The sequence below is a fragment of the Elephas maximus genome, chromosome 2, assembly GCF_024166365.1.
Source record: "Elephas maximus indicus isolate mEleMax1 chromosome 2, mEleMax1 primary haplotype, whole genome shotgun sequence".
Taxonomy (NCBI): Eukaryota; Metazoa; Chordata; class Mammalia; order Proboscidea; family Elephantidae; genus Elephas; species Elephas maximus.
The window spans coordinates 152,876,955-153,385,454 of record NC_064820.1 but is presented as its reverse complement, the minus strand read 5'-3'; the positions used below and the strand labels follow the sequence as shown (position 1 = coordinate 153,385,454).

At 45.0% G+C, this 508,500-nt stretch overlaps 4 protein-coding genes and 1 non-coding gene across 10 annotated transcripts; 2 read left to right on the top strand and 3 right to left on the bottom strand.

Moving 5' to 3' along the window:
* Positions 1-50,164: 50,164 nt before the first annotated feature.
* Positions 50,165-51,554, bottom strand: IGIP (IgA inducing protein). The gene is made up of 2 exons (XM_049868703.1): positions 51,476-51,554; positions 50,165-50,534 (listed from the first exon to the last, which is right to left on the bottom strand). The coding sequence occupies exons 1-2, from the start codon at positions 51,552-51,554 to the stop codon at positions 50,323-50,325; spliced, it is 291 nt and encodes a 96-aa protein (XP_049724660.1). The 3' UTR covers positions 50,165-50,322.
* PURA (purine rich element binding protein A) lies at positions 50,437-71,273 on the bottom strand. Of its 2 annotated transcripts, none has more exons than XM_049873800.1 (2): positions 70,862-71,273; positions 50,437-64,715 (listed from the first exon to the last, which is right to left on the bottom strand). In XM_049873800.1, exon 2 carries the CDS (start codon positions 64,569-64,571, stop codon positions 63,609-63,611), a length of 963 nt encoding a protein of 320 aa, XP_049729757.1. In that variant the 5' UTR covers positions 64,572-64,715; positions 70,862-71,273; the 3' UTR covers positions 50,437-63,608. The 2 variants fall into 2 exon arrangements, with proteins under 2 accessions (XP_049729757.1, XP_049729758.1); XM_049873801.1 differs by having other exon boundaries at positions 70,970-71,273.
* Positions 71,274-192,051: 120,778 nt separating this feature from the next.
* On the top strand, positions 192,052-400,444 carry NRG2 (neuregulin 2). 2 transcript variants are annotated; one of them, XM_049873799.1, is made up of 10 exons: positions 192,052-192,913; positions 360,576-360,747; positions 367,654-367,772; positions 377,194-377,314; positions 383,823-383,881; positions 393,225-393,327; positions 395,638-395,761; positions 396,092-396,219; positions 397,088-397,315; positions 399,652-400,444. In XM_049873799.1, exons 1-10 carry the CDS (start codon positions 192,241-192,243, stop codon positions 400,418-400,420), a joined length of 2,496 nt encoding a protein of 831 aa, XP_049729756.1. In that variant the 5' UTR covers positions 192,052-192,240; the 3' UTR covers positions 400,421-400,444. The 2 variants fall into 2 exon arrangements, with proteins under 2 accessions (XP_049729756.1, XP_049729755.1); XM_049873798.1 differs by lacking the exon at positions 383,823-383,881 and adding an exon at positions 383,372-383,448.
* TRNAI-AAU (transfer RNA isoleucine (anticodon AAU)) lies at positions 364,278-364,351 on the top strand. Its single transcript has one exon. It is a non-coding gene; the product is annotated as a tRNA-Ile (tRNA).
* A 3,544-nt stretch (positions 400,445-403,988) lies between the features above and the next one.
* Positions 403,989-452,414, bottom strand: PSD2 (pleckstrin and Sec7 domain containing 2). Of its 4 annotated transcripts, none has more exons than XM_049873795.1 (15): positions 452,251-452,414; positions 435,275-435,715; positions 431,189-431,635; positions 430,605-430,799; positions 429,208-429,288; positions 427,276-427,388; positions 426,500-426,558; positions 420,328-420,417; positions 418,299-418,342; positions 417,075-417,265; positions 416,826-416,896; positions 416,250-416,407; positions 409,894-410,038; positions 408,602-408,745; positions 403,989-406,156 (listed from the first exon to the last, which is right to left on the bottom strand). In XM_049873795.1, exons 2-15 carry the CDS (start codon positions 435,664-435,666, stop codon positions 405,947-405,949), a joined length of 2,340 nt encoding a protein of 779 aa, XP_049729752.1. In that variant the 5' UTR covers positions 435,667-435,715; positions 452,251-452,414; the 3' UTR covers positions 403,989-405,946. The 4 variants fall into 4 exon arrangements, with proteins under 4 accessions (XP_049729752.1, XP_049729751.1, XP_049729754.1 ...); XM_049873794.1 differs by lacking the exon at positions 452,251-452,414 and adding an exon at positions 438,205-438,356; XM_049873797.1 differs by lacking the exon at positions 452,251-452,414 and having other exon boundaries at positions 435,540-435,574.
* Positions 452,415-508,500: the final 56,086 nt, after the last annotated feature.

Below are 508,500 nucleotides of genomic sequence, written 5' to 3'. Positions count from 1 at the left end.
TCTGGCAGTCTGTGGTATGTTCAATATTCTTTGCCAACACAATAATTCAAAAATATCAATTCTTCTTTGGTCTTCCTTATTCATTGTCCAGTTTTTGCCTCATATGAGGTGATGGAAAACACAGTGGCTTGGTCAGACACACCTGAGTCCTTAAAGTGACACCTTTGCTTTCCAACACTTTAAAGAGGTCTTTTGCAGCAGATTTGCTCAATGCAATGCGTCCTTTGATTTCTTGACCCAAGTAAAATGAAATCCTTGACAACTTCAGTATTTTCTTTGTTTGTCATGTTGCTTAGTGGTCCAGTTGTGAGGATTTTTGTTTGCCTTGTGTTGAAGTGTAATTTATACTGAAGGCTATATAGTCTTTGACCTTCATCAGTATGTGTTTCAAGTCCTCTTCACTTTCAGCATCCGAGGTTGTGTCATCTGCATATTGCAGGTTGTTAATGAGTCTTCCTCCAATCCTCATGCCCCGTTATTCTTCATACAGTCCAACTTCTTGGATTATTTGCTCAGCATACAGACTGAATAAGTATGGTGAAAGGATACAACCCTGACACATACCTTTCCTGATTTTAAACCATGCAGTATCCCCTTGTTCTTTTCTCACCTGCCTCTTGGCCTAAGTACAGGTTCCTTATGACACAATTAAGTATTCTGGAATTCCCATTCTTTGCAATGTTATCCATAATTTGTTAAGATCCGCACGGTCAAATGCCTTTGCAAAATCAATAAAACAGAGGAAAACATCTTTCTGGTATCATCTGCTTTCACCCAAAATCCATCTGACATCAGCAATGATATTCCTATTTCCAAGTCCACTTCTGCATTCAGCTTGAATTTCTGGCAGTTCCCTGTTGATGTACTGCTGCAGCTGCTTTTGAATGATCTTCAGCAAAGTTTTACTTGTGTAATATTAATGTTATTGTTCTATAATTTCCACATTCTTTTGGATCACCTTTCCTTGGAATGGGCACAAATATGGATCTCTTCCAGTCGGTTGGCCAGGTAGCTATCTTCCAAATTTCTCGGCGTAGACGAGAGGGCACTTGCAGCACTGCATCCATTTGTTGAAACATCTCAATTGGTTTCTGTCAATTCATAGAGCCTTGTTTTTCACCAATGCCTTCAGTGCAGCTTGGACTTCTACTTTCGGTACCATTGGTTCTTGATCATATGCTACCTCCTGAAATGTTTGAGAGTCCACCAAGCCTTTTTGGTACAGTGACTCTGTGTATTCCTTCTATCTGCTTTTGATGCTTCCTGCATTGTTTAATATTTTCCCTATAGAATCCTTCAATATTGCAACTCAAGGCTTGAATTTTTTCTTTAGTTCTTTCAGCTTGAGAAATGGTGAGCATATTCTTCCTTTTTGGCTTTCTAACTCCAGGTCTTTGCACATGTCATTAAAATACTTTACTTTGTCTTCTAGAGCCACCCTTTGAAACCTTCTGGTCAGCTCTTTTACTTTATCATTTCTTCCTTCTGCTTTAGCTATTCTATGTTCAAGAGCAGGTTCCAGAGTCTCTTCTGACATCCATTTTGGTCTTTTCTTTCTCTTCTGTCTTTTTAATGACCTCTTGCTTTCTGCAAGTGTGATGTCCTTGATGTCATTCCACGACTCATCTGGTCTTCAGTCATTAGGGTTCAATGCGTCAAATCAATTCTTGAGATAGCCTCTAAATTCAGATTCCTGGCAGGCCTCAATCACCTCTTAGCCCATCTCCAGTAGAACCTGCCCTAGTTTGGCCCTTCTCTCTGCCCTGCCACCACATTTAGGTCTTCCCCCATTATCCTTCAGCAGAACAAGTGGTCTCATACTCCCTTTGCCCAATCTGGAGGTCTTGATCTGAAATGTAAACCTGGCCCTAACAAGACTAAAATTCTTTGAGGATTTCCCACTCCCTGTAGGATCAAGTCTGACTCCCTGATAAGACATTCAAAGCCTCTCTCTCCAGCCTCAGATCTCCTGGCACTCCCTCTCCCTCTCCCACAGCAAAAACTCTGACTAGATTTAAATGATGCTCAAGCCTCTGAATGTTCCATGGGTCTGCATGCCTCTGGGCTTCTATAGACACAGTGTACTCCACCAAAAATGCCTTTCCCCTCTGGTACTCTTTCAAGACTTGAAATATCACTTCCTCTAGGAAGCCTTCCCAGAGCCCTGGTGGCATAGTGGTTAAGAGCTCAGCAGCTAACCAAAAGATCGGCAGTTTGAATCTACCAGCTGCTCTTTGGAAACTCTATGGGGAAGTTCTACTCGCTCCTGTAGGGTTGCCATGAGTTGGAATTGTCTCAATGGCAATGGGTTTGGTTTTGGTTTGGTTTTAGGAAGCCTTCCAGATGTCCCCAGGTAGGGCTGACTATTTCCTCCTCTATCCCTGAACACTTCTCAATTATGTCAGCCATGACCCTGAATTGCCTTTATTTACTTACATGTTTCTGCCCCCACTAGACCATGAGCGATTTGTATTGTATTCATTGCAAATTCCAATCTTTATCAGTGCTGATAAGGTCCTGCAAGATCTGGCTCCACCCTCTTCTTCTCCACCCACTTGTCACCAGTCTCACTGGTCTTCTGACTGTTCCCAACAAGCTCCTTCCTGGTTCTGGGTCTTTGTTCCTGTAATACCCTTTGCCTGGAATGCCCTCATCTAGATCTTTCCATGGCTGGCTCCACCTTGACATTCATATCTCTGCTCAAATGTCACCTCAAGAGTCCTTCCCTGGCCAACCAGTTGAAACTAGTCCCCGTTCCGCATTATGCCTAACATCAATAGTCATTATGGAAATGCACAATATCACATTTTCTTCTCTTTGTAGCACGTATCACAAGCTGTAGTTAATTAGCTTTTAAATCAGCCTTAAACCAGAAAATCAAACCTGTTGCAGTAGAGTTGATTCCAACTCATAGCAACCCTACAGGACAGGGTAGAACTGCTCCACAAGGTTTCTAAGGCTGCAACATTTACAGAAACAGGCTGTCACATTTTTGTCCCTCAGAGTGGCTAGTGGGTTCAAACCACAGAGCTTTTGGTTAGTAGCCAAGCACTTAACCACTAGACCAAATGAATATAATAGAATGCATTCACATAAGATACGCTGTTCCATAAGTTTTGACAAATATATGCATCCATATATCTACCACTCTACTCAAGATATAGAATATTTTCATAACCTGTGAAATTTTCCTGATTCTTCTTTCCAGTCCATATCCTCCAGCCCCAGTTAACCCTATTTTGCTTTCTGTCACCATAGCCTGCCTAGTTTTGCTTTTTCTAGAACTTAATTTAAATGGAAACATGTTGTTGTTGCTGTTAAGTGCCGTCGAGTAGATTCTGACTCATAGCCACCCTATGCACAACAGAACGAAACACTGCCCAGTCCTGAGCCATCCTTACAATCATTGTTGCAGCCACTGTGTCAATCCACCTCATTCAGGGTCTTTCTCTTTTCTGCTGACCCTGTGCTTTACCAAGCATGATGTCCTTCTCCAGGGAATGATCCCTCCTGGCAACATGTCCAAAGTATGTAAGAGGCAGTCTCGCCATCCTTGCTTCTAAGGAGCATTCTGGCTGTACTTCTTCTAAGACAGATTTGTTCATTCTTTTGGCAGCCCATGCTATATTCAATATTCTTCGCCAACACCACAATTCAAAGGCATCAATTCTTCTTCACTCTTCCTTATTCATTGTCCAGCTTTCACATGCATATGATGCCATTGAAAATACCACGGCTTGGGTCAGGCACACCTTAGTCTTCAAGGTGACATATTTGCTCTTTGACACTTTAAAGAGGTTCTTTGCAGCAGATTTACCTAATGCAATGTGTCTTTTGATTTCTCAGCTGCTGCTTCCATGGCTGTTGATTGTGGATCCAAGTAAAATGAAATCCTTGACAACTTCAATCTTTTCTCCATTTATCGTGATGTTGCTCATTGGTCCAGTTGTGAGGATTTTTGTTTTCTTTATGTTGAGGTGCAATCCATACTGAAGGCTGTGGTCTTTGATCTTTATTAGTAAGTGCTTCAAGTCCTCTTCACTTTCAGCAAGCAAAGTTGTGTCATCTGCATAACGCAGGTTCTTAAATGGGTCTTCCTCCAATCCTGATGCCTCGTTCTTCTTCATATAGTCCAGCTTCTCATATTATTTGCTCAGCATAGAGATTGAATAGGTATGGTGAAAGAATACAACCCTGACGCACACCTTTCCTGACTTTAAACCAATCAGTATCCCCTTGTTTTGTCCAAACAACTGCCTCTTGATCTATGTAAAGTTTCCTCATGAGCACAACTAAGTCTTCTGAAATTCCCATTCTCCATAATTTATGATCCACACAGTCGAATGCCTTTGCATAGTCAGTAAAACATAGGTAAACAGCCTTCTGGTATTCTCTGCTTTCAGCCAGGATCCATCTGACATCAGCAACGATATCCCTGGTTCCACGTCCCCTTCCGAATCTGGCCTGAATTTCTGGTAGTTCCCTGTCAATATACTGCTGCAGCCGTTTTTGAATGATCTTCAGCAAAATTTTGCTTGCGTGTGATATTAATGATATTGTTCTATAATTTCCACATTTGGTTGGATCACTTTTCTTGGGAATAGACATAAATATGGATCTCTTCCAGTCAGTTGGCCAGGAAGCTGTCTTCCATATTTCTTGGCATAGACGAGTGAGCACCTCCAGTGCTGCATCTGTTTGTTGAAACATCTCAATTGATATTCCATTCCTGGAGCCCTGTTTTTCGCCAATGCCTTCAGAGCAGCTTGGGCTTCTTCCTTCAGTACCATAGGTTCCTGATCATATGCCACCTCTTGAAATGGTTGAACATCGACTAATTCTTTTTGATATAACGACTCTGTATTCCTTCCATCTTCTTTTGATGCTTCCTGCATCGTTTAATGTTTTCCTCCCATACAATCCTTCATTATTGCAACTCGAGGCATGAATTTTTTCTTCAGTTCTTTCAGCTTGAGAAATGCCAAGCATGTTCTTCCCTTTTGGTTTTCCATCTCCAGCTGTTTGAACATGTCATTATGATACTTTACTTTGTCTTCTCGAGCTGCCCTTTAAAATCTTCTGTTCAGTTCTTTTACTTCATCAATTCTTCCTTTTGCTTTAGCTGCTCGATGTTCGAGATCAAGTTTCAGAGTCTCCTCTGACATCCATCTTGGTCTTTTCTTTCTTTCTTGTCTTTTCAGTGACCTCTTGCTTTCTTAATGGATGATGTCCTTGATGTCATTCCACAACTTGTCTGGTCTTCGGTCACCAGTGTTCATTGCATCAAATCTATTCTTGAGATGGTCTCTAAATTCAGGTGGGATATACTCAAGGTCATATTTTGGCTCTCGTGGACATGCTCTGATTTTCTTCAGTTTCAGCTTGAACTTGCATATGAGCAATTGATGGTCAGTTCCACAGTCGGCCCCTGGCCTTGTTCTGACTGATGATATCGAGCTTTTCCATCATCTCTTTCCACAGACGTGGTCAGTTTGATTTCTGTGTGTTCCATCTGGTGAGGTCCATGTGTATAGTCGCCGTTTACGTTGGCGAAAGAAAGTATTTGCGATGAAGAAGTCGTTGGTGTTGCAAAATTCTATAATTCGATCTCCAGCATTGTTTCTATCACCAAGGCCGTATATTCCAACTACAGATCCTTCTTCTTTGTTTCCAACTTTTGCATTCCAATCACCAGTAATTATCAATGCATCTTGATTGCATGTTCAATCAATTTCAGACTGCAGCAGCTGATAAACATTTTCTATTTCTTCATTTTTGGCCCTAGTGGTTGGTGCATAAATTTGAATAACAGTCGTATTAACTGGTCTTCCTTGTAGGCGTATGGATATTATCCTATCACTAACAGTGTTGTACTTCAGGATAAATCTTGAAATGTTCATTTTGACGATGAATGCAACATTTCTCTTCAAGTTGTCATTCCCAGCATAGTAGACTATATGATTGCCTGATTCAAAATGGCCAATACCAGTCCATTTCAGCTCATTAATGCCTAGGATTTTGATGTTTATGCGTTCCATTTCATTTTTGACAATTTCCAATTTTCCTAGATTCATACTTTGTACTTTCCAGGTTCCGATTATTAATGGATGTTTGCCGCCGTTTCTTCTCATTTTGAGTCATGCCACATCAGCAAATGAAGGTCCCCAAAGCTTTACTCCATCCACATCATTAAGGTTGACTCTACTTTGAGGAGGCAGCTCTTCCCTAGTTATCTTTTGAGTGCCTTCCAAACTGGGGGCTCATCTTCCAGCACTATATCAGACAATATTCCGCTGCTATTCGTAAGGTTTTCACTGGCCAATGCTCTTCAGAATTAGACTGCCAGGTCCTTCTTCCTAGTCTGTCTTAGTCTGGAAGCTCAACTGAAACCTGCCCTCCATGGGTGACCCTGCTGGTATCTGATATGCTGGTATCGGTGGCATAGCTTCCAGCATCACAGCAACACTCAAGCCCCCACAGTATGACAAACTGACAGACAAGTGGGGGAAATGGAAACATACGGTACTTATTCTTCTGTCTGGCTTCTTCACTCCGCATAATGTTTTAGAGGTTCATTCATGTTGTAACATATATCAGGATTTTGTTGCTTTTTATTGCTGAGTAGTGCGTAAGCCTTAGTATGAAAATACTGCAATTTATCTAACTCACCTGTTCTAAAAATCCATGTACAAGTCTTTGTGTGGACATACATTTGCATATCTTTTGGGTAAATACCTACAAATGAGATTGCTGGGCATATGGTAAGTTTATGTTTATTTTATAAGAAACTGCCAGAGTGGTTGTTCCATTTTATTCCCCCTTCCAGCAATATGGAAACCCTGGTGGCATAGTGGTTAAGAGCTACGGTTGCTATCCAAAAGGTCAGCAGTTTGAATCCACCAGATGCTCCTTGGAAACCCTATGGGGCAATTCTACTCTGTCCTATAGGGTTGCTATGAGTTGGAATCAACTCGACAGCAATGAGTTTTTTTGTTGTTTGCCAGCAATATATGAGAGTTTCAGTTGTTCCACATCCTTGTCAACATTTGGTAGTATCAGTCTTAAATTTTAGCCTTTTTAGCGGGTGCATAGGGATATCTCATTGTGGGTTTAATTTGCATTTTCATAATGGTTAATGATGTTAGGCAACTTTTCCCATGCTTATTGGTTATTTGTACACCTTCATTTTGATGTGTTTGTTAAAATCTCTTGCCAATGTTTTAATTCAGTTGCTTGTCTTCTTCTCATGAGTTATAAGTTTTCTTTTTATGTTCTAGGCTTGTCAAAACAATGTATTGCAAAAGGTTCTCCTAGTCTGTGACGTACATTTACATTTTCATAATTTCGATGAAGTTCAATCTACCATTTTTTTCCTTTTATGACTAGTTCTTTCTGTGAACTGAGAACTTGCAGCGTACCTCAAGGTCATGAAGATTTTCTCCTATGCTTTCTTCTAGATGTTTTATAGTTTTTGCTGTTTTATTTAGTTCTTTGGTCCATTTTAAGAATGGTGTGAAGCAGGGATTGGGATATATTGTTTTCCATATGGATCTTCAGTTGTTCCAGCACCATGTGTTGTAAAGTCTATCCCTTCACCTATAGTTATTTAAGTTTCCTTTTCTTTAATTAGTATTTGCCTCTCCCACTAGACTATAAGCTTCATATACACCTTCTAATATAACCTGGAGTCTTCTCCATCCCAGCCACCTCCATGCAGGTAGAGAAAGCAGAAAAAGGACTTGCCTGCAACTCATTTCTTCTGAGACATGATCCCAGGAAATAGGAGTAGGGAGCTGGGGAGAGTGAAACAAGAAAGCAAGAAAGCCAGTACAATTGTGTGTTAATAAGCTGGTCATTGTTGTGGGCAAATGAGGCTCCAATCCAACAGGAACCTGTGGAGGAGTAGTGTGAAGCACATCTCAGAACTGTCCACCAACGGTCAGACAGTCCAACCCCATTGGTCAGGGATTGCCCCAGGAGAGTTTAACTTCTTCAGAACTCCAGGTTGTAGTGCTGGAGTCCTGAGAGAGAAACCATGGAAAGAAGGCAAGAGCTGGGTAGAGCAGCTAAGCCAAGGTGTTTCCACCTGCTTCTAGCTGGTTGCCACAGTGATGGCTGAGTTTAAAAAAAAAAAGAGTTAAAGGTTGGCCGAAAAGGATGAAGAGGGGGCAGAAGAGGTCTCCGGTACACGTTTATTGAACAAATACTTACTAAATGCCTCCTGTATGCCAAGCATCGTGTTAAGCACTGAGGATATGGTCATCACAAAGCCAATCCCTATCTTCATGAGGAACATGAACAATAAACAAGTCAATAACTGATATAAAATCAGTCAGAAAAAAGTGCTATGAAGAAAACTAAAACAGGGTAAGAGAATCATGAGGGTGGGTAGAGGAATGGGGCCTCATCAAGACCATCAGAGAAGGCGTCTGGGGAGCTGAAGTTGGACAGGGATCAAATGAAGTGAGGAACCAAACAATGTGGATATGTAAGGCAAGAACATTCCAGGCAGAGGAAGCTGCAAGTGAGGGAGAGACAAGGAGGGCCCTGGGGCTGGAGTAGAGCGAGGGGCAGAGTCATAAGAGATCAGGACAGAGAGCCTGGCAGATCTCAGAAATTGGTTTGGATTCTATTCTAAGTGTGATGAGAAGCCACTGGGAGGGTTTGAGAAGGGTTGTGACATGGTCTTACTTATGTTTTAAGGTTGCATGGGGTACCATTATATGCCTATTAGAGTGGCTTAAAAAAAAAGATACTACTGAGTGCTGGCAGGGATGCAGAGCAACTGGAACTCTCATACATTGCTGGTTGGCATGCACGGCCATGCTTGTAAACAGGTTGGAAGTTTTTCTTGTAAACATATGTTTACCATACAACCCAGTAAGCCCACTACCAGGTAGTTACTTGAGTGAAATGAAACTTTCGTCCACTCAAAAACCTGTACACAAATGTTTTAGTAGCTTTCTTCATAATCGCCAAACGGTGGAGAAAATTGAAAAGTCCTTCAACCAGTAAACGGCTTAACTGTAGTACATGTATATCAGAAGGCTGCTAACCAATCAGAAGGAATGGACTACTGATACATGCAACAACCTGAAGATACCTAAAGGACTTAAAAAAAAAAAAAAACCACTGCTGTTGAGTCCGTTCTGATTCATAGTAACCCTATAGGATGGAGTAGAACCGCCTCACAGGGTTTCCAAGGAGCAATTGGTAGATTCAAACTGCCAGTCTTTCCGTTAGCAGCCAAACACTTAACCACTGCACCACCAGGGCTTCAACAGTGAAAAACTCCAATCTCATAAAAGTTATATACTATGTAATTCTATTTACAGAACATTCTGAAAATGACAAAACTATAGAGATGTCGAACAGATTAGTGGTTGTCAGAGGCTGTGGTGAGGGGTGGAGAGTATGAAGTGGAAGTTGGTGCAAATACAAAGGGGTAGCCTGAGAAAGCTTTTTTTATGGTGATGTAATAGTTACTTATCTTGATTGTGGTGGTGGTTACACAAATCTGTACATGAGATAAAAGTGCATAGAACTATAAACACACTCACACAAACGAATGCAGGTTAAAAAATGGTGAGAACTGAGTAAGGCCTGTAGTATAAATATTGGAAATCCACCGATGTCAGTCTCCTGGTTTTGATACTGTACTACAACTGTACATGAGCAGTCCCCTTTGGGAGAATAAGCTGGGTGAAGGCTACATGGTACTCTTTCTATTATTTTCACAACTTCCTGTGAGTCTACAATTATTTCAAAATAAAATGTTTAAAAATAAAGCTCTAGTCGGTGGGTAAAACCCCCATGTGCCTGTCAGTTTGTCTTACTGCGGGGGCTAGCGTGTTGCTGTGATGCTGGAAGCTATGCCACCGGTATTCAGATACCAGCAGGGTCACCCATGGAGGACAGGTTTCAGCTGAGCTTCCAGACTAAGATAAACTAGGAAGAAGGATCTGGCAGTCTACTTCTGAAAAGAATTAGCCAGTGAAAGCCTTATGAATAGCAGCGGAACATTATCTAATATTGTGCTGGAAGATGAGTGCCCCAGGTTGGAAGGCACTGAAAAGATGACTGGGGAAGAGTTGCCTCCTCAAGTAGAGTTGACCTTAACGACATGGATGGAGTAAAGCTTTCAGGACCTTCATTTGCCGATGTGGCACCTCTCAAAATAAGAAAAAACAGCTGCAAACATCAATAATCAGAACCTGAAATGTACGAAGTATGAATCTAGGAAAATTAGAAATCATCAAAAATGAAATAGAACACATAAACATCGAAATCCTAGGCATTAATGAGCTGAAATGGACTGGTATTGGCCATTTTGAATCAGACAATCGTATAGTCCATTATGCTGGGAATGACAACTTGAAGAGGAATGGTGTTGCATTCATCATCAAAAAGAACATTTCAAGATCTGTCCTGAAGTACAGCACTGTCAGTGATAGGATAATATCCATACGCCTACAAGGAAGACCAGTTAATATGACTATTATTCAAATTTACACACCAACCACTAAGGTGAAAGAGGAAGAAATTGAAGATTTTTACCAGCTTCTGCAGTCTGAAATTGATCGAACACGCAATCAGGATGTATTGATAATTACCGGTGACTGGAATGTGAAAGTCAGAAACAGAGAAGGATGGGTAGTTGGAAAATACAGCATTAGTGATAGAAACAATACCAGAGATCAAATGATAGGATTTTGCAAGACCAACGACTTCTTTGCAAATACTTTTTCCACCAACATAAAGGGCAATTATACACATGGACCTTGCCAGATGGAATACACATGAATCAAATTGACTACGTCTGTGGAAAAAGACAATGGAAAAGCTCAATATCATCAGTCAGAACAAGGCCAGGGGCCGACTGTGGAATAGACCATCAATTGCTCATATGCAAGTTCAAGCTGAAACTGAAGAAAATCAGAGCAAGTCCACGAGAGCCGAAATATGATCTTGAGTATATGCCACCTGAATTTAGAGACCATCTCAGGAGTAGATTTGATGTGCTGAACGATAATGACCAAAGACCAGATAATTTGTGGAATGACATCAAGGACGTCATCCATGAGGAAAGCAAGAGGTCATTGAAAAGACAGGGAAGAAAGAAAAGACCAAGATGGATGTCAGAGGAGACTCTGAAACTTGCTCTTGAACATTGAGCAGCTAAAGCAAAAGGAAGAAATGATGAAGTAAAAGAACTGAACAGAAGATTTCAAAGGGCAGCTTGAGAAGACAAAGTATCATAATGACGTGCAAACAGCTGGAGGTAGAAAACCAAAAGGGAAGAACACTGGGCATTTTTCAAGCTGAAAGAACTGAAGAAAAAATTCAAGCCTCAAGTTGTAATAGTGAAGGATTCTATGGGAAAAATATTAAATGATACAGGAAGCATCAAAAGAAGACAGAAGGGATACAAAGAGTCATTATACCAAAAAGAATTGGTTGCCCCAAACTTTCTGTTGGCCCAGGACAGGAACCATTCCTGAAGACAACTCATCAGACATGGAAGGGACTAGACAATGGGTTGGAGAGAGATGCTGATGAAGAGTGAGCTACTTGTATCAGATGGACACTTGAGACTGTGTTGGCATCTCTTGTCTGGAGGGGAGATAGGAGGGTAGAGAGGGTGACAGACTGACTTGATTTGTAAACATTCACTTAAAGCTCAATAAAAATTATTAAAAAAAAAAAAGAATTGGTTGATGTTCAACCATTTGAAGAGGTAGCATATGATCAGGGACCAATGGTACTGAAGGAAAAAGTCCAAGCTGTACTGAAGGCATTGGCAAAAACAAGACTCCAGGAATTGAAGGAATACAATTGAAATGTTTCAAGAAATGGATACAGAGCTGGAAGTGCTTACTCGGCTATTCCAAGAAATATGGAAGACAGCTTCCTGGCCAACTGACTGGAATAGATCCATATTTATGCCTATTCCCAAGAAAGGTGATCCAACCGAATGTGGGAATTATCGAACAACATCATTATATCACACACAAGCAAAATTTTGCTGAAGATCATTCAAAAGCGGCTGCAGCAGTATATCTACAAGGAACTGCCAGAAATTCAGGCCAGATTCAAAAAAGGACGTGGAACCAGGGATACCATTGTTGATGTCAGATGGATCCTGGCTGAAAGCAGAGAATACCAGAAGGATGTTTACCTATGTTTTATTGACTATGCAAAGGCATTCAGTTCTGTGGATCATAACAAACTATGGATACCATTTTGAAGAATGTAAATTCCAGAACTTAATTGTGCTCATGAAGAACCTGTACATAGATCAAGAGGCAGTTGTTTGGACAGAACAAGGGGATACTGAGTGGTTTAAAGTCAGGAAAGGTGTGGGTCAGGGTTATATCCTTCCACCGTACTTATTCAATCTGTATGTTGAGCAAATAATATGAGAAGCTGGACTATATGAAGAAGAATGGGTCATTAAGGTTGGAGGAAGACTCATTAACAACCTGCATTATGCAGGTGACACAACCTTGCTTACTGAAAGTGAACAGGACTTGAAGCACTTACTAATGAAGATCAAAGACCACAGCCTTCAGTACGGATTACACCTCAACATAAAGAAAACAAAAATCTTCCCAGCTGGCCCAATAAGCCACATCATGATAAATGGAGAAAAGATTGAAGTTGTCAAGGATTTCATTTTACTTGGATCCACAATCAACACCCATGGAAGCAGCAGTCAAGAAATGAAAAGACACATTGCATTGGGCAAATCTGCTGCAAAGGACCTCTTTAAAGTATTGAAAAGCAAAGATGTCAACTTGAAGACTAAGGTGTGCCTGACCCAAGCCATGGCATTTTTGATTGCATCATATGCATGTAAAAGCTGGACAATGAATAAAGAAGGCAGAAGAATTGATGCCTTTGAATTGTTGTGTAGGTGAAGAATACTGACTATACCATGGACTGCCAAAAGAACGAACAAATCTGTCTTAGAAGAAGTACAGCCAGAATGCTCCTTAGAAGCAAGGATGGCGAGACTGCGTCTTACATACTTTGGACATGTTGTCAGGAGGGACCAGTCCCTGGAGAAGGACATCATGCTTGGCAAAGTACAGGGTCAGTGGAAAAGAAGAAGACCCTCAACAAGATGGATTGACACAGTGGCTGCAACAATGGGCTCAAGTATAATGATTGTAAGGATGGCACAGGACCGGGCAGTTTTTCTTTTTGTTGTGCACAGGGTCGCTATGAGTCAGAACTGACTTCAGGGTACCTAACAACAACCTAGCAGATGGGTAAAAAAGCTATAAAAGACTTTCGCTTTCTAATTGGGGAAAATTGAAAATGGATTGGGTATTAACTAGATGATATTTGGAAACTATTGTCAACTTTCTTAGGTATGATGATGGCATGGTTATCATATATCCTCATTCTTAGGTGATGCATGTTGAAGTTTCAGAGGCGAAGTGTGTTGTAGGGTAAAAAACATTACAAGGTTTGGTAAAGCAAAAAAAAAACAAAGCTTTATTTGGCATATATTCAAAAAGGCAAAAGTGGGAAGTGGACAGGCATTTTGCCAGAGCCATGTCTGCCCTATTCTAAGGAAATATTACAGAATAAGCAAGAATGGGAAAATGGACAAGCATGCTGCCACAGCCATGTCTGCCCCAGTCCAAGGAATGTCACAGTGTTGTCAGTATATATTAACATTATAAAATGGGCAAAACCATTGAAAGCTTCACCTTTTCACAGACTGGCTAGAAACTGTGATCTTTTACATTTTGAATTGTCTTTCTTAACTATCGTTGGTACAGGTTGCAGTAACAACAGTCAGGAGGGTCCTCATTGGTCCAACAAATGTTCTATTCGCTAAATGCTAATAGAAAAAGAAGAGTGGAAAGTCTTTTGTGTTCTGGCTTAGGTGAAACGTTCCCTAAAAGATATTTTCCAAGATTATTTTAGCTATTGTCTTTATACCCCAGGGCTCAGTTGATGTGTCCTTTTGAGTCCTCGTGAGCCCTTGTGAGCCCAACTCCAGCTGGGTCACATTCTCTATGCTCAAAGACAGGGAATAATGACTCCAATATTACTTCCTAAATCAAGTGTCAACATGTCTACAATTTACTTTCAAATGGTTCAGCAAGTACATAGATGCCTATGTATATTCATACTCTAAAAATATGGCAAAACGCAAACAATTGTTGAATCTATGTGGTAGGTCTGTAAGTGTTCATTGTATCATTCTTTTAACTTACCGTGTATTTGAAAACTTGCACAATAAAAAAGTGAAAGAAAAAAAGAATAAACCACTGATAATGCACAACGATATGGTCGAACCTCAAAAGCAATATGGTAAATGAAAGAGGCCAGACACAAATGTAAGATTCCATTTATATGATATTTTGGAAAAAGTGAAACTATAGGGACAGAAATAAGATCAGCAGTTGCCAGTGGCTGGGGTTGGGGGAAGGGCGGATTGCTAAAGGGCAAGAGAAAAATTTTGTGAGTGATGGAAATGTTCTATATTTTGATTGTGATATTGGTTACATGACTGCATATGTTTGTCAAAACTCATAGAACTGTATGCTAAAAAAGGTGAATTTTTTTATCGTGCTTTAAGTGAAAGGTTATAAATCAAGTCAGTCTCTTGTACAAAAGTTTAGATACATCTTGCTATGTACTCCTAGCTGCTCTCCCCCTAATGAGACAGCACACTCCTCCTCTCCACCCTGTTTTCCCCATGTCCATTCAACCAGCTCCTGTTCCCCTCTGTCTTCTCATCTTACCTCTAGACAGGAGCTGTACAGAGAGTCTCTTGTGTTTACTTGAGCCAAGAAGCCCACTCCTCACCAGCGTTATTTTCTGTCTTATACTCCAGTCCAATCCCTGTCTGAAGAGTTGGCTTCAGGAATGGTTCCAGTTTTGGGCTAACAGAGGGTCTGGGGACCATGACCTCTGGGGTTCCTCTAGTCTCAGTCAGACCATTAAGTCTGGTCTTTTTACAAGAATTTCAAGTCTACATCCCACTGTTCTTCTGCTCCATCAGGGATTTCTGTTGTGTTCCCTGTCAGGGCAGTCACCAGTTGTAGCTGGTCACCATCTAATTCTTCCAGTCTCAGGCTGGTATAGTCTCTGGTTTATGTGGCCCTTTCTGTCTCCAGGGCTCATATTTACCTTGTGTCTTTGGTGTTCTTCATTCTCCTTTGCTCCAGGTGGGTTGAGACCAATTGATTCATCTTAGATGGCTGCTTGCTAGTGTTTAAGACCCCAGACACCCCTCACCAAGTTGGGATGCAGAAGGAAAAAGGTGAATTTTAATGTGTATTAACTATACCTAGAAAAAAAAAAAGTACTCTGTGCAGAAGAATCATTTCTAAAAAGTTGTATATGAGGGCAAGGACCTTATCTGTCTTGTTCACTGAGCTTATTATATACTTGGCACCTAATAAGCACTGAATAAACATTAGTTAGTATTCCCAAATAAAACTCCTGTGCTCCAGGGAACGTCTTCGTAGTGCTGCCTGGTAGAGGCAGTATGTGTTCATTGGATGAGTGATTTGGCCTTGCCTCACTCACATATTTCCTGTTGCATCCTCTTGTAGTGCTCTCTGGGTGGAAGGCGCTCTGTGGCCCTAGGAACTGGCTCCTGGCTGCTCCAACAGAGGACCAAACATGTTCCTGTCGTTGACTCAATTCCGACTCATAGCATTTCCAAAGGAGCAGCTAGTGGATTCGAACTGTTGACCTTCTCATTAGCAGCTGAGCTCTTAACCAATGTGACACCAGGGTTCCTAACAGAGGCCCACAAAAGAAACCTATTACTATCAAGTCATTTCCAACTCATAATGACCTTATAGTACTATGTAGAACTGCCCCATAGAGTTTCCAAGGAGCACCTGGTGGATTTGAACTGCCAACCTTTTAGGTCAGCAGCCATAGCACTTAACCACTATGCCACCAAGGTTTCCAACAGATTCCCAGGTAAAGTTATTTACCTTTCTCCTAACACTTGCAAACCAAAGCCAAACTTCCTCTTCCATGCTGCTCCTTTAAAAAAGGAAAAGAAATTGATAATCTGCTTTGCAAACTTAAAATGCTAAATAAACATAACACTTTGTTTTACAACATCATAATAACTACTATTTATTGAGGGCTTTCTCAGTATCGGGTCCCTTGCAACACGCTTTACAGGCACCTGTGTCGTCCTCACAGCACTGAAATGCAGCAGCTATTGTTAGTAGCCCGTTATGCAGAGGAGGAAGCAGAGGCTCGGAGAGTCCAAGTGCCTAGCCCTTGGCTGCATCCTGGGGTGATCTGCCAGCAGACTGTGTGCTTACCTGCTCCATCACATGGCCTCCCACAGAGCCCACCATCCCTACAGGCCCTAGCCCCACAGCCTTTGTGTAGAATTATTGTGGGTCTCCGGCAGCACCACAAGGTAAGTCTCTTCTGGCAATGAGTGGCAATGCTCTCTCTGCAGTGGGGTGAGTGATGGTGGCATCCGGGTCAAAAGTGGGAGGGAAAGCAGGGGAAGGGGAGAAAAGAGGGTAGGGCATGCAGAAAACACCAGATGCTCTTTCTAGCTTAACACACACACACACAGGCATTAGGGAACACAGATTTTTGTCACAGTCTGTTTTGTTAGGAGGGAGCAGGGAGAGCAGGCTACGAAAGGAGGAAAGGGCATTTATCCAGACCTCAGAATTGGAAAGAGAATTCTGACAATAAAGATGTCAAGAGCAGATACTGTTCCAGGTCTCCATGCAAATTATCTCATAACCTTCTCAGTAACCCTACAACCTAACCACTAATATTATCATTCCCATTTTTCAAATTAGGAAACTGAGAGGCTCAAAGGAGTACACCAAATCATGTATTTTCACATGTACACTCACAGATAAATGTACTGAATGAACTGAGGAACAACACACATTACACAATTACAATTAATAAATTACAATTAATAAAAATTGTAGTTACCTGAAGAGCAGGAGAGGTGAGCGTGATAAATGTGGGAACTTTAGATTTTTATTGTACTGTTTTTTTTTTTTTCCTTTTTTTTTTTCACAGTAAGATTGTGTATGTGTGTGTGATTAAAAATTTTAAAGTACGGGTAAAGACTGTGCCCAAAGACCGGATAACTAATTCAACCCGCGCTATAGGGTCGCTGGAAACCTAAGTGGCGTAGTAGTTAACTGCTATGGTTGCTAACCTAGAGGTCAGCCGTTCAAATCCACCAGGTGCTCCGTGGAAACTCTATAGGGCAGTTCTACTCTATTCTATAGGGTCGCTATGAGTCGGAATCGACTCGACGGCAAATGGGTTTGGTTTTTTTTTTTCTTTCACAGACTGCAAACACCAGCCTTTAACCACCAGGTGCACTGTTTTCAGAGAGAGACCCGGACACCTGCCCCCACACGCCTGATGGGAGCCGGGGAAGGAAAACACGACTTCTGAGAGGCCGCGGCCCCTTCCCCGTCCCCTTTCCTTGCGTTTTCTGGAAGACTATGCCAGCCGCGCCATCTCTGCCTTCGGGGAGGCCGTTGCTCGGTGCCCGGCCCCGGGCCCGCCCACTGTCACGGAGAGGTCTCCGGGCCAATCAGACCCTGGTGATGCCACTCCGGGAGATCAGAGTGGCAGGAAATCAAGGTCAAGGCCCCGGACACAATGGGGCCATTGTCGGTCTCCAGTCAGTTGACTTTCAAGCAGCAGTTCCCCATTCACCCTCGCTCCTTCTCCCCGCCCCCGCCCCCTACCAGGAACTCACACAAACCTAAACCCCCAAAAACCAAACCCCATTGCCATCCAGTCGATTCCACTCATAGCGACCCTACAGGACAGAGTTGAACTGCCCCATAGTTTCCAAGGCTGTAAATCTTTACAGAAGCAGACTGCCACATCTTTTTGCTGCAAAGCGCGGCTGCTGGGTTCGAACCGCCCAACTTTGGGTAGCAGCGAGCGCTTAACCACTGCGCCACCAGGACCTACTGTTTAAATATTACCTCGGTTTGAAGGAAACCGTATTTTGGATCCTGGCCGCAGATTGGGAACGCTGCGCCGCCCTTTGCGTTGCATATTACATCCACCAGGTGGCGACAGAGCACCACATTTCTGCGGGTGGGGCGTGCGGCAAGGAGCAGGCTGCTCGCTCAAACGCTGATCAGGGCGTTGGGGCACCCTGCCCTTCCTGTTTAATCCAAAAGAAACAAAAAAACCAAGTCAGATTATATTTTCCCTCACCTTTTTTTCTCTGAGGCCACCAGGACCTGGAATCTCAGGGGCTCTTTCCTCAATAAACGCAAAATTGTTGTGGACTGCCGCACTTTTTCTTGATGGAGAGGAAAACCGAAGGGGACAAGGGAAACCTCTTCACTAGCAAGTCACAGCAGGTGGAACTCTGGCTGCCTCTCTGGTCTGAACTAATCAGTTCGCTGATTAATTGGTTATGTTGGTGTATAAATGTCATTTCTGACAGGCCTTCCCTGGCCTCCAATCTAATTCGTCCTCCTGGCTCTGCCTCCGAACCAGCTGTGTTTTTCTTTCTTCCTATGTATCACGACTTGTAATTGGATACGACTTTATTTCATTATTTTCCGGTAGAATACACACTTCATGAGAACAGGAACTGGACGTATGGACTGCTCCTGTTTTTGTTCACCAGTGCATTCTTACTGCCTACTACAGTATCTGGTGGATAGTAAGTGTTCAGTAAATCTTTGTCAACATCATAAATGAATGAGTGCCCGTGTTGAGGAATGAGGGTGTGGGAAGGGCTCAAATTCCTGGGCATTCAGCACACAGGAACACAGGCAACATCTGGGCAGGTTCCCACCAGGAAGTCTCCCAAACTATCAAATTAGAGAGGCTTACCCTGGAGGGTTAAGGGTTCCGCTGCTAACCAAAAGTCTGCAGTTCAAATCCACCAGGCGCTCCTTGGAATGAAAACCTTATGGAGCAGTTCTGCTCTGTCCTATAGGGTCGCTGTAAGTTGGGATCTACTTGACACCAACAGGTTTTTGTTTTTGTTTTTTTTACCCTGGAAGTAGAAGAGCTTTGGAGTCAAGATGTCTAGTTCTCGCCTTTGGCTACCTGGCTTTACCTCCACTCCTCATGTGTGGGCAACTCTGCACACATCACTTAATCCTTCTGAGCTTCAGTTTCCTCATTTGTAAAGTGGGGATAAAAATGTCACCTACCTTCTAAAGTCATTGTGAGGGTTCAGAGAGATGTTACATGGAAGGTTCTTGGCACAGGGCCTGGGACACAGTAAGCAGTCAGTGAATATTAGTCATTATTATTATCACTGTGTTGCTGTTGTTGGGGAAGGAACTTTCATCCAGGTGGTAGCCGAGTGCTCAGGGCAGGTGCCAACTGAGGGACGAGGCCTGGGACTGAGGGGGCAGTTCTGTTGGTACCTCCTGGCTTGACTTCTTCCTTGAACTGGTCCAAGATGCTGAGGCTCTCCTGGTGGCAGGTCTTACCTTCTGGTCAGAGGTCAGATCAGTTGCAACTGCAATCCCCACTGGGTACAGCCTCCTATCACCTCCCAGCCTCCCTGAGACACTGTGCACACAGGAGGGCCACCAGTTCATTCACTTGCTCAATATGCACATGCCAGGCAGTGTGCCAGGCCCTGGGGCAGCAGTGACCAGAGTCAGCTCATCCCTGCCCTCAAGTAGCCCACAGGCCAGAGAGAAGCCAGATGGTGATCAAAGCAACGCAGAAAGAAGTACATCATGTAACTGTGATAAGTGGGTGGGTCACAGGACGTGGGCTTGGCTTGGGACATTTCCCCGAGGAAGTGGCTTGTAGGAAGAGAAGCTATCCAGGAAAACCCCTCCCTTCAAACAGCCACTCCTGGGGGATGAGGCAGAGACCCAAGGGAACCCCAGGCTCTTTTTGGACCAGGCAAATGGTCAGATGGGGGGAAGGATAAAAATAAACCCACCCCAAGTACGCAGGCTTCTTCTGGGATCCCCTGCCCTGTTCTTGTCATTTGGGGATGTGCCCCACGCCCACAGGCCTGGGGATGGAGGAAGAGACTTTCAGGGAGGTGGCCAGGAGAGGCCTGCCACAAGCTCAGAAAGGCCCAGGAGGTGAGACCCTGGGCAGTGTGGCAGCCCTTGAGGTCTGTTCAGATCCCACCGGGGAGTTTCCCAGCCATTCTGCAAAGTTATACAGGGAGTAAGCCAGTGGTCTGGGGGCCCAAACACACCAGCCACCAACCAGAACCTTGGGGCAGTTGAGATCAGGGACTTGGGGATGTATCCCAGCTCTGCAGCTTGCCAGCCTTGGCAAATTACTTAACCGAAGTCTCAATTTCCTTGCCTACAAAATGGGGGCAATAATAGTAGCACCAACCCTGTCGGGTGGTTTTGGGGATGAAGTGAACTTTGTGAAACATCCCTGACACACAGGGGGCACTTGAGGCACATCAACCAGTTGCTGTTGAGTCAACTCTGACTCATGGTGACCCCACGTGTGTCAGGGTAGAACTATGCTCCTTAGGGGTTTCAATGGCTAATTTTTCGGAAGTAGATCACCAGGCCTTTCTTCCAAGACACCTCTGGGTGGACTTGAACCTCCAACCTTTCTGTTTGCAGTGGAGCATGTTAACCTTTGCACCACCCAGGGACTCCTGAAGCACATTAAAAAACCTGTTGCTGGCGAGTCGATTCCAACTCACAGAGACTCTAAAGGATAGAGTTGAACTGCCCCGTAGGGTTTCCAAGGAGTGCCTGGTGGATTCAACCTGCCGACCTTTTGGTTAGCCACAGCTCTTAACCACTATGCCACCAGGGTTTCATTAGCTGGCACTATTACTATGCATTCTTTCATTAGCACCTTTATTACAAGGCTCTGCCGGTTTGGAGATAAGGAACCTGAGACCCAGAGAGGTTAAGTAAGTTGTTCAGGGCCTCACAGGTAGAAAGCAGAGGAGCCAGAATTCAAACCCTGGTTCCTTCAACTCCAAAGCCTGTGTTCCTGAGACACAGGGAGGGAAGGAGCAGATTGGTGGCTCCCTGAGAAGAAAACAGGGTCCCATTAAAATATATTTTCATGAATTCAACAAATGGATTAAATCTTTCCGGGGTTGAGGTTGGGACACACATCTTTTTTTAAAAGCTAGAGTGAGGCAAGGCTTCGACTGGCCCCAGGCATGGTGGGTCAGAGGAGAAGGAGTGGGGGGGGGGAGGCTGGGAGGAGGGCAGGTGGGCACCAAACCACGGAGGTTTGGAGCTGTGCTGAACCCACCCACAGAGCCCTGGCATGCTTTCTTTGCCAGCCTGAGCCACACAGAGTTTGTGGTGCCCCCTCCCTTACTCACCTCAGCCCAGCAGGGCTCCTCCCTTCTTTCCTCCTCCCTTCCTAATGTAGTAATCCCAGCTAACAAAAGCGACCATGGCTACTCTGACGTGTGTGTGACGCTGATGCTGACCAGACTGTCCCTGGTCAATGCACCAAGCCAAGCTCTGGTCCCCTTCTGTGTACCAGGGTGCACTGGTCCTGCTACCCACCTCCGTTTCCCCATGAAACACATAAGAATCCCTCATTTTTGAGATAATGGAATTAAACAGTCATGGGGGTGGTGTGGAGGAGCTGTAGAACCTTCCTGAACTTCTCCTGCCCTCTCCTCAGCCCTGGAAGTGCGGGCTGGGACACACATCTCCGGAGGCTGGGGCAAAATGGGCTTGTGAAGGAAGAGGTCAGATGGGCTGCAGACGCAGAAGACGCTGTCCCTTAAGGCCTTGGGTTTGGGGGTGAGTTGGCTTGGTGGGGGCAGGGCAATAGGGGTCCAGTTTTGGCCACCCTCAGGGCTCTAGCATCAGTCAGACCAAGTTTGAATCTTGGCTTTGCTACTTATAAACTGCATGACCTTGGAAAGTCACTTGAGTCTCAGTTACCTCTTTTTAATCTCAGTTACCTCACCTGTAAAATGGGGTTAATTTAACTCTCATGAGATTTGTGGGGATTAAAAAAGATCATGAATGAAAAATTCTGAGCACAGTGCTGGACACGCTCGTTAAATAATCTCTCTTGCTGCTGCTGTTACTGTTATTGATGCAGGCTCTGAGACAGGCCCTGGACAATTTGGGTGCTGGGTGAAGCTTGGAGACCCACTGGGGCCAGCCTCCAGGGGGAGGTCGGTCAGGTCAGCTGGGGGAGGGTTTCCTCCCTGCCTACTCCCACTGATAATACCTCCAGGTCCTTGGGCCTGATGCAGGAAGGGAAAGCAGGCTCTCCTGCCTCACCCTAGCACCCTGCCCCCACCTTACCAGAATGCAAGGTGCCCTGGCTGGCCTGTGTGGTGGGATGGAACCTCTTACTATGAGACAGCCTTATTTCTCCTTCTTTTATTTATTTTTATTGTGCTTTAAATGAAAGGCTACAAATCAAGTCAGTATCTCATACAAAAAGTTACATACACCTTGCTGCTATATACAAACGTTATATACACCTATATATATAAAAGTTATATGCACCTAGTTGCTCTCCCCCTAATGAGACAGCACATTTTTCCTCTCCACCCTGTATTCCCCATGTCCATTCAGCCAGCTTCTATACCCCTCTGCCTTCTCATCTCCCCTCCAGACAAGAGCTGCCCACATAGTCTCATGTGTCTACTTGAGCCAGGAAGCTCACTCCTCACTAGCATAATTTCCTATCTTATAGTCCAGTCCAATCCCTGTCTGAAGAGTTGGCTTTAGGAATGGTTCCAGTCTTGGGCTAACAGAAGGTCTAGGGACCATGACCTCCGGGATCCTTCTAGTCTCAGTCAGACCATTAAGTCTGGTCTTTTTACGAAAATTTGAGATCTGCATCCCACTGCTCTCCTGCTCCCCCAGGGGTTCTCTGTTGTGTTCCCTGTCAGAGCAGTCATCAGTTGTAGCTGGGCACCATCTGATTTCTCCTTCTTTCCTCGCAGTGCTTCTCTGTCTTGACCTTATGCCCATGCTCCTGAGAACTTCTTCCCTGTATGTGCATGGGGGGAAGGGGGGTGGCTGGAAGAGTGAAGGAGATGGAGGAGGTTCTCCAGTACATGAGGAGGAAAGGGGCTATCTCTCTCATCTTTTTAATCTCAGGCTGAACGTGATGACGAACAGGTACTGGATTTAAGACACCTGTTCCCACACACCCCCTACCACCCTCAAAGGAAAAGAGCTGTCCCCAAAGGTATGAAGCTGTTTGCATAATAAGAGTAATGGAAGCCTTAATAAATACAAAATTTTAAGTGACAACTGAGTCTGCTGTCCAGTTGGCCAACCTCCTTTCCAGGGCTGGGTGGTGGCTGTTCCATACCCTGGCCTGTGCCTTTGTATCTGCTGAGAGCTGGGGGTGGCTGGAGCTGGGCCTGGTAGAGGGCAGCCATGCAGGCTTGGACTCGAACTAGGTCTGAAATCCAGCCCTCTAGCCCTTTCTGGAAATATGCTGGAGCAGGGGTCCCTTGAGAATTGGGATCACTCCAAAGTCCAGTTACTGAGGCAGGATCTTTGGGCTTCTCCCGCAGGACCCGGAAGCCCCCACTAGGCCTGGCGAGAAAGCAGGCTGGGCCTCTCCCCAAGGCCAGTTCCCTGGGTCAGGTCCTGGTACCCTGATGCGAAGAGCCTCTGGAGCTCCCAGTTGGAGCTGTGACTAGGCTGGAATGTTCCCGGTCCAGTTCACTGCAACATCTGAAGAGAGGCTGTGGGATGGCGCCTAGCTGTCCCAGGTTTCTCAGGCTTGGAATCCCACTGGCTCTGCCTTCAGGGCCTCCTATGAGTTCTGGCCTGCCTACCCCTAGGCCTCTTGCCCTGTCTACTTCACCCTACCAGTAGCCATCAAGGGCTCAGATTTCCCAAGCCTTGCTCACAATGTTCCCTTTGACCTGAAAGCCTCCCCCCACCACCTATTATCTTCCTTTGTCTCACGAATTTCTACTTTCTTTAAGACTCCCCTTAGGAAGCCTTGCTGACCCCTCAGCCGTACCTCCACTGTATGTCCAAGTACCTGAGTACCTCCACTGTATGTCCAAGTACCTGAGTACCTCCACTGTATGTCCAAGTACCTGTGTGTACTCCAGCTGGCACTCATTGTGCTATCTCCAGCTTACTTGCTTTGTGAAGTGTCTGTCTCCTCTCACCTTGGCGATGTGGTGGTGCCCAGCACAGGACCTGCAGATGGTAGGTGCTCGGCTGAAACCAATCAATGAGTAGAGTGGTGGCTTTAAGAGTCCATCATATTCTTGTGGGTGTGTGTGGAGGAGGGGGCATTTCTGCCTGCAAATTCTTTTACCACACATAGGGCTGCCTCTCCCCTCTCTAAGTCTGGATTTTAGGCCCCCTCTTCACTCCCCCCATTCCCATTCCCTTTGTCACAACTCAATAAGGGCCATGGGAGATGGTATAGCCAAAGAGTTAAGCATGGGCCACCTGCCAGCTGAAGGACTTGACCCAAGTTTCCTTTTCTGCAAAATGGATGACAACTGTATCTTACGGTGGTTATAAGGATTAAATGTGATAATCTCCATAACTACCCCTTTCCTTCCCCTGGACTAGACTGAGCAAATGGCTTCCCTCTTTCCCAAGGAGCTGTGATGTCCTCTGGAGTGGGGAGGGCAGCTCTACGGTCTGGCTTGGCATTCTATTTACAGCAGTTCTGCACCCCTAGCCCCACCCCATACCCTCCCTAAGGCCATAACTCTCCGTATTGCTCTGGGAGGACATGGTGCTGTGGTAGATGCTCCTGGATGCGTGAGACAAATAAGTGGCTTCAGTGGCAGGTTCTCTGCTCACGCAGTTGGGTTTGGCTTTGAGTCAGAAGGCACCTCTGGCTTTATGAGCACATCCTCCGTCTGATGACTGCCTGCTGCCAGGTGCCGAGGCCCAAGGTGGGGAGCAGAGTCAGGCAGCCTAGGAACTCAGCCTTCAGGAAAATGGATTCTAAGAGTGGGCTAGCCGCCACCTCCCTGCTCTGACACTGGAGGCTTCATGGCCTGCTCTCGCTGTCCCTAAGGCCAGGAAGACAGGCAATCTTTGAGGAGGCCGAACAAAGTTGGCCGAGGGCAGAGACAGGGATGGCCTTGCCAACAGCTGGCATCCACCACTTCTCTCCAACACCCTCCTTCTCCCCACCCAGGGGCCTGGGAGGTGGAATGTAAGAGGAATGGAAGGTATGAACCCTGGAGGCAGACAAGCCTGCTTTGATCTCAGCTCTGCCACTTACTAGCTGTGTGTGACTTTGGTCAAGTGACTTCACTTTTCTCAGCCTGTCTCCTAAGCTATAAAATGGGGATAACACCAGCACATATTTCTTAGAGAGTTGTCAGGATTAAATAATGCATGGAATACATTTAGCTCAGGGTGTACATATTAAGCGACCAACAACCCATTGCCATCGAGTCGATGCCAACTCATAGCGATCCTACAGGACAGAGTAGAACTGCCCCACAGGGTTTTCAAGGAGCAGCTGGTGTATTTGAACTACCAACCTTTTGGTTAGGAGCCAAATGCTTAACCACTGTGCCACCAGGGCTGCAAGTAACCAGTAAATGGTAGCAATTTCTATTATTATTACCTGTCACTTGCTCTATTCCCAACACCTACCCAGGGTACTTCAATGCTGTTCAACCTAACAGAGTTTGAACCTGTTTAGTACTTATAATGCCTTAAAGAGAAGCTCAGTGTGCTCACGTGAGAGAAGAAAGGTGCCCATCAGGCTCTGGACAGGGATGTGCTCCCTTTCTGCCCCTCAGCCTGGAGTGCCAGATGGTGTCATTGTCCTTGCCTCTTCCATGTCCCAAAGCTCTGGGAGCTCTTGCTGCAGCCTCCCCTTGAGGGGCAGGAGGACCAAGTGCCCTGGCCTGGAGGATCAGGAGGACTGGGGCGGGATGCCTGCCTGGCTAGAAAAGTGATAGGGAGGATTAAGGATTTCACCTTTACTCAGGGCCATGCTTCTGGCTTTCCAAAGACGATTCGCAGACTTTTCTCTCCATAGAGATAACCCATGGGCAAGGATGCCAGCAGCAGAAGGGCTTCCCCTTCCCTGTGCCAGGAGCCTCAAGGGCAACTCAATCCAGCTTTGTAACCACCCTGAGTGTGGGGTGGCTGGTACAGGGGAGATGGGGCAGCTGAGAAACCCATATCCCCAAAGATCTGGGCCACAGGAGGAAAGCAAGGACATAAAGCACTCCCCCAAGTCCCAGGTTCTGGCCTCACTCTGTGGAGAGACACAGCAACTCAAGGGTTAACTCCCCCTTCCCTTGAGTCTCATCCTCATTTGTAAGGAGGAAAGGAAACCAAACCTAGAGACAGCAAGCTAGGTTCTAGAAGCCCCATCCCCTGCAGGCTGCTGCTGGGAAAGCTGTGGCACCGGCACTTGTGAGGGACCCTAGATTCCCACGCAGTGCACCCTGAAGCTCTGTCCTGGTGAGACCAAACAGCATGAGATAAAGGCTATTTGCAAGGACTTAGAGCAGTTGGTGGCCCTGGCCACACTGTTGCTCCTTAAGGCTGAGGCCTGGGTCAGGCTCCCCACAGTGTACAGCACCCACCCCACCCCAGCCACCAGCCATAGGTAGTGTTGGCACCCTAGTGAGGAGTTGGTCCTGTTTAGGAGCACTGCACCCCTGTCCAGGGGCAGTAGAGGGATCCCCAGCCTTCTCTGAGACAGTATGGTGGATGGACCGGGCCACAGTGTTCCCAGGGGAGGCCTTCTGTGTCTGAGTGGTACAGTCCTCCCCTAGAAGTGGGCAGCCTGTCCCACCCAGACCCAGGCCAGAGTGTGGGGCAGAAGAGAGGCCACAGCCAGACAGGCACAGCTATCTGGAATGGCAGTTTTGCTGCATGGGTCCCAGGCCTTGTTGCTCTCCTGAGGGATAGGGTGGGGGACTTATCCTGGCCAGGCACGTACTCCGGCAGGGTGGGGGGTGGGGAGGCAAATGTCAATGCATCAAACCTCATGGCTCTTCTCCTAGGTGTTCTTTTATTAAACACCCCAATCCCAGCTCTTCCTCCATGGGATGGAGCACAGAAGGCTGGTGACACAGCAGCCCCACAGCCTGAAACCTCACCCCTCCGCCAGCCTAGAAAATTCAGTCAGAGACTTCAGGTGCACTGTGGCCTCTTGCCACCAATCAACAGGTGGCCTGGCATCCTCAGAGAGGGCAGGAAACATGCACAGGGGCTGATGGATTTCCTGGGGGTAGGAGGCAATGGGGGCAGGGGACTTTTTTAGGCTCTGGTGTCATGTTTCAGGAGGAAGATGAGCAGGCAGGTTTACCCTGGTATGTGTCCAGGTGGTCATGTCTCCAATCCCCCACACCCCTTCCACTCAGACTGGTTCCCCTCTTCCCTTTACGTGTGCTCAGAGTACTCTGTGGCTTATAATTCTTATCTGGGAGATGGTTGATAATGTCTGTTTTCCCTTTGGACCATGAGTCTACCCGTTAAACCCCTTGCCATCGATTCCAACTCATAGAGACCCTATAGGACAGAGTAGAACTGCCCCATAGAGTTTCCAAGGAGCACCTGGTGGATTTGAACTGCCAACCTTTTTGGTTAGCAGCTGTAGCTCTTAACCACTATGCCACCAGGGTTTCCCATGATCTACAGGGTGGTAGCATTAGGATGGCAAAGGCTATGCTTGTCTTCATTGCTGTCTCCCAGCACTTGTCACAGGGCCTGGCACATAGTAGGTGCTCAGTATACATTTGGCGAATTAATTGATTAAAGGATAAATTCCTCCAAAAGATCCCATGAGCTCTCAAAGAGGGCAGGGATTGCTTCTTGTTTATTTTTGTGTTCCCAACCCCTGTCAAGTTACCTGGTACAAGATAGGTACTCACTAAATTGTGTGGGATGGAAGACTAACTGGGATTAGTGGTGGGCAAAGAGGAGCCTTTGCAGATGTGTTAAGGAGACTCTTTATCTCTTCCCATCCATGAGGCAAGGACTTGGCCTTCTCCCCTAGGTAGCCTACCTGGGAACAAAGGGGTCCCAGCAGGGCTGAGAAGCGGAAGGGCAGTACTGACTGTGGAAGAGGATGGGAGATGAGGCCCTGGGTGGGCTGAATTGAGAGGTCTCTTCCAGGCAGGTTGCTGTGCTTAGGTGAATAGGGAAGCTCTGTGGGAGGAGCTGGAGGAAAGCTCTCACCTCTGGGAAAGTTCAGGGAAGACCCCAGGGTGGTAGCAGGCTAGGAGTCCAGGCCAGGGCCAGAGGCCGTGGTCAGAGCCTCCTGAGGGTGGGGACTCTGGCCAGGGCTCCCACAAGTGCCACTCTTCAAACTTGAGGGTCTTGTGGTCATGCAAGTCTCTGGATTTCAGGCCACCCCCTGTCTCAGAACACCCGGGGAACTGAAGAGCCCAGGGAACAGGGGTCTTTTGCTGGGCTTGGGGTAGACGCCCTGCTCTGTCAGCAGAGCATCAGCGCTGCGGCCTGGAGGTGCGGCTCCCCCAGGCCCTCTGATCAATGAGTGCTCTCTGGGCCCGCTTGGGCTGTCAGGATACACTGGGGAGGAGGTAGTCTCCTGGGACCCAGGTTCTGACCCTAAACACACATGTCGTCTGGGGTTGGAGCCCAAGCCCACCTCTCACAGCCTGAAAGTGACAAGCCATAAAGTGAGGACCTCTCTTAGCTGCCAAACCCGTTTTGTCCGCACCTTGGTGGGCAGCTGGAGTGCCCTCACATAGTCCCCACCCCGACAAGGGTTTGTCTGAGCATCTATCTGACAGCCCTGAATCATGATAAGGGTCTTCACAGGTGGCAGCCCTGGCCTTCCCAGTGTCAAAATCTGTGCTAGATGTCAGGATTTGAAATCAGAGCTTACGTGCAGCTTGAGAAATAATTTAACCTTTAACTCTTGCTTTGAGCGTTGCAAAAAAACCCAAACCAAACTAAACCAAAAGAAAATGTGAGGAACTGACTAGCAGGCAAGTAGAGAGGTACTATTTCAAAGGCTCCATTTGAAACGAAACAAAAACTTAACTTCCTTTTACTCAATGATAGAAATATTTACCTAGTATGGATGCAGGCTAGAGTGTGTGGACACGAAGAGGATTTTTTTTTCCCTGCACAAAAGGTTTACCATCAAACTTGGCAGGCCCGAGCTGTTTTGATAAAGGGCGACATGGCTTCCAAGGAATGGACTATTTTTCTATGGAAACAGCATCTCATCAATTGGAAGACCTCCAGCAGTGCTGAGGCTGGGGGTGGGGGTGCGGGTGGGGAGGTAGGTCTCTGTCCTGAGCCGCCTCTGTCTCTGGCTGCAGCCCCAAGAGACTTACCGAAATAATGGTCCTCATCACGAGCTGACTCAGAGAGGAGCCGACATATGTAATTGTGAGCCCACTTTTTTTTTTCTTCCAAATCTAAAGCTAAATGTGTTGGTTTCAGTAGGTGACCGCCGCCTAGGTGGCTTGTGTCGCGAGGCCGGGCTCGGGTCTGAGCAGGCACAAGGGCCTGCTCCAACAGGTGTGGAGCGGGTGCGCCCCGGCTCGCGCGGGGCCTCTCTCCCAGTAACTGGTCAGACCCGAAGCCGAAGGGCGCCGGGACAGACCTGCGAACCGCCCGCGGCCTCTTTAGAGGGGTGGGGGAAGCGGAGGACCGAGCTGCATTCTCTCTGTTCCCCTCCTTAAACTCCAGCGTCCTCCATTCGCTGCGCTGGGGTGCGGCCTACTGAATCACAGGTCCCGAAATCGGGGCGGCCGTGACAGCACAGTCGAAGCTGCCAAGAGGGCCGCGGAGGGGCGGGAAGGGAGCGCACCGAGTCCGCCAGAATGTACCCTGCGCGTGCTGAGCGGGGCGTGGGGCTGCCCGGCCACCTGTGCGGGCGCGCACTGGCTACGCCACCGCCCAGGCCTGGGGCGCACAGAGCGACGGAGCGTGCCGAGGGCGGGGCTGGAAGTCGCGGTCCCGCTAGGTACCGCGGAGGAGAGAAGCCGAGGTGGTTCTGGCGTGCGCGTCTTTCCTGGCCGGGCCTCTCGGAGCGCAGCGCCGGCGCTCCGGGCGTCCGAAGAGCCGGCGTGCACCCCATTCGCCCCCTGGCGGCGCCGGGGACACGGCGGGCTCCGCCGCCGCCGCCACCGCTGCCGCCACGGCGGAATGAGCTGTCCACAGCAGCACCGGGCGCCGCCGTAGGTCACGCAAGAATCTGGCTGAGGGCTGAGAACTCGGGAATCAGCCCGCCCTTGGGTGGAACGTGAGATGGTGTGATGAGGCCATTAGGTTTTGGAGTTTTTCCTGCCTCCATGTCCGAAGAGTCTCTTCAGCATGATGACTGGACACCCAAGGACCTGATTCTAGACGTGTCCTCCCTCTCATTCTCACTCTTTCTGGGAAAACTCCCCATATCTCCCCTCCCTCTGCGGTTACCAGACAAGGCCGCTATGGCTGGCCCAGCCACACCCAGGACCCGCCACACTCTGGACCTTTTGGCAGGCAGGGAACTCTGAGAAAGTGCCTGGAGGCTATTAGGAGGATCAGCATTCAACGCAGTCAGAGGAGGGCCGTCGGGAGCCTGGCACTGCTCTAGGCCTTGTGGGAGGTAAAAGCCCTTGCCCTCTGGGTGATTCCAATCTCGGAAGACAAACACGCTACAAAGACAATTGGCACAGCAAGTGGGCTGGCTTCAGGAGCCTCAGGGGAGGGCCTGGTGGGGATGGGCTGGAGTGTGAACATGGGAGCCATCAGGGCTTGCCAAGTGGTCAGGATTTGGAAAGAGAGAGAGTACTCCTAGCCCAAACTGGAGTGGAGTGGAGGGCTGGTGAGGGAGAACTAGGGGAGCCAACCCCAGAAACCCAGTAACGTCTGCTTCTGCAATGGGAAAGACAGGGATGGAGGGAGAGTTAAAGGTTGGAAGCCCCTCTGGGTAGCAGCAGTAGCCTACTCTGAGGTGCTGGCTGCGGTAGGCAGAGGCAGGCTGCCGCTTGCTTTCACAGTCCGGAGAGGCAAGTGTGCAGGTGGAAAAGCAGGGGCCTGGGGTTACTTCAAGAGGATGGGTCATATGTTACCAATTATTAAAAAAAAAAAAGAGGTTGGGTCAGACTCATTAGGAAGGAGGATGTCCCAGTCTTGCAGGAGAGGGAGCAGGAGCAGCTCCAGGTGAGGTGCAAATTCAAAAAGATGGGGGTGGGGAAGCAGCATATAGGTCTGGGACACTAAGGACCAGAAGCCTCCTGGGGAGCAGGAAGGCAGGAGCCAGTGTAAGGGACCGGCAGGGGGCTCAGGGCTTTAGAACCTCAGACCCACCTCAGAGTTGGCCATAGCTGACAGTCTGGCTGGGTCAGGTTCTGCCCCACTTCCCGTTCCATATTCCTTACTGTAGTAATCTCAGGTAATTGAGGAGACCCCTTCCCACCCAGCCTCTGGCTTTGTACAGAAGATGCGGCAAACTCAGAATGAAATTTCTAGTCCTCATTGCATCTTCCTGCCCAAATTTGCCCAGGGAAGGTCTCAGGGCTGCTTGTACCTTGTCTCAGTCTTTGAAAAGCCACCTTTCTGATGGGTGGAGACAGACAGACCATCATGCTCCATATCAGTGATATGTCTCCCTTCTTGGCCTTGGCTTCCAGAAAGGTCTGTACATGTCCAGGGCTGGGCTGCCTCATGGTAAGCTCCCAAGCGCTGTGATGGGGTCTCAGAGTCAGACCTGGCAGACAGACTGAGGAGCCGAAACACCCAAGCACTGGCTATTGCCAGCACCTCCATGGGGAACTCTGCCTCAGGAGATGAGCTAGGAGAGGCAGGGGCTGGCTGTCCAGAGCCAGCAACCACAAGGAAGGGTTTGGGCAATGAGACTCCCCTGCAACCCAGCAGTTAGACAGGGCAGGCTGTGAAGCATTCATCAAGTATGGCAGCTTCAGAGGAGGCAGAGAGGGGAGGACAAGCACTGTCACCAAATCCTGCCATGGTGATGGCTTTGTCAGGGCGTTCCATAGGAGTGGGCCAGCATGCGCTAGGGGGGCAAGGAAGCACCATTTAGAGGGCTAGGGTCGAGAGTCTTCTGGGATAAGAGTGGGGTTCTGGTGTGTGCAGGGACAGGGCTAAGGGAAGGAAGAAAATGGTCCTGGCCCAGGCCAGGTTTACTTCCTTTTGCAATCAAATCAGAGCTGAAGAAAAGCCTCCATTTACTCATGCTCTGCCTGAATTCCTTCGGGACCATGCTCTGCAAGGGGCTTGGGGGAAAACAGGGAGAAGCATGGCTCATTTCTTCACGTCTGATGCTTACCCTCTCTCCCTTGGAACATGCCCCAGAAGGGAATATGATCTCCCAATCACCTTTCCCTGCCACTCCTTTTTAAAATTTATAAACACAGCCACCAATTTCTAAGCCCCCATTATGTGCCAGGCACTGTGGTAAGCATGTCAACGCATGACCTCGTTCACTCCTCACAGTAGCTCAAAGGCCCACCATCCTGACTCCTTGACTGGCTCTGGTTCCCAACACCAGCCAGGCACAGGGGGTTGGAGTCTGTTCCCTAAGCCAATATAGGGGACACAGTCCAGTCTTGGCGTCACTCACCACGTGATGGCTCAGTAAATATTAATTAACTCTTAGGACAAGCTGCACTTTGACTCACCTCCAGCTAATAAAATAAACCTGCCATGTAAATCAGAGGGGACAGAGAAACGTTAGGCTGCGCCAAGAAGAAATTGGGCTGAGGGAAAGTAAGACTGCTGGGCTCCAAGTGGAAAAATCATCTTGGTCTGCTCTGGATCTCTTTGAATTCTTAAAAGCTAGGGCCTGAGTGGTGGGGATGGGGAATAACCCACCACTCAGAGAAAGCCTCACTCCTGAAGCCCTGAAGAATTGGGAGGAGGGAGGCAGGGTGCCGAGCACCCACAACAGGATGAGAGCTCTCTAAGGAAACAAGACAGACAGCACTGTTGCCCACCCCCACCCCCACCCCCACCCCATCCCACTCTATTCCGATCCCTGAGGCATCATTTATTGATGGTCCTAGGTCAGCTGTGGGAGGACCAGGATCCATGGGAAAGATGTGGTGTGAAATCCCCTGTACTGGTAGTCTCTCCCCATACCAACTGGACGTTGAGTATTGATTGAGCCAGCAGGTGCTTCGCTGGGCTCTGCTTCCTTTCTGTTCGTTCCTTAAGAAAAAAAGCCATGGCAATGCCCCAGGTCCTCTGGAGGCCTGGGTCCCCCTCTGATCCTACTGGGAGATTGGGACAAGAAATTTAACCTCAACAGTCTGGTTTCCTTCTCTGTAAAATGGGAAAACAGCAATATTTGCCTCATGAGTTGACTATACGGATTCACAAAGAATGTAAAACACTGAACACTGTCTCACCCAAAGTAAGGGCTCAGTAAGTGGTAACTATTATTATTATGAAGATTGTATCTGGTTTATAATAACCCCGATAATGCTGGGCAGTCTTGAGACATAGCCTGAGTAGCTGCTGTGACTGGGCCCTAAACTGTCACTTTGAAGGTGGCTATTCTCCTGTATGTAATAAGGGAGAACATCATCTCAAAATAATGTCATAAAATGAGATAAGGGCGAGGGCAAGGGCAGACAAGTGTGGGAATTGCTGAGAAAGGCTGTAATCATGCAGCAGGATTTCTGTGCCCCTTCCCCTACCATCCGAGTCCCTCGCTATAGCCACTGGGACCCCTCACCCTTCAGAGCCCCATCCCTCCTCCTCCCCTGGGCTAAGGCTCGGCATGTGGCTCAGAAGGTAGAGGCCAACCCTGGGGACCTGTGGATCATAGCAGGCAGCTCCCCACCCTGTCCTCTCCAAGGGGAAGATGCACCTGTCACCACAGTGGGCCAGCAGGAGCCCTGCAGAGTCCCCCAGAGTGGCTAAGGAGGCACAAGACAAACATTTACATTCAACACATTGGAGCAAACTAAATGTGGTTCTCAAAAGCTCAGACTTGCAAGCTTTGGAGAAGTCCCAGGTTTGGCTCCTTTTAACTCCCAAGCAAATTCTTGTGGGATGTTGCAATTACTTGTGACAATCCCTTTCCCTGCCTAGGACTTTGATTTCAGACTTAAACATGTAAAACTGGGTGGCTGGCTAAGCCTTGAGCAATTTGGGGGTGGGGTGGGGTGAGGGCTGGTCAGGGAGAATTCTCTGCAGCATGTTGTTTGGAAGTGGAATCTCGAGGAATCAGCAGCTCGGTTTGTGCTACCAGAACTTTTCAGCCACTGTTATGGATTCAATTATGTCCACCCAAAATATGTGTTGTAGTTCCTAATCTCTATGCCTATGGTTCGCTAGGAGTCGGAATCAACTCTAAGGCAGTGGGTTTTTATGCCTGTGGTTATAATCCCATTTGAGAAGGGGTTGTCTTTGTTATGTTAATGAGACAGGATTAGTGTTGGGTGTATCCTGAGTCAATCTCTTTTGAGATATAAAAGAGATTAAATGCAAGCTTGCAAAAAGAGATGGGGTAAGATAGATGCCAAGACACCTGGAGATCTCCAAGGAGCTAGGAAGCAGAAGCTGAAGAGACAAGGACCTTCCTCCAGAGCTGAAAAAGCCTTCCCTTGGAGCTAGCGCTCTGAATTTGAACTTCCAGCCCCCTAAACTGTGAGAAAATAAATTTCTGTTTGTTAAAGTCATCCACTTGTGGTATTTCTGTTATAGTGGCACTAGGTAACTGCTATAAGACAGCCAGGGTGGCAGTTTCCTGTCCCTGAAATCTGTTCACTGTGCTGGAGTGGCTCATTCTGTCCTTTGAAATGCAAATGTCTAGGAATCATTTTCTGTGATAATCTCTATGTTAGAGTAACTTTCAATCACTGTAATAAATTCCACAGCCCTTACCGTGAAATCTTATCCCCTGGATAAGCAGCAGGTAAAGATACATCAAGGCCACATGGGCTATTTTAGTGGTAACTTGTGCTGACCTGGCCCCAGAGGAGCCTGCGCCTGGAAGCAGAAGAAGGTGATGTCAGGAGGACGGAGAGGATGCAGAAAGAGGAAAAGAGTGTGGCTGGGCAAAGGGTGTCTGGGTGTTTGGGCTCTGTGGCTTTACTGGGTACTGAGGTGTATATGCAAATGCTTTGGGCAAACTGCCAATGTCTTTCCTTTGCTATTGTACCTGGCCTTAAAGCACTTTCAGCTCTTCTGGGGATGAGGTGGGGACCTGGGCCCTGCACTGGGCTCCTGTTTCCTATTTCCCAGCAACCACATGTGGTCTGAGAGCTGACACCATACAATTTTAGTTTGGGCTCTTTTGACTTTCACACTGGCAACAAAACAGCTGGATACTGCTGTCCCTGAAAGAGATTTGAGCAGAAGGGCAGGGCCTTCTTGCATGACCCCCTAGGTCTTTAGCAGCCAGCCTGACCTAGCAGCCTGCTTCTTGAGGCTGGTGCACATGACAGAGATCAGAGATCAAAGTGGCTACGGGATTCCTAGACACTCTGAGGGCTTCAGGCTGCTGAGCAGAGTCATAGGCTGGTTGTTGACAAATCTGAGGTAATAAGCGCTTGTCTTTAGTGTGGGCAGCTGGCTTAGATTTATCAACACTACGATTCCTCCAAACACCCTGTGTGCTCTCCTCTCCTTCCAAGAGCATCTTGTGTTGACAAAGCTTGGAAATAACACAACAATGTGAAGAGAGAGGAGAAGGTCGGAATGAGTCTAAGTTTCAGATCAGTTGGCTCCTCAGGGAAGTTCAGACTAAAGGAAACAGTAGGCCGTTGTCCTACTATAGGGTTACTACGAGTTGGAGTTCACCCAAAGGGAATGTTGTTGTTGTTGTTGTTGTTTTTTAACTCTTAATGGGAAGTTTTGGGATACTTGATGGAGCAAAATAAGAAGAGAGCATCTATGAAAATGAGATGTGAAGACATTAGAGAAGAGAGATGGGAAAATCCTCCTGGAGTTCTCTCGGGTTCTGGAAAGATAAAGCTCAGAATTCCTAAGCAAAAGTAAGTGTCCAGCTGTTGAATCCATTGTCTGAGGGGGAAAAGGGAATGTGTAAGCTAGGATCACAGGACATGGCAATACAAGGGCCTGGTGGCTCAGGATACCAGCCTAGGGAAGCTGAGGGAATGCAGGAGTCACGGGAAAAGAGAATGTCTCCCCTGAAGGCATTTAAGAACATAGCTGAGATATTCTGTTTTTTGAAGGAAAAAATATGCAAGAATAGCAAAACAATTTTGTGAAAGGAGAAAAATATACTGTATCAAAACATTCCCAAAAGCTACAATAACTAAAATGATGTGGCACTGGTACAAAAATCCAAACATACGTCAGTGCGACAGAATCAGGAAACGACTCCATGTATTTATGGGAGTTTGGGATATGATAAGAGTAGTATTTCAAATCACCTGGAAGAGGATGGCCTAAATAATAAATATGTTGGGAAGCATGCAACATCATTCATAAAAATAAATTCCAGATGGATTAAAGAATTAACATAGAAACACAACTATAGAAGAAATACAGGAGAATATGTTTATTATCTGGGGATAGGGAGGCCCTCTTAAAAAAAACATAAAATACAAAGCCACAAAGGAGAGCGTTGATAAATTTGACTACATCAAAATAAAAAGCCTCTTTATAATCCAAGGTACCATTAATAAAGTTAAACCAGTCTGCCTGAACTGAGGGGTGGCTCATTCTGACGGGGAGGTGATGGCAAGGCTAGATGGCCTTGGAGGCCTGTCTGCTTCCTCCCAACTCCCTATATCAGAAGTCAGAGCTCACAAGGAAGCAAATAAATACTGGAGGGTGATTTCTGCTTATTGTTTATCATCCCCAGAGCCCTGCAATCCAGAAGTAACTCAAGGCATAGCTATTAGGAACCAGCTCAAAACAAGTGGGTTGAATGGAACAGTGTACAGGAGATGGTAAACAAAGATGGGAGGAGTGTAAAATTCTTCTGGCCCTGGGTGAGGGGTGGGAGGAAGGGCAGCCTCTGACAGTTTTCATGGTCTCCAGCCCTATGCCCATCTTTCACAAAGTGAATGTGGCTCAGGAAGCTCCTTCCAAGACCTCATCTTCCCTGCATAGACAGCATTTTGGAAAAACACGTAGAGAAAATGTAGGTGTTTGTGAGCTTTAACAGCTTCCACGAGACCCCTCAGACCTAAGGGGATCAGGATAGTCTGGGGATGATGACCCATGCTCCGACCCCCCATGGTACTGATCATGGCTGTGCCCATGTTCTTGGGTGGGCTGGGTGGCCCTGTATGGCTTCATGGCTCCAGGTCAAAGGCCTATGTCCAGAGACTGGGCTCTGTTTCGTTTCTAGAGAACACTCCAACTCAAAGCCCCCAAAGAGAAGGGAAACTCTTGTCCCATGGAGCCTTCTTCAGCTAACTCACCCTGTGAGGATGGGGCCTTGCTCTTGGGAGAGCCCTGGAGACCACTGTGCTCAGCTACTCTCACAGCCCATATTTCCCACTTGTGAGCTCACCCTGAACTCACAGGGCATTTTCCTGATTCGGGTAGGGTGACAGTTACATCCAAGTCCTGGGAAACCTTTGTGGTATTCTGATGCCATCCAGTAAGCTGGGCTGAGCACAAGGACCTTGAGTTTGAGAGGAGGGGGAAATGCTCAGCAAGGGAGGTAGATGATATTTTCTAATGTGAATGAGGGGCTACGACATTAAATGATGGGTGTTCAGAAAAGCAGGAAACAGAACCAGGACTGGCCTGAATTGGGGTGGAGCTTCAATGCTGGAATCATATTCCCAGAAGCATCAGACAATGTAGTAGGCCCCAACTTGGCTTTCAGAGAGATGGTTCAGAGTTTGAAGGGTGAGGAGTAAGGAGTAAATAAGCACAGCTAGGGACAAGACCAAGGTACCTGACCTCTCATAAAAAGAGGTAAGGAGGAGCCACTGGCCCCTGGGAAACTAATGCTTAGCTTCAAAGTTTCCAAAAAGAAAGAAAACAACTCCTTTGTATCAATGAACGAACAATGGCTACACACCAACTAGGTACAAACATTTAAATGAGGGCAACTTAAAGAGATCCCTCAGCCTCCCTCCCCAACTATAACTGCCACCAATACACACATAGCAAAGTCCCCTGGCCCGGCCTCCTACCTCCAAGATGACATCAAGCCCTTCTACCCATCTGACACAAAATATGGGAACCAAATTTCAGGGAAAGTAGAGGATATTTAGCTAGCTCAAACCCCTCAACTTTCCAAGTGGATATGGCAGGCTCCAACAAGCAAACACAGTTCCAACAGGGAGAGGAGCTGTCCTCCCTCACACTTAAGTTACCCTCCAGGCCCTTCTTACCAACAGTCCTGATGACCGGTCAGGCTGAAGGATGCAGCCTCTCAGAGACCCCCTAGAGGAGGGTTCATCTCCACTCTTAGATAAGGATCAGTGATTCTGAACCTACTTGGGCCATGACCTTCCCGGAGGGTTTTGATAAAAGCTATGGGTTCTCTTCCCAGAAAAATGTACATGGGCTACATACAATGGAATATAACTATAAAGAAAAGAAGCCCTGGTGGCGCAGTGGTTAAGAGCTCAGCTGCTAACCAAAAGGTCGGCAGTTCTAATCTACCAGTCATTCCTCGGAAATCCTATGGGACAGTTGTACTCTGTCCTACAGGGTCACTATGAGTTGGAATTGACTCCAAGGCAATGGGTTTGATTTGGTTTGGGGTATAATGAGGAATCTGCAAAACATCTTATAACATGGATCGATCTGGAGGCCATTGTGCTGAGTGAAATAAGTCAATCACAAAAGGACAAATATTGTATGGTATCACTTTTATAAAAAGTCAAGAACAGGTATACATACAGAAAACAATGTGCTTTTATGGTTACTAGGGATGGTGGGAGGGGGGAAGAGCGGAGATCACTTTCTAGATAGCAGACACCTGTTATTTTTGGTGATGGGAAAGTTATACCCAATATGGGTGAAATCTGTACAGCTTATCCAAGGTAAATGAAGACACTAAGAAGTATGCCAGAATGAGGGACAATGTTGGTAAATGCTATAACATTCAATTTTGCAACAACAAAAACAACAAAAAAAAGTGTGTAGTTACATAGGCAGACATGTATGCACATATGTGTATAGGAAGGCACATGCGAGTGTACTGGTGTGTATGTATAGGTGTATCTGTAGGCATATGTATATACATGTCTGTGTGTACTTCATATGTATAATAGACCACATGGGGGCACAGTTACCAATATCTCCTAGACATAACCAAACACCTTACAGGATTGGCTTACTGAGTTTGAAAGCTTGGGACCAGTCTCATGGGACAACTTGGTCAATTGGCATAACATAGCTCATAATTATAATGTTCTACATCCTACTTTGGTGAGTAGCATCTGGGATCTTAAAAGCTTGCAAGCAGCCATCTAAGATATAAAATTATTGGCCTCTCTTTTTTTTTTTTTTACTCATCTGGAACAAATGAGAATGAAGGAAACCAAAGACTCAAAGACAAAATAAGTCCACAGGACTAACGGTCCACATGAACTACGGCCTCATCTAGCCTGAGACCAGAAGAACTAGATGGTACCTGGCTATCACTATGGACTCTACTGACCAGGGACACAACAGAAGGTCCTGGATAGAAAGGGATAAAAATGTAGAACAAAACTTAAATTCCAAAAAAAAGCCAAACCTACTAGACCGGAAGAGACTAAAGGATCCCCTGAAACTATCACCCTAAGATACCCTTTGAACTTGGAACTGAAGAATGGCTTATAAAATAAACAATGTCACTTGTGAATACTGTGCTCCCTTAAATAATCAACTATATGAGACCAAATGGTCAACATTTACCCTGAAACAAAGATGAGAAGCTAAGGAGAGGCAGGGAAGCTAGATTATGGAAACAAAGAGAATGGAAATAATGAGAATGTTGACACATTGTGAAAAATGTAACCAATGTCAAGGAACAATCTGTATAAAAATTATTAAATGGGAACCTAATTTGCTGTGTAAACTTTCACCTAAAACAGGATAATACATTTTTTAAAACGCACATGTGTATACATGGGTATAACGTTGCTTAAAATTTCAGAAGCTTTACAGACCCCCAAAAGCCCTAGCTTGAGAATTCCTGCCAAAGGCAAATGGATCCTATCTTTTTTTTTTTTTTAATGCAAGAGCTATTTCCCAGGGCTGATTAAGTGCTACCTCAGATGTCCAACAGGTAAATTAATATTCAGCATTGACCTCTAGTCATCCCATGCCCTTGGCAGATGGCAGAATCTCTGCTGTTGTCTGTAGCCAGAAGGAAGCAGAACCCCTAGGCTGAGGCCACGTTTTGTTTTTCAAAGGAGCACTCTCCTCCACCCCTACCTGAAGGCCTCAGACACTCCAGGCTTAGAACACAGACACCAAGAGACAAACCAAAAATAAATCTGATCCAGTGTTCAACCAGACCTGTGAAGAGGGAGCCACAGGCTGGTTCCTTCCTGGGTTGGCAGGAGAAAGACATGAGAGCGGGCCCAAAGCCGAAATGGGAGCAGGTCAGAATGGGCCCCCATCCTCCAGCTAAATGCAGACTAGCTGATCATTCTAGAGAGGCAACCGCTCATTTCATAGGGCTTTCACCTGGAATGCAAAGGCTGCTGGAGGCAGAGTCCTAAATTAAACATTTCTCTTCCTTGTCTGTATAATAACAACAATGAAGAAAAGGATAATGATAGCATTTATTGAACATTTACTGTGCCAAACACTGTGCTATAAGCTCTTGGCATAAATTATTTCATTTTACCTTCCCCAACAATCAAATGAGGAAGGCTCTCTTGTTACCCCATCTATAGATGAGGAAATTGAGACTCAGAAAGGTTAAGTAGTGTTGCTTATGGCCATAGAGCTAGAGCCTGGATTTGTACCCAGTCTGATTTCAAACCTAATACTTTTAACCCTCATCACCATGCTCCTTCCTAAAAGTCTGGGACTCAGACAAAGGCTTTGGAGTCCACCCGTCTGATGGGATGACCACCAGAGTGATGATCCCATCTCCAAGTCCCTGCCTCCCCATCACCATCTGCTGCCTGCTATGCAGCAACCTGATTCTCACCAGAGACTCATTTTATGGAGAGTTGGTTGGAAAACCCCTCAAGCTGTATCCCCTGTCTCTATATGGCTTTGCCATTTGGGTCCGTACTCCATAGCCCTAAATTTATCCTGGGACCTAAATTTATTTTAAACTCGGCTGAGCCAAGCAGCCTCACATTTTCTCCTCAGGTGTGGAATCAAGGAGGAAAACACTTTTCTACTTCATATCTGGAAAATTTGTAGGGGTGGGGCTAGTTGTCACCACTCCCATTTTAAAAACTGGATGGGGTGGTGCTAAAGAACAGAGAGTAGAGAAGCCAATAGTTGGTGAAATGTCACCATTGGCGTTGGTGCTCTATGGAGGCCATTCCTCTCTAGTCACTTCCCACCCCTCAGTTTGGAAATAGGGCCTGTTGTTGTTATGGAACCCTGGAAGCACAGCGGTTAAGAGCTCGGCTGCTAACCAAAAGGCTCGGAGCTCAAATCCACCAGTAGCTCCTTGGAAACCCTATGGGGCAGTTCTACTCTGTACCATAGGGTTACTATGAGTCAGAATCAACTCAACAGCAACAGTTTTTTTTGTTTGGTTGTTGTTATGTGGCATCAAGTCACTTCTGATTCCTAACGGCCTTACGTACAGTAGAACAAAGCATCGCCCGGTCATTGCTATGTTTGTGCCCACTGTTGCAGCCACTGTGTCAATCTATCTCGTTGACAGTCTTCCCTTTTTTTTGCTAACCCTCTACTTTACCAACCGTGATGTCCTTCTCCAGGGATTGGTCCCTTCTAATAAAAAACCAAAAACTAAACCTGTTACCGTCAAGTCGATTATGACTCACAGCAACCCTCTTAAAACCCAAAAAAACCCATTGCTGTCAAGTTGATTCTGACTCATAGCAACCCTATAGGACAGAGTAAAACTGACCCCTAGGGTTTCCAAGAAGTAACTGGTGGATCTGAACTGCCAACTTTTTGGTTAGCAGCCATAGCTCTTAACCACTGCGCCACCAAGCCTCCGTCTCTTCCAATAACATGTCCTTAGTATGTGAGATGAAGTCTCGCTATTCTCACTTCTAAGGAGCAGTCTGGCTGTACTTCTTCTAAGACAGATTTGTTTGTTCTTCTGGCAGTCCATGGTATATTCAATATTCTTTGCCCAGCACAATAATTCAAATGCACCAAATCTTCTTCAGTCTTCCTTATTCACTGCCCAGCTTTCACATGTATATGAGGCATTTGAAAATATCATGGCTTGGGTCAGGTGCATCTTAGTCCTTAAAGTAACATCTTTGCTTTTCAACACTTGAAAGAGATCTTTTGCACCAGATTTGCCCAGTGCAATAAATACATCATCTGATTTCTTGACTGCTGCTTCCATGGACATTAATTGTGGATCCAAGTAAAATGAAATCCTTGACAACTTCAGTCTTTTCTCCATTAATCATTATGTTTCTCATTGGTCCAGTTGTGAGGATTTTTGTTTTATGTTGAGGTGTAATCCATACTGAAGGCTGTAGTCTTTGATCTTCATCAGTAGGTGCTTTAAGTCCTCTTCACTCTCAGCAAGCAAGGTTGCCTCATCTGCATATCACAGGTTGTTAATAAGTCTTCCTCCAATCCTGATGCCATATTCTTTTTCATACAGGCCAGCTTCTCGGATTATTTACAGATTGAGTAAATATAGTGAAAGGATACAACCCTGATGCGCACCTTTCCTGATTTTAAACCATGCAGTATTCCCTTGTTCTGTTCAAATGACTGCCTCTTGGTTTATGTAGAGGTTCCCCATGAGCACAATTAAGTGTTCTGGAATTTCCATTCTTCATAATTGTCATGGATTGAATTGTGTCCCCCCAATTACCTGTCAAATTGGCTAGGTTATGATTCTCAGCCTTGTATGATTGTTTACCATTTCATCATCTGATGTGATTTCCCTGTGTGTTGTAAATCCTATCACTATGCTGTTAACGAGATGGATTAGCAGCAGTTATATTGATGAGATCTACAAGATTAGATAGTGGCTTAAGCCAATCTCTTTTGAGATATAAAAGAGAGAAGCCAGCAGAGAGACATGGGGACCTCATACCCCACCAAGAAGCAGGAGCCAGGGGAATAGCACACCCTTTGGACCTGGGGTCCCTGAGCTGAGAAGCTCCTAGTCCAGGGAAAGATTGATGACAAGGACCTTCCTCCAGAGCTAACAGAGAGAAATCTTTCCCTGGGAGCTGACGCCCTATATTTGGACGTTTTGCCTACTAGACTGTGAGAGAATAAGTTTCTCTTTGTTAAAGCCATCCACTTGTGGTATGTCTGTTATAGCAGCACTAGATGACTAAGACATCCATAATTTGTTACGATCCACACAGTCAAATGCCTTTGCATAATCAATAAAACACAGGTAAACAGCTTTCTGGTATTCTCTGCCTTCAGCCAAGATCCATCTGACATCAGCAATGATATCCCTTGTTCCATATCCTCTTCTGAATCTTGCTTGAAAAATAGGGCCAATCATGCCTCAAATAGCTAGTCTCTTCCCTTCCCTCAACTGGTGGATTTGAGGAAGAATGAGTGCCCAGCTCAACAAAAGAAAAGCCCAGAAGAATGCTGCCCATCATATGCTCAATTGGCCAAGGTGCCGCCAAAGGTATGCCAAATGGCTGAAGCTCAACATCAGTGCTTTGGGGGCAAATAGGGACAGAGTGAGCACCAAGCTCTGTGCTGAGTTCGCAGTTAATGTATTTGCCCACGGACTCATCTGGAGATGAAATAGCTAGAGGAGACACTGAGACCTATTCGGAGGTGGGAGGTACAGAAACTAAGAAGAGTTGGCAGCATGCAGAGGAAACCATCTCATCTTTAGGGTCCCTGTCCTGTGCCACCTGTAGGCCAGAGGTCATTAAAAAGCAGAATAACAGTACCTGCATTCAAAATGGATGAGGAAGTCAGTCCAGAGACACAGCGGACTCCCAAAAAATGGCCTGGACTCTCTGGAGTCCAGTCATTTAGTCAACAAATGTTTACTGAGTGTCTGCTGTGTGCCAGACTGGGATGGGCACCAGGGATGCCACAGTGAGTCCTGTCCTCACAAAGTCAGACCATTGACAGAAAAAAAAAAAAAAACAAAAAACCGAAGAAGACAATTCTGGAGAATGATAAGCACTAGGAACAGAAGCACTGAAACAGAGGAGTGAGAGAGTGATGGGGGGGCACTTCAGTCTGGGTTGTCGTGGGGGGGTCTCTTTGAGGACATGCCATGGGAGCAGAGGCCTGGTTACGAAAAGGGCCAGCTATGCAAGATCTAGGGGAAGTATGTTCCTGCCACAGGGAAGAGCAAGGACAAAGGTTGGCAATGGGCTTGGTTCATTCAAAACACAGAAAGACGATTGATCAGTACAGCTTAAGAAAAATGAACAAGGGGGTAAAAGAAGGGATAGAAAGCTGGAGAGTTAGGCAGGGGCCAGAGGATACTGGTAACCACAGTGGAGTTAGACTTTTAGTCTAAGTGTGATGGGAAGCAGAGGAATGACATCATCCAATTAGCATTTTTTTAAAAGATCACTCTGGCTGCTGCATGGAGAATGGATTGCAGGGGGCAAGAGGGACAACAGGGAGACCAGTGAGGAAGCTGTTAGGTGAGAAAATGAGTGACCATATCATTTGTCATCCAAACTGGGATACTTATGAAAATGAACAGGAGTGCCTCAAACAATTAAGCAGGGACAACAGGCATAACCAGGGCCATCTAAGGCAAAGTGAAACATATGGACATTCTGGACACAATAAACTAGAGCAATAGTTCTCGAAGTGTGGCATTTGGACCAACAGCATCAGCATCGCCTGGGAACTTGTTAGATATGCAAATTAACAGGCCCTTTACCCCAGACCCACCAAATCAGAAACTCTAGGGATGGGCCCCACAGTCTGTTTGAACAAGCCCTTCAGGTGATTCTGATGAGGGCTAAAGTTTGTGAACGAAGGAGCCGGGTTGACAGTGGTGGAGGAGGTGAATCGTGGCCAGACAGTGAATACATTTTGGGTGTGGGGGTGAAGGAAACTAGAATCTGGAGAGAGTTGTTTGTGGCTTGAGCAACTTGTGTATGATGTAAGCTTCTGCTTCAGATGTGTGAAGTCGGAGTGCAGAGACAGGTCTTTCTTCTCTCAGCTACCCGCAGTTCTACCAGTCAGGGGAGAAGATTCACAGGGCAGCCCAAGCTCTATAGCTCCGGGCATTGTGTTCTTAGAGTCAGCCCTCTTCTTAAGTGGCCCCAAATTTCGAGAAGGGAATTTTCCCCATGAGGGTGCTCTGAGAACTAGTCCCAGTCATGGCCCAAGAATGACTATGGCAGAAAGGCTGAGAGCGCCCCTCAAGCCAAGTAATTGGCTGCTCGGGGAAAACAGCTCATGAAGGAATAAGCCAAAATTCGTGTAGCTGGGGAACAAGAGCCTGGACCTTGTCAGGCAAGTTCCTCTCTTGGAGACCAAAACTTACCATTGACAAAGTTCTGGAGGCAGTCAACATGCCCCAGCCAGAACTGTCACAGGAAGTTCAGCAATTTTTAGCAATTTTGCTCTGACACAGAGTTCCCAGCTCATGGAGAAGGAATCACTATTCTATTTGGGGGAATAGGTCCCAGACTCCTGGCCTGATGCCCCATGCCTGAGCATTTGTTTTTTGTTTACAGTCCATGGGCTACAGGGAGCAGCACGCTCTTACCCTTGTGCTGAGGCTATGTCTGTGCACACCCTCAGCGATAACCAACAGTACACGGATGAGAGAAAGAACCACCATGTCTTGTCGTGGTGCAGAGAGCAGACAAGGATGGACGATGCACTAAGTTCCACAGCAGGGATTATAAGGGGGTTTGTGAAGTAGGTGAGAGGGCTGCAATCTTTCATCAGATTCTTAAGCCCAAGACTCCAAAAGAGATAAAGAACTTTTACTTTAGAGAGCAGTGTTCATCAGAATCACCTGGATGGCTTGTTGGAACAGGGACTGCTTGGCCCTACTCCCAGAGGTTCTGATTCAGTAGGTCTGGAGTGGGGCTCAAGAATTTGCATTTCTAACAAGCTCCAAGAGGATGCTAATACTGCTGGTCCAGGGACCACACTCTGAGAACCACTGCTTTAGAGGATACAAAAACATGAGGGGTCCAAATTATGATATTCCTTTTTCAGACAAAGAGTTCTAACAGATGCAACACAGCCCTCTAAACCACCCCTAAATCCAAAAGCATCTGAGATTTTATTTTTGGAAGAGCGACAGACTCCAGACCTCTCCTTGGAGGTCAGGAAGCATCTGGGAGACAGCATTTTAAAAGACGCAGGAAAGTGCCTTCAGACAGTTAAAAGCCCAAGTAAAACTGAGCTGGGAACTGGTTGGCCTGGTTGATCCAATTATGATGAATAGTGAGGTTCTAGGAATCCGGGCAGGCCCAGACCCTCTCCTAGAGGCTGCCTCCTGACCCTTGTTGTTGAGCCTAGATCTAGGCCCAGATAGGCAGGCTGCTCTAAGGAAGAAAGGGTGTCAAGGGGTATCTGTCGGAGGCAGGGCTTCGAACCAGTTATCAGAATCTACATTTTAACAAGAATCATCTGCGGGCCTTGTTAAACGGTAGATTCTGATTCAGTATATCTAGGGTGGAAAGGCAACTTCTCAGCAGGGGTTCAAGCCGGAATGCAACTGTTCAAAGCCCCGATGGGAGGAAGAATCTGGGAAGAAGACAGAATTCAAGAGCCTCATTCACAGAACCCTTTGATTAGGTCATTGTGGTGAGGGTGGAAGAGGCAGGAATAGTACTCAGGGCTGTGCTTTAAGAGCAGTGGAAAGAGGCCTAGAAGGGCCATTTGCCAACTTCCCTCAGACCTGCTCTGAGTAAGTCATTCCCCCATGAAAGGGGAGGGGAAATGAAAATGTGGATTCATTCATGAATCAACCCCCCAGAATAGGAAGTGTGGCTTTTGAGCTATGCAGAGGAATCCTCCTTTGCTATAGGGAATACTGGCTTTGTCATTCAGCTACATACATCCAGAGGTGGACAAAAAAAAAAAAAAAAAAACCGTTGCTGTTGAGTCAATTCCGACTCATAATGACTCTATAGGACAAAGTAGATACTGCTCCATAAAGTTTCCAAGGAACACCTGGTGGATGTGAACTGCCGACTTTTTGGTTAGCAGCCTTAGCTCTTAACTACTATGCCATGAGAGTAAGGCAACATCAAAGTCAGGGAGACCCTACAAGTTAGCAGGGAAGAGGATACAGAACCTTACAGTGAAGATAATACACTAGTGTGACTTGAGACCATGGATGTGCTTTGGCATCAGCCTGCCTGGACTGCGAATTCTGTGCGACCTTGGCATGTTACTTAATCTTTCTTTGCCTTAGTTTTCTCATTCATAAAATGGGGGTAATAACAGTGTTTAATTCTTACTACATAGGGTTGTAGTAAGAATTAAATAACAGGTAAAATGCTTGGCGTGGTGCCTTGCATATTTTAAGCCCTTGATTGTTAGCCTAAAAAAAAGTGGTGTGCCTTTGACCATTATGCTCTTTGAGAACTATTTATATGGAATCAAAGTGACAACAGCAACTGGAAAAATTAGATAGAAACCTTAGGAGGCACTGAGTCTATGTTACTGAGGGAAGAACAACTCAGAAAAGGAGCGTGAGAACGGTTGCACAACTCGAAGAATGTGATCAATGTCACTGAATTGTACATGTAGAAATGGTTGAACTGGTGGTATGTTTTGCTGTGTATGTTCTCAACGACAAAATGAATTGAAAAAAAATGGTGGGCTTGGAAAAATTCAGGACGGTGGCAGTACAGGCCCACCTTTAGTGCCACTGACAGAGACAGAAGACAGAGCTAGGCCGGAGCTGCTGCCAGTTTCCACAGAGGCTGACAGAAACCCCAGCTCTCTGGGAAAGGTCCGCGATGTGAGCAAGTAGGGAAAGCCAGGAGGCCTAGAATGGTAAGGTTAGAGACAACCCTGCTGTCTATAAGGTGGGGGTATCTGCCCTTTTAAATGTTGCAACACCCAGTGAGTCTGTTTTGTGATATTTTTTCATCCCCAACCTAAGTACCAAATGTCCTGGTTTGAACAAATCAGAGTGAATGAAAATTAACACTGGTAGGAAAATTGGAATGATGTTATTGAAGATATTCTTGGGATTTGCAACATTAAAGTAGAATCCCCATTTTCAGGGGGAAAAAAGTGGCTCCTCCTCCTGAAGTTCCAAATGTGCCCGGGTGGGGGTGGGACGGGAGGGGGGGCTGGTAGGAGGGTGGTGGGGGAAGGGTGCTGAAGTGACAGCAGTGAAGGCGCATGCTGGCCCTGAGTTTGGCTAGCAGTCAAACACTGAAAAAGAGAGATCTCTCTCCTCTGATCCTGAATGCACAGAACCTCTTCCAAAAACCAGTACATGAAATAAAAAAGTCCTGTCTGCTTAGAAAAAAACTGTGACTGGATAGGAACAAAAGGATTTCCAAAAGAGCGACAGTAAATTATGTACCACATGGTTAAATAAAAATTAACATCCATTGGAGGTGGGAATGGGAAGAGATTGCCAATTTTATCACTTTGGGAAGGAAAGAGCTAGATAAAAGTGACAAATAGTTCTGTTTGTGCAAGCTAGACTCCTTTCTTGACCCCTTCCTTGTCCTGTTGCTCAGACCTTTCCCAAGTCTGGGATGTTCCCCCTGCAGTCCTGCAGTAAGTACACGCTCACCTCAGGGCCCCTTGCTCTCCAATCATGGTCTCATCTGGGGTATGGTGCTGAATCATTGAGTAATAAGGCCACAGGACATTAGGAAGGGGCCTGGCTCCTGGCTTTTTGATCTCTTATTCCTTATTGTCTGGGAATAAATTATGGGTAGAGTTTCCTGTACAGGACAGCCCTCCTCCAGGACAGGTTCCCTGGGGTTTATCTGACCCCACCTTCAGGAGAGAGGAGAGTCTGGTCTCTTCTACATTAAGTACCCACCTGCCCTTTGTGTGCCCCCCCAAACTAAGAGGCACTGCAAACTTAAAGGGGAAAATTGGAATTTCTTAGGCACCCCACCAACCTCTCCCAAAACAATGGTACCTTCATTTTTAAGTTTTATGACACAAGTTTCTGCACTATTTTTATTGGAGTTGATGGTTGTCAGATGTGGAGGCTACTCCAATCCAAGTCTGTTATTCTCTACAAAGGAGGGCCATTTTAGTGAGAAAATAAAAACAAAACAATAACAACAAAAAAGAAAACCTTGGGTTCCACAGCCTGGAATGGTGATATGGACTTGAGATATGCATCAAGTTTTAGAATATAGCCATTGTAATATACATTTAAATAACATTACAATTTTTTCTATAGTGTGCTTTTTGTCAGGAATCTTGGAGAATTACTTGTTCCAAGACTTCCTCAGATGCAGCCTGAAGGTAAGTGAAACATCAAAAAAAAAAAAAAAGATAAAATGAAAGGAGAAAGCCACAAATATAACTTCAAATTCTACTTCCAAAGGTTGAGGAAAATATCCTACACTTGAGGCCTCTGATGCCTATCCTGGTTTTTTAACTAGATGCCCAAACTTCAATGGTTCTCTTTGGTCAAATAAGATAATCTTCTGTGAGACAGTCCATTAAAGCTATCCTGAAGGTTCACTCTTGTGTCACATTGTTATTGGTAACTTCATCCACTGTCTGCCATTCCACTCACCAGAAAAAGTAGTTTTGAAAAGGATCTCATTTTAAAGTGCTACTTCTATTTTCTACTGAGGAGTCTCTTCATCTTTTGTCATGAACTCTTTTGGGGTAGTACACATCTTTCTACTACCCCAAACCAATTTCAAATTTAAAACGACAGAAAACAAAACAAAAGAAAAAAAAATTCTTCCATGGGGAACGATTATGATCTATGGGAAAAGTTTGTTCTTCTCTTCAACATGATGGCTATGTTAACTTTCACACCAACAGAGAATTTTTAAAAACTGACCCAAGAAGCCAGATAGGCCATTCACATAAAATGTTAAAAAATAAACAAACTTACTTTAAAATAAAACAAAATATTTAGAGCTTTCCAATTTGAGAGAGCACACTTAATGCTTACATCTAATTACCGATCACAGGTAACAGGCAAGCATACCCGCTATTGAGTCCGAAAAATGGTTTCCCCATCAAAAAAATAATAAAGGATCCAAGAACAACCAGACTCCCAAAAGCACTGAAACAAAAGACTGATCTGTATATATAGTCACATGAAAAATAAACATCTTTATTTTTTTGCCTACTTTATTTCATTTTTTCAAATAAAATTTAAATCTGTACAAAGTATACTGTTACAGTATATATTTTGTAAGAATCAATGCCTAAAAGAATCACAATACTTCAATAAGCAGTACAGCAGACCTCGCTAGTTTCAGCTTTGATATTGAACAAACTCAAGCCGGCTGATGCACAACACATTTGCTTGGTTTCCACATGGTGAGTTCCCAGCACTGAGATGGGAGAACATGACAGCAAGTATGGTTATATTACAGCCCGACACACTGCGCTTCTTCATGTGATAATAACTGCACGTATTTAATACAGAATGCTCAAATTTACTTTTTAAATTGCATTTGCTTACTTCTTATTTGGCAAAATTCAGCATTCTTACTGGGGTCCCCAAACAGTGCAAATTAATGATATTCTACTGTATATTGGCACATTTCCAATAAGGATTAACTTAGAAACTCAAAGAATATCAACAACTTTGTCCTAAATTTTAACTAATATACATCTGGTCCATTTAACCAAAGTCATTTTGGAAAGATATTAAAGAGCAATTCTATTTCTGAAAGGATATTATTTTGACCATTTAGAGAAGATAAATTTTTAAATTGTCAATAAAATGTTTTACTACAAAAATTTTACAAATTTGATTAGAAATTTCAAGATGATTCACAGCAGACAAATACAAACTGTTTATATTCCAACAATACCTACTTTTAGACTTTCAAATAGAGCACAACCATGTCAGCTGTGTTAACTAAACTGGACAGTATGCTAAATTTATAAGTGGTGCTGGGTCTAGCAAGTGTAAATACACAGTATATTTCAATGAAAAGAATTGTCTTCTTTATACTTTATTTGTCTTCCCATAAGGAAACATTAATGTTTACATTCTTTAATAAAGTTAATCTTACATCAGAATATAACTTAATACTGTCAGCAACAGGGACCACACACAGTAAATAAGAAGCACATTTAAAATAAGTTTGAATTCACATAGATTAACATTTGTTGGTTAATAAAATATCAACAGTATTACAATCTTACAATATTTACAGTAAGAAAAATCTAGAGTAATATATACCTTTCACAGCAGGATTCCTTTTTTTTTTTTTTTTTCCTTCCAGTTTGGGATTGTGTATACACAAAAAGTTCAAAATAAAGCAACTCTGCAATATAATCTTAAAATAATGGCTACTAGGGGAAAAATCTATCACAACCATTGAAAATAATGGCGACTTCTCACGGAGTCTGTGGCATCTGAGAACCCAGTTAATTAACCAAAGTCTTGCTCAAACCAGCCTCAGTTACCCAGGTTAAAGCTGCAGAACTCCGGCCTTCCCTGACTGCTGAAATCCCAACAGATTTTTTCAACATGTCATAAGAAAAGAGGGAAAATAGGTTTCAGCTCACACCTCATGGCTGGAAGCCTCCAGCCAGTGCACATCCCCGAACTAATGCTATAAGAGGGCCAACTTCACCCCAAAGCGGTCACAAGAGTCCACCTTCCAACTACAGTGCACTTTGACACTGAGCACACTCATTCCTCAGCTCTTGTGCATTTGGATAAGGCATGAACTTGGCCTGTATAATACACACCAGCATCTTAGAGATTTGGGACCAAGGCAAAGAGACAAACTAGTGAAGTTTGCACTCAGATCAACAGGAAAAATGGGAAGTGATGCACATTTCCAATTAGAATGGCAAGAAGAAGACCCACATCCCTAAACTGGAATTTGGCCAGGGCATCAGAGTTAGCACCCCCTCTCTGAGTACCGCAAGTGATTAGGATGTACACTCTGGGCCTCCTCCAAGAGAGTAACACCATGTGGGACATTAGTTCAATGACAACTCCCAAGAAAGCAGATACAATTCTTGAATCTAGGGCTGTCTACAGCACCTGAGGTTACTCATTTGAGCTGTGACCTGACCCAACCCTGCTTACTTTAAGAGACCTGATGGGCACAGAGCACTCAGGGATACGGATGCTGGCTACTTTGGACTCTAGATCTCACAGGTAATCAACAGGTATCTGGGATTGAATTAGCAAACTGTACCATAGCTCCTTAAACAGACACTGTCATGTTTGAAATCAAGTCAGGCATGAATCTTCACTGTCAGGTCAGAAATCAAAGTGGGAATCTTCCCACATCAGCCAAGGTTATTTTGTTAAACCTTAGAGGAATTCAACAGTTTTTCATGTTGCAAAGTGAGTGATTAGTTTACTTATTTCAATCAAACTGGATTGATAAACCAGACTGATCTATTTAGTTAGCCTTGTTTTTTGATTCTTACATATGTGCTAACCCAAAGCTGTTGTATTTGGGCTAAGTACACTGACAGAGAAAATTCAAACAACAAAAGTTTTCTGCAAACTTCTGTGGCATTTTCTTTTTGGAAGTCAATGCAAGATCTAAGGTATTTCTACCCAACAAAGTCTGTTTAAGTGTTTAAGGTTACTTCCTTTTTGGTCCTATACAGAATGCTACGACTTCTATATAGGTCTGAATGCTGCTCCATGTAGATTCCTTCTGTATATCTAAAAATATATACTTTTCATTAGTTCAATACATGGTTAATCTTCCCACAGAGGAAGATTTTTGTAATCACGTGTTGCAAAGTAGAAAAACATCTCCTTTCTAAGAAAGGAAATATACTTTCCTATTGTACACTTTTGAATAAGCCCAAAGGCATGCACCAAAAATCATTAAAACTAATACATGCACTAAAATGATGTAGAGTTAGACTTAAAGTGCTGCTTCTCAATTTTTAAATTTGGAGAAGATATTTTGTCAGTTATTGACTCAAAGGTCCCCCCACCCCACCCATGGCATTAAGAAAGAAAAGTAAAAATGTATGCATAAATCTTTAAACTACTCTTTACACGGGGAAGAGAGCAGATTTATCAACTATCCTATTTATAAACTGGATTCCCAGTTTTAAATAAAACCATATTTACTGGTAAAATTTTTCAAACCTAAGACACCCAAACAAATGTTCCTAGTAAATAATGTTCTACATAGAGAATAATTTACTTTGGTTTTATGTACCTTCTCAAAAATAATACTGGTGTCCCATATGTCACCAAACTGATGTGTTCCAGCAAAGGTATAAGGCAAAACTTTTTTTCCTAGTGACATCTTGTTTTCCAACAGACAAAATTAAAATCTTTTGGTGAAGAAGGGGTTAAGATAATGGCTAACCCCTTGGCATCCTGAGCATTATGGTTTATCAAACTCTACCCTGCTAGAAGCTGTCAGGCACCCTGACCCCTGCCTTGAACCATAGGAATGGTTCCCCGTTTAGAGATGCCCTGACTCTTTATGAATAGCTCTCTGAACTTTGCTTCTTTTTCCTTCTGTTTGGATGTTATAATGTCTAACAAAGCTGGTTACAATGTCACATTTTGCTGGTAGGGGCCACCATCTAACTATTTCAATCTGACATGTTTTTAGTCAATAGCTAGTTTCTAATTTTATCAATTAGCTGCATTAAACTTTTCTCTATTTATTTATTCAGAGTGTATTTATAGCAGATATGGGTTTCAGATGTGTGATGCCCCTGAAGTTACATGCAAAAGTATCTGTGCATGCACATTGTTTCCTGGGGAGAGGGTCCACCACTTTCACCAGATTATCAAAGGGATCCGTAACCCAAAAGAAGGGATACAGGGACTTAGAGAAAAAAAAAGGGACTTAGAGGGATACCCGTAATTCATTTTATAGTAGGGTTGGGAAATGGGGGCAAAAAACTAAAAATGGCCTCAAAAAAGGGGCCAAATTGCTCATTTTTCCCTTTATTAACATTTGGGAAACAAGTGCTTCAAATTAGGAAAGATAATTAAACTGGTTAAACTCCATTAAAAAATAATCAAAACCACTTTCTAAAATTCTTTCATTTTCTAGATGCGGTCAATTTAATCTCCAAGTAAAGACCTGGAGAATTAATTTTTCTCTTTTCCTAAAGGAAATTCATAGACATAACACTGAACATCATCCACATTTAAAGATCTGACAATATAAAAGACAACCCTAATGACATGAGCCTTTAATTTACCATTTTGAGTAAACGATTATCTAGAGTCAAATACACATTTGTTAACCTTCATTTCCCCAAACTGGTCCATGTTTAGACAACCACCTGGCACTACTCCACCAGATAAACCTAAAATCTGAACAACGGAAATTTAACTTTTCTACTCAGAAACAAAGCTACTAGGTTCTACAATAGAGTCCAGCCACAAATAGACACACTATGTCCTACAGGCTTTATTTCAAATACATTACTGTATTTTGAACAGTTTGCAAACATGAGCTCCAGAATGACAAGCAAAACATGCTGAGGAGAGCATGTCAAGAATTAAACCACCGCCCCCCTGCCCCCCTCAACCCAGAACCACACTCAGGCATTCCAAAAATAAATCAGATCTGAAGAAAGGCCTCTCACTTATTGGTTCTAAGTATGAGATGCCTGAAAAGCTACAGAAAACGGACTATAAAATAATAGCTTACAAAAAATAATTTAGCCAAAAACACATCTCTCTGTTCTACTGACAAAGCTGTCAACTTTTTTTTTTTTTTGCAATTCTGAACACTAACTGTGCCACACAATCTCACCCAAGACAAAAAATGCGTTTACAGGTATACTTTTTGTTCTCCTTTTCCATCTATAGCATATCTTTGAGGCTGTAAGAATGTCTCTGGTTAAATTAAAATCTCTTACCCCTTTCCACCCTCCCCCCATCAAAAAGTGAGTCAACCCTGAATTCCAAAATGGAATATTCATTTAATATAATTATTTTAATACCAGTTACATAGACCATGAGGAAACCCTATGAACATTATAGAATTACATGAAAGACGGAGCTGCCACTTGTCATCCACTCTACTTTTAGCTTTTTAAGCTGGTACCCAGCTAGACTCAGATCTCACTGAGTTCAATGGCGGGGGGGGGGGGGGGTAGGAACCTCTAAAACCAGTCCACCTTGGGCTGGAATTTGGATCTCGAAGACATCATTTCATGCATTTTTTCCCCCTACTCTAAGCTTTCACTTTGTCTATTCAAACAGTTTAATAAAGCTCACATTTACAAAAGGTTTTGTTGGCAAATAAAGGCCCACAGTAAAAGTTTTATCAAAACAAATTTTTGTTTTACATATCTAACACTAAGAAATATTTTCTTGGCCTTATAAAGCATATTTCATTGCATATAAGTTTTGCTTTGGGTGGGATATTGAAAACATAATTAATTCTGCAAGAAATTAGAGAAGACTAGAAACAAAAGTGAAAGTGACTAGTCTTAACTTTCAAAAAATCAAGTGCAAAGATAAATAGTGCAAATAATGAAAACTAGAAATTTTATAGGCAACTTTACATAGTCTTTCTTGCTTTTGCACTTTTACATATTGACAACCTTATAAACCCTAACAGCTGTATGCAGCATGGAAATGGGCTATCATTTATCTCCATTGACTAGGCTCAAGGAAGCCTTTCAAAGACTTGTCTCACAGTCATTTAAATCACTGGTTCTTGACACCGGTTTGGGAATTCACTTCTTTTTAAATGATTCCTAAGGGAGGAGCTATTTAAGAAGGCCTGCACTGACTTAAACAAGTATACAACCATCTTATAATTTAAAATCTGACACACAATAATAAAATTTCAAAGTCATACCAAGTCCTAACTCTTCAAAACAAGCTGTAATAAAAATAATTCTATTCTTGTTAATGAGCTTGATATTTGCAAAAAGAAAAAAAAAATTACCTTCCAAGTACAAAACCAGAACCTCTTTTTGGCTATCTTTGAAGAGATTTTATCACTAATGTATAGAGATGTGAGTAAAATGAAACCTGAAAGTAATCTGTCAAAATCACTGGGAATAAACCCATACTAAACTAGGTAACAAAGGGTTAATCCAAACATACTTGAATTATGTAACTTAAAAAATATTATAGCAATTAAAGCTTTATTTTCAAAAATTTAAAATTGCTACATGGGTAATGGGAGCAGAAAGCTAAACATTACCAGCTCACGCTATAAAAGGCTTAAGAACCTCCAAGATTTACTAAGTTATATTATTAATATCTACCACCACTGAACTCTTGGGAATTCTGCACTTTTAAAGAAACAGAGAGAGCGGAATAATAAACAGAAAGATGAGTTTGCAAAGTATGTTACCTAATTTCGGAAATATAGCATTGAGGGTCGTATAAAGTCTATAATGTTAAATGGTTGCTAGGATTACAAAAGTAAAAGATTTTAGACTGAAAAATCAGATAATTTAATCTAAAGACTAGTTTGAAAAGTAAAAGCAAATTACAGTGTAATATTAGCCCGAGAAAATATCTGGTATGATAAATATTTTTGATAGTATAAAAACTGTGAAAAAGTTTGAAATTTTCTTTTCCTCAAAATAAGTTCCCAGCGCCAACTTGCTTTGACCAGAAAAGTTGCCATTCTACAATTGCGCTACTTAATTTGTCCTAGAAAAGCAAACATCCTACAGATGAAAACAGATTTGTATAATGCATCATGATCATAACATCTAGCTACAGACCAACAGCTTTCTCATAATCAAGGAGGGACCTCTTTTCTCTGGCTTTACTGAAATTTCTTAGTGAATATCAACTTTTTCCTCAGCAAACAATTCTTACTCAAACTCTGCCTTCGTACCTTTTCCTATCGCCAATTAAAATTCCTCCTACTTTAACTCCAAACCTTATATAAGGGTATATACCTCTCAAATCCTATTCACAAACATATTAAATAGCTTTCCCTTTTCTGCTCTTAAATTCCCAAACCATAAGTCTCAGCCCCCAGTAACTTACCTACACATACTTCTTACTCTCTTCAGTTCATAAATTTCTTAACATTAATTTCAGTGCCCTTCCAACTTCCAACTTAAGACTACAGGGAAAACAGAAAAAACTGACCAATTACCTCATAATACAGAAATCTTTCTAGATCATCAGTTAGCAATGTTCTAAGGCAGGAGTCAGAAATTTCTTTACTTCCCTCTGAAGGGGTAAGCTTGAGTGCCACTGGCAGGCCTATGACAAGAAGAATAAAGACAAAAAAAAAAAAAACAAGGAAGGAGAAGGATAGTACAGAGAAAATGCCAGATGTATATGGTAGGGGGATAGGTCAAGTACCACCACCAACAGGCTTCCCTGGAAACTGCCAACCCATTTAGCTAAATGGTAGTTTGACCCGGTCCCAACATGCGTCTACTAATTTATGAGCTGATGGCCATCACTGTTGTGCTAGTCAAGGTGAATGGGAAAGTCAGATGTCCTCTAAGTTTAACTGCCACTTCACAAAAAGGACATCCTTTCTTAAATCCTCCTAGAATTCCTCTACGTTAACATGCTAACAAGGCTATTTCCACATTTCTCCCAATTCTAGAATATAAGGGCTTGGTAACTGAACTGGGAAGGCTCTTGAATTATTAAAGTGGGACCCTAAATCAAGAAAATTAAACTCTTTAAATTTTTTCCTATGAAATGCTACAAAAATTAATAAGCATTTACTAAAAATCATCAAAACAAAGTATGTTTTCATGACAACCACTGCAAAAATCTTGCGTTTCCAAAATGAGTAAAATATTTCTGGTCTGTAAGAAGCACATTCATTTTACATAGAGGATCACCACCATGTTTCTACCTATCAACAAGACAACTTTCCACAAAAGCAAAGCACAGCAGGAAAAAAAAAAAAAAAAGAAACCAAACAGATAATATGGGGACAAAATAAAAACAGTAAATGAGAAGCTATGAAATTCTAGTTAAGAAAAAGGTTTTTAACAAGTGACCTCTGCCATACTCAACTTTCCTAAAGACATAAATCCCCTAGACTATTCAAATCAAAACTTGATAGTTTAGCAGATGAAAGATGGCAAACTGTTGGCTTGAAACCCATTATATTTTTTCATTTTTCACCTGGTCTTGCATCTTGAAATTCTACCCTACTCCTACTAATGCTACATTAGGTGATCTTCACTTAACCCATAAAAATGAAATTTCCGTTCAAAACGGCCTTTCAATTTAGGTTTTGCTCAGGATTAAATAACTCCTGGAGTATTAAAATCAGGTTTTCTAAAGATATATTGCAAATTCTGCAAAGATGACTTTATAGTAATTAATGCTGCAGGGTAAAAACATAATTTTAATAGTAGTGATCACTTCAGTTTTACAACATACTTCATTATAAATGGCCTAAATCCAGTTAACATGCAATGAAAAAAAACAGAAATACTGTATTTTAATGATTTAAAAACTGATAAACTTTAAGAGACAACTTTGCAGAATAACTTTGTTGAATGCAAATAGCTTAAGCAGTTCCAAAAATTCTTCCTATTTATTCCACTCTCATGGAGAAGTATATGTATATATAACAAATTATTAAGATATTCAAATTTAGGGATAATCAACTATAAATGTTATACTCAGAGTTATCATCAACTGTTCTAAATCTAACATGCTAAAGATTCCCTTGCTTTAGCATTCTTTTACATAGAAAGCAGGATTTCATTTTAATATTCGAAAGACTGAAAAAAGTCATTAGATTTGGTATTTCCTTTTTTATGGGGAAAAAAATCTTAAATGTTCACATGTAAAGTAAAATGAATTGTGCAGTTATGAAAGCTACAAGAGCAACAATTTCAGAAAGCCTCATTCTAAAATCATTTGGAAGTGTGTGTGTGTGAAAATGAGTGGGAATGTTGTAGAAGCCAGGGTGAGCCATGTGTAGAAGATAAGAATAATCACGCTCATGGTGGGGTCACCATGGCCGGTAGAAAACCCAAAATGTCATAGAAGAAAAATGTATTAGCTTAGAAAGTTTCAATAGTGCCAAAACGTAAAATGTTAAAGCACAGAAACAAAAATGAATGACATAATCCCTACAAACATCAAATTCCATAAGAAAACAGGAAGAAAAAATGGACATGCATCTTTTTTAATATACCAAATCTTAACTGACTTAAAGATGATATAAGGTGCTTGGCCATAATACCCACCCAGATTCTCATTATCAACGGGCTTATCTTTTTCCCTCCCCTTCCACCCAAATTAAATTCAGTTTTTCTGCAGAAAAAGTACAGCATCTCTATAGTAGTAATAAGAAATGAAAACAGTGAGTACAACTGATATAGATCCATTGACTTTTATTACAAATGTACTTGATCACTTGGCTTCAAAAAGTTTAAAATCAATACCCTATTTTCTGTATGCCAGTACAAAGCGAACTGTTTTACAAATTAAATACCTAAAAATTTGACAAAAATATTAAGATTTGATGAAAAACAATTATAAAAATCCTTAATCTCTCTCTTCAAAAAAGGAGGCAGTCTTCCCAGTCCTATTATACAATATTAATAATATTCACCATTTTTAGAATAGGTAGCTAAATTATATTTTTTCTGTTAGCATACAAAACTCTAATAGATTTTATTTGTATATGTTCCAGTTAAGTTTCTGAATGCCATCGATTGCAATATAATCAACTATCTTTAATCGAATCCTGATTTACACTTATTTAATAATTTGCATAGTTTGAAAGGGATAAAGGTTATTCTAGGACTAATTATCATAAGCCATTACAGTGCTATTTTTCAAGGCAATAAAGTATTTGCTCCCAAATGAAATTATGTCTTTTTTAGGCAGGGGTTAAATTTACTAGCAGCTTTTTCCATTACCTGAAAAATCAAATTGGAAGTTCTCTCTCTCCAGATGTGAAGACTTAAAAAACACATTCATACACTTTCCACTTTGAGTCAAAGTTCAACCCCTGCATGGGACAACTAGAAAGTGACGCTGTCAAGGTTTTTTGTTTCCCTGTTAATTTTGGTTTCTACTCTCCATGGCTATTGAGAAGCTGGAAAACAGTTTGTCTTTCCTGACTAGCATTGTCTTTTTTTCCATTTGGCAAATATTCATCTATCTCCAATCTGTATCTAGTGGAGGAAAAGCCGACATGGCTTTTCTGATGAACTTCCTTTGTTGTCAAAGGCATGTATAATGATCTCTACAGTTCTGGTTAGTTAACTTTAGCTCCCTCTGTGGATGGATGACTGCTGCTTCTAATATCAGCATGATAAATAGGAGGCACAAATAAAAGGTAGCTTAAAAAAAGATTTGGTGATTTAAAAGAAAAACAAACAAACAAACAACACCAAACACAAACACATATATGGGCATTTCAAATCTGGTGGCTGATCTCTGGATTAAATTACTTGACAGTGTCTCTCATTTTAAAGAACGTCAATATTGCAATGCAGTTCAAGTTCTGTTTTATACTTAGGCAGATAATATAGTTGAACCAAGCTCTTGGACCTTAATTATAAGACAAAGCAGATCAATAAAAATAAGGCATACTTGTCAGGAATTAAGTTTCATTTGTGATTTTGGCACATTTGATCATACTGTTTTCTATGAATAACGCATATGGTCAAATATACCACTTCCTTTCTTTTTTGTTTCAGCACAAATAGCATTTACCAACTAGTAAAATAAAAATAAGGAAAAACTCCAACATAAAACACTGAAATATAGAACCTTGGTAAAGTACCGAGCACCTGGGAAGAAGGGTAGGGGAAAGGATGAAACTAGAGAGGGGCAAAGGGCAGGTTGGGAGGGTGCTGGGGAGGTAAAGTGAGATGCAAAAATGAGCATCTTTACAGTCACTTAGTCTTTTCTATGATCACCTCTTAAGTCTTAAAAGATCTGCATGTGGATTTCTTTTTAAACCCACTGACCACAAATCAGATACTGGTTTTAAAATCTTAGTAAGATTGTGTTCAACTGTTATAGTGTAAATACATTTGCACAATACATGTGCTTCTTGATCCGGTAGGATTCCAAGCAGAATCTGAAGTCTACAGGTAAGAGAGGCTTCACTTTAGATAACTCTGACCCTAAAGAAAACCTCATGAAAGAACTCGCATCTCAAAGGAAAGGACACTTTGCCTAAGTTTGCTGTGTTTTTGTTGACTTGCACTACTTATTGCTGGCTACTATGAAACACTATCTAGGAGTACTCCAACAACCTGTAGTACAAGGCTTAACTTTAAGAAGCTATAGTAAACAAGAGACAAAATCAAAGCAATTCTCTTCCCTAACTAGTAACAGCACAGAGAATGCAGTCTTTTCCATATCACAGTTAAGTACAGTGAACAAAACAGCTCAACAAACCTTAAGACAAAAAAGTGCAGGTTATTAATGTTTACATGCAATTGATAAGCATTCCAAATGTCACATTATGCACTGTAAAAGCTCAACTTTACTATATGGAAATAAGAAAAATGTACCTTGGGGGAAGGGGAAAAGCAATTTAATCATTTCCAGTGATTTTGTTAAGTAAAGAAATTCCTAACTATTGTACGGTCACCTCATATTTAACATTGTATGAATATTAAAAGCAAACAATTTAATGGAGAAATGCACAGTACAATGGAAATAGCTTGTTATTCAACACATACAGTAGATCTCAAAAACAAAGACAACACACTCAACCAGGGAGCTTAAAAATATCAAATCAAAATTCAAAGAACCAGCAGAAGAAAAAAAAAAACCTTCAAAAAGACAACTGTTTCACCTTTCTAGGCCAATGCTTTACAATATGAGAAGCACTGATACCTTCCAGCTCCTACAGGTGGTGTCTTCTACATACAGCAGTTAGATCTATAAGGCTGGATTTGCCAAGAAACAATTCCATCTCCAAAACTCTCTACGTCAGACAAGGTCTTTTTTTTTTTCTTTTTTTTCTTTTTTTTACCAAAATACTTTCTACAGAATTCCAAACCAAAATGTACTGTTTAAGGCATCTTTTTTTATAACATTTTCTCTTCACTCAAAGATGATAGTCATGCAGCAGTTTAATGATAAAAATATATTAATATTTTACTATACAGCAGCAAGAAGTTAGTTGTCAATTAAAAGCACACAAACATCTTTAAATGAAAACCTGTAAAAGACTAGCGTTACAAACAACTTCAGTCTGGAGGACACCGGCTTAGTAAAGTGCTCTCCTAAACTTGCATTTTCATACCCTACACCTTGAATGTAAGAGTTATAGAATATACTTTTGATAGAAGGCTTGTACACTTGGGGAACACAAATACACTTAGCATATAATGTAGCCAGTAATAACTAGCACCACAGCTACATGGAAATCTTTTACATACACCAACTTGGCTTTCACTTTTAAATGAAACTCAGAATGCATGGCTCAGTAGGAGAACTCTATAATTGCGTTGCTCTGCTATTTAACAGGTCTACATAAGTTAATAGCACTGGCAAAAATCAAAGGATAGCTTCAGACCTCTTACAAGTTTAGGAGACAGTGCTAGTGACCACAAAAAGACTCACTACCTGATGTCCAAGTACAGGTTCACTGGAAATTGCTGCACGTTAGTTAAGGTTTTTAAATCTTTCTACACATAATAAAAAAAATATATTATGAACAATAAAAGTACATCTCATATACACAAGAATGACAAAACGCCTACTCAGTCAAAGCAAACAGATGCAGAAAAATATTATGGGAGATTTCCTTTTTCTTTCTCTTTTTCCTTTTGCTATTTGAATAACTTTGGTTCAAACCGTAAAAATCACAACTTAGCAAATTTCATTTAAATGCCTTTTTTAATAATTTCTTCATGTTCACAGAAGTTTCACTGACCATTTTTATATGTTTAAGGTCCAGATGCAATGCATATTGTATAAAAGAGAGCACTTATTGTTTACCTTGCATGAATTAAACCTACGTACCTTTAACTCTACAAACTTCTGCATAACATTTAGACAAAGCTCAGACACACAGCATGCCTAGCCCTCATATATATACACATCTCTAATCACAGGTATATAGGGGGTCAAATAGACTATAATAACCTCCATGTAAGGTTTGAAATTTGGTAACAAAATGAGAAAAACTAAAAATATTATTTTACGTGTTCTAAAATATCTCTTTTTTGTGCTAAAGTCAAATGTTAGCTCAACATGAAAAGGACTTTTATATAATTCAGCAATATTATAATCTTGACCATTTTGCAAACACTTTTAATAATAATAGCTTAAACGTGTACAAAAGTTCTTGGTTAATTAGGGAAATAAACACTCAGTTCTTTATATTTTTTAATCAAGTAGGAAACACAGTTCATATAATGTTATTACTTTTTGTATTTTTTTTTTTTAGCAGCTGCTTACTGTTTTATATGGTGGATAAAGTGGACAACATCCAGCGATGGGTGGCAAGTCAAGAAGAGAAACTGTCAGTTGGTGGAGGTTCTGTGGGTGGTGCTCCCTTGGAGTTAACAGTTTTTTTTTTTTTTAACTTTTTATTTTCTCTCTTTCTTTACAGTATATTTTCTCTGTGTGTGGCTGTGTGTGTGTGTGTGTGCATGTGTGTGGGTTTTTTTTTCCATTCAGTTTGATCAATCTTCTTCCCCTTCTTCCTCACCCTGCAGCAGCAGGGTGGCAGCGGCGGTTTCCTCCTGCTGCTGCTGCTGCTGTTGGTGGAGCTGCTCACATGCAGCCCGCTTCTCCCGCTGCTTCTCTTGAATCTTCTTCATTTCCTCCGAGTACTTGCAGAAGGTGTGTCCGAACTTGGCCCACACCTTGTAGGGCACGGTGATGGAGTTGCGGTAGGTGGGCTTCACCTCGCTCACTCGCATAAACACACCGTACTTGTTGGAGCCCACATCGAAGAAGAAGCGCTTGTTGTCCACAGTCAAGGAGGTGCCCTCGGGCAGCTCGGCCGGCTCCTCCTCCACTCCGTAGTCGTCGATGAGCTTGGCCAGAGCGTCACGGAACTCGATGAGCCCCTGCGCGGGCAGCGCAATGGTTTGGCCCTGCGTGGAGCCCAGGCCAGGCCCCCGGTTGACCGTCTGGCGGATGCGCAGGAAGCGGCCGCGCTGGTTCTCCTTGAGATCCATGTAGTACTTGCGGTTCTCGCGCACCAGGAACTCACTCTTGAGTGCCCGGCGCGGCTCGTCCTGAGCCTGGGCCAGGTCGGGCGGCTGGCTGGGGCCCAGCTGTGCGTAGTGCTCGATGAAGTCGCCCAGGTAGTCGCGGAACTCCACGGCCACTGACATAGAGAGAGTAAGGCGGCTCTTGTTGCCGCCCGCGCCCACCTCAGCGATCTTCAGGAAGCGGCCCTTGGCGTTCTGCTTCACGTCCAGGTAGAAGCGCTTGTTCTGGATGTCCACTCGCTTGGAGGCCAGCTCCTGCGTCTCGTGCTGCAGCCCCCCAGGGGCCCCTCCGCCGCCGCCGCCACTGCCGCCGCCGCCCCCGCCGCCGCCACCGCCCCCGCCGGAGCCCGAGCCAGGGTGCCCCAGGGAGCCGCCCGAGCCCAGCGCCGCACCACCCTGCTCGCTGCCGCTGTCTCGGTCCGCCATGATGCTGCGCTCCGCCGCCGCGCCGCCGCCGCCTGCCGCTCCGCCCGCCGCCGCCTCAGTCGTCTCAGCCGCCGCTGCTTTCCCTCCCCGGCTCCGCCTGCTGCCGCCGCAACCCCCACAGCCAGTCAGCCACTCTCGCGAGATCTGCGGGAGAGACGAGACAGACGAGACCCGGTAACAGGGCATTGACTCCCCAGTACAGTAGCAGGGCACCCTACTGTACGCGCCCACCCGCCTGCCGGCACGTGACCTGCACCCCTTCCCGCTGCCAACCCCCTGCCCGCCCGCCCGCCAGGCGGCGCCCACCCACCGACCCTCACCAAAACCCCTGGCTGGGGAGGGGGAGGAGCGGGACGCGCCGCGTCGCAGCTGCTGCCGCCACCGCCGCCGCCACCACCACCACCAGCACTGTGGCTGTCGCTGTTGGCCAGACCCAGAGTGGCTTCGGCCCGGACAGTTGGGGTAATAGGGTTGAAGAGGGGATTGCCATACTAATCACAGCGAGCAGGCCTGAACTCTGCTTTCCAGTGACCCCCAAAGAGGATGTGGGGGGAGGGGCCTGCGCAGCGCAGTCGAGTCCGCAGCAGAGAGGGGACACCAAGTCACGGCCACCCTTCCCCTGCGGGCTCTTGCCAGATACAGACCCAAACCCAGACAGGCCCGCCCGCTGCCTGGCTGGACTGTCTCCTACCGCAGAGCCCTGGCCGCAGAGGCAGGAGAGGTGGTGAGGCGGTAACCCTCAGCTGCAGAGGGGGCTGCTGGGGATGAGGCCGGGGCGCCGGCAGCAACACGGAGCAAGAGACACCTAGCCTGTCCCTCCCCTCTCCTTCCCCTCGCTCCCGCCGCTCCCCCTCCCCGCACGGCAGAGCGACTCTGGCCTCAGATGATCCCACTTCCCCCTCCCCCCAACCGCAGCCCCGCACAGCCGGGCGGGCGGGCAGGCGCACTCACCGGCGGGGGGGAGCCAAGGGGAGGACGGCAGCCGTACCAGGGCCGGGGAGCCCGCATTGCCCCTTCCCGTTGGCTCTGCCCTTCCCCCAAACAACAATCAAAAAGAATCCTCACACTTACCCCAAAACCTGCAGCCAACCCCCTGGGACCACGACTGCCCGCCTGCCTCCCCCTCCTCCTTCTGAGATTTGGGTAAGGGGGGCACCCTGCTCAGGGCTGAGCCCAGCCTGGGTAGCCGGCCAGCTCTGCGGATGAACCAGGCCTTGCCGAGTCTTCAGCACCTAGCCCACTCTTCTTCCTCTCTGGAAGGACCCAGAATGAAGAAAAGATCAGGGAGGCTTTAGGAAATTCACGAGCTAAAAATGTCAGGAATTTCCTGGGAAACGCAGATCCTTAAGGGATTCATTAAAGCAGGTTTGCTCACCCCTTTTGCCCTTCCTCTAAGGAATTCATGTGTGTCAAAGAAAGCCCCCCTCCCAAAAAGAGTAAAACCTTAAATGTTTGTTGGTTTTCAGGCAGACAGCTAGGTTAAACCAAAACCCAGTGCGGTCCAGTCGATTCCGACTCATAGCGATCCTATAGGACAGAGTAGAACTGCCCCATAGAGTTTCCAAGGAGCGCCTAGCGGATTCGAACTGCCGACCCTTTGATTAGCAGCCGTAGCACTTAACCACTACACCACCAGGGTTTTCAGGCAGACAGCTAGGTTACCAATCATTAATTAACCAATGAGTCTGAATGGTGACGGCGAAAGGGAAAGGGGAGCCCTCTGGGCTCAGAAAGAGGCTCAAGAGTAAAGAGGGGGCTCAGAAATAACTGATTTCTCTATTCCTAGATCTCATGTATAATATAGGGCCTATTTTCCTTTGCCCCAATAGCAAATGCTCATACTCCCTTACTGCAGTCTGCAGCTCTGACAGCTGTGGAAAAGCTAAGGCTTTCTCCAGGGGATCCCCTGCCAATGCTACTACACTTTCCCCATCACCTTCTGCAGGGGCTCAGAGCATACAGACCTTGAAACCCTTCCCCTGCCTTTTTCAAGCATGCATTGCTGTCTCCATCATGAGAAAAAATAAAAACGAACCCAGTGATGTTCAGTTGATTCTGACTTATAGTAACCATATAGGACAGAGTAAACTGTCCCATAGAATTTTCAAGGCTGTAAATCTTTATGGAAGCAGACTGCTCCATCTTTCTCCCACGGAGTGGCTGGAGGGTTCGAATTGCCAACCTTTCAGTTAGCAGCCAAGCGCTTTAACCACTGCACCACCAGCACTCTTTCCTGAGAAGGGTATGCCTATCCCATATGTGGCTTCTATTTCCATAAACATTCCCTCCCACCAAAGTAAGAAGACCTGCCTCCTTTTAGGCCCAGAGAAAGCTGAGTACATGGTTGCCCAGTTTCCTGGAAAAGAGGGGTTAAGAGAGGACTAATAATCACAAAACTCAAAGCAGTCCAGTACATAAACTTTGTCAATGTCTGATCCCTCAAAGTCCACTAATATATCCCTTCACCTTCTAGGCAAATCTGCTTGCTAGGTATCCTTTTCTCTTAGCAAGGGTCCCATTCTATCCAGCATTAGCTACTTCGGATCTGGGCTAACCCATAGCTACTCCCCCCAAAAGAGGAAGAAACAGGTCAAAGCACCCTGGCCACCAAAGAGGAAACTGGAGTAATCCTGTGAACCAGCCCTACCTAGAGCCACCTACCCATGTCCAGTGGCTCCCTGAAGTGAAGGCCCACTCTGAGAGGTAGAAACCCAGGGTTTGGGCCCTATAAAGAACTTTTCCTTGGTTAGGGGGCAATCTCCAGTACCGAGTAGGGCCCTTTCAGTGCTTACTTTTCCGCACTCCCTTCTCTGAATGCAAGTTGTCTTAAGGGGCTATAGGAACTACTGGTGCACCCCCCCTGCCCCCCCCCGGCCCCCCGCACAAAATTTCATAGGTGAGGAAGCAGCGGCTCCTCCCGCTCGCACAATAGCATTTAAGACCCTGCACAAACCCAGCCCCTTTAGGGATGCAAAGGTTGAGCGGCAGGGTCTCTGCACAGAATGGGGCGGGGCGGTTATACTCCCACTGGTGCGCTGAATCTGAGATCTGATGAAGTCCTGTCTAGAAGGCTGCTGCTCTTCCCCAGGGATTTAACTTGTGTGGAACTTAGCCTTTGGCCCGTCATGAAAGCTCAAGGTAGCAACAAGACCAATGAGATTTCAAAGAGGGGGCCCGCCAAATGGTTCCTGCCATTCTTCAGTGCTAATGATTGCTTCCAGGGGGTCAAAAAACTAGGACTTGAAACCCCCCATCTTCCTGGCCCAACTTCGGAGTCTAAATTTCTTGCCCCTTATCCCAAACATTTATGTTGAGGGGTTCTGAAGCAGTTTGAATTTGGTAGTGCCCTGATCTTCTGGAAGTGACTGGTCACCTGGAACTGAGTTCTTAGTTCCCCAGCGCAGAAGCAACCAATGAAATTTCTATACAGAATACAATTTAAATACCATTTGCACGCTTAAACTGAACTTAAAGCTCAGATTAGCAGACAACAGAGATCTGGGTCTCTCTACAAAAATACGTACTTAGGTGTAAAATTTCTACCATTACATACCCGCTTCTCGCCTACTTTATAAATATATCGAAAAGGCAAACGAGACTAATAATGCCCTTTCTAAAATGATTCAGTGATAAATACGACATTTAACACATTTTCACTACTGAAAAGAGAGAGTTAATTTCAGGATATGCCCCTAAGTATGGGCTTTTTCTCAGAATAAAAATCAGAATAGGGGGGTGAAATGTGGCTTTCCTTAGGCTGTAGTAAGTAGTAGCCTTAGAAAGCAGCCTGGGAAGAATGAATACTGACTCACCGAAAAGGCTTAAAACAAAAAGTTTAGAATTGTAAATAGAATTTCAAAGTTAGATTTGCGTCCCAACATTGAAAATCCATTAAAAAAAAAATCTGTAGATTTAAAAAGACTTCTAGCCATATGTTAATAACCTAAACAATATGCTAACTTGGTCAATGAAAAGCCCAGTCTAACGTCAGCTGTTGGAATTTGATATTCTAAAATACTTGTAAAATTAAGCTTATAATTTCATTGTAACATAGGAAAGATAAAGGGGAACGAAATATATTAACATGCAGCAAAATACCTGTGTTAATGAGAAAATATTAAAAATAAATATTCCCTTTCTCAAAGTTTGCTTACATTAAGAAAATCTGATAATGTCTCTAGATTTCTTGAGCTCTTTTGTTAATGCTATACACACATTTTCATTTTGAAGAGAGGAAAGACTACTTTATTTTTAATCCCACTATCTGCATGTTTTTAACAAACTTTTACCAACAAAAAATTGTGCGCAAGGAAACAGACATTAGACTGAACAAGACAGAAAAAGTCTCAAATTTCCTCAGCCTGAACTACAGGTGATTCCAAAATAATCTAATTGAGCTTTGGTTTTTAGAAAGTGATAATTAACATACACATTTATAAAATAAACCTGGAGAGAATGGGCACCTACCTTTTGGTAGTAACCCCTTTTGATTATAAAGTTACCAACAGAAACAATATGCTGAATAATCACAAATTTCCCAAATAATAAAGAAGCAAGAACATTTAGAACTTGTGTTTTCAAGTGGTACTTAGGTTAAATGCCTGTCTTAAACCAGACAATTATCTTCAATACCCAAATCATTAAAGCTATCTGTAATGTACTGAAAGTGTTCAAGGTGGAGAAATTACCCATTTCTTCTCATAGCTATTCTCCAGGAAAATTAAGGAAACTCTAAAGCAAATCTTAACATTTAACAACAACAAAGACTAACAGTAACAGAATTTCACCAACCATTTTCAAAAAATCTGTACCCTTTCTGTAGCTCACCTATTCTTTAAAAGTTTGCCTCTTCATTGCTATTTTAATGTTCACGGTTAAAGATGTGAATTAAACATTTAAAATCTGAAGAGAATAGTCCATGTGACAGAATCCTCCCATTTCACAAAATGTTTTCCTTTCAAGCATTTGAATAAAAGTTAAATAAATATAACGTAAACTCAAAATTTGATAAAAGACTCAAAGAACCCGACATTTCATGTACCCAAAAGATCCAAAGAGAACCGATTCGAAAGCCAATTCCCCTCTCTTCCGGATATTTAAACGGTTTTACTAGTACTCAGAGGAATGAAATCAGCAACTCTCTCTACACTCTAAATCACACTACAATTTCCAAAGCCGCAATTCGCAAACGACAGTTTGGGTGGGGAGCAGTTGGGGTCCTGAAGTAACCCAAAGATTCCTTTTCCCCTCTGACACTCTACCACCAAAAACTGTCAAATCAAATTCAACCTATTGTAAAGCACCGGGATCTCCCTTCCAAAGACGTAGGACACAAGCATAGACACCGCTGCAAAAATCTGTCCAAAAGCGCTTGGCTCGACAGAAACGCGAGGGGCCCAGATCGGAACGAATAAGAACCCACAAGAGGGTCCCGCAGGGACACAGGAAATGGGGGTGACATTCAGAGGCAGACAGTCCCGAACCAAAGAAAGTTGCCTCAGCCGGTCCTTTGGGTCTCTCTCTACCCAAGTTCAGGCTCGAGGCAGATATATTTGTGGGGTCCGTTCCCCCACAGACATCTCAGCCCGCCTCAGGGGCCCACTGTCGCTCAAAGGGAAGATTCTCTAGCCCCACATCCGTTCCTTTTGTCCCCGGACAAAAGCAGAGGAGGCTGTTGAGCTGACCCAGCGCCATGGGGCAACAAAAATGGCCTGTTCGGTTCACCCATCCTTGGGCCTGGCATCATCTGCGATGTCAGCACCAATGTATTATTTTTACGTTTCCTGGGCGGGTGTGTGCATTTTAGGGAGAGGGGGCTGGACAGAGAAAAGGGGTTGTTAATGGAGCCTAGATTACAGAACCCTTCTTCCTCCACCCTCCCGCAAGGATTGCAGTGCAGGGAGTGTCGGCCACGTCTGGCGCACAGTCCCAGGCCGCGGGGCGAAGGTGCCCAGGGGAGATGGGGCTCAGGGATTTCTAGGCAAACGACACCACTGGTGGTCTCCAGTGCCCGCGAAGGTATAATTCTGTCTCTCTCTTTCTTTTTTCTTTTTTTTTTTTTAGGGTTTTTTGTTTTTGTTTTTTTTTAAGGTGGAAGCGGGTTTATTCGTGCGTGAGTTGCAGGAGGGGGGGCGTTGCTGCACTGCCTAGGTCCCCAGAAGGGAGGGTGCGGGGATGTCTGCAATGGTACAATAATCATTCCTGCGGGCTGAGAGGGCAACTATAGGGGACAGGGTGGGCAGCACCTCGAGCTGTGGCATTCGCAGCAAGGAAGGTCGCGAGGGGCTTACCCTGGCGGGCGGGCGCTCTCTTGCCGCAGGTGAGAGAGGGCGCGCGCGAGGCAGGCGCTAGGCAGGCGCGAGGACGGGGGGAGGGGAGGAGGGCGCGCGCGCGCACACCTGTGCTGGACGGCGGCGCGAGCCGAGCTGCGCCTCACTCGGGCTCTGCCGGCTGAGGGAGGAGGGCGGGCTGGCAGGCGGGGGCGGGACGCCGAGGGGAGGAGGAGGAGGCGGCTCGGCTGGCTGGCTCGACTCCCGCTCGTTCTCCCTCCCGCGGGCAAGCCCGGCTCACACCCCGCTGTCCCTCTCACTCACAGCCCCCTTGGCTCTCCCTCCTCCTCCTCCTTCCCCTGCGGGATCCGAGCGCCGCCGCCGCGGCCGCCGCAGACGGCAAGTCGTGGCAGCCAGACGTCGGCGCGTAACCCGGCGCTCCGTGCGTGACTCCGGGCGACGTCAGCGCGCGCTCCGCTCTATCCACCAGCCCCCCTCTTTCCCTCGCTCCGTGGCTCGCGCCCTGCGCCCTCGCGTCTCTCCGTTTCAGTTGCAGCGGCGGCGGCCACGGAGCGCGCGCCCTCAGCCCCCTCTCGCGCGTGCGCGTGCCCTCTCCGCTATTGGCCCGTCTACAGCCGGCCGCCCAGGCCTTGAGGCGCGTCTGAGGAGGGGGCTGCCTGCGGCCTCCGTCAGCGGCTTCTAGGTCCGCATTTCCTCCGCCCGAGCTCGGAATGCCCCAAGGAAGACTTATCACTCGTTGGGCTTTTGATGGCGGAGGCCCGGCACAGGCGGGTATAGAGCCATGTAGGGCCTGCGTCAGTTCCAACTTAGGGTCGTTGCCGCATCTCCTACCACCCTGTCACCGTTTCACCTCCTCCTCGATGTCTTAGGAGGCAATAGGCCTTTCATCTCTTGGGAGGGTCTCACCTTGGTCTTCAGACACCCCTCTGAAAGGAGCTGGAAGGGCAGAATTAGCATGAAAAAGAAAGTCTAGACCACGTTCAAGCTCCTGCCCCAGGGATTCTTGACAGGAAGCGTGGGGTTGCTGCCCAGCCTCCCATGCAGCGTGGGTGCAGCTGGGCCCCCGTGAGGGGCTGTGACTAAGGGCAAAACACTGATATTATTTATGCCTCCCTGGGCCGACAGGGAGCCAGTAAAAGGGACAAGTTAGTTTTCGTAAATTGCTATTCAAGGGCGAAATACAGGACTGTAACATGTCCTTTAAATCCCCCCTCCTTTTTTTTTAAAAAAAATCTTAAGTTAAACAAGAGTTTTGGTGCACGGTGACTTTTTTCCTCGCCTTGTATTCCGTCACATCGCCAACACTGCCTATATAGAAGTAATGTGTATCAGTTAAAAATGATTTGCTGCAAAATAAATAGAAAACTGACTTCACCATCTTTATAATTTATTATTTAAATTGATCTGAGAAGTCAACCTGTGATTTAGGGAAACTTAGTCACTGCCCTAACTTATTCGACAGAGTATATTATTTTGAAATTACTTTACGGTACCCTACAAGAAAACCTACTTTTATTAGGCAATAGTAGAATTTTAAACTCACTTCTTATATGGACCTTTTTCCAGGAAGCTTGTCTAGTTAAGCGTTTGAGGCAAGAAGGAACAAGTGTAATCAACCCTATTTATATAGATGAGAAAGTTGAGTTCCAAAAATGTGAGCAAGTTCTTCAGAGGTGCAAGAAGTCTGCCACTGCTAGAGGGAAAGTCTAGGTCTCTTATCACCTACTTTACCCACTAAAGTAGATACCCCTCTATTGTTATCTTCTGGTTAGCTTGATGGCTGTATGGTAGACAATGTCTAAAGGCTGAAAAGAAACACATTTAAGGGGTATTTCTAGAGACTCCAAATCATGAAGGACTCTAATAAAAGGTCCGAGTTTGAAATTTTTGGCCATAGAAAATTACAGTTCAGAAATAAATTATTGTGAAACAGTTCAGCTTCCATACTAACAACAACAAAATGTTTTTTCATCCCTAGTAAGAAGTGAGAAAATTTTTGAGACAGGCTTAAGAGTGATGAATCATTTCCTTTGAATTGCTTATTTACTCACCTCATCTTTAGGTGGCAGCACTACTATATAAATATCTTTAAAACTAGTCTTCTGCAACATGATTATCTAGAGTGTTTTGTTCTACATGCTTCCAACTGTATTGTGAGGATTAGAAGCTGGTGAAAATATGAAATCATAGCTGAGAATTAGAATACTTAGGTTCTAGAGAAGGAAAAACAACAGCTTTCAGAGAAATTAATAAAATACATAGAGCCATTGAGGGGAAAATATTGGAAAGCTTCAGGAAAAGATTTGTTTTTAGCATCTTTACTCTCGACTTGCTCTGTTATTTAAATATAGCACAAGATAACCTTCCAAAGCAAACCATGGTTTCTCAATAATGCATATTTATCAAGCATTTACAAGTTTAAGGTAGCTAGTTTTAGTTGTATGGTTGCCAGTATACTAACCAATTTTAAAACTCGGGTGGAGTTTTTCCTCATTAAACAACATCAAGCTTACGAAGATCCTAAAAAGGACCTAATTGTTGACCCTTGTGGAAGAGAAGAACTCTTCTTGGCTTCTTGCCTGGCTTCCCTAAATTGTTCATATGCAAAGTAAATCACCGTCGTTCAAACTGAAGCAGTAAGAAGCTGAACCAGATGTAAAATGGTAGCAATTTACAGGTAATTTTATATGTTAATTTCTCCCACTTTTTTTGAGGATAATAGTGATATATGGAAGTTATTTGGTCAAGTGTTTTTGAAACAGAACTTTGTCATAGTTTTGTATATTTACAGTAGTTTTCCCTGTGCCTTCTCCAAACAACCCAATAAAATTAAATTTACATGTATTTCAAAATAGAAACTGCATTATATTTACAATGTAAACACAACCACCAGGGAATATAGAGACAATCCGGAGTAGGAAATCAAATTATTTCTGGGTAGAGGATGAAGTGTTAAAGTCTTTCTTTATGGCAGCTTCCATCTTTCTCGAATCAAGCTTGGGGGAGGAGTCTCTAGCTTGTAGTAGTCCTCAGACTCAGCGGTATTATGTTAAAATTTCCAAGCGCTCTGGTGCCAGCAAATCATGCAGCCTGGGGGCTTTTGCTCCAAACTTCTGCTAACTCCCTTTTGGCAGTGAAGTGTTCTGTTGAACAAAGTTTGCACGTGTTTAGAATGTGAAGTGGTTCTTCAGGCATTTATCTGGTTTTCTTCCAGTTTAGGGACTTGAAGGCAAGGGTTACAAGTGTGAGACTGTTAGAGTTCACGTGGACTCTGAAACAGACTATGCTAGTGATCTTGAACTTTAACTTAAACAAAGACAGCTTTTTTGTTGGTGTAGGAATTATTGATGTGGACCTTTTAGTGAGTTGTTTACTCTCTGACACCTTAAATGCTAACATCCTAACGAACCAATTCTCACAAGTAGGTAAGCAAGACTGCCCCCCCCACCCCGTTGAGGATGTAGAGCTAGGAAAAATCATTTCTCATCTGACCCACAACACCACCAAAATGCGTATACCCAGATGAAACTCAGTATATAATAATGTGGAATTTGAGAATGAAGGGACCAGTAATTATTTAAACTTGATCTCATTTGCCAGATTATATATAACTATGGCCCTCTGGGAGCCCTGGTGGTGTGGTGGTAAAGAGCTTGGCTGCTAACCAAAAGGTTGGCAGTTCAAACCCACCGGCTGCTCCTTGGAAACCAACGCTAAGGGGCAGTTCTACTCTGTTGTATAGGGTCACTATGAGTTGAAATCGACTCGATGGCAATGGGTTTGGTTTTTGGTTATGAGCCTCTGATCTTTTTTTGATATCAGTTGTCTGGCTTCATCTTTTTACCCACCTGCACCCTGGTGGCATAGTGGTTAAGAGCTACAGCTGCTAACCAAAAGATCGGCAGTTCGAATCTACCAGGCGCTCCTTGGAAACCCTGTGGGACAGTTCTACTCTGTCCTGTAGGGTTGCTATGATTCAGAATCCACTCAAAGGCAATGGGTTTTCCCATCCTAGAGTTGTTCATTAACAGCACTTGGCCCAGATGTGTTAATTTGTCTTATCCCCAGGGGCTTTTCTTGTGGGAAACATATACAGTCTCAAATTTCCATCATTTTTTCAAGTAATTCTGATAGAAAATCCTTGCAGAGCCTGTGGTAACACAGTTTGAAAGTCATTAAAGTGCTGTTAGAGCATTCTTTTATTCTATTTCTGGTTTAAGAGGAAGGGAGAGACAAAAGTATAAAAGTAAAAGTAACAGATGTTGAAATGATACTGTAATACTTACCTTGATCAATGGAATGTCAACTTGTAGGATACAAGTATGGTAATTTGAAAATGGCAGTTATTCTTGATACTTTTGCCACGTGTGTTGTCTGAATTCTTACTTGCACCTTTTCCTTTTCTTTCCTTCTCTTTAAAAATAATTCAGAAGCCAGAGCTAACATGTGCATGAGGTTAGGAAAGCTGGATCTTTCCAAAGAGTGGATCTGTCTGGACTAGAAAGTACTATTGAACTCTGTTGCAGGTTTTATAGTGACTCCAAAACTCCTTTGCTTGCTTACTCTTAAATATCAATGTGTTGCTATTTTACTACCTGGAACAAGAGTATATTCATATATACATACATACAGCCAGGTACCACTCCCCTCTGAAGCTAATCCAGACTATTTTTACAACCTAATGCAGTAGCACCCTGCAATCAGATGAAAACGATCAGTTGGTTTTCTTTCTACAGTGAGTAAAATGTATCAAGGGAAAATCAAGACAATACTCCAAGGGAAAGCCACAAAGTACATTCTTTCTTGAATATTTTGTATTTTATACTAATTATTTTTTCTCTTTTGAGTATATAATTTTTCTTAACTGTCTGCTTAAATACTCAAACAAAAATAATTACTAAATGTAAACTTAAGGATTAATTTTCACTTCCTAGACATCTGAATCAATATTTACTTGATAAGTATGTGTATGATGAAGAAATGTTTTTTATATTACTTTTTTGGAATCCTACTAATAGACATATTACATAAACATATTACAGCTGATGTTTAGATGGCAATTTTCTTTCTTTCTTTTTTGCCTTGAGCTTTCTTTTGTAAAGTAAATATGATCTACTATATTAGGACGAGTTCTTGCAACTCATTGTTGTATGTAAGTTATTTTCTTCAGTCAGACACTTATTGAGCAATGTCTATCAAATGCTTATCTGCCGGACATTGTTCTAAGTGCTTGAACAAAGTTCCTTTGCTCGTAGAGTTTCCAGTCTAGCAAGACAGACAATAAATAAATATATTTTTTTATAATGTAATGCTAGTTAGTGATAAGTGCTAAAAAAGAAAAAAACAATGGTAGACAGGGAAGGTGAAAGATAGTTTCTATGTGATTGTGTGTGAATATGTGTGCGTGTATGCCTTCCACTTGATATTTAAAAAAAAAAAAAGCCCAGTGCCCTCCAAAAAAAAAGGCCACTTTGAAGAGGTAACATTTGAGCAGAGACTAATACAGTGAGTGTCATGGATTGAATTGTGTCCCTCCAAAATATCTGTCAACTTGGCTAGTCCATGATTGCCAGTATCATGTGATTGTCCACTATTTTGTCATCTGATGTGATTTGCCTATGTGTTGTAAATCCTACTTCTATGATGTTAATGAAGTGGGATTAGTGGCACTTATGTTAACAGGACAGGACTCAATCTACAGGATCAGGATGTGTTTTAAGCCAAGCTCATTTGAGATATAAAAGAGAAGTGAGCAGAGAGACAGGCAGGTTTCATGCCACCAAGAAAGAAGAGCCAGGAGAATAACGCAACCTTTGGACCTGGGGTCCCTGCACTGAGAAGCTCTTCTACCAGGGAAGATTGATGACAAGGACCTTCCCCCAGAGCCCACACAGAGAGAAAGCCTTCGCTTGGAGCTGGCACCCTGAACTTGGACTTCTACTCTCCTAGACTGTGAGAGAATAAATGTCTCTTTGTTAAAGCCACCCACTTATGGTTTTTCTGTTATAGCAGCACTAGTTCACTAAGATAATGACTCATGGGAACAACGGGGGAAATGTTCCAAGTGTTGTGAACAGTTTATGCCACATAAACTCACTCAGGTATAATCCAGGTAACATTCCATGCTATAACTATGTATATATATTTTTTTTTCTTAAGAGAAAAAGAAATTCATTATATTTTCTGGGTACTCGTTAGGTTTTCAGAGAATTTTTTCTTTTAGATATTAGTACTTAATATCACCATTTTTCTATATTTCTCATGATGATTATTGTTAAACACAATAAGATTTATGACTCTACAGATATAAGTTTACAGTCTCTTATCCTCAATCCTAAAATCCAAAAGATCTATCTTAATTCATTTGGTGGCAAAATATGATCTGAACTGACACAAGGCTACTTAAAGTCTTCATTTATTCCATTTGGTGTGATTATTGGTACATTCATTGTAGAAATTTTAATGTGTTTGATTAAGGGCTACTGCCCAGGAGACTACATGTAAAGATATAGGTAATATATTTATAAATTCTGAAGAACATTTTCTTTTAATTAAAAAACATATCTGGCCCCCAAAATTTTGGGTAAAGGATTATAGACCTATGCCAGAATTCTTCTCAATATTCTGATTAAATCAGCATTGATGTTAATATTTAGATATCTTTTATTCAAAAGTATAATATTACATAGTGCTGTTATTATGTGCCCAGCACTGTTTAAGCACTTTATATATATTGGATCATAAAATCCTCATTATGACTTTATGAGTAAATTCTATTACTCCTCTTTTACAATGGGGGAACTGAGGCACAGAGAGATTAAGAAACTTGCCAAAATCACAAGCTACTAAATGGCAGAGCTGGGAATTTAACCCAAACAGTCTTGCTCCATAGTTTGCATTCTTTGCCAGTAATCTAGCACTCTAGCTCTCTCCCTGTATAAACCTTTTGCCATCGAGTCAATTCCAAGTATAGTGTTTGTCATTTAATCTGCTTTGGAGTGGTTTTGAATATCAGTCCTTTCCAAGAGCATGGTTTTCTCTTTCAACTCTAAAATATCTGACATCAAAATTTTACAATTTCTTTACAGATAAATATCTTTAAGGATTTTTCTTTTTCATTTTATTTCTCCTTGCTGTAATTTCAGTCACTTCTGTTTCTAACTGGTATTGGAGATTTACTTGTCCTCATTCTCAGTGTGATACATTTTCATGTTAATCTTAGCTTTCATCATCATTTTCCTTTCCTCTGAATGTCTTGGGAAAATTATGAGGCACCCCCTTTACGGTGGTGGGCTTGTCAGATGTCAGATCACATTAAAATTTTGGATCAAGATTACGGAGCAGTAGCACCCTCTAAGTAAAGCTTTGTCACTGCTTCGTAGGTGTCTTTCAATGAATTGGATTACTTGCTTCCTATTTCTTTATTTTAGACATATCAAATTTGAATTGTTGAGTTGGAATTGATTTTGTTTTCATTAGTTTGCCCTCAGGTAGGAGTTCTTTCATAAGCAATCAGAGACTGAGAAAGTTACTGTTGTTCTTTTTAAAGATCATAGGCGGGGCGGGGGATGGGGAGCTATAGAGAAGCAAAACGGATTGCGTGTTTTACTGGATCATGAGCTTGGCAAAGATTCTGTTAGCTAGGGTTAATTTGAGTCAGTACAGTATATCGAACATTCCAAGTATTTGTTTTTGATTATTCCAGGGATACATTGTGAGACATTAAACATATCACTTTAGTTGTTCTCTGTGAAAATTAGTGTGTTGTCCTTGAATACAAAGATGAAGGTTATGACACACTCTCAGTAAAGTGTTATCTTTTGTGTAATGTTGATAGATTTGTTCTGAGCTAAGCAAAATTTCTCTGGGGTCACTCAACAGCTCATGTTTGCTAAGTTTAGGGGTGCCCTTCATGGCCAACAGAGCCAGTTGACAAAATTAAGCTCACCGATTTTGCCTCCTTAGCACAATGCTGAACTAAATGAGCTAGCAAGCCAGTTATTATGTTGCTGAGAACAACAACAAAAAAAAGAGACTAAGTAAATATGTATGTATATTGAGATTGTCTATAAGTACATCTGTTTCTTGTATGACAAAGTAAGGGCTTTACCAAGGCTTATCTTGGGTGACTTTCTACATCTGTCTCCTAATGGATCACAAAAATGAGATTTTTCTCCTAAGATCATGCCCCAAAGACACAGCTTTTCTTCACTTGTTCCTCTGTAATAGTCTATCTTCACAGTGTGCAGTGCAAACCTTGTCCAGTATAAAACTTTTGAGGCATACCAGTAATATTTACCAAAATGTAACAAAGTCTTACAGGTACAAATTTAATATTTACAATTTACTTCAACTTCATGTAAGCACACATTAATAAATTCATGTGATGAGCAACTTTTTTAGCTTTTGTTTTTCCTCAGCTGACTATAGAGGTCAAGAACATGGGCTTTGTAATCTGACATCCTAAATTCAAAACTCTGCATTCGACTTAACTATGTGACTTTGGGCAAATTCCTTAACCTCTGTAGGCCCTATGAGTTGGAATTGACTTGATGGCAATGGGTTTGGTTTGGTTTTTGGTTTTGTAAGCACTGGTTTCCTCATTTATAAAATGGGCATGATAATAGTAACTACCACCTAGGCATTGGGTTTTTAGGCATATGATAAGGATTAATTAATGAATAAAAATTATTTTGAAAGGTAAGGACTTAATAATTCTGAACTCCCACCCACTGTGAGCACTGCCTTTCTTGCTCCCTCCACTCTCTCTTTTTGTGTCCATTTTGTCAGCTTCTGACCTCCTCTACCCTCTCATCACCTCTCCAGGGAGGAGATGCCAACATAGTCTCAAGTGTCCACCTGATCCAAGAAGCTCACTCCTCACCAGCATCCCTCTCCAACCCATTGTCCAGTCCAATCCCTGTCTGATGAGTTGGCTTTGGGAATGGCTTCTGTTCTAGGCCAACAGAAGGTCTAGGGGCCATGACCACCGGGGTCCTTCTAGTCTTAGTCAGACCATTAAGTCTGGTCTTTTTACGAGAATTTGGGATCTGCATCCCACTGCTCTCCTGCTCCCTCAGGGGTTCTCTGTTGTGTTCCCTGTCAGGGCAGTCATCAGTTGTAGCCGAGCACCATCCAGCTCTTCTGGTCTCAGGATGATGTAGTCTCTGGTTTATGTGGCCCTTTCTGTCTCTTGGGCTCGTAATTACCTTGTGACCTTGGTGTTCTTCATTCTCCTTTGATCCAGGTGGGTTGAGACCAATTGATGCATGTTAGACGGCTGCTTGATAACGTTTAAGACCCCAGATGCCTCTCTCCAAGGTGGGATGCAGAATGTTTTCTTAATAGATTTTATTATGCCAATTGACTTAGATGTCCCCTGAAACCATGGTCCCCAAACCCCTACCCCTGCTATGCTGGCCTTCAAAGCATTAAGTTTATTCCAGAAACTTCTTTGCTTTTTGTTTAGTCCAGTTGTGCTGACCTCGCCTGTATTGTATGTTGTCTATCTCATCACCTAAAGTAGTTCTTGTCTACTATCTAATTAGTGAATGCCCCTCTGTCACCCTCCCTCCCCCCTCTCATAACCATCAAAGGATATTTTCTTCTGTGTTTAAACTATTTCTTGAGTTCTTATAGTAGTGGTCTTATATGGTTTTATACAATATTTGCCCTTTTGCAACTGACTAATTTCACTCAGCATAATGCCTTCCAGATGTTTCCTCCATGTTATGAAATGTTTCACAGGTTCATCACTGTTCTTTATCGATGTGTAGTATTCCATTGTGTGAATATACTATAATTTATTTATCCATTCATCCGTCAATGGGCACCTTGGTTGCTTCCCTCCTTTTGCTATTGTAAACAGTGCTGCAATGAACATGGGTGTGCATGTATCTGTTCGTGTAAAGGCTCTTATTTCTCTAGGATATATTTCAAGGAGTGGGATTACTGGACCGTATGTTAGTTCTATTTCTAGCTTTTTAAGGAAGCACGAAATCAATTTCCAAAGTGGTTGTACCATTTGACATTCCCACCAGCAGTGTGTAAGTGTTCCAATCTCTCCACAGCCTCTCCAACATTTATTATTTTGTGTTTTTTGGGTTAATGCCAGCCTTGTTGGAGTGAGATGGAATCTCATTGTAGTTTTGATTTGCATTTCTCTAATGGCTAATGATCGTGAGCATTTCCTCATGTATCTGTCAGCTACCTGAATGTCTTCTTTAGTGAAGTGTCTGTTCATATCTTTTGCCCATTTTTTAATTGGGTTATTTGTCTTTTTGTAGTTGAGTTTTTGCAGTATCATGTAGACTTCAGAGATCAGGCGCTGATCGGAAACATCATACCTAAAAACTTTTTCCCAGTCTGTAGGTAATCTTTTTACTCTTTTGGTGAAGTCTTTAGATGAGCATAGGTGTTTGATTTTTAGGAGCTCTCAGTTATCTACTTTTTCTTCTGCATTGTTAGTAATGTTTTATATACTGTTTATGCCATGTATTAGGGCTCCTAACATTGTCCCTATTTTTTCTTCCATGATCTTTATCATTTTAGATTTTATATTTAGGTCTTTGATCCATTTTGAGCTCGGTTTTGTGCATGGAGTGAGGTATGGGTCTTGTTTCATTTTTTTGCAGATGGATATCCAGTTATGCCAGCACCATTTGTTAAAAAGACTGTCTTTTCCCCATTTAACTGTTTTGGGCCTTTGTCAAATATCAACTGCTAATATGTGGATGGATTTATGTCTGGATTCTCAATTCTTTCCCATTGGTCTATGTATCTGTTGTTGTACCAGTACCAGGCTGCGTTGACTACTGTGGCGGTATAATAGGTTCTAAAATCAGGTAGAGTAAGGCCTCGCACTTTGTTCTTCTTTGTCAGTAATGCTTTGCTTATCCGGGGCCTCTTCCCTTCCATATGAAGTTGGTGATTTGTTTCTCCATCTCATTAAAGAATGTCATTGGAATTTGGATTGGAATTGCATTAAATGTATAGATCGCTTTTGGTAGAATAGACATTTTTATAACGTTAAGTCTTCCTATCCATGAGCAAGGTATGTTTTTCCACTGTTTTGGTTTCTTGCAGAAGTGTACTCTAGTTTTCTTTGTATAAGTCTTTTACATCCTTGGTAAGATTTATTCCTAAGTATTTTATCTTCTTGGGGCTACTGTAAATGGCATTGATTTGGTGATTTCCTCTTCGATGTTCTTTTTGTTGGTGTAGAGGAATCCAACTGATTTTTGTATGTTTTTCTTGTATCCTGATACTCTGCTGAACTCTTCTATTAGTTTCAGTAGTTTTCAGGAGGATTCCTTAGGGTTTCCTGTGTATAAGATCATGTTGTCTGCAAATAGATGTAATTTTACTTCTTCCTTGCTAATCTGGATGCCCTTTATTTCTTTATCTAGCCTAATTGCTCTGGCTAGGACCTTCACCACAATGTTGAATAAGAGTGGTGATAAAGGGCATCCCTGTCTGGTTCTCGTTCTCAAGGGAAATACTTTCAGGCCCTCTCCATTTAGGATGATATTGGCTGTTGGCTTTGTATAAATGCCTGTTATTATGCTGAGGAATTTTCCTTCTATTCCTATTTTGCTGAGAGTTTTTATCATGAATCGGTGTTGAACTTTGTCAAATGCCTTTTCTGCATCAATTGATAAAAGCATGTGATTCTTGTCTTTTGTTTTACTTATGTGGTGGATTACATTGATTGTTTTTCTAATGTTGAACCATCCCTGCATACCTGGTATGAATCCCACTTGGTCATGGTGACTTATTTTTTTGGTATGTTGTTGAATTCTCTTGGCTAGAATTTTGTTGACAATTTTTGCATCTAAGTTCATGAGGGATATAGGTCTGTAATTTTTTTTTTTTTTTTTTTTTTTTTTTGTGGTGTCTTTACCTGGTTTTGGTATCAGGGATATGGTGGTTCATAGGATGAGTTTGGGAGTATTCCGTCCTTTTCTATGCTCTGAAATACCTTTAGTAGTAGTGGTGTTAATTCTTCTCTGAAAGTTTGGTAGAACTCTGCAGTGAAGCCGCCCAGGCCAGGGCTTTTTTTTGTTGGGAGTTTTTTGATTACCTTTTCAATCTCTTCTTTTGTTATGGATCTGTTTAGTTGTTCTACCTCTGTTTGTGTTAGTTTAGGTAGGTAGTGTGTTTCTAGGAAATCATCCATTTCTTCTAGGTTTTCAAATTTGTTAGAGTACAGTTTTTCGTAATAATCTGATATGATTCTTTTAATTTCAGTTAGGTCTGTTGTAATATCTCCCATCTCATTTCTTATTTGGGTTATTTGCTTCCTCCCCTGTTTTTCTTTTGTTAGTTTGGCCAGTGGTTTATCAATTTTGTTGATTTTTTCAAAGAACCAGCTTTTGGTCTTTTTAATTCTTTCAATTGTTTTTCTGTTTACTATTTTATTTAGTTCTGCTCTAATTTTTATTATTGGTTTTCTTCTGGTTACTGAGGGTTTCTTTTGTTGCTCTCTTTCTATTTTTTCAAGTTGTAGGGATAATTCTTTCATTTTGGCCCTTTCTTCTTTTTGGATGTGTGCGTTTATTGATTTAAATTGACCTCGGAGCACTGCTTTTGCTGTGTCCCAAAGGTTCTGATAGGAAGTGTTTTCATTCTCATTGGATTCTCTGAATTTCTTTATTCCATCCTTAATGTCTTCTATAATCCAGTCTTTTTTGAGGAGAGTGTTGTTCAGTTTCCAAGTATTTGATTTCTTTCCCCTGCTTTTTCTGTTATTGATTTCCACTTTTATGGCCTTGTGGTCAAAGAAGATGCTTTGTAATATTTCAGTGTTTTGGCTTCTGCTAAGGCTTGCTTTATGACCTAATAAGTGGTCTATTCTAGAGAATGTTCCATGTGCACTAGAAAAGAAAGTACAGTTGGTTGCTGTTGGGTGGAGTGTTCCGTATATGTCTACAAGGTCAAGTTGGTTGATTGTGGTATTTAGATCTTCCGTGTCTTTATTGACCTTCTTTCTGGATGCCCTGTTCTTCACTGAAAGCGGTGTGTTGAAGTCTCCTACTATTTTTGTGGAGCTGTCTATCTCACTTTTCAGTGTGGATAGAGTTTGTTTTATGTATCTTGCAGCCCTGTCATTGGGTGCATAAATATTTACTATGGTTATATCTTCTTGGTATATTGTCCCTTTAATCATAATATAGTGTCCTTCCTTATCCTTTCTGATGGATTCAACTTTAAAGTCTATTTTGTCAGAAATTAATATTGCCACTGCTGCTCTTTTTTGCTTGTTGCTTGCTTGATGTATTTTTTCCATCCTTTGAGTTTTAGTTTCTTTGTGTCTTTAAGTCTAAGGTGTGCCTCTTATAGGCAGCATATAGACGGATCATATTTTTTAATCCATTCTGCCCCCTCTGTCTCTTTATTGGTGCATTTAGTCCATTTACATTCAGGGTAATTTTGGATAGGTATGAATTTAGTGCTATCATTTTGATGTCTTTTTTTTTTTGTATGTCGTTGAGGGTTTCTTTTTCCCACTTAATTTTATGTGCTGAGTAGATTATCTTTATATACTGTCCTTTCCTTATATTTGTTGTTGTTGATTTTGTTTCTGCTGAGTCTCTATTTTTTCTTGTATTTTATTTTGATGAGTAGGATAGTTTGCCTTCTTGTCTCCTTTGTGGTTACCTTAATATTTACCCCTATTTTTCTAAATTTAAACGTAACTTTTATTTCTTTGTATCACCGTGTCTTCCTCTGCATATGGAAAGTCTATGATTACATTTCTTAGTCTGTCTTTATTTTTTTAATGTTTTCTTCTTTTATAAAATAATGTTGCTGTTACCCTGTTTTGAGCTTTTTTAAAAAATTTATTATAATCTTGCTTTGTTTTTTTGATTTCCCTGTCTGGGTTAACTTCTGATTGCTCTTCTCAGTGTTCTAGTCTTGGGTTGATGCCTGATATTATTGATTTTCTAACCAAAGAACTCACTTTAGTATTTCTTGTAGTTTTGGTTTGGTTTTTACGAATTCCCTAAACTTCTGTTTATCTGGAAATGTCCTAATTTCACTTTCATATTTAAGAGGCAGTTTTGCTGGATATATGATTCTTGGCTGGTAATTTTTTTCCCCAATTTTTAAAATAAGTCATCCCATTGCCTTCTTTCCTCCATGGTTTCTGCCGAGTAGTCCGAGCTTATTCTTATTAGCTCTCCTTTGTAGGTGACTTTTCGTGTATCCCTAGCTGCTCTTAAAATTCTCTCTTTATCTTTGGTTTTGGCAAGTTTGATTATAATATGTCTTGGTGACTTTCCTTTAACATCTACCTTATGTGGAGTTTGATGAGCATCTTGGATAGATATCTTCTCATCTTTCACAATATCAGGGAAGTTTTCTGTCAACAAATCTTCAACAATTCTCTCTGTATTTTCTGTTATCCCTCCCTGTTCTGGTACTCCAATCACTCATAGGTTATTTCTCTTGATAGAGTCCCACGTGATTCTTAAGGTTTCTTCATTTTTTTAAATTATTTTATCTGATTTTTCTTCAAATATATTAGGGCCAAGTGATTTATCTTCAGGGTCAGAAATTCTAGCTTCTACTTGCTCAATTCTGCTCCTCTGATTTTCTGCTGCATTGTCTACTCCTGTAATTTTATCGTTAATCTTCTGAATTTCTGATTGCTGTCTGTCTATGGATTTTTCCAGTTTTTTTCCCTGGTTAGGGAGGCTGGCAAATTATCTTTTCCCCCAAATGCAATTTTTTTCCTTCTCCAAGGTCAGGAGGATGGCTCTAGGCTCTGGCTCAGGCCCAGGGAATTCAGCTGCTGAAGCTGGCTTGGGGGTGGGGGGGCACAGTAAAATATATGCAAATACTTGGCTTTTGCTGACGGCACCAATTTTTCTCTGGTTCCGGAGATGTGAGTAGGCTGTGTGGCTGGCTGCTTCTCTCTGAGGAAACTGCGGCTGGACGCTAGTACCAGCTCGCTGCCACGGCTCTAGGAATGATGCCTGAGGGCACCCCGCTATTCAGGTCTGGTAACTCCTCTGCACTTCTAAATGGTCTCTTCCTCCCCCTGATCCTCTGTTCATTTTCTAAGCTTGCCTTTGATGCTCAGGGCTCCTAGCTTGTCATAAATATACTCGTTTCACTTGTTTTTTCGGGTCTTTGTTGTATAGAGGGCTCTCCAGAAACATCTTTCTGTTCCTCCATTTTGGGTCTACCTCCTCTCATTGTAGTTTTGATTTGCACTTCTCTAATGGCTAGTGATTGAGAGTACTTCCTCATATGTCTGTTGCCCACCTGAATGTCTTCTTTGGTGAAGTGTCTGTTCATTTCCTTTGCCCATTTTTTATTTGGATTATTGTCTTTTTGTTGTAGAGGTGTTGGATATTCTTGTAGATTTTAGGGATTAGACTTTTGTCTGATTTGTAATTGCCAAAAACTTTTTCCTAGTCTGTAGGTTCTGTTTTGTTGAAGTCTTTTGATAAGCATAAGTGTTTAATTTTTAGAAGATCCCAGTTATCTAGCCTATCTTCTAGAGTTTGTATGTTGTTGGTTGTGGTTTGTATCCTGTTAATGCCATGTGTTAGGGCCTCTAGTATTGATCCTATTTTTCCTTCTATGAACTTTTTAGTTTTTGGCTTTATATTTAGGTCTTTGATACATTTTGAATTAGTTTTTGTACATGGTGTAAAGTATTGGTCCTGTTTATTTTTTTGCAGGTGGACATCTAATTTTGCCAGCACCATTTGTTAAAAAGACTCTCTTTTCCCCTTTTGATAGACTATGGGCCCTTGTCAAAGATCAGGTGACCATAGATGAATTTACATCTGAATTCTCAATTTTGTTCCATTGGTCAATGTATGTGTTGTTGTATCAGTACCAGGCTGTTTTGACTATGGTACAGTATAGTAGGTCCTGAGGTCAGGTTGTGCAAGTCCTCCTACTTTATTCTTCTTTTTCAATAGTGATTTACTTATCCGGGGCTTCTTCCCTTTCCATATAAAGTTAATGATAAGTTTTTTCCATCTCTTTAAAGAATGTTGTTGGTATTTGGATCGGTATTGCATTGTATTTGTAAGTCACTTTGGGTAGAATTGTAATTTTCACAATGTTGAGTCTACTTATCCGTGAGCATGATATGTTTTTCCATTTATGTAGATCTCTTTTGGCTTCTTGCAGTAGTGTTTTTTAGTTTTTTGTATATGTCTTTTATATCTCTGGTTTGTTTTATTCCTAAGTTTTTTTTTTTTTTTTTTTTTTAGGGGCTATTATAAATGGTATTGTTTTCCTTTTCATCTTTCTCTTTATTGGTGTATAGGAATTCAACTGATTTTTGTATATTTATCTTGAATCCTGCTACTCTGCTGAATCTTTCTATTAGTTCCAGTAGTTTTCTCATGGAGTCTTTAGGGTTTTCTATGTATAGTATCATATGATCTGCAAATAGGGACCGTTTAACTTCTTCATTACCAATTTGGATGCCCCTTATTTCTTTTTCTTGCCTTATTGCTCTAGCTAGAACTTCCAGCACAATGTTAAATAGGAGTGGTAATAAAAGACATCCTTGTCTTGTTCCTGTTCTCAAGGGGAATGTTTTCAGCCCCTCTCCATTAAGAATGATGTTGGCTGTTGGTTTTCCATAGATGCCTTTTACTGTATTGAGAAATTTCACTTCTGTACCTATTTTATTGAGAGTTTTTGTCAGGAATGGGTGTTGGACTTTGTCAAATGCCTTTTCTGCATCAGTTGAGATGATCATGTGATTCTTTTCTTTCCTTTTACTTATGTGGTGGATTACGTTTATTGACTTTCTAATGTTGAACCATCCTTGCATACCTGGTATGAATCCCACTTGATTGTGGTGTATTATTTTTTTGATATGATGCTGAATTCTGTTGACTGGAACTTTGTTGAAGAGTTCTGCATCTATATCCATGAGAGATATTGCTCTGTAATTTTCTTTTTTTGTGGTGTCTTTGCCTGGTTTTGGTATCAGGGTTATGCTGGCTTCATAGAATGAACTTGGAAGTATTGGTTCCTTTTCTGTGTTCTGAAATAGTTTGGGTAGTATTGGTATAAGCTCTTCTCTGAATGTTTGGTAGAATTCTCCAGTGAAGCCATCTGGGCCAGGGCTTTTATTTGTGGGGAGTTTTTATTTTTATTACCTTTTCAATCTCTTCTCTTGTTATGGGTCTGTTCAGATTTTCATCATCAGTTTGTGTTAGCGTGGGTAGGCAATGTGTTTCTAGAAATTTGTCCATTTCCTCTAGGTTTTCAAATTTGTTGGAGTATAGGTTTTCATAATACTCTGTTATGAACATTTTTATTTCAGTTGGATCTGTTGTAATGTCCCACATTTCATTTATTTGGGTTATTTGTGACCTCTCCTGTTCTTTTTTGTCAGTTTGGCAAGTGGTTTATTAATTTTATTGACCCTTCCAAAGAACCAACTTTTGGTTTTGTTGATTCTTTCTATTGTTTTTCTATCCTCTATTTCATTTTTTTCCGCTCTGATCTTTATTATGTCCTTTTTTCTGGTGGCTGTGGGCTTCTTTTACTGTTCTCTTTCTATTTGTTCAATCTGTGTAACTAATGTTTTGATTTTGTTCCTTTCTTCTTTTTGTATGTGTGCATCTATTGCTATAAATTGACCTCTGAGGACTCCCTTTGCTGTGTCACAAAGGTTTTGGTATGATGTGTTTTCATTCTCATTTGATTCTAGGAATTTTTTTTTTAATTCTATCTCTGATTTATCCTATTATCCAGTGGTTTTTAAGCAGGCTGTTATTCAGTTTCCATGTAATTGATTTTTTTTCCCTTCCTTTTCGTATTGTTAATTTCTACTTTGATGGCATTGTGGTCAGAGAAGATACTTTGTATTATTTCAGTGTTTTGGATTTTCTTGAGGGTTGCTCTGTGGCCTAAGATGTGGTCTATTCTGGAGAATGTTTCATGTGCATTGGTTAAAAATGTTCACTTTGCAGCTATTGGGTGGAGTGTTCTGTATACATCTATGAGGTCAGGTTGGCTGATTGTGGCCTTTAGATCTTCTGTATCTTTGTTGAGTTTCTTTCTAGATGTTCTGTCCTTTACCAAGAGTGGTGTGTTGAAGTCTTCTGCTATTATTGTGGAACTGTTAATTTATCTTTTCAGTGCCATTAGAGTTTGTTTTATGTATTTTGGAGCACTGTCATTGGGTGCATAGATGTTTATTATAGTTATGTCTTCATTATGGATTGTCCCTTTAGCCATTATATAATGCCCTTCTTTGTCTTTTATGGTGGATTCTGTTTTAAAGTCTGTTTTGTCTGAGATTAGTATTGCCACTCCTGCTCTTTTTAGGTAGTTATTTCCTTGATATATTTTTTCCATCCTTTGACTTTTAATAAATTTACATCTTTGTTTCTAAGGTGTGTCTCTTGTGGACAGCATATTGTTGGATCCTGTTTTTTTTTTTTTAATCCATTCTGTCACTCTCTATGGATGCATTTAGACCATTTACATTCAATGTAATTATTGATAGGTGTGAGTTTATTTCTATCACTTTGTAGTGCTTTTTTTGTTGTTGTTGTTGCTGACATTTTATTTGTTCTTCTTACTCTCCTATGCCGACTTCCTTTTGTTTGTGGATTTCTTTTATTTTTATAGATTTTGCTTTTATTGGGACTTTATGTTTTTCTTCTTTATTTTGATGAGTAGGTTTGTTAACTTTCTTTTTGGTTACCTTGAAATTTACCCTTATCTTTCTAGGTTTGAACCAGTCTATTATTAGTTGGTATCACCTTGCCTTCTTCTCCATTAGAAAGTTCTATATCTATACCATTTATTCCCTGTTTTATTGTCCTGACATTGTTGTCATTTACAGATTAACCTCTCTGGTTCCCTTTTGCAATTCTTTTGGTTTTGTGGATAGTCTTTTAGAGTTCATTTCGTAGGTTGGTATCTGGTTAGTACAATCTTGCATCCTAGATTCAGGCTCTGGTCTGGTGTTGTTTGTTCTCAGACCAAAGGACTCTCTTTAATAATTCTGGTAATTTTGTTTTGGTTTTTACATATTCCCTTAATTTCTGTTTATCTGGAAATGCCCTAATTTCACCATCATATTTGAACCAAGAGTTGTACAGGGTATATTATTTTTGGTTGGCAGTTTTTTTCTTCATGGTTTTATACATGTCATCCCATTGCTTTTTGCCTGCATGGTTTCTGCTGAATGATCAGAAGTTAGTCTTACTATTTCTCCTCTGTATGTGACTTTGTTTTTCTTGAGCTGCTGTCAGGGTTTTTTCTTTGTCTTTGGTATTAGCAAGTGTGATTAGGACATGCCTTGGTGATTTTCTCGGGGGGGTCTGCCCTACATGAGGTTCATTGAGCTTCTTGGATGGTCAGCTTTTCAACTTTCATATTAGGAAAGTTTTCTGTTAGCAATTCTTCAGTGATCCTGTCTGTGTTTTCTGTTTTCTCCTCCTGTTCTGGTACTTCAATCACTCATAAATTTTTTGCTTTTTATTGTATCCCACATAATTCTCAGGCTTTCTTCATTCTTTTTTCCTGATTTTTCCTCAAACAGGGTTGTATCCAAGTATTCGTCTTCAATTTTGCTGATCCTGTCTTCCATCTTTTCAAACCTGTTCCTCAGCCCTTCCATGACACTGTCCATTTCTGAAATCTTGTTGTTTATCCTTTCGATTTCTAATTGTTCTTTCTGTATGATTTCTAGTTGTGAATTTATTTTAGCATTTTATTCCTGTATTATTTTCCTGAATTCTTCCATTTTTTTTTTGTATTTTCCATGAGCTTGTCTGCCTTTTCCATAAATTTGTTGATTTTTTCCTCATTTTTGTCTGCTTTTTGCCTCAACTCTTGGACAGCACTGAATATTAGAGATTTGAATTCTCTGCTAGGTAGTTCTAGTTCCTTTTCTTCTACTGGAAAGTCACCTGGTGTTTTATTTTGGACACCTACTGGAACCATCCTGCCTTATTTTTTTTAAAAATGTTTTGATACCGTCTGCTGTCTTCAGGACGTTCAGTAGCTATTTTCTTCATTTATTGATAGTAGATCTGTTTGTTTAATCATGCTTTTTTGTTTTATTTGCTTATGTCTGAGCAGGCAGTCTGTGTGTTCTTTGTTGTTTGCTTATCTATGGTCATGATACTTTTCACTTCCTTGTCCAATGGACAAGGCTAGTCACTTGGCTATGGTGCAGCAGGGCAGGTCCAGCTGAAGGGGAGAGGCTGGGATGGGTTGTTTGTGGCACATACTAGAGCCAACAGGGAAGGTCGGGGATCAGTGTTGGGCAGGTTTTGGTAGACATGCGTGTGCTGCTCAGGGTGTGAAGTTCAGTGCACTGTACAGGTAGGCAGGAAGGAGGGGGGAGGTTGTGATGTGTGTGGCTACTATGGGTATAGGAAAGAGGAGAGAGAGGAGAGAGAAGCTGGAGCAAAAAAAAAAGTGCTAAAGGAGCTTGCCATTGGTTGGAGAGATGAGAAACTGAGAAGTGGAGAAAAACAAAAAGGAAAAAAGAAAAAAACAACTAAAAAAATTTGGGAATAAAAAAGAAAGGAAAGAAAAGCCCCAGGGGTCCCATCAGTGTGGCTGTGAAGACTGGGGAATTTGCTCCCAGACTGCACAATGTAGCCTGGGTAGAGGCGGTATAGATGTCACACGGTGTCCAAAGGATAAACAACAAGATTTCAGAAATGGACAATGTCATGGAACAGCTGAGGAATGGGTTTGAGAAGATGGAAGACAGGATCAGCAAAATTGAAGACGAATATTTGGATACAACCCTGTTTGAGGAAAAACCAGAAAAAAACTGAGAAATGAAGAAGGACATAAAGAGATAAAGAAAAAAGAAATGCCTCCAGGGGCTGCGCTGACTGGGGAAGTGGCTTCTAAGCCATGCAGTACAGCCTGACTAGAAGGGGCTAAGGAGCTGTGATAAGAAAAACACAATACAGAACAAAGCAAAGCAAAGCAAAGCAAAAAAAAAAAAAAAACCCTGTGCATCCCACCAGTGTGGTATCACAGGCCGGCAGAGAGAGGTTCACCAGTTCAGTGGTGCTACACAGCTTTTCAAGAAGAGGCAAAGATGGCACATGGAGCCAAGTGTTCCAGAGAAAGGAGGGGGAGGTGACAGGAGGCACGGAAGAAACTGAAAGAAACAAACAAAAAAAGCAACATTAGCAACTGACAAATGGCATGCAGGAGCCTGCCAGTGTGGGCGGGATGAATTCAAGCAGCCCCGGGGCGAAGCAGTTGCCTTCTGACCAAGAGACTGTGGCCGACGTCAAGTAGAGGAGGCTGAAGGGAGGGAGGGAGGAGCGGTTGGGAAAGCATATATTTCTGGTTACCAGGTGCTCTGTCTCCTGCTGGGAACTTTTGTGAAGCTGCCTTCCAGTACTCCATGTCTGCTGATCTTTGATGTGGGCGGGGTAAATCCAAGTGGCACAGACACTGCATTTCCTGTCCGGCTGAGCCACAGCTGCGCCAGGAAGCATGGAGGTAGAGCAGCGGGGAGAGGGTGGGGAGTGGGAAAGTGCCTATCACTGGTTACTGGGTGCTTTGTCTCCTGCTGGGAGTCCGTGAAGCTGCTTTCCCATGCTCACTGTCCACCGATCTCTGACAGGAGTCCAAGATGACAAATCCGTGCTGCATTAGCTGATAGGGGACCTCTGCACATGTCTCTCCTTGCTGCCTGTTCTCTGTCAGTTTCTTTATTCCATTCAGTGTTTATCTCTTCATTTGACACTTCAGGTTCCAGGAATGACGTTTGTCTCTGTTTTACTTAGTTTTTTGGGTCTTTGCTGTGCAGGGACAGTGTGGTGCTTCTGTCTATGGTGCCATTTTGGCTGGAAGTCCATTCGATTTCTTGACTGCTGCTTCCATGGGCGTTGATCATGCGTGGATCCAAGTAAAATGAAATTCTTGACAGTATCAATCTTTTCTCTGTTTATCATGATGTTGCCTATTGGTCCAGCTGTAAGGATTTTTGTTTTCTTTATGTTGAGATGTAATCCATACTGAAAGCTGTAGTCTTTGATCATTGGTAAGTGCTTCAATCTTCTTCACTTGCAGCAAGTAAGATTGTGTTATCTGCATATCACAGGTTGTTAATGAGTCTTGCTCCAGTCCTGATTCTTCTTTATGTAGTCCCGTTTCTTGGATTATTTGCTCAATATACAGTGAACAAGTATGGTGAGAGGATACAACCCTGATGCACACCTTTCCTGTTTTCAAACCATGTAGTATCCCTTGTTCTGTTTGAACAACTGCCTCTTGGTCTAAGTACGGTTTCCACGTGAGCACAATTAAGTGTTCTGGAATTCCCATTCTTCATGATGTTATCCATAATTTGTTATGATCCACACAGTTGAATGCCTTTGCATAGTCAATAAAATACAGGTAAACATCTTTCTGGAACTCTCTGCTTTTAGCTCAGATCCACCTGACATCAGCAGTGATACCCCTCATTCCATGTTCTCTCCTGAACTCGGCTTGAATTTCTGGAAGTTGTCTGTTGATGTGCTGCTGCAACTGTTTTTGAATTATCTTTAGGAAAATTTTACTTGTGTGATATTAATGATATTGTTCAATAATTTCTGTGTACTGTAGGATCACATTTCTTTGGAAGAGGCATAAATATGTATCTCTTCCAGTTGGTTGGGCAGGTAGCTGTTCCAAATTTCTCAGCATGGATGTGTGAACACTTTCAGTGTTGATTCCATTTGTTGAAACATCTCAATTGGTATTCCTTCAACTTCTGGAGCCTTGTTTTTTGCCAATGCCTTCATTACAGCTTGGACTTCTTCCTTCCATACTGTCAGTTCTTGATTATATGCTACCTCCTGAAATGGTTGAATATCGACCAATTCTTTTTGGTACAGTGACTCTGTGTATTCCTTCCGTCTTTTTTTGATGTTTCCTATGTCATTCAATATTTTGACCCTCAATTCCTAAACTCGAGGCTTAAATTTTTTCTTCAGTTTTTTCAGCTTGAGAAATCCCGTGCATGTTCTTCCCTTTTGGTTTTTTAACTCCAGGTTTTTGCACGTTTCGTTATAATACTTTACTTTGTCTTCTCGAGCCACCCTTTGAAACCTTCTGTTCAGCTCTTTTACTTCATTTATTCCATTCACTTTAGCTACTCTAAGTTCAATAGCAAGTTTCAGAGTCTTTTCTGAAATCCATTTTGGTCTTTTCTTTCTCCTCTGCCTTTTTAATGACCTTTTGCTTTCTTCATGTGTCGTGTCCTTGTTGTCATCCCACAGCTCATCTGGTCTTCAGTCATTACTGTTCAATATGTAAAGTCTGTTCTTGAATTGGTCTCCAAATTCAGGTAGGATATACTCAAGGTTGTACTTTGGCTTTCGTACTTGTTTTAATTTTCTTCATTTTCATCTTGAACTTGCGTATGAGCAGTTGATGGTCTGCTCTGCAGTCAGCTCCTAGCCTTGTTCTCACTGATGATATTGAGCTTCTCCATCATTTCTTTCCACAGATATAGTTGATTTGATTCCTGTGTATTCTGTCTGATGATGTCCACGTGTATAGTCGCCACTTATGTTGTTGAAAAAAGGTGTTTTCAGTGAATAGGTTGTTGATCCATCAAAATTCTATCATGTAATCTCTGGCATCAATCATTTCTATCAGCGAGGTCATATTTTCCAACTACCAATCCATCTTCTTTGTTTCCAATTTTCACATTTCAGTCACCAGCAATTATTAATATATCTTGATTGCATGTTTGATCAACTTCAGATTGCAGATTTTGGCAAAAATCTTCAATTTCTTCATCTTCGGCATTAGTAGTTGATGCATAAATTTGAATAACGATGATATTAATTGGTCTTCCTTGTAGGCGTATGGATATTATCGTATCACTGACAGCGTTGTACTTCAAGATAGATCTTGAAATGTTCTTTTTGTTAACAAACGTGATGCCATTCCTTTTGAATTTCTCATTCCCCACATAGTAGACCATGTGATTGATTATCTGATTCAAAATGGCCAATACCAGTCCATTTCAGCTTACTAATGCCTAGGGTGTTGATCTTCAAGAATTCTCTTTCATTTTTGACAACTTCCAATTTTCCTAGATTCATACTTTGTACATTCCATGTTCCGATTACTAATGATGTTTGCAGCTGTTTCTTCTCATTTCGAGTCATGCCACATCAGCAAATGAAGGTCCTGAAAGCTTAACTCCATCCACATCATTAAGGTTGACTCTATTTTGAGGAGGCAGCTCTTCCCCAGTTGTATTTTGAGTTATTTCCATCCTGAGGGGCTCATCTTCTGGCACTATATCAGACAATGTTCCACTGTTATTCTTAAGATTTTCACTGGCCAATTTTTTTTAGAAGTAGATTGCCAGGTCCTTCTTCCCAGTCTGTCTTATTCTAGAAGCTCCACTGAAACCTGTCCACCATGGGTGACCCTGCTGGTATTTGAAATACTGGTGGCATAGCTTCCAATATCACGTCAACACACAAGCCACCACAGTACCACAAACTGACAGACAAGTGATGGTCTACAGCAGTATCTCTTCCATTTACACATTTAAAACTTTTTCACTGATTACTAGAGTGCTAATTCCTTGAGCATAGGGACTGTGTCTTAATTATCCCTATTGCTGTAATCTTTTTTCCCCTCCCTACTACACAGTCCATGCTCAAGAAATGTTTATTGAATAAATTAATTAAATCATTTAGCATTTGTACTGTTGCTTGTTTTATCCTGGGAAGTCTATTCTGGGCTTCCAGTTTTCCTGTAAATTCTCCTGCTCCTTTTATCTCTGGATATTCTAACTTCACCTAGGGACCCTGATATCCCATCCTGCATCATCACAATTTTCTGACTGGCAGGGAAGGGGTTCAGTTACCACACACTCCATTATTATGTCAGGAAAAAAAAAAATCCCATTTAATTCACCTGGATTTAATTTCACTTATATTCTCTTCGCTCCAGTTAGACTGAATATTCCCTTTTAAATCTGTCAGTAGCTTTGCAGAATTCTTTGGCCCATTCCTTATATGAGGATAAGGCCATGCCATCCTTGGTTTCTTTCCGTGCAGAGTAGGAATCAGCCCTCATTTCTCACATGGAGGCGGTAAGAGTGAATTATATCAGTCTATTAAAAACTCTTAAAATTTTGCTTTTATTCTTGCAAATTTAGGGCCTACCAAAAATGTTAAATGCTCATTTCTTTTCATTATTTCTGTCCATTTTGATCAATGTTTCTCTTAGCTTTGCTTACTGATACCCATATTATAACAGTAAGAGAACCCCTTTATCACAGGCCTAAAGAGCTTAATAAGCATCTTGCGTCGTTAGAACATAAGCAAAAATTCCATCTTAACACAGAGGGAGAAGTGACCAATTGATGAGGCTTCTTTCTGATCAAATTGGCTTGCTCATTTGAATGATTAAAATGAAACTATCTGTAAAGGCCTGAGAACCCTTTTGGATATAGGCAGTTTACAATAAATTATTGGAAAGGATTGACATATTTATGAAACCATTTTTCTAATTTCTTAAATATTCTACCTTTCTTTTTCATTTCTTCCTCTACTTTCTCTTAAGTCTTGATTCCTGAGACAACTCCTCTTCATTGCTGCACAATCCCTTAGATAGGCTGAAGCAACTAGCCACCAAAATGCCACCATCCCTCATGAGAAGATATTCTTTGCATAATTTCAGAAAAAGTGTCCTTATAACTTAGTTTCTTGGCCCAACTATTGGCATGGTAACTGCCAGAGAAGATAAAAGGAGATTTTAAACTCAAGGATATCATTATCCAGACATGTGAGCATGTTGTCTTCTCAGGGTATGTTGTACAGTACAGTGTGTTGAGATTCATATAAACTTTGGAGGGGGGACACACTATCCTGAAATTCAGCACTGTCAGCTATAGGATAATATCCATATACCTACAAAGAAGACCAGCTAATACAACTATTATTCAAATTTATGTACCAACCACTAATGCCAAAGATGAAGAAATTAAAGATTCTTCCAACTTCTGCAGTCTGAAATTAATCAATCATGCAATCAAGATACATTGAACCAATGGAGCAGAACTGAGAACCCAAATGCAAATCCATCCATCTATGGTCAGCTGATCTTTGATAAAGTACCAAAGTCCATTAAATGGAGAAAAGGTAGTCTTTTTAACCAATGGTGCTGGCAAAACTGGAAGTCCACCTGTAAAAAAAAAAAAAAAGGAAATACTTCACACCATACATGAAAACTAACTCAAAATGGATCAAAGACCTACACATAAAATTGGATTATTTTTACATATAAATACATATAAAACCTAAAATGACAATTATCATGAAAGAAAAAATAGCGACAATGCTAGGGGCCCTAATATGTGGGTTAGATACAATACAAACCATAATTAACAATGCACAAACACCAGAAGATAAACTAGATAACTGGGAGCTCTTAAAAATTAAAAAATGTTACGCTCTTCAAAAGACTTCTCCAAAAGAGTAAAAAGAAAACCTACAGACTAGAAAAAAAATTTTGGTTACGACATGTCCAACAAGGGTCTAATCTCTATAATCTGTAGAATACTTCAGCACCTCAACAACAAAAAGAAAAATAATCCAATTAAAAAATGGGCAAAGGATATGAACGCGACACTTTAGCAAAGAAGATATTCAGGCAGCTAACAGATACATGAGGAAATGCTCTGATCATTAGCCATTACCCCATTGTCATTGAGTCGATTCTGACTCATAGAGACCCTAGAGGACAGGGTAGAGCTGCCGCATAGGGTTTCCAAGGAGTGCCTGGTGGATTTGAACTGCTGAACTTTTGGTTAGCAGCTGTAGCTCTTACCCTCTACAGCACCAGGGTTTCCCATCAGCCATTAGAAAAATGCAAATCAAAACTACAATGAGATACCATCTCACCCCAACTTTACTGGTACTACTTAAAAAAAGAAAATAACAAATGTTGGAGCCATTGCAGGAAGATTGGAACTCTAAGGCAATGCTGGTGGGAATGTAAAATGTTACAACCACTATGGGAGGTAATATGATGCCTCCTTAAGAAGTTAGAAACAGAAATACTATATGATCTAGCAATCCCACTCCTAGGAATATATACTAGAGAAATAAGAGCCATCACACGAATAGACGTAGGCACACCCATTATTCACATTAGCAAAAAATGGAAACAGCCTAAGTGCCCGTTGACAGATGAATGGATTAACAAATTATGGTACATGCATATAATGAAATACTACACAATGATACAGAACAATGATGAATCTGCAAAACATCTCATAACATGGATGAACCTGGAGGGCATTATGCTGAGTGAAATAAGTCAACCACAAAAGGACAAATATCTTTTGAAACCACTGTTATAAAAACCCAAGAAAAGATTTGCTCACAGAAAAAAAAAAATCTTTGATAGTTACGAGGGTGGGGAGGGGGAGGGAGTGAATCACTAACTAAATAGTAGACAAGTGTTAACTTTGGTGAAGGGAAAGACAACACACATTATAGCAGAAGTTAGCACAGCTTGACCAAGGCAAAGTCATAGAAACTTCTTAAACACATCAAACGCCTTGAGGGATGGAGTTGCTGGGGCTGAGGGCTGGGGATCATAGCCTCGAGAGACATCTAGGTCAATTGGCATAACTCAGTTCATAAAGAAAATGTTCGACATCTTACTTTGTGAGTAATGTCTGGGGTCTTAAAAGCTTTCGAGTGGCCATCTCAGATACATCTATTGGTCCCTGTCTTGGTTATCTAGTGCTGCTATAACTGAAATACCACAAGTGGATGTCTTTAACAAACAGAAGTTTATTCTCTCATAGTTTAGGAGGCTAGAAGTCTAAATTCAGTCTAGCTCCAGGGGAAGGCTATCTCTCTGTGGGCTCTGGAGGAAGGTCCTTGTCATCAGTCTTCCCCTGGTCTAGGAGCTTCTCAGTGTAGAGATCTTGGATCCAAAGTACACGCTCCACTCCCGGCTCTTCTTGTTTGGTGGTAATGAGGCCTCTCTCCTCTCTGCCAGCCTTTCTCTTTTATATCTCAAAAGAAATCGACTCAAGATACAATCTAATCCTGTAGATTGTGTCCTGCCTCATTAATATAACTGCCTCTAATCCTACCTCATTAATGTCACTGTTGTTAGGTGCTGTTGAGTTGGTTCCAACTGATAGCAACCCTATGCATAACAGAATGAAACACTGCCTGGTCCTGCACCATCCTTACAATTGTTGCTATGCTTGAGCCCATTGTTGCAGCCACTATGTCAATCCATCTAGTTGAGGGTTTTCCTCTTTTTCAGTGACTCTCTACTTTACCAAGCATGATTTCCTTCTCCAGGGACTGATCCCCCCTTATAACATGTCCAAAGTATGTGAGACATAGTCTCACCATCCTTGCTTCTAAGGAGCATTCTGGTTGTACTTCTTCCCAGACAGATTTGTTCATTCTTTTGGCAGTCCATGGTATATTCAATATTTTTCCACCAACATCACAATTCAAAGGCGTCAATTCTTCTTTGGTCTTCCTTATTCATTGTCCAGCTTTTGCATGCATATGAGACAATTGAAAACACTATGGCTTGGGTCAGGCGCACCTTAGTCCACCAGGTGACATCTTTGCTTTTCAATACTTTAAAGAGGTCTTTTGTAGCAGATTTGTCCAGTGCAATGCGTCTTTGATTTCTTGACTGCTGCTTCCATGAGTGTTGATTGTGGATACAAGTAAAACGAAACCTCAATCTTTTCTCCATTTATCGTGATGTTTCTTATTGGTCCAGTGTGAGGATTTTTGTTTTCTTTATGTTGAGGTGTAATCCATACTGAAGGCTGTGGTCTTTCATCTTCATTAGCAAGTACTTAAAGCACTTCAAGTCCTCTTCACTTTCAGCAAGCAAGGCTGTGTCATCTGCATAACGCAGGTTGTTAATGAGTCTTCCTCCAATCCTAATGCCCCGTTCTTCTTCATATAGTCCAGCTTCTCGGATTATGTGCTCAGCATACAGATTGAATAGATATGGTGACATGATACAACCTTGACTCACACCTTTCCTAGCTTTAAACCATAGAGTATCTCCTTGTTATATTCAAACAACTGCCTCTTGATCCATGTGGAGGTTCCTCATGAGCACAATTAAGTGTTCTGGAATTCCCATTCTCCGCAATGTTATCCATAATCTGTTATGATCCACACAGTCAAATGCCTTTGCATGGTCAGTAAAACATAGGTAAACATCTTTATGGTATTCTCTGCCTTCAGCCAGTATCCATTTGACATCAGCAGTGATATCCCTGGTTCCACGTCCTCTTCTAAATCCAGCTTGAATTTCTGGCAGTTCCCTGTTGATATGCTGCTGCAGCTGCTTTTGAATGATCTTCAGCAAAATTTTGCTTACATGTGATATTAAGGACATTGTTCAATAATTTCCACATTTGGTTGTATCACCTTCCTTGGGAATAGGCATAAATATGGATCTCTTCCCGTCGGCTGGCCAGGTAGTTGTCTTCCAAATTTCTTGGCATAGAGAAGTGAGCACTTCCAGCACTGCATCTGTTTATTGAAACATCTCAATTGGTATTCCATCAATTCCTGGAGCCTTGTTTTTCGCCAATGCCTTCAGTGCAGCTCGGACGCCTTTGTTAAGTACCGTCAGTTCCTGATTATATGTTACCTCCTGAAATGGTTGAATGTTGACCAATTCTTTTTGGTATAGTGACTCTGCTCTGTGTATTTCTTCCATCTTCTTTTGATGCTTCCTACGTCATTTAATATTTTCCCCCATAGAATCCTTCAGCATTGCAACTCAAGGCTTGAATTTTTTTTTTTTTTTTTCCAGTTCTTTCTGCTTGAGAAATGCTGAGTGTGTTCTTCCCTTTTGGTTTTCTATCTCCGGGTCTTTGCACATGTCATCATAATACTTTACTTTGTCTTCTCCAACCACCCTTTGAAATCTTCTGTTCAGTTCTTTTACGTCATTATTTTTTCTTTTTGCTTTAGCTACTCAATGTTCAAGAGCAAGTTTCAGAGTCTCTTCTGACATCCATTTAGATCTTTTCTTTCTCTCCTCCTGTCTCTTTAATGCCCTCTTACTTTCTTCATGCATGATGTCCTTGATGATGTTCCACAACTTTTCTGGTCTTCAGTCATTAGTGCTCAGCAGGTCAATTCTATTCTTGAGATGGTCTCTAAATTCAGGTGGGATATACTCAAGGTTGTACTTTGGCTCTCGTGGCCTTGTTCTAATTTTCTTCAATTTCAACTTGAACTTGCATGTGAGTAATTGATGGTCTGATCTGCAGTCAGCCCCTGGCCTTGTTCTGACTGATAACACTGAGCTTTTCCATCATCTCTTTCCACGGATGTAGTCAATTTCATTCCTGCGTATTCCATCTGGTGAGGTCCATGTGTATAGTCACCGTTTATGTTTATGTTTCACCAACATTATCATCGTAGATGTTAGGATTTACAACATATAGGATAAATACATCAGATCACAAAATGGAGAACAACCACAGAATACTGGGAATCATAGCTGTCATGGATTGAATTATGTCCTTCCCAAATGTATGTATCAACTTGGTTAGGCTATGGTTTCCAGTATTCTGTGGCTGTCTTCCATTTTTTTATTGTAATTTTATGTTAGAGAGGATTAGGGTGGGATTGTAACACCCTCACCAGGTCATATCCCTGATCCAATGTAAAAGGAGTTTCCCTGTGGTGTGGCCTTCATCATCTTTTATCTCTCAAGAGATAAAAGGAAACGGAAGCAAGCAGAGAGTTGGGAATCTCACCACCAAGAAAGCAGATCCAGGAGCAGAGTGCATCTTTTGGACTTGAGGTCGCCGTGCAGAGAAGCTCCTAGTCTAGGGGAAGATTGATGAGAAGGCCAACAGGAAGAGAAGGTCTTCCCCTGGATCTGACACCCTGAATTTTACTGTGAAGAAATAAGTTTCCCTTTGTTAAAGCCATCCACTTGTGATATTTCTTTTATAGCAGCATTAGATGACAAGATGATGGCCTACCCAAGTTGACAAATATTTTGGTGGGACACAATTCAATCCATGTTATTCCACCCTTTGTTTCCCCAAACTTCATGTCCTTGCCACATGTAAAACACATTCACCCCATCATACCATCCTAAAAGTCTGAAATGAACTCCAAGTCCAAATTCCATCCTGGGGCGATATTCCTCTTCATCTGTGAAATCTAGAATAACCATTATCTACTTCCAAGAACTAGATGGTGCCTGGCTACCAGCACCAAGCACTCTAACAGGGATCACAATAGAGGGTCTGGAACTGAGTGGGATAAGGATGTATAATAAAATTCAAAATCACAAGGAAGACCAGACTTACTGGTCTGACAGAGACTGGAGGAGCCCCTGAGGCAGTGGCTCCTGGACACCCTGCTAACTCAGAACTGAAGACACTCCTGAAGTCTATCTTTCAGCCACAGATTAGAACAGGCCTATAAAACAAATAATAACACATGTTGAGGACCATGCTTCTTAGTTCACTCTAGTATACGAGACCAACAGGCAAAAATTGCCTAAAACAAAGAGAAGGCAGGATGGGACAGAAAAACTGGAAAAATGGACACAGAGAACCTAGGATGTAAAGGAAAAGGGGAAGAGTGTGGACACATTGTGGTGATTGCAACCAATGGCACAAAGAAAAATTTGTGTATAAATTTTGAATGAGAAACTAATTTGCACTACAAACTTTTACCTAAAGTGCCATAAAATAAATAAATAACAACTCTTAAAAAGTAAAAAAAAAAAAAGATGCATTGGTAGTTATTTATGTTTGGAATTGAAATTTGGAATCAAGAAGGATTGAAAATGAGGAAAATTAAAACAATTCCACTAGAGCTAAAATACGAAATTGAGAATATCCCACCTGAATTTAAAGACCATCTCAGAAATAGAGTTGATGTGTTGAACACTAATGACTGAAGACCATGTGAGTTGTGGGTTGACAACAGCAAGGACATCATACATGAAGAAAGCAAAAGGTCATTAAGAAGAGAGGAAAGGAAGAAAAGACCAAAATGGATGTCAGAAGAGACTCTGAAACTGGCTCTTGAACTTACAGTAGCTAAAGTGAATGGAAGAAATGTTAACGTAAAAGAGCTGAACAGAAGATTTCAAAGGGTGACTCGAGAAGACAAAGCAAAGTATTATACGGGCAAAGACCTGGAGTTAGAAAACCAAAAGGGAAGTATACACTTTGCATTTTTCAAGCTGAAAGAACTGAAGAAAAAATTAAAGTCTCAAGTTGCAATACTGAAGGATTTTATGAGGAAAATATTCAATGATGCAGGAAGCATCAAAAGAAGATGGAAAGAATACAGAGTCACTGTATGAAAAGAATTGGTCAACATTCAGCCATTTCAGGAGGTAGCATATGATACATTTCAGGAGGTAGCATGAATTGATGGTACTGAAAGAAGTCCAAGCTGCAATGAAGGCATTGGAGAAAAACAAGGCTCCAGAAATTGATGGAATACCAATTGAGATGTTTCATTGAACAGATGCAATACTCGAAGCTCCCATATGTCTATGCCAAGAAATTTGGAAGACAAGTAGCTGGCCAACCAACTGGAAGAGATCCATATTTGTGCCCATTCCAAAGAAAGGTGATCCAACAGAATGCAAAAATCATTGAACGATATCATTAATATCACACACAAATAAAATTTTGCTGAAGATCATTCAGAAGCAGTAGCAGCAGTACAGGGAACTGTTAGAAAGTCAAACTGGATTCAGAAGAGGACACAGAATGAGGGACATCATTGCTTATGTCAGCTGAATCTTGGCTGAAGAGAATACTGGAAAGATGTTTTACTACGTTTTGTTGACTATGCAGAAACATTTGAGTATGTGGATCATAACAAATTATGGATAACATTGTCAAGAATGGAAATTCCAGAACACTAAATTGTGCTCATGTGGAACCTGTACATAGGCCAAGAGGCAGTCGTTTGAACAGAATAAAAGGGTACTGTCTTAGTTATCTAGTGCTGCTATAACAGAAATACCATTGATTGGCTCCAGCACTGTCTTTCACTGGTCTCCTGGCTCTGCTGCTGTTGGTTCTCTGCTGCTGCCGTTTCTCTGCCACTGAAGGTTCTCTATCCATTCACAGTTTCAAAACCACTTCCACATTTTAGGTATCTGTTACAGCAGCACCCCACTTTCAGTACCAAATTCTGTCTTAGTTATCTAGTGCTGCTGTAACAGAAATACCACAATTGGATGGCTTTAACAAGGAGAAGTTTATTTTCTCACAGTAAAGTAGGCTAAAAGTCCAAATTCAGGGTGTTGGCTCCAGGGGAAGGCTTTCTCTCTTTGTCAGCTCTGGAGGAAGGTCTTTGTCCTCAATCCTCCCCTGGTTGAGGAGCTTCTCAGGTGCAGGGACCCCAGGTCCAAGGGATGCGCTCTGCTCCTGTGCTGCTTTCTTGGTGGTATGAAGTCGGCCATCTCTCTGCTCGCTTCATTCTTTTATATCTCAAGAGATTGCCTCAAGGCACAATTCAATTTTGTAGGCTGAGTCCTGCCTCAGTAACACAACTGCTCCCCATTCTCCCTCATTAACGTCACAGAGGCAGAATTTATAACATATAGGAAGATCACACAATACCGGGAATCATGGCCCAGCCAAATTGATACAAACTTTTTTGGGGGGACACAATTCAATCCATTACAGATACTGAGTAGTTTAAAATCAGGAAAGGTGTGTGTCAGGGTCACCACACACATTCAATCTGAATGCTGAGCAAATAATCCAAGAAGCTGGACTATATGAAAAGAACGCAGCGTCAGGATTGGAGAAGACTCATTAACAACCTTTGATATGCAGATGACACAACCTTGCTTGCTGAAAGTGAAGAGGACTTGAAACACTGATGAAGGTCAAAGACTACAGCCTGAAAGACTACAGTATGAATTACACCTCATCCAAAGAAAACACACTCACAGCTAGACCAATAAGGAGCTTCATGATAAACAGAGAAAAGATTGAAATTGTCAAGGATCTCATTTACTTAGATCCACAATCAATGCCCAAAGTAGCAGCAGTCAAGAAATCAAAGACATATTGCATTGGGAAAACCTGTTGCAAAAGACCTCTTTAAAGTGTTAAAAAGCAAAGATGTCACTTTGAGGACTAAGGTGGGCCTGACCAAAGCCATGGTATTTTCAATCACCTCATATGCTTATGAAAGCTGGAAAATGAGTACGGAAGACCAAATAAGAATTCATGCATTTGAATTACAGTGTTGGGAAAGTATATTAAATATACGATGGACTGCCAGAAGAACAAACAAATCTGTCTGGGGAGAAGTACAGCCAGAATGCTTCTTAGAAATGAGGATGGCAAGACCTCATCTTATGTACTTTGGACATGTTATCATGAGAGGACAAGTCCTTGGAGAAGGACATCATGCTTGGAAAGTTTTGTAGAGGGTCAGCAAAAGTGCGGAAGACCCTCAAGGAGATTTTTTTTTTTTTTTATTGTACTTTAGATGAAGGTTTATACAACAAACTAGAGTCTCTTCTCATTTAAACCATTAGTATACATATTGTTTTGTGACATTGTTAACCAACCCCATGACATGTCAACAATTTCCCCTCCTTGAACTGGGTTCCCTGTTACCAGCTTTCCTGTCCCCTCCTGCCTTCAGGGCCTTGTCCCTGGGCTGGTTTGCCCCTTTAGTCTCATTTTGTTTTATGGATCTGTCTAATCTTTGGCTGAAGGATGAACCTCAGGAGTGACATCATTACTGAGCTAAAAATGTGTCTGGGGCCATACTCTTGGAGTTTCTCCAGTCTGTGTCAGGCAGTAAGTCTGTTTTTTTTTCTTTTTGTAACTTAGAATTTTGTTCTACATCTTTCTCCAGCTCTGTCCTGGACCCTCTATTGTGATCCCTGTCAGAGCAGGCAGTGGTGGTAGCCAGGCACCATCTAGTTGTGTTGGACTCAGTCAGGTGTAGGCTGTGGTAGTTGTGGTCCATCTTTCCCTTGTGTCTTTGGTTTTCTTCATTCTCTCTTGCTGCAGACCAGGTGAGACCAGTGGAGTATCTTAGATGGTCGTTTACAAGCTTTTAAGACCCCAGATACTATTTGCCAAAATAGAATGTAGAACATTTTCTTTATAAGCTATGTTATACCAGTTAAGCTAGATATTTCCAAGACCGTGGTCCCCACAGCCCTCAGCCCAGTGATTCGGCTCTTCAGGGAGTTTGGAAATGTCTATGAAGCACTTATTGCTCTAGTTAGGACTTCCAGAATGATGTTAAATAGGAGTTGTGGTGGTAAAGAGTATCCTTGTGTTGTTCCTATTCTCAGGGGTAATGTTTTCACTCTCTCTCCATTAAGAATGATGTTGGCTGTTGGTTTTGTTTTGTATAGATGCCCTTTATTAAATGTTGAGGAATTTCCCTTCAATAGCTATTTTATTGAGAGCTTCTATTAGGAATGGGTGTTGGACTTTGTCGAATGCATTTTCTGCTTCCACTGAGATGATCATGTGATTCTTTTTTTTTATTTATTTGGTATATTATATTGATTGATTTTCAAATGTTGAACCATCCTTGCATACCTGGTATGAATCCCACTTGGTTGTGGTGTATTATTTTTTTGATATGATGCTGAAGTCTATTGGCTAGAATTTTGTTGAGAATCTTTGCATCTATATTCATGAGAGATATTGCTCTGTAATTTTCTTTTTTTGTGGTGTCTTTGCCTGATTTTGGTATCAAGGTTATGCTGGCTTCATGGAATGAATTTGGGAAGTATCTCTTCTTTTTCTATGTTCTGAAATTGTTTGAGTAGTACTACTAGTGTAAGGTCTTCTCTGAATGTTTGGTAGAATTCTCCAGTGAAGCCTTCTAGGCCAGGGCTTTTTTTTTGTTGGAAGGTTGTTTTTTTTTTTTTTTAATTTACCTTTTCAGTCTTTTCTCTTGTTATGGGTCTGTTCAGATTTTTTAACATCATTTTGTATTTGTGTGGGTCGGTAGTGTGTTTCTAGAAATTTGTCCATTTCCTTTAGGTTTTCAAATTTGTTGGAATGTAGTTTTTCATAAGACTCTGTTATGATACTTCTTATTTCAGTTGGGTCAGTTGTAATGTCCCACATTTCATTTCTTATTTGGGTTATTTGTATCATCTCAGTTTTTCTTTTGTCAATTTGGCCACTGGTTTGTTGATTTTGTTGATCCTTTCAAAGAGCCAACTTTTGGTTTTGTTGATTCTTTCTATTGTTTTTCTATTCTCTGTTTCATTTATTTCTGCTCTAATCTTCATTATTTCCTTTCTTCTGGTGACTGTGGGCTTCCTTTGCTGTTCTGTATTTGTTTGAGTTGTGTAGTTTGTTTTGATTTTGTCCTTTTCTTCTTTTTTGATGTATGCATCTGTTTATATAAATTGGCCTCTGAGCACTGCCTTTGTTGTGTCTGAGTGGTTCTGGTACGATGTGCTTTCATTCTTGTTTGATTCTAAGGATTTTTTGATTCCATCTTTGATTTCTTCTATTACCTAGTGTTTTTAAAGCAGGGTGTTATTCAGTTACCATGTGTTTGATTTTTTTTTTCCTTGCTCTTCCTGTTGTTAATTTCTACTTTGATGGCATTGTGATCAGACAAGATACTTGTATCATCTCAATGTTTTGGATATTTTGAGGGTTGCTTTGTGGCCTAAGATGTGGTCTATTCTGGAGAATATTCCATGTTCGTTGGGAAAGAATGTGTACTTTGCAGCTGTTGGGTAGAGTGTTCTATATATATCTATGATGTCTAGTTGGCTGATTGTTGCCTTTAGGTCTTCTGTTTCTTTGTTGAGTTTCTTTCTAGATGTTCTGTCCTTTCCGAAGAATTGTGTGTTGAAGCCTTCTTTGGAACTGTCAATTTATCTTTTCAGTGCTGTTAGAGTTTGTTTTATGTATTTAGAGCCCTGTCTTTGGGTGCATAGATAGTTATTATGGTTATGTTTTCATGATGGATTGTCCCTTTGATCATCATATAATGCCATTCTTTATCTTATATGGTGGATTTCATTTTAAAGTCGATTTTATCTGAGATTAGTATTGCCACTCCTGCTCTATTTGCTTGATACATTTTTTTCCATCCTTTGATTTTTAATAAATTTATGCCTTTGTTTCTAAGGTATGTCCCTTATAGACAGCACATTGATGGATCCTGTTTTTTAAAATTCATTCTGTCACTGTCTGTCTCTTTATGGATGCATTTAGACCATTTAAATTCAGTGTAATTACTGATAGGTGTGAGTTTATTGCAGTCATTTTGTTGTGCTTTTTTTCTTTTTTGTGGTGCTGACCTTTTCTTTGTTCCTTTTACTCTCCTGTTCTGAATTCCTTTTGTTTGTGATTTTTTTCATTTCTTTTGTTTTTTTGTAGATTTTGTGTTTACTGAGACTTTATGTTTTTATTTTTCTTTGTTTTGATGAGTAGGTTTTTTTAACTTTCTTTGTGGTACCCTTATCTTCCTAAATTTGAACCAGTCTTTTATTACTTGGTATCACCTTGCCTTACTCCCCATTTGGAAATTCTATACCTACACTGTTTATTCCTTCTTTTATTGTTCTGATATTGTCGTCATTTAGAAATTAAGCTCTCTGGTTCCCTGTTGTAAATCTTTTAGTGTTGATTAATCCTTGAGAGTTCATTACCTAAGTTGGTATCTGGCTGATGCAGTCTTGCATCCTAGATTCAGGCTGTCATGTGATGTTTGTTCTCTAACCGAAGGACTCCCTTTAATAATTCTTATAAGTTTGGTTTGGTTTTTACATATTCCCTTAACTACTGTTTATCTGAAAATGTCCTAATTTCACCTTCATATTTTAGTGAGAGTTTTGCAGGATTTATTATTCTTGTTTGGCAGTTTTTTTTCTTTCAAGGTTTTAGATATGTCATCCCATTGCCTTCTTGCCTGCATGGTTTCTGCTGAGAAATTAGAGCTTAGTCTTATTGTTTCTCCTTTGTATGTGACTATTCATTTTTCTTGAGTTGCTCTTAGGATTCTTTCTTTTTCTTTGGTTTTAGTGAGTGTGATTATAATATGTCTTGCTGATTTTCTTTTGGAGTCTATTCTGTGTGGGGTTTGTTGAGCTTCTTGGATGGTCAGCGTTTCATCTTTCATGATATTAGGGAAGTTTTCTGTCAGCAATTCTTCAGTGGCCCTCTGTGTATTTTCTACTTTCTCCCCCTGTTCTGGAACTCTGAAAACTTGCAAATTTTTGCTTTTGATTGTATTCCACATTGGCCTCTGGGTTTCTTCATTTTTCTTTGTTCTTTCCTCTGATTTACCCTCAAACAAAGTGACATTCAAGGGTTTGTCTTCAGTTTCACTGATCCTGTCTTCCATTGTTCCAAACCTTCTCCTCAAACCTTCTATGACACTGTCCATTTCTGAAATCTTGTTGTTTATCTTTTAGATTTCTAATTGCTGTTTTTGTATGATTTCTAGTTGTGAATTTATTCTGACATTTTGTTCCTGTATTATTTCCCTGAATTCTTCAATTGTTTTGTCTGTCTTTTCAATGATTTTGTCTGTTTTTTTCCTCATTTCATCTGCTTTTTCCTTAAACTCTTGGATAGCTCTGAATATTAGAGATTTGAATTCCCTAAATTTTTATCAGGTGGTTCCAGTGCCTTTTCTTTTACTGGAAGGTCATCTGGTATTTTATTTTGGATGCCTACTGGAACTATCCTGTCCTGTTTTTTAATCTTTTGATATTTTCTGCTGTCTTCAGGACATTCAGTAATTATTTTCTTTCCTTATTTTATTTATTTATTTACATATTTTTTATTGTGCTTTAGGTGAAATTTTACAGCTCAAATTAATTTGTCATACAGAAATTTATACACATATTGTTATGTGACACTAGTTGCTGTCCCTATGTGCTAGCACACTCCCCTTTCTATCCTGGGTTTCCCGTGTCCATCCAACCAGTTCCTGTCCCTTCCTGCCTTCTCATCTTGACTCCAGACAGGAGTCGCCCATTTGGTACCGTGTACTGCTTGATCCATTTAGGATGATGTTGGCTGTTGGCTTTGTATAAATACCCTTTATTATGTCAAGGAATTTCTCTTTTATTCCTATCTTATTGAGAGTTTTTATCACGAATGTGTATAGGGCTTTTTCAAATGCCCTTTCTGGATCAATTGATAAGATTATGTGGTTCTTGTCTTTTGTTTTATCTATGTGATGGATTGTATTGATTGTTTTTCTAATGTTGATCCATCCCTGCATACCTGGTATGAATCCCTGGTGAATTACTTTTTTCATATGTTGTTGAATTCTATTGGCTAGAATATTGTTGAGGATTTTTGCCTCTATGTTCATGAGGGATATTGGTCTGTAGTTTTCTTTTTTGTGGTTTCTTAACCTGGTTTTGGTATCAGGGTTATGCTGGCTTCATAGAATGAGTTTGGGAGTATTCCGTCCTTTTCTATGCTCTGAAATACCTTTAGTAGTAGTGGTGTTAACGCTTAGTTTGGTAGAATTCTCCAGTGAAGCCCTCAGAGCCAGGGCTTTTGTTTGTTTGTTTGTTTTTTACCTCTTCAATCTCTTCTTTTGTTACAGGTTTATTTCGTTTTTCTACCTCAGTTTGTGTTACTTTAGGTAGGTGGTGCATTTCTGGAAATTTGTATATTTCCTCTAGCTTTTCAATTTGTCTGAGTACAGTTTTTCATAATATTCTGTTATGATTCTTTTAATTTCGCTTGGGTCTGTTGTGATATTGCCCTTCTCATTTCTTATTCGGGTTATTTGCTTTCTCTCCTGTTTTTCTTATGTCAGTTTGGCCAGTGGCTTACCAATATTGCTCATCTTTTCAAAGATCCAGCTTTTGGTCTTGTTGACTCAATTGTTTTTCTATTGTCTATTTCATTTATTTCTGCTCTAATTTTTATTATTTCCTTTCTTCTTGTGCCCAAGAGCTTTATTTTCTTCATTTATTGATTGTAGATTTGTTTTGCCCTGCTTTTTTTCTTTTATTTGGTTATGTCTGAGCAGATGGCCTGGACGTTCTTTGTTGTTTGCTCATCTGTGGGCTTGATACTTCTCACCACCTTGTCCAATGGGCAGGGCCAGTTGCTCAGCTATGGTGCAGCAGGGGAGGTCCAGTGGAAGGGGTGGGGCTGGGATGTGTTTTCTGTGGCATGTACTAGGGCCAACAGAGTGGGACTGGGGGTCAGCGCAGGGCAGGTTCTGGTAGACCGTGCCTGTTCTGCTTGGGGATGCGATGCTCAGTGTATGGTGCAGATAGATGGGGGAGGGGCAGGGGAGGTTGTGATGTGTGGAGCTAAGTGGGTATGGTAAAGAAGAGAAAGAGGAGAGAGAAACAGGAGAAAAAAAAAAGTGCCAAGGGAGCTTGCTGTTTGAGTGGTTCAGTCCCAGGGAAGCTGTCTGCTGATGGTTTTGTAGCCAGGTGGTTAGGCACAGCCCATTGGTAAGGGATAGATATGACACATGCAGCTAGGTGTGTGGGAGAAATAAGTGGAAGGAATGTAGAGAGAGACAAGAAACAGAAAAAAAAAAAAAGAAGAAAAGAAAAAAAAGGTGCCAAGTTGTTGGGAGGAAGGAAAAGATGGAAGGAAGGGAGAAAGAAACCAAGGGGAAAGAAAAGAAAAATTCCCCAAGGGAGCCCAATGGAAGCGGGTCTCCAGCTGAGCAGTGCTGCATAGCCTGTCAAGAAGGAGCAAAGATGGCACACAGCACCAGGTATTCAGGAGAAGGGTAAGGAAGGAAAGTGGAGAGAGATAAGAAACTGAGAAAAAAAAAGAAGAAAGAAAAAAATGCCCCAAGGGATCCCACTGAAAGTGGGTCCTCAGCCAAATGACATGTACAGCCCATCAAAAAGGAGTGGAGATGGCACACGGCACCAGGTTCAAGATAAGGGTAAGGAAGGAAAGTAGCAGGAAATGAGAAACTGAGAAAAGAAAAGGAGAGAGAGAATTATTAAAAATGCCCAGAGGGAGCCCAGTGATGTGTTGGCATGGACCAGGAAAGTGGCTCCCCAGCTGTGCAGCACTGCACAGCCTGTTTAGAAGGAGCAGAGATGGCACACAGCACAAGGTTTTCAGGAGAAAAGAAGGTAAGAATGGTAGAAAAAAAAAAACAAGAAATCAAGAAACGGAAAAAAAAAAAAAATCCCCAAGGGAGCCCAATGGCTTGGTGGCGTGAACCAGGAAAGTGGCTCTCACATTGTGCAGCATTGCGTAGACCATCTGAAAGGAGCATAGATGACACACAGCACCAGGTATTAAGGAGATAGGAAAAGAAGGAAAGTAGAGAGAGACAAGAAACTGAGAAATGAAGAAAAACAAAAAAGAAAAATGCCACCAGGTATTCCACTGGCATGGCAGCGCAGACCAGGGAAGAAGTGGTTCCCCAGCTGAGTGGTGCTTCACAGCCTGTCAAGAAGGAGGAGAGATGGTACATGGGAGCCAGGTGTTCAAGAGAAAGGAAGGGAAGGAGGTGAGAAAGAGTGAGAGGAGAAACCAAAGGAAGCCAAAAAAAAAAAAAAAAAAGCAACAACAGCAACAAAAAAATGGCACTGATGTGGGTGGGATGACTCTAAGTGGCATGGAGCTGGTGCCTCCCCTGCCAAGCGACTGCAGCCTGCCGGGAAGCAGCAGAGGCTGAGCAAGGGGAAGAAAAGTAGAGGGTGGGGTAGCATGTATCAGTGGTTACCGGGTGCTCTGTCTCCTGCTTGGGAGCTCCTTGACGCTGTCTTTCCATACTCCCTGTCCACCATTCTCAGTGGCTGAGGAGTCCAAGATGGTGAATCCTTGCTGTGTTAGCTGATAGGGGACCTCCACTCCATATCTCTCCTCACTCTCTGTTCTCTCTTGTTTCTTATTCCATTTGGTGCTTGGTTGAGTTCTTTATCTCTTCACTTGATGCTTAGGGTTTCAGGATTGACCCTTGTCTCTGTTTTACTTAGTTTTCAGGTCTTTGTTGAGGAGGGATGGCGTGGTGCTTCTGTCTATAGCGCCATGCTGGCTCCGCCCCCTCAATGAAATAGATTGACACAGTGGCTTCAAAGATGGACTTAAACATAGCAAGGATTGTGAGGATGGCACAGGACTGGGCAATGTTTCATTCTGTTGTACATAGGGTTGCTATGAGTTGCAATTGACTCGACAGTACATAACATGTCATTAAATGAGTTGCCTTGGCTCCTCAAAACCAGTGTAATAGCTAACAAGTCACAATAAATGTTAACAAAATGTTCTTGGATAAACAGTTTTCGAACAACCTTGAATTCGAATTAATCTAGTTTTTAATTTGATGAAAACTTTTTTTTATTTGATGAAAACTTTGGAACATTGCTAGTTATGTAGCATTCCTCTTCCTCAACTAAGAAGATATTCGATAATATCCAGCTAAAACATAAGACAAGTTGAAAATAAACTAGGGAAGGAAGAAAACAATTATTATTATGTTTTTTGCTTGTTTCATGTACAAATTGATGTTGAAAACTTGGGGGAATGCAGCATATTTTTGGCTCAGAAACTCATGGATTAGGAACCTAAGACATAGGAAAAACTTTTTCTTTTTAGAATGTGGATGCAATAAACTCTAAGTAACCAGAGATCAGCTTGATGAAGTCTGCCCAGAGGAAACAGAGTAGTCTTTTAAAAATGCATATTTGGCCATTTTAGCCCTCTGTTTAAAACCCTCCAGTGACTTTCATTAACCTCAGAATAGTGTATAACTCCTTACATGACTGCCATTTATGTTGATGAAGAAGGTATTTGTAATGAAGAATTTGTTCATCTTGCAGAATTTAATCATGTACTCTCTGGTGTCGTTTGTATTACCAAGGCCATATTTTCCAACTACTGTTCTTTCTTCTTTGTTTCCAACTTTCACATTCCAATCACCAGTAATTATCAATACATCTTGATTGCATGTTTGATTAATTTCAGACTTCAGAAGTTAGTAAAAACCTTCAATTTCCTTATTTGTGGCATTAAAAAGCATTAGTAGGTGTATAAATTTGAATAATAGTTGTATTAACTGGTCTTCCTTGTAGGTATATGGATACTGTCCTCTCACTGACAGTGCTGTACTGCAGGACAGATCTTGAAATACTCTTTGACAACAAAAGCAGTGCCATTCCTCTTCAATATGTCATTATTGTCCAATTCAAAATGGCCAATACCAGTCCATTTCAGCTCACTAATGCCTAGGATAACAATGTTTACATGTTCCATTTCATTTTTGACAACTTCCAATTTTCCTGGATTCATGCTTCATACATTCCACGCTTCTATTATTAATGGACGTTTGCAGTTAATTTTTCTCATTTTGAGTCCTGCCACATCAGCAAATGAAGATCCCAAAAGCTTGACTCCATCCACATCATTAAGATTGACTCCTTTTTGAGGAGGCAGCTCTTCCCCGGTCGTATTTTGAGTGCCTTGCAACCTGAAGGGCTCATCTTTGGGCACTATATCAGACATTGTTCCCCTACTATTCATAGGTTTTCACTGGCTAATTTTTTCAGAAGTAGACCGCCTGGTCCTTTTTCCTAGTCTGCTTAGACTGGAAGATCAGCTGAAATTTGTCCACTATAGGTGACCCTGCTAGTATTTGAAATACTGGTGATATAGCTTCCAGCATCACAGCAACACAAAAGCCACCACAGTACAACGAACTGGCAACAGGAGGCACTCACTCATCTATGCCAAGAAATTTGGAAGACAGCTACCTGGCCAACTGACTGGAAGAGATCCATATTTGTGCCTATTCCAAAGAAAGGTGATCCAACACAAGGTGGAAATTGTTGAACGATATCATTAATATCACACACAAGTAAAATTTTGCTGAAGATCATTCAAAAGTGGTTGCAGCAGTACCTCAACAGAAAACTGCCAGAAATTCAAGCTGGAGTCAGAAGATGACGTGGAACAAAGGGTATTTACTGACGTCAGATGGATCTTGGCTGAAAGCAGAGGATACCAGAAAGATGTCTACCAGTATTTTATTGACTATGCACAGGCATTCACATGCGTGGATCATAACAAATTATGGATAACATTTTGAAGAATGGGAATTCCAGAACACTTAGTTGTGCTTATGAGGAACCAGTACATAGACCAAGAGGCAGTCGTTCAAACAGAACAAGGGGATACTGCATGGTTTAAAATCAGGAGAGATGTGTGTCAGGGTTGTGTTCTTTCACCATACCTATTCAATCTGTATGCTGAGCAAATAATCTGAGAAGCTGGACTGTATGAAGAAGAATGTGGCATTGGGATTAAAGGAAGACTTATTAACATCCTGCAATATGCAGATGACACAACCTTGCTTGCTGAAAGTAAAGAGGACTTGAAGCACTTATTGATAAAGATTAAAGACTACAGCTTTCAGTATGGATTACACCTCAACATAAAGAAAACAACAATCTTCACTATGGGCCAATGAGGAACTTTATGATAAACGGAGAAAATATTGAAGTTGTCAAGGATTTCATTTTACTTGGATCCACAGTTAATGCCCATGGAAGCAGCAGTCAGGAAATCAAATGACATATTGCATTGGGCAAATTGGCTTCAAAAGACCTCTTTAAAGTGTCAAAAAGCAAAGATGCTACCTTGAGGACTAAAATGCGCCTGACCTAAGCAATGGTATTTTCAAATGCCTCATATACATGTGAAAGCTGGGCAGTGAATAAAGGAAGGTAGAAGAAGAATTGATGTCTTTGAATTATGGTGTTGGCAAGGAATGTTGAATATAATGGACTTCCAGAAGATCAAACAAGTCTTTTTTGGAAGAAATACAGCCAGAGAGCTCCTTGGAAGTGAGGATGGTGAGACTTTGTCTCACATACTTTGGATATATTATCAGGTGGGACCGTTCCTGAAGAAGGACCTCACGCTTGGTAAGGTAGAGAGAGCGTCAGCGAAAAAGAGGAACACCCTTAACAAGATGGATTCACACAGTGGCTGCCAACAGTGGGCTCAAACATAGCAACAATTGTGAGGAGGCTCAGGACTGGGTAGTGTTTTTTCTGTTGTATATAGAGTCTTTATGAGTTGGAACTGACTTGATGGCACCTAACAACCATGACGTATATGCACACACACATATATATAACAAAACAGGAAAGAAATACTTGTAATAATTACAGTCCTCATTTCTGCAATTGGTCGCCTGGTTGTAACTGGTATTTAGAACTGCCTTCTTCCACCACCCATTCCATATTCACTTTACCCTCAGCAAGTACCTCAGTTGGTCATGGTTCATTACTGAAGGGCCTGCCCATTAGCCGTCATGTCAGAATTGTTTGCTGTAGTTTTCCATTGACTTTAATCACAAAACAAGGTTGTACTAAAAGATGCCCTAAGAGATCGCCTGTATTCTAGACATACTCTTCTTTACCTCTATTATGTAATACCTATCTGATTTTACCTTGGTAATTAGGATCAATCACACCAGCCAATATGGTAACTCCCTTTCTTTGCATGTTGATCCAGAGGCATGAGGAGCCAAAGTGGCTGGGTAGCATTCTTAACTTCCAGCTCAATGAAATCAGTGATGTGTCTCCAGGTAGGAGCATTCCTCCCTTTGGAACAAAGACTTCTAGACCCACAGAGCATAAGGTCAAGGGGACAGAAAGCAAAAATTTTGCAAGTGGGTCACTAGGGGTAATAGTGAGTGGTGCCACTCCCATTTCCATTGTTATATCAAGCCAGCTGCTTCAAGATGATGGGAAACATCATAGGACCAGTGAATTCCATGAACACGACCCCATTGCTACGCTTCATTTGCTTGAAGTGAGTCTCTTGATCTGAGACAATGCTGTGTGGGCTACCGTGATGGTAGATAAGGCATTTTGTGGGTCCGCAGATGGTAGTTTTTGCAGAAACATTGCATGCTGGGAAGGCAAATCTTATCCGGAGTGTTTATCCCAGTAAGGATGGAACACTGCCCTTTCCATGATGGCAGCAGTCCAATGTAATCAACCTGCCACCAGGTTGCTAGCTGATCACCTCCAGGAATGGTGCCATATCTGGGACCCTGTGTTGGTCTCTGTTGCTGGCAGATTGGGGACTTAGCATTGACTGTAGCCAAGTCAGCCTTGGTGAGTGGAAGTCCATGTCGTTGATCCCATGCATAACCTCTATCTCTGCCACCATGACCGCTTTGTTCATGAGCTCTTTGGGCAATGACTCGAGTGGCTGGGGAAAGAAGATGACTGGTTTCCACAGAATGCATCGTCCTATCCAGTTGGTTGTTAAAATCCTCCTCTGTTGAGGTCAGCCTTTGGTGAACATTCACATGAGACATAAGTATCTTCACTTCTTTGGCCCATTCAGAGAGGTATATTCACATGCCTCTTCCCCACACCTCCTTTTCACCAATTTTCCAATAATGTTCCTTCCAAGTCCCTGACTTTCCAGCTACACCATTGGCCACAGCCCTTGAATCAGTATATAATCCCACATCTGGCCGTTTCTCTTTCCAAGCAAAGTGAACAACCAGATGCACTCCCCATCGGGAGGATTTCCTTTCACCACTGTCCTTCAGGGAGGTCCCAGAAAGGGGCTGCAGAGCTGCCACTGTTCTCCTTTGAGTGGTGCCTGCATATTGCGCAAACCATCTGTAAAAGAGGCTCCAGTTTTCTCTTTCTCAGTCAACTGATCACAAGGAACTTCTCATAAGGTCATAGGTATAGACTGAGAGGAAGAAGGTAATGTGACAGAAGTGGAGATCATGGGCATTTGAGCCACTTCTTCATGCAACTTACCTGTGCCTTCAGGTTCTGCTTGAGCCCGATCTCTTATATACCACTTCCATTTAATGTTGGAGTGCTGCTCTGCACATCCGACTTTATAACTGTGTGGGTCAGACAACACCCAGTTCATGATGGGGAGCTCAGGTCAACTGGTGACTTGGTGACCCTTGATTAGGTGTTCAGTCTCTACTAAAGCCCGGTAACAAGCCAAAAGCTGTTTCTCAAAAGAAGAGTAGTTATCTGTGGAAGATGGCAGAGCTTTGCTCGAAAATTTTAAGTCTGCTCTGTGATTCACCAATCGGGGCCTGTCAAAAACTCCAAACCACAACCGATCTGCTGCTAACACTTCAAGCCCCATTGAAGCAGCTGGATCACATGGCCCAAGTGGCAGAGCCGCTTGCAGAGGAGCCTGAACCCATTGCAGAGCCTTCTTTTGTTTTGGCCGTGATGAAAACTAGCAGCTTTTTGAGTCACTTGACAAATAGGCTGGAGTAGCACACTCAAATGAGGGGTATGCTGCTTCAAAAATCCAAAGAGGCCCACCAGACTTTGTGCCTCCTTTTTAGTTGTAGGAAGGGCCAGCTGCAATAACTTATCCTTTATTTTAGAAGGAATATCTTGACATGTCCCACATCTCTGGACCCCTAGAAATTTCACTGAGGTGGAAGGCACCTGAATTTTTGTCAGATTAATTTCCCACTCTCTAGCACGCAAATGTCTTATCAATAAGGCTAGAGCCATTGGTGCTTCTGCCTTACTAGGTCTAATCAACATATCATCAATGTTATGGACCAGTGTGACATCTTGTGGAAGGGAAAGGCAATCACAGTCCCTGAAGACTAAGTTAAGACATAGGGCTGAAGACTTGATATACCTCTGAGGTAGGACAGTGAAGGTGTATTGCTGGCCTTGCCAGCTGAAGGCAAGCTGCTTCTGGTGACCCTTCGAAACAGGAGTCAGAAAAATACATTAGCCTACTGAATAGCTGCATACCAAGTAAAAGCAGATGTGTTAAATTGCTCGAACAATGAAACCACATCTCAAATAGCAGTTGCAATTGGAACCACCATCTGGTTAAGTTTATGATAATTCTCTGTGATTCTCCAAGATCCATTTGTTTTTTGCACAGGCCAAACAGATGAGTTGAATGTGAATGTGGTGGGACTCACCACTCCTGTATCCTTCAAGTCCTTGGTGTTGGTAGTAATCTGTGCAATTCTTCCAGGAAGATGGTATTGCTTTTGGTTTACTATTTTCCTAGTAGAGGCCATTCTAATGGTTTCCACTTGGATTTTCCTACCATAATAGCCCTTATTCCACATGTCAGGGACCCAATGTTGGTGTTGTACCAGTTGCTTGGTATGTCTATTCCAACTATGCATTCTGGCACTAGGAAAATCACTATAGGACAGGTTCAGGGACCCATTGGCCCCACTGTGAGATGGACTTGAGCTAAAACTCCATTAATAACTTGACCTCCATATGCTCCCACTCTGACTGGTGGGCCACAGTGATGTTTTGGGTCTCCTGGAATTAGTATAAGGTCAGAGCCAGTGTCCAGTAATCCCTGAAAAGTCCGATTATTTCCTTTTACCCAATGAACAGTCACTCTTGTAAAAGGCTGTAGATTCCTTTGAGGGAAAACTGAAAGAAAGATCAAGAGTATAAATTTTTGGGCAGTGAGGAAGTGTCTTTCCTCAAGGGGATATGGCCTCCCCTTCATTCAAGGGATTGTAGGCCTGTAAACTGGCTCAAGTCTGGAATTGATTGAGGGGCCATGACTCTCTATTCTTGTGATTCAAATTAGATGGCTGTTCAGTTGACCTAGAATTCTTCTGCATGTACAGGTCAAGTAAATATTTAGTAGCTTTCCCATCTATTTCACTTCTAGGGACATCATGACTAAGTAGCCAAAGCCATAAATCCATACAACTCAGACTATCCGTTTACGGCTTTGACTCTGCTATCTGTTACAGTAACCACACCCACCTTGTCTTTTTCAATTAAGTGCTGCCACTTGGCCCCTACCACCAAGGGGTCCAATCAGCCCCAGCGTAGTTCTTAGGGGTCTTAATTCAATTAGGGCAGTTCCCACAGTCTAATCTGACTTATATAAAACAGTAATTACAGCAGTCTTCAAGGATGCTGGGGCTCCCTTCACAAATTTGTTCCTCACGTTGTGGTAAAAGTTGTGTCCTCTGGGCACTCCATGTGTGGGTCTACCCTGATAAATTCACTGTAACATGCCACTTTCCCCAAGACTTTGGATACCTTCTTCTACTGTATACCAAGGCAGGTCGGGCACTTCAGCTTGATTTAGTGTAGGCACCACTTTATCTGTGCTTTAGTGAACCAACTAAATAAGCCATTAGACCCTTTTCTAACTTCTCGAGCTGAAACACTGAATGAAGGATCTGTACTTAGTGGGTCCATATCAATAAACTCAGACATATCCAACTTAATGTTCTTTGCACTACTACCGCACAACCTTAAAAGCCATTCCCAGACATATTGTCCAGGTTTCTGTTTATACATATTAGAAAAGACAAGCAGTGCTTTTGGAGTGTAGCATACCTCCTCTTGGGTCACACTTTTTACTTCACCTTTTTGGGCTGGCTGGGACTTAAGTCTAGTTATATAGGTCTAGAAGCAAAAATTGGTGGTGAAGATGGGTCCTGGGAACATTCAGCAGTGTTTTGTTTTGTAAGGCATCTGCCTTAGGCAATGCCCCAGGCAATGACTCAGATGTGGCCCCAGGTGATAGTTCAGACACAGCTGGGTTAATCTCATTAGATGGGGGTGGAGGGGATAATGGTTTTGCTGGGGAGGATGGCTTAGTAAACAAGGATGGAGTAATCTCATCAGGTTGGAGGGCTGGTTCTGTTGACAGGAGGGATTCAATGGAATTTAGGGGCTCAGTGTCCCCAGAGTCCTAATTATCTGCCCATATGTTCTCATCCCAAGTTTCAGGATCCCATTTCTCCCTAATCAATACCCTTACTTCAGATTCAAATACCATTCAAGGTTGGGAATTTAATTGGCATTGTGATTCAGTGACTCTTACAGCCCTGGGTTTGGTTTTCAGCAATATCAGCTCTGTTACTAAAAGATATAAGGCTTTCTTTCAGGAAACAAGTGGGAAATTTGAGGTCTTTTATGTGGCACTTGAGCTGTGACTCTGAAGCTCTGAGTGCATCTCTTTCACCATTTTGTCTAGCAAAAGTAGGACCAACCAATCAGCTTCCCTATACTTGTCATTCTGACAAAATTGAAGAAAAGTATCAAACAGAGCCTTCTCTCTCACCAATACCTGATCTATTTGGGGTGATGTTTTGCATATTAATATCACCATTTCATTCCATGGATTACCAGCACCCTCATTACTGCTAGAAGCAATGTCATTGCACCTTTGAGACTAGTCAGACTTGAGAACAAATTTAGAAAACTCATCCTTACAATTTTGTTTCCCTAGAACCACTCTCAGTACCAAACGTCTTAGGCTGGGTTCTCTAGAGAAGCAAAACCAGTGACGTGTACATATGTGTATATATATATGTAGAGAGAGAGAGATTTTTCTCAAGGAATGGCTAACACTATTGTGGAGGCTGGCAAGTTCCCAAGTCTATGAGTCAGGCATCAGCTGGAGGCTCAAATGGCTGCAGGGGCTGACAAACTCAGAATTGGAAGGTCAGACAGCAGGCTGCTGGCTCACAGGGGTATGGAGCTAGCAGATCCCAACATTGGCAGATCAAGTGACAGGCTACTGGCTCAAGTCCCAAGAACTGGAGGTCAGATAATGATGAGCCAGAAACAGGATCCACAGCAAGCAAGTGAGCTTTGCAAGAATGCCCATAAGTATATTGGGTGCAGGCCCACAACCTCAGGGAAACTCCCCTTACATTTGATTTCCTGATCACATCAGATCATGTCATGGTGATAACATTATATCACAATATGGAGAATAATTACATCAGATCACAAAATGGAGGATACTTACATAATAATGAGAATAATGGCCTAGCCAAGTTGACACATAATGTTAACTATCACTGGGGGTGACACCATGAGTTACCTCACTGGGTGACACCAACCCTGGTGATGCCACTGACCCAGATTCTCACTTCTACTTCCACCTCAAGTAGTCAGATGCTTTCCTATCCATCACCACATAGGAGATGGAAGGCGTCTTTTCTGGAGAAATCGAAATAGAGAGGCTCTGGACTTGGGCATAGCAGACTCTGAGAAACTGGCCTGGTAACAAGAGGATTGCATGAGAGTCCGCATTCTAAACAGAAAGATAGCAGCCAGACTTTGCTATCTCTTAGCAGGAGATGGGAGGATTTTTCTTTGGAGAAACTGAACTGACCCAGAGAAAAGATTTACATACGCTGACACTCGAAGGTCCCTAATTGTCTTAGTTATCTGTTGCTGCTATAACCACAGTACCACAAATTGGTGGCTTTAACAAACAGAAGTTTATCTTCTCAAAGTTTAGAAGGCCTAGAAGTCTGAATTCAGAGCACCAGCTCTAGGGGAAGGCTTTCTCTCTCAGTCAGCTCTGGAGGAAGGTCCTTGTCTTTTCAGCTTCTGTTTCCTGGATCCTAGGAGATCTCCTTGTGGCTTGACATCAATCTTCCCCCATCTCTGCTTCTCACTTGCTTGTTTAATCTCTTTTATATATCAAAATAGATTGCCTCAAGACACACCCTACACTAATCCTGCCTCCTTAACATAACAAAGACAACCCATTCCCAAATGAGATTATAACCACATGCATAGAGGTTAGCAATTATAACACATATTTTAGGGGACACAGTTCAGCCCATAACATTCCACCTCCAAAATTTATGTGCTTGCCACATGCAAAACACATTCACCCCATTACATCATTACAAAAGTTTCAAATTAACTCCAAATCAAAAATCTCATCTTCTGAAGCATCTAAATCAAATATGGGTGAGACATTAGGTATATTCCATCATGGGGCAAAATTCCTCTTCACCTGTGAACCTGTGAAATCTGGAATACAAGTTACCTCCTTACAATGTACGATGGTGGAACAGGCACAAAGTAGATATTTCCACTACAAATTGGAGGGAAAGGAGGGATAACAGGCACCAAGCAAGTCCAAAACCCAGCAGAACAAATTATATTAGCTCTCCAGTTTTGAAAATAGTTCTCTGTTCTCCGAGACCATCTGGGCAATGGCCCTGCTCTCCAGACTCTGGGTGTGGGCCATACCTTCTGGATTCTAGCCCCTCACCTCTAAGATTCAGCTCTGTCATTCAGGCCCTGCAGGATAGCAACTCTGCTCCCTCAGCTTTAGGTGGCCCCATTCTCCTAGTCCATCTGAGTGGCAACTATCCCCTGGCCCCAGCAGACTCTACTTCTGCCCCTTGAGCATGGAAGTCCTGCCCACTCAGCTTTGTCAGCAGCCCCATCCCCCTGGCACACCTGAATGGCAGCCCTACACTCTGGAACTGAGTTGGCAAAGATCTGACTCTTTGAAATGTAGGAGGCTGTGTCTCCCACACATTGAGATCCATGAGACCAAGGCCTCACCCTTTGAAATCAAGAAAGCCCTGCTTCTCATGCTCCTTCCAACAGTTCTACTGATCGCCGAGATACTTCAGGGACGGTTCTTTTCGTTTCTTGGAGGACGACAGATGTACCTCCTTTGGCTTGTTTCCTGCCTGTAAAATTCCAAGAGGTAGACAGCATTCTTTCTTTTTCTTTCTCTGTCCCCTTCTGTCTAAGCTGATGAGTTTTCTACTATGGTAGTTGGTTAGTTCCATCAGTTGCAGGCTTAATCTCTTTAGCAAAAGATTGTGTAGCCACATCCTTAGTGAACATTCTAAGACAGGTGTCCTTAGTTTGTACAACAGAATTTTACAAATCTTTAAGTTCTGTTTTCCTTTTGCACAATTCATTTTTAAGTCTATCTCTTTCCTTTTGTATTTTACTATACGCAGAATGGAGAAACCCCACGGCCCCTTTAAGATCTTGCTTAGTCAGATATCCAGATATCCAAGTTCATCATTTATAAGTTCTGCCTTCCAACAAACATTTGAACATAATTCAGACAAGTTTTTTGCCACTGCATAAAAAACATTGCCCTTCCTCCATTGTCCAATCCCACATTCATCATTTTCTTTTAAAGCCTCACCAGAAGCTCATTTAACATCCACATTTCTAGCAACATTCTGTTGCTGGTGCCATATGTATTCTCTAAGATGTTAGAGACTTTCTCTGTAGCGCTTCTCACTTCTTTCTGAGCCCTTGCCAAAATTGCTTTTGACATCCACAATTCTACGAACAGTCTCTTCAAAGCAATCTAGACTTTTTCTATTCCAAACCCAAATCCATTGCCATCAAGTTGATTCCAACTCATAGTGACCCTATAGGACAAAGTAGAACTGCCCGACAGGGTTTCCAAGCCTGTAATCTTTATGAAAGCAGATTGGCAGATCTTTCTCCCAAGGAGTGGCTTTTTGGGTTCAAACCACTGACGTTTTTGTTAGCAACCAAGTATTTAACCACTGTGAACTCTCTGCCCCTAGCTCTCTGACCTTGTGTTGTTCTAGTCTTTGTTTTGCTCACTCAACTCCAGCCATATTGGTGTTCTTAAAAATGCTAGGTACTTTTCCACTTCAGGGCTTTTGCATTTACTGTTCTCTCTACTTGGAACCATCTTCCCCAGGAAATCCCTTGGATAGCCCCCTTTCCTGTCTTATTTAGGTCTTGTTCAAATGTAAGTAGCCTTTCCCTGCCACCCTATATTAAATAGCCTCCCTCTCATTACTTTTTTAGCCTACTTGATTTTCTTCAAAGCATTTATCACACTGCTAGATATTATTTATTTGCTAAATTATTCACTGTATATCTCCTTGACTAAAATATAAGCTCTTAAGGACAAGGTTTTTTCCAGTTTTGCTCATTGCCATATCTCCAGCACTTAGTAGAGCACCTGGCACATGTTAGGTGCTTAATAAATATTTGTTGGCTGACTTAATTAATTAGGCAAGCAAAAGAAACACAAATATATATTTTTCTCTTCTGATTTGTTATTATGGTTAATTATCACAATACATTTCCTGATGTTGAATTATCCTTGCATTCCTGATGTGATCCCACTTGGTCTGATATTTAATTCTAAGGTGGTGCAGAATTTTATTTGTTAGTATTTTAGTTAAGATTTTTGAATCACTATTCTTAAGTAAGTTTGCTTAGTAGATTTTCTTTTATTGCAGTACCTTTATCAGGTTTTGTTCTTACATCTGTCTTGAACTAAAAAGGTTTTGTTTTTTTTTTAAGGAAGCCCAGATACATCTTGCTAGCAGAAGAGAAAAGAGTTTTTGTTGTAATTTAAAGAACCAGGATTATTTCAGAAGGGCCTTTGGTCTGGACCTTGACATTCTCTTTTAAACAGTGTTGACTATCATTTAACTTTTTATTGATGATTTAGGATTATTACTAGGAACATCAGTTATTTTGTGCTATCACACGGTAATACTCTCATTGACTATTGCAGTAAATAAACATGTTTGCCATTACCTTAAAGGGACCCAGACTTGCTGTGCATTTTGAGTTACTTTGTCAGCTTTATCATTTTTCTTTCCGGTCCGTCATAACCTTTCTCTTAGAAATCAGCACTTTTTTTTTTTGTTGTTGTTACCTATAATTTGCCATGGGTTTGAAAATCAACACACCTGTTGAAATTGTACCTAAAATAAAAGTAAATAGGCCTTGAGCCTAAAGAAATCATTTGTGGCAAAATGAAAAATATCAAAAACTTTTCACAACTCTTTTGACTGTTTAGTTATTTTTCTTTCAGAAAAATGAGAATAATAACTATATCTACTTCATAGGGTTGTTGTAAGGTATAAATGAATTAATACATGTAAAACATTTAGAATGGTACCTAGAATAAAATACTCAAATTTTAACTTTCATTATTACTACTGTATTCCTAGAGTAGCTTTCTCTGATGTTTAAGTGCTTGATAAGCATAGATGAGAATGGCCAAGGCCATATTTTAATTTCCTTGTATCATGAGTTTAAGTTCAGCATTATTATTTTTAAGCGGAGAAATTGAGTCACAGCAAAGGAAAGTGATATACTCAATCCTACAAAACAGTAAAGGAAACCAGGAGTAAGACCTAATTCTCTTAGTTTCCACTTTTAAACTTCTTTCACAGATCAGTTACTGATGTCATTGCTTTTTCAATACACATTGAAAGCATGAATTTCATATTCAGTGGTTTTATATGCCCTATATATATAAAAAATAATAATAATAATATTTTTTTAATTTTTTAAAATATATATAGCATTACATTTTCTGCTATACTTTATTGGCTGTTAAAATAGGTAACATTATCATATCATGTTCACTAAAAACTCATATTATCTTGAACATATTATGAAGATGAACCATACTCTAAGAAATTATTTACTCAAAGCCTAATCACTTCTGTGTCAAACTTGGACTAAATAAAAGGTAAGGTTACAAATTTGAGAAGTACTAAGTTCTAACCTGAGCCCTGGTCATGCAGTCTTTAAGAGCTTGGCTGTTAACCAAAAGGTTGGCAGTTTGAATCCACCAGCTGCTCCTTGGAAACCCTAGAGCAGTTCTACTCTGTGCTATAGGGTCACTATGAGTGGGAACCAACTTAATAGCAATGGATTTGGTTTTGGGGTTTACATTCTAGCTATAATAGAATGACATGGAGGGAAAGCAGTCTAGGTCAGAGCCCAGGAATCCTAGAGCTTAATCTCATTTCTACTACTGACTCCTGTATGCTATCCTGTCAAAACAAGTTACTCTTGGTGATAATTTTTTCCCTTGACAAGGAAAAAAATGATTAATCACCAAATAACTTTAAATATTACCACATCTGCTTAAAAAATTGGCAGCTTCTCGTAGGATAAGGTTCTAATTTCTAACCTTGTCACATAAGATCTTCAAAAACTGACCTCAACAGATCCAAATCAGTTAGGATTATTTATGTTGCATGCGATAGAAATTCTAACTTAAAATGACTTAAGTAAATACGGAAATTAATTGGCTAACATAACTGAAAATCCAGGGGTAATTGGTTTCAGCCATGCCTTGGTCCATGGGCTGGAATAATGTCAATGGAATTCATTCTCTTTCTTCATCTGTCAGTTCTGTCTTCTGCTATATCAGAATCACTTCCTGGCTCAATATGCTGGCCTTTCAGCAGTTCAAAGCTTACAGCATCCTTTCTATTAGCAATTCCAGCAGAAAGACCATGTGCTTCTCCTAGTAATAGTTCTATTACATTTTATTGCCCATTCCTGAGCTCTCTTTGCAGCTAGGGGAACATGATAGTGTCTCAACAGATCTTAGTCATATACTCATTCCTGGATTGTGGTTAGAGGCAACCCTATCCAAAGTTAATATAGTCAGAGAAAAGGGAAGGGGTGGTTTGCAAACAAGAAATTAGGGTCTTGTTACCAGAAGAAGTTGAAAGAATGCAGAGCAGCAAGACTATAAGTCTCTCCAACTCATTTGCTGCTGTACCTCTGTTTCAGCTAGGCAAGTTTACTTATTTCTGCCAATACATCATGCACATTCTCATCTTTCTCTCATAGGGAGATGTATTCTTCTCCAACTTCTCTCTGAATACTACCCAGTCTTTGAGTTCTTGATAAAGCCTACCCTGGATACACTGACCTTTCCCTCTTGAAAATTCATTAGCTAAACCACTCAAGTATAAACCACTCAAGTAAGCATTATCAGGATGCAAACAAATGAGAATGATGTTCTAAGAATGATCTTGAATTCTCTCTAATTTATGCACATATGTATATGTAAGGAGCCCTGGTGGCACAGTGATTAAAGCGTTTGACTGTTAACTGAAAGGTCAGCAGTTCAAAATTACCAGATGCTCTGCGGGGGGCTGGGGGGGGGTGGGGGGGGGGTGGGGGGGCGGGGGGGTAAATGTGGCCATCTGATTCTGTAGAGTTTTACAGCCTTGGAAACCCTATGGGGTCATTATGAGTCCAAATTGACTTGACGGCAATGGGTTTTTATGCATATATGCTCATTTAAAAAAAACTCAAATCCATTGCTGTCTAGTCGTCCCAACTCATAGCAACCCCATAGGACAGAGCAGAACTGCCCCATAGGGTTTCCAAGGCTGAAATCTTTATGCAAGCAGGCTGCCACATCTTTCTTCCGTGGAGCAGCTTGTGTGTTAGAACTGCTGACCTTTCAGTTAGCAGCCTACGGCTTTAACCTCTGCACTACCAGGGGTCCTATATACTCACTGCCCATATGAAATATATATATATATATGAAATAATGTAAAAATTCTCACATCTTAACTATTATGGGTGCACATTACAGTAACGTGCTGGACAATTTATAGTCTCATGCCCTTGTACTGAGGCACCACGGTTGAGAACTGCTTACCCTGGCAAGTTTTGCCTTGAGTCAGAGCTCTTGTGCTGTTGACTTACACTGTATTATTTTTTAGCTTTCTATATGTCATGACTCAGTCCCAACCAGATTAGACATTTCTTTGTCCCTTTTTCGTAATTTAGTAAGCAATTAGTAAATATTTATAAATGAATGAATTAAAAGATAAACTGGTAAGAGGGAAATAACTATAAAAAGGTAGTTCTAGATAATCATAAGACAATTTAACAACTCTATTAAAGAAAAAAAGAATCTTCCTATTATTAAACTTGCTCCACTTTGGTGTTCCCACAGCATTTTATTCATACTATTATCGTTACATTTACAGTGTTGAATTATAATTTATCTTTTTAAATAACTGTCTCCTCCTCTAAACTGTGAGCAAATAGAGTACAGGGTCTCAGTCTTATTGATTCTTATATTCCTGGCACATACTAGGTATCTAGTTAATGTTTGTGGAAAGAATAAATGACAGTCAATTTTGAGATCAAATTCTATTTTAACTCATGTTAAAAAGGATATATTTCCTTACTCCTTTGACCTTGAGAATACTTTGATTCAGTTTTTCCTATAATCTATCTATCATCAAACCATGGGCAAGGCTGGCTGGTTATTTTAGGCTACAAAGCACAGATTACTTCAGTTTGGTGGTGTCACTATGCTCTGATATCTAGTCATCAGTTAATACTTCAGACAGTAGCACCTGGCTCATTTTTGAGCAGGGAAATAACATGGTGGTAGTGAAGAGATATTACTCTGTCAGTGGTAGGCAAAATAGTTAGGAGGCTACTGTATTAAGTATGAGTATGAAGGTAATTTTTTTTATGAGGGTAATAAGAGCCTGATCAATGGTAATAGAAATAATAGAGACAAAAAGAGGGAACACATTTTATATATACTTTTTTCTTGTTTTGATTTTAAAAAGTAATACATTACCCTTTGACGCAAAATTTTCAATTTTAGGAATTCACTGAGAGGAAATAATGGGATGTATGTAAACATATATGTAAAAGGGTGCACATTGATGGGTTGTTTAGAATGGTAAAAAATTGGGAATGTCCAGTATTAGAGTAAGATTGGTTTAGTAAATTATGCTTTCTCCATATTACGAAATACTATGCAGTTATAAAAATTATGTTGGAGAATATTTTATGGGCATGGGGAAATATTCTGGATAATATGTCAAACAAACAAAAACACAGTCCCCAAAACAGTATGTAGCGACTGCTTTTTTAACAAATATAGGAAAACAGCTACCTGGCCAACCAGCTAGAAGAGATTCACATTTGTGCCCATTCCAAAGGAAGGTGATCCAACAGAATGTGGAAATTATCAAACAATATCATTAGTATCACATGAAAGTAAAACTCTGCTGATTCAAAAACAATTGCAGCAGTTCATTAACAGGGAACTGCCAGAAATTCAGGCTGGATTTAGAAGAGGATGTGGAGTGAGAGATATCATTGCTGATGTCAAGATGGATCTTGGCTGAAAGAAGAAGACACCAGAGAGATGTTTACCTGTGTTTTAGTGACTATGCAAAGGCATTTGACCATGTGGATCATATGGATATGATGGATAACATTGAATTATGGATAACATCAAAAAGAATGGAAATTCCAGGACATTTAATTGTGCCCATGTGGGACCTGTACATAGACCAAGAGGCAGTCATTTGAACAGAATGAGGGGATACTGTGTGGTTTAAAATCAGGAAAGTTATGTGTCAGGGCTGTATCCTTTCACCATACTTATTCAACCTGTAACCTGGGCAAATAATCCAAGAAACTGGACTATATAAAGAAGAATGGGGCATCAGGATTGAAGGAAGACTCATTAACATCCTGCAATATGCAGATGGCACAACCTTGCTTGCTGAAAGTGAAGAGAACTTGAAGCACTTACTGATGAAGATCAAAGGCTACAGCCTTCAGTATGGATTACACCTCAACATAAAGAAAACAAAAACCCTCACAACTGGACCAATAAGCAACATCATGATAAACGGAGAAAAGATTGAAGTCGTCAAGGATTTCATTTTACTTTGATCCACAATCGGTACCCATAGAAGCAGCAGTTAAGAAATCAAATGATGTATATTGCATTGGGCATATCAGGTGCAAAAGACCTCTTTAAAGTGTTGAAAAGCAAAGATGTCACTTTGAGGCCTAAAGTGTGCCTGACCTAAACAGTGATGTTTTCAGCTGCCTCATATGCACACAAAAACTGGAGAATGAATAAGAAGACTGAAGAAGAATCAATGACTTTGAATTATGGTGTTGGCAAAGAACATTGAATACTCCGTGAACTGCCAGAAGAATGGCCAAATTTGTCTTGGAAGAAATACAGCCAGTGTGCTCCTTGGAAGTGAGGATGGTGAGACTTTGTCTCAAATACTTTGGACAAGTCATCAGGCAGGACTAGTCCCTGGAGAAGGACATCATGCTTGGCATATGGTCGGAGAAAAAAAGAAATCCCTTGACGAGATGGGTGACAAAGTGGCTGCCAACAGTAGGCTTCAACACAGCAAATATGGTAAGGATGGCACAGGACTGGGCAGTGTTTCGTTCTGTTGTACATAGGGTTTCTATGAGTTGGAACATACTAGACAGCACCTAACTAGAGCAACATATATATATATATATATAATGAGAGCCCTGGTAGCACAGTGGTTAAGAACTCGGCTGCTAACCAAAAGGATGGCATTCAAATCCACGAGTTGCTCCTTGGAAACCCTATGGGGCAGCTCTGCTCTGCATTGCAAAAGGACAGAAGGACACACATCAAAATGTTAACTATAATTATCTTTGGATGTTGAGTTATAGGTGAATTTCTATATTTTTCCTTCATTCTTCCATATAGTAAAATTTTTTTTTTTTTTTAAGTTGGGAGCCCTGGTGGCGTAGTGGTTAAGAAAGAGCCTGGTTGCTAACAAAAGGGTCGACAAAAGGGTCGGCAGTTCAAATCCACCAGCCGCTCCTTGAAAACCCTACAGAGCAGTTCTAAGACAGCACTTCACAACAACAACATATACTATAATGTGTATTTTCTGAGTTTTATACTTTGAAAATAAACTACTTTTGTAACTTGATGAGAATAAATAAATGTGTTATTTACAGGAAAAACTATCCTGGGATTACTATAAAAATTTAGAAGAGTAGTTTTTAGAAAAGGGCATAAAAATCATCCCGTATCCCATTATTTAATGAGAAACACTGTAATTGTTTGGCATGTTTCCTTCCACATGTACCCACTCTTGTACCCACTCTGTGTGTGTATAATATTAATAAATACACATAACGCATACCATACTGGTTGCCATTGAGTTGATTCTGATTCATGACGACTCCATGTGTATCAGAGTAGAACTGTCTTCCACGCTGATTTTTTGGCCTTTCTTCTGAGATGCCTCTGTGTGGGCTTGAATCACTAACATTTTGGTTAGAAGCCAAGCATGTTAACTGTTTGCACCCTCCAGGGACTCCACACACTGAGTGTAGTAATTACTTTAATTTATTATAAGAAGACCATATTATCTTTATAAAAATGTAAGAAGTTACAAAAATATATAAAATACAAATTCCCTGTTCCCCTAATTCTTCCTCAATCTCACTCTAAAGAAGTAACTACTAATATTGATATCGTTTTAGAAAATTTTAATCATAAACAAACATCTTATTATATTTATTATGTGTATATGCACGTACATACACACTCACACATATATATGTATATGTGTACACTCACCTACACAATATATATATAGATATATTAAAAAAAAACCCAAAAATATGTAGTTTTATCTAATTTGGATCATATACTTCTGAAATGTACACTATTTATTGAATAATATATCTTGGAAATATTTCAGTATTGTTATATATAAACCTATCTCATTCTTTTTAATAGTGTCAGAATTTTACATAGCATGAGCTTACCATGATATATTTAACCAGTCTCCTATTCATGGACAATTAGATCACTTTCAGGTGTTTTTGTTACAACTAAAACAATGGTAAAAGAAGCACCTGTTCATATATTTCTGCACACTTGTCATAGTATTTCTCTAGACGTGCGTGGGATTTTAAAGGAAGAAATGAGAAGGCTTGGCAACAGGTTTATCAGAAGCTAGGCTTTAGCAATTCAACCAAGAGTAGTCAGACTCTAGGCATCAGTTCATACTAACCAAATTTACAAAACCCTGAATTATAAACCAGGATGCCACTTCATTAAATTACAGTGGGAGGTATGTAAGTTTATTTGAAAATGGGAATCCATTTCCAGGGCACCTCTTTCTTGGTTACAAATTATCTAATAACTGGAAAGCTGTTTTAAGAAATTGTTATTTTAAAATCGGAGATTACATGCCCTATAGGGGTTTTTCCCCCCTCGGCTGTGAAGGGTTGAATCCTTCTTCTTCACTAAACTAGCCACCTGTCATATGATTGCAAGGCTCACACCCTCTGACCAGGGTGCTTTCTCTCCGACAGTGTTGGAGGCATGTTGACATATTCTTACTTACTAATTCTGTTTTTTTAAAAAAACTGTATAAACTTTTACTTGTTATTTTGACATCCATTATTGTCATTTTGGGCTCTATGCCATTTTGGGGCCGGTAGTCCACTCTCCACTGATTCTTTCTTTAGATGAAATTCTGCGCAGTGTTTATATCAGACCACTCTTTTCTTTTTCTCAGTTTTTTGAGATCCCAAAGGGACTGAGGGGGTATGAAGAGCAACCCAACCAAGAAAACCAATCCCATTGCCATTGAGTCAATTCTGACTCATAGTAACCCTATAGAACAGAGTAGAACTGCCCCATAGAGCTTCCAAGGAGCGGCTGGTAGATTTGAACAGCTGACCTTTGACTAGCCAAGCTGTGCACCACCAGGGCTCCTTTTCTCCTTTTTAATTGGTTTTTCCGCCACTTCATCTCAAATGGAGAAATCAGTCATCTGAAACCACCAGTTGTTAGGTGCTGTTGCATTGGTTCTGACCCATAGTGACCCCATACAACAGAATGAAACATTGCCTGGTCCTGTGCCATCCTCACCACCTTTTAAGTGGTGACCGGGAAGAGGAAAAGAGGGCCGTTTTAGCTTTAGGAGCTCTTGGCTCAAATTTCTACAAGATTAGTAGAGGAAAGGGCTAACTATTTCAGTCATGAGTGATTATGTTCTCCAAGGCTAAACCTATAAATATTAAACTTCAATTTCGTGGTGGTAAATGCTACCAAATTGGATTGCTTTTAAAACTACACGTAACCCTGACAAATATAATTTCATTTCTTTTCTTACATCACGGTATCCTTTTACTTCTCCATACTTTGAAAGAAAGAATGGAACAAGCTTCATTTTGATTCATGAATGTTGTTTTTATTCTAAATGCCCCATGTGAGGAGAATGCAAATGGAAACAAGATATATGCAAATTCACTTGCATACCCAGAGAAGGCAAATGAGGCTTAGTTCTTAGTTAGACTCCTTGATCAGGCTCCCTGGGTGAGAAAGCTAAGGAAAGGGGTGTCTGTAACTGAATTACAGAGAACGTCATGTTTGAGCGGGGGAAAGGAAAGATATTGGCTGCCATACAGCTCCCAGCATTCCAGAACCTGCATATAAAAGTGAGTGCAGCTGCCAAGGCAAGTGCAGGAGCTCAATGAAAGAACGGCCTTCACTGGCATGAGGGCATCCAGGGCACAGAATATGTACAGTAGTATAAAATGGAATCTCCAACTTCTGCTGTAGGTCTTGACCCTAAATCTGTGCATAAAGCATTAAACTACTGACTATGTCTCTCTGCCTCCAATCTCTCTCTATTTTACAACCCAGGCCAGGACTGGGGTGAAGAGAGTGAGGCACAAAGTGTAAGGATGCCAAAGAACTCAGTAATCAAGATAAATATTATTTTAATGCAATATTTTTGCAAAAATAAAAATTAGTGTAAAATATCCGTGATGAACAAAATATCAAAAATTTAAATAAAGATAGGATTCTATCATACACTTGAGCAATCCTACCTCACTTGCCTTACCCTAAACCTGGCCCTGGTTCCAATAAAACTTTATTTAAAAAGCAGTTGGCTGGCTGTAGTTTTCCAATTTGATTTTTTAAAGTATTGCATTAAAATATTATTTATCTTGATCACTGAGTTTTTTGGCACCCCCTTACATTTGATGTCTGAAGTGATTGCCTCACCCTCCTTATCCTATTCCTGGCCCTATTCCAGTGCCTCTTTTTTTTTTTTTTTTTTTAACTTTTCATGATTCTTTTTGTGAATCAAACTCCTGAGCTTGGCTTAGTGTAATGAGAGCTGAGAAGACAGGGAGAGAAGAGAAAAGAGGAGGGAGAATTTAAATAGTGAAGGTAAATCTCAGCCATTCCCCTAAATGAGGATATATGCCAGAGGATATATGAAGGGACATGTGACTCTACTGTTTCCTTACAAAGCTTTGTCTATGGAACTGTACTTTATGAACAATTTAAAGAATTTTTAGGGTAATTTGTCTGTATTTAGGTTTTTCTTTATGTTTGTTTTGGGAACCAACCCTCCATTAGATGCTACTCTACCATATAGTAATGTATGATTGCTGCCATTGTGTTTTGTACAAATGTTTTTCAATTGTTTAATGCCTTTGAATTCTCTTCACCCAACTACATTGACTTTCACTGAAAAAAGATGTGGAAACCCTGGTGGTGTAGCGGTTAAGTGCTACAGCTGCTAACCAAGAGGTCAGCAGTTCAAATCCACCAGGCGCTTCTTGGAAATTCTGTGGGGCGGTTCTACTCTGTTCTATAGGGTCGCTGTGAGTCAGAATCGACTCGATGGCAGTGGGTTTTCGGTTTTGGAAAAGAAGATGTAAGGTCATAGCATTCACACAATGTTGCATTTAACCTGTTCTCCTCAGGGCTTTTACTTGCAGAGGGGACTAGGTGAGATCATGGGCTCTAGTGGTAGACTGCCTGAGTTCAAATCCTAGCTCTGCCACTTACTAACTGGATGACTTCGAATATGTTAATCTCTCTCTCAGTTTTTTTTTTATTATTTATAAAAAGAATAATAATAATACCCACCTCATAGGGATGTTGGGAGGGTTAAATTAAATAATGCATACAATGTGTATTTACTAAACCCAGTGCCTGGTGTTCAGTAAATACTCAGTAAATATTAGTTATTATTATAACAGGCTTAGGGTTGCATGGCTGCATGAGGAGCTGCCACTAGGTGAAAATAGTGACCCCAGAACATCATGGTAAGGTCCAAACAGCCAGGCTTCCTTCTAACAGATATCTGGTCAGCATGTGATTCCTGTTAGTTATGGGTTTTTCCGCATAATAATATGTTTAGTAAATTTGCAGATCTGAGGAATTAAGAAAACCTGATGCACCTAGAGCATAGCTTAATGTTTAGGTCCCTTTTTAATCTCCACTAACAGTTATCAACCACTTTTTAGTTCCTCATTCTATTCCTAGGTGTTAATAGCAAATAATCTTCCTCCCGCCCTTTACAAGCTTGCTTTGCATGTTTAAAGCACCAGCTCTGGCACTGGTACTCAGGGAAGTTTGGCAAAAAGACCGTACAAGCAGTTTTCTAGTTTCTTTCTTTCTTTCTTTTTTCTTCATTCTCTTATCTGGTTGGGGCTCAGGCCTCGTTCTAGCAGATTTCTTAGGGGAAAAATCTCATTACCCTTCCAATTATTTTATTTCTCTTCTCCTCTTGGCAAAAACTTAGAGAAAGATAAAAAGAGAATTGTAGCTGTATTGTGCGCATGCCTTTTCTAATCAGGAGTTTCCCTGGCAGTTAGCTTTGTAGCCTTAATCTGAGGAATCCCCTAGCTTCTATCCCTCCTTTCTAATCATTGCTTAATATCATTATAATTGGTTTCTCTAGAGATAGGGTTGGCAAACTGCGGCCCACAGGCTGGCCACCTGCTTTTGTAAATAAAGTTTTATTGGAATATAGCCATTCCATTTCTTTACCTATGGCTGCTTTAAAGGAGCCCTGGTGGTGCAGTGGTCAGGTGTTCAGCTGCTAACTGGAAGGTTGGTGGTTTGAACCCACCAGCTATTCCACAGGAGAAAGATGTGGCAGTCTGCTTCTATAAGGATTACAGCTTTAGAAACCCTATGGGACAGTTTTACTCTCTCCTATACAGTTGCTATGAGCTGGAATTGACTCCACAGCAATGGGTTTGGTTTATTTATTTATTTATTGTTTATGGCTGGTTTACTGCTACAACAGCAGAGTTGAGTACTTGCGACAGAGATCATATGACCCACAAGCATAAAATATTTGCCATCTGGCCTTTTAAGAAAAAGTTTACGGACCCCTGCCCATCTATAGCTTTCAGCTTTGTATTAGTTACAGTAGCTGAATAACAAATTAACCCCAAATTTAAAACAGCTTAAAACAACAAGTATTTATTATCTCACAGTTCCTGTGGGTTAAGAATTCAGGAGTGGTTTAGTTGGGGAGTTCTGGCTCAGGATTTCTCATGATGTTGCAGTCAAGAGGTTGATCCGGACTGCAGTTATCTGAAGGCTCGCCTGGGGCAGAAGGATTCACTTCCAAGATGACTTGCTTACATGGCCATTATCAGAAGGCCTTTGTTCTTTGCCGGGTGTTGGCAGGAGGCCTCAGTTACTTGCCACATGGACCTCTCTATATAGCTACTAGAGTAACCTTACAACATAGAAGTCGACTTCTCCCAGAGCAAGTGATCCTAGAGAGAGCAAGGAGAAAGCTACAACATCTTTTATGACCTAGTCTTAGAAGCCACACACTGCTATTTCTGCCATATCTATTAGAAGGAAGTTATTAAGTATAGGCCCTTTTCAAAAGGAGAAGGAATTAATTTCCACTTTTTACTGGAAGGAATATTGTCTTAGTTATCTATTGCTGCTATAACAGAAATACCACAAGTGGATGGCTTTAACAAACAGAAATTCATTCTTGGACAGTTTAGGAGGCTAGAAGTCTGGATTCAGTGCGCCAGCTCCAGGGCAAACCTTTCTTTCTCTGTCAGTTCTGGGGGAATGTCCTTGTCATCAATTTTCCCCTGGTCTAGGAGTTTCTCAATGCAGGGATCCTGGGTCCAAAGGACACACTCCAGTCCCAGCTCTTCTTTCTTGGTGGTATGAGGTCCCTTTCCTCTCTGCTCACTTTTCTCTTTTATATCTCAAAAGAGATTGACTGAAGATACAACCTAATCCTGTAGATTGAGTCCTGTTTCATTAATACAACTGCATCTAATCCTGCCTCATTAATATTTTAGGATTTACAACACATGGGGTAATCACGTCAGATCACAAAATGGTAGACAACCACACAATACTGGCAATCATGGCTTAGCCAAGTGGACACACATTTTGGGGGGATACAATTCAACCCTTAGCAAATGTCGAAAAATTTACAGACATATTTTAAAAACATCAAGCTTATAATTCCAAGTCATTTTTAAGATTTTTTAAAATTCTATTTTTAGGGTCTAGGACAGGATTGGTAAACTTTATCTATAAAGGGCCAGTTAGTAAATATTTTTGGCTTTGCAGGCCATATAGTCGCTGTTGCAACTACACAGCTGTATATCAGGAAAGCAGCCATAGAGAATAGGTAAACGAATGGATATGGCTGTTTCCAAATAAAACTTTTATTTACAAAAATAGGCAGGGAGTTGGATTTGACCCACGGGCTGTAGTTTGCCAACCCCTGGTCTAGAAAATCCCTTTTCAAGAATACAAATGAAAAAGCAGGTTCACATAGAAGACACCTAATTTAAAGCCAGAGATGTACTATGCATTTTGACTCTCCTCAACAAGGTTGTAAGCTTTCTGGCATAAGAACCACAGTTTATCCTTCTTTTCATTCTCCTTCAGCACTTAAGGTTCCCGGGCATGTTGTTGTTGTTAGGTGCCGTCGAGTCAGTTCCGACTTATAGCGACCCTATGCACAATAGAACGAAACACTTCCCGGTCCTGCGCCATCCTTACAATCGTTATCATGCTTGAGATCATTGTTGCAGCCACCGTGTCAATCTACCTTGTTGAGGGTCTTCCTCTTTTCCACTGACCCTGTACTGTGCCAAGCATGATGTCCTTCTCCAGGGACTGATCCCTCCTGACAACATGTCCAAAGTATGTAAGACACAGTCTCGCCATCCTTGCCTCAAAGGAGCATTCTGGCCGCGCTTCTTCCAAGACAGATTTGTTCGTTCTTTTGGCAGTCCGTGGTTTATTCAATATTCTTTGCTAACACCACAATTCAAAGGCATCAACTCTTCTTCTGTCTTCCTTATTCATTGTCCAGTTTTCACATGCGTATGATGTGATTGAAAATACCATGGCTTGGGTCAGGCACACCTTAGTCTTCAGGGTGACATCTTTGCTCTTCAACACTTGGAAGAGGTCCTTTGCAGCACATTTGCCCAATGCAATGCATCTTTTGATTTCTTGACTGCTGCTTCCGTGGGTGTTGATTGTGGATCCAAGTAAAATGAAATCCTTGACAACTTCAATCTTTTCTCCATTTATCATGATGTTGGTCATTGGTCCAGTGGTGAGGATTTTTGTTTTCTTTATGTTGAGGTGTAATCCATACTGAAGGCTGTGACCTTTGATCTTCATTAGTAAGTGCTTCAAGTCCTCTTCATTTTCAGCAAGCAAGGTTGTGTCATCTGCATATTGCAGGTTGTTAATGAGTCTTCCTCCAATCCTGATGCCCCCTTCTTCTTCATATAGTCCAGCTTCTCGGATTATTTGTTCAGCATACAGATTGAATAGGTATGGTGAAAGGATACAACCCTGACGCACACCTTTCCTGACTTTAAACCAATCAGTATCCCCTTGTTCTGTCCAAACAACTGCCTCTTGATCTATGTAAAGGTTCCTCATGAGCACAATTAAGGGTTCTGGAATTCCCATTCTTCGCAGTGTTATCCATAGTTTGTTATGATCCACACAGTGGAATGCCTTTGCATAGTCAATAAAACACAGGTAAACATCCTCTGGTATTCTCTGCTTTCAGCCAGGATCCATCTGACATCAGCAATGATATCCCTGGTTCCACATCCTCTCCTGAAACCGGCCTGAATTTCTGGCATTTCCCTGTCGATATGCTGCTGCAACTGTTTTTGAATGATCTTTAGCAAAATTTTGCTTGCATGTGATATTAATATTGTTCTCTAATTTCCACATTCAGTTGGATCACCTTTCTTGGGAATAAGCCTAAATATGGATCTCTTCCAGTCAGTTGGCCAGGAAGCTGTCTTCCATATTTCTTGGCATAGATGAGTGAGCACCTCCAGTGCTGCATCTGTTTGTTGAAACATCTCAATTGATATTCCGTCAATTCCTGGAGCCTTGTTTTTTGCCAATGCCTTCAGAGCAGCTTGGACTTCTTCCTTCAGTACCATCGGTTCCTGATCATATGCCACCTCTTGAAATGGTTGAATATCGACTAATTCTTTTTGGTATAATGACTCTGTGTATTCCTTCCATCTTCTTTTGATACTTCCTGCATCGTTTAATATTTTCCCCATGGAATCCTTCACTATTGGAACTCGAGGCTTGAATTTTTTCTTCAATTCTTTCAGCTTGAGAAACACCAAGCGTGTTCTTCCCTTTTGGTTTTCCATCTCCAGCTCTTTGCACATGTCATTATAATACTTTGTCTTCTCGAGAGGCCCTTTGAAATATTCTGTTCAGTTCTTTTACTTCATCAATTCTTCATTTGCTTTAGTTGCTCGACACTCAAGAGAGAGTTTCAGAGTCTCCTCTGACATTCATATTGTTCTTTTCTTTATTTCCTGTCTTTTCAATGACCTCTTGCTTTCTTCATGGATGATGTCCTTGATGTTATTCCAGAACTCGTCTGGTCTTCGGTCACTAGTGTTCAATGCGTCAAATCTGTTCTTGAGATGGTCTCTAAATTCAGGTGGGATATACTCAAGGTCATATTTTGGCTCTTGTGGACTTGCTCTGATTTTCTTCAGTTTCATCTTGAACTTGCATATGAGCAATTGATGGTCTGTTCCACAGTCACCCCCTGGCGTTGTTCTGACTGATGATATTGAGCTTTTCCATTGTCTCTTTCCACAGATGTAGTCAATTTGATTTCTGTGTGTTCCATCTGGCGAGGTCCATGTGTACAGTCGCCTGGCGAGGTCCACGCGTATAGTCGCCATTTATGTTGGTGAAAGAAGGTATTTGCAATGAAGAAGTCATTGGTCTTGCAAAACTCTTATCATTCGATCTCCGGCATTGTTTCTATCACCAAGGCCATATTTTCCAACTACTGATCCTTCTTCTTTGTTTCCAACTTTCTCATTCCAATCACCAGTAATTATCAATGCATCTTGATTGCGTGTTCGATCAATTTCAGACTGCAGCATCTGATAAAAATCTTCTATTTCTTCATCTTTGGCCCTAGTGGTTGGTGCGTAAATTTGAATAATAGTCGTATTAATTGGTCTTCCTTGTAGGCGTATGGATATTATCCTATCACTGACAACATTGTACTTCAGGATAGATCTTGAAACATTCTTTTTGACGATGAATGCAACACCATTCCTCTTCAAGTTGTCATTCCCAGCATAATAGACTATACAATTGTCTGGTTCAAAATGGCCAATACCAGTCCATTTCAGCTCATTAATGCCTAGGATATCAATGTTTATGCGTTCCATTTCATTTTTGACGGTTTCCAATTTTCCTAGATTCATACTTTGTACATTCCAGGTTCCGATTATTAATGGATGTTTGCAGCTGTTTCTTCTCATTTTGATTCATGCCACATCTGCAAATGAAGGTCTGAAAAGCTTTACTCCATCCACGTCATTAAGGTCGACTCTACTTTGAGGAGGCGGCTCTTCCCCAGTCATCTTTTGAGTGCCTTCCAACCTGGGGGCTTATCTTCCAGCACTGTATCAGACAATGTTCTGCTGCTATTCATAAGGTTTTCACTGGCTAATGCTTTTCAGAAGTAGACTGCCGGGTCCTTCTTCTAGTCTGTCTTAGTCTGGAAGCTCAACTGAAACCTGCCCTCCATGGGTGACCCTGCTGGTATCTGAATACCAGTGGCATCGCTTCCAGCAACACACAAGCCCCCACAGTACGACAAACTGACAGACACGTGGGGGCATGTAGATGCTATTTAATTCATACTTGTTTGTTATTTAATTGCATCATAGTATTCTGTTGAATGACTATCCTGTACTTAACCAATAGTTTCTGATCTTTTTTTAGTACAAACAGCTTCAATAAATATGCTTCTACGTATATCTTTATACACATGTCTGAGTATATTTTAGGAGCGGTTCCTAGAAATATAATTGCTGGATCAAAGGCTGTGTACATTTAAGTTGACAAAAAGAGTTTCAAATTAAAATTAATGTTTTATTTATTTCATATAATGTATGTGAGATTGTTAAGGTTGTCTGTCAACTTGGCTAGGCCATGATTCTCAGTGGTTTGGCAGTTGTGATGTAGTTTGGCAGTTGTGTAATGATGTGATCACTTCCGCGATGAAATTTGATATAATGTGATCAACTCCATGATGGGACCTGCTGTGAGTAGCCCATCAGTTGGAGGGAGTTTCCTTAGGGGTTTGGCCTGCATCCAATATAGGTGGACTTTCTGGCAAGGCTTGTAGGCTTTTGCTCACTCTGGATTCTACAGCTGGCTCCTGTTTGTCTGACCTTCAGTTCTTGGGACTTGAGCAAGCAACCCTACCTGCCATCTTGCCTGTTGATCTTGGAATTCATTGGTCTTTGCCTTCTGTGAGCCAGAGCCGTGCTGTCTAAGTTGCTGATCTTGGGTTTGCCACCCCCTGTAGATATGTAAATCAGGAGAAGCCTCCAGCCTGACCAGTGGACCTGGAATGTTTCAGCCTCTACAATTGTGTGAGCGATTTCCTTAATATAAATCTCTCTGTATATACATTTACCTGCTTTATTGGTTTTGCTTCTCTAGAGAACCTGGCCCAAGACAATATGTCCTAATATAATATTTCAGGACAAAAAAAAAAAAGTGTCTTGGACTTTATTTATAGATTTGTATTTTTTGTGTGATCTTCATAGAATCCTGTATGCCCTTTCTACACAATGTACCTATTGTCAAGGTAGAGTCCAGAGAAATGAAATATGTCTCCCACTACCACATTTGCAAAAACTTCTTGATATGTTTCATAACATTTTTAGATTCCAGAGAACACAATACAGAAACCGCTATCACCACCCCTCACATCAAGAAATCCAATCCCTGGGCCACATAAACCAGAGACTACATCAGCCTGAGACCAGAAGAACTAGATGGTGCCCAGCTACAACCGATGACTGCTCTGACAGGGAACACAACAGAGAACCCCTGAGGGAGCAGGAGAGCAGTGGGGTGCAGACCTCAAATTCTCGTAAAAAGACCAGACTCAATGGTCTGACTGAGACTAGAAGGACCCTGGTGGTCATGGCCCTCAGACCTTCTGTTAGCCCAAGACAGGAACCATTCCCAAAGCCAACTCTTCAGACAGGGATTGGACTGGACTATGGGATAGAAAAAGATGCTAGTGAAAAAGGAGCTTCTTGGATCAAGTAGACACTTGAGACTATGTTGGCTTCTCCTGTCTGGAGGGGAGATGAGAGGGCAGAGGGGGACAGAAGCCAGTGGAATGGACATGAAAAGAGAGAGTGGAGGGAAGGAGTGGGCAGTCTCATTAGGGGGAGAGCAATTAGGAGTATATAGCAAGGTGTATATAAATTTTTGTATGAGACTGGCTTGATTTGTGAACTGTCACTTAAAGCACAATAAAAATTAAAAAAAAAAAAAAATGCAGTCCCTGAAAGTCCTTGTTAAAGCACAAATGTATTTATGAGGAATTATATCCAAAAAAAAAAAAAAAACTTTTTTTTTTTAACCTCACTATTATATCAGTGTAGCCTAAGGAAAGTGCTAAGGAATTGGCAAACATCAGGGCTCCGAAAAAGGGTGGCATTTTAAAGAGCCATTCTTGACTAAAGAAGTTATTAGGGAGGAGGGGAGGAAGGGACTAAGAAGTATTAAGTACTTACTACCTTTCAGATTCTTTACTCATGTTTCCTGTTAAAGTAGGTTTATCATCTCTTTTTCACAGATGAGTAAACAAGCTGAGAGCATTTATTGGCTTTCTGGTCACATAATTAGTAAGTGGCAGTTAGGATTGATTTGAACCCAGGCCTTTCTAACTCTAAAGCTCTTTGCACTACATTACTCTGCCTATCAGTGTGCTCAGAGTGCATTAATATCCTCAAGAGAGAAACACAGAAAGCTCCAGAGCACTGATTTCCCTGGCCTGGCCTTGTAACACTAGGGAATTTCAGGAAAATTCTAGTCACTGCTCTGTTTTGCTCTGCCCAAGAAAAAGAACAACTAATCTCTAAAATTTATAGAAAAATTCCAACATCTCAACAATAAAAAGACAAACAATCCAGTTAAAAAATGGGCAAAGGATATGAACAGACACTTCACTGAAGAAGACATTCAGGTGGTTAACAAACATATGAAGAAATTTCATGATCATTAGCAATCAGAGAGAGGCAAATCAAAACTACGATGAGATACCACCTTACACATTACTGTCAACAATAAAAAAAAAAACAGAAAATAACAAATGTTGGCAAAGTTGTTGGGAAATTGGAACTCTTATACACTGTTAGTGGAAATGTAAAATGGCACGACCACTGTAGAACAACAGTATGACACTTCCTCAAAAAAATAGAAATACCATATGATCCAGCAATCCCACTCCTAGGTATACACCCTAAAGAAACAAGACCCATGACACAAATAGACATATGCACACCCATGTTCACTGCAGCATTATTCACAATAGCAAAAAAAGATGGAAACAACTCAAGTGCCCATCAACAGATGAATGGGTTAACAAACTTTAGTACATACACACAATGGATTAATATGCAATGATAAAGAATAATGACAAATCCTCAAAACATTTCACAACATGGATGAATTTGGATGGCATTATGCTAAGTAAAATAAGCCAACCACAAAAGGACAAATATTGTATGAGACAACTATTGTAAAGTAACAACAAAAGGTTTATACACAAGAACAAAAAATTCTTCAATGGTTACCAAGGATAGAAGGAGGAGGGAAGGGAAATTATCAATTAGATGGAAGACACATGTTAATATTGACGAAGGGAAAGGCAATACATAATATGGGGAAAGTCAGCACAACATGACCAAGGCAAGGCTATTTAGAAATAGATAAATAGGTAGATAGATACACCAAGAGGTGTAAGAGGGTGTAAGGGAACACACCCACCAGCAGATACAGGTTTGGTGGTGGATATTTCTACATACATGACTGTTGGTACGGCTCATATAGAGCACTCAAGGGATACAGTCAGGGAAATCTCTCAGACATAACCAAACACCTCATGGGATGAAGTTCCTAGACTAGAAGACAAAGGACCATAGACTCAGGGGACAGCTATGTCAATTGGTACAACATAGTTCATAAAGATGGTGTTTTGCATCCTACTTTGGTGAGTAGCAACTGGGATCTTAAAAGCTTGTGAGCGACCATCTAAAATACATCTATTGGTCTCTTTCAGTCTGAAGCAAAAGAGAGTGAAGAAAACCAAAGACGCAAGGGGGGCTATTAGTCCAAAGAACTAATGGGCTACATGAACCACAGCCTACACAACACTGAGACCAGATGAACCAGATGGTGCCCAGCTACCACTACCAACTGCTCTGACTAGGATCACAACGGAGGGTCCTGGACAGAATAGGAGAAAAATTGCAGCACAAAAAAATTGAATTCACAGAAAAGACCAGACTTATTGGTCTGAAAAAGACTGGAAGATCCCCTGAGACTGTGGCCCTAAGACACCATTCTGACCTGGATCTCAAGCCATTCTCAGAGATCACCTCTCAGCCAAAAAATATACAAGCCCATAAGATAAACAATGACACCTGAGAGGAGTGTACTCCTTAGAACAATCAATTATACAAGATCAAAAGGACAACACCTGCCCAAAAGCAAAGCTATGAGAAGATGATAGGAAGGTAGAAAATCGTGACGAGATGGGGAAACAAAGGTGGAAATAGGGAGAGTGCTGACAGATTGTGGGGAATGAAACCAAGGTCATGAAAAACACTTTATGTACAAACTATCAAATGGGAATCTAATTTGCTCTGTAAGCCTTCACCTAATGCAAAATTTAGAAAAAAGAAAAGAAAGAAAGAAAAAAGAAGCAGAAGCTATTCATCTGAAAGCCAACTTTAGCGGGTAAAGGGAAGCCAGCAGAAGAGATAGATGGGATAAAAAGAAGTGATTACTTTGACCTAGAGTTAAAAGAAATGGAATGGTTTAGTTTAGTCACGTTCTCTGGTTATTTTGCTAATTAGAGGAAATAAAAGAGTGGGGGGAGAGAAAGCAAATGGAAAAGAGTAGTGCTGGTAAGGAACACCTGAGAAGGAGGATGCTATTTGCTATTTCTGGTTTGAGGTAAACCATAATGACCTAAAGTTAAAACACAAAACCAAACCCAAAACTGCTTTTCTCTTATGATTTAACTTTAGGGGGAAAAAATCTATTTTACTCTATTTATGTTTTTCTACTGAATACTAGAAACAAATTTTGTGATTCTAATAACTACTCATTCGAAAGCCTGGTGGAGTGCTGGTTAAGTGCTGCGGCTGCTAACCAAGGGGTCAGCAGTTCAGATCCGCCAGGCGCTCCTTGGAAATTCTACGGGGCAATTCTACTCTGTCCTATAGGGTCAGTATGAGTCGGAATCTACTCGACGGCAGTGGGTTTTTTGGTGTTTAATAACTACTTCTTGCTGTTTTAAGGAGATTGTTCTTGCATTGTATTTCTCCCTAAGACTCAAGTATATAATATGATAAAAAAAATTAGAGGAAAATTTCATTAATTTGGATTCTAATAATTTAGAGTTTATAACAAATCAGTCATAGGTTGGACTGAAATTTATCCACCATTAGGGTTATAGGTTTTAAAAAAGATGATGAAGTTATTGAAAAACAAAATGGTGATATTAAATTTTTTTAAGAGAATTAGTTAACTATTACCAGTAAGAAATTTAAAACTTACTTCATATTTACTATTTCAGTCTAAATCAAAACAAAAAATCGAATTTATCAGTAAAACGACTTGTTTACAGGACAGTAACAGTTGAATTAATCCCTAAGGGAATTCTATACAGGCTTAGATCAGCTTTTTGGGAGAGTTTGGAAGTGAGAGGTTAAAAAATAATTTTTAAAAGGAAGAGTTCCTAGTTACTTCAAATACCCAAGTGAAATAGAGGAGAATTAGGGTCTAGAAAACATTGTTGGAATTAACACGTAAGAGGTTTTTTGGTGACATCAAGAGGTTAGTTTTGGTAGTGAGTTATGTACAGAAGCAAAATTTCAGGGATTTAAGGAATAACTAAGAAGTAAGAGAACAGAGACTTCTAGAGACCATTCATTGCAAGTATTTGGCAGAGAAATGAAGGAGAAAAAAGATAATAGCAATGGGGGGAGGACAGTAAGTACAAGTGGCATTTTTTGCAAAGAGGGAGACTTCTGCAGGCTTGAAGGCAGAGAAAGAAGGCTATATTAGAAAGAGATGGGAAGGAATGCAATAAAAGCCTGGGTAGAAAAGAAAAAAATTTGACTTTAAAAAATAAAAAATATAAAAAACTTCTGTTCTTTGAAAGACTGCTAAGAAAACAAACAACAACAAAAAAAACAAAACAAGCCACATACTGGGAAGAAATCTTTGAAAAACACATTATCTGATAAAGTACTGGTAACCTGAATATACAACAGACCCTCTAAACTCAATAATAAGAAAACAAATACTCCAATTAAAAATAGACAAAAGATTTGGATACTTCACAAAAGAAAATATGAAGGTGGCAAAAAAGCATATGAGAAGATGTTCAACATCATGTTATTGTTGTTGTTATGTGCCGTTGAGTCGATGATCCTGATTCATAGCGACCCTGTAGGACAGAGTAGAACTGCCCCATAGGGCTTCCAAGGAGTGGCTGGTGAATTCAAACTGCTGACTTTCTTTTTTCTGGTTAGCAGTTGTAGCACCAGGGTTCCACATACCTGTTAGAATGACTCACATTAAAAAACTGACAATATTAATCCTGGGTAGGATGTAGGGCAACTGGAACTCCCATACGCTGCTGGTGGGAATGCAAAATGTTACCGCCACTTTGGAGAAGAGTTTTGCAATTTCCATAAAGTTAAGCATACAGTTACCATATGGCCCAGCAATGCCACTTCTAGGTATTTACCCAAGAGAAATAAAGATGTAAAGGCATACACAAAAATCTCTACAGTAATGCTTATAGGAGCTTTATTCATATTTTCTAACAAGGAAACAACGCAAGGCCCATCCACTGGTGAAAACATAAACAAATTGTGGTACAACCTTACAATGGGACAGTTCATCAGTAAAAAGGAACAGACTGCTGATACATGCAACAGCATAAATGACTCTCAAAAGCATTATGATCTGTGAAAACAGGCCAAATTCAAAAGGTTACCTACTATATGATTTCATTTATATGACATTCTGGAAAAGGCAAAACTATGGAGACAGAAATCCAATCAGCATTTGCCAGGGTCTGAAAGTGAGGGAGATTCACTAAAAAGCAGCATAAGAAAACTTTTTCAGGTCATTGAAATATTTTATATTTTGATTGTTGTAATAGTTATGCAACTGTATAAGTTTGTCAAAATTCATAGAACTTTATACCTTAAAAGGGTGAATTTTCCTATACATAAATTATACTTCAATAAACTTGGAAAAAATATTTAAAGGACTAGGTAGAGAATATTTTCTTGGTAAATAGGAGGAATACTTACGCATGCATGTTTTTTCTTGCTTTAAAGCTTTTGCATATACCTGTCCCCCTTTTTTCCTAAATAACTCCTTCTCCTTTGAGTTTCAGTAACATATTATATATATATTTTTATTACCCCCCAGCCCCTAATGCAGAAAGCTTTCCCTGATCTTTACGTTTTCCTTGTATGTGCTCTATAACACCCTTATTCTCCCTATGATGGGGTATATCATAGTCTATTGTAATTGCTTGCTTAATTGTCTTTCTCCCCCTTTATGCAGTAAGCTCCGTGAGGGCAGGAATAGCATTTATCTCAGCTAACTGTTATATCCCTGCAATTAGCATGGAGCGGAGCCTCGAAGACTGTCGGGAAGAAACGTTTGGAATGGCTCCATGAGGAATTGAATATTAAATTGATAAGGGATGAAAATATATGTAAGTTATTCCTAAAGCTCCATTTCCAGTCCTGATCTCTAACCTATGTTCTACCACCGTACTTCTGGATGTCTTACTGTTACTTCAGCCTGGACATTTCTAAATACAAGTAATCATTTCCTCCTTCTCAGTTTCATTCAAATTATCTTCTTTTCCCAATTAATTCTACTTCTGCCAAGTGGTACCTCTATTCTTACAGTTTTCCAAAGGAGAAACTTTGGAATCCATTTACTTTTCTATTTTCTCTCTCATCTAATTTAATATGAAAAATTATAGATTCTTCTTTTAAAATGTTTCTCATTCTCATTGCTTTTCCGTTCCCACCAATGTTCTCATAGAGTCAGAGAGGCAGGCAAAGAAGCACGCATTCAAACGTATAATTATGACTTGTGATAAATACTATGGAGGCAATAAACAGAATGATGTTACAGAGAATTACGGGTTGGAGGAGGACCTAATCTTGATTAAAAAAAAAAAAAACCCAGTGCGGTCCAGTCGATTCTGACTCATAGCGACCCTATAGGACAGAGTAGAACTGCCCCATAGAGTTTCCAAGGAGCGCCTGGTGGATTCAAACTGCCAACCCTTTGGTTAGCAGCCATAGCACTTAACTACTATGCCACCAGGGTTTCCACTTACCTTGTTAGGGTGGTAAAATAAAACTTCTTTGAGAAGATTGCATTTGAGCTAAGACCTGAACAAATAAGAGGGAGCCAGCAATGGGAACAGTAGAGGAAGAACACAATGAACTGAAGGAAAAGAATGTGCAAAAATTTTGAGGTGGGAAAGAAACTGGCGTTCAATTATAGCTTGTTCGAGAACTGAAAGAAGACTATTGTAGCTGGAGAGAATGAGCGAGGGCCAAGAGTTGCATGAGAGGAGATTGGAGAAACAAGTAAGGGCCAGATCATGCTAACTGTTGTATGCTGTGGTAAAAGGTTTGGATATTATTCTTTCTAGTTGGAAGGTACTGAAGGATTTCAATCAAGGGAATAAGGTCATGCAAAAAGTAATGGTAATCAAAAAAATTGCTAAACGTGAGAATATCTAAATAAGGGTTGACTGTAAACAATATTAACAGTAATATTAATGTCTATATTGTGAGGAAACCCTGGTGGCATAGTTGTTAAGAGCTACAGCTGCTAACCAAAAGGTCGGCAGTTCAAATCTACCAGGCACTCCTTGGAAACCCAATGTCTACATTGTGAAGATGTTAAAACTAAAATACTGGATAACAAAAATGAACAGGATGGAATGGAGAGTTTTTAGAGATAAATCTTCCTAAAAAAAAAAAAAACCAAACTCATTGCCATCAAGTCAATTCCCACTCATAGTGACCCTAAGAACCAAACCAAACCAAACCCAGTGCCGTCGAGTCAATTCCAACTCATAGCAACCCTATAGGACAGAGTAGAACTGCCCCACAGAGTTTCCAACGAGTGCCTGTCAGATTCGAACTGCCAACCCTTTGGTTAGCAGCTATAGCACTTAACCACTATGCCACCAGGGTTTCCAGTGACCCTAAGGCTGTTGATAATTCAGGAAAAAATAAATAAATTGATTAATTTTAGATTCTCTACTATACACGTTAAAAATGTAAAGGTAATCACCTAAAGAATAGAAACATAAGTCCTCTAAATCAATAAAGGGAAAGAAAAGGAAGAAAGAAAACTAGATCAAGCTGATAAAAGCCATGCAAGATCAAAAACAAAAAAATCAAAGAAATAGCATTATAAATTTAAAAAAACAACAACACATCATAGGATGGTAGAAATAAGTCCAAATATTTCAGTAGTTCCAATGTATTAATAGACAAAAACTTGTCAGTTAAAAGTCAAAACTGCTCAGATTAGATTAAAAAAGAAAATGTAGCAATACATCATTTACCATAGACAAAGCTAAAACATAAAACACAGAAAGGTGGAAAGTAAATTAATGGAAAAAAAATATGGTGGGCAAATATTACTCAAAAGAATGCTAGTAGAACAATATTAATGTCAGACAAAATAGGCTTTAAGGTGAAAATCATTGTTGGAAAAAAAGATTCTTTAAAAATAATAATAAAGTAATAATTTACCAGGAAGATATAGCAATTCTGAATCTGTATGTAACAATGTATCTCTAACATATATAAAGCAAAGATGTCATTGACAGAATTGCAAAAATTAACAAACCCACAACTACAGTGGGCAATTTTTTTCCCCACATTTCCTTCATAAACAGATAAATCAAGCTGACAAAATATTAATAAGGATAAAAGATATGAACAATACAATTAAGAAGGTCGATTCAATGGACATAGCCAGAATCCTTTACCTAACAGAGTATATGTTCTTCTTACCAAAGACAAACAAACAAAAAAACCAAAAGTACTCCTAATGTTTTTCTTAAGTAGTTTAAAAACCTATAAAATTTGACTACAGAGCCAGTGTCAATAAATACCAAAAGAATTTATATCATACTGACCACACTTTTTTTTTTTTTTACCACAATATATAATGAAGTTATAAATGAATAAGAAAAAGTCCCACACTCCACAGTGGAATAACTTTTAGTTTGGGTTTAAGCAATCAGGTGAACAGTAGTAGTGTCATTTGCTGAGATGGGAAAGACTTCTGAAGGAAGGAAAAGTTTTTAAGGTGAATGAAAAGTGGTCCAATGAAAGAAGAACCAAGAATTTAGAAGACCAACCTAACACCTCATGAGGTATGGGGACAGATGCACCTGCACTGATTTACCAGCCATAGATTTAATGTGTCTGCTGTGACTGCATTTCTTTTCAAGGAACCCTCTTTTAATTTGGGATTTTGTTACTTTTGAGTTTGAAAATCACTGGTTTAAAGAAATATGCCAATTAATTGGTCATGCTGCCACCTGGTGACGCATTTTAGAGTAGCAGGAGATGTATTTTTGCCTATTAGATGAATTCCTGTACGCGTTTTTTTTTTTTTTAAATAAAAGATTATAAGCCCACTGGGTTCATTGTTCAGAATATTGACATTATTATATATACATTTTTCCATATTCCCAAATACTAGTATTGTCTTAATATCCAATTATTACTATTGCAAAATGTTAGATCCCCACAAACAGAGTAAGTTTAATGCATAAATAGGTCTAATGGATAAAACTTACACAAACAGCTAATATTTGTGGAACGCTTGCTATGTGCCAAACACAGTTGTCTTTTACGTGATTATCTCACTTAATACAGCAACCCTGTGAGTAGATTCTGTTATGCCTTATTTACTAACGAGGAAACTGCAGAAAGAAAGGATAAGTAATTTACTCAAAGTCACGCAACTAGTAAATAACGGAACTGAGATTTAAGCCCAGGTAAAATTTTTTTTTTTTAATAGTGTTCAGCTGTTAGCCAAAAGGTCAGCAGTTCGAATTTACCAGCTGCTCCTTGGAAACCCTATGGGGCAGTTCTACTCTGATCTATAGGGTCACTATGAGTAGGAATAGACTTGAGGGTAATGGGTTTGGTTTTGGTTTAATATGGTTCTAAGGAGCTCTTGTGGCACAATGGTTAAAGCACTTGGCTGCTAACCAAAAAGTCAGCATTTCCAACCCATCAGCTGCTTAGCAGGAGAGAAAACCTGGCTATCTGCCCCCGTAAAGATTGCTGTTGTTGTTAGGTGCCATCGAGTCACTTCTAACTCATAGCGACCCTATGCACAACAGAATGAAACACTGCCTGGTCCTGCGCCATCCTCACAATTGTTGCTATGCTTGAGCTCATTGTTGTAGCCACTGTGTCAGCCCATCTCGTTGAAGGTCTTCCTCTTTTTCGCTGACCCTGTTTTACCAAACATGATGTCCTTCTCCAGGGACTGATCCCTTCTGATAATATATCCAAAGTATGTGAGATGTAGTCTCACCATCCTTGCTTCTAAGGAGGATTCTGGCTGTACTTCTTCCAAGACAGATGTGTTCATTCTTCTGGCAGTCAATATTATTCACCAACACCATAATTCAAAGGCGTCAATTCTTCTTTGCTCTTCCTTATTCATTGTCCAGCTTTTGCATGCATATGAGGCAATTAAAAACACCACGGCTTGGGTCAGGTGCACCTTAGTTCTCAAGGTGACATCTTTGCTTTTCAACACTTTAAAGAGGTCTTTTGCAGCAGATTTGCCCAATGCAATGCATCTTTTGATTTCTTGACTGCTTCTTCCATGGTTGTTGATTGTGGATCCAAGTAAAATGAAATCCTTGACAGCCTCAATCTTTTCTGTTTTATCATGATGTTGCTTATTGGTCCAGTGGTGAGGATTTTTGTTTTCTTTATGTTGAGGTGCAATCCATACTGAAGGCTGTGGTCTTTGATCTTCAACAGTAAATGCTTCAAGTCTTCATTTTCAGCAAGAAAGGTTGTCTCATCTGCATATTGCGGGTTGTTAATCAGTCTTCCTCTAATCCTGATGCCCTGTTCTTCATATAGTCCAGCATATATTTATGCAGATCATTTGCTCAGCATACAGATCGAATAGGTATGGTGAAAGGATACAACCCTGACCCACACCTTTCCTGACTTTAAATCATGAGGTACCCCCTTGTTCTGTTTGAACGACTGCTTCTTGATCCATGTACAGATTCCTCATGAGCACAATTAAGAGTTCCAGAATTCCCATTCTCTGCAATGTTATCCATAATTTGTTATGATCCACACAGTCAAATACCTTTGCACAGTCAGTAAAAGGTAAACATCCTTCTGGTATTCTCTGCTTTCAGCCGGGATCCATCTGACGTCAGCAACGGTATCCCTGGTTCCATGTCCTCTTCTAAATATGGCTTGAATTTCTGGCAGTTCGCTGTCAAATACTGCTGCAGCCACTTTTGAATGTCTTCAGCAAAATTTTGCTTGCATGTGATATTAATGATACTGTTCTATAATTTCCACATTTGGTTGGATCTCCTTTCTTGGGAATAGGCATAAATATGGATATCTGGTTGGCCAGATAGCTGTCTTTCAAATTTTTTGGCATAGACTAGTGAGCACTTCCAGTGCTGCGTCCATTTGTTGAAACATCTCAACTGATACTCCATCAACTCCCAGAGACTTGTTTTTCGCTAATGCCTTTGGGCAGCTTGAACTTCTTCCTTCAGCAGCATTGGTTCCTGATCGTATGTTATCTCCTGAAATGGCTGAACATCAACCAATTCTTTTGGTATAGTGACTCTGTGTATTCCTTCCATCTTCTTTAGATGCTTCCTGCTTCGTTTAATATTTACCCCATAGAATCTTCCAGTGTTGCAACTTGAGGCTTGATTTTTTTTTTTTTTCCAGTTCTTTCAGCTTGAGAAATGCTGAGTGTGTTCTTCCCTTTTGGTTTCTCTCTGCATGTCTTTGCACATGTCATCGTAATACTTTGTCTTCTCAAGCTGCCCTTTGAAATTTTCTGTTCAGCTCTTTTACTTCATCATTTTTTCCTGTTGCTTTAGCTGCTCGACTTTCAAGGGCAAGTTGCAGAGTCTCTTCTGACATCCATTTAAATCTTTTTTTTTCCTCTTCCATCTTTTTAGTGACCTCTTGCTTTCTTCATGTATGATGTCCTTTCACAACTCATCTGGTCTTCGGTCATTAGTGCTCAATGCGTCAATTCTATTCTTGAGACAGTGTCTAAGTTCAGGTGGCATATACTGAAGGTCCTACTTTGGCTCTTGTGGACTTGTTCTAATTGTCTTCAGTTTCAACTTCAACTTGCATATGAGTAATTGATGGTCTGATCTTCATTCGGCCCCTGGCCTTGTTTTGACTGATGATATTGAGCTTTTCCATAGTCTCTTTCCACAGATGTAGTCAATTTGATTCCTGCAAATTCCATCTGGTGAGGTCCATATGTATAGTCCATGTGTATAGTAAAGAAGAAGGATCAGTAGTTGGAAAATATGGCCTTGGTGATAGAAACAATGCTGGATATCGAATGATTAAATTTTGCAAGACCAATGACTTCTTCATTGCAAATGCCTTTTTTCACCATTAAATACCATAAAGATTATAGCCTTGGAAATCCTATGGGGCAGTTCTACTCTGTCCTATAGAGTTGTTATGAGTCAGAATCAAATCAGCAGCACACAACAATGATATAGTTCTAGAGATCTTAACCTTAACCATTGTGAACCTTGTTTAAAATAGGAAAAATTGAAAGTAATCTAAATGTTTAACAATAAAGAAATGGCTCAGTAAACTATATACCATATATATATACCATATCAATTTGATAGAATATTACGCATTTAAAACGGTAACTTCAAAGATTGTGTAGTAACACGGAAAACTACTTATAATATGAAAACTCCAAACAACGTTATGAATACAGCATGAGGTACAAACTGATACGTGACACTTTAGTATATTTTTTATATTAGTCAAAGTCAAGTATTATAATGAAATGTGCAAAGACCTGAGGTTAGAAAACCAAAAAGGAAGAACATGCTCAGCATTTCTCAAGCTGAAAGAACTGAAGAGAAAATTCAAGCCTCGAGTTACAATGTTGAAGGATTCTACGGGAAAAATACTAAACGATGCAGGGAGCATCAAAAGAGGATGGAAGGAATACACAGTCACTGCACCAAAAAGAGCTGGTTGATGTTCAGCCATTTCAGGAGGTAGCATATTAATCAAGAACCTATGGTATTGAAGGAAAAAGTCCAAGCTGCACTGAAGGGATTGGTGAAAAACAAGCCTTCGGAAATTGACGGAATACCAATTGAGATGTTTTAACAAGCGGATGCGGTGCTGGAAGCACTCACTCATTTATGCCAAGAAATTTGGAAGACAGCTACCTGGCCAACCAACTGAAAGAGATCCATATTTGTGCTCTTTCCAAAGAAAGGTGACCCAACAGAATGCAGAACTTATTGAACAATATCATTAGTATCACGCGCAAGTAAAATTTTGCAGGAGATGATTCAAAAACAGTTGCAGCAATACATCAACAGGTAACTGCCAGAAAGTCAAGCTAGATTCAGAAGAGGATGTTGAACAAGGGATATCATTGCTGATATTGGATGAATCCTGGCTGAAAGTAGCAAATATCAGAAGATGTTTTACCTGTGCTTTATTGACTATGCAAAGTCATTTGACTGTGTGGGTCATAACAAATTATGGATAACGTTGAGAAGAATTGGAATTACAAAACACTAAATTGTGTTCATGTGGAAAGTGTGTGTAGGCCAAGAGGCAGTCGTTGGAACAGAACAAAGGGATACTGCGTGGTTGAAAACCACGAAAGGTGTGCATCGGGGTTGTATCCTTTCACCATACTTATTCTATCTGTATGCTGAGCAAATAATCTGAGAAGCTGGACTATGTGAAGAAGAAAGTGGCATCAGGATTGGAGGAAGACTCATTAACAACCTGTGATACACAGATGACAAACCTTGCTTGCTGAAAAAGTGAAGAGGACTTGAAGCATTTATTGATGAAGATCAAGGACTGCAGCCTTCAGTATGGATTATACCTCAACAGGAAGAAAACAAAAATTCTCACAACTGGACCAATAAGCAATATCAGATAAATGGAGAAAAAATTGAAGTTGACAAGGATTTCATTTTACTTGGATCCACAATCAACACCCATGGAATCAGCAGTCAAGAAATCAAATGATATATTGCATTGGGCAAATCTACTACAAAAGCCTTCTTTACAGTGTAAAAAAAAAAAAAAAAAAAGACAAAGGTGCCACTTTGAGGACTAAGGTGCGCCTGACTCAAGCCATGTTATTTTCAATCCCCTCATATGCATGCAAAAGGTGGACAACAAATAAGGAAGGCCAAAGAAGAACTGATGCATTTGAACTATGGTGTTGGTGAAGGATATTGAATATTCCACGGACTGCCAGAAGAACAAACAAATCTGTCTTGGAAGAAGTGCAGCCAGAATTCTCCTTAGAAGCGAGGATTGTGAGAATTTGTCTCACGTGCTTTGGACATGTTATCCTGAGGGACTGGTCTCTGGAGAAGACTATCATGCTCGGTAGAGGATCAGAGAAGAAGAAGAAGAGCCTTAATGAACTGGATTGGCACAGTGGCTGCAACAATGGGATCAAACATGGAGATGATTGTGAGAATGGCACAGGATGGGGCAGTGTTTTGTTCTTTTGTACATAGTCTTGCTATGAGTCAGAACTGACTTGGTGGCACCAAACAACAACGATGTATTTTTTAAGTTTTTAAAAACTTATTTGGTAATAATTTCAAACTTTTAAAAAGTTGCAGAAATAAAAACAGTATGAGTGCTTGTATGCCCTTTTCAAAAATTCACTATTAACATTTTACTCCATTTGCTTTATCATTTGTTCTCTATGCAAACACACACACACACAATTTTTTTTCTGAATCTTTTGAGGTTAAATCATGACTCTTTACCCCTAAATACTTCATCATATATTTCTGAAGAATAGAGATTTTTCTCTTAGTTATTAACTTCATGAATTTATGTTACTATAATACTTCTTTTTTTCCAGCAGTCGGTATATCTTTGGTCCTTTTTTAAACTTATTTATTGTGCATTAGGTGAAAGTTTATAGAGCAGATTAGTTCCCCATTCAACAGTTCTTACATAAAGTGTTCCATGACATTGGTTTCATTGCCCACAATGTGTCAGCATTCTCCTCATTTCTGTCCTAGTTTCCCCGTTTCTTTTTGTGCTGATTTTCTATCCCTTCCTGCCTTCTCGTCTTTACTTTTGGGCATATGTCACCCTTTTGCTCTTGTATAATTGATTACTCTAAGGAGCACATTTCTCTTGGGTGCTATTGTTTGTTTTATGAACCTGTCTATGGTTGAATATTGAATATTTTCAATATTTGGCTCAAAGTGGTCTGAAAGGTAGTCTCCACGAATGGTTTCAGGTCCAGTTTAGAAGGGCCATAGTCTTGGGGGTTCCTCCAGTCTCTGTCAGAACAGTAAGTCTCGTCTTTTTTGTGAATTTGATCTTTGTTCTACAATGTTTATCCCACTCTGTCTGGGACTCTCTGTTGTGATCCCAGTCAGAGCAGTTGGTAGTGGTAGCCGGGCACCATCCAGTTCTTCTGGTCTTGGAGTTGTGTAGGCTGTGGTTCATGTGGTATTACTATAATACTTTTATCTAATTGGCTGTCCATATTTTTTAGTTGATCTAGTAATGTCCTTTCTAGGTTTTTCACCTTCCAGTATGGGTTCAATTTTAGAGTCAGGTATTACACTTATCATGTCTCTCTTGTCAGGTGCTGTCATCCTGGTTCTGATTCACAGTGACCCTGTGTAGAACAGAACCAAACACCACTCGGTCCTGTGCCATCCTCACAATTGTTGCTATGTCTGAACCCATTGTTGCAACCATTGTGTCAAGGCATCTCATTGAGGGTCTTCCTCTTTTTTGCTGACCGTATACTTTACCAAGCACAATGTCCTAATCCAGGGACTGGTCCCTTCTGATAACATATCCAAAGGACCTGATGTGAAGTCTTGCCATTCTTACTTCCAAGGAGCATTCTGGCTGTACTTTTTCCAAGACAGACTTGTTCATTCTTCTAGGAGTCCATGGTATATTCAATATGCTTCTCCAACTCCATAATTCAAAGGCATCAATTCTTCTTTGGTCTTTGTCTTAGTCATCTAGTGCTACTATAAGAGAAGTACCACAAGTGGATGGCTTTAACAAAGAGAAGTTTATTTTTGCACTGTAAAGTAGGCTAAAAGTCCAGATTCAGGGTGTCAGCTCCAGTGGAAGCCTTTCTGTCTCTGTCGCCCTTCTCATCAATCTTGCCCCAGACTAGGAGCTTCTGTGCACAGGGACCCTGGGTCCAAAAGATGTGCTTTGCTCCCGGCACTGCTTTCTTGGTGGCATGAAGTCCCCAACTCTCTGCTTGCTTCCCTTTCCTTTTAAATAAAAAATAAAAAATAAATTTATTTTTTATTGAACTTTAGATGAAGGTTTACAGAACAAACTAGTCTCATCAAACAATTAGTACACACATTGTGTGTACTGGGCCAGGAGCGAATCCAAGAAGCCTGAGGCCAAAGCAGTTGCCTCCCAGCCAAGAGACTGCAGTTGTTGGGAAGCAGAGGAGGCCAAATTGAGGGAAATAGGTGGAGCTAGGAAAGCTTATACTGCTCGTTACCAGGTGCTCTATCTCCTGCTGGGAACTTCATGAAGCTACTTTCCCACACTCCTTGTTTGCTGATCTCCAACATGAGTGGGGCAAATCCAAGCAGCACGGATGCTGCACTTCCTGGCCAGCTGAGCCACCGCAGCCAGCCAGGAAGCTTGGAGGTAGAGCAGCAGGGAGAGAATGGGAGGTGGGAAAGCAGGTATCGCTGGTTACTAGGTGCTCTGTCTTCTGCTGGGAGTTCTGCCAAGCTGCTTTCCTGTGCTACCTGTCTGCCGATCCCCACCTGGAGTCCAAGATGGCGGATACGTGCTGCATTAGCTGATGGGGCGCTCCGCACATATCTCTCCTCTCTCTCTGTCCTCTGTCACTTTCTTATTCCATTCCGTGCTTGGCTGAGTTCTCTATCTCTTCATTTGGCACTTCAGATTCCAGGAATGACATTTGTCTCTGTTTTACTTAGTTTTTCAGGTCTTTGCTGTGGAGGGAGGGGGTGGTGCTTCTGCCTGTGGTGCCATTTGGCTGGAAGTTCTTCCCTTTCCTTTTTATCTCTTGAGAGACAAAACATGGTGCACGCCACACCCCAGGGAAACTCCCTTTACATTGGATCAAGGATGTGACCTGTTAAGGGTATTACAATTCCACCCTGATCCTCTTTAACATAAAATTGCAATCACAGAATGGAGGACAACCACAGAATACTGGGAATCATGGCTTAACCAAGTTGATACGTATATTTTAGGGGAGACATAATTCAATACATGACAGTCTTCCTTATTCATTACACAGCTTTTACATGCATGAGTCCATTGAAAATACCATGGCTTGGGTCGGGCACACCTTAGTCCTCAAAGTGACATCTTTGCTTTTTAACACTTTGAAGAGGTCTTTTGTAGCAGATTTGCCGAATACAATACATCCTTTGTTTTCTTGACTGCTGCTTCATGGGCATTGATTGTGGATCCAAGTAAAATGAAATCCTTGGCAACTTCAATCTTTCCTCCATTTATCTGATGTCCAATTGTGAGAATTTTTTGTTTTCTTTATGTTGAAGTATAATCCATACTGAAGACTGTAGTCCTTGATCTTCATCAATAAATGCTTCAAGTCCTCTTCACTTTTTCAGCAAGCAAGGTTGCGTCATCTGTGTATTGCAGGTTGTTAATGAGTCTTCCTCCAATCCTGATGCTGCATTCTTCTTTGTATACTTCAACATCTCAGATTATGTGCTTAGCATACAGATTGAATAAGTATGGTGAAAGGCTACAACCCCAATGCACACCTTTCCTGACTTTCAACCACGCAGTGTCCCTTTGTTCCGTACCAAAGACTACCTCTTGGTCTACACATGGTTTCCACATGAACACAATTTAGTATTTTCTAATTCCAATTCTTCTCAATGTTATCCGTAAATACGGTGAAAGGATACAACCCTGACACAGACCTTTCCTGATTTTAACTATGCAGTATCCCCTTGTTCTGTTTGAACAACTGCCTCTTGCCCTCTGTACAGTTTCCGCATGAGCACATGAACAAAACAAAACAAAACAAATCAGACCCATTGCCTTCGAGTTGATTTCAACTTATAGCGACCCTACAGGACAGAGTAGAACTGCCCATAGAGTTTCCAAGGAGCACCTGGTAGATTCAAACTGCCTATCTTTTGGTTAGCAGCTTTAGCTCTTAACCACTATGCCACCAGGGTTTCCAACATGAAGATTCTGGAATTCCCATTCCTCTCAATGTTATCCTTAATTTGTTGCGATCAACACAGTCGGATGCCTTTGCATAGTCAATAAAATACTGGTAAACATCTTTCTGGTATTTTCTGCTTTCAGCCAAGATCCGTCTGACATCAGCAAATATCTCTTGTTCCACGTCCTCTTCTGAATCCAGCTTGACTTTCCAATAGTTCCCTATTGAGGTACTGCTGCAACTGTTTTTGAATTATCCTCAGCAAAATTTTACTTGCATATGATATTAATGATGTTGTTTGATAATTTCTGTGTTCTGTTGGATAACCTTTCTTGGTAAGGGGCACAAATACGGATTTCTTCCAGTTGGATGGTCAGGTAGCTGTCTTCCAAATTTCTTGGCAGTGAGCTCTTCCAGTGTTGTATCTGTTTGTTGAAACATCTCTGTCAATAGAGCTTTGTTTTTTGCCAATGCCTCAGTGCAGCATGGACTTCTTCCTTCAATACCATCGGTTCTTAATCATATGCTACCTCCTGAAGTGGCTTAAATAGGTGATGTTAATTTTGATCTCCTTGTCAAGGTGCTGCTCAATTTTGCCACTTTATAATCACTTTTTTTCCCCCTTGAAACTAATAAGAAGTTGGTGGGGAGACACTTAAAGACCATGAAAATATCCTATTCCTCACCAAAAATTTCCCTTAGATTTAGCATTTATTGTCGATTCTTGCTTGATCCAATCTTTACCAAGAAGGTTGAAAAATGATGATTTTCTGACTCTAGGACTCTGTCCACATTTACCAGTTGTTCCTTGCAAGGACTTTCATGGGCTCTAGGCACTTTTGCCTTTTTGGACCCCTTCCTCCATTAAAATAATATTGTGGTTGTTGTTATGTGCCGTCAAGTCAGTTTCAACTCATAGTGACCCTACTTACAACAAAATGAAACGCTGCCCAAAAATACAACAAAACGAAACACTGCCCAGTCCTGTGCAATTTCTCATGATCATTATGCTTGAGCCTATTGTTGCAGCCACTGTGTCAATCCATCTTGTTGAGGCTCTTCCTCTTTTTTGTTGACCCCCTACTTTACCAAGCATGATGTCCTTCTCCAGGGACTGATCCCTCCTGATAACGTGTCCAAAGTATGTAAGACAAAGTCTCGCCATCCTCACTTCTAAGGAGCATTCTGGCTGTACTTCTTCTAAGACAGATTTGTTTGTTCTTTTGGCAGTCCCTGGTATATTCAATATTCTTTGCCAACACCATAATTCAAAAGTGTCAGTTCTTCTTCAGTCTTCTTTATTCATTGTCCAGCTTTTGCATGCATATAAAACCAAACCAAAACCAAACCCAGTGCCATCGAGTTGATTCCAACTCATAGCGACCCTACAAGACTGAGTAGGACTACCCCATAGAGTTTCCAAGGAGCACCTGGCAGATTTGAACTGCTGACCCTTTGTTTCGCAGCCATAGCACTTAACCACTATGCCACCAGGGTTTCCGCATGCATATAAGGCAATTGAAAACACCATGACTTGGGTCAGTTGCACCTTAGTCCTTAAAGTGATATCTTTGCTTTTTAACACTTGAAAGAGATCTTTTGAGGCAGGGCCAAGGTGTTGGAATAGTCAGATGCTTCTTGTGGCCCCTCTTACAAAAAAGACCTGAAAAAGCAAGTGAATTGATTATATGTGACAATCTAAGAGCCCTGAACATCAAAGGCAAAGTTGAGGAAGTGGACTGAGCAGCAGGGGGAGGGAGAGGCTGTGCAAAAGCAGCGAGGAGTTTCCAGACCTGAGCCAGCGGGAGCCGGCACCCTGCAGGCTGGATCAGCTGGCATGCGTGCCAAGGCAAACAGAGGAGCTCAGAATGCATTTTCCACATCAGGGGAGACTGAGCAGTGGTGAGTCTGCTCAACCCTCCAGAATCAGTGTGAAGCAGCACTCAATTGCCAAAGATAAGTTCATGCATCTAACCTATCATGTGGATAAAAAAAAAAAAACCCTTTGGGAAAAATCTCTCTCGCATTTACCTCCCCCCTCTCTGCTCTGCTAAGCAAAAGGTCGGCAGTTCAAATCCACCAGGTGCTCCATGGAAACCCTATGGGGCAGTTCTACTCTCTCCTTATAGGGTCACTATGAGTCGGAATCAACTCGATGGTAATGGGTTTGGCTTTTTTTTTTTTTCTCACCTCTGTACCAGGTCCAGGCTGGTCTCAGCATTAGCTGCATCCCCTGGGCCAGAAGTAGGACCCCTCACGTGCCCTGAGCAATTCTCATGGCTTTGGAGAGGGGACAAATTAACAAACAGGAAAAAATAAGCTGCCAGCTGCCCTAAGCTGGGAACTCAGGAAAGGCACAGCTCCTTTGCCTAGGCATAGGCATAAGGGATCCATGAACTTTGAATGCCTTTCACCCCTGCATAGGCCTGTGTGGGCCCATTTCAACAGCACAGGCCCTCATTAGCACAGTATAACAGGGTATACCTGAAGCCTAATATCAATTGTATCAGCTATAAGGTGGAGTGGCAGGTTTGTGATGTTTGACATGATTTGGCCCATTAAGCAGGGTCCTCACCTACCCACATCAGGGCCGGAGGACTGGTGGCTTCACCTATGCCACCTATTCACCCATGACAAGGGTCCAAGAACAAGTGGTGCCTTCCAGTACTTACAGCCAACAGCATTGGGTGCCCATAGTCTGGCTGTAAAATCTACCCACCTACATGCTTTAGCGAACAGGGGCACACTTTCCCCCCAGACATTCTGGGCCAGCTGTCAGCCCCCTGGCTTGCTCAGCGCATGACCCCCTATTGCAGCCAGATACCTGCACCTACTCCAATCACCCTTGCCCTTCTAGGACTGTAGGTGAGAGCCTGTACCACACACTTGGTGACTGACTATCTGGACACTTGAGCTGAATCCATGCAAGAAAATAAATGGACTCCTGGGCTCACATACCTAGTAACAGATCTAACCACCTGGTGACAGGACATGGGAGCTTCAAAGGCACCAATAATCAAAGTAGCTCACATAAGCAGCCTATTTGGGCACACCAAAACAAAACAAGAAGCTAGGACATAGTAAGAAAGCATAAAATAAATATAATAATTTAGTAATGGCTCAGAGACAACACTTAATATCAAATCACGTAAAGAGACAGACCATGATGGCTTCAGCAAGCACCCAAAACAAAGAATCAAGAAACCTTCTGGAGGAAGATAAGTGCTTGGAATCACTGCAGGTAGAATTCAAAAGATTAATATACAGAGCTCTTCAAGAGTTCAGGCAAATGCAGAACAATCCAAGGAACACACAGACAAAACAATAGAGGAACTTAAGAAGGTGACACAAGAGCATAATGACAAATTTAACAGGCTGCAAGAATCTATAAAGAGAGAGAAAACAGAAATTTGAAAGATTAACAATAAAATTTCACAATTAGACAAATTAATAGAAAGTCATAGGAGCAGAATTGACTCAATGGAAGTCAGAAATAGTGAGATTGAAGAGAAGGCACTCGACAACAACATATTTGAGGAAAAATCAGATAAAAGAATTTTAAAAAACAAAGAAACTCTAAGAATTATGTGCAACTCTATCAAGAGGAATAACTTACAAGTGATTGGAGTACCAGAACAGGGGTGGATAACAGAAAATACAGAGAGAATTGTTGAAGATTTGTTAGCAGAAAACTTCCCTGATATCATTAAAGATGAGAAGATATCTATCCAAGAAGCTCAGTGAACCCTACACAAGGTAGATCCCAAAAGAAAGACGCCAAGACATAATCAAACTTGCCAAAATCAAAGATAAAGAGAGAGTTTTAAGAGCATCTAGGGATAAATGACAAGTCATCTACAAAGAAGAGTCGGTAAGACTAAGCTCGGACTACTCAGCAGAAATCATGCAGCAAAAAGGCAATGGGATGACATATAAAAAGCCTTGAAGGAAAAAAATTGTCAGCCAAGAATTATATATCCCAAACAGTCTCTCAAATATGATGGTGAATTAGGGCATTTCTGCATAAAGAAAAGTTTCAGGAATTTGTAAAAACCAAACCAAAATTACAAGAAATACTAAAGGGAGTCCTCCAGTTAGAAAATCAATAACATCAGATAACAACTCAAGACTAGAACATAGGTCAGAATAACCAGGTGTCAACCCACATAGGGAAGTCACAAATAAATGAAAGCTGAAACACTGAAAATAGGGAAAGAGAGATGTCAATATGCAAAAGATGACAAGAGGACTAAATAATGTAGTCATAGATCTTTCGTATGGAGAGGAAGTCAAGGCAATATAAAGAAATAAAAGATTGGTTTAAACTCAGAAAAATAGAGGTAAATATTAAGGTAACCACAAAGGAAACTAACAATCCTACACATCAAAATAAAAAACAAGAAAAACATAAAGACTCAACAAATACAAAATCAACAACAGTGAAAAAGATGAAAAGGAAATACATAAAGAAAAACAACTCAGCACAGAAAATCAAGTGGAACAAAGACACTGTCAACAACACAAAAAAATACATCAAAATGACACCACTAAACTCATACCTATCCATAATTACACTGAATGTAAATGGACTAAATGCATCAATAAAGAGACAGAGAGGGGCAGAATGGATTTAAAAAACTCAATCCATCTATATGCTGCCTAAAGAGACAAACCTTAGACTTAAAGACACAAACAAACTAAAACTCAAAGAATGGAAAAAAATATATCAAGCAAACAACAATCAAAAAAGAGCAGAAGTGGCAATATTAATATCTGACAAATCAGACTCTAAAGTCAAATCTACCACAAAGGATAAGGAAGGACACTGTATAGTGATTAAAGAGTCAATACACCAGGAAGACATAACCATAATAAATATTTACACACTCAACAGACGGGGCTCTAAAATACATAAAACAAACCCTAATAGCATTGAAAAGAGAAATAGGCAGTTCCACAATAGTAGTAGTAGACTTCAACACACCACTTTCAGTGAAGGACAGAACATCCAGAAAGAAACTCAATAAAGACACAGAAGATCTAAATGCCACAATCAACCAACTTGATCTCATACACATAAACAGAACAATGCACCCCAAGCAGCCAAGTATAGTTTCTTTTCCAACACACATGGAACATTCTCCCGAATAGACCACATATTAGGCCATAAAGCAAGACTTAACAGAATCCAAAGGATTGAAATATTAAAAAGCATCTTTTCTGGCCATAAAGCTGTAAAAATAGAAATCAATAAGAGAAAAAGCAAAGAAAAAAAATCAAACACATGGAAACTGAACAACACCTTGCTCGAAAACTTGAGTTGTAGAAGAAATTAAGGATGGAATAAAGAAATTCACAGAATTAAATGAGAGTAAAAACACATCCTACCAGAACCTTTGGGACACAGCAAAAGCAGAGCACAGAGGTCAATTTGTGGTAATAAATGCACACGTTCAAAAAGAAGAAAGAGCCAAAATCAAAGAATTATCCCTACAACTCGAACAATTAGAAAGAGAGCAGCAAAAAAAGCCCTTGGGTACCAGAAGAAAGCAAATAATAAAAATTAGAACAGAATTAAATGAAATAGAGAACAGGAAAACATCTGAAAGAGTTAACAAGATGAAAAATTGGTTCTCTGAAAAGATCAACAAAATCAATAAACCATTGGCCAAACTGACAAAAGAAAAACAGGAGAGGAAGCAAATAACCCAAATGGCAGCTGACAGGCGATATCACAACAGACCAAAAGGAAATTAAAAAATCATAACAGAACACTATGAAAAATTGTACTCTAACAAATCTGAAAACCTAGAGGAAATGGACAAATTTCTAGAAACACACTATGTACACAAACTAACACAAACAGATGTAGAAAAACTAAATAAACCCATAACAAAAGAAGAGATTGCAAAGGTAATTTAAAAACTTCCAACAAAAAAAAGCCCTGGCCCTTACAGTTTCACTGAAGAATTCTATCAAACTTTCAGAGAAGAGTTAACGTCACTACTAATAAAGGTATTTCAGAGCATAGAAAAGAATGGAATACTCCCAAACGTATTCTATGAATCCAGCATAAGCCCGATACCAAAACTAGCTAAAGAAATCAAAAAAAAAGAAAATTACGGACCAATATTCCTCATGAACATAGATGCAAAAATCCTCAACAAAATTCAAGCCAATAGAATTCAACAACATATCAAAAAAAAATAATTCGCCATGATCAAGTGGGATTCATACCAGGTATGCAGGGATGGTTCAACATTATAAGAACAATCGATGTGATCTATCACATAAATAAAACAAAAGAAAAGAACCGTCTGATCTTAACAGTTGATGCAGAAAAGACATCTGACAAAGTCCAACACCCACTCATGATAAAAAAAAAAAAAATCTCTCATAAGATAGGAATAGAAAGGAAATTCCTCAACATAATAAAGGGCATTTATGCAAAGCCAACAGCCAACATCATCCTAAATGGAGAGAGTGTAAAAGTATTCCCCCTGAGAATGAGGACCAGACAAGGATGCCCTTTATCACCACTCTTACTCAACATTTTGGGGGAGGTCCTAGCCAGAGCAAATAGGCTAGAAAAAGAAATAAAGAGCATCCAAATTGGTAAGGAAAAAGTAAAAGTATCTCTATTTGCAGATGATATGATCTTATACACAGAAAACCCTAAAGAATCCACAAGAAAACTACTGGAACTAATGGAAGATTTCAGCAAAGTATAAGGATACAAGATAAACACAAAAATCAGTTGGATTCCTCTACACCAACAAAGAGGACTTCAAAGAGGAAATCACCAAAATCAATACCTTTTATGATAGCCCCCAAGAAGATAAAATATTTAGGAATAAATCTAAACAGAAATGTAAAAAACCTATGTAAAGAAAACTAAGACACTACTGCTCCTTGGAAACTCTATGGGGGCAGTTCTACTCTGTCCTATAGGGTCTCTATGAGTCGGAATCGACTCGAAGGCACTGGGTTTTTACTACTGCAAGAAACCAAAAGAGACCTACTTAAGTAGAAAAACATACCTAGCTCATGGGTAGGAAGACTCTACATTGTGAAAATGTCAGTTCTACCCAAAGCAATCTACAGATACAGTACAATTCCAGTCCAAATTCCAATGGCATTTTTTAATGACAAGTAGAAAAAAATCACCTGCTTCGTATGGAAAGGGAAGAGGCCTCAGATAAGTAAAGCATAACTGAAGAAGAACAAAGTGGGAGGCCTCACCCTACCTGATTTTAGAACCTATGATACCGCCACAGTAGTCAAAACAGCCTGGTACTGTTACAATAACAGATACATAGACCAATGGAACAGAATTGAGAATCCAGACGTAAATCCATCCACATATGAGCAGCTGATATTTGACAAAGGCCCAAAGTCCATTAAATGGGGAAAAAACTGTCTGTTTAACAAATGGTTCTGGCAAAACTGGATATCCATCTGCAAAAAAAAAATGAAACAAGATCTGTACCTCACACCATGCACAAAAACTAACTCAAAATGGATCAAAGGCCTAAACATAAAATCTGAAACAATAAAGATTATGGAAGAAAAAATGGGGACAATGCTAGCAGACCTAATACAGGACATAAACAGAATACGAAACATTACTAGCAATCCACAAACACCAGAAGAGAAACTAGATAACTGGGAGCTCCTAAAAATCAAACAGTTATGTTTATCAAAAGAGTTCACCAAAACAGTAAAAAGTCAGCCTACAGACTGGGAAAAATATTTGGCTACGAAAAATCCGATCAGTGTCTAATCTCTAAAATCTACAAAACCTCAACAACAAAAAGACAAATAACCCAATTAAAAAATGGGCAAAGGATTTGAAAAGGCACTTCACCAAAGAAGACATCCAGGTGATTAACAGATACATGAGGAAATGCTCATGATCATTAGCCATTAGAGAAATGCAAATCAAAAGTACAGTGAGATACCATCTCACCCCAACGAGGTTAGCATTAATCCAAAAAACACAAAATAATAAATTTTGGGGTGCTTGTGGAGAAACTGGAACACATATACACTGCTAGTGGGAATGTAAAATGGTACAACCACTTTGGAAATTGATTTAGTAAAAAACTAGAAATAGAAGTACCATACGATTCGGCAACTCCACTCCTTGGAATATATATTGGAAAAATAAGAGCCATCACATGAATAGAAATATGCACACCCATGCTCATTGCACCACTGTTAACAATAGCAAAAAATGGAAACAACCTAGGTGCCCATCAATGGATGAATGGATAAACAAATTATGGTATATTCACACAACGGAATACTACACAACGATAAAGAACAACAATGAATCCTTGAAACAGCTCATAACATGGATGAATCTGGAAGGCATTATGCTGAGTGAAATTAGTCAGTTGCAAAAGGACAAATATTGTATAAGACCACTATTATAGGAACTCAAGAAAAGGTTTAAGAACAAAAGAAAACATTCTTTGATGCTTACAAGGTTGGGGAGGCAGAAGAGAAGAGAGGTATTCACTAACTAGATGATAGACAAGAAATATCTTAGGTGAAGGGAAGGACAACACACTATACAGGAGAAGTCAGCACAACTGGACCAAACCAAAAGCTAAGAAGTTTCTTGAATACAGCCAAACACTTTGAGGGACAGAGTAGCAGGGGCAGGGGTCTGGGGACCATGGTTTCAGGGGACACTAGGTCAATTGGCATAACTAAGTTTATTAAGATAATGGTCTACATCCCACTTTGGTGAGTGGCTTCTGGGTCTTAAAAGCTAGCAAGAGGCCATCTAAGATGCATCAATTGGTCACAACCTAACTGGAACAGAGAAGAATGAAGAACACTGAAGACACAAGGAAAATACTAACCCAAGAGATAGAAAGGGCCACATAAACCAGAGAGTCCATCAGCCTGAGACCAGAACTAGATGGTGCCTGGCTATTACCAATAACTGCCCTGACAGGGAACACAACAGAGAGTTCGTGATAGAGCAGGAGAAAAATGGGGTGCACAGCCCAAATTCTAGTAAAAAGACCGGACTTAATGGTCTGACTGAGACTGGAGGAACCCAGGAAGACATGGCCCCCGGACTCTTTGTTAGCCCCAAACTAAAAACATTCCAGAAGCCAACTCTTCAGACAAAGATTAGACTGGACTATAAGACATAAAATGATACTTGTGAAGAGTGTGTTTCTTAGCTCAAGTAGATACATGAGAGTAAACGGGCAGCTCCTGTCCAGAGGCAAGATGAGAAGGCAGAAAGGCTCAGGGTCTGGTTGAATGGACACGGGAACTTCGGGGTGCAAAGAAGGAGTATGTTGTTACATTATAGAGAGAGCAACTAGGGTCACACAAGAATGCATGTATGAATTTTTGTATGAGAAACTAAGTCGAGCTGTAATCTTTCACGTAAATAAATAAATAAAAGATCTTTTGCAGCAAATTTGCCCAATGTAATGCGTCTTTTGATTTCTTAACTGCTGCTTTCATAGACATTGATTGTGAATCCAAGCAAAATGAAATCCTTGACAATTTCAAACTTTTCTCCATTTATCATGTTGTTGCTTATTGGTCCAGTCCTGAGGGGTTTTTTATTTTTATTTTTTTTTTATGTTGAGGTGTAATCCATACTGAAGGCTGTGATCTTTGATCTTCGTCAGTAAGTGCTTCAAGTCTTCTTCGCTTTCGGCGAGCAAGGTTGTGTTATCTGCATAAGGTCACAAGTTGTTAATGAGCCTTCCTCCAATCCTGATGCCCTGTTCTTCCTCATATAGTCCAGCTTCTCAGATTATCTGTTCAGCATACAGAATAAATATGGTGAAAAGATACAACCCTGATGCACACCTTTCCTGATTTTAAACCACACAGTATCCCTTTGTTCTGTTTGAACTACTGCCTCTTGATCTATGTACAGGTTCCGCATGAGCACAATTAAGTGTTCTGGAATTCCCATTCTTCATCATATTATCCATGATTTGTTATGATCCACACAGTTGAACGCCTTTGCATAGTCAATAAAGCACAGGTAAACATCTTTCTTCCCAAAAGGGAAGAACATGCTTGGTGTTTCTTAAGCTGAAAGAACTGAAGAAAAAATTCAAGCCTCGAGTTGCAATAGTGAAGGATTCTATGCAGAAAATATTAAACAACACAGAAAGCATTAAAGAAGGTGGAAGGAATACGCAGAGTCATTATACCAAAAAGAATTAGTCGACATTCAAGCATTTCAAGAGGTAGCATACGATCAGGAACCAAAGGTACTGAAGGAAGAAGTCCAAGCTGCTCGGAAGGCACTGGCGAAAAACAAGACTCCAGGAATTGATGGAATATCAATTGAGATGTTTCAACAAAATGATGCAGCTCTGGAAGTGCTCACTTGTCTATGCCAAGAAATTTGGAAGACAGCTACCTGGCCAATTGACTGGAAGAGATACATATTTATGTCTATTCCCAAGAAAAGTGATCCAACCGAATGTGGAAATTATTGAACAATATCATTAATATCGCATGCAAGCAAAATTTTGCTGAAGATCGTTCAAAAGCAGTTCAGCAGTATATTGACAGGGAACTGCCAGAAATTCAGGCTGGATGCAGAAGAGGACGTGGAACCAGGGATATCATTGCTGATGTCAGATGGATCCCGGCTGAAAGCAGAGAATACCAGAAGGATGTTTACCTGTGTTTTATTGACTATGCAGAGGCATTTGACTGTGTGGATCATAACAAATTATGGATAACATTGTGGAGAATGGGAATTCCAGAACAATTAATTGGGCTCATGAGGAACCTATACATAGATCAAGAGGCAGTCATTTGGACGGAACAAGGGGATACCACATAGTTTAAAGTCAGGAAATGTGTAGGTCAGGGTTGTACCCTTTCACCATACCTATTCGATCTGTATGCTGAGCAAATAATCCGAGAAGCTGGACTATATGAAGAAGAAAGGGGCATCAGGATTGGAGGAAGACTCATTAACAACCTGCAGGATGCAGATGACACAACCTTGCTTGCTGAAAGTGAAGAGGACTTGAAGCACTTACCACTGAAGATCAAAGACCACAGCCCTTAGTATGGATTACACCTCAACATAAAAAAAAAAAAAATCCTCACGACTGGACCAATAAGCAACATCAAGATAAATGGAGCAAAGATTGAAGTTGTCAAGGATTTCATTTTACTTGGATCCACAATCAACACCCATGGAAGTAGCAGTTAAGAAATCAAAAGATTCATTGCACTGGGCAAATCTGCTGCAAAAGACCTCTTTAAAGTGTCGAAAAGCAAAGATGTCACCTTGAAGACTAGGGTGCGCCTGACCCAGGCCATGGTATTTTCAATTGCCTCATATGCATGTGAAAGCTGGAAAATGAATAAGGAAGAGTATCCTGTCTTGAATTGAGGTTTAGGAAGATGGAAAAATTAAAGAAATAATCATTTTATTTCTCAAAGTCTTAACTATCACCAATGTGGGTGAGGGCAGGTGTTCACTCCTGCTGGGTATTTGGCTTTTGAAAGCAAGTTAAGAGCGTCACAGATGCCCTCTACAGCAAGAAGCCTAAGAAGAATTGACACCTTTGAATTGTGGTGTTGGTGGAGAATATTGAATATACTGCTGACTGCCAAAAGAACGAACAAATCTGTCTTGGAAGAAGTACAACCAGAATGCTCCTTAGAATCAAGGATGGTGAGACTGTGTCTTACATACTTTGGACATGTTGTCAGGAGGGATCAGTTCCTGGAGAAGGACATCATGCCTGGTAAAGTACAGCATCAGTGGAAAAGAGGAAAACCCTCAACAAGATGGATTGACACAGTGGCTGCAACAATGGGCTCAAGCATAACAATGATTGTAAGTATGGCATAGGACCAAGCAGTGTTTCATTCTGTTGTGCACAGGGTCGCTATGGGTCGGAACCAACTCAATGGCACCTAACAACAACAAACATCTTTCTGATATTCTATTTTTATGACTGTGTTGGTATAAAGACAAATATAGTCCACGCTGGATTTATTATATATATTTTCTTCTGATTATAAAAGAAATTAGAATTTAAATATTTTCCTGAGCCTCTGAAAGTATTATGGGCCCTACATACTGTGCCTAATGGATAAGTTGGCCCTCTGCATTGCATTATAAGCAAGAGACTGTCCTTAATTAATTATAGGTATGGATTCATGGATCCCTATTTTTTCAATGGTTTATAAGTCATTACTGTATCTGTTCAGTTTGGTGCTCACATTCTCCCCTCTCTTTCTTTTATCACCCATACCTAATCCATCAGCAAGTCCTGTCAACTCTACTTCCAAAATGTATCACAAATCTTTCTTTTTTGCATCTCCATTGCTACCACCTTAGTCTAAGTCACTATCATCTCTGCCCTGGACTATTATGTTGTTTTTGTGTTGCCATCAAGTCAATTCCATCTCATAGTGACCATACAGGACAGTGTAGAACTGCCCTGTAGGATTTCCTAGGCTGTCATCTTTATAGGAGCAGGTCGCCGGGCCTTTTCTCCTGCAGAGCCACTGGTGGGTTTAAACTGCTGACCTTTCTGTTAGTAGCTGAGCGCTTAACCATTGTGTCACCAGGGTTCCTTTGGACTGCTATAGCCACCCCATACCCTCTAGTCTAACACCTCCGAGGAAGTGACATCCAAACTGACAATGAAGTCATTATCTGAATGACAAGACATCTGAATGCCAGGAAGGAGCCAGTCATACAAAGGCCTGGGAAAAAGTGTTTTAAGCATTGAGACTACCAAATGCAAAGGATGTTTGAGGAACAGTAAGTAGGTGTGTGTGGCTGGAATTGGACTAAACCAGTAGAAGGTAGTGTTGGACAAATAGGCAGAGGCCAAATAATGTAGAACCTTGTAAATCAGAGTAAGGAATTTTGTTTTTATTCTCAGTGCAGTGGCAAATCTTACAGAATTTTGAGTAGGGGAATGGCACTTAATCTACATTTCTACATTTAAAAAAGCTCTTGAAAGTTTCCAGGATAAACTGAATGCTTCAAAGTTCAGTGGAGCAAGGGCGGGGGTTTGGGGACTATGGCTTAAGGGGACTTCTAAGTCAATTGGCAAAATAATTCTATTATGAAAACATTCTGCATCCCACTTTGAAATGTGGCATCTGGGGTCTTAAATGCTAACAAGCAGCCATCTAAGATGCATCAATTGGTCTCAACCCACCTGGATCAAAGGAGAATGAAGAACACCAAGGTCACACGATAACTATGAGCCCAAGAGACAGAAAGGGCCACATGAACCAGAGACTTACATCATCGTGAGACCAGAAGAACTAGTAGGTGCCCGGCCACAACCGATGACTGCCCTGACAGGGAGCACAACAGAGAACCCCTGAGGGAGCAGGAGATCAGTGGGATGCAGACCCCAAATTCTCACAAAAAGACCATACTTAATGAGGAATCCCGGCGGTCATGGTCCCCAAACCTTCTGTTGGCCCAGGACAGGAACCATTCCCGAAGACAACTCATTAGACATGGAAGGGACTGGACAGTGGGTAGGAGAGAGATGGTGATGAAGAGTGAGCTATTTGTATCAGGTGGACACTTGAGACTGTGTTGGCATCTCCTGTCTGGAGGGGGGATGGGAGGATAGAGAGAGTTGGAAGCTGGCAAAATTGTCACGAAAGGAGAGACTGGAAGGGCTGACTCGTTAGGAGGAGAGCAAGTGGGAGTATGGAGTAAGGTGTATATAAACTTATATGTGACAGACTGACTTGATTTGTAAACGTTCACTTGAAGCTCAATAAAAATTAAAAAAAAAAAAAAGCTCTTGAGTAGAAAATGGATTAAAGGATGTGGGCAGTTAAGAGGTAGTTCAGAGCAGAGATGATGGTGATTTAGACTAAGGTGGTGGTAGTGGAGATAGGAAGAAACGGAAGGATTTGTGATATATTTTGGAGGTAGAGTTGACAGGACTTGCCGATAGGGTAGATGTGGGTGGTAAGGACAACATCTTGTAGAGTTTTGTCTTAAGCAACTAAGTAGGTGGCAGTACAATTTACTGAAATGGGGGGAGTAGTTTAGAGATGGGGTTGGAAATCAGGTTCTATTTTGAGAATGTTACATTTAAGATGCCTTTTAGACTTCCAAGTGGAGATGCCAGATAGGCCATTGGACATGTGATTCTGAAGTTTGAAGAGGAGGTCAGGTGTACCCGTATAAATATGGGAGTTGTCAGTTCTTGGATGTGTTTAAAGCCTTGGAGTGAATGAGATTACCTCGTGAGTAAGCGTAGATGGAGAAAAGAAGGGATCCCTGTACTAATCCCTTGGGAATACCAATAGTTTGAGGTTGATCAGAGGAGGAAGAACCAGGAGAGGTGAATTTAAGAGAGTGGCCTGTGACGGAGGATAAGAATTAGCTGTGTGAGATGTAGCAGAAAAGTAGAGAAGAAAAGCATTTCAAGAAAGGAGTAATGAACTGTGTTGAATATTGCTGAGAGATGGAGGAAGATGAGGTCAGAGGGGTGTTGAGTTTGGCAACATGGAAGTCACTGGTGATCTTGACTAGAGCAGTTTAAGTAAAACAGTGTAGATAGAAAAAAAAGCCTAGTGGAAATGAGTCAAGAGAGTAGTAGATGAGAAAGTAGAAACAGGGACCACAGATAACTACTATATTCTGGAAGTGTTGCTGTGAGTGGGAACAGGGAAATGAGACAATAAGTGAAGGGGGTATAGGGTCAAGGGAGATTTTTACTATTATTATTTTATTGTTGTAAAATATATATAATAAAACATTTGCTATTTTAAACATTTTTAAGCGTACAATTCAATGTTGTTAATTATATTCACCTTGTGTAGCCATTACCACTATCCATTTCCAAATATTTTTCATCATCCTGAACAGAAACTTAGTGCTCCTTAAGCAATAACTGAGAGTTGTTTTTTTTTTTTTAATTAATGGATGACATAAAGACATGTTTATCTGCTGATAGGAATGAATCGAAAGACAGGGAAAATTTGATGATGTAGCAGAAGGAAGAGATAATTGAGTGAGTCTTTGAAAAAGCAAGAAAAGATGAGATCTAGAACACAACTGGAAGTGTTGGCTTTTGATAGAACGGGGGCAGTTCATCCAATGTAGCAGAGGAAAGGCAGAGAGAGTAAACACAGGTGTGGAAAGGTTAGTATATTTGGTGGTGGGAAGCAGAATGCCTCTCTGATTTTTTTCTTTCCCCTATCACAACATAGTGAAGTTCACCAAAGCGTAATATATGCGTGTCATTAGGTATATAAAGGAAGTAAGGTAGATAGTCTTTCCTGAGGCACTGTTTATGTATCTGTTGCTGTTTAACAAACTACCCAGGACTTAGTGACTTAAAGCAATAATTTATTATTTCTCACAGTTCTGTGGATTGACCAGGTGATGCTTCTTCATGTGGTGTTTGCAGGGGTGCTGAGAATGGCGGAAAATCCCAATGACCTCACTCTCACGGCTGGCCGTTGGTGCTAGCTGCTAGCTGGAAGCTCAACTGGGGCCATCAGCCAGGGGCCTTGATTTTCCTCTGTGTAAGTCTTTTCACATGAATGCTGGGGCTACCTCACAGCATGGTTGTCTCAGGGAAGAAAGACTTCTTACACGTCAGTCAGCTGGGTTGTTTGGAGAGGATTAATATTAGGGTAGTTTCAGCTTTGGAGACACTTTTTTTTTTAATCTACCCATACAGTCTACAGCTGGGAAGTCATCTCCATACTGCATCTTGGCTAATTTAAAATGTTTGATAAGGATTCTTAACAACAACAGCAAGAAAGTTGTGAGTTTTTTCAGACCTAGAAAATAAGCAAATCTTCATTTCCCCTTTGGTGACTTGAATTTCTTTTTTAGGTAGGAAACTGCCACCTGTCACCAAGACTTATCTAACTTATTTTTCTGTGCACATGACAGATTTATCCTGGATGCAAAATTTAAAAGTCCCATTTTTTTTTCCCATGCTAGCTGTAGCATTTTTTCTGATGCAGTGTCAAATACTGAGAAAAAAAAAAAAAAAATGAGCATTGAAAGAATGATTGCACACCAGGGAACTGAGGAGCTCTTGCTTCCGACTCCATGGATATAAACACAGTCAATGTGAAACCTGCAAAAGTGGCAAGTTCATGAGTAAGAAACAGCGAAGTCAGAAAAATATAAGATAGAGCTAACGGATAGATACAAAAAATGTAATTTCTGAGAAAAATCACTTGACCCGTACAGATACCCCTATAGTTTTCCATTTAGAAAAGGTTGGATTGTAACCATTATAATTCATTGCAAAGTGAATTTTGTTTTCCCCTGGACTTACATCACAAAATTGAAACTGAAAAATACCTGAAATTGAATATAAATTTCCTTTGGAAAAACATTTTTGGTGAGGAAGTAGTTGGTAGGGGAACCATTCCAGGTAATATTGAAACATTCTATTATGCTAGTAACATTATGTCTACTAGAAATTAGGGTCTCCAACCGGCAAGCTTTATCCTTGCCATGGTTTCTGCGTTTTTTTAGCACTTTCCATACTTTTGTCTATCACCTCCCCTTTCCAACCCATGGGAATTTCTTTCACATCTGAGCCTCCCCTGTAAGAATGTCCAATAAAACTTTGTTCAGTGATGGGAATGTTCCATGTTTTCACTGTTCAATATACTAGCCACTAGCCACATATGGCTACTGAGCATTTTAAGCGTGGCTGTGTATGAATCAGGAAAAGAATTTTAATTTTTACTTAGTTCTAATTACTTGCAATGAAAAATTTAATAGCCACATGTGCTAGTAGCTACCATATTGGACAGCACACTTGCTGTTTCACTTTTAGCTCACAGAATTCTGTTCACTTTGTTTTCTCGAGAGTGTCTGAAAAAAACTGAGCTGCAATATCACAATTTACTAATAGATATTGTCCCACCATGCAGTTTTTATTTGTGGTAATTTGAATTTCATTAACGTCTATATCCCTCACTGGATTGCAAGCTCCTTAGGGACAAGGGCTGTGTTTGTTTTTGCTCACTTTTATATTATGTCCAGTACCTAGTCCAGTGTTTGGAACATAACAGTTGCTCAATAAATACATGAATAAATGAATAAAAGGGTACCCATATACTCTTTGCTATAAATGAGGACTCCATAATCTACAGTATGTGCATGTGTGTATGTGTGTGTGTGTGTGTACGTGTGTGAGAGAGACAGAGAGAGGGATTTCTAGGTAAGAGCCTAAAGATGCAGGGAGGAGACCAAAGCTTATTAAAGAGAAATAGAGTTTGTTGCACAACACTTCAGAATCAGGATATGGACTCTGCCTAAGCATTTATTTTATGACAGACAGCATCCTGGTAGAAGTTTTGAGCTCACCCATAGGCGCCTCAGAAGAAAGGCCTGAAAAACCAGCCATTGAAAAGCCTATAGGACACAGTTCTACTTTGATACACACCAGGTCGCCATAAGTTGAAACTGACTCTACGACAACTGGTTTTGCTTTTTATCCTAAGTACATGAAGTGTCTTATGTAATCCTTATAAGATAACCCTGTGAAATAGATACTACTATCATCCCCAGTTTAAAGACGAGGATCTGGAGGATAAGAGGTTAAGTAACTTACCCAAGATCATACAGCTAGTAAGTAATAGAACAAAGATTTAAACCCAACCAATCTGACTTCAGAGCCTACTCTCTTAACCACAATGCTGTCTTGCTCTCTAATTGTGTCCATATGGTGACAGAAGCTTAATGACCTCAATTGTTGCATCAGGCTTTTGTCTAAATTTAAGCTTCAGTAAGCCAGTGTCTCCTGGAGGTTTAGGCCTCTCTCCAGTGGTGCAGGTGGAGGGCGGGTGGCAGCAGTAGTACTGAGGATAATATGAGATAAAAATCTGCAGGATTTCTCTGTTTAAAAAATCAAAAATTTTTTTCATTTAGAATTGTTTTTACATTCTATTCAATAGAAAAAGGTGAAATAAAGCCTTTTCTTTAATAAAACATAACACAAAATAATCAACCCCTTCCTCAATCTGATTTAGTTAAAAATACATATATGTATTGCATTAGAAAGATTAATAAAAGTTAAAAGTTACTATAATCTTATTGTGAATCACCTGAGTTTGTTTAGCTTTCCCTTTCTCTCATCTCATTCAGTGCTCCATACATATTTCATAATTTATATTCCTATTAAGTTGTGTTTTCAATTGTTTCATGTACAAATATCTTCCTGTGCCAATTATACTTGGTTTGTCCCCTACCCCCCAGATTTACTCTCCACTCTTCCCTGACCACTGAATCCTGGAACTTTGATCTCTATGGATTACATCACCCAGGTTCCTTTGCCCTCTGTCTTGCAATGGAGTTCAGCAAAAGATTGGTGTTGGGGCAGGAGGAAGAGCAGGAAGACAGACTGGGGTACAACTTCTCCCCACTCCTCTCTACTTTGGTACCATATTCTTGCAGTAGCTACCTGTCAGCCTTTCCTCCATGGCTCCCACACTCATTAGGATCTAGGAACACTATTTCAAATTTCTTAAAGGTATAAAAGAGGCCGAGACTTCTAAATAGGTGTAAGATTAAATAGGCCTCAAGTAGATTGTCCCGCAAATTGGATCATGGGTATTTATCGCTTTGTTTCCAATACTGTTCAGGAAAGAGAGACTCTGAATGCGACAGACATGTCTACCATGTTATGTGTCAGTAATAGCTCATCAATCTTTTCACAGCTTGAATGAAATGACCTCAAGACTTCATTGCCTTTGCTCTGAGACTCTGAATATCAAGAAATTTTGTGATTACTAAATTGGTTTCCTAGGTAACTTGATCCAGAGGTGGACAACAACATTCCAGGCCCTGAGAAAATATAGTCTTCACTGTATATCAGTCAAATGAAATTTTTGTTTTTTAAAGAAAGAAAAGAATACAGCTCTCTGTCTTCCCCCTTCCACATACATACTACCTTTTTTCTTTCCAGTGCACTAATAATTCCCGATTTATGTATCTTTTTGGTTTTTTGTTTGTTTTGTTTTGCTAATGGCTTCAGCTCTGTGTTAAAATGCAGAGTTCCGTTATCCAAATCTATAAATCTGTATCTGTTCTCTGATACTGTATGCATAATGTCTTCCTTCATGTTATAATAGAAAAATCTCTTTTCCTGTCAAAGACCAGCTCCTCAGTTTGTGCTCTTTTGCCATCCCCTCTTATTTTCTAAAAGACTTTCCTTCTTCAATTATCCCCTCTCTCCTACAACAATTTTTCTTTTTATGGAAACATTTCCATTAGCATACAAGCATGCTCTGTTGTAGTTAATTGCTGTTGAGTGGATTTCAACTCATGGCAACACCATGTGTGCACAGTAGAAAATCTCCATAGGGTTTTCAAGTCTGTGACCTTTTGGAAGCAGATTGCCAGCCCTGTCTTCTGAGGCGCTTCTGGGTGGGTTCAAACCACCAACCTTTCCTCTAGTAGTTGGGCACTTAATCATTTGTGCAGCATGCTCTGTTGTTATGTTAGACACCATCAAGTCAGTTCTGAAGCATAGCAACTCTATGTACAACAGAGCAAAACACTGCCCAGTCCTCCCCACCCGCACAATCATTGCTATGTTTGAGCCTATTGTTGCAGCCACTGTGTCAGTCCCTCTCATTAAGGGTCTTCCTCTTTTTTGCTGACCCTCTGTTTTACTAAGCATGATGCCCTTCTCCAGGAACTGGTCTCTCCTGATAACATGTCCAGAGTACCCGAGACAAAGTCTCATCATCCTCAATTCTAAAGAGCATTCTGGCTGTACTTTTTCCAAGACAGATTTGTTTGTTCTTCTGGCAGTCCACAGTATATTCAATATTCTTTGCCAACACCATAATTCAAAGGCATCAATTCTTCTTCAGTCTTCCTTATTCATTGTCCAGCTTTTGCATGCATATGAGGTGATTGAAAATACCAGGGCACACTTTAGTCCTCAAAGTGACGTCTTTGCTTTTTAACACTTTGAAGAGGTCTTTTGTAGCAGATTTTCCCAATGAAATACATCATTTGATTTTTTGACTGCTGCTTCGGTGGTCGTTGATTGTGGATCCAAGTAAAATGAAATCCTTGACAACTTCAATCTTTCCTCCATTTATCATGATGTTGCTTATTGGTCCAGCCGTGAGGATTTTTGTTTTCTTTATGTTGAGGTATAATCTATATTGAACGCTGTAGTCTTTGATCTTCATCTGTAAGTGCTTCAAGTCCTCTTCATTTTCAGCAAGCGAGGTTGTGTCATCTGCATATTGCAGGTTTTTAATAAGTTTTCCTCCAATCCTGATCTCTCATTCTTCTTCATACAGTCCAGCTTCTCGGATTATTTGCTCAGCATACAGACTGATTAAGTATGGTGAAGGGATACAATCTTGACCCACACCTTTTCTGATTTTAAACCATTTAGTATCTCTTATTCTGTTTGAATGATTGCCTTCTGGTCTACGTACTGGTTCTGCATGAACACAATTAAGTGTTCCGGAATTCCCATTCTTTGCAATGTTATCTGTAATTTGTTATGATCCACACAGTCGAATGCCTTTGTGTAGTCAACAAAGCACAGGTAAACATATTTCTGGTATCCTCTGCTTTCAGCCAAGATCCATCTGACATTAGCAATGATCTCACTCATTCCACATCCTCTTCTAAATTCAGATTGAATTTCTGGCAGTTCCCTGTTCATGTACTGTTTTTAAACTATCTTCAGCATAATTTTACTTGCATGGGATATTAATGATATTGTTCAACAATTTCCACATTCTGTTGGATCACCTTTCTTTGGAATAGGCACAAATATGGCTCTCTTCCAGTCAGTTGCCAGGTAGATAGATGTCTGCTAACTTTCTTGGCATAGATGAGTGATCTCTTCCAGTGTTGCATCCATTTGTTGAAACATCTCAATCAGTATTCTCTTAATTCCTGGAGCCTTGTTTTTCACCAATGCCTTCAGTGCAGCTTGGACTTCTTCCTTCAGTACCATTGGTTCTTGATCATATTCTACATTCCGAAATGGTTGAATGCCGACAAATTCTTATTGGTATACTGAGTCTGTGTATTCCTCCCACCTTCTTTTGATGCTTCCTGCATCCTTCGTTATTTTGCCCACAGAATCCTTCAATATTGCAACTCGAGGCTTGAATTTTTTCTTCAGTTCTTTCAGCTTAAGAAATGCTGAGCATGTTTTCCCTTTTTGGTTTTCTAACCCTAGGTCTTTGCACATTTCATTATAATACTTTGTCTTCTCTATTTGCTGTTCGGCTCTTTTACTTCGTCATTTCTTTCATTCACTTTCGCTACTCTACATTCAAGAGCAAGTTTCAGGATCCCTTTTGACATACGTTTTGGTCTTTTCTTTCTTGCCTTTTTAATGACTTTTTGCTTTCTTCATGTATGATGGCCTTTATGTCATCCCACAACTTGTCTGGGCTTTGGTCGTTAGTGTTAAATGAGTCAAATCTATTCTTCAGATGGTCTCTAAATTCAGGTGAGATGTACTAAGGCTGTACATTGGCTCTCATGGACTTGTTCTAATTTTCTTCAGCTTCAACTTGAGCATATGAGCAATCAATGATCTGTTCCATGGTTGGTCCCTGACCTTACTCCAACTGATGATATTGAACTTTTCATCGTCTCTTTCCACAGATGCAGTCAGTTTTATTCCTGTGTGTTCCATGGGGTGAGGTTCACATGTATAGTCCTAGTTTATGTTGTTGAAAAAGCTATTTGCAATGAATAGGTCATTGATCTTGCAAAATTCTATCATGCAATCTCCAGCGTAGTTTCTATCACTAAGCTCTTATTTTCCAACTACTGATCTTTTTTCATTGTTTCTGACTTTCTCACTCCAATCACTAGTAATTATCAATGCATCTTGATTTCATGTTTGATCAATTTCAGACTGCAGAAGTTGGTAAAAATCTTCAATTTCTTCATCTTTGGCATTAGTGGTTGGTGCATAAAGTCGAATAATAGTTGTATTAACTGGTCTTCATTGTAAGCATATAGATATTATCTTATCACTGACAGTGTTGTACTTCAGGATAGACCTTGAAATTTTTTTTTTTTGAGGGTGAATGTGATGCCATTCCTCTTGAATATGATTGTCTGACAAAATGGCCAATACCAGTCCATTTCAGCTCACTAATGCCTTGGATATCTATCTTCAAGTGTTCCATTTCATTTTTGACAACTTCCAGTTTTCCTAGATCCATACTTTGTACATTTCACATTCCAATTATTAATGGATGTTTGCAACTGTTTCTTTTCATTTTAAGTCATGCCATATCGGCAAACAAAGGTCCTAAAAGCTTTACTCCATCTATTTCATTAAGGTCAACTTTACTTTGAGGAGGCATTTTGAGTTCCTTCCAACCTGAGGGGCTTATCTTCTGGCACTTATCAGAAAGTTCCACTGCTATTCATAAGGTTTTTACCAGCCAATTTTTTTCAGAAGTAGATCACCAGGTCCTTCTGCCTAGTCTTAGTCTGAAAGTTTTGCTGAAACCTGTCCACTATGGGTGACCTTCCTGATATTTGAAATACTGGTAGCATAACTTCCAGCATCACAGAAACACGGAAGCCACCACAGTATGACAAACTGGTAGACAAGTGGTGGCTGGCGGCATGCTCTAGCATCTCCTATTTTAATAAAAATCCCTTCACAACTGGTACTTCATTCTCTGCTCCTCTGCACAGCAAAACTTTTTGAAAGAATTGTTTACACTGGCTGTCACCACTTCCTTCCTTTCATTGACTCCATTCTGGCTTCCTCCCAGGAAGTCAATGCTTCACTGAAACAGCTTTAGTCAAGGTCATCAGTGACCTCCATGTTGCTGAATTCTATTGCTAGATCTCATCTTACTTAGCCTCTCATAAACATTGGACAGAGTTGATCAGTCCATTTTAAAAATACTTTTTTCTCTTGGCTTCCATGACACCATTCTCTTTGTCTCCTCCTGGTTCCTCTTCCTCTACTCCACCTGTAAATGGTAGATTGCCCTTGGGCTAAGTTCTAGACTTGCGCTGCCCACATGTGGCTATTGAGAATTTGAAATGTGGCTAGTGTGAATGGAGATATACTGTAAGCATAAGATGTGCTCTGGATTTCAAACACTTTGTATGAATAAAATAATGTAAAATACCTCGTTAATTTTTTTACATGAGTACATATTGAAATAATAATATTTTAGATGTATTGGGTTATTAAAATTAATATTTTTTTACTTCTAAAAACGTGGCTACTAGAATATTTAAAATTACGTATGTGGTTCACATCTGTGGCTCACATGTATTTCTTTTGGACAGTGCTGTCTTAAATCCTTTTCCCTATCAGCCTTCTCTTTTCATTATCATCACTATATACCATCTATCTGTTGACTCCCAAATTACGTTACTTGCTGAGTTTCCCATCTCAATAAATGGCCCCATCATCTGCCCAGCTGCTCAAGCCAAGAACTTGAGCTATCCTTGATTACTCTATTTTCGTCACTCACTTCATCCAATCTACCAGCAAGTCTTGTTGGTCTACCCAAATTACATCTCCAATTCATCTATCTTTTTTTTCATCTCCATTGTCACTACCCTAAGGAGCCCCAGTGGTACAATGGTTAAGCACTCAACTGCTGACAAAAAGGTTGGCAGTTTGAACCCACCAGCCACTCTGTGGGACAAAGATGTGGCAGTCTGCTTCCATAAAGATTACAGCCTTGGAAATCCTATGGGGTATTTCTACTCTGTCCTATAGGGTTGCTATGTGATGAAATCAACTTGACAGCAATGGGTTGGTTTTGGTCACTAACCCAGTCTAAGCCACCTAAAATACTGCAACAGCTTCCTAATTGGTTTTAGCTTCCACTCTTGCACCTTTACAGTCTCTGCTCCATATCTCAGAGTGACCTCTTTTAAATATAAATCAGTTTGTATCACTCTTCTACTTAAACCCTCCAGTGAATTCCCATGGTACTTAGAATAAAATCCAAACCTATCATAGTTTACAGGACCCAGCATGGGTCTGATCCCTACTTATCTCTCTAACCTCATCCAATGCCATTAATCCTCCTTGTTATAGCAATCCCCAACTTCACTGGCCTTCCTTCTGTACTTTGATCATGTCAAGCTTGATATTGTTTCAGGCCCTTTTCATGATATTCTCCCCTCTACCTGCTCCCAGATTTTAGTGTGGCTGACTCCTCTTTGTTCTTCAGATCTCAGTTCAAATATTGCCTCCTTGGAGAGGTCATCCTTGTAAGTAGTATTCTAGTCTGGCTACTTTCAATCCAATCATTCTGTCTCTCACTGAATTTTTTTAAATTTACTGTTTCTTCTTTATCGTCTGTCTCCTCTTAAGAGTGTAAGTTTTCCAAGAGCAGGGACCTCGTATGTCTTGTTTTCCCCTGAGTTCTCAGCACCTGGTATAAAGCATGGTACAGACTAGGAATTAAAAATACTTTTGGAGTGAATAAACTAATGACCCTTAGAGGAGTTATACATTAGGCCTTAACAGTTATTTTTCCCTTAGCGTGATTCAGTTTATCATATTCAGCAAGTATTGAGAGCCTAGCATTTGCAGAACATACTCTCTCTGGCCCCAGGAAACAGAATTAGGAAGGCTGAGTGCAGTGAGACCCTAAGCCTCTGAAAGGCAAAGGGGAGGGATGACATTAAAGGAGGAAAGTATATGTGGGGTAGGGGGACCAGGGCAGATGCTAAGGCAACCCATGCTGGGTCCTGTAACAGCTGATACCTGATAACAGCTCACTTGACTCTAATTTTCCTAGATGTTAACCCTAACAGGAACTATTGGCTATTATTTCTTTAGCATTGAGCCAATGCTATGCGTAGTGGTTTTATAATAAATGCTTTTTGGTAGAATGAATAAATAAATTCATAAATTGTAAAAAAGACTCAGGAATAGGAAAGTCTCAAAGTTACTAACCTCAGATAAAAGTCTATAAGAACCAAAAAAAAAAAAAAAGCACACAATCTGAATTATGAGGTAGGAACCAGGTGAAATCGGACACTCAAACTCTCAGTAGCCTGAGGATTTGGGAATAAGAGAATAATTTCTTCTTCTCATCCTGCCTCACGCCCACAGAGTTGAATCAACCTCAGAGTTCCTGTTGACCTCAGGAGAGGATTCTAAATACACAAACCAGGAAAACAGGGCTGTGTGTGCGTGGGGGGTGCGGGGGGGGGGACTCTGAAAAAACAGCAACAACATCCAGCTAGAGGACATCTCATTTTTTCCCAATCCAAATTAGGTATGCTGTGACATGTAGAAGAAAACTAATGACGGTGTCAAGAATGAACACATTACCTGGTCGTGAAACTATAGGACAGATACATCCGTGTCCTGATTGTACTTCTGCTATGGTCTATTTTAGGGGGCTTCTGGATTTGAATCTGAAAGTGAGATCTGGAAAAGAGATGTGTGTTCACATAGCACTTTTCATCCAAAGGTCTCAAAGCACTTTACAAAGAGAGGAGTATTATAATCCCAGATGGAGCAACTGAGACAGAGGGGCCGCTGCCCCAGTCAGCAAATTGCGATAGTGTAGGGATGGAAGCCCCTGGACTCCTGACACAGTCCATGATCTCTTTTGTTTGGGAGTTGGGACTACGCATGATAAGACCGTTAGGAAGCAGAATATCAGGTTCTGTTAAGAATTTTAGTGAGCATCCAAAACATATGAAAACGGATGATTTTAAAACTGCTGAATTTTGGGCAACGTATGGCTACTTAAAAATGGCTATTAGAGTCAGACTAATAGGTCCCTGGGTGGCGCAAACGGTTTGCACTCAGCTGGTAACTGAAGGTTGGTGGTTCAAACCCACCCAATGGCACTGTGGAAGAAAAGTCCTGATGACCAGCTTCAGTAAAGATTACAGGCAAGAAAACTCTATGGAGCAGTTCTACTCTGTAACATGTGGGGTCACCACGAGTCAGAACTGATTTGATGGTACAAGATAATAAAAAATAGTAGCAAACATGTACCAAGCATTATTCTAAGCAGCTTTCATCTGTTATTTTGACTCACAACAATTTTAGTGAGTTAGGAACAATTATTATATTATACCCATTTTACAGTTCAGGAAACTGAGACACAGAGAAGTTAAGTAGCTAGGCCAAAACATCAGGTTAATACGTGACAGAGCTAGAATTCAAACTTAGGCTGCCTGACCCCGTTGCCCACACTTTTAGGCTGTTACTATGTGATAGGTACTGTGTGAAGCATTTTGCATTAATTATCTCACTTAACCCTCACAAAAACCCTAAGATTATTAGCCCAATCTTCTTGGGGAGGAAACTAAAGTTTAGAAAGTTTAAGTGACTTGCTTAGGCTTGCAGACCAGTCAGAGTGGAGACAGGATTTTGAAAAGTAGAAAAAAGAGTACTAGGCAAGAAGTCAGAATTTCAGTGCTATTTCTGCCATCAACTGAGCTGTGTGACTTTGAGCAAATGAAACCATCTCTGTGGGTCTCTATGTCTTCATCGCTAAAGGAGGGCGTCGAACTACCTAAACGCTAAAGTCCTTCCCAGTGCTCAAACGCTCAGATTCTCAATATCTGTTTTCTATTTGGTTCTTTGTTTTAAAATCCTTGGAGGGAAAGAAATTAACCACACAGAACCTGAGAGTGACTCTGGAAGCCAAATTTAGAAAACAGATCTCAAAAAGGGAGAGAAAAAAAAGTTTACAAAATGAATGTCTTTATATAGACAGCAAGACTGACCTGCAAAGTGTTTGACTTGATTTGTGAAACTCAGTGACCACATAAAGGCCCTATATATCTCCTTGACTAACCAGGTCTCCTGGATGTGGTAAGTCATGTGACCTGGTCCATGGCCCTTTCTGGCCTGCTAAACTGGCTAAAGCTGGAAGAAGCCCATATTGTGTAGGAGGGATCTGAGTGAAGAAGCCAAGCTTTTCATGTGGGTGTTCTATCTTGAATTCAGAATGTCTATACCATTCTGTCTACTTCTGTTTTTGTTCTCTGTGATTATTATATAGTGACACAGCCTACTGCTACCATGTACCAGTTATTTCACAACCCTGTGGTGAGGTGTGGTGTACTGAACACGTCTGACTTCCATTTCTCCTTATTGTTCTGTTCAACAGTGTAAGCTTGAGTTTGTGGCAAATTTTGGCTCTACCAATAGCTTTGTGATCTTGGTAAAGTCACTTAAATTCTCTGAGTGGCTCATTTTCCTCATATGTAAAATGATGCTTTTATCACCTGCTCTCCAGTGTCATGCTTTCAAATAGTATGGCATTTGTGGAAGTAGTTTGGAAAGATTCACAACCACTCAGATGACAATGAAACTGAGGCCGAGAGAACACCTAAAACCAAGCGCTTTGGCACTGGGCCAGCCTGACTTAGAATCTCAGCTTTGCCTGTTGCATGAGCAAGTTATCAAACCTCTAGAAGTCTTTCTCATTTATAAAATGCAGAGTTATTGAGGCATGGGAATAATAAACACAAAGCTCCTGACACATTAAAACAAACAAACAAGCCCGTTGTCATCGAGGTGATTTTGTGGCCCTATAGGACAGAATAGAACTGCCCCACAGGGTTTTCAAGGAGTGGCTGGTGGATTCCAACTGCCCATCTTTTGGTTAGCAGCTGAGCTCTTAACCATTGTGCCTCCACGTCTCCTCCTGACACATAACAGGCCATTAAATATGGTAGCTATTATTATTTTCATTATATCACTTACTGAATTAAAAACAAAAACCAAACCCGCTGCTGTCGAGTCGATTCCGACTGATAGCTACCCTATGGGACAGAGTAGAACCGCCCCATAGAGTTTCCATGGAGCGCCTGGTGGATTTGAACTGCCGACCTCTTGGTTAGCAGCTGTAGTACTCAACCACTACGCCACCAGGTTTTCCACTTACTGAATTAGGATGAAGAATTAGCAGGTTCAGAATACCAGGTGTATTTCCTAAGACACGTGTACTAATTCACTTTGATCCCAGGAAAAATGTAATATAGAATTTAGGCAGTCCTTACTACTCTAGGAAACAAAATACCTTGCCCTTACATGCTAATTGGCTGAGGCTAATACTGGAAGCTTATCCTCCTACACATGGCACCTTGAAGACATCTGGACAGGTACCTTTCTTCCTTTTAGAAGTCTCTGCCTAAGTCCCCACTTCTATGGCTGCAGGAATTCTAGTAGACTGTTGGTGTATCAAAACTTACCTTTGTGTTCTAAGGCTCTCTGGAGAGGATAAAATTTTAGTGCAGTGGTTCCCAACCCCTTTCAGCATGAAAATCACACCTTAAGGTAAAAGCTTTCAAGAAATCTCACGTAAGATAGTTCTACTTTAAGTAGCCTTTAATTGAGAAAATACATGATAAAAATTCAACAACAGTAAAATGAAAAAAATTAGAGGGGCTCCTCTTTACATTTTTTTTGTTTTTGAATAGGTAGTGCATGCACCTGATACAAAATTCACAAGGTGCAAAAGAGAATACCACGCAGAGTACCCCCTCACAGTTCTGTCTGTCAGTCACCCAGGGCCCTTTCCCAGAACCAACTATTGCTTCAATTTCTTCTGTGCCCTTTCAGAGATACTCTAAGCATTACCAACATTCACATGTATATCATTTTGTAAAAAGATAAATGATGGCATATTTTACTGCTCTTTTCCACTTTGCTTTTTTTATTTAACAATGTCTTGTTAATACTTTAAAATTGTTATGTAAAAAAAAGAGACTATGTATTTTTGTTCATTATAATAGCCTCTGCTATTGAAAAACTGCGTTGCATTCTTTAATTCACAGAAAATCTTAGTGTGCAATAACTACATGCCACTTAGAGATTCTCAGCTCTTAGACTGGGAACCACCGGTCTAGGTAAAATAGCAATAATAGTTTGCATTAATGTTGCCTCTTACTCTGTGCCAGGCATTGTTCTAAGCACTTTACACATATTATCTCACATAATTTATGTCCTTCTTATCCTTCTAGTCTCTGCTTAAATGTTATCTCCTGGGAGAAGCCTTCCCTTATCCAAGTAGACCTACCTGCTCCCCTTTCCATTATTCTCTATCATTTCATCCTATTTATTTCCTCCAGGACACTCATCACTGTAAGTAATTAGTTACCTATTTGTCTACTTGTTTACTGCTGTCTCTTCATCCACAGGATAAGCTTTGAGAGCAGGGACAGGGTCAGTTCACTATAGCATACTCAGAGAACAGTGCCCCAGTGCTTGGCACAGAGCACAATGCTTGGTACGTTCCATTAAATTAATTAACAAAAAACAGCCTTATGAGGTATACTTTCTTATAATTTCTGTTATACTGATGAGGAAACTAAGGTCCAGAAAGTAAAACACACTCATCTCAAAGTTAGTAAGTTACAAAATTGGCTTGAAGCTCAGTTCTGTTTGACTTCAGAACCCAAGCTCTTTACCACGCCTCTGGTCTCACAAAGAAGACCAAGTATAGTCCTGGCTGGTGTGACCTGAAGCAAGTTGCTCTTCCTCCCTGGGCCTCAGTTTCTTCAAATGAAAAATGAGAGGGTAAAGTTAATGATTTTCCCTCTAGCAGTGTTTACTGATTTAGGAGATTTGTGGTCTATGAGAATGAAAAGGGGAAGGGGCACTGAAGGGACCAACAAGTTTTGCTCGATGCCTTTAAGGGAACTGATTTTCAATTATTTTCTTCCTTCCCTTCTTCCTCCCTTGGAGATTTGCTGATCTTTATTCTATGTCAGGCCCTGTGCAAAGGGATAAAAAGGTAGGAATCCAAAGACTAATAGGACCTAAAAAACCTGTTGCCATCGAATCGATTCCAACTCATAGTGACCCTTTTTTTTTTTTTTTTTTTCGGAGAACTTCCCCACAGGGTTTCCAAGGCTATAAATCTTTACGGAAGCAGACCACCACATCTTTCTCCTGTGGAGCAGCTGGTGGGTTTGAATTGCCAACCTTCCAGGTAGCAGCTGAATGCTTAACCACTGCGCCGCCAGGGCTCCTAATAAGACATAGGCTCTGCCATTAAGGTATCTGGTCTTACGGGGGATGCAGTTTCACCAATAGCAGCTAGAAGGACAGTATGGGTCAGTGCCATGATGGCAGCAGATATGAGCCTCATGGTAGCACAGAGGAGGGAGGGATTCATTCCATCATGTATGCATATGATGGTGGGGATGATGGTGAGTGTGTAGGATGGGGAGATGAGGTATAATGCTTGTGCCGTGTCTTGGGGGGAAGAACAGTCTTTCAGGTGGACAAGGTAGAAGTGAGACTTTATGGTCACAAGAGATCATGCACAGAAGCACACCAGGAAATAGCACAATGTGCTGAAGATGGCTAGGGTAGGGGGGTGGCTCTCAGGGTATGGAACTGGCAAGGTAGAGAGGCCTCATGAAGAACCTTGCATGCCATGCTGAAGAGTTCGGACTTTACTTCTCAGAGCAGTGCTAGGGCCAAATCATATTTACATCTTATTTTTAGAAAGATCACTCGGGCAGTGGTAGGACTGGAAGAGGGAGATGAGGCTAAAAGTGTGGAGATGAACTAGGAGACTTTGCCACAGTACAGATGAGAGATGATGAGGACCTGGGCCTGAGCTATTTGCAGTGGGGTGAAAGAGGAACTAGATAAGTTGAAGATTTTTAAAACTAGAGCTAAAGGACTTGGTGGCTGATTGGATGGAGGGAGAATAAGATAAGACTAATGGACTTATTGGAATGAATTAAAACAGTGCCATTAATAACCATACCGAATTTGGAGTTGGGTTATTATTTCTCAATAATGAGGCTGGCTTTGGATATATTGAGTTTGAGGCGTCTCTTAGACAGCTAGGAGGAAAGGTCTAGGAGTTCCTTTCCAGAATAGCAGTCCTCTCCTAAGTCAGATATCCTTGGGCCAGTTTCCTGAGAGGAAAGTGAGGGAGGCACACAGGGATAAAATTCTCAGAGACATCACTGGAATTTCTGAGCCCAACTTGGTTCAAGGATAAAGATCGGGGAATAATAACTCTCTGGACCTTCATTGGTGGAAGGAAGATGGATCATGGACCTGTATTCTAAAAGCAGACACTGGCTCCAGTGGAGCAAATGCTACTGCCTCCTGCAAGCACCAGACTTTTAAAAAGAAACTATTCCCCATGGAGTAGCCTCTGGCCTCTGACAGGCTCTGGCTCTAGATCTCGGGTTGACTCCCAAGAAGTTTCCCCCACCTCCCTTACCGAGTGGCTTTTAAAGAGAATGTAAGTTTAAAGATTGTAGAGTTTGTAGCCTGGTCCTGCTTGGCTGCTGGAAAAAAAAAAAAAAAAAACAAAACTCTGTGTTGGGGACTAGACCCTCTCCTAACCACCACCCCTGCTTAGGTATCCTCAATTCCAAGAAAGAACTCCATGTCCTCTCATCTCTTTCCAAAATAACCTCAGGTTGGGATCCATCCTCACCTGAACTCCAATCCCCAGCGCTCCCCAAGCGGTGCCAGGGCCGAGCACGTGGACTATATTAGGGGCAGGCCTCCAGGGTCCTCCCAGGGAAGGGGACGGTCCTGGAGGCAAGAGGCCGCCACCCCGGCGGCGGCAACCCCCTTGGCTCCTACAGCCGGTGGCCAAAGGCTGGGTCACGCCCTGTTTCCCACTCCCACGTTCATAGGATGGTGCCAGGCTCCGTTATCTCTACTCCGCCCCCTCCTCACGCACCACCACACTGTCATGCTGATAAATTCCCAAGAGCAAAGGGTAGCGCGATTCCTCCCGCGCCCCTGCGGGCCCTGAGGCCGGGCACTAAAGCAGTGCGGTGCCAAGCTTCCCCTGCAGAAGCCGCGCTCCTCACTCGGTCCGGGGTAGAGGGGGCGCGAGAGAGCAAGTGGGCGGGCGTCCCATCCTCCGCATCCTCCTCCAGGTCCTGGCGCGCGGGGTGGGAGCGCTGCGCGCCGCCGCGCTGCGCATCGCGGCCCGCTCGCCGCCTGCCCCCTGCCCTAGCTTGGCCACCTCCCCGGGCTGCCGGTGGAGGGCTCCGAGGCGCTAACGTTACGCTGTTTCCGGTTTTCCAGTGGGCTGTTTCCCCTCCCAAGGCGGCAGCAGCGGAGCGGCGGAGCCCCCCAAATGGCCTGTCCAGATGCGGCAGGTTTGCTGCTCAGCGCTGCCGCCGCCGCCACTGGAGAAGGCTCGGTGCAGCAGCTACAGCGACAGCAGCAGCGAGACGAGCAGCAGCAGCGAGAGCGGCAGCAGCAGGAGCAGCAGCAGCAACAGCAGCATCTCCCGTCCCGCTGCGCCCCCAGAGCCGCGGCCGCCGCAACAACCGCAGCCCCGCAGCCCCGCATCCCTGAGAGCCGCCGCCCGCTCGCGAGCCGCAGCCGCCGGCGGCATGAGGCGCGACCCGGCCCCCGGCTTCTCCATGCTGCTCTTCGGTGTGTCGCTCGCCTGCTACTCGCCCAGCCTCAAGTCGGTGCAGGACCAGGCGTACAAGGCACCGGTGGTGGTGGAGGGCAGGGTACAAGGGCTGGCCCCGGCTGGCGGCTCCAGCTCCAACAGCACCCGCGAGCCGCCCGCCTCGGGTCGGGTGGCGCTGGTGAAGGTGCTGGACAAGTGGCCGCTTCGGAGCGGGGGGCTGCAGCGAGAGCAGGTGATCAGCGTGGGCTCCTGTGCGCCGCTCGAAAGGAACCAGCGCTACATCTTTTTCCTGGAGCCCACCGAGCAGCCCTTAGTCTTTAAGACGGCCTTTGCCCCCCTCGATACCAACGGCAAAAACCTCAAGAAAGAGGTGGGCAAGATCCTGTGCACTGACTGCGGTGAGTCGCCCCCTCCCTCGGCTAAAGACAGGGGGGAGGGGCGAGGTGGTGGAGAATGGGGGTGGGGTGGGGAGGTGCTGCAGGTGCCCGGGCCTGGCAGCGGCCGGCAGCTGGAAGGGGGGGAGGTGGGGCCGCCCCTGGGCTGGGTGCCGGGCACGGGTGGGTGAGGGCGTTGGGGTAGGGGAGAAGGAGGATCTGGCTCAAAGTGTGCCAAGGGTGGGGGGCGGGGGGAGACGCCGGCCTGTGCCAGCAGGGATCTGCGGCTGATGTATGGCATGTGGGGCTGGAAAGCTGCCATCATAGCCCAGTAGCGGTAGGAAAAACGGAGAGGTCCGGGCGGTGCTGGCCGGCTCAGTGAGTCAGGAGTGACCCTCGGAGGCCTGGTCCTCTCCGCTCCCACAGGCCTGCCTGGCCCATGCTGGCAGGGTCTGCAGGAGCAGCTGGGCAGACTCCCAGGCTGTGAAGGCCTCTGCTTACAAGTTCTCCTAGGGAATGATCGCCCCCACCCCCTCCTTCCTCTCCTGGGCTCACCGCTCTGCTCATCGACACCGCTGGCGCAGGCAGAGTTGGACTTTTTCTGTTACTGTTTTCCGTCCTCCATGTGGCTCGGGCTTTTTTTTCTCCGTGGTGACTGCCTGTCTTAGCTAAGGGATGGCAGAGCCTTCTCTTAATCTCCAGGACTAGAGAGCCAACACCGTTTTTGGCTGTTTCTCTGAGCTCTCACTAGGTCTGTTGGTTGTGATGGTGAAACAGAGTAACTTACTTCTGCTGAACGCTGTAAGTTCAGCTCTGACATCTTGCTGGCAGCATGTAACTGACCGCATCTCTCATCTTCACCGTGTTGTGTGCTGCACAAGAATGCAGGCGATTAGGAACAAAATCTGAAATCTGTACCTCTGTGCAGCTGAGAATAGAGTCTTCCACGTCAGAAGTTAAAAGAATGCCCATCTAAAACAGCTTTTTCTTCTTGTCCCCGAAGTACTTAGTTCTCAGTAGGATATTTCAAACTGGTTTGTCCTGCACCGGAGTATTTGTGTTAGCCTGTCTTGTGCTTATTCATATTGGGGTTTCATTTTGTCCCAACTAAGGCTGAATTTCTTGCATGCCATGTGACTCTCTGAACCGTATTATCATTAAATTGTGACAGGTGTCCTAGACTCTCATAGAAGTTGGTGTGCTTACCAGTTTACCAACTAATTCTGGGTAGACAGGCTGTGAGTAGCAAAGAATGTGTAACTGCTCATAGAAGGTTTTGCTACCCTCATCTTTACAGATCTGTGCCTTTGAATTTTGGGAGTTTCCCTTCCTCCATGCCCTTCAAGAAGCAAATTTCAGTTTAGTGGTGGGAGCAAATCTAGGCATTATGTTAAACTGTGATCACTTTACATTAGTCAGAAGAACCCTGACAGTGCCTTAATTATGGAGGAAAACAAACTTTGGGGATAACAGCAATGTCACCTCTGACATTGTTCCAAGGAATATTGTTGACTGCTCTTTAATGTTGGTTTTTATGCTCAGAAATGTTTTATGGTGACAAGTTAAGACCAGATAAGAATTTCTAATTTTTTTTTTCTGGTAAGTGTTTTCTCTGAGATCCCATGGGGAGCTGTGGAACTATATTATGCAGTGGGAAATAGATAGGAAAAACATTTATTGAACCTTGTCCAAGGACAGCTTTTGTTTGGTGGGTAGCTCCTGAATATGCACAGTTCACATCTCCACATAATCCCTAGTCTGGTCCACTGAGGACCTGATGATCATTGTCAGATAGGGACATACAGTAACTTGTATGCATCCCTTGTCTCCCTTCCCCCAATACGATATGCTCTTATCATTAATGTCTTGTTAGTTTTCATGAGCATTTAATAGTCAAATGGGGAGATCATGAAGGATTTGCGGGTCAGAAATATGGTTTGCTTTTAGGCTAGGGCCATCTCATTAGTAAAATAGAATGTGTAGTTTAGCTCTCAAAAAGATAAATTTAGGACTGAAATCACCAGCAAAGAGAAGGCCCTCACATAGCACAAATTACCAAGGGGCAGGGAAGGTATATGGAAGTAAACATTTTAGAATGCAAAACGTTTTTGCTTTGACTTGATAGTGTGTAGGTGAGTGTCAGTTTAGGAATTAGAAATTAAAGACCGTATTTGTGAGAGGAGACTTGTAGAATTGGTGCTAATATGACAGAAGCATATAAACTGCATTTTTTTTTCTACCATGTGATTAAAGCAAACATGCAACGGTAATGGTGTATTAAATAAGGAAACAAAAGCATTCTAACTAACCACAACACTTTCCTTGTGCTCAGCAGGAAATAACTAACAAATTCATTTTCTGTTTTCTATCTCTAAAGAAAGCCCTCTGGGCCACAGGGTCATTGGGAACATTTTCTCCTTGGAGCACATTTGCCCATTGCAAAATAGGGAAACTGGCACTTGGAAACTGTCATCATGGCGGTTATATTGAGCAACTGAGGTTGAATTGTTACTTTGTTTAGCTGGTTTCAGCTCTCTGAGTGTCTGGATTCTGAGAGGTGTAGCTCCTAGGGATTTTATTTAGAATGCTGTGTTTTGGGGAACTAGAACTTTGGGATAATGTACCATATGGAGAGATTGTCCTTAAAGTTGGCATACGCCTCAGTAGCTTCAAAGCGGGGGTCATACTGGACCTCTCCTAAAAGGTCCTCATAAATGGCTAATTTCAACTAAACTGTGAACTGTTGACTTGCAGATTGCAATCTAAAGTGGGAAGGGGTCAACAGGACTTTTGTTGGAACAACAATATCTGCCACAGAGGCGTTTTTATAGATCAAATATGTATTATTCATCCAAAGTACTGTCTCTCTGGTGGTAAAGAATTGAGTAAAACGTTTGCGTTTGTAACAAGAGTGCATACATTGAGATGTTTTCTGTGCCTTCCATAGAAAGAAGAGGAAAAAGAGTTAGAAAGGCCTTACGATGATTAACAGCTCTGCACAGTGCTATAAAACCATCTTGTTCTGCAAATAGTCCTGCATTTTTAAAGAGGGTTGCTTACATGTATTTTGGTATAATTACACCCTATCTTGTTGCTTTCCTATATATGCACATGTTTTTAAGTTGTTTCCTTATTGAACAGATGCAGTAGACAGCATAAAAAAAGAAAGATCACTTCTTCCTTTGGAACTTTCTGATGTTCAGTTTTCCAGTGGATAGTATACTTTTTTGTTTAAATGGGAAAGGTGTTTCGGAGGGCGGGGGGACTTTACACACTTTTGGGTAGTTTTTAATTAATTTGGCGCCCAGATTCATATATTAGAGGAAGGTGGTTCACAAAAATCGTATAGCAAAAGCAACTGCATATTTTTAAAACGCTGTTTATTTAAAGAATATTTTCTTCCCCAGCCAGCTGGAAACCCAGCTGTGCTGCAGTTTGAAGATGGGAAAGTGAAACTAGATTAGACACTGACCAGTCCTTTGGAGGGGACAGGCTTGGTTAAAGATTTAGGGGTTGAGTTACCATCATAATGTCAGTATTTGTTTTAGTGATTGCTTCCCTCAGCAGGCTGTGGGGGGTATGTACCATATCTTATCTTTAAGGTCTCTTTCTCCTAGCTCCCCTGCCCCTAGGGTTTAGTCCTGTGCCTGGTTTTCAGAGGATCTCAGTATCTTTTGAATGGATGAAGTCAAGTGAAGCTAAAAAAGAAAGCCTCCAGATTAATAATAAAAAACAAATTCAGCTCTATGATCTGTGACATCAAGCCCTATTCTGAAAAGCTGAGTTTGATGATAGCCTTTACCTGTCACTATGGGAACCTTTTTTCCAAAGGAGTCTGTTATCAGTTAGAGTACTTAACCACAATGGGCTTAATCATTGTGCTGATTAGTGTTAATGGGATTTGAGCAGTGGATAATAAAGGTCTTGCTCCAGAAGACCCTCCTTTTTTTTTTTTTTTTTAAGGGCCGATTACCACTCCTCCACCCCCATGTTTAAACAAAAATAAAATAACAATTTGAATTAACATAGTTTGGGAATTAGAGAGGGTGGTATATTAAGTTCCTCTTGATCCCTAAGCAATGCTTCCTCTTTATCGTCCTCTATTTATCTAAGGCATTTTAATTTTATTTCTTAATAGCAAATACATCAAGTTAATTTTTTTCTTTTTAAAATTGTACTTATGTTTTTGAATATGTAACGCATTTATATGGGTCTAGATTCAGAAAGTACACAAGGATAAACCAAACCAAACCTGTTGCCATCGAGCTGATTCCGACTCATAGTGACCCTACAGGACAGAGTAGAACTGCCCCATAGGGTTTCCAAGGAGCGCCTCGTGGATTCAAACTGCCGACCTTTTGGTTAGCAGCCGAGCTCTTAACCGCTGTGCCACCAGGGCTCCTACATAAGGATATATGGTGAAAATTCTCCCTCTCACCCTGTCCTCAGCTATCCAGCTCTAAGGCAGTTGTAAAATAAAATATTCTTGAAATGTGTCTTTCCCTAAAGCAAAATGTTTTTCAAAATAGACATCTTTTTCTTTTAACAAATAAAGAATGATATTTTTGCCATTAAGCCAACTTTATGGTAAATTCTTACCCAGATAATACATGTTTTTTTAAACCTAGTCCAAGATTTTAACTACCTAGTTTCTGTTATCACAGTCCTTTTCTATCTGAAGTATCTAGTGAAAGGGGCCTCTTTTCCCCCTAATCAGTATCCTGCGCCACAAGTGTAATACTAGGGTCAGGAATAAAGGTTCCAACTTATTTTTCAGGTACTTCGCCATTAAGAAGCTTTTCTATGGCAAAGAATTTTGCATGAGTCTTAATGGGGACGCTCAAAGGAGAGATCCAAAGTTTTGACACTGAGCTTTTGGGTTCCAGCTCCAAGGCACACATAACAGTTCTCACGTTTCATGCTCTTGGTAATCATGCAGTAGCCTCCCAGGGGGCAATCACATGAGGCCATACATGGAAAGAGAAAACTCCACAGTGCATGATTGCTTGAATTTTCACGTAGAAACCAGAGACACCAGTTGAGGATGAAGAGTTTGATTTTGACCACATTTGTGTACAGCTGGTATGATTCCGGAATGAATTCACTTGGTGAATACTGGATTTTTTTTTTTAAGGAATTTATTTATGTTTTCTGGAGAAATATAAACACTTCTAAAAAATATTTTATTGTGGTTAAAAAAAGACATAATAAAACATTTGCCATTTCAACCATTTTTATGTGTACAATTCAGTGACATTGATTACATTCATCACATTTTGCAACCATCACCACTCTTTGTTTTTTCATCATGCTCAACAGAAAACTCAGTACCCCTTAAGCAATACTTTCCTACTTCCCACTCCCACTCACCCCTGGTAACCACTAAATAACTTTTGCCTCTATGCATTTGCCTATTCTAGGTATTTCATGGAAGTGGACTTATACAATATTTGCCCTTTTGTGTCTGGCTTATTTCATTTGGCATAATGTTTTCAAGGTTCACCCCTGGCGTAGCATGTATCAGAACTTCATTTCTCTTTATGACTGACCACTATCCCATTGTATGTATATACCACATTGTGTTTATCCATCTTGAGTACTATTTTGAATGATGAGGTAACCATTTGAATATAGTGTTAAAGTTTCAGAGGATCAGGGAGTTGCCACTTGGATAAGTAGGAAAAAAGGTGACTATGCAAATATCTAAACAGTGGGAAGTCTTAACTCTCTAAATCCCTTTGGTTTAGTGACATCTGGTAATTTTGAAAATGATTTGGAAAAGGAATGACATGTCAATATCAGTGAAATTTCCCCAGTGCAGTAGTCTTCAAAAACTTGTTCTTGGGATTTTCTTTTTTAGGCCTGAAGTGTTGTTGGCATAATTTTCAGCAAAAGTAGAAAAAAAAAATTCCCCCAAATTTTGAGTTTGAATGTATATATGTGAGATGTGGATTTTTTGTCTTGTGTCTACTGAATTAACCCCCTGCCTCACTTACTGGAATTTGTGTATAGAAAAAACCCAATTCATGAATTTCAAGAGACGATACAGGGAACTCTTTATAAAACTGGATAAGGTAGATGGAATTGACCATTGGAGGTGCTCATTTATGACAAGTTTAGAAAATAACTGTTTTATGTCAAATTAAAATAGACTTTAAAAACAACACGAAAACACACATACAAATCTTGCTGAGCCAGAGCTCCATGTAAGGATGTAAGAGCTGAAGCAAACCTGAAGGATGATTAAAAGGCATTAGGATGACATGAAAGAGGACATGCTGTACCCAGGCAAAGTGCTGGGAGCTTTTGCCAACATGGGGTCAAAAGACAGGCATTCATTCTGATTGAGATCATTTGGCGCTAATCAGCTGTGATGCTTTTGAAATTATGAAATGAGGTTAAGTTTAAGGAGCTGTCTTTCTCTGCTAGTTGGCTAGTTGCTGCTGGGAGTGGGGCATCTGACCTCCATCCATGGTAACATTCCTTCCCAGTTTGTAGTGCAGTGCAGTCCAAACAGCCTCTTCAGGGACCTCTCTGGACAGAGGCCTAGCGTCTCCAGAGCGTGTTAGCTCTTCTCTATGCCTCTGCTCAGGACCTGCTTGTGCTGCTTGCCCCCTGGGAGCGGGGCTGGAAGTGGTCAACATTCCATTTACTCTTGCAGATGTTACTGGAGTGGCAAGGGGCATGGGCATCCCCAAGGGTTTCTGTATTTTGGTAGAAACACAGACCCCCAAGTGTGATGTTCAGGTTGCTTCTTCATCTCTTTTTAGAAATGGAATCCCTAATGGTTCTCTTTGTCCTTCACAGATTTTCTTCCCTGCACTGAGGATGTTGGCTTCCCTCTCCTCTTTGCCTCCCTGATCTGTTTTATTAAAACTGAGGATCTGTCTTTGTCCTTTAGGCTGGGATGTTTTACTTGGTCTTGATCTTGATCTTGATATTGGTCCAACTAACAGAAGCCAAGCTGAACCAACATTCCACTGAATCGAAAGAGAGGAGAGTCACTACATGGCGAAATGCCTGATCTAGCCCATGCGAAAATCAGGACATCATCGATTCTATTGTGACAGCGATGTGATTTGCTACACCAAGGTTCTGTTACTAACACAACTTTCTTCTAATTCTGTCTTTCAAATGTTTGCTTCAACAAATATTTGAATATGAGTTCTGCATAAGAAACTAGGTACTTGAGGGGAGCTGTATTAGACACAGTCCCTGTCATTAAGGAGTTTGCAATCTGGAAGTACAAAGATACAATAGTAACTCAATCTAGAATATGATAAATACCATAAAATATCCCAACAGAGTGATATTGGGAGGAGAGGAGGAATCATAAAGGCAAGAAAGATCATATCTGATTAGAGGATTAAGGAAAGTTTCTTGGAGAAGGTAGTTTGAGACGGACTTCCAATAGTCAGAGACAGAAGAGTTTAGGGGTGGGGTGGGGTGGCTTGGAGATAAAGAGAAATTAATTGATTAAATTGATTCCCTGCAGAGAGAGAAGAATTCTCAGCAGCGGAGGAGCATGTTTGTGGTACACAAAATAACCAGAATAAAAGGGAGGAAATGGGCAAGGAGCCTGGAGAGATCGATTAGGGTGATAGTTTCACCAGTCTTGAATGCTAGGCTGACGAATTTATACTTAATTATGTAAGTAGTATTTGAAGGCTTAGGTTAAAGCAACTCAATGTTTTATAGTAATCAGTGAACAGCTTTTGCACATATTTTGTTAAACCTATCCCTAAATATTTCACATTGTTTTTAATGCTATTATAAATGATAAATAGAAAGACAATTTTTTTTATTGACTGTGTCCCATGGCCTTAATAAATTGGCTCATTAGCTCTAGTAACTTTTTTGGTAGGTTCTTTAGGATTTTTTATATATATGCTTGTGTTGTCAGTGGAAAAGACAGTTTTACTACTTCTTTTATCTGTTTGCCTTTTTCCCCCCCCCCCCCCTTGTCTTATTGCACCGGCTAGGACTGCCAGACACAGTGTTGAATAAACCCGTTGCCGTCGAGTTGATTCTGACTCATAGCGACCCTACAGGACAGAATAGAACTGCCCCATAGGGTTTCCAAGGAGTGCCTGGTGGATTCAAACTATGTTGAATAGAAGTGGTAAAAGTAGACATCCTTACTGTACTCCTGGAGGGAAGCATTCAGACTTTTACTCTTAAGTCAAAAATCAAAACCGTTGCCATCAAGTAGATTCTGATTCATAGCGACCCTATAGGACAGAGTAGAGCTGCCCCACAGGGTTTCCAAGGTTCCATTGGTGGATTTGAACTGCCGACCTTTATGGTTAGCAGCTGTAGCTCTTAACCACTGTACCACCAGGTCTCCTCTACTAAGTATACCATAATGGTTAAGAGCATGGGCTCTAGAGTCAGATGGACCAGGGTTTGGAAACCATCTTTCCTGTTTTCCAGCTGGGTAATGTTGGGCAAGTTACTTTCTGTGCTTTAGTTTCCTATAAAATAGGAATAGTAATAGCACTTAATTACCAGGAGTATAAAATGAGATAAAGCATGTAAAATGATTAACATAGCACCTGCTCAATAAATGTTAGTTATTAACAATCTTGTTAACTTAGACCAGTGGGAACAGGAGGACTAAGTAAGTGAACATTTTAACTGGAAGTGGGCTGGGGGCAGGAAAGGAGCAAAATTTTCACCAACAGCTATAGTTTTTCACCCAGATATTCTTATTCACCTCCACTTGAGGGTCACTGGGCTGGGCTGGTAGAGGTGGTGATGAGAAGAGAATGTGTGGTCTCATTGTAGGGAAGCCCATGTGAGCAGTCCCAGAGTACTAATGCTGCTTCCGTGGAGGTTCCAAAACCAAAAATCCAAACCAGTTGCTGAGCTGATTACAAATCATAGCAACCCCGTGTATTTCAGAGTAGAGCTGTGCTGCTCCATAGGGTTTTCAAAGGCTGTGATCTCTGGGTAGATTTGAACCACCAACCTTTGGGTTAGTAGCCGAGTGTTTAACCATTTGCACCACCCAGGGACTCTGTGGAGGTCCCAGTGGACTTTAAATCTTGATGTGCCCGTGGGTATTTTGTCCATATGTTGGTCAGTTTTTTTGGAGGCCCAGCAGAAAGGTATTGCTTTTCTCTACATCACAAATAGGAGGACTAAGACCCATATTCCAAAGCATCCTTTTATAAATCTTACATCATGGTTGTGAAGTGAACCACAGGTCCAAGTTCTAGTCCTGCCAGGCCTGCTCTTTGACTTGGGCAGGTCTTGTCTTATATTGTACCGTTGCCAGGAGGAGTTGCTGAAAGTCCCTGGAAAATGGCTGAAAGCTTCATTTTTTTTTCAAGGAAATCAGGGCCCCTGACTCATCCTGCTTTAACCTGGAGGTTTCCAGGTTTGGGGTTGGGTTCACATTGAATCATTCATACTCTCTTTTTCCTTGTTTCTGTACTGAGTTGGGGTGGATTTGGTGGATCTGGTAGCTGCCCACGAGTATAGGTGTGGTTATGTGAGGATGGTGCAGGACCAGGCAGTGTTTCATTCTGTTGTACATAGTGTCGCTATGAGTTGGAACCGACTCAATGGCACCTAACAACAATGTGACAGGGGACATTTTTGGAGTTAATTAATTAAATTTATTGGTGTGCAGAACCTGATGAACATATGAAACTTTGCTCCTTAAGTGTTTTTAGGACAAAGACTCTTTGCTTTGGGTTCATCCTCTAAATATTTGTTGGCTATTTATCATCCCTCAGGCCCTGGGCTGGCCACACATCCCTGACTTCAAGGAATACTCTGTGTATTTATTTATTCTTAAGGTCTTACTACTTGTGGTCTGTATCTCTTAAATGACACTTATCATTTAATGCCATGCATTGTTAGTTTTTCTTTGATGGGTCAGTGTTTTATCTCCTCTACCTGATTCTAAGCTCTTTAGGGGCAGTAACTTAAAGTGTGGTTAAATAAACATTTGATTCGATGGTTATTTCCAAGTAAGAAGGCTGCTGTGAGCCCTTTTTCTTTCTCTACTGACCGTTTTTGTCCTAGAGAAATTTCAAGATTCCTCGAGAGACAGCCCAGGCTAAGAGACCAGACCAACCATGGAAAGGGCAGAATTTCGTTTCTCAGTCATGCCTCAGTTCAGTCTTTTTTTCTTTTCTTGATAGCCTGTAGTTTTCTTCATTTTCGTGCAAGCAATTCTCCTCTTCTCGTGAGTTTTAGGATTATCTCTAGGTGTTTTCCCATGTGTGTTAATATTTTGGCTTGTGTTTCCTTTCTGTCTTTTTGGTTGGTTGACTTCCAGCAAAATTCTCTACTTTCACTTGCCACGTGAACTTTTTGGATGTTCCCCATTCTGGTCTCTCAGTGGAATGTGCGCTTGGACTCAGTTACTCTGGCCTGTTAGTGCTTCAGGCCAAACTAAGTGTCTTTTCTCTAGTCTGCTGAGATCTCAGATTAGGAGTGGTTGTACCTTTTTGCCTGCAGGCAGCTTGGGGGCTTCTGGAAGCTGATACTGGTCCTTAGATAATTGTTTTCTTGAAAGGATGGAACTCATAATGTCTCCCCTTTGGCATGCTCATTCTTTCACCATTGAAATGAGGCACTTCTGCCGTGTATGCTTGACTGAAAATATTGGGTAGGGATCATGGAGGGCCCTCTCCAGAGGAAGTTCTCTTGTAGTTCAGAGTTCCTAAGGCTCTAGAATTCAACTTCCTTAAATCAGAGTCCCTTCTACTGGTGCCTGTGGCCCTAAGTATAATCTCAGTACAGCCCCTAACCACACTTGGTTTGGCCAGTAATGAATTTCACAAGCATTGCACAATTGATAAGGAGCTCTGGTGGTACAGTGGTTAAAACACTTGGCTGCTAATTAGAAGATCGGCAGTTCGAACCCACCAGCTGCTCCATGGGAGGAAGATATGGCAGCCTTATTCTGTAAGGATTTATAGCCTTTGGAACCCTGCGGGGCAGTTCTACTCTGTCCTGATAGAGTTGCTGTGAGTTGGAATTGACTCAATGGCAATAGATTTTTTTGGTTGGGGCCAATTGATGACTTCTTCTATGGTAACGTTATATGGATTTAGAGAGGAGAGTTTATTTAAGATTCAAAATGTAACAGGTGAATTTAAGTAGATGATCCTTCGTGTCTGAATTCCTATCTCTGGGTGAGAAAAAAAAACGAACAGGGTTGCATCCAGTGCAAACTTCCCAGCATTGCCATTGACTGATTAGATTTCAGGGGGAAAATAGTAATGAAAAGAAGAACAAAAAAAAAAAAAAAAAGAAAGAAAGAAAAAAGTGTCAGACCACACTGTGATACAATTGTCACAAAGTAACACCAAGCCCCGCAAGTGGAGAGTTTCTTTCAGAGGACACTGGGGCTTCCAGAGGCAACCTATCTGACTGCTTATTCTTAGTTGTTTTCCTGCTCATTTGAGTTTTACTTATGAGACCCTCTTGCCCAAGGCTTTACCCCTCCTACCTTACTCCACCTTACTCCTTGCCTCCCTTCTCAGGCCTGCTGCCATACTTGCTTTTGTCATAAATGTAACAACCACGTCTCAGCCCCACTTCCAGTGTTGAGAGAAGTTTTCAGAAATTTCCAGTACAAAATTCCCAACCTTTCCTTGGATTTTAGGTCTTATGGGCCTAGTGAGAAGTGCAAAAAAAGCCCCAGGATAGGCACCTATAAGGGTGAAACCACATCCAACAAATCTGGCTGGATTTCTCTCAGGTCAAGTTATTTTGGACAAAACATGGAATTTTCCTAAGCAGGCCTCTCTCATACCTCCAGATCTTATTTCCAAAGGGAATGCTTTTTCCAAAAAGGCTGGTAACATTCACCGGACTCTTAATAACACCAACACTACGTTGTCTTGTCTAAGTACTGGCAGCCATCTCTTTCAGGTAGCACCTCTAGGGCCCACCCTAGGTGATTCAGGCCAATACTGAGAGATCCTAGGTTGTGGAGCGGTGCAGTATTATATTCTGGGCACAGCAAGGTATTACCACCTCTGAGACAAACTTTTTACTGCTGGAAAAGAATCTGATTTGTAGGTTGAAGGAAGGCACAGGGGTGGCCCCCAGATTGGGAGGGAGCTTGCTGTCTTTGTTTCTCATTATGTAAATTGTCTGAGTAGGTTTCCTCTGTGCGTGGTATGCACTCAGCTAACTGAGAGGGCAAATGGGAGCTGGAGCTGCGACTGGCTCTCTTGGGAATACTGTTTTCTCCTTTGCCACTTTTACCCGGGTTTCTGCCTTTACCCACATGCAGTGTGAGCTCCGTGCTTCTTCTGTGTGGCATCACAGCCTCAGGGCCTCTGGTGAACGGTCTGCCTTTGGCCTAGAGTTTGTTGTACAGAAATAAGATTTAAAGGCATTTGGTGTTAGATTAGTTCTGTGAAGGGATCTCTTAAAACTTCAGCATATCCTAAAGAACCCCAAAGGGTTTGATGGTCTACTAATTCCAGAGGAGGGGTAGGGTGTTGTCACTGTAAGAGGAAGAGTAGAAAGGGGCAATAGTGCTGCCCTGTTCACATGGCTCAGGGGAGTAATCCAATGGACGTTTCTCTTCATTTTATGGTTCAAAGATTATTTTCTTTGGAAGAGCTTGTAACAACAACAGTGAATTGTTGGGGTGGGGATGAGGCTCATGGCTGGCCTGCAGTTGACGCAGCCACCCTTAAAGATTGAAGCTGGTTTGTGGATCCTGCCATGGGGTCATCTAGCAATGTTACAGATGCAGTGTTTGGCTTTTCTGACACTCTTCTCATATGGTTCTTTCCCTTTACCTTTTCTTCTCAGGTCATTCCATCACTGGATCTTCTTTCTTTGACCACTTTGTAAAGGGTATGGTTCCGAAGGGGTTGTTGTCTTCTTAATTTATATAATCTGTTTTGAAGGTTTCAGCTATATATAGCATAAAAACCAAAACCAAACCTGTTGCCGTCAAATCGATTTCAACTCATAGCAGCTCTATAGGACAGAGTAGAACTGCTCCATAGGGTTTTCAAGGAGCACCTGGTAAATTCAAACTGCCAACCTCTTGGTTAGCTGCCCAACTCTTAACTACTACGCCACCAGGGTTATAGTGGTTAAGAATGCATGCTCTGGAGCTGATTTTTAAGGGTGAATCTTAGATCTGTGATTACTAGCTGTATAGCCTTAGGCAAATTAATGAACCAGGAGGTGCTTCAGGTTCCCCATCTGTAAAATGGGCTGATTATGTACCTCATAGCATTGTGATAAGAATTCCGTGAGTTACTCCAAAACGATAGCAAATGTTTTGCTGTAAAGTACCGTTTGTAGAAAACATTCAGTACATGCTAGCTGCAATTACTGTTATTGTTAATTCTGTTGTTAGCAGGAAGAGAATGGTTTTGTGTATCGCCTGATATGAATTCAAATCTATTCCTTACTTTTGTTGTTGTTAGTTGCTGTCTAGTCTATTCTCATTCCTTACTAGGTGTGTAAATATAGGAAAAGTCCCTTAATTTTTTTTACTTTAGGATTAGAGCTGGCAATTTAGTATTAGAATATTTTCCTTATTAGAAGAGAGTCACTAAGGCCAGACAAGATTCAAGGGTACGGGAATGAGACTCCGCCTCGTGATGGAATGAGTGTCAAACCATTTGTGTATATGTTTTAAAACTATTACAGAGGGTTTTAAAAACTTTCTGGCCACAATTGTTTATATTCCTCTCACAGGCAAAATGCACTCATCCCAACTCAAGACCCCTCTCCCCTCAAAGTCTCATGTATTACGGCATCAAGCTTAGGCTCCACAAGTACCATCTCTTTAAAACTTTGTTTTAACATGATGAACATAACTAATGTCACTGAATTGTACACGTAAAAATGATTGAAATGGCAAATGTTTTATTATATATATTTTACCACAAAAAATTTTTTTTGAACTTCGGATTTCACTACATTATAGAAAAAGCTTTTTTTATGTAGTTCTCTGTTGGATTGATGTGCTATGTTGTTGTTCATTGCTATCTGGGGTTTACTGCATTAGACAAAAGCCACATCCAGAAATCTTATCAAGATAAACCCTCCTCTACCTTGAGCTCCCTGTGAGGCTGCAGTGGGAAAACACTCTTAAGATTAGTAGAATCCCTATTCTTTAATGACGGGGATCTGGGAGGCATGCCTTAAGACCCTTCTTAAAGATTCTGTAAGGCATCACCTTTGATCTCTCTGAAGTCTTAAAAAAAAACAGAGGATAAAATTCAAAATGTCTGGAACTGAGCTAATTTTTACCCAGACTTCTCTTACCATATTCTCTTCTGTCCTGGACAACCCCCATCTTAGATAATAACATCTATCTAGTTTTCCAAGCCATTAGAATCCTCAAACTCATCATTGGCTCCATTCCTGAATGCAGTGAATTGTCAAGTCATGACAATTTCTACTTCTGCAAAGTCTCTTCCATTTCTTTTCATTTGTGGTGCTCTAGTTGGGTACTTACATCTCACCTGAACTGTCATAGTAGTTGCTAAATGGAATTGCTCTCTTCAGTCCTCTATTACTAGAATTAGCTTTCTAAAACAAAGTAGTTCTCTTCCCCCGACCCAGAAATCTTCAACAGTTTCTTATTGTCTATAGAATAAAGTGAAAACTCCTTCTCATGACATATAAGGCCTTCCAAAATTTGACCCCTACCTGCATTTAAGCCTTTGCCCCACTCTTCACACTTACTCTTTGCTATAGCCAAAATATACTGCTTTGAAATATACAAACGGATTTTATATTTCTCTTCCTCAGTGCTTTTGCTCATTCTGTCTCCTTGGCTTGGTATGCCTTTCATTTCCTTCTTAGTTCATTGCTAGCCTCCTCATCATTCAAGACTCAGCTCCCGCCTGCTCCTCAAAGCTTTTTCTGATCTCCTCAGTCAGAATGAACCGCGGCCTCCTCTATGGCTAATGCTCTCGGCTGCTAGCTGAAAGGTTGCAGGTTCAAGTCCACCCAGAGGCTCCTTTGAAGAAAGACCTGGTGATCTACTTCTGAAAAATCAGTCATTGAAAACCCTGTGGAGCACAGTTCTACTGACACATGTGAACATAATGCCCTATTCTATCACTTAGCATAGTCAGATGGGGAGAATGGTATGTATGTGTGGTCTTAGTCTAGACTGTGAACTTCTTGGATGTAAGATGGAACTGTAGCAAAGGATGCATCTTACTTACCTTTTTGTGCCTTACATAAGTTAGATGGCCAACAACTGTTTGGTAACTTAACGAGAGATTGAATTATACTTTAGGATTAGAACTGACAATTGGGAATAAGCTTCGGGCTCATGGAAGGAGAATGGCCTAGGTATGTCATATGTTGGTAGAGATACAAAAGTGGTAAATTGAGGTAGTTGCTTTAGATGAAATTGGGAGGTTGCTTTAATTACAAAACGCTGCACTGGACTCTGCTATCATTGTTGCTGCTGTTTGTATTATTAGTGAGAACCAAATCTCTGGTATGTGAAATGGGGTGTTTTATTAGCCTCTGTGGGAAGCATTGTGAAAAGATTATGCAGATATAGGAGAATTTGGCTGTTTGGTATGCCTCTGTAATCCCTATCACATTTGTGGTATTTGCATATAATAGGAGATCAATAAATATCAATTGAGGGGAAAATGAGTGAAGAAATGGTATCTTCTTTTGTGTGATTCTGTAGGATACCTATATGTGCCGTACCCAAGGAGCAGATCAGGAGAGCTGGTTCAAAATCAGCCAAAGTTAAGAGAAGGCTTATACATCACAAGTGATTTATCAATGGTCATCTTGATACTCAGGGCTTTCTGCTTTGCTATAGAGGAGTGGGATGTAGCACGGCCTTAGGATGTGGACAAGGTGATTGGTGGCAAGTGAATGGCAGAATTTCAGTTTGAATCAGGCAGTCAGAAGTGACAGCACCTTTTAGGTGGTCAGGAGGAGGATCTGGGGTATGTATCCTTAGTTGAGGAAAAGAGGATTAATCAGGCCTTGTAAGGTTTTTTTGGTTTGTTTTTATTGTGGTGAAATTATGCATAGTGAAACATACACCAATTCAACAATTTCCACACGTATAATTCAGTGACATCGATTACATTCTTCAGATTGTGCAAGCATCCTCACCCTCCTTTTCCAAGTTATTCTACCACCATTAACATAAGCTCACCGCACCCTAAGCAAAAGCTCCCCATTTCCCCCTCCTTCCCACCCTGGCAACCACCATTAATTTTTGGTTTCTATATATTTGCTGGAGCCCTGGTGGTACAGTGGTTAAGAGCTCAGGTTGCTAACCAAAAGGTCGGCAGTTCAAATCCATCACCCACTCCTTGGAAACCCTATGGGGCAGTTCTACTCTTTCCTATAGGGTCACTATGCATCAGAATCAACTCGATGGCACACAACAAAATCAAAATATATTTGCTTATTTCATATCAGTGAGATCATACAGTATTTGTCCTTTTGCGACTGACATTCGCTCAGCATGATGTTTTCAAGGCTCATTCATGTCATGGTGTGCTCCAGGACTTCATTTCTTTTTATGGCTGAGTATGTTTGTTTAAAGGAATCCTGGTGGCACGGTGGGTAAATGCTCAGCTGCAAACTGAAAGGTCAGCAGTTTGAACCCACCAGCCATTCCGAGGCAGAAAGATGTGGCAGTCTGCTTCCATAAAGATTACAACCTTGGGAACTCTATGGGACAGTTTTCTACTCTGTCCTGTAGGGTTGCTGTGAGTTGGAAGCAGCTAGACAGCAATGGGTTTATGTTTGTTTGTTTTTATTTTTCAAATGATGAGATTCCTTCCTGGAAATTAGCCTCCTTGGGTCCAGTCTCAGCCCACTGCTTCCTGTATAACTTTGTGCAGGTTATGTGTAACACTCTGGGCTTTTGTTTTCAGCTGACAAATGGTGATTTCTTCTTCAGCTGTGAGAACTGGAGTGGAGAGAATGTGTTAAGCCAATTAGGTAAGATGCATGGCATGAAAATAGAGCCTCCGTGAGTTTATCATTTTTCTCTGAAAATTTTAGCTAAATCCTGGGTTGGGGTACAATCTCGATTTCCGAGATGTGGAATTTCTTTCTTGAAGCTGGACTTCTCCTGTGTTTCATTCTGAGTATCAAACCTAAGCAGCCTCCCAGAGTCTGTGATTGTGATAATTGGATGGGAGAGTTGGGGCAATTTAGGAAGATGATGGGGGACTGACCTCCTCTTGCCTTTGAAATCCACAAAGAAGGGAAAGTGATGAATAGTTGATCAAAAAATAGGGAGTGTCTCTCCTTAATTAGGACAGCTGGCTCAGTGATAAAATTATTTTACTCTGTTGATGGCCCTCAGGACCAGATGCTATGAAAACAGAAATTAAACTATGACTCTGGGCATCTTTCTCCATACAGTGAGGGCAGTGTAATGTCTTCTCTGTGCCCTTGCCCAGCTGTGGATTCCTCTAGGGAAGCCTCAAGAGTCTTGAGGAAGGGGGCTTGTTGGGCCTGAGTCACAGATTTCCAGGGAAGGGGTAGATTCAGTTTTCAGAGTGCCTCACTGGGGATGTGGGTTTTGCATCTGCTTGGCCCATGGCTTGTCCTTGGAGGCTCTGTGTCTTTCTGTTTTTGGTAAGCCCAGCTCAAGGTGACCTCCCTCCACTCCATAGATAGGAGAGTTGGTCTGTTTGGTCTCTCTATTATCCCTGAGAAGCTGATTTTGCTACAGGTCTGGGTGTACCATATGGCAGCCTAGATTGCAGTGATTGTTGGCACTAGTCAACAGAAAGAGCAGACTTTTTGGCTATAACAAATCCCCCAAGTAGGGTTACCATACCATCTGTGAGTGCAACATATAGGATCAAGAAGGTGGGTATACAGTCCCATTCTGATCCACTCCTCATGGCACCCCTGCTCCCAAAGAAATAGAGAGGCAAGTTTATCTTCAAATATTGGCTAACAGATATCTTTTAGCTGCTTTATTGTTCTTTTCTTTAAAGGATGCTAGGGAGGTGTAGTAGTCATGTTTCTTACTGTTCCATGTATTTGTCCTTTTGCAGAGCCTCAAACAGTCTAGTTAGGGATATCGGATTAACATGAATCAATAGCAAGCGACATTAGAACAAAAAGGTAGATCAATTTGGACTGAAAAGTTTCCAGGACAGATAGAGATTAGCCATGAAGAATGAATGGGTTTGGGGGATCTAGAAGGAAAGCAGAAAGGCTTCTAGGTCAAAAGAACAATATGAGCTGAAGTAGAGACAAGCAAAGTGTCTTTATAGGACAAGGAGGGGTTTATGGAACCAGTTGGGATAAAGATATAGGGAAGATAAGATTAGGACTGTCAGGCAGTACTAGATTAAAGGGGTCTCAAGAGGCAGGCAAAGCCGTTTGGATTTGGAGATGATAGGGTACCATTGTAAGTATTGGAGCAGAGATATGATATGAAGAGAGGAATGTTTGGAAGTGCTTTGTACACACAATTCAGAGTAGACTGGAGTTGGGTAGAGATACATGTTTAAGAGATCAAGAAGGGAATAATAAAGTCCTAGAAATCATGAAATCTGGGAGAAGAGGCCGGTAAGCTAGACCATTCCTTTCCAGAATCTGTAAGACTTGGTGATGAGCTGAGTAGCAGGCATGAAAGAGAGAAGGGGGTTAATGTTTTGATTTTGGAAAGCTGGGAAGAATAAATGGAAACCCTGGTGGCGCAGTGGTTAAGCGCTATGGGTGTTAACCAAGAGGTTTGCAGTTTGAATCCGCCAGGCGCTCCTTGGAAACTCTACGGGGCAGTTCCACTCTGTCCTATAGGGTAGGTATGAGTCGGAATTGACTTGACGGCAGTGGGTTTGGTTTTGGTTTTCGGGGAAGAGTAATAGTGCCATTAACAAAAAGGGAGAAGTTGTGAAGAAAAGTAGTTTTAATTTGAGTTTGACAAAGATTTTGTTTATTTAGCAAATACTTTTTTTTTTAATGTAACATTTATTATGTGCTTGCCACTGTTCTAACCACTTTATAAATGTTAACTCATTTAGTCCTCATGATAACCACATGAGGTAAGTACTGTTATTATCCTGCTTTTTATAGGGAAGAAAACTTAAGCACAGAGAGGTTATATAATTTGCCCAAGATCACAAAGCTATAAATGGCACAGCCAGGATCCTGAACTCAGGCCATCTATACTAGGGTCTCTCTTATTAACGGAAGGCCCAAGAAGAAAATACAGTAGATAGTAGGAGATAAAACAAATATTTATCAGGCACCTTCTATGTGCCCTCTACTGGAAATGTAAAAATTAGCATGAGTTGGGCATATCATCAAGGACCTTGTAAAGTTCTAGTGAGGGTATGACAAATAGATCATTATTAAGGGTACTATGTTATGTGTGACAAGAGAAATTAGCACATAATACATAAAGGAGAGAAGGAGGACAAATACATACCCAGTTAGAGGTACAGTATCAGAAAAGACTCAAAGGAGGTGGAGATGGAATTATAGGTAGACCTTGAAATAGGGTTGAGTCATATTTTGGTAGTTGGTAGTAAGAGAAGGCCATCCCTGGTAGCAATAAATAAAATAAATGAAATCATGAAAGAAATGAAGTTCAAAACATGTTTTGGGATCAGCACACTGCATAGTTGTTGTTAGGTGCCATTGAGTCAGTTCCAACTCATAGCGACCCTATGTACAACAGAACAAAATACAGCCTGGTACTGTGCCATCCTCACAATCATTGTTGTGCTTGAGCTCATTGTTGCACCCACTGTGTCAATCCGTCTCATGAGGGTCTTCCTCTTTTTCGCTGACCCTCTGTTTTACCAAGCATGATGTCCTTCTCCAGGGACTGGTCCCTCCTGGTAACATGTCCAAGGTGTGTGAGACATAGTCTCACCATCTTTGCCTCTAAGGAGCATTCTGGTTATACTTCTTCCAAGGCAGATTTGTTTGTTCTTTTGGCAGTCCATGTTGTATTCAATATTCTTCACCAACAGCACAGTTCAAAGGTGTCAATTCTTTTTCGTTCTTCCTTATCCATCGTCCAGCTTTTGCATACATAGGATAGCAGATAGTTTAGTTAGGCTGCAACACGAAGCAGAAGCTGGAGGAGCAGTAGAAGAGAAGCGTGGGGCTCCCTTGATCAGACCAGGAAGGTAGAATTGGAAGTCTGTGGCATACAAAGAGGAGCCCTGGTGACGCAGTGGTTAAGAGCTCGGCTGCTAACCAAAAGGTTGGCAGTTCAAGTCCACCAGCCACTCCTTGGAAGCCCAATGGGGCCATTCTACCCTGTCCTATAGGGTGCTATGAGTTGGAATCGACTGGGCAGCAACAGGTTTGGTTTTGGTTTGGCAAACAAGTGAGAAGATGATAGTTGATGCTTTGAGAGCAAAGGACTCCTGGAGGCATAACTGTAGGAAGGAAAGAGCTGAGTGCTAAGGATGGAGCCTTCCTGTTTTCTGCAGGCAGATATCTAGGCTAGTCTTACTTTGGACCTAAATATTTCCTAAAATAAAGCCTCTTGGTTTGTGGGATTCAGGTTGTTCCTCTGTTAGACTGATAGACCATTTCTGGCTCTCTGCCTTTGTTCTTCAGGAGTGTCCCAGCTACCTGGGGTAAATGATGTTCTCATTGACTTTGTTCCCTAAGCATATCTAGACAGGAATCTCAGGGCCCTTCTGCCCAATCTCAGGAAGTATTTAACAAAATACTGAGCCATACTCATGATACTGGTGCAGAGGTAATATTTCAGACAGTCATGAGTTCCTTGTATAGTGTGACACTTAAGTGATGAGATTGCTGCCTCTTAGGTCATAAGCAGTAACAGCCAGAGGACAGGCAAAGCAAGGTCTGTTTCCAGTATTCCATACCTCCTTTGGAGTCCCTAGGTGGTGCAAACAGCTAATGCACTCAACTACTAACCCAAAGGTTTGTGGCTCGAGTCTACCCAGAGGCTTCTTGAAAGAAAGGCCTGGTGATCTGCTTCCAAAAGATCACAGCCTTGAAAACTCTATGGAGCAGTTCTCCTCTGCATACATGTTGTTGCTATGAGTTGGAATCAACTCAGCGTCAACTAGCAACAACAACAGGCCTTAAAGGATTCGATGTCAGGTTAAACTCCAATCTGCCACTTACTAGCTCTGTGACCTTGGGACAACAGACCTTTTTGTTTTCTTAACTGAAAAATAGGGTTAGTAATATTTGCTTTTCTTACCTAACAGGGATATTTTGAGGATCAGAGGAGACAATGTCTGTGAAAGTGCTTTGAGATTGCGATGTACTGTATCAAAGTGGTATTATTATTAACACTACTAACCAGTTTGCTCCCTCTTAAAGATTAATGCTCTGAGAGTAACTTTTGCATAACCTAGTCACAGTCCCTCTGGCAGGACTTAAAGGGCAAGGCCACAGAGTGGGAGTTTGAGACACACAATAGAATATAGTCTTAGCCAGACATGTCCTGCTTCATTGATTCTAAGGTGCATTTTTCCCCCCATACATTAACTTCTCAGAAATTGGGATGTGTCTTGCAATTGATGAGGTCCCTGTGTGGTGCAACTGGTTTGTGATCATTTACCAGCCAGAAGGTTGGTGGTTCAAACTCACCCAGCAGCACCACAGAAGAAAGGCTTGTCGATCTGCTTCCATAAAGATTGCTGTTGTTAGGTGCTGTTGCTGCTCTGTTTGAGCCCATTGTTGCGGCCAGTGTGTCAATCCATCTCATTGAGAGTCTTCCTCTTTTTCACTGACCCTCTACCTTACCAAGCATGATATCCTTCTCCAGGGATTGGTCCCTCCTGATAACATGTCCAAAGTATGTGAGACAAAGTTTTGCCATCCTCACTTCCAAGGAGCACTTCGGCTATAGTTCTTTCAAGACAGACCTGTTCATTCTTCTGGCAGTCCATAGTATATTCCATATTCTTCATCAATACCCAAGAAAATTCTGTGGAGCTCAGTTCTCCTGGGGTAGCCATGAGTCAGCAATGGGTTTGGTTTATAATTGATGGCATTGTAGATTTTATGAAGTAACTCTTTTCATGGAGGCATTGGGCCACATATGCAAACTTTCTTTTTTCTCCCTTCACCAACAGTTGGCGGTCAAGTCTGTTCCAACTTAGGGAGACCCCATGTGTGTCAGAATAGAACTAGGCTCCAGAGTCTTCTTTTTTTTTTTTAAACCTATTTTTAACTTTTTATAAAAGCGAGACCATACAATATTTGTTCTTTTGTGATTGACTTATTTCACTCAGCATAATATCCTCCAGATTCATACACATTATAAAGGTGTTTTGGGGATTGATCATTATTCTTTATAGTTGGATAGTATTCCAGTGTGTATATGTACCATAATTTGTTTATCCGTTCATTCATTGATGGTCACTTAGGTTGTTTCCAGCTTTTTGCTATTGTAAACACTACTGCAATGAACACGGGTGTCCGTGTCTAAATGTGTCACTGCTTTTATATCCCTAGGATATGTTCCCAGGAGTGGGATTGCTGGTTCATAAAAGATTTTTATTTCTAGCTTTTTGAGGAATCACCATACTGTTTTCTATAGTGGTTGTACCATTTTACAACCCTACCCACAGTGTATAAGAGTTCCAATCTCCCTAAAAACTCTCCAGCATTTGTTGTTTTCTGTTTTTTTTTTTTTTATCAGTGCCATTTTTGCAGGGGTGAGATGGTATCTCATTATTGTTTTGACCTGCATCTCTCTAATGGCTAATGATTGGGAGCACCTCTTCGTGTGTTTGTTAGCTGCCTGAATGTCCTCTTTGGTGAAGTATCTGTTCATGTCCTTCTCTCATTTTTTGATTGGATTGTTTGTCTTTTTGTTGTTAGTTGTTGAAGTTTTCTATATATTTAGAGATGAGACACTTGTCAGATATGTCATTGCCAAAGATTTTTTCCCAGTCTGTAGGTTCTCTTTTTATTCTTTTGATATTTTGATGAGAATCAGTATTTAATTTTTAGGAGGTCCCAGTTATCTAATTTACCTTCTATTGGTCATATATTTTTAGTTGTGCTTGAAAGTCTATTTATGCCAAAAATTGGGACCCCTAGTTTTGTCCCTATGTTCTTTTCCAGGAACTTAATAGTTTTAGCTTTAACATTTAGGTCTTTGATCCATTTTGAGTTTGTTTTTGTGTATGGTATGAGTATGGATCCGCCTTCATTTTCTCCATAGGGTTTTTGATGCTGATTTTTCAGAAGTAGATCTTTTTTGTTTTTTTAGATCACCAGGCCTTTCTTCCAAGGTGCCTCTGGGTGGACTTGAACCTCCAACCTTTCAGTTACCAGCTAAGCACATTATCTATTTTCCAGAGACTCCTCTTTTTTCTACCTGAAGAGCTAATTTATCTCAGCCTTTGTTAGAGGAAACCTTGCTAAAACGTATCGACATTTTGTTGGCTCAGTAATATAGAATTCAGTCTGTCTTTGAGTATCATGCAGTATGTGTTATGGTCATTGTTTCTCATCATACAGATCTATAAAACTGTAAGGTTTAACATGTATGTGCTGATCTTGGGACATATCCTGTCTGTTGTTTAAAACAAAATTTTTTTTAACAACAATTTTTGTTGTCTTTTCCTGCTTTCTTCAAAAAGTGAAAGGCAAGATGCATTTTGGTTTATATTAATTTGGATTTGTTTGTATTGGGCTCTAGGGTGTTGTAAGGTGAGGAGCTGGGTCTCCTATTCCTGGTAAACCCCTAACATGAGCCTTCCAAGTGACAGGACTACCAATCAGCTCTTCATGAAGCTTCTTTTTAGGGTGAATTCTGTTCTTGTTTTCACTTTTTCTTTTCAAAACTCTCCAGATTCAACTGCAAATTCAAAGTCTCTTCCTTAGTACCAGTTGTCGTTGGCTCAGTCTCCCATTGATCATCTAGGTGTAGACTTCTCACTTTTTGAGTTAAGTACAAGAAAAGTTGAATGACAATGAGATTTCTGAGCCAGTCCCTCTCTTGTCCCCTTTGTATGTTCCGGGGAACAGAGACTAAGAACTTATCATTAAGCATGTAAATCCACAGATAAGAAGGGGTAAGAGCAGCACTAATGTTTATTGAGCATGTCCTTTTACAGACATTACTTCATTTGTTCCTCACAACAACCTAGGGAGGTGGACCTTCCCATCCCAGTTTTATATCTAGGAAACCGAGGCTCAAAAAAATTAGGTGAGTTTCAATGTGGTCATACTAGTTATAAGCGATGGACCTAACTTTCTAGGCAGAGCCAGTCTGAAAACAGAGGAGTGATAAAGGGATTATTTGCTCTTACAGATTACCCAGTCATTCCCTCCAGGACTAACAGGGAGCCTCAAGAGACTTCGTTCTTTGAAGAGCTGTGTTTTCCTCCCTGCCCAAGTCTGGAGATGGGGCAGCGGCCAGGGCCCCCTGGTTAGAGCTGTACTGTGTTTCTCAGCCTCTGATTGGCCCTCTTCTGGCCCTTGCTTCCACTGCCTCCTGATTCAGGTCAGATGCTGCTGGGTGCCCTAGAAATAACCGGGTTTCTAGCCCGGCATGACTCCCTTGAGCCCCTGGGCCCGCTAGGACAGTGCTTGCAGCACCTCTCCCCAAAGCTGTGTTTATTTCTATTATGTCATTTGCTTATTATAGGCAGCCTGCTAAGTGCCAGTTATCACCTCCCAGTGATTCCCTGCTTTTCTTCTCCTTCTGTCTTCCTCAAAGCTTTGGGGACTTTAGATGACAGGAACCTAGGAGGCAGCATTCTAAATAGGTTCCTTCTATATTTCTTCCTCTGGAATTAAGCTTTTCTGCCAATTTTCTCGTGGGGATGAGCTTTGTTATAAGCAGTCACTGCAAATGAGTATCCCCTCTTGTGGTCTAAGAAAGGAATGCCTCAGATGGCTGAAACGAGAGCGAGTTGGGGGAGCAGGACCTAATTGGTGCGCGTGTATATGTTTGTACATAGGGGAGGGTAGGTTTATATCTGCAGGGGCTGAGTACTGAGCTGGCAGCCTCTGCATTTTGGTTTTCTGCTTCCTTGTGACCTTGGCAACCACTTTGTCCTCTGAAATCTTTATATTTGGGTGCTGCTTTTGCACTTCAGGCTAAGAAATGCTCATAGTATGGCTATGAGACAATGAACTGGAGAAACTGCTCCAGATTCCAGGCTGGCGGGAGCTATAGGCTTGGTGGCAGGTCACTGACATAGCAGGCATTTCATATGGACGAGCGTGTCAAATAAGATCTTAGTCTTTCAGGCATCAAGGCAGTCTCTGCCCCCTTTCTGCTTTTCTAAATTTACCATGTGAAGGAATGGGACTGTTTTTCTCTACTAACACGTCCATTCCTCTGTCTCTATGCTACCTCTTGTAACTTCTACTTCATTGCTGTTTTCAATCATTTCCCCAGAATTGACCTGGTCACACCCGGGTCATCTCCCAAGATCCTATCATATCACCTGTGGGCAGTCCTACTTGACACAGCTCCCATTTTACCTTGTTCTGACTCAGAAACAGTGCAGGAGTATAATTCTCTACCAGGTATCAAAATGGGGCCTATAGAAGTTGTTTACTTCCTGGGATTGTCGTTGCTCACCAAAAATGTGTCAGCCTGTAGACTGTGAGGCTTTCTCTGGAAAACATTAGCAGAGTGGACTTTTACGGCTTTGTGTATTTATGGAAAGAATATAAACTGACCTTCATACTTCCCTCTCCTTCTGCCCTCTGTTGTAAGAGATGAGCTGTCTCTTGCTGACTGAGGGCGGTTCTCCCCAATGCTCTATAGTCCATCCCTTTCCACTTTTTTTTCTCTCTATAGCCCCCTCCCTCTCCTGAATCTTTTCTGTCCACTTTTCAACATACTCAAGTCTCTTCCATCTTAAGTTACCACTTATCTTTCTCTTTCACAATCAAACTTCTTGAAAGGACAGTCTATACACCTTGCGTCTATTTCATGGCCTCTCCTCACATTTCCATCTGTCTTCTACCTGAACTCCCACTCCATCAAAACTGTTCTAAGTGGGAAAGAAGGAAACCAAAGACTCAGGGACTAATAGTCTACATGAACAACAGCCTCATCTACCCTGAGAACAGAAGAACTAGATAGTACCTGGCTGTAACTACTGACTGTTCTGATCAGGACCACAATAGATGGATCCTGAAAGAATGGGAGAAAAATGTGGAACAGAACCTCAAATTCTTAAAAAAAAAAAAAAAACCCGGACTCACTGGACCACTTGAGACTGGCAGATTCCCGCAGACTAATGCTCTGAGATACTCTTTAAACCTTGAACTGAAACAAGTCCCTGAGGTCACCTTTTAGCTAAATAAAGATTGGCTCACAAAATAAAGAATATCACCTAGGAATATTGTGCTACTTTAAAAAAAAATCTGTATGGAACCAAACGGTCAACAATTACTTTAAAACACAGGTGAGAAGGTAAAAGTGTAGGGAAACTAGATTAATGAAAATGGAACAACCAGAGTGGAAATAACGAGAGTGTTCATGCATTGTGAATAATATAACCAATGTCACTGAATGATTTGTGTAGAAATTGTTGAATGGGAACCTAAACTCCTGTATAAACCTTCACCGAAACACAATGAAATATTGTTAAACAAACAAACAAAATTGCTCTAAGTGGTTCAAGGAAGGACTGCCTCCCTAAACCTAATGTACATGACTCATTCCCCTGTTATTTCACCTCTTGACACCTCAATACTGTTGACCAATCCTGATTTTTTTGAAAGGCATTTTTCCCTTGGCTTCTGTTGTATCGCACTGTCTTAGTTTTCTTCCCACCTCTCTGTTCATTCCTTTACATTCTCTTTCTTCTCTATCTACTCTTTGCATGTGGGAGTTCTTCAAGGCTCTGGCCTAGGCTCTCTTTGCTTCTTCTATACTCTTTATAGGCAGTTCTCATGGCTTTAGTGACTGTGTCTATGGGGGCTCTCAAATTTACATTTTCAACTCTTTCAGTTGGAGACCTTTCATCTCCAGATTCATATATTCACTTGCTTACTCATCTTCTCTACTTGCTATCTCACATATAACTCAAACTCAACATGTCCCAAACTAAACTAGTAATATAACCATCTTTCCAAATTTGGTTCTCTTCCAGGGCTCCCTAGCTGAACCATTTCAGTTGTATTTTGGTACTTTCTTCTTTCTTACTACCCCCCACAATCCTCTCAATTTTACCTCTGAAATCCCTCTCAGATCTCTCTGCTTTTTTGTTGACATCATCCTTGTCAAGTACTGAGCATCCTCGAAACTGTTTTACTTAGTTGTTTCATTACTGGTGTTTTTGTATCTACTTGTGTGGTCCCTAGGTGGCACAGATGGTTTGCACTCAACTACTAGCCAAATGGTTAACAGTTCAAATCCATCCAGCAGTACTACAGGAGAAAGTCCTAGTGATCTACTTCTGTAAGATCACAGCCACTGAAAGCCCTACAGAGCACAGTTCTACGCTGCCACACATTGCATTGCCATGAGTTGGAATCAACTCAGCAGCAATTGGTTTGGCTTGGTTTTTGTGCCCTCTTAGGGTCCATTTTCCACATAGTGAGCTTATAAAAATACAAATCTAATCATGTCTCGCTCTGCCACCCGCACGTCTCTGCTCAAATCTCTTTCGTTAACTTTGGTATATACCAATACCAAAATCCTCCCATGGCCTACACGGCCCTGTGTGACCACACTTGTGCTGACTTCACCAGTATTGTCTCTGCCCCTCTGCTCCTCATTTTCACTCGGACTACCCCCCACCTGCCTCAGGGCATTTGTATGTTTTCTTTCCTTTCTCTGAAATGCCCTTCCTTTTGCTCAGCTAGTTAAGCCCTGGCGGTACAGTGGTTAAGTGCTCAGCTGCTAATAAAAAGGTTGGTGGTTCGAACCCATGCAGTGGCTCCACAGGAGAAAAACTTGGCCATCTGCTTCTGTAAAGATTGCAGCCAAGAAAACCCTGCAGGGGCAGTTCTACTGTGTCACACAGGGGGCCGCTATCAGTCAAAATTGACTTGACAGCATCCAACAACAAGAAGTTAATCCCTACCAATTCTTCTGAGTTTCAGAGCATAGCTCTGGTTTTACTTCCTTAAGGAAGCTTCCTGAGATCCCAGACTAGCCCATAGACATGTACATCTGCTCACACACGTCACTATCACTGCCGCTCCTCTCTAGCACTTATTCATGGTCATAACAAAATAATCGTTTGATGTCCAACATTTGTCTCCCTGCTAGACCATAGGGAGGGCAGAGACTGTGTCTTACTCACTGCTATGTGCCCAGCTCTAGCACAGTACATGGCACGTAGTTGGTATCAGGATATGTTTATTTTTATGAATGAGTGACAACTGAGGTGGGGAGGAGACAATCAAGATGTATGCAAACAATGGTCTTCTTCAAAAGTTATCAATTTAGGGAATAATAGTTCATTTTTAAGTCTCATATAGTGAGATGATGTGGTAAAATATCTTAGTTTTAAATGTGAGGAAACTAAGGCCCAGGGAGTAAAATCATTTGCCCAAGATCATAGACTGAAATAGTGGTTAAGGCGTAACTCCTCTCCCCTGACTTTCAGGTTTGTACTCACTCTCCTTCTGCACCACCCCCTTCCTGCCTCTTACAGATCATGCCCTATATGTGTCCATCTCTCTTCTCCAGTGGCAAGCAGGACTCTGGAGTCTGGAAGGCTGGTTGCTTCCTCCTGACTTGAAGGTGAGGCAGGTAGGCGCCAGCCTGTCCCTGTCCCACACCTGTGGTGTAAGAAGTCATTCCACCTCCCCCACCTCAGTGCTCAGTATGAATGACGTGCTGCAAAGGTCTCTGAGCCAACGCCAGCCTCACCTACTGAGATGTGAAGCCCTGAAAGGAGAAAAACAAGGATGTGTTTCTTGAAGTAACTTGAGTTTCCAGTTTCTGGGTTATCAGAATTTGGGGGCTGGAAGCCTGGCGTAGGAGTGAAAGCTTCTGGGAGCCTGTTTTACGTCTGTTACCTATGAGATCACCATGTGCCCACCTGGATACCTCAGCTCTGCAACCTGATGATGAAGCGTGGGTTAAAGCCTGTGGGGAAGCCCTTCTTCAGTAAGCTGTCCCTTCCTCCATTGTGTTCACTTGACCACTTCATTCTAGTAGTTAAGAATTATATCCTGAAAGATTCAGAAATAGAAAGTTCTAGGCTGGGCGTGGCCACGGAGGGAACAGGATTCTTAGAATGTGAACCCTGGAATGCTAGTACCTTATGTTTCCAGTCTTACCTCACCCATTTTCAGTAATTTTCTTTTATTTAACAGACATTTGGAAACCCTGGTGGCGTAGTGATTAAGTGCTACGGCTGCTGACCAAGAGGTCAGCAGTTCAGATCCACCAGGTGCTCCTTGGAAACTCTATGGGTCAGTTCTACTCTGTCCTGTAGGGTCGCTATGAGTCAGAATCGACTCGATGGCAGTGGGTTTGGTTTGGTTTTTGGAACAGACATTTAATGAATACCTCTTTCTGTCCTGGGTACTGGGGACACAAAGTGAATAAGTCACATCCCAGTCCATGGGAGGTTCACAGTCTAGTGATAGATGGAACATTAATTTATTCATTCACTCGTTTACCAAATATTTGGCTCAGCTGCTAAACAAAAGATTGGATATTTGAGTTCACTCGAAGGTACCTTAGAAGAAAGGCCTGGTGATCTACTTCCAGAAAATCAGCCATTGAAAATCCTCTGGAGCACAGTTCTACTCTAGCACACACAGGGCTGCCATGAGTTGGAATCGATTCAGCAGCAACTGGTATTGTAAAAATACTGGGTTTATTTAACAATATTTATTGAGTTTCTCTTACGTAAACCCTGGTGGAGTAGTGGTTAAGTGCTACGGCTGCTGACCAGAAGGTCAGTAGTTCAAATCTGCCAGGTGCTCCTTGGAAACTCTATGTGGCAGTTCTACTCTGTCCTATAGGGTCGCTATGAGTCGGAATCGACTCAACGGCAGTGGGTGGTTTTCTCTTATGTGTCAGGATTTCTTCTAGGCACTTGGAATATTAGACAGACAAAAATCTCTGCCATCATGGGATTTACACTCAAGGGGAGAGAGACCAACAATACAAAATATACATAATAAATAAGTAAATTAAATAGTCTTTAGAAAGTGATAAACAGGGAAAAAGTGAAGGAAGGGGGTGGGTGGGCTGCAGTTTTAAACAGGTAGTTGAGGTAGACCTAGTTTACAAGGTGACATTAGAGCAGAGACTTGTAGGAGGTGAGGAAGTTAGACATGTGGATATCTTGGCGAATGGAATTCCAGGCAGAGGGAATAGAAAGCACGAAGGTAGACACGTGTCTGGCATATTTGGGGAACAGCCCACACTCAGGGAAGATTATTACACCAGAATATGAATGCTAGGAGGTGGGTCATTGGGGTCCATCTCAGAGGCTGCCTACCCCAGTCCTGAAGGAGGGCTAAGGAGTTTGCTAGAGAGAGATGAGGGAGAACTAGAAGATGGCACAGAAGAATTTTAAGGAAGACGATTTAGACTGAGGTAATACATGGGTAATGATATGAAGGCATGAAAATGCACTGTCTTCAAAGTAGTGGGAGATGTGGCTGCCAAGATAGATTGTGGCCGGATGGTAAAGGGTCTTGTATGCTATGCTGAGAAAGTTTTTTTGTTTTTTTTTTTAATTGTACTTTAAATGAAGGTTTACAGAACAAACTAGTTTCTTATCAAATAGTACACACATCGTTCTATGACGTTGGTTAACAACCACACGATGTGTCAACACTCTCCCTTCTCAATCCTGGGTTCCCTATTACCAGCTTTCCTGTTCCCCCCTGCCTTTGAGTCCCTGCACCAGGGCTAGTGTGCCCCTTTAGTCTTGTTTTGTTCCATGGGCCTATTCACTCTTTGGCTGAAGGGTGAGCCTCAGGAGTGACCTTATTACTGAGCTGAAGGGGCCATACTCTTAGGGCTTCTCCAGTCTCTGTCAGGCTAGCAAGTCTGGTCTTTCTTTTCGAGTTAGAATTTTGGCCTACATTTTTCTCCAGCTCCTTCTGGGAGCCTCTATTGTGATCCCTGTCAGAGCAGTCAGTGGTGGTAGCCAGACACCATCTAGTTGTACTGGTCTCAGTCTGGTGCAGGCCATGGTAGATGGGGTCCATTAGTCCTTTGGACTAATCTTTCCCTTGTGTCTTTAGTTTTCGTCATTCTTCCTTGCTCCTGAAGGGGTGAGCCCAGTGGAATATCCTAAATGGCTGCTCACAGGCTTTTAAGACCCCAGACACTACCCACAAAAGTAGAATTAGAACATATTCTTTATAAACTACATTATGCCAATTGAGCTAGGTATTCCCCGAGACCATGGTCCCCATAGCCCTCTATGCTGAGAAGTTTTGTCTTTACCCTTTGTACCACGAGGAGATCCCTTGAGGGCTTTTGTGTAGGAAAGGGATCTGACTGGTTTTTGGCCTCTGATGGCTGTGCAGGGGACAAATGGGAGTCAGAAGGGCCTGGTGACAGGGAGAACCTCCAGGGGCAGGAATCTAAAAAAGCTCAGTGAAGGGATGAAGTGGGCCTGAACCAAGGCAATGGCAGTGGGCACTGTGAAGGGGACCAGATTAAAAGATGTTTAGACAAAAATTAACAAGTCTTGGGGAGCCTCCTGTGAGAGCGCTGTGCTGTGACATCAGTTGCTTTGAAGTTCTCCACCTGGGTCACTGAAGGTTCTGAGGGGAGTCCGTCCTGGCATACTTCATCTGTGAAGTTAAGGTGCACATTCCTAGTTCCATATTCTGACAGTAAAGAAACTAGTTCAAAGCATTTTTAAAAATAATTTATTATTTTTGTTATTGAGAATATACACAGCAAAAACATATACCAATTCATATTTCTATGTGTACAATTCAGTGACTGATTACATTCTTCGAGTTTTCAACCATTCTTACCCTCCTTTTCTGAGTTGTTCTTCCCCCGTTAACGTAAACTTGCTGCTTCCTAGGGTTCCTATCTACTCTTTCGAGTTGCTGTTGTCAATTTGATCCCATATTCCATTGCTGTTGAGTGGGTTTCGACTCATAGTGACCCTATAGGGCAGAGTAGAACTGCCGCATAGGGTTTTCAAGGTGCGGCTGGTGTATTCAAACTGCCAACCTTTATGGTTAGCAGCTGTGCCACCAGGGCTCCTGGTCCCATATAGATAGATCTCAAAAGAGCATAATGGTCAAGGCAGATATTGTTTACTAGTTAAGCTAAAATATAGTTTGGTTTTAAGAAGACTTCAGGGGATATTTTTGGTTTAAGGTTTAAATATTGTCTTACGGCAGTAGTTTTTGGGGTTCATCCAGCCTTTATGGCTCCAGAAAGTCTGAAATCCATGAGAATTTTAAATTCTGTTCCGCATTTGCCCCTTTTGATCAAAGATTCTTCTACAGAATCTTTGATCAAAATGTTCTGTGATGGTTTCTGGGCACCATCCAGCTCTTCTGGTCTCACTGCAAAGAAGGTGGATGTTCATGGAGGCAGTTAGCCGCATATTCCATTTTCACTGCCTATTCCTGTCTGTAGGGAGCCCTGGTAGAGCAGTGGTTAAGCACTTGACTGCTAACGAAAAGATCAGCAGTTCAAACCCACCAGCTGCTCCATGGGAGAAAGATGTGGCAGTCTGCTCCCACAAAGATTTACAGCCTTGGAAACAGTATGGGACAGTTCTACTCTGTCCTCTTGGGTCACTATAAGTTGGAATCAAGTAAACCGCAACAGGCTTGGGTTTTTTTTTATTCTTGACTCTCCTTCTTCCTTTCTTGCTCCAGGTGAAAAGAGACCAATTGTTGTGCCTTGGATGGCTGTGTGCAAGCTTTTAAGATCCCAGGCACTGTGCAATGAACTACAAGGTAGAATAGAAGAACTAAAGTTAAAATTATTTTTTAAGTGCCTCCTGGGTGTGGAATCCCATTAAGAGTATTATTGAGAATGGAATATAGAGTACAAGGCCCTGTTCTTGAGGAGCCTTCAGCTTAGTTCTGGAAAGGAAGACATCTGCTCCTTAGATTTAGGACACTTTCACTCGGAGATGAGCAGGCTCAAGACTTCATGTGTCCTTGTCCTGCAGCAGCAGCAATCTGAGATGCTGCTGATTTCTGTGTGGGTCTTGGGTGAGTAGTGAATCCTTACGGTATGGTAGGGTTGTTGAGCTCCTTCTTCTGTTAGTTAGGCAGTGGTTTTCCTTCCTCCCTTATAGTCTAGAGTCCCAGGGTGGTGCAAACGATTAACACACTCACGTAGTTGCTAACCGAAAAATTGGAGGTTCAAGTCCACCCAGAGGTGCCTTGGAAGAAAGGCCTGGTGAACTACTTCTGAAGAGTCAGCCACTGAAAACCCTATGAACTATGGAAAACAGTTCTACTCTGACACATACAGGGTTGCCATGAAGCAGAGTCAACTTGATGGCAACTGTTTTTTGTTTTGTTTTGTTTACCACATTCCAGACCAGACTCTCAGGATTTCTGAGTTGGTTGGTGTCACCCCAGGTGGTTCTGGGCACCAAGCTGCCATTTGGCTAGAGCACTGCTCCTGGTGCCTAAGAGATGGACACATAGTGGTGTTAGTTTGTGGTGCCATTTTGCTAGGATCTTCTGGGGGAAGGGGAGGGTCAGATTAGAGGAGGAGAGCTGAGTGGCTCCTATGCACCAGAAGTAATAGGTACTGAATATGTACCAGTGCTATGTAATTGTTTTGCACACATTATCTCATTCAGTCCTCACAGCAACCCTAGGGGGTTGGTACTATTGCCATTATCCCATTTTTCATATGGGGAACTGAGACTCAGAGAAGTTAAGTAACTACCCAAGGCCACACACTTAGTAAGTGGCAGGCGTAGGCCTGTCTGACTTCAGAGCCCATATTCTAACTGTAATACTATACCTTCCCCACCTTCATGCTTCTATCTTTTTGAACCCATTAGTCTTATCAATTATCAGAAGATTATTTTCCCTCCACTGCTGAGGTAAATATCCTTTTCCTTTCTAGGTTTTAAGTTGGCATTTAATGCTGAGCCATCTTGAATTCATTGCAGTAGATGTGCAATTCATTCCGTTTTAGTTTTGCTCACAAGTCAAAGCTAGATTCTCCCAAGCCAGCTTAGATAAACATGAGCTTACTGTAGGGAAACTTAGAATGGTAAAGAGTAATGGATCACTTAGCAATTCAAGAATAAGTTCTGCAATACGGTTGAACCTTAGACTGGATTAGGCCCTAGTGGCCAGTACCCAGCTCAGTTTCCGGCATACAATTTGTGTTCAATAAATATTTGTTGAATTGATGCGGTAAGCAATTGTATGATCAGCTATCCAGTGAAAGGGGCCAGGAGCAACTGCAGTGGGACCAGAACCCTCCTGCTTTGTCTGAATTATGATTTGCCGGGCTACTTGAGGGATATGACAGTAATAACACTAGAGATTCATACCTGCTCGGGGCAGATCTCTGATTCTCGTGCGTCTTCTGCCTAGACTCTGAGCTTGTCCTCAGTGGCTGCAGCTAAATAGGACACACAGATGCCACACTGCCCATTGTATACACATTCCTATGTGGTGTTACCCACATCTTCTCATGTGAAATGCCACCAGAGAGTGGCAGCTTCCTCTGGTAAGACTGGTGGCTGTGAGTCCCCCAGCACTGGACTTCTGTGACTGAGATGCTGTTATGGAATAGAGAGAATGGGAGATCTGGGTTTAGGTATTGGCTCTACCATAGTTGCATGAGTTAGGCCTTAACCTTAGTTTCCTTTATAGATCAGGACTTGGTTTCCTGATCTATAAAGGAAAGGGTGTTGGGCCAAGGTTCTTTCTAGTTCTTGAGCCCTGTGAGTAGCCAAGTTGGGCCCAAGGTCTCAGGGAGAAGAAAAAGCTGGCCTCATATTAATCTCCTCTTGAAACTCACAGGTAAGTCCAAGCAGGTGGCCCCTTTGATAGAGGAGAGAGTTTTTAGAGGGGGAAAGACTCCTTCTCAGGGCTTGGATGGAGTTCTTCCCTTTTTCTCCTACCCTAAAGATACTTGGAAGTTAAGTCTGACATGACGACTCAGGACTCTTGAGGTACTGGAAGTGAAAATGCAGAGGAAAGACATGTAAACAGGCCTTTTGTTCCTCAGTGTGATGGCGTTGCCCTGACAGTGACTTCCCTGGCCATTTCAATGGCTCATCTCTGTTTTGAGCTCTTGGTCCTAGGCTGTGTCCTGTTTGTATCCTTTATGACTCTGGAGTGAAACGGACAATTTATTTTTCCCCAGTTGGAAGCGGAAGGTTGCTTAATATAAGTAATAAGGTCCTTGGAACTCTGCACCTTGGGGCCCATTAGCTGCCAAGTCAGATCCTTTTTGAAGCAGAAGGTACTACAGCTTGCACAGGATAGTTCCTGATGTACCTTTGAGCTGAAGTCCAGTGGTGAGGGGGTAAATTCGTAGTTCCTTCTCCTAGAGCAGGATTTCTCAACAGTGACACTATTGGCATTTTGAGCTGGATAATTCTTTGTTGTGGGGGTTTGTTCTGTGTGTTGCAAGATGTTTAGCAGCACCCCTGGCCTCTATCCACTAGATGCCAGTAGTACCACTCCTTCTAGTTATGATAGCCAAAAGTGTCTTTAGACATACCAACTGTTCCCCGGGGGATAAGATCGCTCCCAGTTGAGAATCACTGTCCTGGAACTACCACGGCACATACACCGGCAGTTTGTGAGGGGAGCTGGGCATGTGAGACCTGGGGTCTTTTTTTGTTTGGTTGTTTCATTGCTGACTCATTGAAGACTTTTGGGCAAGTTAATGAGACTATATACCCAAACCAAACCTGTTTCCTTCGAGTGGATTCTGATTCATAGTGATGCTATAGGACAGAATATAACTGCCTCTAGGGTTTCCAAGGAGCAGCTGGTGGATTCAAACTGCCGACCATTTGGTTAGCAGCCGAATTCTTAACCACTGCGCCTCCAGGGCTCCAATGAGACCGTATAGCTCTGTTTATTCACCCACAAAACGGGGGTTATCTATTTTCTTATTAAAAAAGTAATAGGCATTTACTGGAAAAAATTTAGAAACAGAAAAATATGAAGAAGAAAATTAAAAAAAAGATTTGTCGGCACCTTAACTGCCTAGAGAGAATTACTGTTAAGGTGTATTTTCTTCCTGTGTTGTATATTTTCTTCCTGTTGGTTATAGTGCTGCTATAAGAGAAACACCACAAGTGGGCGACTTTTAACAGGCTGAAATTTTATTTTCTCACAATTTAGGAAGTCTGATTGCAGGGCCCAGGCTCCAGGGGAAGGTGCTCTCTCTGTCAGCTCTAGGGAAAAGTTCTTGTCTCTTTTTAGCTTCTTTCTGTTCTTCAGTTCCTTGCCGATCTTCATGTGTTATGGCATCTATCTTCCCCATCTCTGCTTGCCTCTCTGTGCATAATCTGCTCATTTTATATCTCAAAGGGAATTAGCTTAAAACACACCCTACGCTGGTATGGCCTTATTAACATAGCAAAGAAAATCCTATTCCCAAATGGGATTACATCCACATCCACAGGAATAGGGGTTAGGATTTACAACACAAATTTTGGTGGGACACAATTCAATCCATAACAACCCCCACTACAGACACACCAAACTGGGATCATATTGTAATTTATGGCAAACCATTCATGGAAAGTGTGGTTTTTAATAGACATGTAGCAGGCCACCTTAAGAAGCCCTGGTGGCATAGTGGTTAAGCTCTCAGCTGCTAACTGAAAGGTCAGCAGTTCAAACCTACCAGCCACTCCATGGGAGAAAGATGTGGTGGTCTGCTTCCGTAAAGATTTACAGCCTTGAAAACCCTGTAGGGCAGCTCTACCCTGTCCTATAGTATTGCTATGAGTTGGAATTGACTTGATGGCAGCAGGTTTGGGTTTTTTTAGGCCATCTTATGGACATCCCCTACCTTATTCAGTCAGTCAACCTCCTGGTGTGGAACATTTCTTTACAGGGCTGCCCAACCTTGTACATTAATCTTCGTTTGCAACTCTTATTTCTTTAGGATAATTCCTAGAAATGAAATTGCGGGGTCAATGAGTAGGAACGTTTTTAAGACATATTATCAAGATGCTCTTTAAAACGATCGGGCCATTTTACACCAGCAATGTATGAGAGAGCCAAATGGTGGCAATCTTTACTTAAAAGCTTTCTTCAACACCTCAGGCTTCTGCTGAAGCTGTACAACCCACATTTTGTTTAGAATACTGCACAAGAACCCTACAAAACAGTGGTGGTTTGTTCTCATTGTGTAGCTGGGCAGAACATATACTGACCAAGATGAGTGATAAATGGTACATTTTATTATCTTTTTAATATTTTATTGTGCTTTAGGTGAAGGTTTACTGATTGTTTCCTATTCAACAATTTATACACAGAATGCCCCAAGACATTGGTGGCAGTCCCCTCAATTTGTCAGCCCTCTCCCCGTTTCCACCCTGGGTTCCCTGTTACCTTTCGTCCAATTTTCCTACCCCTGCCTGCCTTCTCATCTTTGCTTTTGGGCAGATTTTGCCCTTTTGGTCTTATATAAATTAATTGTTCTAAGGAGCTTGTTCCTCTTAGGTGTTATTGTTTATTTTGTAGCCTTGTCTATTGTTTGGCTAAGAGGTGGTCTCCAGGAATGGCTTCGGTTCCATGTTAGAAGCATGGTTTAGGGCCATTGTCTTGGGGGTTCCTTCAGTCTCTATCAGACCAGTAATCTGGTCTTTTTTATGGCTTTGACTTTTGTTCTACATTTTTCTTCCACTCTGCCCAGGATCCTCTATTCTGATCCTGGTCAGAGCAGTCGATAATAAAGTAGAATGTAGAATATTGTCTTTATGAATTGTTATGCCAGTTGACGTAGATGTCCCCTGAGTCTATGGCCCTCAGCCTTCAAGCCCAGTAACTTTGCCTTGTAAGGTGTTTGGTTATGTCTAGGAAGTTTCCATGACTATGCCTCCTGTGTGTTCTATTGTCTATGTTAATATACATGCAGCATCTACAAATGTGTCCTCATTTGCTGTGTTTGTTCACTTTTCCCTTCCAGCTGGTGTTCGGTTCAGTTCTTAAACCTTCTTTTTTGATGTTCAGGGTTTCCAAATTGTTATCTGCTTCCATTTCACTTTGGTTTTTGTGTCTTTGGTGCAGGGGGACATTATGGTGTATGAGACTAAGACATCATCTTGGCTCTGCCTTCCAGATGGTACATTTTAGAAGTATCGATAAAACTAAGACCCAATATTGGAGGGCTCTCAGCAGGTCACGCTATATGATAATGCCTTATTTTTTGCCCAAACCCTAGGAATGAGGCAATGTGTGCTAATGGCCCTTTCTAACTGGTTTTCTGAAGGGGTGAATGATTTTCAGAGCCTTTGAGTTCAGACATCTTTGCCATCTGGTTTTCTGGAATAGGCATCTAGTAGTCTCTGTAGAATACTTAGAGAGTTGCATCTGAGGTGAAGATGGCTAGAAGGAGTTATTGCTAGTACCAGTGCTTCCCTTTAGCTCCTTTCCCTGCACCCCACCCTTTTCCATACCTCCCCCAGGCTCCTGTATGCATTCTAGGCTGTGTTGCCATGAATTGCTTTTGTGTGGCCTTTCTCACCATGGTCTTGTTACTCCCACTTGGGTGATTGGGTAGGACTGTGCAGATAAGGTAATTGTGGCCCACCAAGGGAATTGGTCAGTTTTACCATCCCACTAGGCTTAAAATGGGCCATTCCAGAGGTGGGAAGAGAGAATCTCACCACCACCAAGGAAGAAGAGCCAATAGCTGAGGATGTCTTTGGGACCAGGAATCCCTGTGCTGAGAAGCTCCTGGAACCAGGAGACCAAAAGAGAGAGCTATAACTGAAGACTGCGAGAAGTGATGGCAGAGAAATGACAGCAGGACAGACTGGCAGGAGATGGTGGAGTGGGCTTCCCCTTTCATGACCACAGAGTGAGAGCTGGCATTTGGTGGAGGTAGGTTTGCTAGAGCTGAGTGCCTTGGGCTGAGGCTTATTGGTGGAGCGGGGTGCCTCGTGGTGCTTATCAGCAGAGCTAAAGAGCTTTGTAACACTTGGCCCGAACATGGCAGAGGCCAAGGGGCCAGAGAGAGGTGTGCCTGGTGGCACAGCTGAGAAGAGGCTGTCCTGATGGAAGAATTATATCCTGAGCGTTCCTGAAGTTGAATTTTAAGTTGTAACCTGTTACTTCCCTGATAAACCCCATAATGATGAGTATTGTCTGTGAGTTCTGTGTGGCCACTGCAATGATTATCACACCCAGCAGAGAAGTAGAGAGTGCCGTGGGAGGGACAGTTGGTGTCAGCGTTGGTAAAGATGGTGGAGAAAAGAGGCAGTCTGACCTCTGCCTCATTGGAATCAGCCTTGGGCTGTTGGTCTTGATTTTCTTCTTCCCCCTTGTGAAGTTAGAGTAGGTCAGATGCCTGCCCCCACAACATTTTTACATAGGCTGTCTTGGTAAAAGAATCAAGCTGAAGATATAGCTGCTCATCTTGACATGAGCCTAGATGCCTGAGGAGCTGGGGCTGGACTAGGCAGTAGAGTGGGCACATGATAGCTGAAATGTTGGCTCCATGCAGCTGTGGACTTGCCCTTGATGGCCCTGCAGAGAGTTTGAAGACTAGAAGCACCCCTGTGATGACTGTCTCTGTCCATAAACATAGTCACAGTGGGGATAGGAAGATAAATAGAGGCAGGTAGAGAGGCAGTTAAAGAGAGATGTTTTCAGACCAAGGGCTTGTAGCTTTCTTATGGAGAAAGACACTTGTCAAACATAAGTATAGCTCTACATGTAGAAGCATGACCAGCTGTCATGGATTGAATTATGTCTCCCCAAAAATATGTGTGTCAATTTAGCTGGGCCGTGATTTCCAGTATTGTGTGGTTGTCCTGGAAACCCTGGTGGCATAGTGGTTAAGAGCTACAGCTGCTAACCAAGAGGTTGGCAGTTCAAATCCGCCAGGTGCTCCTTGGAAACTCTATGGGGCAGTTCTACTCTGTCCTATAGGGTCATTATGAGTCAGAATCTCCTCGAAGGCAGTGGGTTTGGTTTTGGTTTTTGGTGGTTGTACTGCATTTTGTGATTGTAATTTTATGTTAAAGAGGATTAGGGTGGGATTGTACCACCCCTACCCAGGTCACATTCTTGATCCAATGTAAAGGGAGTTTCCCTGGGGTGTGGTCTACACCACTTTTTATCTCTCAAGAGGTAAAAAGGAAAGGGAAGCAAGCAGAGAGTTGGGGATTGCATACCACCAAGAAAGCAGCACAAGAAGGAGAAATGGGGTCCCTGTGCCTGAGAAGCTCCTCAACCAGGGGAAGGAATCCTCCTCCAGAGCCAACAGAGAGAGAAACCTTCCCCTGGAGCTGACACCCTGAATTTGGGGTTGTAACCTACTAGACTGTGATAGAATAAATTTCTCTTTGTTAAAGCCATCCATTTGTGATGTTTCTGTTATAACAGCACTAGATGACTAAGACCCTAGCCTATGCTCACAGTGCTGGGGAGTAAGGTCAATGTTGGGCCTGTCGTGTTCCTGGGGTAACAGGGCCTGGGGGAACTCTACCTTCTAGTCCCTGATCACCTTTCTCTGGCCAGTAGAATTGAAAGTGGAGGCCTCTAGTGAACTGTTAACTGATGCTCACTAATGACGATTTCAGACCTATCATCAAGCTGTTTTAACCTTTAGCTTACCTTTGTTTTCACGAGAGGAGCAGCTTAAGTGGAAAGAGAGGTATTTAAAGCTTTAGGGTCTTTGTTTTTTTTATTGCGGTTTAGGCGAAAGTTTACAGCTCAAGTTAATTTCTCATACAAAAATTTATACACATATTGTTTTGTGACATTAGTTGCAATCCCCACAATGTGACAGCGTGCTCCCCCTTTTCACCTCGGGTTTCCTATGTCCATTCAGCCAGTTCCTGTCCCTTCCTGCCTTCTCATCCTGCCTCTGGACAGGAGCCGCCCATTTGGTCTTGTGTCTCTGATTGAACTAAGAAGCACACTCACATATATTATTTTTTGTTTTATAATGCAGTCTAATCTTTGTCCTGAAGAGCGGGCTTCAGGAATGGTTTTAGTTCTGGGTTAACAGAGCGTCCAGGGGCCATAGTTTTGGGGCTTCCTCCAGTTTCTGTCAGACTATTAAGTCTGGTTTTTTTTGCATGAATTTGAGTTCTGGTCCACACTTTTCTCCCACTCTGTCCAGGACTCTCTGTTGGATTCCCTGTCAGGGCAGTCATTTGTGGTAGCCAGACACCATCTAATTCTTCTGGTCTCAGGCTGGTAGACTCTCTGGTTTATGTGGTTCTTTAGTCTCTTGGGCTAATATTTTCTTTGTGTCTTTGGTGTTTTTCATTCTCCCTTGCTCCAAGTGGGTTGGGACAAAATGATGCATCTTAGATGGCCACTCACAAGCTTTTAAGTGGAGTCTTCCCTTTTAAATCCTCACTTCTGGCCCGAGGGTCTAATCGACATTTTTGGTCAGACTCCACCCAATGCCACATGTTCTGAGAAGATACCAGTTTTATCCTGTTTTACAGGTAAACTGAGGGAAAGGTACCTGAAACTGTAGCAGGATGTTTAATCAATGGTAGATGTATAATCTTTTTTTTTAAACTTTTTACATTGAACTAATTTTAGACTCATAGAAAAGTTGCAAAAAATAGTGCAGCGTTCCTGTGTCCCCCCACCCAACTTCCCCAATAGTAACATCTTACGTAACCATAGTACAATTATCAAAAGCAAGAAATTAACATCGATACAATACTATTAACTAATCTATAAACCCTATTTGAATTTCACCAGTTTTTCCACTCATGTCCTTTTTCTGTTCCAGAATCCTATCTAGGATCCCACTTTGCACTTCATCATTATTGCTTCTTAGTCTCTTCTAATCTATAACAGTTCTTTAGTTATTCCTTATCTTTCCTGACCTTGACACCTTTGAAGAGCACAGATCAGTCATTTTGAAGAATATACCTCAATTTGGGTTTGTCTTTTTTTTTTTTTTTTTACTGGTTTCTTATTTATTGAAATTATGTTACGCATTTTTTACAAGATTACCACAGGAATGATATTGTGTTCTTCTCAGTGTATTGTCCTGGTGGTATTTACCTTGATCACGTGGTTAAGTGGTGTCTGCCGGATTTCTCCACATACAGCTATTACCTTTCTTTTATAGTTAACAGATATCTTGGAGGAGACACTTGGATACCATGCAAATCCTTTTTCTCCTCAAGTGTTTGCCCACTAATTTTAGCATCCACGGTGGTTCTTGTCTGCAACAGTTGTTTGTGGTGTTCGCTTGATGGTGATTTTCTATTTCCTTTTTTCCCTCTGCATTTATTGATTGGGATTCTACTGCAAGGTAGAGCTAGAGACAAAATCTTGATAATATACATTATTCCCTGATCAAGTCTTTATTTTCTATTTATGTAGTAAAAAAAAATATGTAGTAACTCTTACCAAATGTTATCTATTTCTTTATATCTCTGTATATTGGTTTCCTATTGCTGCTGTAACAAATTACCACAAATTTAGGGCTTAAAACAGCACAGGTTTATTATTTGACAGTTCTGGAGGTCAGAAATCCAAAAGAAGGCTTTCTGGGCTAAAATCAAGGCGTCCACAGGATTTCAATCCTTCTGGAGGCTCCAGAGGGTAATTTGTTTCCTTGTCTTTTTCAGCTTTGTGAAGGCTGCCTGCATGCTTTGGCACATGGCCGCACCTTCCATCTTCAAAGCCAGCAGTGTAACATCTTCCAGTCTCTCTCTGACTCTGACCCTCCTGCCTCCTACTTATGAGGACCCCGGGTTACACTGAGCCCACCCAGCTAATCCAGGATAATCTCCCCATCTCAAATTCCTTAATTTAATCATATCTGCAAGGCCCCTTTTGCCATGTAAAGTCACATATAAACAGGTTCCGTGAATTAGGATATGGACTATCTTTGGAAGGCCATTATTCTCACTACCATGCTCTGTTTCTCTTTCTGCCCTTCATAGAACTACATTTTGTTCTGTCTACATTTCTTTAATCAGGACTTCCACTGAAGTAGCAGTTTGTCTTGAGCATGGATTTTCTGATCAGTGATCTATCAACTAATTTAGGAAGAGACACTTTTAGCACTTCCCATGTGCCAGGCACCATGGCTGAAAAGGGGAGTTTATCAGCTGATGAGAAAAATTGTCTAGATGCCTCTTGTGATTTTCCCCAATTCAGTAAATGGCAATACCAGTTGTTCAGATAAAAAATCTGGAGCCCTCCTGGACTCCTCACTCCTGCTCTACATCCAATCCTTTTGCGAATCCTATAGGCTCTACCTTCGAAAAATATCCAGAATCTAACCACTTTTCATCACCTCTCCAATTATCCACTTGGCCCAAGCCACTATTATCTCTTGTCTAGTTTTTTTAATAGCCTCCAAATTGATCTGTCTGCTTCTACTCTTGCCTCTCTTCGGTCTATTCTGAATGCAGCATCCACAGTAACCAAAAAATAAAAACTAAGTCAGCTCATATGATTCTTCTGCTCAAAGCCTCTACTGGTTTTCTTTCTCACTCAGAGTAAGATGACTTAAAGGTTCATTTACATGCTCTGGCCTTGTTACCTCTCTGACCTCAGCTCCAACCACTCTCCCCTCATTTTTCCCACTTTTGTTCACATGGTCCTTGTTATGTTCTAAATGTGTCAGACATGTTCCTGCCTCTGGACCTTTTTATTTGCTGTCTCTTCAACTAGGAACATACTTCACCTGGATATCTGCATGACTGTTCCCTTACTTCCTTTACGTCTTCAGATATTACCTTCCCAATAAAGACCTCTCTGGCCATCCCATCTACAATTGCAACCCCCATATCTCTTCCTACTCCTCTTTCCTGTTTTATTTTTCATCTTGGCTCTTATCACCATCTAACATACTATATATTTTACTGGTCAATCTTGTAAATATTTGTCTCCTTTCAACAGAACTATAGGCTTCAAAAACATGCGGATTTTTTCTGCTTTGTTCCCTGCCATACCTCCAGTACTTGGATAAAAAAAAAAGCACCTCACAAATAGCAGGTACTCAATAAATATTTGTGGAATGGATGACTATTTGCTTTTGTAATTGAGCTATATATTTATTCTGAGACATATAAGTTTATGCTGTATGTTTGGATAGATAAATTTAGAACATGGCCTGTATCTTCAAGTTGCCTATAATCTGATTGGGGTAACAAGGTGCACATGTGTGAAAAGACAACTAATGGTATCATCGTCATTAACTGTAAGTATGTATTAAATACTATAAAGTGTAGGGCACAGGAGTAGGGACAAAAAATATGTAAGACACTGTCTTTTCTTTCAAGCTCTTCTAGCTAGTTGTGGTGACACAAAGAGAAACAAACTCTACTGGGTGGTTGAGCCAAGTGCCAAATAAATGGCATAGGCCCCGACAGGAGATCAGGGGGCAGTTCACCAGCAGGGCCTGCAACAGGCTTTATGTATGAGGTATGGAAAATTCAGGGAATTCTGAGAGGTCCAGTGTAGCTGTGTGAGGGTGAGGAAAAAGCTGAAGTTGAGGGTGGCAAAGTAGGTCACAAAGAGATTGTGAAGGACCCTGAGTCCTATGTTAAAGAGTTTGGACTTCATTCATAGGTACTGAGGAGCCACTGAAAAGAAGTCATTGAAGTGATCACATCTGATGGTGGTAGATACAGATTAGAAAGGACTGAAAGTGGGAAGAATAGTTAGGAAGTTCCTGTAGTAATCCAGGGGAAAGACAATGGAGACCTGAACTACAACAGAGGCTGTGACAATGAAAGAAGGGAACGGATTGGAGACAGAGTTTGAAGGGAAAGTTATACATCTAGGTGAGTAATTATGTGTGAGGGCAAGAGAGGAGGATCTATTGAAGATAATGCTGAGGTTTCTAATTTGATTAACTAGATGGCAATTCAGGGAACACAGGAAGAGTAGAGCTGGGGTTGGAGATGACAGGAGCAGTGAGGAGAGGGCGGACGGTGGTGGTAGAGATAACGAGGTCAAAGTTCTCATCCTGGTATAGAGTCTGCCTTTGACCTCATTGAGTTCCCTGATGTCTGGCTTATGTAACTTGTATGGCTGTGGGACCAGAAGAAACTAAATCTGTCCCCAGGGTTGACTCTTGGAGCTCCAGGTCAGAGTTGCTTCTCTACCCACTGCCTCCAGCTTCCAGTAGTGGTGTACATAAAGCCAATCCTGGAAGCAGAGAAGAAGAGGTGTGATACCAGGGGAGCATCTCTGAGGGCTTGGAAAGGAGCCAACAGAGAGCAGGAAGGAGGCTTGCAGTGCCTGGGAGCCAAGTTCAGCTCAGCTCTATTTTGGGTGACAACATTTACAATGTTCCTTCACCCAGAATCATTCCGCCTGCCTGCCCGCCTTCGGTGTTTCCAGCTGATGGGTTCTCACGCCTACTTAACAACTGGCTTGGTTCAGGGGCTCCCGAGCTCACTGACTGCTGCCCTTTAGTCCCCTCACAGTTCATTGGGATGCCCAAGTTGTCAGGGTAGCCAGAATGCTAGGCCTTGTCCCCCCATGGCTCTTGGGTAGGAGAAGCTGAAAGAATGGTGCAGAAGCTAAGAAGAGCAAAGAGAGGTGGTGACGGTAAAAGTCAGAGTTCTGGCACAGAGGTGTGTAGGCAATTGACTTATATTCTGTGCTTGACTTCCACTGAAAGACCAAGTTACTGAGAGAGAAAATGCTTGAAAATGAGACTATTTTGTGTTTCCACATCTCTTATCTAAAAACTCACAGCACGAGATTTGGAGTCTGCTGTTATCCCAGATTACCCAGTTAACTAAGTCTGTGGGCTTTTATAGGTCATGCTTGGGGCTCCGCTGATATCCTGGTGTAGAAGGGGCGATGGTCATTCTTTTATAGTTAAAAACTTAACAGTATACACACATTGTAGAAAAATTAGAAAATATATGGTTAAAAAGAAGAGTAAAAATGATCCATAATCCCATTATGGCTAACATTTTGATATTGTTCGCTTCTGAGTTTTTTTTTTAATTTTTATTATGCTTTAAGTTAAAAAAAAAATTTTTTTAAGTGAAAGTTTACAAATCAAGTCAGTCTCTCATACAAAAATTTATAAACATCTTGCTATATACTCCTAATTGCTCTCCCCCTAATGAGACAGCACGCTCCCTCCCTCCACTCTCTATTTTCATGTCCATTCGGCCAGCTTCTGACCCCCTCTGCCCTCTCATCTCCCTTCCAGACAGGAGATGCCAACATAGTCTCGTGTGTCTATTTGATCCAAGAAGCTCATTCTTCACCAGTATCATTTTCTGTCCCATAGTCCAGTCCAATCCCTGTCTGTCTGGCTTTTTTTTTTTTTTCTGGGTGTGTATGTGCATGTTTGTATGTGGCTCACACACACACACGCACACTAACTTTCCTCAGACTCTCTCTCATTGGATACAGATCGGGGCACACAGCTTAAGCACGGAAGTGAAGATGTTCTCACCCAGACTATATTTCCATGTAGCCTGGGTGATTTCCCTCCTGATAACTCTCCTCCTTTTTCAAAAATGAAATCATGCCCCTGTGAAGAATATTAGCTCTTCCAGGAGGGAATGATGTTTGGAGGAGCTCAGCATGGGCCAGTGTGCAGTGGGGAAAGAGACTGGAGTTGTATAATAATCTTGTCTCCTGAACAGTAGCTTCAAAGAGCTACAGAGCATTGGTAGAGGATTTTCAGTCCTTTCCCTGTTTCCATGGGACTTGCTGTCTAGGTCAGTGGCAGACTAGGTTTGCCACCCAGTTGAGCAACCAGGCTTGGTGGATGAGCAGAGCAACAGGCAATTCAGAGAAGGCTTTTCACAGTAACGAGACATTCCTTAAAAGGAGTTGCCAGGTTACCATGTATCTCTTGATCCATTTTGTAGCATCAGATTTCTACTGATGTTTTATCTTGGGTTCACCTGAAAGCAGAACCTGAGTCGAGGACTTGGATACAGATAGTTTGTTTGAGATGTGATCCCTGGAAGCAGGAATGAGGGAGCAACATGCGTGAGAATGAGGCATAAGGAAGAGAAGAAGCCAATATTCGGGGATATTGTTAAGGCTCCTACTGTGTGTGATGAGAACTCAATTCCACCAGACTTCCTGAGACTTGTACTGAATGCCTCGTGGAATTGTCTGCTCAAGGATGAGAGGCTGAAGCATTTGCCTTCTAGCTCCCATCCCCCACTGGCTGAGAATTGTCCTGATATGTTGGAGAAGGCACCAGGAGATTGTATTTTGAGACATGACTCCTCAGCTGTGCTGAAGTAAAAGGTGGGCCAAGGGAATGTGATGTGGGACATCAGAGGCTTCTGCTATATATGACTAGAAAATCTAGAACCCACCTTGGTTTCACTGATTTGAGCAAGTTCTTTCCCCTGTCATCACTCCTCTTCCTGTCTCTCCCTACTCCTGTAATTCTCTGGTCTTACCCCATATGGTAAAGTGGAGTGTCAGCAAAAAAGAAGAAGACCCTTAACGAGATGGATTGGCACAGTGGCTGCAACACTGGGCTCAAACATAGCAACAATTGTGAGGATGGTGCAGGATGGGGCAGTGTTTCATTCTGTTGTACATGGGGTTGCTATGAGTCAGAACCATTGAGTCAGAAGTAACTCGACAGCACCTAACAACAATACCCCATATTTCAAGTATTTGACTCTGGATGGTGGATGTTTGTTTGTTTTCAGCCAACTCCAAAATTCTGACACCCTTAGCTCATAATTCTTCTTCTTCTAGCATTGGGCCTCTTGAGAATTGAGATTCTCTACCTCAGGTGCCTTTGAGTTCTGCACTTCTTGCTGCATCCCAAGTAGAGATCAGACCTGGAGAAAGAGACGGAATGAGAAACGTAGAAGGGGGTAGAGCAGGCTTTCTTGAGCTGTAGTTCTCTGGCCTGGTAGGGCTCCAGTTTGGACATGAAGCAGACACTGTATGACTCTGGTCTGGGGTTGGTCTGCCAGGAGACCCTAACATAAGCGTACCTGAGTATACCTGAGCTGGAAGGATGAGTGATCCTCCAGAGCTTTCATGGCTTCTGGTTTTGTCTAAATATATGAGTGCTGACCACAATAAAGGCATTTCTGCGGGCCTTTGGGGCTTTTTTCCGAACCATATTCTGACCTTTTAGCTCTTTTGTGGGCAGCATTGGGATAGCTTTCTCATTTTTCTAGAGTAAAAACTAGAGACCTGAAGAGATTAAGTGATTTGTCCGGAAGCTGTGTCATTTTTCACTTGTGCCAGATAGAGCTAGAATGTAGGCCTTTTGACTTCTAATCTGGGTTCTTGACTTTCAACTCCCCACCCTATCCCCACCCCTGCCCACCAACACTGAAACAGTATTTTTTTCCTTGTTCTAACTTCAGACCTCTAGCCAGATTATCACTCTATGAAGAGAGGACCCATGTTTTATTTCCCACATACTTCATTTTGCCAGGTCAAGGCAGAGTGTTTAACAAAATTTCCTGATTTACCTACAGGAACAATCCTCAGAGCAACTGAACGCCAGGAAGGAGAATGTCTTAGCTATCTAGTGCTGCTATAACAGAAGTACCACAGTGGATGGCTTTAACAAACAAATGTGTTCTCTCACAGTTTAGGTAGCTAGAAGTCTGAAATCAGGCTGCCAGCTTCAGGAGAAGGCTTTCTACCTCTGTTGGCTCTGGGGGAAGGTCTTTGTCATCAATCTTCCCCTGCTCTAGGAGCTTCTCAGAACAGGGACCCCTAGGTCCAAAGGACACGCCCCAGTCCTGGCTCTTCTTGCTTGGTGGTAACAAAGACCAGCTTCTCTCTGCTCCATTCTATCTCTTGTATCTCAAAAGACATTGACTCAAAGTACAACCTAATCCTGAAAATTGAATCCTGCTTCATTAACATGAAACACTGGTGGTGTATTGGTTAAGAGCTATGGCTGCTAACCAAAAGGTCGGTAGTTCGAATCCACCAGGCACTCCTTGGAAACCCTATGGGGCAGTTCTACTCTGTCCTGTAGGGTCGCTATGAGTCAGAATCGACTTGGTGTCAGTGGGGTTTTTTTTTGGTTCATTAACATAACTGCCTGTAATCCTGCCTCGTTAACATCGTATACTCATTGCTGTCAAGTCAATTCTGACTTATAGGGACCCTATAGGACAAAGTAGAACTGCCCCATAGGGTTTCCAAGGAGTGCCTGGTAGATTTGTACTGCAGACCTTTTGGTTACCAGCCATAGCTCTTAACCACTATGCCACCAGGGTTTCCCATTAACATCAGAGAAGTTAGGATTTACAACAAATAGGATAATCACATCAGATCACAAAATGGTAGACAGTTATACAATACTGGGAATCATGGCTTAGCCAAGTTGACACACATTTTGGGAGGACACAATTCAATCCATAACAGAGGACTAACATTGGCCTCTCCCCTTGTAGGACCCTCGCCCATGTAGTCCCTTGGTCCCAGGCTCATTTAGAGGAGACATGTCCATGTGTGATAGACCTCATCCTGTGGACAGAGGGCTTGGAAGTTCCTCCTTCTTGGTAAGCAGGGTTCACCTGCCAGCTCTTCCTGGGAATTTGCTTTATTCCAGGACCTGCCAGGGCTAGCTGAGGGTATCCTCATTGACTACTGAGTCCTTGGCTCTGGAGACTGGTTTCCACCTATTTCTGCTCTTTGGCAGATGATACCCCCTATGGCAGAGCCAGCTCTACTCTTTCTGTCCTTCTTTTCGGATTAGGCAATGGTGTCTTTCCTTACCCTTTGGAGGCAGGTCTGTTTTTTTGTCTGTGTATCACCAACTTCTTCCTCTACTAAAGAGCTATTTGCAGATAGAGGCAGTTTATGCCTTAACCCTTTAGAGCCAGTGTTGGCAAACCATGTATCAGATGGTCTTTATAAGATCATTCCATTTATCCTGCTGCTCTTTGAGTGGGAGCCAGCACTTTGATTGTTTAGGGCCCAGGAGGTGAGGCAGGGTCAAAAGGGCATGCCGAGGTTTAGTAGCTCCTTTGGATGGGTGAAGGAAGGGTGGGCTTTGTTGTCTAGCTCCTCGTTCCTAGACTACCCATAAGCCCTAATTAAAATGAGAGGGTTTTTCCCTCCAGATTCCTTTCAGGCTTTTAAATGAAATAATTTGACAAATCCATTCAGTCCTAATCACATAGGTGGAATCTCTGGGTGGCATAAATGGTTAAGTGTCAACTACTAGCCAAAAGACTGGCAGTTTGAATCCATCCAGAGGCACCTTAGGAAGCAGTCATGGCGATCTGCTTCTGAAAGGTCACTGCCTGGAAAACCCTATGGAGGGGTTCTACTCTGTGCACACGGGGTCACCATGAGTCAAAATCGACTCGAGGGCAACTAACAACAATCACATGTGCGATCATTTACTGAGTGCAAAGAAATACTCAGTATGACCCTTGCCTTCGAGGAGCTTATGATATAATTGGAGAGACAAGGTGCACAAACTGGCAAAAGCCAGGCCACGCAGGGTTTAAATGCCAAAGGATAGGCACAACGGCTAAGCAGGACATCAGAGTACTTGGGAGGGAGGGAAGCACCTTGGATTGACCTGATCAAAAGAAGTCTTCCTGGAAGAAATGAGATTGGTATGCATCCTCAAAGGGATGACTACTTTCCTCATGGTAGATGTCACAAGTGTCTCCTTTTGGGGTAGGACTTTATGGCACAATTTTAGGATACTACTCACCACTAATAGCAATGTTAAATCCTGGGGACCAGGTTATTTAGTTCCAGGGCTAGATGTTCATCATGGTATTGTTTATAATAGCCCCAAATTGGGAACAACCTAAATACCCAACGATGGGGCATAAAACTAGACTATGGCACTTCATATTCCCCATATTGTGGAATACCATGCAACCATCAAATACCATTTTTGTAGAAGTATATTTATTGACATCAAAAAACACAATATATTATTTGGTTAAAAAAAAAAGTCCAAAATCGTATGTACAGTATTAACCTGTTTTATTTGTAACATAGTAAGCTAAAACATGTTTTTTTTTTAAACCTTCTTTTTGCTTATCCATTTTCTGATTTTTTTTTTTTTTGCTACCATATATATGCATTATCTTGTAGATAAAATAAATTCAGATTTTTTCCTCTTTTTTTTTTCAATAAGAGTTGGAATGCCCCGTGATACTTGTGACTAGACAGGTCCAGTGGAGTCACATGTCCCTTATTATGTGGGGATGATTGCCCGTGGCTCCCTCTGGTCTTCTTTTGTCCCTGAAAAGACAGGTAAGCTGGCCAGGGGCAGGAGGTATGGGGAGGCTGTTCTTCTCTGGTCCAGAGAGCAATGCCTGGGGAGGAAGCCTCTAAGTGCTCCCTTGTAGTCGTGAGAATCTGCATCTGTCCTAGGCACGTAGCACCTGGGGCTGAGTTGCCTCTGCTGTATATGTGGGAGGCCTGTTTTTGAAATCCAGCCTTCTTCATGCTTTGCATTTTAGTCAGGGAGTCGCTACTGCCCTCTGTCTATCTAATTACAGTGCTAGGAAGAAAAAAGTGCTTTTGATATTCTGAGCCTCTCCGGGAAAAGGTTATGAGACAGAGTGATAGAATCCATCTTTGTGCATTAGTGGGGGGGACCGGGGTCTCTGATCCCTGAAAGCCTTATTCATATGACCTATTTGGTCTAGACTCTGTGTCTGTCTCAGCAATAGCTGTCATATGAATGTCACATTTGGAGATTTGGGTGCTTCCTTTCCCTTCCCTTTCAACAGGTTTGAGATTAATGTGTACTATATTCTAATTTGAATGCTAATTAGTATGTCTAACACACCTCTTTTATCACATCATTTCCTAAATCTAAAACCTTCCATCTCCCCTCATTGCCTCTACACTCAAGTCCAGAGTCCTCTGCCTAGTATCCAAGGCCTTTCACACCCTGACCCAACCCACCTTTGTAGCCTTACTCCAACTACTCACCTTCCTAACCCTCGGTAGTTTAGCAGAGCCAATCTGTTTATTCACTGACCCCAAAGACATCTGCATGCTGGCTCCTGTACACCACCCTCTCTCAATGCCCTTCTTCCTTTCGTGGATCCCAGCTCTACTCTTCATTCCTAGGCCAGCTTAAGTCCTTCCTCCTGCAAGTCTTCCCAGACCTCTTGTGTGCATGGTGCTCTCTCCTGGGCTAAACCGTTTTACCACCTATGGTCTGTACCAGTCTGTAGCACTTTATTTGGCATTTTACCAAGGACTATGTTGTGATATCAGATATACTGAGCTGTTTAATTCACCTAGCATCCAGTGAACACCAGTGTGCCAGGCAAGTCTTGTGGTAGGTTCTAGGGAGATACGAAGCTGGATAAGTCACAGCCACATCCTGGAACAGTTCACAGTTGTTATTGAATAAGAGTTTGCCTTTTCATTTGTGTATGTCTTGTCTCCCCAAATAGATGATGTGAGAGGGAACTTTTCATAAGCCACAACAATTCCCTTTTCTGAACAAGGCAGAGCATAATAACTAAATAAATGTGGATATAGTCCTTGGGTTCCCTATGACACCCAGGGTAGGGCTGAGCGTACAATTACTATGTATTGTGTGGTAATTGTGTATGATGATGTAAATGAGTTCTTGGGGGTATTCATGTGTTCTCAACTAGACCATAAATTCCTTTAAAAAAGGAATCTTGTCTGTTCTTTTCATCTTAACAAGGTTGCTTTTATCATTCTTTCTTACAATAAACCCAGTATGTACTTGTCAAAGAAGTAAAAAACAGAAAATGCAGACGAGCAAGAGAACATGAATACGAGTCTTAAGTATAGTCCCACTTACCCAGCAGTGACTGCTGTTAACCCTGTGCTGTTTCCTTCCAGATCTTTTACTATACAGATTCAGCCACACATACAGATGAATTTTTTTAACAAAAATAAAATTATATCATGGACGCATACTCATTTTTTCAGCTTAATACGGTTTAAACATCTTTACCTGTCAATAGATATGTTCCTGTAATGTAATTTTTGATGCAGTGGTTCATTCAACAAATATTTATTGAGGACCTACACTGTGCCAGGCACCAATATAGGTATTAGGAATACAGCAATAAACAAGTCTTGCATAGAGCTTACATTATGGGTTAGGGTGAGGGGGGAGATGATAATCACATAAATAAATGAACAGGATAATTTCAGATACTGATAAGGGTTATTAAAAAAAAGTTTAATGAGAGTGACCGAGGTGCTACTTTAGATTGGATGGCTCAGGAAGGCCTTTTTGAGGAAGGAATTTTTGAGCTGAGACCTTAATGCTACTCAGGAGCTACCATGTAAAGATCAGGGAGTAAGCTTTCCAGAAAAGATAACAACTAGTACAAAAACCAACGCTTGGGAATAAACTGGACTTTTTAAAGGAACTATAAGAAAGGCAGTATGGCTGAAACAGAGTGAGGAAGAGAGAAAATTGTATAAGCTTAAGTATACAGTTAAGAGAAGTAGATAGGACTTTGTAGTGCCCTGCTGGGCCTTATGTTTTTGTTGTTGTTAGTCGCTGTGACGTCAGCTTCAGCTCATAGCGACCTCGTGTACAACAGAACAAAACATTGCCCCATCCTGTGCCATCTTCATTATTGTTGGTATGTTTGAGTCCATTGTTGTGGCCACTGTGTAGAGCCTTCCAACCTAAGGGGCCTATCTTCCAGCGCTATTGGACAATATTCTCTTGTGATCCATGGGGTTTTCATTGGCTAATTTTTGGAAGTAAATCACCAGGACTTTCTTCCTGGTCTGTCTTAGTCTGGGAGCTCTGCTGAAACCCATCCACCATGGATGACCCAGCTAGAATAGCTTCTAGCATCATAACAGCATGCAGTCCACCACAATATGACAAACTAACAGGTGGTAGTTGGGCCTTTATAGGCCCTGGTTAATATTTGGGATTTTATTAAAAGGTCAGTGAGAAGCCAAAAGAGGGAAGTGACTTAATCTGATTTGTTTTAGGAAAATCGTTCTCCATAATGTAAATTTACCTTATTAACAGCTTGAAAGAGAAAAAAAAAAATAATAATCATCTCATTAGAATCAAAGAAAACCTTTGATACAAAACCAACACCCAATAGAGGAAAACACCACAAAACAAATGATCTGGTATCTTTACCAAGTATATTGCAAGAAGGAAAAAAAAAAGATATGGAGGGACAAACTATAGATCAAAAGAGACCCAAAAGACATATTTAAAAATTTAGGCAAAACTAAATTATAGGGTCTAGAGATTCATGTTTAGGTAATAAAACTTCCAAAAAAAGTGAGGAGGTGATTACCAATAAGTCAAGAGAGTGGGTACTCTGGAGTGGGGCGAGACATGGACTTGCAGTGGAGGAGGGCCACATGGAGGGCTTCAGGGGTGGCTGATTTTTGTCTCCTTCTGTGGGAGATGGCTGCTTGGGGCTGTTTTCTACATGTGTGTTATTTTAGCATTAAAAGGAAACTTTTTTTTATTTTTAATCAACAACCATTCATGATAGAATAAAAGGGAACTTTCTTACCAGATAAGAATGACTATAAAAATACCAGAGCAAATACCTTGCTAAATGGAGAAATGTTGGAAGTATTCCCTTTAAAACCGGAAAAGAAACAAAAAGGCCCATTATGACTAGTGCAGAAAGACAAGAAAAAGAAGTAAGAGGCACGAAATTAGAAAGGAGTAAATTAAACTGTCGTTATTTGCGTTATTTGCGTAGAGAAACCGAGGTAACATACAAATAAATTATTTTAGAAATAATAGAAGAATTCAGCCAGGTAGCCAGATATGAGATTAATATGTAAAAGTAATTTGCATTTCTATACTCTAACAGCAGATTAGAAAACTTAAAGAGAAGACACCATTTACAATACTACCAGAGAAAATAAAATAACTTAAGAATAAATCTAACAAAAAGTGTACAAGACTTCTATAGCAAAAAGTAAACAACTTCATTAAGAGGTGTTAAAAAAAACCTATATAAATGGTGATACCATATTCTTAGAAAAATTTGATATCATAAAGTTACCAACTCTCCCCTATTTGGCCTACAGATTTCCATTAAAATTCCGACAGGATTTTCCCATGTTACTTAGTAGGGATTCTAAAATGTTTGCAGAAGGGCCCAGAATAGCCAAGGCATTTCTGAAAAAGATATCTGCCTTACCAGATACCAGGACTTATTATCAAGCTGAGATAATTGAAACAGTGTGGTATTAGCGCAGGGATAAACAAATTGACCAATAAAATAGAAAGCTCAGAAGCAGACTCACATAGATATGACATTTTAGCATATGACAGAAGTAACATGTCAAATCAGTAGGAAGTAAAGAAGGATATAATAAATAGAACTTGAAAAAAATGCATATGCAAAAAGGTGAGGCTGGATCCCTGTCTCATACTGCATGCAAAGTATCAACTCACTGGATTAAGGATTTATGTTTAAAAAAGCACAACTTTAAATCTCTTAGAAGAAAATATAGGTGATTATCTTTCAGAATTTGGGTGGGGAAGGATTTTTAAAATAAAACAGAAAACTATTGACTTAAAACAAATTTGGCCATATTAAGAATTTTTATATGTAAAAAGACACCTTAAAGAAAGTGAGGAAAACAATTTACAACCTGGGAAAAGATCTTTGCAATATACACAACCAGCAAAGGATTAGTATTAGGAATACATTAAACAAACCAACTACAAATTAACAAGAAAAGTACAAACAACCCAACTGAAAAAAATGAGCAAATGACAGGAGCAAGCATTTCACAGAACAGGAAACAACTATGATCAATAAAAATAAGAAGAGCTGTTCAACATCATTGGTAATCACAGAGGTGCAAATTAAGACCACAATTAGGTAACTCTTAGCACCCATTTGACTGGCAAATATTAAAAACGTGGATAATACCAAGTGTTGGAAAGGAAGTAGATCCACAAGACATTTTCAAAATTGTTGGTGGAGTGTTAACTGGTGACCAATTTGGAAAAGTAAGTTTAACATTCACATACCCTAAATTCTGCTCCTACACATAGATCCAAGAGAAACTCTTGCACATATACAGTAAGGGGCATGGACAAGAATGTTCATGGCAGCATTGTTTACAATAATAAATGCCTAGGAAAAACCCTAAATGCACAACAAAAGATTGAATCAACTAGGTCTGGAACCACAATGGAATATTATACAGCAATTTAAATGGATGAACTATGGTGACATCAACAATAGGCATGAATCTTAGCAATACATTAGCTGCAAAAAATATTGCACACCAAGGGAGAATGAAGAAAACTAAAGCCACAAGGGAAGGATTAGTCCAAAGGACTGATGGACCAAAACTTCCATGGCCTCCACCAGACTGAGTCCAGTACAACTACATGGTGCCCGGCTACCACCACTGACTGCCCTGACAGCAATCACAATAGAGGGTCCCAGATAGAGCTGGAGAAAAATGTAGAACAAAATTCTAACTCACAAAAAAAGACCAGACTTATTGGCCTGACAGAGACTGGAGAAACTCCAAGCGTGTGGTCCCCCAACACCCTTTTAGCTCACTCAGGAATGAAGTCACTCCTGAGGTTCACCCTTCAGCCAAAGATTAGACAGGCCCATAAAACAAAACGAGACTAAAAGGGCGCACGAGCCCAGGGGCAAGGACTAGAAAGCAGGAGGGGACAGGAAAGCTGGTAATAGGGAACCCAAAGTTGAGAAGGGAGAGTGTTGACATGCAGTGGGGTTGTTAACCAATGTCACAAAACAATATGTGTACTAACTGTTTAATGAGAAGCTAGTTTGTTCTGTAAACCATCTAAACTACAATAATATTAGAAAAAAACATTGCATACCAAATGATACTCTTTATTAACTTAAAAACAGCTTCACTAAAAATGTATATATTTAGGAATTCTTACAGGTGCAATGGCAATAGGAAACCAGTTGCTGTAGAGTTAATTCCAACTCATGGCGAACCCATGCGTGGCAGAGTAGAACGGTACTCCATAGAGTTTTCAAGGCTGTGACCTTTTGGAAGCAAATCGCCAAGTCTTTCTTCTCTGGGTGGGTTCAAATTGCCAATCTTTCTGTTAGTAGTTGAGCACGTAACTGTTTGCAACAACAAACAGGAAAGTGAGAGATTAAGGACTGGGGATGATGCCTGCCTGGCATGGGAGGAGGTAAGGAGATGGGATAGGTGGGGGGCAAAATGGTTAGACATAGGTTATTATCACAATCCTAGCTTTTACTTTGGTTGTGAGTTTGTAGGTTGTCATGGACTGAATTATGTCCCCGTGAAAATGTGTGTATCAATTTGGCTGGGCCGTGATTCCCAGTTTTGTGTGGTTGCCTCCATTTTGAGATTGTAATTTTATGTTAAACAGCTTTAGGGTGGGATTGTAACACCCTTATCCAGGTCACATTCCTGATCAATGTAAAGGGAGTTGCCTTGGGATGTGGCCTGCACCATCTTTTTTCTCTCAAGATGTGAAAAGGAAAGGGAAGCAAGCAGAGAGTTGGAGACTGCATACCACCAAGAAAGAGCTCCAGGAGCAGAGTGCCTCCTTTGGGCCTGAGGTTCCTGCACTGAGATGCTCCCAGACCAAGGGAGATGAATGACCAAGGACCTTCCTCCAGAGCGGACAGAGAGAGGCACCCACTTGTGGTATTTCTGTTATAGCAGCACTAGATGACTAGGACATGAGTGCTTACCACATTTAAAATAAGCAGCTAGCTAGCCAGTTAGCGAACTAGCCAGGTCTGGCTGCTATATAGAAAATGGGTTGAAGAAGGTAAAACTATAAGCAAGGTGACCAGTTAGGCTGTTTAGTAGTCCAGGTGAGAGGGGCTGGTGGTTTGTACCCGGGTGGTGACAGGTGAGACAGAGAGTAATAGGTAGAATCAGAATATATTTTGAAGATAATGCTAGCAGGACTAGCTCTGATGGATTAGATGTGGAAAGTAAGGAATATTCTATTATATGAAGCTACCACAATTTATCTGACAACCTGCTCTAATTATACACTTAGATTGTTTATAATATTTTTTTGCTACATGAAAAGGTCTGAAATGAACATCCTTGTAACTTAATCATAACACATCTTGAATTAATTTCTTAAATTCAACTTCTAGAAGTGAAATTGTTATGCCAAAGGATATGTACATTTAATAAAGCTTTTGATACATAATGCCACATAACCTTGCTGAAAGATTGTACCACATTTTCCCCCTCCAGCAACATGAGGCAATACCCATCAGAGAGGCTTGTTCTGTCCTTCTTCACCCAGAGCTCTGTATTCAGGGACAGCTCATGAGTGGTCCCATTGGCAGTTGAAGGCATTTGTATCTCTCTACTGAATTCCCTGTGGAATTATTTGTTGAGGTTGCTCTGCCTTCCTCTGGCCAGGATGCATATCATTCAGAGAGTATTGTCATGCTTCTTTCCTACAGTGGGCATCCTTAGTGCTTTGGACCCCTGCTTTGGGTCCTTCCCTAGAGCTTGCAGCCCAATACATGAGATGGCAGGCTCCCTGACCCCTGGATCAAAGAGATCTCTTCCCATCTTTTCTGCCCAGGATCTTCCAATCACATTCTGCCGTTTCCCAATCCCCAAGAGGCTTGGGAAATTCTAATAAACTCGGGAGTTTTTCTGAATCAGTTGGGTAAAGGGTAAGCAGGCATATAAAAGAATTACTTAATTCGCCAAGTTTTTGTCCAATCCAGTAGCCACTAGCCATAGGTGGCAATTTACATTTGAATTTAAATTAAACTGAAATAAAATAAAAATTCGATTCCTCAGTCGCACTAATTACGTTTCAAGTACTCCATAGCCACATCTATTGATATGTGGCTACCATATTGGACAGCACAGATGTGGAACATTTTCATAATCAAAGACAGTTCTTTTGGATAGCGCTGCAGAGGTTGGGTTACTCAGGAAATACTTCCAGGGAACCTTTTAGGTGTGGGGCTGGGAGGGTCAATTAGAGTGGGTGGAAGTTATTGGTATCAATTTGACATGACCGGGTAAATTTCTCCTTGTTGATCCTGAATTCAGTTCTCCTTATGTATAAAAAAAAATAGGTTCTTTTTATCTCTTCCTCCCTAAGCTTCAGCAAGGGACTTCAGTTCTGTGACAGTTACTTCTTCCCAAGGACTGTATGCACGTTTGTTTTATAAGAGAAGTCCGATACGCCAGTTCATGCCACTGACAGACCTGGGCCAGAGCCCTCTTCCTCCAGCGCACAGCCCTGGAGGGGACATCCAAGGAGCTACGACTGACATGCAAACAGGCTGAGGTTATCCCTGGGTTTGCGGTGGCCATGAGGAAGAACGTTAGCTAAGCTGGAGCCAGAAATTCAGAGCTCTTCCTCCCTTCCTGTTTTCTCAGTTTCCTTTTGTGCAGTATGAGATGCAAGAAGGGAGTGTTTAGGAGCGATGAAGCTTCAGATTTTGTACTCTTTTTACTAATCCTAGAGCTGTGGCCAGCCTCGACCTGTGTCCATACCCTGCTGTGAGAAGCAGCTCTTTCCAGTGCCCTAAAAATAGCCCTGGGAGCCCCAAATGCCATATTCTAGTCTTGGCTTGTGCACTGACTCATATATGACTCTATGTAAGTCACTTCCCCTCTCCTCCCAATGGGTCCTTGGGGGTGGGGGGAGGATAATGGCCCTGAGTCACCTCCCAGAAAGGAGCTAATTAGGGCTCACTGAGGCAGAGAGGTGGCAAGCTGAAAGGGCAGCGGAGGGAGCGGTTAGGGCTGTGAGGAGGGGCCTGGCTTTCACACCGCCTGGGAGGGCTGTCAGCTGAGATCTGGAAGCATGGACTCTGTGGTTGGCTTCAGAAGGTCTGTAACCTCCTTGAATTAAACAAGGTTATGTGGGTATACCTGCATGCATTTTTCTGGGGAGGGTCTGTAGCTTTCATCAGATTCTCAGAGAGCTAAGTGACCACAAAGGAAGTTCAGAATCACTACCCTAGGAGGTTTGACTCCTTGGCCCTGTTGGGTGCTAAGGACAGGAGATGCTGTTCCTGCCTGGGGAGAGACACTGAGGGCCAGGCATCCCCAGGAAGCCAGAGGACAGCTTTTCTAGGTAAAGTTTTTAGAAGAAGCCACATAGAAGGGTCTGGCCAGAAAGCACTTGATGCCAGGTGAAGTTGAACTGTGAGGTGGAGTTGAAATGCTTTTTGACTGATGAACATCTCCCATCCCCTACTCTTGAGGTCCATTCCTCCTGTGGGACTAAGATGTTTGGCCCTAGATGAGGTGGGTATCTGTGTCAGTGCACCCCAGAAGACAAGGGTGGGGTACCTGTGCCTGGGTATGGTGAGTTATACAAATCTCAGGCTGAAAGTAAAAGCATGCCTAAGTGATAGGAAAATAGTCATCTGTGGAGGCCGTATGGGAACTAAAGGGTCCTTGGGCTGGGTCTGAGGACACCTGGGCCCTAACTCTGCTGTTAACTCTGAATCACTTGTGACGTTGGTGGTTACTTAGCTTCTTTGTGCTTATTATGCAGTCTATAAAACAGGGCAATGTTACCTGCCCTAATACTGACAGGGCTGAAAAATCAAAAGGGTTTTAACAAAATGTACCATTTGTTAATGCTTTCTTATTTTGAAGGTAATAAATGCTTATGGTAGGAAATGTTGAAAACCCAGAAACATGCAGTAAGAAAAAGAAAACTCACTCACAATCTCATTATGCTAAAGTATATCCTCTTATAAAGTCTTGGTAGTTTTCCTTCCAAATCATTTTTCCGTGCATGTATTTACTTCTTCTTACTAGATCTTAATATTCATGTAATTTTGTATATTGCTTTTCTTACTTATATTATACAGTGATTATGTATCCATGTCGTTCACTGTTCTTCCAAAGCCTGGTTTTTAATGGCTGGTGTTCTGTCATTTGGAAGTACCAAAATTTATTTAATAAATCCCAAACTGAAGGATGTTTATAAGTTGCTTCCAAATATTTCAGGAATATAAATAATGCTAGGTTGAACAGCCTTATATATAAACCTTTGCATTCATCTGTCTTCCCTTATAATAAATTTTTAGAACTGAGATTACTAGGCCAAAGCATAAAGCTGATAATACTAAATACTAAAAAAAAAAAACTTTTTTTTTTTTTAATGTGTGTGTGTACATATATATATATATATATATACTTGACGGCACTGGGTTTATATGTGTATATATATAAAACCAAACAAAACTTGTTGCCATCAAGATGACTCCTAGCAAACCTATAGGACAGAGTAGAACTGCCCCATAGGATTTCCAAGGAGCGGCTGGTGGATTTGAACTGCTGACCTTTCAATGAGCAGTCGAGCTCTTACTGTGCCACCATGGCACACACACACGGGTGTAAGGCATTGATAAAAATGATGATGAATACCTGTGTTGTCGTTATATGTATATATCATTATATGAAGGTGCTCTGGAGGCACAGTGGTTAAAGCTCTTGGCTGCTCACCAAAACGTCAGCAGTTCGAACCCACCAGCTACCCCTCGGGAGAAAGATGTGGCAGTCTGTTTCCATAAGGATTTACAGCCTTGGAAACCCTATGGGGGGCAATTCTACTCTGTCCTGTAGGGTTGCCATGAATTGAAATCAACTCAACAGCAGTGGTTTGGTTTTGGGTTTTATTCTTATATGCCTACTATAACTGAGGCATTTCTGTGAATGTGAGGTGGGTGTCTCCATGATCCTACTGAGAGAAAATTTTGCAGTAGAATTAGTGCCTATTTCTTCCTTTTAGAATTGTCTTGTGCCAGGAAAATAAATCATGTATGGTAAGAAAGTTTTCACTATTAGAGGGCAGGGAGTTTAGCCAAGGTATCATTTAAAAAACAGAAGAAGCTCTTCCCTTAGTGTTTGGAACTCTGAGTTTCACTCAGTACCCTATATAAACCAAGACCAAACCCAGTGCCGTCGAATCGATTCCAACTCATAGCGACCCTATAGGACAGAATAGAACTGCCCCACAGAGTTTCCAAGGAGCGCCTGGTGGATTCGAACTGCCTACCCTTTGGTTAGCAGCCGTAGCACTTAACCACTATGCCACCAGGGTTTCCAGTACCCTATATAGCTTGTTAATAAATGAGCAAACCATAGTATTTCTGGGGCCACAGTGGCCTCACCCATAAAATCCAGAGGCTAATCCTTAACCTAGGAGTCCCTGGGTGGTAAACATGCTTGGCTACTAATCGAAAGGTTGGAGGTTCGAGTCCACCCAGAGCCACCTCAGAATAAAAGCCTGGCAATCTACTTCTGAAAAATCAGCCATTGAAAATCCTGTGGAGCACAGTTCTACTCTGACACACATGGGGTCTCCATGAGTCAGACTCAACTCGATGGCAACTGGTTTTGGTTAATCCTTAAGGTATCTAACATGAAGGAATATTGTAAAGATTCAATGAGATCCTGTGTATGTGAACTCATTGAAAGTACAGCAATGGAAGTAAAGGTTGTTCTTTTGCCCTCTCTTAATAATGAGGTTGAGGACTGGTGGAAGTAGAAGGAGGCTACAGAGAAACAGAGGCAATGAAGGGAGGTGTCTGAGGGACTGGGAGAGAATTGAAGTTGGGATCTGGTGTGGAGTAGTCTTTGAAGAGGAGCTGACTCAGGACCAGCCAGCCCACCCACTAGACTGAGCCTGCCTTGGGCTGGCTGTGTTCTTCGGACCAGTCCCAGACTCAGGGCACTGATGCCTCCCAAGAAGCAGAGACCTTTCTCAACTAGCACTGGAAGGCAGTTTTAGTGGCTAGTCTGGTCACACTCATAGCCGCCTGCTCTTTCAAATCTTAAGATAGGCTGGCTCCTGGGTCAGGATTTGGAGTGAAGAAGGGAGGAGGCCTCTCTGAGCCATCTGCTTACCTCCAGCAGAGCAGCTGTGAGAATCCAGAAGGAATATCCTGTATGAAATGGCTTCTCTCTGCCCACAGGAATTTGTAGCCAGAGACCTAGTATCATAAACAGAGTCTGTAGTACTGAGCACTCAGGGGTGAGTTAATCCCTCAGATGACAGGGCTTGGCCTGGTGGAGATGGGAGCAGGGCTGATAAAGCCTGATAAAGGAAGCAGCAAGGGGAGAGGAACTGCAGAAATGGTGGTATGTACCCCTCTGAAGGCTGTTTCTGACTGAGGCAAATAAGAGGTCACCCCTGCGAGTACTACACTGAGGGTCTGGGCCTCAGAGCCAGTCCCCAGCTCACTACACTAGAGGCAAGTAGGGTAACTTGAAAGGGGATGGGAGGATTAAAAAAAAAAAACCCAAACCAGTTGCCCTTGAGTCAGTTCCCACATGTAGTGACCCCATGTATGTCAGAGTAGAACTGTGCTTCATAGGTTTTTAATGGCAGATCTTTCTGTAGTAGATTGCCATGCTTTTTTTTTCCAAGATGCCTCTAGGCGTACTCGAACTAACAACCTTTCAGTTAGCAGCGAGCTCATTAATCTTTTGCACCAACCAGGGCCTCCAGGAGGAGGATGTTGTTGTTGTTAGCTGCTGTAGAGTTGGCCCCTGACTCATGGCTGTTGTTGTTTTTGTTAGGTGCCATTGAGTTGCTTCTGACTCAGGACGACCCTATGTACAACAGAACAAAACACTGCCTAGTCCTGCGCCATCTTCACAATCATTGCTATGTTTGAGCCCATTGTTGCAGCCACGGTGTCAATCTGTCTCATCAAGGGTCTTCCTCTTTTTTGATGACCCTCTACCTTACCAAGAATGATGTCCTTCTCCAGAGACCAGTCCCTCCTGATAATATGTCTATAATACATGAGACAAATTCTCACCATCCTCACTTCCAGGGAACACTCTGGCTGTACTTCTTCCAAGACAGACTTGTTTGTTCTTCTGGCAGTTCATGGTTTATTCAATATTCTTTGTCAACACCATAATTCAACTTCTGCAATAGTGCCTTACTTATCCCGGGCCTCTTCCCTTTCCATGTAAAGTTAATGATTAGTTTTTCCATCTCTTTAAAGAATGTTGTTGGTATTTGGATCAGGATTGCATTGTATTTGTAAATTGCTTTGGGAAGGATTGTGATTTTCACAATCTTGAGTCTACCTATCCATAAGCCTGGTATGTTTTTCCATTTATGTAGATCTCTTTTGATTTCTTGCAGTAGTGTTTTGTAGTTTTCTTTGTATAGGTCTTTTACATCCCTGGTTAGATTTATTCCTAAGTATTTTATTTTTTTAGGGACTATTATAAATGGTATTGTTTTCCTGATTTCCTTTTCATCATTCTCTTTATTGGTGAATAGGAATCCAACTAATTTTTTTATCTTTACCTTGTATCTTGCTACTCTACTGAATCTTTCTATTAGTTCCAGTAGTTTTCTCATGGAGTCTTTTGAGTTTTCTATGTATAGTATCATATCATCTGCAAATAGGGACAGTTTTACTTCTTCATTACCAATTTGGATGCCCTTTATTTCTTTTTCTTGCCTTATTGCTCTAGGTAGGATTTCCAGCACAACGTTAAGTAGGAGTGGTGATAAAGGGCATCCTTGTCTTGTTCCTGTTCTCAAGAGGAATATTTTCAGCCTCTTTCCATTAAGAATGATGTTGGCTGCTGGTTTTATATAAATGCCCTTTATTAGATTGAGGAATTTGCCTTCTATCCCTATTTTATTGAGAGTTTTTATCAGGAATGGGTGTTGGACTTTGTCAGATGCCTTTTGTGCTTCAATTGAGATGATCATGTGATTTTTTTCTTTTCTTTTATTTACGTGGTGGATTATGTTGATTGATTTTCTAATGTTGAACCATCCTTGCATACCTGGTATGAATCCTACTTGGTCATGGTATATTATTTTTTTTTATATATGATGCTGAATTCTATTGGCTAGAATTTTGTTGAGAATTTTTACATCTATATTCATGAGAGATATTGGCTTGCAATTTTCTTTTTTTGTGGTGCCTTTGCCTGGTTTTGGTATCAGGGTTATGCTGGCTTCATAGAATGAATTCAGAAGTATCCCTTCCTTTTCTATGTTCTGAAATAATTTGAGTAGTACTGGTGTAAGCTCTTCTCTGAATGTTTGGTAGAATCCTCCAGTGAAGCCATCTGGGCCAGGGCTTTTGTTGTTGGGAGTTTTTTTTATTACCTTTTCAATCTCTTCTCTTGTTTTGTGTCTGTTCAGATTTTCAACATCATTTTGTGTTAGTTTGGATAAGTGGTGTATTTCTAGAAATTTGTCCATTTCCTCCAGGTTTTCGAAGTTGTTGGAGTATAGTTTTTCATAATACTCTGTTATGATCCTTTTTACTTCAGCCACTACCGCCGTAAATCAAACGTGTCGATTCTTATTTATGGCAACCCTGAAAATTGTAAGGAAATAATTACTGGTATTTACCCTAGTATTAGGAGCAGTGGTTAAAATGCACTCAGCTGCTAACCAAAAGGTTGGCTGTCCCAACCTACCAGCTGCTCCTCTGGAGAAATATGTGGCAGTCTTCTTCCATAACGATTTACAGCCTCGGAAACCCTATGGGGCAGTTCTACCCTGTCCTATAGGGTCGCTGTAAGTTGAAATTGATTGGGTGGCAATAGGTTTGGTTTTTTATTTACCCAGCCTACCCCAAGCCAGGAGAGACAGAGCAGAACAATTCCAACATGGTCCCAACTCTCAAAGAACTTAAATTCACTGGGGAGATATGACTAGTACTCTGCTAGCTTTCTCCCAGCTCTTCTACTGGAGGAGACTAAGCTTGAAGAAAGTAACACTGTAAAATGCTATATAAGTGCTGGGTCACATGGTACAGGCTGGGAGTGCTGTAGGAGTGCAGAAAAGGCAGAGATTGGTGTGGGCTGAAGTGATTAGAACAGGCTTCACAGAGAATGGGAGCCAGGAACGGCCCTTGAAGGCTTGGATCTGCTGTAAAGAGGGGCAGGGGGCGGAACAGAGCAGCTTTAGTGCCAATCAGAATATGCCTCCTGGCTGGTGGTGAACGAGTAGGACTTGTGCAGGGGAGCTGGAGGATGAGCGGCTGGGGGTGGGAGCCGTGGGAGTGTGGGGAGGTACCAGATTGTAGATTGCTTTGAATTCCAGGCAGAGGAGTTTAAGCTTGACTTTAGAGCAGAGAGAGTAGAAAGAGCCCCTCGTGTGAGGAAGTGTGGGAGGCCATGCCTTGCTGATTACTCCCACTGAATTAATTCCTTTTTGCCCTTAGTGAAGCCTCCTGCTTAGGTATCTTCTGAGAGCAGAGCTGCATGGCCCCAAGCGTGCCCCAAGCTGGCACAGCCTTGGGAATGGCTGTCAAGCCTTTCCTTCGCTTGCATCACTTTTGTATGCCACTTACTTTCTTCATTCTGCTCCCCACCAGCGTTTCCATTAGGTTAGCAGGCTAGGGCTTCTTGCCACCACTAAGCAGGAGGAGGGCAGACATACATTGGTAAGCTGCTCTGGCTAGGCTCTGTACTGAGGTACAGAAGTGCACAGGACCCAGGCTCTGTTTTCAGAGCTCACAGACTTTTTGAGCCAGATTAAGTGATACATGCAAAGCATGACAGGAGTCTCCCTTTGTGGCAGCCTGGAGCTTCCAATGCTGAACTGTGTCTTCCTCTCAGCACCCTAGAACCACCGAGCCCTGGGTGGATTTCTAGGACCTGTCCCTTGACCACGTCCTTATTCCTGAAGAAATCCCTCATGCTGCTGTGCCACCTGAGTTAGAACCAGAACTTCAGCCTGGTTCTACACAGCCACCAAAGCCCGGACACTCTAAGGATTAGCACCTCTGGATGATGAGAAGGGAGTGGGCCACAGGGAATGCTCTGGGAAGCCTTCCAGAAGCTTGTCCCTGGCACTGCCCAGCTTGGTGGCCTGAGGTCCTGTGGGAGGGAGACCTGGGACAGGGAAGGAAATGACTGCTGAGAACACTGGTACCCTGCCCCATGGCTGTGTAGGGTGAGTCAGCCACAGTCTCCTGCCTGTGAACTCAAGCCCTAGGAGTGGGAAGACTGTTCCAAGCCACATCTGGGAGAAGGGAATGTTGAAGGAGCAGGGATGGCAAGGGAGCAGGGCCCAGCAGGCCAGGCTAGTTTCGTAGGCTGAAGCAAACTGTGACCAGTTTCTATGTGCTCTGTAGCAGCTCTCTCTGCCAGGCCTCAGAGCATGTACAGCGAGCCCAGCCTCAATCCTGCTGGCTGTATTCTGGGCCTGCATTTCTGGGTCAATCACACCACAGGAAGCCCCTCCTGAGGAGCTGCTGCCACTGTTGGTGCTTTTGCTAACTCTTCACAGGCACACTAACCAGGAGCTGAGGCTTAGTGTCTCCATCCCTCCGCCTGCCCCCTCTGGGAAGCATTAACAGAAACTTCTTCTCTCAAACCAGACTCCTGGTAGGGGGTAATCAAGTCAACAGATGCATAGATTTCAGCCATTTGGGAAAGAAAAGTAGGAGGGAGATTCCACAGGGATAAGTTGCTCCCTTGAAAGCTCAGAGAAGTTTTGGGGGAAGATTTGTAGTGGTAGGAGGAAAGGACAGGGAACAAAACTGGGTGGAAAATTCTGTATTGGAGCCAACTGATTGTACAGATCAGTGTTGATATTCAGGTTGAATCCATTTTGTCTGAACAGACAATTCCAACCACAGTCGGTTGGAACCCATGTAGGTGGCCCTGTCCTCCAAAGCCATTCTTTCTCCCACAGAGCTCATTGAGGTTCAGTGTGCTGATTGGCAGCTGGAGGACTCGGACTCTTCTCAGAAGGTGGATTATCTTCCTGTCTCCCACCCTTCAAGGCTATCTGGCTGGGGAATAGTAGGCATGGGCTGGGGGGTAGGGTATCTGTCCTGGGAGGGGACACACTGGACCCAGACTTGGGCTAGGAGCAGAGCTGGTTTGCTTGTACATTTCTTTGAGTCTAAAAGCTGGACTTTATTTTTAGGGAGCAAAACAAGGTATAAGGAAGGTAAGTTTTTTGGCAGATGCAGAGAGCATCCCATAAGTGGGACTGAATATCTTTGAGCAACTGCTTGGCTTGATCTGAAGCAGGGTCCCCACTTCCAGTCAGGAGAGAGCCAGGCTGCCTCACCTGAGTGTCCTGGCCCTACGACTGCTGAATTCTTCACAATGCGAGGACAGAATCTCATGGGCTGTCGTCACCAAACCATCTGTTTCCAGATGTTCAGGGAGTAGGAGGAAAGAAGAGGTGGTGAGAAGCAGAAATGCTATAGAATGTGATGATGTGGAGGGCCCTTCCATGGAATCTGATGGGCCTTAAGGTTGTTTTAGTTTTCTGGCTTTACCAAATCTCTTAGTTCCCAACAAAGTGATCTCACAGATAGTTTCTTGTATTACTTATATGTTACTGCATGAGAAATTACCCCAAAATATGGTGGCTTAAAAAAAGCAACATTTAATATCTCACAGTCTCTGTGTGTCAGGAATCCAGGCGTGACTTAGATGAGTGCTTCTAGCTCAGGGTATCATATGAGGTTGCGTTCAAGCTGTCAGCCAGGACTGCAGTCGTCTCAAAGTTCAACTGGGGCTGAAGGATCTGCTTCCAGGCTCGTTTATTCACGTATTGTTGACAGGAATCAGGAGATCTGCTTCCAAACTCACTCACATGACAAGCAATCCAAGAGAGATCCAAGATGGAAGTCCTTTTATGACCTAATATTGGACATGACATCCCATAATTTCTGCCATATTCTATTTGTTAGAAGCAAGTCACTAGGTCCAGCTCACACCCAAGGGGAGAAGATTACACAAGAGCATGAATACTAGGAGGCGGGGGTTATTGGGGCCATCTTAGAACTGCCTACCACTAATCTCTCATTTCAGCCTCACAACAACTTCATGCTCTGTTGTTGTTGTTAGGTGCCGTCGAGTGGATTCCCAATCCATAGTGACCCCATGTACAACAGAAGAAAACACTACCCAGTCCTATACCATCCTCACAATCGTTGTTATGCTTAAGACCATTGCTGCACCCACTGTGTCAGTCCATCTCATTGAGGGTCTTCCTCTTTTCACTGACCCTCTACTTTACCAAGCATGATGTCCTTCTCCAGGGACTGATCCCTCCCGATAACATGTCCAAAGTATGTGAGATATAGTCTCACCATCCTTGCTTCTAAGGAGCAACCTAGTCTACTTCTTCCGAGACAAATTTGCTCATTCTTTTGGCAGTCCATGGTATATTCAATATTCTTCTCCAACATTACAATTCAAAGGAGTAAATTTTTCTGTGGTCTTCCCTGTTCATCATCCAGCTTTCACATGCATATGAGTCAATTGAAAACACCATGGTTTGGGTCAGGCGCACCTTAGTCTTCAAGGTGACATCTTTGCTTTTAAAGAGGTCAACACTTTAAAGAGGTCTTTTGCAGCAGATTTGACCAATGCAATGCATCTTTTGATTTCTTGACTGCTGCTTCCATGGGTGTTGATTGTGGATCCAAGTAAAATGAAATCCTCGACAACCTCAATCTTTTCCCCATTTATCATAATGTTGCTTATTGGTCCAGTTGTGAGGACTTTTGTTTTCTTTATGCTGAGGTGTAATCCATACTGAAGGCTGTGGTCTTTGATCTTCATCAGTAAGTGCTTCAAGTCCTCTTCACTTTCAGCAAACAAGGTTGTGTCATCTGCATAATGCAGGTTGTTAATGAGTCTTCCTCTAATCCTGATACCCCGTTCTTCTTCATATAGTCCAGTTTCTTGGATTATTTACGCAGTGTACAGATTAAATAGGTATGGTGAAGTGATACAACCCTGATGCACACCTTTCCTGACTTTAAACCATGCAATATCCCCTTGTTCTATTCGTACGACTGCCTCTTGATCTATGTACAGGTTCTTAATGTACAGGTTCCTTATGAACACAATTTAACTGTTCTGGAATTCCCTTTCTTCACAATGTTATGACTATACACCTGGACCTCACCAGATGGAATACACAAGAATCAAATCAACTACATCTGTGGAAAGAGACGATGGAAAAGCTCAATATCATCAGCCAGAACAAGGCCAGGGCGGACTGCAAGTTCAAGTTGAAACTGAAGAAAATTAGAACAAGTCCACGAGAGCCAAAATACAACCCTGAGTATATCCCACCTGAATTTAGAGACCATCTCAAGAATAGATTTGCTGCATTCAACTGTAATGACCAAAGACCAGATGAGTTGCAGAATGACATCAAGGACATCATACATGAAGAAAGCAAGAGGTCATTAAAAAGACAGCAAAGAGAGAAAAGACCAAAATGGATGTCAGAAGAGACTCTGAAACTTGCTCTTGAGCATCAAGTAGCTAAAGCAAAAGGAAGAAATGATGAAGCCAAAGAGCTGAACAGAAGATTTCAAAGGGCAGAACAAAAAGACAAAGCAAAGTATTATAATGACATGTGCAAAGACCTGGAGATAGAAAACTAAAAGGGAAGAACATGCTCAGCATTTCTCAAGCCAAAAGAACTGAAGAAAAAATTCAAGCCTTAAGTTACAGTATTGAAGGATTCTATGGGGAAAATACTAAATGACACAGGAAGCATCAAAAGAAGATGGAAGGAATACACAGAGTCACTATACCAAAAAGAATTGGTCAGGAGGTGGCATAAGATCAGGAACCAATGGTACTGAAGGAAGAAGTCCAAGCTGCAATGAAGGCTTTGGCAAAAAACAAGGCTCCAGGAATTCACGGAATATCAATTGAGATGTTTTAACAACAGATGCAGTGCTCAAAGTGCTCACTCGTTTATGCAAGAAATTTGGAAGTTAACTACCTGGCCAACTGACTGGAAGAGATCCATATTTATGCCTATTCCCAAGAAAGGTGATCCAGCAGAATGTGAAAATTACCAAACAATATGGTTAATAACACACACAAGTGAAATTTTGCTGAAGATCTTTCAAAAGCGGCTGCAGCAGTATATCGACAAGAAACTGCCAGAAATTCAAGCCAGATTCAGAAAAGGGTGTGGAACCAGGGATGTCAATGCTGATGTCAGATGGATTCTGGCTGAATACAACCCTATGCTCTAAAAAACAGGGAGAATTATCCTCAGGCAAGGAGGCAAAGGAGCTGTAGAGAAGTACAGGGCCCTGATCAGGATCACAAAGCTGCTAAGTGGTAGATTTAGAATTTAAATTTGTCTGGCCTCAGATTTAGTGTTTTTCTCTGATGCCTTCATACCTATCAAACCCATTGCCTATTGATATTCATGATTTGAAGGAGGGGCAGACTTGAGCTGACTGAGCATTAGGGGCTTTGATGCTGGCTGACTTGCTGCGTGGTTCTTTCTGGCTATTTCCATATTCTCAGGAATATGGCTCGTTGTCATTCCTTTTTATAACAAGGACAACTTCTACTACTTTTTATTTTTTTAATAAACTTTTTATTTTAAAAGTTTAGGATATATAGAAAAATTGCAAAGATAATACAGAGGTTCCATATACCCCACACCCAGTTTACCTATTATTAACATCTCACATTAGTGTGGTATATTTGTTACAATTCATGAGCCAATATTGATGCATTAGTATTCAGATTTCCTTACTAGTTCTTTTTAATTGAGCCAGGCACTAAGATATATGTTGTTTTGATTAATTCTTAGAACAGACCAGGAAAGTTGGCACTATTATTACCTCTGTTTTACAGAAAAGGAAAAAAGGCACAAAGAGGTTAAGTAACTTGGCGAGATCACATAGCCATGTAGAAGCAAAACGAGGATTTGAACTATAGTCTTTCTCCCATGTTGTGCTCTTAACCATTTATGCTTCTCTTCCTCTCTCTCAACCTCCTATTCCTTTTCCTGTTTATATGGAGGGAATTATGCACATAGGAGCTAACATCTGGCCCTACCCCTAGGACCTAAGCTCATGAAAAAGATAAGAGCATGCCAGGGACTGACTGTGTTATTAGTGACCTCCTCCTTCAGCTTCAGCTTTCTCATCTGTGAAATGATGAGATTAAATTAATGACCCTGAGTCTCTTTTGGCTCTTTTTTCTGCAACTCCGTGAATCTATCCCAGTACCCAGAGGATTTGGGGGCTGGAGATGGGAAAATTGGGGAGGGAGTGGGTTCTGCTTCCCCAATCTCATTCCTTGGGAAATGAGCCTGCCTGTTTTGACCTTCCCTGCTTCTTCTGTAGATGGGTGTATTATAGCAGTCATCAGTAGAGGTGTGAATTGCTCGGCTGCCTCATCAAGTTAAGACCCCAAAGCTGTTGGTTCCGTGATTTGCCCATAACTGGTTCAGGAGTGTTCAGGAATAAGGCCTCTAGAGCAGCCACTCTGAGCAATGTTTTTTTCTAAAACGTAGAAGAAACCTACTCTTCGCCAAGCACAAGCACTAGACAAAGTATTTGTTTATCCATATAAAGTGGTGGGGAGGCTCTGAGGACTCCGACTTGTCAGGAATTCCATAGGCAGAGCCCCAGGGTGGTTAAGAGCATGGACTTCAGAGTCATAAAGACCTGGTTGGCATCTCACGAGCTGGTGGCCTTGGGCAAGATTCCCAACATCTTTCTCCATTTTGACATCTGTAAATAAGGAAAATATATAAGTAGCTACCTCGTGTTCTTAGGATTAAATACAATAGTTTATGTAAAATGCTTAATGGAACCCATAATAAATGCTAAATAAATGGTAGTTATTTTTTAAATTTGTTTTGAATAATTGCCTGAGTTTAATTTCAGCTTTAAAACTTTTTTTTTTTTTTTTTTCCTGTGGCTCTGAGTTCGCTTGCCCTGTTGGATTCCCAAGTAGCTAGAAAGCACGAAGCGCTGAGAAGCATGTTCAGCCCTAGGACATAGAGGGCTTTATTCTCACATGCTTAAGTGGGGAAGGGGTGAGGGTCTGTTGAGCCTCAGTAACTATCTGTCTTCCACCAGCTGCAAAAGAAGCCTTGGCAGGACTGACACAGCCCGGCCCTGACTGCCCCAGCCCGCCCAACTTGGTGCTGCGTGATATTCCCCAGATGGCCCCTGGGTTCTGGAGGGCCATCTCCCCTGTCTAACGAGGTGAGCAGGACTGTCTACAGAGTTCCTCCTCCCAGGCCTGGCCCCTGGCTTTTTGTCACCCCGCTCTGGCTCTCTGTAGAGAGGATGAGTGCTGCATTCTGGCCAGGCTGGGGTCCTGGACACCAAGCTCAGGGAGGGTAGTGAGGCCAGCCCTCCATGAAGGTGGAGGACTAGACCTGACTGGGCCGCAGAGCTGGGCCGATACCCTCTAGCCAGGGGTCTCCCATCCGTGCCTCTAAGGCCTTGGGGCCTAGCTGAAAAGAGAGGGATCTGGCTGTGAATTCTTGCAGTACTGGGAAAGGGGTTTAGACCCGACCTTTTTTTTTTTTTTTTTTTAGTTCCTTTTCACCAGAAGGCACATCATCAGAGGCTGGACTTGATTTTGATTCCAAGTCCATTGTTACCTGGGGTTAGAATTGACTGAGTGGACTCCAAGGTATTTAAGAATGGGGAGGTACAGGTACATTATGACTAGGGGTGGCCTGGACATTCATACACATGTAGTGCACATGACAAGTAGACATTTGGAACACACACATGAGGCACTTGTGTATCAGGATTCAAGAAACCTCTTTTCCAGAGGCAGATTGGCTGCCAGCCCACATCAGAGGCCCATGGCCCACGTACAGACCAGGAAATGGGTTTTCCAAATCCAGGGAAAGTTTCCTGCATCTGCAGAGCAGTTCCTTGGGCCTGGCTCCTCTGGGTTTAGGAAGGAAGTGGCCTGGGTCTGTAAGTTGGCAGCAGAATATACCTATGGGTAAGAGCCTCTGGCTAATGCCAGTTTTGAGAGCAGCTGTCCCCAGCCTTGGTGCTGAGACCAACTGGTCCTGAGGTTGAGTGGAGGATTAGCCCATTTCTGAGGTCTCCATCCCCATTGGAGAGTTGGAGAAGAGAGGTAGGAGTGCTAAGCACTAAGGAGGAGGAGGAGGTTAGATTTTTAGATTTTTAATAATTTAGGCTCTGACTGGCAGAAAAAACTTATTGGTAAATTATGATATTAATAATATATCTAATTGTGACCCAGGTCGACTGTGTGATTGCCTTGTTTCTGCCCCCAGCAATCAGGGAGCTCTAATTTCTCTTACCCTACCCTTTCCAATTTCTGGGCTAGGTGGCAGCTCACCATGCTCAGGTTCATGTGTTGCCAACTTAATCCAAATTCCCTTCCTTCCCGGCTCAGGACCTTCTTCCTGTCCCTGGCTCAAACAGACCAGTTTGGTTTATACCTTTGGAGCACCTTGCTGCCCTATGGTTTTGCGATGAACAGAGGCACTCCCGTTGGGAGTGGGGAGCAGGAGTAGAAAAGGGAAGAACCTTGGATCCTTACCATATGCCATAGCCTTTTGTGGCAGTTTTCTTGGTGCAATGGAAGGACCTGAGTGAGAAATTGGAATGAAACTATTTGGCAGATAGGGAGGGGTATAGTATCTAAGCCATGGGATCATTCCTCCTTAAAAAAAAAAAAAGTGAAGCTTTTTTATCCCCCAGACCAAGCAGGATCAGGGAGGGCTGGTTATCTAGGAATTGCAAGTGGTTCTTAGCTTTTCTTTAAACTGTTTTTTTTTTTTAATTACACAAGCACTTAATATAGAAAAGTTAGAAAATATGGGTGACCAAAAAGAAGAAAACAAGAACACTTATAATCTTATCACCCAGCAGCAAAACTGTAAACATTTTGGAGTAAATTTTTCCAGACCTTTTGCTATGTATAAAAACTGTTTTAAAAATGGAATCGTACTATACCTACTGTCTCATAACTTACCCCCTTTTGTATTTAAAAGTGTATCAGGAGCATCTTTCCATGACAATAGCTGTGTTTTTATGCATCGTTTTAAATGTTTGAATGATAATTCATTGTATGACTACAAACTAAAACCAAATCTGTTGCCGTCAAGTTAATCCCAATTTGTGAAGACCCCATGTGTTATAGAGTAGAACTGAACTCCAGAGGGTTTTCTTTTCTTTTTTTTTTTTCTAATTGAGTTTTTGATGAACATTTACCCAGCAAGTTAGGTTCCCATTTGACATTTTCTGCACAAATTGTTCATTGGCAGTAGTTACATTTATCACAATTTGTCAACATTCTCTTTAATTTATACACACAGCACTCATTTTTACTTTGTACTGTGCTCACTACATCCACGTTCAGTGCCACTTTTCCCATCACCACAAATAACAAGTTTCTATGGTCTAAAGCGTACTTTCCCCTACCCCTTCCTCTCCCAGGTAACCACCAATGAATATTGGTCTCTCTGAATTTATCTGTTCTTGTCTTCTTATAAAAGAGGAATCATACAGTATTTGTCCTTACATGCTTGACTTATTTTACTTAACATTATGCCCTCCAAGTCCATCCATGTTTTAATATGTTTCTCAGACTCATCATTATTCTTTATGGATTCATAATATTTCATTGTATATATGTACCACAATGTGCTTATCCATTCATCTGTTGATGGGCATTTTGGTTTTTTCCATTTATTTGCTATTTGGACTACAGCAGCAATGAACATAGTGTGCATATGTCTGTTCATGTCATTATTTTTAGATCTCGAGGGTATATACCTAGGAGTGGGATTGCGGGACCAGAGGGTAGTTATATTTCTAGTTTTCTGAGAAAACACCATACCATTTTCCATATCAGCTGTACCATTTTACAGTCCTACCAGCAATGGATAAGGGTTCCAATCTCCAGAGGGTTTTCTTGGCTGTGATATTTACCGAAGTAGATCACCTGGCTTTTCTTCCTTGGTGCCACTGTGTGGGTTTGAATCATCAAACTTTCAGTTAATAGTCAAGTGCAAACTGCTTGCACCATCCAGGGACCGTGTGTGAATACAGCCATACTTTGTTTTATCAATTATTTATTATCAGAAATTTAGGTTGTTGCCAATGTTTTGTTGTACCAGTTGTGCTTCTAGATAAAGTTGTTGTTTATTTGTTTTGCATATTCCTATTTCCTTAAGATGAATTCCCAGATGCAAGTACAGGGACTAAAGATATATATATTTTAAGGCTTTTGATACATATTGCTAAGCTAAGTTACTTTTCAGAAAGGTTCTACCAATTTACATTTTACTACAGCATAACGAAGTGTATCATTGCTGATGTCAGGGAATACCAGAAAGATATTTACCTATGTTTTATTGACTAAATAAAGGCATTCAATTGTGTGGATCATAACAAATTATGGATAACATTGTAAGGAATGGGAATCCCAGAACACTTAATTGTCCTCACGCAGAACCTGTACATAGACCAAGAGGCAGCCATTTGAACAGAACAAGGGGATACTACCTGGTTTAAAATCAGAAAAGGTATGCGTCAAGGTTGTACCCTTTCACCATGCTTATTCAATCTGTTGCTGAGTAAATAATCTGAGAAGCTGGATTTATGAAGAAGAATGGGGCTTCAGGATTGGAGGAAGACTCACCAACAACCCGCAATATACAGATGATACAACCTTGCTTGCTGAAAGTGAGGAAGACTTGAAGCACTTACTGAAGAAGATTAAAGGCTACAGCCTTCAGTATGGATTACACCTCAACATAAAGAAAACAAAAATCCTCACAACTGGACTGATAAGCAACATCACGATAGATGGAGAAAAGACTGAAATTGTCAAGGATTTCATTTTACTTGGATTCACAATCAATACCCATGGAAGCAGCAGTCAGGAAATCAAATGATACATTGCATTGGGCAAATCTGTTGCAAAAGACCCCTATCAGGACAAAGACCTCTATAATGTGTTAAAAAGCAAAGATGTCACCTTGAGGACAGGATTGAATTGTGTCCCCCCAAAATTCCTATCAACTTGGCTAGGCCATGATTCCCAGTATTGTATGGTTATCCTCCATTTTGTGATCTGATGTAATTATGTGCTGTAAATCCTAGCCTCTATACCTGTAGTTATGGTGACATTTGGGAGTGAGTTTCCATTATGTCAATGAGGCATGATTAGGCTATGTTAATGAGGATTAGGGTGGGAGATACCACCTTTGCTTCAGTCACACCTTTTATCTTACAAGATATAGAAGAAGAGAGAAGTAAGAAGAAAGGAGGGACCTCCTACCACCAAGAAAGAAGAGCTAGGAGCAGAGTGTGTCCATTAACCCAGGGTCCCTGCACTGAGAACCTCCTAGACTCAGGAGAAGATTGATGCAAAGACCTTCTCCCAGAGCCAACAGGGAGAGAAAGCCTTCCCCCTAGACCTGGTGTCTTGAATTTGGACTTCTAGCCTCCTGAACTGTGAGAGAATTTCTCTTTATTAAAGCCATCCACTTGTGGTATATCTGTTATAGCAACACTAGATAACTAAGACAAGGGCTAAAATAAAAAAAAAAAATTTAAATCAACATATCCCCGCTCCCTCCCCCCCCCCCCAAAAAAGAAATCAAACAACATATTGCATTGGGCATATCTGCTGCAAAAGACCTCTTTAAAGTGTTAAAAATCAAAGTTGTCACCTTGAGGACTAAGATGCACCTGACCCAAGCCATGGTATTTTCAATCACTTCACACACATGCAACAGCTGGACAATGAATAAGGAAGGCTGAAGAATTGATGCTTTTGAATTATGGTGTTGGCAAAGAATGTTGCATATACCATGGACTGCCAGAAGAGTGTACAAATCTGTCTTGGAAGAAGTACAGCTAGAATTCTTCTTAGAAGCAAGGATGGCAAGACTTCGTTTCATGTATTTTGGACATGTTATCAGGAGGGACCAGCCTCCAGAGAGGGACGTCAGGCTTGGTGAAGCAGAGGCTAGCAAAAAAGAGGAAGACCCTCAGCAAGATGGATCTACACAGTGGCTGCGACGATGGGCTCAAACATAACAATGATTGTGAGGATGGTGCAGGACCAGGCCGTGTTTCATTCTGTTGTACACAAGATTGCTATGAGTTGGAAACAACTCGATGGCACCTAACAAAAACAACAACACAGCATGTGAGTGCTCATTTCTGCCCTGCCTCACCAATGTTTTTTACCTATATGAATCTGATAGGCAAAAATGTTATTTTATTTTAATTAGTATTTAGGTTGAACATTTTTGTCTGTTTATTAGTATTTTGTATTTCTGTTATCTCTTTGCCTATTTCTGTTGAGGGGGTATTTATCTTTTATTGTTCTGTAAGGTTCTTTATATATCAAAGGTATTTACCTATAAACCCTTAAGAAATGTTGCATATAGTTTTTCCAGTTTATTGTTTGCCTTTAATTTTTTGACATTCTTGACACAGAAGATTTTGTCTTGGAAGAAGTACAACCAAAATGCACCTTAGAAGTGAGGATGGCGAAACTTTGTCTCACATACTTTGGACATGTTGTCAGGTGGGACCGGTCCTCAGAGAAGGACATGATGCTTGGTAAAGTAAAAAAAAAAAAAAAAGTAGAGGGTCAGCAAAAAAGAGGAAGACCCTCAATGAGATGGATTGACACAGTAGCTGCAACAATGGACTAAAACATAGCAACAATTGTGAGGATGGTGTAGGACCAGGCAGTGTTTCATCCTGTTGTACATAGGGTCGCTGTGAGTTAGAACTGACTAGATGGTACCTAACAACAATTTCCTTCTGGGTTTGGGCCATAACTCTTCCCTGTCATTCCTTGTGGTTGTAACATGGGGTTTGGGAAGAGAACGGCAGGGAAGTTGGCTCCTTGTCAGAAGCCTGCTAAGAATGGACGTGTGATGGAACAGAGGTCCACCCTAGTCTCGCTCTACTCCAACCCCAGCTGTTTAGATGTCAGAGAAATGGTTTAACATCTAATCAGAAATAGGTGCACACATCAAAGCTGAGGCAGGCAGAGCAGTCATGGAGAAAGTAGGGTGTTTGGATAAAATTTGATGGCAATTCCGGGAGTTTTCAGAGAACCCTTAAGGGCCTGTACATGCCATCAGTTTGGCCTCTGGGGTGGCTGAAGGCATCTGAGATGATCCTTTGTATCTTTTACTGTGGTCTCGAGGCAGGGCTGGATCAACTTCTTTTCTCCCCATGTTAGAGAAACTGAGGTAAAGCAAAAAAGAATTGATAATGATGTTGCAGCTGTCTTCTCTTTCTAAGGATACAAATCCATTAACTTTCAAAACTCCAGGAGGAAAAAAATTAGATTTGGAAACTGTGGCCTCATTGTTCCATCTGAAGCAAACACATGTATGAAAAAGTTTTATGGATAGTGCTAAGGATTCCCATCAAGCTTTCCACATTGTACTTTGGTTGAATGTAAAAATTAGCACTGCCATTTCTCTCTGATTTGGGGTTATTACCTAGTAATGAACACCATCTCAAGTCTCCTACCTGCCCACTGTCCCTTACTATACCTCCGCTCTTCCTTGCTGTCCCATCTCTGGTCTTTCATGCACAGGATGCATGCTAGAGAAGAACCAGATGGCTGCAGGTGTTCTCTAGAGAAGGAGATCAGCCCAGCAGGGGAATGTGGGGTTAGAATTGTTAGGGAGGGACCTGGAGGAGTAGGGAGATGGGGGGCCCTAGTACATAGACATGGAGGGTTGGAGAGACCTGGAGGGGTATGGATTTTGGGGGCCCTTGTACACAGACATGGAAAGTTGGAATGGGGAGTTGAATTAGAGCCTATGATCAGCCTCATCCAGGGCAGGACCCAACTAAGCCTTGCTGGCGTCTTCTGATGCCTCACTCTGTGTTTCTCTCCAGTGGACGTGGGGACATTGCTCCAGTCCTGGTGGTCCTATGAAGGTAACCCCTTTATTATGTGAAGTTTTATCAGCCTCATCTCAAAGGTCTAGCCATGTTCCCATACCTGATTCAGTGCCCATACCAGGTCATTTCCTCTGCCCTTTCCCTTTTTACTAGAACTAAGTAGAAATCCATGTTGTCTTTCAAGCCTTCCAAAGAAGGACACCCAACACCCTTGGTTGGTATCTTACTTCAGTGTTTTGGACCTTCTTGTTCCTGGAATGTTCTATTTTATAGCTGGCCTAGTCTTCTTGCAATATAAAACCACTATCTGTGGCATGAATTAGAAAATGTGAAGAACAGTTAGACACCCTTTTGTATGGCACTTTAGAGACTTGAAAGGTTATTAACTCTGCCTTTGAATTTTTGCCAGCACAATTAAGTAAAAATGATACTTGTAGAGTACGGGCACGATGTCTGACACAGAGTAAAATGATGTTGGTTGTTGTTACTGTTACTATTTATATTTTAATTCTTAGGTAATGATAGTACACCCAGTCTTCAATATTATTTAAGGTCATACATAAGTCAACTGGAGATACAGGATTGTTCCAATAAGGATGGGAAGAACACATAATATTTCCTTTGCCCTTCCTGCTTGAGAGGTAAATGTGGTCTAAGCCAAATGTCATCATATGTCATTTGGGGAGGAAGGGTCCTGGCTCAGTATCCCGCTAGACTCTAAAATCTTTGAGGGTAAGAAGTGTTATTCATCTCTGAACTCTCCAGTACCTAGCTAGCATAGGGCTGATTTAATAAATGCGTATAAAGGAAAGGTAGGGAGAGAGGAATAAACTGGTATGGAGTCGCACCGTTGGAAGGAACACTAGGATCCCTGTACAGAAATTGCCCATCTAGTTTCTCTTCCATGATCCTGCCTTGCTTGAGTGTGCCTATTGCCTGGTAGCTCATTCCCATTGAAGGTTGCCAGTGGAGTCAACTCTAATTAGTAGAAAAGTGTTCCTTCCAAAGAAGCAAAATTTGCTCCCCCTTAACTTCTAGTGTGATGTCTGTCCTTTTGAGCTACGCAGAATAAATTTAGTCCTACAGATGATAGCCCTAGAGATATTTGAAGTTAGCTATCATTCCTTATTTCCTGAAGCCAAATCTAGAAATTTCTCCAGAAAAGTTGTAGGAAACTCTGTGAATGTCAGGGTTATAATAGGTTATTAACAGAAGCCAGGCATGTTGGCCCTACCCTTGGAGGGTTAAATTAGGTTGGTCCTTTTCCAGAGTCTACTCCCTGGGTTACAAGAATAAGACTTGGGTCTGAGCCTCTGCTCCAGCTATTTCCCCTCTTTCCACCCTAGATCAGCCCAGCAACAGCCCCTCCAAGTCCCTTTATAGTTTACAGCATGTGCTAATCATTTGCTGGTACCTCGACCTTTCAGTATAGCATTAGTGGGCAAGGCTCTGGGGCTGGACTTCCTGGACCTGAATCTGCCAGTTATTTAACCTCTCTATGCTTCAGTGTCCTTGTTTTCAAAGTGAGGTTAATACCCCCTAGTTCATACCCCAAAACCCAAACCCATTGCTTTTGAGTCAATTCTGACTCACAGTGACCCTACAGGTCAGAATAGAACTGCCCCATAGGGTTCGCAAGGCTGTAATCTTTAATGAAAATAGACAGATACATCTTCCTCCTGCGGAGCAGCTGGTGTGTTTAAACCATAGACCTTTCAGTTAGCAGCCTAGCACTTAACCACTGTACCACCAGGACTCCTTTCCCTAGTTCATAGGGGCTTAAATTAGTTACATTTCTTAGTTGCAGTTCTCTAGAGGAGCAAAGCCAGTGAAACAGGCAGACGGACAGACAGACAGATAGAAACGTATTTCAAGGAAATGGCTCACACAATTATGGGGGCTGGCAAGTCCCAAATCTGTATGTCAGGCAACAGGCTGGAGACCTCTGCTGGCTCACAGGATTGTGGGGGCTGAGAGCCTGGCAAATCCAAAATCTGCAGGTAATGTGCAGACCAGAGACTTCTACAGGCTTACATCCCAGGATTCGTAGGTCAGGCAATGAGAGGAGGTCGAGAAAGAGAGAGAGAGAGAGCTCTGCCAGAACATTCCTTTATATTCTGGAGGCAGACCACACCACCAAAGAAACCCACTTTTCAGCTGATTGGTTGATCACGTCATGGAAAGTGATTACATTACATTATGGAACAGGCGGCTAGTCTGAGACTTATAGCCTAGTCAAGCTGATACATAAAATTAACTATCACATTCTTATAAAGCACTTAGCACAGTTCCTCACATATGCTAAGCACTCAAGAAATGTTAGCTGTTGTTATTATTATCGTTATTAAAATTGTAGCTTTTCTTTCTCATGCTGTAGAGAGAACTTTGTATAGAATCCTGCCTTAGCTCTGCCGAACATCCTGTGTGTAATTATTGGTTCATACTGCCCCTGGGGAAGGTTATTTCTCATTCATTCTGTTGCCACAGTACCTGGCATACACTGGGCACTGGAGAAATGTTTGTTTAATGAATGAAAAGTCCTGGGTTTGTGTTTAGGCTCTGCCACTTACCAGCTGTGAGACTTTGGACAAGTCCTTCAACATCTTGGAGCTTGAATGTTTTCATATGTAAGGTGAGAATTACATACCTCTCCTGGGTTTTGTAAAGATTAAGGGAGATGATATATATGAAAATCTTTGGTAAAGAGTCATTGTTTTTGTAGTTATTAGTTGCCATAAAGTTGATTCTGACTCATGGCAACCCTGTGTATAGAGTAGAACTACTCCATAGAATTTTCAAGGCTATGACCTTTCTGAAGCAGGTCGCCAGACCTGTCTTCCGAGGCACCACTGGGTGAATTCAAACTGCCAACCTTTCAGCTCATAGTTGAGTGCTTAACTGTTTTCACTACCCATGTTACCTTTGGTAAAAAGTAAAGCCCTAAAATAAAATAAATAAAAAGTATAGTAAAGCTTCAGTTCCCTGAGGCCAGGATCAAGTCTTGTGACTTATTCCCCCTTCATAGTATCCAGAGTGCCCTACACGTAGTAGTGTTTGTAAGTATTTGGTTGGATGGATGAATGAGTGGTTGGATGGGTGAATGAACTGAGCTGAATGACTTAGCACATGCGATTGTGTTTTCTAATCTGTCATGTAAGGAGCCCTGGTGGCGCAGTGGGTAAACACTAGTCTGCTTACCGTAAGGTTGGCAGTTTAAACCCACCCAGCAGTTCTGCAGGAGAAAGAGCTGGCAATCTGTTTTTGTAAAGTCTACAGCCAAGAAAAACATGTGAGGCAGTTCTCCCCTGTCACATGGGGTTGCTCTGAGTTGAAATCAACCCAATGACACCTAACAACTACAATCTGTCACATAAATGACTTTGTTTCTCCCAGACTAGGAGTCCTTAAGGACGAGGACCATGCCTTAGAGCTCTATGTCCTCCTCACCCTGGCCTAGCACAGCAGGCCGCCAAGGGGCTGAGTGGTGTTGCCTGGCTGCTGCTCAGCTGCTTGGGTTGATTATGTGTGCTCCAGAACCCTTCCCCCTGGCTTGACCAGGTGGCTGGTAGTACCTGCCTGAGCTCTGGGCTTGAGCACCTTCCTCTTCCTCCACCAGGTGGCAGGGCAGCCTATGCATCGGGTCCTGCACTGGCTTCTGGAAGGAGCCTCCTCCTCCTCCTGGGCTGGGGCAACAAGAAGAGCCTAACCAAGCTAGTTTTCTACCCAGATTTCACCAGGCCTCTTGTCTGGAGCCTGTAGCTGGGTGACTTTAGAGGACTTCTGCTTCCCTCCCCTCTTAGGACCAGCTGATGGCTCTGCTGCGCTGTGGAGTGATAGAGCTGGGGGTATTGGCGGGCATGCTGTCTGAGTCCTGTACAACCTGTCAAGGAATTTGCCATGTTGCCGAGAAGAATGGAGTCCAGAATAGAGCCTGATGGGAGCAGGCCCCAGTGAACATTAGTTGGATGAAGATCTCCCAGTGCGAATGGCTGATTGATACTCCAGTTTGGGAGCTACCCCTCCTGCCCTTCCCAGCCTTCTTTCCTTCCTTCAAAACCCCTGAAGTCCCTGGAGGGATGCTGCTGCTGTCCCTCTGGCCTGCTTCCCTCCACTCTGATCTACCAGCTTTCTCTCCTCATACAACTGGTATAAAGACCAGTCACAGAGTCTGACAAAAGACCTATGAGGAGTGGTTGTTCAAATCCTGGGTTGCTCCTAAACTGAGCCATGTTGGGGCTCCAGGCCCCAGCCTTCCATGCCTCACCTCACCCAGGCCCTCTCAGCTCAGGGCTTGGACCCCACAAGTCCCCTTCTTGTATTCTGAGCCCATGCAAACTTTAATAACTTCTCACTTCCAGCTTCTTGCTTCCACATCTTCCCTTCTGACTCCTTTCTCAGTCTGATATACATGGTGATTCTGGCCCCAACTTTGGTATGCACTGGGATGGGGACTACCAGAAAGTAGGAAGGCCTGATGGGGGCTGCTAATGCCTGCTAGAAAAGCAGAAGCTATTCCCCTCCAAGGGCTTAAGGTGAATAAAGCCTCCTCTTCCCTGGAGCAAAGCACTGGAAGGGACATGAGTAATCCTATAGTCCTGTTCTCATTCTGTAGGTTAGAAATCAAGGGCCGGGGCTAAAGGAGTTACCAAAGTTACCCAATAGCATCAATGCCATGGTGGCAGAGTTTTGACTAGAGCTCAAGCCTTCTAAATTTCAAATGAGGCTGCTGAAGTGCCTTAAGTTACCAGCCTCTCCTTGCGTCTCTGCTTCCCCTCACCTGCCACCAACTACTCTTTCCTGGTGCCACCTTCTGGGTGCACAGCAGCAGCATCTTCATCAACTTTTGTTGTCTGACCTCGTGAGAGGGTACTCTTGGCCACCTGTGCTAGCTTAGCCTGTATGGGCTGCAGGATGTGGCGGCAGGGATAGGGGATTTTTTCATCAGTCAGGAGACTCTTTTAGGAGGGGGAATGTTATGTGTATCCTGAGAGTTACTGAATGGATTTTCTATTCCTCTGCCCAGGAGTGCTTCTTAGGTATCTACTATGTGTCCAGGATTGAGACAAGAGATCAGTAGTAATGGTGCCTGGAATCTAGGGATTGGATTAGCCCTCAATAGCTTTTATGAATCTCATGATCCTTGTCTCCTTTTTCTGTCAAAATGACCCTACCCCTGTGGGCCAGGCAGTATGGAGGCCCCTCACACATGGTTCCCACGTAACCGGCATGTTGGGCCTCCTGATCTTCCCCTGGTGTTATCTCTGGGAGCAAGGGGAAAGCAAGTATCTATTGACCTGGAGCTGCTGGGGACCCTGCATGCAGGATCTGCTCTCTGGCCTCCTTCTGAGCAGATCCCACACTCTACTGACCATTCATTAGGGATGGAGGAAGGGCCACTCACCTTCTGCCTCAGCAGGGATGCTCTGAGCTTCCTTTTTAAGTACTCACTTTGAGGAATAAGGTGCACCTGATCCAAGCCATGGTATTTTCAGTCACCATATATGCACGCAAAAGCTGGACAATGAATAAGAAAGACCGAGGAAGAATTGATGCCTTTGAATCGTGGTGTTGGTGAAGAATATTGACTATACCATGGACTGCCAGAAGAATGAACGAGTCTGTCTTGGAAGAAGTACAGCCAAAGTGCGCCTTGGAAGTGAGGATGGCAAGACTTTGTCTTGCATCCTTTGGACATGTTATCAGGAGGGACCAGTCCCTAGAGAAGGACATCATTCTTGGTAAGGGTCAGTAAAAAAGAGTAAAACCCTGGATGAGATGGATTTACAAAGTGGCTGCAACAATGGACTCCAACATAGCAACAATTGTGAGAATGGTGCAGGACTGGGCAGTGTTTCATTCCGTTGTACGTAGGGTCACTATGAGGTGGACCCAACTCAACGGCACCTAAAAACAACAGAGAGCTTTCTAAATCACAAGCTAGGATCTCTTTACTTTTCTAGTACAGCCCTTCAGTGGCTCCACACAGTTTTCAGGCCCCCCAGGTCCTCCTGCTTGCCTTCCCAGCCTCCTCTCTCAGCATTTTCCTCACCATCAGTAGCCAAACAGAATTTCCTTTCTCTCTGTTTAAGTCACAGTCTCTCTCACTTCTAGACTCCCGCGTATCCTAATCCTTTTTGTGAAATCCTCTTCTCTTCTGCTTCTCCTCCCCCTACCGTTGATGGCTAATCCACACAGCCACATAGAGCTCATCTGAGATATTGCTCCTCTGGGAAGCCTTCCCAGCTCCCTAAGACTTACCTGTCCGGTGACACTTGTCAGACTGAGTTGTAGTTATATGTTTCCTAGTTTGCCCTCCTTACCAAAGCTCCTTGAAAGAAGGGGCCAGACTTGTTTTATTGCACACAGGCATCCTCACTTCCCAATGCAGGACCCGTCACCTAACGGGTGCTTGGTATGAGTTTGCAGAATGTGGCATGTGCGGATGGTGGATGGGAGGGCAGGTAGACCTGCCATGCAGAACTTCCTGCCACTTTGGATCAGGATGCTCTGAGTCTTTCAGTACTTCACTCCTGTGTTTCTGGGACAATGGAGTACAGATTACAGAGGTTCTGTGGACAGAGACCATTCATTCATTTGACCAATATTCCTGAGTCTTTCTTATGTGCCAAGTACTGTGCTGGCACTGGGGATACCACAGACGTGGTCCCTCACCTTGTGGAGCTTATTACAAATAATAAATTAGCAAATATAACAATAAGTACACATTGCGATACATCCTAGAGAAGAAATGAGTAGGGTGATATAACAGAATAGCAGAAGGTCCATGCCTACAAGTCCCTCTCCCCTGTGGCTGAGAGGTCTTTTCCTCTGCTGGGCTTACCTCAGTTGCCCATTCCAACTTTGGCAATTGTTGTACTGATAACCACTCCTAAGAGCTTTTCCTTTTAGTACTGACTGTGGCTGGGATAAAGGCCTCTACAGGTGGAAAGTGGGTATGTGCGGGCAGAAGGCGTAGCTCCTTTCTGGGCTGTACCTGGAGAGGCCTCAGGGGGCCAGGACTTACCAGTAGAACTGGTGGAGTCCTTCTCTCCAGGGCCTGCTTGGGTAAAAGGGGGTAAAATGTTCAGTGTCTGTTTTTATATTGGGGTGTCAGCAGGAACAGAACTGGGTGGGTGGCATGAAAGCCGTAGCTTCTTGCTGGGGCCTGGAGCTGCTGTCCTCACCTTTCAGGGGGATTATATCACTCTGCTCTTCTGCGCAGACTGGGCCGGGGAAGGCAGTGCCCCCAGCTCTATCGGGAGCTATGTTGGTGTGGGCCATTCTCTCCTCTGAGCAGCTATTTGCGTTCTTGAAAAACCTGTGGCTTTGGTTTGGGAAAACTCGTCTTGGGGAATTGGGGTGTCCCTCTAGGGTGCTCTCCTCTGACCCAACCTAGAGCATCATAAGCTGCCTTGCTTCCCCCACATCTCTGGACCACTCGTGTAGGATCTTGGAGGTCTTAGAGGGAGCATGGGCCAAGTTGTGCCCAGGGCAAATGTGGGGGGTTGCTGCCGTGGAGCAAGGTGGGAGTCTGGAGGGTCAGCCTGGCCATGTGGGGTTAACAGGGTGGTGGCAGGGTTCCTGCCCTGGGGCAGCGCTGACGTGTTTCCTGCCACCAACAGTCGTAGTGCCCTTGCATCAAGGCACCTTTGTTTCCCCTTCAGCTGGGAGAGTGGGTGCCAGCCCCAGGTTAGAAGCTCCTGCTGGCCCAAGGTCAGAAACTCCACGCTCTCCCAGGGAGTCACAGTGACGTCTTCTGACAGTCAGACAAAACCATCCCTCCTGGCACAAGCTTGGCCTCTGTTGGCCCCCACCCCTCCCTGGACTGGATCGGGACCCAGCCAATTCATTAACTTCAGAGAGGGGCTGAGAAGTAGGGGCCTCATGAGCTTTGGGAACACCGTCACTCAGAGATTCTGGCTCCAGCCTACTTTGTTCTATGGGCCTGTCCGCAGATGCCTCTGCATACTCCCCGAGTATGCATGTGACAGTGTTTGTACCCATGAGAAAGGGCATGTTTATGGCAGTGTTTGGAAACATGTGATCTTGAGGGCATGTGCTCATGATTATGTGTGGCTTAGCTTCAGGGAGTTTGTGTCGCTTGAGACTCTGGGTGCCTCTGTGAATAAGACTTGGATGGGGTGTGTGTTGGTGACAGTCTATAGCTCTGGTGTGGGCACCCATGTGTGTGCATGTAAGTGTGTGTGTATGCACTTCAGTGTTTCTGTGTGTGACTAATCACATATTCTCTCTGAAGCTACTTCTGTAGGTCAGGAAGGAGATACGTAGTAGAGCCCGAGAGAGCAGGGTACACATTGGAGTGCCAGGTTGGGAACTGGAATTTATTATCATTTTCCAGTGCCTGTCCTTGATCTCCTTTTCTTCCCATCCTTCCTTGTTCTCTCACCCCACACCTTTGGCCTGGAGGTATATGGAGGAAGAGAAGACCCTAAAAGGGCTTTTTGACCTATGCTCGTGCCAAATTCAGGGGCCAGGCACGGCTGGGCTTGTCCGAGCGTCAGGGAAGTGAGAAACTGGGCAGCACAGAGAGAGATGTTACAGTTCCTGGAACAGAGCTCCCTTTTTTCCCTTGTTCTTTTTTCCTGGCTTGGAAATAATAGGCCTTCAATCTGAGATTAGGAGAAAAGGAAACAACCAGAAAAGGAACCAGTTTGAACAAAGGCAAGCTGCTGGACACGAACAACCCCCTCTGTTGCGATCAAGTGTTCTTACCTAGATGTGGTTCATCGTGCTGGGGGCGGGGTTGGAGCAGGGAGGAGAGGGCACGTTTTCATTCTCCTTTTTTTTTTTTTTTTTTTTTACCGCCAGGCCTAGGAGAGGCAGGGCAGCAGAGCAGGTAAGGGATAGTTCTGGAGTCAGGCAGACCAGCATTCAAGTTAGCCAGATTCCACCTTTATGTGCCTCAGTTTCCTCCTCTAAACTACAGGATGATCATGAGAACCAAATGAAAAAATGCATCTAAAGTGCTTAGTACCTGGCACATGGTAAGCGTAAGTGATATCTGTATGTATAGAGCAAAGTTCTTTTCCTGTATCAGGATGAAAGGGGTGAAGATAAGGAGGAATTTCAGGGAGATAGATCTTAGCTCTCTTCAGAAGTAACCCTCTTTATCAAAAGACTCCAGCAGAGATGCCAACCTAGTTAAGATGGGAATGGGTTTTCCCACAGGGGTAATGCCTGTACTTTGTACATGAGTACGTGTGTATGTGCAGGTGTGTGTGTTGGGGAGTTTAGGAGGCAATGAGAAAAGATGTTGCCCCAACCCAGCAAAGGCTTCAAAGGTGGAAAACCCCTAAGGCTAGATAAGGAGGGAAGATGCCCATGTTTTAAAAGTAAGAATGTGACCTAAGAATTCCTCCAGACCACTCTGGACGGTGGCTATACACGTACCATGCAGCTTGTAAAACGAATTTAGAGATAGTAGGGGGCTGCCATTTGAGATCAGTTTCATGGAGGTCAAAGTGTTGTGCTTATCTGGAAACCATTTGTTCATTTTTTCATTCATTCATCATTCATTTGATAGTCGTGGAACACCCAGTATATGTGCCATGCCAATCCTGAAAGGCTTGGGCCTATAGAGAAGGGAACCATCGGAACTGAAGCTGGACAAAAGAAGGATGAGGAGGGGCCCAAAACTGACCTTGAAGTCTACAGAGGGTTTTTATATGACTAACCAATCTCCATCTCGCCTAGGAACTGGAGACATTGTATGTTTAGCTGCAGCAGGAAGGCTTCAGGCTAGACTTAAATTCAACAAATAATTGGCACTAGATGTAAATTAAAAAAAAGCTTCCTGACATGGTTAGATATAGTCAGAAGTGCCATTCTTTGGGATCCAGCCTGCTGGGGCAAGAGATGGAGTAGGTGACCTCTTCAGGCCCCCTTCACTCCCAGGCGTCCAGAATTCTCTACTGGCTTGGTTGCTGACTTAGGTCATTATTAGGCAGATGACTAAGTGCTAATGAGCCTCAGTTTCCCTCTTTGTTAAACAAGGATGAGAATGTTTCCTTTAAGTTCCTCCCTACCTTCCAGAACTTGGGAAGGACAAAGGAGCCAGCCTCTGTAAGGTTGCTTCTGTTTCTGAAGAAGAAACCCCTGTCTCTTAACTCCAGGAAATTCTTATAAAGATAGTCTGAGCTGACTGCCCTGGCTCCTGCTACACCCTCACCCTGAGCCCACTGTGCTTCCTTCAGTGCCCAGAATCCCCAAAGCGTAATCCTGGAGCCACCCCTCATTTCCCCCTAGCCTTGTGAGCCCTGTAGAAACTGATTCTCCTGAAGATGCCAAGCTACTTTCCCCCTCCACTTCTTGCTTGTGCTCTTGTCTCTGACTAGAGTGCTCTTCCCATTCTTCCCCAAGTGTATCCCGTTCATTTCTGACCATTTCAAGCCACCCTGAGTTCTGGCCGGCCCTTCTCCCACTGGAGGTTCAGTGTGCTCCTCCTCTGCTCCACGATGTCTTGCCTCCAGCATCATTTCCCTCTCCTACATGAGCTTAACCAGTTGCTGTCTAGTCGACCCTGACTCATAGTAACCCCATGTGTGTCAGAGTAGAACTGTGCTCCATAAGGTTTTCTTTTTTGTTGTTGTTGTCGTTTTTGTTTGTTTTCTGTTCTATTTTACACTTTATTCTCCTGTTTACAAAATTAATGCTAAAAGAGAAAATAGGGAAAAAAAGGGGGGGGAGGATGGGAGGAAAACAAATATCACCCCAAGAGGTTTTCAGAAGTAAATTGCCAGACTTTTTTTCCAAGGCACCTCCAGTGGACTTGAACCTCCAACCTTTCAGTTAGCCTCCAAGTGTGTTAACCATTCGCACCACCCAGGGACTCCGTGTCTGCTTGAGGTACTCCTAATTCTGGCATCAGTGTCTGCCACATGGCACTAGGGGCTTAGCAGTATTGGTGGAAGGAAGGACTACAGGGGGACTTAAGGGAGGGTGAAGAGGGGGAAAGGATGCAGGGGTGGGGGCATCAGGGCTAATTCTTGGGGCCAGAGAAACAAACAGATTGGAAGAGGCATGTAGGTGATCCTTATTTTGGGAAGCCAAGGGGGTGTGCTCTGGGCTGCGTGGGCCCCAACTCATGCTGGGATCTAGACTGGATGAGTTTGCCTGTCCCCAAGCCAGTGCTGAGGTCAGGACAGAGGCTACTGCAGAGGCTTCCTGGAACTGGACAAAGCTGCCAAGGAAAGAGCGCTTCTTTTTAGGGGCTGGACACAGGCTGATATAAGCTGTTCTTTGGTTTCTCCAGTCCCCCTTCTACCTCCAGATTCCAGAGTTGACCAGGGGGCCAAACACAATCTAGAAACTGAGCTGGTGAGACATAACGAGAATGGCCTGGTAGGGCCTTCTGGAGTGGGACTTATTTACTAAAGCCTCCCTTCCCTGGCCACCCTCCCATTGGAGGCTCCGCAGGGGCAGGGAGGGACCTGCAGCATTTGACCAGATGTGGAGGTCACGGAGGGAGCCCAGCCTCCTGCTGATGGGCCCTTTCTGGGTTGTTGTCCCCGGGCTGGTGGGAGAGGGAGGGCCTGGCCTTGGGGAGTGTTTTATTCTTCTGGCTGCAGCGGCCTGAGACCATGGCTTCCACATGTTTCTAAACAGGCTTGATTGTCCTGTGGAGTAATATGCCACATGCAGGGCTGGGGCTGGAGTCCTGGCAGGCCGGGGGGAGATCAAGCAGGCTTGGGGCACAGAGTGCTGGAGTTCTCAGGGAGACAGGGCAGTTGGGGTTCAGCCCGGAGAGAGGAAGCCCTGCAGAAACCTCGGTCATAGAAGATGCACTCACGTGGGGCAGTAGGGCAGGTGAGGGCACCCCCCCACCCCCGACCACAAACCCACTCAGTCCCCCCACCGCCCCACTACCAAGGCCTAGAACTGTAAACAGCCTGAGTCAGAGCTGGACAGCAGGTTACGAGCGTGTTGGTTTTATCATTAGCTGCAATAGCAGCATCTCACCCGCTGCTAGTGCTTTCATCCATGCCTCTCAAAGAACTTGACAGAAGAGCAAAGGGTTCTATGATCCCCATATTACTAATGGGGAAACCAAGGCCCAGACAAGCCTGGCAACTTTTTCAGGGTTCATGGAAGAGCTGACAGGAGGCTGGGAATGGGCAAGTCTCTGGGTCTGGGACTTGTTGGCCTCTCCTCTGCATCACTTACAACGCTGACATTACAGAAGATGCAGGGGTCAACGTGCCCCCTGAACTGCTATTGTCAAGCTCTGTCCAATTCAGGAAGTGAATCCTGGGCTCTCAGGTATCCACTTGTTGTTCTTTCTTTCAGAAGCTGCCAATACTGTATTAAGCAAATGACAAGAATAATAGCTATAACTTATAATTAATAACACTGTGAAGACACTGTTTTGATGTTTTAAGCACTGTATATATAAACCAAAACAAAACCAAACCTCTTGTCATCAAGTTGATTTTGACTAATGGCAACCCCGTGTGTTACGGAGTAGAATTGCTCCATACGGCTTCTTGGCTGGAACGTTTACAGAAGCAGATCACCCGGCCTTTCTTCCATGGCACTGCTGGGTCGGTTCAGACCGCCAAACATTAGGGTAGTAGTCGAGAGCCACCCAGGGACCTACTATATATATGTTGTTGTTGTTGTGTACCATCGAGTCTATTCTGACTCATAGTGACCCTATCGGACAGAGTAGAAATGCCCCATAGCGTTTTCTAGGCTGTAATCTTTATAAGAGCAGATCTTTAAGTCTTTTTTCGCACAGAACCACTGGTAGGTTCTAACGGCTGACCTTTTGCTTAGCAGCCAAGTGTTTAGCCATTGTGCCATTAGGGCTCCCTACTTTGTATATATATAAAACCCAAAAACCCTATATATATATATATATATATATATATATAAACCCAAAACAAAAAACCCAACACATTGATGTCGAGTCAGTTCTGCCTCGTAGTGGCCCTATAGGACAAAGTAGAACTACCGCATAAGATTTCCAAGGCTGTAAATCTTTGCAAAAGCAGAATGCCACATCTTTCTCCTGCAGAGCCACTAATGGGTTCAAATCACCGACATTTCTTTTAGCAGTTGAGCACCACTGTGCCACTGTACTTCTGCGCCACCAGGGATCCTGTGTGTGTGTGTGTTTGTGTGTACACACATAAAAACCAAAACCAAACCCAGTGCCATCGAGTCAATTCCGACTCATAGCAACGCTGTAGGACAGAGTAGAACTGCCCCATAGAGTTTCCAAGGAGCTCCTGGCAAATTCAAGCTGCCAACCCTTTGGTTAGCAGCCGTAGCACTTAACTGCTATGCCACCAGGGTTTCCATATACACACACACACACATATATATATACTCCTTGCAATAACCCTAGGATGTAGGTGCTACTATTATTTTCAGTTTACAGATGAGGACTGGGTCAGAGAAGTTAAATAACTTTCCCAAGGTCATACAGCTAGTAAGTGATAAGTTCAAACCCAGAAAGTCTAGTGCCAGAGTTTTAACCACAGTGTTATTTATATTACCATTCTGGACCACACCTAGGATAGACCCCTTGTGCTAAGGCAGAACTTCAGCCTCAGCCCTGAGGAAAGGCAAGTTCCTGTTTCCTCTCTCTTTATTTCTTCCTCCTTGGGAGAAATTAGTCTGGGGAGTGAGGTCCCAGGAGCCCTGTCCTGGACCCTGGCTGTAGGGACTTTCTGGAGGGGTCCTGATTTGACATAGTTTCTCATGGATCAGGGCCTGGGGCCCAGGGAAACAGGTGGAGCATCACCAACCTCTACCCTCTTTTCCTCAGCGCCAGCTGTCTGAGAGCTTGGTGGTGGTGGTGGACCTGAGCTCCCTGGGGCAGTGGTCAGTCAGCAGGCTGACAGTGTTCTTTGATGAGAGCTTGCAGCCCTCACCTTCCAAGACAGGGAAGAAGCCTTTTTTTCTATCTCCATCCCCATACGCTTTCCTCTGCAATGCCCACCTTATTCTCAGTGACAGACATGGCCAAAGCAGAGTCATAAAAGGCTACTAGCCTTGGCTTCCACAGAGGCCCAGAGACCCTGCCCAGTCTGCCCTGCAGTGCTTCTGGGGATGAAGTGACAGCCCTGGTGAAAGCCAGGCTGGGGAATTCTGGCTTTGCCACAGCTTGCTCTGGGGCCCAGGGCAGGTCACATATGCCATCTGATGTGCCTTGATTTCCTCACCTGTGAAATGAGGGTGTTAATTTCCCCCAGCACTCTCCGATTCTGTGCTTGGCTCCTTGGTTCTTGAATGCCTAGAAGGGAAAGTCTCTTTAGAGACATGAGTGGTGGGACAGGGGTGGTAGGAAATAGTGGGAGCTTGTGCTAGGCAAGGTTGCCAGCCCTTTCTATTACAGGCTTCTATTTCAGCTATTTGTATCTTTCTGAAAAGTTCATGGTTTGAGGATTTTTATTTTTGGGGGCCAATTTTTTCCGTATTTGGTCACGGCCTGGGAGCAATGATTTTTGGAAACATAAAGGAAAAACCCCTTCAGCTGTTTGTGAGCATTGCAAACACCCACAAAAAAGATCCTTTTTCCATTTAGAAGAAACAACGTAGTTTTGTTTTCCTTTTCAGCTCAAATAACTCCCAAACAACTCCAAAGATTTCAAACTTGGCTAGTAATTAATCCTTAATGAAGGGGACTGTACAGTACGTGCTCTGCAAAGTTTGAGAAAGAGAAGTTTTAAATTCAGAAAATTTTATTGATGCTTGAAAACGCTCTGCATTCTTTTCCTGCTTGCTGGCCCTAGCCCCTGAACAGCAGCCTCTTCCTTGGAAAGCCAGGCGAGATTCCCAAGTACCTCATGAGGGAGTGATTCCAGAGCAAGGTGGTCACACCTTGTGCTTGGAGGTACTAGCTGTTTTCTTTCCCACTCCAGATGGTCTTCGCCTGTTTCACAGACTAGAACACTGAGGCTAGGTCAAGTCAGAATTAGGCCTTGCCACTGCTTTGTAAGATGAAATAGACCAGTCTTTGGAAAGTTTGGGATCATGTCCCGGGAAACGTTCTGGAGGCACCTTACCATCCTAACCCATGAGTTCAGGGTAGTCACTGGTTCTGGGATCCCAGGACCCACAAGGATGAGATTCCAGAAGATTCATCCCCCTGTGGGATGGAGTGGTGCTGGCTGAAGTGCCCAAAGGAAATGGAGGCCTCTCCCTTGGTTGAGCAAGGGGGCCCTCCCCCAAATTGGGCTATGTTCCTCAGAGACCAGTGCTTGGGTCCTCTCTTCTGTCATCTACCCATTCCTCTAAAACCATCTTGGTTTCCACTTTTGAACACTTTTTTTTTAAACCCTGCTTTTACTCCTGGAGGAATGTTAGTGGAAAACCTGGAAGAGAACCTGCCATCTTTCAATTGTTTCTTCTCACTCTGACACTTGCATACCAACATCTGCAGCTCTTGACAGAGAGGCCCTCAGTCCCAGGGAGGAGGCTTTTTTTGCTCTTCTTATCAGGGCAGAGGTTGGACCTGGGTGCTTTCACGGGTGGGGTAGGGTATGAAATAGGTGGCAGTGTGGAAAGAACACTGGCAGCCTGATGCTTGAGGTCTAGGTCTATTAGATCCACTACTTACTCCCCATGTGCCCTTGGCAGGCCTCTGCTCTTCAACTCTTGGCTTCCTCACCTGTATAGCACGTGGGTGGGCTGCGTACTCCCTAATGCCCATTTTAGGGCCAGCCATCTGATTTGGCCTCTTGTTCTCAGGGTTCCTTACGTGAATGTGCACACGCACATGCACACACTCACCCACACACACACACCAGATTTTTACTGGGGGGATGATGATCAGCCATTCCCCATCTCCACTGAACAAGAGAATAATAAATTGACTTGGGGGTGGACTAAGGCCAAACATGTGAAACCACTTGGCCAACCATGAGAGTCCTGCAGCCTAGGGATGTATAACCCAGGGAGGTGTGCAGGTAGGGGCATGGACAGAATGACCTTGAGAAGATCCTACGATGTGGAAGGTTTGAGGATGGACCCTGAATTTGCCTACCAGCCAATGCCAGGATGTCATTTTTCTCACATCTGGTCCCACATCTAGAACCAGCCAGATGCTCATTGCAAAGTGCTGATGAGGCCTACCCTGTTCGCCTCAGGGAGAAAGATGTTTGGTGACACTGTATTCCAGACCCTGTCATCTTCTCCAGAGGGTAGTCCACCTTCAGCTTGGCCTCTCTGGGACCCCACTGTACCATGAGGCTGGTAGAGCTGAGGGCAGCTGCCAGGATGAGGCCTTGCCTCAGACTCTCTGTCAGGCGCTGAGAACTTCAGGGCATCCAAATTTCTTGCTGGGCGGCTGTTGGCCTCCCCACCCTGCCTTCTCAAACTTCCATGTCCTGCCTGTTGTGATTTCAACACTTGCTGCCTAGCTGCCAGAGCGTTTCCATCTGATGGCTGCATGGCCCTGCCCCAGCCCACAGCCCTTTCCTGGTGAAAGCTGAGTTCACACATGTCACTGAGCCATGGTCAGAAGAGGCCACTCTTCTCCCCCACCTCTATTCTATTACTGGGACCCAGCTCTGGCTCATCAGGTCCTCCTCCACAGCTTCAGAGAGGAAGGAGCAGGAATCACCAACCAAAGCCTTTGGGAAGCCTGTGGTGGACCACGGAGGTTGCTGAAGAGGTAACAGCCTGATCGTGCTCTCAAGGAGCTTATCGTCTTGAGGAGGGAGGGGCCTTCCGTGGTCTGAGCACTATAGAGAGAACTCAGAGTCCTGCACTTCAAGAATGGTGCTGCCTGAAAGTGCAAAAAGTCAGAGAAGGGAGAAAGCACTGTGAGTGGGGGCCAAGGGAGGTATCCTGGAGGAGGTGGTAACGGGTGAAGACAGGGACAGCCGGGAGCCTCCTACTCCCCACCCCACTACTGTAGTATGTGTTGGAGGATGGGTGGCTGGGAGCCACTGATTGTTGGCACTGATGCCCACAAAGCAGAGGAGAGATTGACAGAGGGGGTGTATGTGGACGGGGTTGGGGGTTGCTGAGAAGATCACGCTTGTTTCTTTTCCTTCTTGGTTTGGGCTCCCTTCATTTGCCTCCAGAGCCAACCCACAGTGAGGCCCGGCCTTCCTCTCCGTGTCTTGGCATCTGCTTCCTCCTATGGTAATAGCTCACCTTTGCAGAACCCTCACCTGCATTCTTGTGTGAGGTAGACAAGGCACAAGGTGCCATGACTATCACTTACAGAGGAAGACACTGAGTGTTAGGGCTTTTGAATGGCTTTTCCCAGGCTCCATGGCAGGATGCTGACTCCCTAAGTGCAGAGCGCTGGCTCCTGCTGCCCTTCATGGCCTCTCTGCCTCCATCATGCTTCTTCTGCCTTCATACTCACTGAGCTCCTCTTCCATGCAGTTCAGTACAGCCCATTGTCTGCCCTCAAGAAGCATCCAGTAGATATCTACTCATTTATATTCTTGTAAAAAGGGATATGAGAAGGCTCTAAGTTATAATCTGCTCAGAGAGACGTCAAACAGTTAATAACTTGAGGCACTATTATTACTTTAAGGGCCAAAGCGAGCCCCACAGCCCCTCCCATGATTCCCCACTGCCCATAGGACTAGCCCAGCTTATACAGCATTTCCCAGCCTTGCTCCTGCCAAACCTCTCTAGCCTCAGTTCTCACCTCATAGCCTTAACCCTATTGAGGTAGTCGAAGTTTCCAAATCCATCACCCTCCTCCTCCCCACCAGGCCTTTGCCTTGTTGTTCCTTCTGTCTGCAACACTACTCCCTCCACCCCGCTAACTCCTGATCAGCTGTCAGGCCCCTACTCATTCATCACCTCCTCTGAAAGGCCTTCCCTGCCCTCAGTGCTGACCTTACTTCTGTGCTCCCATGGCCTCTGTGCACATGTACTCCAAGCCCATCACCTGCACACTCTCTTACAACTGCCTCTTACTTCTTTGGCTCCCTCTGGATTGTAAGTTCTTTGAGGGCCAGGCACTAGCTGTCTTGCTCCCCATTTCCTCCTCACTGACTAGCATGGTGCCCAGCATAGAGTAGGGGGCCTTACAAATATTGTTTGAGCAGAGCGAGTTGAGCTATTACATGCAAGAAGGAGAGAGATGGCAATCATGGGCGGACAAGACAGGGAGCTCACCTTCTGTAGAGAAGATAGAACTCGGGATCCGACTGGAAGGGCAAGGAATGGAACGATAAATAGTTAATGTTTACTCTGCTGGGCTTTGTTCCGGTACTTTCTAATTTTATCCTTACAAAAACCACATCAGGCAGACAATTGTTGTTACTGTTGTTGTTAGGTGCCTTCGAGTCGGTTCCGACTCAATAGCGACCCTGTGTATAACAGAACGAAACACTGCCCAGTCCTGTGCCATCCTCACAATTATTGATATGTTTGAGCCCATTGTTACAGCCACTGTGTCAATCCATCTCATTGACGGTTTCCTCTTTTTTCGCTGACCCTCTACTTGACCAAGTGTGATGTCCTTCTCTAGGGACTGGTCCCTCCTGATAACATGGGCAAAGATACTATTACTCCCTCAATTTTACAGTTGAGTGGAGTATAATAAGGAGTAATAATCAGTTCCTAGAGATGAAAAGGCACTTCAGGTTGAAAAAAACAGAGGCACACAGCATGATGTATATAGGGACTTTTGGGGAGAATTGCTGGGGTGGAGGGCTTGGTTTAGAGAACCATGTGAATGAGAAATGATGAGGTCCAGTGGAGCTAAATTACGGAGACTCTTTAAATTTGGGCTCAGGAGTTTGTCTTGATTTAGGCATTGGGAAGCATTGCCACTTCCTCAGCAGGAGGTTGGTGGGGTCAGATCTGGCCATGATGTGATGGATGAATTTGGAAAGAGAAAACAGGCAAAACAGCCAAAAAGAGGGTGTTGAAATAACTTCTCTCCCTCTCTGTTCCTCCAGCCATCTAAATTCTTCCTCTTTCACCACTGCCCACTGTGGGTGCTGACAAGAGCAGTCTTGGGAGCCCCCCCACCAGGGCTGAACAGCCAGCTGCAGGTCTCCTGGGGCCCCAGTCTGCTCTTCTCTGACTTGGCTGAGGCTGGCTGCTCAGGGCTGTGACCATGACCTGGGCTGGGCTGGGTTTCTCCTCCACGGTCACTTTTGCTAATGAGAAGCAGTTGTGCTTGCCACAGACATGCAGGAGGCAGAGGGGAGGGCAGCCAGCCTAGCCCCTTTCTTACTGCTGGGTATCCCCCATTCCTCTTTGTTTGGGTTCCTTTGTTCATCAACTTCCAGCTTTCCCCCCAACCACCACCACCAATTTCCTCCTGATAGGTAGTCTACTAGCCCTCTGCAGGATGTCCTTTTCCTGTGGTGGGGGTGCACCCAACGTTGGCCCTTCTTTCTGGCTCTATTTGGCTCTGCCGTGCAGAGAAGCTGCCTGGGGTGGGGGGTTCCCTGAGTGCCTGCAAGCCATTGTTGGGGATCCCTCTCCTGCTGTATACACCTCTTGCTTCTCTTTCCCCACATTGTCAGATAAAGGGCTAGAACCACATGGGCTTTGATGTCCTTTTGGTACTCACACAATTTTTTTCCCCATTTTTCCTTTCTGTTCTTTCCTCTCCACTCTGTCCTTCACCTCAGCTTCCCAGAGGTCTGAGCCCTCCTTAGCTGAGCAGGACATGTTCTTTTCTTCTCATCATCTAGCCAAATCCCTCTTATCTTCTGAGACCCCTTATCCTCCAGGAAGCCTTCTGTATCCACCCCACCTTGTCAGAGTTCCAGAAAAAAACTGGCTGGGCTCCAGCCCAATGACCCCAGGTAATAAGACTGCCCAGCCTGATATCCTTGCTTTGCATCTTTGTGGTTGTCTGGCTAGTTCTTTGAAAGGGGGAGTAAGGGGGAGTGAGGATGGGAGGGGGCAGTGGAGAGCAGAGGAGTAGACAGACATTCTAGTGCTTTCCCTGCTGGAAGTATCCAGAATACCTGGTTTCTTGAAGGCAGAGGAAAGAGGCCCAGAGTCGTTCTCTGGCTCACCTCCTCCAGCTCTTCTCAGACTCAGTCATTGCCTTTCCCCAGCTCCGTTAACCCTTAAACCTCGGTCACAAAGGCTCTCCTGGGCCATGTCCATGGCTTTGAGCTGTCAGTAGCTCTTTCTGCAGGGTAGGAGACACCTCCCACCTCACCCCTTCCCCACCCCTCACAAGCACATGGGCTGCCAAGGCCCAAGGTTAAGTGCTAGCCCAGACTCCCTCCCCAGGTCGCCCCCCGCCCCAGAAAGTGCGTCAGAGGCCCACTGACAACTCTCGGGACCTTGCTCTTTCTTCTTCTCTCTTTATTGAGGCCTATTTTTATGGCGATGCTGTTGATAGCGCACGTATTCCAGAGTAATATGTTCAGGATTAGGCCGCACATGAGGTTATGATTCCCTCCTGTGCAGCCCCCGCCCAGGGGAGCTTGCCCTACATCTGGCCAATGCACATCTGGCTCAGGCACACAGCTGGCCAGATGTGTTGTATCCCTCTGAACCTAGGCCTGCAGCCGCTTCTACTAGGGGCTGGAGCTGTGCTCACACATGCACACACACACACACACACACACACACACATACACATATACACACACCCCCTCCTTCCCTGCTCCATTTGGAGCACTGAAGTACTGAGGTCATCTGCTCTCCAAGGGAGAGGAGGAGGGAGCTCGGCCTTGGTGAGATTATTCCTCCTCCACCGTGGTAGGGCAGGAAGGCTGTTGGGACACATCTGCAGAGGTATGTAAATATCAGGTTCCCTGCTTCCAGCCCAAACAGGCTGGTGGGAAGGACTGCCTGAAACCAGGCTCCGAATCTGAGCCTACCTCTACCCCACCGGGGGCCAGCTGCTCTTAGCAAGTTCCTTGTGCACTTGTTTTTGGTGCTCTGGAGCCCTAAGCCACACAAGCTCGCCTATCTCCTGCGATGCTCCACTCTGCACCCTTCTTCTACCCACCCACCTTCTTCCCAGCCTTTTCTCATTTTCTTCTTCCACTTTTCCTACTTTCTGTAGTCCACAGCTTGCATAGTTTAAAGGACAAACGGTACAGAGGCTGAATGCCCTGGACCCTCAAATAATTGGGATGTGATCTGCCAAATTTGTTTGCCCGTTGGTGTTGGCAGAGGTTGGCAGGGGTGAGCAGGGGAGAAAAAGGAAACCAGCATTTACTGGGTGCCAACTATGTGTCAGGCACTGAGCTAGGTCCTTTAATGATATAAAAAAATGATATAGTCTTGGTTAATCCTTGCAACTGCCCTGCAAGGTAGATATTATTATCTTTGCTTTACACATGAGGAAAGTGTGGCTCAGAAAGCTTAGATCTCTTGCCTGAGGTCACAAGGCTAGGAAGAAGCAAAGCCGGCATTCCGAGCCTAGTCTGTTTGACTACAAATTCTACATCCTTATAGTATGCTGTCTCCTTGGCAACTTAGCTGGTAAATTCCTCTATCCATCTGCAGGTCCTCCTTTCCTGGCCACTGTGTCCTGGATCTTCCAGAGCTGAGCCCCTGGGGCTGCCCGGGTGAGCTGGGGGGAGGGTTGCAGTGAGGGGGTGCTGGGTGGAGGGTGCAGTGTTGTAATCAGTTGGGTTTTCTGCATGGTTTGTCAAGGGGCCTGGGGACCGAGGTCTCAGAAACACAATTAGGAGTTGAGAAAGCTGGGATGAAAGGCAGACAGATGGGCCGAGGAGGCATCTGTGGGGAACTTGGGAGCTTTCCATGGCTGTGGGGCAGAATGAACCTCATTAGAGGTAAAGAAGGGAGCCACAGAGCCCAGGCAGCTATTGTTGCCTTTTCATTCCATCAGCTTTCCAAAGGACTGGAACATTCCAGATGGAACATTTCAAGGGCCCTCCTGGGAACCCCTTTTCCTGACTACAGAATGTGGTACCCCAGAGGGGCAGCAGGGGGTCGGCAGGAACAAACCCTCCAGCCTGGACATGACTAAGTCCTCATGGCAGCCCCAGCGTTTGGCTGCCCTGGACTTAGAGAGGAGGAACAATGGATGACCTCCCCTCTACCTCACTTAATTCCAATACATAGCCACAGACATACATGCAAACTCGTTTACTACCCAAAGGCAAACACAAACACTATTCTGTATCTTCCTACCTTGAACAAAACTGTCATTTTAGGGATGAAACTGAAGCTCAAAGAGGCCCAGTGATTTGTCCACAGTCACATAGCCAGCAAATTTATTTCTTGTATCCTTCTCTGGCTACATCCGGAGTTTGGCAACAATACGGAGGCAGCATAGGGCAGTGGAAACAGCAGAGTCTCAGGAGTCATACAGACCTGTATTGAAATCCGGATTCTACCTCTTCCCCGCAGTGTGACTTAACATCATGGAGCCATGGTTTCTTCTTTTGTGAACCTGCAGGTTTGCAGTGAGGACTAGAGATAACACATCAAGTGCTCAATAAATGGGAGCTGCTATTGGGAGCAGTGGCCAGGATATTTGCTAGGCTAGTAGTCAGGATGTGGCTAGGATGATGGCCAGGAAAGGGCTGAGATGGAGGCCTGGGATGGCGCAGTGGTAATAGAATGTGATGTTAACAATTATTTGTGAAGTAGACCATTGTTTTGGGGACAAAGAGTGATCACTCAGGCCAGGTCTCTCAGGGAGTCCAGAGCTGAATTTCTTTCCCACCACTAGATGGGTGGTTATGTGGGAGCCCTGAGGTTGGATGCAACCAGATGTCAGGTGTGTGGACCTTGGTTCAATTGTGGGATGTGGAGGGTGTTTGCCCCAGGAAAGGAAGCAGCTGTGACTGCAGGCATCTCAGGAGGAATGCTCAGCTTGAGGGTGTCCAAGACCCACCCCGCCCTCCCCACCGCCCACTCTGATTCCCCCATGAAAAAATCAGACTACACAGCTTTGGGACCAGCACCTTCCTAGAGAGGTGGGAATGAGAAGATGCTCTTAGGTTTCTACTAAAAGTAAGGCTTTAGCTCTTCCAGCAGCAGGGAGTTTTCTACTTTGAAAGAAGATAAATGTTCTGCAGAAAGCATGTCATACCCCTGGGCATGAGGGAAGGATTAGAACCTCCAACATTGTGTGGCAGTTCTCAAGGGATGGACAACCCCTCCAGCTTTCCCCTAGGTAGGTCGGGATAGTTCTGCCAGTCAGGGAGGGGGTAAGCATTGACCATCTGTGTCCCTGGCATTGGGAGTTTGTGGGCGTGTCAGAGGATGTGTGGTTCACTCCAGCTGACCTTTTGGGGGGCAAATTAGAATTGTTGAAACAGAGCTTGGCTCCAAGGCAGCTCCACCCTGGAGAGCCTGAAGTTATTTTCCTTCTAATGATCCTTTGAAATTATGCTTTTAGTCAGGTTTCCCCTAGGAGGAGTCTGGGATACCACTCTTTTATTAAATTTTCACTTGTTTGTCACAGACATCCCAGTCCCAGAAGCTCTTTGCTTTTTAGACAGAGGTGGAAGCCCTGCAAAGAGTGTAGCAATTCCAGCTGCCCTTTGAGAAATCTCAACTCCGACCAGCTCCCTTTCCTGTCTTTGAAGGTGTCTGTTGCTTCCCTTTTCCAGGCTTGTATGGAGGAAGCTGGTAAATATGAACACCTAGCCATGGCTAGAAACCCAGTAGGGCCTTATTTAGAAACAACAACCTCTGTGTGAACCTGAGGGATGTGATTTTTGAGGACTTGAGGAAAGCCCCTTGCACCAAATAGCAGCCACGCCGGGGTCATTCCCTAGCCTAAGCTATTCTTCTCAAAAAAACAACAACAAAAAAAAAAAAAACCCGTTGCCGTTGAGTCGATTCCAACTCATAGCAACCCTATAGGTCAGAGTAGAACTGCCCCACTGAGTTTCCAAGGAGCGCCTCATGGATTTGAACTGCTGACCTTTTGGTTAGCAGCGTAGCACTTAACCACTTCGCCACCAGGGTTTCCATTCTTCTTAAGGAAAGTGTAAAGGCGTATGCATAGGAAAGAAAAAAAAAACTGGCAGGACATCTATCAAAATGTTTATAATGATTATCTCCAGGTGGCAGAAGTTCTAGTGATTTTATGTCTTATTTGTACTTACCTGTGAATTAATTTTGAGATGGTGGAAAAAAATGTAATCCAAATTTGCCTTATCACTATCGTGTGCTTCAGTAGAGATTAGTTCTGGGTCTTTTCCTAAGAGCAGAATTTGCTAGAGGGAGGGAGATCATCTGAGCCCTTAACCCTGTGATGTCATGCTTGATACATATCAGGACCATTAAATGTGGAATTGATGGTTTGATTCATTGATTTTTAAGGGCTGGTGGAGAAGTGGAAATGTTAGCAATTTGGTATAGGAAAGAAAGGACCTCCTGGAGACCCTTTGATAGGCACAGTAAGAGCTTCTTTTCCCTAAAGGGTGAGTGGAGACAGGAGACCATTTCTGTGGTGGTCAGATTAGCCCATTCAGCCTCAGCCCTCTCTGAAATGGGCTGCAGCAGTACATCAACAGGGAACTGCCAGAAATTCAAGCTGGATTCAGAAGAGGATGTGGAATGAAGGATATCATTGCTGATGTAAGAGGGATCTTGGCTGAAAGCAGAAAATACCAGAAAGATGTTTTAAAAAATAAATAAATAATGTTTACCTGTGTTTTATTGACTATGCGAAGGCATTCAACTATGTGAGTCGTAAAAAATTATGGATAACATTGCAAAGAATGGGGATTCCAGAACACTTAATTGTGCTCATGCGGAACCTATACATGGACTAAGAGGCAGTCGTAGAACAGAACAAGGGGATACTGCATGGTTTAAAATCAGGAAAGTGTGCGTCAGGGTTGTATCCTTTCACCACACTTACTCAGTCAGTATGCTGAGTAAATAAAATGAGAAGCTGGACTATATGAAGAAGAACGGGGCATCAGGTTTGGAGGAAGACTCATTAGCAACCTGCAATATGCAGATGACACAACTTTGCTTGCTGAAAGCAAAGACTTGAAGCACTTAATGATGAAGATCAAAGACTACAGCTTTTACTGTGGATTACACCTCAACATAAAGGAAACAAAAGTCCTCACGACTGGACCAATAAGCAACATTGTGATAAGCGGAGAAAATATTAAGTGTCAAGGATTTCATTTTGCTTGAATCCACAATCCGTGCCCATGGAAGCAGCAGTCAAGAAATCAAACAACATATTGTATTGGGTAAATCTGCTGCAAAAGACCTTGTTTGGTGTTAAAAAGCAAAGATGTTACTTTGAGGACTAAGGTGTGCCTGTCTGAAGCCACAGTATTTTCAATCACCTCATATGCATGTGAAGGCTGAACAATGAGTAAGGAAGACCTAAGAAGAATTGATGCATTTGAATTATGATATCGGCAAAGAATATTAAATATACCATAGACTGCCAGAAGAATAAACAAATTTGTCTTGGAAGAAGTACAGCCAGAGTGCTCTTTAGAAGCAAGGATGAAGAGACTTTGTGTCACATACTTTGAACATGTTATCAGGAGGGACATAATGATTGGTACAGTCAGTGAAAGAGGCTCAGCAAAAAAGAGGAATACGATCAAGGAGATGGATTGATACAGAGGCTACAACGATGGGCTCAAATATATCAACCATTGTGAGGATGACACAGGACTAGGCAGTGTTTTGTTCTGTTATACGTAGGGTCGCTGTGAGTTGGAACTGACTCTGCAGCACCTAACAACTACCACAGAATTGTGTGACCACCACTACAGTCATCCCCAAAAGAAATACCGTATTCTTTAACCCTCTCATCCCCCTCCCCTGCCAACACTTAGAAACCACAAATCTACTTTCTTTCTGTATAGATTTGCCTCTTCTAGATATTTCATATAAATGGAATCACACAATATGTGGTGTTTTGTGACTGCCTTCTTTCACCTAGCATAATGCTTTTAAGGTTCATCCATGTTGTAGCGTTTATCAGCACTCTGTTCCTTTCTACTGTTGAAAACATTCCATTGTTAGGATATGCCACATTTTATTTATCCATTCATCATTTGATGGACATCTGAGTTGTTTCTAGTTTTTGACTATTATGAATGATGCTGCTATGAATATTCATGTACTGGGTTTTTTGTGAACATTTGTTTTCATTTCTCTGGGACCATATGGTAACCCCATGAGTTGGAATCAGCTAGACAGTAACTAGTTTGGATTTTTTTTTTTTTTTTTTTAGGACTGGAATTACTAGGTCGTATGATAACTTTGTTTATTTTTTGAGGAACTGCCGTACTGTTTTCCAAAACAGTTGTACCATTTTACATTCCTACCAGCAGGTATGAGGGTTCTAATTTCTTCACATCTTCACCAATGCTTTTTATTAATTGACTTTTTAATTATAGTATAGCCATCATAGTGGGTATGAAGTGGTATCTCATTATGGTTTTGATTTGCATTTTCCTGGTTACTAGTTACGTTGAGTATCTTTTCACGTGCTTACTGGTCATTTGTATATCTTTTTTGGAGAAATGTCTATTCAGATCTTTTGTCCATTTTTAATTGTTTTCTTTTTAAAAAATATTGAGTTGTAAGAGTTCTTTTTATATTCTAGATACAAATCCCTCATTAAATATATGATTTGCAAATATTTTCTCCCATTCAGTGGGTTGCTTTTTCACTCTCTTGAGTGTCCTTTGAAGCACAAATATTTAAAATTTTGATAAAATCCAATTTGACTATTTGGTTGCTTGTGCATTTGCTGTCATATCTAAGAAACCATTGCCTAATACAAGGCCACAAAGATTTACCACTATGTTTTTGTTTTAGTTATCTAACCAAAGCCAAAAACAAACCCATTTCCATCAAGTTGATTCCCACTCATAGCAACCCTATAGAACAGAATAGAACTGCCCCACAGGGTTTCCAAGGAGTGGCTGATGGATTTGAACTGCCAACCTTTTGGTCGGCAACTGAACTCGTAACCACTGAGCCACCAGGGCTCCCTTAGTTATCTAGTGCTAGTGTAACAGCAGTACCACAAGTGGGTGGCTTTAACAAACAGAATTTTTTTCTTCTCAAGTTCAAGAGGCTAGAAGTCTGAATTCAGGGTACCAGCTTTAAGAGAAGGCTTTATCTCTCTGGAGGAAGGTCCTTGTCTCTTCTGAATTTCTGCTCCTGGGCAATCTTCATGTGGCTTGGCATGTGTCCTCCCTGTCTCTGCTTTTTTCTCTTGCTTGTTTACTCTCTTTTATATCTGGAAGGAAATTAACTCAAGATACGCCCTAATCCTGCCTCATTAACATAATAAAGATAACTAAATCCTCAGTGACAAAACCTAATCCTGCCTTATGGGATTCCAACCACAGGCAGAAGTTAGGATTTATAGCATATTTGGGGGGGCGGGGGGGAATATAATTCAATCCACAACAGAGTTTTATATTTTTAGCCCTTAAACGTTTAGGTCTTTGATCTATTTTAAGTTAATATTTAGATATGGTGTCTGTTAGAGGTCCATCATCACTCTTTTACACTTGGCTGTTCATTGTCCCAGAACCATTTGTTAAAAAGACTATTCTTTCTCCCGTTGAATGGTCTTGGCATCCTGTTAAAAAATCAGTTGGCCATAAATGTGAGGGTTTATTTTTGGATCCCCAATTCTATCCCATTGATCGTCTGTTCTTATGCCAGTACCACAGTCTTGATTATTGTGACTTTATAATAAGTTTTGAAATCTGGAGATGTGAGTTCTCCAACTTTATTCTTTTTCAGGATCATTTTGGCTATTCTGGGTTCCTTGTTAGCCTGAATATTAGGATCAGCTTGTCAGTTTCTTCAAAGAAGCCAGCTGCAATTTTGATAGGGGTCGTGTTGAATCTGTGGATCAATTTGGGGAATATTTGCCATCTTAACAATATTAAGTCTTATAATTCATAAACATCAGATGTCTTTATATTTATTTCGATCTTCTCTAATTTCTTTCAACAATGTATTTTGTTTTTTTCAGGATTTAAATTTTGCATTTCTTTCATTAAATTTATTCCTAGATATTTTATTCTCTTTGATGCTATTATAAATGAAATTATTTTCTAAATTTTATTTTCAGCTTTTTCCTTTCAAACATATAAAAATAGTTGGTTTTTTTAATGTATTGATCTTGTATCCTGCAACCTTGCTGAACTCATTTATTAGTTCTAATAGTTTTTTTAGTATATGTCTTAGAATTTTCTGTATACAAGATTATGTCATCTGTAAGTATAGTTTTACATTTTCCCCTCCAATATGGATTCCTCTTATTTCATTTTTTGCTTGTACATTTTTATTAGTTGAAAAAATCAAAAGTACAATATTTGTGATGCATTAAAATTTTCTAAAATTCATGTTTTAGTGTGCACAAAGTTTTACTGAAACACATAGCCACACTCGTTTGTTTACATATGGCTGCCTTTGTACTACAATAGCAGAATTGAGTAGTTTTGATAAAGACCATGTGTGATACTCTCATCACTTCCCACTGCTACTTGGTGCACTACAAGCTGCAGTGATGCAGTTATAACTTTATAACATTTTGAGTGCCATGTGTATTGCTGTACTGTAGCATTTTATTTTGTTTCTTGTGTATACCCATCATGTCAAAACAAGAAAAAAAGAGAAAAGTAGACTTTGAATGGAGTGTTTTTAAAGCACAGTGGACTGTGTTATTATTTTATTATCACTTTAGACAACAAAATATGTTTACTATGCAATGACACTATAGCTATGCACAATATACACTGACAATACCAGACTAAACATTCATCCCAATATTCTCAACTCACAGGCAAGCAAGGGTGAGAAAAATTAGAAAATTTGCAACAGAATATCTCTTCATAGCAGAATTTCTTCACAAAAATAAAAATTGAAAATCAGGCTGTAACCAAAATAAGTCTCCAAGTGACCCATTTGTTAGCCAAGCAAGGAAAGCTGTTTACCAATGGTAGTTAATGAAATCATGTTTGATTGCAGCAGCCAAAGAATGTATCCAGAGAAAATAAACTCACTAAGACTGTTAGCCTTTAGGCAAGAATAGTTGTTCAAAGAGTTGAGGGCATTGGAAGTAACTTAGATAGTCAGTAAAAAAACAGGGCAAATGATTTCAAGTGGTTTTCCTTGGCTCTGGATGAGTCGACACATGTTAACGATAGTCCTCAGTTATTGTTGTTTATTTGAGGAATCAAGGTCCAGTTTGAAGTGACTGAATAATCAGACTCTAAAATAGCCTGCATAGAACAACTACAGGTAAGAATATTTTGAGAAAACACTCGTTCAGGACAACCTGAAGTGGAATCTGCTAAGATGTGTTCTACCTGGTGATGGCAAATATATGTGTGGAGAAGAAAAAGGCTTAGTTGGACAAATTTACAAAACTTGTAAAAATGTAGGTATTTAAGACCTATGGTTATTCATTATATTATTCATTAGCAGGTACTTTGTGGAAAAGATTTTAATCAATTGTGTGTTATTCAACTATTGGTGTCAACAGTGAACTTCATTCATCCTTGGGAACTTAATCATCGTCAGTTCTGTGAATTTTTTTCAGAAGTAAAAAGCTAAATATAGTAACACGCCCTACCACGTAGCAGCTTGATGGCTTAGTAGTTGTAAAGTTTTACTGTGATTTTCTTTTTTTTTTTTTTTAGTTCAGAGGTAAAATTGTTATTTTTCTGAGTGAGAAAAACTGCCCTCAACCACTCTTATATAATACTGAATGACTTTGGAAAGTAGCTTTTGCTGTGGACTTAATAATATTTCTTACTGAAATTTAACCTAAAATTACAAGGTACAACAATGCTTATTTGTGAAATTTATATTGTGGTAACATAATTTCAACTACAACTAATGTTTGAGTCACAGTGATTTCAAGATGCTTTATACACTTTTCGTGCTGTCGGAGTTGAAATAAGAAAGAAGATGTCCATTCCCACACAGATTTGCCATGGATATATTTTCTGAGCTCAAGCTATACTTCCAGCAGTGTTGTTTTTTTTTTTTCTGACCTTAATGCAAGTGCAAGAAAAATGTCCATATTTCAAAATTAATATAACGATGCAACTGAGGAGCTTTCATCTAATCTTCAATTGGAAGTTATTAATCTGAAATGTAATGACATGCTAAAAGGCAAATGTTAACAGAAGAATCTAATAGGATTCTATAAATGACTTCCAAGTGATGAATATGCTCAATTAAAACCATATGCTCATGGGTTGATACCAATATTTGACAGTACTTATCTGTGTGAGAAGACATTTTCGAGGTGAAATATGTAAAATTTTATTAAAGATCAGCATTAACAGGTGAACGTTTGCAATCAGTTTCGGTAATAGGGAATATTAACATTGAACCCTAAGTAAGTGTAATATCATCCCCCACAAAAAGAAAATTCTATTATTGTCATTAGTACACTTGTATTTTTATAATTATGCTCAATTATTATACTTTGAATTTTATCAATAAAAATTGTGGAGATTTATTTTTTCTCTTGTTATATATGACCCATTAACCCATTGCCTCTTGGCCTACATAGTCTAAAATATTTACTATGTGGCCCTTTACAGAAGAAGTTTGCTGACTTCTAGTTTCCAAGGTGAAAACCTAGCTTCTGCCTATTCCTCAGCCTGATCAATGTCCTTCAGCTTTCCAACTTCACAGTTACCTAATGTCACATTTTCTTCCTTTCCTTGGGATTTTTTTACATGCTGTTCCCTTTACCTAAAATGCTCTTCCTCTTCTCCCTTGCTTCCATTGGCTGACTCCTTCCTGCCATCGGGACTTAGCTTACATATAATTTCTTCAAGGAAATAGTTACTGACACCTCTACCAGTGTGAGATCTGTACCCCTTCTAAAGACTTCCACAGCATCCTGTACCTCCCCTACATCAGTAACTTAAAAAAAAAAAATCTACATTACAGAAAATCCAAGAATGCTTGATGGACAATGAAATCTCCCACCTATTTCAGAGTCCTCCTCTTCGTAAAGGCTACCACTATTAAATTCTTTGGTATCTTTTCAGAGATATTCTCTGCCTATATGTGCACATACATGTATGTTCTTCATTTTCCACAAATGGTAGCATACTATATACACAGTACTGCACTTAGTTTTTTCTCTTTTTCCCCGTAACTATAAACTTTGGAGTTTATATACAGAGTCATTATACCAAAAAGAATTGGTCGACGTTCAACCATTTCAAGAGGTAGCAAATGATCAGGAACCGATGGTACTGAAGGGAAGAAGTCCAAACTGCACTGAAGGCATTGGAGAAAAACAAGGCTCCTGGAATTGATGAACTATCAATTGAGATGTTTCAGCAAACAGATGCAGCGCTGGAAGTGCTCACTTGTCTATGCCAGAAGATTTGGAAGACAGCTACCTGGCCAACTGACTGGAAGAGATCCATATTTATGGCTATTCTCAATAAAGGTGATCCACCTGAATGTGGAAATTACCAAACAATATCATTAATATCACAGGCAAGTAATATTTTGCTGAAGATCATTCAAAAGCAGCCGTAACAGTATATCAACAGGAACTGCCAAAAATTTAGGCCAGATTCAGAAGAGGACATGGAACCAGGGATACCATTGCTGATGTCAGATGGATCCTGGCTGAAAGCAGAGAATACCAGAAAGATGTTTACCTGTGTTTTATTGCCAAGGCAAAGGCATTCGACCATGTGGACATAACAAATTATGGATAACATTTCAAAGAATGGGAATTCCAGAACACATGATTGTGTTCATGAGGAACCTGTATGTAAATGAAGACACAATTGTTTGAACAGAACAAAGGGATACTTTGTGATTTAAAGTCAGGAAAGGTCTGCCCAGGGTTGTATCCTTTCACCATACCTGTTCAAACTGTATGCTGAGCAGATAATCTAAGAGGCTGGACTGTATAAAGAAGAACGGAGCATCAGGATTGGAGGAAGACTCATTAACAACCTGCATTATGCAGATGACACAACCTTACTTCCTCAAAGTGAAGAGGACTTGAAGCACTTACTGATGAAGATCCTGTATGGATTACACCTCAACATAAAGAAAACAAAAATCCTCACAACTAGACCAATAAGCAACATCATGATAAACAGAGAAAAGATTGAAGTTATCAAGGATTTCCTTTTACTTGGATCCACAATCAACAGCCATGGAAACAGCAGTCAAGAAATCAAGAGACGCATTGCATTGGGCAAATCTGCTGCAAAAGACCTCTTTAAAGTGTTGAAAAGCAAAGATGCCACCTTGAAGACTAAGGTGCTCCTGACTCAAGCCATGGTATTTTCAATCGTATCTTATGCATTTGAAAGCTGGACAATGAATAAGGAAGATAGAAGAAGAATTGACACCTTTGAATTGTGGTGTTGGCGAAGAATATTAACTATACCACGGACTGCCAAAAGAACGAACAAATCTGTCTTGGAATAAGTACAACCAGAATGCTCCTTAGAAGCAAGGATGGCAAGACTGCATCTTACATACTTTGGGCATGTTATCAGAAGGGACCAGTCCCTGGAGAAGGGCATCATGATTAGTAGAGGATCAGCAAAAAAAGAGGAAGACCCTTAATGACATGGATTGACACAGTGGCTGCAACAGTGGGCTTAAGCATAACAACGATTTTGAGAACGGCGCAGGACCAGGCAGTGTGTCATTCTGTAGTACATAGGGTCCCTATGAGTTGGAACTGACTCGACAGCACCTAACAGCAACAACATAAACTTTGGAGTTTATTCCATTTGTATCATATAGAGCTCCCTCATCTTTTTAAAAATTCAGATAGAATTTACATACAATAAATTTCACCAATTTTAAGGGTACAATTCTATGAGCTTTGACAAATGATGCAGTCATGTTAATACCACCATAATCATGCTATAGAACATTTCCATTATCCAAAAAATTTCCCTCGTTGTCTGGGAAATCATTGTTTTGCTCTGTCACTACAGATTATATTTGTCTTTCTAGGATTTCATTTAAATGGAATCATACAGTATGTACTCTTTTGTATCTTTTTTTCCCCAAACTGAGCACAATGTTTCTGAGATCCATCCATGTTGTGGTATGTATCAGTATTTCCTTCTTCTTTATTGCTAAGCAGTACTCCATTGGATGGATATGCCACAGTGTGTTTATTCTTTCACCCGGTGATGGACACGTGGGTTGTTTACAGTTTTGGGCTATTAAAATTAAAGCTGTTATGGGCATTGTAGACAAGTCTTTGTGTTGACATGTTTTAATTTCTCTTGAATAAATACCTAGGAATAGAATGGCAGGGTGGCGTGGTAGGTGTATGATTTACTTTTTAAGAAACTACCAACCCAATGAGATACCACTTCATATTACTAGGATTTCTGTTACCAAAAAAACAAAAAAAAAAATGGAAAATAACAAGTGTTGACAAGGATGTGGAGAAATTGGATTCCTCATCCATTGCTGATAAGAATGGAAAATGGTGCCACTGCTGTGGAAAACATTTAGGTGGCTCCTCAAAAAGTTAAACATAGAATTATCATATGACCCAGTAATTCCACTCTTAGGTATATAACCAAAAAACTTGAAAGCAGGGACTCAGACAAATACTTATACAGCAACATTCATGCAGCATTATTCAAATATAGCCAAAAAGTAAAGGCACCCCAACCCAAATGCCCATCAACAGATGAATGGATAAACAAAATGTGGTATATACATACAATAGAATATTATTCACCCATAAAGAGAAATGAAATTCTGATACATGCTATCACGTGGATGAACCTTGAAAACACTATGCTACATGAAATAAATCAAACACTAAAAGACAAATATTATATTGTCCCTCTTATATGAAATATCTAGATTCAGCAAAGGCATGGAGACAAAAGTAGATTAGTCATTACCAAGAGCTGGGGGTAGGGGATAGGGAATTATCGCTTATTGGATAACTGAGTTTCTGTTTGGGGTGATGCAAAAGCTTTAGAAATAAATAGTGGTAATGGTTGCAACATTGTGAATGTAATTAATGTCACTGAATTGTACAGTTAAAAATGGCAAATTTTACATTACATATATTTTATCACAATAAAAACCCTGAAAAATAAGAAACTACCAGACTATTCCATTTTACCTTCCTAGCTGCAGTTCATGATATCCAGTTTTTCCACATCCTTCCCAGTCTTTGCTCTGATCAATCTTTCTAATTTGGGCCATTTTAGTGGGTGTGTAGTGGTATCTCATTGTGGTTTTAATTTTCATTTCTCTGATGACTAATGATGCTAAGCATGTTTACGGGTGATTATTTACCATTGGTATATCTTTTTTGGTGAAATGTCTGTTCAAATCTTTTACCCATTTTTTTATTGGATTGTTTGTATTTCTAATTATAAGAGTTCTTTTTATATATTCTAGACATGTCTTTTTTCAGATATATTTTTCAGATTTTTTCCAATCTGTAGTTTGTGCTTTAATTTTCATAACACTGTCATTTGAAGAGCAGAAGCCTTGAAGTTTTAAGTACAGTTTATTTCTTTTTTCTTTCGTATTTCATGCTTTTTGAGTCCTATTTAAGAAATCTTTGCCAAGCCCAAGGTCATTAAAAATTTCTCCTGTATTTACTTTTTAGAAGTTTTATAATTTTAGCTCTTTAAATCTTTGATCCATTTTGAGTTAATTTTTGTGTATGGTGTGAGGTAAGAGTCGAGGTTCATTTTTTTCTATATGGCTATTCAATTATTCCAGCACCATTTGTTGAAAAGGTTATTCTTTTCTCCTAAGAATCCCCTTGAATTGCCTTGGAAACTTTGTCAAAAATTAGTTTATCATGTATGTGTGGGTCTGTTTCTGGATACTCTATTTTTGTCTGTTGATTTATATGTATAGCTTTATGCCAATACCACATTGTCTTTGTTCTTATAACTTTATAATAAGTCTTGAAATCAGATAATGTAGATTCTCCAACTTTTTTCTTCACTTTCAAAATTACTTTGGCTTTTCTGGATCCATTGCATTTCCACATATTTTTTAGAATTATTTTGTCAATTTCTACTAAAAGGAGTGCTGGGATTTTGATTAGGATTTCATTGAACTGATAGATCAATTTAGAGATAAGCCACATCTTAACAATATTGAGCCTTCTGATCTATGAACGTGGCATATTTGCCATTTATTTAGATCTTCTTAAGATTTCTCAAAGTGTTTTATAGTATTTGGAGTGTAGTTTTACATATCTTTTGTCAAATTTACCCTAAGTTTTTTCATGTTTTTGATGCTATTGTGAATGATGTTGTTTAAATTTCAATCATGTTATAGAATATTTTCATTACCTGTAAAAAGTTCCCTCATGTCCTGGATAACCTCTGCTAGTATATAAAAATACAATTGATTTTTGAATAGCAGTCATTTATCTTACAACCTTGCTAAACTCACTTGTTAGTGGAGTTCTTAGAATTTTCTGCAGAAACAATCATGTCTTCTGCAAATAAAGACAATTTTACTTCTTTTCCAATCTGTATACCTTTTTTCCCGCCTTGCTTTTTGTACTGGCTAGGACCTCCATCCAGTCCAACGTTGAACAGAAGTGATGAGAGCAGACATCCTTAGCTTATTCCCAGTCTTATTCCTGATTTTAGGGAGAAAAAATTTTAGCCTTTCACTATTAAGAATAATGTTAGATATAGGTTTTTTGTAGATGCTCTTTATCATGCCGAGGAAGTTCCTGTTTGTTCCTGAGAGCTTTTGTTACAAATTGATGTTGTGTTTTGTCAAATGCTATTACTGCATCTACTAAGATGATCTTTTTTTTTTTTTTTTTTGAGTTTGTTAATACAGTGACTTACATTGATTGGTTTTGAAGAGCAGAAGTCTTAAATTTTTAAGTCCAACTTATTTATTTTTATTTTATAAAATTCCCTCTAAGTACTGCTTAAGTAGCATCCCACAAATTTTGGTATATCATATTTTCATTTTATTCATAATAGTAAACCAGTCTTGCAACCCTGGGATAAACTCCACTTGGTCATGATGTATTATTGTTGGCTTTGATTTTCTAAAATTTTGTTAATAAAATTTACGTCTATGTTCATGAAGGTCTGTAGTTTTCTTTTCTTCTTATGTTTTTGTCTGGTTTTAGTCTTAGGGCAATTCCAAATTCCAGCCTCATAGAATGAGTTGGGAAGTGTTTCCTTGTCTTCTATTTTTTGCAAGAGTATTATTTCTTCCTTAAATGTTTGGTAGAATTCACCATGAAACCATCTAGGCCTAGAGTTTTCCCTGTGGGAAGAATTCTAACAACAAAGTTAACTACATTAATATATATTAAAGTATTTAGGTTATCCACTTCTTGAGTGAATTTTAAGTAGTTTCTATCTTTCAAGGAATTTTTCCATTTCATCTAAGTTATTGGCATAGCATTGTTCATGACATTCCTTTATTATCCTTTTAATGTCTGTAGGGTCTGTAGTGATGTCTCCTCTCTTATTGCTGATACTGGGAATTCGTGTCTTTTCTCTGTTTTTCCTGATCAGTCTGGCTAGAGGTTTATAAATTTTATTGATCTTCTAAAAGACCCAGTTTTTAGTTTCACTGATACTCTCTAGTGTTTCTGTGTTCTCTATGTTGTCGATTTGTGCTCTTTATTGTTTCCTTTCTTCTGCTTACTTTGGGTTTTATTTGCCCTTCTTTTTCTAGTTTCTTAAGGTGGGAGCACAGGTCATTGATTTGAGACCTTTCTTCTCTTCTAATATAAGGGTTTAATTTCATAAAATTCCCTCTAAGTACTGCTTAAGTTGCATCCCACAAATTTTGATATGTCATATTTTCATTTTATTCAGAATATTTTATAATTTCCCTTGTGATTTTTTCCTTTGAAACATGGCTTATTTAGAAATATATTGTTTAGTTCACAAGTATTTGGGAATTTTCTAGATACTTTCTGTCAAGAGAATGTAGTTTGTGTGATTTGAATCTTATAAAATTTATTGAGATTTATATTATTGCCCAGAATATGGTTTAGCTTGGTAAATTTCCTGTATGCACTTAAAACTAATATGTTCTGTTGTCTAGCTGTTCTAGCAATTACTAATAGAAGTGTGCTAGTGTCTCCAGCTATTGCTGTGGGTTTGCCTACTTTACCCTGTAGTTCTTTCATTTTTTTGCCTCATATATTTTGAAGATCTGTTTTTAGGTGCATATATGTTTTAAATGTTACATGTTCCGTATGCATTGCATTGTGTCTTAATCATTAAGTGTCCCTCTTTGTTCTTAGCAATACTCCTTTGCTTGAAGTCTGTTTTGTTTTATATTAAGTTCACTTCAGTTTGTTTATCTTTAAAGTGTATGTGATTTCCAGCCCTTTAGTCTTTTACCTTTGTTGTTTGCATAGTTTTACCGTCCTTTACTTTTTGTGTATTTGTGTCTTTGTATTTAAAGTGTGTCTCTTGTAGATGCATATATTTGTTCTTGCTTTTAATACATTCTGACAATATCTTTTGATTGGTGTGTTTAGTCAATTTACACTTAATGTAATTATTGATATAGTTGTATTTAGATCTTCCCTTTTGCTATTAGCTTTTTATTTTTCTCATCTGTTTTTTGTCCCTCTGCTTCTCCTTCCCTGCCTTATATTTCCATTTACTGGCACCCTCCTCCCCCAATCCTTAGTTCTTTTGTGATCATATGCATTCCATATATATATAAAAAAAAATATGTATATATATATAAATATATACACACACGCACAAAAAAAAAACCCAAACCCACTGCCATCGAGTCGATTCCGACTCATAGCGACCCTATAGGACAGAGTAGAACTGCCCCATAGAGTTTCCAAGAAGCTATACACGTATATATATATAATAAACTCATCAATACAATGTTATAATTTCTGCTTTAAACCTTTATCTGTCTATTAAAGAAATATATATATACAGAGAGAGAGAGCTCTGGTGGCAGTTCAAATCCACCAGCCTCTCCGTGGAAACCCTATGGGGGGCAGTTCTACTCTGTCCTGTAGGATTGCTATGAGCCGGAATCAAGTTGACAGCAAAGTGTTTGGTTTTATATGTGTATGTTTTGTTTTATATTTACCTGCATATTTTCCATTTCCCGTGTTCTTCATTGTTTCCTGTAGATTCAAGTTATTATCTAGTGTCTTATCCTTTCAGACTGAAGAACTTCCTTTAGCATTTCTTGTAGTGCAGACCTGCTGACGACAAATCCTCTGTTTTTGTTTTCTAGAAATGTCTTTATTTTGCCTTCAGTTTTGAAAGATAGCTTCCCTGAATGTAAAAGTCTTGGCCGAAAGTTTTTTTTTTTTCCCTTAAGCACTTTCAATATCTTATTTCAAAATATTCTGGCTTCCATAGTGTCTAATGAAATGTCAACCATTGATCTTATTGTTGTTCTCCTATATGTAACATGTCATTTTTGTCTGGCTGCTTTCAAGATTTGATCTTTCTTTTTGGCATTCAACAGTTTGACTATAATGTGTCTAGGAGTGATTTTCTTTGTGTTTGTTCTTGCTTAGGGTTTGCTGAACTGTTTGGATCTGTAAATTAATGTATTCCGAAAAGTTTTTAGCCATTATTTCTTGAAATATATTTCTGCCTCTTTTAATTTTTCCTCTTTTTGGGATTCTGATTACATGTATGATGAACTGCTTCCCATTGTCCCATAGGTGTCTGAAGTTCTGTTCATCTTTATCCAGTCTTGTTTCTCTCTCTCTTTGTGTTCCTCAGATTAGGTAGTTTCTATTGATTTATATTCAAGTTAACTGATATTTATTATGCCATCCACAATCTTCTGCTGAGCCCATCTAATGATTTCTAAAATTTCAATTACTGTACTTTTTAGCTCTGGAATCCATTTTTAAAATAGTTCCTATTTCTCTGCTATAATTACCTATCTGTTTATTCATTGCTGGCATATTTTCTTTTAATTCTTTGAACATATTTGTAATAATTTTTTAATTTTTTTGTCTGCCAACTCTAACTTCTGGATCCACTTGGAGTCAGTTTCTATTGAATGCCCTTTTCCTGTGTATGGGCCACACTTGCAACTTCCTTGCATGCCTAATTTTTTATTTAAAACTGGACATTATAGATAATATGTTGTAGTGAATTGGATTCTGTCATATTCTTCTGAGGATTGTTGTTTTTTTTTTTAAGACAGTTATTTCCAATATTTTGTGATTAATATTAGCAATGAACACCATTTTGCACATATGTCAGTATGTCTGAAGGGTAATTTCTAGAAGAGACAATTGTTTGGTCAAAGCGTACGTACATTTAAAATTTTGATAGATGTAACCAAAGTTCCCTCTGTATAAGTTATACCAATTTATATCCAGTTAGCAATGTCTGAGAGCTATCATAGCACCTATTACATGGTTTTCTTCACCCACCAGACTCATTTTTCATCACTGTACTCCCAGCACCTGTTGCAAGGCCTACAAACTTTGTTTCCCCCTACTTTGTCCTTCTTCAAAATTAAACTTAGCCTTAGCATTTCCCCATGGGCCTGGGAACAGGAGAAGGGCATCTTATCTACTTCTCTTCATACCCTGCTCTCAGGATCCTACTCTCATCTGACCTCCTCCAGGTTGCCATCCCAGATAACTGTTACCTCAGAGATCTTGTTCATCTCTGAACTGTTACACACTCTAATACTTGGTCTTATCCTGTTTGTTTTCTAATATCCTGTTTGTTGGCTAATGCTCATGAAATTGATATTCCTAACTAGGCTATAAGCTCCTTCAGGACTGGCATCGTATATTTTTCTATAGAATATAAGCTACCAAATTAAGTTCATTCTGTGTGGCAGGCTTTTCCTGGATACTTTACATCTGTCATCTCATATAGTCTTCACAACAGCCTGGTAAAATAGGTGTCATTATCCCCATTTTACCTATGAAGAAACTGAGGCTCAGAAAAGTTAGGTGATATACCCCAAAGTTACCAGCTAGTGAGAGTGAAGTATTAGGCTAGGGTTCAAACTCAGGTCCATTTGACTCAAAGTACATGTACCCTTGGCTTTTCATTCCATTTGGACTTGTAGCCTCTTGTTCTTGATACTCACTAGTCTGACTCTCATGATATGGGACAGACTCAGATAAATCTGTTGATTCTTTAGATGATGTCTGTGGCCTGGCATCCTCTGCTCAACCTCTTTTCACTAGAGACAGCAGTCCATGGCCCGCCTGTCTGCTTGGGCCTAGGCTTCCCTTTTCATCAGAATCCATTCATATGCTGCCACTCACTGAGCCCTTGCTTGGTAACCCACATGGCCTTTGTTTTGCCCTGGTGGGTTTTCCCCAGCCATTTTTGCCATGTGGGGCCATGAGCAAGAGCAGCAGTGGACAGGCGAGAATCTGGAAGCCATTGAGGCACACACTTTATCGTCAGAAGCAGAAGTGTGTTCTGCAAAGATGGAAAGCAGATCTCCTGCCAGGAAAGGAAACACAAACCAAGGGGAACCTATCTGAAAGTTTAAACTGAACTCTGCTCTTTTTCTGTCTCTGAGACCTGGAGGAGTTTGGTTCTCTTTGTTGAATCCTTTTCCAAACATACACTACTGGTGGCTAAAACAGATAAAACATAAACTATCTCTTTGAAGGATTCTTTAGGACACTTCTTGCTTTCAGTGCCTTTTGTTGTTGTTGTTTTGTGCTGTCCAGTTGATTCCAACTCATAGTGTCCTTAAAGGACAGAGTAGAATTGCCCCATAGGGTTTCCAAAGTTATAATCTTTGCAGAAGCAAACTACCACATCTTTCTCCTGCAGAGCAGCTGGTGGGTTCAAACAGCCGACCTTTTGATTAGCAGCCGAGCGCTTAACCACTGTGCCACCAGGGCTCCTTTCAGAGCCTTATAGACATGATCACCTCCTTGCTACTTAGCCAAACTCTTTGGTTTAATCCAACATTAAGAGACTGGAAGAGAGAAACTCTTTTTAACTCACTTATCTCCCTTCCCCCAGGAAAAGTATAAGACAGGAAGTTTGTAGAAGGAGTTAGGTCTGCTGTAGGCTGGTTACTTGCTTGGGTCTGAGATGGAATAGATCTAATCTTGGCTTGAAATTGGAGAAATTTAGGAGAGGGAAGGGCACTATGAGAAAACACTAATCTCAGTTTGTCCCACAAACAACCATGTTAAAATGTCAGTATAGAAGCCCTGTCTGAAGCTGAAGGGAATACCTTGGGTTAAGTACCATGTCAAAAAGACTCATCCTAAACCATGTCTATTCAGACAAGTGAGAAGTGAGTGTCTACCTTTGGGTGATTGTCTTAGTTGTCTAGTGCTGTTGTAACAGAAATACCATACGTGGATGGCTTTAACAAAGAGAAATTTATTTTGTCATAGTCAAGTAGGCTAGAAGTCCAAATTCAGGGCATCAGCTCCAGGGGAAGGCTTTTTCTTCTCTGTCAGCTCTAGTGGAAGGTCCTTGTCATCAGTCTTCCCCTGGACTAGGAGCTTCTCCACATAGGGACCCCGGGTCCAAAGGACGTGCTTTGCTCCTGGCACTGCTTTCTTGGTGGTATGAGGTCCCCAGCTCTCTGCTTGCTTCTCTTTCCTTTCATCTCTTGTAAGATAAAAGGTGCTGCAGGCCACACCACGGGGAAACTCCCTTTACATTGGATCAGGGATATAACCTGGTCCCACCCTGGTCTTCTTTAACATAAAATTACAATCACAAAATGAAGGACAACCACACTACACTGGGAATCATGGCCTAACCAAGTTGACACATATTTTGAGGGGACACAATTCAATCCATGACAGGGATACTGTCCTATTTGGAAGGACCCCTGGTGGCTCAATGATTAAGCACTCACCTACTAACTGAAAGGTCAGCAGCAGCTCCATGGGAGAAAGATGTGGCAATCTGCTTCCGTCAAGATTTACAGCTTCGGAAACCCTATGGGCAGTTCTGTCCTACACGGTTGCTATGAGTCGGAATCAACTCAACAGCAATTGGGTTTGCTTTGGATTTTTTCCTATTTGGTGATTTTCTTCCTTTGTCCCCAAGGTAGAGTCAGAATTAATTGGATTACAAAGGTGACTCTTCTCACTGACAGAGTGACATAGCAGTTGATAGGAGGGTTTACATTTGAGAAACTTGTGGGGTGCCAAGTCATGGCCAGAGGAAGGAGTCTGACTGTTGGGAGGTTATAGTATCCAGTCTTCTGACCAAAGGGGAGGATTGATCCTGTAGTTAAAAATATTTAGAGGAAAACTTACAAATAGCCTCTTTGGGGTACCTTGGAAGAAAACTTGGTGATCTACTTTTGAAAAATCCTCCGTTGAAAACCCTGTGGAGCAGTTATACTCTGACACATATGGGGTCACCACCATGAGTTAGAATCAACTCACAGCAACAGTTTTTAATGTACCAGTATTGGTTCATTAATTGTAACAAAGGCACCATACATGTAAAAAAAAAAAAAAAGCCCATTGCCATCAAGTTGATTCCAACTCAGCAACCCTATAAAACAGAGGAGAGCTGCCCCGTAGGGTTTCCAAGGAGCACCTGGTGAATTCAAACTGTTGACCTTTTGGTTAGCAGACGTAGCTCTTAACCACTGTGCCACCAGAGTTTCCACCACACATGTAAGATGTCAGTAATAGAGGAAACTGGATGTGGGGTATATGGGTACAGGGTATACTGTTTGTACTACCTTCTCATTTTTTCTGTAAATCTAAAATTGCTCTAAAAACTAAAATCTATTACAAACAATTACAACCCCCACCAGTTAATTTTTTAAAAGCCTCTTAGGGATACCATTTCTTTGGCACTCAGGTGAAGTGTGGCTTCACTGCTTGGCACACATTTCCCTATGACCATGGCCACTTTTCACATATTCCTTCTAAGGAACTCATAGCGCACACCTGATCTCACATATTCTCTTGCCTTCCCCAGGAGGCAGGAATTATATTTTTATTCATCTGATAAGCACTAGCGCTATCAACAACCATAGCTAGGTGCTGGGCATATCATGAGGTATGAGGAAAAAAATCCTTATAAATTAAAGATTTTGGTCTAGTCAGGACAATGAGGCCACGGGAATCATTGTAATATAAGATATGACATGCTTAATAAAGACTTCATTGGAGGGAAGCAGCATCTGATCCTATTTTAGGAATGAGTAGGTTTAAAAATAGAAGAGATGGCATAAAGGGTCTGGGATCAGAATAAGCAATGTTGGGAAGGAGTAGGGTGTGTTTGGGAACCATGTGGCTGGAGGATAGACTGTGTGAGGTAAAGCAATGAGAAAGGACACAATATGGATGCCTTGAATGGCAGGCCATGGACATTGTTTGAAGTTGATGAAGAGTTCAAAAAGGCTTTTGAGCAGGGCAGTCAAAATATAAAAGCTGCTTTGAAAAAATTAATCCAGCAACTCTGTGTAGGACTTTTTTGGAAATGGTAGAATAGAAGCAGGAAGAAAGGACAAAGCTGGGAGACTCTGGAAGTTTTGATGTGTTAGACAAACGTCGTGCAGGCAAAATTAGCCAAACACAGCCAGTGACTAGATGCGATGCCAAGTTGTCAGTCAGAAATGACTTGTGATTTTCAGCTCAAGTGACCAAGAAAATGCTAAGGCAGGTAATAGACAGTCAAGAGCCACAAGGGGCACACTCAGGGAGAAGATGTTAAGTTCCATTTGTAGTATCTGAGGTTCAACTTCCAGGATGAGGTATCCAGCTAGCAATTATGAACACAGGATTCACCATCAGGAAAGGCTAGGTTTGGAGAGACACTTGGGGTTGTCCTAGGAGAAGACGTGGTTGCTGCTATGTGGGTTGTCCTAGGAGAAGAAGTGGTTGCTACTATGTGGGTTGTAAAAGTCATTGAGAGGAGGGTGAAAAATAAATGCCCAGTGTCTAGCCCAGTACTTGGCCTAGCAGGGCTCGTATGCTTATGGAAAACACAAATGAATGGATGGATGAATGGATGAGCAGAACACTAAGAAACACTTACATGTCAGAATAAGATAAAAAGGAATAATCTATTAGTCAAGGAGAGAGAAGCAACCTTCAGAAAGCTTGAGGAACCAGGAGAGTAGCCCTGGGAGAAGAGGACAAGGGAGGAGGGAGTTTCAGGAAAGATATGGCCCACAATGTTTATTACTACAGAAAAATGAAGATCCTGGGAAAGCTAACAGGATGGCTAGTTTCATTGCTCTGAACTGGGCAGAGGCATTGCCAATGATAGGACCTCAGTCCGCCAGGCCTTCATGTTCATCTTGTTATCTTTCCTGCTTTATTGTGGTGGCTGCTCTGGTCAGAAGAATATTGATCAGGCAGGGCTGACTGATAACAGGCAAGCTCCTTTTTGTCTCTTGCCTTTGGCCAGTGGTTGAAGACTGCAAAATATGCAATGGGGTAATAGTGTGAGGATTGGAATTGTCCATGCTTTCTGAGACAAAGGGGCTCTTCCTGGGAATAGGGGTCAGGGCAGGGACATAGCACCCCATCTCTGTAAAGACCACATCTTGGCCCCCCATAGAAAGGGTAGACAAAGCTGTGAGCTGATGGCCATCTCATCCAAGGCCAAGTAATTCTGGGATGGTTTTATTTGGAAGTGGCATGAGGGGAGAGTGGGGTCAGAGAATGCTCAAAACTTGGCCTGCAGACCAGTTTTTTTTTTTTTTTTAATAATTTTCATTTTCCTGTCTGGTATATTCTTTGAGCAGGCTATCCCACAGCTTCTGAGCAGGGAAGTGAAGGGCTTCAAGTACAGGAAAAAAGAGGCAGCAGGAGAAAGTAGTTGCCTGGAACTCACTGCTGTGAAGGTTCCAAATAGAATGGGGCAATAGGGCAGGGGTGAGGCACCTGGGCCCAGAGTAAGCCAAGAATAACCACAGCAGGGAGAGAGGGGAGGAGACTACTACTCCCACTTGCACACTCTTCCAATACGGTCTCCTGGAGAGGGGTTACTGTGGCCTTGCCAGGTGCCACATCCTCTTATTAGGTTCTTTTTAACCTCTTAGAATAAGACTATGAGAATCTTGATTCTGTGGAACAAACTAACGTTGGGCTTACAGTAGGGACATCCCAGTGGTAGAGTCCCGGAGTAGGTAGTTGGCACCAGGCTCTGGGCTCTATCTCCTCAGGAGCCAGGCAGCTTTCCTTCCTTCCATGGTCACAGATTTGCTGTGTCCAACTGCCTGGCAGAAGGTCTGACTGGAACGTGTGTGGAAGGTGAGCTCAGGTGAGACACCTCATGGAGGGAGTCCACAGCATCAGCTTTGGAATGGAAGGAGAGTTGTAAGTATTAATATTAGACCTCCCAAAGGAGAGGAAGCAGGGGTTCCATCCCTGGAGGGGTTTACTGAACACTTGTCCATCACCTTTGGGCTAGAGGCAGGCTTGCCTGAAGCATAGGGCTCACTTCTAGATCTCTTTTCTAGCCTAATAAAGTATGAAGTGGGAAAGCACAGTTAGACTATTTTCCTGCCCAGAGGTATCATTGCACCAGATCCCTACTCAGTCTTCCTTGGCAGCACACTTGAAAGACATACTGTGGGTAAACCCTGAGGCCAGGGACCAGGCTTCTGAGGTCACAGCACCACCACTCGCTGCAGCCAGCCTGGGGTCTGGGAAGAGTCAGGAAGAGGTAGCCACCTTGGAGGTCCGTTGGGAGCCAGGCATATACAATCATGTGACTGAGCATGGCCACATCTGCCCCGTGTATATTGCTCCCTGCAGAGAGCTCATGTACTGATACTTCCTTCCCTGATGCCTCAGTAGTGCCATCCGGCTCAGAAAGCATACAGTCAAGCATCAAATGCAGGGAGCCAGGACACCCCTATGCTGCTTTGCTGGTGTGCAGAGCAGTCAGGGCATGTGTAGTATGGCATATTACCTCCTGGGGACCTGAAGAAGTAAGTCTGCTGTGGGTGGTAAAGGTCCCTTTGCTCCTTTCCTGTGTTGGAGAAAGGCCCTGGGCTCCCCCAACACTGTTACCGTGTAGGGGCAGTGGGGTGACTCAGAGGCTGCAATGGTGATGTTTGCTGTACCTCCTAGGTGCACATGGCAAGGAGCTGAGGTGGAAGGAAGCAAGGTGAAGGTGATCTGGGCAGCAAGAGTGGGCAGCCTTGCTGCATCCATGGATGAGCTGCTTGGAAGACCCCACGAAGTACGTAGAGGGGTGGGTGCTAGTGGTCATTTGAGGGAAAATGGACCAGAAGAGTCTACTATCATCTTCCCTCAGTTCTTGATTCCTGCAGAGATCCCCTCCTAGCCCTCAGGAGCCTGTGCTGCAGGTTTCTGCCCAGCCTCTGCCCAGCGCAGGTGTGCCTCCCTTGGCTTGGTGTGGTACAGCCTCTGCTTTCCCCTTCACTCAGTTGTCTCAAGGGCTTGAACTGTTCTACTCCCAGCACCCCCTACTCCAGGGTGATAAACTGCCTACACAATAGAACCCCTGGCTGGAGGGTTTTCTAGTGGAGATGGTAATAGAAATCAAAGAAAATATACATCAGGAAAGAACTGAAGCCTTTCCCAGCCACTTGGCTGCAGGTTTCCCTTCCTATGGCTTTCAGTGTGTGCATAGTCCACACTCTAGCCCTGGGGACCTGGGCTTGTTTGTTCTTTGGGGAGCATCATGTCAGTTTCCCACCAGTGTAGAGACTCCTTGAGGGTAGATATGAGTTCCATGCCCCGCACAGTGTTTCAGACCTAGCAAGTGCCCAGTAAACACATGAAGCTAAAGAACAGACCACATATGAGAAAGCTGATTGTGTTGGTGCAGATGGCCACCCAGTTGATTCCTCATTGCAGCCTCATTGTGAACATGGGACATTCAGTTCATAGTAATGTTTCTACCTTGACCCTGGCTGGCACTTAGGATTTTGTTTCTGATCAAGAAGTCAATAACGAAGAAAACCAGACAATGGAGGTTATTGATGGACTGATAGACTAGGTCTCCCCCACTTTCTTCAAATGAATACCTTTGTTAAGCTCACCTCTTCCTTGACCTCTGGGGCTGTCCTTTTCTCTGCTTTGCAATGCCTTCCCCATTGGCAGATCTTGAGGCAGCAGTTGCCACCTCTTCTCAAGATTCCCAAGTCAGTATCATTTTCACTCTTCTACCTTGACCCTGCCCCCAAAATGTGTTAAAAACTTAGTGCCCTTGCGTTCCTCAGAAGAGCAGGCTCTGAGTAAGCAATGGTCTTTGTCTCAGAAGCATCAGCGAAGAGACATCAGTGAGGCCCTGGAAAGGGAGGTGGCTGAGGGAGCCTGTGCCAAGCCCCGTCGGCCCAGGGAAGCCTTACAGAAAGATTCTTTCTGGAGGAAAGAGGAGATTAGCTGAGCCTCCCAAAAGAAGACAAGTAAAGAGAACACAGAAGTATTTCCTTTAAAAGGGAGCAAGAGCAAATGGAAAGAGGGTTTATATTAATGAAATCTCCGGATATTAAGGATGAAATGAATGCCAGGGAAGGTTATTATCATTTCATTAGAACACAAAGGAAGAAACAAACACTTTATTATGTGAAACCAAGAAGTTATGAACAAGGGAATCCAGCAGGGAAGTTATTAGCTGGGTTAATTAAAACAGAACAAGCCAGTTGAGTAATTCCGTCTGTAGAACACAACAAGGAAGGCATAATTCATCGTCCTTAAGAAAAATACTTGCGTTTTTTTTTTTCTTCTTTTCTTTTACCAAAAATTCTATACTTCTGATATTGTCTCACAAACAAGAAAGATTTATTTTTGTCAAAACTTAATTGATTTAGCACCAGGATATTTCATTAAAGAAAGTTCAGTTCTGATCAGAAGAGGTGGAAATCCACTAGAGACTCTTGAGCCCGTCTGGCTAGGGCCCCTCCCCTTTCCAGGATCATGGGTCCCTCAAAGGTCCCTTCAGCACCTAATCTGTGGGGTGATAGGAGGTGGCACATAATGGAAGGTGGAGTGAGGCCTCACTCATCCATCCTCTTTCCTAGTGATCCCTGAGAGGGCTGGACCAAGCCGGGTTGGCTTGCCATGTTCTCTTCCCTGCTTGCTCTTGCCGTCCTGAAGCTGGGAGCTCCTTGGCACGGGACATGCTCCCTGGAGCTGTCAGAGCCAGTTTTTCCAGCTAGCCCTGTTGGCAACCAGCACAAGGGAGAAATGGCCAACAGGACTGTGTTGTAGCACCAAGCTACCCAGGTCACAGGGGCCTGTTTCGGACAGAGCTCATATATCTGAGCTGTTACCTCCTTTAGGGAGCTTAAAGGCGCCAAATTTAGCAGTGTCCAGCTGGCCAAATGGGTCCCACCACCCCTCAAGATTTTGCTGCCCTCTCATTTGTCAGGTCTCATGAATTACATGTGGAGTTCTGGGTTTGGCTGAGCCTTTGGAGGTTGACCTCCAAGAGCTTTTTCTCAGATTAAGGAACCAGAGCTAGAGCTCCCAAGTTCTTTGGCCTCAGAGCACAGGCACGGGACATGAGAACTGGAAGGGGCCTTGCTGAGGGTACACTCTATCTAAACCTTCGTTAGATAGGTGGAAACTGGATTCCAAAGAAAGACAGAATCTGAGACATGTCCAAGGCCAGGAAGCTAATTAGTAGCTGAGCAGGACAGGAACCAAGGTCTTTCAGCAAGTCTTGGTAACTCACTTCTGTTCTGTGAACATCACACTCTGCCCCTTTCCTTCAGGGCTATCTACCACAGATATGCCTCAGCAACCCCTGGAGAACAGAAGACACATTTTAATGAGGGTTGGATCATGTGGCGCAAGCACTGCTTCATAATTGACATTTGCTTTTAAAACAGAAACTTCCTTAGAGAATAGGAGTTAAACGTTTTTCTGGTCCACACACTTTCTCTCGCCTCTGGGCTTTCCTATATGCTATTTCTGCTATCTGGAACACTCCCTTCCCTTCCTTTGAACTCCATTTCTTCACACCTGATTAATGTCTTCAAGGTCTCGGAGAAGACATTTTTTACACTAGGAAACCTTCCCTGACCCTATGAGTCCGAGTTAGCTGACCACCACCACCACCACCACCCGCCCCCGCCACCCCACTTCCCTCCTTCTCTGGAAGACATAATCCCTGCCCTCAAGAAACTTATAGTTTATTTGAGAGACAAGCCACAAAGATGATAATACTAAACAAATGCTTAGCTCTGTTCTAAGAACTTTACCTGGATTAACTCACTTTATTCTCACAAATGTGAAGGTTAATGAAAATTGCTGCCCCAAAACTTCAGGAACTCTCTTCGGCCTATAAAATAGAATCTAGACATCTTAGGTTGGCATATAAACCTTCCAGATCTACTTGTTTTCCAAGCTGAGCTGGTTTGTTCACTGTCCCTTGTTATAGTCTACATATTCCTACCTCTGAACACTTGCATGTCCTGTTCTCCCTGTCTGGAATGTTCTCTATCCACTTTGGCTTGTGTGAATTTTACGCATTCATCAAGGTTCAGCTGTAGTCTCATTCCTCCATGACCGCTCAATCCTCCATAGTTCTATAGTGCTTACTTTCTAGACCTCTGCTCATTTTCACTAAGAACCTAAGAAAGTTTACAGGAAGGACACTTCTGGAGCACAGACAAGTAAATCCCTACTGCCCTCCACAGTTTCTCTGACTTTGTTTGAAAGCTTTGCAGAGCTGTCCCTGGTGTGGTCTCTGCCTTGTTCAATTGCTATATTTTATTTATTTACAATCTTCATACATCGACGTTGCCAACATATTTGCCATTGAAGTGGTTACCCAGTATTCTATGTTGTACATTCATCTCTTGGCTTTTAGAGCCTTGTATTATATATGCCAACTCAATTTTGTTTTCACAAATATTTGTGTGCCAAGTATGTGCAAGAGACCACAACTCTTGTCTGTTAATCTTGTGTCTCCCTGGACACTGGGAGCACCTCAAGATGGGACTGTCTTCAGCCTCACTGTATCCCCCTCAGTGCTCAGCTTGCATGTGTTAGATGCTCAGAGAGCCCTGCTCAACTGAATCAAATAACCACAAAGCCGGGCATTTTGTCATGTTAACTTGCCACCCATCTCTACCAAGATACAATCTAAATCCAAAAGGGCAAAAATGTGGAACAAGAGAGGATCCAGTCCCCTTCTCCAGGCACTTGGTCATTCCGGCATTGCATCTCTCAACTTGTCACTTCCCACAGCCCCTCCACTTTCACTTAGCTACAGAGGTCAGGGGATCTTGAAGATCACTTTCCCAAGCAGCTAGAGCATACAGGTGAAACATAAGGGCCAAGACACTGGCAAGTGCTTCTTGCTTTTAGTAACACAGGGTCATATGGGGCCCAGTGGGTCTGTGGGGGAGAGGGTTAGTCACGCTACCAAAAACCAAACCAACTGCCATCGAGTTGATTCCAACTCACAGTGACACTATAGGACAGAGTAGAACTGCTCCATAGGTTCCAAGGCTGAAGTCTTTATGGAAGCAGACTGCCACATCTTTCTCTCACGGAGCAGCTGGTGGGTTCAAACCACCAATCTTTTGGTTAGCAGCTAAGTGCTTAACTACTGTGCCACCAGGGCTCCTTTTAGTCACCCTATACCCATATTTTCCTGGCTTTGAATAGTAAGCACAGAACTCACAGCATTGCCTTCTTAATCTATACTCGAACCGCAGAAACGTGGCTTGGCTCCTCTGCCATTGGAAGGGTAATCATCTCAAAAGCCCAGGACACTCCCTTCCCCAGGTGGGAATAACTAGCTTTAAGCAAGCCTTTTAAGTGAAAATTCTCTTTTGAGAGAGAACAAGATTAGAAGAGTGATTATTTGCTTTACAAAATGATTCAGGAAGAGTTTCCTTCAAGTAACACAGTTCCATCAAGTACTGAACTATGATCTAATGGTCAACTTATCAGATCAATGATCTGTGAAACCGCCCCTCCTTCTTCTTGCCACACCCCACGTGTTTTTGAGAATTTTCGCTGTCTTGGCTATTTATTCAGGAGTCCCCAGGTATCGCAAACAGTTAAGAACTTGGCTGCTAACCAAAAGGTTGGCAGTTGGAATCCACTCAGAGGCACCTCCAGAGAAAGTCCTGGCAGTCTACTTCCAAAAGATCACAGCTGTTGAAACCCTTATGGAGCACAGATCTACTCTGAAGCACATGGAGTTGCCATAAGTTGGAATTTACTTCAAGCAACTGGTTTGGTTTAGGGTTTTCTGGCTATTTATTCAGTATTTTCTACTAATTGACCCACTTTATTCCTCTCAGAAGATTCTCCTCCTGGCTTTTTCCCATCTACTGATTTGATCCTTCCTGACCCCTTTCACTGGTTTATCTTCCTGGCCTCTAAATGTGGGCATCTTCCCCATGAGTCTCTGCTTTTCTTTTCTGTCTACACTTTCTCCCTGGCAGTCTTGTCTGCCCCAATGACTTCCATAATGCCCTTCAACAGTGACTCCCCAAACCCTATCTCAGCCCTGACCTCTTGAGCAGAGTCTAGTGCTCATTCTCAGATGTCTGCTAGACATGCCCTGCTGGCAGCACAAATCCAACCTGTCTAAAGTGCCACATCGGCTTCCCGCAAGCAGCTCTTCCTCCAGTTTTCCCAACTTCTGTCAGCGTTCAGAATCTTGGGGCTCATCTGGGCTGATTACTAACCACAATTTGGACCCCCGATTTTTTTCATCTGTTCTATGGGTATGATAATGCCCTCTATGCCTCATTAGAAGGACTGAATGAGACAAGGTATATGGAAGCATGTTTTAAACTGTAAACAGGTACACAAAGAAAAGGTGTAATCATACTGTATTACCATCTTCGGCTTTTTATGAATCCTCTCCCTCACCTTGTGTTACCATTTTCCTTGTCCCTATACCTCTCATCCATTCTTTTACCTCAATTCTTTTTTTTATAATTTATTTTATTTTTGTCGTTGTTGAGAATGTACACAGCAGTACACCAACTCAGCAATTTCTGCACGCACAATTGACATTGATTACATTCTTCTAGTTGTTCAACCATTCTCACCCTCCTTTTCTGAGTTGTTCCTCCCCGTTAACATAAACTCCCTGCTCCCTAAGGTTCCTATCTAATCTTTCAAGTTGCTGTTGTCGAGTTGATCCCATATAGATAGATCTTAAAAGAGCATAGTGCTCAAGGCAGACGTTCTTTATTAGTTAAACTAAACTATTCTTAGTTTTAAGATTTCAGATGATATTTTCAGTTTAAGGTCTAAAGATTATCTCAGGACAGTAGTTTCAGGGGTTCATCCAGCCTCCATGGCTCCAGAAAATCTGGATTCCATGAGAATTTGAAATTCCATTCTTCATTTTTCCCCCTTTTGATCAGGATTCTTCTATAGAATGTTCAACAGTAGTAAATGGGCACCATCCTGTTCTTCTGGTCTCATGGGAAAGAAGGTGATTGTTCATGGAGGCAATTAGCCACATATTCCATTTCCTCCTCCTATTCCTGACTCTCCTTCTTCCTCTGTTGCTCCAGGCAAACAGAGACCAATTGTTGTACCTTGCACAGCCACTTGCAAGCTTTTAAGACCCCAGGCACTACACAACAAACTAGGAGGTAGAACAGAGCATTAAATATGTTTTTAGGCCAATTAAGTGGGATGTCCCATAAAACCATGGCCCTAAACCTCTACACCAAGGGACTAAATCCCATGTGGTGTTTGATCGTACATAAGCAACCTCAGCCACTACTTTTTTTTTTGTCATTGTGAAACACAACTTTTGCCAATTCAACTTTTTGCAAGTGTACAACTTATTGACAGCAATTACATTAATCAACTGTGCAGCCCTATACTTAATGCAATTTTTCCATCACCATAAACATTTATTTCAAATTTTAAACACTTTTACCCATTGCCTAGTCTAGTATTCAGTAGCCTCTAACTCAGCGGTTCTCAGATTGTAGTTCACATAAGAATCATCAGGAGGGACTTATGAAAAATGTAGTTGTAGTCTTTTTAGCAAAGACAACAGGATATCCACATGCAAAAGAATGATGTTGGACCCATACCCAACACCACATACCAAAATTAACTCAAAATGAATCAAAGACCCAGATGTAAAAGCTATAACTATAAAACTCATAGAAGTAAACATAGGCATAAATCTTTGTGACTTCATATTAAGCAGTAGTTCCTTAGATATAACACCAAAAGCACAAGCAACCAAAGAAAAAATAGATAAATTGGACTTCATCAAAATTAAAAACTTTTGTGTTTCAAGGGTCACTATCGAGAAAGTAAAAAGACAACCCACTGAATAGGAAAAAAATATTTGCAAATCATATATCTGATAAGGGACTTGTATCTAGTATATATAAAAACTCCTATGACTCAATTATAAAAAGACATATGACCCAGTTAAAAATGGGCACACATTCGGAATAGACATTTCTCCAAAGAAGATATGCAAATGGCCAATAAGCACATGAAAAGATGCCCAACAGAATTTAGTCACTAGGGGAATGCAAATCAAAACTGCAATGAGATACCACTTCCCACCCACTAGGATGGCAGTAATCAAAAAGACATCTAGATAATAGCAGGTATTGGCAAAGATGTGAAAAATTTGGAATTCTCATACGCTGCTGGTGGGAATGTAAAGTGGTGTAGCTGCTTTGGAAAACAGTCTGTCAGGTTTTTAAAAAGTTAAACATGGAGTTACCATATGATCGAGCAATCCCACTCCTAGGTATATACATTTAAAAAAAATGAAAACATATGTCCACACAACACCTTGTACACAAATGTTCATAGAAGCATTATTCATAATAGCTGAAAAGTGGAAAGAACCCAAATGTCCATCAACTGATAAATGGGCAAATTGTGCTATACCCAAACAATGAAATATTATTTGGCGATAAAAAAGAATAGAGTACTGATACATGCTACAACGTGAATGAACCTTGAAAACATGCTAAGTGAAAGAAGCCATACACAAAAGACCATTTACGTAAAATGTCCAGATAGATAAATCTGTAGAGACAGAAAGCAGGTTAATGGTTGCCCAGGTTTGGGAGTGTTGACAGGAGATGCGGGGTGACTTTGGGGATGATGAAAATATTCTAAAATTAGTCGTAGTGATGGCTGCCCAGCTTTGTAAATGTACTAAAAACCATCGAATTGTACATTTTAAAAGTGTGAATTAGATATGTGAATTATATCTCAATAAATTTGTTACTTAATGCTTTTGTAAGAAAAAAAATTGATGGTGAGGAGAGGTTATAGAGAGCTCTTTAAATGCCAAGCTGACCCAGTAGGGCCTGGATTTGGATTCTCTAAGGCCAGCTTTCTCAGTGTGTGTTTCCTATGTTGTCTGCATCAGATAGTAATAAGTACCAGGCCCTGGTCCCACGATCACAAAGACTGTGATTCAGAACGTTTGTAACAAGCACTCCAGCGAGCCTGTTGCATGTGGCTACAGCCCATGTAAGAAGTGCTGTGCTCCTGCATCTTGCTGCCTCCAGGCTCTTCCTGCTCCAGTCTGGCCTGCACTTTGCTTCCAGACGAGGCTCCAAGAGTAGATCTTGGGCTGGTCACTTCCTTGCTCAGAAACCTTCATTGTCCTCACATTTCCTCAGCATGAGCTCCAAGAGCACCAAGCAGCCTCATTCCCATCCACTTTTTCCAGCCTTATTTCCCTTGACTCCCTCCATGTGTCTTTTATGTCAGTCAAGCTGGAATATTCAGCATGGTCTAAACCCACTTTGTGGGTTCCCACTCCTATTCCAGGAAGCGCTTCATATACTCCCATCTCATCTATTGCAATACAGACGTCACCGTGATTCTTTCATGTTAACTGGGTAAAAAAAAAAAAAAAAAAAAAAAGTAGCCGTCTAGAATTTACCACTTAATTTTTGATAATTCTTTTTTTTTTTTTTTTGTAGTTATAATGATTTTGTATATGTGTTTGTATTGCATTAGGTGAAAGTTTACAGGGCAAATTAGTTTCCCCTTTGATAGTTTGTATAAAAACTATTTTATGACCTTGGTTTCATTCCCTACAATGTGTCAGCACTCCCCATTTCCACCCTGGGTTCCCGGTTTCCTTTAGTCCTGATTTTCTTCCTCTTTCTGCTTTCTCATCTTTGCTTTTAGGCAAATATTGCCCTTTTGATCTCCTGTGATCAGTTGTTCTAAGGAGTACGTTCTTCTAGGGTGTTACCGTTTATCTTATGGGCTTTTCTGTTGCTTGGCTGGTGGGCGATCTCCAAGAATGGCTTGAGTTCCAGGTCAGAATTGCGTCTTAAAGCCATAGTCTCGAGGATTTCTCCAGTCTCTGTCAGATCGATAAGTCTGGTCTTTTTTGGGAATCGGAGTTTTTTGTTCTGCAATTTTTCTCCTGATCTGTCTGGGACACTCTGTTGTGATCCCAGTCAGAGTGGTTCATAGTGGTAGCCAAGCACCATGTAGTTCTTCTGATCTCAGGGTCATGTAGGCTGTGATTCATGTGGTCCCTTAGTCCTTTGGAGTAATTGCTCCCTCCCTTTGGACTAATCTTTGGTTTTCTTAATTGTCCTTTGCTTTTGGGCAGTAAGAGACCAATAGATGTATCTTAGGTGGCTGCTCACAAGCTTTTAAAACCCCAGATGCTACTCACCAAAGTAGGATGCAGAACATTGTCTTCATGAACTATGTTGTGCCAATTGATGTAGATGTCCCCTGAGTCTATGGCCCTTTATTTTCTAGCCTAGGAACTTCATCCCAAGATGTATTTGGCTATGTCTAAGAGGTTTCCCTGACTGTACCCCTTGTGTGCTCTATATGAGCTGCACCTACAGTCATGTATGTAGAAATACCCACCACCAAACCTGTATCTGCCAGCGGGTATATCCCCTCACACCCTCCCACACCCCTTGGCACATCTGTCTACCTATTTATCCATTCATAAATTATTATTTGTTAATAATATTGTTGCAGTATTGTCTAAGCTATAAAAAAAAAAAAGTAGTTATAAAAAAAATTTTTTTTTTTTTTTTATAGTTGCCCTTTATTCTTGCATTCCTCTCAGTGTCCTCTCTTGCCTTGGTCATGTTGTGCTGACTTCCCCCATATTATGTATTGCCTTTCCCTTCACCAATATTAACTGTGCCTTCTATCTAATTTGTAATTTTCTCTCCCTTCCCCTCCCATCCCTGGTAACCATCAAAAGGTGCTTTTTTTCTTTTTTTTCCAGTATGTAAACATTTTCATTTTGTTGTTACTTTATAATAGCAGCCTTGTACAAGATTTGTCCTTTTGTGACTGACTTATTTCACTCAGCATAATGTCCTCCAAATTCATCCATGTTGTGAGGTATTTCATGAATTCATTATTATTCTTTATTGTTGCATAGTATTCCGTTGTGTGTATGTACCTGTTTGTTAATCCATTCATCTGTTGATGGATACTTAGATTGTTTGCATCTTTTTGCTGTTGTGAATAATGCTGCAGTGAACACAGGTGTGCATATGTCTATTCATGTTACGGCTTTTATTTCTTTAGGGTATACACCTAGACATGAAATTGCTGGGTCATATGGTATTTCTATTTCTAGCTTTTTGAGGAATCACCATACCATTTTCCATAGTGGTGTACCATTTTGCATTCCCACCAACAGTGTATAAGAGTTTCAGTCTACCCATAACCCCACCATTTGTTATTTTCTGGGTTTTTTGTTTGTTTGTTTGTTTGTTTATTGTCAGTAATGTTGGGGTGAGATGGTATCTTACTGTAGTTTTTGTTTGTTTTTTTAATTGAACTTTAGATGAAGGTTTATAGAACAGACTAGCTTTTCATTAAACAATTACTACACATATTGTTTTGTGACATTGGTTGCCAACCCCACAACACATCAACACTCTCTCTTCTCGACCTTGGATTCCCTATTATGAGCTTTCCTGTCCCCTCCTGACTTCTAGTCCTTGCCCCTGGGCTGGTGTGCCCCTTTAGTCTCGTTTTGTTTTATGTGCCTGTCTAATCTTTACATAAAGGGTAAACCTCAGGAGTGACTTCATTAATGGGCTAAAAGTGTGTGTGGGGGCGGTACTCTCCAGGTTTCTCCAATCTTTTGTCAGGCTGGTAAGTCTGGTCTTTTTTTGTGAGTTAGAATTTTGTGCTACATTTTTCTCTAGCTCTGTCCGGGACCCTGGTATGATCTTTGTCAGAGCAGTCAGTGGTGGTAGCTGGGTACCATCTAGTTGTAATGGACTCCGTCTGGTGGAGGCCGTGGTAGTTGTGGTCCATTAGTCCGTTGGACTAATCTTTCCCTGTATCTTTAATTTTCTTCATTCTCCCTTGCTCCCAAAGGGGTGAGACCAGTAGAGTATCTTAGATGGTGGCTCACAGGCTTGTAAGACCCCAGATGCTACTCACCATCATTGTAATTTTGATTTGCATTTTTCTAATTGCTAATGATTACTAGCATTTCTTCAAGTGTTTGTTAGCCACTTGAACGTCTTCTTTGGTGAAGTGTCTGTTCATATCCTTTGCCCATTTTTTAATTGTATTGTCTTTTTATTGTTGAGATGTTAAAGTTTTCTTTAAATTTTAGAGGTTAGTCCTTTCTTGGATATGTTGTAACCAAATTTTTTTTCCTAGTCAGTAGGTTCTCTTTTGACTCTTTTGGAGAAGTCTTTTGTTGAGCATAAGTATTTAATTTTTAAGAGGTCTCATTTATTTAGTTCATCTTCTGCTGTGTGTACATTTTTGGTTATGTTTGGTATTCTGTTTATGCCACGTATTAGACCCCCTAGCATTGTCCCTAGTTTTTCCTCCATGATCTTTATAGTTTGGGGTTTTATATTTAAGTCTTTGATCCATTTTGAGTTACTTTTTGTGTATGGTGTGAGGTTTAGGTCCTGCTTCGTTTTTTTACAGATAGACATCCAATTTTGCCAGCACCATTCATTGAAGAAGCTGTCTCTTTCCCATTTAATGGTCTTTGGCCCTTTGTCGAAGATCAGCTGACTATAGGTAGTCATAATCTTTCAAGTTATGTAGTCTTGCTATTTGTAAATCAGATAACAATACTTAGAGTTGTTATGAGAAATATATGTAGGTCAGGCGCTACAGCCTGTCGTGTAGTGGGCACATAGTAACTGATCAGGTGACACTTGAACGGGCCTTCAGTGGACAGGATATGGAAGTGGAGGTGGTTGTGCTGGCATGCCAGGAGCAAAATTCTGGTGGCACCCCCCTCCTGGAGAGTTCGGTGTCCTCCCTGGTGGTCCAGGGATCAGGAGCCTATATCAGACACCCCTGTAATGTGGGCAGGACCTGGGGGGCCTGGCAAGCCTTGGCAAATTAGCTGACGTCAGCTCCTTACAGTGGCTGGAAAGTGCTAAGCTCAATGCTCATTTCAACTGGTCACCCTGAGCAGAAAGGCATCCCTGCACCCTTATCCTCTGTCCACCAAATCACCTTGTCTCCACAGTGGGAGAGATGGCTGGAGAGTAATTTATAGCCTATTTGGTAATGAGCTCTTAAAAATAATGATTATAAAATAATTATTTCACAATGCAACCAGAGCCCCCTTGCAACCATTTCAGTAATTACATTAAGCCATTCTTTGTGTAAGAAACTAACAGGAAAGAAACCATTAATTAGCATTTTGTTCTCCGACTTTCCCCATGTCCCCTCCCCGTTGAATTACTGGGGCCACACCCTGGGACCATAGAGCAGGGAAGGGACCCTAGAGGTAGAAAAGGCTAGGAGATACAAGGACCAAGACCCACTGGGAGGAAAGAATGGTAGCCAGCCAGCCCCAGGGCCTCCCATGGCCATGGGCCAACCTGGTTGGGGAGAGGGGCCTGTGGGGCTCAGTGTCCGCTCCTTTGGACCTGGAGTGGAGCAGCCAGGAGCTATGAGGCAAGCTGAGTCCAACGTGGGCATGTTCCCAGGGGCCTCAGAGCCAGTGGGTGGGGCAGGCACCTGGGCAAACAGAACTAAGAAAAGGGAAGGAATGAATCAAGGACAGCTTAAATATGCAGAAATGCAGCTCGTACCTCTGGGCAAAAATAATCCCAAACAGAGTTATGTAATGGGTGGGAGGGATATGAAAGGAGGAATGAGGCTCCAAGGTGTGTGTGGGTATGAGTGAATGAGTGAGTGAGTGAGTGAGTGAGTGAGACAGAGAGAGAGAGAGAAAGAGCAAGAATGGAGTAGGAGGATCCTGGGGAATTTGTTAGAGGAGCTCATGAAGCTATTACCCCTAGGGTGGCTGCATTTGTGTATAAATGTGCAATTGGGGGGACATTTTTTGTGGAACCCTAGAAAGCATGTAGAGGGGATTGCTCTGGGTATGGCTGAGCTCCATGCCTGGGGTGGCCTTAAGATGCAAGTGTGGGGTCTATTAGTCAGTGCCCTTCCCTCTGACTTCCATACTCCTATTCCCCAACTCTCATCCCACCCTTTCTGCTAATTATAATCTTCTGCTTCTTTGTATGGGAACCCCACCTTGACTGATCATCCCAGGTCACACTTAACTCTCTCCACAAGGACCTGCCAGGATACTTACTTAACCTGATCCTCTCCTAGAAAATTACTCATAAATTACTGTTGCTGTCTTATGTTGTGATTTTTACCCATCTGTGTTAAGTGTTGTCTCCCCTCTAGACTATAAGTTCCTTGAGGACAGGGCCTTTGGACCCTGCAGTGCCTAGCACTGTGCCTGACATAGAACACGTGCTAAGTAAGCAATGTCTGTCAGTGGGTCCATTGACCCCAAGGAGCAGGCAAAGGCAGAACAGGGGAGGAGGGCCCACCGGCACTGGTGGTAATGCCCTCAGGCATCTGAGCTCCTGAAGCCAGTGGTCACTGGGGGAGCCCCTGAGACTAGGGAGTAGGTGATGTTGGAGCTGCAGACTGATTTAGGGAGGAAGATTGTGTTTAAAACAATGTAAAGGAAACCTTAGGCTAAACATCAGTCAGAAGCCCAGGACAATATCGGTAATTGGAAAGGAGCTTGTTGTAGGACTTCACTGACCACAATTGTCAGAACCCACTCTTCAGAGTGGGTGGGGAGAGGGAGTCGGGTTCACTACAAGCCTGGATGACTGAGACATGGTGTAGAAAACAGATTAAGGGGGAAGTATGGGTGGCGTAGTGGTTAAGTGCTATGGCTGCTAACCAAGAGACTGGCAGTTTGAATCTGCCAGGTGCTCCTTGGAAACTCTATGGGGCAGTTCTACTCTGTCCTATAGGGTCACTATGAGTCGGAATCGACTCGACAGCAGTGGGTTTAGTGGGTTGGATGGGTCTAAGAGGACCGTTGAGATCAACACCATTGTCCTTACTATTGCCATTGTTGTTGTCAATGGGGCGAGGGGTGGTGGTTAGAGCCTGTTGCCTGCAGCCCCAAGAAGGCTGCAAGGAATTCAGAGGTACCCGATGGCCAAGTGTGGGTACTCAGAGCTCCTGGGGACGTGTGTATGGCTGCTGGTTCCCATAGGCATCCCAATATACACCTACAGGCTGAGCTTAGAAGAGTAGAAGAAATGGAACCAGTGGTTGACCTTCCAGAGGTGTGAGGGAGGCTGCCAGACGGCCAGCTGCAGGGCAGCTGATGGCAAGGGACAATGTCACCAAAGTTGGGAACACATTTGAAGACTCAGTGCTGTATTTGAAGGTTTATTGCTAAAATGGCCCTTGCAGAGCATTTCAGTTTCCCCTTGGTTCACAGGTAAGTAGGCTTTGGTGCCCAAAGGGAGGACATGACTTTCCCAGGAACCGCCAGGAAAAAATCTGGCTGAACTGAAAAGCTCAGTTTTCCTGACCCCATCTCCGTATCACATCTACTTGAAATTTGTATTTCCTGCTCCTGGGTAAATTACGGTATTCACAGCTCCAGGTGTTCCAAGAGCCAGCAGCCTAGAAGTTCTAGTGGTTCTTGCTTTGTGGTTATTGCTGGAGATTCCATAGCTGTGAATGGGGTTCAGAGAAGAAAGAGGAAAGGGGTGATTTGGGATACTAGGAATAAAAAGAACAGGGTCAGAGCTGGGTCTTCAGGGTCTCTGAGACTTCCACAGCCACTATGAAGTTAGTATCCATGAAGTTACCTACTGGGAATTCCCAAGAAGGCTAAGTATGACATGGGAACCAGCACCCAGGCCATGCCAGGGAAGCTGAGCTGTGTCCCATGAGCAGCCAAGTCTGGAGCGGGGGGGGGGGGGGGCAGGGCTGGGCTGGGTAGGGCTAAGATGGGCAGGGCTGAGACAAGAGAATTTTTTTGCCTCCAGGCTCCTAGATGCCTATATTGGGCAAGGCCTCTTGTTTCCTTGGGCGGTGACCAGGAGTCTCTCCAAATTTGCCAGCCTGATTTGAATTGTCTCCCTCTGCCTGGAAAGAGACTGCACCCTTCTAGAGGATCCCCTTTGTCCTCAAGGGGATGAGAAGAAAGGGAGGGAGCAGGTGCTGACCCCTCCAATCTGATCTCCCAGAGAGTGAAAGGATGGATGTAAGCAAATTCCATCTAAAATGGCCAGCCCCTCATTTCCTCTGTTAGACCTGGATGGGGCCTTCAGGGCAGAGGACAGCTGCTTCTGGGAGCCATGCTCCCACCAGTTGCTGATCCACGCAGACACTGTGTGTCCCCAGGGTGCTGTAGACAGTAGCTAAGCACTTTTGCATGGTCCTCACAGCCCCCAGGCCAGCAAACAAGTCATTATGTCATTACATAAATAAATTATGTACTTACACAGGACTTAGTGTGTAAGTGTCAGTTATTATTATTGCTTCGTAATTATGCAGTTAGCTTGAAGAGGGAGGGAGGCAGGCAGGAGGAAGGAAGGCTTACGTAGGGTATGGAAGGTATGGCACGTGCCCTGGGTGCCACTTGGGGGTGGGGGCCGCTAGCAGTTTTCTATTCACCATGGCAGTTTCCATCTCCAGCTGTGAGAGATCATTCAGCAATTTAAAACTAATGCCATAGACACTGTTTTTCCTAAATATGCCTCTGCAGTGACCCCCTACCCTGGGGAAGGTAAGTAGGCTCCCATCTCTCACCCCAGTGAGAATGTGGCTCTGGGTAACACGAGATGAAGTGCCAGAGTCTCCCAGGTGTCTCCATGCAGATGGTGCAATTTACCCAATAGCTATGCCCTGGAAGCAGCTGGCAGCAGGAATCCAGGGCAACTTCCTCACCCACACAGGGCCCGATACCCATGCCTTGGGCTTTTCAACAATCCCTGATTACCTCCCTGCAACCTAACAGCGGGGCTTACAGAGAGCAACTAAGGGCCCTATCAAGCTAAGAAGCCACAGAAGAAAGGAGGGAGGGAGAGCAGGGGGCTGTGAGAAGGGTCTTGTGGACCAATAACATCTCCTCCTTATCTGGGGTGGGGAGCACTCACTTGGCTGCTCCAGCACTGCCTTCTTACTGGCAAATTTGGAACCCTTAGGTTCCTCAGACAAGAGGACCTCAAGGACCTCTCAAGATCATCTAGTCTAACCTCACATTGTTCAGATGGGAGGCAGGCAGGCCAGAGAAGGAAAGGGACTTGCTCAAGGGCATGCAGCAGATACCTGGGTACACTGGAAGTAGAGCCTGGCCTGCCTCCCTCTGGCCTCTGTTCTGCTTCCCTCCTTTGTCATATGCTTACTCTCCCGCCCTCCCACCCCCGTCCTTCATCGTTGGGACTGCTCCAGTTTCTCACTTCCTCTCCCCATTCTGCTCCCAGCCCTGCCCAGGCCTGCCTGTCACCTCACCTCTCCCCTCCTTTGCTATCCCATTGCTGCCTGTGGCTTTCTTCTCCAGGCCCCTGGAGCCGGGGAGGCTCCCACTCTCTCCTGGTCCCTTCCACCTGCTCCCAGGACTTCTCGTGGGATGAGTGTGCCCCTTCGCTTCCACATCTTTCTCTCCCTCCCAAAAAAAGGTCTGAAATGAAAGAAAGAGGCTGAACTTCTCTGAGCAGGGAAGAGCATGAATTCTCTTCTGGGTGTGGAATTGGGTGGGCTGAGGCAGGAAGAGCCTTTTAAACAATGGGTGGGGACAGAGGTGCCCATCCACAGCAGCTCCCACAACCAAGGGCCAAGCTCAGGCAGTGGAACATCTGACCTTGTGTCCCACGGGAGCAAAGGGAAAGATGATAGAGTCAAAAGGGCAAGGGGCTGCCCAGACTGGGCCCTGGTCGAGGGTACCCATTGCTGGGAGATCAGAAATGAATTTCCACATCTACTCAGTGAAGTCTCTATAAGAAAGGCCTGTGGGCCCCTTTCTTTGAAGGGGAATCCAAGTCTTGTCCAGAATATCAATCTATGGAAAACTGCATTTAGAGCATAGGTAGGTTGACTGCTTTCAATCTCTGCTACTCCAGACCACCCAGTGAAGTTAAGACACTTAATGTGTGAGTGTATGTGTATGTGTTGAGCAGGTAGGCACAATTCTGAGGGGATCAGTCAGGGTTTACAATTCTGTGTGTGGCTCTAGAAGCATTCTCACCCTGCCATTTGAAGGCTTTTATGTCGTGATCTCAAGCCCCTACTTCTTCAGCAACCCAAAGTCTTGTAGCCTTCCTGGGCTAGCTGGTAGGCAGAAGATTCTGGGGCACTTTTCCCCATTTTATAGCCTGAGACCGGTGGTGTGGAAGGTGATTTGCCCAGATTAACCTAATCTCAGGGGCAAAACTGGGCCCAAGCCCAGGTGTTTCAACATCCAATTCAGCCCTTTTTACCCAGCAGTCCTCAGGGCTCACCTGGCTACAGCCAGGATCCCACTGCTTCCTAGAGTCTTGGGCCTGCACCTTGGGTAAAGGGCTTCCCAGGCTTTGCATAATCCTCCTGGTGAGAAGGAATTTCTCTGGTTCACCAGGGAGTGGCCTATTGATCTGTTTCCTCCTCAGGCAGCCTCATCAGGTCAGGTCAGAAGTCGGGGAGAGGAGCCTCATAACTTGGAGGTACTAAGCCGAGGATGGCTGAGGGTAAGAGTAGCCTCATTTTCTGTAAGAACTTAATTCATAGTGAACATACCATGGCTCTGAATTGGCTTAGGGATGGCTTGGGAGTGCCTTTTCCTGAGGAAGGAGGTGGTCCCAGAGAGTGCTGAAGGCACTCCCTGGCTTGAGGTCACTGAATCTCTTCCCAAGGATTCTCACCAAACATTGAGTCCAAGGGGAGGGGAAAAACCCCAACTTGGCCCCCGAGACCCTTTTGCAGGAAAATTTTATAGGTAATCCTTTTGGAGCCCCATGTCTCAGCTGAGGGCAGGGGTAATGTGGTTTTCTTTTCCCCCTTTTCACTCAAAGGCATTTTTGCACATGACTCAAACAAGTCCAAACTTTCCTAAACTTCAAAGTTTGCCCATGGCACAGCCTCAAAGTAGAGAGGAAAATGTTAGAAAGGAAGAAAAAAAAATTTGTAAGCCAGTTAAACATTGTGTTTTTGCTCCTTAAAGGAATTGAATTAACTTGTTATGTTACTATTAGTGTCCCATTGTAAAATCAGGGTGGGGGAAAGACTTCTTTTCTGGGTGATATGGTCTCAGGGCCCATCCCCAGTCTCTCTCACTCCTGCATGAAGTTGTACAGGGCATTGCACAACCTATGGTAAAACAGGAAGGTGTTACCATAGCAACAGGCCTGGCTCACAGGGTCATTCTCAGGCTCCTGGCAGGATCCCTGGTCCAGGCTGGGGGTACTCCAAGTGTCTGGCCATCCTTCTCCACCAGAGGCCTTGTGGTACCCATGGCTCTCTTCACCTGCCTACCACCCAGGCACTGATCATCGGTCATAGGGCTGTGGAAACTGCAGGTCCTGAGGCCAGTAGTTGGGCTAGGAGGGGCTCTTTCTCTACTCTGTCTCCCTTTTCCATATTTTCTTGAGCAACGCATAGGGCCATGCTTAAGAGTATGGGCTCTGGGTACATGACTGCATGGGTTCCTAACTGCTGTTTGGCTTGGACAAATAAAGATGACTTCATCACTCTATGCCTCAGTTTCCTCCTCTGCAAAATAGGGATAATAGTAGACCTACTTCATAGCATTGGTGTGAAGAACTGAGTTAATGTGAGCTACTCTTACTGCCTTTACCCCTTGGCTCAGGCCCTTCTTACATGACCCTCCTTACCTGACCCTCCAAGTGACCAGGGCCTGGCACATAAAACTCATTGCTGTCGAATCAGTGCTCGTAGCAACCCCGGCATGTTGTTGTTGTTAGGTGCCGTCAAGTCAGCTCCAACTCACAGCGACCCTATGTGCAACAGAACAAAACACTGCCCGGTCCTGAGCCTATTGTTGCAGCCACTGTGTCAGTCCATCTCCTCGAGAGTCTTCCTCTTTTTCTCTGACCCTCTGCTTTACCAAGCGTGATGTCCTTCTCCAGGCACTGGTCCTTCTTGATGACATGTCTAAAGTACATGAGACGAAGTCTCACCATCCTCGCTTCTAAGGAATGTTCTGGCTGTACTTCGTCTGAGACAGATTTGTTCTTTCTTCTGGTGGTCCATAGTATTTTCAATATTCTTCACCAACACCGTAATTCAATCTTCCTTATTCACTGTCCAGCTTTCACATGCCTATGAGGCAATTAAAAATACCATGGCTTAGGTCAGGAGCATCTTAGTCCTCAAAGTGATACCTTTGCCTTTTAACACTTTAAAAGAATATTTTGCAGCAGATTTACTCAATGCAATACATCATTTGATTCCTTGACTGCAGCTTCCGTGGGTGTTGATTGTGTATCCAAGTAAAATGAAATCCTTGACAACTTCAATCTTTCCTCTGTTTATCGTGATGTCGCTTACTGGTCCAGTTGTGAGGATTTTTGTTTTCTTTATGTTGAGGTATAATCCATCCTGAAGGCTGTGGTCTTTGATCTTCATCAGTAAGTGCTTCAAGTCCTCTTCACTTTCAGCAAGCAAGGTTTTGAGTCTTCCTTTAATCCTTATGTCACATTCTTCTTCATATAGTCCAGCTTCTCAGATTATTTGATCAGTATACAGATTGAATAAGTGTGATGAAAGGGTACAACCCCAACACACACCTTTCCTGATTTTAAACCACACATTATGCCCTTGTTCTGTTAGAACGACTGCCTCTTTGTCAATGTACGGCTTCCTCTTAAGCACAATTAAGAGTTCTGAAATTCCCATTCTTTGCAATGTTGTCCACAATTTGTCATGATTCCCATAGTTGAATGCCTTTGCATAATCAATAAAATAAGGTAAAAATCTTTCTAGGAAACCCTGGTGGCATAGTGGTTAAGTGCTATGGCTGCTAACCAAAGGGTTAGCAGTTCGAATCTGCCAGGCGCTCCTTGGAAATCATGGGGCAGTTCTACTCTGTCATGTAGGGTCGCTATGAGACTATGAGTCGGAATCGATTCGATGGCACTGGGTTTGGGTTTTTTTTTTTTTTTTTTTTTGGCTAAACATCTTTCTGATATTTTCTGCTTCAACCAAGATTCAGCTTGACATCAGCAATGATATCTCTTGTTCCACGTCCTCTTCTGAATCCAGCTTGAATTTCTGGCAGTTTCCGGTCAATGTACTGCTGCAACTGTTTTGTAATTATCTTCAGCAAAATTTTACTTGCATGTTGATATTAATAGTATTGTTTGATAATCTCCGTATTAGTAGGCGCTAAATAGATATTTGTTGGTTGACCTGCTTAACTGTTTCCGTTGCTCCCCTCTCTCCCCCTTTCCATCCATCCTGCATGCCCCAGTGAGATTAAGTTTTCTATAATGCACAAGTCAGTCCCTTCCTCAAAAAACTGTCAGTGAATTCCCATTACTTGCTAAATAAAGTCCAAAATCCTCAGGCTGACAGTCAAGTATATCTCACAAATAGTAGAGTCTAATGGTGAAGAATATAGGCCCTAGCAAAAGATGGGTAAGGTTTGAGTTTTTGCTTTGTAGCTTACCAGTTATGTGACTTTGGGTGAATAATCTCATCATTGCTAGCCTTTGTTCCCTTATCTGTAAAATGGGGGTAACGATTGAACCTACCTCATAGACTTGTCCTTGGGATTAAAAGATATAACATACATAATGTGCTTAAGGAAACCCTGGTGGCATAGTGGTTAAGTGCTACAGCTGCTAACCAAAAAAGGTCAGCAGTGTGAATCTACCAGGTGCTCCTTAGAAATTCCATGGGGCAGTTCTACTCTGTCCTATAGGGTTGCTATGAGTTGGAATCTACTCGATAATGAGTTTTTTTTTTTTTTTTTTAATGGGTAGCACTGTAAGCTCTGGCATACAGTAAGTGCCCAATAAATGTTTGCTATATTAATTAGGAAACCCTGGTGGCATAGTGGTTAAGTGCTACGGCTGCCAACCAAAGGGTCAGCAGTTCGAATCCACCAGGCACTCCTTGGAAACTCTATGGGGCAGCTCTACTCTGTCCTGTAGGGTCGCTATGAGTCGGAATCGACTCGACGGCACTGGGTTTGGGTTTTTTTGGTTTATATTAATTATTGGTAGCTCCCATGTTTTTTGTATTTTTTTTCCCCATGGTTCCCTAACATAAACTTAGTCTGCTCAGTGTCCTGAACAAGTGCCCAGGGAATGCTTCCCCTAGGCTTTCCCATATCCCACCCGTCTGGAACCCCTGCCCGCCTCCCACCAGAATCCCACCCATCCTTGAAGACCTTCAAGCCACCTTCCTCAGCACTGTCTCTGGATACCCTTGCCCATGGAGAGTGCTTAAGCCCATCCTTGAATTTCCAGTGACATTTTTGACTTATATCATTCACTTGTTACATGCTGCCTTAAACATCCAGGTAAGAACAACACCTAGAAGAGATTATCTTTGGCTGGCCTGTAGACTCCCACTTTGGACCATTGTGTCTTGCTGCTGCCCTTGGCCATTCTTCACTAGTGTCCCACAAGGAGGTATTGACCACCCAACATGTGCCAGGTGCTAGGGCCACAGCCCTAAAGGAGCTCTTACTCTAGTGGGAGTGACAGAGGTGAAAAGTAAAAACAGCACAAAACGATATGTTTGCAGAGGGATAAATAAAAAGTATTAAGGAAGCAGAGGATCTAATCATGTCACCTCTCCCCACTGCCACATACACTGCTTAAAACCTTTTGGTAGCAGACCATGGCTCTTAGGATAAACTCCAGTGTCTTTAGGGGGTCTACAAAGACCTGCTTGATCTGATCACTGCTTGCCTCCCCTCCAGCCTCCTTTCACACTATGTGTACTCACCCACACACTCCATACACAAGCACACACACATACACCCATACACAAGCACACACCCCTCAGACACACATACATCCACATACCTCATACACAAGTACACACACAAACCTCAGAAGCACATCTAGCCATACACCCCATACACAAACTCTGACACAAGCCTCACATACACGTACACCCACACACTCCATACACAAGCACACACACATACCCCCATACATACACACACAAACTCAGACACACATACATCCGTACCCCCATATACAAGCACACACAAACCTCACACATACACCCACACACCTCATACACAAACACACACACACCCCATACACAAGTGTGCACACACACACACCCATACATACACTTAAATGCACACATACACCTCAGCACACTGATCTTTCAGCTTTGCAAAGGCACAAAAGCTCCTTCCTGCCTCAGGTCCTTTGGATGTGCTGCTGCTTCTGGCAGGAATACTCCTCCCCAGCTCCCCTTTATTCTAGCCAATTCCTACTCATTTTTCAAATCCCAGTTTAAGTGTCATTTCCTAGGGGAAGCCTTCCCTCACCACAGTCTGTTTCCTCTATAAGCCAGTACGCTGACATAAATGTTTGCTGAATGAATATGTCTCCTTCTTAATACTTAATAAATGTAATTAATCCCTTACTTGTGTAATTAGTTGTTTGTCCATCCCCACCAAGACTGAAACCTTCATATAAGTAGGCACCAAGTCTGTCTTGCTAACTGCCATATCCCCAACACCTAGCAACATGCCTGAAACACAATAAGCCTAACTACATTTTTCTTAAAATGAATAAACAAACAGATTGACTAGGCCAAGAAGTAGGGAAGACGACCCTGGGCAGAGAGATTAGTATATGCAAAGACATGGGGAAGAGACAGAGGATCATGTGTGTGGCTCCTGGGTGAATGAGGCTGGAGCATAGGACTGGGGGCTAGAAGGCTATGAGCTGGGTCCCAGATGAATAGGGCTTTGGATACGGTGAGGAGTTTAGTTTTAACCCGTAGGTATCTGAGTGAAGTGATCTGGTTTGTGTTTAGAAAACTCACTCTGATGGCCTTAGGAAGGCCAGAACTGAGAGGGCAAATCTTCGGCAAGGAGGCTAGCGTTTGTGGGGCAGGAGGAGGAAGTGAACTGAGGCAGTGACTGAATGGCTGGGGAGGGGTGGATATAAGTATCATTTTGGAAGCTGAATGAGCAGAGGGTCTGAGACCTAGGCTCTAGCTTTGCCCAGGACCTCTTTGATGCCCTCATAGTGAGCAATGCTACATGAAGTGGGGTGGGTGCTCATTATGCCTTGGCTGGGGGTATGGGAAGAGAGGCATCTCTTACCACAATCATCCCAAAACAGACCCCTGGTGGGCCAGGTTTACAGCCTGGAGAGCACCAGGTCATCCCTCTGCATGGACATCGCCTTCTACCTCCTGTCTTTCTGTGCCCACCACCCCCCAAGTTTGGCCTCAAGGTCCTAGCCAGCTCCAGCCTCTCCTAAGAAGGACACTGTCCAGAGAAGCCTTGGGACCCTCTCCTGAGGAGGCAGAGGACTGGCTGGGATGATCTTTGACTTGGATTCCAGTTGGGATAGCTGTAAGGGGACACCTCAGGCAGAGCGAAGCAGGCAAACCGCAGGCTCAGGCTTTCTGGGAGCCAGAAGAGGGAGAGCCTTTGCTGTGTAACCCTTTCAGCACCGTGTTCAGGCAGCAGCAGGACGCTGTCCTTTCCGCAGCGCCTGCCCAGTGGCTTGTGAGAGGTGGGGATCAGTGTCTCATTTTGCCTAGGCTGCCTCTGAAGAGGACTGCTACTGGCAGCCTGGGCAGTCAAAGTGGCAGATGACTGTGTGTGGTTGGGGCTGGGGGTGTAGTTCTACCCACATGGGGCACCCATTTCCTCTGAGGCCGCAGCCCACACAGGCTGGGAGGGGCTTCTGGTCCATAGACCCCTGCAACCAGGCACAAATGGTAGTCGCATAAAAGGCATGCCCCAGATGGTGATGTCCCATGGGCTTGAGGGCAAACTTGCAAGGATGAGGAAGCACAAACTGCCCACAAGGGGGCCAAGAGCCGTGGGGACTGACTGGAGGGGGGCAAGGGCACTTCCTACCGCACTGGGCTGGCCAGTGGGCATCATTTTGGTTCCTTCCTGGACACTTCTCTCCCTGAGTCTCCCCACCCCCTTACTGTCCTTAGACTGGCCCTCGCTGGGGGGATCTCTCTCCCTATTCCTCAGTCATGGCTCAGGCCCCCAGCCCAGCCGAACCCCCCCCCCACCCCGCCACGTCTCGGCGGGCAGGTCTGTGGCGCTCCGTCTGAGCGCCCATCCAATCTACCTCGGTCAGCTTGGGGAGGGGGCCCAGGGCCCAGATCCCGGCCTCCCGCAGTCTCCCGTGGCCTGAACGGGGCGGGGGGGGGGGGGGCGGGCGCGGGAGGGGAAGAGTTAAGGCTTGCGGCTCCCCTCCCCCGGAGGGTGTGACCGTCTATAAGAAAGGCGCCGCGCTCGGGCACTAGGGCTGCAGGCAGCGGGGGTGCAGCGCGCAGCGGAGTACTGAGGCTGTCCTGCCTCCTGCGCCTCGCGTCTGTCCCACCGCCTGGGACCCGGGGCAGAATGTCGGAGTCCAGGAGAGGCCGAGGCCGTGGCAAGAAGCACCGAGAGGGGAGGAAGTGGGAGCGGGACCGGGAACGGGAGCCCGAGCCGGGGGAGAAAGGTAGGACACCTCGGCGCGCCCAGAAACCCCGTTTCGCTGGGAGAAACCTGCTGCTCGTTCACCCGCCCCCAGAGCCGCGCGGGTGAGTCTAGGGCAGTGCGTGCCGCTGCCGAGGTGATAGGCACCGAGGGACGTGCATGCCTGCGGGCCAGTGGGTCTGGGTGACCGTGTGGGCAAGGGACTGCGCACCGGGAGCCCATCGGCTGCTGTGCGCGCCTATCCCCGGGCGGCCGCGTTCTGACAGAGGGGCAGGAAAGAGGCGCTGCCACCCGACCGCCCCGGGTGCCGCCCTTGCATACCGGCTTGCAGCGGAGGAGCCCTGAGCAGAGTGGAGCCAGGGTGGGAACAACGGAAAGACAGCGAACAAGCAGACGCGGGCCGCGCCTGGCCGTGTAGAAGCGCTCAGGGAGCTGTCACTCCCTTCTTCTCCTCAGGAGGGATCTGAGCACGAGTGTGCTCTTGGTCTAGCCCCCACCCATGTGCCACACCTCCAGGAGTTCTGCTCGGGCATTGGGGCATGGGTAGCAGCCCCGGGAGGTACCTCCGGAGACTCCGAGGGGATGCCCTGCCCAGCTCTCAAACGCTGTTTCTGTGACAGACGTTTCCCTCAGAACTGCAGCATGCGTTGGACTGTGGTCCCCTCTGGTCTTGAGGAGTGACTCCCTTGGGCCTTTGGGTTCTGTCCCCAAGAGAGAGACCAGATGGCGTTTTGGGTGAGCAGAACTGAAACCTGCCTTGGTGCCCTCCCTGAGCAGTGCAGGGCTAGGGAGGAGGTGGCCCCTATTCAGTGCACTGGTCTGGAGCACCTCAAGGGTGGGCCTAAGACATGCACAGCCTCCCCTGGTAGAGCCAGGCTTGCAGTGGGGCACCGTTGGGAAAACCCTGGGTTCTCACTGTTTTCTTCTTCCTCAAACAAGCATATTGTTAATGCTTGTTTTGTACCAGTCAGCAAGCTAGACATGTTCAGGTGTTTTATCTCCATTTAGTCTTCGTGATAACACTGGGGGCAGGAGGTCCTATCCGTATTTTATAGAAGCAACTGAGGCTTACTGAGGTTAAAGTCATGGAATAAGTTCTAGAGATAGGCCTTGGGATTTCAAATCAGCATTCTGTGGACAATGATGCCCATCTTGCTGGGTCTCTATCCACCCACTGAAGTTCCTGCCAGGGGTACAACATAAAAGTGTCTTCAAGAGAGCACTGGACTGGACAGTTGAATCAGGAGGCCTCAAATCTGGTTGAGAATTTGGCCAAATCCCTTCTCTTTTCTGAGTTTCTGTATAATGAGGGTGGAAGAGATAGCAAGAGGATCTCTAAAGTCTCTTTATTGGAAGAGCCTAGGATTCAGACACTATCTTCAGCCCAGTAGAGAAATGCCACTAAGGACATTTAAAGGCTAGGGATGTGTTCTCATCTTTTTTTAAAAAAGCTTCATAGCCCATTTCTGCTGGGTAAGTACATCTAGAAGTCCTCTCTAAGGAAACGGACATTGTTAGTCTGTCCTGAGTAGTACGTTGGTCAGTCCCAGCTGGGCTTATGTAGTGTGGCAGGGCACTCAGCCCGAGACCTGAATGACCAAGATTCGTGGATCTGGCTCAGTGAGCTGCCACCACCACCACCACCACACATACGCACGCACGCACGCACAAATCCTATACTGGGCACTTTGTAAGGCTGGCTAGATAAGGGCATCTTCTCAGTGCCAAGGACAGAGTAGCTGAGCTGGTAGCAAGCTACTTGTTGGGCTTCAACTGGTGGGAATCTGTAGTGCCAGGTAAATGAGCATGCCTGCTGCCAAGGGTAGAGTATACACTGGGGCAGAGGTGGGAGGAGGGGCCTCTGAGGAGATTCTACAGATCTCTCAACTATCTGTTTCAGCATCTTCCACCTCTGTGAGGAAGCCCTTCTCGATGTCTAACTATAATCTTTCTTGCTGCCTTTTCCTCCCTGCTTCCTTTTGTTCCCTGCTTCCCAAGTGGGCCGCCAGCTCTTCAGAATGCCTTCTGTCAGGGAGTTGGCTGGTGAGCAAATACCAAACAGATCCAAGGCCTGAGCTAGAGGAACTTTGGAGACCTGGGACACTCTAGAATGGGGAGGACATGGGGCAGGGTCATGCTCCAAAGCAAAATATCGGGAGAAAGTACTGTGTCAGTGAGAACCAACGGTCTTGAATCCCTGATATGTGACCAATGAGGTCTGATTGCAAACCCAATAGGATGGCTGATTAAGCTGACAGTGGCCTACAGAACTGAAGGCAGCCAGGGTCCTCTCATTGCAAGATCAAAGCACCCACCTGGGGCGAACATAGGCACTGGGAAGCTGGAGAAGTCTTAGCCAGGGCTGGGCCTCATTTGCTTGAAATATTGGGAGGTGCAGACATGGAGAATGTGAGCAAGTTATTCACTAAAACCTCCAGCCTAGGTGGAGCGGAGGGAATTTGGAAAGTTGGGAGGGAGAGAGAAGGGCACACTAATTAACTGGCTTCCTCCAGTCCTCGGCCACACAGCCAGCTATCCCCCCGACTCCTCCTTGCCAAACAGCAGGAAAGGGTAGCCCCCTACACACACCAGGTCAGGTGGGGAAATGGACTTTTCCCCTGCCTTGGTGGCAGGAGTGCCGGGTGGGGCGGAACTGCAGGTGTGAGCTCTGCTCCATGACTCACTGAGTGTTCGTGGGGCCGACGCCTGGTATCCCTACCTGGGGCTGTGTTCTCCATCCCCCACTTCTCCTTATCCCTGGGATTTGAGGGGGACAGTTAGCACAGCCTTGCTGGCCTTGGCAGCAGTGTTGGGGGTGGGGAATAAGCCCACTCATGGCACAGTGAAAGGGCACAGCAGGAAGCCAGGCACTTGGGCTCCACCCCTACTCTGCCTCGGTGTGACCTTAGGCGCTGTCCTCCCTCTCTCTGGGCTTCTGGAAATGCCCTGTCCTCTCAGCTCTCACCTTCCCCATGGCAGCCGTGGAGTCAGAGCCTCGGCCCTCAGGGCCAGGGTCTCTGAGAACCCTAACGAGGAGGAGAGCTGTGAGATTGGGGGTGGGGTAGGCTGGCCCCCAAGAGTAGATAGCCCTGTGTCCATTCCCCTGGAGGTGCCGTGTTGGTTTGAAGAATGACTTTGAAATCGTATTCTAAGTTACCGGCCTTTGCTCTGTGCCTCCTAAAAGACCGTTCAGGCTTTGATGGAAATGTCTCCTCTGCTTGAGCTCCCCCGTGAATTGGGAATCCACGTCTGCCCACTGGGGAATGGGGACAGGCTTCAGTCTTCACCAAGGTGTCCTGGAACATGAAGGTGGATTAGCCTCACTACCTGAGATCTCTACACACAACTCACCCAAACTCCCTGGCATTCTGTTCTTTAGACTCTTGGACCCCTAGAAATCCTGGCAGGGTCTTTCCCATCTTTCACATCCTTCTGCGTCTGCAAAAGATAGTGCCCAGGCTTCTAGGACAGGGTTTTGGCCAGAGGTAGAGATGCACTCATGTGCACGTGTCCAAACAGTATCTGGGGGTTGCATTTGGCAGCCTCACCTCTGGCCATGGCCCCTGACTAACCCTGCTGAGCCAGGCACCTGGAGCCATCCTCCCACCCCTCTGGGACTCAGCCTGTGCCTCACACTCTGCTCCAGCTCCCTGGCACCTCAGGGTTCATTAGGAACAATCACAACAAGCAGAGAGTGACTTTGTACTTCCCAGTAGTCTTTCATCCTGAGAGCTCAAAGCAGTTTACAGACTAGCAATCATTGGTCCTCAGCCCAAGTTCCAGGCATTCAGGGAGGGGTGAAGAGGGGACAGAGAGCTCTAGTCTTTCCAGACGGGCACAGCGGTGGGGCTGGGGTAGGGCCATGAGTCACCTGGGTTGGAGTGGGGTGGGCCAGTGGGTCTGGGATAGAGCTAAAATTGGACTGAGGGCTCCAGGCTACAAATAGAGGGGGCATTCTCCCTTAAAAGATTATGGGTTGGGCCCTTCCTTCCCCCCTCCCCAGCAGAGACCCAGGCCCTCCGACCTAGGTGGGCTCTGTGAGCAGGGGCTACTAGAGGAGGAAGAAACAACTCCATGAGAAGAAGAGCACTTGGACTCAGATATTGACAGGAATCACAAAGTTATCCTGTTAGTGCCTTCTCCCATCGGTGCCAGAAGCTTCAGGGCACCAAGTTAGGGCAACCCTGGCCTTAGGGCAGCACCAGAGTTCTGGTCCAGCACAGGCCAGCCCTAGTCCTGGCCTCAGGGTTGGCTCCCAGGTGCCTACCTATGCCTGGTCAACCCCATTCATGCCTCTCAGCCTCTGCTCTTGGGCCACAAAGCTGGCCTGAGGGACAGTTGGCATAGGGAAGAGAGGCTTTCTGGTAAAGAGTTGCCAACGCTTGAGAATTGGGCCCCATTAGAACCGTATTCTGGTTGTGTTGCCATCACAATTTCTGAGCTTATAGCATACCGTTCATAACTTAGTGGGAGGAGAGCAGTGGCATGTCTTCCCGGGCTGCCTCCAGGCCCGCCTGGGTCTAACCATCCATTTCTCAAGACTTCCAGGCCCTGGCCACAGTAACTACACACACTGCATGTACTTTCACTCACGTTTGTATATTCAGTTCTGCAGGAATTCCTTGAGCTGCTCCTATGTGAATAAACCACAGCCTCTGCCCTAAGGAAGCGCAGATAGATCCTTACACAATGGCCTATGACTGGAACCAAGTGTGAGGCCAGAGATGTGCACAATGCATGGTGAGGAGAGGAAAGATTTGTCCTGGGAAAGCAAAGGGAGGGCTTCACAGAGGAGGTGGCATTTGAGCTGAGCCTGGATGGTGAGTAGAATTCACCAGGGGGGAAAAAAGCCTTCCAAGCAGTAGGAACACACCCATGCCAGTTTGCACCTGTGAGGGCCAGGGGATGGGAGGCAGGTGGTAGTAACAACGAAAGCAGCTGTCCTTTACTGAGCACTTATTATTTGCCAGCACTGCTCCTACGAAGTATAGGTATTATTTTATCATCCTCATTTTACAGATAAGAAAACCCAGGCAGGGAAAGTCCATGACTTGCCTTAGATCCAACTATGAATTAGTGGCAGGATGGGATGTAAAGCCTAGGTCTGCCCCCTGCCCTGTCTCAGCATGCACAGTCCACCTGGCTCCTGACTCTTCCACATTTCATGTCCCTCGAGAAAAACCAGTGAAGGGCAGAAGAGGCATTGTTGGTCTACTTGTTGGAGCAGGCCTTCCCATCAGATCACCTGATCAGATATTTATTTCCTAGGCTCTTGTTAATAAAACTCTGAGGGTGGGACCCGGGGGTACAGATGAGCAGGTTGAGTCCCTGCCCTCAAGGAGCTTAAGTGCGACTGTAGCGGTAAGGTGTGAACAGGAGCAGTGGCACGAGAGGGCAGCCCCCAGACCCTGAGGCTGTGCCAACAAGCAGAAAGCTTCAGAGGCTTCTTGGGAAACGACGTTATTATGGTCAAGTGGCTGAGCGATAAACCAAGCTTGGGTTACAGAGTCTGGGTAGATTTAGTACAGGGTCCAAGAGTGAGTAGTTAGTTATCTGGTCCCGTGGAGCCTTTTGCGCAAAAAGTGAATATTTAAATCGGTAGGAACCTGATTTAAAGCATAACCTGGGAACTTGTTAGAAATGCTCAGGCGCCCCACCCCTGACCTGTTGAATCAGACACTGTGGGGATGGAGGCCAGTATTCTGTGTTTTAGCAAGCCCTCCAGTTAATTGTAATGCATGCTGAAGTTTGGGAACCACTGGTTCAGCTGGGTGTCCCAGCCTCACAGAGCAGAGCCCTATGGAGGTTTGCCCAGTTCCACAGGAATTTACCAAGCTCCTGTGTGCCAGGCATGATGCTTGGGCAGCCGCAATGCTGGCTGAGATGCTGTTGTTGGGGAATGGGCTCACCACCTTGTGGGACAAGATAGATATAGACAGACCTAATTTCAGCTGCAAGGCTGCCCCTGCCAAGTGCTGACACAGAATGGATAGGAGAGACTAATTCCAATTAGAGGACTCTAAGGAGGTTTTATGGGGCAGGAGATGAGGCTGAGCTAGACTTAGGAGGAGAATAGGAAGGACTGTGATGGATAGATCTAAAGGAGCCAGGCATTCAGGTTGAGGAAACCACACCAGCAAAGGTGCGGAGGCTGTGGAACAGAAGGTGATTAGAAAATAAAGTGCAATCTATTAGATATGCTGCCTGATGGGATGTATAGGAGGAGAAAGACCAATAGGGCCAAGTGGTGGATTTTCTGAATGTCAGGCTGGTGAGGAGTTTAGCCTTTGTCCTAAATAGCAGGAAGCGAAGGGTTCTGAGCAGGAGGGTGAACTAGTCAGAGCTGTTCTTTAGGTATCATCAGCCACCCCCAGTTTGTGGAAGGGTGGGCAAGGGGAGGGCACAGTCAGGAGCTCCTGCAGTAGTTCCAGCTGAGCCGTCAGGATATGTGCGAGTGGTAGTGGATGGGGAGAGGGGGTCATGGGCTTTGTCCCAGGATACCTTGGCAGCCAGAAACACTTGGGAAGGATTCTGTAGTCTTGGGCCAACAGCAGCCTTGATCCATATCTGTGACTTCTAGTGGCAGACAGGTGAGGCTGAGTCTGAGCTCATGGTCCAATGCCTTCACTGTACAGATGAGGAAACCGAGGCCCAGAGAGAGAAGTCCACATCCCACACAAGGCAAAGGTCTGGGTGGCTACAGGGCAAGACCTCAGGCACTACCCCCACACATACACCCTCTGCAGCCTCACATCTCACCCTGGTACATGGCGATCAAGTCAAACGGAATTTTTCCCTGTTGCTTGGATGCATTGTGGTCTACTGCCTCCACCCTATGACCTTGCTGTTCTCTTTGCCTAGAACACTCTCTCCCTTCTCTTGAGTAACTCCTGCTCATCCTTCAGCCCAGCATAGGCTTCTCTTCCTCCACAAAGCCTTCCCTAGACCTCACTGTGAGGAGGTGGTCTCAGTACAGCCTTGGCTCCCACAGCACCCAGTGCCTCTCTGTCATAGTATTGATCCCACAGTGTGGACACTACCCCACTCAACTAGAATCTCCATGAGGGCCAGAGCCATGTCAGCTTGATCCTCAGCACCAGACATGTGCTAAGTGCTCAATACATATTTGAGAAACTGAATGCATAAGGATATTCTCAAGCTATTTCACCCATGTATGTGGAGACCTAGGTGACCCCTTCTCCTGTTGAAGAGGGGCAGACTCATGGGAAGAGGGTGTCCTGGCTGATCTTCCTGCCCGTGGCCAGGAGCCCCTTAGTGGTTGAGCAGTCTGGTAGGCTAAGAAAGAGCAGTTTTTCAGTGCAGCCCCCTGATTTCCTCACCTGTTCAACTATTCTGGGACAGATGTATGTTTTGGCTGAGGAGGAGGGAGAGGTATGAGTTGGGGGAAAGGGATCTGGGATTAGCCATCAAGGGGCCCTACCCTCTCTTCAGTGCTCACAGCAGCTTGATCTGGGCCACTCTGAGGCACCCATCAGTCACAGTTCAGCCTTACATCATTAATTCATTTGTTCAGCCAGTGATAAGTGAGCATCTCCTCAGTGCCAGACACCAGGAATATAGCGATGCCTGGACACATCCCCTCCCCAAGCTTCCCACAGCCTAGAAAGATATGAGCCCAGATTTTTTGAAGGTAGAAAGTGGCTTGAGCCCAAGGAAAGACAGGTAAAAGGCTCAGGAAGTCTGTGTAAGGCAGAGATTTGCTTCTGGCTGGGGGGATTAGAGAAGGCGGTGGCTTCTGAGATCTTGAGGGGTTTAGATTCATAAGAACTGCCATTTATTGAGCTATCTCTCTGTTCCAGGCATTGTGTTAAACTCTTGTCATTACCCCCTTTTAATTCTCAACTCAATCTTAAAAGGGGAGTGAGAGTTTCCCTGTTTTACAGACAAGAAAACAAAGGCTCAGAGATGTTAAGTAACTTGCCTAGTTATACAAGACATTGAGCAGAGCCAAGAATCTAACCAAGGCCTATCTAACCCCCTAGTCTGCATGTCTGACCCTCTCCTACTCTGCTGCCTGCATGAGGAATGGCACTGGGGCCGGAGGAGAAGCGTGAACAGATGGGACATGTTTGAGGAGCAGCCAGTGCTTCGGTTTGGCTGGAGCATAGCATTCCTGAAGGGAAGTGGTAGGGGGAAGCAGAAAGATGTGTTTGGGAAGGGGGCCCACGTACTGACCCAGGAAGCTTTCCCTAAGGGCCAGGCAGCCACCAAGGAAGGCAGGTGGCCTTTCTTCTATAGACATCATGGGGCCAATGAAGGTTTCTGAATGGTGGAGAAGCATATGGAGGGGAATCTGCCAAAAGCCAGAAATTGAAGGGGGTGATATTTGAGATGGGGAGGCTAGTGTAATGGTACTGGGGGGTGGGGGTGGGCAGCAGTATGGCCTGAACCAAGGTGTGGCAGACGATGGAGGGGAGGCTATTAGGGTGAGAAGCTTGGTGAAGGTTGAATGGACTCGATCATTTGGAAGAATCAAAAGAGACACAGAGTTGCCAAAGATGACTGAAAGAGGGAGCCCAGGAGAAAGCAAAGTCGGGAGAGAAGATGGAGAATTTTTTTTCCACATGTTATTTTTTTGCTAGTGACAATATCTTGATGTTTTGTGGTGTGTTCTTTCCAGCCCCCTCTCCCTCACTTGCCTGAATGACAAGGTCCCACATCTCAGCCCGCCAATACTCTAGCGTGCCTAGGCCAGGGCTCTCTCAGCTTGTGGACAGACTTGAGGAGGAGGCAAGGACTCTAGTGGTCTGGGCCCCATGCACCCATGGGGGTATCTGAATTTGGTGAACAAACCAGGCCTGTATCTGAAACCCAACATTTCTTTGAAGTCATGCATTTTTATTTTATCGTAAAAATCCGCATGAACTTGACATTCTACACCATCACATGTCTATTTATTTTAATACAAAGGTGCTGTTTTGCCTTACTAATGAGCTTGGCAGGCCTTCCAGAAAGAGGCCCCGAGGTCATCCTGTGGCTTTGCTGTACAGGAGAGAAGCCCTTCTTGTCTGCGTCTACAAGATGCCAATTCCCTATCCCCCACTCCTGCTACATTTCTTCATGACCCAGAGCTTCAGAAAGAACTTTCTGCAGCCAGGCTAAGGAGACAGGAAGTGCAGGCCCATCCCTAAGGGGAAAAAGACTCTGGGATCCCTGCCTCAGCTCTGCTCCCTCTGGGTTCCCTGAGCCAGGGGTAGCCTAGTCCAGCAGCCACGACCCCTCTCCCAGAGGTTTCTCCAGCCTGAAGACTTTGGCCCAAAGCCCAGCCTTTCCCAGTGGGCAAATATGATAATGACCTTCCTGGACTATCATCTCTGCCTTGACCCCAACCTCCACCTTTGGCAGCTGAAGAAATGATAGTGGTCCCTCCTTATAGAGCTTTCTCTTACTCCATTTCTTAAAATAGCTAAAGTATGGTTTATAGATGAGTCAACTGAGGCCCAGGAGGTTAAATTACTCACCTAAGGCCATACAGCTGGCAAATGGGGAGACTGGGACAAAGACATGAATTGCTGTGTCCTTAGCTGCCGTTCTTTCCTCTGTTACTGTGCTGCTTCCCCGGCCTCATCCGTGCCAGCTCAAGGTGTCTGTGGCCTGGGCTGTACATACTGTAAGAGCCTACAAAGACCTTGGTGTCTGTGCTGAGTGCCCATATGTCTACCCCAGCAACTGCTGCCTCTGCTGTGTGAACCTGTGTGATCTCCCATAAGCACAGGTGACCTCCCTCTCACTCCCCCTCTCTAAGGCTTGTGTACCCAGATCTCAGCCCTAAGCTCAGGGGGGCACTGCAGCATGTATTTGCCTGGCTCCCAGACCTAGGCACATCTCCGCTAGCCTTGCAAGACCCCGGAGGAAGCCACAGTTTCTGCCAGCATGCCTGACTCCTGGCAGAGGGGGGTGGGGCAGGCATAGCGTTGGCCCTCATGGTAAGAGGGGGCCTGTGCATGCCCTGCCCTCAGATTGTGGGGCCGAGTGTCAGTGGACAGGTGCTTCTAGATGAGCAGGCAACCATATCTATAGGTCTTGGCACTGCCAAGTTCATCTCCTCCTCCTCCCTCCCTTCCCCTTCTTTACCTACCTTCATGCTACAGCGTCTCCTCCCTTTAGCTTTCATCCCCAGCGGACCCTGACCTCTCTATCTGGTAGCTGAGGAGCCAGGCACCTGGCCCACTGAGCTGGAAGCCTATCAGGTCTGGGCTGGCTTTTACTGGTGCAGGAAAGTGGCATTTGTAAGGCTGTGCTTCCCTCCCAGCCTGACTGGGAGCCCTAAACAGGAGGCAGAGCCCAACCAACAGCAGGGATTATGTCCTGTTCGGCACCACATCCCTAGTGCCTGGTAAGGGGCCTGGTATGTCACAGAAGCTGTTTGTTGGATATGGATATTGGTTGGATGGATGTACGAAGAGGGCAAGACAAGCCCAGGCACCGTGCTGGGCCAGGGTGGCCGAGGAAATGTGGCTCAGGGAAAGCCAAGAGGCCCAGCTGAACACCTACTTCCTTTGGGAGCCCTGTCTCATGAGTATCAAATGGCTCTGCTACAGGCCAAGGAGAGGACACCTGGCTGCCCAATTCACAGGTTAGGCCCTGTGTCTATTTTTAGTTGTGCGTGGGTTCCCCCCGCCCCCTTCTTTCTTTCCCATTTGAACTTGGAGTCTGTAATTAACCTCCAATATGTTTTTTTTATGTTGCAGTTACTTTGTGGGTGGGAGAGGTGGTGTTGAGGGGGCAGGCCAGCAGCCCTGCTGCAGCAGGACGATGAGAGACTTTGAAGCCAGGCAGACTGGCCGCATTGTCTCCAGGTGTTGCCCTGCAAAGGGGACTGCTCAGCCTTAGTCATGAGATGAGAATTGTTAACCCTTTTAAGAGTCCGCTGCCCCTGCCCCCTGGGCGCTGGGCAGGAGGCAGGGCCAGGCCTTCCCTGGCTAGGGTGCCTGGCCATCCCCTGGGCGTCTGTCTTGCTTTCAGATCTCTGCAGGCTCCGCACCCACCACCCACTGCCGAGAGAAATGAGGTCAGGCAGCTGGCAGCAGCGGCACCTCCTGGCCTTAGGGCTGGGATGTGGGAAAGGAACAGCCCTGGTTGTCGTTGTTGCTATTGTTGTTATCTTTAACGAGGTGCTTTCTGGGGATCGCCTGTCAAACAGAGACAATCCAGATGCCCTGGCTTGACCCCAGGTGACGGGAAAGCAGAAGCCGCAAGATACTCCATGGCCCAATTTGTGGCAACTGCAGATATGTGACTTAAGGGTTTATGGAACCCATCCTCAAGGGAAATCTTTTTGTGGAGATTGGGTTACTCTTGAGAGACTTTCCTCTTGTTATAAAGACGCTGCAGGAGACCGCCTCCCTTCACCTCCACACACCCCACTCCAGAGAACCCTAGTCCTGGCATGTAGGTGGGCATTTTTCTAAGAGGCAGGGGGCTGGACAAAGTGACCTCTGGGCTTCCTCCCAACCCAAAGAGTATAGGAGCTCAGCAGAGGGCTGGGTCTGAGGAGTGAGATATTAGGGGACGTGAAAAGCAAGCTGCCCAATACCTAAGGGCACTCCTAGACCACCAACTAGCCACCCTCCATCTGGGGGATGGGAACAGCCACAGGGAATCAGGATATCAGTGATGGTGGAGGGCAGGGAGTTAGGAATATTCACCCCTCTTCTTGTGCACACAGTTATTCCTCTTGCTTCTGCCTCATGCCCTCATCTGTCCAGATGGAGCTTTGAGAGTCTCCTCATTGCATGGGGAAGGACTCAAGCCCTCAGGACTGTTACTCTTCCCCTTGGCCACCAAGCTGAATATGTAGAGATTATTGCAGTATTGTTAATAATATCAGAACATTGGAGACCACCTACAAATTCATCTGAACAATGGAATATTATGCAGCCATTAAAATGATTTAGATCTATATTTCCAGACTTGGAAAATGTTTTTTTTTTTTACAATATATTGACTGAAAATAGTAGAATATAAAACATTTTGGAGAGAAAAGTCTTTCGAAAGGTATTTGAAAATGTTGCAGGGGTTTTCTCTCTGGTGGTAATTGAATTGACTTGAATGTTCTTTTCTTTTTCTTTACATGTATTATGTAGTTTTTCTCCAACAGAAATGTATTTCTTATATATGAAACAGTAACAGAGGGAGAAAAGCGAAACTCCTTGGCGAGTGGGGAGATGGGTGATTATTCTATATATGGCTGAATCATTTCTGCCTGGGGCAAAGCACAGAGACTGCATGCAGTAGGCACTCAGTAAATGCAGGTCAACTGAGCAGGGAATGCGTGACTGCCCTCCGTGACGCTCTTGCCCTGACAGGATCCCATCCATGCCAGGAATTCCTTTGCTTGGTTCATCTCTGGCCCCAAGACCCTCTCAGGACCTGGCCTCCATACCTGCACACTAGCATTGCACCCTGGGAACACAGGCAACACTGGACCCTCCTCAGAGAGGGTGCCAGAAAGGGGGCTGGAGCTGCCAGTCATGTTTGAGGCCCCATAAGAGCTGTCTCGGCATAGTGGTTATGTGCTACAGCTGCTAACCTAAGGGTTGGCAGTTCAAATCCGCCAGGCACTCCTTGGAAACTCTGTGGGGGCAGTTCTACTCTGTCCTGTGGGGTCGCTATGAGTCGGAATCGACTTGACAGCACTGGGTTTGTTTTTTTTTTTTTTTTTTTTGAGAGCTGTGTAAATAACACCTCAGTCTTGTCTCAGGGGACCCCGGGGGTTGGTACTGGATCCCATGGCTGGAAGTCACAGGGGGAGAAGCAATGGTGGCTCAAGTTAAGAATGAGCTTATCATGCAGAATGTAAGATCAGGTCAACTTGTCAGCTTCTAATGCTTCCCATCTCACTTAAATAACAAATCTAGACTTCTCTGGCTTACATAGCCCCATGTCACCTGACCCTGCCTGCCCCTCCAAGCTCCCCTCACACCACCCCGTCATCCACTATGTTCCAGCCATATGAGTCTTGTTTAGTCCCTTGAACTCACCAAGCTCATTCCCACCCTTAGGGCCATTTTCTAACTGCTTATGACTGTCTCATATTTCCTGTTGTTTACTCATTGTCTATCTCCCTCACTAAAATTCAGACTCCCTAAGACAAGAAGTTTATCTGTCTTGTTCACTCCTAAATACCTAGGGCTTATAACAGTACCCAGAATGCAGTAGGTGCTCAACTCATACATTGAATGAATGAATGGGGAACAAGTGAACTAAATGGGGTTGTTGTGAAGTGAGTGGGCTGTCCTGAGAAGTGGCTATCTGCTCACACGGGGTTCTCACTAGATGAAATATGATTCTGTGTTTTTCATCGGTGGCAGGAAATGACTACGAACCCCCATTTCCTCGGTCTCTCCAAACTGAGGTCATGCCTGCTGTTTCTGGGGTCAGTTTCTATGTATCCCCCTCCCATCACCACCATTAAGCTGTGGCCACAGGCTCAGTGCATAGTATTGTGCCAGGACTAAACATCAGGAAACAAGACTATAGAGTGACCACTGCTTCCTTCCACCAGGTGTCACCCGCACCCCCACCCTGACTTGTTGGGAGGGAGGTGGCCTGTGGTGGTGGGGAGCAGAGGGCTCCCTTATCTCAGAACTGCAAGAAAGGCCAACACTCTCCAACGAGGGAGAGTGTACCTCTGGGCCTAAGAAGAGCCCTCTGTATCCCCAGTTCACACAGAAAAGGGAGGGACTCGCTGGAGGTTACCAGTTAACCATGAAGCTAGGGCATTGAGTGCTAATCCAACTTCAGAGCAAAAGCACCTGTACAGACGTGCTCAGCTTGTAGCCAGTCACTGAGCTCTACATTTACAAGATGTGCGCTTTTCTGTCCGTTTGTGACCTGTATTTGTTTAAGTTACAAAGACACCTAAAAAAAACCACATGCCCAGCAACACTCTCACAAGTTCTGCTTCCGAATGTCTGGAAGATGTCCCAGGCACTGCTATAATTTTTAAAGCTTCTCATGGGATTCTCATTTGCAGCCGTGGTTAAGAGCAACTGATAAGGAATGACCAGGGACCCCAGAACAGATCCCAGAGTAGAGGGTAGGGAGCTTAGGTAAGGGGGAAGGATGCTGAAGCAGAACTTCTACCACACTTAAAATAATGAAACTCTAGAAAGTCCATCAGATTGATAGGCTGGTCTACATAAAACCTCTGGGTGTCAAAAAAAAAAAAAGAACCAGCATTTAAAAATTGAGAAGCAGGTAATTGGGAAAAACCATTGTAGCCAAAGGTTAATAGCCTTAATATTTATAAAGAGCTCTCAGAAATCAATAAGAAGATGAGCACTCAATAGAAAAACAGGCTGCAGACATGAACAGACAACTCAAAAAGAAGAAACATGATGGGCCGGTCCACTTACGAAGTGTTCAGCCTCACCAGTAATCAAATAAATGCAAATGAAAACAACAAAGAGACGTTATCTTTGTCTAGTTAATTGGCAAAGATGAAATACATGATAATAACTTGTGTTGGTGAGGGTGTGGAAAAAACAGGCATTGTCACTCTCTAGTGGGAGTGCAAATTCGCTCAACCTTTCCAGAGGGCAATTTGGCAACGTGCAAAGCCAAGGAAGATTGCATACCCTTTGACGCAGCAATTCCACCTTTAGGAGATGGCCTTAGGAAATAATTGTGGATAATGATAACAATAATAACTAACCTGTATAAAATGCTCTGTATGTACCAGGCTTCACACACATTATCTCATATAATCTTCACGGCCATCTTCCCATGAGATCGGAGCTATCATTATCACTTGGATTTTAGAGATGAAGAAAGTAGAGGTGCAAAAGAAAGTAAATGACCTAAGGACACAGAGCTAACAAGTAGCAAAGCCAGGATTTGAGCACGGGCAGTCCAGGTCTAGAGCCATATTGCCCTTTCAGCAGTATGCACTGGATGTATGCAGTGACGAAGCTGCAAGAGTGTTCCTCCAAGGTTGTCTGCAGGCAGGGGGTGGGAAACATGCTAAAATGCCCAGTGAAAAGAATTAGTTACAAAAATTTTGTTACACCCATACAGTGAAATATTATACAACCATGAAAAATAGTGCTATAGAAAAAAAAATATGTGTAGGAATACTGGTATTGGTTTATATATACATAAAATACCTGAAAATGTGTGCAAGGAATTGATTAAAATTGGTTGCCTCCTGAAAAGGCAACTATGGGGCTATGGTCAGAAGTAAAAAGGAGTTTTTGCTTGTTTGTTTTAGCCATATGTCTTTTTACACATCTTGAATTCTGAATCATGTAGGGGGAAAAAAATTATATATATATATATGCACATACACGCATGTATATAAACCAGCTGCCATCAAGTCGATTCCAACTCATGGTGACCCTGTACGTATCAGACTAGAACTGTACTCCCTAGAATTTTCAATGGCTGATTTTTCTTAAGTAGATCACCAGGCCTTTCTTTGAAGGCACCTCTGGGTGCTCTCAAACCTTCAACCTTTCAGTCAGCAGCCAAGCACGTTAACCATTTGTACCACCCAAACACTGCACACACATGTACACGTATATAAATGATGTTATAGAGCTTGTTCCACATAACTTTATTTTCTTGAAATGCTATTAAAGGTTTCAAGGAAAAAAAAAAAAAAACAACTGAGGCCCTACCTGTAGAATCATACTAAAGTTGATAAAGATATTTCTTTAACTCTTTACCCCATGTTCCCCAAACTGATTTGTTCATGCACCCCTTTTTTCAAGTAATATCCATTATCAACTCATGTCCTATAGAATTTGGTTTGGGAAGTGCTATTAGAGATTAATATTTAATGCCAAGGAGAAGAACTGCATCATTTCATTAAATGAAGGAAACCTGTTACTGGCAGTGATTTCATTTTGTTTAAAACTGTGTATGTGTAAGAGAGAGAGACAGGGAGAATAATGGGTGATTTTTGTTTTTTTTACCTCTCTATTTTTTAATTTTCTACAATGAACATAATTATTTTATAAGAATCATTTTTTAAGTCTATGTAATGCAGCTTTTTAAGGTTTCGGGAGCCCTTTCTTTTTATGCTGTCTGCCCCTTGCACCCTCGCTTGCGTCTCATCCCTACTTCTAAGCAGCAGCTCAGGGCTAGGTTCAATGAGGGGGCCTCTCTCTATAGCCAGGCCCCCTCCCCAGCCTTTCTCCAAGCCAGCTAGGCCCATTGCCAGGACTCTGAGCCCTGAGGAAAAGACCAGTGGCCAATGGCTGCTCAGCACCCAAGCAACTCCCTGGGCCCACCAGACCCTCCCTTCTACTACCAGAAAGACTTTAATCTGTGTCTCCGCTCCTCAAATAGAAGTGAGGCTGCAAAAGCAGTCACCAACCCGGTACCAGCCTGGCTCATTACAAATCCGGATGCCTGGGCTTTGGTCTCCAAGCTGACTCCCTGGCTTTGTGACCTCAGAGAATTGTCTAACCTCTTTGAGCTCAGCTTCACCCACTGGGCCTGTAGAGACACTTGCCTCACAGAGCTCACATGAGAGCATGCAGGAAGGCATGGCGTGTCCTGTAAAGGGCTGCTCCAATGGACAGTGTTGCATACCCCAGTTGGGAGCATTGCTGGCCCTCACCTTACTGACAGCAGAGGACTTTTTCCTTTTTTTTTTTTTTAGGTGGGAGAGGGGAGCAAAAGGGTAAAGCATGAGAAAGACGATGATGTTTAAGAAATACAGGAAAAGTGCCTGTGCCCACCAGTATAGCCCCAGGCCACTCAACTCAGCCCACGTGTGGTTCTCCAAAGCCACATACTGCCTCTGACTGGCTGGCCCACCTCCCTTCTTCATCCTTGAAGTCTTAGCTAAGCTACCCCTTCCCCAGCCTGGCTTAGAGTCACTCTTCTGGGCTGTACCACTGCCCCTCCCCCCGCCCCACCTTCCATGACCATGCTGTGATGTCAGTGCTAGGCTGAACTTCCCGAAGTCAAGAGCTGTGTCTGCCATCTTGGTTTCCCTGTGTCCTCTGGGCCCCACACAGGCCCGGGGGCTGGGAACAGGAGTTAGTCTTGAACACTGAAGTCAAGGAGACCTGGGTTTGAATCCCAGTTCTACCACCCTGGGGAAGTGATTTCATTACTCTGAGCCTCAGTTTCCCCGTCTATATATGGGGTTAATCATTGCCGTGAACTCATGAGGTTATCGTGAAGATTTCATAAGCTGATGTATATAAAGCTCCTAGTACCATTCCAGGCGTGAAGGAAACTCTATAAATAGTGTAGTAAATAAATAGTGTCATTGCAGACTCTGTCAATGCTTGCTGGATTGAACTAGGAAGGGGCACCAGGACAAGTGGCTCCCCAGACTCATCCGTTCACCTGCCCCCGAGGACAGTGGCCCTTACCCTCCACTGCTCATGCCTGGAGTTGCTCTCACCAGTGCCACGCTCACCGTCCTGCCTTGTACCCCCACAGCCACCCGGCCTAAGCTGAAGAAGATGAAAAGCCAGACGGGACAGGTGGGTGAAAAGCAATCGCTGAAGTGCGAGGCAGCAGCCGGTAACCCCCAGCCCTCCTACCGCTGGTTCAAGGATGGCAAGGAGCTCAACCGCAGCCGTGACATTCGAATCAAGTACGGAAACGGCAGGTGAGCACCGTCCAACACTCCCTCCAGCTGACCTGAGAAGGAGGTGCCTGAGCTAGGCAGAGCCTAGGGCTGTGCCCCCACGCATGGAAACAATCCCAGGCCCTCTCCACACCCCTTCCTTGCTAAGCCAAACCTTCTCCCCGCAGCTCTGGGTCCCTCTGGTCATGTTGGCCCAGTATCTTGGAGACTGTAGATGCTCAAGCAATTTCTCTGTATGGTTAAAGGCAATTTGACTGTCAAGGTCAGCTTTACTTGTGGATTAAGGATCTGGAAGCCTACCCCTATCCCTAAAACTTCTCAAATGGGGTCTGAAAGCCCCACCATTTGGTAACCTTTGAGGAAAGACTCTCACTCTAGAATGCCTCTGGGAGGTCACACATGATGATGATCTGGTTTCTCAGCTGAGTAAGCTATCACTTAGTAGAGAGCAAAAAAAGAGCAAGGCAAGGGGAAAAGTCACTATATCTCAGATAGTGTCCCCTATGAAATGGGGATTGTCTAATCTTTGACTTAACGGTACAGGGAAATGAATCAGAAGTTCTCTGAATCTCTACGTTGCAGAAGATGACTTCTCTTCCTGCTTGGGTTGGTAGGGCAGGGGACCTTCAGGCACCAGAGAATCCAGAAATCCAAGAGCAGCCTCCCCACCTCTCTCTTGCCCTCCACCTGGCCTCTGAGGAGATATCAGAATGCAGGACAGACAGGGAAGCTAAACACAAGTTCTACCTGACCTACTCTGTTGGTCCTAGGGGCCAGGCAGGCTCCCCTGGGTGGCCGGGGAGCACCCTAATCTTTTCTGCTCCCTCTGGAGTAGCTTACACCACCTATTTTTGTCTGTCCTTTTCTTCCATAATCCTCACAAAATGCAAACGAAGATGATTTTTGAGACACCCCCTCTCCCCCTTCCGGCCTGCTGCACAGCAGAAAGTGATGGAAAGAAGGCGTGAGTCCAAGCTTCTCCTAGGTGGCTCTGTGGTCCTGAATATGCACACCCAGAACCTGTGAAAAGAAGGAGTTGGAGCAAATGGTCTGTGATGTCCTCCCAGTTAGGGAAGAGAGAAGTGGTCACCCCAGAAAGTGATCCAAGCAGAAAACAGAAAGTAATTTAAGAAGGATTTGGTTTAGATAAAAAGCTTGTGGCTGAAAGAATACTGCTTCCTAAGAAAATTGATGGGGTGTGAGGAGCGGTGTCCAGCGTGTCCCCAGCTGGCAAGAATTCAGGCTGCCCCTCCAGCTCACCTTCTGGGGCTCCCCATCCCTGCTCACTGCCCTGCCAAGACTGGCTACAAGCTGGAGAGAAGAATAGACTGCCTTCCCAGAGCTGTTGGGGCCCCTCTCTCCCTCCTGCCCTCCCTTTCTAGAAGATGGCCTCTCCCCCTACTTCGCTGAGACAAAAGTAGTCAGGAGAGAGTGACTTCATTACTTCCAAACATGTCCACAACTTGGTCCATCCTCATCCCCTCATTCCTTATCCCAGTGTCACATAACCCCAGTCCCGCCTTGCACACATAAACACACACCCGCCTTCAGAACCCCGGAACCATCAACAAGCTTCTTTCTCTGGTAACTTCAAACTTTCTCTTTCTACCTACAAATCCACGCGTATCCCTTCTCTTCTTCAATGCCTTCCCTCCAACTTGTTGTTTGCTGTTCCTCCTCCAGGCGTTGCCCCTTCTCCCTCCTCCCCTCCCCTCCATCCCATAGGGAGTCAGCTAAGGGGGTAGTTTTATGCCTACTGACTCCACATTCTCTCATCTTCTGCACATTCTTTGTCCTGTTGCAATCTGCTTTTAAAATATACCCCCAATATTCTCTGTGGTTATAGCTCTTGAGAGACCCCAGCAACCTCTGAGTTTCCTGGCCCCATTTCTCCAGGCCTCTCAGCAGCCATTGGCATGAGTACCACCTGCTCCCTGAGCCGGTCTGGTGCTTCTCCCGGTTCTCCCATGCCTCTAACCACTCTCTCTTGTCCTCCATCAATATTGGAGCTTTCCTGTGTTTGGGGGCTTTACTCCTCTCTTCCATTCCTCTTCACCTGTGGGTGATTTCACCCTTTCTCCTTGCTTTAAATATCTGCCAACCCCAAGTTTCCATCTCTAGTCTTGATGGCTTCTTAACCTGAGGTCCAAACCCATACTGCCAGCTAACCACCAGAAACCACCCTGAAATATCCCACAGACTTTTCAAATTCAAAATACCCTAGTCCAGCCTCTCCCTCCCGTGTTCCACTCTCTGTGGTTGACTCCCTGCTGCTCAGCCCCTGTTTCCTCACCATCTGCTCCAGTGGGGTACCATGTCTCTGGAAGGAGGTGTCTCCCTGCCCTGTACATTTCTTATCTGGCCTCCCTGCCTGTAGCCTCTCTTCCTCCACTTGGTCCCACGCTTGGCCACTCTCCACCTTTTCTGGGCCACAGGCCACCTCGTGAGTCTGTTTCTATATTCAACATAAATGCACTGAGCACTACTATGTGCCAAGCACTGCACTGGAGGCTGGGGATACACCAGTGAACACAACAGACATGGTCCCTGCCTTCATGGAATTTCTAGTCTAGCTTCTAGTATAGAGTCTGATAAAAGTTTGGACCCTTTCATCAGAAAAATATGCCTCATACACCCAGGCTTTACAGCTCTTCATGCTAACAGGAGGTTCACAGAGCCACTGACTCAGTGAATGCCTGACATAGAATGATCTTTCTAATGTGGACACGTACCCGATCATTCATTTACTTGACAGCTATTGAGAACCTCCTATGTGCCAAGCACAGCCCAGGCCTCATCCCACAATTTGCAGGGTGCAGGGACTGGGTACAAACCTCTCCCCAGAGGGGGCTAGTCCCAGCTTCCAACTCTCCTCTTCCTGGACTTTGAGTCACAGCCCCACTGTCCCCCAGTACCTCTCTGCTCCAGATCCCTGGTCAAACATATCATTTCCTTTCAATCTCTGACCTTGGGTCCAGGCTGTTCTCTGCATGTAAAGTTCCCATGCCCCTCTTGTCCCTGACAGAGTTCTCCAAGGTTCAGCTTAAACGTCACACTCTCTGGGTCACTTTCCTGAGCCCTCTAGGCAGCTCTCCTTGTCTCCTCCTATGGTGCCTTAGACATGGCTTCATTGCATTATTGGGGGAAGGGGGAGCTGGTTGAGTCTGTCTCTCCTGCTAGCATGAAAGAGCCTCAAAGGCTGGGGCCCCCACCCCAGTACACACCCTTGTCTACTGTAGGGCCTGGCACAGAGGAGATCTACATTAAATATTGAATTGATGAGACTCCTGCAGGACTAGCTCTCCTCTCCTGGGTACAGGGCCACACTGGGGCTAGACAGAAGGCCCTTTGGGTTGTCCTAGGCTTTGAATAAGTTACTATCCTGGTCAAACCTCCATTTCATTTGACAAATGAGTTATCCAGTCCAGAAACAAGGCCTGGTCAGGTCTTCCCCTCCTGGGTATTAGGGACCCTTAATAGGCAACCCTTAGTCAGAATCAACTTGAGGCCACTGGGTTTTTTGTGTTTTTTTTAATAGGAAACTCTTAAGTGGCCAGTTAGCTCAGCTGGTTAGAGCATGGTGCTAATAATGCCAAGGTTATGGGTTCGATCCCCGTATGGGCCAAAGAAAGTTGCCTTGGAAACCCTGGGGGTGTAGTAGTTAAGTGCTGCACCCGGTAACCAAGAGGTTGGCAGTTCGAATCCACCAGGTGCTCCTTGGAAACTCTATGGAGCAGTTCTAGCCTGTCCTATAGGGTTGCTATGAGTCAGAATATACTCGACAGCAGTGGGTAATAGGAAACCCTGTAGTGATTAAGAGCTATGGCTGCTAACCAAAAGGTCAGCAGTTCAAATCCACCAAGCACTCCTTGGAAACCGTATGGAGCAGTTCCACTCTGTCCTATAGGGTCGCTATGAGTTGGAATCCACTCAACGGCAATGAATTTTGGTTTTCGTTTTTTTTTTTTTTTTAAAGAGTCTGAAGTATGCCCCCACCACCTACTGTGCCCCCTGTCTGTCAGGGCCCTGTCCAATTTGCTGCATCTCTGAAACTTCCCGGTCCCATCTGTTCTGCCTCAAGCTCCCAGCAGTGAGTTGTTAATGGTGGATAGGGACCTTCTGATTCCCAGTGATCAAGCTCCTCTCAAAGTGACTTGAAGAGAGTTGCCACCTCCACACCTACCCACCCTCATGCACACACACCTCACCTGGCATGGTGTCCTTTTTGGCAAAATCTTCTTCCTCCTTGCCCGCAGCACAGCCTGCTCTCCCTCCCAGCACACTGCCTGCCCAAGCCACACTGTCTGGACGTCTCTGCTGGCCTCCAGAGACCCCCCTCTGCCGGGGTGCTGTCTGTCTCTGTGTCACCGCACTGAGGCATCTCACCCTCCTGTGCCAGGAGAAAACTACCCCCCAGCCTTGGGCACGGGGCCCTTCCCTGCAGAACCGTATGTTCCCTTATTTATGAGGGGCAGGCTGGGACAGGCCCCTCCAACAGGCAGCGAGCGGGAGGTAGGTGCTGAGGAAAATGTGGGGACGGGTGGAGGATGTGGCTGCCCAGATTCCATCCCTGTCAGCAGGGAACTGGCTGGGGAGGGTGGAGTGGGGCGTCCATCACAGGGGGCAGGCCTGAGTCAGTAGGCGGGGAAAGAGTCCTGGCTCCCCTGGGCTCCTGACTGGAGCTGGGAGTGAGGAGAAGAAAATGTAGACCTGTAGAGCTCCCACCTTCCAGCTGTGTCCCCAGAGCCTCTTATGCCTCTCTAGAGCCCGCCTCCTAGAACTGCCAAGATCATCAGACAGCTAGTAAACCAAGGTATCTACAGCCAGCAAACCTTGGGGCCGTTTTTTCTGTCCCCTTGCCTCCATCTTGTTCTTCAAAGCCACAGGGCTCTCCCTGAGCCTTGGGCATCATTTCTACAGGTCTCACACCTTCATGTCAGGAAGCCATTCCTTAAAGTTCCAGCTTTTATCCCTCCAGATATCCTGTGAGCATTGCTCTGCTTTGTCCTGCTACATAGGATGGCATGTAAGGGAAGCTCCTTTGAATTCAGGTGTGAGCGACAAGGAGGCTATGGATCTGTGTCCCCTGTGCACTGGCCTGTGACCCTCAGATGGTCCCCTGCCCTGCTCATCTAGTGTGCAGGGAGGGGCTGGTGGCCGGAAAGCAAGAGGAGCTTTGTTCTAGCGAACTGGGCTTTGTGGCATCTAATTAGGCTGAAGCCAGGGAAGAGATGCTGTCTTGACCAGAGGGGCCTCAAGGGCTCTGGTTATTGAAAGTAACAAGCTTTAACTGACAGAAGAGGGTTGTGGGCAAGCACCAGGCCAAGGAGAGAAATCGACTTGAGCCAGGAAGGGTATTGGGTACTTGGACAACTGTCACCATAACATCCACGAAGACATCGCCACAGTAACAGGGCACTCTTGCTTGGGGGATCTTGGGGTTAGGAGGTCTGGGGTGAGGAGGTCTGGGAAGAGACAGACTCCCAGAGGCAGAACCCACGAGCGGGATGGTGGGCCAGTTTGCCACCTCTCCACCCCTGCCCAGGCTCTCTGCTCACGTCACCCCTGCATCAGCTTCATGGCTCTGTTTGACATCCTCGAGACTTAGGGCAGTGGCAGCTCTGCTACCCTACCTCATGTTCCGCCACCACTCTAACCCACTACGTGCATTCCAGGAATCTGATTTTTTAATTTGGAATTAAAAGGAGGAAGTCACATCAAGTAAAGACATTTTCATATTATATCTTGTTTCTCCCTGGGAGCCAGGCTGGGGTCCCAAGGTTTATCCAGGCCACCCCGAAGAGCACAGGGGCAGAGAAGGGTGGGAGCTGCAAATAGACCCTACAGAGCCTTCATTCTGGGGCAGGTGCAGGGAAGCTCTGTAGGAAGGAAGGACGGGTTTGGCGGGAGGCTTCAGAGAGACAAGGAGCCAGGGAAGGGGAGCCCTACCCAGACCTCATCCCTGAGAGAGCCCGTGGGCTACTGAGGGGCCTGTGTCCTCACCAAATCCAGCTCCTAGTCCACCTCTACCTTTGCCTTGCTGTGTGCTCCTGGGCAAGTCAGGAAGCTCCTCTGGGACTCAGCTTTCCCATCTGTAAGAAGGGAGCAAAGTACTACCCTGCCCACCTCCAGGTTGGCCATGAGGATCAAGTAGGGACACAAGGATATTTTTGTTCCCTGAGGTATCCAAACTCCTGGCATACAGAAGGGGTTCAGTAAACATTTGTTGAATGAATGAATGCAGCGAAAGGCCTTGGAGATGCCACAGAGTGCCCCTTAGCGGCAAAGCTGATGTGAAGGCAGGAGAAACCTGCAGGTTTGAGCTCAGAGTTTGGGCACAGTTGCCATGGGAACCCATGAGCACAGCGACTCCTCCAGGTACCTGGGAATAGGCCTTACCTGGATCTCAGAGCCCCTGGGACCTTCACCTGCCACCTACATATTTAGAGTGACAGGCTGCCCCTTCTAGGGAAAGTTACGGCAGTTGGTAAGCCCGTGGTAACCGTGTGGAGGGGAAAGAGAGGGGACACTGGGAATGGGAGGGCACTGAAAGAGCAAGAGCAGGAGTGGGGACCATACGACTTCCCGAGGAGCCCCAATTTTTTCTCCCAGGAAGAGTTACAAAGAAGGCTCAGCCCTAGGAAAGTAGACATGAGTATTCACAGGTTTAAAACGTGTGTAGCCATGAGCCCAGCCCTGTGTTCTCCTGAGGGCCCAGGTTTCACTCCCACTCCAGGGACTCAGGGTTGCTCCTGGGCCCCAGATATGGCTGGTCTGAGGGTATCTACTTCCCATCCACCCTGCAGGGCCATTGTGGCTCTGTGGGGAGAGGTGACCGGTAGGTGACCAGTGGATGACCAATGGGGAGCCACAGCAGGCCTGGGCCCTGGCTCATGCCTCTCCCCCTCTTATCCCCTCCCTAACCAGAAAGAACTCACGACTCCAGTTCAACAAGGTGAAGGTGGAGGACGCTGGGGAGTATGTCTGCGAGGCCGAGAACATCCTGGGCAAGGACACAGTGCGGGGCCGGCTCCACGTCAACAGCGGTAGGTGGTCCCCCAATGAAGGGAGGGGTCCTAGAGGGGTTCGTTCGGCAGGGCGAGCCAGTTGCCCCCCAGCCTTGGGAGGCCTGCACATGATCTATCTTGTACTGGACTCCCCTCCCTCCTGTTGCTGCCATATCAAGCCCGAGATCTCGGCCAATTCAGAGAAATGCAGTCGAAGCATAAATGTTTAGCTTTGTTATCTGGGCCTGGAAGAGCCGCCAGCTCTCGTTTTAAATACCCTGAAAACTAAATATTTTGAAATCAAGAGGTGGGGGTGGGGGAAAGGATATTTTTAGAAGGCAATTATGGGAAGTAGGGTTGCCAGGAGCAGGGCTACGGGGAGAGACAGGCCTGGGGCGTGAGCCAGCTGACGCCTGTAGCCTGTTCCTGTACTGGGCACCCAAGCGCAGGAAGCCTCCACTGGGCCGTGGGTTGGGAGGCTTGGGGGCCTTGGGCCCCTGAGGACAGCCTCTTTTCAGGGGCAGCAGGCCCTGCTCCCATAGCCATCCCCTTTCGGAAGCCTCACAAGGTCAGGGCCTCACTGTACCTCTCAGCATCCTCTCTCCATGGTGGCAGTTCCAGCTGCATGAGAGAAGACTGCCTTCCCGTTGGGCTGTCCTCTCAGGCCCTGGTTCTTTCCCTTGAATGGAAAGTTGCTTCACCTCTCAACCAAAGCTGCCTTAAGCCGTGCCCACTCCACTCTCTTCTTTCCCAGGAAGCATAGCCCAAAGATTCCACATCCCACAGATCTCCTGCCTCCTTCCAACACGCACAGTCTGAGCATACCATTTGGCTCCCTATTTATTGGTGTTCACTTCCAGTCCTGCCCTGTCACAGAGTCACATCCTGTATCTGAAGTCACCTGCCTGCATTTCTACCAGGTAGCCTTCCAGTGCTTCCTAAACCCAGCGTTGTCTAAAAGAGAACTTGTAACACCCCCTGCCCTTGAACCCTTGGACAAAAACTTGGCCCAGATCCTGTCCATCCTATTTGGTGAGGCATTCCCCAGTTCTCCCAGTCACTCAGACTCCTTGGACTCCCTTACCATTGTGTCTAATAAATCTAAGTCTCTAAGTCCTGGTCATTCTTTGTTCTGGATCTGTCTCACACCTGTCCCTTCCATTCCAACCGTATCTCAAGGACAACCTTGGTCCAGGTTTCATCCCTACTCACCTGAACTATAGCAATGGCCTCTTACAGTGCTTTTTTCCTGCCATGTCCCCCACCTCGTACCGCAACCAAGCTCTCAACAATCTGGCTCAAATGCGGGGTCAGCCGTAAATGTAGTCAGTCCCCTTTACATCAGTTCTTATCCTTTCTCCCAGGCAGCTTTCCTCCCCTGACCACCCAATAGAGCCACTCCCAGCTCTGACTTTACTCCTGAGCCACTTCTTGGCTAACAGCAGTCTTCTGGCATCTCTTCAGTTCTGTTGTTGCTGTTAGGTGCCATCAAGTCGATTCCAACTCATAGTGACCCAGTGTACAACAGAACGAAACACTGCCTGGTTCTGTACCATCCTCATAATTGTTGCTGTGTTTGAGCCTATTGTTGCGGCCACTGTGTCAGTCCATCTTGTTGAGGGTCTTCCTCTTTTTTGATGACCCTCTGCTTTACCAAGCATGATATCCTTTTCCAGGGACAGGTCCCTCCCGATCACATGTCCAAAATGTGCGATGGAGTCTCACCATCCTCGCTTCTAAGGAACATTCTGGCTGTGCTTTTCCCAAGACGGATTTATTCATTCTTCTGGCACACCATGGTATAATCAATATTCTTCGCCAACATCATAATTCGAAGGCATCAGTTTTTTTTCGGTCTTCCTTATTCATTGTTCAGTTTTTACATGCGTATGAGGCGACTAAAAATACCATGGCTTGGGTCAGGCGCACCTTAGTCCTCAAAGTAACATCTTTGCTTTTCGACACTTTAAAAAGGTCTTTTATGGCAGATTTACCCAATGCAATACATCATTTGATATCTTGACTGCTGCTTCCAGCATTGAATGTAAAATGAAATCCTTGACAACTTCAATCTTTTCTCCATTTATCATGATGTTGCTTATTGGTCCAGTTGTGAGGATTTTTGTTTTCTTTATGTTGAGGTGTAATCCACACTGAAGGCTGTAGTCTTTGATCTTCATGAATAAGTGCTTCAAGTCCTCTTCACTTTGAGCAAGCAAGGTTGCGTCATCTATGTATCAAAGGTTGTTAATGAGTCCTCCTCCAATCCTGATGCTGCTTTTTTCTTCATATAGATCGTTCTTCAACTCTCTTCCTTGTTGTTGAACTTTGTGGATGGGACTTCCCCATGGGATTGTAAACCTACAGTTCTACTCAGACACACATAGTGTTGCTATGAGTCAGAATCGATTCAACAGCAGCTAGTTTATTTATTGAGAGCTTACTCTGTGCTAGGCTGTGTATTATCTCATGGACCCTTACTCAAGAGCATGATGTATTTTATACATTATGTAACTGAAGCTCAAAGAGATTAGATATTTTCCCGAGGTCAAACAGCTAGCCAGTGATACGGCTATACAATGAGGAAGTGATTGGTAGGCACTTAGACTGTGAGCACCATAAGGTCATGTGTATCTTACTTACCCCACAGGGCCTAGCTTAGTGCCTGGCACATTGTAGCTGGCTAGTAAATATTATGTGAAAGAACTTACAACCTGTCCCAAAGCCTTTACTAACTCCCCCATACTCCTGCCCAGTCTTGATAGCAGTGGTGGTACTTGGGCCCTCTGCACCTCCCATCCAGGGGCCTAGACAATGGACTGTACCTGGAGTCTAGTACCTGGCCACCTCCAGCCATGGGGGATAGACATTCTCAGAGTCACTTTGGATATGAGGCTTTTCTGTTTTATTAGTCAAGACTTTCTTGGATACAACTGATAAGAACCCAACTTAAAAGTATCTCAAGGAGTTTATTCATTGGCATTTAAAACTGGGAAGTCCTGAGGTAGAACTGACCCCAGACATGACAGGGTCCAATAACTCAGACTGTGGGTCATGACACTTTCTCCCTCTGTGTATTGGCCTCATTCTCTCCACCTGTGAAAAGAGCTTCTCCCATGTTTGGAGTGGGAAGAGAGGCCATGGCCTCAGATAGCCCCAGGTTTATATCACCCTAACCAGCCACCCAGAGAAAACAGACATCTGCGTTTCTGTGTCCACATACAGGGATGGATCCTGATTAGCCCTGCTTGACCTAATCTCTGTGTTCAGGAAGATAGGCCACCATCCTTTGCCATGCCTGGGTCACACAGTCACCTCTGTGTATGCGGAGGGGTTAGTGAGAGGCAGAGTACTGTGAGTGATGGCCCTGCCAGTACTCACTGGGGCACTTCCCTATTAGCAGAGGAAGAGGGCAGGCTGCCATGCAGAAAACCACAGTAGTGCCCTGTCTCCTGCCTGGACCTGGGGCCTGAGACTGGGAAAGGTTGTGAGACTCCCCTGCCCCAGATAAACTGCAGCCCCACCCCACACCAGGCTCCTGTCAGCCCTCTGGGAGCCATGTTCTAATCAGGCTGGGAATCAGACAGCAGAGCCTTTGGTCCAGGAGCTAAGGACAGACCTGGAATCACAGGCCTTCCACAGGGATCCTTGCCCCTTGTCCTTCCAGCCTGGCAGGAGAGCAAGAGCAGTGGAAAGAGTTCAGAGATTTGGTCCAGTCACAGCTACATCATGCAACCCTAAGCAAGTTACTCTGCCTCCGTAGTCTTTGGTTTTCCCATCTACAGATCACGAGGCTGGGCTAGAAGATTTCTACATCCCTTCTTCCCAGACTTCTGGGATTGTGATGTTGAGGCTAACATCCTGTGCACTGAGCCACCACACACTCACATGCACACACACACAGCACACGCCTCCTCTGATGCCCTGCTGCAGTTCGTGGCAGGCAGAAGCCTACCCTTGATGTAGGAAGGTGGCCAGGGCCACTGCAGGGGACCAGGAGGCTCTCACTCGGGACCTTTTCCCAGGTAGAGATGCCCAGGCTCCTTGTTTACCCACAAAAGCCGGGAGACCTGCAGCAACCGCACCCTGGGGAGGGGGCAGAGGGCGGGCAGCGGGCAGCTGTGCCTGCCCCCCTCTGACTCATCTCAAGGTGGGTTGGCTTGGCCCGCCCAGGCCCCAGGGAAGCCAGGGCTACAGGGGTGGGGCCTCCAGAAGAGGGCATGGCAAGGCCAGGGAGGAGCAATGGGTTTCTCCAGGATCATCACTTCAGCTCCTGGCTGGCTACTGCTCTGTTGGGGTGAAGCTCAATGCTTCTTCCCAAAATCAGAGTAACTCCCCACCACCCCTCACTTGCAGTCATAGCCCTGCCAGCTCACATGAGGCATCCTGCCTTACTGAGCTGGCTGGGAGGAGGAGTCAGCAGGAAGTTTGTGGTGCTTTTAGCAAAACAGTCAGCTTGTTCCAACCCACTTCTGAGTTAAGAGAAACCGCCGCCTTATCCCCAGGTGAAAGGGAACCTGGGAATGTCCTGAGGAGGCTGTACCAGTCCCAGGATTTGAGCTGGGCCTGGCTTCGTCCCATAGGGTAGGCAAGTTTGATTTGGGATGTCTGTTACGGGACCATGGAAGCGCTGGTGAGGTCCCTGTCCCTAGACTTAAAAAGGCTAGCCTGTTTAAACACACACACACACTCACATGTGCTTTAAAAAAAAAAGCAAGTACTTATTCAGCAAGGCCCTGCTCTGAGCTCTGAGGAGTCACAGTCTTGCCCCCAACAAAGTCCTTCAAATAGCAGGAAGCTAAAACCTGAACTCCGAAGTGTCTGCCTATTCTAACATACTAAAGCGGCAAGACAGGCAGCTTTACTACAGGGGGAGGGGCTACCAGGCAGGTGAGAGGGCAGCCCCAATGGCTGAAGAGACTTTTGAGCTGGGCCTTCAAAGCAGGGCTTCAAACCATTTCGTTCCAGTTCAAACCCCTGCTGAGAATTTGCATCTCCACCCCAGATATGCTGAATCAGAATCTATATTTTAACAAGATCCCCCAGGTGATTCTTACGTAAAATAAAATTTGAGAACCACCACTCTACTAGTGGTTCTCAGAATTGGTCACTAAGCAGCATTAACATCGCCTGAGAACTTGTTAGAAATGCAAATTCTCAGCAGGTGTTCAAACCAGAACTTAGAAGCCCTGCTTGAAAGATAAGCGGAGGTTTCTCGGTGAGCAAGAGAGAAGAGCAGTTGTAGTAGCAGCATGAAGCAGGGGGAGAGTATCTCCACTCCATCAACTCCCATCTTGGCCCATTCTCAGTCTTCAAGGGCTCTGATAAACTCATTCACACCAAGACATTAATGGCTGGTAACAGCTTCCTGGGTTAACCCCTCCAGGGCATTTTTTAATTTGATATAATTTATATACCATAAAATTCACTCTTTTAAAGGTACACAGTTCAGTGGTTTTTAGAACATTCACAAAGCTGTGCAACCATCACCACTATCTAATTCCAGAACATTTGCATCACCCCAAAAAGAAGACACGTATCCATTAGTAGTCACTCCCCACTTCTCCTTCCCACGCCACCTGATAACCACTACCTACTTTCTGTCTCTGTGGATTTACCTATTCTGGACATTTCGTATCAATGAAATCATACAATACGTAGCCTTTTGTCACTGACTCTTCCACTCAGCATTATGTTTTCAAAGTTCATCCATGTTGTAATATGTATCAGCACTTCATTCCTTTTTATGGCTACATAATATCCCATTGTATGGATATACATTTTGTTTATCCCATTTATCATTTTGAGTTCTTGGATTATTTGGGTAGTGTTTCCACAGTTTGGCTATTATGAATAATACTTCTATGAACATTTGTGTACAAGTTTTTGTATGGATATATTCTCTTGGGTATAATAGAATTGGAATTTCTGGGTCATAAAAAAAAATGCTATTTCTATGTTTAACTTTTGTGAGGAACCACCTCCAAACTCTTCCCACAGCTGCTACACCATTTTACATCCCCAGCAGCAACGGATGAGAGTTCTAATTTCTCTACATCTTCACTAACACTTGTTATTATCCTTTTATATTATTATTATAGCCACATTAGTTTTGATTTGCTTTGCCCAAATGACCTCTCAGGAATGTTTGCACTTAATAGGAGACAATGCTTTAATCTACAAGAAAGAGAATTTAGAGGACCATCCAATATCAGCATCAGCCAAGGAGGCCAGACTAGCCCCCGGGATGGTAGCAGAAGGCATCTGTCTTTCAAGAATCAGATGTTCATTTGTTAATTTATTCATTCAGTAAATATTTGTTAAATCCCTACTATGTGCCAGGCACTCTGCTAGACGATGAAATTCCAGGTAAATGTGACTGACATGGCTCCTCCCCTGATGGAGCTTACACTCTAGTAAAGGAACTAGTCATTAAACAACTCGTAAGTACACAAGAATCATTGAATCTGTTAGAATAAGTCCTACAAGTAGAAGCGTACAAAGCTAAAAGGTATAAAAGAGGAACCTGGCTAGCCTATCTGAGACACTGATATTTTGGAAGTCCTAGGCTGGACAGCACCCTTGTTAGAGGAGCCGGACTGAGACCAGCATGGTTTGAATAGTGAAAGACAAGCTTAGAAGATGGAGTGGGAGAGGTGGAGAGTCCCGCCTCGGGAGGAGTGGGTGGGCTTTACTCTGAGTGCAAAGGGAAGTTATTATGGTCTTCCAAGGAAGAAACGACGGTGGCCTGGACTAGGGGAAGAAGGAGTCGAGAACTCTGCTGAAGGTAGAAATGGCAGCCTTTGGTGATAGACGGTTGTGGGCAATAAAGGAGGAAGAGAAATAAAAGATGCCCACGAGGTTTTTGGTCTGTGCCACAGGGGGATAAAGTGCCATTCAGGTACTGAGATGGGTACAGCTGGAGAAGCAGGTGTGGGGGCAAATGAATAGGCACTCAGTTTTGGATGTGTTGAGTTTGGGGTGGCTGTAAGCCACTCAGGGGAAGTGTCAAGGGAGTAGCCAGACTCTCCAACTTAGAGTCACCTTCTCTTCTCCAAGCACAGGAAGACACAGTGAAGAAACGCAGATACACTGACAAGAAGTATAGACATTTTTTCCGGGAGCCCATATGCTGGAACCGAGTACCTTTGCCACAGTGTGAATGCACCTTTCCAGGTGGAAATCCTCCTGGTGTGTGGCTCTACCATGGCCAGATGTGGGCTGAAGTGGCTTGGGAAGGCCCTGCCATCACAGAGGGGTGGCCACAGGATACTTCTTTCTGAGGTGGAAAGGCCTATGGTTGCTCTTCCCCACACCCTCTGTGGCTGGCTCCCCCATTGCCATCCCTAACTGCCTTTACTAGGTCCCAGCCTAGTCCCAGTGGCAGCCTGGCTCTGGTAGCCACAGGCTCAATGCAGCCCAGCCTGGGGCCCATCTCCCTTCAGGAGCTGGCCTCTGCCTCCCAAAGCCTGAATGGGCATCAACATGTATGTGTGACAGGCCCGAATGTGCAGCTCTGGTCCTGTCACCCAGCACCCTCACTACTCTGTACTGCTCCCACATCTTGGGAAGAACCAGCACTGAGGGTGCAGTAGTGGGTAGCCTCTGCCACCCGGGGCTGGGCTTGGCATGTCCCATGGCTTAGCCAAGATCCACAAGAGGACCTGGCCCTGGGGTCTGTGTAGTGTTTGCATTCATCTGCTTTCATTAAGGCTTGATGCTGACATGCTTTTCCACAAGGGACTTGGTGACTAGTGAGATATTCAACCAGGGTCAGGGGCCCTGAGGCCTTATCACAATGCACATCATGACTCTGGACACGCACCCCACTGTTCTCTCTCCTCACTCCTCCTTGGCAGTGTAACTGCAGGGCAGGACAACCTTTCAAGTCCTCCTAGCAACAGGATTTTACAGCTTGCAGGCGTAGTCCATTCAGCTGTTGCTCTTCTCTGTCCCTTTCCTAATTCGCTGGGTCTCACTGACCCAAAGTGGGGCAGGGACCAACAGGAGACCTCCTTTCCCCAGCCAGTATGTGGGTCCCAGCTGGGTTTGGGCTTGAGCATAGGAAGGAGACCCCAAGATGCAAGAGTAGGGCCCCAAGATGCCAGCTCAGCAGCAGGCACGATGTGGAGAGGAAGGTGGGAGCTGGCCCTGCCCGCTGGGTTTTATCAGCAAGCTCCTCAGACATATACAGAGGAGAGCTGTGTATACACTCCCAGTCCCCCGCGCTCCATCTGTCTCCCCACATGTCTAAACACTGAGGGCGCCAAGTGCCTGCCCTCCTCCTCCTCCTCCTCTCACCCCTATTCCTGGGAGGGTGGTAGAGACTCAGTCCCCTGGGGAGACAGAGCCAGCCAAGGTAGGACGGGCCATCTCAGTCAGGAGGCCACTGCTGGGTGGGTGCGGGGGCCCTCAGATCCCAGAGCACTGAAAGGGAGCAGGAGCCCATTTCTGACCACCCTATCTGGACAGAAAGCCAAGGGGGCTATCTTGCAGATGGAAGCTGACGTTTGGAGCAAGAATTTTAGCTTGAAACCAGTTTTTTGGATACCATCCTGATGGTATTCTGATGGGAGGAGAGCTTTAGTTACCTTTCTTTATCAAACAAACCTGATCGATCCAATGTGCAGTCCCAGCCAACAGCCTTAAAGCCCAGTCCTGTTCTCATCCAGTTTTCACATCCCAGTTGCCCCCCTTCCCCAATTCCACCTCCTCCCCAGCAGCCTGAAGCCCATGATGTATGGCTTGGGCCATCCAAGGCCCAGAGACTCAACCCAGAAGCTACAGCTAACTACATGGGGGCTGCCTGGCTTGGGGGCATGGAGAAGACCAGGGATGCTGCAGAGATGGGGCATAGTGGCCTTTGTAGCCTTAATGGGAAGCTTGTAGCCAGCTCAGCCCTGAGAGGAGAAAGAGTGTAAGCTAGGATTCCCCTACACACACACACACCTTCCCAAATCTTAGAAAATGACAGTTCTCAACAGGTGCCATTCCTCTCAAGACCCAGAGCCCCACCCCAAGAGCCCACCCTAAGAGCCCAAGCAGTGCCGAGAATATCAGAATCACCTCCTTGCACCACCCTGTGCCTTTGTTCCCCACATCCCACGTGCCTGCAGGGGAGCCCCCTAGAAGTCAGGTAGGGAAGGGACAGAGTTTTCCAGCAGAGAACGTGGTTTCTGCTATCTTCACACCACCTCCAAAAAAGAAAGTTTTCCTGACCTTTGGAGGTTTGCCCTTGAGCAGGGGTGCAGAACCTTTCTGGGAAGATGGGCGCAGCTCATGGCAGCCTCCCATTTGCCTTACTGGTGACTAAGAGGGACCAGCAGGCCTTCCCTCCATTGCTGCAGCCTCTTATAATTTTCCAGCTTTGAGGTGTGATATTCAGGGTCGTGAAGGAACTGGACTCTGGGGCCTGGGGTGGTCCCAGTTGGTCACTAGCATGTGTCTCTCATACCCCCAGTGAGCACCACTCTGTCATCCTGGTCGGGGCATGCCCGGAAGTGCAACGAGACAGCTAAGTCCTATTGTGTCAATGGAGGCGTCTGCTACTACATTGAAGGCATCAACCAGCTCTCCTGCAAGTAAGTGACCAGTAGGGGTGGGCATGGGGGCAAGAGTAGGGTGGGAGAGGCTGGCGCAGAAGTGGAGGGCTCTAGGAAAAGTGGGCTGCAAGCCACTGACAAGGGATCCCCAAGGGGTGCAGGCAGGGAGGTGTGCCCCACTTACCAGCCCTTTCCTGGGATACAGGGAGATGTAAGCTCTAAGGAGCTCCAAGGCTTCTGCCAGGCCCCTACCCACCCCACCTCCCAATGTTCACCTTTCCACCAACACCCTTTAGGGAGATGGGGCATGCCAGTCTATGCCTTCCATGGGCACTGGGAGTCTGTTCTCTCGTTCTCTTTCTATCTCTCTCTTTCTCCCATTTTCCTCCCCTAATCTCTCAGCAACTCTCCAAATGTTGTTCTTGATGAACATCTCCCAGGGCATGTCTTCCCCAGCAGTGAAGAGCCTGGCAGGGTCAGGCAGAACACAGTTTCCAGGGCCCTTGGTAGCTGAAGGTCCTGCTCTTGTGGTCTTGAGGGGAGAACCCAGTTCTTGCCTCAGGATCTGGCTGCTCTCCCTGTCCTACAGAACCGCAGTATCCAGACATGCTCTGGGTGCTGCCTGGCCCCCCTCGGTCCCTAGCCCCCTCCCTATGGGGTGAGGGGCAGTGCTAAGGAGGGAGCTGTGCAGATACTAGCAAGGGTACCATGTTGGGGGTGGCCCAGTGTGGGAGGTCAGGGTTGAAGAGAGGCTCAAGTCTGGGCTTCTATGCCTTCCCAAGGTCCAGGGCCTGCTCTCTGGCCTGGTGGGGCTTCCCCAGCAGGATCTCCAAGGAGCTCAGAACCACCTCCTCCCCTGAGCAAACAGGGTGGTTGGGGACATGGCAGTGAGGGAGGGCTTGTTCAGGCCCTGCCAGATCTTCTGGACAGTTGGGCCCACAAAGCCCTCTTGACAGATTTTCTGGTAGGTGAGTGAGGAGTAGGGGGAGCTTGGTGAGGGCAGCATAGGCTCTGGGCAGACCTTGGGGAAGAGGGGGAGGGAGGCTAGCTAACAACTTTGGTTTTTCAAAGCAGCCCGAGTCTAGGACCCTAGCAAGGTGCCAAAGCTGCCCCATTCCCATGGCATCTGGGAGTATGGATGGAGATCAGAGAGAGGTGATTGTCCTTCCCATAAACAAGGTCAAGTCCAACATGCCTCAGCTCTCCTGCCCCAGGCAGACAAGGACCGCTGCCTCTGGCCTCTGGCCTCTGGCCTCTGTCTCCAGATCTGCAGCTCCCTCCTGGGCCATGACCCTTCCCACGTGAGGTGTGGTGAGGAGACTGGGACTTTTAAAGACCCCTCTACCTAACAGTGTTATAATGAGAGACCATGCCCCCTTCACACCCACCTCTTGATGCTGGGTTAGGTTGGCCTTGATTGCCAGGCACAACTGTGGCTCTTGCCCTCAGCTGGCCTCCCTGGCCCTACCTTTCACCCACTGCCATTCCCACTTCCCCCATCCTAAATCTCACAAAACAGTCCTAACAGTGACAACAGGTCCTCTAGGGAGTTCCCAGCCTGGATTCAGCCATCATCCTTCCCCTCCTTCCTCTAAGAGGCTGTCACATTAGTTTTACAGACCCTGGGAACATGCCAGCCTTGAAAATACTCTGAGCTCTTTGGAACAGATCTACTAGAAACTCACAGGGGCCCTAGAATACCTCACAGACACAGCACAGCCCTACGGCCCTCTCCCCTAGCCCCCCTCCCCAGGTCTCTCCTCTTCCCCAGCCCCTTGGACCCCTGGACCTTGAAGGAATTCAGCATTTTAACTGGAATCAGCCCCTGGCTCCAGGGCCATGGGGATCCAAGGTTCCAGCACTAGAGTTTAGTGTGGGAAAAAACAGTGATGAGATCTCTGGGCTCCCAGAGGCCCCTGCCAACAAGGCTGCGTACTATGGACCCCTTAAATCTGAGAGGAGCAGAGGCAGGAGCCTGAGCCATTGAGAAGATGGTATCCTGTCCCCCACCCCACGTCTACCCCTAACCAGGGCAACTGGGGTTCATTGCTTAGGCCTTGAACTTGGTACCCACTACCCTCCCCATCTCAATCCCCTCTGGGTCAGGCCCACCACAGGCTCCTGGAACCAACTTCCCTGACTCCCTTTGTCAGCCCTCAGGGGAGAAGGGCGTCCCTGGCAGGGACTGCGGACAGTAAGAAATGCAGCCCCTGCCTTGGCAAGAGGGCAGATGCTAAGTGCTGTACTGGAGAAGGGCAGGGTGGGAAGGGGGGGCAGGGCAGAGCCCAGAGGCCATTTTGGGGGCGGGCAAGCCGGGAGGGAAGGGGGGCAAGCCAATTGGGGTTCCTGATGACACCTGAATGGAATAAAAAGGAAAGCATTTAGGAAACGGAACTCACGTCTTACCATTTGTGCTGTTTGTTTACTTTTTATTTTGATTTTTTTGCATTTCCGCTTAGCTTGGATAATGAAACTAGACTGGTCAGTTTCATTCCAGTTTCTATAAAAATCAGTTTTCCTTCCTGGTTTTCTTACACTTGTTGTTGTGTATTGGTTCAGAGCCCTGCAGGGAGTGTTGGAAAGCAGGCACACTCCGCCCCTCCTGTTTTTCTGGAATTCAGAGCCAAAAGAAACAATGTCACTGATACTGAATTTTGTTTTTAAAAAAAGAAAACTCAGGGGGGATTTGAAAATGGGGATCCAAATCAAGGTGACTATCTCCTGTCCAGGCCAGACAGGGGCCTCCACTTCCTCTTGCTGCTTTCTCCTCTTCTCTCCGTGGTTTTGTAGAGCACGGTTGGTGCGTGACTCTCGGGGACTGGTTCAGGGGATGATGACAGAACAAGACTCTCTTTCCAGCCCTGTGCACATACCAGTGGCATGCCTCCCTGTCCCATTGGCTCATCCTCCCCACCCCTTGTCTCCTTGCACCCCCGTGTCCAGGTGGTTCCCCATCCCATACCCATCTGCCTGTTCATCCTCACCACATCTCCACCCCTACCCCTCAAGAGGTCAGAGACCTTCACCCCCTCCAGTGCCTGGGGGCACACCCTCATCCTTCATCCTCTCCCTTCCCCGGGTGAGGGCAGCACACATGGCATTATCCCCAGGCTACCAAAAGGAGAAAATGAAGCCCAGGAGGTGGGGTGGGAAAATGGAGAGGTAGAGGTCCTGACCTCTCTGTCACCCCAGATGCAGCCCGTGGGTTCTCCTCTCTGCCCTCTCTCACCCCTGCTCTTCTCCAGCCCTGGGTACAGACCTTCCTGTAGTCATAGCTGATGACTTGGTGGGAAGGGCTGGGAAGGCTGTTACCTGCTGCTCCTTCTGATCTGTCCTCTGTGCCCCTGAAACTTGGAGGGTAAATCCCTGTTTGAGTGGGAAACCACCAGTCACCCACTCACACTGTATTCAGATGCCATCCTGGTTTATAGACTAATGTCCGTTGTACCCTTTGAACCTGGTTTTGGGCACAGGTTAGAGAGGCTGTAGACTCACCCCCAGAACCTTCTCTAGGGAAGCCCCAACCTCCTGGATGTGGCTCCTCAACAAGCAGGGCTAAGAAGAGAGATAGGAGTGTACAGGAGCCCCCCAGAAGGAGCCAGTGCCCAAAGAGCTGCCTCAAGTGTCAGCCATCCTCACACACTGTGCCTCCTCTTTTGTTTGGCAAGTGAGAAACACACTTTCCCAGGGCAGGAAGGTTAGAACCATAATTTTACACAACTCCAGGGGTATCATTTGTGTTGCAGACCATGTCAATGGTGCCACCTGGAGTTTTGCAACTCAGTGGCCATGACAGACATGAGGATGCAGTCGGGTAGTCCAGGCTGGATGTAGGATCAGGGATGTGTTTAGTTATCATTGGTCTACAAGAGCCATGGGACAGCAGCCCTGCTTGTCAGCAGTGGGAATAAATTTCCCCTTGTCCCTTCCTGCTCCCTGCACACCCCCACTCTCCCTCTGAAACACACACACACACATGCATACACAGATTTTCCTTCCTCAAAGAGCCAAGCTGATCTCAACATTGGACACAGTCAAACACATCTCTTTCTTGTTCCTTTGTGGATTCCAAGAGTCATTTTGGCAACTTCCTGAGTCTGTATTCTCGATCCCCAAAGGTACTTCTTCTTGAAAAATCACTTCTCCCCTTCTAGTTCCCACCCCAAGTGGACATCAGTTTCTGAGAGCTGAGGAAGAAGAGCTGAGCCTGGCTGGAGTTGGTTGGGAAGCTGTAGCCACTACCTCCATTTTCCCTAGGCTGGGATGATTAGGGACCAGGCTCAGGAATCAGAGAAGGATGTATTGACAAGGGGCTGGAGATAGCCTCTTTCTCCAAGCCATCATGCCCACCAGGATAAGTGTGCATCAAACTCATTAGCAGCTGCAGGAACACTTCCAAACCCTCCATCACCCCCATTGGCCAGACACATTCCCACCACTGTGAGGACCAGCTTCCTGCCTCCCCTGAGAGAGAGTCTATCAAGGCCCAGAGAAACGCCAGCTCTCTCCTCACCTACCACATCCATTCTCTACTCTTCCAGGTGAGATTTGGGGGCCACAGAGCTTTCATAAGTATCTATCACAGACAATGGCCACTACCCACCCTGTGCTCCAGGGACTTGCTTATGGTCAGTGTACACTACAGTGCTAAGCAGTAGAGCACAATCATCTCTTGAAGAAGTTGAGAGTCATTCATAATGAACAAGTAGCCTATTGTTGAGGGGACACTGGTAAAACCCTGAAGAGGTGATGGGCATACCTGATTTCCTAAGGACGAAGAGGTAGAGACAACATAGATCCATCTTTGAGTGGTGGGCAGCCTGAGTGGGGGGCAGTCTGGCCCTGTCTGTTTCTCCTTATGTATCTGGCCTTGTCGGGGTTCAGAGGCAAGTACAGGGCTGGACATGTCTCCCAGAAATCTGCAAGACTGAGGCTTACTTGCGGGCTGGAGTGGCAGCCATAGAGCAGAAGGAAGTGCATGTTTGGGATGAGGACGAGACAGGGAGATAGGAGTGGGTGATGCTGTAGAAGAAGCAAGACGGGAGAATGAGACCCAGGCCAGAGCAAGGCAGTGATGGAAGAGCAGGCCACGGGGAAGGGGCAAGGTTTCCCAAGCAACCAGTAGGTCCCTGGTATGGAATAGGCTCCCAGTGTCCCCAGTGAGCCTGCTCCAGCCCCACTGTGGTTCTTGCCACCTGAGGCCAGATACTGTACATCTGGCCTCAGGAAGACCAGCTTTGGGATGCTGGTAATTCTGGCTCTTCTCCAATCTCCCTTTTCCCTACTAAGCTTTTTCCATGCATATTGCTCTAGAGCAGCGTTCCCCAAACTGTGTTCTACAAGGGTTCCTCAAAAAACTATTTCCATGGTCAAATAAATTTGGGAAATACTGGAAAGTTTAGCTATTTCCTTCTCCAAAACTCTTCATAGCCTTTCATATGCTGATGTATATTGCAACTCCACCGGGAGCCCTGGGAATGGATTTCCTAAACTTATTTGGCCACAGAACCCTCTTTGAAAGACTAGATAAGACATCTCCAAAGGCACTTTTGTCATGGGCACACAGTCTGGGAACAGCATTCTGGAGTTCTTCTCTGAGCTTTCTGGGGGCTGTTTCATGGACGACAGCACCTGCCAAGGGCCCTGGAGAGAATCATTTTGTAGGGAATGAAAGGAGTGGTTCCCAGTAACCTGGTATTCCTTGAGGCTCCCAGCACCCTGCCAGCTGATTGCCTGGCATCAAGGGGCTACAGTTCTGGCTTCATGGGGCACCAGGCAGGTAAGAAGGAAAGTTTCAGTGACCTTTGGGACGAGTCAGTAACTTCCCATCTTCCCCCACCCCACTTCCCTCAATCATCCTCCTCCCTGCCCCTCCCACCCTCCCCACCACCCACGGAGCCACATCTATTAGAAAGATTTTTTAATGAAATTTCAGAGCCCTCCACCCAGCCCTGACTCCAGCCCCTTCAGCTACAAGTGTGACCCCAAGTGCCTGACTTGATTTTTCTCATTCATCACTGTGCACTTTGATTTCTAACCTTAGCCTCGCGGATGATGCCAGTTTGTTCTGTGATTTTTCCCCTTTTCCTTCTCCAGATGTCCAAACGGATTCTTCGGACAGAGATGTTTGGAGAAACTGCCTTTGCGATTGTACATGCCAGATCCTAAGCAAAGTATGTTTGAAGATACAAACACAAGTCCCTGCTCCTTAGAAAGCTTCCGGGTGCAGTCCCCCCGATGTAGGGCGTAGGGCCAGGGGTGTTGGTTGTTTTGATCTTTGGCTGTTTTGTTTTGTTTCTCTTTCTCTTTTGTATTTTGGTTTGTTAGTTCTTTTGTTTTGTTTTGTTTTGCTTTGTTTTTCATTTTTGGCCTAATCCTTGGGTTTAAAGTTCAGGGCTGCAGGTAAGGGGCAGAGTGGCAAGGCCAGTACAAATGGTAACGGTGGCAAGGAACCCAGCTGGCATTGGCAGGAGCCCATGCCGGGGTGTTGCGATGCCTGTGTCTTGCTATCCTGGCTCTCTCTTTCTGGTTTTCTTTCTTTTGGTAGGTGTCCTGTGGGATACACCGGGGACAGGTGTCAGCAGTTCGCAATGGTCAACTTCTCCAGTATGTCTCTTTCTTCTATTTCTTCTCTTCCCTGGTGACTGACAATCTTCCCCTGCGGGAGGGATGGGTCCTTGCTTAGTGAGACTAGGGGAGGATGTTGGGGATGTCCTGGGCTCCTCTCAGCCTTCAGTGCAAACCAGAAGCCTGTGCAAAGGAGACCAGTACACCCGCGCCACTCCCACCTCCACACGTTGGCTGTACCACTGGGCACAGTAATGCTGGATCCTCTCTGCAGCCAGCTGGAGCCACACTCAGGCCTTTCACCAACTCTGGGGTCAGGCAGCCTGGCCAGAATGGGAAAAGGCATTTGCAGAGCCCTCCTCTGCCTCTGAAGGTCTGTTTGAGGGTGCAGACTGCTGATGGGGTCGGCACTGAGTGTATGCATGAGTGTGCTGATGTGTTTGAGTGCAAGAGAAGAAAGTTCTCAGAAAACCTGTCTTCCAATCTGACTAGAGTTTGTTTTGGGAGTGGAGGGGGAGTTGAGGGAGAGCAGGACCCAGGGTTATGGTTTCCATGGATACCAAAGACCAGAGACATAAATATGTGGCTACAGAATAGACATGAGGACTCAAAGGGTAATCGGGGACTCTCTCCAGGACCTTTCTGGTTTGAATGCCCACCCAGGACTGCATTCCCTTCCTTTTGCCACTATGGAGGCTGGAACTTTCTGGTTTGCACAGTTTGGTGGGAAAAAAAATGAGCCCCAGAGCCCACGAATTCAGCCATAATTGTGAATTATTTGGGGCCTGGGAGCAGTTCCTTCAAGCACCACCAGGTGGAAGTGGAGCAGAGTAAAAAGCTCCTGGCCAGAGGTGGACTCTGTTTGGGGCCCAGTGGTCTGTTGGCCTGAATGCCTGTCCCTGGTCAGTCGATGCCATCCTGCAGGGCAGACTAGATCCCTGCCTGGCCCTCCCCCCACCTCCTCCTGTCCAGGAGGGACAGCTAGGTCCCATGATGAGTTAGCAACCAGAGTGTGACGGTGTGTGGGCATTGGGAGGTGGAGCTCAGGAAGATCCCGAGGGTGGGGCCCAGGGGGCCATTTAGGTAGCCCTTGGGGAGAAAGGGTTTTGGGGTTTGGGTCTCAGAATGGAGAAATGAACCTTCCCAGTCCTCCTCAGACCATAGCATAAAAGCCTAGAAATTGCCCCTCCACACAGTAGCCTAGAGGCCAAGACTTAGAGAGGAAAGTAGAGGCCCCACTGAGGGTGGGGGCCAGTTGGCCCAGATGGCCAACTGTCTTGTCAGGGTGTGGGAGGCAGCGCCTCCCCAGGCCCCTCTGGTTGGAGGCCCATGAACACAACCAGGCCCAGGGAGAGGAAGGCCGTGGGAGTAAGGGCAGAGCCTGTGGGCGGGTGTGTGGCCCAACACAATTCTCCAGAGCCCAAGATCTGGGAAGAATTGCAGAGTCTGATCCAGCCCCATGTGGAGGACTGTAGAGCAGGAGGGGCCACAGGAAGGACAGGATGAGGAGCAGAGAACAAGGATCAGGGAGAGAGGCAATGATAGGGCGTATTCCTTTCACCCTTAGGCCCAGAGCCTCCTTGGCTTATGGGACTGTTCGGGACACGGAGACCCAGCCCCTCCAGAACCCGGCTGCTGTCCAAGGCTTCTCTGGCAGCTGGGCTGCTTCAGCTTTCAGCCCAGATCTGCTGGTAGGGTCAGCAGGGCCGCAGGCCCCCAGAAGTGAGCCTGGAAATGCAGCACCCAGCCTTGCTGCCTAGCGCTACCATTTTTATTACTGTTACCATTTTGTAAAGGATTTATACTCTTGAAGCACTTTCACAGAGAGCACTTCCTACACTTCTGTATCAGATAATTCTTGAAAAGGTAGTGGAAAGTGGTGGCTTAAGTGTGAAGCCTTTAGATTCAGATTAAAAAAAAAGCCATTGCCATCAATTCTGACTCATAGCAACCCTATAGGACAGAGTAGAAGTGCCCCATAGCGTTTCCAAGTAGCGACTGGTGGATTTGAACTGCCGACCTTTTGGTTAGCAGCCAACCTCTTAACCACTGTGCCACCAGGGCTCCAGATTCAGATAGACCTGAATAAAAATGCCAGCTGCTGAACTTACTAGTTCTAGGGCCTCATTTAACGTCTGACTTTGTTTTCTCATCTGTAAAATGGAGATAATAATATTTTTGCCTATCGGGTTGCTGTGAGGATGAAATGAAATGACACATATGAAGGGCTTAGCAGAGAGCCTTGTGGCTGGAGGAATGTGTAGCACCTCTCCCAGCTACAACTAGTATGGGGGTAGGGGCTGGAGGAGCAGCATCAGTCCCCACACCCTGACTCCCAGCACCCTGAACAAGGTGTCTGACCAGGTTACCCTTTGCAGAGCCAAAAAAACCAGAGCCTGGGGCTGGAAAAGCACTTTGAAGCTTCTCCTTCTTCCACTGGCAGCCCCTCCATTCCAAGAGTCCAAGCTCGTCCATCTCTACACACAGCCCCGTGCAAAAGAGCCCACATGCCTGCACACACACATGCACATACACACAAGCGTGTGCTCTGGGGCCCATATCACTCCCTCCTTGTCCAGGCATCCTGGGACTATGTGTCATGGAACGTGTGCAGGAGCTTGCATATTGCCTGGTAAGCCTGGCCTTGGGAGTCCAGCATCAGGTTGCCATGGTTAAAGGTCAGTATGCAAACTTCTGCCCAATGGGACCTGCCTGTGACTTGCTGGTGCCAGCCCCATTCTAGCTGAGTGGCAGCCAGTGAACATGAGTGGGAGAGTGCTGGGCCAGACATAGCTGGAGGCCCCTCAGAATCCACCCCCCTGCTTCCCAGTGAGAGGGAAGCAGGACTGCCATCCTGATGAATGGCCAAGCCCTCACTGGCATCACCAGTCACAGCAGCCACTGCCTATGGACCCTAGACAGCACTGGCTTTTAACGAAAAGGGGAGGCCAGTCAGGAGCCCCAGAAGCTACCACTGCTACCACTTCATTCCCAGAGGGGTATGCAGAAGGAAACCCTTAAAGGGCTTTGAGAGCCCTGCTCATTTTTCCAGGTGGTCACTGTCTTCAGTATAGCAGTCAGACCTGCCTGTAGACTCAATGTGCAGGAACAGCCAGGCCTTAGCACCAAGAGACTAGAGGCCTGGCCTTCCATTCTCCTTCTGCTACCTAATTTGCTGTGTGACCTTAGGAAAGTGTTCTGGCACCACTGGGCCCCAGATGCCTCACCAAATATAACAGCTTTATCCAAAAGCAGGGTCCAGACCAACTCTATGAACCACAGTCCTCTCAGTGTCCCCAAGTATTGTGATCAGGCTGGCCTGTTCTCTCTCAGGGGAACATGACTAGGCATTCAAACAATGTGAGATCTCTCTAGCTGCCTGGAGGGTCCCTGGGGTCACAGGATGACACTACTCAGTGAAGGCTGCCTGGAGGACCTTTAGAGTTTGTCAAGTTTATGCTGTCTGCTCAGCACCGCTGGCCAGCCCTGGGAAGCCCTGGGAAAGGAGTACACCTGACTGTGCTTATGGTGACTTTCTCCTTTCTCCAAGCTGTAAGACTGCAAAGAAACCAAAAATCATGTTGACTGCCCAACCTCAAGTTGAACAGGAACCCCAGTGTGGTCTCTGCTTGGAACTATGGGGTGTAAGCTCCAGATCTTTCTCAAGGTGCTCTCAGTCAGAGCCATCTTGGTCCCCGGCTCAGGGGTGCCCTTCTCTCCTACCCTTTTCCAAATGCAGAACTCTCTGGGATCCCTATCAGAAGAATTAAAGAGATCCAGGGATGATTAACCCACAGGACTTCCTGCTGGCTTCCTCTTATCCTCTCCTTCCTCTGCAGGGGATAAGCACATCAGAACATAATTTCCAGCTCCTCCCTGGATCCAGCTGGAGCTTACTGTGCATATGGGGAAGCCACAGAGTAGGCAAATCTGGCTGGCAGGGCCTGGGCCTCACGCTCTCCAGGCCTGCTCACGTTTTTTTCTTGCTATGGACAGGCACTTTCGACAGATGAGGAAACAGGGACTGTCATTTACCCATATCCACACAACAAATTAGGAATTAAACTGAGTCAAGGTCTGCAGACAGGTGCCACATTTGAATGGTAGGTGAACTTTTGAAAATGCTGTTGAAATTTCTGGGCTCTTGCCCTGGAGATTACGATTCCATGAATTCAGATGATTCAGAAGCACAGCCTGGTTTACAAACGTCTCAGGGATCCCACGGCCAGGCTTGATCCCCATTTAGCAGATGGAGAGACTGAGACCAAAATCAACTGGATGTTGCTCAGGGTCACACAGAGGGTCAGTGGATGAACTCACTCTTGGGCTTCAGTGGCATGGATATCTACCTCTCAGGGCCCTGAAATCATACATTTACAACATGGTTCCACTTCAAAGAACATGACCTGTCCACCATCTGAGAAGCATAGATGTTCCACAAGTGAACCTGCTTGTCTTTTTCTCTGAGTGGCCATTTGCTTTTCCAAGTAGTGAAATCAGGCTCAGATCCTGCAGCCTAGCCTCTTCTGCAGGCTTCTAGGAGGTTGGGAGTGTCAAATGAAGTGGCCTGCCTCCTCTCCCCAGTCCTGCTCCACCACAGAGTGCTTCCTCACAAGCTCTGAGTCTCCATGCCCAGGATCCTAGTAGATGAGCAGGTCAGCTAGGCCTGTGGGGCAGGGCAGGGACATGAGGCCAGTCCTAGTGCCCCACGCCCTCGTTCTGAACAGAGAAATTTCTGGTAAGAAAGTCATGGTAAGAAAAGAGGCCCCACCAAGGATGCTGGGGAGGGAGGCAGGCAAATAGGGCCCCTTGAGTAAGCTGGGCAGGTGGGGCTTCAGAATGCTGAAGGTCCTGGCACTGGAGCTGGAGGAAGAGAATGGGGCTCTTCATATCCTCATCCCCACTGCCCTTTCTGCCCTGGGGACATTTGCCAACTGACTCTTGCGCCTCTGCCTCCCCACCAGGTACTAACTCCCACAGTTCATCTCTAAAGAACCCGCTCTGCCTGCTGACTCTAACATTTCCTCTCTCCACACCCGTCAGGGGCTTTTGGGGACTGGGTGCCAAGGGAAGGAGCTCAGAGGCCCGGGAGGGGACACCACTAACCTGCTTTCACCTCACAGGCTGGCTGCTGATGTCTGAAGAGTCCTGACCAACGTGTCTCTCTCTCTCTCTCTCTCTCTCTCTCCCTCTCTGACCCTCTGTCCCTCCCCCATCTCTCTCTCTGCCTCCATTCCTCCCCTCTCTGACCCTCCTCTCTTCTGCACTGCCAGAACACCTTGGATTTGAATTAAAGGGTACGGAACCTTTATGTATCACTCAGAGCCATCTACACAGTCCCTCTCCACAGCCCCTGACACTATGTGTGCTGAATGCCTTCTTTCCTTTCCAAGATAATGTAAAAGGGATGATTCTAAAAATCTCTCCTGGCCCATCAAGATGCCATATCGTAAACTAGGTTGATTTGGGGGGAGATAAGAGAAGCTCATGAGTAGCACGTACCCTGGGGTGCAGACTGTGCCCCCGATGTGCAGTACCGCCCCTTCCACAGGTGCCCTAGAGAAGGGGCCCCTCCTGAGCTGTGTGCAGCCCAGAGGGCTGGCCAGACAAGAGCCAGGAATGTCGTTAACATGGAGGAGCCCGTGTCTGGAAGCCCTAGAAACCTGGTTTGGAGAGTTGTGTAGAGAGGCATCCCTTTCAATTTGACTTCAACCTTCTTTCCTTTCACCATTTCCATTTCCACTGCTTTTCACTGTGCACTAGGCTGGTGGCTGATAACTCCCTGTCTGTCTGCCCCCTGCCCTGTGTTTGCCAAGCTTTGCCATCTGCTTGAGGCTGTCACTCCTTCCATGATCAGTCCTCCCAATGGTACTCGTGTGTGTCTGTGGGCAAGACCAGCAAAGGGAGGGGTGGGGCTGGGTGGGGCTGACCTCCAGTACCTGCCCCCCACCATCCAGCTCAGAACTTACCTCCCCCACCCCCGCTGCCCTCTGGTCCCTGGAAGACTCCTTGGGCTGGAAGGGACTTTGAGGAGCCAGTCTCGCCAACTCTCTAGCTTTGTGCTGGGAGGCTCCACCCTGGCCTCAAGTGTCCAGACATACTGCAGCAGCAGAAATGCAGGGGCTCAGAGGGGCTGAGGCTTCTTTGAGGAGACAAGCTGGGGAGACTGGCAGTGATGAAAAGGCTGTTCTGTGGCAGATTTGAGGATACCCTAGTTCCCCCACCACCTATCCCCTATCACCTATTCCCAGTAAAAGATATAGAGAACACAGCTACAAGTCATGTGTAAGAGCGCGTCCGTCTATCACTGCTGATTGTGATGAGGTAGGGAGAAGAGGGGCGAGGCTGTATGGTGTCTGTGAATGGGGCAGGGTGTAGGTGTGTGTGTTTGCTGTGTGTGGTTCTGTCTGTGGTGGGAAAAGTGTGCCAATCTTATTAAGTCCGTGCGGGAGGGGAAGGTGTGGAGGGGTGTGGTGAAACATCTTTGTGCAGTTGGAATTGCGTATGCAGAGGTGAGTCTGTGAGTACATGTAGGTATGCGTCTATCTCTAAGGGTGGCCTGAAAGTCATTCACTCATCAACTCAACATATAACGACTGAACACCAGAATTCACCAGATTCTGGAGATACAGCTTACAGAGTCCCTGCCATCTAGAGCCCACAGCCTGCAGGGGTGAGACAGGCAGCAAACCAACAGGAGAGGTATCAGGTGGTGATAAGTGCTATACAGAAAATAACATACGTAAACAGGCTGATGCCCAGCTGGGGTGGGGAGCTACTTTAGCTTAGTGGTCAGGGAAGGCTTTTCCAATGAGGTGACATTGGGAATGAACCCTGATGAAAACTAGCCAGCCCTGCAAACAGCTGGGGGAAGAGTATTTGCGGCAATGGTGCAGCAAGTATAATGCTCACATGGTTGGAAGGGCTTCCCTTGTGCGATGGGTGGGGGAGCTGCAGTGAGTCTGGAGGACAGGGAGCCTGGGGGAGAGGACTACAAGCTGAGGTCCAAAGGGAAGTGGGCCCAGGTCATCTGGAGCCATTCATGAGTTTTTAAGCAGAGGGGTAAAATGATCTGCTTTGTGGGTGTGAGTAGATTTGGCTTTTGGGTAGAGATTAGACTGTGGCATGAGCAGAGGGGTGGGAGTGGAAGCAGAGAGACCAGTTAGAAGGCTGCTGCAGTCACCCAGGCAAGCGATGGCATCATCGTGGATTAGTTGGAAGTGGTGGAAATGGTAAGAAGTGGTCAGGATCTATTAGGAAGGTAGAGTCAAGTGGGTTTCCTGGTGGATGGAATATCACCGTAGGTGGGAAGAAAGGAAGTAATAGAGAATGATTTCAAGGTTTGAGCCTGAGCAAAAGGAAAGGTGGTACTGCCACCAATGAAATGGAAAGCCCAGGGGAGCAGGTTTGGAGAGAGGGTGGGAATCACTGATTCCATTTGGCCATGGCCCTTGAATGCATGAGTCAGGAGCCCAGGGAGAAGGAAGTCAGGGCAGGAGATATAAATTTGAGAGCAACTGCATAGAGACAGTATGGGACGTCTGCGTCTGGATGAGACCACAATGGAGAGAGGGCAGAGAAGCCAGAGAGCCCCAGACCCTACTGTTTCTACACAGGTAGAAGAGGAGTCCCTGAGTGGTGTCAATGGTTAATGTGATCAGCTGCTAACCAAAAGGTTGGAGGTTGGAGTCCACCTAGAGGTGCCTAGGAAGAAAGACCTGGTGATCTCCTTCCCAAAAACTCAGCCATTAAAAACCTTATGGTCACCCTGAGTTGGAGTCGGCAACTAGTTAGAAGAGGAGGAAGCAGCCACACATAGAGAAAGATCGACCAGTAAAGCTGAACGAAGTCCAGGAGGGAGTGGGCATCCAGAAGCCAGGGGAAAGTATGGCTCCACAAGGAAGGAGTCAGCTGAGGGGGAAGGACTATGACCACTAGACTTGACGCCATGACCATTTCTGATGACCGTGACCACAGCGGTCTCAAAGGGGTGATGGAGACAGTTGCCTGGAGAGGACTGAGGGATGAATGGAGAAAGTAGAGCTGGAGCTGGGGACCTGGGGGAGGTGTGTTTGTTTAAGTCGCCACATGATTGTCAGTGGGCGTGACAGTGTGTGTATGTGTGCCTATTACTGGAGTGTGTAGATGATTCTGTTGTGTGTGTGTCTATGCATGTGTGCCTACTCCTCCGAACATATGCATGATGTATCTTTGTGAAGGGGGTCTGTGTATCAGATAGGTGTATGTCTGTCTGAAGGCTTTGTACCCCTGGTGTATACCTTTGCCACAGGACGTGCTGCAAGCCTAAGAGGTCAGGGATATTTCTCAGGGCTCCACCAAGGATTCGGGGTCCAGTCTCCACTTATCCCTGAGATGGGGGAAGGGGAGCAGTGTGGAGGGGACAGGCAGTGGGTGAGGGAGGGGTGGGGTATCTGGGCTGTGGGTCTTGACTGTGGCTAGTGCTGTCACCTTTGTCCTTTTCTCTCTCCCGGCTTTCTCTGTTCTAGAGGGGTAGGGGTTGCCCCACCAAGTAATAGGGAATGGAGATAGGCTGGCCTTTTTAAGGGCTTTGAGGCCCAGCCTAGCTCAGCTTCCCAGAAAGGTTGGGTCTGGTCCTTGTGCACAAGGGCTGCCTGGGAAGCCAGGTGGGCTGTGCTGCCACTGGTTGGCTTCTCACAGCAGAGACAGTGAGGGCTGGTATGGGCCGGGCCATGACCCTGGGCAGGCCTCAGGGGGAAGCAAAGGCTTTTCTCCCTGCCCCCTCCCCATGGTACTGGTCTGCTGTATCTCTGCTCCTGGCCCTGGTGTTTCTCCTAAGTCCAACCTCTGCATCTGATGTCCTGCCACCAGCCCAGGACAAACCTCTCTCCACCTTCTTGGGGAAGATGAGCCAGGTATCTAAGCCAGGCCTTTGCCCAGGGTTTATATGTTAACTGCCATTAGGAACAACTCCCACCCTGCCCACCAAAGTTCTCTGCAGCCACCAGGCCATAGTGGAGCAGGGTAGGGTTACTGGCCAGGCTGGGCTGCGCCACCCCCCACCCCCGCACCCTGCCCTATGGCCTTGGGAGCTTCTTCTCCATCCTACCCCCTCCCATCCCCCTGCATTTTCCACTCATGTGCTCTGGGAAGGGCATGGGGTTGGGAAGGGGAACTCGAGGGTAGTTGTGTGCGACCAGATCCTTGGGGGGTGAGAGCAGGAGAAGGTGGGGGGAGCAGAAGGCAATCCAGGACCGGGCAGCAGGGAGGGGTCTGGCTGGAGGTGGAGGGATGGAGTGGAGCTGTCAGGGTCTGAGCTTGAGGGAGTGTGGGGTTCTCTGCATCACTGTCCTCATGGGATCCACCTCCTGCCTTGCCCCTCACATCCTCTCCGCCTCTGCAGAAGCTGAGGAGTTGTACCAGAAGCGGGTCTTGACTATCACTGGCATCTGCGTGGCTTTGCTGGTCGTGGGCATCGTCTGCGTGGTAGCCTACTGCAAGACCAAGTGAGTGTCAAGCATGCAGGCCACGGCAGGGAGGGCCTCCTAGACTGTTTTTCTCCCTGGCCCACTGTGCCTGACCTTAGCCCTCTACACCCTCCTAAGCCCCAACTACCCCTTCAGGGACCTCTGCAGCTGGGTGTGGGGACAAAGAGCTAAGCCAAGAAGCAGGAAGAGCAGAGGGTGGGAGAGACAGGCTCTAGTGAATGGAACAAAGAATAGTCATGAGCACAGGCTTTGGAAGAAGACAAATCTGGGTTCAAATCCAGCTCTACCATTTCTGAGCAATTTGATGAACCTCTCTGAGCCTCAGTGTCTTCATCTGCAAAATGGATCCTAGTATGTCCCTCAAAGGATACTGTGAGGGCCTGAGCAGGTGTGTGCAGCCGACCCCATAAGCTCCTGATGCAGGCAATGGGGTGGGGAAGGGGAGAGTGTGCAGAGAGGAAGGCTACATCCCTAGGGAAGAAAAGAGACCTCAAGACACAGCCTGACCTCACCCTGGGAGCAGTGAGCACACAGAAGGTAGGCAGAGGAGAGGTGGGGGCAGAACCTCAGCGCAAGGAGAATAAATGGACAGGAAGGGGACCTGGGCTGTTCAGATAGAATAGTGCAAGCTAGGAGACAAGCACAGGCCAGTCAGCTGTGTTCCCTCAGCATAAGCATCCAGACTAGTTGGAGCAAAGGGCTGTGGTCAGGGAAAAAAAGGGGCATGAGTCTAAAAAGAAAGCTGGGCCCTGATATTGTCACAGGGCTTCAGATGCTAGTCTGGGTTTATCCTGCAGGTGATAGGGAACCAACAAAGGTTGTAGAGTGATGTAGTGCAGAAAAATGATAGGTTTATCCCATCGATTCAGATCTGGGGAGCAAGGGTCTGGGCATAGCTGCCATCTGGGGGGCTGAGCCCCTGAGTCTAGACTCCCACTGCCCCTATCTGTGAGATCTAGGGCCCCTCCCTCTAGGGCCCCTCCTTCCAGGGCCAGAAAGGCCAAAAGGGAGGCAATGGAGGGAGTTAGGGCTCAGGGAACTCAGAGAAGGAGACAGGGCCCAAGTGGGAAAATTGAGGACAAGAATTGGAAAAAAAGCAAGCCTCTTGTTCACCTGACCCCACTGCCTTACTCATTTCTCCAACAAACATTCATTCAATACCTGCTGGACACCAGGCACTGTACCAGGCACATAATCAAGCGCCCACTAGTGTGGCCAATGCTCTTAGTGACAGGTCCAGTGTCACAGGGCACATTCAGGGGCACCTAACCTCGGCTGTGGAGGAAGAAGGGCTTTCCTGAGGAAGCAGAATTTAGACTGTGGCCTGAGGGATGAACAGGGATTAGCAGGTGAAGAGGAGGAGGAAGAGTGTTCCAGGAAGATGGAATGGTGTGTACAAAGGCTCAGAAGCCAGGGAGAACAGGGCATCGTGGGATCAGAAACAGCCCTCCGAGGATGCAGCAAGCTGGGGTGGGAGGAGGACAGTGACAGGGCTGAAAAGAAAAGCAGGATACTAAGGGCCAATGAAGGGCTTTAAACAGGGGAGTGACATGATCAGATTTGTTTCTCCTAAAACAAATTTATTGAACACTTACTACATGCCAATGTAATACAGCCCCACAGGCATGACTACCTAACCACAGTACCCTCTGTTTTCTTCATAGCACTTTACTGAGAGTATCTCGTTCATTTATTTATGTGTTTATTGTCTGTCTTTTCCCTACTGGCCTGCAAGCTCCACGAGGGCAGGGACCCTTGCTGTCTTGTTCTCTACTCTATACTCAATGTCCAAAACAGCGTCTGGCACATGGTAAAAGCCAGCAGTGTGCTAGAATATTTTATATACTTCTAATCCTCAACAGGAAACCCTGGTGGCATAGTGGTTAAGAGCTACAGCTGTTAACCAAAAGGTCAGCAGTTCGATTCCACCAGGTGCTCCTTGGAAACCCTATGGGGCAGTTCTACTCTGTCCTATAGGGTCACTATGAGTCAGAATCAACTCAACAGCAATGGTCTCAATCACCCCATTTTACAGATAAGGAAAATGAAGCAGGGAGACCTTAAGTAACTTGCCCAGGGTTACACACCTAGAAAGTAGTGGAGCTGTACTCCCTCAGCAGAGCTGACACTCAGTACCACTATACTCAGGCTCTGCTGATTGCAGGGTGGTGGTGATGGGGTCGGGGGCAGATTGGGAGGGTCCTGGCTGAAGGCAGCGTAAGCATGGACGGAGTGGCAGCAGTCCAGGGCAGAGGTCAGGGAGGCTGACATTACATTACGTTGGTGGCTGGAAGGGCAGGCCAGGCTAACCCACCCTCCCCTGCACAGAAAACAACGGAAGCAGATGCACAACCACGTCCGGCAGAACATGTGCCCAGCCCACCAGAACCGGAGCTTGGCCAATGGGCCCAGCCATCCCCGGCTGGACCCTGAGGAGATCCAGATGGCAGACGTGAGTGGCGTTCCCAGACCCCCTCTGAGCCCTCACTGGACAGCCAGCCTTTTTGTGCCCCCTGAAAGAGTGGGCCAGGACAGGTGCCCACCCAGCCCATGATCAGCCCTGCCTGCCAGGGACACTGCCTCTCTGGGGTGACTGGCCTTGCTTTGTCCACTTCCTTAAAGAAAGGAGGGGAGTTTGATCTGCTGGGGCCATCGCTGCCCCAACATCAAGACGCTCCTCATCCAATGTACCCCCTTCCAACCTAGCCCTCCAGGCCCACCCTTCCCTATCCCCACCAACAGACACCCATCACTAACTCCCACCCACCTCTGTCTGTTCCAGTATATGTCCAAGAACGTGCCGGCCACAGACCATGTCATCCGGAGGGAAACCGAGACCACCTTCTCTGGGAGCCACTCCTGTTCTCCTTCTCACCACTGCTCCACAGCCACGCCCACCTCCAGCCACAGGTGGGCACCCACCAAAGCCCCCACCATGCTTGTTGATTCCTTATGCATACACACACATGCCTGCCTGAGTACACATTACATGGCCACCTGGGTACACACACAGGAACTTCACAGTCAGTTGGGCTCTGTATCAAGGTCCCCTGAGAAGCCATGGGAGGATGGAGGTGGGGCTTCAAACCAGATTCACCACCAAACGTTCCTCCAGACCCTCAGGGGGCCTGATTCCCTTTTCCAGTCTAAACTAGCCCCAGAGGAATAACTGCGTCACTTAGTTCCCACCTTTCCGTTTTGTTTTGTTTTGACCTCCCTTTGTCTGGCATAAAGTCTTCCTCATTCAAACATCCAAAGTTATTTGATACCCACTTCTGAGTTTGCCCACAAGAATCATAGTCCACTTTAGCCTTCTCTCCAGAGTTGGGGAGGCCTGTCCACACAAGCACAAAGGTCTATTATACAGCTCAAGAAATAACTTGGCTGGCCTCTTTCTTCCCTGGACAGTCCATGGAATAGGCAGGCCCCCACATATTGGCCACTGGGGCTGGGCTCCCTGAGATAAGTGGCTAAGAGCCATGGGGGTGGAAGGATCCCAGAAAGGGGGCCCTGGGGTGAGGCTAGGGGGAGGTTGGTTGAGGGAGGAGAGAGCCTCTGCACATTATAGCCCACCCCTCCACGGGACCCCAGCCCTTCTCCCAATATCAGAGTTGCGCAGTAGTGACACCACAAGTCAGCCCAGAGTGGAGAAGGACAATGAACTGAGGGAGCCCGAGATGGAATGAGGAGCCAGGGAGGGGGTGGCCATGGGACCAAGCCTGCTAGGTTGCCCTGCCCCTTCCTAACTCCTTGCCTCACCCCCACCTGGCTTCCCCAGACACGAGAGCCACACGTGGAGCCTGGAGCGTTCTGAGAGCCTGACCTCTGACTCCCAGTCGGGCATCATGCTGTCATCAGTAGGCACCAGCAAGTGCAACAGCCCAGCATGTGTGGAGGCCCGGGCGCGACGGGCAGCAGCCTACAGCCTGGAGGAACAGCGCAGGGCAGCTGTGCCACCCTACCATGACTCCATAGACTCCCTGCGTGACTCCCCACACAGCGAGAGGTCAGTCCTTACCCCATGACCTGTGCCCCATCTTGGCCAGAAAGCTGGCACTGCTGACCCAGAGCGAACACTTAGGGTACCTCACAGACACTCCAAAGAGCCCCATCCTATTTTTTAGAAGGACAAACAAGGTCCCAGAGAGGTTAAATGATCTGCTCAGAACCTGACTGGATTACTGCTAGGCCAGTAGACCCTAGTGTGGGGTGACCATATAACTTACTTGTCCTATTGGGATACTTTAGAGTAGAAGGGGGCATTATTAATAATTGTTAACTAGAACAAATGGACATATGGCTGCCCTGTGGTCGTTATGAGTCGGAATCGACTCGATGGCAGTGGGTATCCTGGTGTCACCTAGAGGCCCCATGTCCCAGCAGGCACAGAGAGGCACCAAGATTGTGCAGATGTTGGTGTGGGGGGCTGACCAGTGCAGGACGAGCATGAGCCAAGAATGACTGCAGGCCCACCAGCATCAGCAATAAGACCCCACAGTTCAAGGAGCTGTCAGGTTCCTGAGCAATGGATGCACTGAGAATCAGGAAACTCCCCTTCTCCCCTGGCTGGCAGTCAGGGAGAGAGAATGATCACCAGATCACAGCCACCCAGCCCCCACCCTTGCTCAGCCCTAGAGTGGCCCTCAGCAAGTAGGGTCTATGGCAGGAGAGCAGAGGAAGGTGCCCATGCTAAGAACTCCAGGCCAGGGAGGAAGGGGAGGAGCAGATATTCTCCTGTTCTCCACTCCGCCTACTCCATGTCAGGCCCTATGCTGGGCAGACTGCTGAGGGATCCAGATATGGTCCACTGGTTCCTGCTCCTGAGGAGCTCCCGGCCACAGACACAAACCACTGCAGCTCACAGCTACCTCCTGAAAAGTGCAAAGCATGGGATACCACTCAGGACACCACTTCAGGGCAGAGAAACTCAGACTGACTGTAGGCTCTTAAAACAGCCAGGTTTTCTAAGACCCACCTTTCCAAGCCCAGGTCCACCACCTTCTAGCTGTGTGATTGGGCAGGCTAATCATCTCTGTGCCTTTGTTTCCTCAGCTGTAGAACAGGGATAACAATACCTTAATCATGCATGGCTATTGTGAAGGTCACCTGAAATAATGCACATAAAGCTCTTACCTTAGTACCTGGCATGGAGCTGGTGCTGACTAGGTGTATATTGTTATCAATAATAACCACAGCAATCACACTTTTTAATGGGTGGGTGGGAAAGTAGGAGATAGGTGGGGAAGAAAAGCATTCCAGGCAAGGGGAACAGCTTTAAGACACTTATGAACGTGGCTGGTGAGGTCAGGCACCTGGAGCAGGGTGGGCTGTGTGGAGCAGTACAGCTGGGCCTACACAGGAAGCTGCGGCCAGATAGATGGGCCAGGGCCCTGGGCTTCTGAAGGAAGGGCCTCCTGAAGCCAAGTTATGACTTAAAAATATTGCCCTGGGAACTACATAGAAAAAGGATTGAAGGAGGAGAGGCCCTGGGGTGGAGGAATGACCAGAATGAGGCAGCTAGGCCCAGGTGAAGTGAAGTAGGGTAGAGGGTACACTCAGAGAGAGAGAGCATGGGTAGGACTTGGTGGTTTTTTGGATATGCCTGTGGGAGAGGAAAGAGGGGGTAGTCAGGTGACTCAGAGAAGGTAATGGGGACTCTAGGCTGGTTCCAGGGAGCAGTGAGGTCCCAGCTCTGCAGTGTGGAAGAAAGGCATGGACGTGGGTTGTTCCCAACCTGAGGTGGACAGTGGCTGATGGGCTAGGGCTGGGGGTAGGGGGCGGTAGAGAAAGACAAGAGACAGGTGCCCAGGACCCACCCTGGAAGATATTAAAAAGGGCAAATGTTTGGAGGAACTGGAGATCTTTAGCCCCAAGCAGATTCAGGTCAGTGGGGTCTTGGTGACTGTCATCCTGGGCGGAGGACCTTCCCCAAGGCAGCTTCAGGCTTCAATATAAGAAAGACAATTTCTTCCACTGAAGCAATCGTGCCGTGGGATGAATTGTCCCTGTAGGGCCAGTGAGTCCAGGGCAGCTCACTGAGTTGGGACTAGTGGTTTCTGGAATTAGGCAGTATGAGGCCTGGTTCCTGCCTGTCTTGGGTTCAAATCCCAGTTTCTCAGTGTGAGAACTTCGAGTCACTTCCAAAGTGTCCCAACAACACTATGGAATGAATGCTATAGTACAGTTAACAGATAAGCAAACTGAGGCTCGGAGAGGTTAAGGAAATGGATCCCCGCCATTATTCTTGGAGGCGGGATTCGGGCAAGAATGCTGCCTCCTATGTGGGTCCCCCACCCACTCCAGCTCCCACCTCCTGGCCCACTACTCTGCCTCTCCCCGCAGGTACGTGTCGGCCCTGACCACGCCCGCGCGCCTCTCTCCCGTGGACTTCCACTACTCGCTGGCCACGCAGGTGCCAACTTTTGAGATCACGTCCCCCAACTCGGCGCACGCCGTGTCGCTGCCTCCGGCCGCGCCCATCACCTACCGCCTGGCGGAGCAGCAGCCGCTGCTGCGGCACCCGGCGCCCCCAGGCCCCGGCCCCGGGCCCGGCGCGGATATGCAGCGCAGCTACGACAGCTACTACTACCCGGCGGCGGGGCCGGGCCCGCGACGCGGGGCCTGTGCGCTCGGCGGCAGCCTGGGCAGCCTGCCCGCCAGCCCGTTCCGCATCCCCGAGGACGACGAGTACGAGACCACGCAGGAGTGCGCGCCCCCGCCGCCGCCGCCGCCGCGGCCGCGCGCGCGCGGCGCGTCCCGCAGGACGTCGGCGGGGCCCCGGCGCTGGCGCCGCTCTCGCCTCAACGGGTTGGCGGCGCAGCGCGCACGCGCGGCGCGGGACTCGCTGTCGCTGAGCAGCGGCTCGGGCGGCGGCTCGGCTTCGGCCTCGGACGACGACGCGGACGATGCGGACGGGGCGCTGGCGGCCGAGAGCACGCCTTTCCTCGGGCTGCGCACGGCGCAAGACGCGCTGCGCTCGGACTCGCCGCCGCTCTGCCCGGCGGCCGACAGCAGGACTTACTACTCCCTGGACAGCCACAGCACGCGGGCCAGCAGCAGACACAGCCGCGGGCCGCCGCCGCGGGGCAAGCAGGACTCGGCGCCCCTCTAGGGGCCCCCGCCCGCCCGCCGCCCCCTCCGCCTCGCCCGCCCCACTGTCTTTAAGGAGAACAGAGACCACCGACTGGAGAGAGAAAGGAGGAAAAAAAGAAATAAAAATATTTTTATTTTCTATAAAAGGAAAAAAGTATAACAAAATGTTTTATTTTCATTTTAGCAAAAATTGTCTTATAATACTAGCTAACGGCAAAGACGTTTTTATAGGGAAACTATTTATATGTAACATCCTGATTTACAGCTTCGGAAAAAAAAAAGAAACAACAAAAAAAAAGAGAGATGGGCCAATTTTTTGACTCTTTAATAATAGAAACCTATATTGTGGTGCCTTTTGCTGTACGCTAATCTGGGGCTCCTGGAGAGAAGGCTGGGGTGTCTGGGTGGAGGGGGTGGTTGTGGGATCCTGAACGGACAGGATGAGAAAGCCGGGAAAGGGGAAGCTGTGGGGTTCTGATGGGTGTGAGTTGGGGGGAGGGGTTGCTGTAAGAGTTGGCCCTGGGAAAGAAAATGAGGACAGGAGGAGGTTTGCCCCCCAGGCAAGACCTTGAGTCCCAGCCCCCTAGGAGAAGGCAGAGACCGTGGCCTAGGCTTGGGACCAGAGTTGGGGTTGGTTAATACACTGGGGAAGACAAAGGCCCAGGGACAGCAACCAGAATGAGGAGGGGGCCTCCCTGCTCCTCACGGCTGCTAAGAGGGGGGGCAGAGAAAGAGGTCTCCCCCACAGCCCCTGCCCCAGGGAGGGGGCAGCTCTGCCAAGGGCCCAATATAAGCGGCTCCTCCTCGCCATGGCCTCCAGGACGCCCCTCCTTCCTCTGCAGCACCTTCGTTTACAGGTCGTCTTTTCTATTTTATGCCTGCATGTCCTTTGCATTTCAGATTCTTTAGATTGGATGCATGGTCACGCTGGGACCGGAGAAGAGCCATTGAACAGTGTATTTGATTCCCTTCTTAGCAATAAAGTAACATTTCCTTCTCACAGACAGCCTCCCAGCCCCAACCCCACTTATAACTTCCACTCCCCCTCTTCCCATGACCCCCTAACTCCCAAAACTGGGTCCACAGAATCTCTGCTAATTTGTCAAAAAGGTAATTGTTATTAAAAGAAAAGAAAAATCCCAGACAGAAACAAGTGCAAACCCTGCCCTGAAATGTCCAAACACCTGACTGTTGACACTTGAACATTTTTATATTATAAATAAAATCAGAAATAACTGATGTTTGATGGTGTGTGCCTCGCCCCCAGGTGAGGAGGGGAGACAGAGGGCTGGGGACATGGGTGAGATGGACAGATGTTGATGTGGAGCATGGAGAGGGCCAGGGCAGCCCCTGAGAGGAAGTAACCCTCCCTCCAGTCTCCCTGGTCCTGGCTCCCAGGACAGGCTCCAACAAATACTGCCGCCGCTGTTGTCTTACCACCACCACCACCACCACCACCCCCCGCCCAAGATGGATAAACATTTACTAGATGTCTACCCTGGCTGCTGGGGAACCTGGCCAAGGGACTGATGCAAATTACTCAGCTTCAAACTCAGCCTCAGAACCCTGGCACAGTTCCTGCCCTAGAAAGGCAGGGTCTGAACTGAGGCAACAGTTTCCGACCTCAAGGAGGGGAAGGTTGTGGGGTTGGCACTGGGGTAGCTGAGGCAAGACGACCCTTTGGGCCTCAGGCATTTCACAGGCAAAATCCAGACATGCCAGATGGCATAATGGGTACCCTCTCACTGCCAGGAGGACTACAGCTGCTGCAGCGGGTAAGCCCACAGGGTGTTGCTCTTTCCCCAAGTTTATACCCCCTCTCAGAGCCAGGGCCTGTCTAAACCCGCAGCCCCTGATAAAGAGTACGTGATTTTAGACAGATGCAGGTCTAGGGTTAAGAAGCCTTTCCCATCACTGACTAATTTCATAAGCCAGTGCCCAGCACCAGGAACAATGAGGCTACAGTCAGACATGAGAGTTTATGTTCTACCCAAAGAGCTCAGGTAGTTGACCAGTGTGTGTGTGTGTGTGTGTGTTAATGCCCCCAGGATGCATGGTCATTTGGAGACCTACAGTGGGAGGGAAGTGAAGCTTAAGGTTGTGGTGGCGTAGGCATCAACTGAGCCTGGGTTCAGATCCAGCTCTGCCCCTCACTAGCTGTGTGACTTCTCTATGCTGCAGTTTGCTTGGCTGTGAAATGATGATGTGAATACCTACCTCAAAGGGTTGCTGTGGAGAGTATATACATAAAGCACCCAGTACTGCTTTTGGCACATGATAGAAGTCTATTAAATGGCTAATTTGATGATGGTGATGATGACACCATGTGCCTTGCATTCTTAAATCACAGAGTGGCAAAAACTGGATGAAAGGAAGGTGAAGGAGAAAGTAAAGAAAGAATTAAAGCCATCATAGTCATAGCTGGAGCCCTGGGAGAAAGTACCTTTTTAAAAACAAAGGAAAATAATGAACTAAATGCTACATAAACCCAGACTCCTCTGTTGACCCTGGGTTTGCTGTTGGCCAGCGATTCCTCTACATGACCTCTGACCTCTATGTGATCCCAAATTAACTCTGAATAACCTCTTCATGGACCCATTGACTTTTTTGCAAACTAGCTGAGTGTTCTCCTTTGACCCTTCTGAGGGCTCTGAGTTGCTATTGCCTTCAGAATGTTGTCAGAAACCATCTCCTTGACACAAATGACCCCACCAACCTCTGTGTGACCCCAATTAATTCCAAATAACCTCTTAGTGAGCTCACTGACCTTTCTATGACCCCGTTTAGTACCTTCATTATCTGCTCTGGACCCTCAGACAGCTGCTGATAGTCTAAGGCCAGAACTTAAAGAGGTTCCTTGGCTCTTTCCTCATCAAATCATCTATCCATTCATTTCTCAGGTATGAGGATGGGACCTGGGAGCAGGTTTGGGTAGAGAGGCCCCTTCTCCACTCTGCTTCTCAGATGTTGGCCTGGGGAACCTGTAGTATGCCTTTCAGGAACAACTATACCTCTATTAAAGTACTTCCCTCTTAATACACTGACCCCAGGAGGAGCTTCCTGAGTCAGAGTCGTCTTCTCCACTCTCCCAATTCCTTCTTCTCCTCTCTGCCAGATCATTTATAACTTCTCCTTCCCCAGCGCCTCACCAAGAGTCCCAAATGGTAGTGGCGATGACCTACCCATCCACCCCCCAACGATTAGACTGTGAGCCCCCTATGGACAGGGACCTGGCCAATCTTTTTCTCACTACAGTATCCCCAGCACCCACATAGTCGGTGGCACAGGGTTGACCCTCACTGAATGAAAGGATGAAAGCTCAAGAGGCACTGTCCTCAGGGATCAGCCCCCCAGGAATCCCTGAGCCCACTGCCATCTCCCAGGACTACCAGCTGGCATAAATCAGGTATTACAGATCACCTGTAGTCCTCAGGCCCCTGGGTTTAGACAGTCCTATTTTTTTTTTTTTTTTTTTTTAGAGAACAGGTATGTCAGGGGCAGAGGTTGTGAGGGGGACATGATGGATGACCCATTAGAATGCAGGAAGAAAATCTTAGAACTTTGATTTAGATTTATTTTCATCTCGTCCTTTTTAAATTTCTATTTTTGTGTATTTTTATAATGTACATAGTATTTTAGTACAGTAGTACATGTATATAATTTACAAATAAATAAGTATACGCATTATGAATATGAGCTAAAATTGTTCTTTACCAATGGGAGGCACAACCAGTGCTCGGGGAAGCGTGTTTGTCCGCAGCTGCTGGAGCTTGCTCCTCTGTTCTCACCACCGTCATGAAACGGAGGGTGGGACACTGACCCCAAAATGTGAAGGACCTTTGAGACAGCATGGAGAAAGTACCCAGAGCTCTTTTATGTTGCCATATTTGCTTTCTCAGTTCCATTTAAATGAACATTTACTTCCCCTGAGCAAAACGAAGGGGCCAGATGGTTTGAATATAGAACACACTTCAGCTGATTATAAGTGAAGTCATCTGGACTTAAATCACTAGCTCTCTCCATGGACTCACATCCCTTGCATCAAATCTGAGTGGGCTTGTAAATGTTGGACACTTAGTTGCAAGGTTAGCTTATTTTATTAACTAAATATGTTAACATTGAGGTCAAATTGCTGGACCGACTACAATAATCTCTATTTAAAAAATAGAAAGGATTTGCTCATCGTGGTTGTATTGAGGGTACCATCACCCTCCACCCACTTGTCAAAGAAATACAGGGTTTAAAGGATGCTAATTAATAGGGTGATCATCACATGGCAAATTTTTCTATTCTTCCCAAACATGTTCTTAACTAGGCATTTCTGATTCACTAGAAGAGTGAAAGAAATATCAACCTAATAACAGTGAGCAAACTGTCATTCTGCCTTTTCCCAAGACCAAGAGCTCATGGCTTCTATAACCTTCCCCCTCCAGGCATCTTTAGGTTTGTCGACAAGTGGCTATCTGCAAGGCAGAGTGTCTATTCCTGTAGCAGTAGGTCTGTAGAAGATGCCCCCTCTGGAGCTCAGAGGCCTGGCAGCACCAACATAAAGACCAAAATATAAACAGGGCCTTGGTCCCATTCCATTCACTCTCCAGGACCCCTGTGGGACAGGTGGGGCAGCACACACGCTCTATTTATTCCAAAAGCATCGACTGTAAGAGCAGTGTAAGTCACAGGTCAGCCAGAAGAGAGAAAAACAGGTTGTGGGGAGGTCCCAACATCTCCACCTTCCCTTCCAGAGTGTCAGGGCCAACTGGGGGCCAGATGCCAGCCTATTTGTTAACAGGCGGACCTTGGAAATTGGAGTTTCCTTCATCTTATTTCATTCTTGTTAACTGATGTCAGTTCTAAAACCATCTTTAAAGGGGGTCCTCATATATATAATTCTTATATATGTACATTTATATCCGTATAAAAAGAAAGCAGTAGTGGCCTCAATGGATGGCATGGAAGGTGTACACACACACGGGTTGAAACAACTTGGTGCTGAGAGGGGGCGGGCCCAGGTCCTGGGTTATTGTGAAGTGAGGAGTCAGGAGGACTGGGCATGGTTCCAGAAGTCGAGAGGAGGAGGAAAAGGAGACGATGGTGCTGGTGGTCTGCAGACCCGCTGCTGATCATCTCAGAGGAAGGAGGCAGAGAAAGGGTGGGTGTCCAAACCAGGACCTGGAGCCAAGAGCTGCCCTCAGAAACAGAGGGGAGGAATGATGAGAAGAGGAGGGCCTGGGAAGACAAGAGGCCTTCCAGCTTTTCCAGTGAGATGGTGTCTAGGGCATGCACGTAACTGGCCTACAAAATGAGGCTCCACAGTGGAGAGGGAAGCAAGGGCTGGAAAGAGAGTTCAAGGCCCAGAGATGCTCCAGCATGGAAGATCGTCACCATGAATGGCATCTCCAGCCTCTTGGCCCACAGGGCTCTCCACACCCCTCTGGCTGCCTGCCAACTGCCCGGGGCTTGGTCTGAGAGGCTTCTGGCTGGAATTGTGCTCACTGACCCCTGTGGAGGCATTTGTCTGCCTCCAGGGCCTGATCATTCACGCCAGCTAAGTGTCAGGCCCAGTGGCATCCTTCATAACTTTGCTGCTGGTCACAGGTCCATGACCCTGGCTGAGGGCAGGACTAGAGTGTGTCTTCCGGAGAGAAGGGTCATCCCCTTCCAGGGTGGCCAGCCGGGCCTCAATCCGCTCCAAGTCATCTGAGCCCACTTTGATTTTCACAGCCAGGAGGTAGATATAGGTCTCATAACGGCTTTTCTGCAGAGGCAGAGAAAGGCCATAAACAAAGTCAAAAGACAACAAAATGGGAAAAAAATTGCACCTTTCTATGACAAAAAGCCTAGTTTCTTTAATATGCAGAAAGTTCCCCCAAATCAATAAGAAGGAAATAACCCAATGAAAATTAAGTGAAGGACATTCACAGGAATTTCACTCATAATTTTAAATTTGCAAATTAAAATAGTAATGAGACATCATTCATAAACCTATCAGGTTAAACCAAAACCAAATCAAACCCGTTGCCGTCAAGTCAATTCCGACTCATAGTGACCCTATAGGACAAAGTAGAACTACCACATAGGTTTTCCATAGGTATAACCTTTATGGACCAGCTGGTGAGTTCAAACTACAGACCTTTCGGTTAGCAGCCAAACCTTTTAACCACTGCGTCACAGAAGCTCCTTAGTGAAGGTCAAGACATTTGATGATGCCAGTGTTGATGAGGGCATGGCGAAACAGGTACACTCATAAACTATTCAAGGGGTTGAGAATCAGTGCAAACATCGGGGAAGGAAATTTAGCAGCATGTGAGGTGCCTGACTCTGAGCTTCAGGCCCTCACCACAGTCCAGGGAGGCTGGGTCCTAGAAGAACAAGGGACTAAGGGCCTGGGTAGCCTGCTCCCATCCAGCTCTGCCACCTGAGCAAGACTTCACCACTGGGCCTCAGCCCCTCTTCTCATCAAGCCAGGCAGTGGGGTAGGAGTGAGAAAGGCCAGGGAGATGGAGCTGCAATCAACTGCCTGGGTTAGGATCATGGCTCCTATACTTCTTAACTGTGTCACCTCAGCCAACTGAGCTGACCTGAACCTCAGTTTCCCAACCTGTAAAATGGGATAGTAATAGAACCAATTTCACACGGTTCATATGAGGATTAAATCAGTTGCTACAAAGGACATGAAGAGAACCACAGCTCATATGTACCAAGAGATCAGTCCACCGTAGCTTTTGCCATCTCTATTTTGACATTGCAGGGAAAGTGGGTCTAAGACTTCCGAAAGCTATGATGCCTTATGTTTCTCAAAAGGTCAGAATCTATTCTGGGGATAATCGATGTGGGACTCTAGACACAAAGATTAGTGACCTCCTGTCTTTTCTCCTCTGGGGGCTTCCTGGCTCAGTCTCAGCCTGTCTGTCCACCCACTTCTGCAGGTCAGTCCAAAGGAACTGGAGAAGGCAGAAACCCAGGGCCCAGAAAGTCTCACAGCACAGGCTCCACCCTCAATCTCAAACTGGGCTGAGCAGGACTAAGGGGTAGCTCTGCCCCCCATTTGAGGTCACTGGCCTCTCTTACTCGCTGCAGGGCAACCCCAAATACTGTCCTTGCCTGCCACAGTTGCCTGCTCCAGCTCACAGTGGCCTCTTCCATCCACATGGAGGACCCTGGACCTCTGACCCTGAGGGTCCCACATTCAGTCCAGCTCAATCCTCCCCACCTAGTTGGATCCATCCAAAGGAGTTGCACTGGCCACTATGAGGCCTGTTCTGCCATCTGGGAAGCCTATTATTCCAGGCCAGCAAGTGTCTGGGCCTCATGGCACAGCAGAGGTGACAGACAGGCCCAGAGCCCAGTAGACTCAAGCCTCTGTTGGCTGAGGCCTCCTGATCCTCGCACTTCCCCAGGCAATCTTTTAAGATCCATTTGGGTCTTCCCAAACAATGTTGGTGATAAAAAGTGGAAGAAAAACTCCCTGCCATATGGCTCTTCATGGGTCTAAGTTTTCCCTTTAAAATAAAAACCAAAACCGCACAGTGCCTTCTCAGACAACTCCACTGAGGTCTAAATGGGTGGGGGGTATGCAGGAACAGCAGCAGAACAGAGGAGAGGCAGGTGTGAATTATTACTCACTGGGTGAGTGGTTGCTGCCTTCCTCCCCTTATCCTTGACCCAGTGAGGGCAATTCCTGGTCAGCCCCATTTGCATGAGACAGAATCAGGGTAGAGAGCAGAGAGAGACAAGATGGAAAGAAGGGAGAGCTTAGAAAGAAAGATTATGTTCCTCAGCATGATAAACCCGTGAAGGATGAAAATGAGACAAAAGCGGGGCAAGTCTTGCGGACAGGCCCTGAGAGTTCTGTGGTTTGATTATCAAAGGTTCTGGAGAAGCTAGGCACGTGAGGGAAGCTGTGGAAGGGGCTCGGGAGAAGGGTGGCAGAGGGTTCTGCGGAGGCCCTCTGGTGCTCTTTGACAGACACGCTGAGGGTTGTTTGTCCAGTTACATTTGTCAGCTGGACCATGCTGCTCTGTTCAGAGACCACCTGGTTCGTAACTGGATACACATGCCTCAGTGGAGCCTCCAAAGTGGGGGAGCCCAAAACAGACTCCCTGGCTGTAAAACATTTGACATGGAGGTGGAAGCCAGGCGCTATCTACCTGCTCTTGCCCCAGCTCTGTCTTTCACAAGCCCATCCCATACCAGGGCCCACCTCAAACACGAGATAGTGCTCCTTCAGCCGGTACTCCTCCGCCTCCTTGGACTTGATGCTGCGCTCGACTGGGTGACACCTATGCTCAGCCAGCTCTGCAGTCACTTGCCTCAACTTTTTCTCATGAGACCGCAGCTGCTCCTCCTGCAAAGATAAGCCCTGGACTGTGAGGAGACCCTCAGGACGTCACAGGGGCAGGTCTCATCCTGTCCTGCCAGGGAAATGGGGTCACTAAACCTGCTTCACTGAAGGGAAATTGAGGCCTGGCTGGGGTCACCAAATAGGCGGGGGTAAAGCCAGGCTCCCCCCACCTGCCTCCTTCCCCACAGCTGTCATCACATAGCTCTCTCAGGTGCTCCCCAGCAGGCTGAGGAGAGAAGCAGCCCTATACTTGTACGCGTATGTGTATACTGCCTGACACTGTACACTGTGACAGACACACAGTCACCCAACCTGCACACACAAATACACTGGACCAACGGCCAGCCTGACCTCAGCTCCCCCTAGCCCCATATGACACACACACTCTCTCACATTCATGCCCAGACACGATGCCCACAACCACATCCCCAGGGATACACCTACAAGTACACACACCACCCCCCACAGCACAGCCAGGCCTCTGTGCATTGCGTGGGCCTGAGTCTTCCCATCTGAAAATGGGAATGGGGGTGAAGGAGAATATCTGCCCCTTTCCCTGTGTCCCTTAACCCAGGACCAGGCATCCTATAAAAGGAACTGAGGTGATGTCATGGACTGAATTATGTCCCCCCAAAAATGTGTGTATCAATTGGGCTGGGCCATGATTCCTGGTATTGTGTGATTTTCCTATATGTTGTAAACCCTGCCTCTATGATGTTAATGAGGGAGGATGGGCGGCAGCTGTGTTAGTGAGGCAGGACTCAATCTACAAGATTGGATTGTGTCTTGAGGCAATCACTTGAGATATAAAAGAAAGAAGTGAGCAGAGAGACAGGGGACCTCATACCACCAAGAAAGCAGTGCCAAGAGCAGAGCGCGTCCTTTGGACCTGGGGTCCCTGTGCAGAGAAACTCCTAGTCCGGGGGAAGATTGATGAGAAGGCCGACAGAGAGAGAAAACCTTCCCCTGGAGCTGACACCCTGAATTTGGATTTTTAGCCTACTTTACTCTGAAGAAATAAATTTGTCCTTGTTAAAGCCATCCACTTACAGTATTTCCATTATAGCAGCACTAGATGACCAAGACAGGTGAGGATATTGAATGGGGGCCTGCGACTGGGGAGGCAGGGTCATGATCCCAGGAACTTGTACCTGGCAGAGGCGAGTGGTGCAGGAGGGCAGCAAGGGCCGACAGAATTTCTTCATGGAGCTGACAGCAGCTGGGAAGGCAGGGGCCGAGAAGATGGCAGCCACCAGGTTGATCCTAAGGATCCAGGACAGCATTTCTTCCTTGCTCCTGGGGACAGGAGTGGAGGGGAGAGGGCACCAGCTTTTCACAATAGGGTCCCCCATCCCTCACCCAGCACCCAGTACCCAGCATTAGGCCTGGCACAGAAAGGCACTAATAATAGCTTTTTATGGGTGGGTGAAAGAATTGAGGGAGGCTATATGGGTTGGTGGGGGTGGCTGGATGGGCCTGGTTAGAGCTGTACAAGGAGCTCCCATTCCATCCCAGGTCCTAGGCAGGACCTGGGTTTTATGTTAAAATAAAACTGTCCATGTCCAGAGCTAATGGCCCTGGATCTAATGGTCCTGGAGCTAACAGCTCTGGCTAATGGGTCCTTGAGCTAATAGGCCCTGGAGCTAACAGATTCAGGAGTTAATAGGTCCTGAAGTTAATGGCCCTGAAGTCTAACAGCCCTGATGATAATGAGTCCTGGAGCTAACAGCCCAGGAGCTTATAGGGCCTGGAACAGTCCCTGGAGCTAATGGTCTGGGAGCTAACAGCCCTGGAGCTAATGTGTCCTGGAGCTAACAGGCCCTAGGGCTAATAGGCCCTGGAGCCAACAGCCCTGGAGCTTACAGGGCCTGAAGTTAATGGTTCTGGACCTTATGGTCCCCAGAGCCAAGAGGCCTGGGAACCAGTGGGCCCAGGTGATCATTAGGGGCAGCTGGGCAACTGGTCATCCACTCCACAGCCCACCTGGAGCTTCCCTCCTGATTCTGCCTCCACTACCACCTCCACTACCACGCCCAGCACTTACACTCTGATCCTGATACCTCTCCTGCTAGTTTCCCCCCATTTAAGTACATCGGAGACATGAAACCTCATCTCAAGTCACAGAAGGTTGGAACTCAAGGGAGCAGAAGGAATACTTCACAGGGAACTGTAGATTCTTTCCTGCCCATTCCTCAAATTTAAAGTGAAGGATGATTCATAAAGAGTCCATCTGCCTTGTCCGTTAGGGATTAGGAGTCACCTGAAGGGCCTATTAAAACATAATTACTAAAGGAAAGTTCAAGGAATTACCACCATGCCCTCCACCAGCACCAGCCGTGCCAGACCTGAGAGGAGACCACGGGGCCCATCACCCAGCCTCTCCTCCTCCCTGTCGCTGGCTGCCAACTTCCTCAAGACTTGTTCCAACAATCTGCTAAAACATGGTGGATTACTGTGAAGTTCTAGGCATGCAGAGACATGCCTCACCCAAGGATATTAAAAAGGCATATTGTAAATTGGCATTGAAGTGGCACCCTGATAAAAAATCCTGAGAATAAGGAAGAAGCAGGGGGAAAGTTCAAACAAGTAGCTGAGGCATATGAGGTGTTACCGGATGCTAAAAAATGGGACAAACATGGAGCCTGGTGGCACAGTGTGGTTAAGAGCTTGGCTGGTAACCAGAAAGGTTGGCAGTTTGAATCCACCAGCCGCTCCTTGGAAACACTATGGGACAGTTCTACTCTGTCCTATAGGGTCACTGTGAGTCAGAATCAACTCAATGGCAATGGGTTTTTTGTTTTGTTTTTTATGATAAATATGGCATAGAAGGACTAAATAGTGGAGGTGGTGGTGGATCTTTTCTCTGCCTTCAGTGAGTTTCCATCTTTTGGAGGTGGATTTTCTTCTTTTGATACACGATTTACTTCATTTGGTTCACTGGGGCCTTACTTCACTCTCTTCCGCATCGTTTAGTGGTAGTGGGATGGGCAACTTCAAATCTATATCAGCTGCTACTAAAATAGTTAATGGCAGAAAAACCACTATAAAGATAATTGTTGAGAATGGCAAAGAAAAAGTAGACATTGAAGAAAATGGCCAGTTAAAGTCCTTAACATTAAATGGTAAGGAGCAGCCGCGATGCTTGGATAACAACTAATTCAGTGCATACATTTGACAGAAATGTTAAACTATTACAAGCACCATTTAAGGATTTAACAGAAACATTTTTTATTGTGCTTTAAGTGAAAGTTTACAAACCAAGTCATTTTCTAACACAAAAACTTATATACACCTTGCTACATACTCCCAGTTGCTCTCCCCCTCATAAGACAGCCCACTCTCTCCCTCCACTCTCTCTTTTCATGTCCATTTTGCCAGCTTCTAACCCCCTCTACCCTCTCATATCCCCTCCAGGCAGGAGATGCCAACATAGTCTCAAGTGTCCACCTGATCCAAGAAGCTCACTCCTCACCAGCATCCCTCTCCAACCCATTGTCCAGCCCAATCCCTGTCTGAAGAGTTGGCTTTGGGAATGGTTCCTGTCCTGGGCCAACAGAAGGTCTGGGGACCATGACCACTGGGGTCCTTCTAGTCTCAGTCAGACCATTAAGTCTGGTCTTTTTATGAGAATTTGGGGGTCTGCACCCCACTGCTCTCCTGCTCCCTCAGGGGTTAACAAGGACTTTTTTTTGTTGTTTTTGAAGATTTCAAATGAACTCTACTTTCTCATAAAAAGACCAGACTTAATGGTCTGACTGAGACTAGAGGGACCCTGGTGGTATAGCTATACCTAAAGTACTTATGAACAGCTCATTGGAGCACCTATTTGTCATAGACTTTTGCGTTTATTGTTGGGACCACGTTAATAAGACCATTTTTAATCCTTAAAATTGTTGTAAATTTGTGTATGCACTTTGTTTTTTTATTAAACTTAATCCAAGGTGAACTGTGCTTCTTTAGTAGAGCTAGGAGAAAATTGTACGCTAACACCAGCATGGATCTTGCTTTTTCCAGTTGGTATGAAATGTGAGCCAAGTAGCTTCAGTCTGCTCTGAAGTTAACATTGCCAGGACAAGTCTTCTACAAAAATAATTTGTTTTTGTTTTTGTTTTTTTTCCAGTATTGACTAGTGAAAGATATTAATACATTAATGGTAATACATTTCTGGTTTAATATAAATTAAAGATGTTTTCTAGTTGTGCATGAATGCCGACAACTTAGCAAGTTTTGAAAATCGTTTAAATATGTAATGTTAAGCTTAGGTTTAAAAAGTAAACCCAAATCACCAATTTCATACAGAAGGGAAAGAGGCCCCAGATAAATAAGGCATTACTGAAAAAGAAGAACAAAGTAGGAGGCCTTACTTTACCTGATTTTAGACACTATTATACCGCCACAGTAGTCAAAACAACCTGGTACTGGTACAACAACAGATACATGGACCAATGGAACAGAATTGAGAATCCAGCCATAAATCTATCCACATATGAGCAGCTGATATTTGACAAAGGCCCCAAAACAGTTAAATGGGGAAAAGACAGCCTTTTTAACAAATAGTGCTGGCACAACTGGATATCCATCTGCAAAAAATGAAACAAGACCCATACCTCACTCCATGCACAAAAACTAACTCAAAATGGATCAAAGACCTAAGTATAAAATCTAAAATGATAAAGATCATGGAAGAAAAAATAGGGACATCGTTAGGAGCCCTAATACATGGCATAAACAGTATAGAAAACATTATAAAGAACATAGAAGAAAAACTAGATAACTGGGAGCTCCTAAAAATCAAACACCTATCCTCATCCAAAGACTTCACGAAAAGAGTAAAAAGACTACCTACAGACTGGGAAAAAGTTTTTAGCTATGACATTTCTGATCAGAGCCTGATCTCTAAAATCTACATAATACTGCAAAGACTCAACTGCAAAAAGACAAATAACCCAATTAAAAAATGGGCAAAAGATATGAATAGACACTTCACTAAAGAAGACATTCAGGTAGCTAACAGATATATGAGGAAATGTTCACGATCATTAGCCATTAGAGAAATGCAGATCAAAACTACAATAAGATTTTATCTCACTCCAACAAGGCTGGTGTTAATCCAAAAAACACAAAATAATAAATGTTGGAGACGCTATGGACGGATTGGAACACTTCTACACTGCTGCTGGGAATGTCAAATGGTACAACCACTTTGGAAATCGATTTGGCACTTCCTTAAAAAGCTAGAAATAGAACTACCATACGATCCAGCAATCCCACTCCTTGGGATATATCCTAGAGAAATGAGAGCCTTTACACAAACAGATATATGCACACTCATGTTTATTGCAGTACTGTTTACAATAGCAAAAACATGGAAACAACCAAGGTGCCCATCGATGGATGAATGGATAAATAAATTATGGTGTATTCACACAATGGAATACTACACATCGATAAAGAACAGTGAGGAGTCTGTGAAACATTTCATAACATGGAGGAACCCGGAAGGCATTAAGCTGAGTGAAATTAGTCAGTTGCAAAAGGACAAATATTGTATAAGACCACTATTATAAGAACTTGAGAAATAGTTTAAACTGAGAAGAAAACATTCTTTTGTGGTTACGAGAGCGGGGAGGGAGGGAAGGTGGGAGAGGGGTATTCACTAATTAGATAGCAGATAAGAACTACTTTAGGTGAAGTGAAAGACAGCACACAGTACAGGGGAGGTCAGCACAATTGGACTACACCAAAAGCAAAGAAGTTTCCTGAACAAAGTGAATGCTTCGAAGGCCAGTGTAGCAGGGGCAGGGGTTTGGGGACCATGGTTTCAGGGGACATCTAAGTCAATTGGCATAATAAAATATATTAACAAAACATTCTGCATCCCACTTTGAAGAGTGGCGTCTGGGGTCTTAAATGCTAGCAAGCAGCCATCTAAAATGCATCAATTGGTCTCAACCCACCTGGATCAAAGGAGAATGAAGAACACCAAGGACACAAGGTGATTACAAGCCCAAGAGATAGAAACGGCCACATGAACCAGCGACTACATCATCCTGAGACCAGAGGAACTAGATGGTGCCCGGCTACAACCGATGACTGCCCTGACAGGGAACACAGCAGAGAACCCCTGAGGGAGCAGGAGAGCAGTGGGATGCAGACCCCAATTCTCATAAGACCAGACTTAATGGTCTGACTGAGACTGGAAGGACCCTGGTGGTCATGGCCCCCAGACCTTCTGTTGCCTCAGGACAGGAACCATTCTCAAAGCGAACTCTTCAGACATGGATTGGAGTGGACAATGGGTTGGAGAGGGATGCTGGTGAGGAGTGAGCTTCTTGGATCAGGTGGACACTTGAGACTATGTTGGCATCTCCTGCCTGGAGGGGAGATGAGAGGGTGGAGGGGGTTAGAAGTTTGCGAAAAGAGAGTGGAGGGAGAGAGCAGGCTGTCTCATTAAAAAAAAAAAATTAGGGGGAGAGTAATTGGGAGTGTGTAGCAAGGTGTAAAAAAAAAAAAATTTTTTTTTTTTTTTAGCAAGGTGTACACATGGGTTCTGGTGTGAGAGGCTGACTTGATTTGTAAACTTTCACTTAAAGCACAATAAAAATTATTTTAAAAAAAAAAGTAAACCCAGTTTACTCAGTCATTTGCTTAAACAAAAAAGAAAAGAAATGCTAATATGTTCGATGCATTCTTTCAAAACACACACACACACACACAGTTGCTAGGCCCATCCCCAGAGTCTCTGAATCTGGTGGTGCAGTGGTTAAGCACTCAACTGCTAGCCAAAATGTTGGCAGTTTGAATCCAGCAGCCACTCTGTGGGAAAAAGATATGGCAGTCTGCTTCCATAAGGACTACAGCCTTGGAAACCCTATGGGGCAGTTCTACTGTGAGTAGGCATCGGGTTTGGTTGTTTTTTGTTTTGGTTTATTTATTTATTTATTAAGATGGACCAAACCCAAACCCATTGCCATGGAGTTAATTCTGACTCATAGTGACCCTACAGGACGGAGCAGAACTGTCCCAATAGGGCTTCCAAGGAGCGGCTGGTGGATACAAACTGCCAACCTTTTGGTTAGCAGCTGCTCTTAACCACTGTACCACCAGGGCTTCTAAGTTGGGCCAAACCAAATCCGTTGCCATCGAGTTGATTTCGACTCATAGTGACCCTATAGGACAGAGTAGAACTGCAGCATATGGTTTCCAAGGAGCACCTAGTGGATTCGAACTGCCGACTTTTTGGTTAGCAGCTGTAGCTCTTAACCACTATGCTACCAGGGTTTCCACTAAGTTGAGCCAGGGAATTTGAAGTTCTAACAAGTTCAAGGTGATGCTCAGGGGGCCACACTTCGAAAACCACTGCTTTAGGGGGCCTCAGCTGTTGGTTTGTGTCAAGTGGATACGTTTGCACTTGCGAGTGATGAGCAAGTCCACCCTGAGACAGATGAGGAGGGGATGCAGGCCCTGAGCCCAGGATGGGGGCAAAAGGGCTCCAGCTCCTACTTACGGTGCCTGGAAAAGGAAGACCCTCCAGTCAGCCGTCTTCAGCTTGAGCACGTTGGACTTCTTGCTGTAGTCGGAGGCTCTGGTGGCCAGAGCATGATGCACACGGATGGCGTTCTTCAAGTCGCCCTCCGACAGGGCCTTGTCAGGCCTGTACTCATCCTGGTTGGGGTGGATGGGCAAGCTTCGGTCATCGCTACCCATACTTTCTCCAACCTCACGGACCCTTCTTCCCTCTCCCTCTCTCCATCCCTATATCTCCCTCCATTTTGCAGTTCCTGCTGCTGTGAAGCCACCCCCACCACAACACAAATCACTTCAGGCACTCCCCCTGCCCCATGTGACCCAGAGGCCTGAACAGGCCTTACGTTGGGTATCCACTGAGCCACTGGGCATTTCAAAGACCCCTCCCTGAAATCGCCAAAGCCCTGAGTGAGCCTTAGTCAGGCTTCTGACGGAGGAAGAACCCAGCATCTGCCCAAGTCCCAGGTCCTCCAGGACCCTGAATATCACAAGGCAGAGGCTAGATGGGGGCTTGAACTGGCCCAACCTGGCCAGGGACACTAGGGCAGCCTCTCACCTTCTGCAGATACAGGATGGTCCCTTTGAGCACCGCGTAGAATTTCTTCCAGCCACGCCTCCCTCGGGGCGCTGAGGAGGGCAGCACTGGTAGTATGGCCCGACCACCCACTCCAATATCTCGTACCCTGCCTCTGCCTACATGTACACCCGTGTGTGCATCCCCAGAGGCATGGCCAAGGAGGATGAACCCCTACCTACACTAGCATCCCTCCCTTCATCCCTTGCCCCGCCCAAGTCTGACACCTACTCCTCTTGCCATCCATGTCAGCGTGAGTCTTCCGGGTCAGCACACCATGCTTGTAGGTGGTGGCGCTGAGAGCCTGTGGGACATCCAGAAAGGGGTTGCCACCATCCAGGATCCTTGTCACCTTCTTTGTGCCTGTCCCAAACTTGTCATCCACCAGCTCAGACAGTGATTTCCTCAGCTCGTCCTCATCACTAGGGAAGTACTAGGCCTGAGCACCACCTCCAGGGAGGCCTCAGCCCCACATCAACATACCCTCTCCCCACCAACCATCCCTCTGGGAGCCAGGGTCAGAGGTGAAAGGCAGCCATGAGATGCTGGGATGTGAAGGTTTTAATTCCAGATCACAGATCCAGATCTTTGACCCCTCCCCTTAGTCTTCAGTTCTGACCCCTGACCTCTCATTTTTGGTTTTTGGCCTCCCAGCTCCAATCCTCAACCTTGATCACAAAGTTTAAGACCTTATTATCTCCAGGGCTCCTTCTTATTCTTCTTTGTCCTCTCTCCATTCCTGCCCTGAGAGCTCAAGCCCCAGGAAGCAGTAATCCATAGCCAGGCTGAAGCTGCTGCCCAAAGCCCACAGGCGGAGGGTGTGCTCGTAGGTAAGACCCCTAAAGTCTGGGTCCTCCATGGGAGCCCTGGTGGAAGACTGCCAGCTCTTCCCAGTAGGGTTGGAGTTCCAACAATTCCTGCCTGAGACGTGCACATGGACCTGAAGGGCCAGGCTGCCCTGGAGAGTACAGAAGGGTGAGGCAGCCGCTTTCCCCAGGAGCCCCTCACAGCATCCCCAACCAAGAGTGGGACCACACTTCTCTCCAGATGGTTGTAAGCCTCCAGGTCACCACCCTAACATGGTCATATCCTAAGGGTTATAGGGGGTCCATGCCTGCTGCTTCCCAACCTCCCAAAAGAGGAAGGTTTGTCATTACTGGGAATTGTGGTAGAATCTCCAGTACCAAAAACCAGCTGTGGACATCATGAAGCTAAAGTCACAGTTCAATCTATCCCACTGCAGTGTAAACACTGCACACTTTTTATCAAGACAGAAAATAAGCCCAAAGAAGAGCTCAACACCAGGTGCAGGCTAGCTGGACAGGGTCACCAGGGCCCTGAGTTAGGAAAAATCAGCACCATGGAGAGTGGCAGGAGTAGCTTCCCTGCACCCCCAATCACTCCCTCTCTCAATGATTCAGTCTCCCCACACCTATGCCCATGGGCAGTACTCACATGGCCCATTCCAGCTTCTCATTCTTGATGGAGTTGTAAAGTGTCTGGGAATGAGAAAAAGACAGAGATGAGTCCAGGTGAAAAGTCAAAGAAATCCCCACCTACCCCAGCAATGTGGGTGCAATGAAGCAGCGCCTTCTCAGCCAGTGGGGCAAAGTGGGTGCTTGATGCATACTTGCTTGTTGAATGGATAAATGAATGGGTGGATGGATGGATGGATGTGTGGTATTTAATTATAAGATCACTTAATGTCTGTCTCCCCTAGGAAACTGCAAGCTTCACAAGATCAGGAGTGTTCTATCTTGTTCCTCACTCCAGTGCATAAACCAGTGCGCGGCACACAGTAAGTGCTCAACAAGGGGCACGAGTGGATGGATAGATGGATGGATGAGAAGATGAGCGAGTTGATGGATGAATGGAGGGAGTGAATAGTGGTTATGGTTAGTTAGGTGGGGAAATAGGTGGGTGGAAAGATGAAGTAATGAGGAATGGGTAGGTGTATGGAGGGTGTACAAGGAACAGTTTGGGTTGTACAGGTGGGTAGATGAATGGGTGAATGATTAGGTGGATAGATGGGGGTGGAAGAGCTGGTGTGTAGGTGGATGAGTGGGTGGGTAGGTGAATGTACGTGTGAGTGTATGGGTGGGAGTATGGGGGAATGTTTGGGATGTATGGAAGTGTATGTGTGTGTGATGGGTGAATGGATGAATGTATGGATGTATGGGTAGGTGAATGACTGAGTGGATAATTGAATGGATGGGTGGGGGGATAGGGGGATGGATATGTGGGTGGAAAAGTGGGTAGATGAATGAATGGGTAGATGTAGAGAGGTGAATAGGTGGGTGGCGGGACTGGGAACGTTTGATCTCACTTAGAAATATATTCTTAACAAGTGCATCTTAATGGTGAAAGAGACAATTATCATGAGTGATAGAGATAATGTTCTCTTTTTTGACCTCCAGACTCACTATCCAACTGCCCACCTGGTATCACCAGGCCCTTCAAACTCACTATCTGTCATGGATTGAATTGTGTTCCCCAAAAATATCTGTCAGCTTGGCTAGGCCATGATTCCCAGTATCGTGTGGTTGTCCTCCATTTGACTGATTTTCCTATATGTTGTAAATCCTAATCTCTACTTGTGGTTAATGAAGCAAGATTGGATTATGTGGAAGAGGATTAGGGTGGAATGTAACACCCTTGCTCAGGTCACATCCCTGATCCAATGTAAAGGGAGTATCCCTGGAGTGTGTCCTGCATCACCTTTTATCTTACAAGACATAAAAGAAAAGGGAAGGGAGCAGAGAGTTGGGGACCTCGTATCACCAAGAAAGCAGCATTGGGAGCAGACTGCATCCTTTGGACCTAGGGTCCCTGTGCCCGAGGAGCTCCTTGACCAGGAGAGGATGGATGACAAAGAACCTTCCTCCAGAGCTGACAGACAGAGAAAGCCATCCCCTGGAGCTGATACCTTGAATTTGGACCTATGACATACTAGATTGTGAAAGAATAAATTTCTCATTGTTAAAGCCATCCACTTGTGGTATTTATGTTATAGCAGCACTAGATGACCGAGACGTTGTCTAAAACTGACCAGGCTTTAAAGGCCAGTGTTCCACCCTGGGCTTCAGCTGCAAAAGAAAATTGGATTCCCTTAATTCCTGATGATGTTGGACGGTTATGGTGAAGGTGATGATAGTGATGGTAAAGGTGGTGGGGATACTGATGGTGACGTTTGGCATAATGGTGGTGGTGATGGTGGGGTACCAGCTATGACAATTGGTGCCAGTGTTAATGACTACCATGACAGCAATGATGGTAATGGTGCACTAAAAGCGATTCTCACAAATGCTACCCCTCTGCCTAACTCAGGGAACATGTAATAGTCAAATGTTGAGCTGCACAGTCTCTCTTTAACTATGTCCCAAAGTCATGGAATGTCAGTATTTACTGGGACAGAGACCTATCTCCTCCCCACCCCCCTAGGGCACAGATAACAACTCCTAGGGCAACAGATAACAGGTAATACCTTCAATAGGTCTTTGGCAAAGTCTTGCCCGTCATTCAGGCGGTCCAAGTTGGCAATGAATTGCTGGCAGGACATCTTTTTGCCAATATTCTGTAATGGAGAAAGGGTTCTTCCTGAGAGTAGGGATGGAGACTGGGGTGGCTCCTGCACCCTGCCCTGCCCAGCCAGAGGAAATGAGGCAGCAACAAGGGCAGTGATGAATATAAAACTGCCTGGATTTCCCTCTGTCTCTAAGACTTCACAAAGCATTTTCATATTCAAGGTTCTATTTGACCCTCAACATCATGATAGGTTGAGATTCCCCTCAAACCCAGATGAAGGAGTCAGATTTGGATAAAGTATTATAATAGTTGACATTTGCTGGGTGCCTACTATGTTCTAAGTATTGTCCTTGACATGCATTATCTTATTTCCTTCTCACAGCAAGGAGAAAGTGAGATGGTGTCATTATTACCTCCATTGGACATGTAAGGAAATTGAGGTGCAAGAAGGTGAAGTAACGTGCCCATGATCATACAGCAAGGAAGTAGAAGGGCTAAGTGTGTTTGACACCAAAGCCCGTGCTCTCACCCGCTACTCCATGGTTAACTCTCCCAAGGTCACACAGCACCAGGACTTGAACTCAGGCCTCTTGACTCCTGAGCAGAAGGTCTGTGTATTCCGCCACAACTGTCTCACCCTCTCACCTACACAGAGGGGCAGCAAGATCTCTAAGAGGTAGGTGAGTGAGGGGGAGTTTGGTCTTGTGAGAATCAAAAATTAATTTCCGCCAACACACATAGGTACCGTATGCTGAGCTGGACTGAGAGTAAGGGAACCCAAACAGATGATTTCACTCCAGGAGGCACAAACACAAAAAGAGCTGGGAATGACTGCACTGCTAAGTTCTTGATTATTAAAAAAAAAAAAAAAAAAACACTGAGTAGCAGAAAGGCTCTGGACCTCCAAACCTGAGACCTGATATTCATTTCAGGCCTTTCTGTGAAGTATGCACATTTGATGAAATACTGAGTGGCACTTCATCTTTGTAAGGATGAAGACCCTTGAGCACCAGACACTTATTGGTGTAGGATGTTTTGAATTTGGCTTTGCTATAAGGCAGTGGTTTCCAAGATACACGTACCATTACATGGAAAATAGGTATTCCCCCACAAAGAAAAGAGTTTCATAATCAAGTAAGTTTAGTTACACTGCTCAAAGTTTATAAAATGCTTATGTGTGTTAAAAGTCTCCAAGGGGAGGATCTGGCATACAATTTTCCAAATTTTTTGACCTTGGCATCATTTTACCAAAGAGAATCTATTAGCAACATGTAGGACATTCACAAACCACAGAACATAATTCAGGAAACAATGATCTAAAGCTTTGTAAGTAGCTGACAAGCATGAATTTTCTACACCTTTTCCAATGGGTTAAGAAGAAAATATCCTATGTGTGTCTTGATATAAGCATGTGTTATATATTTATATGTATATTTTTACATATACATATGTCTGTGTATGTGTGTAAGCATATAGCCATGTATATGTGTATTTGTATCAGAGGAATATGGAGGCAATGTTTATAACATTGTCTTCAACTTACACACACTGAACACTCCCCAGCCAAGAGTCAGTAGTGCAAAATAAAAAAATAATCAAAAATAATAATAATAATCACACAAGATTTGCAATCCTAGTAATGACAGACTATCTTGTTGCAGGTGAACTTTCCCAATAAAAACAATTGTTGGAGACAATATTAATAAAACATCGGTACGAAGGCATTGGAGAGTTATCAAAGCAGTGAGGACTTCAAGTGTGAACATCCTGCAAAGAAAGGAAGTATGGAGAGGTAGCCCAACAAGGAGCTGCCTTCATCCATGAAGCATTTGCCAATTCATGAGTAGTGGCCAAAGGCTGAGCAACTGAGAAGTCTTATAGGACTGAGAAAGCAAAACTTGGCGTTCAGGGCCTACCAAGGACAAGCAACCCTGGGAAACATGCCAGGCTTTTAATTAGAACCCCAAAAGGGCTATACCCCAAGAGTAGGAATAGACAGAAAATATCCAGCTTTATACAAAAACCAAATTCCAGCCTATGACTGGAATAAGGTAATATTCTCCTACCTTAACTGCTGATGAGACACAAAAGTAAATCTTCTTTGGAAGAGGATAACATCAACCAGTGTATCAAATTATCTCTATAATTTTTCACACTCAATGTCAGGCATTCATTCAAAATTGCCAGGCACAATAGGAACCACCAAGGAAGAAGCCAAGCAATAGAAACAGATTGGCAAGAGATCCAGATATTAGACTTATGCAAACATAGTCTTTAAAATAACTGTGACCAAGAAATTAGATGACAAGATGGAGAATTTCAGCAGAAAACTGAGAACTACAAAAAAAAAAAAAAAAGAGAGAGAGAGAGAATCAATTGGAAATTTTAAAAAATAATAATAATAACTGAAATTTAAAGCTAAACAAATGGACTTAACAACAAGCTAGACTGAGTAGAAGAAGGATTGGTAAACTAGCAGATAAGTCAGAAGAAGATACCCAGGCTTTAAAAAAAAAAAAAGTATGAAAAATACAGAAAAAGCCTAAGAAATCGATGGGCTTAGTAATAAGGTCTAGCATAAATGTAATTAGAATCTCAGGTGGAGAGAGAGAATGAGGCAGAAACAATATACAAAGATACTGCACAATAACTTTCCAAAACTGATAAAAGACACCAAGTCACAGATTCAAGAAGTACTACCGAAAAAATGCACACACACAAAAAAAACCCAAAACCATGGCTAAGTAAATCATAGTAAAACTTCTTAATAGCGAAGGCAAAAAGAAAAAATACACCCACTTCTCAGTTATTAACTGTCTCGTTATCCCACATTTTGCATTTATGACAATAGTAAAAAATCTACTATCCTAATGTTTTGCTTGTTAACGACATACATCTAGCAGTAATGAATGCCGATGTATGAGGCGAGAGTAACACTGGCTGTGAAGGTTAAGGTTATGTGTCAACTTGGCTGGGCCGTGATTCTCGGTTTGGCAGTTATGTAATGATGTAATTTGGCAGTTTTGTAATGATGTAGCCATCCTCCATTTTTAAACATATAATGCCGATTTTCACATAATGATCTGATCTTTGGAATCTTACCATGTTGATAAGGGAGAAGTGGGTATAATGAAAACAGCCAGAGAGCAAAGACACATTTCCTTCAAAAAAGCAACAATAAAACTGACATCTGACCTCTCAACAGAAACAGTGGGATGCAAAAGACAATGAAATATCTTCAAAGTACTGAAAAAAGTAATTTCCTACTAAAATTCTATACCCAGGAAAAAAAAATTTCAAAACTTCTACAAATCAATAAGAAAAAGATAGACAATCCAATGGAAAAATCGGTAAAAGACTTGAACAGGCACTCATTAAAAGAGATTATCCCAATAGCCAATAACAAATGAAAAAATGCTGAGTTTCATTAGTCATCAGGGAAATGAAAATTAAAACCTTATGTATCCACCAGAATAGCTAAAATGAAAAAGTGAAATAATATCAAGTGTTGGTGAGAATGTAAAGCAACTGGGACTCTCATTCATTATTGCTGGGAGCGTAAATTGTTACAACTTTGGAAAATTGTTTGGCAGTATCTCCTAAAGCTGAACATGAACACACCTTATGACCCAGCAGTGTCACTACCAGGTTTATACCAACAGAAATGTGAGCATATACTCACCAAACAATACGTACAAGAATGTTCAGAGCAACATTATTAATAACAGCCCCAAACTGGAAAAAAAATCCAAATGTCTATAAATATTAAAAATGTTGAGAGGTGGAATCAAGCCCACACTGAAGCCTGCCTGATGCTACACTTTTCAATCAATAAGTACCTGCCATTTTTTTAGATAATATTTTATTGTGTTTTAGGTGAAAGTTTACACAGCAAATTAGGTTCCTCTTTAACTATTTTTATACAAATTGTTCCATGCCATCAGTTACAATTTTTACAATGTGTCGGCATTCTCAGTATTTCCATTCTTTTTGTTCCGTTTCCATTGATCTAGCTTCCGTTCCCCTCCTTGACTTCTCATCTTTGCTTTTGGGTAACTGTTGACCATTTGGTCTCATATAGTTAATTGTTGAAGGGAGCACATTACTCAGGGGAATGCTGTTTATTTTATAAACCAATCAATTATTTGGCTGAAAGGTGACTGACAGAAATAGCTTCAATTCCAAGTTCAAAGTATATCTTAGGGTGACAGTCTCAGGGGGTCCTCTAGTCTCTATTCTCCTTTGCAGCAGGTGGGATGGGATCAATAGTTGTATCTTAGACGGCTGCTTGCAAGCTTTTAAGACCCCAGGTGCTACTCACCATACCGGGATGTAGAACATTATCTTTGCGAACTATGTTATACCAATTGACTAAATTGTCCCCAAGATTATGGTCCTAAGCTTTTGACCCAGTAAACCAATCCCACAGTTGTTCGGATATGTCTAGGAAGCAGTACCTGCCATTCTTAAACCTAGTTGAAGTTAAATTTTCTGTTACTTTGAACCAAATCTCTCCTGACCGATCAGGCCCCTTTCCATCCTCACTCTCAGCTCATGACCTTGCATCATGTTTCGCTGAAGAAGTAGAAGCCACTAGACAAGAGGCCCCTTGTCTTCCCACCACTAGAGTTACTAACCTACTCTGTGCCTCTCTTTGTTATGGGAGGTGTGAATAGTCCCCACTCCCATCTAAGGCCACTATCCCCCTGTGCTCTGCATCTTGCCTCAAGGGAAACCTCAATTCTTCCTTTTCTCTCCTGCATCATCAGTTTCTCCTTGTCTGCTGGGTTGATTCTACTGGCACACACACATGCCCTAGTCAGATTTTAAAACAGTCCCTCCTTGACCCCTTCAGCCATTGGCTCACTTCAGTGCTCCACTCAAAGCAAAATATCTCAAAAGACTTGTCTATAACCTCCACTTCCTCACCTGTCATCCTCATTACCACCCACTTCAACCTGGCATTTGTCCTCTCCACCCCACCAAAAGTGCTCTTAGTAAAGGCCTCCAAGACCTTGACCATCCCACCAATGGCCATTCCAACCCTAATGGTCACTTTTCTATTGTCTTCTTACTTGAACTCAAGGAAGCCAGACATTAACACTTGGCATTTTATATATTACCTCTCACAATCCTCCCCTTGATGTCATAGGGGAAATCATTATTTCCATCTCACGGATGTGGAACCTGGGACTCAGAGAGGGCCAGTGACTTGCCCAGGGTCACACAGCTATCACGTGGAGATAAGAGTAGGATCTGAAGTCAAGCCTGTCCCAGATCTTTCTTCTACTCCATATTCCCTGGACTTTCCTACAAACCCCAGAATCAGACACACTGGTGTATGGTCCCCATGAGTCACTGAAATATCCCCAACCCAATGTGGGGGGCTCTGGCCACCTTGGTTGTGCAATGATGATGGAAAGGGGTTAGGTGGGGCCAGATGGCATGATGGGGGACACAGAAGGGTCACATGGAGATGGAGGTCCAGGCACACATGGGCATGCACACCACCATCTACACTTACCACCTGAAGGAGGGCAAGAGAGCCCAAAGAGGGCGTCCCCGGAGCAGACAGAGAAGGAAGAAGGAGTTATTGAGCCGTGAGAAGCAAGCACTAAGTCTGCCCGGGGGCCTGGACTAGGCACAGCCCTCGCAGCCCCAGGCACTCACACCAGGCACTTCAGTTGTTTGCCTGCTGGTGGGTGGGGTTGGTGAGAATGGCTCTTGAGGGCAACCCACCCTTTGACCAGTAGGGGCTGCCTGGGGCACAGTCCTGAGACGGGGCCACATTCGGGTTGTGGCACAAGGAATGGGAAGAGCGCACAATCTTTTAGCAGTGTCTGGCATGGACACAACAAGGGGGCACATCTTACTCAGCACATCCTGAACTCCCATGTGTCTCAGCTGTCCTCACTGCCCTGCTTGGGGGCAGGGGCACAGGCAGGTCTCAGGCAAAAAAAAACTGAGGGCAGGGCCAAGCCCAGAAGCTAAGTTGCCCAGCTCCCAGGTCTACTAAAAGAAAAGTGGTCACTGAGTAGGAGGTCTCAGGAAGGGGGCTGGCAAAGGGTGGGTACACGGACAGCTCAGGGTGGGTCAGTGAGAGGGTGTGCCCCACCCCCACCCCCACTCACATGTCCGTGCAGGTCCGTGTTGAGCAGCATCAGGGCACAGGTGAGCGTGTGGATCCCATCTAAATCAGAGACCATGGGTGGCACTCTCAGTGTGAGGACCCAGCTCATTCCCATCACCAGCCACCCTCCTGTCTCCCAGATGAGGCCAGCCCGGAGGCCTTGGAGACAGGAAGTGGCCAGTCACCTGCCAAACACACTGCTAGACCCAGGGTCTGGTCATGCTCTCTGCTTATTCCACTGCAGAGCAGGAGTCATTTGCCTTCCCCAAGCTCAGGCCCAACCCCCTCCCCCTCTCAGAAGGGACCTGACTACCCTGGACCTGCTCTAGCCCAGACTCCTGCCACTTTGAACCTCAGACCCAGGAATGGGTCCTGGATACACCAGCCCTGCATGGCCTATTCCCCTGTTCCTGGAACTCAGGTTCATCCATAGCCAAGTCCCTAAGAGGGCCCTGAGCCAGACCACCGCCCCAGGCCTCCTACCATACCAAGAATCAGCATTGGAAGAGGGGACCAGGGGGAATGAAGACCCAAAGGACTGAATCTCTAAGATAGAGAAATTTCCAGGAATGCCAATGAGCGTGATCTTTGGGAGGGCTCATGCCCAGCAGACAGACCTAGTCCAAGTGCCACAGCTTAGTAATTCAATGTTTACTGAGCATCTGCTATATGCCAGAGGGACAGGCCACCTGGGCCTAGCAACAGGACAGAGGTGGCAGGTGGACCAGAGGTGGGAGGAGGGGCGGGTGGGCTGGGGGGTGGGGTAGACAGCCATACCTTCTGAGGTGCTGTCCTCGGGGTTGCACTGGCAATACCGGCGGGAGAAGTGTGTCAGGACTCGCTCTCGCTCCTGAGTCTCCCCCATCAGTGGGAAGGCCTTCAGAAAGGCCCTAGAAGGTAATTTGAAGCTGCTGGGGGCCTCTCAGAGTCCTGAGTCAGTCTGGCCCCTCTCCCGGAATAGGTGTTCCCTCATGTATGCATACCCCAGGGCCCCATTACCCCAGCATCTGGGGTCCTAGGTGTCCGCTGGGCCCAGGGAGGCCCAGGCCTGCAGGATAGCCACTCAAGCACGGAGGCCAGGGAGCCTGGCCAGCTTCAGAGCTTCAGCCCTCACCATCCCTCCAGGGCGCAATGCCTTATGAAAACCTCAGGTAGCCCTCAGCTCTTCCTCAGGGTAAATGCCCACTCCTCACTCCCTTCTCCACAGCTAGACCCAGACTGTCCACTCCTACCGCTCAGCTCCCCTCCTCCATGTGCCACCAGCTGGGCCCCTGGGTACAACGCTAACCTCCTTTACCCTTCCCACTCACCCTCAACATCTGAGTCATCGTCAAGTCCCAATTGTTTGTTCCCTACCCTCAAGCTCAATCCCTTCTCCTTTTCTGCCCTCATCATATGCCCCAGGGCACCTGCAACTGCCTCCACACAGGTCTAGCCCCCAAACCCCCAATATATCCCCCCCACAGATGCCCCAGTGGTCTTTCATACAGTCAAGACTCACCCTCTCTTAAAACCCATCACTGGCTCCCCAGAACCCTCAGAATAATGTCTACGCACCTCACACCATGGCCCTTGTTGACTGTCGCAGCCTCCCCTTCTCTCTCTCCAACCATGCACCCACCTACTGCCACCCCCAAACAGTCTTCACACCCTGGACAGCATGGGCACTTTCTGTCCTCAGTGCCTCTGAGTAGGCTGGGCCCCTCCCCACTCTGAAATTAACAGGCAAGGACTTCAAAATAACTTTGATTAGTATGTTCAAGGAAATGGAGGGAGAGATGGAGGAAATAAGTGAAAAGACGGGGAATTCCTTAGAGAATTAGAATCTATGAAAAAATAAAATGGAAAGTCTAGAAAATAAAAAAAAAAATCAATAAAGGGATTTAATGGCATATTAGGCACCGAAAAAAGAGTAAGTGAACTAAAAGCAAGTCAATAGAAAATATCCCTGCTGAAGCAGAGAAAAAAAGAACAGAGGATACTTAAAAAAAAAAAAAATGACATGAGACGCACTAAAAAGTCTAAGGTCTGGCCTCCTCACCTGGCTGGCCCTTACTCTCCTGCAGGTGCTAGCTGAGATATCACTTCCTCCAGGAGGCCTAGGATCCTGGCCTGTGTCTCCCGAGCTGGCCCCTGCCACCAGAGGCCTCTAAACACTGGCTCCATCCACCCATTCCACACCCTTCTGCTTCCTGGGGCCTGCACCTGGCCCTTCTGAGGGGAAAAGCAGGCTGTCTACTCCCCAGGTTCAAACACTAATAAGACCTGAGATCAAATCCCATTTTTACCATTTCCTCTCTCAATAACTGAGGGGAAGTCTCTTTACCTCTCTGGTAAGAGAGAGGTAAAAATGAGAACGATAACACCTACCTGACAGGGGTGTTGAGGATGAAGTAAGCAAAGTGTATAAAGACCTCTAGCACCTAGCATACAGGATGTGCGCAATATAAGCAAGTCCTTTCCTTCCTTTCCTCTCCTAAAGAGTCAAGACTACATTTCCACCTCTTTATATCCTCAATACCAACTACATAGTTGGCACTCACTGAGTGGGTGGGCTGCTGCTTTTATGACCCCTTCCTCACAGCCTCACCAGAGGGGTCAAAAAACCTGCCCAAGTTTTCACAGTAAGTGTATGCTACAGCTGGCGTGAGAATTCAGGTGCACTGCCTGTACCACTTGTGGACGCTGCCCCATCCCAGCCCCACTGACCTGAGCGCTCGGTCCAGAGTCAGGCCCGAGAAGTCGAAGAAACTGAGGTACTCTCCAGCCACCAGCCTGCTGAACTCGTTGCTGTCAGGAGAGCATAGTGTCCTGTTAGAATCAGGGTACAGCCCACAAATGACAGAACAATGGGGGGTATGTGCAGTAGGCACCAGGGCACCCTGGCCCATCCACCCAGACCTGCCCAACCCCTAGGCTGCCTCCTTTGGCTAGTCAGTTGGTCTCTGACAGTTCAACCTTGGCCTGGAGGGGTCAGGAAGGAGGTGATGTCTCAGCCAACACCTGCAGGAGAGTAAGGGCCAGCCAAGTGATGGGGTCAGGGGGCAGGGGTGTGCCAAGGTGGCCCAGAAGAGGAAATGCACATGTCCAAGAAGCTTCCAGCAGGGTCAGCGTGGTCAAAGCCTGGAGCAGGCGTGGGGGCAGCAAGAGATGAGGCAGAGAGCAGGGCCTGAGAGCCAATGGAAAGGTCTGGACTTGATTCTGAAGTGTTTGAGACAGGGAGGGAGGTGAGTAAGATGGTCAGATCTGTACTTTGGAATACTCTCTCTAACTATTTAGAAAGACCCACTGGGAGGCTGGGGAGTCTGGGAGAGAGATGGGAAAAATGGAGAGGAGAGAGATGAGAGAAATTAGAAGGGAGAATTTCTCAGGAAGTGGAACTGAAATGAGTGTGGGGCATGATAGGGAGGGTGGCCCCCCAGGGGGGGATGCTAGAGCTCAGGACAACGGGTGGGCTGAATGCACGTATGTGAAAGCCATCAGCCCACAGACGGTTAATAGTGAGCAGATAGGAGGGGGGAGCCCATGCGTGGGGAGGGTGCATAGACAGGACAGAGGACCCAAGAGATCTCTGTGGGTGGACTGAGGAGAGCAAGTCAGTGAAGGAGACCGAGAAAGAGTGGCCAGAGAGGTAAGGGTGTGGTGTCCCGGAAGCCAGAGAAGAAAAGATTTCAAGAACACCATAGTGAAGAATTCTTGCCCAAAAAGAAAAGAAATTTCCACCTTGATCTAATCAAGCCTTGAGATCTCACTCCTACTCACAGGAGACATAGAAGATAAAGCAACATGTTAAAAAAAAAAAACATGAAGATAAAGCTCTGTCCTCACTGCCATCACCACATCCCACACCTTGTTCCCCCAGCCCTGCAGGGCTGCCCACCACCCTCCCCCTGTTTCCTGAGAGTAGTGGCCTCACCCAAGCAGCCCAGAAAGGAAACCAGATTTAGGGCGAGGCCAGGAATGAGGACAGCAGTGAAAGGAGGGTCCTTGGGGACCATTGGGAGCCCCTCCCCACCGAGCACCAGGCACCCCTGATAGAAGTCATCCACACCCCCTTCAGGTCGATACCAGGTTTGCTCGGGGTTGGTGTGGGAGGCAGCACTCACTTCTTGCCCAGCTGCCGGGCCACATCGCAGCGCTGGAAGCCCTCGAGGTGGTAGAGGCGGCGTGCCAGCCGGCGAGCAGCTTCGCTGACCCCCTGGCACCCATTGGTCAGTGGGTCCGTGCTGCCCGGCTCCAGGCCCTCTGAGCTGCTCAGCTCTGAGTCTGAGTCCGACAGGCCGTCCTTTAGGCTGGGGTCACTGCAGAGGGAAGGATGGACAGAGGGCTGGAAGGTCTCCCTGATCTCTGAAAACCCATATGGGGGCCAGAGCAAGGAAAGAAGCTCCACTGCAGCAGGAGGGAATCAGGTCAGACTTTTATAAAAGCCTCTCAGGTGAGATCCTCAGATGCTACACATGCCCACAACACAGCTGCCTGACTCCCTGTGAACTGTGAGGACCTGGAAGGGCAGCATGGAAACTCAGTACCCAAGGGCTGGGAAGTCTGAGTGCAGAGGGATGGATGGTCTTGGAGAGAGGGCTTGTGACTCTGGACACTGGACTACCCTAACTTCCTTTATCTCCTCTGGGCCTCAGTCTCCCCACCTGCTCAATAGTCCTCCCAGGTCCCAAGCTGGGCCCTGCCTCACCTGGCTGAGTTCAGCAACTTGTCTGTGTGCTCCTCATCATCCTCGTCCCCACCTGGGCCCTGAGGTCCATCCTCATGGAAGCCATTGGGCATGACTGGGAGAGACAAGTGGCTCAGGACATTCTCGGAGCGGCTGCTGGAGATGGAACGGCGCAGGGGGCTACCCAGCTCCCCGTCACCACCAGCTGCTCCCATGTCCCCCTCAGGTTCCATGTCCCCAATGCCCAGCCCAGCCCCTGGCTCTGGGCTATCACGAGCCCGCTGCTGGATGAGGGGCGTGAGGGGGGCCTCGAAGCTGACACAGCTGTCACTCTCGTCTGTGAGGCTCAGCACGTCCAGGGAGTCGAGGCTGCTATACTGGGTGCCCCGCAGCAGCTCCGACTCCACAATCTTCTCAAATGTGGCGCTGAAACCATCTCGCACATCTGGCTCCCCGGGGCCACCCAGCCTGTGAAACACAGGGACCCAGTCACCACTCTGCCAGGGTGTCCCCCATTACAGAGGCTGGTCACTGTACCAATCCATGTCTGGTGCTCCCTGGAGGGTGGGGAGCAGACATGGGTTGTGTTCAGTTTATTTGTTCTTTCAGCTTATACTCGAAAGCACTAGGCACCAAATTCTGGGCTAAGTACTGGGAAGACAGCAATGAAAAAGGCAGACATGATCCCTGCTCCTCAGTTCCCAACCTGGGCATCAAATAAGCATTTGTCTCAATGAACACACGTGAGGCACCTTCCCCCAGCCTGGTGGAGGAGCTGCTCCCTCTGGGTTCCCAGAGCAGTGTGGTTACCTCACTTTCTTTTTTTTTTTTTTTTCAATGGAGACCAAAGTTTGTTAGTGGTTACCAGGAGTGGGAGGAAGAGAGAAAGGGAAGGTTATTGCCTATGGAGTAGAGAGTTTTAGTTTACGGAATGGAAAATCGCTCTGATTAAGGGTAGGGCCGAACAGCTGATTATTGTCAGTACTGTAAATAAGTTGTACACCTGACAGTCATCCACACCAACTTCAAGGAACACTGCATTGCCATACCTTTCAGAGAGGGAAGGATAGAAAGGCTTGGTCATTTTGCAAGGCCCACACCAAGTGGCTGAGAAGTCAACTGCTACAAGTTTATCTCCAGCACCATTCAAGGCTGCCTGGAAATCTGCCTTGCCCTAGCTCTGCTTTACTGTTTTGGCCACTGGGGTCTGACAAGCGACCGTAGAAACAGAACAAATGGACTCAAAGTGCCAGACAGAGCTTGGACCCACAGTGTGGTTATCTCTTTGTCACAACTAATGTCACACAGGGTCATAATATCACTGTCCCCATAGCCTGAGAGGTTCCTAGCTCAGCTTACCACATCTCAGCTCTCAGGTCTTGTCTTTATGTCACCCCTCAGAGTGACTGAGAGGCAGGTCCACCCCACCTGACCCCTCCTCATTATTCTCCATCCTACCCAGCTCTTGTCAGAATGGACAATTGAATTTGTTCATCTGTTTACCATCTGTACCCCAAGCCCCATCCCACTCCAGCCCCCCCACACACACAGTGCATAGTAGGTGTTCAGTACATCTTGGGGAATAACTCCCTGGCTCAACTAACAGATTCTTATTGGTGCCATGGCCCTAACCACATGTCCCAAGCTCTTGCAGGGCCCGGAAATGACTCCAAAGAAGCCTTTGGATGGGCTGTTTCCTATGGCCAGAGCACTCTTCCCTCAGGCACCTGTATGACTAAAGGCCTCCTTCCTCATCACCTTCTTAACAAGGTCTGCCCCAGCCACCCTATTTATAACTGTGACCTGCTCCCAAACATGTGATTCCTTTTTCCTTCTTTATCCGTTTTAAAGCACTCATTCCCTTCCAGTATATCACGCAATTTACTTATTTACTATCTCCCTTGTCTATTGTCCGTCTCCCCCATTGGATCGTAAGCTCCATGAGAGGAGGAATTTTGGTCTGTTTTGTTCACTGATGTGTCCCCAGCCCGTAGAATGGAGCACTACATGGATAAGCTGAGGTATCCTGGGAGGATTCTTATCTATGGAGAGACACACAGGTAAGGCAGGAAAGGGGGGAGAGAAGCAAAAAAAAGAGAGATAAGAACAGAGAGAAAAGAGGAGGGTAGGGGAGAAGAGGGAAAAGGAGAGGAGGGAAGAGAAATAAGAAATAGAGAAAAAGGAGAGAGAAGAGAGATACAAAGAACACAAAACCCACTGCCATCAAGTCCATTCTGACTCATAGCGACCCTATAGGACACAGTAGAACTGCCCCATAGGGTTCTCAAGGAGATGCTGGTGGATTTAAACTGTGGACCTTTTGGTTAGCAGCCGAGCTTTTAATCACTGTGCCACCAGGGCTCCACGAAGAGCACAAGAGAGACAGAAACGAACCAAGATAAAGAGAGCACGAGAGAGGCAGAAACATGGAGACAGAAGAGGAAGAGACACAGAAAGGAAGGAGCAGGTTGAGCCCCTTTTCAGACAAATCAAGACCCATCATTTACAAGGAAGCACATCCTCTCTCTGAGGACCTGGCTGTACCCTGCTGCCCTATCCCAGCTCTGATACCTAGAAGAGATCCGATCTGTATTTGGAGGGCTGGGAAGTGCTCCTTCCCTCCTTGGACCCCTGTGCCTAAGATTCTGTCCCAGTGTGCTTCTTGAAGGAACACACTGGCCTGAGAGGGAAAAGGCCAAGGCCATCTGCCCCTGCACACCCAGCCCCTTGCAGGAATTGAGACTGCAGCCTCATGAGGCCCCCTCCTTCCAGGGAGCTGAAGTAGGGAGGAGGGAAGAAGTCTAACCAGTGGCAGGTGGCAGGGTGCCTGACAGGTGCCTCTATTGACCTGCAGAAAGAGGGGAGGGAAGAAAAGCATGGCTCCCGTGACTGCACACACCCAAAATCTTCCCAGCAAAGGCCCCTCAGCCAGGCCTATGCTGGGTACTGCGGACATCAGAACAAGACAGGGCTCTCCCTTTATGGGATATTGTCCCATTGTCAGAGCCGTGAACAGTACCCCACCCCCACGTCCTCATGCACCTGCACAGCCTGGGAGGTGGCCCTGAAGGGGATTTGGAAGCCATCAGCCCAATTCCTAAACCTCCATCTGCCCCCACCTTCATCTGTCCCAGATAAATATACCACCTAAATACAAACGGTGTGCTCCAAGAAGCCCCAGCCCCCTGGCCCACCCCACTGCCAGTCAGGTGGCTGTCTGGATGGAAATTCTCTTATGGCCATGGCACACCCAGTACACACAGGCACCTGATCCCACATACTCACCTTTCTACCTACACCTAGGCACATGTATCCCTACATACCCGCATACAGACCCAAATGTGCACCTATAAATGCACAGGCCAGGCACACACAAACACCGCCATCCACAACCACACAGGCCCATGCAAGTGAATGTTCACACAACCCTGTGCACACGCCAATGCACAGGCTGGGCATACACATGCATGTCCCCATGCACACACTCACACTCCTATTGCACACTTGCTTGTTCAGGCCAGTGCCTACATCTGTATATACCAAGACCTCTGAATAGTTTCTCTTCTCAGATCGTGTGGTCTTCTGGACACTCACCAGCCTCACCTCCCTTGTCCAACTGGCACCCCCAAAACCTCAGATCTCTTCACCTCCTGGTGAGGATAATAGAAATGGGGCTGTAACTCCAGAAAGTAGAACTGAAGTGAGATTGCTGGTAGAACTTCCTGATGGCAACCTCAGGTGAGGGGTAGCTGAGAGGGATTAACCTACAAAACCTATTTAGGGTAAATTGTAGAATGTGGGAGATTTCCAGCTCCAGGAGGCAGAGGGATGGACTAGATAACTTTTCACATAAAGGCATTTTTAAAGGGACATGAAACTCTAAACCCTCAACCTGGGATGGAGGGAGCTCAGCTCTTCCACCCTACATAGAGACAGCCCATGGTGACGACTCCTTTGAAAGACTTCTTATGGCTCTATCCTCACAGAACACTCAAAAATGGGCATGCAATCCCTATTTTTTAGGTATGAGAAAATCAAGAACCAGAGCAGCTGAGTTGCTAGGCCTAGCCAAATATGTTGGGACCCCATCTGGAGACACCCACTTACCCTAGCTGAGGGTAGTCAGTGTCTGGGCAGAGACTCCTGGAGGCATTGTCCCCCTCTGCCAGCCCACCAGCCCTCCAGGGCCTGGAGTCCACTGCATCTTCCAGAATGTTTGAGTCTGAGCCCAGGGTTAGGCCATTGGAGAGGGAGAGGCCAAGGCTGAGGCCATGGAGGGCCATGTCTGGGCACTTTTTGGGCTTCTCAGTGTCCACCGGGGTACTTCTCATCTCATGCTTTGGGCTGTTGTGGCAGCTGTTCAGGCCCTCACCAGCTGCCAATCCATTCTGGACCCTGGGCTCCTCCTCAAAAGATCCTTTGGCCTCAGGCTCCAGGCTGGGGTCCCAGACAGCAGCACCTTCCCCAGGCAGTGCAGAAGGGAGCTTCTCCTCATCCATGGCAACTACACGTCCACCCGTCCTGGCTGCTCCTGGGACTCCACTGGACCTGGCAGCAGATGGAGAGATGAAGGGGTCAGTCAGACAGGACAGGGGCCTGGGAGGCCTAAAGCCCAGAGGAGCCAGCACCAGGGCAGCCTGTATGGGGGCAGGAGGATGGCCAAAGTGATTGCCTCAGGACTCTTCTGGCTGGAGGCTGGGTCCCTGTTTCACCCAAGCCACCCCACTCACCTCTTCCCTGACCCCCAGGCACCCTTGTGTGCCTCAGTTCTTGCCTTCCCTGTTACCTCTTGTGTGTCTTGGTTGTACTCTTCAGAATTCACCAAAGCCCTCTGAGGAAGATCCAGGTTGGGAGGAACTGGGGAAGGGTCCAGAGCCCCCACCAGGCCCCCCTTCCTTTTCCAGTGTGAGTGATGGAGACAAAACCCCAGACTGAGAGCAACTAGCCCTCTGGCCTCTCCCTTTCTGTATTCTCTCACCCTGGCTCCAGAAGGCAGAGACAAGTGAATCTTTGGGGTTAATGGAGAGAACTGGGCTGGGGCTGGCTTTAGAGGCGGGAATTTAGAGAGGAGGCAAGGAAGTAAACAGAGTTGCAGTTTTATCAGAGAAGGGACCACTCCAGAGAAGTCAAAGCGAGGCCACGGAGGAGGCCACTGGGAGGCCCAGCGTGTGGCGCTGTCCAGGGTGCTGGGCGGGTGTGCTGCCACCGGGGAGCGTCAAGCAGAGCCGAAGCTGCCTCTGCCGCGCTCAGCGTCCAATGCCCAGGCCGTGCGAGGAGAAGGGAGGAGGGGCTTGGGTTCCTCTCCACCCTGGGCCCTAACGCAGCTCGTCCAGCCGTGAGGAGGGACTGATGAGTAGGCTGCCACGGGGCACTCTGGGGAGAGCACTGGAAGGGGAGTCTGGCTCTGCTCCGCCCAGCTCATTGTGTCCTCTTGCGCGTCCATGTCCTGCCTCCTCACTGCCCCGCCCAGGCCAGTCCCACTCTCCTCTCCTCAGTCTGGGTTTAGCTTGCCTCTGTAAAATGACAATACCCATTTTGCCTGCCATCTCCACTACCATCTCCATTTTAAATGGAATGGAACCAGCCAACCTTTCCTAGAAGCTTCCTGGCCAACCTGATCTCTGATGGGGTGGGCAAATGTAATGGACTGGGGCAGGGTCTGGCTCTCCCATCATCCCCTCTCTGTCCCACCCAGTGTAAGCTGCTCCCCACCCCCCTCAATGTCCTCTGCCAGTGAGGACACAGACCAACTCCCCAAACACCCCCGGAAAGCAGCAGTGAAGCAGGAATCTGGGGATTTCTTCCAATTCTGGCTACACTACTTCCTTCCTCCTTTCTTTGGGTCTCAGCTGCCCCTAGTGCCCCACCCTCCTCTGCCTTTCTCTCAGGAAAAAGAGGTGTTCCCGGAGTTTCAGAAGAGCCTGGAGGAGGAGAGGAACTGGCCAGCCTTCTGGGGCCACCTAAGCAGAATCAGCTGCAGCAACAGGGATTTAAGTGAGGCCCACCCATACTTCCTATACTCTCCTGGCCATAAGTTTCACCTGAGGGGCTTGTTCAAATGCAGACTACTAGCCTGTACTCCAGACCTCTGAACCAGAATCTGCAGGTAGGGGATAGGGAAACCTGTTATTCTTATAATGACACAAGTTTGGGAAACACTGAGTTAGACTGCAGGAGGAACTTCCCACTTAGAGAAGATGAGTCTGGAAAGGAAAGGGAGCCTCCTTCTCTGGGGATTTTTGGGTCCTTTAGGGGACTACTTAAAATTCACAGGATTACTTAAGATTCACTTCACCTTGAGTTTTTAAACATGGAATGGAAGAGGGCAGGACAGGCAGGGATCTGGGGTCCCAGTCTACCCACCCTGAGCGTCACCTTCTAGAGTTTTGAATACTGTGTAAGAGTAAGATTTTACTTTACAAACAAACTTCTACAGATGAAAAAAATCTGAAAAGCCAGGCTCTAGACTATCTAGGCCCTGATCCTAGGACACAGGAGACCCCAGGGGTTCAGCACTGAGTGAGGGATTCTTTCTGGTCTGCCCTAAATCCCTGCTGCTGTGGTTGCTATTTCAATCCATTCCCTCTGGTTGTGTACTCAGAAGAGGGAGAACAAGAGGTCACCTCCTCAACTGAGACTCCTTGAGGGTAGGAGGAGCATTTAGAAAGGAAAGAGGAGAGAGAGTGAGGCCTTTTGGCCCACTGCCTGAGTTCTAGTCCTCTGGCCTGCTTTCTAGCCCAGGGGTCTGGCTGAGCACTGAATCTGGGGCACAAGGTTTCAACCCAACTCCATCAGGGTGCCTCAAGCTCCCACCCACGCAAGAAGGCTGAGTCTGACAGAGTGGGGTGCCTCCCTCTTGGGGGGACTCTGGCTGAGCCCCCAATGACTCCTGAGATTTGAGAGCCTAAGTGCTTCACCTGAGGACCAGTCTACACCAGCCCCAAAGCCAGGGCTGTGGACAAATCATGGACCTCTCAGGGGACCCCTGAGCTACCCTCCAACTTCCAGCAGCTGCCTGGGGCTGGCTCCAGCCCTACCTGTCCTGCCATGTCCTCTTGCAGCTGGGAGGAGGATGGAGGTTCTGCCAACACTGGGCTCTGGGCCGTGTCCTCAGCATCCGGGCGGGGGGGCCAAGCCAACCAGGGGTGGGAGACAAGAGGCAGCATTGAGCTCCACTCTGGGCAGGGGGCCCAGAGTCCCTGCCCAGGCTGAGGGCCAGCTGAGCCCAGAAATAACTGAGCCAGGACCCCGTCTCTTGCTGAGCCCAGGGGAGGGGTACCTAGAGGGGAGGCCTCAAGGCAGAGGTGTGAAACAATGCCCCAAGCCCTCACTCTGAAACCACCCTGCGCCCTAGGACTTATCACTGCCCTCTCTGGCCTTTGTGAACCTGTCTGCAGAATGGGGACATCAGCTCCCCTTTCCTCCCCCAGAGCTAGTGAGAGGACTGAGATCCAAGGAAGAACAAACTCACTACAGATGTCAAGGATAAAAGGCAGCTATGGTCCACTCTTTCCACCACAACATTTTACAAACAGAGACAGACATGGAACCAGGAAAGGCTTTTCCTGAGGTCACCCAGTGAGTAGCTGCCTCTAGAATCCAGGAGTAGCCTCCCTCTGCTGCTGGATGAGCATGCCAGGCCCTTCCACAAGGTCAAAGACCCAAATCCTCCACCAGGAGAATCTGCCCAAAGCAGTGGCCCTGTTCCCCTCAGCCCTGGTGGCAAGAATAGGGTGGGGAGGCATGCAGCTAGGCCACTGGGCACCCATCCCAATGGGACCCCTGCAAATGACAAGCTGGTGGTGCCCAATATCCCCTACACCCTCTTAAGACCTGAGCCAGGCCCTTCTCCAGGCAGGGGCTCCCACCACCCACTATCCTTGGGATGACCTTGGGCTCAGCAGCCTCTTTTACAACACTAGCTGAGATGGAGACAACAGTGATAGTGGAACCCTGGCTCAGCCAGGGCTGAGCGCCAAACTGGGCACTTTCTGGGTCTCAGCCGCTCTGAGACAGCCCCTGTCCCCCTCCTCACTCTCCCTATGGCAGCTGGAGTGAGCTGTGAAAACACGCATTACATCACACCCCTCCCTCACTCATAACCCTCCAACAGCTCCCATTGCCCTTAGAACAGAGTCTGGTCTCCCCTGCATGGCCTAAAAAGGCCCTGCCTGAGCTGGTTCTGTGCTCTCTCCCATCCTCCACCTCATCAGCCACATTGACCTTCTTTCTGCCACCCGAGCTCATTCCCACCTCAGGGCCTTTGCACCAGCTGTACCCTTGGCCTGAAATATTCTTCCCACAGATCCTTAAATGACTACCTCCTCTGTCATTCAGAGCTCAATCCTGCCCCCTGAGAAGGCTCTTTCTGACTACCCAGCACTCTCCATCACATGTGGGCATCATAGCACTTAGCAGAGCTGAAGCTCCCCTTTTCTATTTATTTTTTATTTGTTTACTTATTTACTGCCCATCTCCCCACCAGGATGTAAGTTCATTGAGAGTGTGGACTATGTCCATCACGTCCACTGCTGTCTTCCCAGCACCTAGCACAATGCCTAACACACACTAGGCGCTTTTTAAATATTTGTTGAATGAATGACTTAGAGATTATGTTCATCCTCATTTTACCAATTAGGAGGCAGAGGCTCAGAAAGGTTGAGGAATATGTTCAGGGTCACATAGCTGGAAAGCGGCAAGGCTGGGATTCTGCTTGGAACAATGTTGGACCATCCTAAGGATAATCTCTTATAGTGCCTTCCATGTTGGCTTTCAAGCCTGAGGACAGGGCTGGGAGTGGAAACCCAGCAGGGTGAGCAACGGGGGCCGGCATGCTCTGTAAGACAGAGGGCAAAGGGCATGAGTGCAGGCACCTGTGTGCACGTCTATGAGCAAGCATGCAGTGCAGGCGCTTGTGGGCACACACACATGCACACACACCACACTCAGACACACACACTCTTGAGGCAGCCCCTCTGGGTGGTGTGGTGGGGTGAGGAGCCTACAGGCCGAAGGGCCAGGATCAGGGCAGTTAGACCTGTGCCGGGGGCAACCGAGGTCAGAACCCTCCTACCTTGGGAGAAGCTGGGGCTAGGGAAGGGATGACCCCAAGATTCAGTTGAGGTAAGGGTGGGGAAGACAAGCATCCACATTGACTACAGCCATACACAGTGACATCAGGGGGCTGATGTGGATGGGCCACATGGTGGAAATGGGGGTATAGGAGGCAGATCTGGGTGGGTGCCCAAGATGCTCAGCACTACCCAGGATAGGCAGAATCAGGGAGCTTGTGGGATGTCCAAGGAGGTGCTGGGACCAGAGAAACCTGTTCTAGAATGTCAGTGTGGAGGCAAGGCTGAGCGAGCAGGGCTGGGAGCCAGAACACTTGGGTTTTGCCTCCAATGTGCTAGGGGGTCTTGGGCAAATGAAGGCTCTCTCTGGCCTCATTTTCCCCATGTGCATCACAGGTCCTAACCATTCCCAGGTCTTGGACCTCTTTGAGAATCTGATGGATCGTGGACACTACCCCGGACAGACCCTCGCACATGGGCACATTTCAAGTATATTTGAGGAGGCTCATGGGCCCGCCCATAGGCCCTGGGTTTGATCCCCAACCTGGAAAATCCCCAAGGACCTTCCACCTCTGACTTCAGACACTCAGAGAGAGCTCCTTAAGGGACTGGGCCACATCTGTCCAGTAACTGCACTCTCCAGTGCCCAGCACAGGGCCTGCACCCAGTAGGTGCTTAGTAGATGTTTGTCAAATGTTGTCCAAATGAGACACCTGAAAGGAGGCAGAGAAACACAAAGGGAAACACATGCCTCCTCTTACATCCGCGTGTTTGGGGAATGAGGAATATCCCCATCCCACAGGCCCCTGGTCAGGGCTGCCTAGAGCCCAGTCTTCAAGGACTCTGCCCCCGTAGCACTGAGCAATCCCTTCCCAGAAATGACCATCAGAATCTAAATCAGAAGGGGCTCCAGGAGGAAACATAATCAAATTCTGTTCAAACCACAGTACCCAGGATGCTAACCCTGCACCCCCAGCCCCTTCTTGCCCCCACTTATCTGTGTCTGTGCCCTTTAGAGCAGTTAGCAAAGGTGGCTTGGGAAAAGAAACTGAACACATTTCATTCTCAGATCTATTCTGTGCTCTACTAACATGACTGTCCTTCCCCAAAATTCCTACTGCACTAACTGGCTGTCCAGCTCACCTAGATTCTGGCACATAGGCTAGGATCTTCCTACACGCATGCTCACATACACATGCATGAACACACCAGTGCACACACATGGACAATTAAACAAGATCAATGAAAAGGGCTGGCATGCTGACCCTGACCAGCTATGCCCCTTATTCATGGCACCCAGGCCAGCCCAGGACTAGGCACTTGAGGGCTCCACAGAGACCTGCTGGGCCACTGACAGCACGGACAGCAGGGAGTTGACTGGTAGACCCCTCAGTCAGGTTCCCAGATTCCACAGCTCCCCATGCTCATTCCAGCCTCTGTCAGCCAAGAGACCTAGAGTTCAGGACCTTCCTGTCATCCCAGAGCTCTGCAGCCCTCTCTAGGCCCAGGTTAGCCTGGGCATGTGCCTCATCAATGTCCCAACTGCCAAGGACATGGTGGTGTCCAAGATAACATGAAAGGGAAGGGATGTCCACCCAGAAGCCTTGGGAACTCCCCACCCCCACACCCCAAAGTGGCCCTAAACTTTCCTAACCCATTTGGTCTTCCCAGCTTGGACCACCTTGTGCAGCAACAAGTGCCTCAGATAGGCAGTCCAGGACAGTGGGTCAGTGTTTGAAATGAGAAGTCAGAGATATCTCACAGGCTATGAGACTTCAGGAAATTTGCCCCACCTCTCTAAGCCTCAGTGTCCTCCTGAGTAAAATGAGGTGCCAAACAGCACACGGTGGTTAAGAGATGGGCTACTAACCAAAAGTTCAGCTATTCGAATCCACCAGCCCTCCTTGGAAATGCTACAGGCAATCCTACTCTGTCCTATAGGGTCGCTATGAGTCAGAATCGGCTCAACGGCAAGGGGTTAACAGCACCTTAAAGGTCAATATCCTAGGCATTAGTGAGCTGAAATGGACTGGTATTGGCAACTTTGAGTAGGACAACCATATGGTCTACTATGCCGGGAATAACAAATTAAAGAGAAATGGTATCGCAGTCATAGTCACAAAGAACATTGCAAGATCTATCCTGAAGTACAATACTGTCAGTGATAGAATAATACCTATATGCCTACAAGGAAGACCAGTTAATACGACTATTATTCAAATTCACATACCAACCACTAACGCTAAAGATGAAGAAATTGAAGATTTTTACCAACTTCTGCAGTCTGAAATTGATCAAACATGCAATAAAAATGCACTGATAATTACTAGCGATTGGAATGGGAAACTTGGAAATGAAGGCAGATCGGTAGTTGGAAAATATGGCCTTGGTGATAGAAACCATGCTGGAGATCGAATGATAGAATTTTGCAAGATCAACGACTTCTTCACTGCAATAACTTTTTCAACAGCATAAATGGTGACTATGCACATGGACCTCACCAGATAGAATACAAAAAAAAATCAAATTGACTACCTTTGTGGAAAGAGACAATGGAGAAGCTCAGTATCATCAGTCAGAACAATGCCAGGGGTCGACGGCAGAACGGACAATCATTTGCTCATATGCAGTTCAAGCTGAAGCTGAAGAAAATTAAAACAAGTCCACCAGAGCCAAAATACAACCTTGAGTATATTCCCACCTGAATTTACAGACCATCTAAAGAATAGATTTGATGCATTGGACACTAATGACCAAAGACCACACTAATTGTGGGATGATAACAAGGACATCACACATAAAGAAAGCAAAAGTCATTAAAAAGACAGGAAAGAAAGAAAAGACCAAAATGGATGTCAGAAGAGACTCCGACACTTGCTCTTGAATGCAGAGTAACTAAAGAGAATGGAAGAAATGATGAAGTAAAAGAGCTGAACAGAAGAATTCAAGGGGTGGCTCCAGAAGACAAAGTCAAGTATTATAATGAAATGTGCAAAGACCCAGAGTGAGAAAACCAAAAGGGAAGAACATGCCCAGCATGTCTCAAGGTGAAAGAACTGAAGAAAAAAATTTAAGCCTCGAGTTGCAATATTGAAGGATTCTATGGGCAAAATATTGAACAACACAAGAAGCATTAAAAGAAGATGGAAGGAATACACAAAGTCACTGTACCAAAAAGAATTGGTCTGTGTTCAACCATTTCAGGAGGTAGCATATGATCAAGAGCCGATGGTACTGAGGGAAGAAGTCAAAGCTGCACTGAAGGCATTGGTGAAAAACAAGGCTCCAGGAATTGGCAGAATCCCAACTGAGATGTTTCAACAAATGAGTGCAACGCTGGAGGTACTCACTCGTCTATGCCAAGAAATTTGGAAGACAGCTTCCTGGCCAACCAACAGGAAGAGATGATATCCATATTTGTGCCCATTCCCAAAGAATGCAAAAATTATCAAACAATATCATTGATATCACACATAAGTAAAGTTTTGCTGAAGATGATTTAAAAAAGCAGTACATCAACAGGAAACTACCAGAAATTCATGTTGGATTCAGAAGAGAATGTGAAATGAGGGATATCATGGCTGATATCAGATGTATCATGGCTGATATCAGATGTATCTTGGCTGAAAAGAGAGAGTACCAGAAAGATGTTTGCCTGTGTTTTATTGACTATTGAAAAGCATTCCACTGTGTGGATTGTAAGAAATTATGGATGGCATTGCCAAGAGTAGGAATTCCAGAACACTTAATTGTGCTCATGAGGAACCTGTACATAGACCAAGAGGCGTCATTCGAACACAACAAGGGGTATTTCATGGTTTAAAATCAGGAAAGGTGTGCACCAGGAGTTTATTCTTTCACCATACTTATTCAATCTGTATGCTGAGCAAATAATCCAAGAACCTGGACTATATTAAGAAGAACACAGCATTAGAATTGGAGGAAGACTCATTAACAACCTTACTTGCTGAAAGTGAAGAGGACTTACAGCACTTACTGATGAAGATCAAAGACCACAGCCTTCAGTATGGATTACATCTCAACATAAAGAAAACAAAAATCCTCACAACTGGACCAATAAGCAACATCGTGCTAAATGCGGAAAAGATTGAAGCTGTCAAGAATTTCATTTTATTTGGATCCACAATCAATGCCCATGGAAGCAGCAGTCAAGAAATCAAACAACATATTGCATTGTGCAAATCTGCTGCAAAAGGCTTCTTAAAAAGCAAAGAGGTCACTTTGAGGACTAAGGTGCGCCTGACCCAAGCCACAGTATTTTCAATCACCCATATCCATACAAAAGCTGGACAATGAATAAGGGAGACTGAAGATGCAATGACACCTTTCAATTATGGTGTTGGTGAAGAATATTTAATATACTATGGACTGCCAGAAGAACAAACAAGTCTGTCTTGGAAGAAACACAACCAGAGTGCTCCTTGGAAGTGAGGATGGCGAGACTTCTCACAAACTTTGTACATGCTATCGGGATGGGCCAGGCCCTGAAGAAGGACGTTGTGCTTGGTAAAGGAGAGGGTCAGCGAAATAGAGGAAGACCCTCAACAAGATGGATTGACACAGTGGTTATGACAATGGGCTCAAACACAGCAAAGATCGTGAGGATGGCATAGGACTGGGCAGTGTTTTGTTCTGTTGTACATAGGGTCGTTATGAGTTGGAACTGACTGGGCAGCACCTAACAACAGCACCTGCCTCACAGGGCTGCTGTGAGGACTAAAGGTGATGGTGTGTATACAGTGCTCAGGTCTGTAGAGGAACCGCTGGCCATCCCCACTGGGGGTGGAATGTGCATGAGAGCAGCCCAGACAGCACAGGACATTCACCAGGTGCCCAGTAGACATTTGTCCTTGGCAGCCTATCAGAGCGAGTTCTGAGGCAGGGATTTCAAAGGCTCAGCCCGATGGTGGAGGCAGGAGAAAGGCTTTTGTGGGGCCAGAAGGATGGATCAGAGAGGGTACCCCACCCTTTCCCAAGATAGGTGAAGACCCTACAATCCCAGTCCCACCAGCACTCCCACCCCAGGCCAGGTTCGTTCCTATCTTTCCACTTCAAGGCACAAAAGCCATGCCAGGTGGGGACAAGGGCCATGGGCCTGGGTCTCTCTTAAAATGCTTCCGTCCCCATCAGAGGGTGCCAATTTGGGGCCATTATGAAGTCCAGCGCCAACCTGCTTCCTCCTCTAGATTTGGCCCCTGGGGAACAGATTTTGCCTTGGGCTGTGGGGTCTGGAAGGCCCTCTTCTTTCTCACTGCTGGGCAGACAGAGGTCCCCAAAGCAGGGTGCACATCTATATTTAATCTGCATGTACCCCACAGCCTGCTGGGACTCTCAGGACCCCCCTGGGCCCAGCTCCGCAAAGGTCATTCCTTAACATCTCCAAGCTTGCTTCTCTCCCCACCCCCTCATTTGCTTACATTTCCATACATCTGCATGCTACTTTGGACAGCCCTTAACACTAATGAAACCTGCAATGTCTGCTGTCAAACCCCAAATCATTTTTGCAGCTGGTGACTCTACCCCCAGCTGACTTCCCTACAGGGTGAACCCTCAGTTACCCAGAACCACAAAGCACTAGGTTGTTTTGGTTAAAGGAGTTCACGGCCACACTGGCCACTGCTTTGTCTTCCTGGGGCTTCAGAGGGTCCCTGGGACTCACTCTTCTTCTTGATCCCACATATGACCCATGGGCCTGCAGGTGGAGAGTTGAATCCAGAGGCTTCAATGGACTGACCAAGCAAAAGTTCTCCCAAGCAGCCCTGCCTCAGTTACAATGCCTGGGTGGGGGCAGACCCATGGGAGCCCATCCACGGGGTGCAATCCCTGAATACTTACCCCAAGTCCAGTTCAATAGCCAAGAGAGATGAAGCAAGGGATTTTCTTCTCCTTTCTCTCTGCCCCAATTTTCACATACCCCATGCTCTCCAGGGCCTCAAATTCTCTACTCACTGACCCCCCCAAAAAAACACCTCTCCCTCTCTACCTCCTCCCCTGTGACGTTCCTCCCCATCCCTCTCCTCCAAGTTCTTTATTAAGTAGCTCCTCTTATCCCCTCCCTTACTGAGTCCTCCCCTTTTTCTCTCTCCCTCGTCTTCTTCTGTCCTCTCCTGTATGCTTTAGGGCTTTGGCAGTGTCTGACAGTGTGGCCTCCTTGATGAAAATACATGCAAATGGGGCTGTTTGAGGAAAAGCGGCATTGGGTACAGTAGGCAGATGTGAAAAGAACAATACCAGGCCATTCTCTGATCACCTCCCTGCCCCACCTTCGAACCACCCCCCACTCTCCCATGGCTGACTGAGGGGCAGACCTGGGCACTGGTAAAAGCCTCACCTCTTGATGGACAGCATACAGGGTGGGAGAGAAAGAGGGGAGTCAAGAATAACACCAAGCTTTGGGGCCTGCGCAACTAGAAGGATGGAATTGCCATTCCTGAGATGGGGAAGACGTGTTTGGGGAGGAAGATTAGGAGCTCAGCTTGGGACATGTTGGGTCTGAGGTGTCAGGCAGACATGAAAGTTGAGATGGTGACTAGGCTCTTGAAGCTCAGAAGAGAGGCCATCTTAGAAAATAAAGGTAGGTTTGGCAGCATAGAGATAGTACTTACAGACACAGGGCTAGATAAGATCAGCTTGGGAGTAAATACAGATGGAGAAGAATTGCAATGCAAATACTGGGCCCTAGGGCACTCCCATATGAAGAGGTGATGGGAGAACAATCAAAGGAGGTTGAGAAGGAGCAACTCGCCAGATAGGAGGAAAAAAGGAAAGCCTGTGTCCTAGAAGTCAAGGAAAGAAATATTTCAAGAAAGAGGGAGAGATTGGATGTGTCAAATGCTGTTGATGAGGACTAAGAATTGGCCATTGGGTGTAGCCACATGGAGGTCATTGGTGACCTTGAGAAGAGAGGTTTCAATGGAGCGAAGGGGGTAAATTGGAGTGGATTAAAGAGAGAGTGGAAGGAGAGGATATGGAGACAATGAGTCTAGACAATCCTTCTGGGGAGTTTTGCTATAAAGAGGAGAAAAATGCATTGGTAGATGACAGGAGAAGTGGGATCAAGAAAGTGAGATTTTAAGATGGGAGAAATAATAACAAGGAATTTGCCAACGTAATGATCCAGTAGAGAGGGGAACTGATTATGCAGGAGAGGCACTTGCTGGAGCAATGTCCTTAAGCGGGTGAGGGGGACAGATCTAGCATGCAGGTAAAGGGGTAGCCTTAGCCAGGATCAGGGACATTCCATCCACAGTGGCAGGAGGAAGGCAGAGCAGTGGACGCAGATGCTGAAAGATGAATATAGCACTGGGAGTCTGAGGAAGTTCTTCTACTCTGATTGTCTCTACTTTCTCAGAGAAGTAGGAAGCCAGGTCATCAGCTGAGAGGGAGGATGGAAGAGGAGGGGCTGGGTGGGGGGTGGAGGATAGAAGAGAAAGTGTGCAATAGTCATCTAGTATGGGGGGAGAGGAAATGAACTCGGAACATGTGGTGTGACTGCTGGGCAGCACTAAGGACCCACCTGAAGTTCATGGTTTTGAACTTAAATTGAGACCATCAGGTAGTAGTTTTTCTCAGCCCCATTCAGCTACACAGGCGCAAACACGGAGCAGGCAGGGGTTGGATTTAATCAGAGTTGGGGTTTTACCAAGCAAGTATGAAAGAGCAAAATGAGGTAAGAGAGTTGGGGGTCTGCAAGGGAGGAATTATCCTGACTTTTAAGGGAGCAGCTGCCTCTGAGGGATTTTGGGCCCTGCTCAAAATCCCTCCCCTGCTGATACTTGAAAGTCCACCCTCCACTCTCTGCAAGGGTTATGCATGGCCTTCTCTCTGACCTCATCTCAAAATGAGCTTCTGAGAGGGTGGCCAACTGTGGCCACCAATATCTAAGGAAACGAGCCTCCTACACGCTCATTCCTCTGACCTGGAAAGTACCTCAGACCTCATACATACAAAATGGAATCTACCATCCTTCCCAAGCCATTTTACCTGAGCTCTTCCTTCTAAATCTCTCCTTACTCCATCCTCTTCTCTCTAGTCCCCCACCACACCTTGGTGTCAGTAAAGCCCCATTACACACAACTCCCAGAGCCTCTGTCCCCATGCACCACACATCAGCCCTGAAGCCAATTCCTGGCATCTTGTGCCTGGACCACGTTATGGCCTCCTGACTGGCCTTGTTTCCACCACACTGGCCCTGCCAATCTCACTCCATGCCCTTCTGAGTGCCTCTTCCAGCACCCAAATCTGCCCTAGCACTCCTCTCTTTAAAACCCTGCAGTGGCTCCCGGAGTCCTTGAGGAGAAAGCTAACTCCTCAGCACACATTCCAAGCCACTTGTGGTGCAAGCCCACCTCCCTGTCTTGCCCCCACCCCATCCCCTCTCGCCTTGCCATGCCCCTCTCTGCTTTCTCTGGGCCTCTCCCACCCATCTGAGGGCACCTGCCCTAAGCTGTGCCTCTCCCCACCCCCACCCCTGAAGTTGTGAGCGCCTTGAAGTCCCCATCAATGCTTGATCTCCGTTCTGCTGGTCTGAAGTAGGGGTTCGGTCAGGTGTGTTGACCTAGTGCAGGGATGACCAGGGGTAGATGAAATTTCTGGAAGAAGGGAAGGGGGCAGAAAAGGATGAAAACAAAGGGACCCTTTAGCCAGGTGATCTAACTTTGCACTACCTATTAGAGGGACAAGCTAATAGCATGTGCCTCACGATGTGATGCACTGAGAAGGATACAACATCTCCTATGCGATATTCTTGCTGAAAAACGTTTAACCTGAATCTAGTCGTAAGGAAGCAATCAAACAAACCCAGAATTTGGGACATTCTACAAGGGGAGTAGCCTGGGCTCTTTAAAAGTGACAATATCATAAAAGACTTCAGAAAAAAAGGAGGGCAGGATTGTTCCAGATTAAAGGAAACTAGAGAGACATACTAACTAAATGCAATGTATAATCCTTGATCAAAAAAAATTGTTAAATCTATAAAGGACATTACTAGGACAACTAAAAAAAAAAACTAGAGACATCTTAATATGGATTATATGTTAGATTAAATTATATTTATGTAAAAATTCTTGGATACAATAATTGATTGTCATTATGGAGAAAAATATTTTTGTCTCAGAAAATTTATGCTGAAGTATGTAGGGGTTGTTATCATGTCTGCAATTTATTTTCAAAAGGTTCAGAGAAAGAAACAAACGCGGCAAAATGTTCACAATTAGCAAATATAGGTATCTTGATAAAGGGTATTTGGATGGGTGTTGACTGTACTACTAGGTTTGACAAGATAAAAAAGTCAGATGGGGGGGATGAAGGGAGTGCAAGGAGACACTCCAAAGAGGGGAGCTCAGGGCTGGGCTTGCCAGGCCAGAAGTTAGGGGAGAGGACATCCTCTGTCCGGTTCAGTCCACAAACACTTAGCAAGCTGGGCCTTGGGTCTGCCCCGGGCTGGATGCTGGAGTCACCCTGAGGCAAAGCGGGCAATGCCTTTGAGAGGCTCACCATCTAAAGGAAGCCAGCTCACCTGTGAGCAGACCTGCTTAGGGAGGCAAACATTTGGAAGGAAATGGCCGGCCCTGAAGAGCAGCCGCTGGTTAGAACACAGGCCCTGCCCCACCTCTGCCTGAGCTTTGGCAAGGAGCCAGGTCTGGCCCCAGGCCCACTCACCCCCAAACACCCCTCCAGGGGCGACAGCCTGAGTGTATCCTCCCATGTGAGGAGCCAGGCTAAATATGGAGTCCCAGACATAAGATGCCTCTCAAAACAGATTTTCCTGGAAAAGACCATCTGGCATGGAGGTCTAGATCTTCGTCTGCCTCGAAAGGCAATGCCGACGTCCGGAATGGGAATGTCTGTAATCCCACCTCTCTAGGAGACCCCAGCTGAATGTCTGTTTTCTGTCAAGTTTCCCCCCCCACCCCTTCCCCAGATGAAGAGGTGGTCAATCCCACCTCCCTGCTAGCTTGCATCTCCAAGGAAGAAAACAATGAGGTTAGGGACATAGGTCTGAGCATCAGACAGTTCCGCCAAGGTGCAAATCCTGTTGCTTACTGACCAGGTGACTTTAAGTAAGCCACTTTTCCCTGAGCCTCAGTAACTTTCTCCACAAAATGGGAATAATGGTAGCGCCTCCCTCATAAGGCTGTTGTGTGTATTAGAGTGTTTTGTGCAGTAGTGGTGCTTGACATACGGAAGCTGGGGAGGTGACATCCCCCAGCTCCTTTCTCTCTCAGTCCTGTCAAGAGCAGGGAGTCTCTCCTTCCAGCTAACTTTGTTCTCTCCCTTCAAGAAAGGCCCTGGGAAGTACTGTGGGTTAGGTCTGTTGGGGGAGTGCATACCCCATAGCTGTCAGATCAGGACAAGCAGCAGGATGTAGACAGACCACTCAGTCTGGCACAGGGCACCCTGGGGCTGCAGGGTGTAAATCACCCAAGCATTGAGACTTCTGCCCCTGCGAGAGACACCATCGGTGGAGTCCTTCCAAGGACACCCCAAGCAAGCGTGTCTACCTTTAGTTGAGCCACCACCCACCTATCACCCCAACATGGGGGAGTCCTCTGGGGGTTAAGGCCAGATTCTCAGGGGCTGCTGTGTTTCCACCAGGACTAAACTTTGCAGTAACCTCACTCAAAAGCCACCATCTCCCACCATATGCTGGGGGAAAGAGGCAGATCCTGGGAAGGCAGGTCTCTCCTCCAGAGATGTGAAGTGGACAGGAGAGGGCAGCAGGCCCATTTAACTGACTCAAGAATCCCAGTTACCAGGACTTGGAGCTTCCCTGGGAGGTGGGGTTCCTAACCTTTGGGGGAAAGAGGAGGAGTGACCGTAGCTGCCCAGGGCCAGATGTTAGGTTGGGCGAAGCCCCAGTGCCTCTTACCCACTATTCCTCAGGTTGCCTAAGTGCACCCCCCTCCCACTTTGCAGCTCTTGTCTCCAAAGTCTGGAAGAAGGGACTGGAACCCAGGAAACCCCAAATGCCTCTCCCCAGGCCCAGGCTGCCCATCTGTCCTAAGAAGCCCTGAGCCTCTCCATGCCTCCCACCTCCCACCTATCAGGCTCAGCCTGCCTTATCCTGAACCTGCCAAGGATCTCTTCCATTGTGGCCAGTGCCTCTGTACCTACTTCTCACCCAGAGCCCCCCAAGGTGGCCCCAAGACAAAGAGGTGGGCATGGGGCAGGGACCCTGGGCCTGTGCAGAGACAATGCCCCCAGCTCTGCCTTGAGGTGCTCCAGATCCTCCAGGGACAGCAGGGGTCTCAATACCTCCTTCTAGAATGGGGCTGGTTGGGCGGGGTGGTCCCCACATCCGGACTCCCTGCCCTACCCCAGCCCCAGCATCCCGTTCCAAGTACCCCTTCTCCGCTGATGCCACGGCCATTATGTGCCTCCTCGGCCATGCCCGCTGCCTGCCACGCCCCCACGCAAGCCCCTGTTCTGCCGGCTGAGCCGGGGAGGCCTGGTTGCCAAGCCAGGCTGTCAAAGTTGGGAAACTGGAAACAGAAATAAATCCTCAAAGCTGTTCCCTTGTGAAGGTGGTTGCCGGCAGGCCCCGGCACAAGACGCCCCGAGTCCCCGGCCAACAAACTGCCGCTGGCACCCCATCAACGAACACATGCACAGTCAGATTATACAAAAGGCGGAACCAGGAGGCAGAGCCCCTGGGACGATTGGGCCGGCCGGCCCTGACCCTCCCCGCAGGCCGGGGTGGAGCTCTAGAGGCGCCCCCACTCCCCGGCCCAGACCCGGCCATCCCCGGGCTTCCTCTTTCTGCCCCATCTCCATGACAACCGTATCCTTCGGTTGCTCCGAGCCGCCACGGAATTGATCACTAAATGTAGCTTTGTTAGCAGACCCGGCGGGCGCCGAGGGCGGAGGGCGGTGCCCGCCACCCAGCACGCGCCCCCAGCCCAGCACACCCTCGGCCCCCAGCCCCTCCGGGAGGGGCGGGTCCCAGAGCACGCGGGCCCTGGGGACAAGGTGGCCCGCGGCCCCACTCACCGCTGCGGGTCCCAGCCTCTCGGTCCAGCCTCTCACGGCGGGGCCATGCAGAGGCCGCCGCTGGACTGGCCGTCCCGCTCCGCCGCCGCCTGTCGGGGCTCCGGCGCCCGCTTCGGTCCCTTCAGGTGTCGGAGCCGCGGCAGTGGAGCAGCTGAGCAGAGAAGGGGGACGGACAGCTGGAGGGAGAGAAGGAAGAGAAGGAGGGAGGGAGGGAGGGAGGGAGGAGCGGGAAGGGCGGGGAAGGGCGGGGGGACTGCGGGCGGGCGGGCGGCGGGAGCGGAGCCGGGGGGCGACAGCGGCTACCCAGCCCGGCCCGCCGGCCGCGCCTCCGCACCTGGCGCTCAACTCTGTGCCTTAACCCGGCCGCGGAGGGCGCAGTCCACCCCCGTCCCGCGCCGCCCCTCGCCGGGCCCTTTAAGAACGTGGGGGAGGGGAGCGCCGCGAGGTTCCGCCCCCTCCAGCCCGGCCCGGCCCCACTGCTTTCGAACCCCCGGCCGGGCCAACCACCGCCCGCTCGGCAGAGCTCTCCGGCCCCTGACCCTGAGCCTTCACGACCCTCTCAGCCCTCCTCCAAGTGAAGTGGAAAATAGGGGGCCAGGTCTTTGCCTTGCGCCCGCGGTCTGTTCTCTGTGCCCCGTTCTCTCAACTGACTCTGTACCCTCCACCCCTTGCTTCCCCACCCCTGCCCGGGGGAGACCAGGACAGGGGAGGAACCGGGAAGGGGGAAGGGGCGAGGTGGAGGATCTCAGAGAGAGGGTAACAGCCCTTGAGACTAAGGAGACTGATAGAGGAACTGACAGACCCGGAGTATGGGGTGAGAAGGGAGGCTCCCGACATAGATAGAAGAGGGGACATAGATGGAAGGGGGGACATAGATGGAAGGGGGGACATAGATGGAAGTGGGCCAGAAGAGAGAGGAGAGGGACAAAGCAGAGAGATCCCAAGGGAGGGAGGAGATGAGGAATGGGTCCCACTGAGGAGGCCAAGTCCCAGCGCCAGATGAGGGGGAGACCACCCTAGGCAGAGGGATGTAGGGGATTCTAGGCTGCAGAAACCACTCAAGGGGCCTGCCCCACAGCCCCTTCCCGATGGAAGTCACAACCTTGAAGTCCTCCCCCTACCCTCCCTACTCCAGGACCCTAGATCCAAAGAAAGGTGCCAGGACCATACTTGAGCTAGACATCAAGAAGAATTTCCTGGCTGTAAAGTTCCTGCAGGGCAAGATCCCACCTCTCAGAGAGGTAATAAATGAATCCCACCCCTAGCGATCTAGGAAGGAAGTGGTATACCCTGGGCTGAGGGGAGGAGGGAAGGGCTAGCAGGCCTGGTCCAAAGGGAGAAGAAAAATCAGGTTAGAGTCAGGTTCTGCCAAGGAGGCTATTTTCACCTACCATTTGCCACTCTAGCTCCTAGAGGCTGCTCGCCACACCCAGTTCCTTCCCAACTCTGGACCTTTGCAGGTATTCCACCCTCTGCTTGGCCAGGTGATCTTGCTGTGCTCAGTGAACTCCTATTCAACCCTCAAATCCCTGTTCAAATGCCCCTTCCTGCATGAACCCTTTCCTGACCTTCTTTCCAGCCACGCATCCACCCACCACCACCACTACCCTCTCCCCACCCCCCACACAGGCAGTTGGAAGCTCTCTTCTTAGGGAGCAGAGGGTAAGGGAAAAGAAAGGATTTACTGACCTATGAGGGATATATGAGCTGTGCAGGGAGAGACAGTAATTGGAGGAGAAGAACTATGATTACTCTCCTTTCCCTTCAAGGAGACTGGTGAAGCTGGTTTCATCAACCATGGTGCCATATCTGCTATTAAGTGTGCATCTACCATTTGCCAGACTCCACACTAAGTGTTTTCCATTTGTTGTTTTTCACCACCAAAACCACTCTACAAAGGGTAAGACAGACAGTATACAATACTAGGGAAGTCAGCACAACTTGACCAAGGCAAAGTCATAGAAGCTTCACAGACACATCCAAACTCCTTGAGGGACTGAGTTACTAGGCTGAGGGCTGGGGACCATGGTCTTGGGGGACATCTAGCTCAATTGGCATAACCTAGTTTATAAAGAAAATATTCTATGTCCTACTTTGATGAGTAGTGTCTGGGTCTTAAAAGCCTATGAGTGGCCATCTAATATTTATCTACAGGTCCCATCCTGGCTGGAGCAGAGGAGAATGAAGAAAATCAAAGACAGGGGAAAGATTAGTCCAAAGGACAAATGGAGCACAACTACCACAGCCTCCTCCAGACTGAACCCAGAAGAACTAGATGGTGCCCAGTTACCACCACTGACTGCTCTGACAGGGATCACAATAGAGGGTCCCAGACAGAACGGGAGAAAAATGTAGAACAAAATTGAAATTCACCCAAAAAGAAAATACCTGACTAACTGGTCTGACAGAGACTAGAGAAACCCTGAGAGTATAGCCCTCACACACCCTTTTTACTCAATACAGGAGTTACTCCTGTGGTTCACCTTTCAGCCAAAGGTCTATAGGGCAAACAACACATGTAGCTCAATCATGCATACAAGACTAAATGGGCACACCAGCCGCAAAGCAAAGACAAGAAGGCAGGAAGGGACAGGAAAACTGGATGAATGGATGAATGGAAATAGGGAACCCGGGGTGGAAAAGGGGAGAGTGTTGACACATCACAAGGTTGGCAACAAATGCCACAAAACACTTTGTGTATTAATTGTTTAATGTGAAACTGATTTGCTCTCTAAACTTTCACCTAAAGCACAGTAAAAAAAATTTAAAAAAAAAAAAAACACGCTACAGAGTAAGCACTCTAATTATGTCCATTTTACAGATGAGAAAGCCAAAGCCCCAAGAGCACAAGCCGTTTGCTCAAGGTCCCAGGAAGGCAAAACCTATGGACACAGCCAGCCTGTCAAGAGGGCACCGGGGCCACAACCCCTCACTTTTCATCAAACCCTAAGACGTTCCCACAGAGCCCAGAAGCAAGGAAGCCTCTCTATATGCAGGTGCCCAGGATCTTCTTAAAGGCTGACAGGCACGGAATGGGCTTGACTTCAATGCTGTCCCTTCTGCCCTCCGCTACCTGTAGGTGGGAGTGGGCCTACCAGAGCCTCTGCCATGGACTCTACCTGCCTTCCGGCCTCCTTCTCTTCTTCAGCCTGAGCAGGGCGGAGGCATCCAGGGAGGGGAAGAGGCCAGAATTTGGAATCTTCGAGCTGGAGGAACTCATTTTCATCCTGCATTCTGAGGACCATCCCTGGACCCAGAGGAGGCTTGGCTCAGCCAGCACCTAAAACATTCAATTCTCCCGTCTTCCGGCTGGGATACTGAGGCCTGGGGAGGGGACACTGGCTGGAGAGGGCTTCCCCAGAGCAATCCCAAAGTGCTCTCTGAACACCTGCTGTGTGCCAGCCCTGTGCCAACCTGCCCCTGCCCTGAGCACCCCCGCCAAGATAAAGGCCCCTGCCCACCTGCCCAGCATCCTCTTCTGACATTTCCCGTCTCAAATTTTATAGTCTAAGATCCCTCCCAGCCTCACACACCTTCAGCCATGTCTCACAGCCTCACCTTTGCTTCTGCTGGTTCCCGGCCAGGCATGCTTTCCCCTTCACCCACCCCCATTTGACTAATTCCTTTTGATCCAGTGCCCCCTCCGGCTACTGTCCCATTTCTGTTTCCCCATTACAGCAAAGCTCCTTGAAAAAGCTGTCCATACTCATTGTCTCCAGTTCTTCTCCCATTCTCTCTTGAACACACACCGACCCAGCTCTCACCTCCATACCCCACGCCCAACACACACACACACACACACACACACACACACACACACGCTCCACTAACACCACTCATCAAGGCCACCAATATAGCTATGCTGGAGCTGCCCTTTGGACATTCTGGTGGAGACTTCAGGTCAGTGTTTGAATATCTGGCTCTGACTCAGAGGAAAGGTCTGCCCTGGAGAATTGTATACTGAGAATCATCAGTGTTTAGATGGGCTTTGAAGCTGGGGTGGGATGGAAAAGGCTGAGTACAGGTGTGCAGGTTGGGCACTGCACAAGAGTACTTGGGGTCCACGAGGCATGGAGAGGGAGCTGAAATGCAGCCTATACTCCTGTCTCCATGCTGCAGCTACCAGGGGGATAGGTGTCTTTTCCTTTACACAGAGGCGCTTGCCTGCCTGCTGCTCACCTGTGTGCCTACACAGCCCGGTCCATCTGGAGAGCCACCTCTTTCTGATATTGGTACAAAGGCACTAGGTAGACACACAGTGACCTGGTACCCAGTGACTGCCATGACAACAAATGCAAAAGTCCCTTCACAGGCCTCGTCTTAACTTCATGGCAGCATTTGACTCAGCTCATCACCCCCTCCTCCTTGAAACACTTTCTTTCCTGGACTTCCAGGATGCCTCATTGCCATGGTTTCCTCCTGTCTCCCTGGGTGCCTTCTCATCCTACCTTGCTGGATCCTCCTCCTCTCCTTGGCCTCCCAGTGCCTGCGCACCCCAGAGTTCAGTGCTTGGTCCTCTTCTCCTCACTCTGGCTTCTCCATCCCACCCTGGCTTCCAATCCCATCTAAACAGTGACAATTCTCAGTGTATGATTCTCCAGGCCAGGCCTGACGTCTCCATCAGGATGTCCAAAGGGCGGCTCAGGCTGGATCCAACCAAACCCGACCTGCTCATCTTCATCTCAGTAAAAGTCACCACCATCCTTCCAGCAGCTCAGGCCAAAAACCTGGGATTCACCCTTGACGTCTCTCTTCCTCTCATACCCCACGCCCAATCCCTTGACAAATCCTATCAGATTTACCTTCAAAACGTGTCCCAAATTGGCCACTTCTCACCAGCTCCACTGACACCACCCTAGCTCAGGCCACCGTCATCTCTCACCTGGGTTATTGCCGTAGCCTCCTAACCAGTCTCCAGCTTCCACTCTTGCCCCACTATTGACATTCCCAACACAGCAGCCAGAGGGATGCTGCTAAATGTAAGTCAGACAATGTCACTCCTCTACTCAAAATCCTCTAATAGTTCCCATTCACTCAGAGTCACAGCCAAGCCTTTACAAGGGCCTCAAGCCCTGGCACGATCTGGCCCCTGCGACCTCTCTGACCTCATTCCCTTCAAGCCACACTGGCCTCCTCACTGTTCCTCTAAAGCACCAGGCATGCTCACCTCAGGGCCTTTGCACTTGCTGTTCCCTCAGCCTGAACACTCCTCCCCCAGGTATCTGCATGGCTCACGTCTTGCCTCCTTCAGCTCTCTGCTCGATGTCCTCTTCCCTGACCACTCTATTTAAAATACTACCCCTCCCACCCCCACATCCCGCATCTTGCCTGCTTTCTTCTCCCCACAGCACACATTTGTATACTACATGTTTACTTGCCTGTTCTGTTTATGGTCTATCTCCCCACCACCACTACCATCACTAGACCACACACTCCAAGACAGCAGACATTTTGTTCTTTCACTTCTGTATGCCCAGGGCCTGGCACATAGAAGGTGCTCAGTAAGACACTCAGATAATAAACACATTAACAGATAAAGAAAGAAGATAACTACAGATACTAAAAAGTGCTTTGAAACAAAATGAGGTGTGATGGCACAGGCTGGAGGGGTGGGGCTACTTCAGCAAGGTGTAGGGGGGAAGCCCTCTCTGAGGAGGTGCCCCCAGGCTAGGCAGGCACCCCTTGAGGCTCACACAGTGCCTAGGCCTCCCCCATCACAGCACATACCACACTGTGGACTGGGTGCTCTGAGGGCAAGGACCCTTCTCACTCATCTCTGGATCCCCAGCTCCTCGTGAGCCCAGCACCAGCACATAGTAAGCACTCAGGAGGTCATGCGATGAGTGAGAGGCCATGGACAAATCTGCACATGGGCTCGAGGTGGGGAAGCCACACAGTAAGGAGTAAAGTCAGGGAGCCAGAGAAGGCTAGGTGGAATACTTGGAGTCTATGGGTCATGTCTGTGCAAAGGGGACATCCCTACTACTCTCGTGTTAGCTGGGAGGGAAGGGAGAAGGAAAAGCGATTCTCACAGCCCCTGACCATGAGGAGGGTGATTCATACATTCATTAAACAAACATTTACTGAGCACCTACTGTGTGCCAGGCCCTGTGTGAGGGCTGGGGTGTGGGGGGGCAGTGGTACGGCCCACAGTCCCATTCCTCACATAGCTCACAGCCTAGTGGGTGATGATTTTCCAGGGAAAATAATCTTGGAGGAGCTTCCTGGAGCCAGCAGCTGACTGCTTCACCCCATGTTTCACAAGATGAAATCAACTTTTAGGTATGAGTCTTTACTAGTCTCCTTCCTACTACCTCCCTGGACTGTAAACTCCAGAAAGGTCAAGAACTATGCGTCTTCTTGTTGCTGAATCCCCAGCACCTAGTACAGGGCCTGACGCATAGTAGGAGTTCAATAAATATTTGCTGAATGAACAGGTGAGTGAATAAATGAACAGTAGAATATGAGTAGAACTCTGAAGATGGCAGGATTTGGACTTGCAGCCAGAAGGGGAAGGGCAAGTGGGGAGAAGGCACAGCCGGAACAAGCTGAAGTGGGGGAAGGTCACCCCGAGGACAGGAAGGCCATGGACAGGAGGGGAGGGAGACTGGTCAAGCTCTGGGAGCAGCCTCTCTTGCTGCCGCCCCCCCATCCCTTGCCACCACCCCCCACCACCCCTCCCCCCCCCCCCCCCCCCCCGCCTCCGCCAAGAAACAGGGCCAAGAACTTGTCTGGGGCTAGTGGACAAAAGCCCCACAGGGAGTGCCAGGGACTCACAGTGCCCAGAGCCAGGCGGCTGCAGGTCCGGGCCACAGGCAAAGCCTGGCCCAGAGCTTTGTTGTAGGGCCCTTTGTGGGCCTCTGGGATCCTGTCCAGGAGAATGCCGGGAACTGGCCAGGATGGGCACTCTCAAAGTCCAGTTGGCCATTCCAGGCCTGGCTGTTGGGAGGAGTCAGGGGAGTATCCTTTCTGCCCCCCAAATCCTCATCCTTGTCCCAGGGAGTCAAAGCTACTGGGATTACAGTGGTCAGCAGGTCCCATCTGGATTCAAACCTAGAAACCAAGACCCAGAGACAGGTAGAGCGGAGGGGGATGAGGGGTTGAAGAGGGTACTAGCCCTTGGCCTAAGTCCAAGGGAGTGCCAGAGGAGTCGAGGAATGACATTCCCAGGTGCCACAAATAGGAAAGGCTCCTGACTGAGGCAGCCGGACAAGAGTGGGGAAGGCATTTCTGCGGATGCGTCCCTGCTATCAACTTCTACTCATCTTAAACGGGGGCGGGGGGGGGAGGCGCAACTTAGAGATTGTCCCTGGGCGCTCGTTACCCTCACTCCGTCCAGGAAGTGCAGGACTCAGCTGAGGGATGCACAGTTAGGGCTGAGGCTGACGCTCCATCCACCTCACGCCCCTCCCCGCCGCAAGAAGCTCAGCCTAGGGGAGAGGGACAAGCCTTTTTCCAAAGCAAAGGGACACGGAACAAGTCTAATCCTGCCCCGAGAGGCGTGGCCCAGCCGGGAAGGTCCCCAGGAGGGCGAGCTTAGGGCTGGGAGTTGAGCCGCCGGTCGCTGGCCAGGGAAGCTCTCTGTCTCCCTCTTCTGGCAAGATCCAGAATTGTCCCGCCTCAAACAGGCAAGCACGGCCCCGGGTTTTCCGTGAGTGGCAGCTCCTAGCGCTCCTACCGAGAAAGGAAACGAATCAAGGTTATTTGGTTCATCCCTCTGCCTCAGCACCAGGCCTAGCTGCGCCCGAGGTCCAGCCCTAGGCCTTCTGTAATCAGCCTCCGTACCGGAATGCTCGCTGGTTCTGGAAGTCCTTTATCTGATCCAACCTGAGTATATCTTCAACTTTGCCCAGACGTCTCCGAAGGCCACACTCTTCCATAATGCGGATGGGAAACTGAGGCGCCAATGGCTATCACATGCTAACCCAGGCCCTCTCTTCCTTGAGCCAGAGACTGAGAATTGTGGCGAGTGCAGGGACCTCCCCGCACCACAACCGGGAAGACTGGGATCTAACCAGCCCAGGTCGGAGAGGCGGCCCCGCCCAACCTCCCTCCGCGGTTTGAGGAAGAAGTAATTCCAGGAATGGAGCTCTTTTGGAATTGGGGCGCCACCTTCTGGTGTCAACAGGAACTGCAGGCGAATCCCTGACTGAAAGAAAATGTCAATAGCAGTAATAGCACCTGATTTTTAGTAAGAGCTTTCTGTGAGCCATACCCCTACCAAGTTCTTGACATACATTATCTCATTTCATCCTCACAGCAGCCCAGGAATGTGGACATTATTCATGCCATTTTACCTACGAGGACACTGAGGCTCCTTCCCAAATTATCATACTTCATTCACCCATACACTCATTTAACAAATATTTATTGAGCCCCTACATGTACCAAAGGGGCCCTGGTTGCACAGTGGTTAAGAGCTGAGCTGCTAACCAAAAGATCGGCAGTTCGAATCCACCAGCCACTCCTTGGAAACCCTATGGGGCAGTTCTTCTCTGTCTTATAGGGTCACTATGAGTCAGAATCGACTCAATGGCAAGGAGGTAACATGTACCACACACCATTCTAGGTGAACCATATCAGTGAACAAAAGAGACAAAAATCCTTGTCCTCCTGAATCATGCTTTCCAGTGAGAGTAGGAGGAGGGAAGAAATAATAAACAAAATAAGTAAAGTTTATAATATTATTGACAGTGATAAGTACTACAGTAGGAAAATAGAGCAGCATAGGGGGTTATTGGTAGATATTTTGAAAAGGTGAATCTGAGCAAAGACAAGAAAAAGGTGAGGGAATTTGTCATGTAGATATCTGGGGAAGGAGAATCCCAGAGAGAAAGGACAACCAGTGCAAAGGCCTAAGGTGGGAGGCATTTCCCAGCGTGGCCATGGAAGAGTAAGAAGGCCAGTGTGGCTGCAGCAGAGGGAGCAAGGGGAGAGGTAGGAGATGAGGGCAGAGAGGCAGCAGGGGCTAGGTCACGTAGGGTCTTGTAAGGAGTTTGGGATGAGGAGCCACCAAAGCGTTTGGGGGAAAGACCTGACCTGATCTGACTTATATTTTAAAATGATCCCTTGGGCTGTGGGGTTGGGGATAGATTAGAGGAGGCCGGTCTGAAGCTGGGGGAGACCAGTTAGGAGGCTACTGCAGAAATCCAGGGAAAAGGTGACAGTGACTCAGACCAGGATGGTAGCAGTGGAGGTGATAAGAGGTGGTCAGATTCTGGATATCTTTTGAAGGTAAAGCCAATGTGAAGTGTCAATAGATAAGGTGTGGAATGTGAAAGAAAGAGACGAGGCAAGGATGAAGCCAAAGTCTGGGGACTGAACAACAAAAAGGATAGTTACCAGGAACTAAGGCAAGGAGGGGTGGGTTTGAGGAGGAAACACAGTTGCTCATTTTTGGACAAGCTGAGTTTGAGCTTCAATTGGCCGTCCAAATGGAGATGTCAGATAGGCAGCAGACAGGTGGGAAAGGTCTGGCTGAAGATATACATCCAGAAGTCATCAGCACATGAGTAGATGAGGTCACCAAGGAGTGGGAGGTATGTCAGAAGACCAAAGACAGGACCCTGAGGCTCTCTCACATTAACAATGGGGGAGAGGGAGAGGAGAGAAACAAGAAGGGAGACTGAGAAAGTGTGTCCAGAGAGTCAGAGGAAAAGCAGAAGGATGTAAGGTACTAGAAACCAAAAGAAGAAAACGATATCAAGGAGAAGGACTGACCTGTCAAATGCTGCCGATGCATCGAGTAAGTTGAAGACTGAGAACTGGTCGTTGGATTTAGCAACATGGGAGTCACTGAGATTTTGACAAGAGCCATTTTAGTGGAAAGGGGGGCAGGGAGAGAACCTGATTGGAGAGGAATTATGAAATAATAATTAACAAGTGTTTATTAAGAACTTACTATATGCTAGACACAGGGCCAAAACCTAGGGACCATGAATGACCACTGGAATCTCAGATGGGCTCAAACAAGTGCTACCACAGCCCCACCTTCTGGTCCCTTTGTTTCTCAGGCTCCTGAGCTGGTAAATCTGGGGACTGACATGAAATGCTCCTGAGACCAGGATGGAGAGCCACAGCTGATCTCAGTTTCATGGCTTTGTAGCTAATCAAATAATCACTGTCAAAAGATGATTGACCAGTAGAATAAGGTCATAATCCCTGAGGGGGGTGCAAACAGTTAACACGCTCAGCTGCTAAGCAAAAGGTTGGAGGTTGGAGTTCATTCAGAGGTGCCTCAGAAGAAAAGCCTGGTGACCTACTCCAGAAAACCCTGCAGAGCATAGCTCTACTCTGACACGCATGGAGTCGCCATGAGTCAGAACCGACTCAATGGCAGCTGGATTTTTAGAATAAGGTCGGTCCAAAAGGAGATCTTCAAGTCTTTAGAGGCATTCTACCAGGCTCTGTCCTTGCCCTTGGACTTGTCTGGTCCTTAAGTTTTTTGCCAATTTCTTTGTTTGGTTGGTTGGTTGCTTCAACCAATGATTTGGATGAAGACCTAGAGTTATGTCCATTGTGTTTGCAGATGACTGATAGAGGGAGATAACATCAGAAGCCAAAAAGAGGTAACAAAGTGAGTGGTTAAGACCATGATGTCTTGATTCAAATTACCTGGATTCTAATCCCAGCCCTGCCACTTACAAATGGGTCAACCTGGACATATTACTTAACTTCTCTGTGTCTCAATTTCTTCATCTCTAAAATGAGGATAAAGTAGCTCCCTTACAGGATTGTTCTGAAATCTGAATGAGTTAACGCAATGCCTGGGACATGGACCAGCTGGAGGGTTGTCAAAACTAACAAGATGGATTTTAATGAGGACAAATGGAAAGCTGACATTCAGGTTCCAACAAAGCAATCGTCCAAGTTCAGGGTCAGGAAGACCTGGCTGGGCATCCATCCATTAATCTGTCCGTGAGAAACAGCCCAAGGTGTCCAGCTGATTACCAGGGCACCTTCAGCCAGCCCTGTTAATATGACCTTCAGTGATGTTCACTGAGGTATACCATCCTTTACCAAGGAGGGGACAACTCCATTGTGTCCTGAGTTGAGAATTCAGTGGTGGGGTGGTGGGTCTCATAATTCTTAGTGAGAGTGTAAAATGGTACAACCACTTTATGAAAAGGTCGATCAGTTTCTTATAAAACTAAACATATACCTACCCTATGACCCAGTAATTCCACTTCTAGGTATTTACCCAAGGAAATGAAAACATATGTTCTCACAAAGACTTGTACAAGAATGTTCATAGCAGCTTTACTCATAATGGCCCCAAACTGGAAACAGCCCAGGAGTCCATCAAAAGATGAATGGATTAACAAACTGTTGTACATCTATACAGTGGAATTCTACTCAGCAATAAAAAGGAACAAGCTACCGATATATGCAACAGCAAGGATGAATCTCCAAAACGTTATGCTGCATAAAAGAAGCCACATACAAAATGATACATAATACATTCCATTTTTATGAAGTTCTAGAGCAGGCAAGGAAGCATCAAAAGAAGGAATACACAGAGTCACTATACCAAAAAGAATTGGTCCATGTTCAGTCATTTCAGGAGGTAACATATGATCAGGAACCGATGGTACTGAAGGAAGAAGTCCAAGCTGCACTGAAGACATTGGCAAGAAACAAGGCTCCAGGAATTGATGGAATACCAATTGAGATGTTTCCACAAGTGGATACAGCACTGGAAGTGCTAACTTGTCTATGCCAAGAACTTTGGAAGTCAGCTACTTGACCAACCGAATTGAAGAGATCCATATGTATGCCTATTCCCAAGAAAGGTGATCCAACCGAATACGGAAATTACCGAACAATGTCATTAACATCACATGAAAGCAAAATTTTGCTGAAGAACATTCAAAAGCGGCTGCAGCAGTATATTGACTGGGAACTGCCAGAAATTCAAGCCGGATTTAGAAGAGGACGTGGAACCAGGGATATCATTGCTGATGTGCTGATGTCAGATGGATCCTGGCTGAAAGCAGAGAATACCAGAAAGATGTTTACCTGTGTTTTATTGACTGTGTTAAGGCATTTGACAAAAATCCTGGTGGCATAGTAGTTAAGAGCTATAGCTGCTAACCAAAAGGTCAGCAGTTCAAATCCACCAGGGGCTCCCTGGAAACCCTGTGGGGCAGTTCTACTCTGGCCTTTAGGGTTGCTATAAGTCGGAATTTACTATATGGCAACGGGTACTATACAGTATGGTAAGGCATTTGACTGTGTGAATCATAAGAAATTATGGATATCATCACAGAGAATGGGAATTCCAGAACACTTAATTGTGCTCATAAGGAACCTGTAAATGGATCAAGAGGCAGTCATTCAAACCGAACAAGGGGATACTGCATGGTTTAAAGTCAGGAACGGTGTGCATCAGGGTTGTATCCTTTCACCATACCTATTCAATCTGTATGCTGGGCAAATAATCCAAGAAGCTGGACTATATGTAGAAGAACAGGCATCAGGACTGGAGGAAGACTCATTAACGACTCACATTATGCAGATGACACATCCTTGCTTGCTGAAAGTGAAGAGGACTTGAAGCACTTACTGATGAAGATCAAAGACCACAGCCTTCAGTATGGATCATGCCTCAGCATAAAGAAAACAGAAATCCTCACAACTGGACCAATATGCAACATCATGATAAGCGGAGAAAAGATTGAGGTTGTCAAGGATATCATTTTACTTGGATCCACAATCAACACCCATGGAAGCTGCAATCAAGAAATCAAAAGACGCGTTGCATTGGACGAATCTGCTGCAAAGAACCTCTTTAAAGTGCTAAAAAGCAAAGATGTCACCTTGAAGACTAGGGTGCACCTGACTCAAGCCATGGTGTTTTAGATTGCCTCATATGCATGAGAAAGCTGGACAATGAATAAGGAAGATCGAAGAAGAATTGACATCTTTGAATTGTGGTGCTGGCGAAGAATATTGAATATACCATGGACTGCCAAAAGAGTGAACAAATCTGTCTTGGAAGAAGTACAACCAGAATACTCTTTGGAAGCAAGGATGGCAAGACTGTGTCTTACATACTTTGGACATGTTGTCAGGAGGGATCAGTCCCTGCAGGAAGACGTCATGCTTGGTAAAGTAGAGGGTTAGTGAAAAAGAGGAAGACCCTCAATGAGATGGATTGACACAGTGGCTGCAACAATGGGCTCAAGCATAGCAACAGTTATGAGGATGGCACAGGACTGTGCAGTGTTTCGTTCTGTTGTGCATGGGGTCGTTATGAGTCAAAACCGACTTAACAGCACTTAAGAACAACAACAAGAATAGGCAAAACTAAGCTATGGTGGAAAGAAATCAGATTAGTAGTGGGGTAACTAGAAACTTTCTGCAACGACAGAAATATTCTATATCTTCATAAGGGCTTGAGTTACACACGTATATACAGTCATCAAAACTCAACAGATGACAAGATTTGTGCATTTATTGTACATAAATTTTGCCTCAAAAAAAAGAATCAAACAAATACTGAACTGTAGCTAATTCTATGCATATTGAAGTGTTTGCGGAGTGAAGTATACTGTTGTCTGCAACTTACCTTGGAACACATTTTTTAAAAAATCAAAAAATTTAAAAAGATGAATTGATGAGATAAAAGAGGGATGCATAGATAATCATAAAGCAAATATGTTGTTGTTGTTAGCTGCCATCAAGTTGACTCCAACTCATGGTTATCCCATGTATTATAAAACAAAACATTGTCCAGTCCTGCACCATCTTCATGATTGTTGGTCTATTCGAGTCCCTGGTTGCGGCCGTTGTGTCAATCCATCTCATTGAGGGTTTCCCTCACCTTCACTAGTCCTCCTTTTTTTTTTTTAATTTTTTTTTTTGTGTGTGCTTTAAGTGAAAGATTCTAAATCAAGTCAGTCTCTCACACAAAAACCTGTATACACCTTGTTACACACTCCCAATTACTCTCCCCCTAATGAGACAGCCTGCTCTCTCCCTCCACTCTCTCTTTTCGTGTCCATTCTGCCAGCTTCTAACCCCCTCCACCCTCCCATCTCCCCTCCAGGCAGGAGGTGCCAACATAGTCTCAAGTGTCCACCTGATCCAACCCATTGTCCAGTCCAATCCATGTCTGAAGTGTTGGCTTTGGGAATGGATCCTGTCCTGGGGCAACAGAAGGTCTGGGGGCCATGACCACCACGGTCCTTCTAGTCTCAGTGAGACCATTAAGTCTGGTCTTATGAGAATTTGGAGTCTGCATCCCACTGCTCTCCTGCTCCCTCAGGGGCTCTCTGTTGAGTTCCCTGTCAGGGCAGTAATCAGTTGTAGCCAGGCACCCTCTAGTTCTGCTGGTCTCAGGATGATGTAGTCTCTGGTTCATGTGGCTCTTTCTGTCTCTTGGGCTCGTAATTACCTTGTGTCCTTGGTATTCTTCATTCTCCTTTGATCCAGGTGGGTTGAGACCAATTGATGCATCCTAGATGGCTGCTTGACTAGTCCTCCATTTTACCAAAGTAAGTAAGTGGTATTCTCCGACAATATTCTGAGATTCAAAGGGTTTTCACTGGCTAATTTTTGAAAGATTGCCCAGCCTTTCTTCCTAGTCTTACTTTGTCTGGAAGCTCCAACATCATATCAACATGTAAGCCACTACCATACAAAAAACTGACAGACAAGTGGTAGAAAGCAAATATAGAATAATGTAAATTGTAAAAACTGAGTGATGGCTATATGGGTGTTCACTGTAAAATTTGTTCAACTTTTTCTCTGTTTGAAGTTTTAATAAAATGCTAGGAAAAGAAGACAACTGATGGTTCACGTGTGGGAAAATCGGCACATTCACACAGCTGGTAGGAGCAAAAAGTGGTGTCACCTTTAGCAAAGCAATTTGTGAACATGTATCGAAAGCCTTAAAGCCGTGCCTGTCTTCCAACCCAGAAGTACCACTGCTAGAAATTTACCCTAAGGAAATAAAGACAGATGTGGGCAAAGATGTAGCTACAAGGATGTTCACCGTAGCATTGGTTACAACTGCAAAAATCTGCAACCAACTTAAATGTCCTAAAATCGGTCATTGGTTAAAGAAACTGTGGCTTCTTTAAGCACTAGAGTGTTATGCAGACATGAAAATGATGTATCACAAATATTTACCGACATAAAAGACATTCTTATATAGAGAGTTGAGAGGAGAAAGCAGATCTCTGGGGTCACCCTTCCCTTGGATAGAGATCCCACGCCTTGACATAGGCTATTCAATGCACCCACCCATCTCAATCCCTGCAGCTCACTGGGGACCTTAATTGCTCATTGTCATGCTGACTGTTTTCCTGTTTCCATGAAATTCTCCAGTTCTACTGTCTCCTCCTGCATGTACTGTCCTATTCATTCCCCCCTGCGTTATCCCTTGGGGGCCACCCTTACTTCCTTATTTACCCTTATTTCTTCACACCCCAAGTACCCCCAACCAGGGCTCTGCGTGTACACACAACTTGACTGACATTTGGGGCAGGGTAGGGGTGAGAGGAGTGTTCAAGGTGTAACGGGATGCTGCATGAGGCTTCCTCAGTGGGCTCAGGATTGCAGCCTTTACTCTCCCTGTTCTGAATTAGAATCTGGGCTTGCCTTGTTCCCACAATGCCTGCCCCAAGCTCCAGGAGGAGAGAGGCAGAGGAGGGTGAAAGCAAGTGGTTGTTGGGAGCCTTTTTCGGAAAAATTTCCCCCATATCTCTTCCCTGCAGAACCGCAAAATTTTGCTTCACTTTTTTGTTGTTGTTGTTCCATCCCTCAGTCTTCCTGAGCAGGCCTGTCTTTTCACACCCAAAAGAGCCTTCAAGGTGTTAAGTTAAACAAAAATTGCCTTTCTCCTCTAAGATGCCTCCTACTACCAGCTTTAAAATAACCTTGCTTTTGCCTCCCACTTTATTAATACACGTATTGGCATCAGCCTGGGAGGAGAGGTGCTAAAATGGGTTGTCATTTGGGGGTGGGGTTGTGGATATTTTTTTCTTGTGTGTATTTTCTCATTTCACAATTATGAACACACATTTTTTTGTGTACTAAGGAAAAATACAATCACCACAGAAAGAGCCATTCTTCCCAGAGGACACCCAGTGGAGAGCTACCCAAGAGAAAAAGGGCTGGAAAGGTTGTTTACGGGGAACTGGGACCATTTCAGCTAGACAGAAGGCTGGTGTGGGGGCGGGGAGATAGAGACCTCTCTGTAGCCATCTGGGATTTGTGTGCAGCAGACAGACGGAGCCACTTGTTCTGTGTTCCACGAGGTGAGCTAGTTCCAACAGCTGGACATCACAAGAAGGCCAGTTTGGTCTCACTAAAAGGAAGCTCTTTCTAACAGGCCAACCTGTCCTACAAAGGAACAGGCTGCCTTGAAAGACAGTGAGCTCCCCATCACAGAAGGTATACTAGCAAAAGATAGGCAGTCCGCTGTGATGAGAGTCAGAGAGGGGATTTCTAGGATGGCCAGGAGGGTGGATTGAGGGTCTCTGAGGTCCCTTACTCGCTGTGAGTCACAATCGACTCCACAGCAAAGGGTTTGTTTTTTTTTAAAGCAGCTCAGGGTGAGTTTTTAGCCTCCCTAACCAGAGAAGACCAGGACAGTGTTTCATTCTGTGGCACGTAGGGTCACTATGAGTTGGAACCAATTCGATGGCACATAACAAAACCCGAGAGAAAGTGTCACGAGAGCTCTGAGGCAGGAGCCATTTCTGACATTGGGGTGGAGGAGAATGGACAGGAGGGGTTTTCTGGAGGAAGAGGTCAAATGGCTGTCCTCTGACCCTCAATCTCCAACCTATGGAGAGAGATATATAGAGATAAGGAGCCCCGGTGGTACAGTGGTTAGACACTAGGCTGCTAAACAAAAGGTTGGCAGTTGGAACCCACCAGCTGCTCTACAGGAAAGATGTGACAGTCTGCGTCCATAAAGATTACAACCTTGGAAACCCTATGGGGAAGTTCTTCTCTGTCCTATAGGGTCACTATGAGTCAGAATCCACTCCATGGCAATGGGTTTTTTTTGTTTTGTTTTTTTGTTTTTAATAAATATGGAGATAGATATCTTACTGACCCCCTTGTCTGGGGTCCTCCAGCCCTTTCTGGAGAAAAACAGTCGGAGACTCAGCATGTGCCTCAGTGCCTGCCTGACCCTAGGTGACTCCCTGCTCTTCTCTGGGACTCAGTCTGGTCTCAGCTGAAGCCATCATGTTTTTTGCCTCCAGGGCTAGCCAAACTGCCAAGTCACTCACCTGTGGGGGAGGGGCTGCTTTAGGGTAACCTACTGTATTCTAGCTTATAGGCCTTGGGACTTGGGCAGGATGCCCAGAGGAGATTCAGCAGAAGTGGCAAGGGTCCCAGAGGCAGACCAGGGAGTCAGCTAGTCTCCCTAGATCCCCTCCCCATCCCTCAACTGCCTACAGGCGATATAGGAGAAGGTTTGAGAGGAGGGGGAGCCAGGCACCCCCAAAGGCAGCTCTGGGGATACTGTAAGCGTGGTGATGGGGGCATATATCTTATCCCAGAGTTCCTGAACCCCTTCTCCCCAGAGGCCTCAGGGAGGGGTCTCAAGTCTCAACCTTCCTCTGTCCTGGCCCTGAGGAAGGGGTGGGGGCTCTTTCTCAGCCTCTGAGGGGGCAGGGAATGGAGAGTGGAATGGTGGGGGTGAGGCGAGGTCAGGAGACATGAATAAACTGGCACTCCCCTGCAGAGCAACTCATTCAGGTTGGGGCAGTGGATAGAGCACAGGCTGAGAGGTCAGGCAGGCCTGGTTTGAACCCCAGTGCTGGGTGACCTGGGCAAGTAGCTCCACTTCTCTGGGCCTATGAGGATGTTTTTGTGAAGATGAAATGAGACACCATCAGGACGGTGACGAGCTCATAACTTCATTTTATTCTCACACACACAGCCATTTGGAGGCGAAAACTCATCCAGACCACACAGCCCCTCAGATGTGGACCCCAAATCTGCCTCCCTTCCATCTCGCCTTGTCCATCTTACTTTCTTCCCTACTCCTCACTCCCTCCTTCTCTCCATAGCTCCGTGTCCCCGGCTGCCCCCGTGTGGCCTTTCCGGTACTGCAGCTGCTGCCCCTGCTCATCCAGTGGGTGGCTCCCGCGTCCCCCACTGTCTTGCAAAGGTGGGTGTGGAGTCACCTCCTGGGCTCAGGCGCGCAAGTCTCTGTCTCTAAACTTTTAACCTTTCAAAGTCCTTCTTGGGGTCTAGCCTCAACCCCTAGGTATGGGCTCCGGATCCTTCTTGATGGTCCCGGGCTGGCGGTAAGGAGCTAGGGAAGCAACCCTGCACCCTCTCAGCTGGGGCAGACAGGGCCCAGCGGAGGTGGAGGCCTGTGTGGCAGGAGGGAGGTGGGGACTCCATATTCTTAAGAGAGGAGGTCACACAAGTAACCGGAGCTGCTGGGGATGTCCAGGTGCACACACATGTACACACGGACGTGCATACGCCCTCATGCGCACACACCTCTCCTGTACACACACCCACAAGCACCATGCACCCATGCACACCTCTCCTGCACAGACTCAGCCATATCCCCACACAGTCATCCCCAGTCCATCAGTCCATCCATTTCTCTGCCCCTCCCCATCTCCTCTGGGTTCTTCCTACTCCCCAAGACCTGAGGAAATCAGCACTTACCATACATGGCAAATGCAAATGCCTCCCTGTGGCCTAAAGCCCTGCATCACCCAGTCCGACCCATCTCTCAGACCACTGTCCCCCCACTCCCTTGCCCATTATTCGCTGTCTCTCTAGTCAAAACGTACAGCACTCACCCTCACTCCAGGGCCTGAGCACTTGCTGGTCCCTCTCCCTGAAGCCTTCTTCCTCTAGATCTTCCACTGGCTGCCTCCTTCCTTTCTTTTAGGCCTCAGTTTAAATGCCACCTCCTCAAAGAGGCCTTCCAGGCCACTAGAGTTAAAGCCCTCCCCCTGCCATCCCGCCCATTCTCTCAAAATGTCTTTTCTTCAAAACATTTGGTTGTTTGTTCAAGCCTGTCTCACTCATTAAGCTGGGAGCTCCATAAGTGCAGGGCCATGGCTGTCTTGTGCACCTACCATGTGCTGCTAGTCACTGAAGACATGGGGAACAAGATAGACAAGGTAGCCACCCACATGGGGCTCACAGCCTGGGGGGAGGGGGAGAAAGACACTGAATAAACACCAAAACTATTGTTTGTTATGTGCTGTGCCGAAAATTGGAACAGTGAAATACATAATAGACTGGCTGCACCAGAGGGGACACCAGCTGGACGTAACGTTTATGCTGAAACCCAAGGAATGAAGAAGAGCCAGTCATCAAGTATCTGGGAGACCAAGCTGCAGACAAGGGGAATAGCAAGTGCAAAGTCCCTGAGGTAGAACTGAGCCTGGTATGCTGGAGGAACAGCAGAGAGAGCACTGGTCTAAAGTGTGGGGGAGGCTGAGGAAGGGGGTAGTTGGGGAAGGCAATCAGAGTAGCAGAGGAAGAAGGAGATCTGGGAGAAGAAGAGGGGAAGGAGGCAAAGGTGGTAAAGGGGATGGATTCCGGGTGGCAAAGGATGGAGGCCCCACTGATTCACCAACCTTCCACTCCACAACAGAGAGAAGCTTTCGTGAATGGCGGGCCTCTAAGTGCCTGGCTCTGCACTAAATGCTTCTTAGTGAATGCTCACAACAGTCCTTGGGGCAGGTACAGTCATTATCCCATAATAGAAAGGAAGAAACAGGTTCAAAGAGCTTGTACAAGTTAGTAAAGCTAGGACTAGAGCCCACATCTAATGGGGGTGGGGGTGGGGCTTGACCATCCCCTTGCTACCTGTCCTCCCCTCCTCCCAGGGATCCAGTCTGAGGAGGCTCTTCCCACCTGGAGGCCCTGCCACTACTGCTCCCTCTGCCTCAAGTGGCAGGGCCTACCGCAGGTAGCCTGGCTACTAGCTAGGGGTTTCTGTTCACTGTCCCCCAAAAGCAAGCCAAGGAGAGAACCCACCAGTCCCTCACGTGGCCAGAGACGAGCTCAGGAAGAGGCGATGCAGGAGGCTATCTTCAACTTGACAACAGCCTGTTTCTCAGGACCCTCAGCTGGCCCTGCCCTTGGGGAGTTCTCAGTCCTAGGGGAGGGAACTAGGAACTCCCCGGGGCTTGCTAGGCAGGATGGCAACCTGGTATCCAGTGAGGATGCCTCCCAGGCCAGGGGCAGCAGCATCTTCAGGCCTGAGGGATCTGGCTTCCTCAAATGCCTGCACTGCTGGAGACCCTGGACTGTGGCCACCCAGGAGCCAGCAGAAGGCATAGGGAGGCCGAGGACACACTGCCACTATCTGGGAGGTCTGTTAGAGAAAAGGAGCCCTGGTTCTGTCTCCTGACTGCACTCCTGGGCTGAGGAGGGCCCCACTCACCACAGCACCACAAAGGGAATATGGGGGGGGGGCTCCAGTCCTCACCCGCACAGCACCCCCCCCTAAAATAAAGATGGGGTAAGGTCTTCCATCCAGGGCTAGCTACATAATTTGCAGAGCCCAGCACAAAATGAAAATGCAGGACTCATTGTTCAAAATGCAAGGGAAAAGTACCTAATATTAAAGGCATTAAAATATACACAGAGAGAGCTTTTTCTTTTCTTCATGGTCTTTCTCTCGACTTCTTTTTTTTTTTTTTTTTTTTTTTTGCTATTTAATGTCATTCCAATTAAAAATATAAATTATTAGCATGAATTTAACCATTTATCTTGTGCAATGCCATTTTTAAATGTTTCAAGGCAATTATAAGAACATTTAACTCACATGCAGAACCACTAAAATTACACAATTTGTATTTTGTAGCTTGTGCGTGCATATGTATTTCATTCTCACCACAACGGTGGGAATACTGCACAAAGCTATAACTGTTTTTATCTTGTCTTTTGATACAAGTACATTCTACCAACACTCTCTACCTCTTTACTGATGAGTGAGAGGACCAAAAGAAAAGGGAACTGTGGGTTGCCCTATCTTTTCCTTTCCTTCTATATCAATATTTTCACCATAAGAGGTTGGCTAATGCAGGGAAGTAACACGACTAAGAAAGGATATAGCAGGGTCCCTTGTTCGTTCCTGTTTCTTAGCATGCCATTGCCTTCTTTCTGTGTTTGAAGCAAGTTCTGGTTTGGATGGCAAGTGCAGCCTCCAGGGCATTCAGCAGTCCCACTTGCTCAGCTGTGGACATTACACGCTTACCTTGTACTGGCTTTGAGTCTCACTGAGCTCGGGCACATAGTGGCTCCATGTGCTCATGGGCATCACGATATATGCACATGGGACAGCAAGGAGCCACCGTGGCCACACAGGACACCTATGCTGTGGAAATCTCCTCTGCTCACACCCACGCTCCCCTGTGCCACTGGACTGTGCTTACAAAACACAAGTCCAAAGATAAAATTATTTAAAATTTCAAGATAGCGACAGCAGAGCATTAAACCCAGTGCAGGGCCCTTCTGAGCCCAGGCAATCGCTATGCAATTGCACAGGTCGCCCATCCATGAAGCTGGCCCTGCATCCATCCCCACCCCAGGTCCAACTCCCAGGGAGGATTCCAACTGGCCCAACTTGGGTCCCATGTCCTTCTCTGACCCAGTCAGTGTCTTGAGTCCACAGTGCACTGGTTGGCCCGGCCTCGGTCACAAGCCTGCCATGGCCAAGGAAGGGACGGGGCACCTGTCTTTGACAGCCTGAACTAGGGACAGAGGCAGTTCCCAGAAAGGTCAGGAAAGTGCTGGACAGATGAGGACTTCAGCTACCACAGTCCTCTGCCCTGGGTAAAGTTCAAAGCAGGGGAGGCAGGGAATAGCATTTGCAAAGAAAGGGGGTTGGGAAAACCTGAGGCGCTAGTTGGGGGCTATTGAAAAGCATATGGATCACAACAGTCTGATCCACAACCAGTCATGGGTATGGCACAGAACCTTCTGTTCCACTGTTCATGGAGCCACCACGAATCAGAGGCCAACTTGATGGCAGCTAACAACAAGATGAGCGCTCCAGTTTGGCTTCTCCCCATAGAGGAGCCATGGGCGGTGAGGGCAGGGAGGTGGCAGGTCAGATCATGGAGGCCCCGAGGCCCTGAGTGCCCTCCATTGAGTCTTATCCCAGTCTGATATGTCACGTCTGCCTAGAACCTTCCGTGGCTCCCCATTACCCTCAGGATAACATTTACAGTCCTATTCCTAATCCCCAAGTCTCAGCCTCCTTTTCCACCACTGCTCAATACCCCATGCCCTACTCCAGCCACAGCCCTGCTCTCCCTGGATCCAGGACTTTGAACTTGTCCTTCCCTCTACCTAGAACCATCTTCCCACTGTGCCCCTTCTTCTGGCTCATGTGCACTCGTTCTTTGGATCCATAAGTATCCCCTCCTCCAAGAAGCCTTCCCTCATTTTTCAGGCTGGGTCAGGAGACTCCTCTGGACTCTCTTAGGCCCTGTGCTTCCCCCCTTCACTGCCTGCTGACTCCTCTTTCCCCATCACTACAGATGGGCTCTGGAAGGGTAGGGACTGGCTCCCTACCACATGGTAAAAGGGTGCTTAATAATGGCTGTTGAATAAATGCATGGCTCTCATAAGCAGTGGGAGTCCAGGACTCTGCATATGCTATTGTCTTACAGTCCAGAGAGGAGGGGATAGCAGGCCTGATAGAGCTACTATGTTCCAGGCTCAGTTGACACTTTACATCCCTGGCTTCATTTTCTCCTCCAGTCCAGCCCAGGAGGGAAGTGTTCTTGTACCCATTACACAGATGAGGAGAAGGGGGTGGGGTCCTCTTTCCTTGCCTCTCCTCCCTACACACGCGTGCACACACACACACACAATTCCTAGCCAGGGTGACCAGCCCAATGGCCTCTCAGCCAGGCCAGCGCAGATGTTCTCTTCTCTTGGCCAGTTTCTGAGAGAACTCACTCCCAGCTGGGGCCTGTCCCATCACTTGTCCCTCCCTCCTCTTCCTCTCCCTCCCTACTTCCTTCCTTCTTGCTCTTGGATATTCCCTTTGTAGGAAAGGCCCTAAGTTCCGGGGCAAGACCCCCTCTGGTCCCACTGCCCAGGCCAGCAGACATGCTTCCTCCATCAACCAGCCGGCTCTGCCCTGACTGGGGGCGGGAAATCTGACCCAGGCCCAGGGAACATAGGGGCCCTGAACAGGGGCACCCCAAAGTCGTCTTGTCCTCCCTCTGCCCCTAACCCTAGCACAGGCAGGGGAGCTTTGGAGTTCATTCCAGAGGCCTGGAGCTGGGGTCTTGGGGACCAGGCCTGGTAGCTGCCTGTAAGCCTGCCATTTGAGAGAGCCTCTTCATGGATGGCCCTGGGCCAGGGGCTTTTCCTCTGTCACCCTGGTATAATAACCTCTTGGGATTCCTGTGCTGACTCAGTTTGCACAGTGCCTGGCACAAAATGAGCATTCAACTAACAGCGGCTATTGGCCTTGTTACTGTTCTTCGTAACATCTTCATCATCTGATTTAATCCTCACAACTACCCTGGAACTTTTATAAAGAAGGACACAGGTTTACAGAGAAGATTTGCCCAAGTTCCTTCAGCAAATATCAGAACTGGGGCTCAAACTCAGATCAGATCAGTGCTCACATCACTTCACTGTTCTGCCACCCAACCAGCCACTCTTGATGATCCTGGAATAATTCTTTCCCAGCTAGTTGCCTCAGTTTCCCCAGCCACGCAGTGAGAATGGAGGAGGCATCTCTAAGGGCCTATACGTTTAAGGAGACTCACTCACTAATCCACAGAGTGGAGGTTTGATGAGGGCTGTCCCGATGCCAAGCCAGGGCTGGACAGGCATCACAGATCTGACCCTGGAGGGGCCTACAGGCCGAGGTCTTGCAAACCCAGGACAGGCTGCAGGAGTATAACCTGGATTCCTCCAACTGTAACTCCACCCACTTCCCTCATACCTTGAAAGAGAGGAAACCCCCTCCCAGTGTGGGAGGGGCATAGGGTGTTCCCACCCCTCCACGACTGCTGAAGATTGGGCAACAGGCCCAGGCAGGTGCTGGGGAAAAGAGGACCGGGACGGCAGGTGGGCAGAGGCAGTAAAGGAGGCTCAGGTCGATCGATGGGGAGCCCGCTCCTAAGAACTTAAAACCAGGCAGGAGCTGGCACACGTCTCATAGTTACCCACCCCCCCACCACTACCACGTTGGCCAGCAGCACACCCGGATAAAAGCCCAAATTGCTAAATCCTTGAGTAGAGATCCATTTGTGAGTCATTCATTTCTCTGCGGACACAGCGGCTGCCCCGCCTCCCGGGTTCTGCTCTCACAGCCTCTCCCCGTCGGTCCCGAGCTTCCTAGCCAACGTTCTCCCTCACTCCAGGCGCCTGTCCCTCTACGTAGCCCCCAGGGAGGGGCCGATTTCCATCATTCTGGATTGCCGAGCCCGCCCCCTCTCCCTGCACCCCCCCCCCAGCCCGCCCGCTGGAAAACAAGCCCAGTAAATGTGAATGGGGGAGAGGAAGAGAACCGCCGCACCACCCAGTCCCGGCGGGGCGCCCCACTTCCCAGTAGTCCAGGGAGCTGCGCTGCTCCGTGGCCACCAGAGGGCGCGCGACCCCTCTCAGAGCCGAAGCCACGACGGCGGCGGCGGCTGCGGCGGCGAGAGTCAGACCCCGCGGCACTTGCAGAGGATCCGGACAGGATGGGGGTGTGATCAGTCCGGACAGGGTTCCTTGGGAACACAGCTCCACCCTGGGCGCGGGATCGGGCTCCAGAAGACGAGAGCCTCGGACACAGTCCCTAAATCCTCCGCCCCGGCAGCGCCCCGCGCTTCTGCCTCCGGCTGACCGCTCGCGCGCCCTCTCCTGGCCACCGCGCACCCTGCGGCCCGGCGGAGCTTGGGCAGAGCGGGGAGTGGGGAATGCGAGAGACTGAGGGAGATATGCTGAGAAGTAGAGAGGGGTCGGGAGGGGGCATAGTGGGAGTATACGGGGCAGAACGAGGTTGTAGTGCTTAGCACTAAGTGAACACTCAGGAGTACTGGGAGGTACCGGTACACAGGATGTGTGGGGGGAACAAGCAGGGTACTGGCCAGATAATAGAAGGGCACTGGGCAAGTACTGGGCAGTGGCAGGCCTCTGGAGGATATTAAGGGGTAAGAGATCTCAACTGAAAAGAAGGCACCAGGTGGTTACTGAGTGGTTACTGAGGGGTCCTGAGTGGATATTCGAAAGTACTGAGTACACAAAAACAAAAACCGTAGGCACTGGGAATATACTGGACAACAACTGGAAGTATCAAGTGGGCACTGGGAGGTACTAATGAAGTACTAGCAGGCACTAGGTGGGAACTTGGTGGGGGGGATCAATAAGCCCACGGTGGGAAGCACTGGGTGGGTTTTCGGGATATAGCATGACTGAGAGGGTAAAGAGGCAGTGGGAGGGCTCATGGCGGGTACTGTGGACGTCGAAATGACCAGTGAAAAGTGGGGACACTGGGGGACATCCTATGGTACTGGAAAGCACTGGGTTCGAACTCACACCCAGTGTGGCACTTCTCCAGCAGTGCCTCAGTGCTTCTCACAACAGCCCCTCAAGCCTGGATCATTGTGCCATTTTCAATCAGGACTTAAATCAGAGATGTTCCTTGGCCAGTCAGGGTCTCCCACCCTGACCAGGGCCCATTCCTGATTTCCTGGCCAGAGGTCAGGGAGGGAGGAGGGGCTGCGCATGAACAGAGGACAGAGCCCTCGTGTGGTCTACCTCCCCTAGATGGGGAGGGCAGTAAAGACAGGTCAGTCTTTCATCCTTGGGGAAAAGGCTGATTGTCTCAGAGACCCACCCCCCACCCCCCCACCTCCAGACCCAATAAGTCCCCTCCTCACCCCCTCCCTCCGGGCTTCGGCCTCCAGGCCCAGCATGCTGGCTGCTGGTCTGGGAGGGGCTGCCAGGCTCGGCCTCCTGCCCACTGCGGGGCGCCGGGGGAGGGCGGCGCGCGGCTCGAGATGCCGCGTTGCCATGGAGACGCTGCCGCATCCTGACTGCTCCTGGCAACAGGGTCCCGCAGCCAGGCAGGCGCTCGGCGGGGACCCCAGGGAGCGGGCGCGCCAGGCTGCCCACGGCGCCGCCAGACCCCCGGGACGTGGAGGCGGCTCCCCCACCCACAGAAGCCCCTCACTCCCACTCCCACAGGCACACACACGGACACACGAGCCCCAGCTGCAGCAGCCTAAGCGGAACTGCAGCCCCCACTCATTAATTCAGCAAACATTTGCCGACCCGTCTCAGTGCCAGGCGCGAGCTGGCCACTGCGACTGCGACTGCGGCTGCGGTGACAAGTCACACGGGGACGCAGTGCCACCATCCTCCCGCCTCCATCTCTCAGCCCAAGGGGAGGCAGACACGGAAACAGCGTGATCGATGCTGTGACCCCAACAACAGCCACCCACTGATTGTTGCTAAGCCCTCCTTATGCAGAGTCTCACTGTACAACAACCCTTCAGAGGTACTCATTATACTCTGAGAGCCCCATTATACAGATGAGGAAACTGAGGCATAGGAGAGCTCAGTTATTCACCCAAAGCCAGATAGTATGAGGCAGAGCTGGTCTTCCAACTCGGACCTTAACCACTTCCCCATACTACCTCTTTCAGAAGTGTTTCCAGAGCAAAAATGAGGTAGGACCCAACTCAGCTGGGGTGGCAACTGGGAAGATTTAAGCTGGGTCTTGGAGGAAATGCAGGTCTGCCAGACAGAGGAAGAGGAGGCATCCTAGGGCGATAGAACAGCTCAAGGCCTGGAGAATTTAGAGTAGCTGGAATACTGGTGGGTGTGAGGGAGAGGAAGGGTAGAGAATATGATCAGAAAACTGCTAATCCTGAAGGGCCAGGTATGCCAGGCCAAGGCGTCAGACTCCATTCGGAGGGTAGTAGGGAAGGTGTATGTGCAAGAGAAGATGTGAATGGCCTGTTCTGGCAGTCATGGGAAGGGGTACTTTCCTGGAGGGGGTTTGAGAGGGCCCATGGTCATCATTGCAGTGAGAGACAAATGGGCCCAGCCCTGGCACTGTGGTCCAGAGAGGGAGTAGGACATGTCCTTCTTGCCTTCCCAAGCAAAGATTCTCCTGCCTGAACCAGGAACCCAGGGAATGACCCCTGGATGCATGACAAGGTGGGGACCCCAGGGAAAGCTAGGATTTAAGGAAGATGAGGGCAGCATATGCGGACATGCTTCGGAGTGACATGAGGAAAGACCAGAGCTAGACTGCTGGAAGGACTTCTAAGGAGAAATGGGTTTGAGGTGCTGAAAGAGGCCAGGAGTAGACAAGATGTCCCTTCCAGATCTCTCCTGCCAGGTTATTCTTCCCTGGCCCCAGCCCAGCACAGTCTGTCCAGGGTACCCCTCCGAGGAGGCTCAGCCTCTGGCCCCTAATCACCCCTCCCCAAAGTAAGCCTAATTTTTTCCCCCTGCATGGATTCAGGTCATTGCTCCCTGTCCTCTCTCCAAGGCGCGGAGGAATGTGACTAATTCCCTCCCTTCGTTTGCAGTCCTGTTACCTGGGAGGTATTTATAGTGTGACAACCTCCCTCCCCAGCGACTGGGCTGCTCTCCCCCCAGGCTATCCCTCCCCCGCTTGGCCAACCTTTGCCTCTCTTCTCTGCTGCCAGAGCCCCACCACCTCCCAGCAAGCTCCCTACCTCACAATTCCAGGGGGGCTGGCTCTGGTTGGGAAGGGCCTCCGGCCTAGGGGTCAGGCCAGAGGAGAGCAATGAGTGGTTGACCCCTCTGTGACCTCACCATGTGTTCTGATGCTTAGGCTAACAATGAAGCCAGCCACAACAATTATTGAGTGCTTAGTGTATGCCAAAAAAAAAAAAAATTTTTTTTTTTTTGTTTTTTTAGTGTATGCCAGGTATTATTTTTACCTGTTTTGCAGGTAATGAAACTGAGGCTCAGAAAGGCCAAATGATCCACTTCACATCTTTTAGTTGGAGTGGGGCAGTCCTGTACAGCCACCCCTGGAGCCCTGCCCTGGAGTGTGGAACCACTAGCCTAACAGACAGGTCAGGTGGGGCTGAGGGCTGCAGGGTGGCCAGGGTATGCCTGACCAAAACATATCTTACAAAGCCAATGGTGTCCCCACTGGTCACAAGCTAGAGCTTATCTGCCCAGGGGTTGGCAGGGAATGACAGCATGTGGAGGCCACTGGACTACAAGACACTGTAACACACATATCCCCTCCTCCAGGCAAGGATCACTGAGGAGCTGGAAGGGGGTGGGGGCTGCAGTTCTGGCTAAGGACAGAGGAGGAAGGGAGCCCATCTCCACAGAGGATGAGCGAAGGGAAACTGCAGCAGAAGGCTGGAAAGTCAGGCTCCATGAAGGACTTACCAGCATGGAGCGCTGAGGCAGGGACCAGTCGTCCTTTCACATCCACGGTCTCACAGCTGCCCCAAGGCTTCTTTTTATAGCTGGGAAGATGGATTTGAGAGGTGAAGAGACTGGCTCTCCTTTGTACGGATCCTCAGCCCAGCAATTCTACAATACTGGGGAAAGGTTCTGAAATCCTTCTCAAGATTTCTGAGAGGCAGGAGAGAATGAAGAGGCTAAGTTCAAATCCCACCCTTGTATTCATAAGTTGGTAACCTTGAGCAGTGACTTCACCTCACTGAAGCTTGATTTCCCCATCTGTGAAATGGGGCTGATGTCATACTCCAGGTGGTCATGAGGACCCAGTGATGTGAAGCTGAAAAAGTACTGAGCACATGGTAGATGCTTCATGAATGGTGGCTGTTGACACTGTGATTTGGTTTTTCCCAGCTTCTTCTTTATCAGGTGTGAGCAAAAGGACCGCAACTCTTCCCTAAGACCTGAAGCATCCTTGGGATGCTTCCACCATCAGCCCAACATCAGCCATCCTTAGGACTAGAAGATCCCTGGGGCAGGCTGCTGTGGGGAATGAACATTCACTGCTGTTATTATTTTCATTATCATCAGTGTATCATTCTCTCTGGCTACAGCCCACAACAGCACACACCCAGTCAGGCTTTTGGCCTTTGTTTGGGGGGGCCATCCCCCATCACATTGCCATGGTTCCCCCACAAGCCCCATCTGGGGATCTAACCTGGGCTCAAGAACTCTGTTTAACTCCCCCCCTCAGCACTACCCCCCACCATGGAACGGCAGAAGCCAGACTGGAAGAAGAACAGCATTGAGTCATTCTGATTTCCGCTACAAGGAGCCAGAACTGATGGCAGCCCAACCAATCCCTCAGGGGGGACATTAAGGGCAGAGCCAGGCTCCTGGGACTCTTTTATTTGTTGTTGTTGTTTGTTTGTTTGCTTGCTTGTTTTTAATTGTGCTTTAGGTGAACGTTTACATAGCAAATTAATTTCCCAATCAATGATTCTTACACAAATTGTTTCATGACATTGGTTGCTATCAGCAAAATGTGTCAGCACTCTTTCCATTTCCTCCCTGGGTTCCCTGTTTCCATTAGTCCAGTTTCCCTGTCCCTCCCTATCTTCTCATCTTTGGTTTTAGGCAAATGTTTCCCTTTTGGTCTCCTATAGTCAATTGTTCTAAGCAGCGCATGCCTCACGGATGTTATTGTTTATTTTATAGCCCCGTCTATTATTTGGCTGAAAGGTGGCCTCCGAGAGTGTCTCACAGTTTCAAGTTAGAAAGTTGTCTTAGGGCAATAGTCTCAGAGATTCCTCCAGTCTCTTTCAGACCAGTAATTCTGGGTTTTTTTTGTTGTTGTTGTTCTACATTTTTTACCCATTCTAACTGGGACTTCTATTATGATTCTGGTCAGAATGGTCGGTAGTGGTAGCCTTGCAATATCTGTTTCTTCTGGTCTCAGGTTAGAGGAGCCTGGCTTATGTGGGCCATTGGTCCTTTGGGCTAATTACTTCCTTGAGTCTTTGATATTTTTTGTTCTCCTTTGCTCCAGGTGGGAAGAGACCCATAGCTGCTTCTGAAATGGCCATTGGCAAGTTTTTAAGATCCCAGATGCTACTCACCAGGCTAGAATGTAGAACATTATCTTTATGAACTGTTTTGCCTACTGACCCAGATGTCCACCGAGACTATGGCCTTTAGCCTTCATGTCCAGTAGTTAGTCCCAATGTCTAAGTAGTTTCTATAACTGTGCCCCGTATATGCTCTATTACATATCTCTATTACATATACATGCAACATTTACAAATATGTGTTTAGAAACATCCACAACCATACCTATATAATCTATCTATATGAGTATGCTCTTGTAAGGCCCTTTCACCTATTTAACATACATATTAGCCTATGTATCTACTCCCAAATTATTGATTGTTATTTCTGTTGATTATATATGTTATAGCATTTACCATAGTTGCCCTTTGTTCTTACAGACCTCTCAGTGTCTTACTTTGCCTTGGTCACATTGTGCTGACTTCCCCTATATTGTATATTGCCTTACCCTTCACCAGAATTAACACTTGTCTACTACCTAATTAGTGATCCTCCCTCCCCTTCTCATGCCTGGTAACCATCAAAGAATGTTTCTTTCTGTGTGTAAACCTATTCTTGACTTTTTATAATAGTGGTCTCATACAGTAGTTGTCCTTTTGCGGTTGACTTATTTCACTCAGCATAATGTCCTCCAGATTCATCCATGTTGTGAGATGTTTCACGGATTCGTTATTCTTTATCATTGCATAGTATTCCATTGTGTTTGTTTACCCATTCATCCACTGATGGGCATTTAAGTTGTTGGCATCTTTTTGCTATTGTGAATAGTGCTGCAATGCACGTGGTTTGTGCCCCTGGGACTCTCTTGGCAGTCCAACTCAGAGGCTGAGCAGGAGTCAGAAGAGGAGGAGGGTAGAGGTGGAAAATGCAGGGCTGTTGTGGCTGGATCCTGACAGAACTGGAAAAGGAGGCATCTGCAAGTGCCCTGTGATCCTGGCACTGGGCTAGGTCTCTACACTCTGGGAGGTAGGCAGCCCCACCGAATCTACAGGTAAGGGCCATAGCCTAGAGAGATCCTCTCAACTGCCAGAGATCATACAGCACTTAGTGTGTGGAAAGGGACAGATCATGCCTACTCAGATGCACAGAATCCCTGACCCTCCTGTCCTGAGCACACAGCCATGCCTAGGGCTTAAGTAGGAGGAGAAGAAGCAGTCAGCCACCCTGTCCATGCTGGCAGATGAAGGGTGAGGCTGGGCATCGCAGGAGACTGGGGACAGAAGGTCAGGGAGCAAGACAGCGGAAGTGATGCATTCTGGGCAAATTCTCCAGCAGGGCGGTGCAATGGGATACAGTTTAAGACTGAACATCAGAGGCCTCAGTCCTCAGTCTTGCTCGTTCCAAGCTTGTCCCCAAGACTGGATTTTGAGACCCTGAGCAAAGCCTGGGCTCTCTCTGAGCCTCAGTTTCCCCGGTCAGAAAAACACAACTCTGAGCCCCAATGTTCTCCCCATCAGCTCCGAGTCAGGCCTCTCCACGCATCACAGCAGGGCCAAGAAGCTGAGGAGCCATAGAGGGGTCTGTGCCCAGGTGGCCATCCCCTTCCCACCCATGGGCACACAGGGTCCTCGATGAAGAAACACGGTGTATACAAATAATTAAACGGAAGAATTGGAGTGATTAGGGCAGATGATTATTGTCAAATTATGATTTATCTTGTAGTGGAATTAGTATTCCCCCAAAGGGCCCGGCGTGGCGCGGCGCCCGCCACTGCCCGTGATTAATCGCCGTCTCCAGAAGGTCACCTCCAGCCACTGCAGATTAACTCAGTGGGGAAACTTCTTTCCGTAATTCAAGCTGTTGTTCCCACAACCTGTCATCCGCTGCGGAAAAGGACGATTTCGTCAGGGAGCCCGGGGTGGGGGCGGCCGGCTCCCTGGCCCCTCCCGGCCGCGGACATGATGTATGGTGCATCCCAACACGGGTGACCGTGAGAGGGGGAACCGTCCGCCGTGGGGTGGGCAGCGGGAGGCAGAAGTAGGGGAAGCGTGGGGGGACAGAGGCGCCGCCAAGCAGAAGTAGGCTGTGAGGGGAGAGAGAGCGCGCGGGCGGTGGCAATTAGAAAGAAAATTGGATTTTTCAGCGTCCAGAGGCAGCTGGGATCTGTGGTGTGCGGTGCAGCCACTACCCTCTCCAACACATACAAGCACCCAGTTTCAGTCAGACAGGGACTCCCCAGGAGGGATAGGGAATTGAAGGGCAAAGGACCTCCCTCAGGCTGATGGGGGATGTAGAACCAGACCTGGGATGAGAAAATTCAGCCCCTACTCTGTGGCCTAGGCAACCCCTCAGTCTCTCCTTAGGTGCCACCTTGAGCATGGAATGGGAGCAGGAGGAGGTTGGACTCAAGAAGGCCCCCTCCAGCTGGGCAAAATGAACCTGGCCAGGCCTGAGGCCCTGCTCTGCTCTGCAGAGCTCCCCAGCCCCTGGGGAGAGCAGCTTTCCTGACCTGAGAGCCAGAACCAGGACCCCATTTCCCCCAGCAGGAAATATGGCCAGAGCCACATGCCCATGTCACCTGAGGCTGTTAATCATGGCCACCTTTGTCTGGCAGCCCAGGACAGGTCTGGAAGAAGACTGGGGATCTCTAGCCTATTTCCCTGTGCGTGGAGAATACGGGGTACAGAGCCCTTCTTCTCTGCCTCCTCACCCCAGCCCCTGCCCGTGTCTTGGTTTCCCTGAATGGGGGGGGGAAGGGGGGTTGTAAAGCCATAAGTGCCTCTCCTTCCTCTATCTCATTTACCCTCCATCCTGCTCTATAGCGGGGGTGTCTGTGCACAGATGAGGAGGCTGAGGCAGGGTGATTCCCTGCTCTGAAGCTGCCCTGGCGCCCTAGCACCCTCAAGATGACCTCCAAACTCCTCTGAGGCTCTTCCCCTTTCAGGATCCAGCAGCCCATTCGAAACTCCTGCTCTTCCTCCCCACCTCCAGGCCCACAAAACACTCAGTTGTGCCTCCTTTCAGGCTTCCAAGCTTCAAACATACCTGAAATGTGCTTCCAATCCCCAAGCCCCCATCCAGTGAACTTCTAGTCATCCTTCTCCATCCAGCTCATTTGTCCCTCCAGGAAGAGAGGGTATTCCCATGCCCACTGAGAGCCCCACCCATGTGAGCACAGATCACCCTGTACAGGAACAGTGCTCTCACTGGCCTCCCCCAACAGACCAGCCTCAGCCCATAGGTACTCAGGAAATCATTTGCAAGGCGCCAAGGGCTTGAGCCCTCCACTCCCCTACTCCCCAACACTTGTTGCTAGAGCCCAGATCTGGAGGGGGTGGTGTCCAGGACAGAGGTGGGGCCCCTTGCTGGCTGGCGCCCTCGCGGTCCAGAGGCCTGTTTTTAGTTGGGAACAGAAGCATGTATTATGTATACCGTGGTTTGCTCAAAACATTCTCGGGTCTAAGGTATTTAGAGTTGTGAAGACCCAGCACTATTTGGGAGAGAATATTTCTCTCCCTCTCAGGAGTAGGGGTGGGGGAACAACTGTCTCCAGAATCCTTAGGACTAAACATTGGCATTTTCTTGGGCAGAGAGGGCTTTCCATCCTCTGCCGGGACTGGTTGGCAGATGCCACCACCACCTCCCCCACCACCCGGGAATCTGGCTGACAGTGATAATAAACATTCCCATTTATACATCATCTTAAGTTCAAATCACCCTTTGCAGCATTCACTCATCAGCTCTTCAGGGACAGGCCAAGGCAAGACTATTGTTAACTCCATTTACAGATGAAGGAACAGTCTGGGGTGGCAGGTGACTTGCCCAAGGCCACGGGCTGTAAGCACTGGAGCTGGCGATGGTTCTGGGAAGGAAGATTCTGAACCCCATCCCCACACCGTCTGCTCTGTGGAGCCAACAGCTCCTCCCTCAGGTTGGGGCCTAGGTGAGGTAGAAGGAGGGCAGATGGCTCTGGCAAGGACCCTTCTGGGGGAAGACCTGTTTCCCGTGGACTCTAGGTCTTCAGGCCTTGTTCAAATTCCAGCCATGCCCCTGACTAGGCAGGGAAACTTGAGCAGGTCGCTTTACCTATCAGTGCCAGTTTCCTCATCTGTAAAATTAGTTCTAACCTTGAAGGGTTGTCCTGAGGATGAAATGAGTCTGGGGCCTGGCAAATAGAAGTGCTCAGTAAGTATGAGTTGTGCTTCTTTTGCCTGTTTTTTTTGTTTTTTTTTTTTAATCTCATTCGCCATGGCAAAAACCTCTTGTGGTAGAGGTAGCTGATAGCTCCCCCATTCCCCAGAAGAGGAAACTGAGTCTGGACATGCCTTCCCATAGGTAGAGGCCGGTTAACCCATTGCAGTCAGTCCATTCTGACTCATAGCGATCCTATAGGACAGAGTAGAACTGCCCCATAGTTTCTGAGGAGCGCCTGGTGGATTTGAACTGCCAACCTTTTGGTTAGCAGCCCTAGCTCTTAACCACTAGGACACCAGGGTTTGCATAGGTAGAGACATCACCAATGAATCATCCTGAAGGTCATCTGAGATTCTGTCCCTCCCCTCTCAAGAACTCTCCACGCTTCTTGCCCCAGGAACACAGTACAAACAACTGGCCAGAAGAATCCGGCCTGGCTAGATTCTTCTCTAGTCCTAAAACACTGCTGGTTCCTACCTTTCCAGCTCTCTCCTCTGCCTAGAATGCCATTTCTCTGCTATCTCCTCATTTGTACCAAACTCTTTCAAGGCTCCGCCCAAAGGCCACGCCCTCCAGGAAGCCACCCTTAAACTCCAGTCCACTTGGGGCCCTAGCACCCTGCTGAACCACGCAATCCAGCCGTTGACCACCTCCAATCACCCTACTCGGCTCCATGAAACCCCTCACCGGCTGGGCGGGTCCTTCCCAGTCTGAACCTGGGTGACTGGGCGAGACACACAGTGGGTGCCCCGACCCCGGGGAGCCCAGCCCGCTCCCCCGCCCCACTCCCTCCAGAGCTGCGGCCCCGTCTTTGATCCAGCTGCCTCAGCGCCCCAAACCTGATTGGCATCGAATTACGCCGCGCAGCGGTGGGAGATAATGGCGGGAGGCGCGGCAGACATGAAAGGGGTGGGGGGCGGCGCAGCGGCAGTCCGGGCCGTTGTTAATGACCCAATAAAAAGGAAGAGGGGGGAGAAGTAACCCTCCCTTCCATCCCCGCCCCCAAGACAGCGGCCCGGGCACACAAAGCCGCCGCCGCCGCCGCCGACTCGGAAATTACCGCGGCTCAGCCCAGCGCAGCGTGACTGGAGGGGGGGCTCACCTGGCGGGGCGTGAGAGGGAAGGACACGCAGACACAGAAACACGGACACACAGCCACACATACTGTCACAGCCACACACACACAGTCACACATACTGATTCTGTCATTTGTTCAGATTTTGATATTTTTCAGCACAGATTTTTTTTGCATTGTGATTTTTTTGAAATATTACATTAAAATATTATTTCTCTTAATCATTGAGTTTTTTTGGAGACCCCTTAAATTTTGCACCCATTCTGGTCCAGGCCCTGACACGCAGTTACACAGAAGGCACCATTCTGTCATACACACATACTGTCTCACATACACACAGACATAATTACAGACATACAGACACAGTCACATGCACAGATACAGAGACATGAAGTCACACCATCACATACTGTCACACCTAAAGTCTTGCAGAGACAGACACAGAGCCACATGGACACAAGAACACCCAGAGGAGCTTGCGGAGATGCTCACACAGAAACACACGAAGAAGCTTGGACAGAGACAGATACCTAAAAGACACACACTGAGACACAAATACAGGGGAAACACAGAGACACACCCCCACACACCACACAAGCCATGAAGAGAGAGACACAATGTGATCTATAAACAAACACACACAAAAAGGCAGAGATATACAAAGATTAGTACAAACCCACATGGCATCCCAAAGACACCCACACAAACACTTAGCCCTGGGCTGCAGAAGCACATACAGTGACACACATATCCAAGCACAAACCCACACCCCCACAGTCTCTGAGACACACTGGGTGCCCTCAAGGCCACCCCTTTCACGCCCAAACTCATATGTTGGAGCAAGTTTGGGGAGGCCAAGAGCTGGGTCAACCTACAGCAGAGATGAGGTGGGGTCAGCAGACCACGGGGCACAAAGGATGGGTCTTACCCAGGACACAGTGGTAGGGGAAAGGATGGGGGTGAAGGTGCCTTGAATCCACATGGATGGGGCAGATGGCTTAAATTGTCAGAATCTTAGTTTTAGTCACCTCTAAAATGGGCTTTAACTTCTCCTCCATGGGGTTGTCTGTGGCTCAGTAGTCAATAGGCAAATAGTAAAACATTGGCTGCCATTATCATGTGGACTCCTTTGGAGGCAGCCCAGTCCCTCCACTGCACTTTCCCACCTCACAACACTTCTCTTGGTTCCCAACCTCCTTACTGCCAGGGAGGTCCCTCTTGAGTCTAATCTGAGCCTTTCATGCTGTGCTGTAATGGAAGCCCAAATCTGGGAATGGGTAGGATTGGCCCCTTCAAGGAGCCGCTCCAGCTCCGGAAAGCAGTTTCTGAGCACCAGAGACCCTGGGAACTGAATGGGACTCTGCTGTGGGGTCAGGATCTAGGTCAGGTTAGTCATGCTTTGCTCTGCTGTCTGAGTTCAAATCTCACTTCCACCTTGAACTGGTATATCCTTACACAAGGACTTGGCCTCTCTGGGCCTTGGTTGCCTTCACTGACAACATGGGGTAACAGCATCAGCACCTACAACAAGAGTTGCTGGGAGAATGAAGCAGCTTTCAGCCTGAGCTCATGAGCACTGGCTACAGCTGGTGGCCCATGTTAGGGTCAGAGGTGAGGGGTCAGGGTTCATACTCCCCACCACCACCACCACCAGACTAAAGGTCCTCCCAGCAGCTCCTTAGGTGGACAAGGGGACTTTATGAGCCAAACCTCAAGGCCTAATTAATGCAATTAATCACAGATCCGGCCGCACTGGCTAAGGGGACAGCTGGGATGGAGGGCACAGTCAGCTCAGTTACCCAAAAGGACAGAGGAATGGAAAATGAGGTTTTCAGTGGCCTCCGCCTCTCCTGAAACTGACTCTCTCAGGGCCTGCTAACCAGAGCCTACCTTCTACTCTAAAATCACTGGGGAAGCCCCTTCTCATGTCTAAATCCAGTTTCTCCTGCTGCAGCTCAGGAAGCACATGGGATCTACAGTTAGGGTCCTGGCTGTCCCTAGCCAGGCAGGTAGAAAGGCTATAATTGGTCTCCCGACTGGGCTGTGTAATTCTGGGCTTGGTGGTGATGGTGGGGTGGGTGGGTTGAGGCATAACCTCAGAGCCCAGTGTTTTAGAAAGGAGCTTGTGGCAAGGAAGGAAAGTCAACCTCACTTGAAGGGGCCTGTGTGTGTGACCCTGTGGCAGGAGGAGGGGCGCAGGCCTCTGGCCAGGGCTACAGTGGATGGGGGCAGCCCACTCAGGCAGGGGCTCTGCTGTGTTATAAATCACCCTCGACTCAATTAGAGCCTATGAAAGGTTGTGCACACCCAGCAGAAAGCGCTGCACTTGGCAGGCAGCCAGCTCCCTGCAGGGGGCGGGGGTGAGAGAACTGGTGTGTGCCTATGTGTGTACGTGTATGTACATGCGCGTGTATGCCTTACTGTGCAAATGTGCTTGTGTGTCCTTGTGTGTGTACCTTTGTGTGTATGTACCAGTTTGTGCCTGTCTATCCTCTGTGTGCATGTGTGTGGGTGAGTGTGGATGCCTGTGAATTCTTGTATGTGCTATATGCTTGCCTGTCCTTGTGTGTTTGTCACTGGATGTGTCTGTATGTACCTGTGCGTATTTGTGCTGTGTATGTGCGTGCTGGTGTAGAGGCCTTTGTGCCTGTGTGTGCACGAGTGTGTGTGTGTGTATTGTTGTCTCTACACTGGTTTGTCTCTGTGGGAGCCCAGGTGCAGGTGTGTATGTTTGTGGCTGTTACATGCATGGGTCTGGGTCTGCTTCTGCCTGGATGATGAGTTGAGTTGGATATGTGGGTGGGGGGGGATGCATTCTTGTGCAGGGGGCAAGCTCTGTGTATCTGGGGGGAGACAGAAACAGAAAAAGGGACATGGATGGATAGAATAACAGGCAAGTGCACAGAAAGTGAGAGCCAGAGCAGGCCAATGGGAAGAGGCTGTGACAGGTAGGGAAAACAATTCTGCAAACAGGGGGTATCCATGCAGCTCAGAGGGCCTGCCCAGACCCACCACCTCCACCCCTGGGCAGAGAGGCTGGACACCAGCCATACAGAGTAGGGATTGTCCTAGGGTGGCCTGGGGCAACATGGAGTTCCTCCTTCCCTCTCTAATAATAATGTTGATGAACAGTCACTCTAGGCTAGGCTCTGTGCTAAGGTCTATACCTGTAGTATTATAATTCCCACTTTGCAGATACAGAAACTAAGGCTCACTGACTTACTCACAGCTTGCAAGTGATACAGCAGAATCTGCCACATTGATTACTGCCTCCCCTGGGTTTCACAGCAGGTCACACTTGGAGGGGAAGGGAGAGGAGGTGAGTCTGTGCGAGTATGTGCGGGTAAGTGGGTATGCCTCCCCACCTGCCAGAGTGTTCTCTGAACCCTAGTTTACTGTACCCCCAGTGCACAGCACATAGTAGATGCTAAAGAACTATCTGTTGGTTGGGAACCAAGACATCCTGTCCTGTCCTGAGGCTAAGAGTAGCTGGGAAAGGCATGGAGTGTGCATGCCTGTGACCCACTCTATGGATACTGGCCACCTCTGCCTCCCTCCCACAGAGGAGGTGCTGCCCTGGTCCTCCAGAGGGTTTCCCAGAATCAGGCCCAGAGGTGGGACTACCTGGATATAGCTGTAGACCAACACTGTGTCCCACCCATCCCTCTTCTAACCAAGTCACAAAGACTTTTAGACCCTCCCATGTCCCCAGACACCCTAGGGCTCTGAATTAAGACTTCCATGGGGAAAGGCCTGCACCAGCACCATCATCTAGGGAGTCAGTTTGGGACCCCAGGCTTAGTTTCCCTATCTACAATGTCACTTTTCTGAGGAGAGGTGGGAGGGATCTAACCGCCTCAGTCTTGGGCCCCCTTGCACACCCTGGAGAACCCAGCTGTGGATATGGGCCTCAGACCCCATATTCAGCAGCCTGTCCCCTTGGAGACTGGAATGCAAACTCAGAATGGGTTTCAGCTTCTCTCCCAGGCACCCAGGTCCTGGAAGGGGTCCTCCTTCCACAGCCTCCTAGGAAACCCTCTCCACCACCCCTTCAGTAGCTGTGTTCTACTCCCACTTACTGCCCAGGTACCAGGGTGGGAGGGAACTGGGCCTGTCCTAGTGCAGCCTCGAGGAGAAAACCTAGCCATGTGCCAAACCTTCACCTTGCCACATCTGCAGACCCCCACAGGCCCGACATCTGGAACCATTTCAGGCAGAAGCACAGGGCTGAGCAGTCCATCCTTTGATGCTGGGGCTGTAGGTGAAGTGTTGTGCCCTTGGGGGGCCGGGGGTCACAATGCATGGATGATACCCCTTCTGAAGCTAGGAAAATGGGGGGGGGGGAGTGGGAGGAGCAGGAATAGGCAGGGCTGGTGGGGGCAAGGCAGGATGGGGTTGTGTCATGGTGCTGGAACCCAGGGGAGAAAGAGTTCCTCCAACCTGTGGGATCGGGGGTACTCCAGAAGGGATCCAGAAGATAGTGCATTTTAATCCTGGGAGAAGGGGCAGGCCCAAGCTTCACTCTCACTAAGCCTCAGTTTCCCCCTTGGTAGAATGGTGATAGCACTTTCCACACAGATTCTAGGCAGGATCCACAGTGAGAGGATGAGTTAGGATGGGGCCAGCACATCTGTAATGTTCAGGGCAGGGCAACAGCTGCTGCTGCTATCACTGTTTTGTTTAAAACTTAGCTGCTTCCCACCAAAGCTCCAACTGAGGAGAACACACTGAAAACAGTCAGGGAATGTAAGATCAGCTGCAGAAATATTGGGATGGGAGGATCCTGGAGGGCTGGGCAGTCACAGAGAACTACCCAGAGGAAGTAAGCTGGGGTTGAGCTTCAGGGATGGGAGAGTCAGATAAGGCAGAGTGGTAGGGAGAGAGCATTCCAGGAGGCAGACAGGCTTGAGCAAAGTCCTGGAGGTAAGGAGTTCTACAGGTCTGGTGGGCCTGATTGTGTGAGGAATGGAGAGAGGCCAGCTGGGGTAGGGTGGGCAGGTGAGGGGCCTGCCTGACCCTGGGGCAGGGAGTGAAGGGGGGACCTGTTCCTAACTGCCACCTCTCTGGAAGGACTCACTGTCCTGAGCCCTACCCCACCCCCACCTGCACCATGCATCCCAACTGAAGTCTTTAGGAACTGCAAGGGGCCACTTGCACCCACACGGATTTGTTCCCTCGCCCAGGGCTCAGAAATCAGGTAGCTGCTCTCTTCTCTCTTTATTTATTCCTGCTTTTTTTTTTTTTTTTTCCAGGAGACGATAATTATTCAGATCATTGGGGTGATTTACTCCGCAATCAGAGCAGCTCGATGCGGTGGCCGTGGAGCCGAGACAGACGAGCATCGCCCAGGAGGACAAGTGAGGGGGGGTACTCAGCCCCCTCCCTCGCACCAGCCCGGCCTTTGTTCTCTTCGAGGTCTCCACCCGCGCTGCCTGGCGGGCAGTGGAGGCGCCCACCCACGTGGGCACAGCCGCAAACTCGGAGGCTTGGGAGCTAGTGTGCACGTGTGCGCAACCCAGGGAAGGGGTTGTGAGGGCTCTGTGTTCCTGGATGCTGAGCTGAGAGTGGTTGTGTACTTGTGTGAGTATATGTGTGTGTGTACCAAGGCATGATCCCTGCGGTTAGGTGTGTAATCGGAATATCTGCACCTGTGTGATTACCGGGAGCCTGGACTACTTCTGTCTCCACAGGCTTCTTCACAAGTGCCTTGAGCAGGTGCCCAAATATGTGCATTTAAGGCACATGGTTGGGAGGGGCCTAGGGCTGGGGCCCTTCTGAGAGCTGTCTGAGGTTATCATGGATGGGGCAGGGGCTAGGTTCTGCAGAAGCTTGGTCTCTCTGAACGTGTGTGGCGGAGGGGTGTTGACCAATTCATACTGAAATGCCGAGTCCTCCTAGGTCGGTTTTGGGGCCCCGGGCGTCACGCGGATACAGGTGTGACTGTGTTCACAGGCGTGTGTACGCATATGTGTCCGTAGGCCTTCGCCCCCTCCCGCCAGCCGGCTGGCGCGGTGACGGTGACCTCATTACCGCCTCCGCAAACGCCCCTTGAAATCCCTGCGCCGTCGCATTTGGCTGCTCTTAGTGATGGGAACGGCCTGCGCTTCCTGATCAATCGCTTAAAATTCAGGGTCGGCTCGCTAGCCGGCGAGGGCTGCCTGCCAGCCCTGCGCACTGCGCTCTGCCACCTCCCCCCGTACCCCCTCCTTGCTTTGGGGGGGCCCGCGATGCTGTCGTATTGGAAAACATCCCCGCGCTGGCTGGGGGGCCCGGTGGGGCCAGCGCTGGAAGCCGTTCCACTCGAGCAGATGGCTGTGAAACTTTGGCGGCGAGATAAATTGGGTCTGACGGCGTGAGGCCCGCTCACAGATGGGCGGGATTCTCACGCCGGCCCCCACGTCCGGCCAGGCAGCGGGCAGGGCCGGCGCCGCTCGGAGCTCCTTTGGGGCACCCGCCCGGCCAGCAAAAGCCTTCAGGAGGCCACCCATCCGCCAACAGCCTTCCTCTGCAGAAGGCGCCCACTATCACGCTACTTCCAGCCCCAGATCTCCCCAGAGACGAGCCCAGAGGGAGGGGCAGCCCTCAGCCCCCGCCTGGTCACCTCCGCCAAGGTGGCAGCTGGGTTTTCCCCCTCCTCTGCCATCCGCAGAGGCCTGAAGCGTGAAGGTTAACAGCTGGGGGGGAGGCTGCGTCTCCCTCCCTCGCCCCCTCTCTGCTGCAGCCCCGCCCACCTGCCAGCCCTAGGGATGTCGTAAACAGGGCTGTGAGGTGTGGAGGGAAGGGGGGGTGCTGAAGGGAGGGAGCGAAGAGAGAGCCAGACAGACAAAGAGAGAACGCGAAAGTGAGCAAGAAGCGAGGAGAGACCTAAGCTGAGACCGAGGGACAGAGACAGGCAGAGTCAGAGACAGGTAGAGAAAAATGGAGACGGAGATGTAGAGAGAGACAGAGACGCCCACGGAGAGAAAAGAAGGGTGGGAGGGACCTCACAGCCAAAGAGGAGACACACAATGAGTGGGAGGAAGGTGAGAGGGCGAGATATCCGCAAAGACGCAGGCGGGGACCGCCGCGAGCTGCGGGAGATTGCGGGGAATCGAGGCAGAGCGGAAGTTAGGGGGCAGGCTGCGGCCCTGAACGACCCCCGCCTCTGCCACAAGGGCAGCGGCCCTGAGCGAGGGAGGATTTCTGCTCCCGGCCGCGCCCTCTATTCCTAAGCCACTTCCCCGCCTCGGTTTCCCTTAGAGTGTGGGGTGAGGGGACTGCGGGGTGGGAACTCGCAGGGCCATCACTCTGCCGCAGAGCCGGCCCTGCGGGGCAGCCTCCCCCACGCATCAGTCCAGCGGGCAGATATCGATCCCGCCCAGCCAAGCTCGATACCCGCGGCCTGCAACCTGCTCTGCCGCTGTCCTGCATGGGGAGGGGCTCACTCCTCGGGCTGCCTCCGCCGGGATTCTGTGCTAGAACAAACCCCCAGTGACCTGGGCCCAAGCCGCAGACCAGCCCCCACCTGTCCTGGTGAGGCCCGGGACTTAGTGAGCCAGGCCAGCCAGAGGCAGGGGCCTGGCTTGGGTGACCTCCGGCCCCGCCTCCTGCGGGGCGCGCGAGGCCAGAGGGAAAAGCCTTCTCTGAGTTGATGAAGTTGAAGTTTCGTAAAGGGCGTGAGGAGACAGCCAATCAGCGGGCCCTTATTTACATGAACTCTCTGATTGGCTCTCACGGTGCCTCTTTAGAATGTTACTTTGAAACCATAAGCAAACGTGGAGGAAAAGCCCACGCCTGAGGGGGAGAGGCTGAGACAACCCCCCATCCCAGTTACTTGTGGGGTACCCCAAGACAAGCTCTGAAGGGAGGTGGAAACCTTAGACGGCCTCTCCCAACCTTCACGATACAGGTGACCAACCCGAGCCCGGCGGCACAGAAAGGTGGAGCTTGCCCTAAACCCAGGGGACAAGTTCCGCTCAGAGTCCTACAACGTGCCCACCTCTGGATGCCCAGATGACTGTTGCCAAGGGTCATTTCAGACTGCAGTTGGAGGACGAAGGGCTTGGGCCTTTCGGGCCGTGAAGAACCATTCAATGGCATGAGAGGGGCTGGCATGACAGGAGCAGCGTGGGTAGTGCCCGGCAATGCAGCTTCAGAGGTGAGCGTACTTGGTTACCAGCTGACCCTCGTGGCAGCCGGGGTTTCCCCCTCCTCTGCCATCCGCAGAGACCATGTCCTTCTGACAACTGGGGCATGAACACAGGGGAGCTCCAGTGACTGAGATAAAGACTCAGGGGCCTAGAGTAGGTTTACCCCATACAGCCAGTGGGCCACCAGCAGAAGCCTCACACTGTCCCTGGTCCGTATTCTTGGGTTCAGCAGGCCCTGAGTCAGTCTTGGGGAGGGGAAAGGAGTCTGAACATTGACAACTAGGAGCAGAGAACCAGTTTCTGTCGTGAGGCCTCTGCCCCACCCTCCACCACTGGGCCAGTCCCTCCTGCCCATGCTGGGAAAGGGGTCCCCTGGGGTTGCCATTAAAAAATCCAGCCCAGCTTCCCAGCCCACACCCCTCTGGGGCCCAGCACAGATGACTCAGCCGCGGAGGGGGAGGCTGTCTGGGGGTGGATAGGGAAGGGCTGAGTCGGTAGCTGAGGCTGAAGAGAAAACCCATCCACTCTCTGCCTGTGGCAAATTGGGGAACAGATGGGAGAATTCACTCTAGTGGGGCGCAAACCCTGCCCCAATTCTTTTCCAGTGACATAGTCTGAAGACCTGGCTCTGTCACCCAGCTCCAAACAGACCTTCCCCAGAGTCTGACAGTATATGTGAAGGTGCCTCTGCATGTAGCTGGCCCTGAGATGGGTTGTGCACACATCCCTGTGGGACCCGATGGGCAGCTAGCATCAAGTGCTGGGGCAAACACATCCTGTTTGCAGAAGAGCCATGTATCCCACAGCCAGTGTCCAAACCATCTGAGAGACTCTGTCTGCCACCTGCCAACCCCTGGAACTCAGCCTACTTATGAGCCAAACTTGCTGTGTGGCTTCAGGCACAGCTCGAACACCTCTGGGCCTCAGTTCTCTCTGTAAGGCCATCTCCCCCTGTTGAGACAGCTGCAGAGAAATCCTAGAGGCAGGGGCAGAGTCCAAGAGGGGCCTGGAAGGTCCTTCTCAGAGGCCCAGCTGGTTCAGCCTGAGGATCCCAGGAGCTGATCCGGGTAGGGACAAGACTGCCAAATCCCACGGTTCTCATCTCTCCTCCTGCCTCCCTGCCCACCTCATAAGTAGTAGGAGGCTGGGGAGTGGGGAGCTGCATGTGCATGCGTGTGTGTTTGTGTGTGTGTACACACACACAGGGAGGGTGTGAGAGCCTCCCCCTTCCCCCCCTACTGCCGCCATCGAGCTCTGAGAAGCTGAGATAATCCCTCGCCATCTGTCTTGTGTTGCTAACCCGCTCAGCCGGACAGCTGCCCAGGCCACAGGCTCTGCAGGCAGGCGGGTGCGGGGAAGTGAGGGCCGCTGGGGGAGCTAGCCAGCACTGAGGACTAGGCAGCAGGGACACTTGGTCTTCCTGCCCCAGAATACCCCTGCTTGCCTGGCTCTACAGAGGGGGAAAGTGAGACCAGAGTGGGTGGGGCTTCCCCCATTCCTGTTTCTGACCATGGGAAGGAGTAGAGGAGTAGAAGATACTCCCTGGTCTGGGGGCTGACCCTCCCAGAATTCAGGGGGATGGACAGAATGATCTGCTGGCTTATGCTCCTTTTCCTACTCCCTCCCCCACCTATCCTAGGTTCATGAACCCTCCACATACTGTGCACGCATATCCCTCTGATAGGTGGGGTGCAGTAGGGACAAGGTCTTCTGGGTCCAGGTGGAGGAGGAGGGGTCATCTCACCCTTCCCCTGACTCTGGACAGGTCAATGTCCAGGCCTCCAAGTGGCCAACTTCCCAGAGCCAAGAGGAGAAGGCAGGTTCATAGGATATTTGGTGGTTAATGCTTAATGTGCAGGTTCTGCACTCCAGTATCTCATGACCATCATAATCCCCAGTGTCTGATGAGAAAACAGGCCCAGAGAGGAAAGTGACTTGCTCATCTCAGTGACTGAAGGAGCTGGGACTTGAACCCAGGCATCAGGCTCCAGTAGCCCTGGCTTTTTACCCAGCTCTATCTGTTCTCCCCCAACAACCAAGTCTCTGGCTCCACCTCCCCACCCCTACCTGTAGCCCTCCCCTCATGGGGCTCTGAGGTTCTGCCAGCCAAAGCTCAGCAATCAGACTCCCAGCAGTGTGGTCCTGTCGCCAGAGAGGATGTCAGGCCAAGACAAGCAGGGCCTGGCAAAAGATGACTCCATGGGGCTGAGTGGGGGCCCCCTGTCAATCAGTCATCTCTCACCCCTCTGACATAAACAGCATGCTTCCACATACATGCAATCTCAAGTACAGATCACACACGCTTATATGGGCATGTAAACAGGTATCCACAAACACACAGATAAACATATACAGTGCTCATATACACATAAACTCACGAATACAAACCCAACTCAAGCAGCTTCCCACATCCTCACACAAACACACTTCAACACTCACACCAAAGTTCACACACACAGCCTACTCCCAGTTTTCGCACACTCCCTGAAGTGCCACCCCCTTCCAGGAACTCCATTTTCCCACACCCCAGTGGTAACCTTCCAGGCAAGGCCAGTGTGTACGTGGGAGGGGGTCAAGCAGACAGAGGTCTGCTCTGTCCTTCTACTGGTGGGTGTGGCCCCTCCAGCAAGATTGTCGATTGACCCTGCCCCCTCCTTGGCCTCTGCAAGACCTTGGGGGACTGCCACCTGGCAATAGATCCAAGAGAATAGACCCCACCTCTCACGCACAGGGGTCCTCAGCTCTCCCAGGCCCAGGAGGAGGAAAGGAACCAGTGGAAAGGAATTGCCTCTCCTCTGAGGGTCTCCATTCATCAGGAAATGAGACACCTCAGGAGTAGTCTGAATGTCAGTGGTCTAAGTCCATCAGGGTTGGGGACCCCAGGTCCTGCTCATGATCTAACCACTATATACTCTTCTCCCCAAACCTGTGCCACCCTCTGCCCCTTCCCCTGGAAATAGAGGTGGACTAACTCTTCTCTCTTCAGGATGCAATCTGGTCCCCAGCTCACTCTGTGCTCTTGAGTGAGAGGTACCCCCTCTCTGAGCCTGGCTTCCCTCATCTAAGGAGGGCCCAGGTCCCAGACATATGCACATACTCACTACACACACATTGTTACACTCACACACAAACTCATAGACAGTCATACCCACGCATTCACACACACACACTGTCACATACGTACGCACTCTTGAACATATTGTCATACATGCTGTCACACTCAGTCACTCACATCCATTCGTACTCACATGTGCACACTCACACAGTCCCACACACATTCACATTCATACTGTAACAGCCACACTCTCATGCTGTCTCTCACACACACACGTTGTCACTCTCACAGTCATACTCATACATTCACACTCACACACATTCACTCTCGCACTGTCACATGCTCATGACCTCACTCGCTGTCACTCTTTCACTTCAGCCACACTCAAACATTCTCACTCTATCACACGTATGGCCCTCCATGAGCAGACTAAGGTCTGGGACTCCAAGGTCAGCAGAGCCCTAGCAGAAGCTCAGAGGCTGATGTTGACAGCCTGGTGAGCAGGGAGAGGGGAGAGGCTGCCACAGAGGCCTGGAGAACCAAAAACCAAACCCCGCCATCCAGTCAGTTCCAACTCATGACGACCCCATAGCACAGAGTAAAACTTCCTGAAGGGTGGTGGCATCAGTGGCCTGTCAGCTGCAGGAAAGCCTGGTGACCAGACTATTCTGGAAAGATCCCTCCTAGTGTTTTGAGGAGAGTCAACCCTGTTTGAGGGTTCATTGAACTCACAGAGTACTGCATGCCTCACCATGGGTCTGTACAGCAGGTATTGTAGCCCCATTTTATAGATGAGGAAACTGAGGCTCAGTGGAGAAAGAGACTTGCTCAAAGTTGTAAACCAGGGGTCTCCAGGTTCCTACCTGTACCTCTTCCCCTATGTACACACATTCACACACCCTGGAGAGAGGTTCCCTTGGTCATTGTGCCCAGATGGCAATGAAAGACATCAGCCATCTGCAGACACTCTGGAGTGTACTGCCAGGGTCCAAATCCAGGAAGTGTCTTGGCTCAGAGCCTGCACATTGGTGGTGCTCAGTTGCTGCCTGCTACATGAAAGCACTTCACTGAGGCCACACTAGATGTGGCAGGGGCAGCACACAGCAACCTGAGGCCAAGCCTCCACCACTTACACAACTTACTAGACCCCTCCAAACCTCATCTGTAAGATAGGCTAAGTGTACCAACCTCATGCCGTGCTGGCAAGGACTGACTGGGAAAACACATGTAAAGCAGTTAGCATGGGGTCCAGCCTACAGGAAGGGCTTGACACTGCAGTGAAGATTCCAATGCGGCAGGCTTGCCAAGAGAGCCACAAAGTGGGGGCCTGTGTATACACAGCTCCCTCTGCCTGGGGCAAACTCCCCACTCTCTTTTGCTGGTACCAGGTATCTCCTCTTTATGGTTGAATGCATCTACTGCCTCCTCCAGGAGGACCACCATAGTGTCCTGCCAAATTCAGCACCCCCTCACTGACAGCCCCACTGCCCTCCCCATGACCCAGGTAGCTGGTCTCCTATGAGCCTTATGGTCTTTCCTACCTTTTATCCTGAGGGTAAGCCCAGCCTGCCCCAGCTCAGGACCTGCACAAATAGGTACTCAGGTGCTGCCTGCAGACCGGACAGCCCTGTGCCATGTCGGCACACAGAAACCAGCAGTTACGGTGTACCTGCAGTTAAAGTAAACAGCTGAGGTTGTGGGTCTGTTCTCTCTGCAAAAACAAAACTATCTACTGGTGGTGTCTGGTAAGAGCCACAGCAAAAGACCAGGTGTGGCTCTTCACCAAGAGGCCGAGCACCCAGCTCCCAGCCATATCCCTGATCTGAAGGGGCACCGGCCTGGACCCAGGGGTGCCAACACTTAGAGGCAGTTGGTACTTGCTGTGCCCAGTGAAGAAAGGCAAACCTGCAGTCCCCAGAGCCCTGAGCCCTGAGGAGATTGTGGAACACACTCCTTATTTGATTCAAAATATAAATCACAGTAAACCACAGACCCAAAGCTTATACGTAGGCTGAAATTAAAATAGCTTCTTGCACGTTTTCTGGTTTCAATATTCTAGATAAGCTCATGGAAGCTGAATCAGGCAATTTGCTGTCTCTCTTGTTCTGTGTCCGTTGTTGCCTCTGTTTTACTGAGGTCTCAGCACATGCCTGGGGAATCCAGGGAGCGGGACCCAGCTGAATCTGGGGATCTCCCATTCCCGCATTCATGAGGCTGATCCCCCCAGGAAGGTGTCCCTGCCTATGCACCCCCATGGACTCCTGTGGCCCCTCAGGAGTGAAGCAGGACCAGGGCCAAGCATAGGCCCCTAGCAGCCCCCTCTGCTGCTCCCCGCAAGTCTTCCAGCACCCCCTGCCCCCTCCCTCTTCCAGGGAACCTTGCGGCTGGGCCCATGCCTGCGGCGAGTCTCACCCCAGTATTATTTTAGTCACAGACAGACACGAGGCAGATGGTGACAACATCCCTTCCTAGCTCCCCACTGACGAGCCGTTGCCGCCCTGAAGCCTCAGGGTTCTTCTCCCTCAGGAATATTTCAGTCCCGACTCAGTGGCTAAATGCGGTTGCTCGTGTGAGACTCACGCACATCTGCGCCTTCTCCTCCGCACCCCCTACCCATTTCCTGGGGCTGAGCAGAGCCCTGGGGAAGCCCTGCCGACTTCTAGACCCATCCCATCCTCCCAGCTGCCCTACTGTGCACTAGGCACCCTGCCAAGAACATAGCAGCACTAGGAGGGGGCAATTATTGTGCCCACTTCACAGATGAGGGAATTGAGGCTCAGAGTGAAGCAGGGGCCCACCACAGACACACAGCCAGAAAGGAGGCATTCCTTGAGTCCCCAGTGCACCCTGCAGACACAAAGTGCTCCCTCCATTCCATCCGCACACCTCAATCTCAGCTTTACCCTATCTTCGCACAGCCTTTGGGGACTACCCCAAGGAACCACCTTCCCTGCAGAGCTCCTGGGAGCTCACTATTGAGTTGCTGTACCCCTTCTTCTGCATCAGCCTACAGCCTAGGGCACAAGGATAGCCAAGCACTGGCTGCCCACTCCCTCGCCCTGCTGCACCTGGAGGTCTTGGCAGCAGACAGGCCTGATTTCAAATCTCAGCTTTACTGTGACTTTGGGCAAATCATTTACCTCTCAGTGTCTGTTTCTTCATCTGTAAAATGGATAGCACAACAGCATTGTCCCCTGCCTCATCCCTGATTCAATGAGATGATAGCTATGTTTCCAGCAGTGAAAGCAGATCCTAGAACATAGTAGTGCTCAATAAATATTTGTTGAATGAATGACGCATGTAATGACCTTAGCACCAGGCTCGGCTCAGCGAGTTCTGTCCCCCCTGCAGTCCCAGCTCTAACAAGGCCTGGGGCCAACTCTGCCCACTAAGAGCTGAACTTGGCCACAAGAATCAAACTGAGCCATGTCTCTGGGCCCCTGCCCAACCCCCACAATATAAAATGCTTGCAGCTTTAAGGGGGTGGGCCCAGGGCACCTGGCCACCACCACCAGGGTCAAGCGCCAGCAAGGTGTGGGAGGTGGCCCAAGGTTGTTTGTTTCTCTCATGCCTCTTCTCCAGCCACCTACCCTGACAGGCCAGGGACAATGAAGCTGGACAGGCATTCTTTGAGGGCTTGGGACAACTTCTGGACAGGTGAGAACACGTCTCTTCTCAGTGAGAGCTCCTGGCTATAGGCCCCTATCCCAGCTCAGCCGTCCCCCCATGCCTAAGTTGGTCTTCTTCTGGGGCTGGGCCAGGACAAACCACCACACAAAAACATTCAGCCACTACCATGACACTCACACCCCCAAAAGATACACAAAATATATACAGAAATATACACCACACAACTAAAGGCACAAAGATACACAGAACTCTGTGTGCATGGCAGGGCATAAAAAATGGAAGGAAAAAAAAAAACCCATTACAGTCGAGTCAATTCTGACTCACGGTGACCCCATCCGTGGCAGGGCTCACATGTTCTCAGATGTGTGCCTTGCAGAGCAAGAGCACATTATGTGCCACATTCACAAACACACGTGGCACAAGGCGGCAGCACATCACACAACATGACCACGAACACAGGTGTGGCATAACCCATCCAGGCCCAAGCCCACAGCACAGAGCACAGATGCACACAGCAGGATATATGAGGCCTGTCTTGCACAGAAACTGAGATCTGTCTCCCCATGCCAAACCCAGCCAGGAGCTGAGCCCCAACAACTCAGGAGTCACACTGGGGCAAGGACAGAAGGTTGCTGGAGAAGGAAAGCAGGCCAGGCCCAGGGTAGGCATGGGAGATAGTCCTGACTCAGGGTCCACGTTTGTAGGACTTGGGCCCAGGCATCAGTGCCTGTAATAAGCAGATCTTTTGTGGTAAAGAATTCAGGAACCTGGCTCCATCCTCATCAAACACCAATATGCCACCACTCCCAATCTCTCCCCTTACCTCAACTGTGCCCAGGTCACCCCCACACTCATGCATGGTATAAGAAACTGGGAGCAAGCCAGTCTCTGTCACCAGGAAAGCCAAGAGAAAGGAAAAGAGAAGCTGACCATCAGTGCGGAAACATCTCGAGACACTTTTCAACAGAGGGTTCTGGGCAGCAGACCACACTCTAGCTAGTCATGGTCATGAGGGTAAATCCCTCTGAATGGCCACACATCATCCCTACTCTGAGGACACAGCTCTGAGGCTGACTTGGGAAGGCCTCCAGGTGGAGAACAGGGCTGTCTTCTCTGGCCCTCCCTCCCTTTGGGCACATCTCATCAGTCGCTTCCTGTCTCTCAGCACTGCTCTGTGGCACCCAGGACCTTGGGGCTGGCATTTCATGCAAGGCCCTTAGCTATCTTACTCCACCCTAGGTTCTGTGTCTTGGCCTTTGCCTATGCTGTTCCCAAGAATGCACCCCCTATCTTTTGGCACCTACCCATCAAAATCAATGCCACCTCCTCTGAGAAGCCTTCTTAACCCCTGACAGGAAAAAAAAAAAAAAAAAGCACTCTGCTGCTAGAATGAGAGATTAGAATGGATGTAGGGCTCCACTGGGCCTCAGTGTCCTAATCAGTGAAATATGTAAGGCATGGCCCATCACCGCTGAAAACAGAAAGAGACAGAATAAACTAGTGCTGCCGTTCTCAAAGCAGGGTCTGCAGACTCCTGGGAATCTTCAAGATCCTTTCAAGGGTAAGTGAGGTCAACATTATTTTACTGGTAATACTGAGACTTTATTTGATTCTCATTGTATTGACATTTGCACTTATGGTGCAAAAACAATAGTGGGTAAAACCGGTGATGCCTTAGCACAAATCAAGGTTGTTATTGTTAGTTGACGTCAAGATGATGACCTTATGTATAACAGCAAAAAGTTGCCTGGTCTGTCTCCATCTTCATGATCATCGATGTATTTGAGTCCATTGTTGCCATAATTTTGTCAATGCATTTCATTGAGGATCTCCCTCATTTTCATGGACTCTGTACTTTACCAAACATGATGTCTCTTATGGATTGAATTGTATCTCCAAAAAATGTATGTCAACTTGGTTAAGCCATGGTTCCCAGTGTTGTGTGGTTGTCCACCATTTTGTGATCTGATGTTGATTATCCTATTGTTGTAAATCCTAACCTCTATGATGTTAATGAGGCAGGATTAGAGGCGGTTACGTTAATAAGGCAGGAGTCAATCTACGAGATTAGGTTGTACCTTGAGTCAATATCTTCTGAGATATAAAAGAAAGAAGCCAGTAAAGAGACAGGAGACATCATACCACCAATAAAGTAGTGTCAGGAGGAGAGTGGGTTCCTTTGTACCCAGGGCCCCTGCACTAAGAAGCTCCTGGACCAGAATATGATTGATGACAAGGGTCTTCCTCCAGGGCCAACACAGAGAGAAAGCCTTCCCCTGAAGCTGACGCCCTGAATTTGGACTTCTAGCCTACTAGGCTGTGAGAGAATAAACTTCTGTTTGTTAAAGCCAAACACTTGTGGTATTTCTGTTATAGCAGCACCAGATAACTAAAACGATGTCCTTTTCTAGTGATCGATCTTTCCCGATGACATGTCCAAAGTAAGCAAGTCGATGTCTTGCCGTCCTTTCTTCTAAGGAATATTCTGGTTGTATTTTTTCTAGGGCTGATTTGTTCATTCTTTTGGCAGTCCATGGTATACTCATTATTCTTTCCGACACCACAGTTCAGTTGCATCAATCCTTCTTCTTTCTTTTTCATTATCCAGCTTTCACATGCATATGAGGCAAAGGAAAAAACCATGGCTTGGGTAAGATGCACCTTAGTCATCAAAGTGACATCTTTGCTTTTTAACACTTTAAAGAGGTCTTTTGCAGCAGATTTGCCCAATGTGATACATTGTTTGCTTTCTTGACGGCTATGTCCATGGCTGCTGATTGTTGATCCAAGTAGAATGAAATCATTGACAAGTTCAATTTCTTCTCCATTTACCGTGATATTGTTTATCAGTCCGGTTATGAAATTTTTTGTTTTGTTTTCTTCACATTCAGGTGTTTCAAGTCATCTTCATTTTCAGCAAGCAAGGTGTGTCATCTGCATATCCCAGGTTGTTAATGAGTCTTTCTCCAATCCTGATTCTGCGTTCTTCTTCACATAATCCAGTTTCTCGGATTATTTCCTCAGCAAACAGATTGAATAAGTAAGGTGAAAGGATTCAACCCTGCCGCACGCCTCTTCCAATTTTGAACCATGAAGTATCTCCTTATTCTGTTCGAATGACTGCCTCTTGAGTCATGTACAGGCTCAGTAGGAGCATAATGAAGTGTTTTGAAATTTCCACTCTTTGCAATATTATCCTTAATTTTTTATGAATGGGAATTTCAGAACACAAATAAGGTGGCGATACCAAACTGCACTAGAAGTCATTGTATTCACCATCAGGCACTTGGCTTTAAAAAAAAAAAAAAGCTAGTTCATTTAAGACCATTCTTGTTAAAGCAGTAAAATTAGTAATTTTATTAAATCTCAACCCTTGAGCACATGTCTTTTTAACATTGTGTGTGATGAAATGGGAAATTCACATAAAGCACTTGTGTTGATGGTTCTGATGATGGCTGTTACAAGGAAAAGCCCTAGTGTAATTGTTTGAGTTGCGAGCTGAACTAGCTGCTTGTTTAATGAAATACCAATTTTACTCGACAAAAAGGACTACAAAAAAAAAAAAAAAAAGGACTGACAAATTGTGGTTATTTAGACTTGGGTATTTAGCAGACAGACATTCTCTCAAAATTAATGAAGTGAGACTGTCACGTCAAGGAAAACAACTGACAATATTTGTTGCCAATGATAAAATTTTTTAAAGGGAAAATTAAAGTTTTGGAATGCTTGCATATATCACCATAAGCCTGACAGCTTCCCAGTACATTGCTGATGAAATCAGTGTTGATATCAATGAACGTGATTGCTTAATATTGTATAATAAAATGTGTTAACATTTGAGAAATCTGCATAACTTGGTGAGCTAATATTTTCTAAATGATCAATGCATCATGTTATAAAATCATGCATGGGTAAAACATTTACTGAAAATGCAATATATGCAAATGAACATCAATGTAATAAACAGAATATGAAAAGTTCATTGAGGTAAATTCTGTTTAAGTTGTCTTCAGGAGATTCCATACAATAGACTATATCTTTTTTGAAGACACCTGGAAGTTTGAGTTGTTGGTAACTGCTGTTGAGTCAGTTTCAACTCATGGCAACCCCACGTGTACAGACTCAGAGCTGCTCCATAGGGTTTTCAAGGCTGTAACCTTTCAGAAAGAGACCACAGGTCTGTCTGCTGAGATGCCTCTGGGTGGGTTTGAAGTGCCAACCTTTTGGCTAGTAGTGAAGTGCTTAACTGCACCACCCAGGAACTCCTGAAAAGGTCATTGATAAGGTTTCAGATTCCACATTGCAACTAAATTTTAAGAAACTACCACTTGTCAAGTTTTGGTGTAGTATTACCTGAAAAGGCTATTAAAATAGTCCTCACTTTTCTGACTATAAATTTGTGTGACGTCAGATTTTCTTCAAATATTTCAACCAAAAAACCATACCAAAACAGATTGAATACAAAAGCAGACATAAAAATCCAGCTTCCTTCTATTAAGCCAGATATTAAGGAGATTTGCAAAAATTTAAAGCAATGCCACTCTTCTTGTTAGTTTTTTTGTTGTTGTTGTTCTGCAAAAGAAAGTTATTTTTCATAAAAATATATTATTTATGTTAACATGTAACTATTACTGTTATTTTCAAACAAGTTAATAAATAAACATTTTTTAATTTCTCACATGGTAAATACTGATGGATAAATGGGTAGACCCCAGATTACAAACAAGTTCCATTCCTAAATCTGTCTTTAAGTGCAATTTGTATGAAAGTTGGAACAGTTAGGTACAGTTTGTATCTAACATCAGTTAGTCAAACTTTTTTTTTATTATATGGTATATAATGTACCTTTTTGCCATTAAAGAAACACTTCCAGATACATCTTTAATATAACAATATTGTAACAATAATAATAATGTTTTGATGCATGTCACAAAGTAGTGCCAGTTTATTAGTATGAACGATTGTATGTACCTCAAATTTTTACCTAATAGGCTTTATGGGGATTGACTTGGAACTACAAGTTGTAAGCAAGTCGGATGTTCAAAACTCGGTGACTGCCTGCAATCCACACAAACAAGAGTTCTTTGTGGTTCTCAATAATGATTACGGTGTAATTGTAAAAATGTCTATCCTACCAAAAGCAATCTATAGATACAACGCAATTCCAATCCAAATTCCAACGACATTTTTTAATGAGATGGAGAAACAAATCACCAACTTCATAGGGAAGGGAAAGAGGCCCTGGATAAGTAAAACATTACTGAAAAAGAAGGACAAAGTGGAAGGCCTCATCCTACCTGATTTTAGAACCTATTATACCACCACAGCAGTCAAAACAGCCCGGTACAGGTACAACAACAGATACATAGACCAATGGGATAGAATTGAGAAGCCAGACATAAATCCATCCACATATGAGCAGATGATATTTGACAAAGGCCCAAAGTCAATTAAATGGGGAAAAGACAGTCTTTTCAACAAACGGTGCTGGCATAACTGGATATCCATCTGCAAAAAAATGAAACAGGACCCATACCTCACACCATGTACAAAAACTAACTCAAAATGGGTCAAAGACCTAAATATAAAATCTAAAACGATAAAGATCATGGAAGAAAAAATAGGGACAACACTAGGAGCCCTGTACATGGCATAAACAGTATATAAAACATTACTAACAATGCACAAACACCAGAAGAGAGTCAAGATAAATGGGAGCTCCTAAAAATCAAACACCTACGCTCATCTGAAGACTTCATCAAAAGAGTAAAAAGACTACCTACAGACTGGGAAAAAGTTTTTAGCTATGACATTTCCAATCAGCGTCTGATCTCTAAAATCTATATGACACTGCAAAAACTCAACAACAAAAAGACAAAAAACCCAATTAAAAAATGGGCAAAGGATATGAACAGGCACTTCACTAAAGAATGCATTCAGGTAGCTAACAGATACATGAGAAAATGCTCACGATCATTAGCCATTAGAGAAATGCAGATCAAAACTACAATGAGATCCCATCTCACTCCAACAGGGCTGGCATTAATCCAAAAAACACAAAATAATAAATGTTGGAGAGGTTGGGAGAGACTGGAACACTTGTACACTGCTGGTGGGAATGTAAAATGGTACAACCACTTTGGAAATCGATTTGGTGCTTCTTTAAAAAGCTAGAAATAGAACTATCATATGATCCGGCAATCCTACTCCTTGGAATATATCCTAGAGAAATAAGAGCCTTTACATGAACAGAT

Excerpts from the sequence above, each read along its gene's own strand:
- NRG2 (XM_049873798.1), top strand. The coding sequence starts at position 192,241 with ATGCGGCAGGTTTGCTGCTCAGCGCTGCCGCCGCCGCCACTGGAGAAG. Across the intron at positions 377,315-383,371 it reads ATCAACCAGCTCTCCTGCAA|ATGTCCAAACGGATTCTTCG; the intron begins GTAAGTGACCAG and ends TTCCTTCTCCAG. Across the intron at positions 395,762-396,091 it reads AGGAGATCCAGATGGCAGAC|TATATGTCCAAGAACGTGCC; the intron begins GTGAGTGGCGTT and ends TGTCTGTTCCAG.
- IGIP (XM_049868703.1), bottom strand. The coding sequence starts at position 51,554 with ATGTTGAAAAAATCTGTTGGGATTTCAGCAGTCAGGGAAGGCCGGAGT. Across the intron at positions 50,535-51,475 it reads AACCTGGGTAACTGAGGCTG|AAGTAAGCAAATGCAATTTA; the intron begins GTTTGAGCAAGA and ends TTGCCAAATAAG.
- PSD2 (XM_049873794.1), bottom strand. The coding sequence starts at position 438,284 with ATGCTGAGGACACGGCCCAGAGCCCAGTGTTGGCAGAACCTCCATCCT. Across the intron at positions 435,716-438,204 it reads AAGAGGACATGGCAGGACAG|GTCCAGTGGAGTCCCAGGAG; the intron begins GTAGGGCTGGAG and ends ATCTGCTGCCAG. Across the intron at positions 426,559-427,275 it reads CGAGGACAGCACCTCAGAAG|ATGGGATCCACACGCTCACC; the intron begins GTATGGCTGTCT and ends TCTCTGATTTAG.
- PURA (XM_049873800.1), bottom strand. The coding sequence starts at position 64,571 with ATGGCGGACCGAGACAGCGGCAGCGAGCAGGGTGGTGCGGCGCTGGGC.